This window comes from Lithobates pipiens, unplaced genomic scaffold (genome assembly GCF_037356315.1).
Source record: "Lithobates pipiens isolate NorthernLeopardFrog02 unplaced genomic scaffold, aLitPip1_a1.2 Scaffold_13, whole genome shotgun sequence".
Lineage (NCBI taxonomy): Eukaryota > Metazoa > Chordata > Amphibia > Anura > Ranidae > Lithobates > Lithobates pipiens.
In genome coordinates this window covers 398,080,531-398,657,246 of record NW_027507718.1, presented here as the reverse complement: position 1 = coordinate 398,657,246, position 576,716 = coordinate 398,080,531, and the positions used below count along the sequence as shown (strand labels likewise).

At 44.2% G+C, this 576,716-nt stretch overlaps 2 protein-coding genes across 7 annotated transcripts; one reads left to right on the top strand and one right to left on the bottom strand.

Moving 5' to 3' along the window:
- Positions 1-102,228: 102,228 nt before the first annotated feature.
- FGF20 (fibroblast growth factor 20) lies at positions 102,229-110,350 on the bottom strand. The gene is made up of 3 exons (XM_077477417.1): positions 109,581-110,350; positions 106,317-106,420; positions 102,229-103,633 (listed from the first exon to the last, which is right to left on the bottom strand). Exons 1-3 carry the CDS (start codon positions 109,852-109,854, stop codon positions 103,397-103,399), a joined length of 615 nt encoding a protein of 204 aa, XP_077333543.1. The 5' UTR covers positions 109,855-110,350; the 3' UTR covers positions 102,229-103,396.
- A 28,836-nt stretch (positions 110,351-139,186) lies between these two features.
- MICU3 (mitochondrial calcium uptake 3) lies at positions 139,187-417,454 on the top strand. Of its 6 annotated transcripts, XM_077477412.1 has the most exons (15): positions 139,193-139,445; positions 229,576-229,729; positions 231,354-231,385; positions 256,742-256,820; positions 294,957-295,004; positions 299,355-299,437; positions 321,446-321,517; positions 333,960-333,998; positions 364,213-364,308; positions 365,621-365,721; positions 377,153-377,324; positions 398,419-398,527; positions 400,513-400,670; positions 405,682-405,750; positions 406,836-417,454. In XM_077477412.1, the coding sequence occupies exons 1-14, from the start codon at positions 139,239-139,241 to the stop codon at positions 405,748-405,750; spliced, it is 1,419 nt and encodes a 472-aa protein (XP_077333538.1). In that variant the 5' UTR covers positions 139,193-139,238; the 3' UTR covers positions 406,836-417,454. The 6 variants fall into 6 exon arrangements, with proteins under 6 accessions (XP_077333542.1, XP_077333537.1, XP_077333540.1 ...); XM_077477416.1 differs by lacking the exon at positions 405,682-405,750 and having other exon boundaries at positions 139,187-139,445; XM_077477413.1 differs by lacking the exon at positions 333,960-333,998 and having other exon boundaries at positions 139,194-139,445.
- The last annotated feature ends 159,262 nt before the right edge of the window (positions 417,455-576,716 follow it).

Genomic DNA, 576,716 nt, shown 5'->3' with positions numbered 1-576,716 from the left:
TGTTTAAGTGCCTGGTATTGAAGTGGTTAAACAAAATGAGTATAACAAAATTATAAGGACTGGGAAATTGGAGGGAGGGGGCTGTTTCCACCAGTTCTTCACCATGATTTAGAGATTCTATTCTCTTTACTTACCAAATAATTGAAAAACTATGAATGTATCAACATACCATGTGGTAAGGTGGATACAAAAATAAAGATAACAACGTGCCGTGTCCTACATTTGAAACTTAATCAGAAAAAAAGAAAGATTGGGCTATGGATTTTCTAGGCACAGTACAACAACTTGATTAATTAAAACTATACATTTTTATTTATAAAAAACACTAAAACACTAAATCAGTACAAAAATTAATCATAAGTGATCAGGAAGTCATCCCTATTTGTGTTGCCGCTATTATACAATAATAAAACTATATTGGTGGAGACCATCACAAAACACTCTCAAAGGTGAAATAGTAAATGATCCAAAATGGCGGAACATCAAAAAAGGTTGAAAGATGATGTTATGCTCGACATGTTTTGCGTGTCTTAAGTAGGGGGCCTGGTATGGTTTAAGTAGGGGGCCTACATGCTTATTCCTTTCCTGGGCAGCCAAGCTGCATGCCAGGAGAGGCTCTGGTATGGATTATGTGTGGGCTGTCCCCTAAAATCCGATAGAGAGGATTCCATGCTGTTTTTGTTCACTATCTCTTCCCCATTGTTTACATTAACCTGTCTGACAGCTGTCTGACAGCTGAATGTCCAGGGCAGGCATGACTCACTGGTTGTTAAGACAGCGGCAGGTGCCACCACCCTGACGACCTGGAGTCCGGACCAAGAAGCTGTCACACTTAGCAATGGTAGTAATGCCTCTAAAAGATGTTTCACTTCCTAATGGAGTTGGATGTGTTCAGCCGTTTACTCAGGAATCTCCATACACTTTGTAAACAGTACTGAGATCTCCCTCATATTATTTGCTCTTCTGGTCAAATGTTCTTAGACTATAGTGATAAGCTTTTTTTTTATTGGTTAAAAGTTCTTTAATTATTTTAGTCAACTGTTCCTAAGCCTATTTTCTTTACAACTAAATGTTAGGAAATACTACATTTGCCGTGCAAAGGCAGCAGATAGTAACTGACATTACACACATATATTACAGATATTATTTGTGATTTTTGTGAGAATGCTGACCCTTTTCCCAAGCAAACTTTTTACACTCAGACCTCTAAGTTGTGGATTTTTAAGATATTTAAAAAACTGTCCCTGCCCATGTTTACTTGACCTGGAAAGGGATGGCCTTAAAAGGAAAAAAAATATTGAATTAATGAAATATGCAAATAATCAAAATAATAAAAAATGATGGTGTGGGAATGTGTTGATGAATGCATAGAATGCATTAAGATAAAAAAAAAACTTCTGCATTAACAACCACTTTAAATATCCCAGAAGAGCCTTCTTCTCCAGCCACACACACTGTTTTCTCCCCAGCCCTGCTTGATGGAATTGGTTGCCAAACAGCTAAACAAGGGAAGCCTTCTCCACCACCTGAAACAGGAGAGTGTGTGGGAGTGCTAGGGGAAAAAGGTGTGTAGAAACGTCTCATTGTGTTCAGCTAGGACCTGCAACTGTGAGCTGCCCTGCTGCCACCCAGAGACCTGTCTGTTTCTCAGAGAGAGAGAGAGAGGAAGAAAGAGAGCAGCTGGATCATGTAGTGCTGTTGGAGGGTCATTTGCGGTGCTGCTGCAGACTGTACCACTGAGCTGTACTATCACTGCAGTGTGTTGTTTGCTTCTGTGCACAGCAGTGTCCAGCTGTTCCAGTGTCTGAAAAGTGCATTCTTCGGTGTTGAACTTTTCCTGCGATCACAGTAGAAGTAGTAAACAAAGACTTTCATTTATAAATTCATTTGTGATCTATCAACAGGAAGGTTTTATAGCCCCCAACCTCACATGTAAACTAGCCCTAATAGTGCAGCCAGTCAAAGTTTCTCTGATCACCACGATACCAGCCACAGTGTTGCCAGAGCAGTGTACTGTAACTAGAATCAGCATTCCTGATTGCCACCACACCAGACCAGTGCAGTCAGCAACAGTTTTCCTGATCACTGCCACACCAGACCCAGTGTCACCAGACCAGTGTATGCAAGCAACAGTGTTTCTTATCAGTGCCACACCAGTTGCAGGGTCACCAGACCAGTGTTAGCCAGCAACTGTGTTCCTGATTGCTGCCACATTAGTCCCCAGTGTCCCCAGACCAGTGTAAACTAGCAACAGTGTTCCTCATGGCCACACCAGGCCCAGTGTCACCAGACCAGTGTATGAAAGCAACAGTGTTGCTTATGAGTGCCACACCAGTTGCAGGGTCACCAGATCAGTGTTCGCCAGCAATGGTGTTCCTGATTGCTGCCACACAAGTTCCAGAGTCATCAGACCAGTGCAGCCATCAACAGCATTCCTGATCACCACCACACCAGTGCAGTAGTGCCTCTGCCTGAGGCCTATACCTATGCTGGTATGTTTTTTTACCACATTGCAGCCTGCTGCCTGGACTGATCCTTTGCCTGTTTGCTGAAAAATGTCTCTGCCTGCCACCTGAACTGACCCATCTGCAAGTCCGACTGACTACGTTCCTGCGAGACACCAGTCCCATCCATCCCTCATCCATCACTCCTGGAGCCACAGGAACTTTTTTGTTCTTCCTTTTCCTTAGCCTCCTGTACTTTCTGGCCAGTGAACATGACATTCCAGGTGGCAGCCATGTACCAGTAGGCTAGGCTAGCTTGGCTTATAGGAGCAGAAACTGTTATAGGTGACGCTACACTATGCTACATACCCTGACTACTCGTTTAGAGGTGACCATAACAATACAATGGTTTTGATGCAAATGTTTTACATATATGATACACAAGACACAATGTTCGGAACATAATCAGTCCAAACAGTGAAAAAGAAGGAGTAACAGAAAGTGATTTGGGTTGTAATTCTAAGTATGTCCATGCTGTGTGTGAAAACCATCTTATTAAAATGAAAAATACCTTGAAGTGTTTACTCTTCAAAACGTGGTCAATTTGTGTGTTACTGTCCTGGTGCTTCAGGTCCTCCAAACATGTGATAGGTAGTCAGGAAATTAGATGCATAATTAATGTCCCAAGAAAGCTTGAAGGTACTCTTTGGATTTTGAGCCTCTCCATTAGTGATGGACGAACGTTTCGCCCGGCGGTCGTTTCGCGGCGAATTTCCGACATTCGCGGTCCGCACGTTCGAACGCCTTTTTCCGTCGTTCGCCGCGGCGGACTTACGTGTTTAATGTATACAAGAACTTTAACCTTTGGTGACACGTTTATCATGTGATACAGGACAGCCAATTGAGACATGACAGCACATGGACACTTGGACATTCCCCCTAACCTATAAATACACCCGATCCGGTGGCCATTTTACATTCTTTCTTCTGTTACGATAGGGACAGGTTCCTGTGTGGAGTAGGGAGAGATAAACCACTAGCTATTTGGTACACAAAAGTTCTTTTCAGGACTGGTATAGGTGTTAGGTGTTGATAGGTTTGCTGTGCTGCTGATTCTTGCAGCAGCCTGAGTGTCTTTTGTTAGTTTAGAGAAAGGGAAAGGACGGTGTATGCTACAGGGACAGCCAGATTAGTCTTTCATCATCATCATCATCATCATCATCATTAGCTGTTACTATCAAGGTCCACAAAAGAGCTGTTCCAGTAACCACTAATCGTTCTCTTTTTTTGCCAATTTGTATAGGGACAGGAAGGAAGCAGTGTTGTCAGGCAGTGAGGGTAATTTTAAAGACTTGCTGTTATTATTAGTTCCACAAAGGTTCTTTTCAGGACTGGTATCAGTGGTACAGTAATAGGCTTGTACATGTATAATATTCTTTCTTCCAAATATAGAAAGGATATTATACTTGACTGCTGCCCTTCTGCTGCAGTCTGCTAAACATTCACAACTCACTTGTTCCACAAAAGTTCTTATAAGGACTGGTAACTTGGTATAGGGTGCTACGGTACATAGGCTTGAGTGCGGTACAGTCTGCTGTTCTGTAAGGACCGCTATCGGTCCACAATAGATAGGGTTGACGTGCACCACTGCTGACCGCTGCCCTATACTGCAGCAGTCCTTCAGCGGTATAGGGACTGACGTACAGTCTGCTAATCACTAACACACAACCTGCTTGTTCCACAAAAGTTCTTATAAGGACTGGTAACTTGGTATAGGGTGCTACGGTACATAGGCTTGAGTGCGGTACAGTCTGCTGTTCTGTAAGGACCGCTATCGGTCCACAATAGATAGGGTTGACGTGCACCACTGCTGACCGCTGCCCTATACTGCAGCAGTCCTTCAGCGGTATAGGGACTGACGTACAGTCTGCTAAACACTAATACACAACCTGCTTGGTCCACAAAAGTTCTTATAAGGACTGGTAACTTGGTATAGGGTGCTACGGTACATAGGCTTGAGTGCGGTACAGTCTGCTGTTCTGTAAGGACCGCTATAGGTCCACAATAGATAGGGTTGACGTGCACCACTGCTGACCGCTCACCTATACTGCAGCAGTCCTTCAGCGGTATAGGGACTGACGTACAGTCTGCTAAACACTAATACACAACCTGCTTGGTCCACAAAAGTTCTTATAAGGACTGGTAACTTGGTATAGGGTGCTACGGTACATAGGCTTGAGTGCGGTACAGTCTGCTGTTCTGTAAGGACCGCTATAGGTCCACAATAGATAGGGTTGACGTGCACCACTGCTGACCGCTCACCTATACTGCAGCAGTCCTTCAGCGGTATAGGGACTGACGTACAGTCTGCTAATCACTAACACACAACCTGCTTGTTCCACAAAAGTTCTTATAAGGACTGGTAACTTGGTATAGGGTGCTACGGTACATAGGCTTGAGTGCGGTACAGTCTGCTGTTCTGTAAGGACCGCTATCGGTCCACAATAGATAGGGTTGACGTGCACCACTGCTGACCGCTGCCCTATACTGCAGCAGTCCTTCAGCGGTATAGGGACTGACGTACAGTCTGCTAAACACTAATACACAACCTGCTTGGTCCACAAAAGTTCTTATAAGGACTGGTAACTTGGTATAGGGTGCTACGGTACATAGGCTTGAGTGCGGTACAGTCTGCTGTTCTGTAAGGACCGCTATCGGTCCACAATAGATAGGGTTGACGTGCACCACTGCTGACCGCTGCCCTATACTGCAGCAGTCCTTCAGCGGTATAGGGACTGACGTACAGTCTGCTAAACACTAATACACAACCTGCTTGGTCCACAAAAGTTCTTATAAGGACTGGTAACTTGGTATAGGGTGCTACGGTACATAGGCTTGAGTGCGGTACAGTCTGCTGTTCTGTAAGGACCGCTATCGGTCCACAATAGATAGGGTTGACGTGCACCACTGCTGACCGCTGCCCTATACTGCAGCAGTCCTTCAGCGGTATAGGGACTGACGTACAGTCTGCTAAACACTAATACACAACCTGCTTGGTCCACAAAAGTTCTTATAAGGACTGGTAACTTGGTATAGGGTGCTACGGTACATAGGCTTGAGTGCGGTACAGTCTGCTGTTCTGTAAGGACCGCTATAGGTCCACAATAGATAGGGTTGACGTGCACCACTGCTGACCGCTCACCTATACTGCAGCAGTCCTTCAGCGGTATAGGGACTGACGTACAGTCTGCTAATCACTAACACACAACCTGCTTGTTCCACAAAAGTTCTTATAAGGACTGGTAACTTGGTATAGGGTGCTACGGTACATAGGCTTGAGTGCGGTACAGTCTGCTGTTCTGTAAGGACCGCTATCGGTCCACAATAGATAGGGTTGACGTGCACCACTGCTGACCGCTGCCCTATACTGCAGCAGTCCTTCAGCGGTATAGGGACTGACGTACAGTCTGCTAAACACTAATACACAACCTGCTTGGTCCACAAAAGTTCTTATAAGGACTGGTAACTTGGTATAGGGTGCTACGGTACATAGGCTTGAGTGCGGTACAGTCTGCTGTTCTGTAAGGACCGCTATCGGTCCACAATAGATAGGGTTGACGTGCACCACTGCTGACCGCTGCCCTATACTGCAGCAGTCCTTCAGCGGTATAGGGACTGACGTACAGTCTGCTAAACACTAATACACAACCTGCTTGGTCCACAAAAGTTCTTATAAGGACTGGTAACTTGGTATAGGGTGCTACGGTACATAGGCTTGAGTGCGGTACAGTCTGCTGTTCTGTAAGGACCGCTATCGGTCCACAATAGATAGGGTTGACGTGCACCACTGCTGACCGCTGCCCTATACTGCAGCAGTCCTTCAGCGGTATAGGGACTGACGTACAGTCTGCTAAACACTAATACACAACCTGCTTGGTCCACAAAAGTTCTTATAAGGACTGGTAACTTGGTATAGGGTGCTACGGTACATAGGCTTGAGTGCGGTACAGTCTGCTGTTCTGTAAGGACCGCTATAGGTCCACAATAGATAGGGTTGACGTGCACCACTGCTGACCGCTCACCTATACTGCAGCAGTCCTTCAGCGGTATAGGGACTGACGTACAGTCTGCTAATCACTAACACACAACCTGCTTGTTCCACAAAAGTTCTTATAAGGACTGGTAACTTGGTATAGGGTGCTACGGTACATAGGCTTGAGTGCGGTACAGTCTGCTGTTCTGTAAGGACCGCTATCGGTCCACAATAGATAGGGTTGACGTGCACCACTGCTGACCGCTGCCCTATACTGCAGCAGTCCTTCAGCGGTATAGGGACTGACGTACAGTCTGCTAAACACTAATACACAACCTGCTTGGTCCACAAAAGTTCTTATAAGGACTGGTAACTTGGTATAGGGTGCTACGGTACATAGGCTTGAGTGCGGTACAGTCTGCTGTTCTGTAAGGACCGCTATCGGTCCACAATAGATAGGGTTGACGTGCACCACTGCTGACCGCTGCCCTATACTGCAGCAGTCCTTCAGCGGTATAGGGACTGACGTACAGTCTGCTAAACACTAATACACAACCTGCTTGGTCCACAAAAGTTCTTATAAGGACTGGTAACTTGGTATAGGGTGCTACGGTACATAGGCTTGAGTGCGGTACAGTCTGCTGTTCTGTAAGGACCGCTATCGGTCCACAATAGATAGGGTTGACGTGCACCACTGGTGACCGCTGCCCTATACTGCAGCAGTCCTTCAGCGGTATAGGGACTGACGTACAGTCTGCTAAACACTAATACACAACCTGCTTGGTCCACAAAAGTTCTTATAAGGACTGGTAACTTGGTATAGGGTGCTACGGTACATAGGCTTGAGTGCGGTACAGTCTGCTGTTCTGTAAGGACCGCTATAGGTCCACAATAGATAGGGTTGACGTGCACCACTGCTGACCGCTCACCTATACTGCAGCAGTCCTTCAGCGGTATAGGGACTAAGAGTTTTGTCACAGGGTCATTTAAAAAATGACAGGCAGAGGAAGAGGCAGGCCCTTCCGCAGGGGTGGTAGGGGTAGGGCAGGAGCAACAGGCTTGAGCCAAAGTGGGAAGTTGCAGAAGGTGCGTTCAATTACTTTAAAGGATGCACCAGACTTGGTTGAGTGGCTCGCTCAGCCTTACTCTTCTGCACCCTCCTCATCCTCTCGATCTGCACCCTCTTCTTCACTCTCTGCTATGTGCACCCCCAAAGACACTACCACCAACAACACGACCACCACCACCACCACCACATACCTTCCGCTTGAGTCACTGGAATTATTTTCCGATCCATATCAAGAGGACATTTCTGATGCGCAGCCACTCTTGGTATTGGATCAGGAAGAGGAGGTAGCAACAAGCGCTACTCAGCAGTCTGACGCCAGTACCCAGATCAGCCCAAGGAGGAGGTTGGTCCCCGGTGTTGCTGCCTACTCCGAGATCTCTACTTATAGCGGTGGGGAAGGTGACGTTGATGATGACGTGTCTAGTGATGTCACGTGGGTGCCCACAAGAGAGGAAGAGGAGGGGAGTTCAGAGGGAGATATGGACCAGCAGATAGGGAGGAGAAGCAGCAATGACTTACATTGCACAGCAGGGACAAAGCAGACTGCAAATGTATCAGGAGCGAGTCATCGACCATGTACGGTCACATCTGGCGCTCCCAGGACACCGGCACATGGCTCCGCAGTGTGGGCTTTTTTTAACGTGTCCGCTGCTGACAATAGCGTTGCCATCTGCAATCTTTGCAGTCAACGCGTTAGTCGCGGTAAGCCCAATACTCACCTAGGGACGACCGCCTTAAGAAGGCACATGAGCAGCCATCACCGAGCCCAGTGGGAGCAACGGAACACACAAAGCCACACTGCAGGCTCTCACCGTCCAGCCTCGTCTTCTACTTCTCCTTCTCCTCTCTCCTCACAATTGTCCTCCACTCCACCTTCCATCACGCCAAGCTCACATTTTTCTGCAAAAAGGCAGGCTTCCGTGGGCCTAATGTTTGAGCGTAAAAAAATGATGATGCCGGATAACCCTCTTGCCCAACGGTTGGCGGCTGGCTTGTCAGAACTCATAGCCCGCCAACTACTGCCATATAAACTGGTGGACTCGGAGGCCTTTCGCAAATTTGTGGCCATTGGAACACCACAATGGAAGGTCCCAGGAAGGAAGTATTTCTCAGAGAAGGGCATCCCAGAGCTATATGGCCATGTTCAGCGGCAAGTGAATGTATCTCTGGCACACAGTGTCGGTGCCAAGATACATCTGACCACAGACACGTGGTCTAGCAAACACGGGCAGGGAAGGTATATCAGTTTTACTGCCCACTGGGTGAACCTTCTGACGGCCGTCAAGCATGTAACCCGTGGCACCCGTGTAGATTTGGTTTTACCGCCACGGATTGCATGCAGGCCTGACTCTTCTTCTCCTCCTCCTACTCCATCCTCCTCCCTCTCCTCCTCAGCTGCCTCCTCCTTTTCCGCTGCTAGCGTCTCTTCCACTGCACCGCCCAAGCTCCCCAGAACCTATTCCACATGCCAGGTGAGACGTTGCCATGCCGTGCTGCGTCTGTTGTGCCTGGAAGCAAAGAGCCACACTGGCCCGGCACTCCTTTCAGCTTTGCGTTCACAGGCAGATGAGTGGCTAACACCGCTCAATTTGACAGTTGGTAAAGTGGTGTGTGACAACGGTGCCAATCTGCTTAGCGCATTGAAACAGGGCAAAATCACGCACGTGCCGTGCATGGCACACGTCTTAAACTTGGTCGTGCAGCGATTCCTTGTCAAATACCCTGGGGTCCAGGACATCTTGCGGCAGGCAAGGAAAATCTCGGCCCATTTCAGAAGATCTTACACGGCCATGGCTCGCCTTGCTGACATTCAGCGGCGACACCATCTGCCGGTCAGACGTCTTATTTGCGATTGCCCGACGCGATGGAACTCAACCTTCTATATGCTTGATAGGCTGCTCCAGCAGAAACGTGCAGTTAACGTCTACCTGTATGAACTCTGCGAAAGAAACGGTTCTGGGGAGCTGGGTTTTTTTTCACCGCGCCAGTGGCTGCTCATGCGCGACACATGCAGACTTCTGCGGCCATTTGAGGAGATCACCAAACTGGTCAGTCGCAGCCATGGCGCCATCAGTGACATGGTACCTTATGCCTTCTTTCTGGAGCGTGCATTGCGTCGTGTCATTGATCAGGCTGTGGAGGAGCAGGAGCGGGAAGATGAGGAAGTCGCAATGCTGGATGAATTCCCAGGGGGGGCTACTCTATCTGAGACAAGTCAACAACAGGAGTCTGATGAGGAGTCAGAGGAGGATGGTGCCGGGGCGGATGAGCAGGAGCAAGAAGAGCATGCTTTAAACCTTTCTGGGATCCCTGTTGTGCGAGGATGGGGAGAGGAGAATGAAGAGGACGACATTATCCTGGATGATGAGCAGGAGCCAGGCCACCACACCGCTTCCACTTTAGTGCAAATGGGGGCCTTCATGCTCCAGTGTTTTAATAGGGACCCCCGTATAAAAAGCATGAGGGTCAAGGACCAGTACTGGGTGGCAACGTACTTAGACCCCCGGTACAAACACAAAATGGCGGAAATGTTACCGCCGTCGCAGAGGGCTGTCAGAATGCAGCACTTCCAGGCCTTGCTTCGAGAAATGCTGCATTCTGCTTTTGCGTGCGCTGGCAGAGGAGCAATTCCCACTCCCAGAGAAGGATTTGCGGGTACCAATCCAACAGCGCCTGCAAGAAGAGGCCGGTTTGAAGATGTGTTGGTGACTTCGGATATGAGGTCATTCTTTCAGCCGACCCATCGACAGGTGTCATCCGGATCCAGCATCAGGGAACGCCTAGACCGTCAGGTGTCCGACTACATTGGGTTAACGGCCGATGTGGACGCTCTGAGGAGTGATGAACCCCTAGACTACTGGGTGGGCAGGCTTGACCTCTGGCCAGAGCTTGCCCAATTTGCAATCGAACTGTTGGCTTGCCCCTCATCCAGTGTCCTGTCCGAAAGGACGTTCAGCGCAGCAGGGGGGATTGTGACCGATAAGCGTACTCGCCTAGCTCACCACAGTGTTAACTACCTCACATTTCTAAAAATGAATGAGGCATGGATCTCGGAGGAATTCAACACATGTGACCAGTAGACCATGTATATGTCTATAAACTATTTTTTTAATCAAGCACACAGACCTTCTTAATTCATTTGGCTCACTTCCTTGACCCAAAAAAGCACACCGTACTATATGCCCCTACCCTCCTCTTTGAAGAGGTTGAGCGGTGTCATATTTCTACTGGGGCTGCTTATGATATCCCTGTGCTGTGCTGACTTCCTCCTGGGGGTTCTTATTATGAAGGGATCACACTATCCCTGTGCTGTGCTGACTTCCTCCTGGGGGTTCTTATTATGAGGGGATCACACCATCCCTGTGCTGTGCTGACTTCCTCCTGGGGCTGCTTACGGTGCTGCTGTCAGTGCTGTATGTCACGGTGCTGCTGTCAGCGCTGTATGTCACGGTGCTGCTGTCAGCGCTGTATGTCACGGTGCTGCTGTCAGCGCTGTATGTCACGGTGCTGCTGTCAGCGCTGTATGTCACGGTGCTGCTGTCAGCGCTGTATGTCACGGTGCTGCTGTCAGCGCTGTATGTCACGGTGCTGCTGTCAGCGCTGTATGTCACGGTGCTGCTGTCAGCGCTGTATGTCACGGTGCTGCTGTCAGCGCTGTATGTCACGGTGCTGCTGTCAGCGCTGTATGTCACGGTGCTGCTGTCAGTGCTCTGTATTACGGTGCTGCTGTCAGATGCCTCTATCACGGTGCATGTGTCATTCCGGTATGTCACGCTGCTGGTGATCATCTCCTGCACCCTCTTCTTTGCCTACCCTGGTCCCTGACCTTCCCTCTCCTCCATTGCCTTCATTAGCTCCATAGTCCTGAATTGTTAGAACAATTTCCCAAATAAAATAAAAATGCTTGTAGTTATCGATCCCAAATTCACCTCATACATGTATTATGTCATTGTCCAGATGGTGGGACTACGTTTTACCCCCTAATAATTACCACGTGGCCGCAAATTCGACATGAAGGTTTGCAAAGTTCGCCTCCCATTGAAGTCAATGGGGCCCGCGGCGAACGTTCGGTTTCGCGAACGTTTGGGTCCGTTCGCATTTCGCTTTCGCGAAACGTCCCGTCGGAAGTTCGTCCATCACTACTCTCCATGTGGTTAGGCTGTGAAAAAGTCTTACATGGTAATGACACACTCAGAAGGAGTAGCAGAATGTGTTTGTGGCTGTAATTCTAAGTATGGCTATTATGTGTGTTAGAAATGACTTATTAATTGACAACTTATGTAAAAAAAAAAAAGTTTTCATTTTTACATTTTCCAAAAAATGTATCAGTTCAGTTAGTCTAATCTAAAAATGTAGCTAGGATCATAGTTAAAGTGGATATCATTTGAAAAGCTAGCTTTTATGGAACACAGATGGAAACAAGATGATGCCAGAAGTAGGTTTCTACAGGTTCAAGAGGTCTTTCAGACTGGGTTCACACTGAAGAACGCAGTGGCTCACAGCAGGAGTCTGGTGCGTCACCATTCACCATTTCAGGTCCGATTTCAGCTAACATTTTTGGCTGAATTTGGACCTGAAAGGACCAAAAGATCCATAGGTCTCCTGTGCAATTTGCACTGGAACCACTGCAGAGATGTGTGAACCTGCTCCAAGAGTCGGTCACAATCTCCTGTTATGCAAACTGGATACAGGGAAACCTGCCTTAAACAACTGAACACAATGCAGAAGGTACTTTTTGAAAGCCACTAAGCCACATTATTTCTTGGTCACACTCATTCTTTTTTAATATATTATATAGAACAATATGTGTATAATAAGGTATAAACTATACTGGTATAGAGCCCTAAAATAACTGTAAAATGTTTTATAAGATTTTCCATGGATGTTCTTTTTGTAGGCTTTGCATTTTTAGAAAAAAAAAACTGGATAAAGCAAATTGTTCTATTTCCTGAAAGTATAGAATGGCATGTAATACAATGACAGCATCTTTCTCCAAATCACCATTGACTTTCTTTTGTCAAAACCTGGAGGGGGAAATTCACATAAGCTTCTTAAGCCTTGAATAATAACCTTTGGTGATTAGAACATTTGATGAAAGCTTTAATAGATGGCACAGTTCCAGCAGCTGATTTCCTGTTTATTAAATTTAGTCTAACAGTGTCACTTGATCAATTCTTCATCCAGTCAACCACTGTACTCATATCTATAGTAAATATTAAAATAACCTTATTGGTTGCAGAAAATGAAGCAGAATACTTTAAATGGATTGAAATTGTGTATCAAAAATGGATGACTAACAAGCTACACAGGCCACTACTTTGGGATTCAGATGGTGAATGACTTTCCAATGTTTTAAAGGGCAGGCAGAAAAATAATGTATACTTTTGCTATTTAGTAGGCTCTTTTCTGTAACCTGCAAGCTACCTCCAATTTACTGTATCTCTCACTAGGACCCCCAAAACCTTGAATATACTGTGCTGCAAAACAACAGTCCAGCTTCCTGGTAATTGATGCCAGCCCTGCTCCTTTCTTACTAATGTTTAATAAGTTAAGTTCTTATTGTAAGATGCATCCAAGAGGAAGGGGCAGATGCAATTCCACAACTAGGAAACTTACTTATCTGCAGTACAGGGAATAGTGCACTCTGAGTTTTGGAGGTCATTGGGGCTCTAGATCTAAGGCAGCATGCAGATGCCTGATCTTTTCTCATAATCTGAAAGGGTCACACAAAAGACTTTTCTCTGTCCTCCTGTGTTGTAGTGGAGCACCAATGCCAATGTGCGTTTTTCCAAGCTCGGTTTTAATAAAAATTAGTATTCAAGGAAACACACCTTCTTAATTATAAGCTTCATCGTTTTTACCTATGTGTCAAGCAAAGGGTTGCCTCTCCTATGGGGTAGATATATTCATATTGCGTAGATGATAGAAGTTTTGTTCCTACTTCCTGTCAAGAATATTTGCTTATAAAAATATGTGGCAAATCTACTAAATATATACAATAAATACATCTAAATTAATTACAATCTTTAGCAGCACAGGGACTAGATTAACAGATTCCTGGTCCAGTAGTAGATAGGGATGATTTCTTCATGTCTCCTTTTACCTCGTTATCAAGTCTGAAGGTAAAATAATTTTTCCTGAGAGTATTCCGTATTTCATTTGTGACTCTATTGTGATTATTTAATTCACAAATATGGAGCTCACAGAGTTTTTTACTGGATGATTCTGTGTAAGCTTTTAAAAAATCAATCCATAGGAGCTGCTGTAAACTTTTTACATAGTAAAAACAGCAGGATTCGGGTTTGATCTTTGCAGTTCTATTCTGAAAAACCTGAATTGCTATACAAAAACAAAGCAATAAACCACACCAGATAGCTCCCTCAACTTTATATTTAACAGTTTAAAAAAAGGGAATTCTACTTACAATTTGGAGTAAATGAAGAGCGTTAGGCAATGCAAGTCATTCTTATCAAGTCCACAACTAATAACTTGCCAACCAACCTCTGTACTGTTTGTTAGGAGCCCAATGGGTGACCTGTTCAGCCCGACTTACTTCATTACTTACTACTCCAAGCAACAGACAACTCCACCAAAGCATTTTGAGGTTTCACTTTTTTGAGATATTTTAATTCTATGCCATCAATTGCAAGCAGAATTGCCTTTTTATAAGTTAAATTATAACCAATGTAAATGTTTTATTTTTCCATCCCATTGGAGATATTTATCTTCACTTTCTGTCCTATAGCCCCAACAAGAAGTGGGAGGAAATCTGAAGTAACTGATCAATTTAGTCTAGTGCTGTTATTATCAGTTACGTATTCCTTTGTTTAGTCCCTATAGTTTAGCTATCAATCAATATGCTAAGCACATGTTATTGGTAATATCAGAATTACTACCACCCTTGGCTATGAAATCAATACACGGTCTAAGGTCAATTAAATCTTATTTATTTCCCAAGGGAATAATACAGCGTGCATAAGGTATTAATAGAAGTTACAATAATACATAGCATACAATCACAGTGCAATCTAAGCCTTATACTTATCGATCCTCGTGACTGGGTCTTCTGATGGAATAAAGAGAGAGAGCTCAGGTCACAACCCTTTTTGTCAAACATACTTCAGCCATACCACACCCCATAGCCCATCCTACTCTTTCCCATAGACCAATCAGCGTCTCTGGGGCGTCTCCTCCCCCAGGCTACCAGTCCTGCCATACTTGGCCTCTGGGGGCAGTGTTTGCCCATAATTGCAACTGCTCCGACTGGATTGCTATCTCATGGCCTAATCTCGGACGCCCCACCAACTGTCCCTCTGTTCTTGCAGACAAGCCGGCGCCATATCCTCTTTGAAGTTCCGTACATTCCAGGTGGGCTGAATAGAAACTCATTCTGCTATTCAAGTTGTGTCACATTCCTTGTTTTTAAACGTGTGAAACTGCCTGGCAATCACTATGGCTGAGTTCGGCTATACAAACAGCTGTGTAGATGTATAACAATAATTCCTGTCTGATTCCAACAAAATCCTTGCAAATTAAGGGTATCCCTTGAGGCCCCCAGGGTCACTAGACCTAGTGTCCCCATTGGAAGATTTCCCCCTATTCCCCCTATTCCTTTTCTGGGGACAATCCCAAATTTGGGATTTTCTTTTACTTTTCCTCACAATTATACAGGCATACCCCACTTTTAAGTACACATTGGGGTTTATTTACTAAAGTTGGTAAGTGCAATATCAGCTTCACTTCTGCAAAGAAACCAACAAGCTTCTAACCTCAGCTTGTTCAATTAAGCTTTGGTAATAAAACCTGGAAGCTGATTGGTTTCTATGTAGAAGTGAGCCTGATATTGCACGTTCCAGCTTTAGTAAATAAAGATTTAAAATAAACATTTCAGGAAAATAGGCAAAGTCAGCTATTAATTATGCAAAATAAAAAAATGCAATAATAAACCTACTGTATATGCATATACAGTATTGCATATATGCATATAATTATTCCATAATATATATTATTTGTACAACTGCTCAGAGGATGAAATACAGAAGGAAAAGTACATTATAATTATGTAGTGAGTATTACATCACTTAATTAACTGAACTCAAGTGAATAGTTGTATTAATTAAAACATTAATACATGCCACATTTAATTATTAGCTATTTGAAAGTATACATTCATTAAAATACAATGAAGACATTTTGATTGATAGACATGTGCATTCATTTTTGTCCGAATTGCTGGTATTTTCCTTATCATTTTAACAAACAGTAACAAAAGTGCAGAATCCGAAAAAATGAAAGATTCGACATAAACAAATGCTTTATTTTCGTTTTCGGTGTGACAACAGTTCGATATAGATAGGAGACATCACGCTGACAATAACAATCTGTGTCTATTGAACCTGTAGTCGAATGTGCCTAGCCTTAACTCTATTAGTCCAGGATTATTCTACATAGAGAGGAAAGATTCGACATAGAGAGGAAAGATTAGACATAGAGAGAAAAGATCACTGCTGGAATTGGGTGGGGGAAGTAAAATAAAAATAATGATGATGATGAATGTTATTGGCTGATTGTAACCAAAGAGGAGGAGCAGTAAAATAGCTAGAACTAAGTACACACGTATAGTACAGCCAACTTACTTTCACTTACGATTGCTAGCAGAGAGAGACACACACACTGAATCATTTCAGAAGACAGTCAATCTTAGCTGGTACATTTGTCAGAGAACCTAAATTATTTAGCAATTAAGCATAAGCACAGCAGCAGAACAATAGTGAAGCAAGCTACAGTTCAACTTAACTTTTTCATAATAATCTGCTGCTATTGTGTTAGTGTTGTGAACCTGATATCGATACTAGCGTTTCTAGTGTTGTGATAGACTCAGAGGCTGCCCGTGTTGTGAGGGGATTTATTATTATATATTCTATATTATAGATTGAGATTCTATATACCCTATATACCCTTGTTACCTGTCTGATCAGTGATCACTATCACCAGTCCATTTTCTGTTTGAACTATATACATTCAACATTAACGACAAAGATTTGACAACGTAGCGAAAAACATACAAACGTTGAATCTTTGGCTTATGGTGTGTGTCGAAAGTTCTAAGAAGATTCGATGGAGCTGCTAAACTATATGGAGTCATACAGTTTAGCTGCTCTGTCGAATCTTCTTTGAACATTCCACAGACACCATAAGCCTTCAATGACAGATTCGACCTTAATTAATTTGGATTTTCGGACGAATGCAATTTTTAACAAAAAACAAAATAAATAAAAACTAATTTCGGGAGTAACTAAATAAATGTATCTTTCCGACGAAAACAAAATTCCAAAACAAAATATTTCAGTTTGCACATGTCTATTGATTGAGTTGCATTGTTGGAAAAAAACAGGCAGTTGGTAAGCAGAAGCACCTCGGAAGCGTAAGTAGATATGAGTCATCACAGAGTCATCTCCCAACACTCCTGGGCTGCCTCTGCTTGTCAATGGGCTAATTTTTTCCCATGATACACTAATAATGACTAATTCCAAGTTCCTTTCGAACAAGATTTGAGCTAGTCCAGAACATATGAACGAAGCATCACCTTCTCAAGGACTTTGTGGAAACAGGAGTATTCTCCAAAAGCCTATGAATAAGGTTGTGCATACCACTTTCAGTTGTTCTTTAGCAAATTGTCCTCTTCTCCAATGTATTTACAGCACCCCAATTCTTATCATTGCAATATACTAACATTACTACATGATAAGGACTCTCCTGTTCTCTCCCTCTCATTTTTTCACTGAGAGTTGCTCACATATCTCTGTTACAAGCCACTTTTAGTTTTTAGATTGGTTGATCTGTGGGTGGATTAATCCACTATGCCATTTGTACACACGTTGGTACCTACCATAATGCTAAATTAAAGAGAATTAAATGGATGCCAAAACAAGTAGTCTATTTCATATTCTCTGCCTACCCTTAGAGCCTGTGAATATGCAGGTGTAAATTTTTCCAGTGAAGGAATCTTTTGTTTCTCTGATAAGTGGAACATTGTTCACTCTTCAGGTGCCCAGAACAAAACATATATAGGGATACAAACTGTGTCTGAAAAAAGGAGCATGCCCCTAATCATCTTTAGTTTAACTTTGCCTGAAAAGTTTGATTTTATATTGTGTACATTCAAGATGTTTTTTTTTTAACTTGAAGTCAATGTTTTTTTCAAACTTAGGAAACTTACTTTCAGGCTTCTATTCCCTGAAAATATTAGCCTAAAGCTATTTTATGCAGTAGCAACAGGAGACAGTCTGTGTTTACTTCTCTACATGCAATCAGAGTCAAGAGGCATGATTTTATGTTCTATTCTTGAGTTCCAGTTCCCTTTCATTTCACTGGCTAATGAAGGGAACACATTTTTTAAGCAATATTTGGACATTTAAGTAGCCATTTTATTGGTTTACTATTTTGGAAAAAGCTACAGATTGAGCTAGAAAGATCAATTTATTTATGTTAAATTATGTTCTACCATAACAGTAACAGTGTTTTTTTTAACCTTTTAGTGGCCAGTCATTGATGCCTAGATGCCCCAGCCAAATGTAACAGCTTCATCTTGCATGGGCTAACCTAACAATAATTCTATAACTAACTTTCATACATGATTCATTCTTGTTTAAGGATCTATACAGCCTTTGTTAGGTACACTGTTCTTTGTTAATTTTTTTATAGGCTGAAAAATGCACAAAATGTTAAAAAAGCATTTACTATATATTTTTACTGTAATATTATTTTAATATTATAATTGTATAAAACAAATACAGTATTATACAGGTCAATGCTTCCAATTTCAGCCTGAAGTAGCATCTATCAATAAGCCCCCAGCCTGCATATGAACACTATATCAAGGCTGACATGGTGATCCCTGATAATTAGTGGGGACATGAACTGTGAGCCTCAGAGGAAAGATGTCTATTATTTATCCAAAGAACAGGGTGTTTTGGTGAGGAATGTTATTATCAGCACTGGGGGCAGAACAATTGTAATAAAAAGCAAGCATCATTTGGTGCCTGCAAATATTCCCTAATTTCTTTTTTAGAACAAAGGCCGATCCTAAACCTGGGAAATGCTCATGAACATGTCTATACTGCATTGGGGTTGAGGGCTAGTCTGCTCCCTCCTTTGCTGATTCTAAAAATAAACTGTTTCAAAACATAGGCACTTCAGAATGTATATATAATGAAAAAATGCACAAGTAGAATCCAATTCTGAAAAAAAAACTGCACGTAAAAACAATAAACAGATCCAAAATTACAGTCAGGTGAATTTAGATTTAGAGCTTGATCTTTTCTGTAAAACGTGTGCTTAGCTCAGCCCACTCCTACCTCTCAAGCCTCCTTAATGGTAAGTGAGGCAGCCCATTACATAAAAATAAAAAAAAAACGGGGAAGATTAACTGGTGGAGGGAGGGGTTATGACCAAGCCTAGCTTTTACATAAAAATTGGCATATGAACAAAATCTACTGAACATTTAGATATACATTTTTTACTGAACATAATGTCTGCTTATGCCTTTTTTATAATATACTCAGTTTAAACTGCCAATGACAGATTTGATTAAACCAAACGTAGTAGTCTCAAGAAGCAATATCTAGATGTGACAGATGAAAGAACAGAAGAGTTTTTCAATTTTGTACAAGTCTTTCCATTTATAGGGATTCTGTAAGGCTCACGCAAAATAACCTGCATTATTTTTTTTACAGTGTTTATTTAGTCTCATGATTGATTTTGCATTAAAATGTTCAATTCAAATACATAATTAAATAGGAAAAGCACACCTGTGTGATAATTATCACACAGGTGTGAAATTCTTATTCTTGTTCTAATTCTTATTTTCATAAATCCATATTTTTTTAGGACACAATATTATTTCTCAACTTCAAATCTCTATTCTCTGCTCTTTTAAAGAGGAAATGAACGTCCTCTGCTGACATTTGCCTATAGGTAAGCCTTTAATAAGTGGGTGTAACCTTGTGAGCTGCCAAACTCCTAACCTGAAACTAAAAATAAGACTAAATGAAAAAAATGAATGAAAATAAAATGGAAATAAAAATAAAATAAAAATAAACAGCTGCCAACACTGCCCACACTTCCCAAATGTGACAATACAAGCTGATATACCAAATGTGTATATTTAACTAATAACTCATGCATATATCCTATAATGTGAAAAAGATCAAACATAAATAATATAATTAAAATGCACATGGTCCGTGAGATACACACAAATCCTCAGTAATGTAAAACATGATAAAATATATCACATTTTATATTCTAAATAGTATAGGTAAACACTATTTCTATTTTTGATTACATTTTATTAAAGTAAACATAATTAAGGCATATACACCAGTTCAAAACTTTTCTTTGGAAGTTGTTGCTAAATATCAGGCTCTCCACTCTTTCAATGTGTTTGCTGTTGTGAACTCCTTGCTCCTGGTCTGTGGAATGGTATTGGCTGTCCAGGGGGAGGGGCTGGAGGCTTCATATAAAGACAGGCTAGAGGTGGTAAGGGCGTGACCTGAAGAAGGAGGCCATGCCTCCAAAACATGTAGTCTTGGCAACCGTTTTTTGTTAGCTAAAGAGGAGACATCTCACTCATCTTGTCCTTCCTCTCTGGCCACGTGACGTCATGTAGCGCTGACTGGACCGTGCGCATGCACTACAGCAGACACAGCCTGACGAGATGAGGAAATAGAATCTGCAGTGACTTCTCATACCCGCACCACTCGTTCTTGGGAGCCAACCCAGTTATACAGGCCAGAACGGGAGACATACATCCTGCTGTACATGTGATCTAAGTCCCATGTTTGTGAGTGCAATCCTCTTTTGTTTGATTTTGCATTTGTATCATTAAAATGGAATTAAACTAGGGCAGCTATGTGCTCTTTTTTCCTTGTATATTTCAGTTTAAGTCCGCCACCCAGTGGATCTTTGAGAGAGCCGCAGCACCTAGAGCAAGAGAACTTCTTCTATATAGACTGTGAACATTTGAGAGTTGGTTGTGGGGTCAGCGCTGATTTTTTATTTATTTTTTGTGCTTGGACTATAATTAGATATATACTGATTTTATAAATACATTTCCAATCATATGGAGATACATATAGAAAAATATGTGGGAAAATATAAAATATACATTTATATAAAAATGATCATCAAATATCAATTAAAAACAATTGAGGTCAAATTCCTTATTTACTCTAATCCTCTGGGCGCTAAAGAGCCCAATTCATATACCCACCAGGATTACCTTTGGTTAAGTGTCCTAATACAATGGCTACCCCTCCAATGTTTTTTATATTTTTCTAAACCCCAGAACATCATCCCTAACACTGTTCTGTTGTGTACCATTCTAAAATGATGATATAAATATTTCTCCTTCCTGTTTTTGACTATTTGATAGACATGCTCTTTTATTCTTATATGCATAGCCCTCTTCATTCTTCCTACATATATCATAACACATGGACATTGTAGGGCATATACAACCCCCTCCTTAATAAGGCTTACCTATATGTAGAGTAAATATCTCCTAAACATGCAGCCAGTGACATCACTGGCACATATGCTCTGAAGGAATGGCCACCATTGCCATTCCTTCCAAACCCCGTGCCTGGAACAGCTGTTCCCACGTGCATGCATGGGAGCGACGTAATCGTGACTGCAGTCAGTCTCAGAGCTGGAGCCCGCGAACCCGGAAGCAAGATGGGTGAAAATAGAAGCGTCTGCAGCGCTGTCATCGGGGCGATGCATACTAGCACATTATGACTGTACCTTGCAGGAAGAAAAAAAATGCCCAGCGGTATACAGACACTTTAATAAACCTTACAGTTGTTGCCAATTAGAAGCTAGTTTTATGTAATGAAAGAAACCTCCAAAATGATTTTAGTAAATTTGCTTTTATATATAGAATTCCATAGAAATCAATAACATTATTTGCTGGTGGTAAACCCAGCTGGTCGGTGTGAACAAACATTCAGGCCAGGTTCACACTAGCACGACAAACGCTCCGACATTCAATGTTTCCCTATGAGAGCCGTCTTAAAGCCGTCCAACACAAGTCGGTCTGACTTTGAAAATACTCCTTGCACTACTTTGGTCTGACTTTGGTCCTACTTCAGCCCATTGAATAACAATTGTTTATAATTGTTATAACAATAACAAAGTCAGATCGCTGTCTTAACCAACCCAGCTTTGGCATGCGACTTTTGCTCTGATGGTCTTGAAGGGGAACTCCATGCCAAATAAAAAAAAAAAAAACATCATGGGTTCTCCCTCCAAGAGCATACCAGGCCCTTTGGTCTGGAATGGATCTCAAGGGGAACACAGCCCAGCAGGTCAGGAAAGGTGGTGGGGACGAGTTAGAGCCCCCCCTGAACTGTACCAGGCCATATGCCCTCAACATGGGCTGGTGGGTGCTTTGGGGCAGGGGCCCCCTACCCCACCCAAAGCACTTTGTCCCCATGTTGATGAGGACATGGGCCTCTTCCCCACAACACTGGCCATTGGTTGTCAGCGTCTGTGGATGGGGGGCTTGGTGGAATCTTGAAGCCCCCTTTGACAAGGGGGCCCCCAGATTCCGCCCCCCACCCTATGTGAATGAGTACAGGGTACAAATAATGTCAAAAATAAAACATAGTACACAGGTTTTCAAAGTAATTTATTAAGGCAGTTCCGCTGTCTCTTCTGATTTCTTCTCCCTTCTCCTGCTCCACCGACGGGTCTTCTCCACTCATGTCTTCTAGCCTTCTCTGGTTCTTCTCCCTCTGTCTGCTGTCTTCTCTGCTGTCCGGGTCTTCTACACTATCTTCTAGCTTTGTTCTTTCGATGTTGACTCAACGCTCTCTCCCGCTCTAATGCCGGGTGTGCAGTGTGCTACTATTTATGTTGGCATGGGACGGTGGGGGTCACCAGAGACCCGCCCCTTATGATGTCACAGCACATCATGCCGCGGCGGTGATGTCATAACAGACGGGGCCTCCATATGACATCACATGGTGAACCTGCCCCATGCCGATATAAGTAGTGGCACACTGTGCACCCGGCATTAGAGCAGGAGAGAGCGTTGAGTCAACATCGGAAGAAGAACAGACGGAAGAGAAGACAATGGAAAAGACTGTAAAAAAAGCGAATCTAAGAGAGAGAAGATAAAGGAGAAGACAGTGTAGAAGACAGCGGACAGAGGGAGAAGAAACGGAGAGGGCTAGAAGACATGAGCAGAGAAGATCCATCGGTAGAGGAGGCAGAGGAGCTGGAGAGGGGAGAAGAAATCGGAAGAGACGACGGAGCTGCCTTAATAAATTACTTTAAAAACCTGTATACTGTGTTTTATTTTTGACTCTTTTTTTTTAGGTGAATGGGTAGGGGTACAATGTACCCCATACTCATTCACATAGGGTGAGGGGCCAGAATCTGGGGGCTTCCAGATCCTAATAAGTCTCCCACCCAAAGACCCCCGACAACCAATGGCTATGGATGTTGGGAAGAGGCCCTTCTCCTCAGCAGGGGTACAGCCCCAGGAGGAAGTCAGCACAGCACAGGGATGGTGGGAGCCCCTCATAATGAGCACATGGCTTCCATGCACAGCTGCTTTCGTTTTTATACCCCGCACTGTACAGGGTCAGCGGGGATATGCGGGGTCACTGGAAATTGTTTGGTGTTACCAAGCATGTGCTCTCCGCACATCCCCGGTGACCCCAAACAGTGTGGGGTGATCAGGCGAAAACTGGACCAGTGATGCATGGCAGACAATCCGCTTCTCTCTTGTATTTTCAAATCTTAACGGAACAAACTGAAGAGAAGCTGATTGGTTGCCATGGGCAACTGCTCCAGATTCTGTTCGCTTCAAGCTTGATCAATTTCCCTAAATGTCTTTTTATCTGTTCTAGCAGTCATATGTGTAAATGAGAAGAATTGTGGGGGCACATCAGGGCACATTGGAGCACATCAGGGCACATTGGAGCACATCAGGGCACATTGGGGCATATCAGGGCATATTGGAGCACATTGGGGCACATCAGGGCACATCGGGGCACATCAGGGCATATTGGAGCACATTGATGCACATCAGGGCATATTGAAGCACATTGGGGCACATCAGGGCACATCAGGGCATATTGGAGCACATTGGGACACATTGGGGAACATCAGGGCACATTGGGGCACATCAGGGCACATCAGGGCACTCTCTTCTCGTCCATCCCAGATGATGTCACAAGCAAATAGGGGTAGATGAGAAGCGAGGGGAGGGATTGTGTGGAGGAGGGACAGGGACCAACTACTAAGACCAAATGGCCATCTCTGCTGCAGACAGTCAGTTCAAGGAATGTTCAGAGTGAGGGCGGGGTACCCCAGCTTTGGCAAATTGATTTTCAAAAATGCTAACCACTCCATTAGCTGGGGGGACAACTGAGATCTTTGGGGTGACAGGATGTTTCCCGTCACAGAAAACACCCGCTCACTCTGGACACTTGTCGGAGGGCAGGACAGTAGCTCCTTGGCAATATCTGCGAGGGCAGGCCACTCCTCGCTCTTCCCCTGCCAAAAAAACATTGGATCTGTGGTGGGGTGCACTGGTGGGGCTGACAAATAGCACATGACAACCTCCTTTGCTGATATGGGTTTCTTGGGGTGCACTATGTTGGAGGTTCCCATTAGGGTGTCAAGTGCCTCAGCCAAGACAGAAGATGCTCCGCTGGCAGGAGCTCTGCTCACTTCACTAGATGTAGATGATGCATGGGAGAGGGGGTCTTCAATATCTTCTTCCTCCTCTTCCTCTTCTCCAGACTTACCATCTGCCTTTCCCTCTGACACACCCTGTCGATTAGTCTGTCCCGCCATGTTGTCAGAGCACTACACTGCACAGCCATTTTGCCCTTGATGCGAGGGTCACACATGGCAGCCAGCATCAGTTCTGGGCAAGAGGCGGTCAACTCCTGCGTGTGCCTGCCCAACTCCATCAGAAATGTGTTTAGCAGAGCCAACACATCAGGTTGAGGACCACCACCAGGCAAAGGTTCCTCAGCCGACTTGAACCGCTCCAATTTGCTCTGAAGGTGGTTGAAGAGTGGGAGCACATGACCAATGCTGGCATCCTCACGGCTTAGGTGTTCTGTGACAGAGAGGAAAGGCTTGAGGACTGCCACAATCTGCCCGATTATGGCCCAGTCCTCCCTGCCTAAAGGTCTTTCTATGCCAATGTTATGATCACAGGCCATAGCATGAAGAGCCTTCTGCTGCTCAAGGATGCGTTCCAGCATTGCTAGGGTTGAATTCCACCTAGTCCCCACATCCTGTTTTAAACAGTGTTCTGGAAGGCCTGCCTTCCTCTGTTCCACCCTGAGGAGGTGGCTGTCCCTCACACTCCGATGGAAGTGGCCAGCCATCTTCCGACAAGAGTCCACCACTTTGGACAGCCTTCCATCGCCACCAGAAATGGTCTCCACCAACCGAAAACTGTCAGTTACCACCTGGTGGAGAAGGTGGGCTGAGCAGCGCACACCCACAAAGCTGCCATCCCTTACAGCCTTGACCATGTTGCTGCCTCCATCAGTGACAACATAGCCAATCCGGTAGTTGCTGTCTGCCTGTCCAAACCACTGCAACAACATTTTCTGCAGGGCTTGCAGGATGTTTCCCGCTGTGTGCTTTTCATCAAGCACCTCAGCGTGCAGGAGGAAGGGACGGTACCCATGTTTGTCAACTACTGACGAGGATCCAGATGTTTGAACTACATCATGGGACACCTTGGCCTGCCACCAATGTGCCGTCAGGGACAGGAAGGCATGCTGGGCACTACACGCACTCCACAGGTCAGTGGTCAGGTGCACTGCCTGTCCCCCTGCCCTTCCAATCTCCTCCTTGAGCACCCCAACACAAGACCTGTATAAGGCTGGCACCACAGTTTGGCTGAAGGTCTTACGTGATGGCACACGGTACTGTGGTGGAACAGCCTGCATCAATTGCTTGAAGGGCTCACCTTCCACCATGTTGAAAGGTGCTCCTCCAACTGCAATGAGCTGGCCAATCAGGTGTGTTATTTTATGCACCTGCGCCCGAGACATACCCTTACTCTGAAAGCCACCAAAATCTTCCAGGGTGGCCTGGCTGGTATGGATTGGATGCAGGATGGTGGCTGTGGCGGTGCCACTATTGGTTCCCCTTTTGGAGTTTGGAGGAGTGGCCATGATACTTTTCTCCCCTAACAGCACTGCATGGTGGTGCACACGCATGTGCTGGTTCATGCCACTGTTACTGAGATGCCCTATGTCTCGGCCCCGGCTGACCTCCCTGCCACAGTGATTGCATTTGGCCTTCTGACCGACACCAATTCTTTGAAAATGCTGCCAAATGCTGGAACGGCAGCCACCACCTCGGACACTGCCTGATGGAATACCTTCCACTGCAGTGGTCACACTCTCTTTCTGAGGTTCGGCAGGAGCGGGAGGAAGAGACCTGAACATCCCAGGTATATTGGGTGCTGTGATGGATTGAGGTCTAATGGTTGCATTGGCCCATTCTGATGCTGGAGGCTTAGAAAGCACTTGGGCAGGGGTCTTTTCAGGAGAAAAAAGTAGTGGGGACTGAGGGGAGATACTTTCTGGGCTGTCGGTGGTGCCAACATGGGTAGAGGGCTAGAAATTACATTTGTCTACAACAATGTCAGGAAAGCCTGCTTCCACCTCTTTCACATTGCCAAGGGAACAGTGATCATTAGAAGAAGTAAACTCTGTCTCCTTGCTGACCACTGCCAAGCTCCCTGTAGTGCTGATGGTGATGGCACTGGCAGCAATGGTGGTGGTGACATCATCATGAGCCTCGGCCTCCTGACATGTTTCCTGCTGCATGGCCAGGATCTCCAGCTTTGGCTGCACAAATGTATGTGCACTGGGAACCCTTTTGGCCTGCCCTCTTCGATAAAAGGTACCAATGGGCAGCATGTTACCAGCAGCAGTGGCAGAGGTGGTAGTGCCACTTTTGCTATGAATTGTGCTGCTGGTTCTAGGAGGTAAATCCTGGAACAGCTGGCGACATGCAAATGTCTGCTGTTTGCCAGGCTCTTTACCACCAGCAGTCTTCACTCCCAGTCGCCTCAGCTTTATGGGAGGTGAGCTGAGCTCAGAGGGCGCAGAGACAGAACGTCCCACCTGCTGCTCATGTACACGGCTCATAGCTCTCCCTCTCCCAGCAGCACTCTTACTGCTTTTTTTGGCCTTGTTTGCTGCTCATTTTTCCTTTAAAAGTTAGAAAAATGTAGACAAAAAAAAATGATTTTGATTGCAGCAAACTAACACCAAAATCACCAAATGTACAAAAAAAATATTATACCAACAGAAAATAACAAAATATTAACTAAATGAAACAAGAAATGAAAAAAAAAATGATCTCTCAAAACCAACCAAAAAACAAATGAAACCAGAAACTAAACACTAAGAGATGATACACTTGCAAACTACAACTGATATAAACTAAAATGAACAATGAAAAGCTAAGGATTGCAAAGATATTCGCTCAGATGCACAGACAAATAATCGTGTGATCTGCTCCACTACACTAACTAACCCACAAAGGGAAGTCACATGATCGGTCCCGCCCTGTAGGCCTCAGCAGCAGAAGAAAACCTCTGATTGGTCAACCAAGTCACGTGTTGTTTCCGTAGTAACGAAATTGGACATATTGTCATATTGAAGTATATATTTTTTCCTTTAAATTCATCGTAAAGAATGTTCGTACAAGTTAATGAACCTAACGACAATTCGTATTTCGTACGAATTGAAATTGAATTTCGGACACGAAATACGAAGTACGAATTAATTCTAACATGAACTGGAATGGAACAAAACAAATTTATTGACGGCGCCCATGTCTAGTGAAGACTGAAGTTTTATTTTATAAGTTCAAACCAAGCATCAGAATGGGGAAGAAATGGGATTTAAGCGGCTTTGAACGTGGCATGATTATTGGTGTAAGATGAGCTGGCCTGAGTATTTCAAAAACTGCTGATCTACTGGGATTTTACATTTTAGTATATTCATGAGTCATGAATAACTCATCTAAACACAATAGCTATTGTTCTAGCTTTTCTTGTGGGAAATTGTGCCTTTATCTGAAGTTAATTGCATCCCCACAACAACTATCTCTAGAGTTTACCAACAATGGTCAGGAAAAGATAAAATATCCAGTGAGCAGCAGTTGTGTGGACAAAAATGCCTTGTTTATGTCAGAGGTCAGAGGAGAATGGGCAGACTCAGCAGGTTCAGGATGATAGAAAGGCAACAGTAACTCAAAAAAACACTTGTTATAACCAAGATATGCAAAATGCCATCTTTGATCGCACAGCACATCAAACCTTGAAGCAGTTGGGCTACAGCTACAGAAGACCACACCAGGTGTCACTCCTGTCAGCTAAAAACAGGAAACTGATGCTAAAATTCGCACAGCCTCACCAAAATTGGACAATAGAAGATTGGAAAAACTTTGCTTGGTCTGATGAGTCTCGATTTTAGCTGCAACATTCAGATGGTAGGATCAGAATTAAGTGTAAACAACATGAAAGCATGGATCCATCCTGCCACTTTAAGCTGGTGGTGGTGTTGTAATGGTGTGGGGAATATTTATTGCCACCATCTGGGCCCCTTAGTACAAACTGGTTTCTTGAACATGTTTACTGTTTACTGTACTCCAATGGCCTCCACAGTCACCAAATCTCAATCCAATAGAGCACCTTTGGGATGCGGTGAAACGGGCAATTTGCATCAAGGATGTGCAGCCGACAAACCTACAGCAACTTGTCCAAGCTGAGCCTTATTAGATGTAGTAGAAAAGGATACATCTGATAAGATAAACTAGACAAAGTACATGGAGTCTTGATTGATTTTAGTCTTCCTTTTCTCTGCATGTTTCACAAAAACAAATCAAATTTGTGTCAAATCTATCAGAAAATAATGTATTCTCCTAACATGACATGAAGCTAGTTGTTTAGCATAGTAGATAGTACAATGTCAGTAAGATTTGACTGAAAACAAAAGAGTAGGCCACACACATAATCATTGACATGAATGAGAACATTGCCAATGAGCATGACACAGTTACAGGCACTTATTTTTCAAAAGGGCTTCTAAGAAGACAAAAAACTTGCAAGCCATAACATGCTGAGGTATTGAAAGGATCTCCAGTTATCTCCTCTGGAAATTATATAAAACAATGTATCTGTCAACAAAATGTATTGCAGATTTTTCATAAAAAAAATTTTTTACCTAATGAAAATGTTGATTTTGGTTTGAGAGCCCATGCACAGTGGGCTGAAAAAACACCAGTTCTTTTGACAGAAAAAAAAAACGCTCATATAGAGCATTTTTGTACCGGCATTTAGGAGCATTTGTCAGTTTTTTCTGCCAGAAAACTGCTCTCAAAAACGCAAATCGGAAGGGTTATTTTCTAAGCACTGAGCCTAAAGCTGAGTTCCAGGCTTTTTTCGCTTAATTAAAGTCAGCAGCTACAAAAAGTTTAGCTGCTGACTTTTAATAAACAGACACTTACCTGTTCCACGGTCCATTGATGCGGCTGCACAGATCCTCGCTCCTCTCCCCCTCCTCTCCTCTGTGCCTCCATTGAAACTGTGGGCAACCGGCCGTGACAGCTTGTGGCTTCATGGCCAGGCCCGCACTGCGAATGCGTGAGACACACTGCGCTCTCTCAGTGGATAGTCAATCTTCTGGGACCTGTCACGTGTCCCAGAAGATTGCTAAGAGGGAGGGGCTGCCTAGGGGGAGAGGATGAGTCGCCTAGGAGGCCCATAGGTGGATACAGGATGTGGGACAGGAACTCCAACTCAAAACTAAGCACCCCCCCCCCCAAAAAAATGACATGCCAAATGTGGCATGTAAGGGGGAGAGGAGTGCTTAAAGCAGAAGTTCTACTTTTGGGTGGAACTCTGCTTTAAAATATGCCAATGTCCTAATGTGCTAAGTATATATGCAAGTGTATGTACTATTATTAATTTTTTCTTATGTTAAGTATGTATTATTTCTATACTGGTGTACATCTATGTATTTATGGTAAATGTTGTATGATGGTTGCAGTAGTTCTTCTGTTCCCAAGTACTTTATTTATATTACTGATATTACAGAATCATCTGCCAGGGTGCACCTTGGAAACACTACAGAATGTGGCTGCAATGAATTATATAAAATTCAAATTAAAAGTTAAATCAAGCAGACCTGATTTCATTTTATAACAGAAATGGAGCCATAAAAGATTGCTAAAGGATCCGACTGCAAAATTTTATAAGGAAGTGTTCCTTATATCAAATGGAGAATTGCCTCATTCAATTCAAATACTGAGAATAGAGAGGGCCACATTCTGCCTAAAAGACAACAGTTTAACATGGCTGAGCCACAGGGTCACAAGCTCAAAGAGTCATGGTCTAATTTTCTAAATCCTGTTATGCTCTAGAGATTTTTTTCAGTGAACTCATACAAAATGTAACATTGGTTTCAAGACCACCTTGCAAGCTGTTCTTAGTGTAACATAATTCTTTCAGGAAAAAATCATGAAGTTGAAGTTTAAAGGTTAATAATTTCCCAACCCACCCACTCCCAGCAAACGCATTCATGTAAAGGATTGGGATGAACTTGGCAGGTACTCTAGGTGCATTTGATTGAATAACTATGCAATGGCTTTTTGCTAAGCTTCTCTAATTTCTAAATTACTATCCTGTCATTCTTTGATCTGTGCATGTCTGTCACATCTGAGTCTTATAAATCCCCCCAGTATGGAAGAGATTTTTTAAGTATTTGAATAGCACAGGCGTTAAGTATGCAAAGTTAAATCATACTTTTTAACTGTCTCCAGAAAGAATTCCTGAAAAGCTAAAGGTCAAATAAGTGTGAATTGACAGCTATCTTGCAGGATATGACACTTTAACCTTTGTAATCTTACACCTGGTTCACAAAGTGGATCACTACCTCAAGCTCCCCTCTAGTGTGCATTCAATCAATTCCAGAAATTTAAAGTGGAACAATCGTGTATTTTAGAGCTTGCTACCATAAAACAACAGTCAGAAGCCTTTAAAATAAAGCTGTCACAAAACTGGGCAATTCAAACATAGTATATGATGAAAAAAAACATAAGCAGTGGTTACTGCCAATGGCTAACCTCATGTCAAAACAATCAGTAGATCCAGAGTTATAGGCTGCTGGATGCACATTTTGACTTCTCCTGTAAAAGTCATGCTTGGCCGAACCCCTCACCTCCTGAGCTTCCCTTCTGTTGTTTTAATGTAATAGTTGTTTAATATAGTCAGCTTTATTTATTGCTGGACCTACTGATGATTTTGATATCCATTTTCAATGAAGGTAACCTTGGTTTATGTATTTTTTCACCAAATGTTCTGACTATTGATAGCAATTGATGATTACTGGATGCATCCAAGGTGCTCAAATCTTTATGTAAAGCATTCAAACTACTGCTTATGCCAAAGTTAATAATGGTACTAGAAGCTGACCTAATGACACATGTACAAATATTGCATGTCAGAATGCATCCTTATAACTACATTCCCAAGGTAAGCAAAATATGCCTATTACCGTTTTATACAATGCATGCACCCAATAATTTTACTTCTCACCAGTTGTGACTGAGGCAGAGGTTAAGATTCAGTGTTACCACAGATTTGCAGTGAATCTTGGATGCTTGATGGTCATGGGCCTGGCAGGCGAAAGCAGGAATTTGGCACACTGAATTCTATGTAACCATAACACACTGCCTGGCTTTATTGAAAATGAAAGTACGCTGGAACACCTTGAAAGTCAAATTGCCTGCAAGAGTGATTTAAAAATGAAGCTGTTGCAGAAGAATGAAAAAAGGGGACACATTATGGGTCCACTTTCTTGAGATTGTGGACTCCCCAACCCCCCCCCCCCCCCTCCCGTCAGCTATTATAGATTAGTGCAGCTAGCAGGACAGCAAAGATTAGGATATCTGGGTGAGGCCCCTTTAAGAAGGTGAAAGCAAGGGATTAGGGAAGGACCAATCAGGTTTAAGGGAATTTGCTGGAAGCTTTCCTGAGGCTATACAAGGTTAACAGGTAAAAGGGTTTTCCTCTTTGCCTGTGGACCACCAAGAAGATTGGCGCTCCCTCCATCCCACCCCAGTCGCGAGCACCTATATGTGGTAGGGTCACCCCGGATTCTGGGGGGGACTGTTATTTATATTTAAAATTGTGCTAATGCTCGAGTTCTAAGAACTGAGCAGATAGAATTCTGTTTGGTTGAATTTATGGTTACGTGATTTAATAAATGATGATGATAAATACACTGTTGAAAACCAATAAAAGTGCCGCGGCCAAGTTTTGCCAAAATTAAAAGATGGTCTTGTTGTTTTATTTAGTTAAGGTATTCTAAGGTTGTGGGTTTTGGGGGAAGTGTGTCCTACAATCTCAAAGAGACACTAGCCTTCTGATGATTTTGGGATGCACCAGCAATGACACTGTGCCTCATCGCTGTCTTCTGTGATAGCTGATTGCTCCAAAATGAATAAGAATGCACACCAGCTCATTGCAGGTGATTTTGAGTACCCAGCTAACCCAGGAGCCAACAGTGAGGCACAGTGGTGTCATTCATGCCTCTTGTAGTTGTCACAAGCCAGGGTCAAAGTTTTTTTTAATAGTTTTAGTAGATGATTTGACTTTGGAGGGGCACTGATAGGGGGCACTGATGGGTGGCACTGGTGGGCACTGATAGGTTGCAATGGTGAGCACTGATAGGCGGCACTGGTGGGCACTGATTGTGACATGTATAGGCAGAACTGATGGGCATTGATGGGTGGCACTGATGGGCATTGATGGGCAGCACTGATAGGCGGCATTGATGGGCACTGAAAGTCAGCACTGACTGGAATCATTAATGGGCACTGATTGGTGGCACTGGTGGGCACTGATTGCTGGCACTGGTGGCGTTTCATTGTAATCAGGGCACTGATGTTCGGTGCCCTGATTACCTCTCTTGCTGTCCCCTGGGAGGAGATGCCGCTGATGGCTCTCCTCACTACACACTCTGTCAGTGTGAGGCGATGAGAGACGATTACCGGCACTTCCATGTTTACATGGGACTGGCTGTGATTGGACACAGCCGATCACATGGTTAAAGAGCCGCGTCAGTGGCTCTTTACAAAGATGGAGGTCACACTGTGTCCTAGCGGGTGCACAGGAGCAGCCATTTGGGTGCTCCGTCATATGGCATACACCCAGAACGAGAGCCGCACCATCCCTCCATAATTTGACAGTGGGCAGGCGGCAACTCGTTAAGCAATAAAGTAAGTAAGCAGTAAATCACTGCTCATTTAAAAATTATGTTTTTTACAAACTTTTTTTTCATTGATACATGTCCCCCAGTACCCAGATCCCTTTACCCTTTGTATGTCCAATAACTTGCATCTAAGCCCTTAAAATGAAAATGGGCACTTTTGATTTTACCAGTTCGAGTCCCATAGACTTCGATGGGGTTCGTTATTTGGCTCTGAAATTTCGCAGTGTTCAAGAGTTCTGGCACGAACCAAACCAGGGGGTGTTTGGCCCATCGCTACTGCTGGGGTACTGTGACTTCTGATATTATAGGAACATGTGATTTCTGCAATACCAAAGAATAAGGAAAAGCATAAAAGTTAATTAAACATCCATAAATAAGATGATGAAAAATGTAACAAAATAAAAACTTACAAGTAAATTTTGACTAGTAATCTCCCACTGTGGGGCTACACAGGCCAGGAACTTTCTGCTACATTATATGGGAGGTGTTACAACTCAAAGAGCTTGGCCAAGTAATATAGAAGAATTAAGTATGAATAAATCTCAAAATAAATTTTTTTAAAAATGAAAGTAAAAAATGAAAAAAAAAATGCCAGCTGGGAATCTCCCACTCTATAGCCACCCAGTCCAGGAACTTTATACTAGATTAGCCAGCTGGGAATCTCCCACTCTATAGCCACCCAGTTCAGGAACTTTCTACTAGATTATATAGGAGGGTTTTAGCACAAAGGGCTGTTGCTCCTCAGAGAGGATCCTGAATCACCAGGAAATACATCAAAGTGGTTCTTACAGAGCACCTCCTCAAATTGCTGTATTTTCTGTTCCCTCTGGGATGGTGGCAGTAGAGCAGCCATTTTACATTAATATAGGAGATCTAATAGGGTGGCCACCCAATACTGGTCCCTAAATAGGCTTTATAACATAGAACCCCAAAAACTGCCTGTAGCAGAGGACCCTGATTTCCCCCAATCTTTTGCCACCCACATACAACTCCCAGGGCTTGAGAAGGGTAAAATATCGCACTTGATACCTGCCTAATTTCTTCTGCCTCCTCACCACTAGCACTCCAGTCCTCCTTCGCCTCATTTGCCTCCTTCTGCCTCTCTGCATTCCACATGCTGTTGGAGAGCAGGGATGGTCTTCTTGGCAAAATAATAGTTGCTCAGGGAGGGCTTTATGGTCAAAATAATGGTGCCTGAGTACCTTCCACTGTAGTGTAGCACAGACCATAAACTAGCAGAAAGGGGTATTTCTATGAGTTGGAATGTGTGTAGCTACAAAACCAGCAGTTTTTCCAAGCTAGCATTAAGACGCTGGGCATGGGGATTATTTGGGGACATTTTTTTCATTTACTTTAGCTGCAAAAAAAGGCTCTCATCACATAGCTTTGTGGGCCAGACCTCCCTGAAGATAGCAGTGGCCTATAATTCCATCTACTCCTCATAGGCGTTTGCTGCGGCACCTAGGAGGTGTAAGAAGAGAATGGCTTTGTCAGTGACTACACTACGTTCTGTGCGATGAGCCACAGGACGGGTGAAAAGAAACTCAGCTCCCAGGAGCCTCTTCTCAAACCATAATCACATTAGAAGACGAAGAGGAGAAGGAGGAGATAAAAGAAGAAGGGGCGGAGGAAAAAGAAAAGGGTGCAAGGCTCCCCACCTACTACCCTCATTCAAAGAACCTCTATCACTCCTTTTAAGCTTTTTTTTAATGGAAGAGCAGGCAATCGATGGCTGTAGAGTTCTAAGCGTTAAGAGTTCTAAGCTGCTTCCTGCCCTTTCCCCTGGCCAAAGAATCCCCCTACCCATTTGCTAATGCCTGCACCCCCCCCCCCCTTCATTGTGGAAGGGGTGCTGTTCTGCATCCAGTGCCCTGACTATAATTCAATAAAATATGCATAAACATATATAAAATACAGGTGGCTGCTGAGTGCCTGGGAGGAGAACGATTATGCTGGCAAAGCATAGGAATTGCAGATATTCTTGGCCTCTGATGTGTTCATCCCAACCACTGCATTAATGCACACTAATACAACCAATATCTATAAATACATATATAAAAAATATTTAAAAAATAAGCAAAAACAGAAAAGTAATTGTGAAAATGGAGAAACTCAGGTCAGAAAATTTCCATTAGATTATATGGGGGGGGGGGGGGGGGTGCAGTGCAAAGATCTTGGACAAAGTGAGGCTTGGACCACCAGACTTTGGGTGGTTATAGTATAGCCTTTTTCTGCAGCTTCAGATGGCAGCTGCCAGCGAATGTACAATATTTGTGGTTCATGTCTCAAATAATACACTCTAATTGCCACTTCAAGATTAAACCTCTCTTATCTCTCCCTCTGATATTGTGGCCTGCTTACATACTGTCCTGCCAGCAGCCACTGAACAATGATTGTGGCTAGTATCTCTAAATACACTTTAGTTTTAATTTGAAGATAAAATCTGCCTTGTCTCTTTCTATTCACCTCCCATTTAGGTGCTCATGTACTGTCCTGCCTCTAGCCAATTTCTACCAAACACAAATCTGAAGTCTTTTTTTTTATTATTTTGGGAATAATTGGATTTATAGAGATGGAAGGGGGTTCAGTGTATTCTGTTTTGAATTTTTTTTAAATCTTCATAATGTAATACTGTGGTACTGTGAAAAAGAAGTTCACAAGCAATACTGATAAACTGGTTTGTCGCTGTCATGGAGATCCTGCCAGAAATCTGCACCCTAGGCCCTCTGGCTCATGGCCGCGGGCGCTATCGCGCATGCGCGTGAACGCGCGCGCCCCTGTTGGCGCCAGACAGGCTATTTAAGCCTGTCTGTCACAGACGGTCCTCGCTGTCTGCTCTACAGCGTTGTGTGCCTGAGAACCTGATCTGAAGTACTTACCTGTGAATTAGACCCAGCTTGTCTGTGACCTACCTGTTATCTGCCTGCACCCGACCCCGGCCTGTCTGTGACTACTCTGCTGCCTGCTCCCTTGTACCTTGCTGCCAGCCTGATACCTGACCTTGGCCTGTCTGTGACTACTCTCTTGCCTGCTCCCTTGTACCTCGCTTCCAGCCTAATACCTGACCCGGCCTGTTTGACGATCCAGTCTGCTAAGCTGATCCAGTTTGGTGAGCTGATCCTATCTGCTAAGCTGATCCAGTTTTCTGAGATGATCCTACCTGACAAGCTGTTCCAGTCTGCTAAGTTGATCCAGTTTGCTGAGCTGATCCTATCTGGTAAGCTGATCCAGTTTGCTGAGCTGATCCTACCTGGCAAGCTGTTCCAGTCTGCTAAGCTGATCCACTTTGCTGAGCTGATCCAGTCTGCTGAGTTGATCCTGTCGGCCAAGCTGTTCCTGTCTGTGGAGCTGACCCAATCTGTTCATCCCTTCCGGTCTGTTGATCCTGCCAGGCACCGTGCCCCTCCTTACTCCTGTGTCTCCTGTTACCTTACCAGGGAACCGGTAGTGGGAGCCGTAAGGGAGGCCCTCCTCTGCAATTCGGGCTCAAAACAATTAGGTACGTGACAGTCACTGGCCAATTTGTATGATATTGAGGGCTTTTCATTCTTTTAAAAAAAAACGTCATATAGCTTTGAGATCTGTCGTGGCTGCTAATTCCTAAGTTCAATTCAGGCTAATTAATGTTGGATAAAATCAGGTGTAACAGCCAAAACTACCTAAAAAAAAGCTTTTTTAGCTAAAATGAAACCTATTGTATTTAATCCAAGCTAAATATAAAGATTAGAAAATCAATTCCACATCCAAAGTATGTGACGTCAGAATATGTCATGCTGTACTGTACCCAAATGAAAGAGCTTTGTTTTGATTTTATTTTAATGAAATAAGACAGCAAATAAGTAATTTTTCTTCATAAATTTTGACCAACATTTATACTGCTATGTTTCTTTGGTAAAAATAATCCAAATCAGTGTATATTATTTGGTCTGTGTGAAAGTTATATAGTCTGCAAGCTATGGTACCAAGCATTGAAAATTTATCACATCTGATGTACTGATGGCTTCACTCATTTTTTAAGGCCCTAATGCCGGCCATACACGGTTCGAATTTCGAAAGAATTTTCTTTCGAAAATCGTATCTAAGAATTTTCGTATGAATTTCGCACCATTAGTGGGCTGCAACAACAGCCGATTTTCGTGCGGAAATCAAATATGAGGAATTGCACATGTTGAAATTTTTTGGAAAAACAAACAATATTCTAATCAATGATGGGAGAATCGTGCAAGAAATGTAATAATAAAAGAAAATTTACGGAGAGAAAAGAAGATTCCCGGTCACGAAAATTCTTTTCTGTAGCAACATGAGGTGAAATTGAAGGCTTGGTCGGCCGAATTTCAAAAATCAATGGTGGCATGATCGGATCACAAAAAAAAAAAACTCGACCATGTATGGCCTGCATAAGTCCTAGTTCACACTGGTGTGATGAAAAAACCCTGTGATTCAGTGCCGATTCCCACCTGAATCACACACTGGTTCACACTGACATATGCGAACTGCTGAGGGTGCCAATGTAAAGTTAATGACACCCCCAGATTGGTTCTCAGAATAGTGCGAGCTGTGAAATGGCGCAGGAATCAGATCGCATAGGTGTGAACACCCATGTGATCCGATTCCAGTGCAGATCATTTTGGTGCAAATGCGATGCGACTTCAGCCATACAGTATGGCTGAATTCACATCACACAGACATGGCATATGATCTGCACAGCAATGCGGTACAAATCACATGCAATGTATGTGATGGCACAAGCGTGAACCCAGCCTTACATGCCAAGACAGTAAAAAAATTCCCCATATTACCCCTTTTTGGAAAGTAGACAGTCCAAGGTATTTCGTAAGAGGCATGGTGAGTTTTTTTAAGTTGTAATTTTTTACCACAATGTTTTAGAAAATTAAGAAATCTTTTTTATTTTTATTTTTTCACAAAAATGTCATATTGACAAGTTATTTCTCACACATGGCATAGGCATACTTGCAAATACACCCAGAGCTGGCGCTAGCAATAGGCAAGTCAGGCAGCTGCCTAGGGCGCCAGGGTAGTGGGGGTGGTAAAATCCAGATTCCTAGCCACTCGCTGGGAATTCGGTTTTTAAAATACCTGCAGGGCCCGTAATACCATAAAGCAGCAATGGTGCTAGGCTAGGGGGGAGGTAAAATGTGCCTGTGATCCCCACACAAACATATAACCCTCTCCATCCCCGTTTTGTCAGCCTCCTTTTCTAAGCTCTCCTGGACGGGTCTCTCAATGTGAGCACCGTGGACTCCCCTGCCAAGACTTCACTCTATCTCCAGCCTGCAGTGCATCCCTGGCAGAGGCAGTAAGAAGAGGAGGGGAGAGAGCCAGGGACAAAAAGCAGCGCCAGCTGGCCCTGAAGTGCTTGCAGAGTTGCAGGGCATATGGAATCGGCCGGGGCGGATGAGATATAACCTTGCATGTAAGTTTCGAGCTTGCCGAGATTTCCCTGCCCTCCTCCTCCTGGACCATTGGGGATCTTTTGTGGGAGGACAGGCAGCAGCTCCACTCTCCTAGAGGTGAGGCCACCACGCCGTTCGCACAGGTAGTGGAAGAACAAGCACCACACTGCTGCATCCAGTAACCTGAATTTAAAAAAAATTATTTTTCTGCTGTATAAGTTTATATTGCATTGTCAAGTTTATATTGCATTGCATGTACAAAGGGGAACAGAGGCGGGGTGGTGGGTGCCGAGAGGAACTGATGTGCATGGAGGGGTAAAGAGGGGAACAGATATGTGGGGGGTAAAGAGGGAAACAGATATGTGGGGGGGTAAAGAGGGGAACAGATATGTGGGCGGGGTAAAGAGGGGAACAGATATGTGGGGGGGGGTAAAGAGGGGAGCAGATATGTGGGGGGGTAAAGAGGGGAAAAGATATGTGGGGGGGTAAAGAGGGGAACAGATGTGGGGGGTAAAGAGGGGAACAGATATGTGGGGGGGTAAAGAGGGGAACAGATACGTGGGGGGGGTAAAGAGGGGAACAGATATGTGGGGGATAAAGAGGGGAACAGATATGTGGGGGGGCAAAGAGGGGAACAGATATGTGGGGGGATAAAGAGGGGAACAGATATGTGAGGGGTAAAGAGGGGAACAGATATATGGGGGGATACAGAGGGGAACAGATATGTGTGCTGGGTACAGAGGGGAACAGATGTGTGGGGGGGTAAAGAGGGCAACAGATATGTGGAGGGGTAAAGAGGGGAAAAGATATGTGGAGGGGTAAAGAGGGAAACAGATATATGGAGGGGTTAAGAGGGGAACAGATATGTGGGGGGAGTAAAGAGGGGAGTGTGAATCCAGCCTTATGCCTCGTGCACACCATCGGATTTTCCGACAGGAATTGTGTGATGACAAGCTGTTGGCAGAAAATCCATCGGATATTTGTAATCGGATTTTCCGCAGACAAATGTTGGATAGCAGGTTTTAAAATTTCCCGTGGACAAATGTCTGTTGTCAGATTTTCCAAGCGTGTGTACACAAGTCCGTCGGACAAAAGTCCAAAGTACAAACACGCATGCTCAGAAGCAAGGATGAGCCAGAAGCAGTCGGTCTTGTAAACTAGCGTTCGTAATGGAGAATCAACATTCGTGACGTGGCAAATTATGAAATCTCGAAATGCAGCGCACATTCACTTTTTCTTTAATGGGATAATAATGAAGCTGCTTTTTCTGGTGATACTGATCGAGTTATTGCAAACAAATTTTCAAAGGCTTTTTTTTTCTAGTGATATCAAGAATAATATTATGCTTTTTTTATTATTATTTTTTTTGGCAAGTTACCACAACACCATTATTCCATAGTTTTTAGGATCAAAGATACAACTATGTTGGTGTCCCTTGTTAATTTTACATTGTATTTAAATGTAACTGCCTACTCCCAAACTGTCATTTGAAATAAAACACACACAGCCAAGTATTATTCTCTACATTTTTTAATGTGCATTAAAAAAAGAAAACAAATAAAATTAGACATGCTATCTGCCAATAGAACTTAACCAAAAATTGCATTCTATGCATCCAAAAATATAGAAAATATAACAAATCAAATCATTATTAATTTAACCACAAAATAAGATAAAAGCCTCATGCATGTGTCCTGCTTCTTAATATAGGGGGTCAGCAATGCCAAGAGTTGGTGAAAGCAGGGGTCCGTCATCCAGAAATAATTCCGAAAATCATCCGGCTTATTCTCCTGGAGCTCCCGCAGCAAAAGCAGACATAATTGGTCACGATTAATAAAGCAACCGATTTTTGTTCAAAGAACTCCTCCTGTTCCTGGACTGGACTGGTCAAAGCAATAACTCCAAGGCCGATAATAAACAACACGTTATCTCCTACGATACTGCAACATGTCTGGTTGACGAATGGCCATACAGAAAGGAACTGAAAAGCATGAAATGAAAAGCGCTAAATGAAAAGTGCAAAATTAAAAGCACAAATCAACACTCACCAAACTTCTACTAACACGAAATTAGCAGAAGAAGCCCAAAGGGTGGCGCTAAAGAGCTGAAAAAACATGTAGTACCGTAAGTTCGTGTTTGTTGGCTGACAATTCCTTGCCGTTTGTATGCAAGACAAAATCCAGGCACACACCTTCGGACAAAAGTCAGAGGTTTTGTCTGTGGAAAATCCGATCGTGGGTGTACGAGGCTTTAAACTGGGGAGTGAAGAGTCTGATGCAACTGTGCATGGTAACCAATAAGCTTTTAACTTCAGTTTGTTCAATTAAAGCGTAACATTACCCATAACAGCTTGATAAAAAAAAATGTTCTATAGCAAGGAACATACGTTCCACATGAATAATTATGCTACCAAAATCAATGTGTGCTGTAAATTGCCTCCGGCATTGCTCCTGTTTCTTCTTAAAGGAGGCGGCCATTTTGCTGAAGCCCAGAGCTCCAGCAGTAAATCATAAAGCGAAACTAAATCCATTGATTTAATGGTTTTGAAAAATAGTTACATTGCTGGGATTGCTAACTATCACATTTGCTTCTGTCCTCAACCAAACTGTCAAGTCATTAAATGTCATAACTGATCAAATGTGCAACACCATGGCAGTTGCAGATAAAACAGAAGCAACTTTGATGGCTGTAAAGGATAGGAGGGTTTATTTCTGCTTTAAGGCTGTCAGCAGTTCGGCCTCTACATAATCGTCAGTGCCTAAAAATTCCTGAAAAATGTAGAGCAACTGAGCATGTGCAGAGCAGGGTAACACAGTGTATTACTGGATTTCAAACAGTATAGGTACTTATTTTTAATGTTTTACATAGCTAAACCTGCAAAAGGTGCCAACCTGAAGTGATCTAGCAGGATTTAATTTTCTGACTAATATTCCACTTTAAACACTTGCCTACTGGGTAGTTTTACCCCCTTCCTAACCAGGCCAATTTTCAGCTTTCAACGCTGTCACATTTTGAATGATAATTGCGCGGTCACTAGGGATGAGCTCAGGCGTGTTTGCATGGTCCACGTGCTGAGCTCGCCAGGATGTTGGCGTAGCATTGCGCTAATTGCAGCAGTGAGACATTGCCCTGAGGTGCGGCTGCAGAGATCGGGCAATGTCTCACTGCATGTGATTAGCGCAGCACTGTGCCGACTTCCTGACGGGCTCAGCACGTGGTACAATGCGAACACGTCTGAGTTCATCCCTAGCGATCAGCAACACTGTACCCAAACTAAATTTGTATAATTTTTTTCACACAAATAGAGATTTCTTTTGATGGGATTTAATCACCACTGTTTTTTTTTTATTATTTGCTAAATAAACAAATAATGACCAAAAATTTTGAAAAAAAAAAATACTTTTTCATAGTTTTTTTATAAAATTTTGGAAACAGATAATTTTTCTCCTTCACTGATGTGTGCTGATGAAGTGGCACTGATGGGCCTTGATGGGCATGAATAGGCTGCACTGATGGGCCTTGATGGGCATGAATAGGCTGCACTGATGGGCACTGGTAGGGAGACATTGGTGGGCACTGATGAGGCGGCACTTGTAGGCGGCACTGATGGGAACTGATTGGCAGCACTGGTGGGCACACATTGGCAGCACTAGTGGGCAATGTTGAGATTGCACTGATAATCAGGACACTGATAATTAGTGCCTTGAATATCAGTGTGCATGTCTCTTTTAGAGAAGCCGTTTATCGGCTCTCTTCTCCAATCCTCATGCTGTCAGCATGAGAAAAGGAGTGCCGATCACCGGCTTCTATTTACATCCATGATCAGCTGTGATTGGTCACAGATAATCATGTGGTAAAGAGCTGATTGGCTCTTTACCTCAATCTGTGACCAGCAGTGTTCTTCGGACACTGCGTCCACAGAGCATGCCGCCCGTACCCCGCAGCTGGCGCATAGTGGGTGCGATCACAAGGCCATCATATGCCAGCCTCCGAGAACTAGCCATCCATGATCTAGCCGTCATTCAGCTATAGCGTGGTGGGCAAGTGGTTAAGCTTTGGGGAAAACAACCTGGAAGCTGATTGGTTTCTCTGGACAACTAAACCATATTTTGTATTCTCCCGTTTTAGTAAACAACCCCATAGTGTCCACCTCCTCTACTCCCCTCTTCCACTGCATTTTATCTACAGTGTACTCAGGGCTTTATTTTAGCCAGAACGCACCAGAACTGTGTTCCGGAACCTTTGGCAGCCCTCTCCTCTCCAGCCTGTCATTTAGTACAGAAGCCAGTAGAGGAAGTTTTCTGCACAACACACTTCCTCCACTGGCTCCTCTGTGCTAGCGCTGGGTACTCAAGGCTGCTGCCCTCGATCACTGGTCAGTGCTCCAGGTCCCCACCTTCAGCTGCTGCAGTGATTTGGGAGGAAGCGTCCATCCCTGTCTGCTTGCCTCCGCTACTCAGACTTTGTAGCACAGAGCCGAGGAGCCCTGAAACAACCCCTCAGCTCTGTGCTACAGTAGGGTGAGCTCTCCGGCCCACTGTACTGTGCTGGAAAAAATAAGCCTGCACATACCATGGAGAGCGGTGATGGCAGAAGAGGTGAGGGATCTGTCAATGTAAAAATGAGGGAGAACATTTGCAGAGAGCTCATTCAGAGAGGAGTGCACTGTGAAAATGTGTGGGGGAGGGGGAATATGTGCAGAGAGGGAAAGTTTGTATGTGTTTAGCAGAGGGGAGAACATTGTACACAGAGGAGAGCTGGGGGGATTTGTGATGAGAGGAGAGCTGGAGGGATTTGTACAGAGAGGGGAGCTGGGGGGATTTGTACAGAGATGGCAGCTGGGGGGATTTGTGATGAGAGGGAAGCTGGGGGGATTTGTGATGAGAGGGAAGCTGGGGGATTTTTGATGAGAGGAGAGCTGGGGGGATGTGTATAGAGAGGGGAGCTGTGAGAAATATGTGATGAGAGGGGAGCTGGGGGGATTTGTACAGACAGGGGAGCTGGGGTGATTTGTGATGAGAGGGGAGCTGGGGGGATTTGTGATGAGAGGAGAGCTGGAGGGGATTTGTGATGAGAGGAGAGCTGGGGGGATTTGTGATGAGAGGAGAGCTGGAGGGGATTTGTGATGAGAGGAGAGCTGGGGGGGATTTGTGATGAGAAGAGAGCTGGGGGGATTTGTGATGAAAGGAGAGCTGGGGGGATTTGTGATGAGAGGAGAGCTGGGGGGATTTGTACAGAGAGGGGAGCTGGGGGGATTGGTACAGAGAGGGGAGCTGGGGAGATTTGTACAAATAGGGGAGCTGGGGAATTTGTACAGATAGGGGTGCTGGGGGGATTTCTACAGAGAGAAGAGCTGGTGGGATTTGTACAGAGAGGGGAGTTGGGGGGATTTGTACAGAGAGGGGAGCTGGGGGGATTTGTTCAGAGAGGGGAGCTGGGGGGATTTGTACAGAGAGGAGAGCTCGGTGGATTTCTACAGAGAGGACAGCTGGGGGGATTTGTACAGAGAGGGGAACTGGGGGGATTTGGATTTGTGATGAGAGGAGAGCTGGGGGGATTTGTACAGTGAGGGGAGCTTGGGAGATTTGGATTTGGGATGAGAAGAGAGCTGGGGGGATTTGTGATGAGAGAGTTTGGGGGGTATTTGTGATGAAAGGAGAGCTAGGGAGATTTGTGATGTGAGGAGAGCTGTGGGATTTGGATTTGTGATGAGAAGAGAGCTGGGGGGATTTGTGATCAGAGAGCTGGGGGGGGGGATTTGTGATATGAGGAGAGCTGGAGGGATTTGTACAGAGAGGAGAGCTGGGGAGATTTGTTATGGCAGGGGAGCTGGGGGATTTGTACAGAGAGGGGAGCTTGGGGATTTGGATTTGTGATGAGAGGAGAACTGGGGAGGATTTGTGAAGAGAGGAGAGCTAGGAGGGGATTTGTGATTATAGGTGAGCTAGGGGGGATTTGTGATGAGGAGAGCTGGGGGGGTTTGTGATGAGAGGAGAGCTGGGGGGGATTTGTGATGAGAGGAGAGCTGAGGGTGATTTGGGGGAATTTGCCTTATGTGATACACAGTTCTAAACCTCAACTAATTAAAAATTTTTGGCTCCACTGTAATTCTCTCCTCTAAGCCCTTGTACACACAGTCAGACATTCCGACGGAAAATGTCCGATCTGACCGCGTTGTCGGATAATCCGACCGTGTGTGGGCTCAATCGGACTGTTTCTGTCAGAATATCCAACCAACAAAGTTTTAGAGCAGGGCTATAAAACTTTCCGACAACATGATCCGATCGGACTTTGTCCGATTGTGTGTAGAGAATTCCGATCGGACAAAGTGCCACGCATGCTCAGATCAAATTCCTAGACCAAAGCTATTGGCTACTAGGCTGAATGTAGTCCCATCGTGACGAAATAATGTCACCACATTCTGAACGATTGGATTTTCCGACAACTTTGTCCAACCATGTGTATGCAACAGTTTCGGACAAAATCCGTCGGACAAAATCCAATGGATTTGGTTGTCAGAATGGCCGACCGTGTGTACAAGGGCTAAGGAGTTTGGCCATGGTTGGGATGGAGAGTTGGACAGAGGGTGAGTTTCTGCCCCTTTTCTCTAAGTATACCAATATATTACAGGTGCTATCTTTATATGTGAAAGACAAAATGTAACTCCGCTCTCTTGTGCATAAAAAAAATACTATGTCAAATTTAGTGGAAGGAAATATCAATATCATAAAGTCCTGAGAATAATCATGTTGACTTCAATTATTAGTTACAGTAAACAAAAAGCTTATAATGCATGATTTATTTCTTAGTAAGTGAAGCGTTTTGAATAAAAAAATGACTGTATGTGAAATAAGTGATGATGGGTAATCAATAAATAATTATAAACTAAGAGATGAGTTAAAAGTAAAAAAAAAAAGAAGCATTACAAAAAAAATTACGAGACATGCCATAATTTTACTAGAGACAAAGCAAACAGTATCATAAGCTTAAAGATGAGTGAACCTCCTAAAATCAGTCTAGTGTTCACCAAGGGCATCTTTAATATTGATTGGACCCTGGGCAAATATTTTCTTCCCCAGAAAAGCCATTCTCCCTCCCCAGCAATTAGACACTACCCCAGTGTCCATCTCCCCAGCAGAAGCACTGGCTATGGGTCAGAGCGCCACTGGCCTCTGCCCACCCTCAGTATGTTTTTGGAGGGTTCAGGAGACAGCCCCCATCAGAAGTTGCCCCAGCGGCTGGTCACAGAACCAGGAGGGGAGAAAACCCTTCCCTCTCTCCAGGAGCCGATCTCTACCTTTGTATCCATCCTCCAAGGAGAAGCGGGGAAGAGCACTGTTGGTCTCTGCCTAGCATCAGAAAAATAGACAGAGTCTGGGAGATAGTCCCTGCAAGATACTTCCCCAGTGGCTGGTAACTACCTCTTCCTCCCCAATGGCTTAGCACTACCAGCCTATGTTCCCTACCAGCTGAAGTGCTGGCTTCAGGGCAGAGGGTTATTCACCTCTCCCCAATACCTGCAACCCAGCCCTGGATCACGGGATTGCAGACAGCGGCTGTTTTTATTCACGGGAGACTGTATTTTCGGTTTTGCTCCCCAGTGCCAAAGTCATACTGTTCATTTTGCTGTTTGCCTGGTTTTAGAGTTTGTGACTAAAGCAGGTCCAGACCATTTGCAGGTCAGGGACCTGGTTAGCCATTTTTTAAAAGGGGAGAATTGTGACAGAACCCACTGTCACTCTATGTTTTGGAGGGGGCTGTGGGCTGGCCTCCAAACCACAGACTATCGCCCAACAGAGAACGAGAGACTTGGGGACAAAATGGTATGGGGATAATGTAATTATGTCTCTATATACGTTGCATCCCTTCTCCCCATCCACCCTCCGTTGTTATTGTGTTTAATTCTGTTAGGTCATGGCACGTTGACAAAAGGTGTGGCGACGCATCCCCTTGGGGGATGTGTAAGGAAGGGCTGCCAGCTTGTCATAATACCTTTATGTGTTTCAACTGTAGCTTCTGTTTGAATGTACAAGTGTCGAGTTCCCATTGGTTCTTCCTTGTCCCCTACCCCCTCTATGACAAGACTAAGGGGCCTGTTCCTAATTGTGTTTAAAGGTGTATGTTTTGTACTGCATGTTCAACCCTCATCACCTCTGTGGTTTACCTCATGATTGGGGGGTTAAGGGCTGGTTATGGTGAGTCTGCCAGCTGCGGGTGCATTTGGAGAACAGGAGACACAGGTCTGATGCAGGTGCCTAGCCAGGGTATCCGAGATCTGTCACAATGTTCACCCAATATATCCTGAAATCCTGACTGCAGTGTGATTATACTATGCATTCACATATTCCCTTGAATGTATTTCATAGAGTTTTTGTGGAAATGCTTCTTTTTTTATTCTCCCATGGACTCAAAAAAGCTATAAGCTTGTTGTCAGAGTGTACAGTGTAACAGCAATATCCTGATATCCTGGCAATTGCCACTGACTGCAGATGATTGGCAGGTGGACACATGCTAGCAACTTACCCTTTGTGTGTTTTAAGTCCCCATGGCTCATCAAACTCAAACACAGTGTTTCAGCCAATGTAGGGGTTTAATCGCAGAGCTTATGCTCTACAATTGAACCCCTACAATGGACAAAATGGATTAGAGGGGTTTTCCCTTGGATAGGAAACCAAGCTGAAGCCATTTTTACTCAAGTAATGTTTACAACATGCTGAGACAGTGGGCAGACAGGTGCCATTTTGTTATAGCCTTGAATGTGCCCGATGAGCCGGTGTCCGATCAGATATTGTCCACCATCACATAGTGTCCGCCCTGTACTGCGCTTGTGCAGTACAGGGGACAAGGAGAAGCCGAACATCTCCAAAGATAAATGGTGCTTGCACAGTGAGTCCAGCTTCAAGCTCCACCATCCAAGTGGACACAGAGTTAGAATATAAAAAAGCCGAGCAATCGAGGCCATGCCCGAAGCATGGCGAGCGAAGCCAGCCCGCGAGGGGCCCTGTTACAATGAGCAACCCTATGTCCACTTGGATGGCGGAGCTTCAATCTGGACTCAGTGCTCAGGTGCCGTTCTTCTTCTGAGACTTTCGGAGTCTCTTTGTCCTCCGTACTACGCAAGCATTGCGCCTGCGCAGTACGGGTCAGACACTATTCGATAGGCGGACACTTTGTGTCAGAACACCAGTATTCATTCCAACCAGCACCTCAAAGGACAGTCGGCTCAGATTACAGATTGAGGCATCAGAGTGGTATGATTTTGATTTGAGTTGATCTTCACTCTTAAGCCTAGTACATACTAGTAGTTTTTTTTTTTTTCATTCAACCCAGCACGGCTGAATGAAAAAAAAAAACTTACAGCTGAGGAGGAGCTGCTGAAATAACTATTCAACATTAGAGATCTCAGATGCTGTTCTATTGTGTTCTGACAGGGGAACTAACCCCCCCCCCCCCCACCCACCAGAACACTCCGGTCAGCGATCTCAGCCATTGGACATTGGCTGAGAGCACTGATCGGGAGCTGATCGGCAGACCTTTTCCTCCTGCCCCCTCCCCTATCACATTTGGATGGTATTTTTATTTGGAGGGGGAGCGGGAACCTAGTTTTCCCCACAGTTAAGGTGTCGGCACCGGGGACCGAAGACTGGTGTAGGAACTACCTTGGGTGAGCAAAGTGCTGGATCCCTGGGCAGGTTGAGTGTCTGTTTATGAAAATCAGTAGATACAGTTTTCATAGTTACTGACTTTTAATTTTCACATACCCAACTGAAGCATCTCTTTAAACTTTAATACAATACATAGTTGTCAAAATGCCAAGTGTCAACATTTACCAGTGTTTTCATACTTTTTAAATTGAATTTGGTCTGTTAAAAGATGTCATGTAATTGTTGTTTTCTTTCACAAATCATATTTTCTCAGTTTCTTTTTTTAACTGTTCAAATTAGTGTATCTGTTCAGGAATACATTATATTTGTCTTATTTGTCATTCTGAATGATATTTGTGCTAACTACACTTTGTTGCATAATCCCTACTAATAGAAGCACAATCAAGCTATACTTTTGCCACTGTCAATCAAACAATCATTAGTATATCGTTTGTAGAATTTCCACTTGGCATACAAGGATATGAAAACTGCTTTAATGGGATTAAGCATAACTATTAGAAGTTGGCATTTGCGGGGGGGGAGGGGGGGGGGCGCTTGCAGAGCGAGATGGATGTGTAAGAGCTGAGCTCCTCTGCTCACAGACAAACAGCACCTAATAGCGACCTTCCCGAGGGGGTTTTCACCCCAAAACGGAGCGATCTAGACACCACAGCATTGATGACCATGGCCAGGAAAACAAAAGACCTCAAGAAGCCCCAGAAACTGACAGATTTTGTTTCATGGCAGACACATGGAGGTAAGCAAGATGGCATCGGACGTTCATCCACCCAGGCCCACAACACAACACACACTCCACCCCTGCTAACTCTGCATCTGTCAGCAAAAATAGTGGGTCCTCAGACAGCCAGCAATCCTACCCTAAGCCCTTGTACACGGAAAATGTCCGATCGGACCGTGTTGTCGGATAATCTGACCATGTGTGGTCTCCATCGGACTGTTTCCGTCAGAATATCCAACGGACCAAGTTTTCCAGCTTGGCTATAAAATTTTCCGACAACATGATCTGATCGGACTTTGTCCGATCATGTGTAGAGAATTCTGATCGGACAAAGTGCCACGCATGCTCAGATCAAATTCCTACACCAAAGCTATTGGCTACTAGCGTGAACGTAGTCCCGTCATAATGAAATAACGTCATCACGTTCTGAACGATCGGATTTTCCGACAACTTTGTCCGACCGTGTGTATGCAACAGTTTCGGACAAAATCCGTCGGACAAAATCCGTCGGAAGAAATCCGATGGATTTGGTTGTCGGAATGTCCGACCGTGTGTACAAGGGCTAATACCCCTCAGTTTGCAAGCCCAGCTTAAGCCAAATTCCGGATGGATGGCTCTGGATACAGCCACACAGCCAGCCCCAGCCCTGATTCTGGGGAGTACACCAGAGAGCTGCCTGCCAGCATAGAGGTGTTGCTATAAGTAAAAAGAAAGGGGTATGTGGCACTACCTGTATCTGAAGAGTGACTTGTCAGGTTTAATTATTATATGACATATGAAAAGAAATTAAAGTAGACCCCAATGTCACTACCTATATCTATCACATATAGTATTTAGAAGAAAATTACCACAGTGATTAGTGACACAAGCAAAAATAATAAATGAATTACTTAATAAAGTAAAAAATACTCAATTATATCAAAAAGGTGAGCAAAAATGAATTAAGGAGACACCAGATATATATCTAGTGGCTATAGCGTTCAACCATCACTATTATTTTATAACTGTAATGTCCTCAAACTATTATAAATGTGAAAGTACAATATAATACTAAAAAAATATATAAACGTGTGTATCCCAAACTAAAAAAGTCCAAAAAATCAATAAGACAAAAAAAAAAACCAAAAAGACCAAAAATCACAAGTCACTCCAAAGAAATTCCCAGTTGCATCAGTTGCAGAAACACATCAGTTCAAAAAAAGGACTAAAGGTGCGGTCTTCCTACAATGTGAATAATTTATTGTGCTTTAGCAGATATTAGCAGGTGACTTTAGTGTTCATATGTCTTGAAAGGTGACTTTCGTGCTCCCCCTCTTGGGTCCCCACTCACCAGCTCCTGGAACCCCTACAGGGGTAATGCACATATAAGGCCACACCTACACTTCAGGGCAATATCCACAGGTCCCAGCAGCTGCAGTCACTCAGGCATCCTTTGGATTTCAATTTTCGATTTGGAACAATCTAAAAATCAGAGGGATCCCAGAGTCTGTACAGCAAGGAGACCTGTGTGAGTATGCCACTACTCTGTTTAAAGAAATCCTTCCTAACCTCACGGATCTAGATGTGATCATAGACAGGATCCATTGCCTGCCTAAACTTTCATACCTCCCGATCAGATTCCTAGGGATGTAATACTACGGTTACATTTGTAGCACCGGCTACTGAAGAGCATGCGCTATGCGTTTTTCAAAGTTAAGGTTATACCTAAATTGCAGTTTGGTTTGGGTATAATTGTCTAAATTTGGACTTCAGCATCAGTCTGACTGGACTATGAGATTTTCCGCCTGACCACAGGGGGCACTGTCTCTTCTGGCAGGTATGCAACTATGGTCTGGTCGAGTGCTTAAGTTACTCTCTCTCGGAGCCCGCCCAGTGGGAGTGTGCTCTTGCTGTGCTTTCTGGGAGAGGGTATTTAAGATGCGGACGTCACGTGGTTCGGGGTTCCGGTCCAGAAGGATGTACTGACTTCATGGTCCTGGTCCTCCTGGCCAGCCCCCAGGAAGGCTATAGCCTGGGGTGCGAATCCACCCGATCTTGATGTCTCGGGGCTGGCTAGGCAAGCAAACTAAAGAAGGATTCTGAGGTGTTTGGGTGCCGTCTCCGGTTTGGGAGAGACCCAGTGACTTCACGCTATCCAGGGGAGGACTCTTCAGAAGAAGGCCACGCACGGGTTGGTTTCTTAGTAAGAGCCTGGAGGAGCTGAAGTCTCATGGATATCGCCAAGCTGGCTGAAAGATCCAGGTATCCCATGAGTGTTCTTCAAGTTTAGTTTTCCTACGTGTTCTACAACAACGTCTGTAGCAGAGACATATCTTGTATGTTCTACAACAACGTCTGTGATCGAGACTTGTTCCTGAGTTAAGTACCTTGTTGGCTGCTAGGCCTTGTGAGAGAAGGACTGTCCAACTTGAGTGAACATCCAGTCGCGAATGGCTATTCTCTGGATGCAGTCAAAGTAAGCAAGTTCTTCAATATTTGACTTTGACACTGATGCCACGTACACACGATCGGACTATCCGGCGGATTGGTTCGGCGGACCAGAGTCCGTCGGACAATCCACCCGTGTGTGGGCTCCAGCGGACGTCTTTTTTTTCTCAAAAGTCCGGCGGACTTAGAAAGAAGTTTTGACTCAAAATTGTCCGGCGGATTCGGCAATCCAGCGGACAATCCGGCCGTCTTTGCGCTAGTCCGCTGAACTTTTGAAATTAACGGACTCTCCCACAAACGGAGAAAAGTCCGCTCATTTTGAACGCAGCTCCAGGTAGACGGGACTAGAGCAGGTGGTCAAGGCCGCTGCCTCCATCGGCGAGATTGACACCTCGCTGGCCCCGTCACCTGGTATGGACTTAAAGGGGAAGCCCTACACCGAAAAAACGGCGTGGGAGTCCCCCCAAAGTCCATATCAGACCCTTATCCGAGCACGCAGCCCGGCCGGTCAGGAAAGGGGGTGGGGACGAGTGAGCGCCCCCCCCGAGCCATACCAGGCCACATGCCCTCAACATGAGGGGGTGCTTTGGGGAAGGGGCGGCCCCCCACCCCAAAGCACCTTCTCCCCATGTTGATGAGGACAAGGGCCTCTTCCCGACAACCTTGGCCATTGGTTGTTGGGGTCTGCAGGCAGGGGGCTTATCGGAATCTGGGAGCCCCTTTTAATAAGTGGCCCCCAGATACTGGCCCCCCACCCTATGTGAATGAGTATTGGGGTACCATGTACCCCTACCCATTCACCTGGTGAAAAAAGTGTAAAGAAAAAACACAACACGTTTTTAAAATAATTTATTGGACAGCTCCGTTGGCCTTTCGTCTTGGGGGGTCTTCTCGCCGGACTCCTCCGCTATCTTCTGCTAGCTCTTTTACTAGTGGAGGAGCCTGGCTTTCTTCTTCGTCATAGCTACCGCCGTCCAGGGTTCTTCTTCCAACTTCAGGGGTCTTGTCCCCCTCTTCGGTTCTTCTTGCCGGGCCTCCACTATCTTCTTATAGCTCTTTTACTAGCGGTGGCCTGGTCTTCTTCCGACTTCGGAGGTCTTGTCCCCTTCTTCGGTTCTTCTTGTCGGGCCTTTGCTTTCTTCTTCCAGCTCTTTTACTAGCAGTGGCCCAGTCTTTTGTCGCCGCCGCCTTCTCTTTTTTTCTTCTCGCGGGGCGGGGTCACCATGTGACTTCACCCAGTGATCCCAATTTAAGAGACTGTTCATCATCTACGTTTTGCAAATAAAATCCATTCAAGTGGATCTGTTGTCAATCTCTCAAGTTACTGGGCCATCTACCACGGGACACCCCTAGATGTGAAGTGAGGAGAAAAGAAGGTAACGGTAAGCCCAAATCTAACCAGCAGCTCCTTTGGGGGTTAGTGCTACACATTTTTACCATGCAAAAGAAAAATGAATGTCTGCAATGCGCACTAAGGATAATATGCCCCTACAGCATCAAAATCTGCAATTTTTCATCATAGGATCAACTACAGATGGGGCTTCCACACAAAAAGTCACGATTACCAAAGAGGGTCATACCTTCACCATAAACTCCCCGGAAAAAGGTCTGTCCCTGCTCAAAGAATGACAGATGCTTCCAGAGCCTGTTAGCAGGACTGACTCCCCTAGGAGCATTCCCGATGCAGATCCTGGATGGCATAAGGTAACGGCTAAAAATGCTAAAATGCACTGAATACTTGGAAAGCTAACAAGTATTATGTTCTGTTCTATGGGGAGAGTAGCCACTCTCAGCTCATGAACTCCCCCCCCCCCCCCCCCCCTGATACTACTTGAGCAGCAAAATGCTGCATACGGCTATGTAATACCTATACTTGGATCACAATATTCACTTGACAAGTTTAAACATGTTATTCAAAGTTTAAGTTTTTATGTTCATAGTCAGTTTTATTTTTCTTCTTGTTATATTTTTCCAACACAGTCAGAACTTACAGATTACTTTACAGCTGCTACTGTTTCTCCCAGGTCAACACCTCCACAGAGACTTCACCAGCAAAGCCAGGCTGGGAAGATGCCTGCACTTCCAAATGTGAGTACAACAAATCTCTGGTCTGCACTAGCACTTAACAATACAATCTATACCAGCTCTGACTACTTGAGGGAACTCTCCACTCACAAAAGAACTTGAACACAGAATGTCAAACATCTAAACCTACTTTGTCCACATGGGGGTGACATTTCTTTCTATAAATACCAAAGGACTTAATCACCCTGTCAAGTGTCGGACTTTCCAACGGAAAATGTGCGATCGGATCTTGTTGTCGGAAAATCCGATCGTGTGTGGGCTCCATCAGACTTTTTCAGACACACAAAGTTTAAGAGCAGGATCTAATATTTTCCGACAACAAAATCCGATCGTTTAAATTCCGATCGTGTATAGACAATTCCGACGGACAAAGTGCCACGCATGCTCAGAATAAATTACGAGACAAAAGCTATTGGCTACTGCCCTTTTTATAGTCCCATCGTACGTGTTGTACGTCACCACGTTCTGAAAGATCGGAGTTTCCAACAACTTTGTGCAGGGTTGGACTGGGACAAAAATGTGGCCCTGGACTTCATCCAGACCAGCCCAGGGCACAGCACATCAGGGCACAGCACATCAGGGCACAGCACATCAGGGTACAGAGCCCAGAACATCAGGGCACAAGGCACATCAGGGTACAACACATCAGGGCACAACACACCAGGCCACATCAGGGTACAGGACACAGCACATCAGGGTACAGAGCCCAGCACATCAGCGTACAGGGTACAGGACATCAGAGTACAGAGCCCAGCACATTAGGGTACAGCACATTAGAGTACAGGACATCAGGGTACAGCACATCAGGGCACAGGTCATAGTACATCAGGGCACAACACATCAGGGCACGTCAGGGCACAGTACATCAGGATGCAGGACATCATGGCAAAGGACATTGGGGCACATCAGGTCACGGGGCACATCAGGGCATAGGACATCAGGGCACGGGGCATATCAGGTCATGGGGCCCATCGGCGCATAGGACATCAGGGCACGGCGCAGATCAGGGCATGGGGCACATCAGGCCACATGGCAGATCAGGCCACAGGGCACATAGCACATCATGGCACATAGCACATCAAGGAACAGGGCACATCAGGGCACATCAGGGCTCAAGGTACATCAGAGCACATTAATGCACGTGGCACATCAGGGCACATGGCACATTATGGGGCACATTATGGGGCACATCATTATGGAGCACATCAGGGCATAGGGCACATCAGGCCGCATGGTACATCAGGGCACATAGCACATCAAGGCACATGGCACATCAGGGCACAGGGCACATGGCACATCGGGGCACATCATGGCTCGGGGGACATCAGGGCACATTATGGCACATTATTGGGCACATCAGGGCATATAGCACATCAGGGCACATAGCACATCAGGGCACAGCACACATCAGGTCATCGGGGCACATCAGGGCAGGGCAACATCAGGGCATGGGGCACATCAGGCCACATGGCACATTAGGGCACATAGCACATCAGGGCACATGGCACATCAGGGCACATGGCACATAGCACATCAGGGCACAGGGAACATGGCACATTGGGGCACATTATGGCATATAAGGTCACATGGCACATTATGGGGCACATCAGGGCACATTATTGGGCACATACCACATCAGGGCACATAGCACATAAGGGCATGGGCACATCAGTGCATGGGGCACATGAGGCCACATGGCACATCAGGGCACAGGGCATATAGCACATCAGGGCACATTATGGCACATCAGGGCACATTATGGCACATCAGTGCACATTATGGGGCACATTGGGGCACATAGCAAATCAGGTCAGGGGGCACATTAGGGCACAGAGCATGGGGCACAAGCACATCAGGGCATGGGGGAACATGATGGGGCACATTATAGGGCACATGATGGGGTACATTATAGGGCACATCAGGGGGCACATGATGGGGCACATTATATGGCCCATCAGGGGGCACATTATAGGGCACATCATCGGGGCACATCATGGGATCTTACTAGCCAGCATGCAGAGTAGCGCAGGAAGCATCTGTCTGAAATAATTTCTCTCTCATGTCACGCAGGGCTACTCACTCCCCAGTAGCCCCTCCTCTCTTCTCGTCTATCCCAGATGATCTTACAAGCCAATGGGGAAAGACGAGAAGAGAGGAAGGGCTGCCGGGGAGCGAGCAGCACTGCGTGACATGAGAGAGAAATTATTACAGACAGATGCTTCCTGCGCTACTCTGCATCTCTATCTACCCGTCAGGTGCCAGCTGTCGGCGGTTGACGGGTAGATTGCCACGCACCGCAGATGCAGCCGAAACCGGCCCACACTGGCCATTGGCCCACTGGGAATCTCCCGGTAGTCCTGATAGCTAGTCCATCCCTGACTTTGTGCAACCGTGTGTATGCAAGACAAGTTTGGGCAAAAATCCATCGAACAAAATCAAACGGATTTTGTCGTTGAAATGTCCGACTGTGTGTACAGGGCATAAGTCATTATGGAAGGAAGCTCAACAATTCAAAAGCGATGTTCTATGTGCTCAGGAAATGCATTTTAATAGTTCGTCTCCCCCAAAATGCATAAATAAACAGTTCCCCCATATCTTTCCTGCAAATGCAGATTTAAAAAAAAGAGAAGTTCTTATTGCAATAAGGGACACTGTCTCACTTCAACTCCATGAATTGATTGCAGACCCACAAGGATGGTTCATAATATTAATTTGCGTTATCAAATCCTCAACATACACTATTGTGAACCTTAATTCCAAACAAATACTCTTTATTAATAAAACTTTGCAGAACATGCAGGCCCACCAAAAAGAAGCCCTGGTGATCTGCGGGGACTTCAACCTTATCCCAGACTCACACCTTGATTCCACTTCTACCTCCATCAGAAAAACCCAAATGCTTCAAAACACCATATATCAGCAAAACGTATTTGACGCCTGGAGATGTCTTTACACGGGGGAAAAAGACTTCACTTTTTTTTCTTCACCACACAGGTCATACTCACAAATTGATCTATTCCTAGTAGATCAATGGACCTTGTCCAGACCTGTAGCAGTATCCATAAATGATACTACGTTCCCATCTGGAGAGCAAACCAGCTTCTTTTACAGGGAAAAACTACTAAAACTATATTGGAACAACATTTATTGCAATATTTTAGCGATAATGTGAATTCTGTGGATGATAAGTTTACATTGTGGAATGCCCATAAGGCGTTCATGAGGGGTATCTTTATTAAACTAGGGGCAAGGAGGAAGAGGCAGCACCAACAGCAAATACAGGATCTTACAAACAAAATTCACAACTTAGAAATCAGTAATAAACAAAAACCCACACCCTCATTTTCTAAACAATTATCCCAACACCATTATGATCTTCGATTGCTGCTATTACGAAATTTTGAAAAGTCTACTAGACGTCTAAATATTATCTATGTAATTATGTAAATGATAACAGGGTGGTACAACGTTTACGGGGCTGCAGGTACAAAACCAAGATATCATATACCCAACACCCAATCACTAAAGATAAACATCAACACTCACAAAAAATTGCCCACACCTTTAGCCATTATTATGGATCTCTGTAAAACTTGGCAGATGATCCAAATACCATTCAACCATTCAGCTATACAGGGCTTTCTGAAGAAAGTGTCTCTTCCCCATTTAACCCCAACACAACTATAGCACCTTAATTCTCCCTTCACAAACCAGGAAGTGTCTCATGCAATAGATACGCTACCACTAAACAAGTCCCCAGGTCCTGATGGACACATAGGAGAATACTACAAAACATTCAAGTACATCCTCACACCCCACCTAACAAATATTTTCAACGCTGCAGCTGCCTCTTCCTCCTTCCCATCAGAAATGTTGAAAGCACTTGTAATCAGCCTGCCCAAACCAGGGAAGGAACCATCTCTTCCACAGAATTTCAGACCGATATCATTACTTAATAACAAACTGAAACTATATGCCAAACTGATCGCACTAAGGCTGATAAACATACTTCCACAGCTAATACATATGGATCAATCCGGATTTACAAAAGGATGTCAAACCACTGACGCCACCAGGCGCCTAATTAATATAATCCACCACGTAAATCTGAAGGGAGCGCCTTCTCTGCTCCTAGCTTTGGATGCAGAGAAGGCGTTCGATCGGATACATTGGGGATATCTTGCCAGGGTATTGAAGAAGTTTGGATTCCAAGGCACCATATTTTCTGCAATTATGGCATTTTATTCCAAGCCCTCTGCCCAGGTTTACACCTCGGGGCACTTTCCACTCCATTTAATATTACAAATGGAACTCGCCAGGGGTGCCCACTTTCACTGTTAATTTTCAACTTTCTCTTGGAACCTCTGGCGAGTTACATACGCAATCACCCTCAAATTACAGAACATAGGTTTAACAGCTCAGCACACACCATCAGTCTATTTGCTGATGATATTATACTCATGATCACAGACGTAGAGACCTCATACACTCAAAATGTTCAACTGTATATCTTACTACAAAGTAAACGATACTAAGTCATACATCCTTGGCATCAATATACCTCCTAAAACTAGGTGCAAAATGGAACAATTATACCCAGGGCAGGACTTAAGCCGCGTACACACGTGGCGGACTGTCTGGCCAACTTAGTCCGTCAGACAATCCGAAGGACAGTCCGTCATACTTTCGAATGAACGGACTTGCCCACACAAAGCACTTTTTGAGCGGACTAATACGGCGGACTAAGTCCGCCATACTATCCGCCCTACCTTTGAAATGAACGGACTCGCCCACACACGCGGAGGAAAGTCCGCTAATTTCGAGCGCGTCTCCAGGTAGGCGGGGCCCGCGAAGGAAACTTCGCTGACCCCGCCGCCTGGTATGGACTTAAAGGGGAACCACAACGCCGAAAAAAATCGGCGTGGGGGTCCCCCCCAAGTCCACAACAGACCCTTGTCCGAGCACGCTACCCGGCCGGCCAGGAAAGGGGGGCGAGCGAGCGCCCCCCCCCCTCCTGAGCCGTACCAGGCCGCGTGCCCTCAACATGGGGGGTGCCTTGGGGAAGGGGGGGCCGCGCGGCCCCCCCACCCCAAAGCACCTTGTCCCCATGTTGATGAGGACAAGGGCCTCTTCCCGACAACCCTGGCTGTTGGTTGTCGGGGTCTGCGGGCGGGGGGCTTATCGGAATCCGGGAGCCCCCTTTAATAAGGGGGCCCCCGGATACTGGCCCCCCACCCTATGTGAATGAGTATGGGGTACAATGTACCCCTACCCATTCACCTGTGAAAAAAAGTACAAAGAAAACACAACACAGGGTTAAAATATTTTATTGCACAGCTCCAGGGGTCTTCCGTCTTCGGGGGTCTTCTCGCCGGACTCCTCCGCTATCTTCTTGTAGCTCTTTTGCTAGCGGAGGAGTCCGGCTTTCTTCCTCTTCGCCGGCCTCTTCTCCCGACTTCAGGAGTCTTGTCCCCCTCTTCCATTCTTCTGCCGGGCCACCGCGCCTTCTTATAGCTCTTTTACAGGCGGTGGCCCCGTCTTCTGTCGCCGCCGTCGCCGCCTTCCGTTCTTCTTCTTCTTCTCCAGGAGATGTTGCCTCGACGATCTCTCCGGCCGGAATGCCAGAGCCGCGCTGCGCGGCCACTTATATAGGGACAATGGGGCGGTGTCACATGGCTTTATGTCACATGGGTTGGTGTCACATGGTGACCCCGCCCCCTTACGATGTCATAGTCCCCATGTGACATCAACCCATGTGACCAACCCATGTGACATAAAGCCATGTGACACCGCCCCATTGTCACTATATAAGTGGCCGCGCAGTGCGGCTCTGGCATTCCGGCCGGAGAGATCGTCGAGGCAACATCTCCTGGAGAAGAAGAAGAAGAAGAAGAAGAAGAAGAAGAAGAAGAAGAAGAAGAAGAAGAAGAACGGAAGGCGGCAGTGGCGGCGACAGAAGACCGGGCCACCGCCTGTAAAAGAGCTATAAGAAGGCGCGGTGGCCCGGCAGAAGAACCGAAGAGGGGGACAAGACCCCCGAAGTCGGGAGAAGAGGCCGGCAGCGCGGAAGAAAGCCGGACTCCTCCGCTAGCAAAAGAGCTACAAGAAGATAGCGGAGGAGTCCGGCGAGAAGACCCCCGAAGACGGAAGACCCCCGGAGCTGTGCAATAAAATATTTTAACCCTGTGTTGTGTTTTTTTTGTACATTTTTCACAGGTGAATGGGTAGGGGTACATTGTACCCCATACTCATTCACATAGGGTGAGGGGCCGGCCCCCCCTTCCCCAAGGCACCCCCCCATGTTGAGGGCACGTGGCCTGGTACGGCTCAGGAGGGGGGGCGCTCGCTCGCCCCCCTTTCCTGGCCGGCTGGGTAGCGTGCTCGGACAAGGGTCTGTTGTGGACTTGGGGGGGACCCCCACGCCGATTTTTTTCGGTGTTGGGGTTCCCCTTTAAGTCCATACCAGGCGGCGGGGCCAGCGACGTCTCCATCGCGGGCCCCGCCTACCTGGATACCCGCTCGAAATGAGCAGACTTTTCTCCGGGTGGGAAAAGTCCGCTCATTTCAAAAGTAAGGCGGACTGGCACACACACGGGCGGACTGTCCGCCGAAATGCGAGTCCAGCGGACAGTATTTCCAACATTTCGAAATACTTAGTGCGCCAGACTGCACGCTGAAAAAGTCTGCTGAAGCCCACACACGAGCGGACTGTCCGCTGAAATGTGTTTCGGCGGACTAAGTAGGCCAGACAGTCCGCCCGTGTGTACGCGGCTTTAGGGTGATAGAGGCCCCTGGGCTTGAGTCACTTTCGGACCCTACCTTCTACACATTACCATATTGATCGGTGTATAACACGCGCCTGCGTATAACACGCACCCCATGTTTAGGAGGGAATTTTAAGGGAAAAAACTTTTACTGGGGAAGTTTAAGGAAAAAACGTACATTTAAATGCCCATCAATGTAGCCTTATCAGTGTCCATCTGCAGCCTTGCCCATCCATCTGCCGCCTTGTCCAATGTCATTGCAGCCTTGTCAGTGTCATTTGCAGCCTTGTCAGTGTAGCCTTGTCATTTGCAGCCTTGCCCCAGTGTCATTTGCAGCCTTGTCACTGCAGTTTTGCAGTTAAAAAATGGTGCTGCCAAGATACAGAGTCCTGTGTTTCTCGGCAGCTCTCGGGTCCTCTCGGTGGCTCTCAGCGGCTCTCGGGTCCTCTCGACGGCTCTCGGGTCCTCTCGCAGTCCCAAGCAGAGCCGAGAGTAGCCAAGTGTATTCGGCTCAGCTCACAGTCACGCCCAGTCCCTGTGTTATGTCCATCATAGGGCAGGACTGGGCGTGACTGTGTGCGGAGCCAAGCCGAGTACACTCGGCTATGTATCTCGCCGGGCCTGCTATTGGGCAGGGCCCATGGGCATGAGCCCAGTCAAGCCCAATGGTAAGTCCGGCCCTGATTATACCCATACAGGTGGAACACCACCGGTATAAATTACTTAGGCATCACCTTAAAACCGAAGACAGAGAAATTGTTCAAAGCAAAGTACTCCATATCCTTAGACAAATTACACCCCAAACTCCAAGATCTAACAAAAACAGAATTATCCTGGGCCGGGAGACTGGCAGTCTTTAAAATGGTACTGCTACCACAATTTCTATACCTATTTAGGACCATCCCTATCCCAGTGCCTAACGTCTTCTTTACTAAAGCTCAATCTATGATCGACAGATATCTTTGGCAAGGAAAGAGGGGGAGGTGGGCATTCTCCAAACTAATCAATACTAGGAAGGCGGGAGAAGTGAGCTTAGTAGTATTTAAAGACTACTACATTGCCTCAATATTGGCACAAATTAAAACATGGTTCCCCCAAAGCCCCAATACCAGAAGGAAAGAATTAGAAAATATACAACTTAAAGGTGGCGATCTTCATCACTTTCTTCTTACTAGCCAACAATACACCCCTAGATACGCATCGCTTTCTCCGACCATCACAGCATCACTTTATGCCTGAAGAGCTTTGTTAAACACGCCATCTCAGGACTCCATTACCTCCATGCTATCAATGCCTACCTATAGCTTGACACACATCATACCTGACTTAAACGTCTCAAGCTGGGTGGAAAAAGATAGAAAAAATTGAAGATATGATGATAGGTCCAACTCCAAAAACCTTCAGGTCCTTACAAATAGAATACAACCTAGCTAACTCAGAATATTACACATACCATAGAATTACACATCTACTATGCTCCAACTTGAAAACAAATATTGAGATGCCATGGACACACACTACTCCAATACTACACAAACCCTATCACCAAGATTAAAGGTATATCATTGTTCTATAATATACTGAAAAATTAGGATATACCCTTGAAAACAACTCATATGAGAAGGACTTAGATACCTCTTACTCCCTGGAACAATGGCAAAAGGCACTTCACATCACGTACGCTGCGACAAAGAGTGTAGACTTATGGGAATTGTCGCAGAAAATCCACTTCAGATGGTATCTGACACCCCATAGAATAGCTAAATTCTCACCACAAAGTTCCAATACCTGCTGGAGGAACTGTGGTGCTGTGGGAACATTGTACCATATACTCTGGTCTTGCCCTACTATTATACCCTTTTGGAAAGGAGTATATGGAGTAATTTCACAAGTATTGAATCTTAAAGTACCAATCTCGCCGGGAAATGCAATTTTATCCTTAGACATAGAGTTAATTCCACAAGAATACAGGACCATAGTCGCGCACATTCTTCTGAGTGCACGATTAACAATAATGCGCCATTGTAGAGGTCAACAAACCCCGTCAAGCATGAAGTAATAAATACGACTAACACTCATGCAGCATACAAGATGTTATATGCATCAACCCAAAACAATTACAGTAAAGCCCAATAAATATGGGAAAAATGGGTAGCTTGGTACACAATGAAACATAAGACCTAAATGTATAAACCATACTGCACTACCAAAGGGAAGTAACTATCTGAATGTGTTTTTCTTCTTTTTTTTCCTAATTTTATTTTATATTATTTTATACTTTTATATTTTATAGTTCTTACTTTTTTCTTTTTCGAACACCAATGTCTTTTTTTATATAGTACTTAGTCTAACACTAGATTTTATCTAATAATGAAAACAATACAACAACCCCCAAAAGAGGGCTGGGGGTCACCGCTCTCCTCCTGACCGCAGTGTGTTCCCAGTTGGGGTGCCTGGGTGGGGGAGTGGTGTTCCTCAATCTTGATCTAACAAGATATACTTTATATATCAATTTTTTTACCTTGGTTTACATGTCTATTGTATACAGATTTTGTTATAGAATAATCCTCAAGACTGTGTAATAAGCTGAAGAAGTGCATGTCTGAGTGACTATTTTTCTACATGTTTTTTCACTTATGTTTTGTGAAATATTCAATAAAAAAAAAATTGATTTAAAAAAAAAAAAAGAAGTTGGCATTTGCTACACAGTGCAGCAGGCATGGCAAACAGTTTGTTGGTTGTCTGTGGCTGGTTTTCTGTTTTACTCTGACATTTTTAAAATTAATACCCAAACTTCCTTGAATATTTTTTAGCTGTGGTATCACTGAAAAATACAATAGTAAATATTGTACTTACACATACTGGGTCATCATGATGCAAACACAAGGATTTTAATAATTTTTACTAATCCTTTAAAAAGCCATGTTTATTCTTTTTCTCTACATACACAAGCAAAGGAAACTACCGTATATACTCGAGTATAGGCCGACCCGAATATAAGCCGAGGCCCCCAATTTACCCCCCAAAAAACTGGCAAACTTATTGACTCGTGTATAAGCCGAGGGTGAGACATGCCTGTCCATCCCTGTGTGTGTGTCCGTCCATCCCTGTGTGTCCGTCCATCCCTGTGTGTCCGTCCATCCCTGTGTGTCCGTCCATCCATCCCTGTGTGTGTGTGTGTCCATCCATCCATCCATCCCTGTGTGTGTGTGTCTCCATCCATCCATCCATCCATCCCTGTGTGTGTGTGTCTCCATCCATCCATCCATCCATCCCTGTGTGTGTGTGTGTCTCCATCCATCCATCCATCCATCCCTGTGTGTGTCTCCATCCGTGTGTGTGTGTGTGTGTGTGTGTGTGTGTGTGTGTGTGTGTGTGTGTGTGTGTGTCCAGCCTACCTTTGTCCCGAGCCTCCGTCCCGTGCCTTGCCTCCTTGCCTCCGTCCCGTGCCGTGACTTGCCTCCTTGCATCCGTCCCGTGTCGTGCCGTGCCTTGCCGCCGCCGTCCCGTCCCGTCCCGTCCCGTGCCGTGCCTTCCCTTGCCTCCGTCCCGTGCCCTCTTCGTCGGCGGCCATTGTAAAGTTCAAAAGCTGCGCCGCCGCCTTCGCCTGTGATAGGCGGAACACTGAATTTCCCAGCAGCCTGTGTTCCGCCTATCACAGACGTCGTATCATCCTCGTCCGTAGTACGAGGATGATACGATGTCCGTGATAGGCGGAACACAGGCTGCTGGGAAATTCAGTGTTCCGCCTATCACAGGCGAAGGCGGAGCCGGAGGCGCGGCTTTTGAATAGAATGGCCGCTGTCTGTCTGCTCGACACGCTGATCGAGCGGGCAGACAGCGATGACTCGAGTATAAGCCGAGGGGGGCACTTTCAGCCTCAAAAAAGAGGCTGAAAATCTCGGCTTATACTCGAGTATATACGGTAACTGCACCAAAAAGATAAATAGGTGAACAGGACCTAAATGATGGAGTATGAGTCAGTTTTAGGATGAATTGGTGATTAAGATATGTTAATTTTCTACTAGAGGTTTAACTATTCTTAACGGGGTTGTAAAGGTAAACATTTTTTCACCTAAATGCATTCTATGCATTAAGGTGAAAGAACATCTGACAGTGCCGGCCCCCCCAACCCTCCTGTTTTACTTACCTGAACCCTCGAAAGTCCTACGTTCACCTTCCGACATCCTCTTCGCCACTCAGCCTGGCCGTTGATTGGCTGGAGTGGATGGATTGAAAGCAGGGCAGCCATTGGCTCATGCTGCTGTCAACCACATCCAATGACGCGGCGCACCGGGGGGCGGGGCCGAGTGATACAGTGAGTGGCTATAGCCGCTGGCTGTATCATGGGAGTGCACCCGCAAGTACTTCTCAACATACGAGGGAGCTCGCATGAACGTGAGACGTACTTGCGCGGGGAAGCCAAGACAGCCCCCGAGGGACCCCAGAAGACCAGGTTCGGGGCCACTCTGTGCAAAACGAGCTGCACAGTGGAGGTAAGTATAACATGTTTGTTATTTTTTTTTATTATTCTCTTTACAACCACTTTAAGCTTTATTTCTTGAGAAAGATAAGTATGTAGAGTCAACACATTGGGGTTGATTTACAAAATCTGGAGAGTGCAAAATCTTGTGCAGCTCTGCAAAGAAACCAATCAGCTTCCAGGCTTTTTTCCATCAAAGCTTAATTGGACAAGCTGAAGTTAGAAGCTAATTGGCTACCATGCAGTGCTAGTTTCTTTCAAGCAAGAAATTTATAAAGTTGTATCAACTTGTATGTGCATGGGAATGTGCTTTTGATCTCTACTAGTCTAGTGGGTTATATCTTTCTGGTGAGCGTTGTATCAGCCTTTATATGACTGAAGAATTTGTGTATGGATGATGTTACCTATATATGATGCAATTTGTATTTAGTGGGTCATAGTGTTTCAGTGAACATCCTGTCTACCTGTCTACCTGTCTGTGCTTGTGAAAAGGGTGTGATTAACCATTATTTTGTGAGTAATAATGTCTATTAGGTATGTGTGAAGTGTGACATAAGTTGTATTACTCACGTGATTTTCCTATTTTTCCTTTTAAAAGAAGTGGTGTGGGGTTAAAATCATCAACTTGAGGATAGAAGGAGTATTCCTGGAGAATGCATTACAGATTGTGACTGTATTAGAAAAAGCCTTATATGACTCACTTAGAAATAAAGAATCCAAATATGTTGGTAAGCCTCCTCTATTCACCTAAGGAATATTGGACAGTTTTGGAAAATAAGTTTGCTTTGGGATTATAATACTTTCTGAAAAAAAATGTTTTTTTTTAGGTTGTGATTGTTATTGTGGATCACTTTTTATATTGTTTTAATAGGGGAATTTACAGTAGTGCTGGTTTGTTAGTGTTAATTTTAAGAAACGGGGGGCACTGGGAGCTGGGTTCTTTAAGATACAACTAAGCACAGGGCAATTGGTTTATATAACTAATCAAATTTTACCTTTTCATTCTTTTGGCTGCAGTCATTTGAAATGTAATTGGTTGATTTGGGTTACTACCGTTGCTCACCGTATTTTTGCTTGGGTTGGCCACAGTAGGTTGTAGGGTTATTTCATTGCAAGCTCTACTGTAGGCTAATGTAAAATATACTGTAGTGTTTAATACAATGGGGTGGATTTTCTAAAACTGGAAAACGCTAAATCCTATGCAGCTCTGCATGGTAGCCAATTAGCTTCTAACTTCAGCTTGTCCAATTAAGTTTTGATGGAAAAAAAAACTGGAAGCTGATTGGTCTCTTTGCAGAGCTGCACAAGATTTTGCGCTCTCCAGATTTGGTAAATCAACCCCAATGTCTTCTCTTATCATCAATAATAATCCCCCAAATTGTTCCTGTAAGAATACCAACCACCAGTATCCATGAAGATAGAAGGCCAAACAACACAGCAGGAGTGAGCACCAGTGATTCAATCTCTTAATAAGACATTACGAGGGAAGTGTGCAGTACACGTCCCTCGTAATGTCTTGAATCACTGGTGCTCACTCCTGCTGTTTTGTTTGTTTTTATAAACTGATTAGTTGCCAGTACCGTCCTTTATTCGTTCTCAGCACTTTCTGAATAATCAGGCATAGGATGCAGAAAGACTCCACCGAGTTGGGAAACTATGGTCTGCAGAACTAAATATTTTGAATGAGATAATTTCAGAATGTCAGGATACCAGCAGTCAGAAGATTTGATGCAATGAGTTAAAAGGCTGATGCAACCAAGTAATGTTTAGGGCAAACAAAATTGAAAGTATAAGCAAGCAGGGATTGACAAATGCCGACCCAATCTCCAAAATTCTGCACTGAGCTTTTTTTCTAGAGCAGCTTAGTGCAATGCAATGGTATTGGTGCATCAACAATACACTGGTCCAACTGGACTGCACTGTACACAAGCTGCTGTGGGTTGTCATATATAGATGAATGACTAATATATTGGGACGCATGCCTTTACACGCACATGAACATTAATGGCATCCTATCTTAGTCTGTACGGTTCAATATTGAGTTGGCCCACCCTTTGCAGCTATAACAGCTTCAACTCTTCTGGGAAGGCTTGACCATTCTTCCAGAAGAGCATTTGTGAGGCCAGGCACTGATGTTCGACAAGAAGTTCTGGCCATTAAAGTTCACATGTGTGTAAAGGCAGGTGTCCCAATACTTTTACACAATATACTATATATATATATATATATATATATATATATATATATATATATATATATATATATATATATATATATATATACACACACAGAATAGCCTACATAAATTTGCCTTGCATGCGTTGCAATGCAGCTACTCATGTGAACATTCGGTAGACCACTCTTTTTCTATATTCATTGTGACCACGGGGAAGCAGCACATAATTTGTTAAAAAAGTGTTCCAACAAGGATTATGCCAGTTTCTCTTTATCTGCTGTCATGCTTATTAAAGAAAGAAGTGTGGTCAAAGGCGATGTAGTGCAATCCACCACCCTGAGCCAGAGCCTATATTTTCTCCACGAGTCTAGAGGCAGTCTGATTATGGCTACAATCCTAAAGCCATTTTACCCTAGCAAAACTTTTATAAAACTTTTTGAAGGAAGCACATCCAGATAAAGTGGATCTCCAGCAAAATGTTGGTTTTAGTTTTGAAGAGAGTTGAGAAGGATTAGATGCTTTGTCAGGTTCTAATAGTAGTCTGTGCCCCTGTTGCTCTGTCACCTTTCCCACTGAGACAGAAAGTGAGTGGAAATGCAATCATTGGAAGTTGTCACTGACAGAGAAAAGGAAGAGAAACCTCCCAATGGGAATGTCTCTCCCAGTGACGCTGTTACGGTTCCTTAATTCTGGGAGAATTCCTCTTATTTTCTATCTTGTCATGGGACAGGAAGTGGGGGAAATTTCAGCTTTCTAACCTTCCTCCCCTTTATACAAAATAAAAAGCTTTGTCTGGAGATCTACTTTAACTCGTAACTAAAACAGCTTCATATTTCTTGTCTGAATTTAGGAAATCCCCAACTGTCTAAACAGGAAAGTTAGCATTGTGCCTACAAGCTGGTGATACAAAGCTCCTATAGCTGAAATCATTCTGGATTTCTCATCTGCTTCGAGCATCTGATTCCTCGAACAATCACAAGGATTAATTGCCTTTCAGCTGCTAACACTGTAGTAATTTCCCACAAAACCCACATCAATGATATTATGTTAAGACCCTGCTGTTGCTCGATTTAGAGCGTTTCTTACATAATTCGCTGGTATTTACACACAGAATTTCCTTTAAAAAACGCCTGCAGCATATTGCACATTGTTTAGGATTCAGCATTGTGGCAGGTTTGAACAGCACAAGCATCTGCATTGTAAAATAAAACAAACAAAAGTGGGAAAAATCCCTGCTTAGATTTAATATCTAGAGGGGAAAGGCTGAAGGCTATTCATTAATCTGCAGGTTATTTTTTAGTAGTTAATACATAGCCAAGAACTGACTTAGTGGGCCTGAAGCAAAGGGAACTGTCGCAATGACCACAACAACCAATTAGGTTTAATCTTTCATTATCTAACCTAAGTGGGACAATTGAATCTGACAGCTATAGGCACAACCCTAAGTTTTTTTATTGCAGTCCAAAAGTTTTACCAAAAGAAAGAGGAGGGGGGCGCTCACCCTAACAAAAAATTCTTGTTCTATTGTAGCATAATGATGTGCCACCAGGTGCTGCACAACTATCACATGGTTCACTTCCCAAGAGCCCTTGAGGAAGTGACATGTTGGTGTATCATTATGTTACAATAAACCAAAGATTTATTTTTTCCTTCTTTTGGAAACTTTTGGATTGCACTAACTTTGGCCGCTTAATTAACTTAATTTAATTGAAAAAGTTAATTTATTACTGGTATAGGAACATATAACAGTTTTAGCTGCCTGCTAATTGTTATCTCTAGTATAGCTTATTAACAATATTTGCATTGGTTGTGGCATGAGAGTTCAAATTAAAGAAAACCGTGTACTGAGAGGATATATTGCCATTACTGAACTTGCCTTCGGAAAAACCCACTTTTCTGACCATCATGCTGATCTCATAACTCCACTTTTGTAGAAAAAAAAACGTATTCTTATTCTGAGTGTTTGTTTGTGTCCATGTGGGAAAGTGAATCTAATGGGAATGGTTTCATAAATATAAATCAGCTGCTGCACCTGAAGAGGTGCAGCAGCTGATGCAGACCCTGCAATGAGGAAAATTGCAGGGTCTGCATCCCTTTATATGTGATTTCTTATTGGGAGTATCTCACTAACAATTACATTTGTGCTGCAGAGGATGCTTGATATCTGATTTGTATCCTAGTGCAGACATCAGTGAGCCAATCACACAAGCAGGAAATTATATTTCGGGGGGGGGGGGGGGAGGGGGTGTTCTGTACACATTCTGTGTACAGAACACCTCCAGGTAGCCATATTGCATTGCATTTTACAGAAAATTACAGAGCTGCAGATTGAAAAGGAAAGGTAATTGCTATTAACATTCAATTGCAACATGACGAGAGTCACAATTGTATATCTATATTATTTTTTTATTTGATAGTTTTTTTACCACAAAAGTGGAGTTACCATTTAAGTAGTTTGAGTGATATAGAAACGCATGACAGTGTTAGCTGGCTGCTAATTGTCCTTGTCATATATAGTATAGTTTATTAATAATCTTTGCATTGGTTGTGGCACGAGAGTATATTGTATACAGATCGTATCTATTTGTTTCTATATATTTTTTAATAAAATTTGCATATGTGGACGGTCCCCTATATTTGCTACTCTCCAGGGATAGTTTATCTTATATATTGCCCTTTATACTAGCTTATTTGGGTGTTATATATTAAAAAAACTGTTTTTTTTGTTTGTTTTTTATGGCTCATTTTTTGCTACAAATCCAGCCTAGATACCTAATGCCCAGTATAGCATGTTTACTAAGTGCTCTGTGGCATATAACCAAATTAATGGCGCTCGCCGCACTTCCTGTTCCATGGACATCGGATGGGCGAGGGCTTCCAATCTATTTCTGGGTATCATTCATAGTAGATATGTCAGACACCGAAAAAATGGCCGCGGTGCCCTCTCCGGCGACATAATCAGCAAGAAAATGGCCGCTGGCCCACTTCCGGGTCTCCACAGTAATGGCTGCCATACCGACAGCGCTCTGTAGCTATTTAAGGACACTTCCTATAGCTGTGTTTATCCCCTGATGAAGTCACGTGACTCGTGACGAACACGCGTCGGGACACAGCGACCGGAAGTGACGTAGACCGAGCCCGCAGCTCGTTTATACACTGTTTGTACAGATTGTTTGTCTGTGAGTATCTTTTAAACCTTTTAAATAAAAATAAACCTGTTGAAGCATTTCACACTATGGAGTATCCTTCCTCCATCTCTGCTTAAACCCATGCATATGCCACACTATTGAGGAATCCTGACTGCAATACCTCAGAGGAAACCCCCTTAAAGGGACTATAACATTGGTCAGGACCTGGGAACCCCGCACTAAAGGGAAAATTCCACTAAAGGATCCCAAAGACCTATATATACGCTGTTACCTTACAGCGGTAAGGTAAGGGGACATCCATTATTGGCATATACGGAACCACGAAGGTTATATCCCCTTCCACCAGCACCACTGCCCTTCCCATTGCAACATTTCCACATTGTTTATCATGTTGATGGAGTCACACCCTGTGCGATTATGGGAATAATCGCAGCACTTTGCACCTGAAACTGACTTTTGTCTGATACACTAATATTGTTTGTCACCTTATTACCGTTTATGCTTGAAGGTTTGCCTATGCACATCACAGCAGAACACTTGCACTTTATGCGATTTCTAGGATCGCAACACGCTGCACTTTGAATTTTATATTGTTTTTTTTTCCACTATTTTATGTATTTATGTTGTAGATTATATATCAGTAGTAACGAGTATTATTGTTTAATCAGCCACACAGGCACAGTGGAACACTTGCACTTTATGCGATTTTTACGATCGCAACACGCTGCACTTTGGATTTTATATTGGTTTTTTTTCCAATACTTTATGTATTTATGTTGAAGATTATATATCAGTAGAAACGAGTGTTATTGTTTAAATCGGCCACACAGGCACACCTTCTTACTATATTTATATTGTTTTATACATATCCCCTAATTGTGGATTTTATATATTGCCTTTACCAATAGATATACTTTCCCAACGTACAGCGCACCACTACCTTTCCTATTCACTATTCCTTCGGGTTCAGATATTTCCCTTCCAGTGTGTGCAGCAGTATATTATCTCCCTCCATTACCTTGACGTGGCGCAGGAATAATTCTTTTTACTAATTTCTATATTGCACTTTGTAACCTTGGAGCAGCTCATGACAGCAGGTAGCCTGCTCCCACATTACTTTGTAAGTATACCTACATTTTTATCCTTAAAGCAGAGTTCCACCCACTTTTGAAAGGTGGTCATAAACTAAAGACCACCCCTCCACCCCTCGCTTTTGGATATTTAAAAAATATATTTTTTTCTTTAGTACCTTTTTTGAAGTACTAAGTGTACTTCCGTTCCAGCCAGGCCAGGGCAGAGGATGTCATGTCCTCTTGTGGGGTGAGCCATTCCACCACTGTCTTCTGGGACCTGTGTGTGTCCCAGAAGACAAGCTGGCCATTCACAAAGTGCCCAGCGACTCACGCATTTGCAGTAGGAAACCACCAGTGAAGCCGCAAGGCTCCACCGCCGGTTTCCCTTAGTTTCAATGGCGGCACCTGCACCCGATCCGATGGATGGATCGGCCTCGGGGGGGGGGGGGGCGACATCGCGGGCTCCCTGGACAGGTAAGTGTTCTTAATTAAAGTCAGCAGCTACAGTGTTTGTAGCTACTGACTTTTAAAAAAAAAAATTTTGTGGCTGGAACTCCGCTTTAAGTTTCCATAGGCCATCTGGTTGTAATAGCAGCAATGACTGCAGCAGATTTTCAGTAGCTAAAGGTGAGGATACTCCATTTGATCCTTGAAGAAAGAAAGGAATTAACAGGCAACTCCAAGCAATTGATAAAAACATTCAGTGTATTAATTACGCTGTTCAGAAAACACTGAAGCTGTGTCATACATTAGAAATTGTATGCATTGTACCTTAATTACATTTTTTGCATGAATGTCTTATGAATTTCCTTTAGCTAGATTGTGTAGTGCTTTCTTGGTGTATGGACAGAATTTAAATATTTGCGTAAGCTAGACCCACATTCACCCCCAAAACCTCTCCCCGTGCGGCCCCCCCACCCCAAAGCACCTTGTTGATGAGGACAAGGGCCTCTTCCCGACAACCCTGGCCGTTGGTTGTCGGGGTCTGCGGGCAGGGGGCTTATCGGAATCCGGGAGCCCTCTTTAATAAGGGGGCCCCCAGATCCCACCTCCACTCTATGTGAATGAGTATTTGGGGTACCATGTACCTCTACCCATTCACCTGTGAAAAAAAAGTGTAAAAATAAAACACAACACATGTTTTTAAAATGATTTATTGCACAGCTCTGGTGGTCTTCTTCCGTCTTGGGGGTCTTCTCACCAGACTCCTCCGCTATCTTCTGCTCTTTTACTGGCTTTTTCACTAGCGGAGGAGCCCGGCTTTCTTCTTCGTCGCCACCGCCGTCTGGGGGTCTTCTTCCGACTTCGGGGGTCTTGTCCCCCTCTTCGGCGGTCTTGCCCCCCCCCTTCAGTTCTTCTTGCCGGGCCACCACTCCTTCTTCCAGATCTTTTACTGGTGGTGGCCCGGTCTTCTGTCGTCGCCACCTTCTGTTCTTCTCTTGTTCTCTTCTTCTTCCTAGAGATGTTGACTCGTCGCTGTCTCTGGCCATAATGACAGGGATGTGTTGCGCGACGACTTATATAGGGACAATGGGCAGGGTCACCGGGTGATGTCCACGCCCATTATGATGTCACAGTCCCCCCTTCCCCACAGCCCCCTCCTTCCCCAAAGCACCCCCCCATGTTGAGGGCACGTGGCCTGGTATGGCTCAGGAGGGGGGGGCGCTCGCTTGTCCCAACCCCCTTTCCTGACCGGCCGGGTAGCGTGCTCGGATAATGGTCTGATATGGACCTAGGGGGGACCCCACGCCATTTTTTCGGCATAGGGCTTCCCCTTTAAGTCCATACTAGGTGACAGGAGGCGGCGACATTGACCTCCTGTGCTAGTTTTGTCTACCTGTAGCTGTGTTCAAAATGAACTGACTTTTCTCCGTGTGCGGGAAAGTCCATTCATTTCAAAAGTACGGCGGACTAGCACACACACGGCCGGATTGTCCGGCCTCGCAGTCCGGCGGACAATTTTTGAGTCAAAACTACTTTCTAAATCCGCCGGACTTTTGGGGAAAAAAAAGTCCGCCGGAGCCCACACACGGGCGGATTGTCCGGCGGACTCTGGTCCGCCGGACCAAGTCCGCCGGATAGTTTTGATCGTGTGTACGCGGCATTAGGTGATTTCTCTTCTATTTTTTTTTTCCCATTGACAATCAAGAACCAGTCGAATGGTTCCTGGTCATGTGAGCATTATGTCAGCTCTGCTCTGAAAGTGTTATTCTGTAGTGCATACATGTCTGTAATGCCATCTATTTAGTAGTGTAACTACATATTACATCCAGGTGCACTATTAAAAATAATAAATAATAAATAAAAAATAGAAATATAACAGAGGTCTTCAAAAAGTGTCCACACTTTTATATTTTTGTTGGAAACAATGAGGGTGGGAGAAGTAGTTATTGGTCGTGTCCGAGAGTGTCATGTGACTATTCCGTCTGGCAAACCGGCTGACCTTGCAGTTTAGTATAATGCCGTTTACACACCGTCTGACTTTCTGACGGCAAATGTGTGATCGGAGCTTGTTGTTGGAAATTCCGACCGTGTGTAGGCTCCATCGGACAGTTTCCATCGGAATTTCCGTCTCACAAAATTTGAGATCTGGTTCTCACATTTTCCGATAACAAAATCTGTTGCCGGAAATTACGATCAGAAGAGCCGCACTGGCTATTTAACTTTATTTTTCTCGGCTGGTCGTACGTGTTGTATGTCACCGCTTTCTTGACGTTCATAATTTCCAACAACTTTGTGTGACCGTGTGTATACAAGACATGTTTGAGCCAACATCCGTTGGAAAAAATCCCAGGTAAGGGGGCTTGCGAAATGTATTAAAAAAGTATGGAAAATTTTCTAAAAACCCTTGTATATATAAATTTATTATTTTCAGCTCTACACATTTTTAGCATATAGGAATATGTACTCGGAAAAAATATGTATAAAATTTCCTAGTCATGAAAATTTGTCATTAAGTTATTACATGAAAAACACTTGCTGCAAAGCTTGGCCTAGGTATCACTGAACCCTGTCATAAAGGATTAATGTACAGTAGCTAACTGGTAAAATACATGATACGACACCGAAATATGACCATAAACTAACCTTCAAACTGACCAAGGCGCTATCTATGTATAGCTATTTGAAATACGTGGGCACCTAGTTAATTAGCTCTCAAAGATTACACTTTGTTGACTTTAACATTGAAGTACAGTTTTTGTGTGACACCTCCAAATTATGGAATCTATCTACACTACATTACCAAAAATATTGGGCCATCTGCCTTTACACGTACATGAACTTTAATGGCATCCCAGTTTTAGTCTGTAGGGTTCAGTATTGAGTTGCCCCATCCTTTGCAGCTTTAAAAGCTTCAACTGGAATAGAGATTAAGGTGTGGGTTTTTTTTTCCAGGGTTGGGTTGGCCCCTTAGTTCAAGTGAAGGGAACTCTTAAGGCATAAGCATACCAAGACATTTTGGACAATTTTATGCTTCCAACTTTGTGAGAACACTTTGGGGATGTCCCAATCCTGTTCTAACATGACTGCACACCAGTGCACAAAGCAAGGTCCTTGAAGACATGGATGAGCGAGTTTGGGGTGGAGGAACTTGACAAGCCTTCACAGAGTCCAGACCTCAACCCAATAGAACACCTTTGAGATTATTTGGAGCGGAGATTACAAGCCTGCAAGCCAGGCCTTCTTGTCCAACATCAGTGCCTAACCTCACAAATCCACTTCTGGAAGAATGGTCAAACATTCCTATAGACACACTCCTAAACCCTATGGACTAAGACTGGGATGTCATTAAAGTTCATGTGCGTGTAAATGCAGGTGTTCCATTACTTTTGGAAATATAGTGTATGTTCTAAGGTACCCCTCATTATTATGAGACACCAACATTCAGCCCCACTCGGGAGGTGTTTGGAGCTGTTCCAATTTGGTCAATATTCAAGAAACATGGAGTGACCACTTAGGATGTATATCCAAAAGTTTAAACTGCAGGAAAACATATTTTATCAGCACAATGCATTCAGAGCAATTCACCATGGGAAGCAACAAGAAAGATATAAGCCAAAACCTTACAAATGATAACACTGCTCAGTTATTTAGACACAACAATATTCTGCAAGCTTTCAGCACATCAAAGGAGCTCATTTTGCTACAATACATAATTTTATTGGACAGATGGAATTCAACCTTGAAACCCTCGAAACACTTAAACCTCGATTATCTAAAGTTTAAAACACTAAAAAGTAATTACATGCTCAAGTCCTGATCCCCGTGCTGTTAGCATTCTTTATGGGGTTTTTTCTGACTAGTTGGTCCAATTTGAATCAAAACTATTTGATGAAGTTCAAAGGTGGGATAAACTGAATGCAAAGAAAGTACTTCCTTTTGAAGTCTTAATGTTTCCGATATCACACACTTTTAATGAGATGAATAATAAGCTGTGAAAATAATAGTAGAGTCATCAATAATCAGCCAGTAAAATGGGACAGCTGATTGTCAGCTCTCCTGCAAGCACTGAAACACAGAGATGAATCACTGAGAGGGCTTATACAGATCAGCAGGGCAAGCTTTTGATATAGACAAGGTGTTGAGAGCATTGTGATCAAGTATTATATGCACCACTGAATATTGCAGTGAACGATCCTTGACATTACAAAAACAAAGATCAAAACCATAACCTCAATCTGGGACGCTGATCTGATAAACCTTATAAAGATGAGTTCAGAAAATGTAGACTGAAAATCTAGGGGTAATTTAAAAGGAAAGTGCAGGATATTTCTAGTAAATTGATATTATAGTGTGAAATTTTTGTAGAATAGCCATTAGAAGGAGCTCTTGGTGGCTCTGTTCAATTATTCTCTGTAGGTAAACCCTAATGAAGAACTTCACTTATTTGCTTCCTTTAGGTCTGATAATACCCCAATTTAAAATGTTTAGTTATAGTTTAGTTATGGTTTAGTATTAGTCAAGGCTTTACCTCTGTTGATGCCGTTTCAGGCAGACACTTCAGGTTGTACCCATGGAGACATGATGGGGTGTGGCAGTGAGGTCGATGACCAAACAATGATACCATGCAGCCCAGATGCCTGCATCCTAGGAACCAATGATGGTGTGCATCCGAGGCTGCATATGCTCTAGCAACCAATGATGGAGTTGGCAAAAATGGCTGCCCCAGGTAGAAACTACTACCACAACAACCCTGGCAGTGGTGCAAAAACATACTGATTGATCCTGTCAGAAATCCAGTGATTTGGCAATTTCCTATGTCATCTGCCTTTCTGCATTGTTATCAGTTATCATTGTTATCAGATCTCCTGTTGTTCCCAGATCCCTCACCCAATGTTGAAGACGAGGAGGACTTTTTGAAGTGCTAATACACTTCCTGTCTTAGGGAAACAATGCTTCTCATGCATGCAATACACCGAGTGAGCATATTCATCCTAGGGCAGAAAGTGGGTTACTAGCAGGATTACCAGGAGAAAGGCCTGAAAAAAGCAAATGCATACATAAAATCTAAGAAATGGGTAAGCTAAATAAATAAAGAATAGGTAAGATGAAATATTTTGCAATTTTTTCTTGGTTTTAGACACATTTTTAGTGTTTTATTAAATGAAGTCGTTTATTACCATATGAGCACTGAGTAATAAAGTTCACTTACAATCAATCAGTCATGTGCAAGCAAAACAAACTTTGTTATTCTGTTTCCCTTATAAATGATTGAGTATACAAAATCAACACGGGTCCAGCTTGTCTACAACATTCATTTTGCAAAGTGAAAATTTGGTAGTCTGCCCACAGCATTACGTTAACAACTTGCATGGAATAAGGCATCCTTGGCAAAGTACACATTTTTACTGCACCAGGTATTTTCAAAACTGTCCTCATATGTAGGCAATAGAAAGTGATGCCTACCCATAATAAAATATGTGCCCCCTCCAGGATTTCCCATTTGATTTGCAAAACTGGTGTTTTATTTTAAAGGAATATTAAAGTAAAACTGTAGTGACCTTTGGAGCCGCGAATGTCTTAAGCAGAAGTGCGTTACGGATACCTTTTATAGGGCTGTCTTGCTATTGTAGACGTTAAGGATCACTGTACGCCAGATCCATCAAAGTTTTGACCACCATATGGGACTTATTCTGTGTGAATCTTCCTTCCTACTCCTTGTTTATTATATTATTATGTCTCTTAACCATTGATGTGCCGGGGTCAAGTATTTTCTTATATGCATGGACCATTTAAATGCTTGATGACGCACCTCTGCAACACTTGCCGCATTCTGGAAACGCATCCTGTGTGTTTTCCCTGCTAAATCCATTTTGTGATTTATATACTAATATATGCCTAGGCTCCTGAAGAAGCGCTTATGCGCATAGCATGCAGAGCCACGTCACAGCACGTTCCAACCGAACTACACCAAGCCTGATAGAACTTTGGCAACCGTCTTCTCTAGGACACTTCTATGATCGCTCAGGATATAATCCTTTTGGTGTAAATGGTGTTGTGACCTATAGCATCTAGGCAATAATGACATTGCGGAAAATATTTGAACAATGTTTGTGTTTTTTTAAAGAAAAATTATTTTTGTAATACAGATTTTTAACTTTTAACAAAGTGTATCTCAGTGCCTATAAAATCCAGTATGATTTTTTTTCCAAATAGTATTACTTTGAATGAACACTATCATAATAATATTGCATTCGAAAAACTGGCACGACCCATATTTAACAACTCAATGCTGGGGAGAATGAAACAGGCTGCAGCATTGGCAGCTGTGTCAACTGCAACAGCCCAGTCTAGATGGATGTGGCTGGGGAACATCACAGACCCGGGCTACATACTCCCCCTACCAAAAGTCTTTGGTCCCCAAAGAAGCAACAGAAAAACAGCAGATACCACAAAACATTAGCTTGATATAAGGTTATACAATGCATTAACAACCAACTAAAAGAGCCTACTTGTAAATTAACTTATCTCATGACACATTTTCTATCAAACCAAAGGAACCTCTGTTAATGATATGTCAGACCAGGGTCTCTGTCTTCTATAGCAGGGGTCTCTAAACTTTCTAAACAAATAGCCAGTTAACTGTCCTTCAGACTTTAGTGGGGCCAGACTGTGGCATCAATGGAAGCAAACAATGCATCTTTGGTATTAGGGGAAGGAACATCGCCCTGTCTTTGGTGTCAGTAGGAGGAATAGTGTCCCATCGTTGGTGTCAGTGGGAGGAATAATGCCCCATCCTTGGTTTTATTGGGAGGAATAGTGTCTCATCGTTGGTATCAGTGGAAGAAACAGTGTTCCATCATTGGTGTCAGTGGGAAAAATAATGCCCCATCCTTTGTTTTAGTGGGAGGAATAGTGCCATAGTAGACAGTACTGGTATCTTTGTAGACCCTCAGACTGTAGACACATTATTTTCCAAACTTTGCTTTTTGGAGGGCATATTGTCCTTTGGGCTCTCTGTTCTTTGAGTTTTCAATAGAACTTTTTCTGAGGGGTTTTCCTCAGATGCAGGTGGTTAATTAGGGGTCCCACATCCTCCTAAACTAGAATAATAGAAGCCTGAGGGCCCCCAAATAAGTCTCTGTAGTAGAGGTAGATAGAGTAGCATCCATTGACTCAGATAGCCACAACCAGTCTGCCCAGACATCTTCTTCTTTACTGTCACACTTCTCTTTTTTGTCCAACTGATGATTATTCATTCTGCTGAGATATCCAAACAGCCTTGACTGAGTTTTAAAAGGTTGGTGTGCATTGCTTTCTGTTGACGGAGTACCCAAGCTCAAAGGAAGTGGGTGAGAAGTAATTGGTAGGAACCTTAGTGGGGTTTTAGACCTCTGTTGCCATTTCCTATTTACACTAGGAATGGAGCTAATGATGTTTCCCATTGGCTTTGTGCAGAGCAGCTCCCATAACACCTGTAGGATTTCTTCTAAAACATCTGGTGGAGATCTCTTTCAAAGGCATTGCACTCTAAAGTGCCCAACCTTTGCACAGCTGTAACATCTTTTTCCAGAAGAGGGCAGTACACCACCTGTCTCAGTTTCTCCTAATGCCTTCTCCTCTGAGGTCAAAGCAACCACCACCTTCTGCACATTGAAAAGGGATTTTTTTTCATATCTGCCCAAGTCTCCAATACTTGCATCACTGTCTTATACATCTCCTAGGTTTGCACCACTTGAGCCAGCGGATTCTGCATCAGAGGATCAGACGACACCCTACAAGTGGTCTCCCTCAACACTTCAACATCTGATTCAGGAGTTTGATCTTTGTCATCTTTATCTGGGAAAGGCTTTCCCACCCCAGCAGGGTATGTCATAACCTTCTCCTTCTTTTGAGTAAGCCTTCCCATAGGGATTGAGTCCTGATTCTTCTCTCCCAATACAGCTTCTTCTCCTTGCACAGTATGGTTTTTTCGCAAGTATCCACCACATAGTTGGGTTTTCAGTTGAAGCAGTATGTGTTCTTAAAACCTATCGCACCTGAACTTCATTCACCGTCCTAGGGTCTATGCCTTTCTTCAGCAATAGCTGATGCAACATCTTTTGGAGATGTCACATGTACTCAGACGACTTCTCCCTCTGTCACAGTCCATGTGGCTTGGGAGAGCCATAGACCAGGGCTACACGTTTTGAGCTTTTTTGATGTGTCTTACTAGGAAGATTTCTATTTACTTCCAATCTTGGAAAACCAACAAGAAATTATAGGAAATATCTTCAAAATGAGCTGCATTCCCACCTCAGACAGTTTTCACAAGGAATGATCTATTTTTAAACTTACATTGGGCCAGCATGGTTACATATATTTTACCATGTGTCACATCAAGAAGGCCACTGTGGATGCTGAAATTCACTGTAATAGTCTGTGCTAGGGTTGCACCAATACCAAGCATTTGCACAAGTACTTGTACTAGTGCAAATGCTCCAATGCATGATCCAATACCTTCTGGCAGGAGGCTTCAGAGTAGCAGGGGGCCAGGCAGCCTCACAGATGATCGGTGCAGTGGTGGGGACAGTTACAAGCACCGATCTCACTGTATAGCTTTTCTGACAGACTATTATCCTCCTCTCCCTCCCACAGCTGTCAGCTGCTTTATTGAAAGCTATACCAGAGAGTAAATCCACCCAAGGGATTCTCTTGCTTCCATACCTCCACCATTCAGTAAATATCCTGTATTTTTTTTTATTAATTCAGGGTGTTCTCTAATTGGACAAGGTGGGGATTATGACATGATATCCCCCTCCTATCCGCCCCATACAATCAGAGAACACCTTGTATTAATTGAAGAAGTTTGCTGTGATTGACTCCCTGTGTTCACTGAACACATGGCAAATCACTCCATCAACTACTGCAAATCACTCCATCAACTACTACCTGTAACCAAGCTGGCTCAATGTAAGTTTTGAAAAAAATAGATCATTTTTGGAGTTCAACTTTAAGGACTTCCCCTTACTTTTTGTCTTGGTGGCAAAGTTATTTATCCATCTAGGGTGAATTGGGATACAAACCACACAAAAAAAACAATTTGTTCTTATGCACCTTGTAAATTGAACTGATGGAGATATGAGCTATCGAAAGACATGGAATCCAGGACATGAAGGGAACACAACACTTTTGTAAATTGAGCCTATAGTTATGCACCAGTAATTTGTGTATAGTATAATGGCATGAGCTGGAGTAAATGGGTTAAAAACATAAAATGTTAGGATTAGATAGTGGTGAAAGTGAACTACATTTTGCTTATCATGATATCCTATACTCGATTTTTATTATCAAACAGATAAACAAAATGTTTAATCAGATCATGTTTTCAACATCAGTATCAGTTCTTTTTACTAATAAAATTTAGTGAACATGCATGCAGTGGTAGTTAAAATCCTTTGTGCTGAAATTTGCATGGCATTAGTTATGGTCTTTTCTGGAAGGCAAAATATCTTCTTTGGCAAACACTTTAAACAATTCTCACATTAACCTCAATTCACAAAGTTAACACACCAGTGGAATGATTTCCAAAAAATGACAGTTATTTTTAGCTAAGCTCAATTAGATTTGAAAATTGAAGTCACTGTGAAGTGTGAATTGAGGCTAATGTGAGAACTGTTTAAAGTGTTTTCTAGAATAAAGAACCGTTTTCTTGCACTGAACAGAGCATAGCCTACTCCTATAAAAGATACAAGCTTGTTAGCAATGTGGTGTAGGGCATAATAAAGTGAAAGCGCTGGGGTACTTAGCATGAACATAAGGCTATAAGGTTAAACATAACAGGTTGGTATAACATGAATTTAAATGGAGCATGTATTGCACTGTACCTTGTGCATTATAATGTATTTACAGGACTCTGATTTTCTTTTTAGACCCTGGTACCCTATTCTATGATCAATAGAAGGAAATAATAATAAGGAAATGTCATGTTTTCTGACACATGAATTACAAGCTGATCTATGTAGAAAATATGCATTTTTCAATACTGGTAATATTGTTTAATTACCAATTGCTTACAGCCAAACTACCACACTTTTTTTTTAGTTTTGGATAGAGGGGAGAGGGATTAAAACGCTTGTGAGCTTTTATTGCTGTCTGTTCCCTGATTAGGTAGATTCAGCCTCTCTATTTGTCCTGTTTACCATTATCACTGAAAGTGAAAGTAAAAGTAAAAGAAAACCCACAATTTTGAGATGTCTCCAGAAAAGTAACAGAGGGGAAATCTTCTAATGGGGAAACAAGTTTTGGTAACCTGGAGGTCCCCAATAAATTCCTTTAATTTTCAGGGATTTTCTCTCACTTCCTGTTTGGCTATTGGACAGGAAGGGAAGGGAAATCTTCACAATGGTGAAAAAAACCCTCTAATGGGTTATTACCCTCCCTTAGTTGCACTTTAACCTATTAAATCAGGAACATAGATATTGCCACTTTTGCTCTCTTTTACAGTACATCTTGTCTATTCCCTGGCTTGTTTCCACATTGTGGGCTTACTACACAGTGACCCCATAACAAGTATGAAGGTTAGGTGTTCTGATTTCACTGGTTGCATATTTGCTTCAGATCTGTAATTTACCTAGAAGCAATAGTAAAGATGCAAATGAACAATGGGCAAAAAGCAATATGAAGAAGTCACCAGTCTCCTTGCTGAACTGACAGGTTTCCCCTAACATTTTGCAAGACAGTGTGTATTGCTCTGAGAGAATTCATTGCAATACCTGCTATTTATCTCTTTCCAATCATGCAGTTCACATATAACTGCCAAGACCTTTTCACTTTGTGAGGTAATGTACAAAACGCCTTCAAGTGTTAGATCTCATACATTATTTATGGGCCCTCTACCATGTAAAATGCCCCCACCCTTATCTGCTGACCTGTGAGTACCCTTTAACAGCACATTGAATGAGCTGTGAAATTGTGTGTGTATTGTTCATGGGGTATGACTGAATGGTGGTGAAGTGGTAGTGAGGGTGTTGAAGTTCTATATTAGTAGTCAACATTAAACACAAGGGGGCAATTTACTTTTTTAGCTAGATGAAGTTAGGTTGTATTCTCTTATTAGACAGAAACTTTAGCAAGGTAAAATGACTGGGGATAGTACTTGTTTTCTGTGAAGATTTGGCCATTTAATCTACATTAACAACGTTATACAGTATGCAGTGCCTTAAAGCCCAAAAAAATGCCTATTTTCTAAACTGTTCATGTAAAAAAAAAAAAAATCATAAAACATTTGATAGAAGTAGAAGTACTGTATGTCAACAAATACAAAGCTAGTTAAAGCGAATGTCTTTCCAGTGTAATAGAACTAACCGGTTATAAAGGTGCTTTCTGGTGAAGCCTATAAAGAAGACACAAGGTGTGTAAATGTTTGGAGTTAACATCAAATGGAAAACAACTGGCCACACACTATAACCTTCTGTTCAGCTTTTCTTGGAATGCTTTGGTGCAGTGAAACTTATGAACAGCATGAGTTTCACCCTAAGGTAAATACAACCCAGAGCAAATGGAGTAGAGACATACAGAATGTGTCTGATGGTTTCCTTTAACTGTTTGGGGAAATAAATATAATACTGGCCTTTATTATACCAAGCAACACACTTATGGTAGGCCAAATGGTTGGTTTGGTGCTAGAATTTTTTGAGCTACCCCTGCTGTGTTATTTATGAATATGCATGTTCTGAGAATGGCATCCTAATGCAGGATGAGAGTGCAGACCTTTTAGACCTCCATGCTAGTTTCTAGTCTGTGACACACTAGACAATGAAGCCAGAATCAGCAAGACCTGTCTGGAACCTGCAACTTTGAAAGCCATTGGACCTTGCATATTTATAAATACTTTATTGGTTCTGCTTAAACACGTTGACAGAGAGGAATTGTGTTATGTGCTTGCCATGTAATTTTTACATGACAGGAGAAATTGCGGTATTTGGAATAATTTATTGGTATTTATCTAAGAGTAATATGGTTTAAAACAGGTGTGCCAACCACTGGTCTGTGGGCCACATGTGGCCCATGGAGCCCTCTAATGTGGCCTGCAACCTCCTGCTTTGGGATGGTGGGCCTGCAAGCCCAGATAGTGGGTTCCCAACCCACCATCCCAGAGCTTCAGTGTTGAGAATGAAGCCAGCGGGAGAGGAAGCATGCAGCTGCTATAGAGAGCAGAGTTGATGCTCACTATATAGTGTCAAATCCTGTCACAGGCGGAGTGATACCAAATTAACTTCTCCTCGGACAGCAACAGCCGGTGATACCTGCGGGGTGATTCCCGAAGTGAAGATTGTGTTTAAAGGTCAGTGTTTTTTATTAAAAATCATATAGCAATGGGCATATCTGTTCTAGTTGTGCACTAGTTAGTCTGGGCTGCTTTCAAACTGATCCACAGGTGCAGCGCAGTGCACCTGCGGGTTACCTGCACTGAGCCATAGACTTCTGTTATTACCGGCAGGTTCGGTGTGCTTTCTTAAAAGCACCAAAACCCTTGAATGCAAGAGTTTTGGTGCTCCACACCTGCAGGAAATAATAGAAGTCTATGGCAAAGTGCATCTAACCAGCAGGAAAGCTACAGGTGCACTGCGCTGCACCCATGGTTCGGATAAACAGCAGCACATCAGTGTGAAAGAAGCTTTCGGCCCCTTTCAAATGACCGGTCCAATCTGGTCCACTTGTCTGTTTTTCAGGCAAACCCAATTGGTCCCTCCATTTACCACTATGGTTTACACCTGTCAAAACAGAAGGGAATTTGTCCCCTTCTGCCTGAATGGATCGGAGGGCCCATAGAGTAGAGCGGCTATGTCCGTGTCTGCTCTGCATATGTAGAGTGTACGCAGACCTGTCATCTGCCAGCTCCGCTCATTGTGGCCCACGACCAGATATCAAATTGCTTAAGTGGCCCTCATTCTTCAAAAGGTTGGGCACCCTTCATTTAAAACCTCCAAATTTACACTTAGTATTGTAAGTTGGGGGTAACTAAAATTGCACTCCTAGTGGTAAAGTTGTAAGAGTGTCAGGGCTGGGCACAGGCCTTCCTTCTCTGAGCTGGCCGCTCAGCTGTTGGCTAATTGCCAGCTCCCACCCACAGTTACTCAGCTGTTGTTCATATCCTGCTCATCATTCCTGCCTATTTAAGCCATCCAGTCCAGAGGGTCCCTGCCTTCGCCTTGGTCAACATCACAAGAAACATCTCCTGCGTTCCTGTAGCTTTGCTGACATCCCTTCTGGCTCCAAATCCTGCTTGCTGTTCCACTACTTTGATCCCTGACTTCTAGCTTGGCTGACTGTCCATACCGGTTACTAAACTCTGGCTATGTTTTGACTATGTTTGTTATTTTTAGTTTTATTATTAAACCAGTGTGTTTTAACTGTACTTGTGTCTCGGTCTGATTTCATGGTTTCTGACAAAGAGGAGCATTAGAAAACTTAGTTTATCCAACTATGTGTTTTAAATGAATGCCCTTTTTAATACATAATATATAGTTACTCCCAGGAGCTAGGCTATAGTAATTAAATAAGTGTAATTTCAACTGCTGGTTTTTTGATGGACCCAGAGAACCTTTTGGCAGTCCTACAGTGGCCCCGACCCGTGGGTTTATGTCCTCTGCAGCGTTTCCTGGGCTTTGCCGACTATTATCCGACATTTATTTGTAACTTCTCATCTCTGGTCAAGCCCTGACTGATATGACCAGAAAGGACGGTAACCCACAGAGATGGTCTCCGGAGTCTATTAAGGCCTTTGAGAGTCTCTAGGCTTCCTTTGTTTCTTCTCCTGTGTTGGCACCTCCTGATCCTACGTTACCTTTTATCCTTGAGGTTGATGCTCCTGAGACTGGTGTTCGTGCCCTTCTGTCTCAATGTCCTACCTCTGAGAGTGCTATGCATCCTTGTGGCTACTTTTCCAAGAAACTGTCAGGCCGCGTACACACGGGCGGACTGTTCGCCCAACCTTGTTCGGCAAACAGTTTCATCAAACAGTCCGCTCAAAATTTGCATGAGCGGACTTGCCCACACACGAGCGGACTGTTTGACGAACAAGGTTGGGCAAACAGTTCGCTCAACCTTTTGAAATGAACGGACTCGCCCACGTAAGGCGGAGGCAAATCCGCCCATTTCGAGCGCGTGTGCAGGTAGGCGGGGCCCGCGAAGGAGACGTCGCGGGCTCCGCCGCCTGGAATGGGCTTAAAGGGGAACCCCAACGCCGAAAAAAATCGGCGTGGGGGTTCCCCCCAAGTCCACACCAGACCCTTGTCCGAGCACGCTACCCGGCCGGCCAGGAAAGGGGGGCGAGCGAGCGCGCCCCCCCTCCTGAGCCGTACCAGGCCGCGTGCCCTCAACATGGGGGGTGCCTTGGGGAAGGGGGGGCCGCGCGGCCCCCCCCACCCCAAAGCACCTTGTCCCCATGTTGATGAGGACAAGGGCCTCTTCCCGACAACCCTGGCCGTTGGTTGTCGGGGTCTGCGGGCGGGGGGCTTATCGGAATCCGGGAGCCCCCTTTAAGAAGGGGGCCCCCGGATACCGGCCCCCCACCCTATGTGAATGAGTATGGGGTACAATGTACCCCTACCCATTCACCTGTGAACTAAAGTACAATAAAAAACACAACACAGAGAAAAAATATTTTATTGCACAGCTCCGGGGGTCTTCCGTCTTCGGGGGTCTTCTCGCCGGACTCCTCCGCTATGTGTGTGTAGCTCTTTTGCTAGCGGAGGAGTCCGGCTTTCTTCCTCCCCGCCGCCGGCCTCTTCTCCCGACTTCGGGGGTCTTGTCCCCCTCTTCGGTTCTTCTGCCGGGCCACCGCGCCTGGTCCGGTGGCCCGGTCTTCTGTCGCCGTCTTCCGTTCTTCTGTCGCCGCCTTCGGTTCTTCTGCCGGGCCACCGCGCCTTCTTGTAGCTCTTTTACAGGCGGTGGCCCGGTCTTCTGTCGCCGCCGCCGCCTTCCGTTCTTGTTCTTCTTCTTGTTCTTCTTCTTCTCCTGGAGATGTTGACTCGACGAGCTCTCCGGCCGGAATGCCAGAGCCGCGCTGTGCGGTCACTTATATAGTGACAATGGGGCGGTGTCACATGGTATATGTCACATGGGTTGGTCACATGGTGACCCCGCCCCCTTACGATGTCATAGTCCCCATGTGACATCAACCCATGTGACCAACCCATGTGACATATACCATGTGACACCGCCCCATTGTCACTATATAAGTGGCAGCGGAGCGTGTCCCTGGCATTCCGGCCGGAGAGCTCGTCGAGTCAACATCTCCAGGAGAAGAAGAAGAACAAGAAGAAGAACAAGAACGGAAGGCGGCGGCGGCGACAGAAGACCGGGCCACCGCCTGTAAAAGAGCTACAAGAAGGCGCGGTGGCCCGGCAGAAGAACCGAAGGCGGCGACAGAAGAACGGAAGACGGCGACAGAAGACCGGGCCACCGGACCAGGCGCGGTGGCCCGGCAGAAGAACCGAAGAGGGGGACAAGACCCCCGAAGTCGGGAGAAGAGGCCGGCGGCGGGGAGGAAGAAAGCCGGACTCCTCCGCTAGCAAAAGAGCTACACACACATAGCGGAGGAGTCCGGCGAGAAGACCCCCGAAGACGGAAGACCCCCGGAGCTGTGCAATAAAATATTTTTTCTCTGTGTTGTGTTTTTTATTGTACTTTAGTTCACAGGTGAATGGGTAGGGGTACATTGTACCCCATACTCATTCACATAGGGTGGGGGGCCGGTATCCGGGGGCCCCCTTCTTAAAGGGGGCTCCCGGATTCCGATAAGCCCCCCGCCCGCAGACCCCGACAACCAACGGCCAGGGTTGTCGGGAAGAGGCCCTTGTCCTCATCAACATGGGGACAAGGTGCTTTGGGGTGGGGGGGCCGCGCGGCCCCCCCTTCCCCAAGGCACCCCCCCATGTTGAGGGCACGCGGCCTGGTACGGCTCAGGAGGGGGGGCGCGCTCGCTCGCCCCCCTTTCCTGGCCGGCCGGGTAGCGTGCTCGGACAAGGGTCTGGTGTGGACTTGGGGGGAACCCCCACGCCGATTTTTTTCGGCGTTGGGGTTCCCCTTTAAGCCCATTCCAGGCGGCGGAGCCCGCGACGTCTCCTTCGCGGGCCCCGCCTACCTGTACACGCGCTCGAAATGGGCGGACTTTCCGAGCGGGAACAGTCCGCTCATTTCGAAAGTACAGCGGACAAGCCCACACACGGGCGGACTGTTCGCTCAAACACAGTTTCAGCGGACAGTTTTTCGGAATTTCCGAAAGACTTTGTCCGTCCAACTGTCCGCTGAAACTGTCCGCTGAAAGCCCACACACGATCGGACTGTCCGCCCAAACACTGTTCAGCGGACAAGGTTGGGCGAACAGTTCGCCCGTGTGTACGCGGCCTCACCTGTGGTGTTCAATTACGAGATTGGTGACAGAGAGTTGTTGGCAATCATTTTAGCCCTGAAAGAATGAAGACATCTCCTCGAAGGTACCACTGTGCCGGTTCCTATTCTTACTGACCATAAGAATCTCACATTCTTGTCTGAGGCTAAACGCCTCTCTCCCAGAAGGGAGCGAACGGCTCTTTTCTTGTCAAGTTTCAATTACATTGTCTCATTCTTACTCTTTTTCTTCGGTACTAAGAATGTAAGGGCTGACGCCTTGTCACAACAATTTTCCTCCACTTCCAAGTTCTAGTCAGTTTCAGTTCCTGTGATTCTTCCTGTTTGTATTCTGGCTAAGGTTCACACCAGTCTCACTTCTCTTTTGGGCATCAAGATTCTTGCTGCTCAGGTCCATGCTCCACCTGAGAAACCTTGTGACCGCAGCTTTGTCCCAGAGAGTCTCCGTACTGTTGTGCTCCAGACTTACCATTCTCCCAAGGCTGCTGGCCACCCTGGGAGTAAGCAACTCATTTAGGCCATTTCCCAACAATTCTGGTGGCCTAGTCTATGTGCTGATGTAACTGCCTTCATAGCTGCCTGTTCCATATGTGCTCAGAGTAACACTCCACAACACCTTCCAGTGGGCCTCCTACAACCCATACCCAATGGAGAGAGGCCCTGAACCCACCTGTCTATGGATTTCCTTGTGAAGTTACCCAACTCCAAGAGCAACACAGTTATCCTTATGGTGGTTGACCAGTTCTCAAAGATGTGTCATTGTATTCCACTTAAGAAGTTGCCCACTTCTAAGGAACTGGCTTACATTTTTGCTTGGGAGATCTTTCGCTTACATGGGCTACCCAAGGTGATTGTCTCTGACAGAGGTAGTCAGTTTGTGTCCTGGTTCTGGCAAGCCTTTTGTGCACAGTTGGAATTTCAGCTTGCTTTCTCCTCTGTGTATCACCCACAGTCTAATGAGGTTGCAGACCGAGCCAATCAGTACTTGGAGAAATTCCTACATTGCTATATTTCTGACCATCATAACAATTGGTCAGACCTATTACCGTGAGCAGAGTTTGCTCACAACAGTGCCTTGAATTCTGCTTCCCAATAGTTTCCGTTTATGGCAAATTATGGTTTCCAACCTTCCATGTTGCCTGACTCATTTGTTCCACAGAGTGTTCCTGCATTAGAGGAGCATCTCCGTGGTGTTTGTTCCACTTGGGCACAAGTCCAGGAGGCTTTGCGTCATGCTAATGATAGGTACAGACTCCATGCTGACCGCAGACACCTGCCTGCACTTCCTACCAGGTTGGGGACAGGATCTGGCTGCCATCTCGCAATCTCTGACTTTGTGTTCCCTTACTGAAGTTCGCATCTCGGTTTATTGGGCCTTTCCGTATTCTTCGCAGGATTAACCCAGTGGCTTACGCATTAGACCTGCCTTCTAACATGTGTATTTTGAATGTATTTCATGTCTCCTTATTAAAACCTTTGGTCTGCAACCGCTTTACCACCTCGTGCTACGTCCTGACCCTGTACAGGTTGAGAACCATGAGGAGTATGAAGTACAGTCCATTGTGACTCATGTAGGTTCCATGAGCTAGGCTACAGTATTTAAATAAAAAGAGATAGGATCGAAACACTGTACTCCTCGCATAATGTATGGTATAGGTAAGGACTTTCAAATGTTCAAATACTATCAAGGGTTTAAAGCTGAAATCTTAAAATTAAAGGAGAACTTCTTTGGACATGAATAAACTTGTTTAAAGAGCACATCACAAAATATATATTCCCTAAACAATAGGTCATAACTTCTTTCCTCCATGAGAACATTTATTTTTAAGATTTAAAGTAATCAGTTGTGTTAGTTATTTTCTTGGGTGAATATGAATTACATTTCCACCAGAAAAATAATTTTTCCATGATTCATATCTACAGGTTTTGAAAGGAAACCAATCATTTCATCCTAATATATTAGTAAGTAGATATTTGATTCTGTATTATTACTTGTTTCAGTGACAGTGCAGCGTGCACAAATGTGGCCCATTCGGCAGGGACTAGACAATTATTAATCCATGTGTGGGAGTCCCCAATCATAAGATAGACTTCTGTCCAACAGGAATGTTGGAAAACTTTTGTCAACCAGCAGCTGTAGCCAGGGTTGCCAACTGTCAGTAAATTAAAGAACAGTTTGTAAAATTTGTAATATTTGCCTCTGTTCATGAATGTCCATTACGGACATGTAGACTGCATGTCCATAATGAACATTCATGGACCGATGCAAAAATTACAGATTTTACAAACTGTTCAAAAATGTACTGACAGTTAGCAACACTGGCTGTAGCCAGTGAGCTGCTACTACTGTTCAGTGTATTCTGAAGGAAAAGACTACCATTGTCAGGATGTAATGCCACAGTCCTTCCTGTGCTTGTGTGGATTGATAAATTCATGAATTTTCTTTTTTATTCAGCCCACTGGATGACTGAAAAAAAAAACACATCATGGCCAGCTTTAGTCATAACCAGTGATGTAAGTAACTCAGTTGAAATAAACGTTATTTAACGCAGTTACTTTAGTTTAGAGGGTAACGAGCAATCTAACTGATTATATAAATAGGTAAGTAAAGTCGCGCTATGGAAAAAACACCCTAATAAAAATTCCAATGTGGTAAAAAATTGTAGTGGGAAGGAATGTGAAAAAATGTGAAAAAAGATGTGAAACAAATGTGAAAGAAAATTTACAGGGTTAGAGCTGCCTATACCTGAAGCCCTTACTTCCTTAGTCGGGAAGGAAGGGAAATTATAAGAGTATTAAACAGAAAGGTTGTGGCGCTAAACCCAATTAGTGGTGTGTTAAATTGACCTATCGCCACAAATTAATATTATTGGAAAAGTGCTGTGTGCAATTAAGGTGCAAATGCTTCTTAAAAAATATAATCAATATCAAATCAATATATGTATCCCATCATAATTGAATCCAAAACCAATCTTGAATTATCATATACGTGTCAACATATTATGAGTGAACCCAAAAATGTTGTAAACATTCACTTAGGTCATTGCAGGTATATAAAATAAAATAATGAAAAAAAATTTTCAGACAGCCTAAGAAATGCTACTAGTATCCTTCAGTGCTCAGAATAAAGAACTGTGCAAATGAGTGCAAAGAAGTGCAAAAAGACTAGGGATCCAAAACCAAGTTAAGCCAATAGTCGCATAAAAACGCATGTATGTCCAATATTTTTCCAATGTTAATATTTGGCTGAGAATGCTACCACCGCAGACTAATGCTGTAATTGGTACGTGAAATCAATAGGGAACGTTTCATTCACTGATGCTCAAATAGTGCTGGGACTTCAGTTAGAAACCTTCAACCCCGGTGCGTCACTCAGTGCTGTAATATGTAAATGCTCTCACCAGAATTAATGCCCCTTATGGGGCTGGATGGACCTTCACAATGTAAGCCACTGTGTCGCTCTCTGGCTGCTGCTGGTGCACTGGGTGAGGTTTCTCTATTCCGTCCGTATAGTCTCCAACGTTAGTTATAAATGAGGAAAGACATACCCATAGTGTAATACGTTCAAAATCAAATCATTTGTTTATTTGTATTAAAAACTACTCACATTTAGTATTAAAAGCATATGCATGTGATAAAACTCCGCCGTTCGTCTCTGTCCGTTCAGATGGGTGCACGCAACGTGGCCACGCCCTATGCGTTTCGTCACTCTGACGTCCTCTGGAGAGAAGAGGGAAGAAGGACGGAGGAGACCGGGCTCCTCCGCTAGTGAAAGAGCTGCAAGAAGATAGCGGAGGAGCCCAGAAGAAGAACCGGAGAGAGCGGGAGAAGATGCCGAAGAAGAGGCTGGACACCGGGATAAGAGGCTGAACAGAGCGGAGAAGTCAGACGAAGGCCCCGAAGACAGAAGAAGACCCCCGGAGCTAATTAATAAATTAATTTAAAAACCTGTGTTGTGTTTTTTTTTATGTACACTTTTTTGCCCCAGGTGAATGGGTAGGGGTACATTGTACCCCATACTCATTTACATAGGGTGGGGCCAGAATCTGGGGGCCCCCTTATTAAAGCGGGCTTATTAAAGCCCCCGCCCGCAGACCCGCGACAACCAATGGCAAGGGTTGTTGGGAAGAGGCCCTTGTCCTCATCAACATGGGGACAAGGTGCTTTGGGGTGGGGGGGCCGCTTGTCCCCACTCCCTTTCCTGATCCTCCAGGCTGCGGGCTTGGATAAGGGTCTGCTATGGACTTTGAGGGGACCCCCACACCGTTTTTTCGGCGTAGAGGTTCCCCTTTAAATCCATACCAGGCGACTGGGCTAGCGAGGTGTCAGTCTTGCTGATGGAGGCGGTAGCATTCACTTCCCTCGCTAGTCCCGTCTATAGAATATTTAAAAAAAACTCAGTTTCTTTGCTGAGTAACTAATTACTTTTCCAATGTAGTAACCAAGTTACTAACGCAATTACTTTTTGGGAGAAGTCATTTGTAACTTAACTAATTACTTTTTTAAAGTAAGATGACCAACACTGGTCATAACTGTTTAAAAAGCCAAATGAAGAGGGTGCAGCACAGGCAGTCAACAAAGAAAGTTGTCAGCTCACAGGATTCTGGCAGCATCAACAGGTACACATGGACAGATAAAACAAAAATGGTTTATTTACCAGACCAAAAGGGAGCAAATAAAAGCAGTTTATTAGGGTTTAAATTTAATTTAAAGTAATATTAAACTCTCATTTTTTAAAACAATTTCAGCAAATTCTTTATCTTTTAATCCTTACTTCTGTTGCAGTTTAAGCTGATGTCATCACCACTGTCCCAGGTTTCCAGTTTCAGGGTGTCTCCTTTTTCTTGCAGCATTCTTTGCAGCCACTTCTGCATGCAGGGGCTAGAGCTGCGTCTCCCAAAACCGTTTGCATCAATAGAAACACACAGCCCTGTAGCCTCAAATGGAAACCCCCCTGATCCTCCCTCCTTGTTTCTTAGCTGAAAGACTGGACAAAGTCTGCACTGTCTACTGTGAACTCTTTCCTATGAAGATGGGAAAATCAAGGAAGAATCAGGAGATAGCAGGAGCCAGCAGCATTAAATGTTGTACACAAAATCTGTTAAAACTTTGTTTACCGGAAAATGTTTATAGTATTGTGTGCAAGCTAAATAAACGCTGAGGGTATAATACTACTTTAAGTCAAAATTTCTTAAAATTGTTTTGAATTCAGGAGAGGGTTTATTTCATCACCTATTAAGGGTAATTATACTAAGATTTGGCTATCGGTTTGATTGGGTCATTTTAGAGATAATCTGCTAGCAACTAGGCTTTTGTGCATGAGAAACAAACAACCCCATACCTGATGAATTAGCAAAAGAGCAGTATGCAAAATCTTATTTGACAAAAAACATAGTCAATAAGCAAATTTAGGTTGACTATATGCATGTAGTGAGAGATCTATTACTAAAACTGGCCATAGACGGAGCGAAGAAAATAGCTTGATTGTCATCAACACTGACTGTGCTAATGGCGGAATCCCTCCCGTGGAGCCATTCTGTTCTGCTGACTGGGACAGCTTATAACTGCCGCTGGTAATAATTACATGTAAAATCTGACAGGCTGGTTGGACCCATGTTGATCGATCGAAGCCTGCCTATACATGTTTCGAATCTCGACCGGTTCCTGCTGATCCGGCCGAGATTCGAACCGTCCATGTCCGACGTTAATGACTAGATGTTGACAATGAGTCTATTTATAAAGAGTGGATGAAAACTGGGCACCTTTTTTTATTTCAAACCAGAAGAACCGCGCTCTCTAAATACACACACTTCCCACGTGATACCAATATTCCAACAAATTAACCGGGTTAGTAAATATAAAAAATATATGAAAATAAATGAATATAGTGCACAAGTGTTTTAAACGATCATAGTGAACATGACTACCACTAGCCCATACATACAATTGTGGATCGCATATAAACTTGCATATTGATAATCTGAAAGTTAAAATTAAAGTGGGGTACCCCCTAAAAAAAAAAAAATTAAAAGTCAGCAGCTACAAATACTGCAGCTGCTGGCTTTTAATAATCGGACACTTACCTGTCCCGGGTTCCAGCGATGCGGGGGAACGAAGCCCCCCCCTCGCTCCCCGCTCCGCTCGCGGCGCCGTCATGCATACTGTGGGCACCCGGCTGTGGCTTCACAGCCGGGCACCCACTGCGCATGCGCGAGCGGCGCAGGGCGCCGTGATACGCCGTACAGTCACCTGGGACACGTGACAGGTCCCAGGTGAATGTGCGGCGCGAGGGGAAGTGATGTCACCAGCCCGGGCAATGAAGAAGGCAGACTACGAGGGACCCCCTAGCAACCGGTATTTAGAGGTGAGTAAAAAATTTTTTTTTTGCCAATTATTTTTTTTTGATTTTTTTTAAGATTTTTAAGTAGTTTTATTTTTTGGGGGGCAACTCCACTTTAAAGAAAAAAGATGCACATATGAGAAATTAATCAAAAAAATGTCCTTCTTAACAACTGAGTATGTTGAGGACATACTCAGTTGTTAAGAAGGACATTTTTTTGATTAAATTTCTCATATGTGCATCTTTTTTCTTTAATCAAAAAAATGTCCTTCTTAACAACTGAGTATGTCCTCAACATACTCAGTTGTTAAGAAGGACATTTTTTTGATTAATTTCTCATATGTGCATCTTTTTTCTTTAATTTTAACTTTCAGATTATCAATATGCAAGTTTATATGTGATCCACAATTGTATTTATGGGCTAGTGGTAGTCATGTTCACTATGATCGTTTAAAACACTTGTGCACTATATTTATTTATTTTCATATATTTTTTATATTTACTAACACGGTTAATTTGTTGGAATATTGGTATCACGTGGGAAGTGTGTGTATTTAGAGAGCAGGGTTCTTCTGGTTTGAAATATTTTTTATATATAATTTTTGGTTATATAATAGAACTGCAGCATTTCACAGGATTTAAATTTTCCTGTATCTATAGTCTGTAGCGCGATTTTTCTTTGTTTTTTCTACTTTTTTTTATTTGTATTTACTGCTCATTCACCATCAATGGTGTTTATAAAGCTAGCCCAAGAATGTTATAAAGAGCAAACCAAATACTGAGGGACTGTGCAGCTAGTGGGTGGAATAGGAGCTTATGCAAAACAAGTATTATGGGTAGTCACAGAAATTAATTGGATTGACTATGTCAGATCGGTGAACGTTTCTTGGAGAATCTATTAAAGGAGTTAAGAAGCCAATGTTGCAAGAACCAGAATTTACCATGAAAGTGAGGACAAATCTGGATATTTTTGGCCAATTTTTCAGAGGGTTGTTATTTCTGTCAATATAAATTAGAGAATAAATATATTTGTTAATTTGCATTTTCAAATCGGGTAGATCATTAGTCAGTTAATAAAGGATGACTCTACTGTTTGACCTTATATAAATTGATCAATATTTCTTATATTTACTAGTTTTATTTAAAAGAACATAACACTTATACTTGTTTTAAAGTATATGTAAAGCCAAGTGTTAGAACCCCATAATTGTGCAAAATCTGGTGCAGCTGTGCATGGTAACAGATTCTAACTCCAGCTTTTTTTTTTTTGCATTGGTGTCATTTGTGACTGTAATAACTGTTAGGGCAGTTAGGGTTAGCCCCCTTTAGTTATAATCTACCCCCCTAACCCCCCCAATAAAGGTTTAACCCCATGATCACCCCCCGTCGCCAGTGTCACTAAGGCTGGGTTCACATTGCAGCGGTTTATGAGAACGGATGTGATTCGCACCGCACTGCAGTGCAAATCACATCCGATCTCTGTGCGATTCGAGTTCAGCCATACAGATAGTATGGCTGAATTCGCGCCGCACCCGCCGCAAATTCGCACGGGACCCTTTTTTTGGTCCGCAGCAGAATCGGATCGCATGGGTGTTCACACCATGCGATCCGAGTTTGCAGATCGCACTGCGATATGCGAACTGATCTGGGGGTGTCATTAACATTTCACTGACACTCCCAGCAGTTCGCATAGGGCAGTGTGAACTGCCGCCGGGAGGCATGCGATGCGGGAACCCGCCGCGGATTCGTGGCGTTCCCGCATCGCTCCAGTGTGAACCCAGCCTAATAAGCGATCGTTTTTCTGATCGCTGTATTAGTGTCACAGGTGACGCTAGTTAGGCAGGTAGGTATTTAAGTTCGCCGCAGCTTTTTATAGCGCCAGGGACCCCCATATACTACCGCATAAAGCCCCCTGATTGCCCCCTAGTTAACCCTTTCACCAGTGATCACCATATAACTGTTACAGGTGACGCTGGTTGGTTAGTTATTTTTATATCGTTTCAGGGCACCCGCCATTTATTACCTAGTCTCACTAGTGTACCCTTAAATTTAGGGGTGTCTACTTTCCAAAATGGGGTCATTTGGGGGGGGTTTGTGCCATCTTGGCATTTTATGGCCTTCAAAACTGTAACGCCCTTAGAAAGCCTGAAGGCGGTGCTTGGTTTTCGGGGCCCCGTACGCGGCTAGGCTCCCAAAAAGTCCCACATATGTGGTATCCCTGTACTCAGGAGAAGCAGCAGAATTTATTTTGGGGTGTCATTTCACATATGTCCATGGCATGCGTGAGCAATATATCATTTAGTGACAACTTTGTGGAAAAAAGAAAAATAAAAATAAAAAGTTTGTAATTTTCCCGCAACTTGTGGCAAAATATAAAATATTCCATGGACTCAACATGCCTCTCAGCAAATAGCTTGGGGTGTCTACTTTCTAAAATGGGGTCATTTGTTGGGGTTTTGTGCCATCTTGGCATTTTATGGCCTTCAAAACTGTAATAGGTAGTGAGGAGTGAAGTCAAAAATTTACGCCCTTAGAAAGCCTGAAGGCGGTGCTTGGTTTTCGGGGCCCCGTACGCGGCTAGGCTCCCAAAAAGTCCCACATATGTGGTATCCCCGTACTCAGGAGAAGCAGCAGAACTTATTTTGGGGTGTCATTTCACATATGCCCATAGCATGTGTGAGCAATATATCATTTAGTGACAACTTTGTGTAAAAAAAAAAAAAAAATTTTTTTTTGTCATTATTCAATCGCTTGAGGCAAAAAAATAAAATATTCAATGGGCTCAACATGCCTCTTATCAATTTCCTTAGGGTGTCTACTTTCCAAAATGGGGTCATTTGGGGGGGTTTTGTACTGCCCTGCCATTTTAGCACCTCAAGAAATGAGATAGGCAGTCGTAAACTAAAAGCTGCGTAAATTCCAGAAAACGTACCTTAGTTTGTAGATGTGACAACTTTTGCGCAAACCAATAAATATACAGTTATTGACTTTTTTTTTTACCAAAGACATGTGGCTGAATACATTTTGGCCTAAATGTATGACTAAAATTGAGTTTATTGGATTTTTTCTAATAACAAAAAGTAGAAAATATCATTTTTTTTCAAAATTTGCAGTCTTTTTACGTTTATATCGCAAAAAATAAAAATCGCAGAGTCAGTCAAATACCTTTAAAAGAAAGCTCTATTTGTGGGAAAAAAAAGGACGCAAAATTTTGTTTGGGTACAACATTGCATGACCGCGCAATTACCAGTTAAAGCAGCGCAGAGCCAAATTGTAAAAAGACCTCTGGTCATTTACCAGCAAAATGGTCCGGTCAGAAAGTGGTTAATTAAGTTTTGACATTAAAAAACTGGGAGCTGATTGGATTCTATGCAGAGCTGCACCAGATTTTGCACTCTCCAGTTTTAATAAGTGAACCTCATAGTTACTATGAAAGTTGTATCTCATCAGTATGTTGCAAAATCAAAAGGTATCTATATATGTATTGCATATCCTCTGTTCCCATATTTTAAAACGGTTTAGTTTATTTTCCTGCCTGATCAGATAATTTGGCATTCCATTGTCCCAATATACCAACTGCAATACTGAGGAAATAACATACATACTTATTTAAATGTGATCGCTTCTATGTTGGAAAAACAAAACAGCTAGATCTCCTGTGGCTCATCACGTGGTGTGTGGCTTACTTTTTGCACTTTGGATAGAGCACACAGGAATCCATGAGGTGCAGATTTTGATAAAATATTGCTTCAGCATGAAAGTAGATTTTATTAGTTAGAGGCAAATTGTTCTCCTGCTTTAAACAATGCCATCAATTTCTTGTGTTTCTTATGATAAAAGCTTGTTCTAATCTTAATCTTATCAATCATAATTCACCTGACACGCATATGGATTGGTGTGGGTACCAATGAATAATGCCCTGGGAAGCGCACTTGTGGGCAGGAATGGGTGGGACATTTTTCCGGCTTTCACATAAGGCAATTGTTTTTGGAATGTGTCATTAATAATGACGATCATGCCTACCTAGAGAAACATGCTAGTGAGACTCATAGATTGCAAGGATAGAATCCTGGTTATGCCTCCTTTTCCTTATAACAATTTGCTGCTGTTCTGCATTAACATTGGATGTTTGTGCTGTCAAACCACTGTGCTACCAGCTCAAGTACTTTTGTGACTCTTGTTTGATCTAAATATACAGGATGCCTAACAATTGGGATTTACTTCCTGGCTTACACCTCAATTAAACCAACACATAAAAGTCATGGAAGAAAAAAAAAATAACTATTTATGTATATGAATATTGGTTTTTGCTCACATACATGCTTGTGTGGGAATGTTACTGGTTTCATCAGTGGATACTCATTAAGATCCAACATTACATGTCTTTGGGGACCTATGAACATTTCCCCCATTACGGTACTATTTATATCCAAATCGATAAATGCGTTAAAAAAAAAAAAAAAACACACAAGCAGTAAAGTGTGCACAGATTATGCTATGGGGCGCTGGACCCTGGTGAATGTAACAGGGCCAAAATCTGTACCATACATTGATGTTGTTATTGATAACTAATATACCCAAATAAGGCAGATTTAATATATGACCAATACATCCTTCAGGAATCAATATTTACGAAAGCATTGAACAACTGTCTCTAGAGAGGTGCTCTGAGGACTTATTCAATTGATTCTATTCATAGAGGAATATCAAGCACTGTGCTCTTAAATGGCAGTCTAAGAAAAGCTTACAATATGCTTTGCCTTTGGTTAGAGTAGAAACAGCACAAATACACTGGTGCAATTGTGGTGGTAAACAATAAACATTACAAAGTGAACAAATTTTACATGCCTTGCTAGAGTTTAATGGAATGTGATTACTGCTATAAGGAATCAGAAAAGTTGCATAACCTTGGGTACGGTGGTCTGTATATAGTGTGTAGTTGATCTTCAACCTTTTTAATGTGTGTGCGCATAATTATATACACACACACACACACACACACACACACACACACACACACACTTTTGCTGTGTAGCCAGTATACTTCTTACAAAAATCACACCGAGTGTGGACCTCCTTGATTTTCCACTAGACACATATCAAAAAAAAAAAAATAGGAGATGTAATCCTAAGCTTTACAATATTCTCTTTAATTCAATTCTTCGTATACATTACAGGTAATCGGAATCAACCGACCACCCAGTTTCGAACATAACCATGTTCTTCAGACATGCAGCTGGATGAAGAACATGGTGATGTTCTAAACTGTGCAGCTGTTTGACTCAGGTTGATCTCTAATAATATACTGTACTATTAAATAATAAAAACGGACAGCTGCAAGCATTTCCTAAAAGTTTGAAAGTGCTGCGCTACATTTAGTGATATAGAGTGACATAGCATGTGTATACAATCATATGAATATCCACACTAATCAGTGAATTAGAACCAAGCCAATCCACATCACCCAAGTGGATAAGAAGTCACCAATGAGGAGGTTTAATTGTGCTTACCAGATTAAATGGTGCTGTCAACACTGAGTCAGATGGGTATCGGGAGAATAAACTTTCCCAACCATGTCGCTCTATGGCAGATCCACAACAAACAGGGTAAACTTCTCTTGCTCTCTTAGTAGGTCAATCATCATAAAAGTAAAAAAAGAGCTCTCCACATAGTGTAAAACCATTTAAAATGCTATTTATTAAAGGAATATTGCACTTACATCAAGCAGGAAATAAACAGGCATATCATCATACAATTCAGTAAACATAGTGGTTTGATGAGCGTCAACCCGACATGTTTGGTCTGAAAAGACATCTGAGGACCAGATGTGGAATTGGATTGGGGACCTGCCATATAGGGATACGTTTGGGAGAGCTTATTCTCCTGATGCCCGTCTGACTCAGTGTTGACAGCACACGAGTTCATGCAATCTGCTAAGTGCATTTAAACCTCCTCATTGGTGGCAGCTTAAATACTTGGGCGATTTCTGTGGATTGGCTTGGTTCCCTTCTATCAAAACCGAAGTTCAACACATGTAGAATTTATCTTTAAAGTTTTCTTTGCCGATGTTACTTATGGACTCTTTTTTTTTTTGTTCTAATTCACTGATTAGTGTGGATATTTATATAATTGATGGTTTTATACACATATTCTTATTATTGCAATTTTGATATAAGTCACTCGATGATATCACTATGTAGTGTGGCACTTTCTAGTTTGACTCAGATCACCTGTAATGTATATAAAGAACTGAAGTAGAGAATTGCATCTCCTATTTTTTTTTATTTTATAAAAAAGTATAATATATATATATATATATATATATATACATATACATATATACATATACACACACACACACACACACATACATATACATATACACACACAAATATATTCACGTTTTATATTCCATTGGTACCCTAAACCATAATTTTATTCAGTCTTCTCTCTTTAACGATTTATTTTTTAATTCTGTTTGTGTCCCTGTTGTAAATTTTCATAAATGTTCTGTCTGATAAAACCAATGTCACCAAGATACAATGAGGAAACAAATCTCTTTAACAGAGTCCCTGGCAGCAATTAAAAGCAGACAAGTTTTTGGCTTGACATACACCTTAAACAGCAACAGACTTATCAAAATGAAAAAGAGTAGCAAAGAAAACCTGTACTTCGAGAAATATGACAAATATGACCATTGATGCCTTCTTTTAAAAATGCAGGTTGCTTGGCTGTTATACAAAAATCTTTTGAATGGAGGTTTTAAAGGCTCAGACTCCAATGCCATCATCCTGGTCACAACCTAGTGAGTCACCAGACCTGGGACACACACACAGCTAGTAAAGTCTTCAAAATCTGAATTCCCATCTTGCATGCTTGTTCCAGGTCAGTGATTCACCAAGTCCCTAGGTCACCAGAGACCTTGATCTGGAAACATTTATGGCGGAATAAAAAATAAGTCTGCAGTGGCAGCTCCCATCGATCTATCCTCAGATTCCCTTGACAGAGAACTCATAATGTACTTTAAAACTCTCTTTTTGCGTTTGTCTCGCTAAATTAATTTTACTTTATTTTTATGGGCTAATTTCCCATCCAGTGAATGAACTATTACGGGTAATGTTGGGCAGTGTAGATGGATTTCATAGAGTCTACTTTTATTGGAAGCTTGGACAGCAGAGTATGGATCAGCACCCTGTTTTAAATAGTGCACCCCCCTCCCCCCAATATACACATTACCCACCTAGATGAATGTCATGCACAGTGCTTGCTGTGCCTCCTGGGATATGCACATCGCATATCCCAGAAGGCATAGCTCTTCATTCAGAGAGCAGAAGGGGGGGGTGCCAAGCGCCATGCCATCAGGTGGTGCACTGGCTGAAACCAGAAGAGCTGAACCCAGCCTCTCAATGACATCACAAGCAACACAGTGTTGCAGGTTCGAGCAGTGATGGTAGACAAGAGGATCATAGTAGGACAAAACTGGATCCTCTGAGTGGGTGAGTGAGCATCTGAAATGTACACAATAGACCACCCAATAAATGGGGGAAGATGAATTTCATAGAGCATACTTCTAATGGAAGCTTGAACAGCAGAGTATGGAAGGTCCAAGCTGTACAACCCTTTAAAAAAAGTACAATTATTTTTTATGCAGCTTAATATAACCCATTGTTTATATACAAAATATCTTGACATACTATATACAAATCATAAATTCAGATACATTTTAGGAAAAGCTGTTGAAGTCAATACTCTGGAAAATTTGGTGTGAACCACAGCAAACACTGTCTGTAGTGGTGCTCTTTTAGTTTAGTTTTGAATATTAAAGCAAATATTTGGTCAGTTTCTACAGGATACTGTACCTGTTTTTATAAATGTTTTGTCAACTATCAAGATCCCTGTAAGGGCACATTATACCAGCTCTGATATCTCTATGCATTAGTTAAAAGAAAACTTGTTGAGTTCCTTTCGATTGATATCGTTGCCAAAACAAACCATATGACAACCTTCTGAATGTGCTGCCAAGGCACAACCTTATCTTCTGAAAGATATTAAAAAATAATGTTCTTTAACATTGCTTGGAATGACAAACCACAACACATAGAACGATGTAGCAACCTCTCCAGCTGCATTAAAAGTAATTTAGGTTATGTTTAATTTCAACAGGTTTAGATACCAAGACAGAAAAACTTGTCAGAGACTGAAACAAGACCAAATCTTTTCATTACAATGTGTATTTTAATACCTTTGTAAATGGGAAATGAGATTGTTACAATGTTGGGCATTCATATACATTGAAGGAATTCAATAACCTCACATTATTGTCAGCATACAAATTATTATGATCCTATGATCTGTGTTAAACATTATTTATGGTGGAAACCCATTGGCATGTCTTCCAAAAGTGATGCATTATTTGGTTGATAGTTTGGAATGTCTTAATATGATGATGCACAAAAAAAAGCACCATTAACTCTCAATCAATAGTTATGTGACCTTTCTATTGACAAAAGAGTAAAAAATAAAATTTTAAATAAATAAGTATAAAAAATAAATATATATTTATAGATATATGCATAGTTAGTCCACAGGCTGTAAACTGCATTAATGTCTGTAAATATCTTTAACGGTCGATGTATCTGTTGGCTAAAGGCTGGCTTACGGAATCTCGCAGAGACTCCAATAATAAGATTAACCAAACAGCAGTATGTGACAGTACCCCTTCCACAAAAGAATAACAAAAACATGCCCTCTCTCTTGAAACTAGGCTTCGGGTTTTTATTCTTTTTTTTCCCTGAAGAATCCATTAGGGAGGAGGATATTATTTGCCTCTGTAATAAGATGGGGTTTCCTTGATGCGTAGGGGTTGTTAAAAAATTTAACCAGCCAACATATTATTCACTCTGTCAGTAACTAGCCAAAATTAAAATACCAGTTTCAGGTTTATCTTGCTTTTTAAAAATGCTTTTTTTTGTTTTTTTTTGTTTTTTATCCAGTTGACATGAAAAAAAATCTCCCCAAATGTTAGACAGTATTGTTTTTTCCATTCCATGTTTTTTATCCATTCTTCGGTATTTTTTGATTTTACAATATGTCATATGATTCCAACTGCCAATCAGATAGTCCAACGCTTTTTCCTAGAAGGCCATTTAATTCCACAATTGAGCAGCAAAGGAATATTGGCTCTGTGTCTTATCTGCTTTTTCTTGCATCTTCATTCACAATGTAGCAGGTCTTTACAATAGCCATCAACATTTTTTTTTTTTTTTTTTTGGTCTTACCCATCATAGACTCTAGGTCTTTTACATACTTTTATCTTCAAATCAAATTTTCCTCAAGAAAATACCTACTTTGGCATAAATATCCTTCATTATTATTGTGGATTTTCAGCTGACATCTTTATAGAGTTCAGGTACCTTCTCAGGGTCTACTGGTCTAGGCAAAAAATGTGTGAATTTCTGATGTCTTTTAGCTCGAGCTCCATCTCTAGGAGTTCCGTCTTTATTAAGTGCTACAAAGTATCGTCTGCCAGAGTCTCCATGTTTATATAGATTTGAGGAATAAGTATTATACCAGTTTTCTTCGAATTGCTCCCGGAAAATGCATTCAGAAGTTAATTTTTCCTGTTAAAAATAGACATTTTACAGATTAATATGGATAGTAAAATTCAGAGCTTTTTTGTATTCTTGCTTTTTTCTCAGAAGAATTTGAAATGCAGTGCAATACCACATTTAGCCTGCAAGTGCCACTGTTTCCACTAACTAATCCGTCTTAGAAAAAAAAAAAAAAAAGAAGAGGACTTTACCAACCTAAAGATAATATTGGATTCTTAATTGTACAATAACAATGCACTCAGGTAAAAAAATTAGATCTCTAAAATATATGTAAGCAAAGAGCAGCACCAAATAGGTATTGCATCAGAACATTAACTGCACATTACCTGGAGAGCAATACAATTGTATGAAACTTTGCTGAAAGCATGGGAAATTCTTCTTCAACCATATCCTATTCTTTCATGTGTTGTTTCAGCGCTTGTGAATATAATACCAGGACAAGCTAAAGCCCAACAATATGTTTGAATAAGGCTGTCATTCAAAGGGCATACAGAATTAGGGTTCATTTGTCTCATTACCTTTTTATAATGGGGAATAATTATAAAGTGTTTTGGTATTTCAGCTTACTGAGCAACCGATGCAGTTTCTATCCATTAGCTGCATATTTATTGGCAACACCTATAAACATTTTAGTTTAGAAGTATAAAATTGCATTACTTTTTAAATTCTTGCAGCCATTGAAAAGTATTCTATAACAAAAAAACTGTATGGTACCAAATATGTAACAAGCTTGCAGAATGCTGTATTGATTATCTCAATAATGGATTGTGCCTGGACACTGAAGAAAATATTTCAGCAAGTCCATGCCAAGTCAGAATTAGGCCTCATTCACATTGGGTATACTTAAAGTGGGTGCCTCAAAAAAAAAAAAATAATAATAATTAATAAGTCAGCAGCTAAAAATACTGCCGCTGCTGACTTTTAATAATCGGACACTTACCTGTCCCAGGGTCCAGCCATGCAGGGGAACGAAGCCCCCCTCGTTCCCGGCATTCTTACTGTGATACACCGCACAGTCATCTGGGACACACGACAGGTCCCAGATGACTGTGCAGCACCGAGGGGAAGTGATGTCACCAGCCCGGGCACTGAAGGAGGCAGACTACGAGGGACCCCCTAGCAACAGGCATTTAGAGGCGAGTAAAATATATATTTTTTTTTTTTTATGAATTTTAGGCGGCAACACCACTTTAAGCATATATCAGTGTAAAGGGCCATCTTTGTCCACATGAGATGAATAGATAGATCTTCTGTGTATTTGCACGCAGGCAGTCCTGTCCATGTCTATTGGGATGCAGCGGCTGCACGGACACAGCCGATAGTCCTAATCTGAAAGCCATGCGGGTGCATGTTCCCAAACGCACACTTTCAGCATTCAGGGACACGTACCCATACCTGCACAGCTGTCAAACTGGGACCAGTGGCTGTGTCCGTCCATCTGCTGCATCCCAACAGACCTGAATGGGACTGCCTGTTTACAGCCAGTCTCTGGACTTCTGCATGCAAAGTACTTTAACTTTACTAGTGAACTGTTTTGTGTTCAGCAATCTGTTCCATGTAATCTTTAACTTAATTAAAGCAGATCCGCACCCTCTGAGGGAACTTCCTTCCAATTCACCCATCCCCCTGCCCCTCCCCCCCCTTTCCTTCCCTGCTACATAAAAAGCACTCTTTTGTTTTGTTTACGCACTTCTTTTTTTAAATGTGCAAGCCCCTAATGCACATTACCCGCCTATGTGAATGACCTGCACAGTGCTCGCTGTGCCTCCTGAGATATGCACATTATATATCCCTGAAGGCATAGCCCTTCATTCAGAGAGCAGGAGGGGGTGTGCCAAACACCACACCATCGGGTGGCGCATTGGCCGAACCCAGCCTCTCAATGACATCACAAGCAACATGGTGTTGCAGGACCGAGCAGTGGTGGTAGACAACAGTATCTTAGCGGGTCAACGCTAGATCCTATGGGTGGGCGAGTATTTGAAATGTGCACAATAGACCACCCATTAAATTAGGGTAATAAAAAAAAAAAAAAAAAATGGGGGGGGCAGGCAAAGATCCATTTTAAGATAGCTCAATGGACCTTCCTACCATCTTCTCACTGGGAATAGTATAAACCCCATCACCCAGAGATTCCACAGCAAACTGGAAAATCTACGCATGATACCGCGTCATCTTTGCACAATGGGACAGTGGGGGTTATTTACAAAAGGCAAATCCACTTTGCACTACAAGTGCAAATGCACTTGAAATTGCACTGAAAGTGCAGTCGCTCTAAATCTAAGGGGTAGATCTGAAATGAGGGGAAGCTCTGCTGATTTCATCATCAAATCATGTGCAAGCTAAAATGCTTTTTTTTTCCCCCCTTTTCCTTGCATGTCCCCCTCAGTTCTACAGCGACTCCACTTCCAAGTGCACTTTACACTTATAGTGCAAAGTGGATTTGCCTTTCGTAAATAACCCCCACTACCTCTTAATTTTGGAGCAGGATTGTGCGATTTATTCACTAATGCAGCACAGACAGCAATGACCTAATGCAAAAAGCAAGAACCCCAAGCAACAATCATATTACAGGTAACCTAAATGATTACAACTAGCTGCATGTTTTAAAACTACTGTACTTTTCACAAACTTAATTCCTAGGCCTTTTAAAATTGATTTATGTTTGAATTTAAGTAAAATATATACTTACAGATCCGAAGAGCTCCCCTTTATCATTCATGCCCAGGTAGAGGCCGGTGTCCACACCTCTTATGCTCACCAGACCAATAGCCACGCTGATGAATTCTAGAATGCCTATCAAGAGAAAAAAAATTGTGAGAATTAGGTTTCATCATCCGGGCTGAACAGAAACCTTTAAATAAGTAACATGAGAGGAAGATCATTTGATAGAAAACTCCAAGATAACATTACAGCATGCCGTTTATATTTTATGGAGCCCCAGAAAGTGGACTCATTCCCCATGAAAATGATGGTGGTATTTTGTCTTTATTGTGCTATCTTTTTCAAAGCATGTCTTTAAAAAAAATAAATCACAACAAGCAGGTGAGTCAACCAGGGGGAGACCACATCAGAGGAAGCTCAGTTTAGAATAGGGGCAGTATGAAAGGGAGCTCCATATAAAAGAACCACAGCAAATATTTGATCTCTACCGAATATTTATGCTTAGGATAATGATTCCTGTCTACATACAAGGCAAGAGTTTTCTCACTTCATCAAAATTGTGTTGTTCAGAGTAATAAACTGGCACAACCATTTATCTTCCAAAATATATATATATTTTCTAAATTTTGCAAGCTGAATTAAACCCTTATACCGGTAAGCATCAAAGAAGAAGAATATTCATTGCCTTGGGTATGGGAAAGTGATAGAAAGTATTTTAATCAGCTTTACGGCAGCTAAATCAATACGATGGTGGGAGGGAGTTGTTATCAACAATAGCTAGTCTGTTCAGATAAAAGAGTTGTGAATAAATATCTCAATCATTATTCACTCTTCCTGTCAGATAAGCGTTTCCATCCTTGCCTGTCCTCGAAAAATGAGGTGTATAGGTCTGTGCTGCGAGTTACAGTAACATACAATACAGTGGAAGATAGGTGGATACATATATTTTTGGAGGGGGATTCATTCCTTAAATTATTAAATTGATAACATTCTGCATCTAGAACCTTTATGCCCTACTGGGCACATTAAGCAGTAACGTGATTGCTTTTGGACTGGTTGTGAGGTTTTACATGGCCAGGCTGCTAGTTCAGGTCTAAGGCATTTCTCATGTTAGACATGGTTCAAATCATGGCCAAGTGGATAACTTAGATTATAGACAGAATAGTCAGAATTCTATGAACTGAATATTTAGGGATCACACAAGAGGAGGCGTGTGAATGGGCCTGCATTGGGAAGAGGACAAACTCCATGCAGATGGTGTCCCAAGTGGATCAAGCATCTCAAGGCAAGAGTGCTCACCTTATATCCACCATTTTATGGCAGACAGTCTATTAAATGCAAGTACAAAAAAAAAAAAAAAAAAAACACCACCTTTCAAGTTAGATCATCAACTGCCATCACATATTTCTTCAACACAAATGACCAAACATTTCAAAAATAATAAAGGAAGATTTTAAACCTAAAGAAATATCACTAAATATGTTGTCGCCGATGGATACAACAATCCTAAAAAGTCTGTTTTTTTTCCTTAACTGAGAAGGCAGGCCAATGAGAATAGTTCCAAACTAAATGTAACATTCACCAAAACAGGAATTTTGTAGTACATTTTCTAAAAGTTCAAAATTAGGAGCATTTCCAGAGGTAAATATTTTTTGCCATATCCCTTCAGGATCTGTAACTGTCCCTGGCCATTGTACAAACTAAGTTCTCCTACAGTCCTACATTTGGTTACATATCTACAGTCCTGTACATTTGGTTTCATAGCAAAAGTGTATGGGCACGAAGAGCACTCTCACTGTTAATTTTCTATGTTAAAGTACATGGATTGGTATAGTACTGCCATAGAAGTGCAAAAGTGAGGGCATACAGCATACCATTGAAATGTGTAGAAATATATTATTATTTTCTCATTGATTTTGTTTAAAGTATATAATGTTATATTTCTTTGTATTTATCTATCCAGACAGTTTCTGCAGAGGATGCTAGGGGGTTGAGCAGAGAAACTTCTGCCTTACAGATAAGTAGCCACTGACGGCTATTATCTTCTTAGTTCTCTGTTAGAGGGGATTCTTCCCAATAGCCACAAATGTGTCATTCTTCCTACTACCCAAAAAAAAATAAAAGCAGTGTTCTTCCCAACGACCACAAGCGTAACAAGCATTTTTGGCTCTGACCACAAATGCAAGGAGCATACTACTGACCACAAATGTAAACAGCAATCTGACCGCAAACATAAGGAGCATTCGTCCCACTGAGAATACATGTAAGGGACAATCTTCCAGACCACAAATGTAAGCTGCAATCTGACCACAAACATAAGGAGCATTCGTCCTACTGAATATAAAATGTAAGGGGCAATCTTCCTAAAGACCACAAAACGTAAGGAACATATTCCCACCGATGACAAAATGTAACAAGACCTCAAAACGTAAGAAACATTCAACTGACCATACATGCAAGGAACATTCTTGTCAATGTCCACCAAAATAAGAAACAAACATTCTTCCCATTGGCCACAGATGTAAGAAACATTTTTCCAAATGACCATAAATGTAAGGAGCATTGGGGTTCATTTACTAAAACTGGAGCATGCAAAATCTGATGCAGCTGAGATTGAAAACCAATCAGCTTCCAGGTTTATTTTGTCAAAGCTTAAATTGAACAAGCTGGAGTTAGAAGCTGATTGGCTACCATGTACAGCTGCACCAGATTTGATACTCTCAAATAAATCAACCCCATTCTGGTCAATGTCCACCAATATAAGAAACATTGACCAGATATGTAAGGGGTGTTCTTCCCACTGGATATCACACTACTGTTCCACTAACTAGATATATTAAATTATTAGGAGGGTTTTCCCACAGTAATTTCAATGGTTCCCTCAAGTTGAAAAAAAATAAAATAAAAACAAAATAAAGAAAACTTGAGAAAGGTTGTTCTGCCCTAACCTGTTACATAAATCTCAGCAGGCTGAAACAAAACTACATAAAAGAGAATTTGTAAATCTGATGAAGACAACACAAAGAAAATAATTATAGGTAATATTAAATAAACATATGTGTGCTATAATATTAGAAGAGTAGACGATCTCTGGAAACCGAGCAGCAGTGGGTGAACCTTACTATTTGTTTAGAAAGACACCTGCGAGCATTTACACTTTGTTATCTGTGAAAAGTCTAATCGGGTGTAAGGTGTAGTAAATCCTTACTGTCCACTCATTAGTAGAGAGATAGGAGCCCATTAGTGACTTCAGGTCCCTTGCAGATGCCTGGCTGAGCTGGGGTGTACCTACCGAAGCGGTTGTGGTCCTGCCGAGTCCCCATGACGTTGCCGTCGGGCAGGATCTGCAGGTGGAAGCCAGTCCTGCAGTAGAGTTGCCGTCGGCGCAGGATGCCCTGCAGATGGGTCAGGTCCGAGGGGGCACTACGGGAGAGGCGATCGGCTTGTGCCATGGGGTCATTGTATAGCAAAGGGCTCTCCCTGGCAGAAGGCAACAAGAAGGGAGAGCCCACTTGCCCCAGGGTATCCAGTCCGGCCAGATAGCTCCCCACATCTAGAGGAGCCATGGAGTCCAGGTGAAGGATGGGGATGGAGGAGGCTTGTCCTGATCAGCAGCACCTACTGCAATCCAGCAGGCGTTTGTAATGTAGCACAGGGCAGACTTGGCTGATATATATAGAGAAAGTTTGTATATTGGCCAAGTTGACATATGTTGATGTAGAGTCTCAGAAGCTCCCGATTCACACCTCTCAGGGATCTCTATGTGCAAAGCGTCTCTTCCCAATGCAGGCCCATTCACATGCAATGTTAATCACAGCCATGATCACTATAATCCACATTTCCACGCAGATCCTCCAGACTGAGTCCAAAGGACATGTTGAGACTTGGGGTGGTGTGTGTCAGCCAAGAGATGTTGTAGAAGATTGCTAGTCTATATAGCTGGGATCCACAGATCAGATGCTATGAGAGGCACAGAGCTCCAAGTGGGGCCAGCAGCAGCAGGAGAGCAGAGATCCTACAGGCAGTGAGATCCTACTAATACATTGCCTGGACAGGTGCAGGGAAAGGTAGACAGGCGGGGGGCGGCTCCCTCCCTAGACCTTCCCAGACTGCCATACAAAGGAAAAGTCTCAAACGACAGCAATGCCTCTTGGTTGGAAAGCACCAATAAAACACATACACCTCTGATGACTGCAAGGTGCTCTGTGTGTGAACTGCTACAACTATCATTTATTATATCATGGACCAATGCAACTATGTATGAGCATCAATGTACACTCATGCTATAGAGGAGATCAATATGTTCCTCTATCCAGGAATGGAAATCAGATGTTCCCTGATTACACCAAGTCCATCTCTCTCCCATCTCTCACCTGCTGCTTTGAAGTTGGAGCACAATATTGTCATTTACATATTACTCAGCGCTAATACAAGAAGTGTTAGAAAAGTTTAGCACTTTCATAACACAAGAAAATTATATCAAAGTCTATAGAAGTGGACCTGTACAAATGTGGTGTGATTTCTGCAAGCTGCAATGTGTTGATCCATAATGTGGCATTGTTATAAATGGAGGGTTACCTGGCATCAGCATTTCACACCTTGTACAATGCCAGAGCGACAATCTCTACATTGAGACCCGACCCTGATATAATGGCATGCGCAAATAATCAGCATCGGCTGCTTTCATGTGTCTTCCTCTATAGAATGGAAAATATAGACCAAGAGTTCTGAACACAAAATATACAGCCAACCGAAATGAATTATCGGCTTCTCTCTATAGATGTCTTTATTATCTTTCTTTCTGTCCCCTCCTCTCTCTCCATATTTCTCCCTCTCCCTCCTTCCATCTCTCTCTTTCTCCATCTTTGTCTCTCTCTCTCTCCCTCTCACCATCTTTCTCCCCGTAGCTCTCTCCCCTCTCTCCCCCATCCCTCTCTCTCTCTCTCCCCCCCTCTCTCTCCCCCCCTCTCTCTCTCTCTCTCTCTCTCCCCCCTCTCTCTCCCCCCTCTCTCTCTCTCTCTCTCTCCCCCCCTCTCTCTCCCCCCTCTCTCTCTCTCTCTCTCTCCCCCCTCTCTCTCCCCCCCTCTCTCTCTCTCTCTCTCTCCCCCCTCTCTCTCCCCCCTCTCTCTCTCTCTCTCCCTCTCACCATCTTTCTCCCAGTAGCTCTCTCCCCTCTCTCCCCCATCCCCCTCTCTCTCTCTCTCCCCCCATCCCTCTCTCTCTCTCCCCATCTATTTCTCTCCCCCTCTATCCCCATCTCTCTCTCTCTCTCCCACACTCTCTCCCCATCTCTCTCCCCCCTCTATCTCTCTCTCCCTCTCTCCCCATCTCTCTTTCTCTCCCCATCTATCTCTCTCTTCCTCTCTCCCCCCCCCTCTCTCTCTCTCCCTCTCTTTCTCCCCCCTCTCTCTCTCCCTCTCACCCCCTCTCTCTCCCTCTCACTCCCTCTCTCTCTCCCTCTCACCCCCCCTCTCTCCCTCTCACTCCCTCTCTCTCTCCCTCTCACCCCCCCTCTCTCTTCCTCTCACCCCCCTCTCTCTTCCTCTCACCCCTCTTTCCCCCTCTCTCTCTCCCTCTCTCTCTCTCTCCCTCTCTCTCTCCCTCTCACCCCCTCTCTCTCTCACCCCCTCTCTCCCTCTCTCTCCCTCTCTCTCCCCCTCTCACCCCCTCTCTCCCCCTCTCTCCCCCTCTCTCCCATTCTCCCCCCCCCCTCTCTCTCTCTCCCTGTCCCTATGGTGGTCATACACAATTATACTATTTGATTTTACAGTTAAAGAGGTGGTAAACTCTAGGGAAAAAAATGTCATAATGTGCTAGTATGTATTGCATACTAGCACATTATGAAAGACTTACCTTACAGCGAAGCCCTATATCGGCATGCTGTCACCGCTGCAGAGGCTTCTATCTTCACCCGGTCTTTCTTCTGGGTTTGCAGGCTCCGGCTGTCTAACTGGCCAAGCTACAAGGACAATGCATGGGAATTTTAGCCATGGCACACAGCTCTGATGAAGGTAATGCCATTCCTTCAGAGTGTATGCGGCGTGACATCACCGGCTGCTGCTGGCTAGAATATCCCCTAGGGGTCTCAAACTGGCGGCCCTCCAGCTGTTGCAAAACTACAAGTCCCATGAGGCATTGCAGGGCTGACAGTTACCAGCATGACTCCCTCAGACAAAGGCATGATGGGACTTGTAGTTCCGCAACAGCTGGAGGGCCACCAGTTTGAGACCCCTGCGAAACGCTACATGTTTTGGAGATATTCATTTTACCTACAGGTAGGCTTCATTATAAGCTTACCATACAAACAGAGGGTTTACTACCAATTTAATCGCAGGAAAGCCCTTGCCATACATAGTTGGTAGATCTAAAGGGGATTGTACAATCAGATTGTCTAGAGTATAATATAAGCCTTAGCCTTAATGTACATGGCAAGTTTTACAAACTCTCCTGAACGATTTAACTGGATGGATAGTAATCATTTAAGAAACGTCAGTTTTGCCATGTTTACATGCCACGTTTAGAAGCGTTTTTTTCCCTCAGATAGAAAAAATGTAAAAAGTAAACGAAACGCGGCTAAATGCGAATTACCGATTTTACACACGTTTAAAAGCTGTTAAAGGCGTTTGCTGTTTCAAATGCCTCTGAACATCCGTCCTGAACCCATTTTTTTGCTTTCCAAAAAATGCTTTTAAACTCAACTGCCTAGAAATGACTATAGACAACCCTGTGTACATGTACTGATAAGATAACATAGAGAACAGTTAAGGGGCTGATGAAAAAAATGCCCAACTGCTCCTAAACATCCGTTTACCAGCAGCAGTGTACCTGAGTCCTTAAGCTGGCCATACATTACACAACTTTCTTATTCAATTTCCTTTTGATTTACCTTCATCTATGTAGTGTGAGGGCCTGCTTGATTGCATACAAATTGAAAGTGTTTAGGTTTGACCTATGGTTTTGGTAAATCTAAAGGAAAATTGTACAAGAGAATTGTATAATGTATGGACAGCATTAAGATGGCCATATACTATACAATATGTTTTTACAATCTGCTTTAGGCTGACTGTCCACTAAACAATCTGATTGTACAACCTCTTTTGCATCTACCATCAACTTCTATCATCAACTATGTAGTACAATGGCCTTTCTGATTTCAATTGGTTGTTTAGGTTGCTCCTCATATCACGTACAGTAGTTTTGGTTAACTCTTGGTCACACCAGAAGGCTGTGTGGGGAACCCGTGTTCTGTGTGTGTTTCCCAAACCATGTTCAAAACACACTGGGTGTGCAGTTTGCTGCAGGTGTCAATATATTCCTAATGACACCCTAAATTCAGATGACAAATTGCAGTGCATTCCCTGCACCAGATCACATTGTACTGCAGTATCATACATTTTGGTGCTGTGTGTTTTTGAAAAGTAGCACATGCTGTACTTTTTGTGTGATCCAATGTGATTTTAGCCTATTCAGATGAATGGGCTAAAAATCGCATCTCACTGAGTTACACAGGAATCGCTGACTTCTCTCTTGCGCTATTCTGGTGTGAACCAGCTCTAAGCCCTTGTACACACAGTCGGACATTCCGACAACAAAATCCGTCAGATTTTTTCAGACAGATTTTGTCCGAAACTGGTATTGCATACACACGGTTGGACAAAGTTGTCGGAAAATCTGATCGTTCGGAACGTGATGACGTTCGTTGCGTACGACAGAACTACATAGAGGCTAGTAGCCAATAATAGCTTTGGTCTCGTAATTTGATCTGAGCATGCGTGGCACTTTGTCTGATCGGAATTCTCTACAAACAATCGGACAAAGTCCGATCGGATCATGCTGTCGGAAAATTTTTATAGCCAGCTCTCAAACTTTGTTGGTTGGATATTCCGACGGAAACAGCCCGATGGAGCCCACACACGGTCAGATTATCCGACAACGCGGTCCGATCGGACATTTTCCGAACGTGTGTACAAGGGCTAAAGGAGATACAGAAAATGTATAATGAGATTGTTTAATATGGCCAACTTTAGGCTTACCAAAGCTCTCTGATTTGAGGACAAACCTCAACAATCTATTCAGATTGTACAGTGTATAATCAGCCTTACGCAAGTCACACATTACACAATTTTCTTTCCTTCAACTACGGTTTGAAGGAAAGAAAATTGCCCCCACAGAGCTGGTGTGTTCTGACAGGTTTACAGCCCCCAGAATACAATAATCACTGCTGGCAACTATAGCCACTGGCATGGACCTTACGAAAAAAAAACTGACAGGCTGATTGTAGTGAAGTCGATCGATGGATTGTTTCTGTGTGCATTTCTCCCTGAATGCATGAAAAATGCATTAAAGCACGCAATGCAAATGTGATGCCATTATATCTTAATGGTACCCCAAACGTGGGTAGCAGTTGTGTGGTTTGCCACACTTTCTCTTCGTGATAACATGCACAGAAAACGTAAAAGAGTGCCTGTCACAAAACACAGTTGGCTCAGTGCCAAAACCCCACCATCACCATCTTTTAGTCCCCGTTTAGTGTCTATTAACACCAGCAGGCTCATGGAATGCGCAGGTATAACACATGGTGAGTGTTGTGTAGGGTGATGCGTTGTTACAACACAGAAGACTTTACTTTTTCTTTTTCTAACTTTACTGAAATGTCACAAAATGAATTAAATTCTATTCTATGCACCCTGCAGCGTGCTGTTGTGCACAATTGTTTTCTCTGCACCCTTGTGTTAAACCTGCATTGATCAGCTACACACACCTCTCAAGCCCTTATGCCGCGTACACACGACCGGACTTTTCAAGGGATTAGGTCCAACGGTACTTTCGGCGGAGTTCCGACGGACTTCCTGAATGAACGGACTTGGCCACACACAATCACGCCAAAGTCCGACGGATTCGAATGTAATGATGTACGTCCCAACTAGAATAAGGAAGTTCATAGCCAGTAGCCAATAGCTGCCCTAGCGTCGGTTTTTGTCCGTTGGACCAGCATACACACGAACGGATTTCTCGGTCCGGCGGAGTTCCGGTGGAAAAATTTAAAACATGTTCTATTTCTGAAGTCCGCCGGATTTTTAGCAAGCAAAGGTCCGATGGAGCCCACACAAGATCGAATTGTCCGATGGATTCGTTCCGTCGGACCTTTGCTGTCAAAAAGTCTGGTCGTGTGTACGTGGCATTACTCTGCTGTGTGTATTTTTATACCTGTCTCACTTTTCTCAGTTTTTCCCTTTCACCTCAATCCAGGCTCTCTTTTAATATCATCCTTTTTTGCTATAATAAAAATCCCCAAAAAAGAAAAAAAAAAAAAAAATTTCTTTATCAGTTTAGGCCAATATGTACTCTTCTACATATTTTTGGTAAAAAAAAATGTAATAAGCATACACTGATTGGTTTGTGCAAAAGTTATAGCATCTACAAAATAGGGAATAGATTTATAATTAGATTATAATAATATATTTTTTTATTATTATTTATTTTTTTACTAATAATGGCGGTGATCAGCAAATTTTTAGCAGGACTGCAATGTTGCGTTGGACAGATCGGACACTTTTGACACTTTTTTTTGGGACCAGTGACATTTATACAGAGATCAGTGCTATAGAAATGCACTGATTACTGTATAAATGGCACTGGTGATCAAGGGGTTAAATGTGTTTCCTGGGAGGTGCTTATAACTGTGGGTGGAGTGGACTGACAGGGAGTACAGAGAGATCGCTTTCCCTAATCACTAGGAACAGACGATCACTCTGTACTCCCCTGACAGAACAGGGATCTGTTTGTTTACATTAACAGATCCCCGTTTTGCCTGTCTGTGAAGCAATCGCGGGTTGGCCAGTGGACATTGCGGCCACCAGCCACGCACATCAGCTCTGGTGGTGTGCTTGCCCACCTATAGCTATGACGATTCCCACAATAGAGCCAACCTGTCGCAGCATAACTGCGGCAGCTGGTCGGCAAGTGGTTAATGCATAGAATGCATTAAGATAGAAAAACTTCTGACTTTAGAACCACTTTAAGCTTTGGCAATAAAACCTGGAAGCTGATTGGTTGCTATGCAGAGCTGCCCCAGATTCTATGTGCGCCAGTTTTAGAAATCCCCCCCCCCCTTAATGCATCTTATGCATTAAGGTGAAAAAACACCTGTGAGCGACCAGCCCCCCCCCCCATTTTACTTACCTGAACCCTCAAACTTGTCCCACAGGGATGCACCATCTCTCTGCCTGGGGTTCTCGGCAGTTGATTGGTTATATTGATAGCAGGGCAGCCATTGGCTCCTGCTGCTGTCAATCAAATCCAATGACGCAGCCGAGTCCTGCATTCGGTGTCGATGTCGCCGAATGCTGTACTCGGGAGCGTGCCCGCAAGGTAACCCCCCCGGGAGATCGCTTCTCCCAGGGGGTTATCTGATGTGGGGAGGAACCGAGAGAGCCGCCGAGGGACTCCAGAAGATGCAGTTCGGGGCCACACTGTGCAAAACAAGCTGCACAGTGGAGGTAAGTATGACATGTTTGTTATTTAAAAAAAAAAACACTTTTGGTGCCACTTTAAGTCAGTGTATCGTTATGCCGTGTACACATGAGCAGAATGTCCGACAGAAAAAGTCAGACGGAAGCTTTTCATCGTATATTCGGATCGCGTGTATGCCTCATCTGACTTTTTTTTTTCGAAAATTCTGATAGACCTAGAAATAGAACATGTTCTAAATATTTCCGAAGGAAACAATTCCTGTCGGAAAAACCGCTCGTCTGTATGCTGCTCCGACAGAACAAAAACGACGCATGCTCTGAAGCAAGTACGAGACGGAAGCTATTGGCTACTGGCTATTGAACTTCCTTTTTATAGTCCCGTCGTAAATGTTGTAGGTCACTGCGTTCTTGGCGATTGGACTTTGGTGTGATCATGTGTACTCAAGACAGCTTCAGTGGAATTCCGTTGGAACTCCATCGGAAAAACCTTCAGTTTATTCCAATGGGAAAACCGGTCGTGTGTACAGGGCATAAGATCAGAGAGATCAAATAGACTTGAATTACCACTATGTATGGAGTGGTCTGTGGTTGGTAAAGAGCAGGTAATGTTCACCTTGGTAGGGTCTCACTGTTTAGTAGCACAGTGGTTTTCAACCCTGTCCTCAAGTACCTCCAACAGGCCATGTTTTGGGAATTTCTCCTAGATAAAATAGCTGTCCGTAAATTCCAAACCATTGACTGTGATTTAAAGCACCTGTGCAAGATAAAGGAAAACCTGCAAACATGGCCTGTTGGGGGTACTTGAGGACAGGGTTGAGGACCACTGGAGTAGTACACCTGAACTATAAAGTACCCCCTGTGTCCATGTCCCTGTATGACTGTACTACCTAGCTGCAAAGCTGTAAACAGATTAACCGTCTCAAAAAGTTTCAGGTCATCACTGAAATAATTGTAGCAGGTATATGTTACATTATTTACCTTGTAAATGACAGGATTCTGTCATGTGGTGGGATCTGCAGTGCAGCATAGTCGTCATTTCAAAGCACATCTGTGTAAACATTATCACATCAGTGTAAAACACCAGCCAATGAGTTTGTGCTTTGAACAAAATCTGCTTAATTGCTCTGTTAATTCAAAGACACCTAGATCAAAGTTACTGTTCCCGAATGCACCAATTTCTCAGAAGCTTTTGTATCCAAATGAATAGAGAGGGCAGATTTGTAGCAGTTTATAACTCCCACCAAGGGAATTTTTATTGATATTGCTCCAAATAAAAAATAATCAGTAACACAAGCTAAATGAACTGGCTTTAATCTTACAGCCAGTGGGTGCCTTTGTGGAATGGTGCTAATCTACATTAAGGCCAATAGAGGACATCCATACTGTTGCATTACATTTACTGTAAAGTCATCTCTATACCACTACATAGCACTATACGCACAACCCAGTTTTCACTAGCCATTCTACGATTCAAGCAGAGAGACAAAAACTGAAAAAGTTAAAAAAGGATCCTGACTATACTCAAAAGTCTCTGACACAGAAAAAGAATCATTCCCTTACCCAAAGAAAAGCAAATATTTTGTTAATCTCTAATGCAGGCCATACACGGTCGAATTTCGAACGAATTTTCTTTTCAAAATCAGAAAATTCGGTTTTTTTGTGATCCGATGATGCCACCATTGATTTTCGAAAAATTCGGCCGACCAAGCCTTCAATTTCACCTCATGTTGCTACAGAAAAGAATTTTCTTGGCTGGGAATCTTCTTTTCTCTCCGTAAATTTTCTTTTATCTCCGTACATTTTCTTTTCTTATTACGTTTCTCGCACGATTCTCCCATCATTGATTAGAAAATCGTTCGTTTTTCTAAAAATTTCCAACATGTCCGATTCCTCAAATTTTATTTCCGCACGAAAATCGGCTGTTGCTGCAGCCCACTAATGGTGCGAAATTCATACGAAAATTCTTAGATACGATTTTCGAAAGAAAATTCTTTCGAAATTCGAACCGTGTATGGCCGGCATTACGCATCAAAGAAGTAAGTTGCTTAAATTAGGAGAAAGGGTGGCGGAAAGTTGGGGTACTTTGCAGCAAGGATAAAGAGACTTCTCTTATCCGTGGTCTCCCTCTGGACCCACTTCCAGAAGCTGGTCAGATCAACTCAGATCACTTCAACTTCCGCTTAAAAATAAAGGGGTTGATTAACTAAAACTGGAGAGTGGAAAATCTGGTGCAGATCTGCTAAGATACCAATCAGCTTCCAGGTTTTCTTTTGTTAAAGCATTATGCCGCGTACACAATTTTGGTCGGAAAAAGCTCTGATGGTTTTCCAGACAGAATTCCGATGGGATTTCGATCAAGCTGTCTTGCATACACGGGGTCACACCAAATTCCGACTGTCAAGAACACAGTGACATACAACATGTACGACGGGACTGGAAAAAGGAAGTTCAATACCCAGTAGCCAATAGCTTCTGTCTTGTAGTTGAATCTGAGCATGCGTGAGTTTCTGCACGTTGGAATTGCATACACATGAACGCAATTTCGGATAGGAACTTTTTCTGACCGAAAAACTGAGAACAGGCTCTCAATCTTTTGTTGGCTGAAATTCGGCCATCAAACGTCCGATGCAGCATACACACGATCGCATTTTCTGACCTAAACCTCTCATTGGTCTTTTGCTGGCCAAATTTCCAATCGTGTGTGTGCGGCATTAGGGCTCTTTCACACATGTGCATGTCAGTTTTTCAGGTCTACCTGTACGGACACTCCATGTACCTTTATGGAGCGACGGATGTCAGCAATGACATGTCCGCTGACATCTGCCCTGCTCCGCTCCGCTAAATCCAGATGGATGGAAACCCCCATAGAAGAGAGCGGGGCTCTGACAGGTTCATCTCTGCTCAGTGGGCGGAGAAGCACTTGTCATCCGCCGGCTCAGCGGGGATCGACGGAGTGATCCTTGCTGAGCAAGCAGAGTTTGTGAAAACAGATATATATGTGTAAAAGAGCCCTAAATGAACAAGCTGAAGTTAGAAGGTGATTGGCTACCATGCACAACTGCCCAGACATCTTCCTACTATCTGCAGTAAGATAAGCTACCGTTGTTGGCAGTGTATAGCAGTCTGCTGGAGCCTTTGTTACTATGGCCCTCCACCACCATAACTATTACACTAGACTGCATTAACTTACATGGGCATGATGTTGCCAATGATACCAAAGAAAAATAGATCTCTGCTTAACTCTATTGTTAGTAGCTAGGACACCGCTCTAAGCATAAAATACGTTTTTGGCAAATGAAGAGTAGGGATAGTTTAGTTTACTTGTGTACCTGTTTACTACAGGCATTAATGATCCACTGAATTTGTGGATTAGACTATAGAACTTTAGGCTACAATCATGCATATTCCATCTTGATCTAGGATTACCCAAACATAATTTCCAGTGAACAATTTTCTACATTTCCACAATACTAAAGTGAACCTTAGCCCTAATCAATCAGTAACCTTCATACCCTTGAGCTACTCAACTTTTATTCAGCATACCCATTAACTTTTCAGTGCATCTCAACAATCTTTCCATGACTGCCGGTCATCCAGCAATTGGGAGGTTATTTCTGTTCATAAATAGAAGTCTGAATGAATCTTGACCAGTGTAGATAAGAGGTACCCTCCTTATATAAAGACTGCCGCCATTTACTATACCCCCCAACCTTCTTCCCCCTCGTCTTAACTAAAATAACGAGACCACACTTTACTTGGAGGTATAACTGGCCATAGCAGCCTTTTATTTACAAATATAAAACATGTATAAAACTTTAACCATAAGAACAAACTCAGAGTATCATTTTTCCACCCAGTGGTCTTGTACGGCACTTCCCCAGATAACTGTTCCACTTCTACACTGCGGGCCTGCTACCATACTAGGCCTCTGGCCGTGATAACATCAGCCCAGAGACAACTCGTTACCCGCAGTGTCCACCTTACCAGCCTCAGCTAACCCGTGTTAGCTGTAAACCAAGGGAGCCCATAGCCCTAATGAGTCCACCACACATCCATCTCATGGGTCAGTTACCACCATACAAGGCCACCACCACCGCAAACCCGCTGCCTTGGCGTATAAGAAACGCACCTGAAAAAGAGAACGTTAGCCACACAAAACAAGACACACAGGGAAGGTGGGCGGGAAACTTCTCTTCCCTGGCACTCCCCCGCACTGCTGCCTGGGAAAAAAAACCTCCCCCTTAAACAAACTCCCCCCTCCCCTCCTGCCTACCTCCTTAGCTACCCCCCCCCCTTAGCTCACTTCTCCAATTAACCCTTCCATGCACCCTTATCCCTCCTGTCATGTGGGCCCTCTGCTAAGTTCCTTTTCACTGCACTCACTCCCGTGCCCTTCTTTCTGATCTACAGGATCCTTCACAATGTAGATCTCGACTAGGTTTTCTCCAGAGGTTGCTGGGGTTCCTCGAGTAATGGGTAATTTCTGTCTTTTGGATAAGTAATTGATGATCTTTTTAAGTCATCTGGAGGGGAGGATTTTTCCTACCGACCACAAATGTAAGGAGCATTCTTCCCACTGACCACCATGCCAATGCACTGTGAGCTGCAGATATAGTATTTATTATCAAGGGTTCACACTGAGAATAGAATATTATTTCATGGGATGCGCCATGTTAAAAAGCTTGAAAAGGGCTGATGTAGATGCTGATCTCTTGTATTCTAGGGTGTACAACCACTTTAATGTACACTACTGAAGTTGCTCCAACTTCATAAAAGGTTCCTGTACTACTTCAAGGTGATTTCTAGGCAACTTGTACGCATAGATTTCAATGGAAGTTGCCTCCAAGATCTCCATCTATATTGAAGCGACTTTACAGGAAAAAGAAAATAATTTACCCAGGTACTTCCCACGTTTACCCAGGCAACCCCCTCCCCCCCACAGAGCTGATTATTCTGTGATTGGCCACAGCCAAAGTCGCCTGTCCTGGAGGCAACTTTAAGTTGTGTTGTAAGTTGCCCAAAGTCACGCTGAAGTCGCACTGAAGTTGCCTCCAAATCGCCTTGCAAAGTCGCGCTGTAAGTCAGGTTGCCCCTGTGTGAACCCTGCAGGTGCTAGTTTATCAGACACAGGTCTCTCCTTCTAGCAAACCTGACACCCTGTTAATGACACATCGTCCAGATTGTTATCCATATTCCTCAGGGCAACAAATTTGCAGATTTACTAAAGTGCTTTCCTAACTTTTTGTCGGCTTGTCAGTCATGTTTTAGTCTAGTCGAGCGATCTCCCCTTTCATAAAACCTTTAGTCACCTTTTTTAGTCAGTGGAGTTCGGCTAGCATTAGTCATTTTGTTAGTCATGCTTAACACATGCAGGATCACTGAAGAAAGTGTTTGACATGGCCTGAGGAGTTTCCAATGTCATCACTGGTCTAAAGACTTCTCATGTATTATGCAGGAATTATCCTGCTGAATTGAAGCTACCTCCATAGATTTATTTGGCTATTGGATGATAAAACCTTTCTTTTGTCTGACAAAATCAAGCCGGATCTAAAATAGAGATAGATAGATAGATAGATAGATAGATAGATAGATAGATAGATAGATAGATAGATAGATAGATAGATAGATAGATAGATAGATAGATGTAAAATACATTTTACAGACATACACAAATCTGTGATTCACATTTTGCCTTAAAAAAGGTCAGACTTGCTTGTGCTGAGATCAAGTACAAACAGATTAACTAAATATAAATGAAAAAGACTTATTGGAAATTCCTTGGGCAGCTGAAATTGTATTTCTTTGCTCCTGCTTTTTGTCTGGGGGGCCTATTCACACATATGCATTGTGTTGACACATGCATTTTCATGCATTGAGGTGCACTGTGTTAAAGGGGTTGTAAATGTTTGGTTTTTATTTTCTAAATAGGTTCCTTTAAGCTAGTGCATTGTTGGTTCATTTACCGTTTCCTTCGATTTCCCTTCTAAATGTTTTTTTTGTTTTTTTGTTTTCTTTGTCTGAATTTCTCACTTCCTGTTCCTCCTCAGTAAGCTGTTCAGTAAGCTGTTCTGGCTGACTAAACACCGCTCGGATGATGGTGTGAAGTTTACTGAGGAGAAACAGGAAGTGGGAAATTCAGACAAAGAAAAAAAAGCATTTAGAAGGGAAATCGAAGGAAAAGGTTAGTGAACCAACAATGCACTAGCTTAAAGGAACCTATTTCGAAAATAAAAAAACAAACCTTTACAACCCCTTTAAGACAGAATGTTCATTTGTATAAGTGCTAAAAAAAACTACACTATTTTTTGACAATCTAGCACACCACAATGCACAGAGTATTTACATCTTTAAATTCAAGTGTTCTGCAACGCAGGTATATATTTTTATTACCGTATATGTGTGTTGTGGTACAATTCAGAATAAAACCAATGCATTAAATTCATTGTGGTTTAAATTGTTATTGTGATACTTATGTGTGAATTGTCCTGCCCCAGATGGTGGTAGTTAAGTAAGCTATCCTGCCCAGTTGTTAACCCTATCCAGAGCCGTCTTTAATATTGATTGGAAAATTTTCTTGGCCTTCCCCGCCATGCAGTTTCGCTCACTACCTGCTTTGAGGCTTACAATAACTAGCAGCTAGACTCAAAATCAGTTTACTGAATCAGATCGGGCAGCGATTGCGTTTGGTTGTCAGAGGTTACAGTGTATCGTTGCCGCTCACTGATTAGTTGCTAGAGGTTACAGCACATGATTTATGCTTGTTGATTGGTTGCCAGAGATTACTGTACATCAATACTGCTCACTGATTGGTTGCTAGAGGTTCCTGCACATCATTACTGCTTACTGATTGGTTTCTAGAGGTTACAGCACATCATCACTTCACTGCCTGCACACAATTGACTGAGAAGGTGAGGAGACCCATTAATAGACCGAAAACTCCTAGGGATTCTAGGACTCCTGGGATCAGTGGCAGTCCTGGGGGGGAGGGGTTGGTGTGATCCATTTCCAGCATGCCCCTTTATCTACCCAGTGGGCAGCATTCCATATAGGTGATGGTGGATATGTACTCAGGGGTACATGATATACATATGAGTACTGCCTCTATTTACATATGGATGCTGCCACTCGGCCGCTATTTACATAAGAATGCAGCCGCTATTTATATATCAATGCTGGTATTTACATGTAAACACAGGGTCTGCAGGTGAGTAATCTTTATACAACAATAGGGCAGAGCTGGGCAGCATTAGTAACAGAACTTCACACTGAGATATCAGAACACAGCACTGGACTAAAACCTCAAGGGACATGGGAAATTTAAATTGGGATAGTTGGCAAGTATGGGGCAGCTGCTTTGGGCCCCACAATAATGACAGGGCCCAGGGCAGCTGCCACTTTTGCCCTGCCTTAAAGACGGCCCTGACTCTGTCAATGCCTGGCATAACTAGAAACCCCCCAACAAAGAAAATATATAATTTCTGAAAGAGCAGCACCTATAGGATTGAAAGACGATACTGTTCATTTTGCATACTCCATTTTTAAACATTTATGAAAACGTTTAACAAGGCAATATTTTTATATACACTAAAGCAAGTCATAGATTATAAAGTTTTCAATTTTATACAAATTGCTTGATTTCCCCATCAAAACAGTCAGGAAGGGGGAGGGGGCGAGGGAAGCTTTCTCTGCCAGAAGAACACAATAATCATTGCTGGCTGCTATAGCTGTTGGCAGTGATCTCATGAAAAAAATCCGACAGGCCGGTTGTAATGAAGTCAATCGATGGGTCTACTTTGGTACAACCAGCCTGCCCATACATGTATTGAATTAGTCTATGGCCGGCTTTTTACAACTTAATCCAAAAATCACTACTAAATACTAAATATAAAATTTTGTCAAAATATTGGGAGAAAGAGGATTTTTATGGTGCCGAAAAAAAGAGAAAGATATATTAAAACATTACTTTTTTATTTAATTTAACATGTTAAAAAACAGTATTTGGTCAGTTATATTACTTGCCAATCCAAAAAAAAGGGTTTGATACATATACCATATACACATAACAGGAATATAACACTCTATCAATCACAATGCTTCAGTGCTTGACATGTTTCCCTTGTTTGCTTCTTCAGGAGTTGTAAAGCATGTGGAACATATGCATAAATTATATATAAGACCAACTGAACACACTTATGCCGCGTACACACGACCAGACTTATGTCCGACAGACTTTCGAAGGAGTTCTGCCGGAGTTCTGACAGAGTTCTGACGGACTTTCCGAATGAGCGGACTTGGCCACACACAATCACACCAAACTCCGACGGATTCGAACGTGATGATGTACGAATGGACTCGAATAAGGAAGTTCATAGCCAGTAGCCAATAGCTGCCCTAGTGTCGGTTTTAGTCCGTCGGAATAGCATACACACGAGCAAATTTTTCGGTAGGAACTGGGTCCGGCAGAGTTCTGGCGGAAAAATTTGAAGCATGTTCCATTTCTAAAGTCTGTCAGACTTTTGCGAATCAAAAGTCCGTTGCAGCCCACACACGATCGAATAGTCTGCCGGAATCATTCCGTCAGACGTTGGATGTTGAAAAGTCCGCTCGTGTGTACGGGGCTTTAGAGATCCTAAGATGGACATAAGGAGGAGTGCCAGCGATTGCGGCAAAATAATGATCGCAGGGGAAGCAAGACGGGTGCCAAATGGAATTGAAATAAATTAGAGGAAAGCATCTTTCCCAAGAAAACAGGAGCCAGACAGACAAAGGAGGTATATGAGATGCTCCTTCTGACCCCATTTTCTTTAAAGGGTGTTAATCTATAGCCATAGCTTTGTTACTTAAACCCCTTATAGCAATCATTTCCTGGTTCCATTTCTCTTTATGATAAAGCACTCTCAAGTTAGACAGATAAGCATTACTCTGAATAATCCCTTCTGCCAGACTGATAGATATCCTGTGGGTGTTGAACTCAAAGTCACAGGCCATCACTGCCTATTTCCATGACTTGTATGTCAAACTTCCCTCAGTCCTTGAAAGTGCTTGATACTGTGTTCCTTGAATGCCCAGTATTAAGTTCTGATTTAGCTCCTCCGGGTTTGCACTCCCATTGCTCTCTCCCAATCAACATTCTATGTTCTACTCACAGAATGTCGATCACCCAGTTCTCTTCCACCGCTTTGCTCCTACTTCCTCCTCCTCCGACGCTGCCCGACACATCCTCCGAATGGGGACGTCCGGTTTTTCCCCAGCACTACATGTTACAGACTCTCAGCCTCCCTGGACTCACCTCCTACTCAGAGGCTCTGAGATCTCTGAACTCCCAGGCCTCTGGACCAGAACTGCCGAAGCTCCAACTCCGAACTCCCCTAGAGCATGTGACCCCCTTTTTATGAGAGACCTCCCCTTGACCATGCAAATTAACCATTGGTCAATTAACCATTGGTCAACCATTGCTCAATCCTCTCACATGGGTTTCCTGCCACTTAGGTCTCAGTCCAGCCTCTCTTTCCAGCAGAATCCACTGTCAAGCAGAGAAGGTTTCTCTGAGCCCAAGTGTAACACCCCCTTCTATTCTGACACTTCCAACCCTGAATCAACAACCAGGCCTAGTAAATAACACAGCCCTGGTCTCTATATCCTACACTATCAGAAAAATACTAGTTAAAAGTAGCTAAAAGTAAAGGGTGCTACATGTGCAACAGCCAGACTTTTCCATAACTAAGCTCCGAGGGCATAGCGAAACACATTGGAGGCGTGGCCTGGTCGGAGTCCAGGTCAAGGTCGAGATGGAACAGGGAGCAGAGGTACCGAGACAGCAGTCAGAAGACAACGTCAGTAGGGCTAGGCACAGCCTAAGTTCAGCAGTGGGAGATATGAGCACAATGGAGTCAAGGGGCAAGCCAAGTCAAACACAGCATAGCAGGAAGCTGAAGACCACTCAGCAATTTTCCAAGATAGGCCAATCAGCTTTACAGACATATCAATATTCCTTCATCTAACCACGAATGACCAGACTGAGTAGATATTTCTAAGTGAGAGAATACATTTACTCTTTAATAATAAGTGTGACTCTCTAATTCGTTTGCCTCCAGCAAAAAAATCCAAAATAAAGTTCTACCATTTTATAATAAATCTCACAGGAGCACAAGGAGAATATAAACCTTCATAAAATACAAACTTAAGTCAGCATTGCTAGCTACTGAGCCAGCACACCGACATTAAATCATACAATATATACATACCACATATGAGTGAGAAGACACGAGGATTCCATTATACTCTACTAAAGACACATGGAAAAGAAAAGCCTGTGAGGTCCTAACAACTTGAGTTTGACACTAACTGTGTGGAGTGGTAATTTATACTGAACCAATGCAGGTGCAATACCATCAAAATGAACTGCTGACATGTTTATGAGGTTTGAGTTAAATACCACCAAAAAAAGATAATTCTAAAGCTGAAGAATGTTAACCAATTATACTATATTGAATTACAAAAGCATGTTATCACTGGGAAGAAATGTCATGAGATTACCTTTATAGCACATATTTTCATCAAGGAACTAAATGTTATTCCACGTTTACTGCTATGAGTTATTTAACAAAAAAATAGACGTCAGTTGTTATATGTGATAGACTTTAAAGGTAAGCTTGACCATACACGTTTTCCTGCTGATCTCTACTACCTAATTTTGAATTGTGCAACAACCTTAGGCCTGGACTGGCAAACGTGAAAGTCTGGCATTGGCCAGAGAGCCATGTGTGATACTTTCTAGATTGTTTATCCTCAGACAGGTACAAAACTGCAGTATGACTAAGGCCCCTTTCACAAGATCGTTTCAAACATATCCACCTGTCAGTTTTTTAGGCGGACCTGATCGGACAGTTCATTCCCCCCTATGGACTGGTGGGTGTAAACGGACTTGTGTCTACTTACATCTATTACACGCATCCCTGAAGACATTTGATAAGAATCGTACTTCGAAGCGTACACCTTGGTCAAGTGACTCATACCTCCGGCATCCCTGGCTTGCGAGATGGCACAGAGGTGGTCCGCGGCTGATACATTGATTACCATTATTGATAGACGAGCAGCCTCAGTGCCGGGGGGGGGGGGGGGCACCCACAAATGTAAGGGGCCATTTGGCCTTTTTATCTTGATTTTTATAGCAATTTTAATAAACTGTATTAAGCTATGGAAGCATCTATTGCCTTTCTTTATCCCATGTTTAACCATCCGGGGAAGAGTTGCTTTTCCTATCTGCATATGTGAACAGACATGATCCTGTACAAGCTTTGATAACTTTCTTTTAATTAAAGAAGTCATATATATCTGGTAAGCAGATTTACTACTTAGCACTGTGGGGTGACGTCTTTCCTCTTCATGATGAAGGAATTTCTATCCACATAGAAGATTTTATTTAGAAGATGTTGGTGTCCATATTTCTATTGTGGTTATTTTTATTGGGACTCTCTTTGCACCAGTGGGAACTATCACCTTTGAAACACACGTTTTTTATATTTTTCAGCACGTTTTTTGCTTGAGTTTTTTTCTAGAGTCTCACACTTTGGGAACATACATTGTATGATTTATTTTGTATGTCCAATTGTCTAATTGTTAGCACTTTGTTTAGTATTATTCACTAGCGCCCTCTATATACTACTATTTTCTATTGATCACATTGTGCAATCAGAGGAACAGCTTTATTATTTGTTGATTGTTCAGTTTTGGCGCAGAGTTTTTTGTATACATTTTCTATTTACATCTGCCTACCTCTGATCTGATCAGGTCTGCTAAAAACAAACAGAAGGGGATTCGGCCTCCTCCGTGTATGTGGATTGGATCAGAGGGTATTCAGGGGTAAATAGCGGAGTCCGCTTACACCCGGCCACCCATAGAGCAGAGCGGGCTGTGTCCATGTCTGCTCTGTGTAAACTGAGCAGACACGGACTTGTCAACCACCTGCTCTGCTCAGATCAGCAGAGGAAAGATCCCATGCTGATCAAAATGGAAGGCATCTGTGTGTAAGGAGCTTAAGGGCCCATCCACACTGCGCCAAATGGAACTTTTGAAGAACTTTTCTCCCACTACTTTTATACTGGCTGTTCATAATAACAAATGCAGTTATTTAGAGGTTAGATGAAAGGTTCAATATAGTATAACACCTTTGAAAGTTAAATAGTACATTTGTTGAGGATGAAAGAGGCACAGAGGAAATTGGTTCCAAAAGAGGGATAGTCCTTTAAAAGGGGTATAGTTGGGAACTATATGATCTCCAGGCAGATTTAAATACAGAGTATGAGTACATATATGCCAAAGGATTTCTATATTTTTTTTTTTTGCCAAAGGATTTCTAATTTTGGCTAGCCATAGAACGAGAGAATTTAAAACGAACATTCTTAGAAAAAGCCTTAGACCCCTTTCAAACTTGTATGACTTGTCCTGTGACTTGGGACTGCAGAGGCTCATGACAAGTCGTACCCCATTATTTCCAATGGGTAACATTCATATCTGTGCGACTTAAAGTCACACTGACTTCAAAGTAGTCCCTGTACTACTTTGAACCAACTTTGATGCCAATTGAGGTCCAAAAACCTCAAGTTTACACAGGCATTCCCTGAATTCGTGCTAAGATTGCGTCAAAATCGCGGCCGTGAAATTGTGCGACTTAGAAGTTGCACAAGTGTGAAAGGGGCCTTAGGAAAACTTGTATGCAAATAATCAGAACATTTGTTTGTCGTTCAAAAGATTTTGTTTGTTTTTAACATTTGATTTTGCAATTAATTCATTTTCTAGAAACTGCGGTCAAGAACGAACGTCGACCCACTAATGATTATAAAAACAAACTATCATAATTCAAGATTCTACCCATCTATGGCCAGCTTTAAAAGAGAAGTATGGATTTTTTTTTTTTATCCCATATTCATACTTCCCTAGATGGATGCAGCATCAGACTGATGCTGCATCTGTCCCTCGCCGCCTCTTCACTGAGAGCCAAGCCACTGAACACCGCTGATGGCTTGGTCCTCTCACGTCCCCCAGCGGAGAGCTGCTGCCTGACAGACAGCAGCTCTCCTGCTCTGCTTCTCCACACTCTTTGGACCGCTGAGCTGTGGAGGAGCGGGAGAGGCCGTCTCATCGGCTTGCTGAGAGGCTGAGACGCCTATCAGTCCAGGCACCTGGTGGATCCAGACTTTCGAAGTTGGGATGACACACTGCCTGGACTGAGTCTGGTGACATCAGCAGAGAGCAGACTTCAGACCGCTATCTGCTGAAAACAGGCAACAGGAGTGCAAAACTAATTGCACTCCTGTAACCCGTAGGAGAAGCTCAGGCTGGACTTCTCCTAAAAACATACCTTTGTCAATCGAGGTTGTCATTCTGCTACCTCCTGGTTCAGCATTACTGCTTCTAGGGTCATTGTTAGGGCCAGTGTAATCTAGTAAATCTCATAATACTAGTCTAATTTCCTTTATGATCATGTATTCCTGTGTTTTCATCATATGGGGTGTCATACCATGTCTGCCCAAATGCAAACTATCTATTTAATATAATTATAAAAGATTGTATTTAAAGAACTTTGAAGCAGTAGTAAGCTCACTTTTTATAAAAGCGGAGACAGGCAAGGTTTTTATGACAGAAGAGATACTATCAGCTTTTTTTGCCATAGAGGTTTTCCCTGCCTATCAGCTGTAGTGTACACTGAGCCGCTAATCCACAGCTCAGTGTACATTAATGGCACCTAATCTGTGCTACAGTGGTGTGACTCCTGTGACATCATCATGACCCAGCCATTCAAACGGCGAGACAGAACACAGAAAGACAACTGAGCAAAAATGGACACATCTGGGACCTATGAGGTCGGTTACAGCTCAGATCTGGAGGGCACATTTTGACAGGTAAGTCTGCCAGAATGTGTTCTTATGTAGTACATACTAGCACATTATAGCATTAACCTGGAGGGAGTATGATTAAAACAGCTTTAAGAGTTACTGCCATAAAGTATATTATATCCTGTAATATTTTGCAGTGATGACATCATAAATACTGCAAATCAGTCATATAAACAGAAACATTGCTGTGCAGCTAAACTGAAATGCAGTTTGCTGTATGGTTGGATTGTGCCATGGTTACCTTTGGTGTAAATATCAGGACAGATATATTTTCAAGACTTCAAATTACGAATAAGGCCGCGTACACACGCGGGGACTGTTCGCTCAACTTTGTCCGCTGAACAGTGTTTCAGCGGACAGTCCGCTCGTGTGTGGGCTTTCAGCGGACAGTTTCAGCGAACAGTCTGCTGAACAAGGTTTTTCGGAATTTCCGAAAAACTGTCCGCTGAAACCTTGTTTCAGCGAACAGTCTCCTCGTGTGTAGGCTTATTCGTCAAACAAAGTTCCGCGCATGCTCAGAAAGAATTTATACGCCGAAGGTTGCATTGCAGTGTATAGGACGTCGTTTTCTAGTCCCGTCGTACGTGCCGTTCACGTCATCGCGCACGGTTTCAGCGGACTGTTCGTTCATCGTGTGTGGGCAAGTCCGTCCATGCTAAGTTTGAGCGGACTGTCCGCTGAAACTCTTTGACAAACAAAGTTGAGCGAACAGTCCCCGCGTGTGTACGCGGCCTAAGCAAACTAACGAATTACCGAAAATATGAACTTATGAAAGGATAAACTTACGAAAATACGAAACTCCATAACGAATGATTTACATTTTCGTATTTTCAGTCCATTGTCTGTTCCTTAATTTCGTATGTTCGTATTTTAGTTTGTGTGTTCGTAATTTTGTTTCTTCGTATGTTCGTAATTTAGTTTGTTCGTGTTCTCGAATCATTCTTTTGAATGGGCAGTGTATTAGTGAGTGATGTATCTTACTTAATATCTTTAGCCAATCAGCTTATCCCTTTTGTGTCTCAGTCACACTGCAATCCTGAATCTTTTTAGATTCAGTTGAGGAGGAGACTAAGTCAGGTCTCCTGACTGAGGGAGTGGACTGAAGTACAGGACTTAATAGAAAAGCAAGCATAAGGTTATTATTCTATATTTCCTACGAAAGTATGAATCAACGAAAAAGGCAATCTCACAAAAGTAAAAATTGCTAAATTCCGAGTAGTGTACTGAATAAACAAAAATTATTATCTAACAAAATTACAGATTTCGAATCAAAGAAAATATAACTGTTATGAAAATAAAAATGAGTCAGAATATGAACCCTCGCGTCTTATGAAATTATGAGTCGTTAGACTAACGGAATTACGAATCATTTTGCATCAACGAAAATATATCCGTTACGAAAATACGAACTAGTCCGAATATAAAAACTCATGTCTTACGAAATTACGAATCGTTACGAATCAACGGAAACATAAAGAAACAAAACAATTTTTGTTGTTGTGCACATGTCTACATCTGAGTGCTCTGCATCCTCCATCAGCTTCTGTTGCCTTCCCTGCAGAATATACTTGTAAAAAAACGTACAGTACATTGCATTATTGTGGCCTCAGTGTAAGGTCTGTATGCTCTGCCTATACGAAAACCTTGTGCTGTAGAATTTATTGGACCTATATAATGATAAATAATTCAAACAATCCGAAAGGTGTCAGCTAGGTGTCAGGTGTTGTCTGGGTGTTGGCAGTGGGTAGTATAAAGAGGTAGGTGTGATAGATACTCATGTTTTTAGTAAAATATTGTAGGTGTGAACAATAAACGTTCACTTTTTGAGAATAGGGTGTGAACGCCCCAGTTTAGGGAAACTGTGAGTAGAGTGTGACCTGATATGACCCAATCTGTGAAGAAGCACAGATGTGTGAAGCGTGTAGTTGTGGGCATTCAGTTATTTGTGAACAATCACAGTTTTATTTAATAAGGCAGTGTAAAGTGCAATGACAATGTGTAATAATCCACGGACGAGCTTCTTTTACCTTCTCATGGGTCACAACTGCTGGAACAATGAAAGATGTTTGCCATCGAGGAATGTATTCTAAAAACTGATGGTTCAACAAGATCCGTATACCCACACTTGAGTTCCCACCACTGCGCCAAGGACACACTAACCAAAACTACAGACAGCTGCCACTTTAAATGAACATAATATAAGAAAACATTTACCAAATAAATAAATAAAGGCAAATAGTGGTTCTAAAACCTCAAATCATAAAACACTCAATGTTAAAGAGGAAGTAAACCCTGATGAGTTTACTTCCTCTTTGATTCCCTGCAAAGGTAAAGCATAATGGACTACTATGCATCGCATAGTAGCCCACTATGTGTCACTTACCTGACACAGGAGCCAGCGAAGTCACCGCTGTCCCCTGTAGTCCGGAGCATCCATCTTCTCGGTGGGTCTCGCTGCTCCGCCGCTGTCATTCGATGAAGCCACGATGACGTCACTCCTGCGCATGCGCACAGGAGCCGTCACTTCCGGCATATCGCCGTTGACAGCCGTGCGCTCAGTGCGCCTGCACGCCGCGGTGCCTGTGTTTTGCCAAATATCTCCTAAACCATGTAGGTTTAGGAGATATTTCTTGGACCTACAGGTAAGCCTTAATCTATGCTTACCTGTAGGTCAAAGTGGTTTGTAAGGGTTTACAACCATTTTAAGTGTTGAGACTAACAAAGTGTTGATACATGAACGTGAAAATAATCATATTCCGTGACTAGAAAGTCCATAAATGAGACATGATGTCTCAAACAGTCTTAAGCCTCGTACACACGATCGGATTTTCCGCTGGGAATTGTGTGATGACAGGCTGCTGGCGGAAAATCCAAACGTTTGTACACTCCATCGGACAATTGTTGTCGGATCTTCCACAGACAAATGTTGGATGGCAGGCTTATAAATTTTCCGTGGACAAATGCCTGTTGTCAGATTTTCCGAGCTTGTGTACACAAGTCCATCAGACAAAAGTCCAAAGTGCAAACACGCATGCTCGGAAGCGAGGACGAGCCGGAAGCGGTTGGTTTTGTAAACTAGCCTTCATAATGGAGAATTAACATTTGTGACGTGGCAAATTATGGAATCTGGAAATGCAGCGCACAATTCTCTTCTTCTTTAATGGGATGATAATGAAGCTGCTTTGCTGGTGATACTATTGGAGTTATTGCTAACACATTTTCAAAGGCTTTTTTTTCTAGTGATATCAAGAATAATATTATTCTGCTTGTTATTTTTCTTTTTTTTTGGTGCAAGTTACCTCAACACCAGAAAAAAATGTCTACTGCCAAAAACAGCTGCTGTAAAAACATCCAAAAACGTCCAGTGTGCATGAGGCCTTAAGATCAAAGTTACAACTATGTTGGTGTCCCTTGTCAGTTTTACATTGTATTTTTTTAAATGTAACTGCCTACTCCCAAACTGTCATTTGAAGTAAAACACATAGCCAAGTATTATTTTCCACAATTTTTTTATCGTGCATTAAAAAAAGAAAACAAATAAAATTATACATGCTATCTGGAAATAGAACTTAACCAAAAAGTGCATTCTATGCATCCAAAAATATAGAAAATATACCAAATCAAATCATTATTCAACCAAAAAATAAATAAAAGCCTCATGCATGTGTCCTGCTTCTTAATATAGGAGATCAACAATGCCAGGAGTTGGTGAAAGCAGGGGTCTGCCATCCGAACATAATTCCAAAAATCATCTAGATTATTCTCCTGGAGCTCCCGCAGCAAAGGCATATGACATAATTGGTCACGATTAATAAAGCAACCAATTTTTGGTCCAAGAAATCCTCCTCCTCCTGGACTGGACTTGGGTCAAAGCAATAACTCCAAGGCCAATAATAAAAAACATGTTATCTCCTCCGATTCTGCAACATATCTGGTTGACGAACGGCTGTTCAGAAACAAACTGAAGAGCATGAAATGAAAAGCGCAAAATGAAAAGTGCAAGATGAAAACTGAAAAGCGCGAAGCAACACTCACCAAACTTCTACTAACATAAAATTAGCAGAAGGAGCCCAAAGGGTGGTGCCTGACAATTGTACTTCCTCTTTATCGGCTTGTTTGTTGGCCGACAACTCCTTGCCATTTGTATGCAAGACAAGTTCCTGGCCAATGCCCTTCTATGGTATGGTATGCATACTAGCTCATTATGCCTTTGTCTTGCAAGTTTTTTTGGCCTCATATTATATGGTTTTGGTAAAAATGAAGGAAACAAATCTACAGAAAATTGTATAGTGTATATCCAGCTTTAGTGGTAACCTGTAAAGGCTTTTATAGCATCACCTATGGATAGTAACATTTACGTAGTTTGTGGCTATTGCACAGGAATGTGCAATTTGAAAGGGGCTGGGAGGGACACATTTAGATAGGGGGGTGCCCAATTTTAGTCTAGTCTAGGGCAGCACAAAACTAAAATACACCACTGCCCATCAGTGCTGCCAATCAGTGCCCACCAGTGATGCCTATCAGTGCCATATATCAGTGCCCATCAGCCTATCAATGACACATAGCAGTGCCAATTAGTGCAGCCTCATCAACTGACATCAGTTTAGGAGAAAAATTACTGGAAAATTCTTGTAACATTTTATAATAGAAACTAAATAAACCTTTTTTTTTTTAAATTGTTCTTTTTCCATTTATAAAAAAAAATACCACCAAAAGAAAACTCTATTTGTTTCAAAATAATTATAAAATTGTCATATAGGTACAGTGTTGCATGTCCACACAATTGTCATTCAAAGTATGAGAGCACTAAAAACCGGCCTGGGTAGGAAGGGGGAGAAGGTGACCAGTATGGACGGTGTCTGGTATGGAAGGCGCCCACCAGTATTAAAGTGCTGCCGACTGGAGAAGGGGGACAGAGAGCGGCTCTGGTCCTAACAGAGGGAGAGATGGGATGGGTGGCCTCTCCGGTGTTGTCAGTGATATGAACCTGAGTGGTGCAATAACAGTCAGTAGGGGTTACCCAGCAAGCAGTGACAGTCTAGTGTGTCGGTGACAGTTCCAAATCAGTGGTCTTGCTATCAGACAAGTTTTTTTGGTTGAATATTCAACACAGAAAAATTAGATATAACATAATGTAATATATAATAATGAGAGTTGTCACACATACATCACCCTCTATAACATTTACAATAAGGTATGATTTTACTGTGCAAATTTAAAGATACAGAGCCCCAAATATCAAACCATTGGCTACAAACTGACATTTTTATACTACTTCTAAATGGGTTTTAAACAAAATCTCCCATTGGACCAATACGTTTACAATGCAGATGTGTCATATCTATGATATCTTACAATACAATATGATTTTACTGTTGAAATTTAAAGATACAGAGCCCCAAATATGAACCCATTGGTTACAAACTGACATTTGTGTACTACTAAATGGGTTAAAAATAAAATCTCCCATTGGACCAATACGTTTACAATGCAGATATGTCATGCACACCCTCTCTATGATATCTTACAATATGGTATGATTCTATTCTGGAGGTGTAAAGATACAGAGCCCCAAATATGAGCCCATTGGTTACACAGTGGCATTTTTGCACTACTTCCAAATGGGTTAAAAACAAAATCTTCCATTGAACCAATACATTTACAATGCAGATGTGTCATACGCACCCTGTGGAAATTGAAAGATACAGAGCCCCAAATACCAACCCATTGGTTATAAAAGAAACACTTTTTAAAAGTTATAAATACTTAAAAAATAAAATCTTCCATTGGAGTAACATATTTACATTTACACCTTCTGATTTCTTCTCCCTCCAGTGATGTTTTTATCCTTCTCAGCAGAAGAAGATATCAGCGCAGGGAGAAGAACCGGAGGATGAAGACATCGCCAGAGGGAGAAGAAATCAGAAGAGACGCCGGAGCTGCTTCAATAAATTACTTTGTCGAAAACCTGAGTATTGTTTTTATTTTAGACTCTTTTTTTGGTGTGAATGGAAAGGGGTACAATGTACCCAATACTCATTCACATAAGGTGGGGAGCTGGGATCTGGGGGCCCCCTTGTTAAATGGGGATTCCATATTCTGATAAGCCCCCTGCCGGCAACCCCCAAGAACCACCAACCAGGGTTCAGCAACATGGGGACGAGGTGCTTCGGGGTGGAGGGGTGCAGGCACCCACCCTCCATGTTGAGGGCATGTGGCCTGGTATTATCCGGGGGGGGGGGGCACTCGCCCATTCCACCATCCCCTTTCATGACCTCCTGGCTGTGTGCTCAGATTAGGGTCTGGTATGGATTTTTGGGGTTACCCCAGGAACTTTTTTTTTTTCATTTTGGCGAGGGTTCCGCTTCAAGATCCTCAGCGCACAAGCCGCGCAGCAAGTTGGTTCATCATGATCCGATTTCTGGTGTGATTTCTATTCAAATTAATGGGCTCTCATAGGGAACCATTGATTTTGACATGTCAAAAAAATAAATAAATGCTTGACAAGGCTTAGCGCAGCTGTATCCAGCGTTAAACCGCAATTAGCAGCTTTTACCAGTGTCAGAACACGCTGGCCATTGGAGTTTTTTTTTGCAGCTTGAAAATTCCTATGCCTAAGCTCCTAAAAGCCTGTGGGTGCATGAGGCCATAGAATAACATGGAGCAGCGTTTTTAACCACTTGCCGACCGTCACGCACACATATACCTCAGCAGAATGCCACAGGCAGGCAAATGGGAGTTCCTGTATGTCCCTTTGAATTTGCCACCTATAGGGTGCGTGCCGCGGGTTCGGGCGCAGGCCGCGGGATTGTCCCCACGGGTCCTGCAAACTTGATATTCATCGGTGGCCCGCGATTGCGGTGAGGAGAGGCAGAATGAGGATACACAAACAAGGCATTTCCCTGTTCTGCCTAGCAACATGACAGAGATCTACTGCTCCCTGTCATTGGGAGCAGTGATCTCTGCCATGTTGTTGTGAGCCCATCCCCCCTACAGTTAGAGTCAATCCCTAAGACACACTTAACTCCTTGATTGGCCCCTAGTGTTTAACCCCTTCCCTGCCAGTGTCATTTACACGGTAATCAGTGGCTATTTGTAACTCTGATTGCTGTATAAATGACAATGGTCTCAAAAGTGTCCGATGTGTCTGTCATAATGTCGCAGTCCTGATAAAAATCACAGATCGCCGCCATTACTAGTAAAAAAAAAAAATAATAATAAAAATGCCATAAATCTATCCCCTTTTTTGTAGACGCTACAACTTTTGCACAAACCAATCGATATACGCTTATTGCAATTTTTTTTACCAAAAATATGTAAAAGAATACATATCAGCCTAAAGAAGAAATTTTTTTTTATATATTTTTGGGGATATTTATTATAACAAAAAGTAAAAAATATTGCTTCTTTTTTATTTCAAAATTGATGCTCTTTTTTTGTTTATAGCGCAAAAAAGAAAAACCGCAGGGGTGATCAAATACCACCAAAAGAAAGCTGTATTTGTAGGGAAAAAAGGATGTCAATTTTGTTTGGGTACAATGTCGCACGACCGCGCAATTGTCAGCTAAACCAACACAGTACAGAATCCCAAAAAATGCTCTGGTCAGGAAGGAGGTAAATCCTTCCGGGGCTGAAGTGGTTAAAGTGGTTGTAAAGGATAATTTTTTAGTTTTTTTAAAAACAAACATGTCATACTTACCTCCACTGTGCAGTTCTTTTTGCACAGAGTGACCCTGAACATCCTCTTCTGGGGTCCCCTGGCGTCTCCTCCCCGCATCATATAACCCCCTAGGAGAAGCGCTCTCCCGAGGGAGTTACCTTGCCATAGACACGGATGCCGGGCTCGGCCCTGCCCCCTGGCTCCTGCGTCATTGCATTTGATTGACAAGTAAAATGGGGGGGGGGCGGTGACTGATGGGTTTTTTTTTCATCTTAAAGCGGAGTTCCACCCAATAATGGAACTTCTACTTTAAGAGAAGGTGACCCCCTGACATGTCACATTTGGCATGTCGTTTTTTGGGGGGTGGAGTGGAAACCCTCTTTTTAGCTCCCTCTTCCTCCCGGGGCACCGCGGCGCCTGAAGGGAGATCACCTCACCCCCCCCCCTCCCTCTCAGCGATCATCTGGGACACGTCACATGTCACAGATGATTGCCCGGCCGGTCTCATCGTGTAGCGCATGCGTAGCGCGTGCCTGGCTGTGAGGGGTGTAAATGTAAATATGTTGCTCCAATTGAAGGTTTTATTTTTAAGTATTTAGAACATTTGAAACGTGTTGCTTTTAGAAACAATGGTTTGGTATTTGTGTGTCTGTATCTTTAACTTTCCACAGTAAAATCATATCGTATTGTAGATGTCATAGAGGGTGATGTATGTGTGACAGCTCTCATCATTATATATTACATTATGTCAGATGTGGTTGTTCTGTGTTGATTTGTCGCAGTGTATGGGTGTGTGATGTGTCGCTCCAGTCCCTGACAGTGGACGGTGTGATCCGGCAGTGACAGGGTCTCTTGGGTTCCTCTCGCGATCTTTCCTCCCCTCTCCTCCTCCTCCTCCTCCTCGGTCCTCCATCTCTCCGGTCATGTCGGCTCTCCGTAGCCTCCTCCGGGCTCTCGCCTCCCCCCGGGGCTCCCTGCTGGTGTCCGGGGCGGCCGGGGCAGGCCTGGCTCTGGCGTGTTATGGCGCCTATCGGGACGGGAGGGGAGTGCGACACTATCGCGACATATTGCAGGAGGGCGCTTGGCCTCCGAGGGGGATCCTGGTACCGGTCAGCGCTGCCAAGGAAGCGGTAAGTGTCCCTGTAGTGGTGTGACCCCTCCCTCCTCCATTGCTAGGGGGCAGGGTGACCCCCGATCTACATGATTGATGACAGGAGAGCCCGGGGTCACCCAGCTGTCAGAGATCTCCTCCTGTGATCATCATCCAGAGTGACAGGGATGGAGATCTCCACATCAGGTGTAATAGTGACACCATCCTATACAAAGAGGCCTCATATCACCCTGATAATAACAATCAATAATATTGTATAAACATAATAATAATGTATAAACAATAATAACAAGTATAAACATAGTAATCAATCAATAATAATGTATAAACATAATAATAACAATCCTATAGGCAGGGATAAGAAATAAAGATCACAGTGCTACATAGAAATGGATGTCTGTACAATCCTCCATACACAATGTATCCATTCCGTCATCTTCTATGAAAACAGTCCAGTAGTAATGCCCCGTACACACGATCAGAAAATCTTTCGAATCGATTGTACAATAATCGGATCATTAGTACAGAGCTTTTGAGAACCGATCATGACAGTTCATCTGATATTGTTCTATCTAATTTTTTTTTGTCTTACTGTCCCAGATCGTGCGATTTTCGTTTAACCGCTTGAAGTCCGCGCTATAGCCTAATGACGGCCGCAGCGCAGACCCGAATTTCCGGGAGGCCGTCATATGATGGCCTCCTCTGTGCACGCTCACCGATCCATTGCCGGCCCCTTACTATGTGATCAGCTGTCAGCCAATGACAGCTGATCACATGATGTAAACAAAAGCTCGGTCATTTTTTTTTTTTTTCTCCTCATACTGACAGCGTGAGGAGAATAAAAAGCAGATCACCGGCTTTTGTACAAGGACATCAGTCCCGAAGAGGAAGAGGCAATTATGCCTCATCTGTACCCACCAGTACCCCCTGCCAATGCCACCTGCCATTGCCACCTGCCAGTGCCACCTATCAATGCCCACCAGTGGTGCCAATCAGTTCAACCTAGCTGTGCTGCCTATCATTGTAACCATTCAGTGCCCATTATTGCCACCCATCAGTGCCACCTATCAATGCCCACCAGTGGTGCCAATCAGTGCCACCTATCAGTGTAAACGATCATTGCCCATCACTGCCACCTATCAGTGCCCATCAGTGCCGCCTCATCAGCGAACATCAGTGAAGGAGAAAAATTACATGTTTTAAAATTTTTTAACAAAATATATTAAAACATTTTTTTTATATTTTTTAAGAATTCTGTCTTTTTACATTTTTTTTTTATTTTATTTTTTTTACAAAAAATAAAAACCACAGAGGGGATCAAATACCACCAAAAGAAAGCTCTATTTGTGGGAAGAAAAAAATAAATAAATTTGGGTACAGTGTCGTATGACCGCGCAATTGTCATTCAAAGCACGACAGCGCTGAAAGCTGAAAATTGGTCTGGACAGGAGGGGGTTTAGGTGCCCAGTAATCAAGTGGTTAATCAGTACAGCTATCGTTTGAAAATGCAATACAAATGCATTACAACACATGACATCACTTCCGAATTTTTTTTTCCTGTACACAAAACAAAAAGGGATGATCATTGACTGATAATCTCATCGTGTGTACGAGGCTTAAGGCGATCGCGGGATTCCAAATCGTTCTGCAAAATAGACAAATTGCACCATGTTTGTTAAGGCACCATTCCTTTTCAAACGTGAGTGCGATTCTGCCCGTGTATGTCGTTTAAAAAGGAGCAGAAACTTCTTTTGGGGGGGGGACAAGCTTTGTGCAATCTGGTTTTCAGCGATTGCAGTGCGATTGATTGCTGCAGAGTCACACTGGACTTTAGGTGCCTTTTGAAAATGAATGGCAACTGGAAAAGCATGGTGCGATTATTTTTTTTTTTTTTTTTTTTTGCAGAGAGATTTGGGATTGCAGGCAGAATCGCCATGAGATCCCAAATTGCTCTGCAAAACAATCACACACTTGTTCAGGTGCCATTCATTTTTTTAAGGGGACCTAAAGGCGGGTGCGATTCACCCAAAGAAGGGTAATCACTGATAGCTCGCAACACTGTTAATGGAGCCTAATGCCTAGTACACACGGGGCGAATGTCGGGAGACATCGGCCAGTTCAACATTCAGACCGTTTGTATGTTAGTCGGTCCAACAGAAGCCGGCCGTGTATGCTGGAAAACCAACAGCTGACCGGTGTTCTGGCGTATAGTGTCCGGCTATCAAATAGTGTCCGGACCGTACTGCGCATGCGCAGTACGGAGCAGACGAAGCTTCGGAAAATCTCCGAAGCTGAACGGCGCCTGTGCCGTGAGTGGAGGTGGTAGCCCCACCATCCAAGCTTCGCTTGCCACGTTTCAGGCTCGGCCTCGCTGCGCTCTTTTTTATTCCTACTCTATGTCCACTTGGATAGTGGGGATAGAACCTGGACTCACGGCGCAGGCGCCGTTCATCCTCGGCAATTTTCGGAATCTGTGTTGCTGTGTACTGCGCATGCGCAGTACACAGCGGACACTATCCGATGGAGGACGTTATTTGACAAGACACCGGCTCCAGATCAGCGCTCTCAGCCAATGTCAGACCAGAGTGTTCTGGTGGGGGGGGGGGGGGGGCTTTCCACTTGTCAGAACACAACAGCTCACTGTACTAATATACGATTGTTAGTACAGCAGCTCCGTCCAGAGCTGTCTGGCTTTTTTTTCAGTTCAACCCACTGGATTGAATGGGAAAAAAAAATGATTGGGCCCCTTTCACACGGGCGCCTCCAATTAACAGAATCCGTTCGCCCCGCTGAGCAGACGGATGACAGGTCCGTGTCTGTTCCACTGTGCAGAGCAGACATGGACACAGTCCGTCAAGCTCAGTCCCTCACGCTCTCCTCTATGGGGATCTGATCTGCCGGACGGATGGAAAATAGGACCACCATGCCTCTGTTTTCAGCAGACATGTCCACTAACATGTGTCGCTCCATAGAGGACAAAGCAGTGTCCAATCAGGTGAGTCTGAAAAACTGACAGGTGGAGCTGATTGGACAGCCCTTGTAAAAAGTCCCATAGCGTGTACCTGGCTTTAGACTCGGCTCACACCTATGCGTTTTTTATTGCTTTTTGCAGAATTGCATCATTCTTTAGCAGTGGAACTTAAGTATAAACATTGTAACAATTTGTCCTTTAGATCAGAGGTCATCAACCCTGTCCTCAGGGCCCACTAAGCCCTTGTACACACGGTCGGACATTCCGACCACAAAATCCGTCAGATTTTTTCCGAAACTGGTGTTGCATACACACGGTCGGACAAAGTTGTCGGAAAATCTGATTGTTCGGAACGTGATGACGTTCGTTCTTTCCGACGGGACTACGTTCAGCCTAGTAGCCAATAGCTTTGCTATCCTAATTTGATCTGAGCATGCGCGGCACTTTGTCCGATCGGAATTCTCTACAAACGATCGGACAAAGTCCGATCGGATCATGTTGTTAGAAAATTTTATATCCAGCTCTCAAACTTTGTTGGTTGGACATTCAGGCGGAAAAAGTCAGATGGAGCCCACACACGGTCGGATTATCCGACAACACGGTCACGGAACACGGAATGTCTGACCGTGTGTACAAGGGCTTACAGACCAGGTTTGCAAGATAACTGAAATACATCACAGGTGATATCATTTGCTGCTCAGTGATTGCAGCATTCCAGTCTGCATCTCCCCAAGGTAATACATAAAACCTGGCCTGTTAGTGGGCCCTGAGGACAGGGTTGATGACCACTGCTATAGATCAAAGGAATACACTTTGGTGTGTAAATGAGGGAAGTTTAACCACTTAAACACTAAGCCTTTTTCTGACATTTGTTGGTTTCAAGTTAAAAAAATTTTTTGCTAGAAAATGACTTAGAACCCCCAAACATTATATATATATATATATATATATATATATATATATAATTTAGTAGAGACCCTAGAGAATAAAACGGTGGTTGTTGCAATATTTTATGTCACACTGTATTTGCGCAGCAGTCATTCAAATGCAATTTTTTGGGGGAAAAATTACACTTAAATGAATAATAAAACAAAAACTAACCAGTAAAGTTAGCCCAATTTTTTTTGTATAATGTGAAAGATTAAACGCCATGAGAATTGTGATCTTTTTTATTCTAAGCAAAAAAAATCATGATTCTCATTTTGGCCAGAATTGTGCAGCTCTACTGTACGCATGTAATCACCTTACGGATGCATCCTGCTATTGAATTACATAGGGGCTGTACTCAAACAGTTGGGAGTCCTGGGCATAAAAATAAACGTGTGTTTTGTGGTGGGCATCTCTCTGCTCCCATGATGGAGCCCTGGGATAAAAGCCACCGGGCCTTATTTCCAGAGGGCTGATGGCACATCACGTAAAAAATCCAGTAATTAATATAATTCCTGTCCCTTCATGTGTGAGCTAATTTTTTCACTGTATCCATGGAAGGAGCCATGGATGTTCAACATGCTGGACTTCAAACATACATGATGGACTGATGGGAATGGTAGTTTATACCATAAAGAAAAGGCTTTATTTTAGGGCTCGTTCATCCAGTCTCTCATGACATCACAGCGTGTTGCAAGGTGCTGCAGTGCACAGGCTTGAATGAAGTGTCATTTCATGACAATTCAATTAAGTGGTTGTAAAGGCTGAAGGTTTTTTACCTCCATGCATTTTCTGTAAAAAAGTAAAAAACCTTCTATTGTCGCCCCCTCCAACCCCCCAAATACTTACATGAGCCCGATCTCATTCTAGCGCTGTGCCTGAGAGCAGCAGCACTGCTATCTTTCTCCGTTCTCACTGGACTCGGTGAGAGCAGCGGGTGCCATTTGCTCCTGTCAATCAAACCCAATGACAAGGGCGCTGGGGGTCAGGGCCAAGCTACACCAAGGACAGGAGGAGCCCAGAGTGCAGGTGGGGATCCCAAAAGAGGAGGATAAGGACTGTTTTAAGCAAAACAATTGCACAGTGCAGGTAAGTATGACATGTTTTTCATTTAAGAAAAAAAAAAACTTTATACAAATTTTAAGTAAAAAAGGAAAAAGGGAAAGCCAAGCACCGCATCTCACTGCCTATACAGAACAAACACCAATTTTAGTGTGCAGGCTGGTATAAGCAAGTCATTAGGCTTGTAGGAACTGACAAAGGCGAGATCCATAGTATTTTCTCTAGTTGCTGAAAATGTTTTTGACCTGCAATGTGAAAACTAAACATCAGTGCTTCTGCTATAAATGAAAGGATTAATTATTCCAGAGTGCCTGCAGCTAAAGAGGACATGGCTTGTTTCAAAACGTGTTTATTGCTTGTTAAAAATGTGTAAATATCTGAATGCCCAAGGCATCACTTTAAGGTATTTCTCTGCTGAGGGCTTATTAAGTGTCAGAAGCTAATCTTCTTTCTAGCCCCCCATCCACAGTTGGCTTTCTTCCCATTCAGTGTTGTGCCAGCAAAGACCCAATGCCACCATTGTGACACTATAGACACATGGAGAGAGGTGATTCTTTATGGGCTTGGCTGGGAGTAGAAAACATGGAGTTTGCATGTTCTTCCTGTCCTTGTGTGAGTTTCCTCCCACAATCTGATGTCTAAGCTGGTAGGTTTGTTTGCTCTAAATTGGCCCCTAGTATGGATATGTATGAATGTAGGCTAGAACCCATAGACCAGCCTTTCTCAGCCCTTGCAATAATTCCCCAGTCTTAATGAGGAAGAAACCTGATGGGTTTTACTCCCTCTTTATTCCCCTGCAAAATAAAAGCATAATGGGCTAGTATGCAACGCATACTAACCCATTATGTTGCACTTACCTGCAAACGATGCCCGCAATGTCCCCGTCCATCTTCACCCCTCTTCCTTCCGGGGCTGTGGACTCCGGCTCTGTTACTAGCTGGAGTTACGTGACGTCATTCCTGCGCATGGACGCGGGAGCTGACGGTCATGACACGGGCCCTATAGAAACGTCACGATCGTGCCCTTTCTTTAGTGCTCATGCGCCAATGACATCAGCGCAAGCGTATATGGTAAATAGCTCCTAAACTGTGCAGGTTTAGGAGATATTTCAAGTACCTGGTAAACTTATTATAGGCTTACTTGTAGGTAAAAGTGGTGTGTAAGGGTTTACAACCACTTTAAGGGAACCCCTCCTAAAAATGACTATATCTACAACTCATGATACATTAGTGTAATGGTCAGTGAGAAGAATGCTCCTTATACTTATGGCCATTGGGAAGGATTACCATCTTACAGATGGCTAAAAAGATCAATAGCCTCAGTGGGAACTTATCTCAGAGGCAGAAATTGCTCAAAGAACCCCTAGAAACCTCTGGAGGAACACTGATTGAAAAACCCTGTATAAAGTCTGGTACACAGGGCACAAATATCAGCCGGTTTGTACAGTAGCCTCTCCGGCTTCTGTCAAACGGGCATTCTGGAAAACCAGCTGCTGATCAACATCCATGCAGTCATTGGCTGCAATTATTAACTGGTGTATTTTGGCGGGGGGTGTCAGTGCCCCTGTCAGAACACAATAGCTTAACGGGGAGATTGCTGTACTAACTAGGGTTACACTGATATCGGTATCTGTGCCACTGCTGAGTATTTGCATGAGTACTCCTACTTGTGCAAACGCTCTGATATCAATACCTTTGTGGTGTGACTTGAGCCCATAAAAAATGAATGGGTTTAAAACACACTGAAAAGAATGGCATGCGATTTGAACAGGAATATGGCGTGATCCTATCCGAATCACATGCAGTTTCTCCCACCGCTCCTGTGTGAACCCAGGATGGTCATAGTGACTTCAGCCGGTGTTCACACAGGAGCGGCAATGGAAAACGCATGCAATTTGGACAGGAATTGCACCGCATTCCTGTTCAAACTGCATGTGATTCTTTGCAGGGCGATTTGAGCCCATTCATTTTGTATGGGCTCAAATTGCACTGCAAAGGTATCGGCCCTCGGCATCGGTACTCATACTCGCTGGTAAAGAAACGCAGTACTCATTTTTTTTCATTCAGCCCCCCACTGAGCTGAATGAAAAAAAAAAAAAAGCCCTAGTGTGTATCGCATTAGATTGTAAGCTCCTGGAGGCACTGACATACAATAAGTAAAGGACTGTGAAAATCATCAAACCTAATTAAATAAGGTTGGGGGGGGGTCTGCAGGGTTCTTCGTGTGTACAGATGATTGCAGAGATTCAATTTTTGTTTTGTGTTTGGAACTGCTAACCTTTTGTGTTTGGGTTGTATAATGTCTTGTTATGCTCCTGCTTTACCTTTAATTCTAAAAAATGTGACATCCGGCCTTGTGCTTCTGGCAGACTTGATTCATTGACGTTCAGATGGCTGCCGCTGACTGTGTGATATTTGACCATGTTGTTGCTGAACTCAGCTGTACTTCTGCTTACTGTGACAGTCGTCTTGTTAGACACATTTGTGTCACTTTTAAAAACCAAATTGGTAATTGTGTGGTTTCCTTTTACATAATATATTGCACACAAGCATTGTTCACTATTAACGAAAGTGTTTTCATATAGCTTTAGCCAAAGTTCCCCATTTGCATTACAATGAAATAAAGAAAAACAAACACGAAAATTCACTTTATTTATTTTTTATTTTTTTACCTTCCAGATTTTCTACTCAGTACTTCACTTGTTCCCTCATTCTACGAGGCTTTGTAACCAGATAGTTGACCTGGAGTTTTGCACTTGTAAGGATAGCCAAGGTAGAACCCCTAGATCATGTAGCATGCTATGAATAATTCTGCTATTTCCACAGTGGCAGGGCTAGAGGTTACCGTTCTGTCATGAAGCAGGCTGGACTTATATCACATTTACTCTTTAAACAAATTAAAAGTATTTCTTTAAAAAAAAAATGGTAAAGAGGGACTTGACCAATAAAATCTCTGAGTGGACGCCTCGACATTAAAGAACTGGCCTCATATATAACTAGGGATGCACAGATACCATTTTTTTTTTTTTTTTACGAGTTACGATACTTCATTTTTTTTTTTTTTTTTTTTTTTAGTACCAATTACCGATACCTACCGCTACTGTTTTGTTTACACTTATTCTATTATTAGGCACAGTACATATGGAAACAGCGTTGTGGCGTGTTGCAGCGCATCACAAAAATGCAAAAAGTGCAACGTTTAAGAGTGACTTTGTGGGGCAACCGTCTAACTTCCCAACCCTATAGCGGTTCAGGTAGATGTTAAAAAACTGCGAGATACATTTTCAAATAATTTGTGAGCTTTGAATATGTAACACGGTAGTTGCTGACTTTTATGCCCCATACATACGGTCGGACTTTCCGACGGAAAATGTTTGATGGGAGATTTTTGGCGGAAATTCCAACCGTGTGTAGGGTCCATCGGACATTTTCCATCAGAATTACTATCACACAGAATTTGAGATCTGGATCTCAAATTTTCCAACAACAAAATCCGTTGTCGGAAATTCCGAGTGTGTGTACACAATTTTGACGCACAAATTTCCACGCATGCTTGGAATCAGGCAGAAGAGCCACACTGGCTTTTGAACTTTTGAGCTTAATTTTTCTCAGCTCGTCGTACGTGTTGTTTGCAATTTCCGACCAACTTTGTGTGACCGTGTGTATGCAAGACAAGTTTGAGCCAACATCCGTCTGAAAAAATCCATGGATTTTGTTGTTGGAATGTCCGATCAATGTCCAATCATGTGTACGCGGCATTAGAATTAGGACTGGAGTCCAACGATGTTGGCACCCCAACCGATGTTTCCATCGGTTCTCGGGTGCTGCCACCGTTATTGCCTGTAGCCTCAGCGAGATCTCTCAGAATTAGGGACAGGTACCTGTCAAAAACAGATACCTGCTTTTAAAGGGATGTACCTGTATGCCCATTTGCATGTCCGTGCCATCGTGTCGACGTATATGTTCATGCGGTCAGCAAGCGTTAACTTCACTAAGCACTTCAGTGCAACATTAGAAGCTAAAATACCTTCATAAAGAAGGGAATAGCACATTCATAGGGGGTTAATTATTTGCTCTAAAGCCCCGTACCCACAGGCTGAATGTCGGAAAACAACCGGTGGTTTAAAAAAAAAAAAAATGGCTGACATTCGTGTGTATGCTGGTCTGTTCGATAATAATGAACAATTCAGGCTGCTACTGCTATGTCCACGTAACACTCACATGTGCAAGACACAGCTTTAGGCCTGTTTCACACTAGTGCGATTTCAGTTCAGTGTGGAAAAGGTTCCTGTACTACTGTGGTGCAATTTCATTGTGATTTTGTCCCCATAGAATATGCAAACCTTATCAAAGTTGCATCCGAGTAGCACTACAGTCACATCAAAATCGTATTGCAGCAGTGTGAACCTAAGCTTTGTGAGTTATGTGTTTTTTCACTACTGTGAAAGAGGCCTGCATTCATACTTGTGCTTCCATGTTCGCACATAATAATATGCATCAATGCACGGTGTAAGCAATATGGAATGCATGCCCATTCATTTCTAATAGCACCTCCAGTGTACAAATGTGATCAAAACTAACTCTAAATGCACTGCAAGCAGGGACGGACTGACAACTCATGGGGCCCCCAGGCAATAGGAGATTATGGGGCCACATAGTATACACACACACACATACAGTATACACACACAGACACACAATATATAGTATAAAGTATACACACAAAGAATACACATACACACACTGAAAAGCTATAATCTTGGGATTTTTTTAAAAAACACAGATTTTCACTGTCCCTGGTTTTATTGAGGCTGGCAACCCTGATGGGGCCCCTTATTGGCATGGGGCCCTCGGGCAGTGCCCGAGTGGTCAGTCCGCCCCTGACTGCAAGACATACAATAAAGAAAACATGGGGCCAGATAAACAAAGAATGGCTATTTTTAGGGCTGTTGAGGAATGTAAATTGTTGCACTTTCTATTTTGGTGCATTGCATGTCAAATAAGCTATTGCAGTACATATTGTTTATTTGGCACATAGTAGTTTGCGTAACTGTCTAGCACCATCATCCTATTAGCATACTACTGCAAACCCCCTATTTTAGCGATGGTGAACCTTGGCACCCCAGATGTTTTGGAACTACATTTCCCATGATGCTCACCTACACTACAGAGTGTGAGGCTCATGAGGAATGTAGTTCCAAAACATCTGGGGTGCCAAGGTTCGCCATCACTGCTCTATTGCATCAGATAATGACAAACACATTTTCAGCAGCACCGTAGTATTTATATGGTGTAGACTGCGAGACTTTCTGTGTGAATAGTTTCCCTTGGAATTTTTTTTTTTTTTTACAATGCCGCACTGGCTACATTTTTAATTACAAGCCTTTGTAATTGATCTGATCACACCTATGTGTTTTCTGGGGCAATTTGCTTTTTGCAGAAACGCACTACAGTCCATTTAACATATTTTCCTATGGGACAGGTTCACATCTATGATTTTTTCAGCTGCTGCCTTTTTGGAAAGGGTCAGGGACTATTTTAAATGCAAAACTGTGTTTTTTGGGGTTCCATAGACTTCAACAGAACAGCTGCAGAAAAGCATGTAGTACGTTTTTTTTTTTTTTTACGTTTTTGTGCTGTGATTTTACCATGATTTTCGCGCTTTTTTTTTTAATGCTTTTTTTTTTTGTTGACCAATTTGTTCTGAGACAGATTAAAAAACACAATTTGCGGCAAAAACTCACTACATGCTTTTCTGTAGCTTCTCCATTGAAGTCTATGGAACCATAAAAGCACTGTTCTTTCTGTGTTAAAAAAAAGTCATTGACCCATTTCAAAAATGCATGAACGTGCGAACCTGGCCTTATTGGGCACATCCAAAAAATAAAAAGCAGGTTTCTGTGCCAATTATTAGGCTCACTGACAATACTTTATCTGGTCCATGGTATGCTGGCAAATAATTGGTCAGGTGCATTTTTTTTGTCCGCGGTCAATCAAAAATTGTCATTATGTACACAAGTGTGAATGTCCCCTAGAAGTCCAGCACCTACATGTATAAAGCCATACTGGAGCATTTATCCACCTGCAGCCACATACAGGTGCAAAACAATCCTAAATATGCATAATCCTAATCTTTAACGAAGACCAGATTTGTAGTTTTCACCAAAAGCTGGGAAAGGCAAAGTATTTAATTAAGGATTCATTAAATAGGTGTTTAGTTTCATGTATGCAGTAACTGTGTTTTGGTGTTAATCTGGATTTTGTATTGTGCTATTCAGTGTAAATCCTTACAGATCAGTAGTTTGCAGTAGTTTCCTCATTAGGTATGTAAATCTAATCAACACTTTGTATTTGTACTGTAAAGCAAGTGACACTTAATGGTGTAATACACATCAGTGTGTCTGGTTCTAAAAGTAGCTGGCAGACAACTTGTTTTGTTGAGGAACAAGGGACACTTCTAGAAAGCACGTGGTCATACACTGCCTAATTCAATTATTCCATGTCATAATCAGAGGAGGATCAGGCAAGCTCCCATAAGGTGCAGCAAGATGTGCTTACAACTGTTTAACTAAAGCCGGCCATAGACTGTACATATCTGCTGAACCAGCTGAGATTCAGACCATGTACAGTTGTGCTCTTAAGTTTAAATACCCTGGCAGAATTTACGATTTCTTGGCCATGATATGATGCATAACACAAAAACATTTCTTTCTCTCATGGTTAGTGTTTGGCTGAAGCCATTTATTATCAATCAACTGTGTTTACTTTTTTTAAATCATAATGGCAACAGACCCTGATCAAAAGTTTACATACCCTGGTGATTTTGGCCTGATAACATGCACATAAGTTGACACAAAGGGGTTTGAATGGCTATTAAAGGTAACCATCCTCACCTGTGATCTGTTTGCTTGTAATTAGTGTGTATAAAAGGGTCAATGAGTTTCTGGACTCCTGACAGACCCTTGCATCTTTCATGCAGTTCTACACTGACGTTTCTGCATTCTGAGTCATGAGGAAAGCCAAAGAATCGTCATGCGGGAAAAGGTAGTTGAACTGTATAAAACAGGAAAGGGATATAAAAAGATATCCAAGGAATTGAGAATGCCAATCAGCAGTGTTCAAACTCTAATCAAGAATTGGAAAATGAGGGGTTCTGTAGAAACCAAACCATGGTCAGGTAAAATTTTGGCCAGAACTGCCTGGAAAATGTATTCAGGATGCAAAGAAAAACCCATAAATAACTTCAGGTGAAATACAGGATTCTCTGAAAACATGTGGTGAGGCTGTTTCAAAATGCAGAATAAGGAGGCACTTGAAGAAAGATGGGCTGCATGGTCGAGTCGCCAGAAGAAAGCCATTACTACGCAAATGCCACAAAGTATCCCGCTTACAATACGCCAAACAGCACAGAGACAAACCTCAAACCTTCTGGCACAAAGTCATTTGGAGTGATGAGACCAAAATTGAGCTTTTTGGCCACAACCATAAACGCTACATTTGGAGAGGAGTCAACAAGGCCTATGATGAAAGGTATGGAGGTGAATCGCTGATGTTTTGGGGATGTGTGAACTACAAAGGCACAGGAAATTTGGGCAAAATTGTTGGCAAGATGAATGCAGTATGTTATCAAAAAATACTGGAGGAACATTTGCATTCATCAGCCAGGAATCTGCTCTTGGGACATACTTGGACATTCCAACATGACAATGATCCAAAACACAAGGCCAAGTCAACCTGTCATTGGCTACAACAGAATAAAGTAAAGGTTCTGGAGTGGCCATCTCAGTTTCCTGACCTCAATATCATTGAGCCACTCTGGGGAGATCTCAAACATGCATTTCATGCAAGACAGCCATTTACAGGAACTGGAGACTTTTTGCCAAGAGGAATGGGCAGCTTTACCATCTGAGAAGATAAAGAGCCTCATCCACAAATACCACAAAAGACTTCAAGATGTCATTGATGTTAAAGGGGGCAATACATGGTATTAAGAAATGGGGTATGTCAACTTTTGATCAGAGTCATTTGGGTAGTTTCTGTTGCCTTTATTATTTAAAAAGAGTAAATACACTTGATCGATAATAAATGGCTTCAGCCAAACACTAACCATGAGTGAAAGAAATGTTTTTGTGTTATCCTTCATATTCTCTGAAAAATGGCCAAGAAATCATAAATTCTGGCTAGTGATGGCCGAACGGTTCGCCCGGCGGTCGTTTCGCGGCGAATTTCCGACTTTCGCCGTCCGCGGGTTCGAACGCCTTTTTCCGTCGTTCGCCCCGGCGGACTTACGTGTTTAATGTATACAAGAACTTTAACCTTTCGTGACACGTTTATCATGTGTTACAGGACAACCAATTGAGACATGACAGCTCATGGACACTTGGACATTCCCCCTAACCTATAAATACACCCGATCCGGTGGCCATTTTACATTCTTTCTTCTGTCACTGTAGGGAAAGGATCCTGTGTGGAGTAGGGACAGAGAAAACGCTAGCTATTTGGTACACAAAAGTTCTTTTCAGGACTGGTATAGGTGTTAGGTCAGCAGCCTGAGTTTCTTTTGTCAGTTTAGATAAAGGGACAGAGCGCTGTATGCTGCTATTTTAGGGACAGCTCAGCCAGATTAGTCTTTCTTCATCATCATCATCATCATCATCATTAGCTGTTACTATCAGGTCCACAAAAGAGCTGTTCCAGCTAATCGTTCCAGCCTACTCTTTTTTGCCAATTTGTATAGGGACAGGCAGGAAGCAGTGTGTCAGGCAGTGAGGATAATTTTAAAGACTTGCTGTTACTATTAGTTCCACAAAGGTTCTTTTCAGGACTGGTATCAGTGGTACGGTAATAGGCTTGTACACGTATAATATTCTTTCTTCCAAATATAGAAAGAATATTATACTTGACTGCTGCCCTTCTGCTGCAGTCTGCTAATCATTCACAACTCACTTGTTCCACAAAGCTCTTTATCAGGACTGGTAACTTGGTCTGTCTAGGGTGCTACGGTACATAGGCTTGGGTGCGGTACAGTCTGCTGTTCTGTAAGGACCGCTATCGGTCCACAATACATAGGGTTGCCGTGCACTACTGCTGACCGCTGCCCTATACTGCAGCAGTCCTTCATTGGTATAGGGACTGACGTACAGTCTGCTAATCACTAACACACAACCTGCTTGGTCCACAAAAGTTCTTATAAGGACTGGTAACTTGGTATAGGGTGCTACGGTACATAGGCCTGAGTGCGTTACAGTCTGCTGTTCTGTAAGGACCGCTATCGGTCCACAATACATAGGGTTGCCGTGCACTACTGCTGACCGCTGCCCTATACTGCAGCAGTCCTTCAGCGGTATAGGGACTGACGCACAGTCTGCTAAACACTAACACACAACCTGCTTGGTCCACAAAAGTTTTTATAAGGACTGGTAACTTGGTATAGGGTGCTACGGTACATAGGCCTGAGTGCAGTACAGTCTGCTGTTCTGTAAGGACCGCTATCGGTCCACAATACATAGGGTTGCCGTGCACTACTGCTGACCGCTGCCCTATACTGCAGCAGTCCTTCATTGGTATAGGGACTGACGTACAGTCTGCTAATCACTAACACACAACCTGCTTGGTCCACAAAAGTTCTTATAAGGACTGGTAACTTGGTATAGGGTGCTACGGTACATAGGCCTGAGTGCGTTACAGTCTGCTGTTCTGTAAGGACCGCTATCGGTCCACAATACATAGGGTTGCCGTGCACTACTGCTGACCGCTGCCCTATACTGCAGCAGTCCTTCATTGGTATAGGGACTGACGTACAGTCTGCTAATCACTAACACACAACCTGCTTGTTCCACAAAAGTTCTTATAAGGACTGGTAACTTGGTATAGGGTGCTACGGTACATAGGCCTGAGTGCGTTACAGTCTGCTGTTCTGTAAGGACCGCTATCGGTCCACAATACATAGGGTTGCCGTGCACTACTGCTGACCGCTGCCCTATACTGCAGCAGTCCTTCATTGGTATAGGGACTGACGTACAGTCTGCTAATCACTAACACACAACCTGCTTGGTCCACAAAAGTTCTTATAAGGACTGGTAACTTGGTATAGGGTGCTACGGTACATAGGCCTGAGTGCAGTACAGTCTGCTGTTCTGTAAGGACCGCTATCGGTCCACAATACATAGGGTTGCCGTGCACTACTGCTGACCGCTGCCCTATACTGCAGCAGTCCTTCAGCGGTATAGGGACTGACGCACAGTCTGCTAAACACTAACACACAACCTGCTTGGTCCACAAAAGTTTTTATAAGGACTGGTAACTTGGTATAGGGTGCTACGGTACATAGGCCTGAGTGCAGTACAGTCTGCTGTTCTGTAAGGACCGCTATCGGTCCACAATACATAGGGTTGCCGTGCACTACTGCTGACCGCTGCCCTATACTGCAGCAGTCCTTCATTGGTATAGGGACTGACGTACAGTCTGCTAATCACTAACACACAACCTGCTTGTTCCACAAAAGTTCTTATAAGGACTGGTAACTTGGTATAGGGTGCTACGGTACATAGGCTTGAGTGCGGTACAGTCTGCTGTTCTGTAAGGACCGCTATCGGTCCACAATAGATAGGGTTGACGTGCACCACTGCTGACCGCTGCCCTATACTGCAGCAGTCCTTCAGCGGTATAGGGACTGACGCACAGTCTGCTAAACACTAACACACAACCTGCTTGGTCCACAAAAGTTTTTATAAGGACTGGTAACTTGGTATAGGGTGCTACGGTACATAGGCCTGAGTGCGTTACAGTCTGCTGTTCTGTAAGGACCGCTATCGGTCCACAATACATAGGGTTGCCGTGCACTACTGCTGACCGCTGCCCTATACTGCAGCAGTCCTTCATTGGTATAGGGACTGACGTACAGTCTGCTAATCACTAACACACAACCTGCTTGGTCCACAAAAGTTCTTATAAGGACTGGTAACTTGGTATAGGGTGCTACGGTACATAGGCCTGAGTGCGTTACAGTCTGCTGTTCTGTAAGGACCGCTATCGGTCCACAATACATAGGGTTGCCGTGCACTACTGCTGACCGCTGCCCTATACTGCAGCAGTCCTTCAGCGGTATAGGGACTGACGCACAGTCTGCTAAACACTAACACACAACCTGCTTGGTCCACAAAAGTTCTTATAAGGACTGGTAACTTGGTATAGGGTGCTACGGTACATAGGCTTGAGTGCGGTACAGTCTGCTGTTCTGTAAGGACCGCTATCGGTCCACAATAGATAGGGTTGACGTGCACCACTGCTGACCGCTGCCCTATACTGCAGCAGTCCTTCAGCGGTATAGGGACTGACGTACAGTCTGCTAAACACTAATACACAACCTGCTTGGTCCACAAAAGTTCTTATAAGGACTGGTAACTTGGTATAGGGTGCTACGGTACATAGGCTTGAGTGCGGTACAGTCTGCTGTTCTGTAAGGACCGCTATAGGTCCACAATAGATAGGGTTGACGTGCACCACTGCTGACCGCTCACCTATACTGCAGCAGTCCTTCAGCGGTATAGGGACTAAGAGTTTTGTCACAGGGTCATTTAAAAAATGACATGCAGAGGAAGAGGCAGGCCCTTCCGCAGGGGTGGTAGGGGTAGGGCAGGAGCAACAGGCTTGAGCCAAAGTGGGAAGTTGCAGAAGGTGCGTTCAATTACTTTAAAGGATGCACCAGACTTGGTTGAGTGGCTCGCTCAGCCTTACTCTTCTGCACCCTCCTCATCCTCTCGATCTGCACCCTCTTCTTCACTCTCTGCTATGTGCACCCCCAAAGACACTACCACCAACAACACGACCACCACCACCACCACCACATACCTTCCGCTTGAGTCACTGGAATTATTTTCCGATCCATATCAAGAGGACATTTCTGATGCGCAGCCACTCTTGGTATTGGATCAGGAAGAGGAGGTAGCAACAAGCGCTACTCAGCAGTCTGACGCCAGTACCCAGATCAGCCCAAGGAGGAGGTTGGTCCCCGGTGTTGCTGCCTACTCTACTTATAGCGGTGGGGAAGGTGACGTTGATGATGACGTGTCTAGTGATGTCACGTGGGTGCCCACAAGAGAGGAAGAGGAGGGGAGTTCAGAGGGAGATATGGACCAGCAGATAGGGAGGAGAAGCAGCAATGACTTACATTGCACAGCAGGGACAAAGCAGACTGCAAATGTATCAGGAGCGAGTCATCGACCATGTACGGTCACATCTGGCGCTCCCAGGACACCGGCACATGGCTCCGCAGTGTGGGCTTTTTTTAACGTGTCCGCTGCTGACAATAGCGTTGCCATCTGCAATCTTTGCAGTCAACGCGTTAGTCGCGGTAAGCCCAATACTCACCTAGGGACGACCGCCTTAAGAAGGCACATGAGCAGCCATCACCGAGCCCAGTGGGAGCAACGGAACACACAAAGCCACACTGCAGGCTCTCACCGTCCAGCCTCGTCTTCTACTTCTCCTTCTCCTCTCTCCTCACAATTGTCCTCCACTCCACCTTCCATCACGCCAAGCTCACATTTTTCTGCAAAAAGGCAGGCTTCCGTGGGCCTAATGTTTGAGCGTAAAAAAATGATGACGCCGGATAACCCTCTTGCCCAACGGTTGGCGGCTGGCTTGTCAGAACTCATAGCCCGCCAACTACTGCCATATAAACTGGTGGACTCGGAGGCCTTTCGCAAATTTGTGGCCATTGGAACACCACAATGGAAGGTCCCAGGAAGGAAGTATTTCTCAGAGAAGGGCATCCCAGAGCTATATGGCCATGTTCAGCGGCAAGTGAATGTATCTCTGGCACACAGTGTCGGTGCCAAGATACATCTGACCACAGACACGTGGTCTAGCAAACACGGGCAGGGAAGGTATATCAGTTTTACTGCCCACTGGGTGAACCTTCTGACGGCCGTCAAGCATGTAACCCGTGGCACCCGTGTAGATTTGGTTTTACCGCCACGGATTGCATGCAGGCCTGACTCTTCTTCTCCTCCTCCTACTCCATCCTCCTCCCTCTCCTCCTCAGCTGCCTCCTCCTTTTCCGCTGCTAGCGTCTCTTCCACTGCACCGCCCAAGCTCCCCAGAACCTATTCCACATGCCAGGTGAGACGTTGCCATGCCGTGCTGCGTCTGTTGTGCCTGGAAGCAAAGAGCCACACTGGCCCGGCACTCCTTTCAGCTTTGCGTTCACAGGCAGATGAGTGGCTAACACCGCTCAATTTGACAGTTGGTAAAGTGGTGTGTGACAACGGTGCCAATCTGCTTAGCGCATTGAAACAGGGCAAAATCACGCACGTGCCGTGCATGGCACACGTCTTAAACTTGGTCGTGCAGCGATTCCTTGTCAAATACCCTGGGGTCCAGGACATCTTGCGGCAGGCAAGGAAAATCTCGGCCCATTTCAGAAGATCTTACACGGCCATGGCTCGCCTTGCTGACATTCAGCGGCGACACCATCTGCCGGTCAGACGTCTTATTTGCGATTGCCCGACGCGATGGAACTCAACCTTCTATATGCTTGATAGGCTGCTCCAGCAGAAACGTGCAGTTAACGTCTACCTGTATGAACTCTGCGAAAGAAACGGTTCTGGGGAGCTGGGTTTTTTTTCACCGCGCCAGTGGCTGCTCATGCGCGACACATGCAGACTTCTGCGGCCATTTGAGGAGATCACCAAACTGGTCAGTCGCAGCCATGGCGCCATCAGTGACATGGTACCTTATGCCTTCTTTCTGGAGCGTGCATTGCGTCGTGTCATTGATCAGGCTGTGGAGGAGCAGGAGCGGGAAGATGAGGAAGTCGCAATGCTGGATGAATTCCCAGGGGGGGCTACTCTATCTGAGACAAGTCAACAACAGGAGTCTGATGAGGAGTCAGAGGAGGATGGTGCCGGGGCGGATGAGCAGGAGCAAGAAGAGCATGCTTTAAACCTTTCTGGGATCCCTGTTGTGCGAGGATGGGGAGAGGAGAATGAAGAGGACGACATTATCCTGGATGATGAGCAGGAGCCAGGCCACCACACCGCTTCCACTTTAGTGCAAATGGGGGCCTTCATGCTCCAGTGTTTTAATAGGGACCCCCGTATAAAAAGCATGAGGGTCAAGGACCAGTACTGGGTGGCAACGTACTTAGACCCCCGGTACAAACACAAAATGGCGGAAATGTTACCGCCGTCGCAGAGGGCTGTCAGAATGCAGCACTTCCAGGCCTTGCTTCGAGAAATGCTGCATTCTGCTTTTGCGTGCGCTGGCAGAGGAGCAATTCCCACTCCCAGAGAAGGATTTGCGGGTACCAATCCAACAGCGCCTGCAAGAAGAGGCCGGTTTGAAGATGTGTTGGTGACTTCGGATATGAGGTCATTCTTTCAGCCGACCCATCGACAGGTGTCATCCGGATCCAGCATCAGGGAACGCCTAGACCGTCAGGTGTCCGACTACATTGGGTTAACGGCCGATGTGGACGCTCTGAGGAGTGATGAACCCCTAGACTACTGGGTGGGCAGGCTTGACCTCTGGCCAGAGCTTGCCCAATTTGCAATCGAACTGTTGGCTTGCCCCTCATCCAGTGTCCTGTCCGAAAGGACGTTCAGCGCAGCAGGGGGGATTGTGACCGATAAGCGTACTCGCCTAGCTCACCACAGTGTTAACTACCTCACATTTCTAAAAATGAATGAGGCATGGATCTCGGAGGAATTCAACACATGTGATCAGTAGACCATGTATATGTCTATAAACAATTTTTGGAATCAAGCACACAGACCTTCTTAATTCATTTGGCTCACTTCCCTGACCCAAAAAAGCACACCGTACTATATGCCCCTACCCTCCTCTTTGAAGAGGTTGAGCGGTGTCATATTTCTACTGGGGCTGCTTATTATGAGGGGTTCCCACCATCCCTGTGCTGTGCTGACTTCCTCCTGGGTGTTCTTATTATGAGGGGCTCCCACCATCCCTGTGCTGTGCTGACTTCCTCCTGGGGGTTCTTATTATGAGGGGATCACACCATCCCTGTGCTGTGCTGACTTCCTCCTGGGGCTGCTTACGGTGCTGCTGTCAGCGCTGTATGTCACGGAGCTGCTGTCAGCGCTGTATGTCACGGAGCTGCTGTCAGCGCTGTATGTCACGGAGCTGCTGTCAGCGCTGTATGTCACGGAGCTGCTGTCAGCGCTGTATGTCACGGAGCTGCTGTCAGCGCTGTATGTCACGGAGCTGCTGTCAGCGCTGTATGTCACGGAGCTGCTGTCAGCGCTGTATGTCACGGAGCTGCTGTCAGCGCTGTATGTCACGGAGCTGCTGTCAGCGCTGTATGTCACGGAGCTGCTGTCAGCGCTGTATGTCACGGTGCTGCTGTCAGCGCTGTATGTCACGGAGCTGCTGTCAGCGCTGTATGTCACGGAGCTGCTGTCAGTGCTGTATGTCACGGAGCTGCTGTCAGCGCTGTATGTCACGGAGCTGCTGTCAGCGCTGTATGTCACGGAGCTGCTGTCAGCGCTGTATGTCACGGTGCTGCTGTCAGCGCTGTATGTCACGGAGCTGCTGTCAGCGCTGTATGTCACGGAGCTGCTGTCAGCGCTGTATGTCACGGAGCTGCTGTCAGCGCTGTATGTCACGGAGCTGCTGTCAGCGCTGTATGTCACGGAGCTGCTGTCAGCGCTGTATGTCACGGTGCTGATGTCAGTGCTCTGTATTACGGTGCTGCTGTCAGTGCTCTGTATCTCCTGCACCCTCTTGTTTGCCTACCCTGGTCCCTGACCTTCCCTCTCCTCCATTGCCTTCATTAGCTCCATAGTCCTGAATTGTCAGAACAATTTCCCAAATAAAAAAAAAATGCTTGTAGTTATCGATCCCAAATTCACCTCATACATGTATTATGCTATTGTCCAGGTGGTGGGACTACGTGCTACCCCCTAATAATTACCCCGTGGCCGCAAATTCGACCTAAAGGTTTGCGAAATTCGCCTCCCATTGAAGTCAATGGAGCCCGCGGCGAACGGTCGTTTTCGCGAACGTTTGTGTCCGTTCGCGTTTCGCGTTCGCGAAACGTCCCGTCGGAAGTTCGTCCATCACTAATTCTGGCAAGGTATGTAAACGTATCAGCACAACTGTATGGGCAGGCTAAATGTACCCAAGTTGATTGAACGATTGGTTGTTATAGCTGCTAGCAATACCCTATGTGTGGGGGAGGCAGGGAAAGCTGGCTCCGTGGGAGGGATTTCACACTCCACACTAACTGTTTTGATAGAGAAGTCAAGTAAAGAATGTTGCTCCATCTATGACCGGCTTAAAACAAGTTCATTCGAATGTGACTATCTACAACTAGCTATCAAATGCACTTATTATCATGCTCATTAAACAGGCTGTAACCCTTTCCTTTTCTATGTGAAATGAGAGAAAAGTGCTAACCACATGAGCAATTTTGGAACAGCAACCTAGTTGCACCAAAGATCCTAGTAGATCCAAGAGAACATACCTTCCTATACCCAGTCATATTTTCAGCAGACTTCTGAGCTGATCTAATGACACAATGTAATGCCCAGGCCAGGATCAGCTTATTTAAATAGTGATCACATTGCAATTATTTTTGAAGTATCTAAAGTAAACCATACTTTTTTTCTTACTCTTCTTACTGAGAAGGGAAGAAAGTGTTAATATGTTCAGTTCACTGTGGCTAGGTAGTGGAATTACTAGACTAAAAACTATGGGCCCTGGTACTTCCAGAGGTTGGGCTGGAGTCTCTTCATTCATCATTCTCAAGGAGATTTACAAATTTGCTGTGGGCACAAGTTCTTTGGAAGTTTGACAAATATCTATTCCTTCATCAGTCTCGAGGATATTTACCAAATTCCCCGCTTTAGGCACTGGTTCTTCAGAGGTTGAGTGAGTGTGTCCACTTCTATCATCCCCGAAGAGGTTTACCAGATTTAAAGCTGTGGGCACTGGTGCTTCAGAAGTTGGACAGGTTATCTCCTTTTCTGTTATTCTCGGGGAAAGCAGTCTCCAAGTAAAAAGCATCGGCTTACTCTTTCATAGCATACAGTTTGATAATCTCTCTGCTTTTACATGCAGAAAAAAGCCATTTTACCAGATATAAAGTTGAGGGCACTGGTTCTTCAGTGGTTGGGCAGGTGTCTCTTCTTCCATCATTCTTGGGGAGACCAGTCTCCAAGTTATTAGCATTGGCTTACCTCCTCTTGGCATGCATTTATCAATTTATCATACAGTTTGGTAATCTCTGTTTAACAGACAGTTTAGGGCACTGTTCCTGAATATAAAAAAGCTATGTTGTATGTTAAGCTTCCCTGTCAGTTAAATACTAAATCAGTTTGTACAGGAGAGTCGTGTAGACTGCAACCAAGTAGCGAACATTTTCCTTTGCCTTTGTTTTTTAATAGGCAATAAAACCAAACAATCTTTCCCCATCCTATGAGCATTCATGTATATGACACACAAAAAAAAAGCCCTGAGGGTGTCTGTTTTGGCCTGGTGCAGACAACTAGATTGCTCTTCAAGCTTTTCTAAATATCAAGGAAGAAACAACATATGTTTAATGTAAAAGACCAGTTCTGGGACTAAGATGGTTGCCATGACTAACTATACAGTAAATATCAGTATGAATGGAACAGAACTGACCTACACTATATTGTCAAAAGTGTTGTGACGCCTGCCTTTACACGCACATGAACTTTAATGGCATCCTAGTCTTAGTCCGTAGGGTTCAATATTGAGTTGGCGCACCCTTTGCAGCTATAACAGCTTCAACGCTTCTGGGAAGGCTGTCCACAAGGTTCTAGAAGCGCATTTGTGAGGTCAGGCACTGATGTTGGCCTGGTTCGCAGTCTCTGTTTTAATTCATGCCAAAGGTCTTCTATCGTGTTGAGGTATGGACTCTGTGAAGGCCAGTCAAGTTTCTCTACCAAAAAACTCACTCTTCCATGTCTTTATGGACCTTGCTTTGTGCACTGGTCCAAATCATTTGGTGGAGGGAGGATTATGGTGTGGGGTTGTTTTTCAGGGGTTGGGCTCATTAGTTAAAGTGAAGGGAACTCTTAAGACATTTTGGACAATTTCATGCTCCTATATTTGTGGGAACAGTTTGGGAAAGCCCCCTTCCTGTTCCAACATGACTGCGTACCAGAGCACAAACAAGGTTAATACAAACATGGATGAGCGAGTTTGAGATGGAGGAACTTGAATGGCCTGCACAGAGCCCTGACCTCAACCCAATAGAACACCTTTGGGATGAATTGGAGCAGAGATTGTGAGCCAGACCTTCTAGTCCACACTCCTAAACTTCGTGGACAGCCTTCTCAGAAAAGTTGAAGCTGTTATAGCTGTAAAGGGTGGGCCAACTCAATATTGAACCCTACAGGGATGCTATTAAAGTTCATGTGCGTGTAAAGGCAGACATCCCAATACTTTTGATGATATAGTGTATTTTCTAACTTAAGTGGTTTGTAACTGGCAGTGCCCCTATTTTTTTTGTTGTACAACTCTCTGAAGTTACAGTGGTGTGAAAAAGTGTTTGCCCCCTTCCTCATTTCCTGTTCCTTTGCATGTTTGTCACACTTAAGTGTTTCGGAACATCAAACCAATTTAAACAATAGTCAAGGACAACACAAGTAAACACAAAATGCAATTTGAAAATGAAGGTGTTTATTATTAAAGGTGAAAAAAAATCCAAACCATCATGGCCCTGTGTGAAAAAGTGATTGCCCCCTAAACCTAATAACTGGTTGGGCCACCCTTAGCAGCAACAACTGCAACCAAGCATTTGCGATAACGTGCAATGAGGCTTTTACAGCGTCCTGGAGGAATTTTGGCCCACTCATCTTTGCAGAATTGTCCTAATTCAGTTACATTAGAGGGTTTTCGAGCATGAACGGCCTTTTTAAGGTCATATCACAACATCTCAATAGGATTCAGGTCAGGACTTTGGCTAGGCCACTCCAAAGTCTTCATTTTGTTTTTCTTCAGCCATTCGGTGGTGGACTTGCTGGTGTGTTTAGGATCATTGTCCTGCTGCAGAACCCAAGTTCGTTTCAGCTTGAGTACACGAACAGATGGTCGGACATTCTCCTTCAGGATCTCTTGGTAGACAGCAGAATTCATAGTTACTTTTATCATGGCAAGTCTTCCAGGTCCTGAAGCAGCAAAACAGCCCCAGACCATCACACTACCACCACCATATTTTACTGTTGGTATAATGTTCTTTTTATGAAATGCAGTGTTCCTTCTACGCCAGATATACTTGGACACACACCTTCCAAAGAGTTCCACTTTTGTCTCATCGGTCCACCGAATGTTGTCCCAAAAGTCTTGGGGATCATCAAGATGTGTTGTGGAGAAATTGAGACGAGCTTTGATGTTCTTTTTGCTCAGCAGTGGTTTTCTCCTTGGAACTCTGCCATGCAGGCCATTTTTGCCCAGTCTTTTTCTGATGGTGGAGGCATGAACGCTGACCTTAACTGAGGCAAGTGAGGCCTGCAGTTCCTTGGACGTTGTTGTGGGGTCTTTTGTGACCTCTTGGATGAGTCGTCGCTGCGCTCTTGGGGTAATTTTGGGCGGCCGGCCACTCCTGGGAAGGTTCACCACTGTTCCATGTCTTCGCCATTTGTGGATAATGGCTCTCACTGTGGTTCGCTGGATTCCCAAAGCTTTGGAAATGGCTTTATAACCCTTTCCAGACTGATAGATCTCAATTACTTTCTTTCTCAATTGTTCCTGAATTTCTTTGGGTCTCGGCATGATGTGTAGCTTTTAAGGATCTTCTGGTGGACCTTACTGTGTCAAGCAGCTCCTATTTAAGTGATGCCTTGATTGTGAACAGGTGTGGCAATAATCAGGCCTGGGTGTGGCTAGAGAAATTTAACTCAGGTGTGGACAACCACAGTTATAGTATGTTTTAACAAGGGGGGCAATCACTTTTTCACACAGGGCCATGATGGTTTGGATTTTTTTTCACCTTTAATAATAAACACCTTCATTTACAAATTGCATTTTGTGTTTACTTGTGTTGTCCTTGACTATTGTTTAAATTGGTTTGATGTTCCGAAACACTTAAGTGTGACAAACATGCAAAGGAACAGGAAATGAGGAAGGGGGCAAACACTTTTTCACACCACTGTATATAGTATATGAATCAAAATCAGAAGTTAACTAGACGTAGATAGTCTACATAGCACAATGAACTACTATAGGGATGCACAGAATACCTCTGCATCCCCATGCAGGTAAACGTAGCCCTCACATGGGTATGTGCTGTATGTAGTACGGCTGTGTAATGTGAACGAATCCCAATGCATGGTGAGGAGCTGAAATAGCTAATTTTCCAGCAAATACAGTATGTGGATGTGTATGCAGCAGCTGGGTAATGCTGCCATACAAGTTAGTGCATGAATGCTCAGTTGTTAGTGCTTGTATTACAGTATTTAATTTGTTCACCTATAACCTAAATTGTAATATTTTTTTTTTGGGGGGGTGCAAAAAAAAAAAAGTAATAGGTTTTGTGCAGTGACCCCCTCCCTGCATCATTTAAATTGAATTGGTGTTTTATTTGTTTCTGTATTTAACACCGTCAGAACGAATCTCCGTATATTATTATTTTCCCAGGTTCACAACTGCATTGCAAGGTTAATATACAGCTGCTTTTGGCATAGACTGCTCTACAGCGATACTGAATATTCAATGTCCAGTTAATTTAATTAGATCACTAGCACTGAAGATGCTTTCAAATGCAGCTTGACATTACCATTAATTTCTTTTGTGTGCAGCTCTTTCATTTTTTTTAGGAACGTACCTAAGTGATTTGTGCACAAAGAGCATCCTTTAACAATCTGTACTTATTGTCTAGAGTTTGTATATTGACCTCCAAGAAAAGCAGACAGCTGAGAAGTCCCCATTTCACATGAGGTGAGAAGACCCCCTTGTCACCTGATTGAACTGGATCGATTGTCAGAGTGCTGATAGCCTGGGGCAGTTTGTAAAACCACATGAACCCTTTTGTAGGAAACTCTTGGTGCAAATTGTTGCCACGACTTTTATTTCCGAATGAGACGGTGCAGGAGGAGCTGACAAACCAGTGAGAAAAATACTTTTGTGGAGCACAGACATTCTTCCCAAGTGTCACATTTGCCAAGATCGACGTTTGTGAAAAAATACTTGGGTGTTAAGACAATAACCCTAATTCATAAAAGTCTTGCAGAAAGTATAAGCTGGAGCTTTAGCTGTCACAATTGCAGGGGTGGCAGGATGTGTCTTGCATAGTTGGCAGGTGGATCAAGGACAGCGCCAAGTTTTATTGTCGGCCATCCACATTTTTTATCATGGCAAATGTCCCTGTTTGTAATTTAATACAGAATGCAGGTTTTATTATTATGTATATTTAATTAAAAGGTATCTCAAGCCAAAAACTTTTTTTTTTAGTTTTGGAAGTATTGAGGGGATAGAATTTGTCAAGGTATCATTGCTGTCTGTGTCGCTGCTTGCAAAACGTATTACGTTTTTATTCTGGTGACCATTGTCACCAGGGCTGAAAGGGAGGAAAATGCTGAAAATTTGAGTAGTCACCAGAAAAGGAGAAACCATCAATCAGGGAAACTTGTTCTTTTGACTACTTTCTAGAACGCAATTTCCCTAACTTTGGAGAGATTTCCTAATTGTTTGATTTATTTATTGCAGGTACTTGTATAGGGCCATCAATTTACGCAGAACTTTATATATATATATATATATATATATATATATATATATATATATATATATATATATATATATATATATATATATATATATATATATTGTACATTCACGTAATTTCCTGCCCTCAAGGAACTTACAATCTACGGTCCCTAACTTACATTAATACATATTGTTCACATACTAGGGTCAATTTAGTGTGAGAGGAAACCAAAGTACCTGGAGAAAACCCATTCAGGCACAGATAAAACATGCAAACTCCAGGCAGGTAGCACCATGGTTGGAATTCGAATCAACTTCCCTGGTGCTGCTAGGCCGAAGTGCTAATCACTTAATCACTGTGCTTGCCCTTGTTGTGTCTAAAGGACACAAAGTAAGGGATATCCCTCAAACCAAATTCCTACTTTGACCAAAATAAAGAAAAAAAATTACTTTAAATATACTTGTTGCCATCTGCATAACACGTATTTACAGCAGTAAAAGAGTAGGCTTTAACGCCCACACAAGATGTTTCTGTGGTTAGAGCTAAATCTCTGCTTACAGACACCGAGTTGTCAACAGCTGTTCACATGAATTAATGATCGCTAGCCAGTGGAACAGACTCCCGATCATGTAAGCAATGAGATAGCCAATCACAGTGGTCACATGACCGCTGATCCTTTCTGCCCTCCAGGAATTCAGGACTTTTTTAAGGGACACCGTGGGGTGTAGTAAGGGGTTACATTTTTTTTCTTGCATGTGCGAGGAGCTTCTGATAAAGGCATCCACTTTCCTAGCTCTCAGGCCATGTGCTAATCCCATGGAAGTAACATTAAACTTTTCATCTTCACTGTCCTAGAATTAAGCTGGTCATGGATTTCTCCATCCACACAAATGAGGTGAATGGAGGAATCCTACCTGCCGGGACAACAGAACTCAGATGACCGTTAAGGTTAGGACCACAGATGGTCAACGTTTTTAGCAGATGTGGATCTAACTGGTCAGTCCTAGCTGAATTAGTGAAAACATGATCCTTCCATTGCTATGTAAGTTTCCTGAATCGTTAAAAAATAAAGCTACTCTGCCATCAGAATAATTCATAGCTTATATGGCTGAAATTCCTAAATGGGGTCAGGAACTTGTGCAAATGATCACCACATATTCTTGCTTTTTGTGGGCTTGGGCGTTGTGGCAACACATGCTAAAATCCACGCGATAATGCAACATGAATGGCACCACAACCCATTGTGAGAGCTTAATGCACCGCAGTACTCCACAGTTCATATACTCTGCGATGCATTTTTTTTTAAAAAAAAGGTCATGTATATCTGTACCCTTACCCAAAACTTGACTGAAATTAGTTCATGGCACAAGGCAGGGCTACACCCTACCTCCATTGTTCCTTCAACTAAAGAGCTTTAACAAAAAATAGGAATAAATATACCGGTAATTTGCAGGTCACTCATATTGGTTGCATGAGGCAAACATTAAATGCTTTAAAGATGAAGTATAATTTCAGATTTCTTTTGTTGGTAAGGTGTCTTAGGTAACGTTTTTTACTTTTATGAAAAATTCAAAGAATTTGAGGGGCTATTGTTCAATATACAATATATAAGGTTTGTTTGTTGATCTCTAGCACAAGACTTTGTTTTCTGGCTAGCAGGTTTTCTTTCTCTTGTTTGTATGTACCTACAGTAGCTAGATGGAACCTTTAGAACATTCTCTGTAGGGAAAGTGGTCTACAAAAAGCCAGAAAGCATTTTTCAGCACCTTTTCTTCACACGTTTTAAACAAAATCCAAAAGATTTAAAAAACCAATTGGTGTGGGACCAATCTGATTCATTCTCCTCAGCTCTTTTGAGATACGACTTGTAGATTTGAAAATAACAAGAAACGCTTGCAGAGAGTCTTTGGTGGTTTCCATGTGTGTTTGAACTGTAACGGGTCTCTTTAATGTCAGAAGTTCTACCAGTAGCAAACCAGTGTGGACCTCAGTACAAAGCTTGCATCAAGACCTCTCTACCTTTCCCCTTTTAATTCTTCTCTTTTACTGGCTCACATTAATAGTGCAACAAGCATGCAGAGCAAATCAGCACAGGGGTTCCTCCGCGGCAGACATATTTGGTGTGTTCTCTGTACTCGTAAGTTGCAAAAGTAGTGTATGGCACTAAAGCACCCTTTACTGCCACTGCAGTTATATTTTCTCTTCCAAATGAGGAATGGATGTGTTGATAGTGGCCAGCAAGCTGAGGCAATATAACAAGGCATAAGTTTCAAGGACAATGCTTCAGCGGCACGTTGAATTCAATATACTTATTTATAATGCAATTATCCTTTACCCCCTTGGCTCCAAATCAGATCTGGAGAACAGCAGGCTGCATGAGTGACAGTGACTCCGGTTGGTTTTAGGGCTGGAACCAGTAACTGTCAGTGACAGTTTAGCACGAAAGTCCAGAAGCTGAACAGAAACGAGTATGGCCGCTTTCACACGGGGCGGATCAGGGCTGATCCGCCCCATGGATGTCCGCTTAGCAGAAGATGACAGGTCCGTCTCTGCACACTGTGCAGGGACGGACCTGTCACAGCGCCGCTCTCCCCTGTGGGAGATCGGATGATGACGGACACCACTGTGTGCAGAGACGGACCTGTCACAGCGCCGCTCTCCCCTGTGGGAGATCGGATGATGACGGACCACAGTGTCCGTCGTCACCCGATCCGATGACGGATGGAAAAATAGCTTTTTCCTCCGTCACACTTTTTCGGATCGGAGCGGGTCAGATGTCAGCGGACATGTCACCGCTGACATCCCACGCTCCATAGACCCCTATGGAGCATCCGTTCAGGTCCGCCTGAAAAACTGACAGGCGGGCCTGAACGGATCGTTCGTGTGAAAGGGGCCTATAACTGCGTTGCCCACTACTGTTATGCCCTGTACACACGGTCTGACTTTCTGACAGAAAATGTCAGATCGGACTGTGTTGTTTGAAATTACGATCGTGTGTGGGCTCCATCTGACTTATTCCATCGGAATTTCCGACACACAAAGTTTGAGATCTGGATCTAAAATTTTCCGACAACAAAATCCGATCGTTTAAATTCCGATCGTGTGTATACAACTCCGACGCATAAAGTGCCATGCATGCTCAGAATAAATTACGAGATGAAAGCTATTGGCTACTGGCCTCTTTATAATCCTGTCGTACGTGGTTTACGCCACCTTGGTTAGAGCGATCGGATTTTCCATCAACTTTGTGCGACCGTTTGTATGCAAGACAAGCATGGTCCAAAATTTGCCTGAAAAATCGAACGGCTTTTGTCGTCGGAATGTCCGACCGTGTGTACAGGGAATTCCAGTGAGTTGGGGTGTCATCCAAAAAGAATGACACCACAACGCATGCACACCAGTGCACAGGTTACACAGTACAGGTACGTTGTTTCATGCAATAGATCCGCCCTGCCACAGTATATATGTGGTGGGCAGTCTTGAAGTGGTTAAAAATGTTTTACTTATTTTATTAAGTTTATTAGTAATTTATTTTAGTGTGTATTTTTTTTTAAAAGAAAGTAGGTTTTTCTAGTATAGGGAATTCCTTAGTAATCCAAGCTATGCCTATACGTAGCTCACATTATCGCTGGATTATGTAATTGTGAAATTCAAAGTAAGGTATTTAATTCATTTCATGTTCTTGGATTAAGAAACCTGATATTAAAAGGTGTGATGGTATTAGAGATATGCAGTATTCTTAAGTGTTGTCTTTCAAATAGAGATATTTTATTATGGGATGCCAGCATACCTGATGCTGACCATGCATGGCATTTTCAAATGTGGTGCAACAATTTCAAGTGAAAAAATTGAGGAATGCACTTGTTTAAGAAAAATTCCAGGTATGGATAGTTTTTAAACCAGGACCAGTGTAACTTTGCATATACCCTACCTGTGAGATTGCTCTAGAATCTGGAAATCGCTGTAGTAGGTAGCACTACTCCAGTGATCTCCCACTAGCTTTGGGGTCCCATGCTGAATGGCTACCCTGCTACATTGGGAACACAGCAGGTTACCTGCTCGGTACACGGTATTCAGGGAACACTTTGCATTTTATCAGTGAGAGCAGCATGTTCTCTGATTGGACAACATGGATAGTGCAACGTCACTGTCCCTACTCTCCACCACATTCTTTGATAAAATTCAAAGTGTTCCCTGTATGGTGCCTGTGCCAAGCAAGCAACCTCCTGAGTAGGGATGAGCTCAGGCATGTTCACATGGTCCACATGCAGAGCCCACCAGGAAGTCGGCTCAGAGCTGCGCTAATCACAGGCAGTGAGACATTGCCCGATCTCTGCAGCCGCACATCGGGGCAATGTCTCACTGCCTGTGATTAGCGCAGCCTTCCTGGTGGGCTCAGCACGTGGACCATGCAAAAACGCCTGAGCTCATCCCTACTCCTGAGTTTCTAATGCAGCAGGGCACCAAACCTTGAAGCTAGTGGAGATCACTAGAGTAGCTGTGTCTCCTACAGTGATTATCCCACAGGTATGGTGTATGCATAGTTATATTGGACCCAGCTGGACCAATGCAACTATGTAAAAATATTCATATTCAGAACTTTTATTTTAAGTTTTTCTGTTTTATTTATTAGTTAATTATATCAAGTAATTAATGTTGGCATAGTGACAGCCAGGCTTGCTATATAAAGCAAGCAGTAATGAGCATATACATGGGCGTCCGCAGAACTTTTTTCAAGGGGGGGCATCATTTTAGAGTGACTGCATGCACCACCCCTTTTTGACAATGTCATTATCACATTATCATGGTCAGAGACTACAGACGTAGTACAGTCCCTAGGACAAGTAATCCCCATGTACCATGATGCTCTCCTAGTCTCCTTTGATTGGCCCTCAGTTATGGCCAATAGGGAAAGAATGGATCCCGCACCCCGATAGCGACGAAACTGTGCTGAATTTAAGATCCGATCCCTGATTCCAGGGGGGGGGGACACTTGACCCCCCCTTGCCCCTACCTGTAGACGCCCATGAGCATATACAACATCTGGAAGTCACAAATGTCACTGTTGTCATCTGAAAAAGTGTTCCATGCAAAATATACACAGGTCAATTTGAATACGGTGTTGTCAGTATGTGGAGGACTCCAGACACACAAGGCCAGATTAGAATTTGTTTCCACCTCCAGCCCCTTTCACCTTAGTGTTCCATCATTCTGTTTTTGACCGATGATTGGACAGATCAAAAACAGATTGTACAAATTTGTTGAGGCCAATCTGCTGACAGCAGAATAGAACCCTCCTATCCTTTAAGGGATCAGTTACACTTACTCTGGCTTTAGCACACACATTAACGGCTAGTTTACACTTGCTTCAAAACATGGCTTTGGACATGCTTTGTTAACTGCTTGCCAACCAGCTGCTGTCATTATACTGCGGCAGGTTGGCACGATCCCGCGAGCCATCTTAGCTATACGTTGGCTCATGGGATCGGGATAGCAGGCTCATGCACATGGCCGCTGCCCTGCAGGGATGCCGATGCTCTTGGCCGACGGTCACATGCATGAGAGGCAGAAAAGGGACAAATCCCTGTTCTGTGAGGCGAGACAGATCGTGTGTTTCTAATAACTAGGAACCACAATCTGTCATTTCCTCTAGTCAGTCCCCTCCCACTACAGTTAGAAACACACACGGAAAACAGTTAACCCCTTGATCGCCCCCTAGTGTTAACCCCTTCCCTGCCAGTGACATCCTGCAGTAATCAGTGCATTTTTATAGCACTGATCGCTGTATCAATGCCAGTGGTCCCAAAAATGTGTTAAGTGTCCGATGTGTCCGCCACCCAATCAATATAAGTTTATTGCGATTTTTTTTAACCAAAAATATGTAGCAGCATACTTAGCCTAAACTGAGAAAAATGTAGCTTTTAAAAAAAAAAAAATGGGGATGTTTATTATAGCAAAAAGTACAAAATAATGTGTTTTTTATTTTTTTCAAAATTGTCGCTCTTTTTGTGTTTATAGCGCAAAAAATAAAAAACACAGAGGTGATCAAATACCACCAAAATAAAGCTCTATTTGTGGGGAAAAAAAGGACATCAATTTTGTTTGTGTACAGCATCGCACGACCGCGCAATAGTCAGTTAAAGCAACACAGTGCCGAATTGCACATAATGGCCCAGTCATTCAGCAGACAAATCTACTGGGGCTGAAGTGGTTAAAGCTCACTGATTGCCAGTCAAAGTTCCTGTCACTAAATAAAATGGTTAGCTTACAGTCCCGTTTACACCTTGCTTTCGCTTGGTGCTTCGATGGGGCTTCGATGAGGCTTTGGTGTAAATGAGCCCTTACAGCTCATGCTGTTTGATCTGCAACTGCCATGGTGCTGCACATATGCTGCAAGTCAAACCTATGTGTTTGAGTATATGTCAGTATTACATTGTATATCCCTGTATGTTGCGGTCGTTCAGGTACTTATCTAATAGTTTCTTGAAACTATCAATGCCCCTCGCTGGGACCACCGCCTGTGGAAGGGAATTCCACATCCTTGCCACTCTTACAGTAAAGAACCCTCTACGTAGTTTATGGTTAAACCTTTTTTCTTCTCATTTTAATGAGTGGCCACGAGTCTTGTTAAACTCCTTTCTGTGAAAAAGTTTTATCCTTATTGTGGGGTCACCAGTATGGTATTTGTATATGGAAATCATATCCCCTCTCAAGTGTCTCCTCTCCAGAGAGAATAAGTTCAGTGCTCGCAACCTTTCCTCATAACTAATATCCTCCAGACCCTTTATTAGCTTTGTTGCCCTTCTTTGTACTCGCTCAATTTCCAGTACATCTTTCCTGAGGACTGGTGCCCAGACCTGGACAGCATATTCCAGGTGCTGCTGGACCAGAGAGTTGTAGAGCTGGAGAATTATCGTTTTATCTCTGGAATTAATCCACTTTTTAATGCTTGCCGATATTCTGTTTGCTTTGTTAGCAGCAGAGGTTCTCCCCCAGTGTATAGATTGCATTCATATTTTTGCCAATCAAATGTATTATTTTACATTTTTCTACATTGAACCTCATTTGCCATGTAGTTGCCCACCCCCTTAATTTGTTCGGATCTTTTTGCAAGGTTTCCACATCCTGCGGAGAAGTTATTGCCCTGCTTAGCTTAGAATCATCTGCAAATACAAAGATTGAACTGTTTACCCCATCCTCCAGGTCGTTTAAGAACAAATTAAATAGGATTGGTCCCAGCACAGAACCCTGGGGACCCCACTACCCACCCCTGACCATTCCGAGTACTCCCCATTTATCACCACCCTCTGAACTCACCCTTGTAGCCAGTTTTCAATCCACGTACTCACCCTATGGTCCATGCCAACAGACCTTATTTTGTACAGTAAACGTTTATGGGAAACTGTGTCAAATGCTTTTGCAAAATCCAGATACAACATGTCTACAGGCCTTCCTTTATCTAGATGACAACTCACCTCCTCATAGAAGGTTAGTAGATTGGTTTGACAAGAATGATTCTTCATGAATCCATGCTGATTACCGCTGATGATACTCATTACTACAATCTTGTATATAGTCCTTTATCATCCAAGAGTTTACATACTATTGAAGTTAGGCTAACTGGTCTGTAATTCCCAGGGATTTATTTTGGGCCCTTTTTAACCACTTTCCGACAGCCTCGCTCCAATCTACGTCGGCAGAAGGACACATACAGGCAAAATCACATACCTGTACGTTGCCCTTTAAGAGGCGGTGGGGGTGCACTCGCGTGCCTACGGGAAGCTCCGTGAGTCCGGTCGTAGGGCCCGCAGACTCGATTTCTGCAGGGATACCCGCGATCGCCTCACAGAGAGGAAGAACAGGGAGATGCTTGTTTACTTTAGCATCTCCCTAAAGTAAACAAGCATCTCCCTGTTCTGCCTAGCAACAGTGACACTGATCTCTGCTTCCTGTGATTGGAGCAGAGATCAGTGATGTGTAAAATACAGCCACGCCCCCCACAGTTAGCAACACGCCCCTAGGACACGCTTAACCCCTACGCTGCCACCTAGTGGTTAACCCCTTCACTGCCAGTGTCATTTACACAGGAATCAGTGCATTTGTATAGCACTGATTGCTGTATAAATGACAATGGTCCCAAAAATGTCCGATGTGTCCGCCACAATGTTGCAGTCACAATAAAAATCGCTGATCACTGCCATTTAAAAAAAATATATATTTTGTAAACGCTATAACTTTTGCGCAAACCAATCAATAATCGCTTATTGCGATTTTTTTTTTTTTTTACCAACATTATGTAGAAGATTACGTATCGGCCTAAACTGAGGAAAAAAAATAGTTTTCTTATATATTTTTGGGGGATATTTATTATAGCAAAAAGTAAAAAATAATGCGTTTTCTTTTTCAAATTTTTTTGTTTATAGCGCAAAAAATAAAAACAGTAGGGATGATCAAATACCACCAAAAGAAAGCTCTACTTGTGGGAGCCACGTCGCATGACCGTGCAATTGTCAGTAAAATGACGCAGTGCTGAAACCCAAAAAGTGCTCTGGTCAGGAAGGGGGTACATTCTTCCGGGGCTGAAATGGTTAAATATCGGTGCTACATTGGCTTTTCTCCAATCAGCTGGTACCATTCCAATCAGTAGACTGTCAGTAAAAATTAGGAACAATGGACTGGCAATTACTTGACTGAGTTCCCCAAGTACCCTCGGGTTCAAACCATCTGGTCTCGATGATTTATTAATGTTAAGTTTCCCAAGTCTAATTGTAATTCTGTCCTCTGTTAACCATGGAGGTGCTTCCTGTGATGTGTCACGAGGATAAACACTGCAGTTTTACATACTAAAGCCCCCGATTCCCTCATGAAGACTGAGGAGAAGAATAAATTCAATACCTTCACCATCTCCCCATCCTTTGTAACCAGATGTCCTTCCTCATTCTTTATGGGCCAATGTGGTCTGTCTTCCCTTTTTTACTGTTTATATACTTAAAGAATTTCTTGTGATTCTTTTTTTTTTTTTTGCTCTCCTCTGCTATGTGTCTTTCATGTTTTATCTTAGCCATCCTTATTGCACCCTTACATTTCTTGTTGCATTATTTATAAAGTCTGTATGCTGATGATGATCCCTCAACCTTGTATTTTTTGAAGGCCTCCTTTGCTTTTATTTGCATTTTTACATTTGAGTTAAGCTGTTCAGGACTTTTGTTCACTCTTTTAAATGTATTACCCAATGGGATGCATTGGCTATTGCCCTTATTTAATATGCTCTAAAAGCATGATCCTGATCAAAAGTTTACATACCCCACTTCTTAATATGGTGTATTGCTCCTTTTAACATCAATGACAGCTTGAAGTCTTTTGTAGCATTTGTGGATGGTGGTATTTATCTTTTCAGATGGTAAAGCTGCCCATTCCTCTTGGCAAAAAGCCAAAGCCAAAAATTCTTGGGCTGTCCTTCATGAACTGCAAGTTTGAGATCTCCCAGAGTGGCTCAATGATATTGAGGTCAGGAGACTGAGACGGCCACTCCAGAACCTTCACTTTATTCTACTGTAGTCAATGATGGGTCAACTTGGCCTTGTGTTTTGGATCATTGTCATGTTGGAATGTCCAAGTACGTCCCATGTGCAGCTTCCTGGCTGATGAATGCAAATGTACCTCCAGTATTTTTTGATAACATACTGCATTCATCTTGCCATCAATTTTGACCTGTGCCCTTGTAGCTCACACATCCCCAGAACATCAACAATCCACCTCTGTGTTTCACAGTAGGAATGATGTACCTTGTTGACTCCTCTCCAAAAGAAATGTTTATGGTTGTGGCCAAAAAGCTCAATTTTGGTCTTATCACTCCAAATGACTTTGTGCCAGAAGGTTTGAGGCTTGTCTCTGTGCTGTTTGGCGTATTGTAAGCGGGATACTTTGTGGCATTAGCATAGTAATGGCTTTCTTCTGGCAACTTGACAATGCAGCCCATCTTTCTTCAAGTGCATCTTTATTGTGCATTTTAAAACCGTGATACCACATGTTAAGTTATTTGTGGGTTTTTCTTTGCATCCCGAAAATTTTCCTGGTAGTTCTGGCTGAAATTTTAGTTGGTTTACCCGACCGTGGTTTGGTTTCAACAGAACCCCTCATTTTCCACTTCTTGATTAGAGTTTGAACACTGCTGATTGGGATTCTCAGTTCCTTGGATATCTTTTTATATCTCTTTCCTTTTTATACAGTTCAACTACCTTTTCCTGCAGATCATTTGACAATTCTTTTGCTTTCCCCGTGACTCGGAATCCAGAAAAGTCAGTGCAGCACTGGATGAAAAATGCAAGGGTCTGCCAGAAGTCCAGAAACTCACTGACCTTTTATATATATAATTACAAGCAAACAGATCACAGGTGAGGATGATTGCCTTTAACAGCCATTCAGACCCCTTTGTGTCAACTTGTGTGCATGTTATCAGGGCAAAATCACCAGGGAATGTAAACTTTTGATCAAGGTCATTTGGGTAGATTCTGTTGTCGTTATGATTTAAAAAGAGTAAACACAGTTGATTGATAATAAATTGCTTCAGCCAAACACTAACCTTGAGTGAAAGAAAAGTTTTTGTGTTATCATTCATGTTCTCTGAAAAATGGCCAAGAAATCATAAATTCTGCCAGAGTATGTAAACTTATGAGCACAACTGTAACTGTATTTTGAAACTGTTAAATCGATGGGTTTAGTTCCACTTTATGATTTACTGCTGTGGCTCTGGGCTTCAGAAAAATGGCAGCTTCCAGCAAGAAGAAACAGGAGTGATACTGGAGGCAATTTATAGCACACTCAAATTTTGGTAGCATACTTACTAATGTGGAATATTTTTTCCTTGCTAAAGAACATTATTTTCTCTTATATTCACCAACCGACACAGCTCCTATCTGTAACCAAATGGGTTGTTAGCCCTATCACTGGAGATACTAGGCAAGTTGTAATACAACACTTCAGAACTTTTAGTTTCGCCCATGGGGCGGTCCATAGGCTACAACCCACAGCCTGCTCAGGCAGAACTCAGTTTTTTCTTGCCTAGTGAAGGAGATAGACCTAGGAACCCTGCGCATAGGTCCCTGTTTTTTTGATGCAGAAGCTTGGGTTTTTGTGCAAGATGAATGAACCTGTGATCTTCTATCAACAGCTGGCTGGGTGACAGGCTGGTTCACTTATCCTTGTAGTCTCCCCAGTCCGGCCAGCAAGCGTGTGCAGGTCGCAGCTAAGGCTCGGCAGGCCACGACATACCTCGGCTCCAGAGATGGTCTGTGAGCTTTATGCTCCAGGGCGTACATATGACCGGGCTACTGATGTCTGCGTCACAGTATGCCTAGGCCAGTAGTATTCCCTGTACTGATCAGGAGATGACTACCGTGGAATGTCTCCCTGCTTCAGGACTGGTAAGTACAGCTCTCCCTGCCTGGCAGGGTGAAGCAGCTGGGCATTCCCTGGGAGGTCGATTCGTGGGCCCCCTCACCCCCTCTCTTCTCTCCCCGGGCCCTAACTCCCTCCTTTTCCCCTTCACAGGGGGAGGCTGTACATGTGCTGAGTGGTGTGTGTGTGTCTGTGCTCTCACCTGGGGGTCTTAGCTGTGCTGGGTGCCTGGGTCCTGAAGCTTAGTCACGCTGGATGCCTGTGTAGTCATGCCCCTGTGTTGGTGCAGTGCTGTGCCTGCCACATGTTCTCTCTAGTCCCTCATAGCGCTGTTCGGTGGCCATTTTAAGTATGGGCAAGGGTCAGACTGGCTTCTGGCTTCAGTCGGCCATTTTCCTGGTGATTCCATATTAAGAACACCGGCGGCCATTTTCTTGTAGCCGGACCACGTTTTTGTGCTCTAGCAGCTGCCCTTGTGTCCTCTGCTTCCTGTTTGGTCATCACAGGGCGCTGGGAAGGTTTTCCTGTGTTCTGAACATGTGTGTTTGATCGCCCACAGATTGTTCCCCGAACATGCGACCGGCCGGCCGGCCACCGACACAGTTTTCTGCTATCTCTGCATCTGTGAGCGCTGGGGACCTTCAGGCATTGCGGTAATACAGCGCGGAACGGCCCAAGGTGGTGAGTCCAGCGGGTTAGATCCCCTCAGCCAGCGGCAGCAGGAGGATGGGACTGTCACTGTCCTAAGTCCCCTTCGGGTGGCAGACAGGGTAGGGTCAGCATGGCTTCAGAAACTGGTGTTTCTTCCCCCGAAATCCAGGCAATTGCAACCGGGTCTCCTGCGGACTGTGCGGTCCCTATGGACACCCTTACGGCGGTCCTCAATTAGTTTGTTGCCAAGATAGAGGCGGTGCGTGGGAAGAAAGGTGCTAAATAGCGGCCCCTGCCCCCCCCCCCCCTGTCCTCTAGGGAGAGCTCTGACACAGACTCGGGTCCTGCTGAGGACGGTGACCCCTGCTCTGTCTTGTCAGATGACTCTGACCAGGACCGTTTGGACACTGAGGATGAGTCCCCGCCCGGGTCCATGTGCAATAAAGCGCTAGTTGGAGCACTTATCACAGCTGTGCGTGATACCCTGAAGATTCAGGAGCCAGCGGATCCCACTGCTGATGTACTGGTCCCTTTTGGGTCCCGCAAGCCAGCACGTTCACCTGTTTCCGTATCTGACTTATTTTGATAAGTCCATTTACAAGGAATGGGGTCGCCCGCAACGGACCTTTTCGGTTCCCAAATACATGGCGGTGCGTTATCCCTTTGAGCAAAGCCTTCTCAAGAAATGGTCGGCTCCTCAGGTCGTGGACCCACCAGTATCCAGGTTAAATAAAGTAACCACGATCCCGGTTGAGGGGACTCCTGTATTCAAGGATCCCAAGGATAGGAAGGTTGAGGCAGTGGTTCATTCCTTGTTTACGGTTGTGGGGTCAGCCGTGTGACCTGTACTGGCATCCACACTGGTGTCGCAGACACTGACTGAGTGGGCAAAAGTTTTGCACCGCGAATTGGGAGAGCAACAGGCCTCCCTTGTCTGCGTGGAACTAGCAGACCAACTAGTGCAAGGCCTTAAGTACGTTTGTGACGCGGCCCTGGATACTCTCCCTCTGCTATCCAGGGCTTCAGTGTCAGCTGTGGTGCTGAGGCACCTGATTTGGTTAAAATGCTGACCAGGTATCCAAGAAAGCCCTGACGGATCTTCCCTTCCTTGGCGAGCGGCTCTTTGGAGCCTCGTTGGATGACATTATTAAAAATGCCACTGGTGGTAGGAGTACTCTACTCCCACAGGTCAGGAAGGCTAAGGAGCCACGCCGTAGGCAAGGGTCCTCTTTTTCCGCTCACAATCGGCTTTTTCGTCCGCCTGGTGCTTCGACAAAACGTCCCCAGCCCGACAGGATGCCCACGGACGGTCAAAAGCATCCCTGGAACCACAAGCCTACTAAGCCTGCGAACAAAGGTGCTACCACATGAAGGTTTGCCCCCACCCGTGTCTTGGGCGGGGGGGGTCGCCTTCGGGAGTTTGCAGCCCGGTGGTCCTCCCAGTTATCCAACCAATGGGTCTGCGATCTGATTTTCACAGGCAACAAGATAGATTTTCTCTCTTGGCCGCCAAACCGATTCTTCCTCTCCAGCATACCCGTATCCCCGGTTCGCCGGGAGGCCCTGTTTGGGGCGGTAAGGGACTTGCTGAATCAGGGGGTGATTGTACTAGTTCCGAAATCAGAACGCTTCCAGGGATTCTACTCAAATCTGTTTGGGGTCCCCAAGAAGGAAGGGGTACATCTGATCTTGTACTTGAAAGCCCTCAATCACTTTGTAAAAGTGCAGAGGCTCAGAATAGAATCGGTTCGCTCAGTAGTCGCTGCACTCCATCAAGGGGACTCCCTGGCATCCTTAGACATCCAGGATGCGTACCTGCACATACCCATATGCCTTCCGCATCAATAATTTCTCAGTTTGGCAGTCGGGGAAGCCCATTACAAATTTGTGGCTCTTCCCTTTGGCCTGGCATCAGCCCCCTCGAGTCTTTACCAAGGTACTGGCTCCAGTATTGGCGTTGCTGCGACAAAGCGGGGTCGCGATTTTGGGCTACCTGGACGATCTCCTCCTGAGAGCATCTTCCGCCTCAGAATTAGAGGAGGATGTGGCGATCACCATGCAGACCCTGCAAGAATTTGGGTGGCTGTTGAACCTAAAGAAGTCAGTGATTGTGCCGACCCAGCATCTGGAGTACCTAGGTTTGCTGTTGGACTCCAGGGAAGCGAGAGTTTTTCTCCCTTCAGACAAACTGCAGACTCTCAGATCTGCAGTCAAACTACTGTTGTACCGCAAGTAGTCGTCGCTCCGCTTTTGCATGCGAGTACTGGGACTTATGGTAACCTCCTTCGAGGCAGTACCTAATGCCCAGTTCCACACCAGAGTCCTGCAGAAGGAGATCTTGTTGAAATGGGACAAATCTCAGTTGTCCCTGTATCGACAGATACAGGTGAGCCAACCAGTCGGGGACTCTCTGATATGGTGGTTGAGGACCCCGGTGATTCAGTCCGGAAAATCGATCCTTCCTCTGAAATGGACGGTGATCACGACGGACGGCAGTCTATCCGGCTGGGGTGGAGTGATGGGGATTCAGTCGGCTCAGGGCCTCTGGTCGATGGGAGAATCCAAGTTGCCGATCAATCTACTCAAATTGAGAGCGATCAGGCTGTGCCTCCACACATGGTCGTTGAGTCTTCAAGGGCACCCGATCAGGATACAGTCGGACAACGCCACGGCTGAGGCGTACATAAATCATCAAGGGGGAACAAGAAGCTCAGCCGCTGCTTGGGAGGTCACTCACATACTTCGGTGGCAGAGCGACATGTACCGGCCTTGTCGGCCATTTACATCCCGGGGGTGGAAAATTGGCAGGCGGACTATCTGAGCCGCCAGATGCTGGACCCAGGAGAATGGGCATTGCATCCGGAGATATTCAGGCAGCTTTGCCTGAAGTGGGGAACACCACATGTGGATCTATTGGCCTCCCGTCTCAATCGGAAGGTGCTAAGATTCGTGTCTAGGACAAGAGATCCGTGAGCAGACGCGTCAGCCACGCTGGTGGCTCCATGGGATCAGTACCAGCTGATCTACGCCTTTCCTCCACTGAAACTGTTGCCACGTCTGCTGCGCACAGTGGAAGCCGAGGGGATTCCAGTAATCCTGGTTGCCCCAGATTGGCCTCAGCGGCCCTGGTACACAGACCTGGTGTGTCTGGTGGCAGACGCTCCCTGGCGACTGCAGTTGCGAGAGGACCTCCTATCTCAAGGTCCAACTTTTCATCCTGCTTTACCATCGCTGGCTTTAACGGCATGGCTATTGAGAGACAGGTGTTGAGGTACCGGGGTCTGTCGGACTTGGTGATCCCAACTATGTTGAGGGTGAGGAAATCTTCTTCTCGGAAGATATACCATCTTACCTGGAAGGCCTACATCTCCATGTGTGAGGAGAACGGATGGCATCCGCGCTCTTTTTCCATATGCAGGATCCTGCTTTTTCTGCAGCAAGGAGTTGACCAGAGATTGGCATTAAGCACCATCAAAGGGCAAATTTCAGCTTTGGCTGTCTTTTTTCAACGACCCCTGGCTTCGCACTCCTTAGTGAGTACCTTCGTTCAGGGGGTACGACACGTAGTCCCTTCGGTGCATCCACCGTTACCCCCATGGGATTGAACCTGGTGTTGTCGGCACTTCAAAAAACGCCGTTTGAAAACATCAGGGAGATTTCCCTGTTGACTGTTTCCCAGAAAGTGGTCTTTCTAGTGGCCATCACATTGGCCAGAAGGGTTTCGGAATTGGCAGCCTTGTCTTGCAAGTCGCCTTATCTGGTCATCCCACAGGGATAAGGTGGTGTTGCGTCTGTAACCATCCTTTCTACCGAAAGTGGTCTCGGCTTTTCATATCAATGAGGACATTGTATTACCATCATTGTGTCCTAAGCCGAAGCACCCCAAAGAGGTGGCCCTACACGCTCTCGACGTGGTTAGGGCTCTGAAGGTGTATTTGTCTGCCACGGCTCCCTTTCGGATGTCAGGCTCACTGTTTGTTTCGGTGGCTGGTCCAAAGAAGGGTATAGCGGTCTCGTCGGCCACCATTTCCAGGTGGATCAGACAGATTGTAGTACAAGCCTATGCCTTGAAGGGGCAGGTGCCCCCCTTTCTGGTCACAGCCCACTCTACAAGGGCAATCGCAATGTCTTTGGCCTTCCGACACCAAGCGTCAGTCGCTCAGGTGTGTAAGACGGCGACCTGGTCATCTGTCTATACGTTTACCAAGTTCTACAGGGTAGACGTCAGTGCATTGGCTGATGCCTGTTTGGGCCGCAAAGTTTTGCAGGCGGCCGTGTTGTTGCAATAAATATGCAAACTTGTTTTCCTGATTTTTCGATAAAAGCGCAGTACTGTTGTGTTAATGCACTGTTGCATTATTTCCACAATTGGTTGCGGTCTTGGGGATCACTCCTGTTGAGGATCCCCGGTTACGTGGTGGTGTTTTTTCCACACACTGCTGTTTTTTTGTGGGTTTAGTTTCACTAGTTCCCACTTGCCATGTAGGATGAAGTTTTTATGCTGTTTTTTCCCACCCCTCATTTGGCACTGCTTGGGGACGTCCCATTTGGTTACAAAGAGGAGCTGTGTCGGTCGGTGAATATAAGAGAAGATAGGATTTTTGTACTCACCGTAAAATCCTTTTCTCTGTAATTCAACGACCGACACAGCACTCACCCCTCCTTTTTCTCTTTACGTTATACTGCTTGTTGACGTACTGAGTTCTGCCTGAGCAGGCTGTGGGTTGTAGCCTAGGGACCGCCCCATGGGCGGAGCTAAAAGTTCTGAAGAGTTGTATTACAACTTGCCTAGTATCTCCAGTGATAGGGCTAACAACCCATTTGGTTACAGAGAGGAGCTGTGTCGATCGGTGAATTACAGAGAAAAGGATTTTACGGTGAGTACAAAAATCCTATTTTTTAGCAAGTTGTTATGGGTAAGTTCTGCTTTAAAGCATATCTATGGTGAGATGTAAAATCGTATAATAATTTCCATATTGAATTTCAATAATTTCTAGGCTACTCATAATAATCTGATCTTGAAGTTTGTAAACTTACTTTATGAACATCCCCACACATTTACTTCCTTGAATTTTGTGTCATGTATTCACTATGCCCTGTGAGTAGGCACTGCTGTGTCTTACATTTTACAGAGTTTGCCTATAGAGACGCTGAGAGGAGTTTAGGAGTCAGTACAGGAATCGCTTCTTGCTGTCAACAAGATACCATGGGATACTGTATGTAGTCCTTAGAAATGGAAAGTAAACGGCAGAGGAGAAGCTGCAAAGCATGCAGGGAATCCAGAAATGTGTGTAAAAAATGCCCAGCAGACAGGCAGCACTCACAACATGAACAGCGATTTTTTGATGTTTAGGCTTATATTGGATTGTCCAATAATAACTATTGTTTGTGTTATTACAATATTGGTGTTGTAAAATTAAAGTGTATGTTGTGACCATAGATTTCCTTTAACCACTTGCCGCTGGCCATATAACAAAGTAACGCCGGGGGCGTGCATCGCAGCGATTGTTGTTGCAGCGTGTCAGTCTGACACACCGCAACTACGATCTAGGTAAAGAGTCTCTGACAGAGACTCTTTGCCACGTGATCAGCTGTGTCCAAACATAGCTGATCACAATGTAAACAGGAAGAGCTGTTGATCGGCTTTTCCTCACTTGCATCTGACAGACTAGAGTAGTGGGGAGCCGATCGGCTGCTCTCCTGACAGGGGGGTCTGTGCTGATTGTTTATCAGAGCAGCCCCCCCTCGGATGCCTGCCCAGGACCACCAGGGATGGCCACCACACTGGACCACCAGGTATTCCACCCTAGACCACCAGGGAAATGCCAATCAGTGCCCAGGCAGCTGCCAATCGGTGCCAAAGAAAAATGGCAGTACCACCTGTGATGTGATTAAATCTATCAGTGCCAGCCATCAGTGCCGCCTTTTCGGTGCCCAGCAGTGCCACCTATCAGTGCCCAGCAGTGCCGTCTATCAGAGCCACCCATAAGTACCCATCAGTGCAGCATATTAGTGCCCACTAGTGCCACCTATGAGTGCCTATCAGTGCCACCTCATTAGTGCTGCCTCATCTGTGCCAGCTTATCGGTGCCCATCAGTGAAGGAGTAAACTTACTTATTTACAAAATTTTATAACCAAAACAAAGAAAAACTTTTTTCAAAAATTTTCTGTCTTTTTTTTATTCGTTTATAAAAAAAAAAAAAAAAAAGCAGATGTGATCAAATGCCACCAAAAGAAAGCTCTATTTGTGGGAACAAAATGCTAAAAATTTAGTTTGGGTACAGTGTAGCATGACCACGCAATTGTCATTTAAAAAGTGACTGCGCTGAATGCTGAAAATTGGCCTGGGTAGGAGGTGCGAAAGTGCCTGGTGTTGAAGTGGTTAAAGCGGGAGTCCGCCGGGACTCCGCGTTTTTTTTTTTTTAAAGCCAGCAGCTACAAATACTGTAGCTGCTGACTTTTAAAATAGTGACACTTACCTGTCCAGCGCGCCCGCGATGTCTGCACCCGAAGCCGATCTCTAGATTGTCTCTCGGGTGCTGCCGCCGCCATCTTGGGTATGGGAATCAGGAAATGGAGCCTTTCGGCTTAATTTCCCGGTTCCCTACTGCGCATGCGCGAGTCGCGCTGCGCAATAAGGACGGTCCCCGCTGCCTCTGGGATCTGTGTGTTTCCCAGCAGGCAGCGGGGCACTTGCGGAAAGGAGCGTAGTCTACGCCCCTTTCCGCAGAGAACTATCCCGGAAGTGGGTGCAGATACCTGTACTGTACAGGTATCTGCACCCCCCTCCCCCCTCCCCCCTGAAAGGTGCCAATTGTGGCGCCGGAGGGGGGGAGGGTTCCGATGAGCGGAAGGTCCACTTTAGGGTGGACCTCCGCTTTAAGTACCATTATTTTAGCCATGTTGCTGTTGAAATTCCAACTGAAAATAACACACGTGTTGTTAGGCTGGCATGATGGATTTGTGAATTCAACTTATAAGGCCTCTTGCCCACTGCAGCCTGAAAATGCTCAGTACAGCTTATTTTTTTACTGAGCTAAAATACAGCCCATTAATTATAATGTGTCTATGCATACAGACGTGTAAACAAGCGCTATGTGTTCTTTACTAAAAAAAAAAAAAAGAAATAAAAAATCATAAATTTTGGTCAGTAATTTACGTCTCATGCGCACAAATTCGCACTGAGTTGTCAATTGACATTGTGAATGCGAGAACAGGCTTCCGCCCATTCACGGAAATGTGCGCGAAAATTGCGCAAACCCATATGCGTCTGAAAAAGTAGATGCTCAAACAGGAGTATTGTGTGCACGAGGACTAACTGTTAAATTACAAGATATTTTTAAATGCACAGTACCTACCTGCAAAATGGTTCTTGTTTCTTCAAGCATCATCCATCATCACATGAAACTTTAGTAGCTTTATATCTAGGGTCTTTGTGGTCTGCTCTGTGCCTCCTGTAAAACGTGTATGGCCTGTCTGAAACGTGATTGCTATCTAAGTGCATCTCCACCCTGTCCTAGAGCTGAAGCAGACTAGATCCGAGGGAATCAGTCCGTTGGACAATCCGATCGTGTGTGGGCTAATCCGATCGTTTTTCGTTTAAAAAATCCGACGGACCTAGAAATAGAACATGTTTAAAATCTGTCCGACCGACTCACTTCCTATCGGGAAAACCGTTCGTCTGTATGCTGGTCCGACGAACCAAATACGACCCAAGGGAAGCTATTGGCTACTGAACTTTCTTTTTTCGTCCCGTTGTACGTCATTTTGTTCAAAATGAATGGACTTTCGTGTGTGGCCAAGTCCGTTCGTTCGGAAAGTCAGTGGGAACTCCGCCGAAAGTCCGTCGGGAAGACCGTCGGATCTAGTCTGCCGGAAAGTTTGGTCGTGTGTACGCGGCGTAAGACTATCAAGACACGGTTAAGTAAAATTGATTTATCATTGAAATGGTGTTTGTTGGGGGGACTGGGTCTCAGGACTAGGGCTAATCAAAAAAAGTGTAGAATTTCCATATTTTTTTATTTAGTTTCCAGTTACTCTATTCCATTAATACCAAGTGATTGTTGTTACCTTCTGATCACAAATTTATTATAAACCTACAGTAAGGACAAGTTTCAGGAAACAGTCTGGGTCCAACGCATGGCTGACTCTGTCCTGAGAAACTGATGAAAGCGCCTAGTGTTTAAAGGTGATCTGACTACCGGCAGTAACTTTACACTAATTCTAGAAGAGTACTGTGAAGTGGGAAGAAATGGTACACTATATTGCCAAAAGTATTGAGATGCCTGCTTTTACACGCACATGAATTTTAATGGCATCCCAGTCTTAGTCCGTAGGGTTCAATATTGAGTTGGCCCACCCTTTGCAGCTTTAACAGCTTCAACTCTTCTGGGAAGGCTGTCCACAAGATTTAGGAGTGTGTCTATGGGAGTGTTTGACCATTCTTCCAGATGCACATTTGTGAAGTCAGACACTGATGTTGGACGAGAAGGCCTGGCTCGCAGTCCCCGCTCTAATTCACATCCCAAAGGTGTTCTATCAGGTTGAAGTCAGGACAATCAAGTTCCTTCACCCCAAACTCGCTCATCCATGTCTTTAAAGCGGAAGTCCACCCTAAAGTGGACCTTCCGCTCATTGGAATCCTCCCCCCCTCCGGCGCTACAATTGGCACCTTTCAGGGGGGAAGGGGGTGCAGGTACCTGTACAGTACAGGTATCTCCCCCCACTTCCGGGATAGCTCTCTGCGGAAAGGGGCGTAGATTACGCCCCTTTCCGAAAGTCCCCCGCTGCCTGCTGGGAAACACACAGATCCCAGAGGCAGCGGGTCCATCCTTATTGCGCAGCGCGATTCGCGCATGCACAGTAGGGATCTGGGAAATGAAGCCGAAAGGCTCCACTTCCTGATTCCCATACCCAAGATGGTGGCGGCAGCACCTGAGAGACGATCGAGAGATCGGCTTCGGGTGCCGACATCGCAGGCGCTGGACAGGTAAGTGTCACTATTTTAAAAGTCAGCAGCTGCAGTATTTGTAGCTGCTAGCTTTAAAAAAAAAAAAAAAACGCAGACTCCCGGCAGACTCCCGCTTTAAGGACCTTGCTTTGTGCACTGGTTCGCAGTCATGTTGAAAAAAGAAAGGGGCCATCCCCAAACTGTTCTCACAATGTTGGGAGCAAGAAATTGTCCAAAATATCTTGGTATGCTGACAACTTAAGAGTTCCCGTCACTGGAACTAAGGAACCAATCCCAACCCCTGAAAAAAAACCCACATCATAATCCCCCCTCCACCAAATAATTTGGACAAATGCACAAAGCAGCAGGTCCATAAAGACATGAATCAGTGAGTTTGAGGTGGAGACACTTGACTGGCCTGCACACAGTCCTGACCTCAACACGATAGAACACCATTGGGATGCATTAGAGAGGAGACTGAGAGCCAGGCCTTCTCATCCAACATCAGTACCTGACCTCACAAATGCGCTTCTGGAAGAATGATCAAACATTCCTATAGACACACTCCTAAACCTTGTGGACAGCCTTCCCAGAAGAGCTGAAGCCGTTATAACTGCAAAGGGAGGGCCGACTCAATATTGAACCCTGCAGACTAATGCCTCGTACACACGATTGGAAATTCCACCAGCAAAAGTCAGATGAGAGCTTTTGGTCGGAAAATGTGATCGTATGCTCCATCTGACTTTTGCTGGTGGAATTTCAGCCAGCAAAAGATTGAGAGCATGTTCTCAATTTTTCGGTCGGAAAAAGTTCCAATCGAAAATTCCGATCGTCTGTACAAATTCCGACGCGCAAAATTCCTACGCATACTGGGAAACAATTTGACGCATTCTTGGAAGCATTGAACTTCATTTTCTCGGCTCGTGTAGTGTTGTACTTCACCACGTTCTTGACGGTCAAAAGTTCTGAGAACTTTTGTGTGACCGTGTATGCAAAACAGCTTAGGCGGAATGAAAGAGATCTCACCGCTCCAGGGACACACATGCAGGTAGTGAACTCCTCTCTCGGCCCGGAGGCCACAGGTGCAGGCAACTGCCAATAGCAACAAGCGAAGATAGACTCTGGACTGCCGCACTCTTGAGAAAAAAACGCCTTTCTTTATTTAAAAAAATCACATCAAAAAAACACAATGAACACAGCAGACAAAAAGAGGGCTGACATTTCGCACTAGCAACAGTGCTTACTCATAGCTTGAGTGGAATCCCGTCTGAAAAACCATCAGAGCTTTTTCCAACCAAAATTCCGATCGTGTGTACGTGGCATTAGACTGGGAAGCCATTAAAGTCCATGTGCGTGTAAAGGCAGGCTCCCCAATACTTTTAGCAATATAGTGTATGTACTTACCTGAAAATTGTATTCTGGCCCTGCCTAAAGCAGAACTTCAGTCATATTTTCATCTTTCCGTCTATTAAATCTTCTGCCTTGTTGTTTTAACTTTGGATAGTAAAACATTTTTTCTCTTTCATTCATTGACAGACACAGCACCTTTAATCTTGACCTTATGGTTATATTGCCACCTTCAGGAGAGGACTAGGCATAACACATAAAAACAGCAAAGCTGTACAGTACCGCCCAAAGGGCGGTCCTACTGGCTATAACCCCTCACTCTGCTATCAGCTCAGTTTTTTTCTGCTTAGTCTAGGAGAAGGACCTGGCTCCCTGTGGGGACCAATGGTCTTTGGAATTTATTATTTTTCTGCTGTTTTTTGATTCCTGTGATCTACAATCAACAGCCGGGCTGGGTGACAGGCTGGACAATATGGATCCTGGTAGTCTCCCCAACCTGGGCATCGAGCGTGTGCAGACCTTAGCTACGTGCTGGGTCGGCCACGACATGCCCCGTCTGGTCCAGGGGCAGCAGGTGAGCTATATGCTCCAGGGCACACATATGACCGGGCTACTGCTGTGATTGGGCATAGGGGGTGCAGAGCATGTACCTGACCGGGGGTCCTCTGGGGGGGGTCTCTGGGTCCTCACAGGGGGCTGCGCTGGGCGGTTGGTGGCCCGCTCGCTTTTTCCCTATTTTAGTGCCGTATCTGTGTGCTGCATGTGGGGACTGGCTGCCACGGCCATTATTTCTTGTAGCCGTGGCCATGTGCTTAACCGCCACCTTTTTCTTGGAGTCCAGCAGCCATTTTCCCAGCGGTTGTGGGCGTTTTTACTGAGGAGGCCGGCGGCCATTTTTTATTAGCCTAAACTGCTTTACGCTGGCGCTGGGAGCTGGTTACACCTGGAACATCGCAAATCTGACACAGGACGCCTCGTGGCAGGCAGAGGGGAGAGCGGACGGCGCCGGCACAGCGCAGTACCTGGGTCAAGGGGAGAGTACTGCAGGGGGCCCCTCAGTCTGTGGCAGCTAGGAGGGTGGGCATTTTTGCATTTTTCATTACTTGCCTTAGGTCCCCATGGGTTACAGGCAAGAGTGGGCCAACATGGCGTCAGAAGCTGGCGCTTCTTCCCCAGGCATCCCTGTTAAAGCAACCAGTTCCCCTGCACCCGCGGTGCCTATGGACGCTCTGTCAGCGGTCCTGGAATCTTTTGTTGCCAGGGTAGAGGCGGCGTGCGGAGCAAGGGGGGTAAAAACACCCCCTCCCCCCCATCCTCTGGGGAGAGCTCTGATTCAGACGTGGATCCCGCTGTGGCAGGCAGCCCCTGTTCTGACGTTTCAGACCAGGACCATTCGGACAGTGAGAATAACTCTGTGTCCGCGTCAGCGCAGTGTGGGATACCTTAAAGATAGTGTATACGGTGGGGGCATCTGCAGAAGTGTCGGTCCTTTTTAGGTCCCACAAGCCGGCCCGCACTGCTAAGGTTTTTCTGTATTTAACTTATTATGATAAGTTTATTTACAATGAGTCGGGAAGCCCCCAGTGGGCCTTTTCAGTCCCGGGATGGATGGCGGTGCGTTACCCCTTTGAGGAGAGTTTTCTGAAAAAATTGACATCTCCAGTTGTTGACCCCCCCCCCGTATCCAAGTTAAATAACTACGATTCGGTGGAAGGGTCCCCCTCTTTCAAGGACCCTGCCAACAGAAGAGCCAAGGCGGTTGCCCAATCCAAGTTTACGGTGGAGCATTGCGGCCAGTGCTAGCCACGGTGTCACAAATGCTTACTCAATGTTGTTGCACCGCGAGTTGGAGAAGGTACAGGTTTCCCTGGTCTGCGTGGAACTGGCAGACCAGTTGGTGCACGGCCTTAAGTATGTCTGTGATATGGCCCCTTTGCTTTCTAGAGCATTGGTATCAGCAGTAGTGTTTGTTGCCTGATTTGGTTTAAATGCTGGTCTGCGGACCAGGCATTTAAGAAAGTGCTGGCGGATTTGCTTTTTTAAGGTGAGAGGCTATTTGGAGCCTCGCTGGATTACATTATTAAGAATGTTACTGGGGGTAAGAGTACTTTTCTCCCACAGTCCAGAAAGGGTAAGCAGCCACGTCGTAGGTAGGGCTCCTCCTTTTATGCTCAGAAGCGGATTTTTCATCCGCTCGGGTCAGCAGGTAAGCATTCCCAGTCCGACAAGGTGCCCACTGAGGGACAAAAGCTTCCCTGGTTTTACAAGCTGGCGAGCAAATCTGTTGCCGCATGAAGGTTTTCCCCTGCCCAACTCTTTCATCTACTTCCGGCCTGTTTGGGGCAGTAGAGGACCTGCTGCCGACGCCGCAAAGGTTTCAGGGATTCTACTCCAATTTGTAGTCCCATAGAAGGAAGGGGTCCATCTGGTCCTGGATCTCAAGGCCCTCAACTGCTTCGTGAAGCTTCAGGATGGAATTGGTTCGTTCCATGGTCGCTGCACTCCATCTTGGCATCTTTGGACATCAAGGACGCATACTTGCATGTCCCTATGTGCATCAGGCATCAGAGGTTTCTACGATTTGCGGTTGGAGAAGAGCACTAACAATTTGTAGCTCTCCCCTTTGGCCTAGCGATGGCACCAAGGGTCTTCACCAAGGTGTTAGCCCCAATTCTGCCGTTGCTAAGATGAGGGATGGCAATTGTGGGTTACCTGGACGACCTCGTCCTGAGAGCAGCTTCTGCCTCAGAATTAATCAAAAACAGGAAGAAGATTTGGACAGCCGCACAAACATTTTTTTTTGCCTTTTTATTCAAAAATTCTTGTGAACAAAAATACAAGCCACAGAAGGAACAGACAGTGGGATCTTCTTCCTGTTTTTGATTGCTATATGCATTGCCGGCACCTGGGCTTCAAAACTGGATGAGAAGGTTTTCTACTGTCGCTTGACCTACCTGGAGCGGTGATATCTCTCTCTTGGCCTCAGAATTGAGGGAGTATGTGGAGATCACCATACAGACTCTCCGGGAGTTTGGCTGGGTGTTGAACCTCCAGAAGTCAGTGTTGGTGCCAACTCAGTGCCTGGAGTACCTGAGGTTGATTCTGGACTCCTCAGAGAGGTGAGAGTTTTTCTCCCTTCAGAAAAGCTGAAGACTCTTCAATCAGCGGTGCAGTTGTTGGTGTCCCGTCGGTGGTTGTCGCTGCATTTCTGCATGCGAGTTCTGGGTCTTATCGTAGCCATTTTCGAGTCGGTACAATATGCTCAATTCCACATTCGAGTCTTACAGAAAGAGATCCTGTCCAAGTGGGACAAATCTCCGACATCCCTGGATTGTCAAATTTGGGTGAGCCAGCTAGTCAGGGATTCCCTTCTCTGGTGGCTGAGGTCTCTGGATCTTCGGTCCGGCAAGTCGTTTCTTCCTCTTCATTGGACGGTGATCACAACGGACGCCAGCCTGACCGGCTGGGGGGGAGTCGGGGCATACAGTTGGCCCAGGGTTGCTGGACACATGAAGAATCCCGCCTGCTGATCAATGTGCTGGACCTTCGGGCAATCAGGCGGTGCCTTTCCACATGGTCGCAGAGGCTACGGGGGCGTCCGGTCAGGATCCAGACAGTCGGCGGTGGCGTATGTCAACCATCAAGGAGGGACAAGTAGCTCGGCTGCAGCGCTGTAGGTCGCTTACATCCTACAGTGGGCAGAGCGGCGCATGCCGGCTCTGTCGGCCGTATACATTCCGGGCATAGAAAACTGGCAGGCAGACTACCTCAGTCATCAGCTGCTGGACCAGGGCGAATGGTTGCTGCATCCAGAAGTATTTTGGCTCATTTGCCTGAGGTGGGGCACGCCAGATGTGGATCTCTTGGCCTCTCGGCTCAATTGGAAGGTACAGAGGTTTGTGGCCAGGTCAAGAAATCCATGGGCGGACGCGTCAGACGCGTTGGTGGTTCCATGGGGGCACTATCGGCTGATTTATGCCTTCCCCCCACTCGGACTCCTACCTCATCTGCTGCGCAGCGTGGAGGCCGAGGGGATTCCGGTGATTCTGATTACCCCAGATTGGCCTTGACATCCTTGGTATGCCGTCAGAATGGTGGCAAATGTTCCTTTGTTGAGGAGTTCTTTTTGTTATGGGTGGAGTTTATTTTCTTTCTGTTCCCACCCCTCGTTTTTTACACTGCTTGGGGACGTCCCTAAGGTCAAGATTAAAGGTGCTGTGTCTGTCAATGAACGAAAAAGAAAATAGGATTTTTGTACTCACAGTAAAATACTTTTCTCTGAAGTTCATTGATGGACACAGCACCCACCCCTCCTATTTACGTTTGTACTGCTTTTTGATGAACTAACCTGTTGGTAGCAGAGTGAGGGGTTATAGCCAGTAGGACCGCCCCCTGGGCGGGGCTGTTCAGATTTGCTGTTTTTATGTGTTCTGCCTAGTCCTCTCTGGAAGGTGATGATATAACCCTAAGGTCAAGATTAAAGGTGCTGTGTCTGTCAATGAACGTCAGAGAAAAGGATTTTATGGTAAGTACAAAAATCCTATTTTTCTGCCAGCAAATACCTTATACAACCTGTATAAGGCAGCAGCTTCAGTTGCCCACAGTTAAAATGGTTGCAGTCAGACTTAGTGGAGGGAGGTTTCTGCAGCATATCTGGAAAGTACAGAATCACAGTATTTATAAAATAATATGCAAAGTGGTTGGAGGGAAGCTTCAGAATGGCAAAGAGGTTTTTATTACAAATTATGTGAGCAGACTGCAGTTCCTCTTCAGTGTGTTTCTGAAGATTGCGAAAATGAAATGATGAGAAATATAGTATTCGTATATATGCTCAGTTTACAGCCAGAATATCAGCATAGGAGTATATAGGGTGAAATGTTCTATCATCAAATTATAAATATACTCATTTGCTTTATTATAATTTTTTTCAAGTATATTTGAAAGCAGGTAGTGTTGGCCAACCAGTGCACTTTGAGCTACTTGCAGCTCACTGGTCCATCTAGAACAGTGGTCTCCAAATAGTGGCCTTGCAGACTGGATGTGGCCCTTGGGGCATTGTTCCTTTTTGATACAAGGCATTATTCTTCCCACTGATATCAACAATAAGGCACCATTCCTTCCACTGACACCAACAGTAGGGCACTATTCCTCCCCCTAATACCAGTAATGGGGCAGTATGCCTCTTCCTACTAACCACAAGCACTATGAAAATTTGTATTTCTTTTATTCCCACTAAGCGTCAAGCCTGAGACATCCTCTACTCCCACTGGCACTGGGGCGGTTTCAATCCCTAAATCTGTAAAACTGTAAACTGGTCCTTTGTTTTGAAAGTTTTGAGACCCCTGATGTAGAATATCTTTTACACCTTTCACTCTTTACTAAATCTTGCTGCATGCATTATACTCTGCTCAAGTCTTTTTTTTTCTTTTTTTTATCGACAGGTTATTTTAAACAATTTACTTCTTCACTAAACCCCCCCATCAATTTTGCAAGCAACAATTTGCTTACTTGTAGCACAATTTCTAGAACTATAGTAGAACAAGGTCAGCTGCTTCCCTTTTGAAGGGGTCAGTATCGGCCCTCAGTCTACGAGTGTGAGCGAAACCAGTTGTGGGCTTTTGTGACAGTAATGTGAAGTATCAGTCCTGGTCATTGTAGCAGGGAACGTGTTAAAGGAACCCTCCCCAGCAAATTCCCATATAAAAGTATTATATCAGACCCAAGTACCTACCAGTGTATAGAACCTCCGGGCATCAGTCTTTGTATATACAGCATGTCACAAAAGTGAGTACACCCCTCACATTTTTGTAAATATTTTATTTTATTTTATATATATAGGTTGAGAGGAGCAGTTGTTCCTCTGAGACCTGTGCTGGTGTTATCAGGGGAGCAGCCATCTAATTGGACGCTGCTGCACTGAATGATCTCCGTGGCCATCTTTAGTGAGGGCAATGCTGATAAATAGCACTGCGCCACTGCAGTTGGAGCACATTTGCAAAGTGGATAGTGTAGGGACAGGATCCCCGCTGGCTAGATACAGTGCAGTTAGTGCTAGGTTAAGGTTCCTGTCAAGGAGGGATAGTACAGGGATACTAATGCCACGTACACACGATTAGACTATCCGGCGGACTTAGTCTGGACTTCCGCCAGACAAACCTCCGTAAAGTCCGCTGGACTGTCCGAACGAGCGGACCTGCCCACACACGGGACTTTTCCGGCGGACTATCCGCCGTTTAGTCCGCCGGACTATCCGCCGTACTTTTGAAATGAACGGACTTGCCCACACACGGAGGAAAGCCCGTTCATTTTGAACACGGAAGGAAGTCAATGTCGCCTACTTCGCGGCGAGATTGACACGTCGCTGGCCCCGTTACCTGGTATGGACTTAAAGGGGAAGCCCTATGCCGAAAAAACGGCGGGGGGGTCCCCCACAGGTCCACATCAGACCCTTATCCGAGCACGCAACCAGTCCAGTCAGGAACGGGGGTGGGGACGAGCGAGCGCCCCCCTCCTGAGCCGTACCAGGCCATGTGCCCTCAACATGGGGGGGTGCTTTGGGGAAGGTTAAAAATAAAAAAGCTTAAAAATAATTTATTGTACAGCTCTGGGGGTCTTCTTCCGTGCAATAAATTATTTTTAACCCTTGTGTGTTGTGTTTTATTAAAAAAAAATTCACAGGTGAATGGGTAGAGGTACATGTTACCCCATACTCATTCACATAGGGTGGGGGGGTGGGATCTGGGGGCCCCCTTATTAAAGGGGGCTCCCGGATTCCGTTAAGCCCCCCGCCCGCAGACCCCGACAACCAACGGCCAGGGTTGTCGGGAAGAGGCCCTTGTCCTCATCAACATAGGGACAAGGTGCTTTGGGGTGGGTGGGGGCGCTCGTTTTTTCGGCGTAGGGCTTCCCCTTTAAGTCTATACCAGGTGACGGGGCCAGCGACACGCTGGTCCCGGCTACCTGGAGCCGCGCTCAAAATGAACGGACTTTTCTCCGTGTGGGAAAAGTCCATTCATTTCAAATGTACGGTGGACTAGCACACACACGGTCATATTGTCAAATTGACAAATTTTGAGTCAAAACTACTTTCTAAGTCCACCGGAGCCCACACACGGGCGGATGGACTTTTCCGCGGATTGTTTGATCGTGTGTACGTGGCATAAGCCTAGCTCTGTCATCTGGGAAAGCGAAAGAGTTGGGATGTGGACCTTCCTCCTTGATTACTAAAGGTGCCTGCACCACTGTTCTGCCCATCAGCCACTCCGTCATCAGATGCTTTTCCATTAATGTAGTCTATCAAAGTGCCCTCTTGAGTACAAAGGTTGTTAAGAGCTGTTATACCTGGGTGGCCATTAATATTGAGGCTCTGTTACCATAGTGTTTGGAACTGTGAGTGAGCTCCTTGCTGCTGTCTTCCACATGATCATTTATACTTCTGCTTTGCCAAATAATAATTGTGCCACCTTCCGTGTTCTCTGTGTGCTTTTACTCTACTTTGGGTCCCAATCCACTGGACCTACCTACAAGTTGCTTGAGCAATAGTCTGTAACTGAAGTTTTTATGTCAATGCCTGCAAATCTTTCCTCTGTATTTCTGTTAATAACCTGGCTTGTTTACGATATCTGTTCTAGCCTTTGAATTCATCATTTTTTAACCACTTGCCAACGCCGCACGCCGATTTACGTCAGCAGAATGGCACGGACAGGCAAAAGGCTGTACCATTTGAATTTGCCGCCTAGCAGGGATGCCTGCTGATCCCGCAAACTCGATTTTTGCCCAGCGGCCCACTATTGCGATGAGGAGAGGCAGAACAGGGAGATGCCTGTGTAAACAAGGCATTTCCCTGTTCTGCCTAGCAACATGACAAGGATCTACTGCCCCCTGTCATTGGGAGCAATGCTCTCTGTCATGTTGTAGTATGCCCACCCCCACTACAGTTAGAACACATCCAGGGAACACACTTAACACCTTGATCGCCCCCTAGTGTTTAACCCCTTCCCTGCCTGTGTCATTTATACAGTAATGGGTGGCTATTTATAGCACTGATCACTGTAATAAATGTCAGTGGTCCCACCATTACTAGTAAAAAAAATAATAAAAATAAAAATGCTATAAATCTATTCCCTATTTTGTAGGCGCTATAACTTTTGCGCAAAACAATCAATAAACACTTATTGCGTTTTTTTTTTTTACCAAAAATATGTAGAAGAATACATATCGGCCAAAACTGTGGAAGAAATTCTTTTTTTATATATTTTTTGGGCATATTTATTATAGCAAAAAGTAAAAAATATATATTTTTTCACAATTGTTGGTCTTTTTTTGTTTATAGCGCAAAAAATTAATTAACTACACCCAATTCCCTCCCGGCCATCAAAGGCTCTGTGTTGGTGAGAGCATTCTGCCACCTGCTGGTGACCCAGAGGATCAACCTAATCTATGACATTTTCCAAGATATTTGAACCCTCACCTTCTAAAACAGCCCATTCTGTTTAAAATAGAAATGAGATGAAAAATGTGTGTGCTTGTATATGTGTGTGTGTGTGTAATATATATATATAAACATTCTTCCTTTTTTTTAAATCACATAATCTCTCTCTTTTCAGCTGCAAACTTTGCTTAGAGAGCTAGTGGTGGAGAAGCAGTGATACACTCAGCTGTGACATTCACTGACCAGTGAATAGATGGATGTGTGTGTGTGTGTGGGGGGGGGGGGGGGGGGTCTGATCATTGGAGGATGGGCAGGCTGTTCTTCCAGCACAGCCAGAAAACTGACTAGATGTGCTCCCATGCCTAGTATATTCTGTTTGATATAAGAAAGCAGGGACACTAGCAGGATCAACAGGCATTGCACACAAAGAAAACAATATAGAGAGAACTGGATATTTTTTAGCATGAGTACATGCTACAACAGACACATATTAGGAATATATTGGGTTAACCTATTATTTGATACATTTTTTGACAGGCATTGCAGACTTTTGCCACCCCGAGTTTAAATTAAATTAAATATTGACCATTTGGCACTTGAATTCTTGACACATCAGGGACAAAACTATTATATTAGTGTTCGATGGATGCTTAGAATGGATTTATTATTATTGGGCTTATTCAGATTGTCTGTTATGTGAGATATTGTACCCCTGGGGTCGACAACCTGTTGATCGCGTTGCACCTGTGGACCGCAGGCAGGTGACAAGTGGATCATGAACAGATTCCCAGGTTGCCGACACTGTGTTTCCCCCCCGACAGCTTCAGAGCATGCGGGCGCAGGCTCAACCAGTACCAGCCTGCAGAGACAGCCCCCACCCCTTGCATATTGCAGCTGTGGGGTGGAGAAAGCCTCGGAAATAGCTTAGGAGGGTTCAGGCTTGTGACTGAACATGCTTTAGTGCTTTATCTGACTGTAGTGCACACCTCCACGCTGGCTCTCCCTCTCTGATCCATCCAAGGAACTTGCGGGTGATATATGAGAGGAGGGCTGGTGGAGATCTGTACATGCAGCTCTGCCATGACTGTTTCCCTGTGCCACTCTGCATAAGCAAAGGACGTTTGTTCTCTTTGCCGCCCAATACCATACCCTTCTAACTCCCCTGTACTGTTCTCCTGACCCCCCCAATACCATGCCCTCTTGAACCTTCTGAGCCCTTGATATCGTGGCCTTTTGACCCCCCAATAGTATTGCTCTCCTGACCCCTTAGTACTGTACCCTCCTGACCTCCCTGCACCATGGCCTCCCTGCACGGTGCTTTCCTGACCCCCCCCCAATACCATACCTTCCTAATGCCCCTGTTCTCAGCCCCACTGATCTCTATACACTGCTCTTCTTCATACTGATGACCTCTGTACACTTCTCTTCATCCTATTGACCTTTGTACACTGCTCTACCTACTACTGACCTCTGTATGTTTCAGTACCTACTACTGACCTCTGTACACTGCCCAACATTCTACTGACCTCTATACACTGCCCAACATTCTACTGACCTCTATACACTGCCCAACAGTCTACTGACCTCTGTATACTGCCCTATATACTACTTACACTGGTCAGGAATCAGAGCAGATAACCAAGCCTGAAACTAGCCAAGAAATCAGCTTTCAGTACCAGATGTTCGGCTTTCATGATGAACGCCAACATCAGCCTTGTGTAACCAATTACTCCACAGACATGAAACAAAATTGTGAATGAAAGTTTCTCACAGAAGCTAAATTTGAAGGTAGGTTAAGTTTTTATATTTCACAGTGACATTAGTTTTGTAAGGTTTTTCAAAATTTTCTTTATGCTGTCATTACTTTTTCATTGGGGGCTTGGTAGTTAATACATTTTTTTAAAAAAGGGCACAGCACCCGGTGATCTTTGATCTCTTCCATTTTGTCCCGGTAGATCCCCACCTCTCAAAGGTTGCCTACTCCTGCTCTACCTAGATGGGTTCCAAGTGCCCAGAAGTCCAGGCTAAATTTGCAACTAGGGCTGCCACTGAGGTTTTCTTCAGTGTTTTGTTATATTGCTTATGATGGTAACAAAGCTCGTAGTCACAGAAGAATGTGGCATACCTATCTTTTCGTGCTTGAAATGTTTGATTTCACTACACCTCCGAGGTTATGTAAAGTCATCTGTAACGTAATCAGTCAGATACATGTGGTGGGTATTCCATGTTTTCCTCATGACCCTTGAGTGCACTTTGCAACTGGGGTTTCCAGCTCCATCTCAAGTTTACAGATATTTCAGCACTGCTGGGAAATTGTTCACTGACTTTCCATTATTTATTTACTCCCTTGCTTATTTTTTTTAGATAGTTTAAAGGGTATGTTTTATACAATGTGCACGGTTTACTATTAAACTGTACTACTTTTGTTGTCACGCTCAGGCACTCAGCAGTGTTTTAACTTCAGTCCCCCATTCACACCTAAATGTTTTGTCATGCCATTTCTAAATCTCAAGTGTGAATGAGGAGCGGGTGTGTTAAATTTGGTGTTATCACTCTCACTCTCTCATACTGGCCACTGGCACCTCATGGCAAAGAACTCTCTGAGAATCTGAAAAAAAAGAAATGTTGCTCTACATAAAGATGGTCTAGGTTATAAGAAGATTGCCAAGACCCTGAAACTGAGCTGCAGCATGATGGCCAAGGCCATACAGCGGTTTAACAGGACTGGTTTCACTCAGAACAGGCCTCGCCATAGTTGACCAAAGAAGTTGAGTGCACGTGCTCAGCGTCATATCCAGAGGTTGTCTTCGGGAAATAGACGTATGAGTGCTGCCAGCATTGCTGCAGAGGTTTAAGGGGTGAAGGGGTCATTCTGTCAATGCTCAGACCATACGCTGCACACTGCATCAAATTGGTCTGCATTGATATCGTCCCAGAAGGAAGCCTCTTCTAAAGATGATGCACAAGAAAGCCTGCAAATAGTTTGCTGAAGACAAGTAGACTAAGTACATGGATTACTGGAACCATGTCCTGTGGTCTGATGAAACTAAGATAAACTTATTTGGTTCAGATGATGTTAAGCATGTGTGACCGCAACCAGGTGAGGAGTACAAAGACAAGTGTGTCTTGCCTACAGTCAAGCATGGTGGTGGGAGTGTCATGGTCTGGGGCTGCATGAGTTCTGTTGGCACTGGGGAGCAAAAGTTCATTGAGGGAACCATGAATGCCAACTTGTACTGTGACATACTCAAGCAGAGCATGACCCCCAGCCCTCAGAGACTGGGCCACAGGGCAGTATTCCAACATAATGATATCAAACACACCTCCGAGATGACCACTGCCTTGCTCAAGAAGCTGAGGGTAAAGGTGATGAATTGACCAAGCATGTCTCCAGACCTAAACCCTATTTGGGGCACCCTCAAGGAGGAGGAGCGCAAGGTCTCGAACATCCACCAGCTCTGTGATGTCCTCAATGGAGGTGTGGAAGATGACTCCAGTGGCAACCTGTGAAGTTCTGGTGAACTCCATGCCTAAGAGGGTTAAAGTGGTTGTAAACCCTCCCTCACAACGTTGTCCCATGTAAATCAGCATAAAAATCCCTAATGAACACTGCTTGTAGATATCTCCTTACTTGCTTAGTATTGTTGTAATCCTTTTTGTTCTTTAGAATGAAGTCACTGAGCATGCCCAGATCTCCCCTGATTTACGGCACATTCTCTATGTCTTATCTATCTGTCATCAGGACTTCCTACGGCACAACACTGAACTCCCAGGAGACATCAGACTCATTCAGAGCTTCCTCCTACACACCATGTGACCATGTGACATGACATATAATGTAAACCTGGCCATTACTGCAGAAGACTGACAAAGGGAAACATTAGACCTCGGCACAAGTAAATACTATGAAATAAAACAAGTCAGCTATGAAGAGGGAAGCAGGGTTGCCATAGAAACGTTGGATTGAGAAGGAGGCTTGGTTAACAATACAGGAAGTGCTCAATGTAAGGGAGGAAATACACTCCACTGTGGACTCAGAAAACAATACTTAAGATGGAGTTGCTTAACCCCTGGAAACAAGGTTTTTTTAAGTTTCTTTAAACAGTAAGTAATATGCGATTTGGGCTGGATTACAGTGGCTATAGTCTGACAATTACTTTATTATAATGGACTAAATGAAGAGAAGCATCAGAGTGGGAGAGTTTACTTCCTCTTTAAGGCAGTGCTGGAAATTAATGGTGGTCACACAAAATATTGACACTTTGGACCCAATTTGGACATTTTCACTTAGGTGTGTACTCACTTTTTTTGCCAGTGGCTTAGACATTAATAAAGTCTCCAGTGACACCATTAGCCTTGTGTGTCCCGCAGTGAATACAGGCTTCCCTGCTGCCTCCTCTCTCCAACATGTATGAGAACGCTTTACAGCTGCTGGATGGCTCTACACTGCTCTCAACCACCATGCTGAGGATGGACACATGCCACAGATGAGGACTTCTGATTTTATCATGTCTTTTAACACTCAACAATCTTGTAAGTGCTTTTAACCCTTTGTGCACTTTATTAAATGTAGCATACTGCACTTAGAGGCGCCTTTCTTTTCTTTTTTTTATATCTTCACAGTCGCTTTTCCTCTAACTAAAGTGCTGCCAGAAGTGGCATCTCATCACTATCATCTCTCTGACCAGTTATCCACCCCCAACGGAGCGCCCTTATCTCTTCTCTGTTTTAGACATTAATGGCTGTGTGTTGAGCTATTTTGAGGTTACAGCAAATTTATAATAAAATATTTACACAAATGTGAGGGGTGTACTCATTTTTGTGAGATATTGTGTGTGTGTGTGTATATGTGTGTATATATATATATATATATATACAGTCAGGTCCATAAATATTGGGACATCGACACAATTCAAATTTTTTTGGCTCTATACACCACCACAATGGATTTCAAATGAAACTAACAAGATGTGCTTTAACTGCAGACTTGCAGCTTTAATTTGAGGGTATTTACATCCAATTCAGGTGAACGGTGTAGGAATTACAACAGTTTGTACATGTACCTCCCACTTTTTAAGGGACCAAAAGTAAAGGGACAATTGGCTGCTCAGCTGTTCAATGGCCAGATGTGTGTTATTCCCTCATTATCCCATTTACAAGGAGCAGCTAAAAGGCCCAGAGCTCATTTCAAGTGTGCTATTTGCATTTGGAATCTGTTGCTGTCAACTCTCAATATGAGATCCAAAGAGCTGTCACTATCAGTGAAGCAAGCCATCGTTAGGCTGAAAAAAACAAAACAAACCCACCAGAGAGATAGCAAAAACATTAGGTGTGGCCAAATCAACTGTTTGGAACATCCTTAAAAAGAGAGAACGCGCCGGTGAGCTCAGCAACACCAAAAGACACGAAAGACCACGGAAAACAACTGTGGTGGATGACCAAAAAATTCTTTCCCTGGTGAAGAAAACACCCTTCACAACAGTTTGCCAGATCACAAACACTCTCCAGGAGGTACGTGTATGTGTGTCAAAGTCAACAATCTAGAGAAGACTTCACCAGAGTGAATACAGAGGGTTCACCACAAGATGTAAACCATTGGTGAGCCTCAAAAACAGGAAGGCCAGATTAGAGTTTACCAAACATCTAAAAAAGCCTTCACAGTTCTGGAACAACATCCTATGGACAGATGAGACCAAGATCAACTTGTACCCAAGTGATGGGAAGAGAAGAGTATGGAAAAAGAAAGGAACTGCTCATGATCCAAAGCATACCACCTCATCAGTGAAGCATGATGGTGGTAGTGTCATGTATGGCTGCCAATGGAACTGGTTCTCTTGTATATATTGATGATGTGATTGCTGACAAAAGCAGCAGGATGAATTCTGAAGTTTTTCGGGCAATATTATCTGCTCATATTCAGCAAAATGCTTCAGAACTCATTGGACGGCGCTTCACAGTGCAGATGGACAATGACCCGAAGCACACTGTGAAAGCAACTAAAGAGTTTTTTAAGGAAAAGAAGTGGAATGTTATGCAATGGCCAAGTCAATGACCTGACCTGAATCCAATTGAGCATGCATTTCCCTTGCTGAAGACAAAACTGAAGGGAAAATGCCCCAAGAACAAGCAGGAACTGAAGACAGTTGCAGTAGAGGCCTGGCAGAGCATCACCAGGGATGAAACCCAGCGTCTGCTGATGTCTATGCATTCCAGACTTCAGGCTGTAATTGACTGCAAAGGATTTTCAACCAAGTAATAAAAAGTGAAAGTTTGATGGATGATTGTTAATCTTAGGCCTTTATATACACTATATTGTCAAAAGTATTGGGTTGCCTGCTTATACACGCACAGGAACTTTAATGGCATCCCAGTCTTGTGCACTGGTCCAAATCATTTGGTGGAGGAGAGGTTAAGGTGTGGGGTTGTGTTTCAGGGATTTGGCATGGCCCCTTAGTTCCAGTGAAGGGAACTCTGCATACTAAGACATTTTGGACAGTTTTATGCTCCCAACTGTTTGGGAACAGTTTGGGGATGGCCCCTTCCTGTTCCAACATGACTGAGCATCAGTGCACAAAGAAAGGTCCATAAAGACATGGGTGAGAAAGGAACTTGACTGGCCTGCACAGAGTCCTGACCTCAACCTGATAGAACACCTTTGGGATCAATTCGAGCGGAGACTGCGAGCCAGGCCTGCTCATCCACATCAGTGTCTGACCTCACAAATGCGCTTCTCGAAGAATGGTCAAATATTCCCATAGACACTCCTAAACCTTGTGGACAGCCTTCCCAGAAGAGTTAAAGCTGTTATAGCTGCAAAGGGTTGGCAAATATAATAATATTGAATGCAATATTGAACCCTACGGACTAAGACTGGGATGCCATTAAAATTCATATGTGTGTAAAGGCAGGTGTCCAAATACTTTTGACAATATAGTGTATTGTGAGCTAATACCTGGAGTTCTCTCCCTAGTCCTCTCTGCTTTGAGAGCCTGGTTCTAAATGAACATGGCTAAGTGCTGGAAAAATGCTAAAAAAAAGGTATCATAAGCTGCCAGCTGATCCCCCCCCCCCCCCCCCTTTTACAATGTACTGTATATACTTTCTAAATGACTATAATTCCAAATATGGAACTTATGAAAAACTAGTAATACAGGCATTGAATTCTCTTCTAGATTCCCAAATGTACACGGAACAGTGTGGATGGAGGAATCTCTCCTAACAGCTATTGTGTGCAATACCTGAACAGTGACTGCATCTGATTGGATGCAGTCACTTTTCAGTTGATAATACTCCACCCAGCACCTTCTATTTTTCCAATAAAGTTTGTTGACAGGGCCACCAACAGCTCAAATATCCGTCATATCAGAATGAATCGTCCAAAATTCAAGCTACGTATGGCAGACTAATGCCGCGTACACATGATCGAAATTCTCGTCGGAAAAAGCTCTGATGGTTTTCCTGACGGAATTCAGCTCAAGCTGTCTTGCCTACACACAGTCACATCAAATTCCTATCATTTATAACGCAGTGACGTACAACACATACAACGTGACTAGAAAAAAGAAGTTCAATAGCCAGTAGCCAACAGCTTCTGTCTCGTAGTTGAATCTGAGCATGCGTGCTTTTTGGCGTGTCAAAATTGCATACACACGATCGGAATTACCAATAGAAAGTTTTTCCGTCTGGAAAATTGAGAACATGCTATCCATTTTTGGCTGGCGGAAATTCAGACAGCTAAATTCCGATGGAGCATACACACGGTCGCATTTTCTGATGAAAAGCTCTCATCGGTCTTTTTCTGGCCGGAATTCCGATCGTGTGTACGCGACATTAGCTAAACCATCATCATGGAGGTCTCTTGCTTGTTGCTGCACAAAGAGGTCTCCATTCGTCACATCTCCATATATCCAGTTCTCAATGATCAAGCAGGGGAAGCATAACACCACTGACCGCTCTACAGTGATCCGCAGTACAAGGGGGTGGAGAAATCGGAGGAACTATGATTTACAAAATAAGGGACATCTGCTATCAGAGTTCCTCAAAATAAATAACAAGCCAGTGACTCGACCCCATTTGTATGCACGCAAATGTGATAATGATGGGTTTGCGTAGACTTTCTCATTAATTATTTGAATTGTAAGTATTATTCTGCAAGTGGCATCCCCAGGTTACAGGTGTCAACTCTGAGTGGGGAGAATAAATGAATAGCAGTGCAAGTAACAGTAATCCATTTCCACCATATGCACGTTGACCTCAAAGTGTTCCCACCTCACTGACGTCACATGATCATGTGCAGGTATCTATGGGATGATGAAAGACGGGCCATTGTGTAGGGTCTAGATAACAGATATAATTGTTTCAGTTTACCTGTTTAGGATATTATCAGCTTGTAGGCATCAGTATCCTCTGTCAGGCAGCGAATCCCTTATCTGGCATTTAATCTTGTCTGTATGGGAAAACCAAATATTTTGCCCGCTGAGTGAAACTTTTGAATTAGTGACCTAACGTAATGCGAGACAATGCCTTGGCAGTGAACCTTTTCTCTTCTTACCTATAGGATAATGAAGTAACGTACCCATTAAAGACCGAGCATCAGCTAGATTGATCTGTTGTGTTTACTTAGAGTCCCCACATCCAACATAGCACAAACTACTTTAAAAAAAAAAGGCAATTTATAAGGCGCAAACCAGGTTGTTGTGTCTAATTTTTAGTTTAAAAGAATTTTAGTCTAAACAAACGCATCTTTTGCCCGAGCTGTTTGTGTCTCTAAATATAACCTGTTAACAGTTTGGTCTCCATTTCAGGAGCTGGAAAGACTTTACATATGCCAACTAGCTCACCTAAAGTAGGCTCTATCTTTTGTCAGAGTCAGTCCTGTTTTTAGCCCTATGTCTATGTCCCCCACCAAGACCACCACCACCAGCAGATATAATATGCTGAAGAGGGGGAGAGGTTACACAGCTCTGAATTATTTTTTTTTTTCTTATACGCTACATATTTGGCTGCAGAGGCAAAATGGACCCCAGAATTAGTCCTTTTTTCTGTTACATTCGTTTTTGTTTTAACAAATTTCACACTTCAAAATTGCGCCCTCTTATGGAATGGAGACAAACTTTTACCCTTAAAAATCTCCATAGGCGGCGTTTAAAAAATTCTACAGGTTGCATGTTTTCAGTTACAGAGGAGTTCTAAGGCTATAATTATTGCTCTCGCTCTACCGATTGCGGCGATACCTCACGTGTGGTTTGAACACAGTTTTCATATGCAGGCGCTACTCACGTATGCGTTCACTTCTGCACGGGACCTCGGCAGGACGGGGTGCGTTTAAAATTGTTATTGTTTTTATTTATTTTACCTTTTATTTTTTTTACACTGTTCTTTTAAAAAAAACAATGGTGTCACTTTTATTCCTATTACAAGGAATGTAAACATCTCTTGTAATACAAAAAAAAGCATGACAGGACCTCTTAAATATGAGATCTGAGATCAAAAAGACCTCAGATCTCATATTTACACAAATGTTTTTTTTTTAAAATGGCCCTTTAAGGGCTGCATCTGATCACCTCTGCTGCTACCGATGGCACCGGTATGCGGCGAAGGGCACTAGAGCGTGGCGGGAGGGGGGCCCTCTCCCGCCACCGATAAAAGTGATCTTACCACTCTAGACCATTCTGGGCACACGTCAATCAAACAACGTGAAAGAAGTTCAATGTTTGATCAGGTTCAAGTCTGGGCTCTGGCTGGGCCACTCAAAGACATTCAAAGAGTTGTATCATAGCCACACCTTTGTTATCTTGGCTGTGTGCTTAGGGTCGTTGTCCTGTTGAAAGATGAACCTCCAGGTCCAGATCGCTCCGGAGCAGGTTTTCATCAAGAATGTCTCTGTACATTGCTGCATTAATCTTTCCTTCAATCCTGACTAGTCTCCCAGTTCCTGTCGCTGAAAACATCCCCCACAGCATGATGCTGCCACCACCATGTTTCACTGTAGGGATGGTATTGGCCAGGTGATGAGTGGTGCCTGGTTTCCTCCAGACATGATGCTTGCCATTCAGGCCAAAGAGTTCAATCTTTGTTTTTTCAGACCAGAGAATTTAGTTTCCCATGGATTGAGAGCCCTTCAGGTGCCTTTCGGCAAACTCCAGGCAGGCTGTTATGTGCCTTTTACTGAGGAGTGGCTTCCATCTGGCCACTCTACCATACAGGCCTGATTGGTGGAGTGCTGCAGAGATGGTTGTTCTTCTGGAAGGTTTTCCTCTCTCTTCGGAGAAATGCTGGAGCTCTATTAGAGTGACTATAGGTTTCTGACTAAGGCCCCTCTCCACCGATAGCTCAGTTTGGCCAGGCGGATCACTCTAGGAAGAGTCCTGGTGGTTCCAAACTTCGTTCATTTTGGATGATGGAGGCCACTGTGCTCATTGGGACCTTCAATGCTGCAGAAATGTTTCTGTACCCTTCCCCAGATCTGTGCCTCAATACAATCCTGTCTCTGAGGTCTACAGACAATTCCTTGGATTTCATGGCTTGGTTTGTGCTCTGACATGCACTGTTAACTGTGAGACCTTATATAGACAGGTGTGTGCTTTTCCAAATCATGTCCAATCAACTGAATGTACCACAGGTGTACTCTAAGCAAGTTGTAGAAACATCTCAAGGATGATCAGTGGAAAGATCATGCACCTAAGCTCAATGTTGAGTGTCATACATATGTACATGTGATTTGTTTTCTATTTTTAATACAATTGCAAAGATTTAAAATAAAAACTTCTTTCGTGTTGTCAATATGGGGTATTGTTTGTAAAATTTTGTGGAAAATAATGAATTTTATCTATTTTGGAAAAAGGCTGTAACATAAATGTGGAAAAAGTGAAGCGCTGTGAATATTTTCTGATGCACTGTATTTCACCCATTGCATTATCATTATAAAATAGATATTAAAAGAATAACTACAATGTATGCATATACCAATAAGTATAACCAGTCGAAAGTAAAGATTGGTACACACTGACATCTCTGGCGCTATAGTAGCCGCTGTACTAGCCATCCAACATTAGTACAGCTATCTGCCCCGCTGAGCTGTTGTGTTCTGACAGGGGGATCCCCCCCTCAGCCAGAACACTTTGATCGGGGGTCGGACGGCTGTTGGCATTCCAGCATGCTCAACCCCCTTCTGTCAGACAGGCTGACATACACACGGGCAGAATGATTGGCCAGTTTTTTTTTTTTGAACCGGCAAATGTCTCCCGACATTCGGCCCCTGTAAAATATGGCTTAAGTCCTTGAGTTCAAAAGGCATTCAGAAAAAAATATTCGTTTAACAAAAAAAGAGAATGAAGGAGGGTGAGATAAGAGAGTAATAGAGGACCAGTGGTCCCCCGAGTGTCGAACACCATGCTTCATCACCATCCCGTTATTAGTCTGTGCATTGAAAATATTGAAGCCAAGGATCCCAGATCTCATCAAATTTGGATTGCTTATCTAGTAAAATACTAGCCAGTTTCTCGTGGATCATAATCCATGATAATGTGTACTTTTTTTCTTAGAAAGTGCTTGCGTTTCTCAACGTATATTGCATGTATGATTTTTTTTGATCATTAAAGCAATAGAAGCCCCATGCATCTCTCATGACATTAATATTTAACCAATTTGCCAATATTTCCAGAAATGCACAGAGGACACATCCTTGTGTTAGGGAAAAAATGGCAATTTTGACAATGCCTGCTATGGTAACTTATGGTTAGTCCACTGCATGAGAAATTCTGCAGGACATGCAGGAGTGGATGACAAAAAAAGTAAATGTGCTGCTGCCCTGCAGTATGACTGACTCTTGGCAAATAAAGCTCTGATTGTTCTTGCCCTTTAAATTGCTTATTTAAACTCTCCATTGATGTTTTCATCCTGCTATCTCCATGGATATCCATCTGAAAACATTTTGAAGCAGGAGAACTAAAAAGTATAATTACTTATTTGTATAGTTGATTGCTTCACCCTTTATAGCACTTGCATTTTTAACAGATTTATACCCATGATCTTGCCACTGTAAATGTAATTGTGGTACAAGGATAAGAAAGCTTCACATTGTAAACCTCAGACATGAAATATAAACTAAGCTTAGCCCTCTATAGTGTTTACTTGTCTTAATTAGGAGCACAAAGTGTAATTTATGTCTATTGCTTTATCCTCTGCTATCTGCACGAATCACTTCTGAGGTCACTCACTTCACTTGGTATATGGAAGGGTTTACAACCATTTTAAGGGATGGGTTCTACATAGACTTCTGTGATACGAGCTTAGAATTTCACTGTACAGCAAGAATGGGTCAACGGTGGCTATCTACAGTAGTATACCTAAGCATCAAGCCCGGAGATTCTGTAATACAAGGTAAGTAGAGAAAACGTATCTTTTTCTCTACTTGCAAAGCTTAACCCCCTAGCAATATGTAGCCCCCCCCCTCTAAAAAAAAGGGCCCTTCTGGGTGCAGGAAAACCCTGCTGGGCAACATGTAAGTGCCAGGGTTAATACAGACTGCTCTGCTTCTGCCTAATTATGGACAAGTCAGAACACTATGTAAATTTCTCTCTGTGAATTTCAAGTTATGCTACCTATATACTTTTAGATTTCTCATGTTAGATTTCACCCAATAAGGAGATAGTATGCGTCTAAACTACGTGGCATGTTCACCAATGCCAAGAGTCTAGCGGACAAGATGGGAGAACTGGTGCTACTGTTGTACGAGGAGGATTTAGATTTGGTAGGAATTTTAGAAACTTGGTTCAACAGCTCTCATGATTGGCTGGCAACCATTCAAGGGTATTCCCTATATCGCAGGGATAGAGAGGGTAAAAAAGGGGAGGGGTATGCTTGTATATCAGAAATGATGTACAAGTGAATGTGAAAGACAACATCACTAATGGAGCAAGGGAGGAGGTGGAATCCTTATGGGTAGAGCTACAAAGGGAGGAAACTAAGGGGAAAGTAATACTGGGTGTATGCTATAGGCCCCCTAACCAGAGGGAGGAGGGGGAGGCGGACCTCCTGTCACAATTTGGATTAGGGGCAAGGATGGGAAGTATTATCATAATGGGGGATTTTAATTGTCCAGATATAGACTGGGTGGAAGGAACCATGCATTCATCTAAAGCTCGCTATTTCCTAAATGTCTTGCAGGACAATTTCATGGGTTAGATAGTAGATGCACCAACAAGAAACAAAGTGTTACTAGACCTACTGATTATTTTATTATAAAATCTTAGGAGCAAAGAACACGGAGGAAAAATGGGTATGCTTTAATTGCATATTAAATAAGGGTATTAGCCAGTACATCCCAATGGGAAATACATTTAAAAGAGCTAATAAAAGTCCCGGGTGGCTTAACTCCAGCGTAAAAATTGCATATAAAAGCAAAGAAAACCTTCAGAGAAATGTAAGGGTGCAATTAGGGTGGCTAAAATGGAACATGAAAGGCAAACAATGATAAAGGTAATCTGGTTACTAATGCCGCGTACACACGATCAAACAATCCGGTGGAAAAGTCCGGCGGACTCAAGTCCGACGCAAAATCCGCCCGTGTGTAGGCCCCGGTGGACTTTTTTTACCCAAAAGTCCGGCGGACTAAGAAAGTAGTTTTGTACACCAATTTGTCCGCCGGACTCGCGTACTTTTGAAATGAACTGACTTTTCCCGCCCGGAGAAAAGTCAGCTCATTTTGAGTGTGGCTCCAGGTAGCCGGGCCAGCGAAGGAGGCGTCGCTGGCCCCGTCACCTGGTATGGACTTAAAGGGGAATCCCTACGCTGAAAAATCGGCGTGGGCCCCCCCCCAGGTCCATATCGGACCCTTATCCGAGCACGCTACCCGGTCGGCCAGGAAAGGGGGTGGGGACGAGCGAGCGCCCCCCCCCCCGAGCCGTACCAGGCCTCAACATAGTGTCTTGGGGAAAGGGGGGCCACGCGGACCAGCCACCCCAAAGCACCTTGTCCCCATGTTGATGAGGACAAGGGCCTCGTCCCGACAACCCTGGCCGTTGGTTGTCGGGGTCTGCGGGCGGGGGGCTTATCGGAATCCGTGAGACCCCTTTAATAAGGGGGCCCCCGGATCCCGGCCCCCCACCCTATCTGAATGAGTATGGGGTACAATGTACCCCTACCCATTCACCTGGGAAAAAAAGTAAAAAAAAAAAAAAAAACGCACAAGGGTTAAAATAGTTTATTGCACAGCTTCGGGGATCTTCTTCCGTCTTCGGGGGTCTTCTCGCCAGACTCCTCCACTATCTTCTGCTCTTTTGCTAGCTCTTTTACTAGCAGAGGAGCCCGACTTTCTTCTTCGCTGCCGCTGCCCTCTTCTTCCGACTTCGGGGGTCTTGTCCCCCTCTTCGGAGGTCTTCGGTTCTTCTTGCCGGGCCACCGCGCCTTCTTTTAGCTCTTTTACAAGCGGTGGCCAGGTCTTCTGTCGCCGCTGCTGTCTTCTGTTCTCCCCGAGTAGCATGCTCGGATAAGGGTCTGATATGGACCTGGGGGGACCCCCGTGACGATTTTTCAGCGTAGGTATTCCCCTTTAAGTCCATACCAGGTGACGGGGCCAGCGACGCTTACTTCGCTGGTCCCGGCTACCTGAAGCCGCGCTCAAAATGAGCGGACTTTCCTCCGTGTGTGTGTGTGGGCGAGTCCGTTCATTTCAAAAGTACAGCGGACTTAGTACGCCGTACTTAGTCTGCTGCAAAAGTACCGTGTGGGGGCAGGTAGCTCGTTCGAAAGTCCGGCGGACAGTCCGGCGTACAGTCCGCCAAACTAAGTCCGCTGGATAGTCTGCTGCGTGTGTACACGGCATAAGGTTGGAGAGATGGCGAAGGTATTGAATTTATTCTTCTCTGGGGGCTTCAGTAACCAAAACTGCACTGTTTATTCCCATGACACGTCACAGGATGTACCCTCATGGCTAACAGAGGATAGAATTAGAAATAGACTTGAAAAACGTAACATTAATAAGTCACCGGGACCAGATGGATTGCACCCGAGGGTCCTAAAGGAACTTAGTCAACTAATTGCCAGACCATTGTTTCAAATTTTTATAAACAGTCTACTAACTGGAATGGTACCAGCAGATTGGAGAAAAGCCAATGTAGCTCCTGTATTTCAAAAAGGGTCAAGATACATCCCTGGGAATGACAGAGCAATTAGCCTAACATCATTAGTATGCAAGTTCTTGGAGGGGATGATAAGGGACTATATACAAGATTTTAGTAATGAAAACTGTATCATTAGCAGTAATCAGCATGAAGAATCGTTCTTGCCAAACCAACCTATTAACCTTCTATGAGGAAGTGAGCTGCCATCTAGATAAAGGAAGGCCCAGAGATGTGGTGTACCTGGATTTTGCAAAGGCATTTGATACAGTTCCCCATAAACTTTTACTCTACAAAACTAAGGTCTGACGGCATGGACCATAGGGTAAAAACATTGATTGAAAACTGGCTAAAGGGGCGAGTTCAGAAGGTAGTGATAAATAGGGGGTGCTCGGAATGGTCCAGTCTGGAAAGTGGGGATTCTCAGTGTTCTGTCCTGGGACCAATCCTATTTATTTATTCATAAACGACCTGTAGGATGGGATAAACGGCTCATTCACAGTATTTGTGGCCAATACTAAGCTAAGCAGGCCAATCATTTCTTTGCAGGATGTGGAAACCTTGCAGGAAGATCTGAACAATCTAATGTGGGGCAAATGAGGTTTAATGTAGAAAAATGTAAAAATAGGGGGAGAACTTCTGGGGGAATCTATGATGGAAAAGGACCTGGGGGTCCTAGTGTCCTAGTAGATGACAGGCTCAGCAATGGCATGCAATGACAAGCTGCTGCAAGCAAAGCAAACAGAATATTGGCATGCATTAAAAAGGGGGTTGATACCAGAGCTAAAATGATAAATCACCCACTCTACAAGACCCTGGTTCGGCTTCACCTGAAGTATGCCGTCCAGTTCTGGGCACCAGTTCTCAGGATGGATGTGCTGAAACTGGAGAGTCCAGAGAAGGGCAACAAAGCTAATAAAGGTACTGGAGGACCTTAGTTACGAGGAAAGGTTTACGGGCACTGAACTTATTCTCTCTGGAGAAGAGACGCTTGAGAAGGGATATGATTTCAATGTACAAGTACCGTACAGGTGACCCCACAATAGGGATATAACTTTTCCACGAAAGGGAATTTAAAAAGACACGCGGCCATTCACTAAAATTAGAAGAGAAGCGGTTTAACCTTAAGAGTGGTAAGGATGTGGAATTCTCTTCCACAGGCAGTGGTTTCAGCAGGGAGCAGCAATAATTTCCAAAAACCACAGCATACAGGGATATACAATGTAATACTAACATAAAAGCACACACAGGTTGGACTTGATGCTCTTTTTTCAACCTCACCTACTATGTAACTATGTTCAGCCCTGCAGGCTGAATGTAAAAAATCTATCAACGCTCCCCCTCTGGCTGTTGTATTCACCAGCTGTGGGTTCTCCAAAATGTGACTGCATCTGATTGAATTAAGTCACTGCTCCTTTGCCAAAAATCGGTTGAAAAATCTACTTTTCTCAGACCAGGAGTTAGCGCATTATAACCGATTCAGCAGGAATCGGCCAAAATTGGAGCAGTGTGTGGTCAACTTTAGTGCTGATGTTATAATGTATAACATGGGCCAATGTGTGAGTTTAGAGTGAACTGAAAGAGATAATATAGCATCATATAATTTTTCTTCTGCTTCTAGAAGCAAATAATGTTATCCTATGTGTCCATGCACACTATTCTAGTATGGAGGCATTTTTGTAGCTTCATCTTCTAGGATTGCATTTTGCATTTTTGGATGTGATTTGCCAGCAGAAAAAATACTGAACGCTCCTAACTGCTGCTAAAACACAGCTAAAAGCTGGCAGAAAAACACTATTATGAGTGTTCTGGCATTTTTTAGCTTATAGTGTGCATGGAGCCTTTTAGGTTTCAACACTGCTTCAAACCCAATTCAAGTCTGCTAGCGCCTTGTTTATAGGGACAGCCAGCATTCCCATTTAGATCTGTGTTTAACATCTTCAAATAAAGCTGAAGGTTGCTTTGAGGTTTACAACAAAGCTGGCTAAAGCTTTGTAAAGCTTGCTGTACACACTGCTTCTATACAAGTTGAAGCCATAAACAAGGTTGCTGGATGGTTTCTACTGTAAGTGCAGATATATTTTATGAAGTAACAGATCAGTAATATAACCAGGATCAATTGTTGTTTTGGGTCAAGGCTGCTCCCTGGCCATCAACAGAAGCATTGGTTTGTACAATACATTCTTGACTGAAGTTGGGGATGTGTGACACTGTTCCCTTATACAATACTATCTTCAGCTCTTGAAAAGCTCTATGCTTTTTCATTCCATTTGCCCACTGTGAACCTGACCCCTTTGGTGAGATCCATAAGTGGAGCTGCCATGGTAGCAAAGTAAGGCATAGACCTATGGAATTATGCTACAACCCTAGAAAGGCTCTCACCTCTTTTTTCCACAATGTTTGGGGCCAAATTTGAAATGTTTCAATGTTTGTCTATTAGAGGCTTTATGACACCCAGCCCAATGCCACTACTCATATACTGGGCTTCTTTCATGTCTATTGCAAATATTTTTGGATTAATCATTAGCCTGGCTTTAGAACTAGAGTCTAGACCTGCTTGTATCTTCTGTAGAGGTTATTGTGTTTTACATGTATATCTACAGTCTTTCCCTTTCTAAATTTTTTAGAAAGTGCACATCGTATCACAAATCTTTCTTCCTCATTCAGCAGTGGGTGTGGAGTCTGGGCATACACTGTGTGTGAGCTGATTGGAGGAAAGGCACACACCCCCACTCCACATAGACAGGGGAACAAAGAAACTTGAAGATCTGCAGTCTGAATAGACAAGCTCTCTGCTTATCTTTAAGTTCCCTCTCCAACACAAATTTCCAGTTGCTTTTATCTTGTGTGTCAGAGAACTTGTCAGATGTTATCATGCTGATAACAGAGGAACAGAGCAGCAAAGAGCTTTGGAGAGAGACAAGTAAACTCTACAGATATATGTGCCCAGGTCAGATTTCATGAACAGGGTTTACAACCACTTTTAGGCCAGGTTCACATTGCTGCGATGCGGGAACGCCGCGAATCCGCGGCGTTTTCCCGCATCGCATTACTCCCGCCGGCAGTTCACACTGCCCTATGCGGACGGCTGGGGGTGTCAATGTTATGTTAATGACACCCCCAGATCCGTCGGCATATCGCAGTGCGATCTGCCGACTCGCACAGGAATCGGATCGCATGGTGTGAACCCCCATGCGATCCGATTCCGTTGCGGACCCAAAAAAGGGTCCCGTGCGAGTTTGCTGCGGGACCGCTGCGAGTTCAGCCATACTATCTGTATGGCTGAACTCGCAGCGCTACGGAGATCGGATGTGATTTGCTGTGCAAATCACATCCGGTTCTCCCCCCGCAGCGGTGTGAACCCAGCTTAAAGGTGAACTCCAGAAGACTAAACAGTCCTCCCTTACAGTAAGGCTATGCAAGAGTTAACCACTCTTTTATGCCTAATTGGTCTTGAAACCCAGTTTTACTTACATGATCCTCCATTCCCTGCAGGCTCTTCTGTGCTAAAACAATCCCAGCAGCCTGTTCTTCCCTGGACTCCAGGGGTCCAAGATCCTGCTTTGGAATTGAAGAAGCAAGGTCCATAAAGACACGGATGAGCGAGTTTGGGATGGAGGAACTAGACTGGCCTGCACAGAGTCCTGATCTCCACCCAATAGAACACCTTTGGGGTGAATTAGAGAGGAGGCTGCGAGCCAGGCCTTCTCGTCCACATCAGTGCCTGACCTGCGCTTTTGGAAGAATGATCAAACATTCCCATAGACACACTCCTAAACCTTGTGGACAACCTTCCCAGAAGAGTTGAAGCTGTTATAGCTGCAAAGGGTGTACCAACTCGATATTGAACCCCACAGGCAAAAACTGAGGTGCCATTAAAGTTAATGTGCGTGTAAAGGCAGGCATCCCAATACTTTTGGTAGTATAGTGTGTGTATGTGTGTGTATGTATGTATGTGTGTGTGTGTGTATGTGTATGTGTATGTATATATATATATATATATATATATATATATATATATGTATATATATATTATAATATAATAGAGCTAAGATTATTTGAACATTATTTTTATACATCCTTATTTGCTCAGATCTCAATTACGTTCCTCACTGATAACTACTTTCGATTGGTCAATAAGGTTGACTTTATTTGTTGTTTTATGTACCTATTCACATTATACCTATACCTTTTTTTTATGTGAATCCCAGTCAATACGAAAAATGACAACATTTCTATCCATCAGGCGCCTTGAGGCGATTCAGTTCGCATTGTGCGCTATACAAATTATTCATTCATTCATCTCATACAGCAGATGATTTTCGTGCAGCAGGTGCTCATTCTTATGCGCATGTACAGGATTGTGAGCATAGGAGCCCAGCTAGATGAGCAAGGACTAGAATGCGGATGAGCCTTGGTGCATGCATGCAGGCACGTGTGCCTACACATAGGCATATGCATGTGCATACATCCACAGAAACTGACTCCCACCAGCCTATTTAAACTGAGATTCTGCCTGGCCTCAGTGCTGCATTGTCTTTAGCTCTGGTTCCTGTGTTCCTGCTTCTTGAAAGTCTGCTAAACTTGTTCCTGACCCAGCTACATCTAATACCTCTCTTGGATCACCCCTGCCTGTTGGTCTGCTGCTCACTTGTGTTACCACCTCAGATTTCTGACTACATCTCCACCCCCTGACTTGGTGCCTCGTTGCCAGCACGTTACCAACTTCTGCCTGTTTCTGACCTTGAACTTGATCCTGACCCTGCACCTGTCTGGCTGCTGCCGAACAAGGCTTGTGACCAGACTTCATACTACCACTGAAAGGACTCCTGTGTTTCCAAGCTTCAGCTCACTACCACAGAGTCCTGGCACCTGTGCCCTTCCACTGCCCTAGCAGTCCTTGTCTCCTCTACCAGGGATGCTTGGGTGGAAATTGCTTAAGAGGTCACCCTTGTCATCTCAGGCTCCTCTGTCAGGTACGTGACATCATAATTTTTGGATAAAGGTTGGGACCCCATGTAAACCACTATACTGGTATAGTCTATCTGGTGCTGCAAAAGCTGTCTTTTCCATTGCCCTGGCCATTAAGGGAACCTGCAATTACCCTTTAGTAAGATTAAGGGTGGTAATGTACCTGATAGAACCCAATCATCCTATCAACTCATCTGCATTGGATAAGCATCACATTTGAATATTTTATTTAGTTTCCTACAGAACCTCAGGCTGGCATCCAGACCTATGGACAGCTGAGACTAATATGTTCACAAAGGTACATGCACTTCTTGCTCATCTGCAGACTCAGAGCATTCATGTCACAGGGTATTTGGACCATTTTCTAATGAAGGACTCCTCTGCCACAGTAATGTCACTCACAATGTCTGAAGTACCTGAGTCTAATTCTGGACACAGCCCAAGTCTTCATTCCTTCAGGAAAGATTTCCTCTTTGAGGTCCAATGTGTGTACCCTCAAATCCAAAAGGCACCTCTTGGCAAAAGCTGAGATGAGGGTTCTGTGCGTAATGGTAGTCTTCTTCGAGGTATTCCATTTTGTCCAGTTTCACTTCAAGACACTTCAACTCTCCATCCTCACATTGTGTAACACACACATGTATCCAACCAGACAATTCTCTTCCTGGCATTGTGCATCTCTAATGCCCCGTACACACGACCAGACTTTTCAACATCAAAAGTCTGACGGAATGATTCCGGCAGACTATTCGAACGTGTGTGGGCTGCAGCGGACTTTTGATTTGCAAAAGTCTGACAGACTTTAGAAATGGAACATGTTTCAAATTTTTCCGACAGAACTCTGCCGGACCCAGAAATCCGCTCGTGTGTGTGCTAGTCTGACGGACTAAAACCGACGCTAGGGCAGCTATTGGCTACTGGCTATGAACTTCCTTATTCTAGTCCAGTCATACGTCATCACGTTCGAATCCGTCGGACTTTGGTGTGATTGTGTGTGGCCAAGTCCGTTCATTCGGAAAGTCCATCAGAACTCTGTCAGAACTCAGTCGAAAGTCTGTCAGACTTAGTCCCTCAAAAAGTCTGGTCGTGTGTACGCGGCATTACTCTGCCCTGTAGTCTGAAAAAGTCATACATTCCCACACCTTGGAAGGCTGTGACAATGGATTCCCCCAACTACCTGGACTGCTGCACAGGATCAGGGATAAAAAGGGTTTTGATGATCCTCATAATACCCAATTGGCCCAGAAGGACTTGGTACGCAGACATACTTGGACTACTGTTGGACAATCTTGGCTTCGTTCATAAAGGCCAGATTCACTAGCTCCAGGCCTTGTATCCCATCCACTGGCTTTAAAAATAAGGCTATTAAAACCCAAGTCATGTCACTTTACTCAGAGTGAGAAAATCTACCTACTTCCAGATCTACATGGCAGATTGAAGGCCTATGTTGAGCTTAACCTGCGCTTGGCAAGTTAATCAATTAAATTAAATGAAGGTGAGAAATTAAATAACCTGATTGCAGCCCTTGCTGATATTCACACATATATTTTAAAAGACAACTGAAAAAAAAATGTGTTGTGCTGTCATGAAAACGTCTAATTAAATTCTTAAGCCCCTTGTAAGCCGCCCCGTTGCACAAACGTGCATCGGACAAAGTTTAGTGGTGCCGTTATCACACCAGCCTGGAGAGTCGACGGTGTTGTGCAATATGCTTGTCATACTGTCTGTTTTTTACCGATTTGGTATATTAATGTTTTGCAAACAATACTTCACTATGGGATTTCCTTGCTCTTTCCTTGGTATGTGTTTTTTTGTTGCTGAGACTGGTATATGAGAAGCGATTCAGTGACCACTTTTGTGGCATGCTATTTATGAGAGAGTGAGGCTCAAGGCTTGCTGAGGTGAGAGGAACAGAGCTGAAACCATCAATCTTTCCATCCATGTGGGATTGGTCATCTTTCAAATGCTGATTTATGCTGCGTACACACGAGCGGACTGTATGGCGTACTTAGTCCGTCGAAACACATTTCAGCGGACAATCCGCTCGTGTGTGGGCTTCAGCGGACTTTTTCAGCGTGCAGTCCGGCGTACTAAGAATTTCGTTTTTTTCGAAATTCTGTCCGTCGTACTTTGGTTTCAGCGGACAATACGGTCGTCAGTATGCTAGTTCGACGGACTAAGAATGGCGCATGCCCAGAAAGGATTTACACGGCGGAAGGGTGCTTTGCTGTGTCTTGGACTTCCTATTTCTAGTCCCGTCGTACGTGCTGTACACGTCATTGCGCAAGCTTTCGACGGACTGTTTGTGCATCCGTGTGTGGTCAAGTCCGTTCAGTGGAAAGTACGACGGACTGTCCGTCGGATTGTATGACGAACTAAGTACGCCATACAGTCCGCTCCTGTGTACGCGGCATTAGACCTCTTGAATTGTATGGTCTAAGGATATGGTTAGTAGCATTATAATCACTTAGTGGTTGATACACAGCAGCTGTATGAAGATTTTTCACACTTTTGGTGGACTTTGATATTTTGTTTATAGGACTTTATTACATTCTTATTTTGTTTGTTATACACTGTATATTGAATTAAATGTTTTTCTGACAGCGCAACAGATGGAAGGCCTGCTTTGGCTTGTGGGAGAACAGATATCTGAGTCCCAAGGAACATTCTGTTGTTTGTATCTTGACCTTTTTTCAAGATGGCCTTGCATTGCATCTGGCCTTTGATTACTCTTAAGGGACAGATTTCTGCCTTATCCATTCTTTTCCAGAAGCCTCTTGCTTCACAGTGATTAATCAAGACTTTTTTTTCAGGGCGTTTCTCATATAAGCCCCCAAATTCAGCCTCCTTTGCTGCCTTAGTATCCTAGCCTATTGCTCTGTTTACTCCAGACACCCCTCTTAGATCTGATTATAGAGAGTGATGTCACCACCCCATTTCTCCATTCTCTGAACAGGGGCTGTACGGAGCGGGTGACCTCCTGTATTCACAATAAATCAGGCCAGCGGCTCAGCATGGGACCCAGGAGGAAGTGGAGATCACTAAAGTAGCAGTGTCTACTTCAGTGATTTCCAGCTTCCTGGTACATCAGCCATGTATGGCGGCATATACCTGTATATAGTTACATTGGTCCAGGCTGGACCAGTGTAATCATGTAAAAAATATACCATTCCTTGAATTCTGCTTTAAGTATGTCCCATGGTGTACTGTATTAAGATAAAGGGAACTTTGACTCGCCTGAAAAATCCTTATCTTGGAGTACAGTAGGACATAGATCCTCTCTTCTGTCTCCTTTGTTCACTCCTTATTACTTTTTTTTTTTTTTTTTTTAAGAATCAGGAGTGCTTTATTGAACCATAGCAAAATACAGAATCTGCATACAAGGTATACAGGTGACAAAATACAAGGTCATTGTAGTAACCATAGTGAAACATGGAAACGAGTAAGCTCTAGGATACCAGTTGCAGTGATACAGCCCACCAGGGGAGGAAGGAAAGGGGAGGGAAGGGGAGGGGAGGGAAGGGGAGGGGGGGAGAGGGGGGGGAACAAGAAGGGGAGAAAAAAGGGGGGGGGGAGAATAGGAAGAAGGGGGGGGGGGAAAGGGGGGAGGAGAGAAGAAGGGAGAAGCAAGGAAGAACAGTGAGGGAAGCGAGAAAGTATGGGGAGAGGGAAGGGGAGGACACACACTTCTTATTACTTGCTAAAATTTGGAAACACAAGGAAGAGGGGCGCCTCTGGGTGCAGATTTCTTTAAAAGTATACATTTATTGTTATGCTGTTAAAAATAAACTCACATTTTCCATGAGTAGTTAGAGCATTGTAATCCATCCATAATAATTCGGTCAGTCATTCTATCCTTCTGGTCCACAATTCGCCTAGCCGCTCTTTACTGTGTCTCCACTGTTAGATTGGAAATGCCGGCCACAGTGGACGCAGTATGTGTTAAACCAAAATGAGGCTTGGAGCGCTGTGACAAGCGGGACGCAAGGAGATGACGTCACTACTCGGCGACGCATTTCCTGAGCGTACGGGTCGTGGTGGGGAGGCGACCACGCTCTTTCTTCTCGTTGATACCCCCTGGTGGGAAAACGTCCAGGGTGTAGATCCAAAAAGTTTCGCAGCATAACAGCATAACAATAAATTTATACTTTTAAAGAAATCTGCACCCAAAGGTGCCCCTCTTCCTTGTGTTTGCATTATAGTGTCTGGAAATCTGGTTTCGGTTTCTCCTTGGTGGCAGCCCTGCATGTGGAAACCCTTGAAGAGGAACTAACTAATTTCTATGGGATTAGATGCCATAAACATATAATTGGACGTTTTAACCTGTACATGGATTGTCTTGAAGGAGGATTTTTTTTTCCCGTTTTGTGGGTATTGTTCTAGGTGTTTTGTGCCTCTACTTGTCTTATTGCTAAAATTTGGAATTGAATAAAGGGAGTGGGTTTATACGAGTGTGCACTAGAGACAGCCCTAGCAAAGCTTTTTGCCAGGGTCCAATCACCTGCATATAACCCATGTTCTATGAATAAAAACCCTCTGCCCAACATACAGTATATATAAATACAGTGGGGACAGAAAGTATTCAGACCCCCTTACATTTTTCACTCTTTGTTATATTGCAGCCATTTGCTAAAATCATTTAAGTAATTTTTTTTTCCTCCTTAATGTACACACAGCACCCCATATTGACAGAAAAACACAGAGTTGACATTTTTGCAGATTTATTAAAAAAAAGAAAAACCGAAATATCACTTGGTCCTAAGTATTCAGACCCTTTGCTCAGTATCTAGTAGAAGCACCCTTTTGATGTAATACAGCCATGATTCTTTTTGGGAAAGATGCAACAAGTTTTTCACACCTGGATTTGGGGCTCCTCTGCCATTCCTCCTTGCCGATCCTCTCCAGTTCTGTCAGGTTGGATGGTAAACGTTGGGGGACAGCCATTTTTAGGTCTCTCCAGAGATGCTCAATTGGGTTTAAGTCAGGGCTCTGGCTGGGCCATTCAACAACAGTCACAGAGTTGTTGTGAAGCCACTCCTTCGTTATTTTAGCTTTGTGCTTAGGGTCATTGTCTTGTTGAGGTCCTGAGCACTCTAGAGAAGGTTTTCATCCAGGATATCCCTGTACTTGGCTGCATTTATCTTTCCCTCCATTACAACCAGTCGTCTTGTCCCTGCAGCTGAAAAACACCCCCACAGCATGATACTGCCACCACCATGCTTCACTGTTGGGACTGTATTGGACAGGTGATGAGCAGTGCCTGGTTTTCTCCACACATACCGTTTAGAATTAAGGCCAAAAAGTTCTATCTTGGTCTCATCAGACCAGAGAATCTTATTTCTCACCATCTTTGAGTCCTTTGGGTGTTAGCAAACTTCATGCGGGCTTTCATGTGTCTTGCACTGAGGAGAGGCTTCCGTCGGGCCACTCTGCCATAAAGCCCCGACTGGTGGAGGGCTGCAGTGATGGTTGACTTTCTACAATTCTCTCCCATCTCCCGGCTGCATCTCTGGAGCTCAGCCACAGTGATCTTTGGGTTCTTCTTTACCTTTCTCTCCAAGGCTGTTCTGCCCTGATAGCTCAGTTTGGCTAGACGGCTAGCTCTAGGAAGGGTTCTGGTTGTCCCAAATGTCTTCCAGTTAAGGATTATGGAGGCTACTGTGCTCTTAGGAACCTTAAGTGCAGCAGAAATTTTTTTGTAACCTTGGCCAGATCTGTGCCTTGCCACAATTCTGTCTCTGAGCGCTTCAGGCAGTTCCTTTTTGACCTCATGATTCTCATTTGCTCTGACATGCACTGTGAGCTGTAAGGTCTTATATAGACAGGTGTGTGGCTTTTCTAATCAAGTCCAATCAGTATAATCGAACATAGCTGGACTCAAATTAAGGTGTAGAACCATCTCAAAGATGATCAGTAGAAATGGACAGCAACTTAGTTAAATATATGAGTGTCACAGCAAAGGGTTTGAATGCTTAGGACCATGTGATATTTCAGATTTTCTTTTTCAATAAATCTGCAAAAATGTGAACAATTCTGTGTTTTTCTGTCAACATGGGGTGCTGTGTGTACATTAATGAGGAACAAAATGAACTTAAATGATTTTAGCAAATGGCTGCAATATGACAAAGAGTGAAAAATGTAATGGGGTCTGAATACTTTCCATCCCCACTGTATATAATCAGCCATGTATTTCTGCAGTGCTGTGTTACTCTTCTTTAATATGTGTATTAGATACCATATGTCTTTTTCAAATTATTGGTTTACTTTCAAATAGCTTTTCTACTTGCACATCTAGTGTTCTTACTAGAAAGTGCAAATTGTGAGTCATTTCCTTTTACTCAGTCACAACTTTTAAATGGCTAGCTTGGTTTTCTCCGTGCCTTTAGATATCCATCTTTCGTTGGAATGGACACTAAAAGCAAACATTCTTTAAGCTTTTTCTCTTTGTTGAATGTGTCTGGATTCTCCTTTCGTAACAAACTTTTTCTGTGCCGTAATTTGCGCTTGGTTTAAAAAGAACCATTGACGACAGTTCAAAGATCTCTTAATTGCTACCTTTCATTGAATAGCTTCAAATCAATTAGGTTACAAAATAAACTAAGTGATGTGTTTGTAAGGTGACTAAACAGAAAATCTGTTTGCTTAGTTCTGTAGCTTGGACAGCACTGCTGTCCTCTAAATGTTGCCAAGAGTTCATTATAGACAATCTAGGGATATTTCAAGAAATATTTAATTTATGCCTCAGTAGCATTTCTAAATCTGTAACCTTTAACCACCAGAGCATCTACACATTTGTGTAAGCCTTAACCAGTTGCCGACCGCCGCACGCCGATGTACGTCGGTACAATGGCACGGGCAGGCATAAGGACATACATGTACGTCCCTTGCCTCCCGCGGGTCGGGGGCCCGATCGGGCCCCCGCCCGGTGCCTGCGGCGGTCGGTATTCGTACGGGAGCGATCCCGGACGAGGGGACGGCCATTCATTCATGGCCACCCCCTCGCGATCGCTCCCGACGAATAGAAATCCCCGGTGACATCACTTCCTCTCCTGTAATGTAAACACAGGAGAGGAAGTGATGTATTCTCTCCTCCGTGTCGGTATTTTTCGTTCCGACACGGAGGAGAGCGGATCAGTAAGTTGCACCAACACTCTACACACACAGTAGAACATGCCAGGCACACTCACACCCCCCCTTTACCCCCCGATCACCCCCCCAATTACCCCTGCCCCCCAGTCACAGTGACACCAATGTCATTTTTTTTTTTTTTTTTTTTTTTTTGCATTGGTGTCATTTGTGACTGTAATAACTGTTAGGGCAGTTAGAGTTAGCCCCCTTTAGTTCTAATGTACCCCCCTAACCCCCCCAATAAAGGTTTAACCCCGTGATCACCCCCCGTCGCCAGTGTCACTAAGGCTGGGTTCACATTGCAGCGGTTTATGAGAACGAATGTGATTCGCACCGCACTGCAGTGCAAATCACATCCGATCTCTGTGCGATTCGAGTTCAGCCATTCGCCGCACCCGCCACACCCGCCGCACCCGCCGCAAATTCGCACGGGACCCTTTTTTTGGCCCGCAGCAGAATCGGATCGCATGGGTGTTCACACCATGCGATCCGAGTTTGCAGATCGCACTGCGATATGCGAACTGATCTGGGGGTGTCAGTAACATTTCACTGACACTCCCAGCAGTTCGCATAGGGCAGTGTGAACTGCCGCCGGGAGGCATGCGATGCGGGAACCCGCCGCGCATTCGTGGCGTTTCCGCATCGCTCCAGTGTGAACCCAGCCTAATAAGCGATCATTTTTCTGATCGCCGTATTAGTGTCACAGGTGACGCTAGTTAGGCAGGTAGGTATTTAGGTTCGCCGCAGCTTTTTATAGCGCCAGGGACCCCCATATACTACCGCATAAAGCCCCCTGATTGCCCCCTAGTTAACCCTTTCACCTGTGATCACCATATAACTGTTACAGGTGACGCTGGTTGGTTAGTTATTTTTTTATAGTTTCAGGGCACCCGCCATTTATTACCTAATAAAGGTTTAACCCCCTGATCACCCGGCGGGTGTCATTTGTGACTAATAACTGTTAGGGCAGTTAGGGTTAGCCCCCTTTAGTTCTAAGGTACCCCCCTAACCCCCCCAATAAAGGTTTAACCCCGTGATCACCCCCCGTCGCCAGTGTCACTAAGGCTGGGTTCACATTGCAGCGGTTTGAGAACGGATGTGATTCGCACCGCACTGCAGTGCAAATCACATCCGATCTCTGTGCGATTCGAGTTCAGCCATTCGCCGCACCCGCCGCAAATTCGCACGGGACCCTTTTTTTGGCCCGCAGCAGAATCGGATCGCATGGGTGTTCACACCATGCGATCCGAGTTTGCAGATCGCACTGCGATATGCGAACTGATCTGGGGGTGTCAGTAACATTTCACTGACACTCCCAGCAGTTCGCATAGGGCAGTGTGAACTGCCGCCGGGAGGCATGCGATGCGGGAACCCGCCGCGCATTCGTGGCGTTCCCGCATCGCTCCAGTGTGAACCCAGCCTAATAAGCGATCGTTTTTCTGATCGCTGTATTAGTGTCACAGGTGACGCTAGTTAGGCAGGTAGGTATTTAGGTTCGCCGCAGCTTTTTATAGCGCCAGGGACCCCCATATACTACCGCATAAAGCCCCCTGATTGCCCCCTAGTTAACCCTTTCACCAGTGATCACCATATAACTGTTACAGGTGACGCTGATTGGTTAGTTATTTTTTTTATAGTTTCAGGGCACCCGCCATTTATTACCTAGTCTCACTAGTGTACCCCTAAATTTAGGGGTGTCTACTTTCCAAAATGGGGTCATTTGGGGGGGGTTTGTGCCATCTTGGCATTTTATGGCCTTCAAAACTGTAACGCCCTTAGAAAGCCTGAAGGCGGTGCTTGGTTTTCGGGGCCCCGTACGCGGCTAGGCTCCCAAAAAGTCCCACATATGTGGTATCCCCGTACTCAGGAGAAGCAGCAGAATTTATTTTGGGGTGTCATTTCACATATGCCCATGGCATGCGTGAGCAATATATCATTTAGTGACAACTTTGTGAAAAAAAAAAAAAAAAAAAAAAAGTTTGTAATTTTCCCGCAACTTGTGGCAAAATATAAAATATTCCATGGACTCAACATGCCTCTCAGCAAATAGCTTGGGGTGTCTACTTTCTAAAATGGGGTCATTTGTGGGGGTTTTGTGCCATCTTGGCATTTTATGGCCTTCAAAACTGTAATAGGTAGTGAGAAGTGAACTCAAAAATTTACGCCCTTAGAAAGCCTGAAGGCGGTGCTTGGTTTTCGGGGCCCCGTACGCGGCTAGGCTCCCAAAAAGTCCCACATATGTGGTATCCCCGTACTCAGGAGAAGCAGCAGAATTTATTTTGGGGTGTCATTTCACATATGCCCATGGCATGTGTGAGCAATATATCATTTAGTGACAACTTTGTGAAAAAAAAAAAAAAAAAAAAAAAGTTTGTAATTTTCCCGCAACTTGTGGCAAAATATAAAATATTCCATGAACTCAACATGCCTCTCAGCAAATAGCTTGGGGTGTCTACTTTCTAAAATGGGGTCATTTGTGGGGGTTTTGTGCCATCTTGGCATTTTATGGCCTTCAAAACTGTAATAGGTAGTGAGAAGTGAACTCAAAAATGTACGCCCTTAGAAAGCCTGAAGGCGGTGCTTGGTTTTCGGGGCCCCGTACGCGGCTAGGCTCCCAAAAAGTCCCACATATGTGGTATCCCCGTACTCAGGAGAAGCAGCAGAATTTATTTTGGGGTGTCATTTCACATACGCCCATAGCATGTGTGAGCAATATATCATTTAGTGACAACTTTGTGTAAAAAAAAAAAAAAAATTTTTTTTTTGTCATTATTCAATCGCTTGAGGCAAAAAAATAAAATATTCAATGGGCTCAACATGCCTCTTATCAATTTCCTTAGGGGGTCTACTTTCCAAAATGGGGTCATTTGGGGGGGTTTTGTACTGCCCTGCCATTTTAGCACCTCAAGAAATGAGATAGGCAGTCGTAAACTAAAAGCTGCGTAAATTCCAGAAAACGTACCTTAGTTTGTAGATGTGACAACTTTTGCGCAAACCAATAAATATACAATTATTGACTTTTTTTTTACCAAAGACATGTGGCTGAATACATTTTGGCCTAAATGTATGACTAAAATTGAGTTTATTGGATTTTTCTAATAACAAAAAGTAGAAAATATCATTTTTTTTCAAAATTTGCGGTCTTTTTACGTTTATATCGCAAAAAATAAAAATTGCAGAGGCAATCAAATACCATCAAAAGAAAGCTCTATTTGTGGGAAGAAAAGGACGCAAATTTTGTTTGGGTACAACATTGCATGACCGCGCAATTACCAGTTAAAGCAGCGCAGTGCCAAAGTGTAAAAAGACCTCTGGTCATTTACCAGCAAAATGGTCCGGTCTGAAAGTGGTTAAAATAGGACACTTTTATATGTGAGTCTGGCCCTGTTTAATACTTAGTCTACTAAAGGTTGAACTTTCATTTAGGGTGCTCATACATTTGGGTATACTAAACATTAAATTGTATGTACCTTCCTGATCTTCCTGCCCAGCAGTTATCTGACTGGGTATCATTTATGATAGATGGAGATGTAGCTATTCATTCTGATAGAATCCCTTTAATTGTGCCTTAAACAATATAGACTGTTAGCACTGAGCAATCCCGTATTGGAAATACACATATTTATAACACTCAGAATGTTTAGACACAGCATTGATGCAGCTATATCACCAGTTTTAAAAAAAAATGTGTTTCTCTCTGAGAACATAGAAGTTGTTTGCATATAACCATCTCCCTGCTCATTTTGTGTTATTAATGATAAATGTATCTTTAAGTCCCCTTTCACACGGGGGAGCTTGCCGCTGATCACTGCTGAGCAGATGGATGACAGCTGCTTCGCTATGCAGAGCGGACACTGACACAGTCCCACTCTCCTCTATGGTGAAATCAGATGGAAATGGACTGCCTATCTGTTTCCATCTGATCTGATCTGCCAGATGGACGGGGAATAGGACCTGTTTTGGGCAGACAGGATGGCGGCGGGTGTCAGCGGACATGTGTCCACTGACATCTGCCGCTCCATAGAAGAGACTGGAGGGTCCGATCAGGTCCACCTCAAAAACTGACAGGCGGGCCTGATCGGACAGCCGTGTGACGGGGGCCTAAAACATTTTTTAATTTTTTTATTTCTTGTGTATTGCTTCAATTTAAGAGAATGTATAGTGTGGTTCTCCATACATTTTCTTTATTTATTTTGGTTAAGCCACATGCACAATGGGCATTTGCCTGTGTGGGTCCATTCCCAGCTTTTTTCACGTGACTGGAAGGCACAAGTGCAGTGTCCAGTCCCGCTGCCTATAGTCTATCAAATGCTATAACAGGTTAAAATACACTGCAGCTGTATACTGTAGCTAGTGGTATTTGCATTTAACACCTCATGCGTTTTATGCTGCATACACACTACCGGACTTTTCAACAGACTAGGTCTGATGGTCTTCCTGTCTGACTTTCGTCTGACTTTCGGCGGAGTTCTGACTGACTTTCTGAACGCACGGACTTGGCCACACACAAGCACACCACAGTCCAATGGATTTGAACGTGATGACTTACAACCGGACTTGAATAAGGAAGTTCATAGCCAGTAGCCAATAGTTGCCCTAGCATCGGTTTTCGTCTGTCAGACTAGCATACAAACTAATGGATTTTTCGACCAGACTCAAGTCTGTTGGAAAGATTTGAAACATGTTTTAAATCTAAAGTCCATCTGATTTTTAGACAGCAAAGGTCTCATGAAGCCCACACATGATCGAATTGTCTGGCGGATTCGTTTCCGTCGGACTTAGTCCGTCAAAAAGTCCGGTCGTGTGTACGCGGGCATAATGCCCGGATCACAGAATACATGTGTTCCGGGCATTTGTTCCTGAAGGCATATGGCCCTAGCCATGCTAAAAGAAGCCAGTTGTTTTTCAGAGGTCAACAAGACATTAGAGTACTGACTTGTAGGGGTGAATTTACTAATGGAAAAATAGGTTGTGCACTTAGCAAGTGAAGTTGTAGTTTGCAAGGGAATTTTCCCTAGATCTTAGTGATTGATGTGATGAAGTTCGGTTGACTTCCATCATCCAGTCATGTACTGTATAAGAAAAACAGTTTTTCTCCTATTTCCCTGCATGTGATTGGCTGTTCTTTGCAAAATGGAACTTTGCCATATATACTAGGTTCTGGGGAAAATTCTCTTGCAAAGTAAACAACATATTTGCCTTTATTAAATTAACCCCATAGTCATGGGATTGAGCCCCGAAGCATGTTACTTCTGCTGTGCTGGTTTTTCTTTTCTAAGTTATAGTGCTTTGGAAATCCTTTGTCAAGTATTATTTGTAAAACATGCATTTTATATATATTTTTGTAATTTTACTGCATTTAATTACACAGGAAATCTGACGAATAGGAAATCTTCCAATTTATCCATGGGAAAAGCTTTTTATAGATAAACGTTTTTAGTGCCCATGTCTCCATTTTCTACAACGGTTATTGCACTGTGTAATGATTGCTTTCCTTCCCACAGAGCCCACCAGACAGACCAGACCTTGAAGATCTAGACATGTTTGCCAGCTCCAGAGAACAGCGCTTCCGTGTATTTGCCTCTTTAGAATATGAAGGACAGTTGTATATGACTCCAAGAGATTTTCTAGAATCGGTTACTACAGATGAACCACGGAGTAAGTCTTTTCAATTTATTATTATTATTATTATTAATCAGTATATATATATATATCACAATAGAAAAAAAATTATAGACACAAACATAAAACAGTGCTAGCCTTATCTCAGAACAATGGACGGAATTAAGAAAGGTTCTTGTGCCATTATATAATAAAGGAATTACGGCAGTTTACAGTAAAGAAAATGGATCTCCACCAGATAGGACCTGTTATATAAGACATGAAGTGTCAGCAGACAGTTACCATCACTCTCTCTGTGCAGTGATTACACTGCATGAGCCCAGCCTGCAAATTTAACATCCCTCCTCTTCCCTCCCACACTCAGCTGAGCCGGGAGGGGAGAGGAATCGTAGCGCGCCGTTCCAACGGAAGTGGCCTGTGCCCTGTCTGTCATAGAAATAAAATAACAATAAAAATGCCATAAATGTATCCCCTATTTTGTAGACGTTATAACTTTTGCGCAAACCAATCAATATGCGCTTATTGCGTTTTTTTTCCACCAAAAATATATAGAAGAATACATATCGGCCTAAACTGAGGAATATTTATTATAGCTAAAAGTTAAAAAAAAATGTGTTTATTTTTCAAAATTGTCGCTATTTTTTTGTTTATAGCACAAAAAATAAAAACTGCAGAGATGATCAAATACCACCAAACGAAAGCTCTATTCGTGGGGAAAAAAATGATCAAATGGGTACAGTGTTACATGATCACTTGTCATTCAAACTGTAACAATGCTGAAAGCTGAAAATTGGTCTGGGCAGGAAGGGGGTGAAAATGATCTGTATTGAAGTGGTTAAAAATAAAGGAGAGGTTCTGATATGCAGATAGAAAATGTAAATGGGTTTTTGTGAGTGAGATTGCAACAGATCATACATTGGGGATTTACTAAAACTGGCCCACACAGAATTTGGTGCAGTTGCAGTAACCAATCAGCTACTAGGTTTTATTGTTAAAGGAGTTGTAAAGTCAGAAGGTTTTTTATCTTGCATTATCATGCATTCTGTGCATTAATATAAAAAGTCTTCTGTGTGCAGCAGACCCCCTAATACTTACCTGAGCCCCGTCTCTGTCCTGCGATGTCCACGAGTGTCTCGGCCATCCGAGACTTTCCCTCCTGATTTGCTGAGACACAGCAGTGGCGCCATTGGCTCCCGCTGCTGTCTGTCAGCCAATCAGGAGAGAGAGGTGTCAGAGCCCGGATTGGGCCACAGCTCCGTGTCTGAATGAAGACAGGGAGCTGTGACTTGGCTTGGGTGCCCCCATAGCAAGCTGCTTGCTGTGGGAGCACTCGACAGGAGGGAGAAGACAGGAGCACAGAAGAGGGACCCGAAAAGATTAGGATCTGAGCTTCTCTGTGCAAATCCACTGCAACAGAGCAGATAAGTATAACATGTTTGTTATTTTTATAGGAAAAAAAAGACTTTACAATGACTTTGAAGCTTACTTGAAGGAACTGAAGTTAGAAGCTGATTGGTTACTATGCACAGCTGCACCAGATTCTGTGTACACCAGTTTTAGTGAATCTGCCCTATTGGGTTGTTTTGAACATCTTTTACTTTGTTTTTATAAATGGATTGACACTTATGTATGATTTATTAACATTTGTATTATTTTTCAGATTCTAAGAAGTGGAGAACACTTTCAAGACAAGTAAGTATTTAACTACAGATTATAGTCATAACAATTGTTTTCCAGCTACAGTTAAAGGTGGCCATCACTCAGCAGATGCACTAGGCATCCTCACACTCCTTATCTCTCTGCAATGTAAGCTGTCAAAAAAAATTTGTTTAGCTATTTATTTATTTTTTAGTTTGTCCTGCTCCCGGGTGCTATTCTTGCCCAGGTGAGAATAATGCTTCCTCTGCTCTGAAGCCTCCAGGGATATACATGAAACTTATCCCAGGATACTTCATGCAGTGGTCTGGAACCCAGTGTGTGGCAGGGCATGGCAGATCACAGCAGGACAACGCTGCATTTGATAGCTGAGTGAGTATGTGAATTGTTCATAACACCGGGGACATTTTAAAGAGGTAAAAAAAAACACTGGGGGGTCGAATTAAGTTGCTCTTTAATTTGAGAATCATTGTTATTTTTGATTTTTAGTTTTATTTTAGTAAAATAAACAAATGACAACAAAATGAATGAGCTGCTGTGCAATATTTTCAATTTTTTAGATTGTATAAAACCATGAAAGATCAGTAAGTCTTTAGAGGTTAAACTTATTATATTTTGTACTTTGCAGCAGCTTATGTGAATTTAGAACTACTTCTTAATAATCTTAAAAGAGAAGTCCTATTAGTAGCTAATAATGCTGGTGATGGTTGTGATGGGATAATGGCAGTCTTGTGTGAAAATATACAGTAATTCACCATCCTTGCCTATCTTTATCAAAAAGTCATTTACCATCCATAAACAGGCCATATCTCAGAAGCAAGTATTGTCATTGAAGTCACTGAAAGTTCTCTGGCACCAAAACATAGAAATTTCAGGTGAATAAGATATGGAACCTTTTTTAAATACAGGCAGTCCCCAGGTTAAAAACAAGATAGGATCTGTAGGTTTGTTCTTAAAGTGGGAGTAAACCCGCTGACATTTATTTTTTATTTTTTCACACCTGAAAGGGAAAAGGCATAATGAGCTAATATGCACCGCATACTAGCTCATTATGAAATACTTACCTTAGAATGAGGCCCCGACATCTCACCCAATACACGCCGAGGGAACTGACATGTTCCCTCGGCGTGTCTTCCGGATATCGCGGCACCTGGCGTTGTGTATGGCCGGAGCAGCGATATCGTCACTCCTGCGCAATTTCGTTCCGGCAGGGTCCGGCGTCTGCCGGGCTTCCAGCCAAGAATCCCCTGTGCGCATGCGCCGCTGACAGTCAGCAGCTCATGGCGAGGGGAATATCTCCTAAACCATACAGGTTTAGGACATATTTTTTTTTATCTACAGGTAAGCCTTATTATAGGCTTACCTGTAAGTAAAAGTAAAAAAAGACTATATAACCACTTTAAGTTGAATCTGTTTGTAAGTCGGAACAGGTACATTTTTTAGTTGTATCTGCAGCCAAAAAAAATATTTTTAAGCTTTTTGGATAGCATATGGAAGGGTTAACACCCCTGTAAAGTTTGTTTTGCTGTCTATGTCCCTGTTCAGATGATTTTGCCTCACATTCTGTCCCATGTGGATTAACAAACATGTATTAAAGCACACAAACAACACCTACCATCCAGTTGTGTATCTGATACCCTTTGATCAAACAGTTACCGTTTCTGCCCACTTTTTGATCCCTACTGCAGCCTCGGGAAAGACTCCATAGCCAAAGGATACATTTTCCTGAAGCATGATTTTTGCATACTTAGTTTCAGCTTTTCCTTGCCTATGCATTTTGTCATTTTGATATCTTCAGGAGCATCTAGGAGCATATTTAAATGCTGGCTTTTTTACTTCCGTGATTTTGTCTTTTTTATTGGGTTAGCTGCTTTTAGAGAATATTGAAAGGTGTGTGTACAGTGTCTGAGATTTATTCATTGAACATATGCTATATATGTGTCGTATACCTAGATATAGCAGCAGGATTTTTATCAGGGCTGCAGTAGGGATTGTTTGGAAGGCAATATTAATGAGAATAAGTTAAGCCACTTACTGCATAGCAAGGGTAAGGCGTTTGTCTTTATTTATTTTTTTTGTAATGTATTTTAAGTTGTATTGTAATCCTCTCACCTGCCAACCTATTCCCTACAAACATTGGGGCTCATGCATTTGAAGCTTTTGCTTGAAAAAAATTGATGCTAGTTAATTTTCTTTCCTACCAATGAGATAGCTGATCTTCACATTTTAAGCTCATCTCATTAACCTGAAAAAATTGGTGCTAGCTGATTTTCTCTCCTACCAATGAGATAGCAGATCTTCACATTTTAAGTTCATCTCCTCGTTAACCTGATGGAAGATTCTCTATCGTTCACTGAAGGACACAGCTAAATTCATCACCTATTCATTCATTCTCTCACCCAGCCAAGAACATCCTTAGCTTGGTGGCCTTGCTCCTCTCTCCTGCTGGTTGGGAGGTCACTCTTTCTCTTAGTTGGTGGATTATAGCCACAGATGCCACCCTTTTTGTGGGGGAGAGTGCATGATTAATTACTACTTGGTTCAGGGCTGGTGGTCCCTGGGGGAGATCAATATCCCTACTTGCCAACTGAGAGGTAGAACCTCCTCCTGGCCAACAGGAGAGGGGAGTGAAGCCATCAAGCTAAGGATGTTCTTGGTCAGTGAGAAAATGAATCTACTCATGATGAGTTCAGCTGTGTCCTTCAATGAACTAAGTGAAAGGGATTTTACCGTGATTACAATTTTTTTTTTAATTCTACTCCTATAAGAGAAGCATTGTCAGGAAGGGCTTAGTGTCTAATTGGCTTGCAGTGCCAATTTGTGTGAGGAGGTTTTTCTTATTATGGTTTAATTGTTAACAATAATAATGAGATTTAAGAGCCATGGTTCACATAATGCAGCGAGCTCGAAGAGGTTCAAGGATGTTCTTGACTCCTGGAAAACAATAATGCTTAAAGGATAAGTTCACTTTTTAGAAAAAAATAATAAATGCACATTTTGTTTGCTGGTAAAAAAAAATGTGTTTCCGTTTATTTATTTATTTTGGAGCCTGTAAAAGCCATGCAGGTCTCCAGCAGATCTGCCAGTGTATTTGTGTGCCTTTTACCCTGAATATTGGTGAACTTATCCTTTAAATTAAAAGGTCGATATGAAACTATTTTATGTATGTAAGATGTCCTACAACAATCTCATTCTCATACAGAGGACGTTCAGCTATGCGTCAGGTTCTAGCAAACCAGGAATAGAACATTTTAATACTTGAGCTCTGATTTAACTATAATATGAGTTATACAGTTCATTATCTTTTTATATATTTTTTCCTGTTATTGAGCTGCAGTTTGTTTAAATAGACGAAGGCGCTCAGTCCACTAAATATAGCAAAATGCATTCAGAGAACCTTATAATGGAATTGCAGTATCATTAACTATAAACTGCTTTAGTGGATTTTTTAACACAAGCCTAATGCATTTTAATGACTTATGTCCCATTTGTCTCCGATTTAAAGAAATAAGAAATAACTTTGTAATCCTGCAATAATTTCTTCAAACACAGAACAGGGATTGCTGAATAATTCAGTGGGCTACATTTTCATTATTTTTGTGCTGAACATTTGCTGTAATGAATTATAAATACAAATCTGAAAATGCGCACAAATGTCGGTTTGAATGTGGGTATGTTTTCCATTTGCTGGTGGGGTAGACAAATTGCAAAGAACTGATGATGGCATTTGAGCTCTCTGTCTAGTTCTGTCTGTCCTCAGCTTTGTAAATCAATAGGCGAGTGTATTCTGCTGTGCTTTTACTTCTTCTACAATAGAATTACTCATTTATAGGTTTCAGGGTAGGCTTTTTTTGTGTTTGTAGCAGTTTCAAAAGATCATAAAGATAGCCAATGGCTTTTGGAATATTTAATAATTAATTTGATTAAAAATTTGAATATCCAAATATAACTTATTTGCTGAAAGTGACTATATTCATAGCTGCATCTATCTACAGAAATAGTTGGCATGACGTTTGCTTGAAAATGTGGCCTATGGTGTCAATTGTCTGAACTTTGTTCTACATCATTCTAACTTCTTTCTCTCTATTCTGACCACCCTGCCTGACCTTATTCTGTACTGGCATAAGAGGGAAGGGAGAAATAGAGAGTTTGGGACTTCATATGAGGCATACGAATATAGGTCCAGTGCCTCCATCCCTGTTTGGCAGGAAGACTGAAAGGAGAAATTGGGATTTTATATGAAGCATGCACCTGAAAAGCGATACTGGACAAGGGGCGTCTGACCAATTAATTGTATATTGTAGCTGTACACACTGAATCTCAGTATCCAGCACACAGGACAATATATGCAAAGGGATAGCATTTATTTCATATATAATACATTTATAGCATAATAGCATCATATTAAATGGCAGTAACATTGTAAAACGTCAGGCACATTAATCTATATATTACATAGTAGGTATATGAAGAATCATGATTGTTACAGCATAATACAATAAAACATGGTAAAAATGATAGAATAATCCCATATAGTATATATGATAGTAGTATTGGAATGGCTCGACATGTTTCGTGAAAATCTCCACTCATCAGGAGCAGATGCTGGTGTATATCTGAAATTGATAAGGTTTAACTATTGGTAAAGGGTCTCAGATAACAGGAGCGTGTAGGGGGAATAGAGAAAAGGAAAGGTAAATGAAACCACGTGGGGAGAAAAATATCCACCCAAACTTACAGATCACCTATGGGTCTGATTGAAAGCAATGAGGGCCGCAAGCCGGCCGGACAAGTCATCAGTCCCGGGAGCTGAAGCAGCATATCCCAAGATAAGATGCTGAAAAAGACCCTCAGGGGACAAATGTCTCTGGGAATAGGATATCCCATGGATGGACAAATGGAAGTGGGTAGCGTGACCGTGAGATATCTGAAATTAAACAGGAGAGGAAGAGGGAGAACCTATGTTGACCCCAAAGAATGAGTGGGAAAAGAAATGTGATAAGATGGGAATAGTCCATACCATTCTGTACTGGATGAAGGAGTAAAGTGTTTTAAGAGGAGAAGGAGATCTTGTTAAAATAATTATACATCTATATATTCCAGGTTGCTTTTTCTACCAGAACTTCACAGAGACAAGAGTTTACTATGTTATCTGTCAAAAGATATTAATTTTATTTTAGTTACAGAGAATGCTTTGATACCAGATTAGCTGGAGAAAGAACCACTATTAGAGGCGCATCTGGAGTACTAGCATTAACTACATACCCTAAATTGATAAGCCAAAAACCTCCCATGGACTGATAAAAATACTTATTAATTACATCCCACCACCCTTTCCTCAAGATTACCACCCTGACCTCAGGGGCTTTTTGCCAAGTGAGAGGTCAGGAGCAAAAAATATGCCCTAGGCTATAAGGCGTTCCACCTCACCACTTGCAACAACTATTGCTCACAAAGCTAGTCAGCTGCAGCCACAGACTTGCTAACAGTTGAGCTTCATCGTGTCCCACACTGGTTATATCCAGGTGATACTTGTGGAAGAGGCTTTAAATTGTTGGCCTCTTAGAATATGATTGCCTAACACTGAATGATCTGCTGGCATGCATACACATAGTATATCTATGCTGCAGACGCCACAATATTGGACAATGGCTGTCCAGAGATTTCCATCCTCAAGAGAAACCCTTGATTGTTCATTACCAGATCTGAAGCTTACAGTCCAGGAGGTGTCCAGCTCTCTGCTTTTGCAAGTCTAATGGTAACCTCTTTTGATGTAGTAATTTTTGTCCAGTTCCATTCCTCAACATTCTGATTGCGTGAAACAACAAGGTACAGTGTTGGCTGTTGGCTCTCCTACCCAACCCTGGAATTGGGTAACTCTTTTCTTCCACTCTCATGGAAGGTCCTCATGATGGATGCCAGCCTAACAGGCTAGGAAGGTGTCCCGGATAGCTTGAAAGTGCAGGGAATGTGGCTGCCAGCAGTAGCTTGTCTGACTATCAACATACTGGAACTCTGAGCATTTTCTGTGTCCCTTCACCACTGGACTCCTCAATTGCACAGTCAGTCGACAACTCTGCAGCAGTAATATACATTAATTATCAGAGAGTAATCAAAATTCTCTCTACTTAAGAGAAGTGGAACAGATTCTGTCTTGGGCAAAACTTCACATTCCAACCTTGTACAGCGTCCCCCTGTCCTCCAGGTTAAACTGGACAGGTTTTTCTCCAGTTGAAGTGATCTGCTACTGGAAGCAGTGGAGGTCCTTGTGGCTCTCTGGGATCAGTACAACCTGATCTATGCCTTTCCTTCTCTCCTTCCTCATCTGCTGGCCCAGGAGGGTGTGGTATTCTGACCCCATCAGACTCTTAGCAGATGCCCTGTGGGCTCTTTATAATCACCTGGCTCTTTTGTTTCAATGACCAGTTTACCTTCATGCTACATAGTAGCTAGCTTTCACAGCTTGGCTGTTGAAGCTCAGACCCCAAGTGATAGAGTTCTTGGGGTTCTTTAGGTCTTTCCTATGTCCCAGAAAGAGGAAGTTCATGTTACATACAATAAGGTCTACCACTGCACATGGAAAGCATGCTTTTCCTGGTGCAAGGAGTGCTGCTCAGTAATTATCAAGATAATAAACTTATCATGAAATATCGGTGTAACTGTGTCACATCAAAAAAGAAAAAAAGTGTATATAGTTTCACATTGAAAAAAAAATATTAATAGTATAAAATATTCTTCATTAAACCATCTACAGCTGTGCTCAGAAGGTAACATACCCTGGCAGAATTTATGATTTATTGGCCATTTTTCAGAGAACATGAATGATAACACAAAAACATTTCTTTCACTCATGGTTAGTGTTTAGCTGAAGCCATTTATTATCAGTCAACTGTGTTTAATCTCTTTAAATCATAATGGCAACAAAAATTACCCAAATAACCATGATCAAAAATGTACATACCCTGGTAATTTTTCGCCTGATAACATGCACACAAGTTGACACAAAGGGGTTTGAATGGCTATTAAAGGTAACCATCCTCATCTGTGATCTGTTTGCTTGTAATTAGTGTGTATAAAAGGTCAGTGCATTTTCAGTGCAGACCATTGCAGCTTTGACCCAGTGCTACACTGACGTTTCTGCATTCTGTTTAATGGGAAAGCAAAAGAAATGTGAAAGGATCTGTGTGAAAAAGGTAGTTGAACTGTATAAAACAGGAAAGGGATATAAAAGGATATCCAAGGAATTGAGAATGCCAGCAGTGTTCAAACTCTAATCAAGAAGTGGAAAATGAGGGGTTCTATTGAAACCAAACCACGGTCAGGTAGACCAACTAAAATTTCAGCCTCAAGTGCCAGGAAAATTGTTCAGGAAGCAAAGAAAAACCCTCAAATAACTTCAGGTAAAATGCAGGACTATCTGAAAACATGTGGCATGGCTGTTTCAAGATGCACAATAAGGAGGCACTTGAAGAAAGATGGGCTGAATGGTCGAGTCGCCAGAAGAAAGCCACCGCACAAATGCCACGAAGTATCTTGCTTACAATATGCCAGACATCACAGAGACGAGCCTCAAACTTTCTGGCACAAATTCATTTGGAGTGATGAGACCAAAGTTGAGCTTTTTGGCCACAACCATAAACGCTACTTTTGGAGAGGATTCAACAAGGCCTATGATGAAAGGTACGGAGGTGGATCGCTGATGTTTTGGGGATGCATGAGCTACAAAGACACAGGAAATTTGTTCAAAATTGTTGGCAAGATGAATGGAGTATGTTATCAAAAAATACTGGAGGAACATTTGCTTTCATCAGCCAGGAAGCTACACATGGGACGTACTTGGACATTCCAACATGACGAGGATCCAAAACACAAGGCCAAGTCAACCTGCCATTGGCTACAGCAGAATAAAGTGAAGGTTCTGGAGTGGCCATCTCAGTCTCCTGACCTCAGTATCATTGAGCCACTCTGGGGATATCTTAAACGTGCAGTTCATGCAAGACATCCCAATGATTTACAGGAACTGGAGGCTTTTTGCCAAGATCAATGGGCAGCTTTACCATCTGAGAAGATAAAGAGCCTCAGCCACAAATATCACAAAAGACTTCAAGCTGTCATTGATGTTAAAGGGGGCAATACATGGTATTAAGAACTGGGGTATATGACACATACCTTGGGGGTGAGCCTGACGTGCAGAGGGAGACCTCTTGTATGGCTCTGGTTCCAGGATCGCTGGAGTGGGAACAGCGACCCTAGGGTCACAGTGGGGTATGAGAGCCTGCAGTGTTTGCTTGGCTGAAGATGATGTCCAGTTGGCAGAGACAGGTACAGGCTTTGTTGCTGTGGAAGCAGGAATGATGAGGAGCAGCAGGTGTAGGCAGATGCGACAGCAGGTAGGTGCGTACGGATGCAGGACTGTGAGCAGGTGCAGCAGCAGGCAGATGCGCACGGATGCAGGACTGTAGTCAAGTGCGCAGGACAGCAGGCAGGAGCAGGGTCAGACAAGCCAGGTCATAACAGCTGATCAATCAGAAAGAAGTGGCAGGCAGAGAATGGTCAAAGTTCAGAAAGGATCGGCAACAGGAGCTCAAATAGGTACACAGAGCAGGTCAAAGGCAGGCCAAGGGGTCAGGATTGGAGACAGCAGCAAGGTCAGGTGAGTCGGGTAACACTGGAGCAAATGCAGATGCAGGTTCAGGATCAGGTTTACAGGATGAGCTGCAGATCAGACAGCAAGAGCTGAATGGTGGGAGCCCCCTTTGAAGGCCACTGGCGCCAAAGCCGTGTTACTGTGCGCACGTGCACCATCTCCTTGATTGACGCATGCTCATTGGCGCATGTCTGTTCGCCTCTGGGAGCCTGTAGGCCAGGATGTGCCTGAGCCCTGTTGCAGGTCTAGGAGTCGTACGTCCATGACATTGCCCCCTCCTTAAGGGCAATCTCCTGGTGACCAAAAGAGCTCTTTTCTGGGGATGCCTGCTGAAGAAGGCCTGGATCGATTCTTGGGCATGCACATTTGGCTTAGGTTCCCATGAGTTCCCCTCTGGTCCATACCCCCTCCACTTAATCAAATACTGAAGTTGATTACCCCTTCTCTTGCAGTCTACGACAGCCTCCACCTAATATTACTCGTCCCTATCAACAATTACAGGTTCGGATGGCCCGACCCTCTGTCTAGGAAGGAGTCAGATACTGTGGGTTTAAGCAGGAACATGTGGAACACTGGGTGAACTTTGAGCAAGTCTGGCAAGGTAAGTTCATAGGAGACCTCATTCAGTTTCCTTTTAACTGGGAAGGGGCCAATAAATCTGGGTACCAGCTTTTTTGAAGGGCAAGCCATTTTGAGGTTGGTGGTAGATAACCACACCTGATCACCTGGTTGGAGACATAATTCCCCTCTTCTTTTCCTGTCATATAGCCTCTTATTGGTTTCCTGTGCTTTGGCCATAGTTTCTTGCAACAGGTTCTTGTTGTGACCCAGAAACTCGACAGTGCTTTGTACTGCTGGAACTGGAGACTCCGGAATAATGTTAGGCAGGAAGACAGGATGGAATCCATAGTTTGCAAAGAATGGTCACTGACCTGTGACTGAATGGCAGGCATTATTGAAAGCAAATTCTGCTAGAGGCAAAAGTGCTACCCAATCATCCTCGAAAAATGAGGTAAAACAACGTATCTACGAGAGTGCGCATGCGCGAGCGCTCCGTGATGGCCGCTTAAGCCGGGAGCTCCGCATCACCCCTGCTCCATTATCGCTCGTGGCACCGCAGCAACAACCCGAACGGCTCCTTTTTACCCCGTTCGCTTTGGGGAACCCGACGGGAACACCCGCAGATGCCCGGTCTGGCGGCCAGACGAGATCTGGGATTTCAGCAAAGAAAAACGGAGAGGGTGTACCAAGATGGCCGCCGTCCAGATTACCTCACAGCCTCACACAGCCACAGGGGACAAGCAAACTGAACACAGGCAAGTGTTAACCCCTGCAACTCTGTCATATTCACAAGTGGCCCAGGGCAGTCACCACTATCCCCAGACTCCGTCCCCAGCCTCCACAGAATCCCTCCTGAGCCGTCACATTGAGGATAATGCCCTGTCTCCATTAGGGCCTTTATCTCCGTGTCTCATGGCTACACCTCCCCCTCCCAGGCCTACACAGGACTCTGTCTCCCCGCAGGAAGACCTTTTTCTTAAATTGTCAGCCCTCCTGGAAAGGGGCCTGGCGAACACAGCAGCACAGATTACTAATGACATGAGGTCTGATTTTGCCAACCTAGGTTCTAGGATGGAAGCGATTGAAAGTAAACTGGACATTACTGTCTCACGCACGAATCAAAACGCAGCGCATATTCAAACCCTTCAGGAGCAACTAGATATGGCCCTATCTAGGATCGATGACCTCGAAAATAGGTCCAGGCGTTATAATATTCGGATCCGGGGCCTTCCTGAATCCTTTTCGGATGTATCGACAGTTGTCCAGGAACTGATTAAAGAATTGATCCCAATAATCCCTCACATAGACTGGAACTAGACAGGGCCCACAGAGCCCTTGGACCCCTGAGAAAAGATGGCTCCCCCAGAGACATCATAGTGAAGCCACACTTTTATGCTGTTAAGGAAGAGGTCCTGAAGCAGTCGAGACTGAGGCAACAGGTCTCCTGCCACGGTCACCAGCTCCAAATCTTTGCTGACCTGTCCCCTTCAACCATTCAGAAGAGACGAGCCCTGAAACCACTTCTCATGGCCCTCTCCAACCAGGAGATCAAGTATCGCTGGGCTTTTCCCTTCGCAGTCAAATTTACTCACAAGGAACGCACCTACTCGTTTTCCAGTCTGCAGGAAGGTGAAAAGCTTCTCCTCCACCTGAAGATTATCTCCCAGGAGGCTCCCATGGAAGTGTCGGCCAACGCAGCAGCTTCAGCCAAGCATCCACAACCAACGAGCCCAGTCTCCCCCCTTTGGGCATCCGGAAAGAACAAGAAATCAAGGGATGGCAGACCCCCCTAACAAGGACTTCAGGAACCCCACACTTGTTTCCTCCATGTTTGGAATCTACTTCGGGACAGGTTTCCCTCTGTTGTTGTGAGCCTTAGGCTCCTATTACGCCTTGTCCCCCTACTGGACCTCTTCTGGCTCCTCCAGATTAGGTTTTCCCCCCTTCCCCTTTTTTTCATTCTTTAACTCACCTGTTTTTCATCTCAGTTTTTTTTTTTTTTCTCTCGACGGCCAGGTCGGGTGTTTTTTCCCTTTTCTTTTCCCCTTCACAGGGGAGGTGTGGAGGATCTGTTCAACTGCACACAATCGTTCTCTTCATAGCCCCTCCTTCATGGTTCCTCCACATTTTGATCTACCCATCGAACGTTTTTTCCTTTGGGCAGGACTGAATTGTGACTGGTACATTTTGCTAGTTTTGCCCTTTTTATCGCAGGTTGTTCAGGTTTACTTTCTGTTTTATACGACCTCTCATAAGTGGTGCCTTAAGCATATTTGTTTGATTTTTTTTTTCTAATGATTTTTCAGTCAGGGGCAGGGGTGATCCCCTTGCACCTCCATCCTTCCCGCGAAGACAAGTTTTTGTATTTGCGGGACGGACAGCCGGCCCTCAGTTAGGGAGCCGGCTCCTTTGACCGTTGGTCTATGGGGGGTAATTCCCCCGACCTTTACTGTACTTATTTGTCGTTGTCTTCTCATGTATGTTTTTTTTCTCTCTTTACCTTTCCTCCCTTCTTCCTTTTTCCCCGGAGCCAGCCGCCAGGTCATGCAGGGACCACGGAGTCAATTCTGCATTGGTCTACCTCCTCGACTTCAGACAGTTCTCAGGGTGTGGGATCGACCTCGGGTAAGAGCAGCCTGCTTACACATCTCACCTTCCACAGGTTTCCATGACTGATTCCAATTGTCCTTCAGGGGCTCTCCGTTTTGCCTCTCACAACACTCAGGGACTAAACTCCCCCAGAAAAAGGAGATTAGCCTTTGACCACTATCGCTCCCTCAAACTCGATATAGTTCTTCTTCAAGAAACACACTTCCCAATTCGGTACAGCCCTAACTTCCTCCATCCACACTACCCCAATTTCTTCTTAGCAAATGCTGAGAACAAGACTAAAGGGGTAGCCATCCTCTTTTCTAAAACGTGCAAGTTTGAACACTCTTTTACATATAGCGACCCCGGGGGTAGGTTTATACTGGTCAGGGGACTGATTGAGGGCAACATGTACTCCATAATATCGTATTACGCACCTAATACAGGACAATTGAAATTTTTTCAAGACCTCCTCAAAACCTTGCTCCCCCTGACGGAGGGGAAGGTGATTTTCGGAGGAGATTCGAATGTTGCCTTTGATCAGGGCCTAGACAGATCCAAACCTCCTAGTTCTCAATTAACGCGCCCCACCAAACTCAGCTTATCTATTGCGAGGTACCTCCACAAGCACAACTTAGTGGACATATGGAGGGAATTGAACCCTACCAAACGGGATTTTACACACTACTCTTCACCACACCAATCCTACTCTAGGATAGACCATATTTTGGTTCCTCCGGAGCTGATCCCTCCCACCCGTAAGGCCTCCATTATCGATGTGCCCTGGTCGGATCATTCAATAGTTAGCATCTCCATGGACAATACCATTACAAAAAGGCCAGGGACACACTGGAGACTCAACGAATCTCTCCTAAATGATTCTCTGATTACCAAAGAAATTGAGAGCTCCCTGAAAGAATATTTTATCCTTAATGAGGTGGGGGGGATCTCTCCGGAGACCCTTTGGGCGGCTCATAAAGCTGTGGTTAGAGGTAAAATAATAGGTATAGCCTCGCGAAACAAGAAAGCTAGGCAGTTTGCCATACAGAAACTTGAAACTGAATTTAAAACCCTAAAGTCCCAGCATAAGAAACATCCCTCTCGGGCACTAGCCGAGCAGGTGGATGCGACCAGATTAGAACTAAACTTGGCCCTAACGGTTAGGACAGAGAAAGAGATCCGTTGGAGCAGTGCAAGATTTTATCACCAGAAAGACAAAATAGGATCCATGCTAGCGACCAAATTGACCCCTAAGTCTCGTTCTCACTACTTCCCCAAAATTAGGGTGGCAGGGCAAACGCTTTCAGCTAATCCTGACAAAATACTGAGGGCCTTCCGAGACTTCTATGCCAAACTTTACAGTTCAAACCAAGCAAGAGACCGCCAAGCCTGCGATGCCCTCTTCCGGGATTTGCCCATGCCTAAACTGTCGGCTGACCATAGAGATGTAATGGAAGCGGAATTCTGGACTGAGGAGATAAGGGAGGTAGTGAAATCCCTCAAAACGGGTTCGGCTCCGGGGCCTGATGGTCTTTCTGCCATATATTATAAGACATTCATAGACCCCTTAGCTCCTTACATGGCAAAATTCTTCAACTCAATCGCTAAAGGTGCCCCATTAGATCCTCAGCTGAATTCCGCATTCATTACGGTTATCCCAAAGCCGAATAAAAGCCCGGAAGAGGTTGAAAATTACAGACCCATTTCTCTAATAAATAATGACCTTAAGATACTTACAAAGATCTTGGCCAACCGGCTAGCATCCTTTTATTGGACGATATGTCCATAAGGACCAAGTGGGATTTATCCCTGGAAGACAAGGGCCGGATCTGACTAGGAGGGCAGTAGACATCATTTCTGTTCTTCAATCTAACTGGATAGGAGGTCCTAAACAAGAGGGTATGCTGCTGTCCATTGACCTACACAAAGCTTTTGACTCCATCGAATGGCCTTATATCTTCTCACTCATGACACAATGGGGATTTGGCAACAGATTTATGGGCATCCTTCATGCCCTATACTCGAATCCGACCGCATCTATTCGATTGTTGGGCCACTACTCCCAACCTCTCACCATAGCCAGAGGCACTAGGCAGGGGTGCCCCTTATCCCCCTTGATCTTTGCCCTAGCTATCGAAACTCTAGCCATTGCCATCCGCATGAATCCTGATATACAAGGGGTCTCCTGTGGTGCCCAATCTCATAAATGCAGTCTGTTCGCAGACGACCTACTGCTCTTTCTCACCTCTCCACTCACCTCGCTGCCCGTCCTCTATAAAACCCTAAAGACCTTTTCATTAGCCTCAGGCCTCAAGGTCAATTTCGCCAAATCTCATGCCCTTAATATTTCACTCCCAGGGCGGATTGTAAGCAGCCTTCGGGACAACTTTGAATTTGCATGGAAGGACACGTCCCTGGATTATCTAGGGATTAAACTCACTCCTAAAATAGAACAATTATATTCGGCCAACTTCCCTCCCACCTACAAGAAGCTAGAACTAGACTTACGAAATTGGGCTAAGCATGGTCTTTCATGGCTGGGCAGGGTTCATTCCCTTAAAATGACTCTCCTTCCCAGACTTCTCTATCTATTCAGAGCAATGCCAATTGCCATCAGGACTGATCACCTTAAATCTTTTCAGAGGAAGGTAACTCACTTTATATGGGGGAAAAAAGGTCACAGACTGCCCTGTAGCGCGCTTTTTAGGCTGCGAAAACAAGGTGGGATCGGAGTCCCGCGGCTGCTTTGGTATTACCAGGCAGCCAGAATTGCACAATTATCCACTGTTTACTCCCGGCTTGAAAAAACGGAATGGGTGAATATAGAGCGACAGGCCGCCCCATTACATACCTTAGACTTCCTGCTCTGGGTCCCCGCCAAGGAGAGACCCCCCATTCTCTCGCCCACCCTATCACAATCCCTCTCCCTTTGGGATAAACTTAAAACAAACAAATCCTTAGTGTCAGACTCCCACCCGCTTGCGCATATTTTTAATAATCGGGACTTCCCTCCGGGAATGGATATTAAGTCATTCAAGTGGTGGTTGGATAAGGGGCTGTACCGAATTGGTCATTTCTTTACTCCCTCGGGCCCGATCTCCCTGCAGTTTTGTAAAAAGAAGCTAGAACTCCCCAATAAGGAACTATTTAGATTTTCTCAGATTCAACATTACCTTCATGGGCTCTGGAGGGAGAAGCCGGGTCCTCCGCGCTTTTCTGATTATGAAATTTGGTGTGGTCAAGCCACAGATCAGAGAGGAGGGATCTCGATTATTTACCAAGCTCTTGCCCAGAATGGTAGTAAATCACCCTTCATGATAGCCTATGAAAAGGATCTTCTCATCCAATGGAAACCGGAGTCCTGGTTCTCCTCCTACTCCAGAGCCTATAGGGGAATTAAGAATGTTTCCCTGATAGAAGCTAGCATCAAAGTGTTGACCAGATGGTATTTGACCCCGAACAAATTGGCCCGAATGTTTCCCTCGACCAGCCCCTTATGCTTTAGAGGTTGTGACATGGTAGGAACAATGGCCCACACTTGGTGGGAATGCATCAAACTCAGGCCATTCTGGCGGAAGATGTTCAACCTAATCTACCAGGTAACAAAAACTCAGATTCCTAGAACCCCTTCAGTGGCTCTTCTGAATGGCCCCATCCCACAAACGGGCAAGTATACTAGCATCTTGATCCACTTTATGCTGGTTGGAGCCAAGATCACCATAGCCAAATCCTGGAAACAGCCCAGGGTTTCCCTTCGGGCAGTCAAACATAAAATATCTTGGATTATGACCCAGGAGAAATTGACTAGCATTTTATTAGACTATAAAGACAAATTCGAATCAGTCTGGGAACCATGGGCCCAACATGTGGGCATCTCCCTCATCACTGGCATATGATGTAATCTGGATTTTTGGGCGCCTAGGTCCTGGCACTGGCTCTGTCGACTGGCTCTCTTCTCCTTCCCCTACCTCGGCTTTACCCCCTCTACATGATGAACACCTCCTCCTGTCAAATATACCAGGCGATTCTTATCTGTTGACACCCACTGGGTGTTTATCAGCCATCTCTATCTTTCCTTCGTTGTCTTTTCTACTCTCTTCTGGGTCCCTTCACCCCACTGTTCCCCTGTCTTCGTCTTCTTTCAGACCCATAACATTTTAATCTCATGATAGATTCTGAAGATAACGGTATTTTTTTTCTTTTTTTGACTGGTCTCAAGAGTGTATAGGCCTTATCTATGTAGGTCTTAATCCGGTTTTATAACCTCACTAATCCCTCAGACCCTTCTGGTATTTTTTTGGATACGGGGGGGGGCGGGGGGGCCTGGGTTGGGCTTGCCTTGCACAGCAAGTTCCCGTAAGGGGTGCTGGGCTGGCCCCTAGGGCCTCTGGTCCTCCTGACCTTGGGATAGCCAGGGACTTTTATAGTCATACAGCATGTACTGTTAATGTTATGTTCCCTCTTTCTATTTGTATTGAGTTGGGACCCCCTGGGGTCACGACCTTGCTTCATTGTTCATAATATTTGTTTCACTGAAGGTCGATCAGTCTTTGATGTCTATCTTGAGATATTACTGGTACTTCTTTCTTGATTGTATACTTTTGTAACCAATAAACACTTTGAAAGAAAAAACAACGTATCTACTATTCCAGGGTCTGGTTTGTCCTCTCAGTTTGTCCATTAGTCTGGGGGTGGAAAGCAGATGACATGGAATGTTCAATTTACAGGATTTGGCATAGGGATCTCCAGAAGCGAGAGGTAAACTGGACTTCCCTGTCAGATACAATGTTTGTTGGTACCCCATGCAGCCTTACGATCTCCCGGATGAACACCCGAGCGGTCTCCAGGGCAGAAGGTGTATTCTTTAGGGGTATGAAGTGGGCCATTTTGGACAGACGGTCGACCACCACAAAGATGGCGTATGTCCTTCAGAAGGGGGTAGCTCAACTATAAAGTCCATAGCAATCATGCTGCAGGGTCTGTCAGGAATTGGTAACGGTCTGAGGATACCCCAGGACTTGGTCCTGGCAGACTTGCTTTGGGTACAGATGACACATGACTTGACATATTCCTTACAATCTTTCTTGAGCTTCACCCACCAGAACATGTGCTGAATTAATTTGAGAGTCTCGTTGACCCCAAAATGTCCGGCCAGAGGGTGGTCATGACACAGGCTCAGTACTTTTGTCTGGCACCTCTCTGGCACAAAAATGTTACCGTCTTTCCAAAGCATTCCATCCTTGGGTATCAGGGTCACTCCAGGTGGACAGGACACTCCCTCTGAGGCTTGTTTTAGACCAGACATCAGGTCTGCCTGGAGAAGCAGAAAGTTGCCCTCAGATAAAATAATATCCGGAACTGATACTGAACAAAAATTCTGCACTATTGGTGTTCCTTTTTCCTTTTTTATTAACCCCCGAGAGCTATAAGAAACCATCTTTTGTTGGATAGATCAGCTATTTTAAGGATTTACAGAGTGGAAGATCACCATCTGGTCTATGGAAAAGTTGTTCTACATTGCCTAGTCTGCCCATAGCTGGGTCTTAGTATGAAGGTGAGCGTGCATTGCACAAGGTGACGGTGCACGTTTTTGTTATGTGGTGGAGCACTGAGAAGATTTAAAGAGCCACACTCACTGCAGTTAATTATAGGAAGACTATTTTTGAGCACCAGATTGTGTGGATTGAGTTTGGGACTATCTTTATAATTTATTCACATATTCTCATGTTCATTTGTTTCTACTCTTTCTATTGTTTTATATCATCTGTCTTTTCATTTGGACTTTTTTTTGTTACATATATGGCTTAATGAAGAATATTGTATACTATTAATAATATATATATTTTTTTGATGTGACACTATATACTCTATTTTTTCTTTTTGATGTGATACAGTTACACCGTTATTTCATAAGTTTATTCACCTAATTACTTAGTAGCGCTGTCACAATCATTAATATTATCTTTATGTATTTTATGTGGGAAGACATATCAGCAGCCATTCACTTTAACTAGGAATAGGTGGCAGCACACAACACACACACTACATTTGTCTTCTGTGTCTCCCAGAGTGGCTTTCTTTATTACCATTGCCTTTGCTCTGTTAGACGAGTGTTTGTTGCCTTATTTTGTAAAGAACCCTTGTTCTGTGGCCCAGAGACTCTGCTTTCTAAAGGGCCTCTTATTTCCACTTTCACCAGAACTTTTTTTTAGTATCTCTGTGTTCTACTCCTGTTTATCCTATGACTATATCCCTCCATTACTTGGATGTGGTTAGAGCTATTCACCTTTACCTAAGTTTGCAAGTCTGTCACATGGTCTTCTGTTTTACCAGGTGGATGTTCAGACAAATAGGGGATAGATTTTATGATATTGTTATTAATATTTTTTTTTACTAGTAATGGCGGCAGTCAGCGATTTTTATCGTGACTGTGACATTATGGTGGACAGATCAGACACTTTTGGAGCTATTTTGGGACCATTCACATTTATACAGCGATCAGTGAGATTAAAAATGCATTGATTACTGTGTAAATGTGACTGGCAGTGAAGGGGTTAACCAGGAGGGGGTGCTGCAGGGGTTAAGTGTATCCCAGGGATGTGTTCTAACTGTGGGGGGGGGGGGTTGGCTATGTGTGACATGACACTGATCACTGCTCCCGATTACAGGGAGTTGTGATCAGTGTCCTGTCACTAGGCAGAACGGGGAAATGTTTGTTTACATTAGCATTTCCACGTTCTTCCTCTCCGTGAGACTGTTGCGGGTATCCCCGCGGACGTCGAGTCCGCGGGACTTGCTGTCGGACTCACGGAGCTCGTGGCAGGCACTCACGGGTGCGCACCTGCTATCCATTCCCCGCGAGATCACGTAATATAACGTGATTTTGCGCAGCGGAGCTAACCTGCCACAGTAATACTGCGGCAGCTGGTCCGCAACCAGTTAAAGAGGATCTTCACCCTATAAACAAAAATGTAAAAGTCATCAGTTACAAATACTGTAGCTGCTGACTTTTAAAAACACACACTTTTCCCAGGATCCAGCTCTGTGCATGCGCAAGCCTTGCTGCATCCCATGATTGGTCTCCTAGAAGCTCTCACTCATCCCAAGAGGCAGCGGGGGAAGGGGGGCTTCTGCTCCATTCACCTAGGCAGCCGGAACAGGAGCGGGAGCAGTAATCTGTCCAAATCAGGTACACTTTCCAAAAGACACTCCAAAAATGGGAGAGGAGGGTGGGAGGAGATGGGAAGACAGAACGTCCCTTTTGAGTGAAGTTCTGTTTTAAGCTACAGGCACCCCGAGTGTTCTGTTATTTTCTTGGGCTGTCTGTGTTTTGTCGCTGTGTTGCTCTCCCTCATTTGGACTGCCTTGGGACATCTCAATGTTCCTGTGCCCCTTGGTGAACTGTTAAAAAGACAGGATTTTATATTCGCTTAGGGTGACTGTATTTGTGTACTTGCAACAATACAGTTGAGTACCGTTCATGATACCATTTTTTAGGACAAGCTTTTGAGGTCCAAGCAGTACTTATACACATATCTTGCTAAACTGTGTATCAGCACTGCTTGGACATTAGAAGAAGGGGGTTGACCCCCAAAAGCTTGTCATGAAAATATATAAAAAGTTTTACAGACACTTAACTGTGTTTTACTCACTACAAAATGATTTTCTTGGAGTTCAACAAAAGGCACAACTTCAACCTCCTTTGTGTTTATGATCTACTCCTAATGCTGCTTTGCTGAAAACTGGAGCATCTGGGGAGTAGAAGGAAAAATACTTGGCTGGTTAATGTCTTTTTCCTGAAAGGCTCCATGGCAGCATACGTGTGGGTAGCCCTGCCTCCACGATTACCCAATAGGACCCAACTCCCATAAATCTTTGCTCCCGGCTACTATCAGTGTTCCTTTTTTGTCCTCCCCAGTAGGACCAGATGGTTTCTTTCCTGGAAACAAAACTTCACGACGATCGATTGGCTGATTGACTGAGAATTTTTCCTCCGATAGGCCCTGACTGTTAAGCAGGGTATGGAGTGTATTTGCAGAGTAGCGCTGAAGAAAGGATTCCCTACCTGAGTGCGCACGGTCTGTGTCCCGTTGCTATGGGTGACCATTATCTGCTTGGAGGTGCGGCGTGTGTGTCCCAGTCCCTTCGGCCAGGTGATCGTTGGTGGAGTGGTGAGCCTTTTGTCTATCCATGGCAGCAATGTATTTGTGTGTATTTTCTCTTTTTCTGTTTGTCCAGCGGTCTCCTCTATGCTGTTTGCGGACGCTTCCACGTTCCAGCAAACCTCTCTCTCCTACTTCCGGGTTACGCGGGCGTTCTGCGCATGTGCGAACCCGGTGTGAAACCGAGGCTTGGTTCCCGCGCCTCGCGTCTGACGTCGCCAATGACGTCACGGGCGCCACTTTTTAAAAATCTGTGGAAGCTGTCAGATCCCTGGGAATGTTTGCAGTGGTCACAGCGACTTCCCGGGGCTGACAGTTCGGCGGTTTAAGGTAAGAGCATGCCCCTTAGGCTAGGGAAATGCTTTCTCTTAAAAAAAAAAAATGCATTTTATATTTCTCTTTGGTTTGCAGTACTTCTTTGATCTGTTGGTTTATTTGGAATATGGACGCCTTACTGCCTCCTAGTGGCCAGCCCGCTCATGTTAGGTAGGTTGCTAGCATTTGTGGTTATACAATGGAGAGAGTTTTTGCATAGGTAAGATTGACTGTGTATCTTTTTCTCTCTCTGTCTGTTTTGTCTTTACAGCCCTTCTGGGTCTTATCCACAGCTTAATACCTCTAGACGCAGTGGATCATCAAGATCACACCGCCATAAATCCTCCTCAAGGTCTAGCCAGGATAGGTCAAGGTCTGAACAGCGTGACAAGAATTATTCTCACCCCCCTGCTGTTCACTCCAGCAGGCATCCGGAAAAATCATGCTGGGGGTGCAGGATGCCTGTTCCATCAGACAAATCCCTATGCGATCACTGCTTCTCCAAAGCTGCAGATGAAAGGGATGGTGCAGACCAGTGTTTGGAGTCATTAGTAAGATGGGTTGTGAAGGAATCCTTACAGGAGAGGGATGCTCTTCAGTTGTGTGAATCCCCTTCAGAATTATTGGCTCCTCCAACCGGAGAGAACCCATTGCAGGAGACATGGGAATCCTCTCAACCAAGTCGCCTATCTGCTCCTATCTCAGACAGTGAATCTGACTGTGAGGATCCTGGTTTAGGATTTGACTATGGACTGGTGCCTTCATTGGTCAAAGCAGTGAGAGAGGCTCTGAAGTGGGAAGACCCTATTACTTCCCCACCAAAGCAGAGAAAATTCTTTAAACAGCTCAGTAAGGAGCGACAGTATTTTCCTTTCCTTTCAGAGTTGGGTGACATTATCACAGAGGAATGGAGCAAGATGGATAAAAAGGGTTCCATGCAGTCAAAAATCCTGAAGTTATACCCTTTTAAGGAAGAGGATGTGAAGCACCTGGAGTCAGCTCCACTAGTGGATGCATCGCTCATGCGTTTGGTGAGATATGTAACCCTACCCTTAGAGGATACGGTATCTTTTAAAGATCCTTTGGAAAGGTGGATCGACTCTTCTGGAATGGCTTGCAAACCAGTGCTTGCAATGGCAGCGGTATCTAAGGCCATAGAATCCTGGGCTGATTCCGTAGAAGAATTCCTGAGGGGTATTTCTATTGAAACAGCCAAAGACTCCCCTATTCAAGAAATCAGGATGGCGTCTGCCTTTTTGGGGGAGGCATCTATTGATGTTATTCGCCTGATATCTCGGGATATGTTAGCAGCGGTCTCAGCACGCCGTGCGTTATGGCTCCGTCCATGGCTGGCGGATCCAGCATCCAAACAGGCCTGGTGCCGTATTCCTTTTGAGGGGACATCTTTGTTTGGTAACAAGCTGGATACTGCCATATCCCGGGCTACAGGTGGGAAATCTGGGTTTCTTCCCCAGGACAGACGCCTTCAAAATCAAAAGTGTCCATTTCCTAGAAGACAAGGCCCTGATCGTGCCAGGGAGGCGCTGAGCTATAGACCTGGTCGAGAATTCTCAAGGTCATGGAGATCCAGGCAGTCTTCTTTCAAAAAAACCTCAAAAGGGGGTTCATCTGGCAAGCAGGATTCCGCAAAATCCTTTTGAAATTGGGCCCGCTCAAACTTGTCAGGTGGGGGCTCGTCTTCTCCACTTCAGGCATGTTTGGGCGGCCTCAATTCGGGATTTTTGGACAGTAAAAACAGTTTCCTCAGGTCACAAGTGGGGTTTTATCAGCACCCCAAGGCTAAGATTTATTCCCACAAATCTTCCAGAATCAGAAGAGAAGAAACAAGTCCTATTGACCTACGTGAACTCTTTACTGGATCAAGGCGCAGCCGTTCCCGTTCCAGAAGAAGAACGTGGAGAGTGCATGTATTCCCCTCTGTTTTTGGTTCAAAAACGGCACATGGAGGCCGGTAATAGATTTGACCCTTCTCAATTCCTTTATTCACAAAGAGAAGTTCAAGATGGAATCTCTGCTTACCATCCAGCAGTCAGTGCATCTGGGGGACTGGATGATATCAGTCGATTTGAAGGATGCTTACTTCCATGTCCCCGTGGCAAAGGAGTTTCAACAATACCTCCGCTTTGCGGTAGGCAATCAACATCTTCCATTTACATGTCTTCCCTTTGGGTTAACAACGTCCCCACGGGTCTTCGGCAAAGTTCTTTTGGCAGTTGTGGCCTTTCTCAGAGTCAAAGGTGTTCGTCTCCACCACTATCTCGACGACCTACTTCTGCTATCCCAGAACAGAGAGCAGCTCTTGGAGCACAAAGACCTAGTCATCTCCACTCTGCAGGCGTTCAGGTGGCTTCTGAACCTAGAAAAGAGTCACCTAGATCCAACTCAGTCTCTCGTTTTTCTAGGGGCACAGTTCAACACAGTGGAAGGTACTATCGCCCTTCCAGAAGAGAAGGTGGGAGTCATACGAGACAGGATTCATGCAGCCCTTGCGTCATCCCATCTCTCGGCTCTCCAATGTCTGAAGGTGATTGACACAATGTCAGCCACCATTCCCATGGTAAAGTGGGCCCAGTGGCACACTCGTCCCTTTCAGAAAGGGTTTCTACAACAGTGGGACTTATCCAGCCAGACACAGCGCATATTCCTCACTCCAGCGATGAAGACGTCTCTTCTTTGGTGGCTACAGGGGAAGAACCTGCGCAACCACCATTCGATCATTCCCATCTCATGGGTCACGGTAACTTCAGATGCCAGCAACCGAGGATGGGGTGCTCACTGCCTTTCGGATGTCGCTCAGGGCAGGTGGACATTTCCATCACAAAGAGTCGTCTCCAATGTTCTGGAGTTGAGGGCGGCCTTCCAGGCGCTTCGGTCATTCCACCATCTGATAGCGAATGCCTCGGTCATGTTAAGGTTGGACAACACAACCGCGGTGGCTTACGTAAAGAAGCAAGGGGGAACTCGCAGCTGGTCTCTGTTACAGGAGGTGGAGCCGATAATGAATTGGGCCCAGAAGAATTTGTCCAACCCTTCTGCGGTCTACATCCCAGGGGTACAGAATGTTCAGGCGGACTTCCTATCGCGTGTCGAGTTGGACAACAACGAATGGTCCCTACACAGGGAAGTATTCGATTGGCTCCTGACCTTAGGATTGTCCCTGGAAGTCGACTTGTTCGCTTCCCCGTGCAATTGAAAGCTTCCGAAATATTACTCAAGGTTCAGGGATCCTCAGGCATATGGGATAGATGCCCTCACAGAACATTGGAAGTTTCAGACAGCTTATGCCTTCCCTCCAGTTCCGGTGATCCTGCAATTCCTTCGGAGACTCCGAACAGAGAAGGTGGAGATTCTCGCAGTGATTCCATTCTGGCTCAACAGGCCTTGGTTCCCTCTACTGCTGCTCCTCAGTTATCAAGAGCCAGTTACCCTGCCTCTCAGGCCGGATTTGCTATCTCAAGGCACAAGGTTACATCCATGCCCATCATGTCTGCAACTCAAGGTATGGTTTTTGAAAGGGAAAGGCTAGAAGCTCTTGGTTGTCTGGAATAAGCTATTCTAACCCTTCTCAATTCCAGACGAGGGAATATGAGCGCATATGGTCCAAGTTTTCAGCCCATATGTCCTCCAGAGAAAATTCTTGCAGTTCTCCAACAGTACAAGACATACTAAGCTTTCTCCAAACAGGCCTTGATTTACCTTTAGCTATCAGTTCATTGAGAGTCCAAGTGTTGGCTATTTCAGCCTTTACGGGTGTTTTCTGGGCAAACCATGCACTGGTACGACAATTCTTCAAGGGAGCTATCAGGCTCAGACCCCAAAGAAAACCAAGGTTTCCTAAATGGGACCTCCCTTTAGTGCTGGATTTTCTTTCGAGCCTTGGAAAGGATTCTACAGAGCCTCTGTCCATAAGGGATCTCACTCTCAAGACCATCTTCTTGGTAGCTATAACCTCAGCCAAGAGAGTTTCTGAGATTAGGAATCTAGGTTCGGAGGAACCTTTTCTGACTTTTTTTCCAGACAGGGCAGTGTTGATTCCCATGTTGGGATCGAATCCCAAAGTAACCTCGGTCTTCCATGAGAATCAGGAAATTGTGCTTCCCACTTTCAAAAACTCAGAGAGTCAGGATGTTCATCCTCTGGACGTAGGACACGCGCTAAAGCAATATTTGGAAGTCACAGCTCCTTTTAGGCAAACAAAATTTCTTTTTGTTCCCCCTCATGGCAAGAATAAAGGATTGCGAGCTTCAGCTAGATCTGTCTCTACCTGGATCGTTCAGATCATTCGGAGGGCATACAGAGCAAAGGGCTTGGCTCCTCCTGAGGCATTAACGGCTCATTCAACACGGAGTATTTCAACATCGTGGGCAGCTTCTCGTCATGTTGCGCCTGAAGTTATTTGCAGAGCGGCCTCTTGGTCTTCTATTAATACCTTTGTTTCTCATTACTGTGTAGAGCCAGCGGCTCTGTCTTCTGTTAATTTTGGTTTGCAAGTTTTGTCGGTTGACAATGCTAAATAAACTTTTGTTCTTTGCTCGACATCTTGCCCACCCGGGTGTGTTTGGCGAGTTATTTCCCACACGTATGCTGCCATGGAGCCTTTCAGGAAAACTGAAAATTTATATCAAATACTTACCGTAATTTTCCTTTCCTGATAGGCTCCATGGCAGCAGGAGTTCCCTCCCAAATGTCTGGAGTAGGCTAGTTACGGAACACTGATAGTAGCCGGGAGCAAAGATTTATGGGAGTTGGGTCCTATTGGGTAATCGTGGAGGCGGGGCTACCCACACGTATGCTGCTATGGAGCCTATCAGGAAAGGAAAATTACGGTAAGTATTTGATATAAATTTTCCGTTTTTGTTAGCCGGTGCTCAATTCCTTTTAAAGAAAGCAGTATAATCAAATATTTCAGAATTCTACTGTTCTTATGTCCTTTATGAACGCCAAGAAGATGATTTTATGGTAAGTACAAAAATCTCAGCCAAAAATTAAGTTTTATTGCTAGATGTTAACATGTCTAGTATTTGGTCAAATGTGCGTTATGTGCGTAACATATTGTATTTCAGGTTGATGGTTCAGGTGATATTTTTCTTGTTACAGGACTTGAATAATTTGCTGCTGGACACTCCACCAGTATGGAAGGGATCATCTAGGTTTTTCAGGACGCTTGGAGATAAAGGTAGCCTGAAATGTATAACTAATAATGATATAAATCTTTATCGTTTTTGACTTGACATACACTTTAAGTACAAATGCACATAGTTGATTTGGTTTTCTTGGATAAAGTATTGTAAGAACTATTAGATATGGAAGACCTACTGCAGTGTAGTGGACTTCCACATTAATGGTTTGTAACTATGGTTAAAAAAAAAATATATATATATACTTAATCAATAAATTATTATTCATGTAAACATTGGTGTAATTTAAAAATTCTTATACTGGCAAAATGCAGTAAGAATAATATGAAGTCCACAAATATAAATCCTTTAGAACTGCAGTACCTAAAGTGAGGCTTTCGTTGTGTTATTCAAAAACTTGTGACCTCCACCCATACAAACTGAAAATGAGACCCCAAATCAAAAGGTCAAATGTGCATTTTAAACCAAATCCATATATAGTGCAATACATTGAGTTAAAATCTTTTCCTTTGTAGATTTACACCACCAACACATAATACAGGTAATACCTTACTTATCCAACAAGTTAGAGGTCAGCACACACTTAGGTATGGAAAAATCTCCATACAGGATTATTCGGGACTGTGGACCAATGAACCACCAAACACTCTTTCCCAAATGATATACCATTAACTCCCACTTAGAGGTCCCCAAAAGACAAAGGACAGATACGTCATTGGTACAGATCATCTCATTCTTTTATTAAAATAGTAAAATCGCTCTCTCCAGATAAAATGATATGGAGCTTTGGACACTGACATTATGTCACAAGTGGGTTTTCTATGTTTTTTGTATCTGAGCAGCACTGTATACAGAATACTTTATTTGGTCAGGGGATATATTTCCATTCAAAATACACAAAAAATGCAAACATAAATTGCTACACAGCATTATGTATCAAATGTCTGTTGTATAGGAAACTGACGCCCTCTTACATAATTGGAGAACCTGTGTCATAAAGGGGAACCAGTCCGCCACTACCTTTCCTCTATTTACGCTTCTTTAATTCATCCAGACTCCAGCTATACTCTGCCCTTCCTCACAAAATGGAAAATTGAACTGGGTATCCAATTCACAGCTAAACAAAGAGAGAAGATTCTTCACTTTGGACAAAATTCCTTTATTGCTACCTGGGTGCAAGAGACCTATTATAAGATTTTCACCAGATGGTATAGGGTTCCTATGACCCTCCACCATATCTCTCCCCAAGTCCCCAGCTCTTGCTGGAGATGTGTCAGTGAAAGGAGGTATGATGGTCCACATCTTCTGGCAATACCTGAAAACACAGCCTTTTTGCCATGAGGTGACTGGTATAATCAAACGACTCACTGCTGTCGACCTACATAATGGCCTTACAGCTTAGACCTGTCAGAGAGACCTGTTAAAAAGTATAAGGCCTACTATTCAACTGCTGCATGCGATGAAGGCCTGTAGTTTGTTGGAAAGATTCAAATCTGCCTACAAAGTCTCTCTGGTTTTCTAAAGTAAATTAACTTAGGAACATGAAGATCTTACAGCTATGGCAACATAATATGGAAGAGACCTTCAGGGATACATCGGAGACCCTGGCAACACTTTGTTTACACTGATGCCTATCTTGAGGAACTTGCACAACCTGAGTGATTGTATAGGCCCTCTACTCTCTTCCCGGGAGAGTTCTACCCTTCTGGTTTCTGTCCCTCCCTGTCACCTCCCTGTCATAACTTTCCCCCTGCCCACATATCCAAAACCTCACCTACTTTCCACTGCCTTGCCCTTCCATCTTCCCGCCCTATTGTTTGACCCTATGTTTTTAAATGTCTTCACCGACTGGTTTATCCATTTTGGTAGCCTGACTAGACATCGCTCAGCTCTGATCCCACATAGTTTCTCCTTATTGAAACTCCAGTGTGTCATGGTATGTACTTCCTCTTGATAATGTCACTCTATTTACTTTATCTTTTTACTTTTTTCTTTTACTACTGTATCCTCTGGATGTTTGGATATGGACATGTACCACAATTCCGTGCTAATGAAAATGCCTTGAACATTGTTCTAGTTATATTTTCAATACCAAGATTGTTTATTGTTTCAGCTCACTGGGTTTCTTTCTGTCAATGTACGATGACTATTTTGTTAAATAAAGGAATTATGTAATAATATACTTATTTCCTATGACAACTAAATGAATCACTAAGTAATACCTGCACTATCGAGCATGATGAACACCCGGAGGGGATGAATTTACATGGGGTTTTTTGTTTTTTTCTGATGGGTTTCTTCCATCTGCAGTGGTTTTCTCTACAATCCAAGAACACGTTGGTATGTTGGTGGCGTTGACCACAACTGGACCAGCTATGTGCACATGACTGATAGTATCATTAGTTTTGTGAGTATCATTAGCCTTTATTCCACTATGAGTTACTAATCACAATATAATTGTGTATAATTTAGCAGGAGTTGACACTAGGAGGTTCAAGCACCCAAACAACTTACATAAAACGTTCAGGGACCCAGAAGATAATAACACCCTTATATCCAGTAGTTGTGCTATACAGTCCAAATAAGTCTCACGCGGTTTAGAATTAGATCCTCTTCTGCAAACAAGGGGCCAAAGCACATAGCACCTCTTAGCAGATCTCTAACAACTCAATGGGGAGTAAATAAGCTATGAAAACCAAAACAACCAAAACAGAGAGTGCATCCACCCTAGTGCGATTAACCTTTAATTGATACGAAGTACATAAAAAACACCACATGATATAATGAATCAAGCTCATTAACCAACCCATGTATGGTAATCAAAGTCCTCAGGTTTCCTTCTGACTTGCTCCAGGACATGGACTGGCTTATGTTGATATGTAGCTTCCTAGGGGATCCAGAAGACAAATGCTCTCTTTCAGGATTCTGACCCCAGCCTCTACAAATCTGCATTGATTGGAGTACATGCACCTATGTACTTCCTAATAAACTACCCATATTGATAAATTGAGGACCTAGGAGGAGGAGCCAGGTCACAGCGTTTGAAGTTAATTGGGCTAAACAGGAGACCTGATCTGGAATCTCAAGATTATACTTTTGCATGGTGTTCCCAAATGATGGTTATAAATATCAGATGGGTTGGTAGCTTTAAAATAAAACTTTTTATAAAAAAAAATACTTCTTTTGTAGTCGACAATAACGTAGTTATCTAACATTTTTACATATTGGGGTAAAAAAACATTCCTATGTAAAAGGAAGTTTGCCTTTTTTGAAATTAGATAAAAAGTTGGGAGTTGTAGGATTCAGTGGCCTAATGGAACAGTGTACATTTTTAGGACTGGCTTTTATCAGAACTACCCTCTTTGTCAAAAACCTAATGCATGCGTTTGTTAATTGTAGCAGACCAATGCATGGCTCTGTACTGCTCATACTGTCAGCTTCCTTTTATGAATGCCCCCAGGAGGACAAATCTCTTCTTGTCTGTGGATTAGGAAGACCATGGCTTATAGTTTGTTCTTGCCCCTTTAAACCAATTGCCAAAGCCAATTTCACAAGAACACAGATTTTCCTTTCCCTTTGTTGCAATACGGTGTTTGTGTTTTGCTGCTTAAAAAACAGCTGTACCAAACTTGTTGTAGAAATAATAGCTTAAAACATAGGCGTTCTTTGAAGTATCTTGTTGTCGGTCTGCGCGTTTAAAGTGCCAGTTTGTTTTCATAACAGTGAATTATCTACATAAGAGGAATAGGCAGAATACCTGTTATTATAGGATACTGTATTGTGTCATTTTATACCTGGAAAACTATGACAGGTCTGACATGAATGGTCTCTGATAGCTAGGCCCTTCATCACGCTCTGCAGATGTGCTAACAATCACTCCTGTTTCTAATCTGTCACTTACTAGCACTGCAATGTGAGCTGTACATTGATTCCTAGTCTGCCTCCAGAGAGGAGATGCCAATAAGATGTTATTCTTTCCTTTGTTGTTTTAGGATATTTCCATGGTTTGCATTGTGTAACTCATGACACGTTACACACTAGAACATAAGATTTACTCACGAGCTGTTTTGCTTACATGTTATATAGGAAGTTCCATCAGCAACTGAGTGTTCTGAGTTTCCCAAATTGAAGATTCGTGGTTGATATACAGGTGATGCTCAAAAAATTAGAATATCGTGCAAAAGGTAATTTATTTCACTAATGCAACTTAAAGGTGAAACTAATATATGAGTTGGACTCATTACATGCAAAGCAAGATGGTTCAAGCCGTGATTTGTCATAATTGTGATGATTATGGTTTACAGCTCATGAAAACCCCAAATCCACAATCTCAGAAAATTAGAATATTGTGAAAAGGTGCAGTAGTCTAGGCTCAAATTGTCCCACTCTAATCAGGTAATTAAGCCATAACACCTGTAAAGGGTTCCTGGGACTTTAAATGTTCTCTCAGTCTGGTTCAGTAGGAATCACAATCATGGGAAAGATTGCTGACCTGACAGTTGTGCAGAAAACCGTCATTGACACCCTCCATAAGGAGGGAAAGCCTCAAAAGGTAATTGCAAAAGAAGTTGGATGTTCCCAAAGTGCTGTATCTAAGCACATTAATAGAAGGTTATGTGGAAGCGAAAAGTGTGGAAGAAAAAGGTGCACAAGCAGCATGAATGACCGCAGCCTGGAGAGGATTGTCAGGAAATGGCCATTCAAAAGTGTTGGGGACTGTCACAAGGAGTGGACTGAGACTGGAGTCAAGCCACCACACACAGACGGATTCTGGACACGGGCTTCAAATGTCGTATCCATCTTGTCAAGCCACTCCTGAACAACAAACAACGTCAGAAGCGTCCCACCTAGGCTAAAGAAAAACAGATCTGGTCTGTTGCTCAGTGGTCCAAAGTCCTCTTTTCTGATGAGAGCAAATTTTGCATCTCATTTGGAAACCAAGGACCCATAGTATGGAGGAAGAATGGAGAGGCACACACTGCAAGATGCTTGAAGTCCAGTGTGAAGTTTCCACAGTCTGTGTTAATTTGGAGAGCCATGTCATCTTCTGGTGTTGGTCCACTGTGCTTCATTAAGCCCAGGGTCAACACAGCCGTCTACCAGGAGATTTTGGAGCACTTCATGCTTCCTTCCGCAGATGAGCTCTATGGGGATGTTGACTTAGTTTTCCAGCAGGACTTGGCACCTGCCCACTCTGCCAAAAGCACCAAAACCTGGTTCAATGATCGTGGAATTACTGTGCTTGATTGGTCAGCAAACTCGCCTGACCTGAACCCCATAGAGAATCTATGGGGCATTGCCAAGAGAAAGATGAGAGACATGAGACCGAACAATGCTGAAGGCTGCTATTGAAGCATCCTGGTCTTCCATAACACCTCAGTAGTGCCACAGGCTGATAGCTTCCATGCCACGCCGCGTTGAGCCAGTAACTGCTGCAAAAGGGGCCCAAACCAAGTACTGAGTACATATGCATGTGTATACTTTTCAGAGGTCCGATATTGTTCTATGGACAATCCTTCTTTTATTGATTGCATGTAATATTCTAATATTCTGAGATTGTGGATTTGGGGTTTTCATGAGCTGTAAGCCAAAATCATCACAATTATGACAAATCACGGCTTGATCTTGTTTTGCATGTAGCAAGTCTATCTCGTATATTAGTTTCACCTTTTAAGTTGCATTAGTGAAATAAATGAACTTCTGCATGATATTCAAATTTTTGGAATATCACCTGTATGTAACCTGACTTTGGTGTTCTGTTTGGCCCTTGTATGATTCACATGCAGCCAAGAAATGGTTACACTGTTTTCTGATTTTGCGTTACAGCTTCCTGTGTCATCTGCTTGTGTGTTGGAAAATAAATCTAATCTAAATAATATGATGCCAAATCATAATGGAATATGTAGTCTGGAGTGTAAGAGGGCACACTGAAACCTTAAAAGTCATTATTTTAAATATTACTTACACTTTTTAAGTGCTTGCTGTTTTATAATTTTGTTATATATAAATAATTTTAATGAAAGAGCAATTGCACTGCATCTGGGCACCACAAACTGAAAACGCTATTTAGTTCATTTTTAGTATACAAAACAAACTCGCCCCTCCATCCTTTGTTTTGCTGAGAAATCACTTTGAAAAACACCTCCGTGGCCATCTTGAGTAAGGGCAGATTATTCATGTAGTGTTTACTTCCTAGAATCCATCTGCACTTCGCTCAGGCATACAGGCAGGAGGCTGTTCTTGTTTTTTTATTACAGTTGTAGCAAAGTTTGGGACCTCTAGAGGCCTAATGGTGACCTTCAGAGTCAGGGACAGCTGATATCCTTAGAGTGGGTTACAAGGCATGGTGGGTGTACTGCAAGATTAAAAGATGGGCGCCAGACACTTTAAATACACCCTATAATATACTTAAGCTACAATGATCTCTATATCTAAACACATATACAGGTGAAAATGGGCCCGATCCTCATTCAAGGGTGCCATCCCTTTCTATGGCTATCCTACAGAAAACTTTCTTAGCATTTCCTATCAAATAAGGGCATAATGTGAATAAGGGCTCACTCAGGCTGGCACAGCTCATGCCACCTGGTGGCCAGCATAGGAAAACCAATCCTGGTACACTTGACAGTCCACCGTAAGGTGAGAACTTGCCCCTTTGCCACAGCTTATTCTACCTAACTAGCTAAGTTTTCACTCGGGGTAAAACAACATTTGCCAGCAGTTTCCCTTCTTCTCAGGGACCGCACTTCTTGACATAGGTCCCCTTGCAATGGTGATCTCAGTCTGTCCATACAACAGTCGGGGACTGAGAACAAATCTTCTCATTGGATGGAGAAACAAACACGCCGAATGTCACATCAACATGTTACTTTTCCAAGGGAGGCATACTGGCAATTCCATAGCACCAGCCAACATGACTTGTGGCCATTCCCTGTATCTGCCGGCAGCACACAGTGCAACGCAGTCCCAGAAATACAGCCAATAGGAATGTCCCCCACTAGCAAAACTTTCTGTAGAAGAGGTGGCATGGCTTCCAGCGTTTAACTCCACAAAGCACACATTTGTAATCCATATGGTGTCAATGAGAAACACAATTCAATAACATTTACCAGTAGTATCTGGGATCTGGTAACTTCAGGGTTTCTTCTTTAGCATTTGCCGTAGTAATTTAATGGTGAATGTCTTTCTTGGTTGGCCTGCGGGTAATCACATTGTCTGAGTCACTTTTGCGACTATAGCTCTGAATTTGCAATACTGAGGTATACCTCTCAGATATCTTGGGTGACAACTTCAAAATACACCCGCAAAGGCATCCAAAGGAAACTCTGCATAGCTTTATCTACCCATTGTGTTTCCTTGTCCTGGATCTCTTCCTCTAGATGGACTGGTATATAGGGATACAGATATCCATACTCCTCAGTCATTTTTGTAATAATTATGCGCTGTGTCTTGGACAGCCTAGGAAGTGTCTTAGGGTCTCTATACCCGGTTAGGACCCATGCATCTGGTGCACGTTGAACTGGGTATCCGGCAACAAAATCTGGCTTGCAGTCAGACTTAATAAACAAGATTGGTTTGCTCAATGCAACTTTAGGAACCCATTTTGCCCCACAATTCTCCTAGAAGGATTTAGGAATGCATACGAAAGGAGCTGCACTGGCAGACAGTTCAACTTTGACACTAGCCATGGGCACAGAGGAAATTTCATCCTCCTAAATCGCACAATTGCTCCTCATCGCTATCAGTTCACTTCCCAGTCCATGACAAAGTGTCTAAAAGTAGTTCAGAGACCTAATCGGATGGGATATTTGAGCCAGAGATAGTGGAGCATTCTTCAGCCGAGAGATAGTTGAGAGTGGATCTGGCTTTATTTGGCACAACCACGTTGTCCCCCTTAATGGCCACAGGTATCACCAACCCCCACTTGAACACTACCTTCACCCTTTTCAGGCATACCCAACTCCGGCATCCTTTTCCCTGGTGGTTCCGCCATCAAGGAGAGCAGGTGGGCCCAACCCTGGCCTCAAGGGACATCTGGAGCACTGGGTCCTGGGACAGCCACAGAAACAAGAGGAGCAGCTTCTCTCACAAGCCGGGTGATAGCAGGTGGACTCAATGCTGCTCCCAGCCAGGGCGGTGACATCCTTGTTGCAATCTGCTTGTAGTGTCCGCAGAGGTGGGGCTGGTGAAACTACCTCAAGCAGGGGTTCCCCGCAGTGTCCGCAAACAATCCGAGGCCTCCGCAGATCAGTCCCAAGGCCTCATAGCCTCCAGCCGTGTACAGGACAAGACTACCCTTAGGTTTGTACCGCACTCCGGTGTCAGTCAGAGTGCCCTTGGGCTCGCTAACAGACCAAGACCAACACTCGGAGCATACATCTTCCAATCCACCATAGTACTTCCAAACTGCGCCATCGTCTCCATCCCACAACCAGACACACGTGGCAGCACTTCCTTATCCTCCTCTGCAGAGTGGGAGCTGCAGATACTTTCTGGGAACTTCAGCTCCCGCATCTTTCCTTTCGCAGCACACCAGAACTTTGATGGAGTCTGTTTTAAGCCTTGCAGCACTGATGTAAAATGCCAGGAGACCAAGCTGATACTCTCCCATGAACGATGAGGAATGCTGGTTCTTCCACACATTGTTGGAAAGCACAATAACACAGTGTATACAAAGTAAAGATGTTACTTGCCACTTTCCCACGGAGCCAGACAAAATCCCGATGTAGATGTAGCCTGTTATTATGGGCGACTACTGTAGGAATAACGCCTTTGCCCCACGTTGGGCACAAAATGTAGCAAAGTCTGGGATCTCTAGAGGCCTAATGGTGACCTCTAGAGTCAGGGAAAGCTGACATCCTTCTGTGTAGAGTGGGTTACAAGGCATGGTGGGTGTATTGCAAGATAAAAAGGTGGGCGCTAGACACCTTTTGAATGCAGAGAGATTTATTGTCTCTTTAACAAAACTGTGGGAGGGAGGGTTAGGGCCAGGACACCCTTAAGTAGATGCAATGATATTTGGAAGATTCCTATACTTCTATAGGTAGGCAGCTATACAGGTGAAGGCCTCCAGCCGGACACTACTTCTGTATAGGTAGGACCGCTGTCTCCTATGTCAACAATCTTGTAGTAGTTACTAACGGTAGTTGTATTCAACTATTGGCAACACAAACAATTCTCCTCTTACTCCAAAGTTACTCACTGTGGGCCTTTACTCAATGAACTCCCAGTCTTTCACCCGACTTCGAATCCAATAGCTACTGGATCTTCTGCACTCTTCCACTTTAGTGCTCAGTATCTTCCTTGTACATCTCCCCCGCTTCCCTGATGGGTCCGTGGCTTGGCACCCACTGATGCTCCACAAGCGTCACCTCTGCTGTCCCGCTGGGTCCCTGGCTTGGCACTCACTGAAGCTTTCCCACTTCTTCACCAACCCCAGCTAGTAAGAAGACTGCACTGGAACTGGCTTCAGATTACTCACAGTAGTCTCGAGTAACAAGGTGGTTGGTCCCTAAGTGGCGACAGTTTCCCGTTCTACCTCCGACCACAGCTGGTTCCCCATCTGGCTGAACTGCTACTTCTGGTTGGACTGCAAGCCAGCAGTCCCAAGCCTACACTGCTCTTCTGCTTCTGGATAGGCCTCAGGCAGCCTAGCAGCCAGATGTCCATGGCATAGGCCTCAGAATCCCAGCCTAGCAGCCTGGGGCAGTACAACACATGTTCACTCAGACAGCCGTCCAGGTGACACAGAACCTTGATCACCTGACTCCACCCAAATAAATAGGCTCTCCCAGTAGGCCAAGAGACCAAAGAACATTTCTGCCCATTGGGTGACACACCCCATCCATTTATGTCTGAGCTTGCAAAGCCCTTGTCTTATCTAATGTCACTAGAATAGTGCCACCCAGTGACAGAAGAGAAAGGGTGCAACAAGTGCAGATTTAGAGAGGAATCAATTGATCTCCTAACAATTGACCAAGGCAAGTATCACCTGGCAACTAAATTTGATAGCAACTCTGCCTAAATATCAGGCTACTACACAGGTATTTATATAGTGCCGTCAATTTACGCATCACTTTACGTATATATTTTACATTTACATCAGTCCCTGCCCTCAAAGAGCTTACAATCTAAAGTCTCTAACTCACATTTTGCCAATTTAGGCATGCGCCAATTAACCTTCCAGCATGTCTTTGGAGTGTGAGAGGAGATCTGAGTACCCAGAACAAACCCACAGGGAGAACTTGTAACCTCCAAGCAGGTAGTGTCGTGGTTGGGATTCAAACACACAACCTTAGTGCTGCTAAGCGGAGGTGCTGACCACTTAGCCACTGTTCTGCCTCTGTGCTTAGCTGAGAAAACCCCTCCTCTCCTCATGAAGACCCTTGGAATGTATGACTTAATTTACCTAAGCAAGGAAACCTGGAAGTAACTGAAGAAATGTGAAAAAAACAAGTAAATCTAATAAACTTTCTGACCTATTTACTAATACAAGCAGCATAAGGATTAAAAAAAAAATACATGTTGATTGAGAAAGTGAAGCTCGACTTTAAAAAAAAAACGTTTGTAAGTAAACCACTAGGGATTGCTGTATGTGACTTGGTCCTATGCAACCTCTCTGCTATCAGCTGTTGAGAATATATATATCAGCCCCACAGGGAGAGCATTGCTTTCCAAGATACAATAACCCATTGACTTTTACTGTAACATACCTGGTGGTGGAGCCTGAAGCGTTGAGGCAGACCCTCTTGCAACCCTGGTTCCGGAGTCCCTGGTAAGGTAATGGAATGCTGGAGCACAAGGTGGCACGAGTGCCTCGTAAGTCTCTTGCTAGCTTGTGCTGGTATGCAGCTGGAACACAGGACCAGACATGCTGGTGGCAGAGCTGGAGCCAGTGAAGAGCACGGACAACAGGTGCGGTAATAGGCACAAGACAGGGTCAAACAGTCCAAGTCAGCGAAAAATGGGCACATCAGGTTAAGACAACAGGCAGAAGAGTAGTCAGGGATCAGGCTGAGATCGGAAACGTGAAGGCAAACGAGCAGAGGGATGAGACAGAAGGAAAGTACAGATGCCAGCCAGGGGTCGGTGCAGGCAAAGATCAAGCAGAGTCAGGAGCAGAATCAGGTCAGCAACGGAAAATCAATACAGGAACAGATATTTCAGGAATGCAATAGAACAAACAACATTGACACCAGGCCCTAGTGCAGTTTAAATAGCCCGTCTGGCTGTTTGCACATGCGCGGGCTGCTGTGCATGCGCACCTGAGATTTGTCCACGAACCATTCTTCTGCGCATAGGAATGCACCTTTCCTGACATGTACTATGAGAAGGAGCAGTAAGGCACAATCCAATGTTACAAGGAAATATGGCTGGCCTCATGAACATATCAATTACAAACTATACATAGATTCAATTTTTCATAAATGTTAAAATGTATTTATGTCAAGCTGATCTCTTAGCAAGAATTCAAGACAAAAGGTAAATCTTTCAAGGCAATACTTCCTTATAGTTAACATTTTTAGAACATGGCAAATGCAATAGAAGTGTTATGTGTGTAGGTAAACGCTTTCTCCCAGATTTCTTCAATGGCAATTACATATTCATCTTTGACTATTTATACAAGTTCTTTTATGTGAGTCAACCTGTAATTTATGTGCACTGGTCTTTTATAAGATTCAGATTAAACACAACATATTAGACACATGAAACAAAGTCTATGCAACCAACATATTAATACTCTGTTCAGAGCATGGAAATCTCTTGTCGTTGCCTATTAGTGATGTCATTGCGGAAGCTTCCTTTCTCTGCCATCACTGCCCATTTTGTGAGCGTGACTCATGGCCACTATGTAATTTTGTGTCATTTAGGATTTTTAAGAAACACTTATATCTTTTAGCCTAAAACAAAGTTATTATCAGATAATAATAAATTGCAGCTCCCTAGTTTCAATGCAAGTTTCAACCTGTGTAGTCACACAGTATTATTTTGAAATTGTGAAGTTTTTTATTGCAGTGTCCTCATTTTATTTTCACCCCCATCTAGTTCATTGTCTGTTATCTGCAACCAATCAGTTTTTATCCTTTAGTAGTTAGATACATGAAAAAATAAAATAAATCATTGTAAAAATATTTTTTTTCCATTTTGGATGCAGTAGGGAACAATTAGAACCGCTTTTTTCTCCACGTCCCGTCCCGATATTGACATTGCTATAGGAATTTAGGGACCACTGTGGGGATCTAAACAGCAGTAAAAGCTCAAAGAGGTTTTAGCCACCCCCCACTTTGACAACAAAAAAAAAAATCTACTTTTTTTTGCATCATAGTACATATAATAAAGCTGGCATCAGACATGATCTTGATTTATGCAGCTTTATTTTTCTATAAGTTTAAAATCCATGAATATAGCACTACTAATGTGTTTCAGTCTAAAGTGGGCTCATAGCTGTTAGTGGCATAGTCATGGATTTTAACTTTGAATCAGAATAAAGCTGCAAGACGCTGTTGGGTGCCCACTTTAAATATATATACAGTTGTGCTCATAATTTTACATACAGAATTTATGATTTCTTGGCCATTTTTCAGAGAATATAAATAACACAAAAACATTTCTTTCACTCGTGGTTAGTGTTTGGCTGAAGCCATTTATTATCAATCAACTGTTAATAAATTATGATTTTAAATCATAATGACAACAGAAATTACCCAAATGACCCTGATCCAAAGTTTACATACCTTGGTGATTTTGGCCTGATAACATGCACACAAGCTGACACAAACGGGTTTGAATGGTTTTTAACCACTTGCTTACTGGGCACTTAAACCCCCCTCAGTCCCAGACCAATTTTCAGCTTTCAGCGCTGATGCACTTTGAATGACAATTGCGCGGGCATACAACACTGTACCCAAATGAAATTTTTATCATTTTTTTCCCACAAATAGAGCTTTCTTTTGGTGGTATTTAGTTACAGCTCGGAGTTTTATTTTTTGCTAAACAAACAAAAAAAGATGCAAAAAAAAAAAAAAATCATGTTTTAATAGTTTGTTATAAAATTTTGCAAACGGGTCATTTTTCTCCTTCATTGAAGTGCGCTGATTAGGCGGCACTGATGGCTGCATTGGTGGGCACTGATGGGCTGCATTGGTGGGCACTGATGGGCTGCATTGGTGGGCACTGATAGGCTGCACTGGTGGGCACTGATAGGCATAGTTAAGGCGGCACTAATAGGCACAGATAAGGCGGCACCGATGGGCACAGATAAGGCGGCACTGATGGGCAAAGATGGGCACAGATAAGATGGCACGGATGGGTGGCACGGATAAGTGGCACGGATGGGTGGCACGGATGGGCACTGATAGGTACCACAGATAGATGGGACTGATGGGCACTGATAGGTGGCACTGATAGGTGGCTCTGATAGGTGGCACTGCTGGGCACTGATGGGCGGCACTGCTGGGCACTGATGGGCGGCACTGCTGGGCACTGATGGGCGGCACTGGGGTGCAGCACCTTTGAGGCAGATTTTGGGTGGCACTGTGGGTGGCACTGTGGGTGGCACTGTGGGTGGCACTGTGGGCACTGCTGGGTGGCACTGTGGGCACTGCTGGGTGGCACTGTGGGCACTATGGGCACTGCTGGGTGGCACTGACAGGGGGGCACTTACTTTATTTCAGGATGGCACTGCGGGTGGCAGGTGGGCACTGGCAGGGGGCAGGTGTCCGCTTGAATTGTTGGCCGTGATCGGGACTGATGTCCCGAACACGGCCGCCGGCGATCGGCTTTTTTTTTTTCTAGCCGATTACCGGCTCCGTTTTATCACATGATCAGCTGTCATTGGCTGACAGCTGATCACGTGATAAGGGGTCGGGATCGACCCCTTACACGGATCGGTGATCAGGCGAGTCTCACGGACTCGCCGATCACAGAGCGCGCCGCGCGCGCCCCTCAGGGGGCGCGCAGGCCGCTCGTAACCGGGACGACGTCAATAGACGTAGTCCCGGCAATCTAGGTCCGCGCTAATGCCGTCATTCGGCAATAGCGCGGTACCCAAGTGGTTAAAGGTAACCATCCTCACCTGTGATCTGTTTTCTTGTAATTCCTGTGTATGTATAAAAGGTCAATGAGTATCTCGACTCTTGACAGACCCTTACATCTTTTATCCAGTGCTGCACTGACATTTCTGGATTCTGAGTCATGGGGAAAACAAAAGAATTGTGAAAGGATCTGCGGGAAAAGGTAGTTGAACTGTATAAAACAGGAAAGGGAGGATATCCAAGGAATTGAGAATGACAATCAGCAGTGTTCAAACTCTAATCAAGAAGTGGAAAATGAGGGGTTCTGTTGGAACCAAACCACGGTCAGGAAGACCAACCAAAGTTTCAGCTGCAACTGCCAGGAAAATTGTCTGGGATGCAAAGAAAAACCCACAAATAACTTCAGTGGAAATACAGGACTCTCTGAAACATAAACATGTGGTGTGGCTGTTTCAAGATGCAAAATAAGGAGGTACTTGAAGATGGGCTGTATTGATGAGTCGCCAGAAGAAAGCCATTACTATGCAAATGTGACAAAATATCCCACTCACAATGCGCCAAACAGCACAGAGACGAGCCTCAAACCTTCTGGCACAATGTCATTTGGAGTGATGAGACCAAAATTTTGCTTTTTGGTCCCAACCATAAGCGTTACATTTGGAGACGATTCAACAAGGCCTATGATGAAAGGTACATCATTCCTACTGTGAAACACAGAGGTGGATCGCTGATGTTTTGGGGATGTGTGAGCTACAAAGGCACAGGAAATTCAAAACTGATGACAAGATGAATGCAGTATGTTATCAAAAAATACTGGAGGAACATTTGCATTCATCAGTCAGGAAGCTGTGCATGGGAAGTACATGGACATTCCAACATGACAATGATCCAAAACACAAGGCCAAGTCAACGTGTCATTGGCTACAGCAGAATATAGTGAAGGTCCTGGAGTGGCCATATCAGTCCTGACCACAATATCATTGAGCCACTCTGGGGATATCTCAAATGTACAGTTCGTGGAAGACAGCCCGATAATACGGAATACAGGAATTGGAGGCTTTTTGCCAAGAGAAATGGGCAGCTTTACCATCTGAGAAGATAAACAGCAAAAATGCTACAGAAGACTTCAAGCTGTCATTGATGTTAAAGAGGGCAGTACATGGTATTAAGATCTGGGGTATGTAAACTGTTTCTGTTGTCATTATGATTTAAAGAATAAACACAGTTGATTGATAATAAATTGCTTCAGCCAAACACTAACCATGAGTGAAAGAAAAATGGGAAAGAAATCATAAATTCTGCCAGGGTATGTAAAATTATGAGCTCAACTGTATATGAATGTTGGTTGGTCTACAGGAGACCCAATCAGAGCACTGACTTTGAATGTTGGCTCAAATAGAATAATAGGGTTAAGTGAGGTGAGTGACTTTGTCTATTATGCACCATAGTGCATTGCAACACACTGCATTGTCTTGACATGCATAAAAATGCAGACTTGCTGCATTTTTACACAATGTACATGTATGATGTGAACAGGGCACATAGAGAACAATTGTTTTATATGTGCACTTGCATTGAGCCTTCATTGATCAAAGTTGATCAACACAGCTCAATGTACCTGACATGAACAAGCCTTAAAATAGCCTGTTTTTTCTTGAGGTGATTGTAGCCATATTAGTGCAATTGTGACAGAGAAAAATGAGTACTGTCCGTGATACTTTTTTTATTTGCACTAACATACAATTTTTCAGGACAAGCTTTTGGGGTATGTCCCCTTCTTCAAGGTCAAAGAGTAATGCTTGGACCTTGAAGAAGGGAACATAACCTGAAAGCTTGTCCTGAAAAACTTTATGTTCGTGCAAATAAAGAAAGTATCACGGACAGTACTCATTTTTCTCTGTTTCTTCTTCACACTTATTGGGCTATACTGTAGAACAGGGGTCCTAAACAAAGGACCAGTTTACTGCCCTTTAAACTTGTAAACTTGGGGGGGGGGGGGTCTGGACTGTGGCCAATGGGAGTAGAAAATGCTCCAGTGTGGGAGTAAACAATTCCTCAGGCTTGATGGACAGTGAGAGGAGGGATAGTGCCCCATCACTGATGTCAGTGAAAGGAATAGTGCCCCATCATTGGTGTTAGTGGGAGAAATGCATACCATTGTTTGTATCAAGGGGGAAGATGAAAAGGGGAAGGAATAGTGCCACAACATTGGTGTTAGTGGAAGGAATAGTGACCCATTATTGCTGCGAGTGAAAGGAACGGTGCCCCATCACTGGTGTAAGTAAAAGGAATAGTGCCTCATCATTGATGTTAGTGGAGGGAATAGTGCCCCATCATTGGGTGTCAGTGGAAGTGATAGTGGCTCATTGTTGCTGTCAGTAGAAGAAATAGCTGGTGGTAGTGGAATAAATTATGCTTTATCATCAGTTTTTAGTTGGAGGAATAGTGGCCCAAGAGCTAGATAAAGGTAAGCTAAGGACCACAGTTTAAAGGACTGAAGAAGAAAAGGGTTAGTTTACATTTTGCACCAGTAACCTATGGCCCAGTCATTTACTGCTCATCACTGTGGTGGGACCAAAAATATACATAAAAAAAAAGAAAGAACATTTGCTGTTTGAACAAAACTGCTCTTTAGATAAACGGCTAAATACACAACTGAAAACATATACAGTGCCTTGCGAAAGTATTTGGCCCCATTGAACTTTTCAACCTTTTGCCACATTTCAGGCTTCAAACATAAAGATATAAAATTTTTATTTTTTGTGAAGAATCACCAACAAGTGGGACACAATTGTGAAGTGGAACGAAATCTATTGGATAATTTAAACTTTTTTAGCAAATAAAAAACTGAAAAGTGGTGCGTGCAAAATAATTCGGCCCCTTTACTTTCAGTGCAGCAAACTCACTCCAGAAGTTCAGTGAGGATCTCTGAATGATCCAATGTTGTCCTAAATGACTGATGATGATAAATAGAATCCACCTGTGTGTAATCAAGTCTCTGTATAAATGCACCTGCTCTGTGATAGTCTCAGGGTTCTGTTGAAAGCGCAGAGAGCATCATGAAGACCAAGGAACACACCAGGCAGGTCCGTAATACTGTTTTGGAGAAGTTTAAAGCCGGATTTGGATACAAAAAGATTTCTCAAGCTTTAAACATCCCAAGGAGCACTGTGCAAGCGATCATTTTGAAATGGAAGGAGTATCAGACCACTGCAAATCTACCAAGACCTGGCCGTCCCTCTAAACTTTCAGCTCAGACAAGGAGAAGACTGATCAGAGATGCAGCCAAGAGGCCCATGATCACTCTGGATGAGCTACAGAGAACTACAGCTGAGGTGGGAGAGTCTGTCCATAGGACAACAATCAGTCGTACACTGCACAAATCTGGCCTTTATGGAAGAGTGCCAAGAAGAAAGCCATTTCTCAAAGATATCCATAAAAAGTCTCGTCTAACGTTTGCCACAAGCCACCTGGGAGACACACCAAACATGTGGAAGAAGGTGCTCTGGTCAGATGAAACCAAAATCGAACTTTTTGCCCACAATGCAAAATGATATGTTTGGCATAAAAGCAACACAGCTCATCACCCTCAACACACCATCCCCACTGTCAAACATGGTGGTGGCAGCATCATGGTTTGGGCCTGCTTTTCTTCAGCAGGGACAGGGAAGATGGTTAAAATTGAGGGGAAGATGGATGCAGCCAAATACAGGACCATTCTGGATGAAAACCTGTTGGAGTCTGCAAAAGACCTGAAACTGGGACGGAGATTTATCTTCCAACAAGACAATGATCCCAAACATACAGCAAAATCTACAAAGCAATGGTTCACAAATAAACGTATCCAGGTGTTAGAATGGCCAAGTCAAAGTCCAGACCTGAATCCAATCGAGAATCTGTGGAAAGAGCTGAAAACTGCTGTTCACAAACATTCTCCATCCAACCTCACTGAGCTCGAGCTGTTTTGCAAGGAAGAATGGGAAAGAATTTCAGTCTCTCGATGTGCAAAACTGATAGAGACATACCCCAAGCGACTTGCAGCTGTAATCGCAGCAAAAGGTGGCTCTGAAAAGTATTAACGCAATTGTTAAATAATTTTGCACGCCCCATTTTTCGTTTTTTTATTAGTTAAAAAAGTTTCAAAAATCCAATAGATTTCGTTTCACTTCACAATTGTGTCCCACTTGTTGGTGATTCTTCACAAAAAAATTAAAATGTTATATCTTTATGTTTGAAGCCTGAAATGTGGCAAAAGGTTGAAAAGTTCAAGGGGGGGCGAATACTTTCGCAAGGCACTGTATGTAAACTTATTTTTACTTGCTAGGGGTTTTGTCCAGTTCAGTCAGTCAGGCACCCTGACAGTGAAGTCAGATCCTGGTTTATAAGAGAACTCCAGAAAGTGTTATATACAGCATTGGGGAAGGTAAGTATAATGTATAAGTTGCACCTTTACCTCTGTGGCCATATATATATATATATATATATATATATATATATATATATATATGCACCAAAATGTTGTCTCTGCTGTTTCCCACCTGCCTGCAGGCTTCTAGTCTTTCTTCAACCCCAATCCCTTTCAGGAGTCTTGTGCCCTGGAGGATCAGGGCCAGGATACTTTCTCTTCGGAGGAGGACCATGTGTACACCCTGTGCACTTTTTTGAGTTCTTCACTTTTGTGTATTCACTTTAAGTAACTGGTGTTTAGTTTTAAGTGTGTTTACTGCACTGGCTTCAGCTTGTAGAAGAGCAGTGTGAAGAGCAAGCTTTTTATAGAGCTTTCAGCGAGCTTTGGTGAAGCTTTGAATGTAGCATTTAACTCCAGTCTGTAAATGTTGAACACATATCTTAACCACTTGCAGACTGCCTTATAGCAGTTTTACTGCTACAGGGCAGCCACTGTGCGTAGGATCGTGTGTGTGTGTGTGTGTGTGTGTGTGTGTGTATATTATATATAATGTGATCCTGCACTTCTGGGTAGGGAGTGTGAATGATTACACAACATAGAGGGACCAGATCAGCGGGTACCGTGGACTCGATGTCTGCTGGCACCCACGGATCATCAGCCACAGAGACAGAACTGCAATCTGCCCATATAAACAAGGCAGATTGCCATTCTGACAGGAGGGAAGGCATGGATCATGTGTTCCTGTAAAGCACTGGTCAGGCACACAGTTAACCCTTTGATCACCCTTGATATTAATCCCTTCCCAGCCAGTGTCATTAGTACATTAACAGTGCATGATTTTAGCACTGATCACTTTATTTGTGTCACTGATTCCCAAAAATTGTCAATAGTGTCCGAATGTCCACCTCAATATAACATAGTTACATAGTAGGTGAGGTTGAAAAAAGAGACAAGTCCATCGAGTCCAACCTATGTGTGTGATTATATGTCAGTAATACATTGTATATCCCTGTATGTTGTGGTCGTTTGGGTTCTTGAAACTATCGATGTCCCCCACTAAGACCACCACCTGTGGAAGGGAATTCCACATCCTTGCCGTTGTTACAGTAAATAACCCTCTACGTAGTTTAAGGTTAAATCTCTTTTCTTCTAATTTTAATGAGTGGCCACAAGTCTCGTTAAACTCCCTTTTGCGAAAAAGTTTTATCCCTATTGTGGGGTCCCAAGTACGGTATTTGTATATTGAAATCATATCCCCTCTCAAGCGTCTCTTCTCCAGAGAGAATAAGTTCATTGCTCGCAACCTTTCCTCATAACTAATATCCTCCAGACCCTTTATTAGCTTTGTTGCCCTTCTTTGTACTCGCTCCATTTCCAGTACATCCTTCCTGAGGACTGGTGCCCAGAACTGGACAGCACATTCTAGGTGCAGCCGGACCAGAGTGTTATAGAGTTGGAGAATTATCGTTTTATCTCTGGAATTAATCCCCTTTTTAATGCATGCCAATATTCTGTTTGCTTTGTTAGCAGCAGCTTGGCATTGCATGCCATTACTGAGATTTCCATCCTAGATTCCCCCAGAGGTTCTCCCCCCAGTGTATAGATTGCATTCATATTTTTGCCACCCAGATGCGTTATTTTACATTTTTCTACATTGAACCTCATTTGCCATGTAGTTGCCCACCCCATTCATTTGTTCAGATCTTTTTACAACGTTTCCACATCGTGCCAAGAAGTTATTGCCCTGCTTGCCTTAGTATCGTCCTCAAATACAGAGATTGAACTGTTTACCCAATGCTCCAGGTTGTTTGTGAGCAAATTAAATAGGATTGGTCCTAGTACAGAACCATGGGGGACCCCACTACCCACCCCTGACCATTTTGATTGCTCCCCATTTATCACCATCATCTGAACTCGCCCTTGTAGCCAGTTTTCAATCCATGTACTCACACTATGGTCCATGCCAACGGACCTTACTTTCTACAGTAAACGTTTATGGGGTGTCAAATGCTTTTGCAAAATGCAGATAAACTACATCTACAGGCCTTCCTTTATCTAGATGGCAGCTCACCTCCTCATAGAAGGTTAATAGATTGTTTTTTGCAAGAACGATTCTTCATGAATCCATGCTGATTACTGCTAATGATACCGTTCTCATTGCTAAAATCTTGTATATAGTCCCTTATCATCCCCTCCAAGAGTTGACATACTATTGATGTTAGGCTAACTATTCTGTAACTCCCAGGGATGTATTTTGGGCCCTTTTTTAAATATTGGTGCAACATTGGCTTTTCTCCAATCAGCTAGCACCATTACAGTCAGTAGACTGTCAGTAAAAATGATGAACAATGGTTTTGCAATTACTTGACTGAGTTCCCCAAGTACTCTCGGGTGCAAGCCATGTGGTCCCGGTGATTTATTAATGTTAAGTTTCCCAAGTCTAATTTTAATTCTGTCCTCTGTTAATCATGAAGGTGCTTCCTGTGATATATCATGAGGATAAACACTGCAGTTTTGATTACTGAAGCCCCCCTATTCCCTTGTGAAGACCGAGGAGAAGAATAAATTCAATATCTTTGCCATCTTCCCATCCTTTGTAACCAGATGTTCTTCCTCATTCTTTATGGGGCCAATATGGTCTTTCCTCCCTTTTTTACTGTTTACATACTTCAAGAATTTCCTGGGATTATTTTTTCTCTCCTCCGCTATGTGTCTTTCTTGTTCTGTCTTAGCTGTCCTTATTGCACCCGTACATTTCCTGTTGCATTCTTTATAAAGTCTGAATGCTTATGATGATCCCTCAACTTTGTATTTTTTGAAGGCCTATAAGTCACTGATTGCTGCCATTACTAGTAAAAGAAAATATCCCATAGTTTGTAGACGCTATAACATTTGCGCAAACCAATCAATACAAGCATATTGCCATTGTTTTCTACCAAAAACATGTAACAGAATACATATTGGCTTAAATTGATGAAGAAATAACAAATGCAGATGTGATCAAATGCCACCAAAAGAAAGCTCTATTTGCGGGGAATAAAAGTACATACATTTTATTTGGTACAATGTCTCATAACTGCGCAATTGTGAGTTACAAATAACGCAGTGTCGTGTCGCAAAAAAATTGTCTGGTCAGGAAGGGGGTAAATCTTTCAGAGGTCAAGTGGTTAATGGGAATGGTAATTGCCACTTTAAACAGGCCACTAGCAGGCTTCTGCGGGGTTTCAACAAGTTTAAAGATGTGCTGAAGCCTGCTAGCAGCTTGTTTGAAGGGGCGATCAACATTTACAAACTGGAGTTGAATAGTACATTAAGGCTGGGTTGGGTTCACACTGGGGTCCCGTGCATCCCTGTTCACTGTTTCAGGTCCTATTTCAACCCAAATTTTTGGCCTGAATTAGGACCTGAAACCAAAAGACGCACTGGACCCCTGTGCAAATCCGCACCAAAGCTGCAGCGGAGATATGTGAACTGGCTCTGTAGAGAGCTAATCACAATCTCCTACAATGCGAATTGGATGTGGGGAAAGCTTCAACAAAGCATGCTGTTCACACTGCTCAAGCTGAAACCAGTGTGAAACAGTCCTAAAACAGCAGCCCTTATGTAGCAGGCATTTCACCCCCTTTGCCGAGTGCCACAGTCGCTGGTCTAAGGGCCTGGTCTGTTCCCTAATTGGTATCTTGCCTCTAAGCAATCCACAATAATCAATTTATTGCAACAAATATTCAGCTGGCACAATTTAAGTTCAAACAACTCTATTTACTTAAAGCACAGTGCAGGCGATTAACACTCGTTTGCTTTCTTTATTGGTGTATCCAAATTCCTATCATTTCACATCTTTGAAGATGTAAAGTCTGCACGCTGCGCATATTTAGGCGGTAGGGAGATTTCTGTACTCCGGCCAAATACCTGTGCTGGGATGAAACCTGTTAATCCTGGTGTTGAGTTTCAAACCAGAGCAAGTCTCCACAAAATAGCAAAGAAGGCTCCCCAAAACAAAGCGTCTTTAGAAAGGTATGAAGAAATGTTGACATTCTCCTTAGCCTCTTGGACACAGATAGACAGTTGTATGTGATTCTCTCTGATTATCATGGACAGATTTAAGTCAAAGAGAGGCATTGTGTTTCATTTCTTGAAAGAAAACTTTTTTTTTTTTTCTTAAAGCATTTTCCTTCCTCTGGATTTTAGGCTTTAACCGCATTCATCAAAGCGTTAAGCTGAGCAATTCAGTGCATGGTTTTGAGCCACTAAAGAAAGCAATACTATTATATTAATGTAAGTGCAAGCTTTGTGTCATACTTAGAGATACTAATCACACTTCGGGATAAGCAAACTAGCGGGATGTTTTCACAACATTTTAATACATAAATGCTCTTGTCAGTCACTTGAAGAAGGAAAACTCTTCAAACTCAAGCATTTTGTGCAGCGCAGACATACTAGTCTTGTTATGGTCTGCTAGGGAGCTTTGGGCTTAGCACACTTCTCAATGGCCCCATACCTTTGATCCGTAAAGAAAAGTAAGCAAGATATCGGCATTCCTGATGGGATGCCCACACACTAAGCTGTCAGCACCATTCCTGCAGGTAAAGCCAGGGCTGAAGCTTTAGGCCTAGTGTACCATGTGGGGTCTCATGGTACAGAAGTCCCACTACCCATGTCTTAAAGATATGCTTGCATGTTAGGCTAAGCATTGACATGAGATGGTTGTTGGTTAATTGATGTTGCATGATCGAAGCATAAGTTTGCACAGACATTTTGGCAGAGTGTGCAATGTTTTTTCACTAAGCAGACCCATTTAATTGTTGCCTCATATTGAAAGAATAGTAGCAACTATCAGAGAAATTTTATTTCAGATAATTTTTTTCCTTTTAGATCTGTCAGCCAGTGGGTTTCTATACATGTTTCTACACATGTTGCAGATGTCCAAAGACATACTATACGGCCAAAAGATTGTTGAAAACTGATTTTCAAACCTACTATATGGTCAAATGTTTATGAACACCCCTTTATTGAGTTCTGGTGTTTGCACAGAGGAAAATTTGTATGCTGTATTATTTGTACGACTGTACACCTCCAACCTCTAAAGCCTCATACACACGATCAGACTTTGTACAAAGTTTCCCGTGGACTTTTGTACAAAGAGCGTTAGCCGTAAATTTGTATTGTATACACACGATCAGACATTTTAGGCAACAAACATGAACGTAGTGACGTTTCAACATACTGACGACACTTCAAAAGAGGACGTTCAATTACTCCAGCGCCACCTTTGGTCAACTTCTGTATTGTTGTCTGATCTTTTGCATTTGTTCTGAGCATGCGTGTTTGTACTTTGTACAAAAGTCTGATAGATTTGTGTACACATGATCGGACTTTGCTCCATCGGACTTATGTTGTAAAAAAGTTTGTCTGCTCGCACAGCCAACAAAAGTCTGATGAAAACCGAAGTTTGTCCGATGGAGCGCACACGGTCGGATGTTACCCCAAAACAGCTAATTTGCATGTTTGTTGTCAAAAGTCTGATCGTGTGTACGAGCCTTTAGTCTCGGGAAGGACTTTTTTAGTTCTAGTATGACTATGCCCCAGTATGACCGTTCACCGAGCCATATGAAGACATGGTTTGTAGGAGTTTGGGTTGAAAGGACTGGAGTGGCCTGCATAGAGTTCTGACCTCAACGCTTATTAAACACTCAACCTTACAACTGTTCTTTTGGCTGAATGGGCACACTCCAACATCTTGTGAAAAGCTTTTTCAGATTGAGGCTTTTATAGCCACAAAGGTGGGGCCAAGTCCATATTGATGCCCCTGATTTTGGAATAAAATATCCAGCAAGCTAATTTATCTGTCAAGGCCCAGTGTCCACATTTGGCCATATAGTATAGTGTGCATGTGATCTTAGTGATTATCCTCTTTCGTTTATGATGTTTACTCTGTCAACAATAGGGCTAGGTGAATGCTTAACCACTTCAGCTCCGGAAGGTTTACCCCCCCTTCATGACCAGGCCATTTTTTGCAATACGGCACTGCGTTATTTTAACTGACAATTGTGCGGTCGTTCGACACTGTATTCAAGTAAAATTGCTGTCCATTTTTTTCCACAAATAGAGCTTTCTTTTGGTGGTATTTGATCCCTTCTGTGGTTTTTATTTTTTGCACTATTAAAAAAAATGCAAATGAGGTGAAACAACTGTCAATGTGAAAAAAGAGACAATTCCACAGTAGTGCATTAATTAATCTCTATTCTCCTAAATATTGGCTACACGGCAACGCTGAGACAGTGACTCCATGTGTGTGAAGAAAGCTATGAGGAGATCGCAACACTGAGTCACCAGGCATGTTTGGAATTTTAACAAGGCAATTTGAATCTTTTATGAAGATTTTGCATTACTTTTAATAAACGGATTACCTTATCAATCTGTCAGGAGAGCCACTGATCGCCTCTTCTCTACTCGTGTCTGGCAGTGCGAGTGGAGGAAAAGCTGATAAAATTCTCTTCCTATTTACTCTGTGATCATCTGTGATTGGATACAGCTGATCACGTGGTAAAGAGCCTACATCAGAGGTTCTTTACCTCGATCGGAGATGTGGTGTGTCAGAATCACATATACAAACAAAAAAAGGCCATCAATTTGGAAAAAAAAACAACAATATTTTTTATTTTCTGCTATAAAACACCAAAAAATCTCAATAAGTGCATATTGATTGGTTTACGTAAAAGTTTTAGTGTCTACAAACTATGGGATATTTTTATGGAATTTTTATTTATTTATTTTACTAGTAATATTGGCAATCGATGACTTATAGCGAGACTGCGACATTGTGGCGGACAGTTTTTTGGGGACCAGTGACACTAACACAGTAATCAGTGCTAAAAAATATGGAGTCATGTACTAATGACACTGGCAGGAAAGGAGTTAACCTAAGGGGCGAACAAAGGGTTAAATGTGTCACTAGGGAGTGCTTGCTAACTTTGGGGGGTGTGGTTTAACTGTGGGAAGACAGAGATTTGTGTTCCTGCTTAGCAGAAACACCTGATCTCTGTCTACTAACAAAACGGCCATCTACCATGTTTACATTGGCAGACCACCGATCCGCCTCTGTCGGGAATGATCAGCAGGTCCCGGCGGACACAATGATTGGCTGCCGCTGTGTCCAGTCACAGCGGTATCTGATAGAAGTGCAGAATCACGTACCTGTACGTGATTTTGCACAGAGGAGCCGCTGCCCCACAGTAAATGTACTGTACGCGGGGCAGTCGGCAACAGGTTAAAGTAGAACTATAGGCAAAACTTTTGTTTTTCATATTCAATAAAGTAAACTCTTGTCAGATTTTTTTTTTTTTTTTTACCATCTGTGTCCCATTTTGGAGATTTCTCTTCACTTACTGTCCCATAGCCAAACAGGAAGTAAGAGGAAATCACTTCAAATTAAGGGAATTCCTTGGGGACCCCTCAGGTCACCAGAACTAGAGTCCCCATTGGAAGATTTCCCCTCTATTACTTTACTTTTCTGGGGACAACCCAAAATGTATGATTTTCTTTTACTTTCACTTTCATGATAATGGTAAACAGGACCATCTACCTTAACGGTAGAACAGACAGCAGTAAAAGGTGACGGGTTCTAATCCCTCTCCACTCTATCCAAATAAAATAAAAAAACGCTTTGCCTTTAGTTTTACTTTAACCGTTTCCAGACCTTCCACCGCATATATATCCGGCAGGGCTGCCCAGATGCACAAAATCACATACCTGTACATGATTTTGTACACGAGATCTGGGGAGCGTGCATACCACCGGAGCCCTGCTGTGATTGGACACAGTGGGAGCCAATCAGCGGGTCCGGCAGCCGCGATGGCCAACAGGACCCACCAATCGTTCCGTGGAGAGGCAGAATGGCAGTAAACAAGGCAGGCTACCGTTCTGTCACAGAGGAAAATGAAGATCTGTTTTCCTCTAGTGCAATGGTCTCCCAACTGCGGCCCAAGGGCCGGATGTGGCCCTTTGCTTGATTTTATACGGCCCTTGAGATACTATTCCTCCTACTGACACCAATGATGGGGCATCATTCTTCCCACTTACACCCACAATGGGGCACTATTCTTCTCACTGACACCAATGATGGTGTACTGTTCTTGCCTTTAATAAAAAAGGATGAGACATTATTCCTCCTACTGACCACATTTTTTTTAAATCCCACTGACCACCAAGCCTGTGACATTGTGGACTCCCAGCGATGCTGGGGCATTTTCTACTCCCATTGGCCACAGTTTGGCCCTCCTAAGATCTCAAAGACAGAAAACTGTCCCTTTGTTTAGGAAGTTTGAAGACCCATGCTCTAGTGCATCCATTGACCCCACAGTTAGAAAGCACTCCCTAGGAGCACACTTAACCCTTTGAGTGCCCATGATGTTAACCCCCCTTCCCTGCCAGTTTCATTTATACAGTGACCGTGAATTTTTTTTTTTAGCACTGATCACTGTATTGGTGTGACTGGTCCCCAAAAAGTGTCACTGTTATATTTGTCCGCTGCAATGCCGCAGCCCCACTAAAAATTGCTGATCGCTGCTATTAATAGTAAAAACAGCTACTGTGTCCCAGTGTCATATATGTATGGATGCAGGTGTGTGTCCCCAAACTCACCCTGGGTGCGTTCAGGGAAAGGCACATGAACCCACATGGATGCCACATTGGGACACAGTGGCTCTGTCTGACTGTTATTAATAAGAGTAAGGCATTGGCACTTCGTTGTACCAAAGAGGCAGCAGAGCATGCATTTACAATAAACAGATTATATCCCATCAGTTTACAAAAACCTTTGCCATGAGAAATATGAATAGCTGTCTGTCTGACATTGCATCACTAACCTTGAACAAATATGTTGATAATTAAATTGGGCATTTCTCTGCCTTTCCTAATCTGCATACTTGTTCTGGATCAGTGTCTATAAGTATTAAAGTAAATTTGAAAGCTTGGGGTTCAGTAGTAGCACTTGCCATTATGTGCTGGTATGTGCAGCTGTTTGCCACGTTCTAGTAATTACAGCTCTGTTTCATTCTCTCTGATGCTCCTTCTGCTGCCAGCTTTCCCTCCTTCAGCCAGCTTTCCCTCATTCAGCCATAGGACAAAGAGTGACGATGCAGCGCCTGTGCGTGTGTAATGGATTTGTGATATCTTGGCACTAGACTCAACTCTTGCAAATGTGCCACAGGCAGTAAGAAAACCTTCTGCATACTGCTCCCCCTAAATACATACCTGAGCCTGATCTCATTCCAGCCATGTGCACGAGAATCAAGGCTCTCTTGGCTGTCCCCCAATCTTCATTGGCTCAGAGCCAGTGGTGACAAAGCTGGTGCAGGGAGCGAGCACACAGGAGTGCTCCCATAGCAAGTGGCTTGCCCGAAACTCGGTAAGGGGGTGGAGTCCGGAGCCCCAGCAGGGTACCGGAAAAGAGGAGGATTGGGGCTGCTGTGTGCAAAACCATTGCACACAGCAGGTAAGTACTGTATAACGTGTTTATTTTATTTAAAAAATAAGCTTTACAATCACTTTAAATCATGTTGATAAAATTATATGACCACAATCGCATCCACATATATCAACTAATAAAAAAAACACAGAATCTGGTGCAGCTGTGCATAGTAACCAATTTATCTTCACCTTGATCAATTAAGCTTTGACATAAAACCTGGAAGCTGATTGGTTACTATGCACAGCTGCACCAGATTCTGTGTGCATCAGCTTTGGTAAATCTCCCCCACTGTTCATTGGACCTGTAAAACTCCAATCAATAGTAAAATGTAGCAATTGACATAACTAAAACAGATACTGGGACCCAGTTATTTTTTTTTTCATTAATGAATTTAATGCAAGAGTTTCCTTTTTCTCTGCATTTATTTCCATTAAGGACAATTTCTAAATCAGAGGGGTTTTTTTTGCAAGTGGAAAATTCTGTGTACAGAAACAATTTCTTCTCCTACCTTTTCCACTCCCCTCCTCTTTCACTATATTGACCAATTATAAAAAAAGAACTGCAAAGCCCTTATCGGTCACCCTTCCAATTCACTACTGACCCAAGTGCTTGTTTTACTTTCTCTGTCATTACTTCTCCCACATCACTCCCAGCCAATGCACTCCCTCTTAGACTGCTCCACTTCTGAGCATCCACCCCCATTCAAACAGAGCTCTCTCTCATCCACTCAGACACCCAGAGATGATGTTGTGTATGCTTGCTGGCAGCCAAGTTCTCTTCAGCCACCTGTCTCCCCAAATTAGGGGAGCGAGCAGTGCGATGAGTGGGGCTGTGGGAAGTGAAGGCTCCAGGGCTTGGGGATGCAGTGACCTGGATGAATCCTCCCTGTGCTTGCTATACCACAACTATGATCAGCAGGACACTCTGCTGAGGGCATGTTCCAGATCATCAACTATGATCAGCAGGACACTCTGCTAAGGGCATGTTCCAGATCATCAACTATGATCAGCAGGACACTCTGCTGAGGGAATGTTCCAGATCAAGAGGAAGAACCCTGAAGTAATCGTAACTTCCAGAAAATTACTGTCGAGCCCTATGCATTCTGGAAATCCCTATCCCAGGGGAGATATGGGTGCTCCATTCACCCCTAGACTGATGTTTCTCTTTCACTCCTAAAGCGCCAGTTAATACGTGTGTTCCATTCACCCCCAGACTCAGACAGGTGTGTCCCCTTTCACTCACAGAACTCAAGTGAGACACTATAGTTCCCTTAATCTCAGAGTCCAGGTAGACTTGTCCCCATTTATCTATAATAGAAAGGTGATATGTCTTTGCTCAAATCTGATTAGCATTATACATATACTGTATACCGTGCCTTGAAAGAGTATTCATACCTCCTCAAATTTTCCCCATTTTGTCATGTTACAACCAAAAACGTATATGTATTTTATTGTAAATTTATGTGATAGACCAACACAAAGTGACACATAATTGTGAAATGTAAGTAATATGATACATGGTTTTCAAAAACTTTTACAATTAAATATCTGAAAAGTGTGGCATGCATTTGTATTCAGCCCCTTTGCTCTGATACCCCTAACTAAAATCTATTGGAATCAATTGCCTTCAGAAATCACCTAATTAGTAAATAGAGTCCACCTGTGTGTAATTTAATCTCAATATAAATACAGCTGTTCTGTGAAACCCTCAGAGGTTTGTTAGAAAACCTTAGTGAACAACCCACATTATTAAAAGTAAAGGGACACACCAGACAGGTCAGAGATAAAGTTATGGAGACATTAAAGCCGGGTTAGGTTATAAAAAAAGACCCCAAGCTTTGAATATCTCATGAAGCACTGTTCAATCCATCATCCAAAAATGGAAAGAGTATTGCACAACTGCAAACCTACCAAGACATGGCCCTCCACCTAAACTGACAGGTTGGGCAAGGAGAGCATTAATCAGAGAAGCAGCCAAGAGGCAACTCTGGAGCAGCTGCAGAGATCCACAGCTCAAGTGGGAGAATCCATCCACAGGACAACTATTAGTCGTGCATTCCACAAATCTGGCCTTTATGAAAGAGTAGCAAGAAGAAAGCCATAGTTGAAAGAAAGCCATAAGAAGTCCCGTTTGCAGTTTGTGAGAAGCCATGTGGGGGACACAGCAAACATGTGGAAGAAGGTGCTCTTGTCAGATGAGACCAAGATTGAGCTTTTTGGCCTAAAAGCAAAACGCTATGTGTGGTGGTGGCAGCATCATGTTGTGGGGATACTTTTCTTAAGCAGGCACAGGGAAGCTGGTCAGAGTTGATGGGAAGATGGATGGAGCCAAATACAGGGCAATCTTGGAAGAAAACCAGTTAGAGTCTGCAAAAGACTTGAGACTGGGGTAGAGGGTCACCTTCCAGCAGGACAACGACCCTAAACATACAGCCAGTGCGACTATGGAATGGTTTCAGTTAAAGAATATTCATGTGTTAGAATGGCCCAGTCAAAGTCTAGACCTAAAGCCAATTGAGAACCTGTGGCAAGGCTTGAATATTGCTGTTTACATGCGCTCTCCATCCAATCTGACAGAGCTTGAGCTATTCTGAAAATAAGAATGGGCAAAAATTTCACTCTCTGAAAGTGCAAAGCTGGTAGAGACATACCCAAAAAGACTTGCAACTGTAATTGCAATGAAAGGTGGTTCTATGAAGTATAAACTCAGGGGGGCTGAATACAAGTGCATGGCATACTTTTCAATTATTTATTTGTAAAAAATTGTGAAAAAAAACATTTATTATTTATCTTCCACTTCACAATTATGTGCCACTTTGTTCTGGTCTATCACATAACATTCCAATCAAATACATTTACGTTTTTGGTTGTAGCATGACAAAACGTGTAAAATTTCAAAGGGTATGAATAATTTTTCAAGGCACTTAATAACCCATCAGGTGCTAAGGGGGTTTGATCACACTGCTATACACTCTTAGATATTTCTAGCACATTTTGCATAAAATAATTTTTTGGTTTGCATACAATGCAATGCATATTTAAGCAGCCCAACTACATCAAAATAACCCCTCTCTGGTTAGTCCCTACATTTGCAAAATGCAAACTATTTGCTTGGTTATAACATACGTCAGTGGATATAGTTCTAATATGGGGCATACAAGACAAAGTTATAGAAGAGTTACAGACTCAGTACCTCTTCTGACCCATGCCATGCAATAGAAAGAAGATATGTCTGTGCTCAAATCCAAATAGCTTTATACATATTTATAACCCATCAGATGCTAAAGCAGGGTGACCACATGTTAAACCCATAAAGCTTGGGTAGGGGTGTTTCCTCCACCATCAGGGGTGGACACCTTTACCACAAGACCCCCGAAAGAAGTATACATTTTATCACTTACTGTCCATACTGGTGTGGCCCCTTTATTCACAGACTCTAAGTAGTTATGTGTTTCCCCTTTGACCTTGAGAGTTTAGTTATGTGTGCCTGCTTCACCCATTCATGCCTACTGTACCCTTTCCCTCATACCTGCCCCTTTATTCCTTCACTGCCTATAGCACCTCTTTTCTCACCACACAATGTGCCTGGCCACCCCATCTATCACAACCTCCTGCTTTCACCACTACACCTGTAATTCTCTCCATACTCTCACCAACAATACCTTGCCCGTTCTAGTACATGCACAAGTTTGTTAGTCTCTTTAAACATTGGCCTTCTTGAGACTAACTAGTTCCCATAATGTAACTCCCCAATAAAACCGTTCTGTTTGAGAGAAAAATTAATTTGGAAAATTTCAATGGAGCAGATAGGGAGTGTCGAAGGTGACTGGTTGTTATGAATTTAGGCTGGGAAGAAATATTAAACATGTGTGCCCCAATTTCCTAAGTTTACATTAAAGATATATATTATGTTTATACTATATTACGTTATTATAATCATTACATTCAAGAATCCCCTTTTCATCAAATTGCAAGAAACAAAATTCACCCATGTATGTTCAACTTTTTTAAATCAGAGATATTGTTTATTAATCTGAAACAGATACAACCAATAACAAGGAGATGTTTACGGTAAATAGGATTCCTTATGAAGCAAGAGTAGTACACTTTAAATTATAACAAGTATATTCAAAGCGCAGTCCTATACAGTGGTTATGTCTAAAAGCTAGGCATATAAAATAAAGGGATATGTATGTTCAACTTTAATGAGTACTTTTTTCTGTTTGGGTTTGAGGGGCAAAGTTTGCTTCCTTCCCTCCTTATTTTGGTTCTCTATGACTCCAGCAATGACACCCCTCCCAAAAAAATTAGTTTGACTTGTCACAGCTATTCCAAAGCCTGGGGCTCCAGTTTAAACAGACAACATCAGTAGCAGGTCTGAACGGAGTGAACTATAAGAGAGAGTTGAATAACGGTTATCCCGATTTAAACAAGGGAAAAAACTCAGTCAGTAGATTCTTCGGAGATGTTCCTCAGTTTCTACTCTTTTAATATTTGGGTTAATGTAAAAGATGCAATTAAAATTAATTGACCACATTTTATGCCCTGAGTTTAAGAAAGGCTCTGTTTAAAGAATTGTTGAATATATGTGTTTATATCTTCCATCTTTTAAAATGTTTCCTGTGTTTGCAGATAAAAGGTATCATTTTCTTTCAATTCATTTTCATAAAAACATGTAAATGGAACAATATATTACATATGGAACTGGGTTTTCATCAGATCTTTTGGCAGCCAGGAGTTTTTGTTGATATTGTAGCATATACATAACTATACACCTATAGTATATCAATATGGCTATTACCATGTGTTCCTTTGTAGCAGCTTTTGGAGACATACAGGAGAGTGTTTTACAGTTATCAGCTGGTAGCACATCTTGATTGTTCTAGGCTTGGACCTGGGGTTGTGCTGTTGGAGTTCATGGCCATCTTGCAAGTTTGTATGCATTCACATTTCCTGACAGATGTTCACTCAATTGCAACAAAACCAACTCATCCCATGATCTTCAAAGCCAAGGATTAAAGCTCAAATTTGTACAGTTCTCCAGAGAGCAATTTTACTGAAAGAAAGTTACAAGAGTTTCCAGCATGTGGTACAGGAAACAGTACAAGCAGTGCCATTTTGCCCTTACAGTACTTATTCTTATTTGTACCCTTAAATATGTAGTCTAAACTCAGATCTATATTTTTTATTGATTTCTTGATAATAACGAGAGGGGGAACCCAACAGGTTGTCAAGAGCAAAACACACTTTGAAGTCCCTATTTATTATAGCTATATTGCCCTTAACATTATTCGGGATACCCTGTTTTGTGTGACCTCAGTTCCATCCCTGTGGTGGACCTGCCTTCAGAGCTATAGCCATTCCAGTGTCTTTCTCCCATAACACTCAGAGCAATCAAGCAGAACTATCTCTTTCCCAAGGCCAGAATCTAGTGCTACAAACAAAAGCACGGAATGCTTTCAGGAACACTAAGATAGGTGCCTTCACTTCAGCTGACATGTTACCTGACAGTTGTTCAGCTTGTCTTTGTTTCACAACAAAGAACGTGGCATCAAACAAAGAAATCCCAATATAAAACAAATGGCTTGAACATATTCCAACGTTATAGACTTACACCACTTTATCAAAACGCTTCTGGATACATCTGATAGTCAGATGGGAATCTGCCTCAGTTTTTTTTCCCATTTGGTTTCTAAAGCACTTATCAAGTCAATTATGTGGCTAATGCCCACGTCACTGCAAAGTGATACACAAGCTTAACAGTACGTAAGGAAGGTGCTGTGTTTGTGTTTGTTAGAAAACAATCCTTCCATTTAAGGTGTAAAGCCATTGTAAGATCAGAGTGCTCAGTGTGGCCGTTATAACATCATTGACTGACAACATGATCCTTTCTAAAAACCTAAAACATTGTGCAAATGGCACTTAAGAACAAAGCATTCTAAGTGCATGCCCCACAGTTTGGCTGCAGAATAGGGTGGACAGGTCAGATGCACTAAGCTGCAGATATCAGAGGTGCTTTGCTACTAGTGTAGCATTATTTAAAAAATAAAACACAGTTGGAATCTAAGTTTTACTTTTTAACCTAATAAACTCTTTTAATTAAACGAATATTCATATGAGCATTCGCTATGAATATGCATTAGTGAATAAAAAAAAACCATCAGCCATAATAGTATGACCACTGACCGGTAAAGAGAATAACATTGATTTTTTCATTAAAATGGCATCTGGGTGGGATATATTAGATAAACATGTTGTCCCTGAAGTTGATATGTTGAAAGCAGAAACAATGGGCAAGTGTAAGGATTTGAGCAACTTTGACAGGGGCCAAATTGTAATAGTTAGATGACTGGGTCAGAGCAACTCCAAAACTGAAATCCCTAAGGGATGTGGGATGTTCCCAGTCTGCAGTGGTTAGGACTTACCAAAAGTGGTCCAAGGAAGGAAAACTGGTGACCGGGACATGAGTACCAAAGGCTTATTTATGTATGTGGGGATCTAAGACTGGCACATGTAGTGCAATGCAATAGAAGAGCTACTGTAGCTCAGATTGCTGAAAAAGTTCATGCTGGTTTTGATAGAAAGGTGTCAGAACACACAGTGCATTGCAGTTTATTGTGTGTGGGGCTGCGTCAGGGTGCCCATGTTGACCACTATTCACAGCCAAATGCACTTAAAATGGGCATGTGAGCATCATAACTGGATAATGGAGCAACGGAAGAAGGTAGCCTGGTCTGATGAATCACGGTTTACATCATGTGGATGGCTGTGTGCATCTGCGTCACTTACCTGGGGAGGAGATGGCACTGGCATATACTATAGGAAAAAGACAAGCCAGGCAATGTTCTGCTGAGACATCTTGAGTCCTACCATTCAAGTGCATGTTACTTTGTAGTCCTTGCCTTGAATGGTTAGGGCTATTTGGGTGGCTAAAGGGGACCTACTCAATATATGGTGGGTAGTCATAGTGTTATGGCTAATTGCTGTATTAGGTAGGTACAGGTTGGGTAGACCTTGTTTAATGTACTGTATATTTGGTGATTTTAACCTTGTATATCATATAAAGTATTTACAACATCAAGGAAAAAAGTCTTAAAACAATATAATGTCCCCTATGCTTTAAGACCCTCAGTCATGAGAAAGTGTTATGTTCAGACACTGTCTGAGGTTGCAATCTGTACACATAACTTTTATGTTTAGCAAAAATTACACATGAAATACAACTTTGGTTCAGTGTGAGTATAAGACTATCTGAGACCACCAAAGCCAAACTAGCATGCTAAATTATGATTTAAAACTTAAAAAATGGTTTTAAATCTGAATGATTTACTCAAACAGTACAGTACATGGGCAGAATATTCATACACCATGGGTTTAAGACCTGAACCCTTAGAGGGGTTCTCTTCCAATTTTTCAATCAAGCCATTACTATCTTCTAATTCTTACAGTACATAGAAGCAGTGTATCTGGATCAGAACAATGTCTGTAAAGCCTTGGGAGCCATGCCCGGAGCCCAAACTGTGGGGATGGCCTGTAATGTTGCTTCAGGCACTGGATCCTGCATGGGCACTCACCTTGACAATGCATTGTGTTAGCCGCAGGGTTCTATATAGGTCCATGGTCATGGTCCATCACTATAGAATCTAGTCCCTGAAGAGCCCTTCAGGGATATTCCCACTGTGATGGGCAAAGCCTTTATTTATAGTCTAGCATTGTAGGCAGGAAGGACAGGCACACCCTGTATATATTACCGTTACAGTTAAAGCAGATTGTATTCACCTCTACAGTAAAAATAAAAAATAAAATTGAACTTTGTGCTATAATTTACCCTCTCAGAGCTCAGAGCTCCGTCTCAGGTGGGTGACCAGGTATTACATCACAGTAAGGTACATACACATTAAGGTGCCCCATTTGCTATGAAGGTTCATTACAGGATGGTCTGGGTTACCATGTACTCCTCATGGACATGCTTACCCTATACTTCGTACGCTATTCCATGAGTACCTCTCAGTGGAATACCCTCACTTGTAGCTGTGGAGGAAATCAGGTGAAAGGAAGCCAATGATAAACCACAAGTGAATATGCACTCTGCTGAATGCTCGCACAAGACTCAACATTAAAGTGACTAAAGCAAAATTCTCTGTATCTATGTCACATTTCCTCACTATGGCTATGACTATGGCTTTAATACAGCTATCTCTGTCCGGGTCCCAAAGTTTTTACCCAGATTTTCATGATATTGAAGAGGAAGTTTCAAGCAACATGCTTGCTAACATTGAAAAGCTTGTTGCCTCTGCCCGCAAAAGCCTCGGTATTGTGTTCCAATCTCTAACTGTCCAATGACCATAGTAATTGAGGTAAGAAAAGCTCCTATAAATGTCTTGAAGTTTAGCGTAGTCAAGCTAGTCTTCCAGCATTAAATTCCTCTTCTAAAGGGGCACCCAAACAGGGTGCAGTCAGACAACATCAGCCATCAAAGGAGCACCAGCAGTCTGGTTGACTTGAAGGAAGTGAAGCAGATCATTTCTTGGACTGGAACTCACTGTCCCATGATCGCTGCAGTCCATGTTCCAGTAGTGGACAACTGTAAACAGTCTATCTCAGCCGTCATCCCCTGGATGAAGGAGAATAGGCTACTCCTCCAGATGTCTTCAGTCTGCGCCATCCATTGACCGCCATCGCTGATCAGATGCCAATCAGATGCTGGTTTTCCAGCATGGCAATTCGATAGCTGACTTCTGTCATACAGGCTGGTGTACACACAGGCCGAATGCTGGCCGATTTCTATTGAACCAGCCGATACCAAACGATATTAGCAGTGTTAATTTCATCAGCAAAAATGTTTTCCTCAGATCCTTTTTCACAGTGATGAAAACAAAATGAAAAGTACAGCACATTTTCGTCCACTGATGAAAAACTATGATGAAAATGTGAGGCAGGGACGTTTACCCATGTGAACTAGCTTCCATTTTTCATGGAGCTCCCCCTGCTTCCACTCCCAGCAAGCAAGCCACTGTATGCAACGTGACTGCCAGAACCCAGAGCAGCACTGTGCATTACAGACAGCCAGGCATCCCGAGTCCCAACGAGATTGTCCCACTCCCAAGCAGAGCAGACTGTGAGTGTGTAGTACATTAGAATTACAGCAGGCCTTAAGTCTCCCCTCAGACCACCATCTAGCACTATGTGTGCATTACACAGGCCTCCTCTGACCACTGGCCGTGGCATCCAGGGCATTGTGCATTACAGGCCATACCTCAGACAACCACCATCCAGCTCTGTGCACCACTGGCAATGGCATCCAGGGCACTGTGCATTACATTATATGGGAATAGTTTTACACAAGATACAAATAAAGGGGAAAAATAACAAAGATACACCAGTAAAGCGGACAGCCCCAAGATCTTTCATTTCATATCCATTTGATAATTGGCTGTAGTGTCGTCATGTATAAGAATAATAAAAATGACTCACCACAGATCATTAATTTTGGACTCACCGTCACTTTCTGTTATGTGGGAATCTTCCTCTCTAGAGCTGGGTGGTTCTTCTGCTGCTGCTGGTGCTGTGGTTTGTTTAAATGCTGCCACCATATTACTCCTATTGTCTGTCATAACGCTTAAGATCTTCCTCTTTCGTATGTCCAACTCGTGCAAGCATTTGTCCACACAGTGATTTAATTAAGGTGGGCTTTAGGCTAATTGTTCTCAAAAACAGAAAAGTAGCATGCACTTATAGCAAGAAATGAAGCTGTGACTCAAAGAAAAAAAGCAATATTTTTATAACGAAACCTGGTTTTACAGAGTAAAGACATCATATAACGGATAAATCTGTGTTTGTTCAAACCATAAATAATAATATGATATTAGTCTCTTTTTCACTCCAGGACTGTATAATGAGTTTTGAAATTCTAGAGAAATGCGTAAATAATGCATTATTTAACTAAACTCATTATATTTTAGTCGACTAAAATGTACTGGAGATTTCGTTGACTAAATATGACTAAAACAGAAACAATTGACTAAAATGGGACTAAAACTAAAATGCCATTTTAGTCCTAAGTCTATAACTAAATCGAAAATGCCCAAATTAACACTGGATATTAGGCCTGTGTGTACCAGGCTTTAGTATTTTATTTCAGCCTCTTTAAGCCACTCTGAGTTACAGGGTAGAAGGTGACTGCTTGTATTTTTACAGTCTATCAATATATTTCTTACTATATAAGAGAATTGAAATGATATTAATCTTCTCATTTTCTTTTATAGGAATGTTATCATATACTGAGTATCTCTTCCTTCTCTGCATACTAACAAGTAAGTGATAATCCATAGAAAATCTACAGGGATTTCTTAAACTTTGTTTCAAACATTTGTGTAATGTTGTTCCTGCCATAGTCCATGTGTGTTCTAAATGTGTGCTGCACTTCAGAAAATGTTAACTGGTTAGCTAAATTCAACCTCTTAAATACTTTTATAACGGTTACATGAATACTTCATTATATAATGTACTACACTTAAGCTGGCCATACATTATATCATTTTCTTTTTCAACTTCCTTTAGATTTACCTTCAACTATGTAGTCTAAGGGTGTACCTGACTGCAGACAAATTGAAAGTGTGATATGGTTTGGTAAAGCTAAATGAAAATTGTGTAATGTATGACCAGCCTTATGCCGCGTACACACAGTCGGGGGAATCCGTCGGAATGCGTCTTATCGGACCGTGTCGTCAGATAATCCGACTGTGTGTGGTATGCATCGGACTGATTCCGTCTGAATCTCCGTCGGACCCAATTTTCCAACATGTTGGAAATATTTCCCGACCAACTGGGCCGGTCGGACCTAATCCGATCATGTGTAGCGAATTTTGATCGGACCAAGTGCCACGCATGCTCAGATCAAATTCCTACATCAAAGCTATTGGCTACTAGCCTGAATGTAGTCCCATCGTAACAAAATTACGTCACCGCGTTATTGGCAACCTCTAAATCAGACAACTTGGCCCGACCGTGTGTATGCAACAGTTTCGGACACAATCCGTCGGACTAAATCCGACTGACAAAATCCGACGGATTTGGTTGGCAAAATCTCCGACCGTGTGTACGTGGGTTTAGGGTATCCTTGGATTTTAGATGGCAGTCACCAAATCCATTGTTTTGGCCATAATAGTCATCCTCTTGCGTGGATGAATCTCGTACTAACCAGCCACTGTCATGGGATGAATGTACGTAATATAGAGTAGGAAAATCATTCTGACTGTAAAGCATCCCATAGATTATACAATTTTCTTTCCATCCAAAACAGGTTGATGGAAAGAAAATTGCTCGATTCCCCCATTGACACACTCAATGGAATCCCTCTTGCAGTGTTGGAGTCTTCTGTGCCAGGGCAGAACACAATGATCATCACTGGCATTCATTGCATGAAAATAATCTGAATTCTGCTGGTTGTACTCATGTCGATCAAAGGATCAACTTCAGTACAATCGGCCTACCCATAGTAGGATCGAATCTTGGCTGGTCCCTGCGGAATAAGTGACCCCCCAACAAATTTAGTCCCTGTCAGTGATACCAGAGATATTCTATCCAGTGCAGTGATTTAAAGTCCAAGTGTAGTTTCCATTAAAATGAAATGGAAATGAACCCTTTTAAGAGCTGTGTGGAAGCAGCAGACTCTCTTTACTTTCTCCTGCTGAGGCAGAACTAGAACCCAGCGATCAGAAGGGAAGAAAGAGCTTTGCTAATTACATAACTCTATCTCTTAACCCCGGTAAAAGTGCCCATCTGTCATCATCCTAAGGGCTTAAGCTGGCCATACAGTGTGGAAAATGATTTGATCCCCAGCAGATTTTGTAAGGTTGCCCGCTTACAAAGAAATGAAGGGTCTATATTTTTTTATCATAGGTTTATTTTAAATGATGGATATCAGGATATCAATCAAAAATCCAGAAAAACACATAAAACAAATGCTATAAATTAAGTTGCAGTTGAATGAGTAAAATAAGTATTTGATTCCCAAGCAAAACATGACTTAGTACTTGGTGAAGAAACCCTTGTTGGTAAGCACAGAGCTATGACGTTTCTTGCAGTTGGTGACCAGGTTTGCACACATGTCGGGAGGGATTTTGGTCCTCTCTTCTTTAAAGATCTTCACTAAATCCTTAAGGTTTCTTGGCTGTCTCTTGGCACTCTAAGTTTCAGCTCCCTCCATAAGTTTTCTATAGGATTAAGTTCTGGAGACTGGTAAGGCCACTCCATCACCTTAATGTGCTTCTTCTTGAGCCACTGTTTTGTTGCATTGGCGGTATATTTGGGGTCATTGGGGGTTATTTCCGAAAGGCAAATCCACTTTGTACTACAAGTGCACTTGGAAGTGCAGTCGCTGTAAATCTGAGGGGTAGATCTGAAATGAGGGGAAACTCTGCTGATTTTATCATCCAATCATGTGCAAGCTAAAATGCTGTTTTCTTTCCTTGCAAGTCCCTCTCGGATCTACAGTGACTGCACTTGCAGCGCATTTGTAGTGCGAAGTGTATTTTCCTTTCGTAAATAACCCCCAATGTCATGCTGGAAGGCCCATCCTTGACACCTGGTGCAATACTTTTCATATAGTGTTTGTTGTAATGTTACTGGATCTGGACTGAAACTTTCATAGAAAAAAAAAGTAAAATGTCATTTTGAATTTTATGTTCTCCGACTTGAAATAATATGTAATCCTTATCTATATGTCAGCAAGGTGATTATAAGTGTTTTGTGCAAATTCTTGTCTAATTTTCCATTCAAAACTCCTGATTAATAAGCCATATACAGGATAGAAACGTCATTGCAATGTTAAAAGCAAAGGCCAAGAGTTATAACATTTCTGGAAGAACCTCGCCTTCACTTACATAGTAGAGACCACTAAGGTGTCCCTGCTAGCAATATATGTCAATAACTGCAGTGAGATATAGCTCTGGCAGAAGCTGTGAAAAGTTAGTAAATGTGGGTCAATTAGCTGATAATGTTAATAAAAAACAGTTGTAAACTAGCAAGCATGTCTTGTCATAACCAGAGAAAGCTGACAGGTATTTTTTTCAAAGAAGCGGTAGAGTTATGGCCTTTACCGTGCAAGCGATAAGATGTTCTAATACAATGCAAACATGGGACCATGAACTAGTTAATCCACAGCGCTGTCACAAACCAATATCAATTAAATTCACAATCCATGCATATACCTCTATACCAGGGGTCTCAAACTGGTGGCCTTCCAGCTGTTGTGAAACTACAAGTCCCATCATGCCTCTGCCTGTAGGCGTCAAGTCCCGTGAGGCATTGCAAGACTGACAGTTACAAGCATGCATGACTCCTACAGGCAGAGGCATGATGGGATTTGTAGTTTCGCTACAGCTGGAGGGCCACCAGTTTGAGACCCCTGCTATATACAATATCAGAAAATAGATATAGGTTATATATATATATATATATATATATATATATATATATATATATGTGTGTGTGTGTGTTTACAAGCCAATAATGTGCAAATTTGATTAGTCCCATATTCTTAAATAGTCCATAATAAAATGCTTAATAAAAAACAACAGTGCTCCAGTGCAGGTAACTTCAGTGGTTTTTGTGCTCCATGCAACACTTTGTGCTTTTATACACCCAGCAGATATTATTGACCTCGTGCTTTCCAGCACAAAAGTCAAAGTATGCTTATGGGTATTACCCTCCCAGGTCTTGGCAGGAATATTCAACTTCTTCTCCTCTCTTTTCTCCTACGCTACCCACCTCTCCCAATGTTCTATTATGATGTCCTTTGCAAACTTGCATGCCTCAAATGTCAGACAGGGGAACAAGAGTGGGAGTCCGCATAGTGTAATATCGCTATATTGAATAATTATGATTAAAAAACATAACCATTGCATTCACATCATAATTGTATAAAAAATGCAATTAGACCCAGAAGTGCAAACTTGGCGTGGGTTCCACAGGCCGGAAATGACATCACCGAAATTCCCGCCCATGGACTCATAATTTGTAAACCCTCCATTGCCTATATTCGTTATAATTTATCACTGCCTGTACTATATTTCACCCAAAGCCTTATTTAATAGATAAGGGAGTCACGGTACCAATACATCAATGTGAATTTTGCATTTATACAAAGGACTCATGATACCAATACACCAGTATGAATTTGGCTTCTTTGCAAAGAAGCCACTTTACTGATGAATTGTACATTTTTACAAAGAAGCCACATTACCAATACACCAGTATTCACTAGTACAATACCAATACAACCTGCAAGTGTTTTACATTTTTACAACAAAGCAACGGTAATGGTACACCAGTATGAATGTTACATTTTCAAAAGGAAGCTACGTTACCAATACACCAGTAAGAATTTTTCAAGATACTTTGTCATGCCACCTGAAATGCCATGAAAAATATTCATGTAAATATCATCAGTCATATTCAGAAGATAAACCACAAGTACAATAATATAATGATTTCTTATCATAAAATAATTTCTTATCTACTGTGTCATAATTCCAAGGTAATTTAAATATTTGTAGTCAAGATATCGGAATTAAAGGTAATAAGTTAAAGCTGAACTGTTTCCTTTCATATAAATATGTAGTTTTACAAGTATAAATAACACATTTATTTGGTATTTTCAGAACCTCATGCGGGTTTCAAGATTGCATTTAATATGTTTGACACAGATGGAAATCAGATGGTGGACAGAGAAGAATTTTTGGTGGTAAGCGTTTAAAAGTTTTAAGATAGTCACAACAAGCCGTGTGGCCAGCAGCAGTAAGTACATCTAAAAGCTCCCATGTGACAGTCACTATAACTATGCAATGCACAAGATCATTAAGTAAACTCGCTTCACCTTTCCTAAGTGAGACAAATCTTCCTTTATTTGTGTCTCACAGCTCCCCCTTCCAGACACTGCAGCTCACAGTGGAGGAGGGCTTGGGCAACAGAGGTAGTGCTGTCCATCCAAAAAGCAGTGGGCCTCTGGTGTGCCCAGGTGCTGATTGACAAGTTACAGGCTTTTTAATCAGCAGTAACAATGCTGATAGCAACATCTAAAATGCATTTGTCATCAAAGGCAATGTTATAGACAGTGCATGTCCGCATCTGTGCTCTGCTGCACGTTGTTGAAAATAACTCAATTTTTTTATCCATTTTAATTCGGAAGCCCATAAAGAAATTGGATACCTGCCGTCTGTTCACACACAACCTCAGATCAAGATGGCTGCAGGAAAACGAGTGTTTTGATGCTTTAAACCTCATCAGGGAGGGTCACAGTGGTTATTGTGTGGATCCAATATCTTCACTTCTTTTTCTCCACTTTCTCCTCTACTAATAAAATTGCTACAGTTGATCAATTTATGATGTCACAGTGTAGATCATTTTATAATGGCCAACATGAAAAATGAATGGATGCATGAAAAACACAAGTCAAATCATCAGACTAAACAATTTGCCAATAAAAGTATGAAAAAATAAATTCAAAGGTGTGACTCTAGCCTCTAAATTTGCTCCTCCCTCTGCTTACGCTGTCAAACCTAGCTGTCTTCCAGAGCAAAGCTTGCTGAAAAACATCTGCACTGGACATTTCCAGGAATGTCTGATGATGGTGTCCCCGCTGCCCTCATTGATGTTCCCCGCTGCCATCTGCTGGTCCCTGAATCCTGTAGTCGGGTTGAGGCCAGTGGAAAAAATCAGTGTGCAGAGGAGGAAAGACATCTGAAACGCGTGTAGTTCTTGGGATAGTAAAGTTTCTTCAACATGTTTATTTCTCAAAGACAGCGGAGTTTTGCGTAGCAGGCAGCAAGGGTGGCCCATTATTTAACCTTTACTTTGCAGGCGTAGCTTAGTTTCAATTTTTTTAAATAGCAACAGAGTTACTTTAAAAAGCCAGATTCTCCATTATACATTCAGGGCTGAAAATGTGTTTAAATATATAGTTGACCTTTAAAATATACACCTGTGCCCTCATTGATGTTCAATCATTTCAACAGTTTACACATTATCAAAGTCCTTTTTTGCTTTTAAACTAACCACATCACAGGTCCTTTTCCGTCATGTTCTAATATCAAAAGAAAATAAAATATGTTTTATGTCAGTAACTCGTGCAGATTAAAATATCCAGATGTGAAAATAGGTAATTACAGGTAAGTGCAGGAACATTAAAGGACATGCAGTTGAAGAAGGAAACGCATCCTTCATTCTCTTTTACTGTTTATTCCAAAGGAGCTGGACAGATTAATGTTTACCTGCAGCACTTGGAAAGTGTCCATTCTTTGTCTTCCTCTTTTTCCAGATAGGTAACTTCTTGATTTAGATGCATTTTACACAAGATTGTCTGTATAATCAAAGTGCAAACCTTTCCTTTCTTTCAAGTTCAAAAGAAATGGGATGCTTTGACTTTTTGAGATCAGAGAAAAAAAAAATTATTTTAAAAATTCACTGAAAGGGGTTTGAAGGAATATAATGCTAGGACGTCTTTTACAGGAATAGGTGGACAACTCAGTAAAATGTATACATTCTAGAAGAATGTGTGTCTCTATATATACTTCTGCCAGCTTCAAAGGGTACATCCAGCTTTCATTCCATGAATAGCAATGGGACTGTTTAATTGCTTGCTACTCCAAAAATAATTAATGAATTTAACGAGTATGTTGAATTAAATGGTCCACTTCCATTGACCCTAAGCTAAATATTAGTTGTCAGCACAAACTCTTGAAGGGAAACTTTTTTTGTTTGTTTTTTGGTATAGTGGAAGAGAAATAGTACCACTGTATTTTCTTTTTTGTGTTTTGAGTCCTCGTTGAAGGGATTTCCCCATACTTCCTATACCAGTTTGGATGGAAGTTGGGAGAATTATCCCCAGTGGGATCACACACAGCAAGAGGAATCTCTTCTTAATTCTATCCATATCTAAGAAAAATGTTTCAATGACAGGCTTGTCAACTTTTTTGACTTCAGCAAGAGGTTAGTCACTCTGCTAGTATACAATCTGAAAGCATGGTAAAGGCTGCTTCTATTAGAGGCTTCTGAGAGGAGCATCATGTTGCGTATAACTTCTAGATAGATGCCAGTTGTTCAAAAGTGTTACAGCCACTAAAATGAATAATTCCATGAGCAATATTACTATATACAGTACCTGGATGCTTCTCTCCTTCCAATATGATTTGCTGTAGACGTCATAGGCAAGAGGGTTAGAAAAGTCTGATTAAATAATCCAGCTAGGTTAATAGATGTTCATGCCAGATTTAACCAAGGGTCATTGCTAAAGTCTGAAGGTACCCATAAACTTTAGTTTAGTTAGTGTTCTGATTTTTCAAGTTGCGGATTTTACAGCGTCTTCAAGGTGTTTTGGCTACCTGGTCTTTTAAATGCTAATCTATTTAATAATACATTTTAGACTCCAAATGTATATTTCTTAATAGTTTGTTATAGGTGCATTGCATTCATTAAGTATTAAGACTCACTTCACTTTTTTACATTTTGTTATGTCGCAGCAGTTGTTTTGGTCACAAAAAAGCAACAGCGCTGAAAGCTGAAAATTGGCTTGGGCAGGATGGGGGGAAAGTGCCCTGTATAGAAGTGGTTAACACTTCAGTCCTGGAAGATTTGGCCGCTCAATGACCAGGCTATTGTTTGCGATACGGCCCTGCGTTACTTTAACTGACAGTTGCGCGGTTGTGCAATGCTGCACCCAAACAAAATTTACATCCTTTTTTTTCCCAAAAATGGAGCTTTCGTTTGGTGGTATTTGATCATCTCTGCGGTTTTAATTTTTTGTGCTATAAACAAAAAAGTGCGACAATTTTGAAAAAAACACAATATTTTTTGCTATAATAAATATCCCCAATTCTTTTTTAAAAAAAGCAATTTTTTTTTCTCAGTTTAGGCCAATATGTATTCTTCTACATATTTTTGTTAATACAAATTGTATATTGATTGGTTTTGTCAAAAGTTATAGCATCTACAAAATAGGGGATAGATTTATGGCATTTCTATTATTATTTTTTTACTAGTAATGGTGGCGATCTGCGATTTTTATCAAGACTGCAACATTATGGCGGACACATTGGACACTTTTGACAAATTTTTTGGACGATTGACAATTATACAGCAATCAGTGCTATAAAAATGCACTGATTATTGTATAAATCTAACTGGCAGGGAATGGGTTAACACCAGGGGGTGATCAAGGGTTTAACTTTGTTCCCTGACTGTCTGTTCTAACTGTAGGGGGGGGGGGGCTGACTATAGGAGATGACAGATTGTTGTTCCTAGCTATTAGGAACTCACGATCTGCATCACATCTCCTCACAGAACAGGGAACAGAACACACATGTCCCTGTTCTGCCTTCGTGCCCGCAATCGCGCGTGGCCAGCGGTCATCGTGACCGCCGGTCACGAGCATCGGCACCCCCACAGTGCAGCAGGCACGCATATGCCTGCTATCCCACTTAAAGGAGCCAACGTACAGCTGCGATGGTTCGCAGGATTGTGCCGACCTGCCGCGGTGGCTGGTCAGCAAGTGGTTAAGGTCGAAATGTAAAAATTTCACCAGCACACCGAGGATCTCCAAATATGGGTTCAGAGATTTTGCAGCGATCACATAGTTACAGCAGTGAGCAATGTTTTGGAGCCTCAGAGGACCCCTTCATCGTCACATGCCTGATAAAGGGGTCCTCTGAGGCTCCGAAACGTTGCTCACTGCTGTAACGTAGTGGATTTGGAGATCCTCTGTGTGCTGGTGATATTTTTTTCATTTTGACCTTAACCACTTCTACACTGGGCACTTTCCCCCCCCCCCCATGCTGCCCAAGCCAATTTTCAGCTTTCAGAGCTGTCCCTTTTTAAATGACAATTGCGCGGTCATGCTATACTGTACAGAAACTACATTTTTATAATTTTGGTCCCACAAATAGAGCTTTCTTTTGGTGGTATTTGAGCACCTCCTTCACTGATGGGCACCAATGAGGTGGCACTGATGGGCACTAATATGCAGCACTGATTGGCATTGATAGATGGCACTGAAAGGCTGCACTGATAGGTGGTACTGATGGACACTGATAGATGGCACTGGCAGGCATTACTGATGGGCACTGATTGCCATCATTTGTGGGCACAGATTGGCATCCATGGTGGCCATGAGTGGCATACCTGTTTACACTGTCAGAGGCTCTTTATCGAGATTGGTGTTGGAGTGTGTCAGACTGACACACCTCACCACCGATCGCTACGCTCCCTCACGGGCAAGCGCTGGCTAGTTATCCTGAAAAAAGTCATATGATGTCCAGTCAGGCTAGCAGAACCACCGCCCAGCCATCATTTTGCTATAGGCCAGGCATGAAGTGGTCCAACCGTTCCAGCCATGGGTCACTACAGTTGCACAACCATTTTAACAGGAATGTATGCGTTGGGATCAGTACGCTTGAAGCCTTTCCAAATCATGTCGAATCCATTTAATTTACCATAGGTAGACTCCAATCAAGGTGTAGGAACATCTTTGCAAGGATCAAGAGAAATGCGAGGCACCTGAACTATAAGTGCTGTTGCAAAGTGTCTGAATACTTATGCCAATGTGATATTTCATCTTTTTTCTTTTTAATACATTTTTACTTTATCATTATGGGGCACTGAGTGCACATTAATGAGAAAAATTATAATACACAACTGTACTATAAGGCTGCAACATAACAACATTGAAAAAAAAATGAATGGGGTCTGAATACTTTATGAATACACTGTATGCAGTTTAGTAATTTTACACTATTTTGGTATGCTCATAACATACAGAACACTTTCCTAATGACAATGAACTGGGAGCGATGTCACAATTTAGCAGGCTGAGTCAGCATGTGTTGGATTTAGGGTGATTGTTATACCAAAAATGTGCACACATTCCTGAACAGCTGACAGCTCCATGTTGGCATCTCTCCCACACACAGATATATTGACTCACAACAACCAGAAAAAGCTTTCATTTTATGTGCAGGCCAAAGACTCATCCCATTATAAACAATACAGCAGTTTAAGTGTTACTGTGAATTGCTGCATGCAAACATTCCCAAAGCTAGAAGAATTGTGTAACCCATATAAAAGAACCTCTGAACATTCTGTGGACAATGATAGGGCTTTCGATAGATCATTGTCTTCTCCCATGCATGCCCACTAGACAACATACAGTATATTGGACAACAAAACAAACCCCCCCCCAAACCCATGTTTCTTCTATGACTCATGAGCTGTATACAAGTTCCTGGGCATCCTTACAGTAAGTGACATGGCTGTTTCAGAATGTATACTGTATGTGATACTGAAATCTGATTTACATTTAGGTTGTACTCAGTCAGCGCCATTCTCTGCATTAAGTCCAGAGGGTACACCTTCTAGGCACAAAATAATTACTTCAGGTGACAGCACTGCAAAGTAGATTTCTTTTAACTAGTTAAAAAAAAACTATAAGCCAGAGTTTGTTTTTAAGGCTGCATTCATCATTTCCCAGCAATTTAGTGCAGTGAGCTACCACAAGCTAACCACAACAAGCCTAGAATTGCTATACAAATTTATCAAACCTGTCTATATCTCTGCATAAAGAAAAACACATGCTACATAAATGTTACTTCACTGGGGTTGCCCACCCTATCCATGCGTTCGGCCCTCATGCAAGGTGCATGAATTTCAATGGGGGGGGGGGGTTAAAGCACCTGATTAGAGCCAGAGGCTCTAATAGGCTTCAAAATAGATTGGGCTTGGGACGCAGAGCAGCTGCGAACTGAGCCCACCCAGTTGTGTGACAATAGCAAATGAATATTTGCTATTGTAACACTGATCCTCCTCTCAGCCAATCAGGAAGTGGGTCTTACAACCCGTCACCCAATTGGCTGAAATTTGGCTGAAATGACATTCGATCCTATTGGATGCCTAGAAGGAGGGGAGGAGATGCACGGCAGAAGCTGCCCAATACCCGCCACCTGCCTCCTCGATGGGTGTAAGTGCTGGACCTACCGGCAGACACAGCAGGCGGAGGGCGGGAGGTGACACCAGCTGCCCAGGGGGTTGGTTGCTGCCCCCCCCCCAAAAAAAAACACCAGCTTCCACTCTTACTTCATCAATGTGCCTTTTTGAAGCTCAAGAAATAGACATTATTATGTAACACAGGTATTTCTCAACTCCATTCCTCAAGGAATCATGTTTTCAGGCTTTCCATTATTTTGTACAGGTAATTTAATCATTTTCACTGCCTTAGTAATTACCACAGCTGTTTCATCTGAAGGAAATCCTGAAAACATGACCTGTTGGGGCGCCTTGAGGACTGGAGTTGAGATAAACTGATAGTTTATTTCTCTTTTAAGTTTTCCCTTAAAAGTGCATCTTTTTCTCATAGTTCCAGCAGAAGCAACATCTGCAGTTGTCAACTGTGGGACTATAACTAAAGGCAAAACCTTTTTTTTGTGTTGGATAGAGTGGAGAGGGATTTGAACCCTTTTTCAGGTTTTTATTTCTGTCTGCGCCCCCATTAAGGAGATTTACCCTCCCTATTTATCCGCTTTACCATAATCATTGAAAGTGAAGATAAAAGAAAATCACAAATTTTGGGTTGTCTCCAAAAAAGTAATGAAGGGGAAATCTTTAAATGGGGACAGTAGTTCTGGTGACCCCAAGGAAATTACCCTAATTTACAGGGGTTTACTCTTACTTCCTGTTTGGCTATTGGACAGGAAGGGAAGGGAAATTTTCACAATGGGACATAGATGGCAAAACAAATCTGATGGGGGATTAGCAATTACTGTATTTATCGGCGTATAATGCGCACTTTTCCCCCTTAAAATAGGGGCAAATTGTGTGTGCATGTTATACGCCGATATAGGCTGCCACCGAGGGGAAGGAGGGGATGTGGCTGCCAAAATAGGGACGGATATCCTGTGTACTCGGCTCGGCTCACAGTCATGATCAGTCCTGCCCCCAAGTTTGCAGATGGACACTGATCAAGCTGCAGTGAGGAGCAATACTGCAGAGGGGCACTGATTAGACTGCAGAGGGGCACTGATTAGGCTGCAGAGGGGCACTGATTAGACTGCAGGTGGGCACAGATCAGGCTGCAAATGGGCACTGATTAGACTGCAGGTGGGCACAGATCAGGCTGCAGATGGGCACAGATCAGGTTGCATTGATGCTCCCTGACCATTATTTTACTTCAAAGTGGTTTATTTAAAAAAAAAAAAAAAAAATTTTTCCTGAAACTTCCCTCTTAAATTGGGGTGTGTGTTATACACCGATAAATACAGTATTTTTTATGCTCAAGACTTCCTAGCACGATCATATACCATCTATATATCCTATAGTGGAGAACCCAATTCCCACTGTAAGTTTGGATAGTTACCAAGTATATTTAGCCCTAATATAGAAATCTAAGCGCTACGTAAGACATACATACTTACAGCTAATTTCTGCAAATACAGCCTTTTGGCTAAGATCAAGTGTAGTATCTGTTCTTATCAGTTGCCAAAGGAGGCGCTGTTCCATCCCTATTCGAGAGGGTTTGGGCAGCGCTCTCCGATGGCGTAATTTGCATCCGGAAGGACGGTTTCGGTAAGGGGCCACGTCGTGCCACCCGACAGTAAACTGGGGGCCGATGTATGGTCGAGTCTGAGCCGTCTGGAAGGATGCTCCTGGTGAGGATGGGGGCTGCCTGGTCTGATCCAGAGGGTCGGGTACCTGGCCTTCTGGCCTGGATTGGGGTAGTTCTAGCCCCGGACAGTTTTTCGGGAGAAAAAACGGACTGCTCCCTAGGTAGGGGGGGGAGGAGCGGTTAGTACTTCCCGAATGTAATTAGGAAGGAGTGACGGGAGCGACGGTGGAGCCTGATGGTAAAGGGCTCTCACCAAGCTTCCTGATCTTCATGCCTTCCTGTCTGGGGTGGGGGCTGCTGTGGTCCGGACCGTGGGTCAGGGCGGTCTTGAAAGCCTATGGAGTATGTGCCCCTGGAGTGGCAGTCCAGGGGTGCCTAAGAATCACAGTGAGTGAGGGTCACTTTGATTTTGGGCACCAAGGTCACTGCACCATAACACGCTTTTTTAGCACCTGCCTCTTGGGCCGGGCCTTTTGGCTGGGACCAGAGGAATCTTTTATTCCTGGCCGGAGGGCCTGGTCGTTGTTTTACACAACGACCACTTTTTCACTCTCCTCTCCACTATCCCTTCCCCACTTTTTATTTATTTTCAGTGTGTGTTTTGTCACGTCTTGTTTTGTCACTTTGCACGTTTGCTGAGATGAGTAGGGTCACAGGTCCTAGGGCCTGTCCTGAAAGTCTGGGGAGGGGGTGGACATGGCCTTCTGGCTTAGTTCGCCCTCTTCCTTAGGGTTGGGGTCTCCCTTCGGGGGAGCCTCACCTAGTATTTGGGTGGGTCTGTTTAGGCAGACCTTCCAAAGAACGGGGTCTGACTGGTCTCGGCCAGGAAGACCAAGTTTTAAGTGTCCTTGTCCCTGTCAGGAGCCTAACGCCCCGGGGGATTCAGGACAAGGTCCTCTGATTTTAGAGGACTTGTGTACCCGTCTGCACTTTTTTGTGTCACTCTTTATGTGTGTGCACATTTTTTATGCACCAGGTGAAGTTTTTTGGAGTGTGTTTTGCACGCCACAGGCTTTCAAAAGAAGAAAACAGATGTCAATAAATAAAGAAAAGTATGAATGCGTGATGACAATACATGCTAGGTAATTAAGTCACCATATGGCCAGATGTTTTTGTTGTTGCAGTCTTGAACAAAATGTAACTTAAGGATAGTCTGGAATTCATTGGTTAACTTCCGTAGTGAATAAAAAAATAAATGGGGAGGTAAGTAGCCCCACAAAGAGATCCAATAAAAAAAATAAAAATAAAATCAATCTCTCAAACGAGGAGGAAAAGAAGAAAATACCTTACTTTTGAATAAAAATGAGTGCCACAATATATAAGAGATTGGCTAGAGACAGACTTATCCAGTTTAAAATCCTGCATAGAGTATACTACACCCCAGCCAGACTGGCTAGAATTTACGGTACGGGTGCGGGGGGGGTGCTGGCATTGTACAGCAGACCGAGCTGACTTTGATCATGTGTTTTGGCAGTGCCCGCAGATTGAGGAGTTCTGGAAGGGAGTGACACAAGTTATACAATCTGTACTTTCGGTGCCGATTCTAGTCACAGTCGCGGCATGTTTGCTCGGACTGGTGGAGGAGTTGGCACCTCGAAAGGCGCAGAGGACTCTGATCTCTCTGGCGTTATTTTATGCACGTAAAGCTATCCTGTTATGTTAGAAGAAACCTGAACCTCCTACGGTTTCTTATTGGAAAGGTTTAATTAATAAAGCTTTGCCGTTATACAAAGCCACTTATCTCAGTAGAGGGTGTCCTAATAAATTTGAGAGGGTGTGGCGGTGTTGGCTTGATACCGCAGATACTGTGAATTAATCGCTAGGCGGGAGGTGAACTCCTTGAGAGTCGGGTGAGGGGTGGGGCAGGGAGTTGCTATACTTGGGTTGGTTTCCATCCCCATCTCGGGTATTTAAATAATCAGTAACGGTATAAGCTATGTTTTTTATATGTGAGATACTGTCGTGACCATAGACTGAGCTAAGAAGTTGAACGGAGGGCTGCACAGGAGGGAGTTTTGTTGGGCGGAGGGGAGGGAGAGGGTGGGAAGGGCGGGGGGGGGGAGGTCTGGGGTTTTTGGGACCTTTTTGTATGTTTGTATGTTATCTATGTGTTGAAAAAAACTTCAATAAAAATGTTCTTTTTAAAAAAAAAAACAATATATAAGAGATTCAGGTGTCTTCAATCCAATAAATGAACAAATCAGAAGTCAAAAATAATATAAATATATCACAAAATACGTTTATTCAAATGACTATACCCCATAAACCCCAACCCACAATTAAAATAAATTCAAATAAAAAAAACACATGTCCACATCTCCTGGAAGGAGCCAGTATGCGGTAACATGAACCCAGTAGTAAATTAATAACAAAACAGTCTGGGATACTTTAAGAGCCGGTTCACACTGCGGGCGATGCGAGGCGACACGACTCGCCTCGCCGCGCTCTCGCAAGTCGCCCCCGTTCTGTACAATGGAACCGTTCTGAGAGGAGCGACTCGAGTCGCTCCGACTCAGAAAAAAGGTTCCTGTACTACTTCTGGGCGACCTGGGGGCGACTTGCATTGACTTCTATTCAGAAGTCATCTGCAAGTTGCCGCTGAGGTCGCGGCAGGTCGCTGCGAGGCAAGTCGGTGTCGCCTCGCATCGCCTGCAGTGTGAACCGGCCCTAACTCTTTTTTTTTCCACTGATGACGGTACATCACTTGCGGTACTATGATTCCTGTTTGTCTCTCAAAATGATAGCATTAAATAAATTTCCTCAAACGATCCTTCAGTGGCTACTTGAACTGAGCAGATACATTGCCTGCACACTTATTATCTATGCAATGCCATGCAAAAATTCAACACTATATGGTCTTGTTGGTCATTTGGGTTGATGAATTATCCTGTTTAAAATACTTTGTAGTGATTTATCCAGTCTCTATTATCTGCGAGATGTTGCTGTCTTATATTCTGTCAAAGAAGGGTCTGTACTTCCTATATTTTTTTCTGTTGTAGTTAGTAACGTAATCGTAACCAAGCGTTTGTAAACATGTAATAAAAAAAACTTAAAAAACAAAAAAAACAACTATGCAAATGAAAAAAGGAGGGGTCTTTTTAGGCACAATTACAGAAACTATTGAAAATTTTAAAAGATATAATTTTATTTACATATATAACAATAAGTTTATAGACATCTTAAAAAAGTCATAAACAATCACAAATTCATCCAGGAGATGTTACCGCTCTTATACTATAGCCATAATATACTTAATAGTAGGTAGAAACAGTTCTCTTGATCATTGTACAATCCAAGATATAGTATATGGGCGAAATTGCGGAACATCAACAGTGATGAGATGCTGGTGCTATACTCATGCTCGACATGTTTCGTGTGTCTTCATGCTTCTTCCGGAGCTAGTTATGACTAGTTAAACACAAACAACAACAAAGAATTTTTATGAAAAAAATTATCAAAAAATATAAAAAATTATTACAATGTATATAATATTATGAAACATGAAATAGAAAATGCAATTTGAAAAGTCTGGTCTAAAGTGACATGACGGCGCAGAAGGGAGGCAGTTTATAGAGGTCACCATGGGGACGCACGTTACATAATATAAAAATATTTAAAAAGAACAAAAAAACAACTAAATAGTCCTTAGAATAAAAACATTCTAAATAGACACATCGCATCCAGTCTGTATAATGGACACTCAATGTAGTAATCTATGCTAAAGGTTAAAAAAAAAACAATTCAAAAATAATATGGAACAACTGCTTGTTGCTTTCTAACCAGGTACAGTGTAGTCTAAGCCTCTATTGGTACAAATCGGAGGACTTTAATCCACTTTTAGGAAATCCCTGAAAACTCATCTCTTCAGGAAAGCATATTCTTCTTTCCGCTAATAACTGAATCTTCTATTTTTCCCATCAGTTCATGCCTCACATTTGTTACCTTTTGTTCCACCAGTCCCTCCCTATTAGATTGTAAGCTCCCAGGAGCAGCACCCTCCTAAAGCCTAGTACGCACAGGCTGAATCTCGGACACTATTGATATTTGGCCCGTGTGTATGGCAGCCGATCCAACAGAAGCCACCCATGACCTTAAAAAGGTCTGCCGACCAACTCCCGATCAGTTTTCTCAGACAATGTCGCCCCCCTATTAGAACACAGTATCACAACAGGGGAGATCACTGTTCTAACATCGAATTGTTAGTACAGCTGCTCCGACCTAATACTAGTAGTCTGTAGGAGTCTTTACCCTCTTGTATTAAATTGTATCGTTACTGTATTTTCTCCCTGTATTGTAAATAGCTGCGCAAATTGTTGGCCCTATGTAAATCCTGAATAATAATAAATAAAGTAAATCTACAAACGTAATCAAAATTTAGAAGTAAGCCGGCAATACAAGTATATGTAGCACATGAACTGGCACATACTGATGGGATGTTTGTTCTTGAAGGAACAGATTCCAAGGAAGTTTGACCGCTCCCACATTGTGCATGTGACCATGCATTTATATTTTAAATCATAAATCTTTGTAAATGTGCTCAATGCAACACACAGTTGAGTAACACTTATGTCAGGCCTCTACAAGGAGTATTGCTCAACCCTTATAGTATATACCTTATAAGACTAAAACCACACACACCAGCATGATAGAATCCTCCTCATTGCAATGAAACTGCATACAGTAATAAATAACAGTCAAGACTTCTGCAGTGAATCTATAATGGATAATTTATCTTGCTAGAACTGCAGCAGAAAATCCATTAGTCCCAATAGCATATAGTGGAAGGCTGCATATTGAAAACATGGCAATATACAGAATGACCAAACGTGCAAGAGTTGTTGTCGGTAAAGACTCCTCTATAGAAAAAGTAAATAGCCCCAAATAAATCATGCCAGAGTAAGTCAGCTCAAAATACTTCAACCCACTAAAAGGTTCTGTGGCCAAAAATGATGTTGCTTTCGCTCCACATATTTTCCAATTAGCATAGAATTGTCTCAAGAAGTTTGGCTATGGGTATGGTGAACAGCCCCAGCTAGCCATGATTGCCCAGATAGTAACTTTTGTTTTTTAGACATGAAACCAGTCACAAAGATTGTGTCCAATTACTGTAACAAACCTGACTATTCTGCAGGTGAAATACTGTGAAATGTTCCTTTAAATCAGAGCCTTTTGGGGTTCCCATATTTCAAAACTATACTTCATTCCCCCTAGAAGTGAATATAGTGCCGGAATAGTAAGTCAGGTAAAACATACGTGCGGAGAATGGAAATGTCTTTCTTTGGAAAGGATCAAGGTTGTGATGGGACTGTAACCTGGCAACGACCTGAAGATGGCTGGTTGTTGGTTTAGTAAACTTTTCTTGCTCCAGCATTTGTTGTGATACATAAAGCACATTTCTGGAATTCTATCAACTCATACTTACATTGTAAAGTGATGGTTTCAGGAACCTCTCTCTAAACTACAACCTCCTATGAAAGCATCAAGAAAGTTTCTTTTTTTTAACATTCCTCACAATGTTCGCTATCCATCAGTCTCCATCAAATGATCCTTTTATTTTTGTTTTAGCAGAGTTCATTAACTACCTGCAAGCCTTTTTTTTTTGTCATCCTCCATGTCTGAGGCTTTGGCTCTGAATTGTTCAGGTTGTGATTACCTGTCTTTCTCTCGGCTCTTTAAAGTTCTTGTATTACACACAGGCATCAGTAATAGTGTTTAGGTCACTGTTGCGTGATCTAGATGTAGCCAATTTAGTTTCACTCAGACGTAGCCACTGTTTTTTCTTTATACATCCCTTTAGGCACCATCACTCTAAAGGTGACAGTAAAGGCTTAGTAAATCTAAACTGGGTGCAAAAAGCTATATTGTAGCTGAATGACATTTAATCCCACATATTTACTTGTGTACTGGCATTTTATAAATTTTTAAAGTTTATATACATTCTAACAATGAACTTATCTTTTTTTTTTGCCCCCTTTCGGTCTGATAAATTTGCTAGTGATATTGTTTTGTTATATTTGTTTAAAACGGCATCTGTAGGTCCTGCCACAAATCCAGTGCTGTCCTGCATCTTGTGTACTCCTCCGTTTATCTCAAACAATGCAATGAACCATATCTTGTTCTCCTCTGTAAGCTAGAGAAACCTCCCCTTATGTTATGGAAATAAGGAAATGGGGAGGCTTCCTTTAGTCCAGGGAAATGCAATTAGCGGACCTCCAGCTGTTGTAAAACTACAAGTCCCATCGTGCCTCCTGCCTCTGGGTGTCATGCCTGTGGCTGTCAGTCTTGCTAGGCCTCATGGGACTTGTAGTTCTGCAACAGCTGGAGGTCCACTAATTGCATATCCCTGCTTTAGTCTTAAATTATTTCTTGCACTAGGATGACCGTGTTGCTCCAATATATCAAGGATTGTTACCTTAGAACAGGAAGTGTGTTACTAGTGTTTTACTATCACTATCCGTTGAAAATAAAGGAGAAAAAAACCACAGAAATAAAATGTAGCCACCACATCCAATGACTTGTAAGCTGCATTATGATATATTATATCAAGTTTGTTTGGCTGATTCTATGTGAATATATCCATTCTGCATGCCTTACATGCCTTGGATTTTCAATAATCAAATGCCATCAGTTCCTCTCATAATCCAATAATTATGCATAAGCATTTCCAAGCATTCCATAATGAAATAGAACATTGGTTTTTAAGGAAACCTTTGTTTTGAAATCTCTGTGGGCTCTTTATCAAAGAGCAAGTGACTTGTTCTACACTCTAAATCCTTCCTTTCAAAGATCTACACTTTGTTTTGAACTTCAGCTTATTTTACATTTTCAAAATTAAAGCGGAACTTGTGTCAAAAATGCAAATTTCGCAAAAATTTGTGATACAAGTAAATACACAGAGCTTGGTTTACTTATGTGTTTAATCAGGTAAAGTACCAACAAACAACCTGTGTTCATTTCACACATCCAGTCATCGGCAAGAAAGACTCTATTGCACATGATTGGCATTTGTGTTTTATTTATTTAGTTACCGTATTTATTGGCGTAAAACACGCACAGGTGTTTAACACACATTTATTTTAAGAGGAAGTTTGAGGGAAAAAAACTTACATTTTAAATAAGGAACTTTAAAGCAAAATAAGGGTCAGTGCCCATCTGCAGCCTCGCCATTGCCTTCAATGCAGCCTGATCAATGCCCATCTGTAGCCTCACAAGTGCCATCAATGCAGTCTCATCAGTTCACATCAATGCAGCAGCCTCACCTTTGCCATTAATGCAGCAGCTTCACCACTGCCAATAATGCAGCAGCCTCGCCATTGCCATCAATGCAGCAGCATCACCATTGCCATCAGTGCAGCAGCCTTACCGTTGCATTCAATGCAGCCCGATTGATGTCCATCTGCAGCCTAGAGGGGACAGGGAGAGGGGCAGGATGGGAGCCGACAGATTACATACAGTGAGAATCTCCTATGATAGACAGAACAGTGGTCCAATGGCAGCCCAGGAGACAGGAAATCCTATTACAGAGGCTGCCAAGTAAACAGGAGATTCTCACTGTATGTAATCTGACAGCGATCGTCCCACCCCCCCTCCCTGTCCCCTCCGAGGTAGCTAAAATTGAAGTATGGGTGTATAACACGCACACGCTATTTGCACCCGATTTTCAGGGTGAAAACGTGAGTGTTATACGCCAATAAACACAGTATTTATTTCAGCTGCTTCTATTGTACCATCATTTTACATATTATATTATACATATATATTTACATTCTATATTGTGCCATGTCTGCAGTCTCTGACCATCCCTTGTGCCATGTCTGCAGTCTCTGGTCATCCTTTGTGCCACGTCCACAGTCTCTGACCGCCTCTTGTGCCATGTCCGCCGTCTCTGATCGTCTTTTTTGCCATGTCTACAGTCTCTGATTGTCTTTTGTGCCGTGTTTGCAGTCTCTGGTCATCCCTTGTGCAGTGGCTGCAGTTTCTGATCATCTTTTGTGCCATGTCTGCAGTTTCTGTGGACTGTGATGTAAAAGCAAGCTCTATGGACTCTTGTGTAAGAAGAGGACTGTGGTGACCAGAGACTCCCTTCCATCAGAGTTTCCCTTTACACCAGAGTCTCTGACCTTCCCTTGTGCCATATCTGCAGTCTCTGTTCATCCCTTGTGCCATGTCCTTAGTCTCTGATCTTCTCTTGTGCCATGTCCAACATCTCTGACCATCCCTTGTGCCGTGTCTGCAATCTCTGGTCATCCTTTATGCTATGTCCGCAATTTCTGACCATCTATTGTGCCATGTCCATAGTCTCTGATCTTCTCTTGTGCCATGTTTGCAGTCTCTGACCATCCCTTGTGCCATGTCTGCAGTCTCTGGTCATCCCTTGTGCCATGTCCACAGTCTCTAAACATCTCTTGTGCCATGTCTGCAGTCTCTGATCATCTCTTTTTCCATGTCTGCAGTCTCTGATTGTTTCTTGTGCCATGTCTGCAGTCTCTGGTCATCCCTTGTGCAGTGGCCGCAGTCTCAGATAATCTCTTGTGCCATGTCTGCAGTCTCTGTGGACTGTTATGTAAGAGGAAGCTCTATGGACTCTTGTGTAATGAGGGGGCTGTGGAGACCAGAGACTCCCTTACATCAGAGTTTCCCATTACACTAGAGTCCTCAGAGTTCTCCTATACGTCAGGGTCAACAGAGTTCCTCCTTACACTGTAAAGGAGAATCTTGTGTTGGGTTATATTAACCTGAACTTCATGTAAATGGTGAAATTGTTTTTGCCTTTTGGTATACCTTAAACACATCGCTAATCACACTACAGTTACATGTTTGTAGCTTAAAGGGTAAGCTCACCTTTACAAAAAAATCTGTAAGGTAAACTTACACAGGACCCCTACCTCGCCCCCAACTCCCCCCCGCCTCCTGGCCCCACTGACCTGCATAGCGACGATCGCCTGTTCTGAGCCCCAGTAAAGCCGCCTCACGGCTCTGAGGCTTAGAAATCCCCTGAGCTTAATCTCCTAAATGTACCCCATCAGGAGGTACGTTTAGGAGCATTCTAATTGGTCAGCACCATCATATGGGTGGCGCGCACCAATCAGAAGCTGCATAGCCTGTGTAAGTTCACCTTACAGATTTTTCTGTAAAGGTGAACTTACACTTTAAATATTGATATTTGCACTGTTTTGTGTGGAAAAACAGTGCATTTTATGTACTTTTTTGAAGTGTCAGTAAAAAATGTTGGCTCTGTTTGTAAATTTCATGATTTTTGCCAGTAAAAAAAATTGTCGCAGTTTGTAAATTTTGGGCATCCTGTCAATAAATGTAACTTTGGGGGATTGGCAGCACTGCACCCCAGCAAAGTGCCCCCCTCCCCCTGCAATGTGTCCCAGGCTCTGCTTGCTGGTCCGGGACTGGCATAGCGGGTGTGCCGGATAGAGGGGAGGGAGAAGAGTGGACACACATCATCTCTACTCCCCTTCTTGTTCCTGACCTGAAAGCAACATTCACAGTTGCCCTGGCCATCAAGGCCGGAAAAGAATGTCATGCAATATGATCTGCACTGCATTACATTTATTACTGAATGCATGGTAACAGTGATGATGTAAAATCAGCAGGCAAATAAAGTGGATGCCATATGGGGGTGGGGGTTTGCATTGTGGAAGGGAGGGAAGGGGATGGCAAGAGGAGGGCACCAAAATGCATGTAGACAAAAATCCTTTCACCAGCCCTGCCCTCACTGCAACATTAGACATTGAGAACTCTGTGGGGCACCTTAGGCTCCACACTATAGGCAGCATTTTATGAATGAACTGTACAGTGTAGGCCAGGGACTGCTTACCCCTGCAGTGTATAATGTAAATCAATTAGAAATATCTGCTTTCCATTTTAAATCTACCCATTAGTGACTTGTCATGTTACAAGAGGCTGATAAGAACTTCTTTCAAGTCACCTGAGGTTGCTAGAGACCACCCAGTGCTATAACTTAACATGAGCAAGCTTTCTTACATGCCAGTAAATTGAGACCAAGCTCTGAATCCCAAGCTGGTGCACTGTGTTGATCAATGGCAACTTTATTGGTCTACATTGTCCACATTTGTGAGGATTCTTCAAGTACACAACCAACTGTGGGACTCTAGTGTATAGTACTTGCAACACATATACATGTGTCTTGACACACTGCCTGGGAATCAGCAAGGTAATGATATGTATAGCACCAGGACAGGAGTCTTCCAGGCACAGAAAATCTTAATCATTTAATTGAATTGTGCTGACAGTATGAAAAGAGATCTGTAGGTATGCTTGGTGCCTTCTCTGCAGACAAATGACACGGTGTAGAGAGGTGATATTTGAGAGTTGCTGGTTCTTAGTGGACTGTTTCCCTAGATTAACACAGGTTCTTACAGAGTAGACTATTGATAAAGACAAAATGCAATACAGCTGACAGGAAGTCAGAAGTCACATTTACTTTGCACATTGTCATACAGCGAGAGTTTAGTCCCTATGTACAACCAGCATTATGTAAGCAGAGGTCCCATGGGATTTATTAATTCTAGTATAATAACTAAACAAGGGTAATAAATAAGGCATATCTTAATAATTAGATCTGCTGTAATAGAATTAATCAGGTTTTAGAATCCATCTTCCAACAGTTTACCCAGTTCACAGTAGTTTGTTGTGATAAGTGAATTTTCACACCTTGGACATTTGTTACAATGTTTTTTTTATTGTTAGAAATTAAAAAATAATGCTCTGTGTAGGGTCCACTTGCCACCCTTTTTTTTTTGTCCCATTTAGAAAGTTATCCAGACGAAAAAATTAATTAGAAAAAAAAAGAATTAAAAATGACTATTATTACAATTGTTGTGTGTTCTTTTGTGGTTACTCTACAAATGTTTTATTTCATTGGTTGCATTATGAGACTCCCATGTTACCAATCTAAAACTAAGAAAAAAAACGGGCTGGACATATACTTTAGATAAATTGTATGCTAGACCAAATGAGCATTTATCTAAGAACTAGGAACTTTATGATGGATGGTTGAGAATTAGGAAATAGAGTAAGTTCTCACTGTTGGAATGATAACATATTTTGCTTTGGTCCACCCTTTCCTCAGCATTTTTTGTACAAGTATAGTAGTGGCCTTTGTGAGTATCAGCAGGAGCAGATGGTGACCAAACTGATGGCGAGAAGTAATATGGGCCTGCTCTGTTGGCCACTGTATTTTCTCCTACAGACAAGCGTCATGGCATCTATTATGCTATGTTTCCATGTGTGTGCCTGGCTGAACTTTTGCTTACAGATTACAGACTGTAATAGCAAAGAGATGCATAAAAGATCTAACAATCTTTCCTTAAAAATCTGTTCATATATATCATCGCCAGATATTAAATTTTGACATTTCCAGAATTTTTTGTGCTGCAAACGTTAATGAATATTTCTGTTATATAGCAGTTACAGATTACAGTTTTGCTTTTGGGATTTCAACAACAAATAAAAACAGACTTTAAAGCCAAAACTCCTAATAAATAGAAAATAAAAAATTATCAAACACTCTTGCAGCCTAAAGCAGAAAACTGCTACTACAAACCACTTCTAATAAATATCTACCTTATAGGGCTGCCAAATAAAAATAAATAATATAAATAATCAAATAAAAGAAGAAAGAAAAAATTGAGAAAACTATATGACTCTTATATAGCCAACCTCTTAGCAAACTTAGAACTTTTTATTACGAAAGGATACATACACAAAACTCCACAGATTAAAATCAAGGTATACCTTGATTACAGGGGCGGCCCATCCATTAGGGGAACCACCCCTTCTCTCTTCTCCACCCCCTATATGCAGTGGATAAATTCATTCTTAGCATGAATCTATTCACGGCGGCTGCCCCCCCTATTCATGTGTCCGGTCCCTTTTGCGTCCTCGGGCACATGAATTACAGTGGCGGGGTATATTTTTTGAAGCACCTTATTAGAGCCATAGGCTCCAATAGGCTTCAAAATAGCATGGGCTCGGGTTGCAGAGCATGCGACCTGGAGCCCACCCAGGTGTGTTGCATCAGCGATTGAATATTTGCTGTTGAAATACTGATCCTCCTCCCGGCCAAACGGGAAGCAGGTATAAAACCTGTTTCCCGATTGGCCACAACGTCAGGTGATCCTATTGGACGCTTAGCGCCGGGAGGAGCAGAGAGGAGATGCCACGCACTGCCGAGAGGACTCCAGGAGAGAACACCGGAGGCCACCACACTGGAAGATGTCCACAGCAGCTCCGACTGCCCGCATCTACGGTAAGGACAGTGGGTGGTGGAGGGGGGTGTTAGTGTCATGCACTGCCAGTTGTGCTAGTGATGCTCGGGGGGGGTTGTTTGCCGCCCCTCCCCAAAAAAAAACACCAGCCGCCACTGCTTGATTAAAAACAAAACATCCCACAAGATGATCAGTTGAGAAATGTATGAATACATCCTAAACTATAAATATGCATGTACACTTATCCTATTACTTCTTTTTGTCCTTTCAAAGTAAGTTGACACATATATATATAGTTTAGGATATATTCATGCATCTTCCACTTGAAGAATCATCTTGAGGGATGCTTTTTGTTTTTGATAGGCATGCCTTGATTTTAATTTGTGTCGGTAATAAAAAGTTGTGTGATTGTTAAGAAGTTGGCCGCATAACAGTTTTTTATTATATATATATATATATATATATATATATATATATATATATATATATATATATATATAGATATATATATATATATATATATATATATATATATATAATTTTTTTTTTTTCTCTCTTTTTTTTTTTTACTTGAACTTCAGTGGCAGCCCTATAAGATAGATATTTCTCAGAAGTGCTTTGTAATAGTAGTCTGGTCTTCCCAGAATCTCTAACTACCTATCCCAGTCTTTGGCTCATTTTATCCCTCTTTACAGTGTGCACAGAACCTGAGGTCAAATTACATGCATTTGGAATATGGCACCTCCCAGAGTTTTTGATGTAAAACAGTTTGAGACAGTATGTTAAATTGTTCTAAACTATGTCCCTATTGAAATATACCCTTTTATTTCCACTTTGGGAGTATGAGTTAATTTAAAAAAAAAAATTTTTGTACTACACGGACTTTTGACAACCAAGGAGATGCGAGGGGTATGGTATTTCATAGAACAGTGCATATTAGAATTTCTATATAGTTCCAACAGAACTTTTCATGTGGCACTTATTCTAAAAGACTTGAGTTACCTCATTACCATGGCCAAACTAGTTCTCTTTAGAACAAAGTGAGATCGATAGGAGTAGGAAGCAGCAATAATATTTGCAGTTTTACCACTTTTGTGGTAAAAAAAAAAAAAGTTAAAGTTAAATATAATTTGTGAAACAAGTCATATTGTAATTAAATGTTATTGAAAATTAAATATATAATTGTGAAACAAGTCATATTGTAATTAAATGTTATTGAAAATTAAATATATAATTGTGAAACAAGTCATATTATATTTAAATGTTATTAAAAATGACCTCTCCCATTCCCTCTCTTATTTTCTATAAAATGCAATGAAATATGGCAACCTGGAGGTGTTCTGTACACAGATGGTATACAGAACGCCCCCCAGATATGTCATTTTTTGCTTGAGTCACTGATTTTCCCAGAAGTCTCCACTAAGATACAAATCCAATTTTCAGCATCCCCTGCAAATTACATTTTTGGTAAGATACTCCCAAAAGGAAATCATGTCTTAAAGGGATGCAGACCCTGTCACTTGCCTCATTAAAGGGCATCAGCTGATTGTTAATTCTAAAACCACTCCCATACAAATTCACTTTGCACATGGACACAGACAAATAAACCTTTTTTTTCAGAATAACAGTCTGCAACAAAGGGTGTTAAAATACCTGTGATATATATTAATCACCCAGAGGGGAATGTTTTTTTCTCAACAAAAGTGGAGTTACTCTTAAAGTTTCACTTTGAAATGTAGCACATATTTGTACAAATGTTGCAATCTCTGTAGAAATACAGATATACTTTGTATATGATCTAAATGTGTGAGTGGTTTTGACGTAGGAGCGTGCAGACATTTATACAAAAATCTTTTCTTTTCAGTTGCAAGAAATTTTTCGAAAGAAAAATGAAAAGAAGGAGCGTAAAGGAGCAGAAGAGAAGTGTGCACAATTGGTAAAATATTTCACTTTGCACTCTTGATGCCACTTAAAACATAATTAACGTGGGGGTACACATTTGTCTTATAATTACTCAGCTATTGGTGTACAGGGAAAATGAAAGGATATGTACAGAAAATCCCAATTACAGGAGACACGGCAAAAAAGCAGGTGGTTTACAGTAAACTAATTTTATTGTGTAAAAATAAACACTAAAGCATACCAGAAAGGGTTCTAAATGAGAACACAAATTCGGCATCATTTGCATTGGACGACCAGATTTAAAGGAACACATGAGAAAGTGTAAGGTATACTTTTGGGCTTAAAAATCCATTCCAGTTTTTTGTCCCCATTTCCAAAACTTTAGTAACAGATCATATTTTCTGTTGCCCCATATTTTACTATTTGCATGTCAATCCCATCAGAGTTGTTTAATACCTAATTATTATTAATTATTATAAAACCTTTATTTAAAAACTATTTTGGATTTATTTACTTTGCACGCTCATTTTACAGTTTAAAGGGAAATACCATGTTTTTCTATCTATATCAGTGATGGCGAACCTTGGTACCCCAGATGTTTTGGAACTACATTTCCCATGATACTCAACTACACTGCCGAGTGCATGAGCATCATGGAAAATGTAGTTCCAAAATATCTGGGGTGCCAAGGTTTGCCATCACTGATCTAGATCATTCTGTTGCTTTTCTATAGCTGGATCTTCCTTTTTCTCAATAATAATCTTTAGCAGAAATGTATGTCTTTCTTTATCATACCCTTATTTTGCTAATTATCTTTCTCTGACTTCATCTCAGTTCTCTTATATTGCTGTCTGGTCTCTATTCTTCCTTTATCATCAGTTAATACATTTAAGTATTATGCCCCGTACACACGAACGTAAATTCCGCCAGCAAAAGTCCGATGTGAGCTTTTGGTCATAAATTCTGACCATTTGTATGCTCCATCGGACTTTTGCTGGCGGAATTTCCGCCAGCAAAAGATTGAGAGCAGGTTCTCTATGTTTACGACGGAAAAAGTTCCAATCGGAAATTCTGATCGTCTGTAGCAATTCCGACGCGCAAAATTCCTACGCATTCTCGGAAGCATTGAACTTCATTTTCTTGGCTTGTCGTAGTGTTGTACGTCACCGTTGATGGTCGAAAGTTCAGAGAACTTTTGTGTGACTGTGTGTATGCAAGCCAAGCTTGAGCAGAATTCCGTCGGAAAAACCATCCAAGATTTTTCCTACGGAAATTCCGCTCGTGTGTACGGGGCATTCGATAAATTCTAATGGGGCTGACAAGCAAATAGTAATGTATTTCACATCCATCACATCAGCTTCTAACTTCAGCTTGTCCAATTAAGCTTTGACCATGAAACCTAGACACTATTTGGTTAATATGCATAGCTGCCCCAGATTCTGTGTGCACTCGTTTTATTAAATCTCCCCCGCTGCCTCTCTTCCAAAATCTTCTAAATTCTGCATAGCTCTAAAATGCAGGGACCCTTACACTTCCTGGAATGAGCAAAACAAGAGTCTCTTACTAACCGTCCTCCACTTGGTTGTCCTGGTGTTTATCATCTGCTCTATGTTGTCCTCCTCATCAGATGCCAGTGTTTTGATCTGGCAGTTGGCTGCTTAGGTCTAAGCACTGCAGCCTGGGAAGAGGCCAAGTGCTTCCCAATGCCAACTGTCCAACTATGAGTATTAGTGAGTGGATTAGTTTGGGTAAAGTGACAGATTATCTAAGTAAAGGCCTGTCAGTAAGTTACAGGTAGACCTTTCACTGAACTGAATAGAAGCTACAGCCCTGTGCAGAATTTAGGAGATTTCAGGAGGGAGGCTTTTTATTTATTTTTTAGTTTTATTATTGTTTATAAAAAAAAATATTATTTTATAGTTTTTATTATTATTATTATTCTTTATAGTTTTATTACTGCATTTTGGCCATCAGGCCTTAATCATGGCTCAATTAAGGCCTGATGCTCAAAAACACGTTGGCTTTCTTTTTGATTGTTGTTCACTTGCAATAATAAAACAATGTTTTAGTCGACTTCCATGGCACCAGCCTTTCTCCTTTTTTTGCTTTTTAAGCTGCAGACATAAACAAAACACATGCATAGTACATGGTGTGCTTTTTCTTGCTGTAGCATTGCTAAAATGTAGTAAGCAGGATGTTTTAAAAAAAAGCAAACTGCATAAAGCATGGCGGGCAACTAAATCACTGGAAACATCAGTAATGCACTTTTTAGGGTGAGAATAGAGGTGCCAAGCAAGGAATACAAGAAAACAGATGAGAATGGTAGGTAGGTACCAGTATGTGTGTGTCTATTAATACTTACATTTTTTTTCTTTGAAATGTTTTGCCGTGGTGCAGGGAAGGGCCCCTTCTTTAGAGAAAGCACACTAACTAAACCATAAAAATGTCAGCTTGGTTGCTGTGCTTCTGCCATCTCATTTGGGTTTGCATTAACCAGCACACATATTCAAAAGAAAACTCTATTATCTTAGCAGGTTAATGTAAAGGTTTGAACATGTGTCAGCATGCCACTGTTTATATCTGTTCTTGTCAAATACAATCCAGCAGTAAGATTTATCTTGCATACAGTTTTTGTCTCTTCCTGGGTACGTCATTGCAGTGAATATTACGTGGATGCTTTATTCAAGCAGCTTCAAAATAAACTGTCTGCAGTACATGGACTCTCTTTGTCATCTATTGTTCTTGGAGGACATTGTTTAATTCACATTAGGGCAGATGTCTTATCTCAGAAGAGATTAGCATTTATGCTCCAGCTGTTTTCTACAGTAGCAAAACCCCTGTGAGAAAAGATACTTTTTATTTACCTAGAACAAACATTGAATGTCATTTATAGGTAGGGAAAAGCCTTTTTGTTATACTAAGCATCCATCTCATTCCATTCTCAGTATCCTATTACACAAATTTAAAATATCAGCTCTCCAAAATGACAGTGACTCCATATGGTCGAATATATTCTACTCTTGAGTTGCGCTTTTCCTTCGGGCGATCACTGAAACAGAGAAAAATGAAAGTGTATGTATAAACCCCAACAATGAATTTCTCTTGTGTGCTCCATTTTGGTTGTTAAAGTGGTAGTGAAGTCCTTAAAAAAAAAAAAAAAAAATTGCCCCCAGCAGTTTAAGTGTTAATATGCAGCGCTGTCGGCGCTTCTATCTTCACCCGGTCTTCCTTCCGGGTTCGCTCCCCCTGGCTGTTTGGTTGGGCTGCAATGATGTCATCTCACACATGTGCACAGGAGACATGGTCGCAACACGTCGCTCTCAATGGACAGCATATTCCAGTGTGCCATCCATTCAGAGTGCAGTGTATATGCACCAGTGATGTCACCAGCCACTACAAATGTGTACCCACAGCTATTATAACCTCCAAGGGAATCACACCGAGTCCTACTTATTTTTTATGATGTTATGGTTTTTGTATGATGCTATGAATTTTAATGTTGATCAATAAAATATATTATTTTTTATATGTGCCTTATTCCAATTTCCATGATCTCAGATTATCTAGGATGTAGCACATTTATACTATTGGTGCCTTATTGCCACCTAAGGGCACTGCAATTTAATCAAGGACCTACAGGTAAGCCATATTGTCCCCCATATTAGCCATATTACCTGTAGGTACAAGTCATCAATTTTACTACCACTTTAAAGTGGTTGTAAACCCTTACAAACCACTTTGACCTACAGGTAAGCCTAGATTAAGGCTTACCTGTAGGTCCAAGCAATATCTCCTAAACCTATATGGTTTAGGAGATATTTGCCTGAAAACGGGCACCGCTGTCTACGGCGCATGTGCCGTAGACAGAGGCGCGCAGGCGCACTGAACGCGGCAGTTCCAAAAATGGAGCTGCCGCATTTGTCGACTCCCGTGCACATGCGCAGGAGTGACGTCATCGCGGCTTCGCCGAATGACAGCGGCGGAGCTGCGAGACGCCACCAGCAAGATGGATGCGGCGGACTACAGGGGACAGCGCGACTTCGCTGGCTCCTTTGTCAGGTAAGTGACACATAATGGGCTACTATGCGATGCATAGTAGTCCATTATGCTTTACCTTTGCAGGGAAAAAAAGAGGAAGTAAACTCATCAGGGTTTACTTCCTCTTTAAAGACTAAAGCTGGATATACACAATATCAGCAGGTTAAGGAAAAACACACTGCCACGCTATTGTGTTCTGAAACAGATCAGACTCCCCCCACCCAGATTAGACTGATCAAATGCTGTTTTCAACCATGACCATTCAACAGAAGGCGGTCATTAGACCAGCTTCTGTTGAACAGACAGCGGTACACATGGACCGAAAGTCGACCGGCTTCTGCTGAACCAGCCAATTTTTGGTTCCCTTGTGCCCTGCTTAACTAATTTACTTTAAAAAGTTTGTTTAGACCAAGCTGGCCTAAACAAACAATTTCCTTTACTAATACAGTATATGTGGCCATTGTCAGCGCTGTATAAACTGTACGTAGCATATGTTACATACAGTATACAGGACTATGTTCTGGCAAGCTGTATGGAAACTTCTTGTCCTTTTCTCGCAATAAAATCAGGTCAGGCTGGGTGCTACTTAGCTTTTCACAAGAAGCTTTGTATTTTTATGAATGGAATACAAGGCTTCCTCTTATTCTTTTAGTTTTTTTTTTCTTATTGTCTCCTTAAGCTGGCCACACATTACTGAACCGATTTCCCTACCCACACATTTGAGGTGGCTGGGGAAGTCCTCCCCACTGTGTTACTGTATTCTGACAGTGGGACTCCACCACCATCAGAATACACTGATCATCACTGCAGCCAATTGACTGTAGTGCTGATCAAGTGAAAATATACCAACAAGCCCGTTTATGAAAATTTAATTGATAGATTGTCTTCCCATGAACTGTAGCATCTATACGTGGATCGAAATTCAGCAGGAACTGGCTAAATTTCTATCCATATATGGCCAGTTCAAGAAAAGATTTCATTCCAAACATTCTGCAATGAAATCTGAAAAGATTTCCCCTCTCTTTCTGTCCTTGTGACACAATGGGGTTTATTTACTTAAGGCAAATAGACTGTGAACTTTGCTTCAGTTGCTACAGAGCTTACTAATGGAGCAGAAGCTCTGCTGACATCCATCATCCAGTCATGTGCAAGCAAAAAAAGCAATTTTTTTTATTTTCCTTGCACGTGATTGGGTATTCTTTGTAAAGTGAAGCTTTACCTCATTTACAAAGTTCTGGAGCAACTGCAAAGTGCACAGTCTATTTTCCTTTAGTAAATCTACCATCATGTGTTTCAGGATGGGATAGAATGTCGCTGTAACAGGAAGTAAGGAGTCTTCCCAGTAACCAAGATAGCAAGGATAACTTGCCACAAATTTGTGGCAGGCTTGAATTGTAAGTCTTGTTAACTTGCTGCACATTTTCACTGGCAAGTTGTACACTTGCAGAACAAGTTCTTGTTGACACATTTCCAATTTGTAGCAAATTTGCATGGTAAGTCTCTAGCAAGAGCAGAGTTGCAGAAGGTGAGTCTACAGCAAGAGTTCTACAGGCCACAGTGCCCCCTGTGGTGGGATGACTATTGCACAACATAGCTGAACCAGAACTTGCAGCAGACTTGCAGAATGTTTGTGCAGAAAGTTGATCTGGAGTCATGCAATGCGGACTTGCTCCAATTGTGCAACAAACTTGTGAAGCCTGGCAAGCATAGCAATAGCTTAGCAAGTCATTTTCAAACTTGCAGCTCAATTGCTTGCTATCTGGGAGGAACACAGGCAAATGTAAAAACTCAACAAAAGTTTTAACTTATTTTCACTATATTTAAAAAAAATGCTGTTGGCAGCTTTAAACCACCTAATAGTTTCTTCTTTTTCTCAGAGGAGTTTGCAGGTCTACACATCTGTCACAGAAGTTATAAAAGGGTCCCACAGTCTCCTGTAAATGTTTGATTGATATACTAGAGTAACAGAACAGGAAGAAGAGACACCTGTTTTACCGAGGCCCCAAAGTTGATGGGTACAATGTCAAATACTTTCCTGGGGAGATTAAAGAAACGGGTTGCTAAGTCATACCAGCATGTTCCACCTATAGCATAGACATTACTTTTCAGTGAATTGTCCTTAGTTCATATTTTAGAGCCTGGAGCCGTTGAGATGTACCCGTTCAGTTGTACCTTGACATTTTCAGGTGAATTCTGGATTTTAAACTTGATCAATGGTTATCTTTGCACTCCTAAACTGTCAGTGAGCTTGTATTCCCAAGTGTAGTATGGATAGATAGATGGCAAATAGCTAAATAAAGGGAGACGAGACTCGTAACTTTCATACATAAAAATCTGTCACATGTATCACAGAGGCCCAGCCTATACAAGCACATTTGGCAAGTGGGAAGCAGCCAAGACTGCTATTTGCGACCACCCAGCATGTACTAACGTTGTAAACCATCTGAGCAGTACAGCAATTAGCTGGTGCTTAATAAATGCTAGCGCAACAGTTGTGCCAATGTTAAGCACCAGACGGTCAACAATATCACCTTCTTTAACACAACAGAGCAAAAAAAAAAAAAAAATTTCTCCAACAATGAGAAATGAGATTCATATGAAACACTGAGAAGAAGAGCCTTTATGACATTATATAACACTGGGATGAAATGGATATTATTGTCTGAATATTTGAGATCTCTTCTATCTATTCTTTAAGACTTTACTCAACATTTGAAGAAAATTCTTCCTGAAAAAAACATGGACACTGCCATTGCTGAATTCTCTTTCTTTAAATAATTGTGTCCAAGCTGTCATGCTGAACTTCTGGGTTCAGGATGTTGAGTTACACACCCAAATTATGCGATAGGTCAGTGACTGAGAGTACTGAAACCAATTGATTAACATAGCAGCCAGTCAAGTAGCAAGTTTAGAAGGCCAGCAATGGCAACCCCGTCTCATGACCCATAATAAAAAAGGTATTGTGATTTGTCATGGTAAAAATTGAGCTAACATGCTGTTATCTTTGATGACAGTGTGGTGTCACAAATGTGGGCTTTATTCTGTGGTGCCACACATGCCCAAGCATGGAGACTAAGCTGTCATGACAGCTCCTGGTCTAAGAGTAACAATCCCAGTGATCACTAAAATTAGAACCTGCCCCTGTACTGCTCCTCCCCATTTTATTGTTTTCTCCTCACTAGAGGAGAAGTCTTTGTAAAAAAATAAATAAAACTATTTGATGGGGGGAAAAAAAAAACATAGGTTAGTGCCAGTGTTGGTGTTAGTGTCCGTGTGATTTAGATTTAGAATTTGTGACGGCTGGGTGAAAGTTTGTGACATTAATCCATCAAACTTTTTTTCTTATAAATAGACCCTTTCATTTCAGTGTGTTTATTTAAGTAGGATAAATTGGGCAAAATGCCATTTTTTTTTCTTGGCCCTTCAAGGAGATTGTCATGGTAATGGCATAAATACAGTATCTCACAAAAGTGAGTACACTGTCATATTTTTGTAAATATTTTATTATATCTTTTCACTGAAGAAATTACACTTTGCTACAATGTAAAAAAGTGAGTACACCCCTAAGTGAAAATGTCCAAATTGGGCCCAATTAGCCATTTTCCCTTCCATGTGACATGTTAATGTTGTAAGATGTCAGGTGTGAATGGGGAGCAGGTGTGTAAATTTGGTGTTATCGCTCTCACTATCTCATATTGGTCACTGGAAGTTCAACATAGCACCTCATGGCAAAGAACTCTGAGGATCTGAAAAAAATAATTGTTGCTCTACATAAAGATGGCCTAAGCCAGTGATGGCGGACCTGTAGCATGCGTGCCACAGCCGGCATGCCGAGCCCGCTCTGTGGACACGCCAGGAAGAAAAGAGAAAGGCACACTGACTGGCCATTCATACAAGGTGTTTCGTCCACACCTCCCATCGAATTACATCTCCCACAGGTCTCTAGGGCCAATGGTGACATGTCTGAGGTGGGCGTGACTGAGGAAAAGTAGCTCCCACATGGCTCTGGGGCCAGGGGTTATGTGCGGGTGGAAAACCATTCATACAAACTGTCTTGTCCACACCGCACCCCCATCAAACTACATCTCCCACAAATCTCTGGGGCCAGTGGTGACATGTCTGGGGTGGGCATACCTGATAGGGCACAGCTCCCACGTGGCTACGATCGATCAGTGGTGACGTGTGGGCGGGAATGAGCTGCCATATTGGGAGACACTGGAGACGGGTGAGATGTTTATATGGACAAAAAATTGAAAACTGGGAACCATACTGTGGAATACAAATATTACTGAGAGCTCACCCACTTGCTATCCAAAGCAAGTGGGCTCAGTGGCCAAAAAGCTGCATACAAGGGAGAAGGACTGTGCCAGGGAGAGGGAACAGTCAAGATGCCGCAAAATAGAGCCACAGGGAATATAGCAATCAAAAAAATAGAAAACAAAAATGATGGAAACTTCATGACAAAAATGTATTAATAAAGACAGGTCAAATACAAAAAGATGCTCCTCCACCTACAACCATCTAAAAAGGCAATGTTGTCTAAAACCAAAACATCTTGGCGCCGTTATGCATCCACATACCCAAACAATCATGCATTAACCATATAACCATGGAATATATAGCTGGGTATACCCAATGCCCAGAAAATGCATTCCTACCAATGCTCAGGAAATGCATCCTTACCAAAGCCCAGCAAATGCATCCTTACCAGTGCTCAGCAAATGCATCCCTGCATTCTGAGCGTAACACACTCCTGATCCCTGCATTCTGAGCCAACGCACTCCTGATCCCTGCATTCTGAGCATAACGCATTTCTTTGAAAAGCCACAAAAGTTTTTTTCTGGGCAGAATCATGTGTTTTTGGTCCCTTAGGGCTCATTCAGAGGGATGATCTGTACAGAGTTGCTGGTAGGTTTAATTCCGTTGGCACTTTGAAATAAATAAGTTGGTTTTGTGTCGCTGTTTGGGCACTCAGGCTCAAAAAGGTTCACTGTCACTGGCCTAGGCTATAAGAAGATTGCCAAGACCCTGAAACTGAGCTGCAGCATGCTGACCAAGACCATACAGCGGTTTAACAGGACAGGTTACACGCAAAACGGACCTCGTCATGGCCGACCAAAGAAGTTGAGTGCACATGCTCAGTGTCATATCCAGAGGTTGTCTTTGGGAAATAGACATATGAGTGCTGCCAACAGTTTATGCAGAGGTTGAAGGGGTGGGGGATCAGCCTGTCAGTGCTCAGACCATACACCACATACTGCATCAAATTGGTCTGCATGGCTGTCATCCCAGAAGGAAGCCTCTTCTAAGAGTGATGATGCACAAGAGCCTGCAAACAGTTTGCTGAAGACATGCAGACTAAGGACATGGATTACTGGAATCATGTCCTGTGATCTTATGAGACCAAGATAAACTTATTTGGTTCAGATGGTGTCAAGCATGTGTGACAGCAACCAGGTGAGGAGTACTAAGACAAGTGTCTTTCCTATAGTCAAGCATGGTGCTGGGAGTGTCATGGTCTGGGGCTGCATGAGTACTGCCGGCAATGGGGAGCTATAGCTCATTGGGGGAACCACAAATGCTAACATGTACTGTGACATACTGAAGCCGAGCGTGATCACCTCTCTAAGGAGACTGGGCCGCAGAGCAGTATTCCAACATAACGACCCCAAACACTCCTCCAAGACAACTACTGCCTTGCTAAAGAAGCTGAGGATAAAGATGATGGACTGGCCAAGCATGTCTAAAGACCTAAACCCTATTATTCATTGTGGGGCATTCTCAAACAGAAGGTGGAGGAGCGCAAGGTCTCTAACATCCACCAGCTTCGTGATGTCATCATGGAGGAGTGGAAGAGGACTCCAGTGGCAACCTGTGAAGCTCTGGTGAACTCCATGCCCAAGAGGGTTAAGGCCGTGCTGGAAAATAATGGTGGCCACACAAAATATTGACACTTTGGGCCCAATTTGAACATTTTCACTTAGGGGTGTACTCACTTTTGTTGCCAGTTATTTTGCGGTGACAGCAAATTTACACTTTTACACAAGCTGTACACTCACTACTTTACATTGTAGCAAAGTGAAATTTCTTCAGTGTTGTCACATGAAAAGATATAGTAAAATATTTACAAAAATGTGACAGTGTACTCACTTTTATGAGATACTTTACATACAGCTAAAGTTTTTTTTTTTTTTTTTTTTTGTTTTGTTATGTGGGTCAGGTTTCATTTCATAAACAAATCAAGAGGTGTACACCACCAAAACAGGGTCCTGCTTGTCCTGAAAAAAAGTATAAGTCACCTGGGGTGCCTCTAGCTTTTGCATACTGTCAAAGGCTGAAAAAAGTTTGAGAAATGCTGCTCTGGACACCTGCTAGGAATTAAGTAATCATATGTTAAAAATCTCATAGGCTGGATTTTCCCAAGTCAATCAATGGATCAACATGGGCACAATTGATCATTCAATCAATTTGGGTGCAATTGCCTATAGATGCATCGAATCTTGGCCAGTCTCGACTGTATTTTGATCCATGTATGAAGTCATTTACTGATAAAGATTTTCCCTCCTTCCCAGATATTGGGATTTGAGCAAGCATGTAGCCAGGAACAGAAGTCCCTTGGGATTTACAATTATTAATAAAACGTTTAATTACAAATACAATTGAGTTAACAACATCTCGGCAGATATACTCCGCTGGGTTACCTGGCCTGATTAAAATATTTATTTGTGAGGCACTATAGACAGGGCAAAATATACCACTAAAAATATAAAACCACAACTCCCCTGTTTGCGCATAATGAAGAAAATGGCCCTGGCAATAAAATGGCTAAAGGAAACTTAAGTTGATAAACTAATAACATCCTTTGGAAAAAGGTAGTTGCCAGGCAGTACTGAACCCTTCGATTTTTAGTACCATCTGAATCACCTACCTGGAACATACATGCAGCCATTAACCCTAGAATTTATGTCAACAGCTCCTGGGTTCTTTGCCTGGATGTGATGATTGACTAGTGTATATAAGTTGAGCCACACTACATTTGCTCCCTATATGTTGGATGTTGGTTGAGATTGTTTCTGGGACAATCCAACATATTTCCAGCACTTGCAGATGCAGCTCCATAAATGGAAGAAGGTTGGAGCAGTGCATTATTATCCTGGATAGTACTGAGACCATTAGGTCAGTATGAAAGTCAGGCAGTTGGCAGTGGCAGCTTTTCTTATTTCCTTATTTCTCTCAGTACAGGTTTCACCTAAAATTAATGGTACCTATTTGATGCTGTATTAATAGTTTTTGCTTTCATTCACATGTGGAAAAAATTGCACATACATTCATTTGATACCTTTTTATGTACTTCTTCACACACTAATCTTTAGTGATACAAGTCTATTACATTTGCAACAGAGTGTTGTACCGTTAACCATCAACAACAGTAGAAGTTTGGATTTAGGTTGATACCATTTATTGGCTAACTAAAAAAATAGTAGTGTATTATTTTGTGGCAAGTTGGGCAATATACTGTACTACCTTGCCAGTGTGCCTCGAAAGCTTGCACTACACTGTTTTTAGTTTGGATTTAGGGTATAGTGCAAGCTTTCGAGGCAGCCTGGCCAGGTAGTACAGTATATTGCCTAACAGAGAGCCCAACTTGCCACAAAATAATGCACTACAATCTTTTTAGCTAGCCAATAAACAGTATCACCGTAAATCCAAACTTCTACACATACCCACTGCAAAGAAAATTGAAGAGTAGCTTCAAGAACACCAGGGTGAAGTCTGAAGGCTTCCTTGGACTCCACAACCACCAAATCCAAACCTTGAGTATCACTTGAGGAAATATACAATCTCTTTGAATGGTATAAACTTTCACTACACACAGTTCAGGATAACATTCCAAGAAGGATTGAGGCTATCCTGGCAAAGGGTGCCTGTACCATGTTGGGGCTTTTGTATAAACATACTGTATGTTTCAATATACGCTTCTGCTTTGCCATAATTTCCACTCTCCTGTGTAAAAATGCAAAAGGTACATGTTTGATAAAAATTGTTGCAACTTGACTAGAACGGGGGCATAGCCTGAAGACTAAGATGGGGTTCTGATACAAATTCTTCACTCAAGGCACAAAAATGACTGGGCATATCTTTTGAATGAATGTTCTAGTGATGGTTTCTATATTTATATGCTATGATATTTGCTCTCTTTGATTGCTAAAAAAAAATGTATAATAAATATCTGGTGGTTCCAGCCCTTACTAGTGTAATGAATTACATGTTGGTCATGTTGTAAACTGTGCTGCATGTGTCTGTTTTGTGTTGCCAGTAAATAGTGAAAGATGTGCATGCCTTAACCTATTCTGTTTGTCTTCTTTCCTTTCATCCGGCTGCTCACGACTTGACTCTGAAATGTGACACTTCTCTTGGGCCTTGTTGGTGTATGTAAGCGTCTACAACTTTATGGATACCTTGCAACAACTAACGGTGTATGTACATGTGCTTTAACATGGTCTATACACGCTTTACTCATGAAAGCTGACACTGTCTCCTGTGTTGATAACATCACCTTCTAGATCATGATTGTTATCGATGACATGTCTATGTTTCCACATGTAATCAGACAGTTATTTTAACATAGGGCAAAATCCCTGATTTAATAATTAAAAGTGCAGGATAGTATAATGTCTATTGTGTTCAACAGCCAGTCAGATTCCAGGACACATTCTTACAGCGCCATTTAGATAAGGAAAAATGGAAGTGGTTTGAGAGATCTCAACAGTTTATATCTAAATGTGTTCTCAGTATATTAAAAAATTAATTTTCCAATTTTAAAGATTCCCCTAGACATAGGGGACAGGTGACAAAAGTTATTTTCCAGACTTCTGATTTTCCTCCATGGATTAGACCTGGGTTGTGTGCTCGGGTTTGGGATTACTAATATACATATAACTGATCCAGCTGTTGGCTGGACCAGGCAATAGTCTACTAATGTCTCTGGGTACCTTAAAGTATAACTAAAGGCAAAACTTTTTATTTTTAGTTTTGGATAGAGTAGAGATAGATTAGAACACCTGTCAGTTTTTAGTGCTGTCTGTGTCCCTGTTACAGAGACTCACCCTCTCTATTTGTCCTGATTACAATTATCATTGAAAGTAAAAGAAAAACCCAAATTTTGGGTTGTCCCAAGAAAATTAATAGAGGCGAAATCTCCCAAAGGGGACACTAGTTCTGGTGACCTGGGGGTCCCCAAGGAATTACCAGGGATTTCCTCTCACTTCCTGTTTGGCTATGGGACAGGAAGTGAAGGGAGATCTCTGCAATGGGACCCAGGTGGCAAAACAAAATCTGACAGGGGTTATAACCCTCCCTTGCTCCATACAAAATGAAGAAAAAAGTTTTGCCTATAGGTCTACTTTAAGGAATGACTGATCTATGAAAACAACAGTAAAGAAAAGTACAGGTGATGTCAGAAGGAAACAATCAAAATCTTTCTTCGTTTTACCTCTACAAGAGAGAAAATTTAAGGCAGATCTTCACCGTAATGAACTTTTTTTTTCCCTGTCTCCTCCCCCTTCCCTCTCTCACATTTGGACATTTTTTATTTATTTAATGGATTTGTGCTGTACTGTACTTCTGTTTTTCACCTAGGTGAGAACTCTGGTAGATATGCTAAATGTAAAGGTCTGGATGGGACCTTAAAGGCACCTGTTACCTGCAGAGGCAGCTCATATCCATTACTATCCATTATGTTATTTACTGGGCTGATTCTTCAGTCATTAATAATTATTAGGAACTGCAAAATGGTTAGAGAGAGAGAATGTTTAAAATTTGAATGTGCAAGTTTGTAGCCTAATTTTTATGTACTAGATTTTGGCATTGATGGCTGGAGTATATTTGAGTGTAAAATTAAATGTAAAAAATTGAAGAACAAGGGAAGAGTTAAAACCCCTGCTGGTTTAGTTGTTGTTTTCTGCTTCCTGTAAGGGCTCGTTCACACCACATGCAGTGCAGTTTTTTTTTTTCTGCATCAAAAAAGCATGGAATGTAGGTTATATGGGTTCCAATTGCATAGTTCACACCAGCTCAGTGATTTTCAGTTCCAGAAAAAAAGTATAACATGTTGCTTTTTTTCTGCAGAGAACTGTACTGGAAAGTGGTAAAATGCGTTAAAAACATGCAAACAGAAACGCATCCAGAACAGATCTGGAGGACGTTTTTGTGGTGTGAACAGGCCTTACTGGTAGCAGCCTGCCACACATGCTTTGAGACATGGAACTGTGCAGTGCTCCTAAGCACAGCATGCATATGTACTGAGTCACTAGGGCTCTGTAGTGTATATACCTGTGTGTGTGTGTGTGTGTGTGTGTGTGTGTGTATATATACACACATTACAAATTATACAAAGGTTTAATATGTGCATATGGAACTTTGCACTTTGGTGAAAACCTAAAAGGAACATTGCCAGTCACACAAAACTAATCAGTAAAAAAAAAAAGCATTCAGTAGTGACCACATTTGAGTAATAGGCCATGATTCACATATTTTGTGTTTAAAACCATTGCTATAGTTGTTTTTAAGGTAAAAACTTTGCCACGTTGACCCAGCTATTCTCGCAGAACTGTACATAATTAGTAAAGAATTGTAAGCTTGCTGTACATCATCAAATCTAATATAATGGAGAGATTACATCTCTTGGGAAGGCCTTGGAAAGCCTCATAAAGGGCTTGAGTCTGTGGCCAGGCAATGCAACATCTGAGCTGACCTGCTCCACCTGCTGCTCCTACAACCCTGAAATAACAACTAGAAAATAGTAAATGAAGGGCCAGAGATAAAGTAAATCAGAAATTGCAGAACAGTTTTACATGTTACCATGAACATACAATGAAGAAATAAATAAGTAGGGGGTTACCAAACGTGAAAACTACAAGTCAAAATACTCAGTAGATTCAAAGATGTATATAGTCAACTGATGTTATTTGAATATCTCAACTTTTCCTATAAATTATTATTATACAAGATTTATATAGCGCCAACAGTTTGCGCATCACTTTACAACATGAGGGCAGACAGTACACTTAGCCCCCGTACACACGGTTGGACATTCTGACAACAAAATCCGTCTGATTTTGTCCGAAACTGGTGTTGCATACACACGGTCGGACAAAGTTGTCGGAAAATCTGATCGTTCGTAACGCGATGACGTTATTTAGTTACGACGGGACTACGTTCAGGCTAGTAGCCAATAGCTTTGGTCTAGGAATTTGATCTGAGCATGCGTGGCACTTTGTCCAATTGGAATTCTCACAAACGATTGGACGAAGTCCGGTCGGATCATGTTGTCGGGAAATTTTTATATCCAGCTCTCAAACTTTGTTGGTCGGACATTCCGACGGAAAAAGTCTGATAAAGCTCACACACAGTCGGATTATCCGACAACGCGGTCCGATCGGTCATTTTCCGTTGGAATGTCCGACCCTGTGTACAAGGGCTTACAATACAAATCAATATAGGATCAGAGGGCCCGCTCATTATAGCTTACAATCTAGAAGGAAGGGTCAAGTGGAAACAAAAGGTAGCAACTGTGGGGGATGAGCTTATGGAGAAAATGAAAATACAGTTGTTAGGTGTGGGTAGGGTAGGCTTCTCTGAAGAGAAGGGTTTTCAGGGATTGTCTAAAAGCTAGTAAAGTAGGAGATAAGCGGACAGATTAGGGTAGAGCATTCCATAGGATTGGAGGGGCTTTGGAAAAGTCCTGGAGGCGAGCATAGGAGGAGGTGACAAGGGAGCTAGAGAGCAAGAGGTCTAGAGTGGAATGAAGAGAACGAGTAGGTTGGTATTTAGAGACTAGGCTAGTGATGTAGCTGGGGTAAAATTGTGGATGGCTTTGTGCGTAGTTGTTAGCATTTTGAATTTAAAGCGGGAGTCCGCCGGGACTCCGCGTTTTTTTTTTTTTTAAAAGCCAGCAGCTACAAATACTGCAGCTGCTGACTTTTAAAATAGTGACACTTACCTGTCCAGCGCGCCCGCGATGTCGGCACCCGAAGCCGATCTCTCGATCGTCTCTCGGGTGCTGCCGCCGCCATCTTGGGTATTGGAATCAGGAAGTGGAGCCTTACGGCTTCATTTCCCGGTTCCCTACTGCGCATGCGCGCGTCGCTCTGCGCAATAAGGATGGACCCGCTGCCTCTGGGATCTGTGTGTTTCCCAGCAGGCAGCGGGGGGACTTTCGGAAAGGGGCATAATCTACGCCCCTTTCTGCAGAGAGCTATCCCGGAAGTGGGTGCAGATACCTGTACTGTACAGGTACCTGCACCCCCCCCCCTGAAAGGTGCCAATTGTGGCGCCGGAGGGGGGGGAAGGGTTCCGATGAGCGGAAGGTCCACTTTAGAGTGGACCTCCGCTTTAATTCTTTGGCCGAGTGGAAGCCAGTGGAGGGATTGACAGAGAGGGGTAGCCGAGCTATTGGTAAGGTGGATGAGTCTGGCAGCAGCATTCATGATGGATTAAAGAGGTGATAGATTATGTAGAGGTAAGCCAATGATAAGGGAGTTGCAGTAGTCGAGGTGAGAGATTTCCAGTGAGTCAATTAAGAGCTTTGTTGTGTCAAATAGTCGAACTTGGCTTTTCTTCTTCTGTCACCCAAGCCTACTTTTGATAGCCAGGTTGCCTATCACATTAAAGGACCAGGAATTTGAAAGAAATTGCATCTGGCTTAAAAAAATAGCTTTACTGACAATCAGCAGGTGTATTCAATCTGCCAGGTGTGTGAACTATTATGTAGTGGCGGCCCATCCATAGAGGGCGCGTGGGCGCCGCCTCCCCTAACCGTGCGTCTGGCTCCCTGATCTACATATCAGTAGCTCCGGACCATGGATTTTAATGCGAGGAGGTGTTCTTTTTTTAAGCAAAAGTGGGCGGGATTCCGCTTTAAGGATTGTTTTTTTTTTTTTTAAGGATTGGTTAAAGCAATACAAAACCCAGTACCCTGCATTCACTATATCCAGTCTCCCACAGTGCACAGAAATGGAAATGTAATGATTTTAGTAAACATAAACACCTTTTCCCATCTGCAGTAAATAGCAGTCTTTTGACTTCTATCAGTCGAGCACTGGTAAAGCTTGTAGGAGTTTTCATTCTACTTTAACTGTCCTATGAGGCTGCATGACCCCTGCCCTCTGTCTGGATAGTGCTGATTGGCCTTGTGCTGATCACATGCACCCTTCCAAAAAAAAAGTCTCCAAGGCATTTTATAAGGAGATAAATTGGGAACAGTAAAAGAAGGGGATGATCAGAGAAGGCAGGCCTAAACAGCCTTTTTACACAATGCACAGGATTAACACCTTAGGTTCCACAATGGGTAAAACAAGCATGCTTTACTGCATATACATACATTTTACTTCAGTCCGTGGATGAGGAAAAGAGAGCCCATGCTCTGGGATGGAGTGCAGGCTATTCATAGCACACACATAGACCAGTAAAGGATTCATGGGAGGGGGTACAAGGTAGAAGATTATTTATGACATACATCTATAGCGATACCCTCACTTAAGAGGGCCGCAAGTTTGGTTTGGGCCCTGAGCACAGCTCCGCCAACCCCCCCCACCCCCCCCCCGGCAATCTGCTCTACCCACTCTGGCACAGTTAGTATCTAGCAATACACATTAAATCGCTTATACTCTAAATATGTGTGTGTGCGTGGGTGGATAACTCAAGCTCATAGACAATCTTTGAAAGTATATAACTGACTTTACTTGTTGTTTTTATAAAAGGAATAACATGAATCGAACATTTGGTTTGCAACACATAAGCAGGTCCCTGCAGTAACCAGTAATAAAGATAAACAGAGTAATCAGCATAATAAAGTATTGCTATGCAACTCTAGCGCTGCCCTTTTTCAGCTACTTCCCCGCATGGGTAAACTAACATCCAGCACTATCTACCTATGCAGTCAGGCCTGACTGATCTAGATGGAAGTCCAGTGAAACAATATTCGCTAGAAACCTTTCGGTGGTGCACTTGAAGAACAACTTTGTAATCCAAACGAATAATAAAGATAAAGTATCTGTCTTTAAACAGCTCTCACCACCCGGACAAGTCCAAGTCCGTTTCCTCCGCCGATTCGTCTAGGAACAGGAATCCACCGACCTCCGAGTCTTCAATCCTTCTGGTGTACTGCAGCAAGGATGAGAAAATGTCTCTCAGGTGCAGCTAGGCTGGCAGAGGGCTTTTTGGAAAAGAGCACAAGGCCCAGGCTTCAGGCCTTGTGCCTCCAGCAGTTCAGCACAGACCTCCTCTTGCTAGGAGAGGGGGGGGTGTCCAAAGAGAGCGAACTAGGCCTCTCCCCCCTCCTTATATGCCCTCCCCCATGAGTCTCTGCGGCATAACTCCAAACATCCTGGGAACCAGCGGGGTTCTGGGAACAGTAGTTTTATAGTCCTTAAAGAGACCCCGCTACACACTCCCCCCACTTAAACTCTTTGGTCCCCAAAGATAAACTTTTAACACATATCCTGTACCAATTTTGAAAGTGCTGGGTATGATGTTGGTACAGGGAATTTCCACCAGAACTCAGAGGTGGGATTCCCTGTCCCACAGGTCACACTGGCATGAGTGGCCTGCCTAACTGTGCCAGAGAGTGAGCTGGGGTTGCCCTCCACCAAATGGTCAGTGGAGGGATTAGAGCGTTCAGCACTTCTTCTAGCAGTCACAACAGAGTCCTCAGAGCTCTCCCCCATTTGAGAGTAGGTTAGCTTCTTGGGGGGGTCTCACAACTCGGCGAGCTCTCTGTTCTCTTGGGACTTTAGGCTCTGGTGCCACAGGCTCTACTTCAGGAACACACTCTGACAGCATCACTGGTTCTGGAACATCGGTCCTTTCCTCTTCTGAGTAAATGCTAGGGATATCTTCCCAGCCTTCAGGCACACCACTAGATGGAATGAACTCTGTAGCTTCTGGGTTCAGCGTCCCATCCTGTGTATCCTCAGTAGGTGGGAGATCTATGGCAGAATTTCCTGGAGTTGATGAAGGCCACAGCCACTCAAGCTCTCCTCTTCCACCTTCACCTCGTTGGGAATCTTGTCCATCTCTAACCCGGGAGGTCTGAGACCGAGTGCTAGGTCCCGGGGTATCCAGAATGGAAACAGATTCAGGTGGATTTCTCACTGGAGGTATTCTGACTGCTTCAGTAAGCGGGAGCAAATGATTCCTGTGCCAAGTCTTCAAGGGCCCCACTTTCCCCTCTGGTTTTAACTTATACACAGGCAATCCAGGTAGCTTTCTGCAAATGACATAGGGCTCCGATCTCCATCTATCAGCAAGCTTGTGCTTCCCAGGGATCCCCAGATTGAGTAGCAGTACACGGTCCCCAGGCTGCAGGTCTTGCACTCGAACCTTCAGATCGAAGTTCCTCTTGTTGCAGGCTCCCCTTTGGTCCGAGGCCGCCTGAGCTCGTTCATGGGCCACTTTCAAATTGTGTCTAAGTCGGTCCACATATCCCTTGTGGGAGGTAGCAGAGGCATGGTCTAGGGAAATGCCAAAGGCCAGATCCACCGGCAATCTTGCTTCTCTCCCAAACATGAGCCGGTAGGGGGAGTAACCCGTCACATCACTTGTGGTGCAGTTGTAAGCGTGCACCAAAGCTGATATGTGTTGGCTCCAGTGTTGCTTCTTCTCTGTCTCTAGAGTTCCAAGCATGTTTAGTAAGGTCCGATTAAACCTCTCAGGTTGGGCATCTCCTTGTGGATGATAAGGTGTAGTCCTGGTCTTCTCTACTCCCAATGAGTCCAGTAGGTTCCGGATCAAACGACTCTCAAAGTCCCTTCCTTGGTCTGAGTGGATTCTCTGTGGTAATCCATAGTGGACAAAGTATTTTTCCATGAGCACCTTGGCCACAGTGGAGGCCTTTTGGTCTTTGGTGGGGAAAGCCTGGGCATAACTGGTGAAATGATCGGTTACCACCAAAACATTTCCCAATCCACTCAAATCGGGTTCGAGGCAGAGAAAGTCAATACACACCAGATCCATTGGACCCTGACTCTGTAGGTGGCCCATTGGTGCAGCTTGATGGGGTAGAGTCTTCCTCTGGATGCATCGTGCACAAGAATGGCAATATTCCTCCACTTCTGCCCTCATACAGGGCCAATAGAACCGGCTTCTGACAAGCTGGAAAGTTCTCTCCGCCCCTAGATGGCCATGCTGGTCATGTAAGGCAATTAGTACCGTCTCTCGGTGCTTCTCTGGGAGAAACAACTGCCACTTATCTTCTGAGTTATCAGAGGGGCCCCTTCGGTAGACCACTCCCTGATGTACTTGTAGCTTATCCAACTCTTTCCTCAGCAGGCGAGCCTCCTTGGAAGGGTGATGTCGAAGTCCCTCTGGATTCTCGTTCTCCAAAGCTTCAAGGACCAATCTCCCCATGGGGTCTTCCAATTGGTCATAGCTCAGCTCCTTTCTGGACAGCTTTGGCAGGAGTTCCTCTGCTAGTTGAGTTACCCCACAGTAGGGTTGAGGGACTCCCACTGCGGTGACTCCTATCTCCTCTGCTCTGGAGCCCCCTCTTGCTTGAAACTCAGCACCCTGACAGAGTGCTCGCACTCCTTCCGGTGCTACCTGGGTCCAGTCTTCCCAGTCATTGACCATGACATGAGATCTTCGGGACAGGGCATCTGCATCCCTATTTCCAGCCCCTGGTCTGTACTTTAGACTGAAGTTGAATCCGGATAATGCAGCCAACCATCTGTGTCCGGTTGCATCTAACTTTACAGTAGTGAAGAGGTAGGTCAGAGGATTGTTATCTGTCTTTACGGTAAACTCCGCCCCATAGAGATAGTTTTTCAGTTTGTCTACTACTGCCCATTTGAGGGCCAAGAACTCCAATTTATGAGTGGGGTAGTTCTTCTCCGAGGGAGTCAGGCTCCAGCTCACATAGGCCACTGGTCGCAGCTGCTCTTCATACTCTTGATAGAGCACTCCGCCTAGGCCCTCATGACTGGCATCGATATGTAGCTCATATGGTCTGGTGGGGTCGGCATAGGCCAGGACTGGGGCCGTGGTAAGGCTCCTCTTCAAGGTTCAGAAAGCCTCTTCACACCTTGGGTTCCACTGATCTTGAACCGACTCACCGGCCCTCCTAGGTCCCAAGCCATCCTCTTCTCCTTCAGTCTTTAGCAATTCGTTTAGTGGCTTGGCAATCCGGGCAAACCCATCCACAAATCTTCTATAATAGGAGCAGAACCCCAGGAAAGATCTGAGCTCTGTGACTGTTGTCGGTCTTGGCCAAGAGGTAACTGCCTCCAACTTCTCAGGGTCTGTAGCCACTCCCTTTTCAGACACTATGTGTCCCAGATAGTTCACAGAGGATTGGTAAAACCGGCACTTCTCGGGAGAAAGCTTGAGTCCCTCTTCGCTGAGTCTTCTCAACACCTTCTCCAACCTGGCCTCATGTTCTTCCAAAGTCTTCCCAAAGACAATGACATCGTCCAAGTACACAAGGACTTCTATGAGGTTCATGTCTCCAGCGGTCTTCTCCATGAGGCGTTGAAAGGTAGCAGGGGCTCCAGATAGGCCCTGAGGCATTCTGTTGAATTCAAAGAATCCCACTGGGGTTATGAAAGCTGTTTTCTCTCGGTCTTCCTGGTGCATGGGGATTTGGTAGTACCCACTCTTGAGGTCCATTACACTGAACCACTTGGCACCAGACAAACTCTGTAGGGCATCCTCTATTCTCGGTGTGGTATACTGGTCAGGGATGGTCCTCCTGTTGAGAGTCCTGTAGTCGATACAAAGCCTCAACGACCCATTCTTTTTCCTGACCACCACTATGGGGGAGGCATAGGGACTTCTATACTCCCGAATCACACCAGTCTTCTTCAACTCCGCAAGCTGCTCCCTCAGATCCTCCAGATCAGCTAGAGGGACCCGCCTAACCCTTCCCCTGAAGGGTTTGTCTTCTTGGAGGCGGATTCGGTGGGTGGCACTCCTGGCACATCCCACATCAAACTCATCCTTTGAGAAAATCCTCTCCCATCTAGTCAGCTGGGCCTTGGCTCTCTCCTTCCAGGCTCCAGGTAGGTCCGGGTTCTCCATGGAAAGTTTTTCCCAGACATCTCCTCCTTCACCCGTTCCTTTTACTTCTGACCAGCTGACTGGGGCCGCAGGACTCACCTGCCCCAACAGCATCCTGGCAGGGATCTCTATGGGTCTCTCCGTAGGGTTTCTCACACTCACTGGGACTCTTCCTCGAGCCTTCTTCAGGGCCTTGATTGGAATCACTTCCGGTATCACTTCCAGGCCTGAGTGGTCCTCCCTTGGATCGGATTCCAGCATGACAAAGGGGCCAGGCTGCTCCCAGGTAAGCTTCACCGTGGCCCTGAGGCAGGCTACCTCTCCGGGCTGCAGCACCACTCCTTCTCTCCCAAGTCTCCACACCTTCCCTATCCCCTCTCCTGGGGTCTTCTGCTCTAGGACCAACCGTTGGTAGGCTGTCTTCAGCATGGGATGGATATTGGGATCTTGATGGTTTCTCGTCTTCACTAGAGGGGTCAGAAGTCTTTGCACCAGATCCGTATTGGTCCCTATGATGAGGGACATCTTGCTGGCCCCGGGCGGTCTAGGACACACAACTGCCAGGGTGTCAAACACCTCTGTTTTCCCCGCCACAGATGGATCGAAGGTCAGCTTTATGGGCAGGTAACCATCGTAGGGGAAACTCTGAGCTCCCAGGCCCCATATCTCCAGGTCTTCTATCTTCTGTGTAGGCAAATGGCTCAAGTGCCTATCATAGAAGTCTCTGTACAACAAAGTCACTTGAGCTCCAGTGTCCAGGAGGGCCTTCGTGTAGACTCCTTCCACCTGGATGGAGACAGTGGGGGACGGGCCGACCAATTCTTCTGGATAGGGCCGGGTTGAGGCCACCCTCTTCTGCTGAGGGATGTTATTGTTTCTTATTTGTAGACATTCCTTCTGAGGGGTCTGGTTTTCTCTCTTTCTCTTCCTTCTATTCAGTTTGGAGTTCACTGAAAGGCATGGGCACCCGGTTGACTCCCTCACCGGGGCCCTCTGGAGTTTCCCGCCGGCTGGCGGTTATCTATCTTGGGACTGGAACATCTACTGGCGAAGTGGCCACTGCCCCCGCAGTTGTAGCATAGCATCTCTTCTCGGTCTCGAGTGGGGCTTGGTGTTGGTGTATCTGGAAACAACTCCTTCCTAGGACTTGGTTTCTCGGCTCCCCCTTGACCTTTCGCCATCATAGCAGTCAACATCTCCATCACCTGGGACATCTGTAACTTCAAAGTGTCCACCTCCTTATCTCTAGCGGGAGTCATGGCCGGTGTAACTATTGCTACTGGTTGTTTGACGGGCTCGGTGAGATGTTCTTCCCTTTTCTCTTCCAGTAGGGCCTCTTCCTCTCTGATCATTCGGATGAGGTCAGTGTACTCCAGATTCTTCCCATCCTGTCGGGCACGCAGTGTCCATGCAATAGGATCCATGGGTTGAGCTCCCCTCAGTACCTGTTGAGCACGGGCCTCATCTACTTTCCCTGGGCTGATCCCCTTCCTTAGGATCATCCTATGCAGGATTTTATCTAAACGTCCCATGTAGTCTGATAGTTTTTCACCTTTCTTCTGGTAGCAATGCTCTAACTGATAAGCAAGCTCAGAGATGTTCTCTGTCCCACCAAACACATTCTGTAATACATCTAGGTACTCCTGCGTATTACAGTCTGTCTTGCTCATCTTCAGGTTGCGTACGGCCTCTAGAGCAGGCCCCTTTAGACTTTCCACAATCCTCTGCTTCTTTCTGCGCTCTGGAACTTCCCATTCCTCTAGTGCCTGAGTTGCGCTATCTAACCACTCTTCCAATCCCTCTTCTTCCGAAGGTACAGGTTTCCTCCCTAAAAACATCCACAGTTTTCTGTACCCCAACATCGGGTAATCTGTGGGATCCTTCTTGCACTGGGCCACAATCTCCCCCAGGACAGCACACAGTTCTGCGCTAAGGGTGGTCGGTGCTGATCTGAGACTCTCGGGTGAGGTACGGGCCGCAGCCTGCGGTAATCCCGTTGGCGATGGCTCCTCCTTTGTTGCGTGCGCCAACCTATAGGATCTGTTGTCTTGTGTCCGTACACAGTTGCGCTTGCAAGCCTCCGGCATCCCATCCCAGTATTCCACTAGCGTGTACTGATATGAGATGTCTGGGTCTGATTTTATCTCCATCACCCATGGTTCATGGTCTGGGGACACTGACTTCATTAACTCCTCTACGGTCTCAGTCGACCATTTCTCCCCTGGGAGGCTAATGACCACTGACTGACTTGGGTCGGCCTTAGCCGCTTCACACCACGCTCTGACTCCCTGTGGGTCCATGCCGGTACCTCTGGCGTGTTCACCGCTGTCTCAGAAATCCCGGACGAGCCCCCACGTATAGCGATACCCTCACTTAAGAGGGCCGCAAGTTTGGTTTGGGCCCTGAGCACAGCTCCGCCAACCCCCCCCCCGGCAATCTGCTCTACCCACTCTGGCACAGTTAGTATCTAGCAATACACATTAAATCGCTTATGCTCTAAATATGTGTGTGTGCGTGGGTGGATAACTCAAGCTCATAGACAATCTTTGAAAGTATATAACTGACTTTACTTGTTGTTTTTATAAAAGGAATAACATGAATCGAACATTTGGTTTGCAACACATAAGCAGGTCCCTGCAGTAACCAGTAATAAAGATAAACAGAGTAATCAGCATAATAAAGTATTGCTATGCAACTCTAGCGCTGCCCTTTTTCAGCTACTTCCCCGCATGGGTAAACTAACACCCAGCACTATCTACCTATGCAGTCAGGCCTGACTGATCTAGATGGAAGTCCAGTGAAACAATATTCGCTAGCAATCTTTCGGTGGTGCACTTGAAGAACAACTTTGTAATCCAAACGAATAATAAAGATAAAGTATCTGTCTTTAAACAGCTCTCACCACCCGGACAAGTCCAAGTCCGTTTCCTCCGCCGATTCGTCTAGGAACAGGAATCCACCGACCTCCGAGTCTTCAATCCTTCTAGTGTACTGCAGCAAGGATGAGAAAATGTCTCTCAGGTGCAGCTAGGCTGGCAGAGGGCTCTTTGGAAAAGAGCACAAGGCCCAGGCTTCAGGCCTTGTGCCTCCAGCAGTTCAGCACAGACCTCCTCTTGCTAGGAGAGGGGGGGTGTCCAAAGAGAGCGAACTAGGCCTCCCCCCCTCCTTCTATGCCCTCCCCCATGAGTCTCTGCGGCATAACTCCAAACATCCTGGGAACCAGCGGGGTTCTGGGAACAGTAGTTTTATAGTCCTTAAAGAGACCCCGCTACACATAGATAATAGTAATTGCACCGTAATCCCTAACTATTTAAATGAGGACGTAATTTGCAAAGGGCAGTCTGGAGGAAGAATAAATGGGATGGTCGGATCCACAGAGAGCACACTTGATGTAGACCAGTCAAGGATTCATTGAGCAGATTGGTTCATCAAGCAAAACAAACTTCTGCTTGCCATAATCAGCCAGATTTTCTGGGAGTCCAGGTTTGGAGAATTCATCTGCCCATCACTAGTTTTGATCTGGTATTGTGAGATCTCAGAAAAAGAAGAAAATTACATTTCTAGCTCCAAAGTGGAAAAGAGTGTGCTAATCTGCCCAAATACGTAATATATATGGATTTAAACTCCTTTATTTTCATGAAAACATCCCTTTAAATGAACAGTTACTCCGGGAAATGTGCAAAGGTCCCCAACCTGCCAGAACACGTTCCACAGATGTCAAAAGTTAGTGTTGTTTTCTTCCTTTCTCTCTTGTCACTGGAGCGTTCTTTACAGTCCACTTTTAAGTGTTTTTAAAAATGGTATTTAATGAAGATATGTCAATATTTTTACTGTCACTAATTACTTGTTATTTTTACACAGCAGGGTGCTCCTGCTTTCAAAATGACATCCGCAGAATAGGACACGTTTTTTTATTGCCATTTTCCCCACCCAAATGTTCGTGTTATGAATTTGGCACTTATAATACTATTGAAATACATATATGGACTGTCATAGTTTCCAGTATTTGTGCTTAAAAGCAATGTACGATCGTTTCAACATTTTTCCATGTGTTAAAGGGGTTGTAAACCCTCAAGGTTTTTCACCTTAATGCATTGAGGTGCAGCATCCCCTTTTACTTACCTGAACCCGATCGTTCCAGTGATGGGGACAAGCACAGCAGCCCCAGCCACTGTCTCTGGTCCTCATTGGATAGATTGATAGCAGCAGCAGCCATTGGCTCCCGCTGCTGTCAATTAAATACAGTGACACAGGGGGCGGGGCTGAGTCCTGCTGTCTGTGTCAATGGACGCAGCAGGACTTGGGAGAGCACCTGTACGAGTGTCCCCTTGGAATGCGGGTCTCTGAGGGGGCACCCGTTGCGGGGAGGAGCCAGGAGCGCCGCTGGGGGACCCCAGAAGAGGAGGATTGGGCCACTCTTCAAAACCCTTGCACAGAGGAGGTAAGTATACCATGTTCATTATATTAATAAAAAACTAACAGGCCAGGTTTGCAAGATAGCTGAAATACATCACAGGTGATATCATTTGCTGCTCAGTGATTGCAGTATTCTAGTCTGCATCTCCCCAAGGTAATAAAAAAAAAACCTGGCCTGTTAGTGGGCCCTGAGGACAAGGTTGATGACCACTGTCTTACAGGGATTGTTTTTTTTTTTCTCTTAGGGTTTATAACCAATGTAACCACTTAAGGTTCGGGCCTGGTTATTAGACTCTGTGTTTACAAGTTAAAATCTTTTTTTTTTATTTGATAGAAAATTACTTAGAACCCCCTAACATTATATATATATATATATATATATATATATATATATATATATATATATATATAGCGGTCGTTGCAATACTTTGTCACACCTTATTTGCACAGAGGTCTTACAAGCACACTTTTTTGGGAAAAAATACACTTTTTTAAATTAAAAAATAAGACGAGTAAAGTTATCCTTTTTTTTTTTTTTTATATTTGGAAAGATAATGTTACGCTGAGGAAATTGATACCCAACATGTCACGCTTCAAAATTGCGCCCACTCGTGGAATGGCAACAAATTTTTACCCTTAAAAATCTCCATAGGCGACGTTTAAGAATTTTCTACAGGTTACCAGTTTTGAGATACAAAGGAGGTCTAGGGTTAGAATTATTGCTCTGGCTCTAACGATCGTGGCGATACCTCACATGTGTGGTTTGAACAACGTTTTCATATGCGTGTGCGACTTAGGTAAGTGTTCGCTTCCACGTGTGATTTCGGTGGGACGGTGTGCTTTAATATATATATATTTTTTTCTTATTTATTTTATTTTTTATTTTGGCACTGCCCTTTTAAAAAAAAATGCTTTGGGTCACTTTTATTCCTATTACAAAGAATGTAAACATCCCCTGTAATAGAAAAAAAAAGCATAGCAGGACCAAAAGACCTCAGATCTCATATTTACACAAAAATGCAAAAAATAAATAAATATTAAATGTCAATTGAAAATAATAAAATAAAAATTTCCCTTTGAAGAGCATTGGGCGGAAGCAACATTTTGACAACGCTTCCTCCCTCCAATGCTATGGAGCAGAGCGGGGGCCATCTTTCCTGCAGTGGGCAGAGAGGGAAGCAGACGTGATCGTCTCTGCCGCTACCGACGGCTCCGGAGCGCCGCGGGAGGGGGGCCTCTCCCACTCCCGATAAAAGTGATCTAACTGCGAATCTGCTGCAGAGACCACTTTTATCTTAAAGAGGACAGTCCGCCTTTTTAAAAATACCGGGGTTATGGCAGTTAGCTGCTGCCATAACAACAATATTTAACATTAAAGTAGCGACGTATAACAACGGCGGCTGGTCCTTAAATAGGTAAAGACTAAGTTCACCCTTGCAGAATCAAATAATAAATGCACATATTTGTGCAGAAAAAAAATGCATTTATTATTTCTTCCTGCAGGAGTTTGGAAAGCATTGCAACAGCAATCAATAAATCGTGAATGCAACATGACGCCTACAGGCCTGTCCTCTGGCTTTCAGCCCGTACCTCTGTATGGACTTTCTGTTTGAAAGACTGAGGACATGTCAGTGGACTACGAGAGCGCTCGTCAGCACCCCCGCAGCCCATTGAAACTACAAGTCTGTCTGCTGTGGTAGAAGATGGTACTTGTAGTTTAATAATTCACAGGAAACTGTGAATGAATGACATGGCAGGGTGGGTAGAGCCTCACACAGCTGTTTCTAAAAAAATAAAAAAAGACAGCGGGTGTTGGGAGAGAAACCTCCCTCCTGCTGTCATAGAGAAGGGGTGGGGGGACGGAAGGAGCTGGCACGTTACAGTTTTCACCCTTAATATGAGTGAAACATGTAACATGTTCCAAAGATGAACTTATCCTTTAAGTGCTTGTTCACACTTGCAGCAGCCTTGGTTACCTTCTGAAAAGCAATCTGCTGTGAATTGGTTTTCAGAGGGTAGTTGACAGGTGGCTGGGAGGTGATATGTCACCTCTTCACCACTTGTTTTAACCCTGAAAGGCCCAAACCACTGCTCCACAACTGCACACATCCCATTTTGTCAAGATTTTGTTTTATATCTCAGTGCTCCAGATTTCCAGCTTTATTCAGGCACTTCGTAGCTATTTTTACTTACTTCACTCCATTGCATTGGGTGGGAATTCTGTCAAGGTTGGTTCCAACCCAATTTGTGTCAGCATGTCCACTTGTAGTCTCCATCTGGAGCATAATTGGGAGACCGTTGTCACCCATAACAGGAGGTACATAAACAAGATCCTTCATGGCATGACCACCAGGCATTTTTTAATGAAAGTTTAATATTTTAAAAGAATGAAAACGACTTTTGAATTCATATTTTTTAACCATTTTCTGTCTACTCTACCTGTATGCCCTCTGGTATAAGTGGATATATCAGGATCATGGCTGCAGTCGCCATGATCCTGGTATCAAAATTTGCAGCTGATTGGCGAAAGTGATCTGTGTAGCTCTACAACCACTCAATCATTTTATAGGGCTCAGAAAAGCGCCCCCCAATGGCAGCTGATGGTCATTTTTTTTGGGGGGGGGTGACAAACAGTGCATTCAACAATTGGTCGGGTCCAGAGCACTTACCCCATCTATGGCGGGCAGCGCTTTACCCAGGCAGTAGGCATTACAGGCGGTGGGCATTACTGGCAGCTTCCTCTTCCCCTGCAGGCACCACGGCGGCTTTCAGTCTTCTTCCTCCTCAGCAGCCAATTAGAATGCTTCTCCTTTTGGCCAATCGGGAAACGGGTCTCAGACCTGCTTCCTGATTGGCCAGGAGGAGGATTAGTGTTTAAAAAGGAATGTTTATTCGCTAGTGTAACACACCTGGGTGGTCTTGAAGTACAGTGCTCTGCACCCGTGCCCACCCTATTTTGAAGCCTCTGGCTCTAATCTGGTGCTTCAAAAACAAAAAAAAAAACAGATGCATGGATGGTGGGGTGATGTCAATGCTTTCTTAATAGATGAGCCGCTCCCCCCCCCCCGCTGGGGTTCTCATGCTCCCTTAATAGACGAGCCCCCCCCCCCCCCGCTGGTGCCCATCCTGGGACTGCTACACTATGTTGAGCTGGCTGCAGAAAGAGGACAGGGAGGACAGGTACTCTTTATGAAGGGATCGGGGGTCTAAAAGACCTCAGATCCCTCATTTGCACTTCAAAGTATTCAGATCGCTGAAAACAGTGTATCTGAATACTGTATATTTTTTAAAATCCGGCGCCATTGGCAGCCGAGTAAAACGGAAGTGACGTTGGGACGGCGCTTCCGTGTTTACATCCAGGAGACTGGAACGAAGCCTGTCACTAGCCGCTAGAATCAGCGGATATTCGATCGCCTTGGAACGGGAGGCCCGGGAAGAGCGGCGGGAGGAGGGGGAGCGGCTTTTAGCCACATCGGTTGTTATACCTGGAAAGCCAATTGCTGACTCTAAACAACAGTACAGGGATGATGCCTACAGCTGTGGGTATCATCCCGGTATAAAACCCGAAAGCTGAGTATGCACATCTGCGTACGCTCGGCAGGAATGGGTTGAAGCTGATATGAGATTTTAATATTTGGGTTTAGATCTGCTTTATGAGAGAGGCTGAGTCATTTCCGCCCATAGCTCTTAAAGGGCTATTTCTTTTATTGCATTTTAGTGTAAATATGAGATCTGAGGTCTTTGACCCCAGATCTCATATTTAAGAGGTCCTGTCATGCCTTTTTCTATTACAAGGGATGTTTACATTCCGTGTAATAGGAATAAAAGTGACACAATTTTATTTTTATTTTTTAACAGAACAGTGTAAAAATAAAAGGTAAACTAAATAAGAAAAACATTTTTTTAAGCGCGCCCCGTCCCGCCGAGCTCACACGCAGAAGTGAACGCAAACGTGATTAGCGCCCGCATATGAAAATGGTGTATGTGAGGTATCGCCACGATCGGTAGAGCGAGAGCAATAATTCTAGCCCTAGACCTCCTCTGTAATTCAAAACATGCAACCTGTAGGATTTTTTAAATGTCGCATATGGAGATTTTTAAGGGTAAAAGTTTGTTGCCATTCCACAAGCGGGTGCAATTTTGAAGCGTGACGTGTTGGGTATTAATTTACTCAGTATAACATTATCTTTCACAATATAAAAAAAAATTGGGCTAACTTTACTGTTGTCTTATTTTTTCATTCAAAAAAGTATATTTTTTTCCAAAAAAAGTGCCCTTGTAAGACCGCTGCCTAAATATGGTGTGACAAAAAGTATTGCAACAACCGCCATTTTATTCTCTAGGGTGTTAGAAAAAAAAGGTATAATGTTTGGGGGTTTTAAGTAATTTTCTAGCAAAAAAAATAAATTTTTTAACTTGTAAACAACAAATCTCAGAAAGAGGCTTGGTCCTTAAGTGGCAAATTACGATATGCATCAATTTGTAACCAAGGGGACACAGACTGTGTATGAACTTTTCCATGTGGGGTTCTTTCTAATTTACCAGTTCACTGTATTTCTAAGGGTCCCTGTTGAGTTCACTGTAGTCTGCAAAGCAGGTATACTCATACTGAAAAAGAGGCACATTGGCATGTGCGGGCTATTATTGATATTTTCGGAAGTAGGAGACTGGTTACAGTAAAAGTCGCATTAGTTTAGCTACAAATAAAGAAAAATAAACATGTACCTGATTCTTCAATAAGGAATCCTTTATATTATCCATTCAATGAGTCTCTTTGTGATCATAGTTTCATTGCACACTTCAGCTTTCCCAGTGCTTGTAAGTAGCTACAAAGTGGTGTTCAGTGCCATAGGATCATGTCGTTGTCAGAAAGCCAAAGTGGGAATGTGAATGCCTTTTGTTCCATACAGCTCACTTTGTGCTACTCCTTATTGATGTCGTAGACTTTGTCCAAGTCATGACTTTAGCTGTGCTCTTCAGCAATGAAATAGTATACCAATATGTCAAAATCTAAAGGTCTTTGTCTCATTGTAATAGTCCTTTCACATTCAAACTTGCACATTACAAATTTTAAATAGTGTTTTTTTTGTTTTTAGGTTAGGTAATTAAAGAACATAGTTGGCAATCATACTCTTATGATTTTGCTAATAATATTGTTAGCTACTGCATTGCTACATACCGGGACCTCTTAAAGTGGTTGTAAAGGTTCAAGTTTTTTTGTTTTGTTTTTTAACCTTCATGCATTCTATGCGTAAAGGTAAAAAAACTTTCTGTGTGCAATGCCCCCCCCATACTTACTTGAGCCCCATCTCGTTCCAGCGATGTACACATGAGGGCAGTGGCTCTCCTGGGTCTCTTCCTCCTCATTGGCTGAGACAGCAGTGGTAGCCATCATCACCCGCTACTGTCAATCACAGCCAGTGAGCTAACATGGAGAGAGCGGGTGTGAGGCTGAGACACGTTCCGTGTGTGAATGGACACACAGAGCAGCACCTGTTTGGGTACCCCCATGGCACTCAGCAGGAAGGAGGGGCCAGGAACGCCAGCGGGGCCCAATAAGAGGAGGATCGGGCGCTCTGTGCAAAACCACTGCGCAGGGCAGGTAAAAAAAGATAAATAAATCTGCCTTTTAATATTACTTTAAAGTGGTTGTAAACTCTCCCCCACAACGTTGTCCCATGTAAATCAGCATTAAAAACCCTAATGAACACTGCTTGTAGATATATCCTTACTTGCTTAGTATTGTTGTAATCCTTTTTGTTCTTTAGAATGACGTCACTGAGCATGCCCAGATCTCCCCTGATTTACGGCACACTCTCTGTGCTTGTCTGTCTGTTATCAGGACTTCCTACGGCACACCACTGATATCCCAGAAGGCTGCAGAATCATTCAGAGCTTCCTCCTACACACCGTGTGACCATGTGACATCACATGCAGTGTAAACCTGGTCATTACTGCAGTTTTATCAGCTGAAGCTGATAAGACTGACAAAGGGAAACATTAGACATCGGCACAAGTAAATACTATGAAATAAAACAAGTCAGCTATGAACAGGGAAGCAGGGTTGCCATATAAACACTGGATTGAGAAGGAGGCTTGGCTAACAGTACAGGAAGTGCTCAATGTAAGGGCGGAAATACACTCCATTGTGGACTCAGAAAACAATAATTAAGATGCCGCTGCCTAACCCCTGGAAACAAATTTTTTAAAGTTTCTTTAAACAGTAAGTAATATGTGATTTGGGCTGGATTACAGTGGCTATAGTTTAATAATTACTTATTATAATGGACTAAATTAAATGAAGCATCAGAGTGGGAGAGGTTACTTCCTCTTTAAAGTCCACCCAAAAAGGGATATTTACATTTTAGATAAATACTAAAAGAATATATTACAATTGTTTTTACTGTAAAGGTTAGTTGAAAGATGATCACACAGTCCCATGCGGAATCATCAAATGAGCCATGTGACTCGTCTTTCAACAAACCATTATCCCAAACTTTACAGTCATTGACCTTCACAAGGCAGGCTATAGCATATGACACCTACATACTGTACATGTCAATGGTCAATAAAATTACATGGTAGATTTTTGTAATAATCTAGTTAAAGTAGAACTATAAGCAAAACTTTTTTTTCCATTTTGGATATAGCAAGGGAGGGTTATAAACCAATCTTTTGCCCCATTGCAGATATTTCCCTTCACTTCCTGTCCCATAGCCAAACAGGAAGTAGACGAAATACCTGAAAATTAGGGGAATCCCTTGGGACCCGCAGATCACCAGAACGAATGTCCCCATTGGAAGATTTCCCCTCTAATACTTTTCAGAGCACAGCCCAAAATCCTTGGGATTTTTTTATTTTACTTTTGATGATAACAGTAAACAGGACAAATAAAGAGAATGAATCTCCTTAAAGGGGACACAGACAGCAATAAAAGCTGACAGGTGTCCTGATCCCTCTCCATTCTATCTAAAACTGGTTGTAAAATCTCCTTTTTTTAAATTAAAAATAACAGACATGTTATATTTAGCTGCTCTGTGCAGTGCTTTTGCACAGAGCAGCCCAAAGCTTCCTCTTCTTGGGTTCCTCTTCGCCACTCCTGGCCCCTCCCTCCTGTTGAGTGTCCCCACAGCAAGCAGCACCTAAACCGAGCCTCTGCGCTGTGTGTCCTAGACCCGCCCCCTCTCTCTCCCTTTTTCGGCTCACTGACATTGATTGACAATAGCGGGAGCCAATGGTGCTTTGCTACTGTCTCAGCCAATGAGGAGGGAGAGTCTCTGGTGCAACATCGCTGGATCGAGATGGGCTCAGGTAAGTATTATGCCGCGTACACACGGGCGGACTGTATGGCGTACTTAGTCCGTCGAAACATATTTCAGCGGACAGTCCGCTCGTGTGTGGGCTTCAGCGGACTTTTTCAGCGTGCAGTCTGGCGTACTAAGTATTTCGGATTTTTCGAAATTCTGTCCGTCATACTTTGGGTTCAGCGGACAATCCGCTCGTCAGTATGCTAGTTCGACGGACTAAGAATGGCGCATGCTCAGAAAGGATTTACACGGCGGAAGGGTGCTTTGCTGTGTATTGGACTTCCTATTTCTAGTCCCGTCGTACGTGCTGTACACGTCATCGCGCAAGCTTTCGACGGACTGTTTGTGCATCCGTATGTGGTCAAGTCCGTTCAGTCGAAAGTATGACGGACTGTCCGTCGGATTGTATGACGGACTAAGTATGCCATACAGTCCACTCGTGTGTACGCGGCATTAGAGGGGCTGTTACACAAAGAAGGCGTTTTATCTTAATGCATAGAATGCATTAAGATAAAATACTTCTGCCTTTGCAACCAAAAAAGAGTACTTTCATTTCTCAGTTCCTTATATTCTGTAAGGTTTGTGTACCCAGGTACAATAGTCTGTTTCTTTGGAATAGGGTTGTAGCAGTCATTTTCAGGCTTGGTAGCTATCCGTATACTTGTGAACAGAAACCCATACACTACAACATATATATATCACATTGTTAATCAGTGTATTTATGATTATTTTATTATTTGTGTTTTGGAGTGTTTTTTTTACTACCTATGCTAACATTTACTACTACTAACACAACTAACACAATAATTACAGTCAAACCAGCACATTTAACATACTTCCACATTCCTTCATTCCCAGGCTCTACTAATCTTTTCTTAAATAACACGCATGCTTTTCCTCTTCTCTTCCATGGGAGGGAATGCAATACAATAGCGACTTTTCATGCGTCTTCATAGAGGATCTCATGTTTGAGATACCTGTGGAAATATCTGATCTAACAAAAGACTATTTCATAGGACTCCGTGTCCATCATTACATTTTTTTTACATTCAGATCTATCGATAGAGGCCTAAGGTCTGACTGCACTTATTTTCTACAGTCAGAATAATAATTTGGAGTATAGTAAAGAATTAAACAAGTACACATTAACTCTAGAATGCCCCTTAGTCAACATGTATATTGTCTTACAAAAGCCATGGCTTTGAAAGATTGAGCATGGCTTTATATCATATATCAGGTTATTTAAGCTTTAAAATTGTATTCAAATCCTGCCTTCTACAGTATATGAACCAGGAGTCACACATGATTAAACCATAGAGAAAAGTCCGTGATCGTATCACTAAAGAGGAATTAAATCCAAAACCAAAAATTTAATTGCGGCTTACCAATCATTATATGGTTGCATTAGTTTCCCCTTTTTTATGCTTTTTCCCTCTGTTTTCTCCAGGAGATCTGGCCAGTAACACACCTCCCGTATTCATTTCCCCCCCTCAACTCTGGATGAATGAGCACAGGGGGCACCTTTGGACAGCAGCATTTTCAGTCTCGTGGGGTTGTTAGATGTACTAGTAGATTTAGATACACTAACAAACCCCACTTTTTAAAATGGTGTTCCACCCACAATTTTTTTTCTTTTTTTTTTAAGTCAGTAGGTCCAAACACTGTAGCTGCTGACTTTTAATAAAGACACTTACCTGTCCAGGGAGCCCGCAATGTCGGCCCCCCGAGACTGATCTGTCCATCAGATCAGGTGCAGGTGCCGCCATTCTAATTAAGGGAAATGGGCAGTTTCACTGCCTGTTTCCTACTGCTCATGTGCGAGTCACGCGGTGCTTTGTGAATGGCCGGCTGTCTTCTGAGACACACACAAAAAAGATATGACCTCCTGCGCCGCAGACAAGATGGATTAGAAGTACAGGCTATACTTCATAAAAAGGTAAGTTAGAAGAAAAAAAAATTAACTAGCCAAAAATGAGGGGTGGAGAGGTGGTCTTTCATTGAAGACTACCTCTCAAAAGTGGGTGGAACTCCGCTTTAGGCAGTTTCAGCAAACAGTTTTTTTTGGGGACAAAGGTTTTACAATAATGCATAAAACTGATCATTGTAAGCACTCCTCTAAATGGTAAATGGCTTCCCTCATCCCTGTAAACTAATAAATTCCACTGAAGAGCTTTTTCTTTTAAAAAAACAACAGACGTGCTGGCTGGATCACCAGATGAAAATAAAGCATAGAAAGCCTAAAAGAGAAAACAAGTGCAGCCATTACATTTAAGAATTGGAAAGCTGCAATATAATAAAAGCTTGCTTTGGGGTTTATTACTGCTTTAATTATTACAAGGAAACCCTTCAAATGTGTACAGCGTAATTAACCACTTTCAGACCGGACCAATTTGCTGGTCAAAGACCAGACCACTTTTTGCGATTCGGCACTGCGTCGCTTTAACTGACAATTGCGCGGTCGTGCAACGTGGCTCCCAAACAAAATTGACGTCCTTTTTTTCCCACAAATAGAGCTTTCTTTTGGTGGTATTTGATCACCTCTGCGGTTTTTATTTTTTGCGCTATAAACAAAAATAGAGCGACATTTTTGAAAAAAACGCATTATTTTTTACTTTTTGTTATAATAAATATCCCCCAAAAATATATAAAAAAACATTTTTATTATTTTTTTTTTACTAGTAATGGCGGCGATCAGCAATTTTTATTGTGACTGCGACATTGTGGGGGACCCATCGGACATTTTTGACACATTTTTGGGACCATTGTCATTTATACAGTAATCACTGCTATATAAATGCAGTGATTCCTGTGTAAATGACACTGGCAGTGAAGGGGTTAACCAGTGGGTGGCAGTGTAGGGGTTAAGTGTTCCTAGGGATGTGTTACTAACTGTGGGGGGGTTGGGCTTTCATTTAGTGAACACTGATCTCTGCTCCAATCACATGGAGCAGAGATCAGCGTCACTAGTTGCTAGGCAGAATGGAGAAATGTTGTTTACAACGGCACTTCTCCATTCGGCCGCTCCGTGAGACGATCGCGGGGATGCCCGCGGCGATCGAGTCCGCGGGTCCCGCGACCGGACTCACGAGGGGTCCCGACCAGCGCGGGAGCGCGCCGCCGCCGGCGCGCTTCCGATGGCAGGGCGGCAAATTTAAAGGGACGTACATGTACGCCCATTTGCCTGCCCGTGCCATTCTGTTGACGTACATCGTCGTGCGCTGGTCGGCAAGTGGTTAAAGCGGTTGTAAACCGCAGATTTTCAAAACATAAAATAAAAATCTGCAAGGCAAGGGCATAATGTGCTATTATGCATCACATTATGAAATACTCACCTTGGAACAAAGCCCTCCAGCTCTGTAAAGTCACCGCTGAGAGGGCTGAGATGTTCCCCCTGTCCTTCTTGCGGGTTCAAGCTATGTGATTGGTCGGAACCACAATGACGTCACTCATGCATGCAGGAGCCCTCGGTTCCGGAATGAAGTTCTAGTAAGGTATGCCGGACCATCAGAGCGCACGTGCCAGTGATGTCACCGGCTGCATCCAATAATCTCCTAAATGGTGCAGGTTTAGGAGATCTTAATTTTACCTACAGGTGAGCCTTATTATAGACTTACCTGTAGGTAAAAATCACTTTAAAGAGGAAGTAAATCCTGATGGGTTTACTTCCTCTTTGATTCCCTGCAAAGGTAAAGCATAATGGACTACTATGCATCGCATAGTAGTCCATTATGTGTCACTTACCTGACACAGGAGCCAGCGAAGTCACCGCTGTCCCCTTGTGTACGGAGCCTCCATCTTCTTGGTGGGTCTCGCTGCTCCGGCGCTGTCATTCGACTGAGCCGTAATGACGTCACTCCCGCACATGTGCACGGGAGCCGCCACTCGCGGCATATCGCCGTTAACTGCGGCGCGCTCAGTGCACCTGCGCTCCGCTGTCTACGGCGCATGCGCCGTAGACAGCGGTGCCTGTCTTTCTGCAAATATCTCCTAAACCGTGTAGGTTTAGGAGATATTTCTTGGACCTACAGGTAAGCCTTAATCTAGGCTTACCTGTAGGTCAAAGTGGTTTGTAAGGGTTTACAACCACTTTAAATGGTGCTGTATGATGCTGAACTCCATATCAGCTAACAACATTCTGAAACCAAATGTGCTTTTGGCTGCTCTTTGATTCAGCACATTTGTTCTTTTGAGATTTATTCTAGCTCCACCGTTTTTGGAATTTTGAGCAGGCATATTAGTACATTTTTTTCAACTTAGCTTGCCATTCCCATATATACATGGGTCTATTCTAAAACTTGCACATAAATAATGGCACGAAGTAGGTAATGAATATTATTTACAAAATAATATTTTACTTCTGTGTTCCACTGTATTAAATTTCTCAGAACACTGGAAACAGGGATTACAATTTAAAGTTAACTAGTACAGGTGAGTTTATACAAGCTGCTGAATGTTAAAATAAAGAAAGCTGTGCAGTGTTTAGCTGGCATGGCCATACACTAGTAGAATTTGGATTAAAAATATTTATTTTAGGAACGCCGTTCGATTTTCTCGAACAAATTTGTTTCAGTGAATATGATTTTCATTTGGGAAAGTCCATTAACTTTGCTTTTAATTGAATGTTAAAAGCAAACATTTTTGGAAGTTTTTTTTAACCACTTCGCATCCAGGCCAATTCTGGCATTTCTCTCCTAAAATTACATAGAACCCCCAAACATTATATATTTTTTTAGAAAAGACCCTAGAGAATACAATGGCGGTTGTTGCAACTTTTTATCTCGCACGGTATTTGAGCAACTTTAAAAAAAAAAACAGTAAAGTTAGCCCAATTTTTTAGCATAATGTGAAAGAGGAAGATACGCCGAGTAAATAGATACCCAACATGTCACGCTTCAAAATTGTACGCACGCGTGGAATGGCGCCAAACGTTGGTATTTAAAAATCCCCATAGGCGACGCTTAAATTTTTTTTACTGGTTACATGTTTTGGGTTACAGAGAAGGTCTAGGGCTAGAATTATTGCTCTCGCTCTATCGTTCGCGGCGATACCTCACATGTGTGGTTTGAACACCGTTTTCATATGTGGGCGGGACTTACGTATGCGTTCGCATCTGCGTACGAGCTCACCGGGACAGAGGCGCTTTAAAAAAAAATTTATTATTATTGTTCATTTTATTTTTATTTTCTTAGTTTGACACTTTAAAAAATTAATTGATTACTTTTATTCCTATTACAAGGAATGTAAACATCGTTTGTAATAGGAATATGGCACGATCGGACCTATTTACAGTGAGATATGGGGTCAATAAGACCCCATATCTCACCTCTAGGCTAGGAAGCCTAAAATAAAAAAAAATAAAAAAAGATCCTGGCTTCCCAGCCAAAACGGCGCCGTTAATTTGAATGCAGAGGCCGGTGCGTGACGTCATAACATCGCACCGGGCCTCCGAACGATCATAGAGACTCCGGGGACAATCTGGTCCACCGGAAATCTCTATGGTATTATCCGGGGGCCGGCGGATCCTGTGACCGACTCACCAAAGGAAGCGGTGAGTCGGTAGAAGCACCGGAGGGCGGCGGGAGGGGGGCGTCCCCTTCCGCCGTCCATAAGAACGATCAAGCGTCGGAACAGCCACTATGATCATTCTTATGGTGCAGGGAATCGCCGGCTGAAAACGCAGATATCTGAATGATGTCTGTGGCCTCAGGCATCATTCAGATATACCGCCACAAAGCCCATGACGTCATATGATGTATTGTAGGCGCCAAGTGGTTAAGCAACATTCGTGATGTCATTGAATGTACTGATGAGAATTTTCACATGAATGTATATACAGACATTTGTTTGAAAATCTACTTACTTTGTTTTTTTACTCTCCTGTGTACTTGATGTTAACAACCCGTTTTTTAAATTGTGTGATAAAAAACATATTTGCCATTGTATTATGCAAAACTTTAATAAAAATATTGGTAAAGAAAATGTACTAGTGTATGGCCACCCTAACTTGTGAAAGATTTTAGTATATTATATTTAGTTTCATGTACTCAGGTTATGTTGGGGGTCACCTAAAATCTAATCTCTACTTCCATATTAACTGAGGGCCCATTAGTTTATAGGGGAGCAAATGTCAGAAGACCTTTTGCCTTAATGTAAGTTGAAAAGGCAGACTTAGAGTAAGTAAAGCCAAATAAAGGAATCTTTCATGAGTAAGCCTGCACCGCCATTCTGATTTAAAGTGGAATTCAAGCCTAACACTAATTATTCTTACAAATGTTTCCTCCCTCCTTCTCCTGCCTACCCTGTGTAAAAAAGATCTGTACTACTGTTACTTGCTTACTGTCCTGCATTGATTATATCTGGTCTTGCACAGTATAGAGAACGTGGAAATGCATTAATTTTCGTAAATATAAACTGCTAAATACCTTTTCTCATTAGCATATAGCAGTCTTTTGACTTCCATTATTGTCTGGCTGCAGATTGTAGGAGGAGTTTTCATTCCCCTCTGGCTGTCCTATGAGGCTGCATGGCTCCTGACCCTCTGTCTGGACAGCGCTGATTGGGCCTGTGCTGATCACATGCACTCTCCCCAAAGAAAAAAAAAAGTCTCTAGCAATACACACAAAACTGAGCATGTGCAGAGTGCCTCCTAGGGCTCTGTCTGAACTGATCTGGTCACATGATCCTGCAGCTCCAGTATCAGTGAGTGACAGTTGCAAGGGAGAGGACGGAGCACCGGCAATGGCTATGGGTCTATAAGTGATGTCACAGCTCCAGGAATTCCCAGATGTTGTGTGCATGTTGGGCTTCAATTCCTCTTTAAGACTAAAAGCCAGGCACACACTATTAGTTTTTACCATTCAACCCATGGGATTGGTGGGATGCATGCACATCCAACAGAAGCTGGCCCAATGGTTGGCTTCTGTCAGACAGACCGACATACACATGGGCTGAATGCCGGCCATTTTTTTGTACCCCTCCGTTGTCTTCCAACATTCAGCCTGTGTGTACCTGGCTTAAATATTTGGATTCTTTCATCAGTGAATTATGACTGATTCTCTTAGCTCTAATGAGTGGTGCTAGTCACATACTAAGAAGGAATAGGAATGTATACCAAGCACAGTGCAATACAACAAGACCTTACATACAACACGCTACTGGTAACATTAGTGTTAAATTACTACATCATTATGCAATAATCAGATCTTAAATATTTGATATATATCTATAGATATACAGTATATCTCTATCTGTATCTATAGATATAAATAATTAAAGTGGATGTAAACCCAATTCATGGAATTTAAGATGAGCACATATATCTGTAGTGTTTTCTTATCTCTCTCCAAGTCCCCTGTATTTCTTCTGTCCCATTGCTCTGCTATCAGCCTGATAACTTCTGACAAGTTCTCTGACACTGTGTTTTAGGAGGTTGCTATTAATAGATTAGCAGAGTGCTGCTCGATTCAGAGCAAAGCTCAGCACATTACTTCCTTCCTTTGCCAATGTGGAGTGGGGGGGTGTGCCTTTCCTCCAATCAGCTGTCTTGGCTGTATGACAATAATCCACTTTCAGTGCTGAACAGGAAGAGAAAATCTGTAACATGACGTGCACTTGCTAAAGAATATATAAAGATTAAGACAGCAGATATAGATGTAAAATGAATGTAGTTGTTTCATCCTTGTGTATCATCTGAGGCTGTTCGCTTCACTGAGTATATGTGAGGGTTTACATCCACTATTGTGAGATTGAACAGTGTTTTAATGTAACAAGTGCTATAAAAGTGGAGGATTTAACTAAAGAATGATTTGCCATGAAGGAAATGTTATACATCTTGGTTCCCTTAGGGGGGACATAGGGGTTGATTTACTGAAAGCAAATAGGCTGTTCACCTTACAAGGAAAGTTGCATTTTGCAAGCGAATTTGCCTGGGGCTTAGTAAATGTGGTGCAGTTTCACTTTTCAAAAAATATCCAATCACATGCAAGGAGAATAAACAGCATTTTGCTTCTACATTATTAGATAATGGAAGTCAGAAGAGCTTCTTCTCATTCACTAAGCTCCGGGACGAATTCTCTTGCAAAGTGTAATTTCCCTTGCAAAGAGAAGTATCTATTTGGCTTTAGTAAATCAACCCTATTGATTCCTAAAGACTACAGAACTGCATTCCTGCCCTTAGTAAGGTAAGGAACATTATGGACCACCTTTTCTACCCAGAAGCCCCAGAAATATTATTCTGTAGCTTTAAATTAAAGTATACATGTTGGTGATGTTATTGACTTAATCCCTTTGCCATGAGAACATTAGTTAACTATTCCGGTTAGGAATACAAAATAGGAGATATGCGAAAGGAAAAACTTATGTGACTGAGGCACATCTAAGTGGCTATGGATGTGATATATTGGAAAGTTGTATGTGTATTAAGTGTGTAGACAGCAATAAATATAATAGGCAAAACCATTTACCTCCACGACCTAAATCATCCAGTTTAAGAAGTTAAAGCCCCTTTCTCTACTTCAAAAAGGGATTTTCTTCTAGGCAAGCTTAGAAATTCCCGTTAGATGTTTTAGGCATGATCACTAAAGGAGAAAGCAGAACAACATACGGTATGTATGAAACCTGGAAATACATAAAATAGGACCCCGAAGGAGTGAGAAGTTAAACCGTATGGTCACATATGCCCCGTTACCCCTCAGTTCTGGAATGAGATGAGTGGACCCTTAGGCTAAAATCATGCCACTAGTGTACATGAAGAACACAACTATAGACGGCACACTAAGGAATAATGTTGTAGACACTTTCTCTGCAAGATTTCACATTTCTCAATTTAATAAGCTCTTTTATATCTTTTTCACTAACCTGAAACTAGTGCTGTATAAAAATGCAATTCCATTTACATTTCTTAAAACCTCTACAGGTACATAAAACAGATGGAGAAGAAAATGTCTCCAGGAGCTATTGGGATACACTGAGACGTAATACAAGCCAAGCCCTATTTTCGGACATTGCAGAGGTATTTCAAAACCTCTCTGGTCCAAGAAACACGTGTTGTGTTCTATTGGATTACATTTTCATTATCACAAATCATCAGTGTTATTTCCACTCTTGAGTTATATCCATTTTTAGCATGCTATAGTCTTCTGTTTTTCCTTATGTTGTTTGTCAAATACTTTCTTTCTTCTGTTCTCTGTTTTGTTTCTTGTAAAATTCTTCAACACTACAGAAGAGAAACGTCTATACCAATGGGTGTTTATATAAGTAGTGTGTGGCTGTGTGATTTCATGCATCTTGGTAATGTACCCTTTTGGAAATTGAGTGATTGTATGCATCATTTTGTAGCTTTTCCAAGCTCCAAAGGTTCTGCACTTAAAGAGAAACTGCATTCTGCTCACATAGTAATAAAAACATCTTTGCCATTCTGAAGTTCCCTCCAACCACTTTTCATATTATTTTATATATACTGTGATTCTGTACTTGCCAAATATGCTGCAGGAATCTCCCTCCACTTAGTTTGGCTGCATCCATTTTGACTGTGGGCAGCTGAAGCTGCTGCCTGTTTACTTTCTGGATTTACACAGACACACAGAGGCACACCTCCATCTGTGCAGCCCTGCAGCTCTCATTGGCCATCTTACGACTCACCCCCCTTCCTTCCTGGCCAACTCTCATGAGAGTGAGAGAGAGAGCTGTGCATGATGTCATAAGCCTAGGCTAATGATTAGACAAAATGAAAGTGGGCTGTATAAGGTGTTTCCTGGCAGAAAAAAAATGTTTTACTACCCAAAGTTAAAACAACAAGGGCAGAAAGATTTAATAGATGGAACGTTGAAAAAATTACTGAAGTTTCGTTTTCAATTGCAACATTGCTGATAAACGGGAATTTTAGGGCCATCAAAGAAAGTGGCATGCGCTGATCATGACCTGCTATACTTTCAGATTTGTCATACATATAGGCCTGTTCATACAGTGGTGAGAGAGCTGTAAAGACCCTATAGGTTAGAGACTCTTGTCCCTGATAACCCAGAATGATAAAATCTGGTAAAATTACTTTTTTGTGTAATATTAATTTCCCATGAGCATTATTAATGCTATTAAACTTTATTAAAATAAAATTGAAGATCTTGGGAGCTTGAAAAGAAGGTACTGCTTATTTTATCACACTGCTCATAAGAGTAGATTTCCAGCTCTATGAATTACTTAACCAATAAAATTAATGTAACATATTTGCAATAAATTAGCATGATCGTCCTTTATATACATGCTCCTACAAATGTCCACTGTTGATGTCTTATGACATGGAGTAACTTCTGATATTCTATCTAAAGGGCATGGATGAACTCTCCAGTTCAATGATACATACCACACTGCTTGTGCATTTTTTTGGGAAGAAAGGGAAAATTGAGCTCAATTTTGAAGATTTTTACAGGTAAGTTATATTTGTATATTTTAGGCTATCTTCTTGGTAGCAAAACCATTCAAGGCCCATGGTTACTCTTGCCAGGCATCCAAAAAGGGGGCCATATTATTTATCATTCCTGTATTGTATAATATCAAAAGTAGTGTCTTATTCCCGCTCCAGTGTCCTCCCCTTTTCCACGCAAATAATCTTGGCTGTAGAGACAAAGTACGAGGGAGAGGGAATCTTACCAGTATACCAGATTCAACAACAACCTTGTTTTTTTTTTTCCTTTAAAATCACATTGCATATAACCATGTGATAAATACATCTGCCCTGGGGAAGCCATATTGTGTTAAAGTCTAACTTTAACCAGAGAAATGTAGCAATATATTTTTTATTAATAAGGAAGGTTTATTAGAACAGTGTGCAGAACACAATTTATAAGAACAGCCTACACCTTACATACTGCACGTGCAAGTGTACATAACCCCAAAATCTATTTTCTCTTTCGTTCATTGATGGACACAGCACTCCATATTCAGAACCATAGGGTTATATCGCCTCCTACAGGAGTAGGACACTAGGCAGAAAAAAAGACTTGGCTAAGCCTAAGGGCAGTCTTAGGTGGTATACATTCCCCTCTCTGCTATAGGCCTCCAGTTCTTTTCTGCCTAGTTAGGAGTAAGAACCTAGTTCCCTGCCGGGATCTCTGGTCCTGGCATTTTTTTCCTTTTACATGGCATTTTTTTCTCCTGTTTTTTTCCTGTGAGAGCTACAGTCAACTGCCGGACTCGGCAACAGGCTGGATATCCTTTTTACTTATCTCAGAGTCTCAGGAGCATGTTTCCCCACCTGACCCCTTCTCGGAGGCTGCAGGTCCCTTATGCCTCATACACACGAGCGGACTTTTCGACGAACTAGGTCCGACGGTCTTTCCAACAGACTTTCGGCGGAGTTCCAACAGACTTTCCGAATGAACGGACTTGGCCACACACAATCACACCACGTACATGATGACGTACGACCGGACTAGAATAAGGAAGTTCATAGCCAGTAGCTGCCCTAGCGTCGGTTTTTGTCTGTCGGACTAGCATACACACGAGCAGATTTCTCAATAGGAACTGGGTCCGGCTGAGTTCCGGCGAAAAAAGTTGAAACCTGTTCTATTTCTAAAGTCCGTCAGATTTTTGGACAGCAAAAGTCCAATGGAGCCCACACACGATCGAATTGTCCGCCGGATTCGTTCCATCAGATCTTTTCTGTCAAAAAGTCCGGTCGTGTGTACGCGGCATTAGGGTCCCGACCATCCATTGATGCACTGATGGCAGTCCTGGAGTCCTTTGTTTCCTTGGGTGGAGGTGGCCTTTTGATGGCGGGCTAGCAAAAAACCTCTCTCACCTTCCCCTGCCTCATCTGCCTCGCCAGATCCTGAGTCTGACTCGGCCGCCTGAGACATGACCCACCCTGCGGGGTTTGCAGCTGATTTAACTGATAGTGAGAATGATTCCACCACACCTGTAGCTGCGCACGAGAAGGCACCAGTTGACGCACTAATTACATCTGTGCGGTAAACTTTAAAAATGGATGATGCAGAAGTCATCAGCAGAAATGATACATAGTTGAAGAAAAATCACATACAACAATTTTGGAAAGAGATGCCCTTTGGGAATTATGCGGGTAGGAGTGAAAAGTAAAGGATAACTGAGAGAGTACCAGAGTATATAAAACATTCAAATTTTATTACAAAGTAACCAAAATTACAATATACAGTTAAACGTTCCTAAAAACAGTGAATAGGACATATATTACATGTACAGTTGCTAGTTTTTTAGAGCACACAAGGACACCAAGCATGGGGTCACATGGATGGTGTGATCACAAAAGATCCCAACATGTTTCGGAAAAATTTTCTTCCTCAAGGGGTTAAACTGAAGCAAACTGTCTTATGTCTAATAAAGAAAAAGATTTTTTTGAGTATAGTGAAACATACAATAGAATATATATATATATATATATATATATATATATATATATATATATATATAGATATAGATATATATATATATAGATATAGATATATATATATATTACAGTAAATTAGTGTAAACAAAGCAGAGCATATCAGAACATGGGGAAAACAATACTCACAATTTCTTGTACAAAGGGTTTTATTGAATATACATATCAACAAGAACATACAAAAATAGTAGTGGACACATCATGTAAACATATCTGCATAAATTCCAGGTATCAAAAGAATATGGTAGTTCTGGACACAGAAATTTGCACACATTCCTGAAGGTTCAGGGGTGGTCACACGTGACCACCAGGTCCTGACCGTGTGGTAGCACCCTTGACTACACTTGCATGTGCTTTAGTTTACAGAGTCATTTGTGGTATATTGGTCAAGAAAGGAATGTAAAACAAAACATTTCAAAGACGACTACGCGAGGCTAGGTAGCATATTCTCCTATGCAATAAAAGTGTTTTTTCGCAATGTGTCCAGTCCCACAGGCACTGGCTTGTGGGTCGAAAAATCAGAAGAGGAGAGTATAGGGAATGGTGCAGAAAGTAGAGGGAATGGTGCAGGGGAAGAAAGAGGAGTAAGGGGGGGGGGGGGGTCCCCGAGGTGGGGAGAGTGGAGGCATATTAGAGCGAGAGTAGTGCTGGATCGAATCGGGAAGGGTGGAAATGCGTCACCCAAGGTTGCCATGTCCGAAGGAATTTATCATGTGTATCCGATAACAGGGCTGTCAGATTCTCATTAACCATGATATAGTTTACACGGTTTTTGACTACTTCAAAGCTGTGGTCAGTTTAGTTGCAGTAAAAATGTGCAATGCCACTTGGCGTTCTGGTCGTAGTAATTCTGTAGTTGGTTTTCCTAGAAGGGCCTCAAATGGGTCCCTATTTTTATTAGCATTAAAAAGGTTACGAAGAAGTGCATAGATTCTGATCCACAGTCTGCATACTTTGGGGCACTTCCAACAAATCTGTGCCATTGTGCCCTCTTCCCCATAAGGGGGAATAGGATGGAATAAAACTTGCCAATCTTGTAGTACCAGCTATATAGCACTTTGTAGGCATTTTCCAGAAATAGTACATTCTTGGAGCATTTGGACAATGCAGCAGTCATGACCTGCCAGTCCTCTGGGTCCAATCACTTCCCTAATTCTGCCTCCCACTGGAGATGATATGGTCTCAAGAGTGTTTTTTTTTAGCCTATTATGGCTGCGTATATTAAAGAGATTAAACCCGAGGACTGGGGCCGCGAACTGCAAAGGCTCTCAAAAGGGGTTAATGTGTAGGGGGTTGGTTGAGATTTAATAAGTTGTTGAAGGTAGTGTCGGATTTGCATGCAGCTATAGTGCTCCCTAAGGGGGATGTCATGGAAGGATCGCAAGGATGCAAATGGGATAATCTTAGTGGGGGTAAACATGGAGTGGGTATCCACAAAGCCGTTTTGGACCACCACACAAATTGCAACGGGTTATCGCAGCCTGGTGGAAATTGTGTTCAGTGAAGAAGATGGAGGAGAGGGAGGTGTGGGGAGATGAGGTTTGCGGAATACTTAATCGAGTCCCACAACCGGAGTGAGTGGGCGAGACATGGGCCGATGTTATTTGGACGGTGGGCTCTGGGGAGCCAAGGGAGGGAGGCCAGTGGTATCGGGTGAGAGTCCAATAGATCAATAGTGGCCCACAACGGCATTTGCTGTTTCTCATGGAGATGTGATAATGGGGCGATAGCTGGCGCTGTGTAGTAAGAGTGTAAATTGGGGACCAAGAGGCCACTATTGATCCTGCAGGCATACAGAACCTGTTTTTTGATCCTGGGTCTCAAAGAACTCCAGATAAATTGCATAATTTTACGCTGATGTATACGTATAATGTGGGGTGGAACATGGACTGGTAATACCCTAAAATGGTACAGCAGCTTTAGGAGATAGGTCATGCGGATGGTTGCTATCCTTCCGAACCAGGACAATGGTAGGGCAGACCCGGAGGTGAGCATAGCTGCCAGCTTCCCAAAAAGTAAGAGGAACTTGGCTTGATATAGGCTTGAGTATTTTGGGGTAAGCTTGGTCCCCAAGTAGGGTAGTGAGTTTAGCCATTGAAAGGAGAATGCAGATCTTAAGGCATCCGACTCAGGGGGCGAAAGGTTAATCGGCATAGCTTTAGATTTAGAAGTATTGACAGCTAAGCCCAAAAACATTGCAAAGGTGTTTAAAAGAGCTAGTAAGTTAGGAAGGGTGAGTCTAGGTTTAGTGATGATGAGCAGAATATCATCCGCGAGCAAGGACAGTTTGTGAGAGGTACCCGCTATTTCCACCCCAGCTATATCCGGATGGGATCTGATAGCCTCCGCCAAGGGTTCCAGTGCCAAGATAAATCGAAGTGGGGAAAGTAGGCAACCTTGTCGGGTTCCCCTTTTAATAGTGAAGGTTGGCGACCCAAATCCATAGTGCTTTACTTTGGCCTGGGGGGCGTCATAAATAGCTGAAACCCAGCTCATAAAGGATGGGCCAAACCCAAAGTGGTTTAGTACCTTTATAAGATAAGGCCAGGACAAGGTGTCAAAGGCCTTATTGATTTCCAGTGACAGGAACATTGTTCCTAGAGACCTATTGTGGAAGGTATGTTGTATTTGAAGGAGACGCTGGCCTGCCTCCTTGGAACAAAGCCCACCTGATCCTTTTTTATTAGATGTGGGAGAAAGGAGTTGAAGCAGTTGGCCAAGAGCTTCGTCAAGATTTTCATATCTATATTGATTGAGATCGGCCTGAAATTGGCCCAGGAGGAATAGTCCCTGTCAGTTTTGGGGATCATTGTGATGTTAGCAGTCAGCAGGTTTGGTGTGAAGGGAACACTACTCACAATTTCAATGTCCTTTTAATGATTGTGCACAAGCTTCATTGAAGAGGGGCGGGGCCACGGGTCTCAAAGGTTGCTGTGTAGCACGATAGTGCTGATAGGAACCAAAGAAATGGGGTTCAACAAATTTTTTAGCCAGTCTTCAGGTTAATAGGGAATGAATGAAAGCCCTATACTGGAACACTCACAGACTATGCGAGTGGGCTGTGTTATTCGATGTCTCCACCATCAAGCAGCACACCAAAGCTCACAAGGAACACCCATATGAACAGTTGAACAACAATCTGGCACAGAAAAAAGTTGTATGAATCTATATATATTTAAAACAGCTCGTAGACATATATGTATGTCAGTTTATTAGATAAAAAGATTGCCAAAGTCCCAAGTCAGCAGCAGAGGTGCCTGTCCCCTTTGGCACCCACAAGCCGCCTCGCTCTGCAAAGGTGTTTCCTTATCCCTCCTATTTTGACAAATTTGTCTATAAAGAATGGGTGGGTCCAAAACACCCCTTTGTGGTTCCTAAATGCTTTTCTGTGAGGTACCCCATTGAGGAGTCACTTCTTAAGAAGTGGACTGTCCCTCCAGTGGTGGAACCCCTGTCTCCAAGTTAAACAAGGCAACTATGATTTCCGTGGAGGAATCTCCGGCTTTTAAAGATCAGGCTGACAGGAAGGTGGAATCTATTGCCCGAAATATGTTCACTAATGCAGGCTCGGCGCTTAGGCCAGTCCTGTCCATTGTCCTGGTGTCGCAAACGCTAACCGAATGGGCAAAACTTTTGTGCAGTGACCTGGAGGGTGGAGCAGATTCCCCCTGCTGTTGCTGAATTGGTGGACCAATTGGTCCAGGGGCTGCAGTTTGTCTGTGATGCCTCTTTGAGCACAGCTCCCCTGATTTCTAAGGCGATCGCCCTTTTGGGGCTACCCTGGATGACATCATTAAGAGTCTCACAGGGGGAGAAGGGAAGTCTCACAGTCTGGGAAGGGAAAAGAACCTTCTATACTCAAACTCCTATTATGCTTTATTATAGATTGTAATTTTTCTTGATTTTTCCTGAAAAAATGCAGCTGATGAAGGGATTAATATTGAGATCCTGAAATGCGTTGGGTGAAACGAAAGGAGACCAACAATTCCAATTACATAAACTGTATTGTTTTATCTCTATTTTTATGTTCTACATTGTGATGTAGGCACCTACTAGTTTTTAATACTATTTCAATAAATGTAGTTATTTCCATATATATCTTGATACCCTCTAATCTTTCTATATAGTTGCCTTAAAAGTCCCCTGTGTACTCTTCCTAGGGGGCACGTTATCTTTTCATAGTGCACATTCCAATATATACTGACACCAGCACTTCCTTCATTTTGCTGTGGGAGAGGAGCACTATCAGTTTGTGGCATTACCCTTTGGTCTCGCCTCCGCTCCTCGAGTCTTCACAAAAGTGTTTGCTTCGGTTCTGGCGTTGCTATGTCAGCGGGGAATTGCGTTACTGGGTTACCTGGATGACTTCCTTTTGCAAGCGTCCTCTGCTGCCTTGATGGACGGCATGGAGATCACTATACAGATCCTGACGGAGTTTAGTGGGCTACTGAATTACCAGAAAACTGCTCTGATTGCATCCAGAAAATTGGTTTATCTGGGTCCGACTATGGATTCAGTTCAACTTAGAGTGTTCCTTCTTCTGGACAAACTCTGCTGCAATTCATCTGCTGCTGTCCAGCAGATGGTCCTCCCTCTGCACTTGCATGCAGGTGCTGGGCCTGATGGTATTTACCTTTGAGGTGGTTCCCTTTGCACAGTTCCATATGAGGTCCCTTCAAAATCCTGGTGAAATGGGACAAGTCTCCAAGGTCTCTGGACAATCAGATTCAGCTGATCTGGGAAACCAGGGGATCCCTGGTCTGGTGGCTTGGCTTCACTCTCTGGCTCTTCAACAATGAAACTCCTTTCTCCCCTTGTATTGGACAGTGGTCACCACGGATACCATTCTGTCTGAGTGGTGAGGTGTCCTGGGACTGATCTTTGCCCAGGGTTGTTGGACACTGGAAGAGTCTAGACTACCAATGTCAGTAACTTGGTAGGAGGCCAAGATGCTGGGAGGGCTCTCCTTGCGGCTGAGCGCAGCACGCCACTGAAGGTGGAACAGCAGGTGTGGTGCCCACAAAAGCACGGGTGCCGGGTTGCTGGAGACAAGCGTGCTTGGAAGGTCCAGGAGACAGTCCACTGGAATAAATGAATAGCGGAGCCGGGAGCCAGATCAGGGGTCATTCACAGAGAGACAGTCCAGGATCAGAATGACCTAAGGTCAGCTGCGTCTTAGTACAGGGAGCAGGATAAGCAGAGTCCTATAGCCAGACCAGGGTCAGATGCTGGAAGCAGACAGGAAGAAGTTAGGTGCAAGCCAAAGGGTCAAGCCAGAGGATCCGGAAGAACAGGTCAAAACAAGCCAGGTCGGTACATATGAGATCAGATCAGCAGATAATACAGGGCACAGGAACACAGGGGGAGCTGAAGACAAACCAGCAATTGCAGACACTAGCAGACTTCCTTATATAGGCCCATGTGACCTGCTGGTAGAGATACTGGGTCCTAAAGTCCTTCTCCTGCCAGAGATGCTGGGTCCTAAAGTCCTTCTCCTGCTGTTGATTCCCGGACAACCAATCAATGTCTTGGCGATCAGGTTATGCCTCAATCACTGGATGTATCGACTTCAGTGGGCTCCCGGTATGGATCCAGTCAGAGAATGTCACATGTTGGCCTATGTCAATCACCTGGGCAGAACAAAGAGTGTGTTGGCAGCCCTGGAAGTACCCAGCATTCTCTGGTGGGCAGAATGCTTCATTCCAGCCCTCTCCGCTGTACACATTAAAGGAGTGGAAAACTGGCAGACTGCTCTCTCAGTCAGCAGGCGTTGGACTATTGGGAGTTGTCCCTTATACCCAGACGTGTTTCATCAGATATGTCTCCAGTGGGGTACCCCCAAGGTGAATCTGTTGGTACCCTGGCTCAACAGAAAGGCACCAAGGTTTGGGGCAAGGTCAGAAGATCCTCTGGCAGATGCCAAAGATGCTCTTGTGGCCCTGTGGGGCCAGTATCGTCTGATCTATGCTTTTTCCTCCTCCCAAGATTCTGCCAAGGCTTTTTGTGCAGGATTGAGGCAGAGGGGATTCTGGTCATTCTATTGGCCCCAGACTGGCCTCGCTGGTCTTAGTACACCGACCTGGTGTGCCTGGTCACCAACATCCCTTGGAGACTGCCTCTCAGGAAGGATCTACTACCCCAGGGCCGATCTTCCATCTTGCTTTACAGTCTCTGGCTTTGATGGCCAGGCTGTTAAAAGCCAGGTGCTAAAGGATAGAGGTTTGCTTGGGTCGGTGGTTCCGACACTGCTGAAGGCTAGGAAGATCTACCATCATATGTGGAAAGCATACATTTCATGGTGTAAGTTGTTAGGAGTTCACCCCCATTCTTTTTCGGTGGCTTGGATTTTGCCTTCCCCCAATGAAGTGTTGAGCAGAAATTGGCCTCGAGTACCATCAAGGACCAGGTGTCGGCCTTGTTGGTCTTCTTTCAGTGTCCCCTGGCCAGGCACTCCCTGGTGCAAACTTTTATTCAAGGCGTTCGACACCTGACTCCACCAGTGCAGTCTCCTCTACCGCAGTGGGATCTGAACTTGGTGCTTTCAGTTCTCCAGAAGTCTCCCTTTGAAAATATTCAGGAGATTCACCTGCTTACGCTGTCCCAGAAGGTGGCCTTTTTGGTGGCTATCACCTCTGCTCGCAGGGTGTCGGAACATGCAGCGTTATCTTGTCATACCCCCTATATGGTGGTCCACAAGGATAAGGTGGTTCTTTGTTCATGCCCATCTCTGGCTTCCATTTGAATGAAGACATTGTGTTGCCTTCCCTGTGTCCCTGGCCCACTCATCCCAAGCAATTTTCGTTGCATGCTTTGGATGTGGTTTGAGCGATTCGGGTGTATCTGGCAGCCACTGAGTCTTTTCTGGGGTCAGACTTACTGTTTGAGATCACGGACGGGCTAAGAAAAGGGCTGTCCGCTTCTTCTGCAAACATTTCCAGATGGATCAGACAGACAGTGACTCAGACCTATTCTATCAAGGGTCAGGCTTCTCCTTTCCCTGTTACGGCACACTCTACTCAGGTGATTAGTGCTTCTTGGGCTTTCCATCATCAGGCGTCGGTGGCACAGGTTTGCAAGGCCGCCACTTGGTCGTTGGTGCACGCTTTCATTAAATTCTACAAAGTGGATGTGCTGGCATCTGCGGATGCTTCTTTTGGCTGCAAGGTATTGCAGGCTTCTCTGTGGGGGTGTATTGTTCAGGTTGGGCTCCGGTTGTTTTTTGTTGAGCTCCTGTTACCTGGTTGGCTCTTGAGTTTAGCCTTGGGATTTCTTGTTGTCCCACCCCTCATGTTTGCCACTGCTTGGGGAAGTCCCTATGGCTCTGAATATGGAGTGCTGTGTCCATCAATGAACGAAAGGGAAAATAGGATTTTTGCACTTACCGTAAAATCCATTTCTCTGAGTTCATTGACGGACACAGTGCCCACCTCTCTATGGAGTATTTAATACTTCTGACACTGCTTGTTTCTAAACTGAAGGCCTATAGCAGAGAGGGGGATGTATACCACCTAATAGGCATAGCCAATTCTTTTTTCTGCCTCGTGTCCTACTCCTGTAGGGGGCGATATAACCCTATGGTTCTGAATATGGAGTGCTGTGTCCGTCAATTAACTCAGAGTAATGGATTTTACAGGAAGTACAAAAATCCATTTTTTTTGTATGTTTAGCAACATGATTCACTGTATACAGTTTTCTTTCAAAAAATATATATTTTTTAATATGTTGAAAAGTTTCTTGCCTGGGGAACCTGAAGTAAAAGAACAACCTGTTTCAAAAGAGCATTGTTATCCTTCAGTTGGCCATTGGGCTGCAAATCAACTGTTTACAGAGGCAAGCTGAGGAAATGTACAAGGCAGACTGACAATGCTGCTTCTAATTGCAAGGCAGTGGCTTAGTGTTGTTGGCCAGAAACAGTAAACAGTCAATTCTGTTACTAGCATGATCTCCGGGTAAGAAAAGTTACAACAGATTTAGAAAAATAATTTGATCAAGAAAACTATACAGTAAGATGTGATATCAAACATAATCAGTGGCGTTTCTATGGGGGTGTGGGGGGGGGGGGCACACCGGGTGACACTTGCCAGAGGGGTGACACCTGGGCCGCCACCCACCGCTACATGCTGACACTGTACTATATTGCTTCTGCTTGCAGAGTTGCAGCGGAGCGAGCAGGGCATCCAGCAGTGCGGGGGAGGCTGCCTATAACACTCCCCCATCATAAGCTGCGCCTCGGGGATCTCCAATGTCTCGGAGGCAGCCGGAGTTGGTGGGCGGAGCTGGGGGTATGGCTGCCTCCTCCACTCCTCCCACAGACTCCTTCACTCTGGCTGATCCCACGGCTAATGGATAAAAATGTGAGAACACAGCAGCCCCCGGGTGTCTTCAACTCCGGGCATCATGCTGTAAGTTACTGCACACTGTCTGTCTCTACATAGAGTCCTAACTTGCCCTATGCCACCCCAACCTGCCCTGTACTACCCCAACCTTCCCTATGCCTCCCCAACCTACCCTATGTCTCCCCAACCTGCCCTATGCCACCCCAGCCTGCCCTATACCCCCCAGCCTGCCCTATACTACTCTAACCTGCCCTATGCTACCCTAGCCTGCCCTATGCCTCCCCAGCCTGCCATATACCACCCTAACCTGCCCTATGCCACTGCAACCTTCCCTATGCCACCCCAGCCTGCCCTATACCATCCTAGCCTGCCCTATGCCTCCGCAACCTGCCCTATGCCACCTCAACCTGCCCTATGTCACCCCAGCCTGCCCTATACCACCCTATACTATCATTTACAGGGGCCGTTTGGGGGTGGGCCCAGTGACCGTGCATTGCCTGCAGGGCGCTGGTTATGATAGGAGGGGTAGTGACACCATGTTTTCCCGCACCAGGTGACACCAACCCAGGTGACACAACTGAACATAATGAAAAAAAGATATTTAGGTTTAAAGCATACACTTTAGAATTCATGAACTTGAAAAAAGTGATGAATCTTCTTGATGCATATGTTTTAAATGACAGTGATAGATTTAACGCCAGTGGATGTTTGGTGAATGGCAGAGTAACTGCTTTATAAATATGCCCCTAATGTTATTTTATTTAGTTACATACTAGTCATATGTAGACCAAGCTTATTTTCTGTTGTAATAATAAGCTGTAATGCTTTTTTTCTTTTTTCATCCCCACAAGTAAATCCATTGGAAACTCAAATTAATTAAATTACAGATCCATGTTGAATATTTGCAGTTTAATGGGCTATGAGTTCTACACAAGTACCCAGCAACCCATGCACAAGGCCTAATGCAGTACTAGAGTGTTACATTTTTGTTTAAAATATGTGCCATTTCTGTAGCAGATGATGCTTGCTGTAACTTCTAGTTGCTATCCAATGAATGCATATTCTTGCTATAAAAAATTGCATTATTTTATTTAATTTCTTAGATTCATGGATAATCTTCAGACTGAAGTACTTGAGATCGAGTTCCTGTCCTATTCTAAAGGCATGAACACCATCAGTGAAGAAGACTTTGCCCACATTCTCTTACGCTACACAAATGTGGAAAACACATCTAGTTACTTGGAGAATGTACGTGTACGATTACCGGAAGAAAAGGTAATTTCATTCAGCATGTCTGCAAGACATATAAATTATTTACTACTTTCTTACCTTCAAATAAATTTACATAGCACATATGGCATATTACTGTCAGGCTTCACATGTTAAAAAAAAGTACACTTTAAGTTAGCTGCAGATCATAAGCTCACCTAGGTCATGGGTAATTTGTAAATGGTTACCATAATTGTATGTGTTTAACCACTTCCCACCCAGCCACTGCACGACATAAATGGCTGGATGGGCGCTGCCTCCTGCTGAGTGGATGTTCCTGAATGTCCCCCAGAAGGAGCGAGATCATGCGGCTGCGCAATCCCTATGCGCTTGTGTCATCCGGACACGGCATATCTCCGATTTTTAGGAGGGATCTGTGATTTGCCCTCCTGATCACATGATGGCTGTGTCCAATCACAGTCATCATGTGAGTAAACAGAGTGCCGGTTGCTAGGTGATCGGCTCTCCTTCTCCTCACATGGAGCTTGTCAGTGAGGAGAGCGAGAGTGGATCTCTGCAGCTGGCCGGTGATCAGTGAGTACAGTTTTTTACACATTATCACCGGTCTAGTTTCCACAAAACAGTGTCCCCACACAGTAAAAACACCTGTCCCACATATGTCCCAGTAAAATCATCTGCACACATCTGTCCGTGATCACACAAACATATTACCATACACTTATCAGAATTTTTTTTACCAAAGACATGTAGCAGAATACATTCTTTTAAACCAGATTTCTTTTAAACCAGAAAGTTTTCTTTTTTTAATTTGCTCTTGTATCGTAAAAAATAAAAAACCCAGTGGTGAATAAATACCACCAAAAGAAAGATATTTGTGTGAACAAAATTATAAAAAAAGCATTTATTTGGGTACAGTGTAGCATGACCGCGCAATTGTCATTCAGAGTGCGAGAGCACGGAAAGCTGAAAATTGGTCTGGGAAGGAAGGGGGTGAAAAAAAGCTAAACGCACAGATAATATTTACTATATACATTATCTCACAAAAGCGAGTACACCCCTCACATTTTTGTAAATATTTTATTACATCTTTTCATATGAAGAAATTACACTTTGCTACAATGTAAAGTAGTGAGCGTACAGCTTGGGACAAGTGAGGAGTACAAAGACAAGTGTGTCAGTCAAGCATGGTGGTCGGAGTGTCATGGTCTGAGGCTGCATGAGTGCTGCTGGCACTAGGGAGCGAACCATGAATGCCAACATGTACTGTGACATACTAAAGCAGAGCACGATCCCCTCCCTGCATGTCAGTATTCCAACATAACAACCCCAAACACACCTCCAAGATGACCACTGCCTTGCTAAAGAAGCTGAGGGTAAAGGTGATGGACTGCCCAAGCGTGTCTCCAGACCTAAACCCTATTAAGCATCTGTGGGGTATCCTCAAACAGAAGGTGGAGGAGCACAAGGTTTCTAACATCCACCGGGTCCGTGGTGTCGTCATGGAGGGGTGGAAGAGGACTCCAGTGGAAATCTGTGAAGCTCTGATGAACTCCAGGCCCAAGAGGGTTAAGGTAGTGCTGGAATATAATGGTGGCCACACAAAATATTGACACTAATTTGGACATTTTCATTTAGGGGTGTACTCACTTTTGTTGCCAGCAGTTTAGATATTAATGGCTGTGTGTTGAGTTATTTTGAGGGGACAGCAAATTTACAGTGTTATACACGCTGTACACTCACTACTTTACATTGTAGCAAAGTGTCATTTTTTCAGTGTTGTCACATGAAAAGATATAATTAAATATTTACAAAAATGTGAGGGGTGTACTCACTTTTGTGAGATACTGTATAACACAAAAGTGATAAAGTATTTGTAGATGGTGCCCGAGGAGGTCAACTCCTGGCTTCATGTATGTTATGGATACTCCGGCAGGGAGATCCACCCAACATTATCCCTGGCTTTGTTCCTGTCCACATTGGGTGTTTTGGGTGCTACTGTATACCCTTGAATGTTTGCACACCACCTCTATGCATTCCTCACAATATAAAATTGATAGAAGCTTCAGCAGGTAGAGTGGGGACCACAATTGCCAGAGGATCTAAAGGACAGAGATTTCAACAACAGGGTCCGAAAACATAAATACATTGTCGGTTGGTTTAACTCTAGTATCTACTAAAAACTGAACTTTCAATTTTGGACAACTGACCTTTTAAACTATTGTATGCAACTAAATTAGATGTACAAGAACAAAGGATGCATCTTTTTATTTTCAAAGGTGAAAAGATAGAATTTCACTTTGTTCTTCCAAGTGACAGATTTGGTCTCCTTTTTGTTTGGAGACTTGTAGGTTTTATTGATGAGACTGCTCTGCTGCCAAGAAGAGAATTTCAAAGTGTTCTGAATAACTGATGGGTTTCTTAGAACCTTGTGTATCTAACTGGTTCATTTCTTGTGTAACAAATGCATTGTATGACTGGTACCTGTGCAGTAGAAATACCTATTGGCAAAAAAATGCCTCAGTGCAAACAAATAGGGCTGATGCTACAAGTAGTCCCTGAGGCGTGGGATGTTTGGGATGTATTCTTCTGTTTGTATTTGTGGTAGGATCAGGTTAATCTGTATTGAGGAAAACTTGCAAACAGTTTTGTCTTTGCCTGTAATGGCTACACTTTGGCAGTGTTGACAGTGCTGCTTGTGGACTAGAAAACCTTAAAGTGTACTTAGAGCAAGACCTATTGTTACCAAGACTTTCATCTTACTGCTTGGTCGAAAGCTGAATGGCCTTTAATTGAGCGGTGTGTCAATGGTTTCTCATCGCTTCTCACCATATAAAAACAAGTATTGTTGTATCATTTAAGAAAGTATGCGAAACATACTATTTATTGGCTTTCACCTACATTTAACACCTCTTTGTTTTATTTCTCTGTTGTAATGTAAGCACAAGGGTCGTGTTTGAAATGTTAATGACTGAAGACTGAAAGTTGTCTGTTTGTATTGGCGATGGCAGCCCATGTATCTAGTTATAATGTGATTTACGTGAAGTCAACCTCTCGCCACAAAATTATACAGATTTTTTTTTTTCTACACTGATATGACAGCAGGCGTCCATACGTATCTGCAGTAGTCTTTAAAGTTATCTTCTCACTCTATTGGAATGGTTTAAAACTAGGAGCACTGTTATGAATCCTGGCATGGGAAGGTCAAGGGAGTTGTCATGCCCTCTCCTCTGATCTATGCCTTAATGTACTCTATTACCTCCCTAAACAGTATAGAAGAGGTGTCTTCACGGAGAATGCTGTGTACACAGGGAAATGCAGCCTATCTATTGAAGGGAAAGGTTTACAGGAATGTAGCATGGAAGTTCACAGCTAAACTTGCAGTGGGCAAGGACACAATTTTGAGATAAAAATAAAATGTGGCACTAAACACATACAAGTGAATATACAGTATATATCATGAACCCAAAAAATGAACATATATCACTGCAAGAAACACATAGATTGTTGAACATATAGCAAGCTAAAAGTCCATTAGTGATAGTGTTCCCAACACCAAAATGCTTTTAAATGAGGCTTCTAGTTCTTCCACCACAGGTGCTCAATGGAAAGGTGGCAACTCACCACAGGTGTTTGTCCACTTTTTAGGATAGGTCAAATTGTGCATTTAGAATACCAAATTTATTCCTACTGCCAACACCACTCCACTGGACCCTCCAGACGAAGCTAGGGTATAAAAATGGACTCCACATGAGACAAGAGAGAAAGTCTCATAGTGTAGTATATTTAATAGGATTTAAAAGCAGAGAAAGGGAAGATCCTCACCATGCCAACATCCAATATATATATATATATATATATACATATATATATATATATAACGATTGAACAAGTTAAAAAAATTATGGACTTTGTGGGCACATAATAAGAGATAAAATCAATAAAATGTATACATTTTATTACAGCATAATTAAGACATATAAAAAACATTTAAAAAAAACCAACACACTGTATGGACACAGTTACCAGTTACCCAATAGTGCAGTTACTGAGGGCTGGATCTAAGGTACAAGGATTAGTTTGGTAATATATTAAAGTGAAAAAGAAATTTTTGATCCAGCAATGCCTCCAAGAACTTGCTTGTCGGTGCGTTTTTTTCTAAAATATTAGCTTCCTCAGGACAGATACTGGGTAGGTGCTGGTATATTTAAAAACAAAAAAGTACATGTATAAGTATTTAACCAAGAACTGGAAAATGGTTCTGTTATCCTGACTGGGTGTCATCCAGCAAGATAACATGCCAGCGCATGCCCGCGAGTGTGGTGTGTCAGTCTGATATACACCGCATCTCTGATCATGATAAGAAGCCTCTAACAGAGGCTCCTTACCACGTGATCAACTGTGACCAATCACAGCTAATCATAGTGAGAACCAGGAAGTGCCGGTAAACGGCATTCCTCGGTTTGCGCTGACAGTGAGAGCCAATCGGCGGCTCTCCCTGTCAGAGGGGGGATCTGTGCTGATAATCAGCACATTGATTATCAGCACAGCCCCATCAGATGTGCCAATCAGCTGCCAAACATTGCCCAGCAGTGCCCCAATAATAAAGTCTGCCAGTGCCAATCGGTGCCCATCACAGTGCCAATCAGAGCCCACCAGAGTGCCAGTCAGAGCCCAGCATTAATACCTGTCAGTACCTGCCCAATCAGTGCTGCCCCTCAGTGCCATCTATTAGTGTCCATTAATTCCACCCGTCAGTGCTGCCCATCAGTGCCACCTATTGGTGCTCATCAGTGCCCATCAATTCTACATATTAGTGCCTCATCAGTGCCACCTTATCAGTGCCAACTCATGAGTGCCCATCAGTGCCGATTTATCAGTGCCTGCCAGTAAAGGAGAAAACAACATTTTATAACAGAAACAAAGAAAAACCTTTTTCTTTTTTTTAAATGTCGGTTTTTTTCAGTTTGTTTAGCAAAAAATAAAAACCGCAGAGGCGATCAGATACCACCAAGCTCTATTTGTGGGAAGAAAATGATAAACATTTAGTTTGGGTACAGTGTTGTATGACTGCGCAATTGTCATTCAAAGTGCGACAGCACTGCAAGCTCAAAATTGTCGTGGGCATCGGCAAAAGTGCCTGGTATTGAAGTGGTTAATGTAGTGTGTGTGTGTGTGTGTATGTGTATATATATATAAGTATATCAGTAGTTATTACAACATGTATCCAGAAAGCGTACATATAACAGAAAACATACAAACATAGACACACCAACATATATGCTTGCCTGGTAAACTTGTGGCTCAGGGTATGGGGACACCTCACAAGACTAAGCAGACACCCAAAAAGACGAAGTTTCTAATTTCATATATATGTATGCGGTGATGAAGTACACACATATCATGTGTGTACCATTAAATGGAACAAAAAAATATTCATTATGGTACACTATGGGATAGGGTGCGCCTATACATTAGATTGAAATAGGTAAGTATTTATATAACACCTCTTGGTTCTTACATTTTTACACAGAGAGAGAGTCCCCATTCAAAAACCGATTATAGAATAACTCTGACCTACTAACATATCTAACAGTCATATAGATTGAAGATGTAAAAATATTAAAGTGTAGGTCACACACAGAGGTAAGCTTCTCACTATAAATGTTTCCAACAAAGTATCTGAAAATAGACAGAGCCTATAGTTAGGGTGAATATAGTGGAGCAAAAAAAATGTGTGAATTGTACTTACCAATAGTACCAGAAATCTCCCATAAATACAGTGCCAATGTATTAAATGAGTAAGTACAGAATCCCCTCAAATATAAAGACCGATGGCATGCCTGAAAAAGGGGTTATAGACACCTATTAAGTACTTTGCATATATAAAAAGACCTGAATGCAGACACAGGTGTCTGTTTCGTTTTGTGAGGTGTCCCCATACCCTGAGTCACAAGTTTACCAGGCAAGCATATATGTTGGTGTGTCTATGTTCTTAGAGTCATTGCAAAGTCCAACAATTGTTTGATTTGTTCAATTCTTATATAGGATTTAAAAGCAATGACAAAGGTAATAGATTACACTCACATGTTAAAGTGCCTAACCTGGCGCTGGGTAACACAGTGTGTGTGGATCTGGCTAGTTCCTCTCGCAGTAGCATGCATTCCATGTCCCGCTTGTAGGGGTAAAGCCTGACTTCCTGAAGATGCCACTCACGGCGAAGCATACCTCGACGCATAGGATCCGTCACTTCCGGGTCCTGATTTGTCACCCCACACAGGCTTTACCCCTATGAGCGGGACATGGAAGGTACGTTACTGCGAGAGGAACTAGCCAGATCCACACACGCTGTTTTACCCAGTGAAAACTTAGGCACTTTAACATGTGAGTGAAATCTACTACCTTTGTCATTGCTTTTGAATCCTATTAAATATACTACACTATGAGACTTTCTCTCTCGTCTCCTGTGGAATCAATTTTTATGCCCTAGCTTCATCCAGAGGGTCCATTGGAGCGGAGTGGTGTTGGCAGTAGGAATCAATTTGGTATTCCAAATGCGCAATTTGACTTATCCTAAAAAGTGGTCAAACGCCTGTGGTGATTTGCCACCTTTCCATTGAGCACCTGTGGTGGAAGAACTAGAAGCCTCATTTAAAAGCATTTTGGTGTTGGGAACACTATCATTAATGGACTTTTAGCTTGCTATATGTTCAACAATCTATGTGTTTTTTGCGGTGATATATGTTCACTTTTTGGTTCATGATATATACTCTACTGTATATTCACTTGTATGTCAATACCTTTTTGTGACTTGTTCATATTTAATGGGCAGCTTTATTTGCATGTCCCTCACCCATAGGGCGCCAATTCTAGGTATTTATTTACTACACAAGGACACCATTTTACAGAAGACTACAAATGTGGACAAACATCTTACCATGCAGCAACTGTACATAAGTAGTTGTCACCCATACCCTTTTACATAGAAACAGGTTTTGTTAATAGGACGTCTGCTTGAAGAATAGAATTTTCAGCAGCCTGAGAGATCTGAGGTCACTTCCATCTTTCTGATCAAAGGTGGATTTCTTTTTCGCACCATACCTGACTAGACATGATCAAGGCAGATTCACCAAACTGTCAAATTTAGGTGTCTGCAACATATGAAGTTCACTGCTATTGAGTGACTGAGAATCTTCCGTCTGCCTCTGCCGGTGGAGACTTTTATATGTAGAGGAGGTTACAATTTGGTGCACAGTTCAGAAAGACCGTAGTGATCAACTGCAACACTACGTGATTGTTTGTGACTAGAGGTGAGAAAAATGATTTGCAATATTATAGGAATCAAGCATGGGACAAGTCTGATACTTTCTAGCCAGACCATTTGAAAAAGGTCTCTTGACAAAATGCTCATACACATTAACAAGTACCTATCACGCTGTCTTTGTGTACATTTCAAATGTTGGTGGGAGTGCCAAAGCCTATATAAATATCAGCTTTTTGAAAGTATTAGCCCTTGTACACACAGTCGGACATTCCGATGGACAATGTCCGATAGGACTGTGTTGTCGGATAATCCGACAGTGTGTGGGCTCCATCGGACTGTTTCCGTCGGAGTATCCGACGGACCAAGTTTTCCAGCTGGGTTATAAAATTTTCCGACAACGTGATCCGATCGGACTTTGTCCGATTATGTGTAGAGAATTCCGATTGGACAAAGTGCCATGCATGCTCAGATCAAATTCCTACACCAAAGCTATTGGCTACTAGCCTGAACGTAGTCCTGTCCTGACAAAATAACGTCATTACGTTAAGTACGATCGGATTTTCTGACAACTTTGTCCGACTGTGTGTATGCAACAGTTTCGGACAAAATCCGACGGATTTGGTTGTCGGAATGTCTGACCAGGTGTATAAGGTCTTTTTGTTATGTGGTTTTTATGAACCCTTAGAGGGCTCTGCTGGGGAAGGGATACATTGAGCACACTATGGTCCTTTTTCTTATATAACAGCTGAATGTTTTTAGTACCTTTCAGTGGATTTCTATGTCATTACTCCTCCCAAATTGTATTCCCATCTCACACTTTTAGGCACTGCAATGACGGGTAGGCGAATGGAAGTGTCTAGTAGTTCAGGACGTGATAGCTTCTGAACTAGCATAGAGGCATCTGCACCATCTGTACTGATCTTTACAGTTTAGACTGCTTTCACACTGAGGCTCTTTACAATCGCTATAGCGCTAAAAATAGTGCCTGCAATAGCGCCCGTAAAGAGCCTCTCCTCTCACTTCAGTGTGAAAGCTTGAGTGCTTTCACACTGAGGCGGTGTGCTAGAAGGACGCCAAAAGATGTCCTTCAAGCTGTATCTTTGAGGCGCTGTAGGAGTGGGGTATTCCTCGCTCCTACAGCGCTCCTGCCCATTGAAATCAATGGGCAGTGCCGGCAAAACGCAGCTGCAGCGGCCACATTTTTAACCCTTTTTCGGCCGTTAGCGGGGGTTAAAAGCTCCCTGCTAACGGGCAAAATATCCGCAAAAATTATATTAAAACGCCACAAAAAACAGTGCCGCTTTACCGCCAACGACCCAGTGTGAAAGTAGCTTTATGGTCATTGTGACTTGGAGAACATTCCACTGAACCATAAATGTACTCCCTTGTCTAGCAATGAAAATGGTCATGCTTTCTAGGCAAATCACAGTTACCAACATTTGAGAAATGTTTAAAGAGTTACTTTGCTACCAGACATTTATCAAAACTGGAGCAGACAGAATTTGGGGCAGCTGTCATAGTAACCAAATAGCTTCAGTTAGACCCCTTTCACACCAGGGCGTTTTGCCGACGCTATGGCGTTAGAAATAGCGTCTGCAATCCACCCTAAAAAAGCTGCACCATTGTCTGTAGTGTGAAAGCCTGAGGGCTTTCACACTACAGGGGTGTGCTGGCAGGACGTCAGGGAAAAGTCCTGCCAGCAGCTTCTTTGGAGTGGTGAAGGAGCGGTGTGTTTACCGCTCCTCCATCGCTGCTCCCCATTGAAATCAGTGGGGCAGCGCTGTAATACCGCCGGCAAAACACAGCTATTGCAGTGTATTGCCAGCGGTTTTAACCCTTTCTCGGCCGCTAGCGGGGGTAAAAGCGCCCCGCTAGCGGCCGAAATGCACTGCAAATCCTACGGTAAAATGCCGCTAAAAGTAGCGTCATTTTACCACCCACGCTATGGGCGGTGTGGTGTGAAAGGGGTCTTAAAGCAGAATAAAACCCTCCTATCCCTTTCAGCCAAGAAAGCTACCATTTAGTCTGATCTGCAGTTGCCCTTGGTGCTGCACCTGTGATCAGTTATGGCACCAGCCATTTGATGGCTTGACAGTTCGGTTGAGAGAACAAAGTGAGCTTTGATTTGATGGCATGCCTAATGCCGCGTGCACACGTATCAGACTATCTGGTGGACTTAGTCTGGCGGACTGTCCGCCGGACTTTCCGAACGGACTACCTGCCCACACACGGTAATTTTGCGGCGGACTAAGTCCGCCGGACTATCCGACGTACTTTTGAAATGAACGGACTCACCGACACACGCGGAGGAAAGTCCGCTCATTTTGAGCGTGTTTCCATGTAGCCGGGGCCAGCAACGCCTCCTTCCCTGGCCTCGGCTACCTGGAGACACGCTCAAAATGAGCGGACTTTCCTCTGCGTGTGTCGGCGAGTCCGTTCAATTTAAAAGTACAGCGGATAGTCCGGCGGACTTAGTCCGCCGCAAAACTGGTATGGACTTAAAGGGGAATCCCTATGCCGAAAAAACGGTGTGGGGGTCTCACCCTAGGTTCATATCAGACCCTTATCCGAGCATGCTACCCAGCCGGCCAGGAAAGGGGTGGGGACGAGCGAGCGCCCCCCCCCCCTCCTGAGCCATACCAGGCCGCGTGCCCTCAACATGAGCGCGCGCCCCCCCACCCCAAAGCACCTTGTCCCCATGTTGATGAGGACAAGGGCCTCTTCCCGACAACCCTGGCCCTTGGTTGTCGGGGTCTGCGGGCGCGGGGCTTATCGGAATCCGTAACCCACCTTTAATAAGGGGTCTACCGGATCCCGGTCGGCCGGACTATCCGCCGTAATTTTAAATTGAACAGACTCACTGACACACGCGGAGGAAAGCCCGGCAAGAAGAACCGAAGAGGGGGACAAGACCCCAGAAGTCGGAAGAAGAGGGCGGTGGCGAAGAAGAAAGCCAGGCTCCTCCGCTAGTGAAAGAGCTCGCAAAAGAGCAGAAGATAGCTGAGGAGTCCGACGAGAAGACCCCCGAAGACGGAAGAAAACCCCCGGAGTTGTGCAATAAGCTATTTTAACCCTTGTGTTTTGTGTTTTTTTTTACTTTTTTTCACAGGTGAATGGGTAGGGGTACATTGTACCCCATACTCATTCACATAGGGTGGGGGGCCGGGATCCGGGAGACCCCTTATTAAAGGAGGCTCACGGATTTCGATAAGCCCCCCACCCACAGACCCCAACAACCAACGGCCAGGGTTGTCGGGAAGAGGCCCTTGTCCTCATCAACATGGAGACAAGGTGCTTTGGGGTGGGGGGGCGCGCGGCCCCTCCTTCCCCAAGGCACCCCCCATGTTGAGGGCACGCGGCCTGGTATGGCTCAGGAGGGGGGCTCGCTCGTCCCCACCCCCTTTCCTGGCCGGCCGGGTAGCGTGCTCGGATAAGGGTCTGATATGGACCTAGGGGGGACCCCCACGCCGTTTTTTCGGCGTAGGGATTCCCCTTTAAGTCCATACCAGGTGACAGGGCCAGCGACACCTCCAGCTACATGGAGACGCGCTCAAAATGAGTGGACTTTTCTCTGGGCGGGAAAAGTCAGTTAATTTCAAAAGTACGGCGGACTGGCACACAAACGGCCATACTGTCTGCCGAAATGCGAGTCCAGCGGACAGATTGGTGTACAAAACTACTTTCTTAGTCCGCCGGACTTTTGGGTAAAAAAAAGTCCGCCGGAGCCTACACATGGGCGAATTGTCCGGCGGACTTGAGTCCACCGGACTTTTCCACCGGATTGTTTGAACGTGTGTACGCGGCATTAAATGTAACTATTTTGGAAAATTGTTAAATCGATGGGTTTAATTTTTCAAAGTTTTGCTAGTTTTTTTGCTTTAAGATTTGAAAATAAAAGCTAGAAGCCAATTGGTTGCAATGCACAGCTGCTAAAGATTCTGGCTGCTCCAGTTTTGATAAATGACATTCTATGTGTGGTTATTTACTGGTTTTGTTGGTTGTTGTATCAGCTTTTATGTCTAATGATTTGCTGGGCATAGCATGTTCTTTGTCGAGCCTGGCTCGTCTATCCGAGTCAGAATGTTAACAATGTGTTTGCTTACATGTTGACCCAGCATGCCTTTCATGTAAGTAAACACTATTTTTAAACTGCCTTTAAAGTTTTATTTTTTTCTCTCCCTGGCTTGTAAATGATGAAAATACATGTTTAGTTAAACATCTCTTCAGTCCTTCCACATTTAACCCTACTTACCGGATGGAGAAATCACAGTTTTAGTTCAGTCTGGAAGTGGAATTAAAAAGAGATCACACTAAAAGTATGAAATGGTTTATTTAAAAAGGATTCACCCATATTTCAGTTGTAGATAGAACCCACTGTACCCAGGCATCTTCTAGGAATCAAGGCGCTCCCTAAAGCAGTTGCCGCCAACTTAAATTTTGGATGTTCCCAACCTACCTGCTGCATTCTTCATACTATATAGTGAAATAAACATTCCAGAAGAAGAATGGACCTTATTGGGCATGCCAGGTGCCTGGAAATTCAGGTTCAGAGATGTTACTAACAGACAACCCAGGAGGCAATGGAAGCTGGAACTTAACTCCACGAAATACTGAAAAATACTGTATTTCGCCATATACAGTATCAAATAAACCCAGCAGTCTATTACACCTAGTGCATGCTCCTCATTGCACACCGTGTTAAACAATGCTACTTTGATGCACGTGAAACATTTAATACAAAAAATGAAACGTGAAACATTTAATACTGGAAAAATACACTTAATGTCAACTGCCAAATTAATATTAGTGATGCAATGTTCAATGATGCAATAACAATGGATGCAACAGTATTGCAGAGTCCACAGGCTTTAACTAAATCCTTTAAATTTAAATTCCTGCTCCCCCTCTAGATTACAGTCAGTAACTGAAGCAGCCCAGAGATTAGTCTTTTTTTTTTCCCCGTGAATGGATACAGTACAAGTACTGCCAGCCATTGCGGCTAACAGCTTGTAGTTTTAACTGAACTCTGAGGGTGCTGGTGAGCATTCTGGTAATTCATTGATTCTTCCTGCTGAGAGTCTGCAGGAGCCTGAGATTGCACCCACGATATGCTGATCGCAAGTGAAATGCTCTGCAGGCTTCTTAGAAAAAAATTATAATAAATGCACATTTTTTATCTGCAAAAAATGTGCATTCATTCTTTTTTTCAAAAGGTGAACTTCTTGAACCACTTGCCTACTGGACACTTAAATCCCCTTCCTGCCCTGACCAATTTTCCACTTTCAGCGCTGTTATACTTTGAATGACAATTATGATACTTCTCTCTCGGATGCACTCAACTATTTTTATGCACGGTTTGAGATGCAGAACCAAACACCTTCACAAAAACTACTCATATCCCGAAATGACCAGCGCTCTGCTTTTCTCCAGCCAACGTAAAATAAAAATAGAGCCCCATTTTATTATTATTTTATAACACTTTACTAAATAAAAACCTTATATGTCTTAAAAAAATTATTTATATATATATATATATATATATATATATATATATATATATATATATATATATATATATATATATATATGCATATATATTTATTTATATATATATATATATATATATATATATATATATATATATATATTTTGTGACCAGGAACGTCTCACGTCCCCACCTTTTTAATCTTGAATATGCACTAGATGCTTTTATAAACACTTGCTGCTACAAAGACTTCCCAGATGTGTATAGGTTTTCTTTTATTGGTGTTTTTATTCTCTGTATATTTATTTATGTAGCACGAAGGCCCTGTGAGATACGAAATTCCATTCTACTGTATGTTCTTACGTGTAGTAGAATGACAATAAAGTTTGACTTGACTTGAATTGTGCGTGCGGTCATGCAACACCGTACCCAAACAAAATTGTTATAATTTTTTTACAAAAATAGAGTTTACTTTTGGTGGTATTTAATCACCGCTGGGTTTTTAATTTTTTGCTAAAGAATCAAAAAGAGACTGACATTTTTACCTGGATCCTGTTTACTTCCTGATCAGCTGTGATTGGCCCACTGTGATTGGCCCTTTACCCTGTTCTGTGATCAGCTGAGTCCAAAGGACTCGCTGATCACAGTACACGCCTGCTGAGTGCGAGCAGTGCGATAACGGGAGTGCTTTTGATGCCCTCCCGACACTGAAAGCCCACACTGTAGCTGTCATTCGGCTATAGTGCGGGTGGAAAGTGGTTTAAGTTTTGTCAAGCAGGTTTTACTAATGTTCCTTATATTTCATGTGGATCTCAATCTACACCTATCATTTTCTAAGGAACAAAAAAAAAAAAATCTGTGTTTGGTTTCGGTGTGGAGTCATGCTCAAAATGTAATAAAATGCTTTAGAACTATTTCCTGACGCATCATGGCAGCACACACAGTGGGTTGTGACTCCGCCTCCACAACCTGATAGGACTGGTTAGCTATAAGACTTGAAGAGGAGTCCACCGTTGCATTCTCCTTTTTTTCCTCACCTGTATGGGACATTACGTTTCGAGTTCGGTTAGCATGGAACCCCTTACCGCACCACCCCAGCTAGGTTCAGCCTCTCCTACCTGGAAGTCCCTGTCCGTACGGTCTCTAAATGAGCCATAACGCAGGGAGCCCCACTCTGGTGGTCTCAGGGGCAAAAAAATTACAAAGCAGTGGGCTTTTAAAAGGGAAAACCTTAAAAAGGTTGTAATGTTTACAGCGGTCTCCCCCTTCCTATCTGTCGTGCTCCCCAGCATGTCTCATTTTTCTGCCTACCTTCTGTTTTCAGTCCTCAGTTTTTTTCTCATCCTTTTTTTTTTTTCTCTCCTTTTTTTTCCCCCAACTGGGCACGCTGAGCCCTGTAGTTCCACGGCGCTGTGATCTTTCCATCATAGCGGTTCCGTCCGGACGATCGGCGCTCAGGAAGTGACGTTTTCCCCTTGCCCTCTGCATTTGCCAGCATCCAAGATGGCGCAGGACGGCGCAGGCGGCCAGTGCGCATGCGCGGCGGTGACGTCACTCCTCCAGCGACGGCGGGCTATTTAAAAAATGTCAATTTCGTTTGGAAGTGCTGCTTGTACTTTCCACGCCATCTACCATCCTGATCTCTGCACACAGCCTGCTGCCTTGCAGGACAAGTCCTCCTGAACTCTGGTAAGCCTCTTTTCTTTAATCTTTATGCACTTTGCCATTCATTTATGTGCTGCACCTTCTGCCCATACTCTGCATTGGCTCTTATACTGAAAACCTCTGGTCACAGGTGTACTCTATTCTTCCCATGGAGACCACTGCCTTAGTAGACCATCCTAGAACTGCAAGGTAAGGGGGCGTATGGATTGGTAAGTAGTGAAGAGGAGGAAAAGAGAGCACTGCCACTAATACCTTTCATTTTGGTAGCTCTGGCAGGTCTTCGGGGTCATCCCATTCTAAAAGAAAGGAACGTTCCCCCTCAAGACACTCTCACTCTCGGCGAAGTCGGTCAAGGTCTTCCCGTCATCACAGAGAACCGCCATCCTCACATCGAGAGGAACACCATACCCGTCCTGCGGTTAATACCTGCTGGGTCTGTGGAGCGCAAGCATTACCTAGTAAGCTTGTTTGCCAAATCTGTCTGGAGGAAGCAACTCGAGACAAGGAAGCTGACGCTAGAGAAGCCTCCAATATTATAAGAGACTCAGTTAAGGAAACAATCCTACAGGTGACAGCTTATGATCCAATCAGGTCATCTAACTCAGCCTCAACCTCTCATTCCCCTCAGGATCCAGATGACTCCCCAGAGGATGAGGATCCCCTGACCCCTACAGTTTTCGACTTTGCATTAATAAACCCTTTTGTGAAATCGGTTAAGGAAGCGATCGGTTGGGAGGAAGAGAGAGATGTCCCGCCTAAGTTAAGGAAATACTTCCCTAACCTAAAAAAAGACCCTGAGGTCTTCCCCTTTATCGAAGAGCTAGAGGAGCTCATAAGAGATGAATGGCAAAAACCAGAAAAGAAATCCGGCTTAAACAACAGATTAGCGAAGCTCTATCCCCTAAAAGAGCCAGCAGTGAACCCTCTTATCTCCGCTACCGTGGTAGACTCCTCACTGATGCGCTTAGCGCGCCATGTTACCCTACCAATAGAAGACGCCGTAACCTTTAAAGATGTGATGGATCGCAAAATCGATCTCGACCTTAAGAAAGCCTACTCAGCAGCGGGGGGGGGCCTGTAGGCCTGCAATCGCTCTAGCAGCGGTCGGCAGAGCCATCACCTCCTGGACATCTGGAGTTGAAAAATTAATCGCAGAAGCAGCAGACCAAGACAAAATCATTTCAGCACTGCAGGAACTCAGCCTTGCGGGTGATTTTGTAGCGGAGGCGGCGGTGGACGTTATTCGGTCCTCAGCAAGAGCAATGCTGGCCTCAGTAACTTCCAGAAGGGCTCTCTGGCTAAAACCTTGGGTTGCTGATGCGACTTCCAAATCCAGCTGGTGTAAGATCCCTTATGACGGCACTAACCTTTTTGGTTCAAAATTAGATTCCGCAATATCAAAGGTCACGGGGGGAAAATCGGGTCTAATACCGTCGGACAGAAGATCCAAACAACAGAAAAATCCGCCCTTCAGACGTCACCTTCCGGAAAGGTACCGGGACGTAAGGTCTTATAGACCCGGGAAAGAATTCAAACGGAATTGGCGAAGCACACAACCCTCTTTTGTGAGAGTCCAAAAATCGAAGACAACCGTGCCGGGAGACCAACAAAAATCTTTTTGATGCCACGCATGCCCAGCCCGCAATAGTTGGTGCGAGGCTGAGGCTATTTGCCCAAACTTGGATAGACAAAATAAAAGAACCCTGGGCGATATCCACCATTCAGCAAGGTCACAGGTGGAAATTCAAGCGAAAACCGCCAAAAAAACACTACAAATCTACCAAACTACCCTTTTCGCGCCTGAAGTGAAAGCTTTTGGTCATATACATTATGGAGTTGCTCCAGAAGCAAGCAATCATAGAAGTTCCACAGGAGCAGAGAGGACAGGGGTTTTACTCTCCCCTTTTCTTGGTGTCAAAGAAAACAGGAGACCTGAGACCCGTGTTGGATTTAAAGAAGTTAAACCAAATGATTCTAGTCGAATCATTCAGGATGGAGAGTCTCCAATCAATATTACTAGCAATAGGGGAGAAAGATTGGATGCTCTCGGTCGATTTATCCGACGCTTATCTACACATTCCAGTGCATCAAACCTTTCAAAAGTACCTACGCTTTGCGATAGGCAGGCAACACTTTCAATTCAAAAGCCTCCCATTTGGGATATCAACGGCGCCCAGGACCTTCACAAAGGTGTTACTTCCGGTTATAGCACTATTGAGAGAAAGAGGTCTAAGAGTCCTACACTATCTCAACGATATTCTTCTTCTAGCAGACAGTCGAGAAACACTTCTACGACATCGTTCAATTCTGATTTCCACGCTCCAGCGATTCGGGTGGATAGTGAACTGGAGGAAGAGCAGCCTGGTCCCAGTACAGAAGATGGTCTTTCTAGGAGCCGAATTGGACACCAGATCCAACACAGTAGGGCTCCCCCAGGAGAAACTTTATCCTCTTATCCGCAAAGTGAGAAAGCTACTATCAGTAGACCACCTATCTGCAAGAAAATGCTTAAGTGTTCTGGGCTCAATGTCATCAACCTTTCTAATGGTTCAGTGGTCTCAATGGAACTCCAGGGTATTCCAGAATTCGTTCCTAAAACAATGGAACGGGGTGTCAATGTCACAACAAATAACAATCACCAGAGCAGTCAAGGAGTCAGTACGTTGGTGGACTCAAACCAGCAATTTAACTCGCCGTCGTCCCATCGTTCATCCACTCCCAGAAATAGTAACGTCAGATGCCAGTTACCTTGGCTGGGGAGCGTATCATCTAGATCGGGGAGCACAGGGCCGCTGGTCCTTCTGTCCACAGGGGATAGTCTCAAATGTTCTAGAACTCAGGGCTGCATGGCAAGCACTTCTAACTTTCAGTCCCCTCCTTTCAGGGAAGAGTGTCCTCCTGCGTATGGACAACACAGTGGCTGTGAATTATGTCCACAGGCAAGGGGGCACCAGAAGCAAAGTCCTAATGCAGGAGGTACGACCTATAATCGAGTGGGCTCAAGTCTACCTGACGGATCTGAAGGCAGTATACCCGCAATTCACAACCAACTCGCGGACGATCTAAGTCGAATATTTATCTCAAACAACGAGTGGTCTCTCAGTCACAAGGCCTTTACTCTTCTGACACACAAATGGGGTGTTCCCGATATAGATCTGGCAGCGACTCCAGCGAATCGCAAATGTACTCGTTTCTTAGCAAGGACCGCCTATCCAGCAGCAACAGGGATCGACTGTCTCCACCATCCTTGGGAATTTCGCCTAGGTTACATATTCCCTCCGGTGCCCTTGATAGCCAGGTTTCTGGCCAGACTGAGGACTTCGTCTTCCACGGTAATAGCAGTGTTGCCCTTCTGGCCCAGAAGACCATGGTTTCCGACCATCCTGCAATTGAACACAGAAGAGCCTCTCCCACTTCCGCTGTTCCCAGACCTGCTCTCACAGGGGAAATTTCTACACCTGTCACCAGAGCGACTACACCTGACGGCTTGGAAACTGAAAGGGAAAGGTTACTAGATCAGGGTTGTTCATTAAGAGTAATATCCACCTTACAACAAGCAAGGAAGAAATCGACAAACAACATATATAATAAGATTTGGAAAAGATTTTCTGCAATAGCCCAACTACAGTCCTGGAATCCCCTTTCTCCATCAGTCTCTCAGGTGTTAGAATTCCTACAACTAGGCCTAGAGAAAGGCTTAAGGTCAAGCACTTTAAAAGTTCACGTCTCTGCCATATCCGCAATGACAGGAATCAAGTGGGCTTTAAACCCCCTCATCATTCAGTTTCAGAAAGCATGCCTAAAAATAAGGCCTCCTAGAAAACCAATTTTTCCGACCTGGGACCTATCGATTGTCCTGGAAGCTTTAACCAAAGAACCTTTCTCGACGGGGGGATCAATATCCCTATGGGACTTGACACTAAAACTATCGTTTCTAGTTGCAATCACATCGGCCAAAAGGGTCTCCGAGCTGCAAGCTCTACTAATCAAAGAACCACACCTAGTTTTTTTCCCAGACAGGGTCGTACTCAGACCTTCGGAACGGTTTGTGCCAAAGGTAGCATCTAGCTTCCACTTTAATCCGGAGATCAATCTTCCCGTTTTTCTCAACACAGATGGAAATCCACACCCTCTGGACGTAAAGTCTGCAATATCCGCCTACCTGGAGGCTACCGCTCCATTCAGGAAGTCAGAAAACCTCCTAGTCATTCCGCATGGCGCCAAAAAAGGTCAAGCGGCTTCTTCAAGAACAATATCCTCATGGTTGATTAAAGTCATCAAGAAAGCATATTTAGTTCAACACCTTCCAATACCGGAAAACCTGAAAGCGCATTCAACGAGAGCGATGGCGACCTCATGGGCAGCGTACAACAGAGTATCACCAGAGACTATTTGCAAGGCAGCAACTTGGTCATCAAAAACCACATTCATATCACACTATAGAATAGACCCGGCTCAATTAACTACGGTTGAGTTCGGGAGATCAATTATTCAATCAAACTCATCCATATCCTGTACTTGAGTAAATAAAAAACTTCTAAAAGGCACCCTCCCATGTAGCGAGTTATTTCCCACTGTGTGTGCTGCCATGATGCGTCAGGAAAACGGAAAATTGTATACTCACCTTTCCGTAATTTTCCTTTCCTGACGCATCCCATGGCAGCACACAGGATCCCACCCCTCTAAGGTGATAGTTACTGAGAATGCAACGGTGGACTCCTCTTCAAGTCTTATAGCTAACCAGTCCTATCAGGTTGTGGAGGTGGAGTCACAACCCACTGTGTGTGCTGCCATGGGATGCGTCAGGAAAGGAAAATTACGGAAAGGTGAGTATACAATTTTCCGTTTTACAGTGTGCTAAATGAGCTAAAAAACCTGCATCAAAAGCTGTGCATTAAAATGAAGTGAGCTGAATTGCCTTGATCTGGTAATGACAGTAATACACTGAAAGATCATTCCACCCAACATATACATTCTATTTTATGGTCGATTAAGATTGGCAGATTAAAGAGTTAACCCTTTCTTGACCAAGGGCTATTAATGCCCAGTCCAAATTTAGCAGTGTAAGCATATGTCAGTAAACTTGGCAGTAACCTTATAAAGCATATACCATATTTATTGGCGTATAACACGCAGCCCAAGTTTAGGAGGGAATTTTAAGGAAAAAAACTTTTAGGAGGGAAATTTAAGGAAAAAAAACTTAGATTTATATGCCCATCAATGCAGCCTTATCAGTGTCCATCTGAAGCCTTGTAAGTGTCATTTGCAGCCTTGTCCTGCAGCCTGTCCATCATTGCAGCCTTGTCCTGCAGCCTGTCCATCATTGCAGCCTTGTCCTGCAGCCTGTCCATCATTGTAGCCTTGTCATGCAGCCTGTCCATCATTGCAGCCTTGTCATGCAGCCTGTCCATCATTGCAGCCTTGTCATGCAGCCTGTCCATCATTGCAGCCTTGTCATGCAGCCTGTCCATCATTGCAGCCTTGTCATGGAGCCTGTCCATCGTTGCAGCCTTGTCCTGCAGCCTGTCCATCATTGCAGCCTTGTCATGCAGCCTGTCCATCATTGCAGCCTTGTCATGCAGCCTGTCCATCATTGCAGCCTTGTCATGGAACCTGTCCATCGTTGCAGCCTTGTCCTGCAGCCTGTCCATCATTGCAGCCTTGTCCTGCAGCCTGTCCATCATGGCAGCCTGTCTATCATTGCAGCCTTGTGCATCATTGTCCCCTTGTGTTAATTGCAGATTTTATTTTTAAAAATGGCGCCAAGATGTCCTGTGTATCTCGGCGGCGCCCGGTAGTTCTTTGGCCCTTCTCGCTGCTTGCGGCCGCCTATGGCTCTTCTCACGGCTTTCTGCCGCGTTCAGCCATTCTTGGCGGCTTTCGGAAAACCGCCAAGAATGGCCGAAGGCGGCCGAAAGCCGCGAGAAGATCCGAAGGCAGCTGAAAGCCGCCCAGAGGCTCAAAATTGCTTAGAAATCGCAGAGGATCGGCGTATAACACGCACCCGCGATTTTCTCCTGATTTTAAGGGGAGAAAAGTGCGTGTTATACGCCAATAAATACGGTATATAAAGCAGTGAATGTGACAGTCAGCAAATATTCAAGGCAGGTAAATGATTAACCACCTGAATGTTTTTTGAAAGTCACATTCGCAGTGCCAGAAATATACCCCTATGAATCATTTGCATATATATATATATATATATATATATATATATATATATATATACATACATATACATATATAATATATAGATAAATTATTTCTTTTTTTAAGACATGTAAGGTTTTTATTTAGTAAAGTGTTTTAATAAAATGGTGCTCTATTTTTATTTTATTTTTGAAATATAGACTGACAAATGAGCAACCACTGTAGTGGTGCCTACTTCAGTGATATCCAGGTGTCAGGGGGATCAGTAAGGTATGGAAAATGCATACCTACATAAGTCCAAGATGGACCAACGTACCTAAGCAAAAATATCCATACCTGGAATTCAGTGAGCTGATGCAGCCAGCAGTGCTAAATTACTGAAGCCTGGAAGCATTGCATTATGTTATTTCACTGGCTGCAGTGCAGAGAGATCAGAAAGTTCAGTTTGGTACAGGAAATATCAGGTTGCATATTACAACCTTCTAAATGACTTTTATTCATCGCCTGCTGATACTTTCATCTACTTATCTAGATAAAATCATTAGGAACTAACCTTGGCTTTCTGCTCTGCTTCTCAGGGAATCTCGTTTGATGACTTTAGATCCTTCTTCCAGTTTCTCAACAATCTAGAAGATTTTGCCATTGCAATGCAAATGTACAACTTTGCAAATCGATCAATTGGCCAAGGTGAGAGACTATGATGTCACTAAAAAAAAAACAATCAGAATGTATGCTTTTTCTTTTTCTGTTTTGAGCGCGCGTTCTACCTGTTTACAAAAAAATCCATAAATACACCTATATTGAGTAAAGTCGTCATGAATAAAGCAATCATGATTAGTGGACAGCGGATGCAATGCACAGGTTTCTGCAGACTATTCCTCTAGCCTCCTTCAGTTATGGAGCTGGAGGGAGTATCATTGGACTTAGGAGTGCATTGACATCAACACCCTCCTGTGCCATTGAGAGACCTATGCATCTACCACAGGGATGGATGGGACTTGTAGTCTCTCCATTCACATATCTCTGGAAAATATGTAAACATATAATGAACTAAGTTTTTTTATCAAATATAAAAATAGAACTCGTCCCAAAGATAACCTTTAGATGGGCGCAATGTAGACATATTCATTTCCCATGAGACTTGCAAGGCAATATGCAATCCATAAACAATTTATCTTAAAAAGAAAAATTGTAGTATCAACTTTATTTATATCACATATAAAAACAGTCATAAAATGACATTTCAGCTGGCTTGCTTTAATCTGTACACAGTATCTTCAATCACAAGATACCCCATTGTCCATGGTCAAATACCTGCTATGCATGCATTCTACATAGTGCTTATATATATATATATATATATATATAGATAGATAGATAGATAGATAGATATCTAGCTATGGTATAAATAAAGGGAAAAAATATTCCTGCGCTGGGTGACAAATAAGGACTGCTGTACCTAAATCAGAGTCCAGATACAAGACGTGCAAGTACAATTTCAATCATATTATAGGTGCGCTGTCCCCCTAAAATTACATAAATCTTCATAAAAAATTTAAAAATCTATATAAAACCATCAGCAATACATATAAAAAATGAATAATAAAAAAAAAAACAGATGCGCTGCACCTTTAAATCTCACAGCTTTATACCATAAATATTGATCTAGTGTAATTCATAATGAAAACAGTGTGAATTATACAAACAATAATTCATATAAATTTAATTCAATTTATAAAGTGCCATTCCATAAAACAATGTGTGAAAAATTTCATTCATGATACATAAATGTGAAGTGCAATAAACAGATAATTAAAAATGATTCATATAAATAGTAAGAAATCAGACAAAAAGTCCCCAAAGATAGCCAACTTCTGTGTGGAGAATTTTTTTTATTATTTTTATTTTTACAATGTCTTTTGAATTTTTTTTTTATCAACACTATTGCTATCACAAGGGATGAACAATACACCTTGTGATGGCATGGACAGTGACAGGTACTCTATTTTAAGAGATCTCTCCTCTGCCCTTAAAAGCATCAGATCAAACCAACATCAGTTAGATCCAATGCTTTCAAAGGCCGGTAACATACTCATCGCTTCCAGTTTCTTAGACCATAGACATGATTGGGGACATTCAGGACCTTCCCAGGCATTTCCCCTCCTGTAAAAGTGATCCAGCGGCTAATTAGCCACTAAGATCGCTTTTACATTAAAGCTCAGTATAATCTCTTCAAGCAGATAATGTACAGGTACGTCACTGAGGCTGATGTGGTTAAAACTACATTTAATGATGTATTAATAAATACAATGCTGCCCCGAATTTGATTCCTTTCTCTTTTTTTTTTTAATCTGTTTTGGAGTTTAGCTGTAGGTAGCAGAGGACATAGGGATTCTGCACTGTGCAGGACCCCACTGTAGTGTGGAAGGGTTATGGTGTAGTTCTCTATCAGACGCCAGTTGCTTCTAAACTAAAAGAGAGAAGAGCTGTGTATGGTATGCTTATATAGTAAACATATCTACCTCTACCCTCAGAATGGTGTTGTTTGTGTCGTGTGTCATATTTCTCCTCCATGACCAATTAGGATTTAAGAACGCTCAATAACAAAACAAGATGGGAGCTTTTCCTCTTATAAGGATTGCCTTTATTCTTTTGATGTGCTTTCTCCACAGATGAGTTCAAGCGTGCCGTATATGTAGCTACAGGCCTGAAGCTGTCTCCGCACTTGGTGAACACTGTGTTTAAGATCTTTGATGTTGACAGAGATGATCAATTAAGCTATAAAGAATTTATTGGCATTATGAAAGACCGTCTGCACCGAGGGTTCAGGGTGAGGAATTACTTTATAACATTTAAGTCTTTCTCGGTGGTCACTACGGCTGCATTGTACTTAAGATTTGTCCCTATTGGTGATGTACAGTGGAGAAAAAGTTGCAAATATGTTGTATTAACTTAAAGTGTTACTAAACCCAGGACCCTGCATTCACTATATCTGGTCTCTCACAGTACACAGAACATGGAAATGCAATTATTTTAGTAAATATGCTAAATACATTTTCTCATCAGCAGTATATAGCAGTCACATGACTTCTATCAATGTCTGGTTAAAGCTTGTAGGAGGAGTTTTCATTCTTCTCTGAGTGTCCTATGAGGCTACATGATCCCTGGCCCTCTGTCTGGACAGTGCTGATTGGCCCTGTGCTGGTCACATGCACCCTCCCAAGAAAAAAAGAACTAGCGATACACACCAAACTTAGCATGTGCAGAATGACTCCAAAGGCTTTGTACTATCAGGAGATGGATTGGGGACTGTGGAAGAAGGGGAGGATCAGAGAAGACCAGGTCAAACAGACTTTTTACACAATGTGGATTAACCCCTTAGGTTCCACAGTGAGTATAACAAGCATGCTTTATTGCATATACAGACTGATACTACTGTTGTGGGTTTAGTAACACTTTTTATGTAGAAATTTTGAGGGCAACTAAAATCAACATGAGCATAAGTTTTGTACACTGCGCGGAGTATATTTGCCTTTATTTTTTATGGCTTCAGTGTGTGTTGCAGAAAATTAAACCCCAACCCCAGGTATTAAAAAAAAAAAAAAATTCACCCTTACAGTGATCTGTGTACTTATAATTTTTTTTTAACCGCTTCGGTTCTGTCACGTGATTCAGCAGCTTCAGCAGCTCTTTGTGAGGGAGCACGCAACTATGGCTTCCATGACGCAGCCGTTGTTGGCGCTCCCTTCTGCAGCAGCTGCTCTCTGGCACAGGAGATCCAGAGCTGCTGGATCCTGTGACCGGGACCATGGGGGAATAAAAATAGGTAGGTACACACACCTTTTTTTTTTATATATAAAGGTTAGGCAGGATAGATACAGTACAAGGAGGGGGTTGGAACTTTTTTTGTTTTTCTTTAGGAAACGTTAGGTGTTGCTTGTTATGTCAAGGGGATTACCCAAAAGGTTGTTTCACTTACCTGATTCTATGCTCCAGCACTCTCCACCTTTGCCCAAAGCTTAAGTCTGTGGGAGGAGCCTAAGTATTATCACATACAACAGGGATATTAGGATATTATAAATTTAGGAGGTTGAAGTGCAATTGGAGCCGGTCACAGCTTACAGAGCAGTGGCAGAGCTGGTGGGACATGGCTCGAGAGAGAAATAATCTGAGTTTTTACACCTTATCCTGTTCCCTAGACTAAACTGGAATGATTTAAGTAACTAAATAAATGATTGTGGGGAAACCGATTGAAACTAGCACAGCGCCAGAAAAAGCAAATATTCTATCTGTTGTATTACCTTTTTAGATCATCATATTTGCTCACTTCAGAACGGAGAACTGTAGGTGGGAAATCACTGTGTGTTTTAGGGGGCCATCATAGTTTGCTGGGCTTAGATACGTGAACTCGTTTGTGTCAGCTCCTGTTCTCTGATGATGCTTACAATAATGCTGCGTACACACGACCAGACTTTTCGATAGACTAGGTCCGACGGTCTTCCCGACAGACTTTCTGAACAAATGGACTTGGCCACACACGACTGGACTAAGTCCGTTCGAAAGTCTGTTCATTTTGACGTGATGACGTAAACAGGACTAAACAAGGAAGTTCAATAGCCAGCAGCCAATAGCTGCCCTTGCGTCGTATTTGGTCCGTCGGACTAGCACACAGACGAACGGTTTGCATGCTAGAAAGCCGAGTCCGTCGGACAGATTTGAAACATGTTTTATTTCTAGGTCCGTCAGACTTTTGGGGAAAAAAAGTCTGCTGGCGCCAACACACGATCAAATAGTCCGACGGATTCCGATCCGCTTATTGTCTAAAACATGAAAAGCAATGAAGCCAAATCCTGTCCTACTTTTGATCTTTTCTTAAATTACAATTTAAATTTAAAGGGTAACTCCACTTTCACAGAAAAAAAAAATTGGCAAATAAAAAAATAATAATATAGCGTATACAATTGCAATTCAAGTCCTATTGTAATTGAATGTTGTTAAAAATTATCTTTCTTTTTTCAATCTGCAGAACTGTCATTTTCTGTAAAATGCAATATGGCTACCTGAAGATGTTCTGTACACAGATGATGTACAGAACACCTCTTGCTTTAGTGATTGGCTTACTGGTTTTCCTAGAAGTCTGCACTAAGATACAAATCAGATTTTGAGCATCCCCTGCAACAAAATTTAATTTTTGGTAAGATAACCCCAAAGGGAAATCACATCCAAATGGATGCAGACACTTCCAATTTGACAAGAAAAATTCTATCCTGTTTATCTATATGCATTCCAAGGATTTCTGGGAACTATATTACAGACTCTTACCTGCTTCTCTATTGTAGCTACTAAAGCATTCTATTGCAGTGACTTCCTTAAACAAAAAATAGTGAGCCAATCATATTAGTAGAACTTGACAATTTCGGAGGAGTTTTGTGTTTTAATAATGGTAAATTGCAAAAATTATTTAAAATTTTAGGGTGGAGTTGTTGTTTAAGATAGAACATCTGTATGTACTGTATACCAGCTGTCCTTTTCATGAGTGATTGATAAAGGGTAATTACACATTACATATCAGAGTGATAGTTGGGCAATATTTTTAGATACATTTATATCCTAGTAAAATTTTGGAAGCTTCCGTTGATATTTGCATTTTAAGTTTTAGATATGTTGTGCTGCCATCTGCTGTCCAGATACATCCAGGCTTCTAAAAATTGTTTGTGAGATTGTGCAGTACACTCAAAGTGTTTTTGAAAATAGTCTTGCATCTGAAAAATGTATTGTGCAAATCAAGGAGGTTCAGGTGTTCAGCCGGTATCTAATATGCATCTAATCATTTGCATGAACCCCAAAGAATGTGTGAAAAAAGTTTTTTTTGGTTAGACAGTATGCTCTTAGTTTATATAGCCTGGCCATACTTAGGAATCTAGGAGGTTCAGATGTGGAAATCTTTTTAATCTCAAGATCGAGTTGGTGCATCCCAGTGACTCTTCTCAGACATGTATCTGTCTGGTTCAGAGTCCTCTGTTGGAGCACCATCAAGAGTGAATTTAATTTTATGTGTTTTTCATAAAAAAAGAAAAAAAAAATGTTTTAAAAAGTTAAGTGTCTGTAAGCACAGCCGACATTCTTGTCAGTTGTCCCGGATGCTGAGCCTGTAGTATACCTTTACTTCGGTGACAGCATGGCCTTTAAAGGTTTATCACTGAATCCAGTGCAGACCACACAGAAAGCCCCAAGTACCATTACGCCCACCCCAATGTGCATGAACTAGTAGATTATTTGTGAATTGTCTAGACCGGGGGACTTTGTAGGCAGGACTCTGAGGGAACCCTGATGTAAAGGGGGGCTTTGATGGGAACCCTAATTTGAGGGGGTCCTAGATGTAAGACAGGATTCTGATGGGGACCCTGATTTAAGATAGGACTATGTAGATGAGGACCCTGATTTAAGGTGGAACTTTAATGGGTACTCTGATTTAAAGGGGGGACTCTAATGTAAGGTAGGACCCTGCTGGGGACTCTGATGATGGGGACCCCAATGGAAGGTGGGACCCTGATGGAAACCCTGATGTAAGGAGGACGCTGATGGGGATTATTTTGGCCCTCTGTAAATTATACAATGTCGCCCTTGTACAGAAAAGTGTAGAGACCCTTGGTCTATACCAAATGATTCACTTCTTCGGAGGGGGGGGGGTGTGCTTATATTTTAGAGTGGGCTTGTTGCAATATATTTATACTACCTAGCACTTCAGTACTGTGTAAGTCTGTGAAATGAGGACTGCACTGTCCAGAAATGTGCGTGGCAATAAACCTGGCTATTTATCTAACCACTTGTAGTGTAATCACAAATGTTGTCCACACTCAACACTTAAAGAGGAAGTAAACCCTGATGGGTTTACTTCTTCTTTGGCCTCCTGCAAAGGTAAAGCATAATGGGCTACTATACATCGCATAGTAGCCCATTATGTGTCACTTACCTGACACAAGAGCCAGCGATGTCACCGCTCTCCCCTGTAGTACGGAGCGTCCATCTTCTTCCGGGTATTTCTGCTCTGGCCACTCAGCGCCAGAGCAGCGATGACGTCACTCCCGCACATGCGCACGGGAGCCGCCACTAATGGCATATCGCCATTAGCAGCGGCATCCTGTCTTTTAGTAAGTATCTCCTAAACCGTGTAGGTTTAGGAGATATTTCTTGGACCTACAGGTAAGCCTTAATCTAGGCCTACCTGTAGGTCAAAGTGGTTTGTAAGGGTTTACAACCACTTTAAAAGTACCCTAGAACGCCCCATGTTATAGAGTTATAGAAAGGTGACACTACTCTTGCTCACAGTCCTAGCATACTGCTCGTGTTCATTTCTTGGCAAGGATCTAGTGTTTATATGAATATGCCAGTGCTAAATGTTCCCATGGACATTCTATCCTGGCCATTTCCTTACTATTGCACAACCTTTTATGAAGCGGAGTCACATATTAGTGCATGTTGTATGAAACGGACTTCCATGCTGTTAAATGTGTTCTATTGCACCCTTACTGTCTGAAACCTTTGAGCATTCGATTTATTTATGCTGCTGTTCTGCTTTTTGAACACACATTCTGCATGGTGTAGATTGATTTCCGTTTTCAGGTGCAGCACTTCACCAGAACTTCCAGTAACAGGACCTGGACCAATAAGAAAAATTGGTCTATTTTTATTTTATTCCTAAAATCTGTTTACTGTCAAGCATAACATGTTTTTCTACTCTGAGACACTAACCAATCACCTATTTCTGTATTGTATTTTTTGCACTCTTCTGTGGCTGCTTCACCATCTTTGCATCTGCTCCCATCTGTTCTGCTATGCAGGGTTACAAAACTGAGCAGAAATATACCACTTTCCGAGCCTGTCTGAAGAAACAGCTCAATAGTAGATAAGTAAGTCACCTCTCTGTTTAATCCAATCTGCAAGTATAATATCAGTTACTATAATGTATAGCAGTGATGGCGAACCTTGGCACCCCATATGTTTTGGAACTACATTTCCAATGATGCTCATGCAGTGTACGAGAGCATCATGGGAAATGTAGTTCCAAAACATCTGGGGTGCCAAGGTTCACCATCACTGATGTATAGCATTACCATACACTGATTAATTCCAGGAGCCTGTTGCTGGTGTAAAGAAATGGCTCCGCACAGACCTATAATCAGTCAAGAAATATATGCGTGTGCTAGATCCCGGGACAATATTTATTTATAATATACATTTCAGGAAAACCTCCAATTGATTCCCAATCATCTGATCACTATGATAGCCAAAACAGCCTACTGGATCAGCTCAGTCATTGTGCCTCATCAGGCTGCAGCTAATAAAGTGAAATACAAACAGTAAAAAAAAATTAAAAAGTTAAGAAAAATATATAAACTATTGCGTGCAAATCTCTTTTTGTAAAACATTTTGGGGGAGCACTACTAAAACTCAACAGTGCAAAATCTAGTGTAGTTCTGCATAGAAACCAATGGTCTTCCAGGTTTTATTGTCAAAGCCTAATTGGTCAAGCAGAAGTTGATTGGCTACTATGCACAGCTGCACCAGATTCTGAGAGCACCAGTTTTAGTAAATCTGGCCCAATAGTGCCCATTCGGTAGCTTATAATAAAATACAAATATATAGAATTTCTACAGTATGCAAAATAAACAGCTTATACAATATATCTTTAAAAACAAAGTATGTTTTATTTAGAAGGGAAAATAATAAAGTTATTGTCAAGCTAACCGCTGCATATTGATGCTGCAAAATTTTTGGCCTATTCACTTAGAGTAACCTCTGGTCATTAAAGTCATAAAACTTGCACAGAATGCTAAGCTTTACTAAATATGCTCAGCTTGTAGAGTATTATGAAGATTTAGGAATCCCAAGTAACATGTTTTTAGTCGGAAGAGACCAAAGACGGAAGAGATGTAGAATATGGCATGTACGTGTCTCAAAAGCATTGTACTAATCCATGTGTCTTTATTACTAGGAGAAGGCAAAGCACGGAATGAAGGACTACTATACGTGTGTGACATCCGTCACCAGGCAACACTTCCGAGAGCTATTCCGGAGTTTTCGGAACAGGGATATGCTGAGATAAAATGCTGTTACAATATATTTTTTATTTTTATTTTTTATCTATACTGCGTGGAAGGCATGATCACAATGTAGCACCTCTTATTATTTAACTCCTATAATATTTATTGATTCATTTTTGTGCACTGATTCTTTTACAAGCTTGATTTTTAAAACGCACATAAGTGCAGCAGCAAAGGGCATGTTTTTATTTAGATTCTCTATATATTTTTACATAGTTATATTAGGTTAAAGGTCTATTCACGGATATTTTATTCTAGAATGTGTTCTGCACCTTTATGTAATTCTTCCAAGACAACGGAAAAGTTGCAGCGAGCCTTCATTTTAATTGAGTTTTGGCTTTTTTTTTGTCTATTTGTTGTATAATGTAAAGGTACTTTTAAACTTGCACAGCTTAGAACAATGACGAGCATCCATTTATTTCTGTGGGTAAAAAGAACTGTCATATATGCTCAGCACAGTTCTGTGTTGGAGCAGCCTTCTACAAACAGAAATACACTGTACTCTGCACCGTTGTGCCTGACAGCGTTGGCTGTACCACTGAACTCCACTGAGTGTATAACAGTTCTGTTTATATAGAAGTGTATGGAGGCTGTCGGACATGTACTGATGCTTATCACTGGTCGGAGCTGAAGTCACCAGTATGTAGGTGTCTATGTATAATGGGCATTAGCATAATTACAGCTGTTATATGAAAGCCGTACATGTGGTTCTATTCTGCTGCTAGGTTATAAAATGTAGGCCTGATATAATAATTGTAGGGGAAAGAAAAGTGCCTGCTATACCCAATGCTACTAACTATATACAGATTAGAGAATCTGATTCAGTCGTATTGACAACACATTGACTGTTACACATCGGGTGCTGAGGTTGGAATTCTATAGGATAGTATAGTAATAGTGGTAACTGTCCAAATGATTAAGTGAGTTCAAACTAACCACATATAAAAAAAAGTGAATATAGCGCAAAACAATCTTCAATAAACACCCTACTGCCCTATAAATACATAAATAGAGCAAATGAGTGAAAATAAGGGCAAATTCGTAAAAATAAGGCCAAATAAAAAGAAATTAACAGCACATCAAAATACGTCATGAAGTCCAAAGGTGAATAAATAGTCCTGATTCCGCAAAGAATAAGGCATCACATGCACACCCACGAGTCTTCCATATCACATTCACATCCACAATTCTTCCATATCACATTCACATTCACAATTCTTCCATTTAGCTGTATCACTGTGCTCCACCACCAGCCAGCATGCACACTGACCCATACAGATCACATAGAACTCCAATCAACCAGCATCCAAGGTGGTATTCCCCACTTCAGCTGTTCCAGATATGTGTCCATTATAAATATTACTTCAACTGATAAAGTGACTCGAAAACAAAAAAAACAACTTTCCATAGTGTAGTAAGGTTTATTACATAGTTAAAAACACATAAAAAGCCACTCACAGGTACTGAGGGAGTCACAGACTCCTAATCACATGTAAGGTGAACCAATATGGCCGACTTCAGGTCCGGACAGGAAGTGATGTCACCCGGTTTCCACTCCCATGCATTACATCACATATCACATGGCTTCATCAGTATTATTTGAGCTGTGACTGATTGACCTCCCATCTGATGATGAAGAAAAGAACATGCAAGCTTGACACTTTAGCTCTCGGAAATGGTGGAGGCACCTGTCCTGTGAACCATAAATCTCAAAATTAATCAGCAACCTGGACTGGAAAAAGATGTTGATGCAGTCCTCCTCAGATCAGGGAAATCAAACACTGCACGAAAAACAAAGAGCGCAAAACCCCTAGGACATTGGGGATTGTTTATGAAAGGCAAATCCACTTTGCAATACAAGTGCACTTGGAAGTGCAGTCGCTCTAATTCTGAGAGGTAGATCTGAAATGAGGGGAAGCTCTGCTGATTTTATCATCCAATCATGTGCAAGCTAAAATGCTGTTTTTTGTTTTACTTGCATGTCCCCCTCGGATCTACAGAGACTTTACTTCCAAGTGCACATTCATGTGCACTTGCAGTGCAAAGTGGGTCTGCCTTTAGTAAATAGCCCCCCATTGTCTTTTAACACTTTAATAAAGGGTATAAGAAAACATATACTCACAAGCCAAGTAGGCCAAAGGCATATATAAATATATATATACACAAAATTACAAAATCTGCTCTCCAACTCAAACAGGAGAAAGGATGACCATGCACAGCTCTAAGGAAGGGGGCCAGTACCCCAAAACACATAAGCTGTCATTTGTCACCCTTTCTCCTGTTGGAGCTGGAGAGTGGAGTTTGTGATTTTGTGCATATATATGCCTTTGGCTTACTTGTCTTGTAAGTATAATTTTCTTGTCAAAAAAATTTGGGTATATGGGACTTTTAAGGTGCTAATCCTTTTACAGAAAAAGAACATAATATACCATATATAGATAAGGGTAAAAAGATTAGCACCTTAAAAGTCCCATATACCCATATTTTTGACAATCCCTAACTTTAGGTATGTGGTGCTGAGGTTACCAAATAAACCCTTTTATTCTTGTTATATAATGTTTTCTTACACCCTTTAATAAAGTGTTAAAAGATAATGTGCTAGGCGTTTGCACCCTCAATATTCTGTTTGTTTTGTCCCATCTCGTGGTGCTTTCATAATTTCAGGGCTAATGACACTTGACAGATTAAACAGCATAACATTAATGATCTTTTTAGCTGAGAGTAGCATTCTGGCCATAACTGTGACCATAATAGGGGCATTCTTGCCAACTAGCACCAATGTAAATGGCACTTTTCACACTGACACCAATGAATTTGTTTTAGCAGCAGTTCCCTGAGACCTATAATTATTTTAAGGATTTTACTAGGGTAAAAAAGTGAGTGTATACGTGCGTGTGTGTGTGTGTGTGTGTGTGTGTGTGTGTGTGTGTGTGTATATATATATCTATAGATACCATATTTATTGGTATATAATGCAAACTTTTTTCCCCTGAAAACAGAGGGTAAACCGTGCCTGCGTGTTATACACTATTTCATTTTTTTTACCAAAGGGGGGCAGGGATTGAGCGGTCTGCCTCATTGGGAGAGTGTCGGGCCGGCCGCCCCGCCCTTCCTGGCCCTGGGATAGCGCTGTCATACTTCAAGAAGTTAAGAAAATAACACTGCCAGCCCCCTCCCACACACTGCCCCCCCCCCCATGCAAGCTTATACCTCAAGCAATGCCACTCTTCTCCTCCCCGATTGTAGCTTTTGATTAGAGGAAGAGGCTTCTGTACGGCTCAATTGACGCCACTCTCTCTCTCTCTGGTCATGTGACTCTTCTCTGCTGTTTCATTGATGGTCACATGACCGCTCTCCTCCCGCTCCGCCTCCTCCTCGATTGTAGCTTTTCATTGGAGGAGAGTGGTCATGTGACCATCAATGAAACAGCAGAGGAGAGTCACATGACTGAGTCCACAATAGAGCGGCATCAATTGAGGCACACAGAAGCCCCCTTCCACAATGAGCATGACACAGGAGGAGCAGTACACGAGAAAGAGCTATCAGTAACACCTTCTCAACCCCTAAAGGTATGCTGGCAGCGCTGTCCCAGGAGGCTTTTTAATGAAAGGAGTCCATGTGCTGTGCAGGAAAAGGAGGAGTCCGTGTGCTGTGCAGGGGGTCCGTGTGCTGTGCAGGGAAAGGAGGAGTCCGTGTGCGGTGCAGGGAAAGGAGGAGTCCGTGTGCTGTGCAGGGAAAGGAGGAGTCTGTGTGCTGTGCATGGAGTCCATGTGCTGTGCAGGGAAAGGAGGAGTCCGTGTGCTGGGCATGGGGTCCGTGTGCTGTGGAAATTTTTTTTTACCTGAAACTTCCCTCTTAAAATCAGGGTGCGTGTTATACTCCGATAAATACGGTATATGGAATAATGTCTTTAAATGCACCAAGAGGCACATGTGCAAGTTGCCAGCTCAATTGTTGTGAAATATGCTGCCCAAATCTGGCACAGACCAGAGGGAGACAAATCAGGACAACATTTCAATTCCACTTTAAGTGACAGAACACGCTAATAGCTTCTTCTCACGCTCTGTTTCATCTTTGACGTTGATCCACAGCAGCAGATGATGATTATGATGATATATGAAGTCTAGCCTTTTCTGCTATCTCATGTTGGAAAACTTATCTACAGGTAGTGCAAGTCATAACTTCACAAATCCAAAGACCTAAACAATGTTAGATTCTTAGGATAACCATGTATGTCAGCTGATCAGCTGTCTGAATCACATAAAGTCAATGATGTCTACATAAGGACATTTTGCCCCATTTACTGGTAGTAATAAATAATTAAAGAGAAGCTGCCAGCATGGCGCTCACCTGTCAAAGCAATGCTGGTAACAAGGCAGGGTATCTTGCTGTGTAATGCCACAGATCTGTGTTGTTCTAGAGATTTTTTTTTTTCATGTTCATGAAATTCTGAAACATATATATCTACAGGTATTACTCTAATAGTAATATTACTATTACTATTACAGGTGTTACTTTTCTTCATTTAAAATGGAATAGAGAGGAATTTATTTTTGTCTCGGGTACATTTAACTACTTAAAGCGGAGGTCCACCCTAAAGTGGACCTTCCGCTCCTTGGAATCCTCCCCCCCTCCGGCGCCACAATTGGCACCTTTCAGGGGGGAGGGGGGTGCAGGTACCTGTACAGTACAGGTATCTGCACCCACTTCCGGGATAGCTCTCTGCGGAAAGGGGCGTAGATTACGCCCCTTTCCGAAAGTCCCCCGCTGCCTGCTGGGAAACACACAGATCCCAGAGGCAGCGGGTCCATCCTTATTGCGCAGCGCGACTCGCACATGCGCAGTAGGGAACCGGGAAATGAAGCCGAAAGGCTCCACTTCCTGATTCCCATACCCAAGATGGCGGCGGCAGCACCCGAGAGACGATCGAGAGATCGGCTTCGGGTGCCGACATCGCGGGCGCGCTGGACAGGTAAGTGTCACTATTTTAAAAGTCAGCAGCTGCAGTATTTGTAGCTGCTGGCTTTAAAAAAAAAAAAAAACGGACTCCCGGCGGACTCCTGCTTTAAGGACCTGGCCTCTTTTTCAGACTCTGTGTTTACATGTTTAAAACTGTTTTTTTTTGCTAAAAAATTACTTCGAACCCACAAACATTATATATTGGTTTTTTTTCTAACACCCTAGAGAATAAAATGGCAGTCGTTGCAATACTTTTTTTCACACCGTATTTGCGCAGCAGTCTTACAAGCGCACTTTTTTGGGAAAAAATTCACTTTTTTGAATAAAAAAATAAGACAACAGTAAATGAATGTCCAACATGTCACGCATCAAACTTTTACCCTCAAAAATCTCCATAAGCGACATTTAAAAAATTCTACAGGTTGCATGTTTTGCATTACAGAGGAGGTCTATGGGTAGAATTATTGCTCTCATTCTACCAATCGTGGCGATACCTCACATGTGTGGCTTGACTACCGTTTTCATATGCAGGCGCTACTCACGTATGCGTTCGCTTCTCCGCGCGAGCTCGTCGGGACGGGGTGGTTTTAAAAAAAAAAAAATCTTATTTATTTTAATTGATTTTATTTATTTGTACACTGTTTAAAAAAAAAAATGATCACTTTTATTCCTATTACAAGGAATTTAAACATCCCTTGTAATAGAAAAAAGCATGACAGGTCCTCTTAAATATGATATCTGAGGTCAAAAAGTCCACAGATCTCATATTTGGACTTAAATGCAAAAAAAATAAAAATAAAGTCATTTGAAAAAAATGACATTGAAAAAATGTGACTTTAAGAGGTATGGGCGGAAGTGAAGTTTTGACGTCGCTTCTGCCCTCCTATGGTATAGAGATGAGTGGGGGCCATTTTAGCCTCACTCGTCTCTATACCCAGGCACAGACAGGACCCGATCGCCTCCGCCACTACCGACGGCTCCGGTAAGCAGCGGAGGGCACGGGAGAGCGGCGGGAGGGGGGTGGCACCTCTCCCACTGTGAATTCACTGTTTTCGGCTGCGGGAGAGGTGTCACCCCCCCCACCCGCCACCATTATCGTACACACAACCGGCGCCTGAAGAGATAGATACCTGGCTTGTGGCAGCAGCTGCTGCCGTTACCGAGACATCCCTCTTCAAAAAATGGACGTACATCGTCATGTGCCGGTAAGTGGTTAAAGGGTGCACCAGGATACATGAACGGTTGTAACACATGTGGATCAGCAAAATGTCTTAAAACTGTATGTGCATAATCAAAAAATGTGTTGTGTTACAGGCAATCTAGACCACACACTTGTGTTCACATTGGACAACATTATTGTGCATTATATTTTATATCACTGTGGGTTTTACCACCCTTTACACTATCAATCACTTTCCATCCTGTTTTTTCAGGTGCAGCAAACTTAATTAATTGAGTTGTCAGCTCTTCCCTTCACCTACACTCGCAGTACATGAAGGGCTGCCAATACTTTATTTTATAGAACATTTCTTGAAGCCTGGTCCTATGCGTTTCAATGAGGACATAATCAAGGTCCATATAAAGTCTTAATTCATGAAGTCTTAAATTTGCCTTAGTTGGAGTAATGCAAAGACAGCTCCAATAAATGCTATTCTAATAATAAATGCAGAGCAATGCATGCCTGGCCCTGGAAATATTTACTTGATTTTATGGATCTGTGTAGAAATAAGTTCAGAGAGACTTAGAGGACCAACTTACTAAATAAATATAAATGTTAAAGTTTATTTAAACCTTTGTTGCTTACTTTTTCCATGCTCTTTTCTGAAAACTCCAAAAACTGCCTGGCCTAAAGGGTTAAAAATATTAAGAGTATTATGGCCAAATATTTTTTCGGTCATACTTTTCTTGTGGGTCACAGGAATAAACTTACTTTTGCTCTCCAGAGTCTGCTGATAGAGGACTATTGCCTGTTATTATCTGATGGGGCAAAGTCACTTCAGGCTCTGGAAGGATCCCAACAATATTGTTGGGATCCACTCGGCTGCCTCATTAACAGCTGCCTCTGCTCCTCAGCACTTGGCTAAGAGCCAGAGCCAGCTGTGTCTGCCCCCTCCCCGGTGCTCCAGTGAATACCGGAGGATCAAAGTAGAGAGTGGTGACTGACAGTCACTGCTCTCTGATTGGACCAGACCAAGAACTGAGTAATCACCAGTCATGTGATTGCTCAGTCTTAGAGCTGATGGGGGACAGCTGCAGCATCACAGTGAGTGTGTAGGTTTATTTTTTTTCCTATAAGCCCATACTTCTCCTTTAAAGTATTACTAAACCCAGTAATATGAAAATAGTTCACCCAGCCCCCCCCCCACAGTGCCCACAGCTTATAAATCTTCTTTTTACATTAATATACTGCCACTATATACCTTTTTGGATGATCTATATACCATGATTACATGATAAACTGCACAGTTTCTCCAGTGCTGAGAGTTCAGGAAGGAGATTTTCACTTCAGCCTGTATACACGCCCACATGCGTGATGTCAATATCATATGACCTGCCTAGCTCTGAGAACAAGTAAATGTTCTCTCCAGCATAAAAGACACAACTGAGCATGTGCAGGTCGGCTACTCTGCCTGTGTCAGCTGGCCTTCCCCAGATAGACAGTGCAGGAGGGGGAGGATCTGTGCATACAGGATAAAACCACCTTTTTACACAATGCAGAGGATTAACCCCTTAAGTTCCACAATAAGTATAACAAGCATGCTATGCTGCATATACATGCATTTTACCGTTGTGGGTTTAGTAACTCTTTAAGGCTTGGGTTCTGTATTGTATGTTAAAGAATCATTAATCCAATCTGTCCCTAAGCCCTGGTTTCCCCCGGTGCAACTTATCATGCAATCTGACAGTTCCAAAATGCATGTCAAGTCGCACCCAATTGCCAGCAATGAAACCATTCATGTGAGAAGAATACCACCGCTTCAGGCAGGTCCCCTTATGAAACCATTTGTATTAAGCCACAATGAAATCAGCAGTGAAAATCGCACTGATGTGCGGCTCTAAAATTGTGCTGGAGTAGCGCGATTTGAAAGCCAGACCGGTGTGAACCAGGGTTCAAAAAGCACATTGCAGGTGAGTTCTGAATAATCTTGCTCTAAAGAAACAACTAGAGATGTAAGAAATATGTTTTTAATTATTTTTATTTATGCTGTGAATAGAAACACATATATAGTGGGGGTTCTCACTACAAAGGTGGAAATTCTCTTATGTCACATACACACGATCGGAATTATGGTCGGAAAAAGGTCTGATGATTTTCCCGACGGAATTCCGCTCAAGCTGTCTTGCCTACATAAGGTCACACCAAATTCCGACCGCCGAGAACGCGGTGACGTATAACACGTACGATGGTACTAGAAAAAGGAAGATCCATAGCCAATAGCTCCCGTCTCGTAGTTGAATCTGAGCATGCGTGTTTTTGCGCATCGGAATTGCATACACACGATCGGAATTTCCGATAGAAAGTTTTTCTGTCGGGAAAATTGAAAAACATGTTCTCAAATTTTTGCTGTCGGGAATTCGGCCAGCTAAATTCCGATGGAGCATATACATGGTTGCATTTTACGATGAAAAGCTCTCATCGGTCTTTTGCTGGCCGAACTTCCGGTCGTGTGTACACAGCCTTAGAGTGAATCAGATCCTAAGAGTCATTCTTGATCTTCAGAAGGTAAAGTTTACAAGTGTCAAGCTACAAGTCCTTGGTCATGAAAGAGTATTCTAATTATTGAAGATTTCTAGTTTAGATAAAACTCTTCCATTATTAACTCTTCCATTATAGCTAATTGCACAATATTAAGATAGAAGAATATAATGTTTTAACAATGTTTTCTCAAGCTGGGAGGAATTTCTAATATACAAAACTTCCTAAGGCAGATAACCGGAATAATGTATTGTCTGTGTCTGCCTTGTTTTAAGATCTTTTACAATCAGAGGGAGGCTTGCTGTGTCTGTTTAGGATTGACAGCTATGACATTATGAAAGGCAGAGATTTTGTAATAATTCTACACATTAGTTGTAAGTACCGGTTCACACTGCTGCGATTCCTATTGGAAATTTGAGCAGTTCGCAAGTCATTTAAATATCATAGTTTTCCATTAGTGTCATTCACATCAAAGTGTTGCGAATCTCAGCTGCATATGAAAAGGTCCTGTGTGAGTTTGATCCGTGTGCGATGCAAATTCAATGCAATATTTGCCATAGAATCGCAGTAGATTCGCCAGAACACATAAAAAATTTGCAACGAAAATTTGCAACACAATCGGATCAAATTTGCGCAAAATTTCCACCACAGCACTGTGAACCGGCCCTTATGCCACGTACACAGATCAGAATTCGGCTCAAGCTGTCTTGCCTACACAGGGTCACACCAAATTCCGATAGTTTATAACGCGGTGATGTACAACACGTACGACGGGACTAGAAAAGGGAAGTTCAATAGCCAGTAGCCAATAGCTTCTGTCTCGTAGTTGAATCTGAGCATGTGTGATTTTTGACGTGTCGGAATTGCATACACGTGATCAGAATTTCCGATAGAAAGTTTTTCCTTCTGGAAAATTGAGAACATGCTATCAATTTTTGGCTGGTGGAAATTCGGACAGCTAAATTCCGATGGAGCATACACACGGTCGCATTTTTCCGATGAAAAGCTCTCATCTGTCTTTTTATGGCCTGAATTCCGATCACGTGTATGCGGCATTAGAGACGTTTGGATGACATGAAAAACTTATTTTTTTCACACAAAGATATTTTTTTTCTTTTGTATCATGTTTGGGTTATGTCATAACATGCTCAGCTTTGCAGAATTTCTCTAAAACATGCAAAAATGTTGATTGTCTCTGTTAAGATGTGACCAATAAAGGGAGGGCTTTATTGTAGGAAAAATGTATATTGATTGTAGTAACAGGCCTTAAATCTGATATTTTTACTTAAGACATCTCCAACAGGCTGTGGCAGCACACGTGTGAATTCATTTTTTCCTCCAATCTGCCCTGATCTGTTATCTAAAGGTCCTAGTAAAGGGAACCTCTTCATGGGTCACCTAAGACAGTAATTCATTTAACTAGCAATCATTACTTCTGCAATTTAGTGCTGATCTCCAATAGCCACTTATAGGCACTTTTACACAGAATAGAATATAATGAAGGAAATTATAATAAATCTCACACCCAGAGGTGTTAGACTTATACATCTTGATATGAAAGGATACAGAATCTTATCTTGCACTAGAATTTCCCTGTTGAAGTGATGGGGTTGTGCGGGTATACGGTTTATTTACTGGTAATTAATAAATGCACTATTGTACTGTAATCAGTTATAGCTGGTAGATCATATCTGGCTATAAAAATCAGTGCTGTCTGGGCTTTTCTTTTTTTGAATAACACTAAAACTAGTGTCATTAAACTGATATCATTCACAAAATGTTTAATAATACACCTCAATGTGTTTTAATTATATTGCATGCCACATTATTGTCAAATAAAGCTATTAATATTAAGTGCATTCTATGTGTTTATTATGTTGCTGATTATGGTACTTTAACCACCTCAATACAGGGCACTTACACCCCTTTCCTGACCAGACCAATTTTCAGCTTTCAGCGCTCTCACAGTTTGAATGACAATTACTCAGTCATGCAACACTGTACCCATATGAAACGTGCGTCATTTTTTCCCCACAAATAGAGCTTTATTTTAGTGGTATTTAATCACTAGTTGGTTTTTTATTTTTTGTGCTATAAATAAAATAAAACGTAAATTTTGTGAAAAAATGCCTTTTTCTTTGTTTCTGTCATAAATTTTTGCTAATTAGTCATTTTTCTTCATAAATTTCGGCCAAAATTTATACTGCTACATATCTTTGGTAAAAATAACCCACACTAGTGTATATCATTTGGTCTTTGTGAAAGTTATATAGTCTACAAACTATGGTGCCAATCACTGAAAATTGATCACATCTGATCAGGCTTGCAGTACATCTGGTGTATCTCATTTCTTGAGACACTAACAAGTCAGGAAAGTACAAATACCCCCAAATGACCCCTTTTTAGAAAGTAGACATTCCAAGGTATTAAGTAAGTAGCATGGTGAGTTTTTTTAAGTTGTCATTTTTTCCCACAATTCTTTGCAAAATGAAGATTTTTTTTTTTTTTTTACAAAATTGTCATATTATCAGGTTATTTCTCACACACAGCATATGCATACAACAAATTACACCCCAAAATACATTCTGCTACTCTTCCCGAGTACGGCGATACCACATGTGTGAGACTTTTACACAGCCTGGCCACATACAGAGCACCAACATTGAAGTAGTACCTTCAGACGTTCTACGAGCAAAAATGACGCATCTCATTTCTAAACCACCTATTACACTTTTGAAGGCCCTGGAGTACCAGGACAATGGAATTGCCCATAAAATGACCCCATTTTGGAAAGCAAACACCGCAACGTATAATCTGTGAGGCATAATGAGTCTTTTGAACGGTTCATTTTTTTCCAGAAGTTTTTGGAAAATATGGGAAAAAATGAAAACGCATTTTTTTTTTACACAAAGTTATCAATTTATAAGATATTTCTAACACATAGCATGTATATAGCAAAAATTACACCCCAAAACACATTCTGCTACTCCTTCCAAGTATGGCGATACCACATGTGTAGGACTTTTACACAGCCTGTTCACATAGAGATACCGAACATTGAAGTAGTACCTTCATGTGTTCTAGGAGCATAAATTACACATCTCATTTCATTCCTACCTATCACACTTTTGAAGGTCCTGGAGCATCAGGACAGTGCAATTACGCCCAAAATGACCCCATTTTGGAAAGCAAACACCCCAAAGTATATATTCTATGAGACATGGGCTGCAAATAGGTACTTGGGTACTCTGATGGGCTGCAGATAGGTACTCTGGTACTCTGATGGGCTGGTGACAGGTACTTGAGTACTCTGATGGCCTGGTGACAGGTACTTGAGTACTCTGATGGCCTGACGACAGGTACTCGGGTACTCTGATGGCCTGGTGACAGGTACTCAGGTACTCTGATGGCCTGGTGACAGGTTCTCTGATGGCCTTGTGACTGGTATTTGGGTACTCTGAAGGGCGGTGATAGGTACTCAGGTACTCATATGGACTGTGATAGGTACTCAGATGAACTGAGACAGGTACTCAGATGAACTGTGACAGGTACTCGGGTACTCAGATGGACTGGGACAGGTACTCAGATGAACTGTGACAGGTACTCGGGTACTCAGATGGGCTGTGACAGGTACTCGGGTACTCTGATGGGCTGTGACAGGTACTCGGGTACTCTGATGGGCTGGGACAGGTATTCGGGTACTCTGATGGACTGGGACAGGTACTCGGGTACTCAGATGGACTGGGACAGGTACTCGGGTACTCTGATGGACTGTGACAGGTACTCGGGTACTCTGATGGACTGTGACAGGTACCCTGATGGACTATGACAGATACTCTGATGGACTGTGAGTGACAGGTACTATGAAGGGTGGTGACAGGTTCTCTTTATTGGGGGGGGGGGTAATCAGTGTGATTGGTGTACACTGTAAGCGGTAACGAGATGTTACCGCAATCTCCTCCTCACACGTGATCGGTGTGGGAGGGGGAGGACCCGGTAACATCTCGTTACCGCGGTTTGTTTATATTTTAGTGATCGGCTGTAAAACGATCACAGCCGATCACGTGGGTAAACAGCCAGCCAATGGCTGTTTACTAGCGTCGGTGACGAGGCATGTTCCCGGGAATACGCTGCCACCGACATGCACGCGCAGCGCGCTCGCGAATGCGTGCATGCGCCGTGCACAGTGGGGGTGTGACCATCTGTGATCGCCTGTGACTTCATCACGGCCGATCACATGGTAAACAGCCATACCCAATGGCTGTTCACCTCCTTCGGTGGCGAGCGGTGTCACCGTGACACGCCGCCACCGAAGAAACAGGGATGCGGGCGCACGATCGCGCGCATTCCCTGTTTAAAAGGGAGGATGTCATATGACGCCCTCCCGCCACAATGGGTGCGCCGGATCCCAGTTGAAGTACATACGTGACGTAACGCGTAGGAAACCGGAAGTGACGTCTACACCCGAGCAAGTCGCTCACTGATCTGTTAGCTGTGTGCCTGTTTATCCGTTCCCTCTTGTGAGTAAGCTTAAATCATTTAAATAAAACGTTCGTTTTTAAATACTACACTATGGAGGATGTCTTTTATCTGTTGTTTTGAGCACGTTCGTTGATAACAACTACAAGGAAAGCGGCACCGTCAGAAGTCCACTCTGCAACCCCCCTGCCTCGTCCAAGTACCCCCTGCATATTAGCTGTTTTGCTGCATACCTCGCAGCCGTGAGGTAATTATTTAATATAACCAGCACTGGCACGGAGCACCATTGGAAGAGAGTTGACTTGGCACATTGCACTTTATGTGTGTTTTTGATGTTGCATCCAATGTTGCACGATTGGACTGTGTATGGGACACTCTATTGAAATCTGTTAATTTGCTGCTATTGAGTCTTTAATTTTTTTCCCGTTTGGAATTTAACTACTGCATTTTTGTTTTCTTGCACCGTTTTTTCCTGTGTCTAGATCACTTTTTTTCTGTGGTTATAGAACAGTTTTCTTTTTCTGTGCTTATATCACATACTTCTATTTTTATATATACCGCAATTTTTTATTATATGTACTTTTTGGTCTTAATGCACATTATTGTGTACTTTTAGACACTTGAATGATGCACAGGAGCACTTTATATCAGTCGTTTATGTAATGCACAGATGCACTTTTTAGATTTTTAAGTGTTGTTGTAGTTTTTAAGCACTATTGCACTTTTTTTTCACTCGTTAATTTATCATTTATTATTAATTTTTTATTTATTGTATTAGTTTTGTTGGTATTTGGGAAGCGCAACATACCACCCCCCCCCATACCCAATGGCTGTTCACCTCCTTCGGTGGCGAGCGGTGTCACCGTGACACGCCGGCACCGAAGAAACAGGGATGCGCGTGCACGATCGCGTGCATTCCCTGTTTAAAAGGGAGGATGTCATATGACGCCCTCCCGCCACAATGGGAGCGCCGCCTGGCCGTCATTTTACGGCCAGCGGTCGGGAACTAGTTAAAGTAGAAGTACAGCTCGTTTGGCTGTACTTCTGTGGATTACAGGAGTGCGAGCGGGGCAGAGTACAGAGCGGTGACGGACAGTGACCAGCTCTCTCCTCATGGAGCACTGATCGATCAGCAGTGTTTGATCACTCAGTTCTCAGTCTTAGAGCTGGGGGGGACCGATGCTTTATCCACCTTTGCACCTAGGTAAGTATGATTGATAAACAAAAAATTTCCAAAACGTTTAAGAGGAAACTTTAATTGTTCTCTCTCTCTCTCCAGATAATATAGCAGAGCAGCAGGAAAACATTTTTTTTTAAAAAGTCCCAGAGCTCCATTCATCAAAAACATTAATATGTAAAATATTTATATTTAACCACTGCAGCCCTAGAAGATTTGGCTGCTGAATGACCAGATAATTTTTTTACAATTCGGCACTGCATTGCTTTAACTGACAATTGCGCAGTTGTGCGACACTGCACCCAAACAAAATTGACGTCCTTTTTTTCCTACAAATGAAGCTTTCTTTTGGTGGTATTTGATCATCTCTGCAGTTTTTATATATAGTTTCATAAACAAAAAAGCACGACAATTTTGAAAAAAACACAATATTTTTTGCTATAATAAATATCCCCTTTAACAAAAAAAAAAGCTATTTTTTTCTCAGTTGAGGCCGATATGTATTCCTCTACATGTTTTTGGTAAAAAAAATAAAAATCGCAATAAGCGTATATTGATTCGTTTGCACATAAGTTATAGCGTCTACAAAATAGGGGATAGATTTATAGCATTTTTATTATTTATTTTTTTACTAGTAACGGTGGCGATCTGCAATTTTTATTGGGACTGCGACATTATGGCAGACACATCGGACACTTTTGACACATTTTTGGGACCATTGGCATTTATACAGCGATCAGTGCTATAAAAATGCACTGATTACTGTAATAATGTCACTGGCAGGGAAGGGATTAACACTAGGGGGCGATCAAGGGGTTAATTGTGTTCCCTGTGTGCGTTTCTAACTGTAGGGGGGAGGGGACTGACTAGAGGAAATGACAGATCGTGGTTCCTAGCTATTAGGAACTCACGATCTGTCTCTCCTCACAGAACAGAACAGGGATTTGTGTGTTTACACACACACTTCCGTGTATTGCCTCTCATGCCCACGATCGCTCGTGGCCAGCGGTCATCACGACCATAGGGCACAAGCATCAGCACCCCTGCAGCGCTTAAAGGAGCCAACATATAGTACGATGGCTCGCGGGATCGTGCCAACCTGCCGCAGTATAATGATCTTAATAAGTTCTGACCATAATGAAGGAACTACATCCAAAACCAATTGACATTCCCTTTAAATGGCTCAGCCATTTTCCAACAAAGGCTAAATACACAAAGCCTAAATAATGAATTGTTTTCAATATAATCCAATCATAATAATGTGATTCCTTCATTGCATTGGAGAAAAGTCAGGGTAGTCTTTTGAATAAGATCCTAAGATGCAATGCAACAGTTATGAAAATGCATAGAAATAAAAGTTCTTTACTTCCTTGACAGTTTTATATGCTAAAGGCAAATAGACTGTGCACTTTGCAAGTGCCGTTGCTATAGAGCTTAGTAAATTAAGGGAAGCTCTGCTGACTTCCATCATCCAATCAAGTGCAAGCAAAAATTTAGGCCACAATGTATTATTTTACATGTCTTTGGTAAAAAAAAAAAAAATCCTGATGACTATATGATAATTGGTTTGTGTGAAAGAGTCTACAAGCTATGCTACGTATCAACGAAAATTGATCAAACCTGATGTACTGACTGCCATCTCATTTCTTGAGGCCCTAAAATATCAAGACAGTACAAATACCCCATAAATGACCCTTTTTGTAAAGATGATAGTCCAAAGTATTTAGTAAGAGGCATAGTTAGTTTTTTGAAGCTGCACTATTTTCCCCACAATTGTTTGAAAAATTGAAAAAAAAAAAGATTTTCTCCAAAAAATCTTCATATTAAGTCATTTCTCACACAATGCATAGGCAAACTTACAATTACACCCCAAAATATATTCTGCTGCCTGAGTGTGGCGATACCACATGTGTAAGACTTTTCCACAGTCTGGCCACATACATAGGCCCAACATGCAGAGAGAACCATCAAGTGTTCTAGAAGCATAAATTACACATTTTGGTTCCTGAGTACCTATCATATTTTTTAAGAAACTAGAAATGCCCACAAAATGACCCCATTTTGGAAAGCAAACACCCCAATGTATATTTAGTGAGGCATAATGAGTCTTTTAAATGTCATTTTTTTTCCACAAGTTTTTTGAGAATGTGGAAAGAAAATGAAAACGTATTTGTTTTACACAAAGTTGACAATTTATAAGATATTTCTAACACATAGCATGTACATAGCAAAGATGGAACCCCAAAATACATTCTGCTACTCCTCCTGAATTTGGTGATACCACGTGTGGGACTTTTACACCGGCTGGCCACATACAGAGGCCCAACATTCAAGTAGCACAATCAGGCATTCTAAAGGCATAAATTACACATTACACAAGCACAGATGCATTCTCCTTCTCCTCACTGACAGGCTCCATGTGAGGAGAAGAAGAGCCGATCGCCTGGCAATGGCTCTCTGTTGACATTACATGATGGCTGTGATTGGACACAGCCATCATGTGGTCAGAAGGGCCAATCACAGAGCCCTCCTGCCGATCAGAGATGTGCTGTGTCAGGGGGACACGAGCACATTGGGATCACATTGGCCGTTTATATGCATTGGCCGGGTGGGAAGAAGTTGGCACGTTGGCTGTTAATAAAATGGCCTTTTTCATTTTTATTTGTTAGACATGAATAAAAAACTAGATGTTACTAGCTTTTTGGGAGTAATCATGCTAAATTTGGGTTTGGAGTTAGAAAAGTACCAAAAGACAACTGTAAAGTTTAACGTACCAAGTAAAAAATATATGGGGTGTTTATTATAATACTAAATATAGAGTAAGGCTGCGTACACACGAGAGGATTGTCCGTCCAACTAAGTCCATCAGACAATCCGACAGACAGTCCGTCCTACTTTTGAATGAACGGACTTGACCACACACGATGAACAGACAGTCTGCTGAAAGCTTGCGCGATGACGTGTACAGCACGTACGACGGGACTAGAAATAAGACGTCAAATACACTGCAATGCAACCTTCGGCCGTGTAAATCCTTTCTGAGTATGCGCCATACTTAGTCCGTCCAACTTGCCTACTCACGAGCGGACTGTCCGCTGAAACCAAAGTTGGACGGACAATATTACGGAAATTCCGAAAGACTTAGTCCGCCAGACTGTCCGCTGAAAAAGTCCTCTGAAGCCCACACACGAGCGGACTGTCCGCTGAAACACGTTTCAGCGGACTAAGTTGGACGGACAATCCTCTCGTGTGTACGCGGCCTTAGAGTAAATGTGGCATATTTTAATTTGGATTTCCAAGTTGGAAACAAAAAGTTGATAAAAAAGATCAACAAAGAACATTTTACAAGCCTCTTTTTTATTATTAAATTACTTTTTTGTTAAAAAAAAAAAGTAACTCCACCTGAGGGAAGGGATCATCAACGGAGCTTACATGTTACAGGCATGTAATGTGTAGCAAGCATCAAGACATGCCTTATTTTACTTGGTAGATTTGTGGTCAAGGGATGGGAGCAACCTTGCTGGAGGGGTCTACTGTATATTGTGGCAGTAACACAGGAAGCTGCTGAATAGACAGCATTTAACTGAGGAGTCACTATAGCAACACCTTGGTTCTGATCCAATATCAACTTTTGCCCCAGTGAATCTAGTTCTTAAAAGTGACCTATGGAATAGATAACATGTATGTGAATACATTTGTATATAATTCTTCATAAATTATATTTTATTTTTTAACCTTGATTTATACTCTATTTGTGAAATAATTAAGAGTATTGATATCGCTTTGACTTTTGTGATCTTCATGCTGGTTCTGGGTCTGTGTCTCCAAAAGTATTAAGGCCAGAGACAGCCAAGCAAATAGCATTTTAGAAGGAATCCAGCAGCAACAATCACCATATATATCTCAGTATAGGTCATGAATTGAAAATGATATGGGCACCCTTTTATTTATTAAGTAGTAGAACCTATTTTATTGACAATAATGTCAATCACACACCTAATGATGCAGACCCTGTGTTGTTTCAAATTATGTGCATTGTTGGAATGTCTAAGTCAAATGGTCTACTTTAGATCTTGGCACAGAAGTTTCCTTAGTTTGAAAATAGAATATATGGCTAAGTCTACAAAAATTTTAATTGGCCATCTTTTTTATTTTATAAAAGTTATTTTAAAATGCTGACAACCCTCCACATTATTTTTTATTTACATTTGCAGCCAACTTTATAATCGCCACAAGTCGCAACTCCGCAAATGTTTTTACGGCAACTGAACACTACATTTGTGAAGAGAAATGGACAGACTAGGTGGGCCAAGCGATCCTTAACTGGCCTTGGTGTCTTGTAACAGTGGCACTAGGATAGCATGTCATATTTGGAAGACAGACTGCTTTCGTTTGACAAGTTCATTCAGATACCACAGCCTGTGAGAATGCACACACTTGACAAGCTCATTCTTTGATTGGGGAATGTTGACATAGAGTATTGTAGTTTAAGTGACACACACGGGACAAAAATGCTGTAAAAGTAGTATAGGCAAGTGAATATCTCTTTGATGAGGAGATATTTTGGTCATTAACATAAACACTTGATTCCGGAAGGTATTTTAATTCAGACGTGTGGTGTTTAACTTCAGTATGTCAATAAACATAGTACTTTTCAGTCTGCATTAACCAAAGAAGTTCCAATAAGAAAGAGAACTATAACAACGGTTGCATCATTTGGGGAATGAATAAGCAATATTGGAAAGTATGTGAATAGACTGCGGGGATACAGATCTAGTGGTTATATGGTCTGGAGCAGTTTGCTATAAAGAGGCCTATGTTCAGGAAACAAGTTCTGGCAGTAGCTTGATAAACAGTTATTATCGCACAAATAAATTATCTTAATCGTACAGTACAGAACTCAGGACTTGATTCTTGGACTATGGGTTATATGCTGCTTCCTTCAGGTGATTGAACACTGGTAAAAGCAAATAACCACTATCCAGTTTTTCACGAGTGTCTTTAGGTGTTGGACCTCTTCTCCTATGGGGGAGTAATTTCTGTTCTCCAGATTTCCTTCCTTCCTTCGACTGACACTTCCATCAAGATCTGACTGCTTATTGCCTTATGGGTCATAAGCTGTCTCCAGATTGGTTATCCTCAGTATATACTGTGGGAATTGTACCCAGAACCCGCAATAATGGGGCCATCCTGTAAAGTTTCCTTCAGTTGCTGGATCCTGCTTTAGCGCTCACCTTGGCATGTGGTGCAGCAAGTGTAGCTAGCCATAGACTGCTATACAGGTCCAGGGCTGTGGCCTATTACCATAGCACCCAGACCCTGAAAACCTCTTCAGGGGGTATGCCCACCATGACAGGCGAAGCCTGGACCCTAGACAAGACCAGCAATGTGGACTAGGTAAGACAGAGTTTCCCTATAGCTTTACATATACAGTTTCTCACAAAAGTGAGTACACCCCTCACATTTTTGTAAATATTTTATTATATCTTTTCATGTGACAACACTGAAGAAATTACACTTTGCTACAATGTCACTTCAAAATATATCAACATACAGCCATTAATGTCTAAACTGCTGGAAAAGTAAGTACACTTCTAAGTGAAAATGTCCAAATTGGGCCCAATTAGCCATCTTCCCTCCCCGGTGTCATGTGACTTAATGTTACAAGGTCTCAGGTGTGAATGGGGAGCAAATGTGTTAAATTTGGTGTTATCGCTCTCACTCTCTTACTTGTCACTGGAAGTTCAACATGGCACCTCATGGCAAAGAACTCTCTGAGGATCTGACAAAAATTATTTTTGCTCTACATAAAGATGGCCTAGGCTATAAAAAGATTGGCAAGACCCTGAAACTGAGCTGCAGCACGGTGGCCAAGACCATACAGCTGTTTAACAGGACAGGTTCCACTCGGAACAGGCCTCACCATGGTCAACCAAAGAAGTTGAGTGCACGTGCTCAGTGTCATATTCAGGGGTTGTCTTTGGGAAATAGAAGTATGAGTGCTGCCAGCATTGCTGCTGAGGTTGAAGGGGTGGGGGTGTCAGCCTGTCAGTGCTCAGACCATACAACGCACACTGCATCAAATCTGCATGGCTGTTGTCCCAGAAGGAAGCCTCTTCTAAAGATGATGCACAAGAAAGCCTGCAAACAGTTTGCTGAAGACAAGCAGCCTAAGAACATGGATTACTGGAACCTTGTCCTGTGGTCTGATGAGACCAAGATAAAAATTTTAGGTTCATCTGTGGGGCATCCTAATATCCATTAGCTCTGTGATGTTGTCATGAAAAAGTGGAAGAGGACTCCAGTGGCAACCTGTGAAGTTCTGGTGAGCTCCATACCCAAGAGGGCTAAGGCAGTGCTGGAAAATAATGGTGGCCACACAAAATATTGACACTTTGGGCCCAATTTGGACATTTTCATGAACTGACTTTTGTTGCCAGTGGTTTAGACACTAATGGCTGCTGTGTGCAGCAGCCCCCTAATACATACCTGAGCCCCATCTCTATACAACAATGTGCACGAGTGACCATCTGGGTCAGCTAGCCAATCAGGAGCGAGAGGGGGCAGGGTTAAACTGTGGCTCAGTGTCTGAATGGACACACAGAGCTGCAGCTCGGGTCAGGTGCCCCCATAGCAAGCTGCTTTCTGTGGGGGCACTCGGTGGGAGGGAGGGGCCAGGAGCACAGAAGAGGAACCTGAGAAGAGGAGGATCTGGGCTGCTCTGTGCAAAACCACTGCACAGAACAGGTAAGTATAACATGTTTGTTATTTTTAAAGAAAAAAAACAAGACTTTAGTATCACTTTAAGGGGAAATCTCCCAAATGGGAACACAGGTGCCCTTTACTGAACAAATCATGACAAGCCCCTGTCCTCACTGCTTTGTATTACCTTTATATAGAAGTAATAATCAATCTTTAAAAAGTAAACACTAAAAACCTGTAGCACTCTCTAGTGTGTGCTACTAGTATTGGTAGAGTAGATAAACTATATTCTGGCCCAGAATAACCTGAGTCACTAAATTGGGTTAGGGTTTTTAGAGGCCATGGCTGGATGACTCATCTTGGCACCTCTCTGGTGCCTCCCCCGGTATCTGGAAGTTTGGCGTACCTTCTAAAACTAGAGGGTGGGGGCTAGGAGGGGCTGCTATGAATATTTGCTGGGCCTCAACCAACCCTAGATGTGGGCTGGTAGGAGACAACCCCATAAATAGAGATGGGCCAGATTAGCAGGGGCAGTCGAGTGGAAGATGGAGATACAGTGTTGAGGAGGCTGTTGGTGTCCCTGAGGAGTACCCCCTAGTCTGGGGGGTGTCCTGCCTTGGGTGCTGGAAGGATCCTGCCAAAGACACAAGGGAGGAAGCTTTTCTGGAGGCATGTGAACAAAGAGACGACAGAGTCATTCAACACAGGTGGGGACTAACAAAGAGGGAGTGTCTGTTACATGTAGTTAGTCTCCCTTAAAGACAGCAGTGGGCTTAAGTCTTCTACCTTTCTCTGGAGAGATCTCTAGAGCAGTGTTTCTCAACTCCAGTACTCAAGACGCCCCAGCAGGTCATGTTTTCAGGCTTGCCATTAGTTCAAAGGTGATTTGATCAGTGAAAATCAGTGGTAATTACCACAGCCATTTCATCTGAGGGAAATCCTGAAAACATGACCTGCTGGGGCGCCTTGAGGACTGGAGTTGAGAAACACTGCTCTAGAGAGTCAACCAGGTGGGCTGGTGTAGAGAGGCAGCTAGGAGGGGTTGTGAAAGGCAGTTGCAACCAGGTAGGCTGGCATTGCCTGAAGAGGTGGTGCTGGGATCAGTAGCCCCAAGGAAAGCAGAAGGGAAGGTTACACGCTGCATCACTCCATATGTGCTATTGTTAAGGGACTGAGTTCCTGCTTGTAATGAGCCGCTACTGAACTGACAAGGAGTCTGTCACGTTCCTTCAGGAGGAAACCAGCAAAAGCTGTGTAAAGTAGAGCAAGTGTGTGCACGTGGAAGAAGTGGTACATAGGAAGTTTGTCCCTGAAGTTCTCGTTACGGTCAAGTGGGCATCCCATAACCTTCCTGTCCCCATCCAAGTTATTACTGCCCTAATAAAACGACAAAAATAAAGCTGCGGACTGTTTTATGACTGGGTGTGCCTGTGAAGATTTAGTGTGCCTGGTTGTATGGGGAACCCCTGTTCATCTGCAGCTCCTATATGGGGTGTGCAACATAACTTTTCCAGGCAGCTGTCACCCATCACATTACTTTATCACAGTTTTGTACCTCTCATTACTTCCATCCCACTGTTTTCCATTCTGGTTGGTCAGTTGGTCCAATGTAGACAATGCATCTTTTGTTCTTCTGGTGGTTACAGAGTTTTCAATTCCAAAGAAGGAATCAGGGACAATTCTAAAAAAAGAAATCTTAAGGATTGGGTTAAGGGTTGCCACTACTGTAGGTTTTAGGCCAATCCTGTGGGCTCAAGAATTTATGTGCAGACCTTTTTTGATAAGCTTACCCCCTCATTGTATAAAAGTGTCAGTGAATTGGAAGCTGTTGTAGAGAAAGGATAGGGAAGGCCGACAAACCGTGCTTTCATTCTGATTGCTAGCTCTTTGGTCACTCAACTTCTTTACATAACAAATGAGGCAACTGTTCCAATCAATTTGTAATTCGCTTTTTAAAGTAAGGTGCGTGGGGGACAGTTTTTTCCACAGAACAAACACGATACATAAAAGTTTCCCAGGACACTTACCAACTAACAGCTGGCAAAAAATGTAATAAAAAATACACTGTCATGTATTTGCATTGAAGACAGAGGTTTTCATTGCATACATTTGCTAATATAGCATGAAGAAGCCACACTGCATTGTCAAGGCCCCCAATTCTGGTCTATGAGAGCCTCCATCTTGAAACATATATAGTAAATACATTGAAGGCGGGTATGTCTGAAGTAGCCAATTCTTTACATTAGTGTTAGCCCTCTAAAGATCGATCTATGGTCAATAACTCTTCAGGGGGCAATTGACAATGAGGAGGCTTTTTTAAACCCCTATAAGCCCACACCACCGTGTCACAAATTACATGTAATTGCAGAGCAGCCTTATTCACATGAATGGGTAGCTTTCAGCTGGCAATATTGCCCTCCAAACACAACAAGGGATTTAATTATTGCCACAGCTGCAAAGCATTGTTGCTCTGACATATGTGACCTATACCTTTGCAGCTTTAAGCGGAGTTCCGCTTTAAAAAAAAATGAAATGTCAGCAGCTACTGACTTTTAATAATCAGACACTTACCTGTCCAGGGTCCAGCGATGCGGGGGAACAAAGCCCCGCTCTCCTCCCCCTCTTCTCTTTGGCGCCGGCATTGTAAATGTGGTCGCCCGGTTGTGTGATGTGTCCCAGATGATTGCCGAGAGGGAGGGGGAGAGGTGATCTCCCTTCTGGTGTCGCGGTGCAGACACAGACACATCGGACAATTTTTGGGACCATTGTCAATTATACAGCAATCAGTGCTATACAAATGCACTGATTCCTGTGTAAATGACACTGGCAGTGAAGGGGTTAATCACTAGGTGGCAGTGTAGGGGTTAAGTGTGTCCTGGGGCTTGTTACTAACTGTGGGGGGCATGGCTGTATTTTACAGATCACTGATCTCTGCTCCAATGACAGGGAGCAGAGATCAGTGTCACTGTTGCTAGGCAGAACAGGGAGATGCTTGTTTACGTTAGCATCTCCCTGTTCTTCCTGTCCGTGAGGCGATCGTGGGTATCCCTGCGGAGATCGAGTCCGCGGGACCCACGATCGGACTCACGGAGTTTCCTCTTAAAGGGCAACCTACAGGTACGTGATTCTGCCTGTACTTGCCCTTCTGCCGATGTATATCACGTGAGTCAGTCGGGAAGCAGTTAAGGGACACGCCAGAAGCCCAGCACAGTACCATGGCAGCTGAATATATTTATAAATTGGCTGGAGTGTTTGAAATTTTTCTGGTCTTGGCTGCTCTCCTCTCCTGAACAAACTTTTTTGCTGCAGGTTTTTCTCTAAGAAAATTAGCTTTTGCTTCAGGGGGTGGTGTATTTTAAATAATGTAGAAAAATGTAAAATAATGCATTTGGGTGCCAAAAATATGAATGCAATCTATACACTGGGGGAATCTAGGATGGAAAAGGACCTGGGGGTCCTAGTAGATAAGCTCAGCAATGGAATGCAATGCCAAGCTGCTGCTAACAAAGCAAACAGAATATTGGCATGCATTAAAAAGGGGATTATATCCAGAGATTAAAGAATAATTCTCCCACTCTACAAGATTCTGGTCCAGCCGCACCTAGAGTGTGCTGTCCAGTTCCGGGCACCAGTCCTCAGGAAGATTGTACTGGAAATCAAGCGAGTACAAAGAAGGGCAACAAAGCTAAAAAAGGGTCTGGAGGATCTTAGTTATGAGGAAAAGTTATGAGCACTGAACTTTTTCTCTTTGGAGAAGAGACACTTTAGAGGGGATATGATTTCAATATACAAATACCATACTGGTGACCCCACAATAGGGATAAAACTTTTTTTGCAAAAGGGAGTTTAACAAGACTCGTGGCCACTCATTAAAATTAGAAGAAAAGAGGTTTAACCGTAAAATACGTAGAGGGTTCTTTACTGTAAGAGAGGCAAGGATGTGGAATTCCCTTCCACAGGTGGTGGTCTCAGCGAGGGGCATTGATAGTTTCAAGAAACTATTATACCACAACATACAGGGATATACAATGTAATACTGACATATAATCACACATATAGGTTGCACTTGAAGGACTTGTGTCTTTTTTCAACCTCACCTACTATGTAACTATGTATGTATGTGTAGGAGGTATATTGGTACTGACCATCTGTTCTTAGAGCAGCAACATGCCTCATTCCTTTGCAAGAGATACATTGTTGTCACATTGCTCTCAGTATAACCAGACCAGTGTAACCTAGCATCAGTGTTCCTGATCACTGCCACATCCAGGCCCGGACTGGCCATAGGGCACACCGGGCATTTGCCCGGTGGGCCGCGGACCGCCGGGCCGCATATCATTGGGAAGCTGGTCCAGTCATTAGCTCCACGGCCGCCTCCTCGGCCGGCCCCGCGGCCGACTCCGCGGAGACGGACGCATTTATTTCTGGCACTGGCAGAGACTTGCGGGCTGCGGGCTGGGCTGGGCTGCGGGCTGGACTCTCCTTGTGCCAGCGCCGCTCACCACAGCCATCTCCTCGGCCACCTCCGCGGCCTTTCACCTTTGGAGGAAATGAAGAAGAGAAGAGGTCATGTGACCGAAGGGGGAGGAGTTGGAGGAGAACTCATCTTCTTACTGTCGTAAAAGAACCTGCAACTAGAAAGGTAAGTGACAATATTGCCTGCCTCATATGTTTATTTTTTTATGCATCTTTGCTGATAATGTGTGTTTTTTTTTTTTATCATGCCTGTGCCAATGTGTTTTTTTTTTCATTGCCTGCCAATGTTTTTTTGTTTTTTTTATCATGCCTGTGCCAATGTGTTTTTTTTTTCAATGCCTGCCAATGTTTTTTTTTTTTTTATCATGTCTGTGCCAATGTGTTTTTTTTTTCATGCCTGCCAATGTTTTTTTTTTTTTATTTTTTTTTGTATCATGCCTGCCAATGTGTTTTTTCTTGGCTGATAGTGTTTTTTTTTTTTTTTTCATGCCTGGCAATGCTTTAGGCTGTGTTCACACTGCAGCGATGCGGGAACGCCGCGAATGCGCGGCGGGTTCCCGCATCGCATGCCTCCCGGCGGCAGTTCGCACTGCCCTATGTGAACTGCTGGGAGTGTCAGTGAAACGTTAATGACACGCGCAGATCAGTTCGCATATCGCAGTGCGATCTGCAAACTCGGACAGGGATCGGATCGCATGGTATGAACACCCATGCGATCCGATTCTGCTGCGGACCAAAAAAAGGGTCCTGTGCGAGTTTGAGGCGGGTGCGATGCGAATTCAGCCATACTATCTGTATGGCTGAACTCGCATCGCACAGAGATCGGATGTGATTTGCACTGCAGTGCGGTGCGAATCACATCCGGTTCTCATAGTCGCAGCAGTGTGAACCCAGCCTAAAACTGATCTTAATAAAAAATAAAAGTGGTCAGTCTCTCTTAGAGATCCCTTTCACACTGGTCATCTCCTGTATTAGATCCGCAGTCTCTGGTCATCTCCTGTAATAGATCCGCAGTCTCTGGTCATCTCCTGTATTAAATCCGCAGTCTCTAGTCATCTCCTGTATTAAATCCACAGTCTCTGGTCATCTCCTGTATTAAATCCACAGTCTCTGGTCATCTCCTGTATTAAATCTGCAGTCTCTGGTCATCTCTTGTATTAGATCCGCAGTCTCTGGTCATCTCCTGTATTAAATCCGCAGTCTCTAATCCTCTCCTGTATTAAATCCACAGTCTCTGGCCATCTCCTGTATTAGATCCGCAGTCTCTGGTCATCTCCTGTAATAGATCCGCAGTCTCTGGTCATCTCCTGTAATACATCCGCAGTCTCTGGTCATCTCCTGTATTAGATCCGCAGTCTCTGGTCATCTTTTGTATTAGATCCGCAGTCTCTGGTCATCTCCTGTAATAGATCCGCAGTCTCTGGTCATCTCCTGTATTAAATCCGCAGTCTCTGGTCATCTCCTGTATTAAATCCGCAGTCTCTGGTCATCTCCTGTAATACATCCGCAGTCTCTGGTCATCTCTTGTATTAGATCTGTAGTCTCTGGTCATCTCCTGTATTAGATCCGCAGTCTCTGGTCATCTCCTGTAATAGATCCGCAGTCTCTGGTCATCTCCTGTAATAGATCCGCAGTCTCTGGTCATCTCCTGTATTAAATCCGCAGTCTCTGGTCATCTCCTGTATTAAATCCGCAGTCTCTGGTCATCTCCTGTAATAGATCCGCAGTCTCTGGTCATCTCCTGTATTAGATCCGCAGTCTCTGGTCATCTCCTGTAATAGATCCGCAGTCTCTGGTCATCTCCGATAATAGATTCGCAGTCTCTGGTCATCTCCTGTAATAGATCCGCAGTCTCTGGTCATCTCTTGTATTAGATCTGTAGTCTCTGGTCATCTGCTGTAATAGATCCGCAGTCTCTGGTCATCTGCTGTAATAGATCCGCAGTCTCTGGTCATCTCCTGTAATAGATCCGCAGTCTCTGGTCATCTCTTGTATTAGATTTGCAGTCTCTGGTCATCTCCTGTATTAAATCCGCAGTCTCTGGTCATCTCCTGTAATAGATCCGCAGTCTCTGGTCATCTCCTGTATTAGATCCGCAGTCTCTGGTCATCTCCGATAATAGATTCGCAGTCTCTGGTCATCTCCTGTAATAGATCCGCAGTCTCTGGTCATCTCTTGTATTAGATCTGTAGTCTCTGGTCATCTGCTGTAATAGATCCGCAGTCTCTGGTCATCTCCTGTAATAGATCCGCAGTCTCTGGTCATCTCTTGTATTAGATTTGCAGTCTCTGGTCATCTCCTGTATTAGATCTGCAGTCTCTGGTCATCACCTGTATTAGATTCGCAGTCTCTGGTCATCTCCTGTATTAAATCCGCAGTCTCTAGTCATCTCCTGTATTAAATCCACAGTCTCTGGTCATCTCCTGTATTAAATCTGCAGTCTCTGGTCATCTCTTGTATTAGATCCGCAGTCTCTGGTCATCTCCTGTATTAAATCCGCAGTCTCTAATCCTCTCCTGTATTAAATCCACAGTCTCTGGTCATCTCCTGTATTAGATCCGCAGTCTCTGGTCATCTCCTGTAATAGATCCGCAGTCTCTGGTCATCTCCTGTAATACATCCGCAGTCTCTGGTCATCTCCTGTATTAGATCCGCAGTCTCTGGTCATCTTTTGTATTAGATCCGCAGTCTCTGGTCATCTCCTGTAATAGATCCGCAGTCTCTGGTCATCTCCTGTATTAAATCCGCAGTCTCTGGTCATCTCCTGTATTAAATCCGCAGTCTCTGGTCATCTCCTGTAATACATCCGCAGTCTCTGGTCATCTCTTGTATTAGATCTGTAGTCTCTGGTCATCTCCTGTATTAGATCCGCAGTCTCTGGTCATCTCCTGTAATAGATCCGCAGTCTCTGGTCATCTCCTGTAATAGATCCGCAGTCTCTGGTCATCTCCTGTATTAAATCCACAGTCTCTGGTCATCTCCTGTATTAAATCCGCAGTCTCTGGTCATCTCCTGTATTAAATCCGCAGTCTCTGGTCATCTCCTGTATTAAATCCGCAGTCTCTGGTCATCTCCTGTATTAGATCCGCAGTCTTTGGTCATCTCCTGTAATACATCCGCAGTCTCTGGTCATCTCTTGTAATACATCCGCAGTCTCTGGTCATCTCTTGTATTAGATTTGCAGTGTCTGGTCATCTCCTGTATTAGATCCGCAGTCTCTGGTCATCTCCTGTAATAGATCCGCAGTCTCTGGTCATCTCCTGTAATACATCCGCAGTCTCTGGTCATCTCCTGTATTAGATCCGCAGTCTCTGGTCATCTCCTACAATAGATCCGCAGTCTCTGGTCATCTCTTGTATTAGATTTGCAGTGTCTGGTCATCTCCTGTATTAGATCCGCAGTCTCTGGTCATCTCCTGTAATAGATCCGCAGTCTCTGGTCATCTCCTGTAATAGATCCGCAGTCTCTGGTCATCTCCTGTATTAAATCCGCAGTCTCTGGTCATCTCCTGTAATAGATCCGCAGTCTCTGGTCATCTCCTGTATTAGATCCGCAGTCTCTGGTCATCTCCGATAATAGATTCGCAGTCTCTGGTCATCTCCTGTAATAGATCCGCAGTCTCTGGTCATCTCTTGTATTAGATCTGTAGTCTCTGGTCATCTGCTGTAATAGATCCGCAGTCTCTGGTCATCTGCTGTAATAGATCCGCAGTCTCTGGTCATCTCCTGTAATAGATCCGCAGTCTCTGGTCATCTCTTGTATTAGATTTGCAGTCTCTGGTCATCTCCTGTATTAGATCTGCAGTCTCTGGTCATCTCCTGTATTAGATCTGCAGTCTCTGGTCATCACCTGTATTAGATCCGCAGTCTCTGGTCATCTCCTGTATTAGATCCGCAGTCTCTGGTCATCTCCTGTCGTACTTTTCTCAGTGAGCAGTAATAATGTGCAGTATCCTCCATCAATGAATGAGGAAGCAGAAATTATGTGTTGTAACCTTTAACAACCAGTCAGTGATCAGTAATAATATGCTGTATCATCTGGCAACCAATTGCAATTGCTGCCTGATCTTCTGCAGTAAACTGATTTTGAGTCTTACTGCTATATGTTAAATGTCTAAGAGCGGTTGGGGGGCCCCAAAATACATTGAGAAACCGGTTGCCATTATTTATAATTTTTTTTTTTTTTTTTTTAATGGGCTGCTCAGCTTAGAATGCCCGGGCCTATTTTATGTCCCAGTCCGGGCCTGGCCACATCAGTGCCAGTGTCAGTGCCACCAGACCAGTATAAGCCAGCAATAGTGTTCCTGATCTCCATCATATACGTGTTGGTGTTGCCAATCCAGTGCAGCCAGCAACAGTGTCCCTGATCACCACCACACTAGTGCCAGTGTCACCTGACAAGTGTAAGCCAGCAACAGTGGGGCTGATTTACTAAAACTGGAGCACTCACAATCTGCTGCAGCAGCACGTGGTAGCCAGTCAGATTCGAACTTCAGCTTGTTCAATTAAGCTTTGACAATTAAATCTGGAAGCTGACTGATTTCTATACAAGGCTGCATCTGATTTTGTACTCTCAGCTTTATTAAATCAACCCCAGTGCTCATGTAAAGCCAATAACAGTGTTTCTGATCACCACCACACCAGTGCCTTATTCCCCAGACTAGAGAAGCCAGCAACAGTGTCCTGATTGCTAGCTGTGCCAGTGTAAGCCAGCCTCAGTGAGGGCCCCACACCAGTACATTGTCACCAGAGCCAGTGTAAGCCAGGAACAATGTGATGATCACTACCACACCAGTGCCAATATCACCAGAGCAAGTGAAGCTTGCAACATTGTCCTGATCACTAGCCACACCACTGCCAGTGTCACCAGAGCCCATGAAGCCCGCAACATTATCCTGTTCATTAGACACACCAGTGCCAATGTCACCAGAGCCAATGAAGCCTGCAACATTTTTCCTGATCGCTAGCCGGTGGTGGCTGGTGGTATATTTTTTTTTTGGGGGGGGGGCAAATAATGCACTCCCCACTCCCAAGCCCAGGGTCAGCTCTCCGAGCCCATGCTATTTTTAATCCAGTTAGAGCCTCAGGCTATAATCATATGCTTCTTATGGATTAGGGAGGTGGCACCCTGCGTCCCGTGTGGAGGGGCCGCCACTGTCACTAGTCACACCAGTGCCAAAGTCACCATAGCCAGTGAAGCCTGCAACATTGTCCTGATCGCTAGCCTCCACAGGGGGATTAGAAGCAAAATCCAGCAGGAGCTACAGAGTATAAAAGAGAAGAGAGGTGCCTCTAAGTGTAGCAATATGGTTGCATTCAATGAAGGTACAACACTTAGCAACTCCCATGGTTGACGATTAACCGCTTCCCGACCAACCACTGGAGTTATACTGCAGCAAATTGGCTCTCCTGCACGAGCCGTCGTAGCTATACGTTGGCTCGGTGGGTTGTGATAGCAGTTGTGTGCCCGCTGCACAGTGAGGGTGCCAGTGCTCCAGGCCAGCGGTCGTAATGACCACCGGCCATGAGCAATCATGACCAGGAGAGACAGAACAGGGAAGAGTGCGTGTAAACACACACCTCCATGTTCTGTTCCTATTAGCTAGGAACCACGATCCCTCACTTCCTCCAGTCACTCCCCTCCCCCCTTCAGTTAGAATCACCTCTCAGGGAACATAGTTAACCCCTTGAGCGGCCCCTAGTATTAACCCCTTCACTACCAGTGACATTTTTTACAGTAATCAATGCAATTTCATAGCACTGATCGCTGTATTAATGACAATGGTCCCAAAAATTTGTCAATATTGTCCGATGTGTCCGCCACAATGTCGCAGTCATGATAAAAATCTCAGATCTCCACCATTACTAGTAAAAAAATAAAATAATAAAAATGCTATAAATCTATCCACTATTTTGTAGACGCTAGAGCATGGGTCTTCAAACTATGGCCCTCCAGTTGTTCAGGAACTACAATTCCCAGCATCCCTAGTCATGTCTGTGAATGTCAGAGTTTTACAATGCCTCATGGGAGGTGTAGTTTTGCAACAGCTGGAGGGCCGTAGTTTGAGGATCCCTGCACTAGAGCTTTTGCGCAAACCAATCAATATACACTTATTGCAATTTTTTTTTAACCAAAAATATATCGAAGAATACGTATCGGCCTAAACTGAGGAAAATAATATTTTTTTATATATTTTTGGGGGATATTTATTATAGCAAAAAGTAAAAAATAATGCGTTTTTTTTCAAAATTGTCTGTCTTTTTTGTTTATAGCGCATTAAAAAAAAAAAACTGCAGAGGTGATCAAATACCACCAAAAGAAAGCTCTATTTGTGGGAAAAAAAAGGACATACATTTTGTTTGGGTACAACTTCGCAAAACCGCGCAATTGTCAGTTAAAGTGACGCAGTGCCGAATCGCAAAAAGTGCTCTGGTCGGGAAGGGGGTAAATTCTTCCGGGGCTGAAGTGATTAAAAGAGGCACATCTAAGTATGCAGGAATCTGGGATAAAGCTGTCCACATAGACCATTATCCGCGAAGGATGGTCTATGTGGACAGCTTTACCCCAGATGCCTGCATACTTAGATGTGCCTCTTTTAATTATCAGCCGTGTAAGTTGCTAAATATTGTACCTTCATTAAAGTGGTTGTAAACCCTTACAAACCACTTTGACCTACAGGTAAACCTAGATTAAGGCTTACCTGTAGGTCCAAGAAATATCTCCTAAACCTACACGTTTTGGAGATATTTGCTGAAAGACAGGCACTGCTGTCTACGGCGCATGCGCCGTAGACAGCGGCGCTGCGGCGCACTGGGCGTGCCACAGTTAACGGCGATATCTCACTAGTGGTGGCTCCTGTGCGCATGCGCGGGAGTGACGTCAACCCATCAGAGTTTACTTCCTCTTTAAATGTAACCATATTGCTACACTTAGAGGCACCTCTCTTCTCTTTTAGGAGGCTAGGACAGTGGAGGAGCTCGCATACATGCTTGTTTGTACAATCTGCTGACATATACAAGTTTGGAAGTCGTTTGGAGAGGAATCCTATGCTTAATTCTTCTATAGTTTGGTGTGCTGGAAGCACCTAAAATGTGTAACCTGATGTTATGTTTTCTAAATACATTTTTAAACTAACGATAATGCACTATCCAGCCTCTTTCTTGTTTTAAAATTGGGGACAACTTTTCTGGATTTTCCTGTGGGGTCCTGCTGAGCCAGTTTCACTTAGAGCCCAGGAGTGGATCAATGCTTATGTGGACCAAACTTAAAGAGGAGTTTCCCTTAAAAAAAAAAAAAAATTCAAAGTCAGCAGCTATGTAGCGGATGACATTTGGGATCAAATGTCACACACATGTAAATTTAGTTTTTGGCCTCAGAACAGTAAAGGTTCTGAGGGTAAATTGTGTAGGTAGGCCTTAACACCAGCCTGGCCAGGCTATGCTTGGAAGTTCTGCCTGGTCATGTGAACGGTGAGGTGCACATGACAGGCTAGAACCAGGTCTGGTTGGATGTTTAGGTATCGACCTTCTCGGGGCCAATCAGTGGGAGTGTCGGGGCCCGCTGAGGAGTCTGGGAAGGGGTACTTAAAGGGGTGTGGGTCACATGTTCGGGGTTCCAGAGTTGTTCGAGAGACCCGTGTGGTCTAGTCTGGTTCCAGGACTGGGGTAGCCCCGTGAGGGGTCCCGGTCATGGGGTGTTCGACATCACGCAACATGTTCCTGTCAGTGGCCCCTGATAGACCTGCTTGGTCTGGGGAAGGGATCAGTCCGTTCCCGAGTCTCTGAACTTGCTGGTCCAAGGCGCAGTAACTGACGAAGGATTCAAAGTGTCCGCAGCTCGTGGAAGTGACCGGGGAAGGACTTTTTGGAGGAGGGCTGGCAAGTGGCATCCTGGGAAGTGCCTGGTTACTGAGTTGAGAAGGACATTGACAAATTCACACTTTTCCAGTACCATTGAGGAGACGGGAAACGTTCCAGGTACGGAAGAAAAAGGTTTCTATTCACCCTTAGTTGATTGTTCAAGTTTGAGTCAACGTGCTGACTGCCATGATCTTTGGCTAGAGATCTGTTCAGCCTTGAAGTGCCCAGCTGCGATTCATCTGGATGGAGATAGAGACTTTGTTACATCTGCAGTTTAAGGTGCCTGAGTTCTTCACCCATGCCCTCTGTTCCCTAAGAGACTGTGTTAATTGAAAGTTCTACTGCAAAATAAAATCTCTTTAACCACTACAGATCCGCGCTATTGCCAAATGACGGCATTAGCGCGGACCTACATTTCCGGGACTACGTCTATTGACGTCGTCCCGGTTACGAGCGGCCTGCGCGCCCCCTGAGGGGTGCGCGCGGCGCGCTCTGTGATCGGCGAGTCCGTGAGACTCGCCTGATCACCGATCCGTGTAAGGGGTCGATCCCGACCCCTTATCACGTGATCAGCTGTCAGCCAATGACAGCTGATCATGTGATAGAACGGAGCCGGTAATCGGCTATTATTCCTCCTCGCGCTGACAGCGCGAGGAGAGAAAAAAAAAGCCGATCACCGGCGGCCGTGATCGGGACATCAGTCCCGATCACGGCCATAATACTAGGGACCACCTGCCTGTGCCCACCTGCCTCCCGCAGTGCCATCCTGAAGTGTCATACTGAAAATAAAATCAAAAGTAAGTGCCCCCCGTCAGTGCCCCCCGTCAGTGCCCATAGTGCCCACAGTGCCACCCACAGTGCCACCCCACAGTGCCACCCCACAGTGCCACCCACAGTGCCACCCACAGTGCCACCCAATCTGCCTCAAAGGTGCTGCACCCCAGTGCCGCCCATCAGTGCCCAGCAGTGCCGCCCATCTGTGCCCAGCAGTGCCGCCCATCAGTGCCCAGCAGTGCCACCTATCAGAGCCACCTATCAGTGCCACCTATCAGTGCCCATCAGTCCCATCTATCTGTGGTACCTATCAGTGCCCATCCGTGCCACCCATCCGTGCCACTTATCCGTGCCACCCATCCGTGCCATCTTATCTGTGCCCATCTTTGCCCAGCAGTGCCGCCTTATCTGTGCCCATCGGTGCCGCCTTATCTGTGCCTATTAGTGCCGCCTTAACTATGCCTATCAGTGCCCACCGGTGCAGCCTATCAGTGCCCACCAATGCAGCCCATCAGTGCCCACCAATGCAGCCCATCAGTGCCCACCAATGCAGCCTATCAGTGCCGCCTAATCAGCGCACTTCAATGAAGGAGAAAAATGACCCGTTTGCAAAATTTTATAACAAACTATTAAAACATGATTTTTTTTTTTTGCATCTTTTTTTGTTTGTTTAGCAAAAAATAAAACTCCGAGCTGTAACTAAATACCACCAAAAGAAAGCTCTATTTGTGGGAAAAAAATGATAAACATTTCATTTGGGTACAGTGTTGTATGCCCGCACAATTGTCATTCAAAGTGCATCAGCGCTGAAAGCTGAAAATTGGTCTGGGACTGAGGGGGGTTTAAGTGCCCAGTAAGCAAGTGGTTAAAAGGACTTCATTTGTGTCAGTGTACAAGTCCTTGGGTATCAACCCTGGGAACCCCTAGAAGTGGAAGAGCAGCGCAGGAGAAGGTAACCAGTAAGCCCATTAAGTCAAGGCCGCCCTGCAATGGGTTATGGCTGCTACAGCTACAAATACTGTAGCTGCTGACTTTTAATAATCGGACACTTACCTGTCCCAGGGTCCAGCGATGCGGGGGAACGAAGCCCCGCTCACCCCCCCTCCTCTCGACGGCGCCGGCATTGCAACTGTGGGCACACGGCTGTGATTGGCTGCGCAGTCATCTGGGACTTGTGACATGTTCCAGATGACTGACAGGAGGGAGGGGGCAGAGCTGAGCCCTTCCTGCGCAGAGGGGAAGTGATGTCAGGGGCCCAGGCACTGAAGAAGGCAGACTACGAGGGACCCCCTAACAACAGGCATTTAGAGGGGAGTTAAGAAAAAAAATTTTTTTTTTTTTTAATTTTAAGCATTTTTTTTTAATTTTAAGCATTGGAACACCACTTTAAGGCTGGATTGACACCTATGCATTTTTAGTGCTTTTTGCAGATTTGCACTACAGTACATTTAACATGGTTTCCTATGGAATATGTTCTGTAGTGCAAATCTGCAAAAAGCACTAAAACTGCATAGGTGTGAATCCAGCCTTAGTGTTAGGGGAGGGGGGGGGGGGGGGGCACGTGTGTTTTTAGCAGTCTTTTTAGCAATATTGATTTTCATTGTTTATGGCACTATCTATGCATTTGTAAGGTTCAGTATCACACAGTGCTGCATTTTTATTGTTTTTTGTATATATGTTTTCATAGATTATGGGATTATGATCAATGCTTAGCGGCTGTTAATTTGCACTTTGTTTCACAGAAATTGTTATACCACACCTGATGCTAGGTTGTAACCTCAGGTTACTTTATACCTGACACTGATTGCAGTCTAAGGTTGCTCTAGAGTAGCCTGCAAGAATATATTTTATATGGCCAGTCTTAGAAGACATCTGTATGGCTTCATGTACAGATGTCTACAGATGTCTATGCAAGTTGCACAAATCGCCAAAAGTAGTGCAGGAATTACTTTTTCAAATCAATGCGGCACTGTAAAGTTAGCTTCACACCAATTTGAACAGTGCGATTGCCGGCAATAGGGTGCGACTTGCCATGAGATTTGACCTGTCGAATTGCATGACAAGCTGCTCCAATGCACACGAGGGCTCAGAGTCACTTGATTTTGGAAGGTTTTGGGAAACCAGTCTCCTATATGGCAGTATTGATTTCTTTATTAAAGTTATTATTATCTGCTGCTCACTGCTAATACAGGAAAATAAATCTACGTATACAGTACATATGCACCAAAAACACACCAGGTATTAAAAATGCAATTTTGAATGCTCTGTGAATTACTGGCCTTTTTTTGGTGCTCACACTTCCATGTGTATTGCTTGGGCTACTTGATTATTTGATCAGCTAACCTGAATCTGGGGCATAAATCACATTCACTGTAATTGCCATTGCTGACTCCTGTCCTGATTCTGTCTTCAAAACGTTAATGATCTGGAGCATGCAGACATCAGTGAAGTCTGAAAACCTTCATTTACACTTTTAGCGAGCCAACAGCATGTTTCTAGTCTAAGGTTCCTTTCAGTGTGTCTGTATGTGCAATATCCTATTTTGTCACTAGAGGGCAACAAATGATGACTTTATTACTGAAGTATAACACATACTGTATAGGTGTATCAGTGGTAGACCTATGTCAGTTATTTCCCCTTTATTTGTTACTTATTTATTGGCTTATTTAAGATAAATGCATGTCTTATCAACTTAAAGATAAACACCTCCGAAGCTATCTAACCCCCCCCCCCAAAAAAAAAAAAGATGCACGCCCAGTGAATCCATCATTGTTCTGTAAACTATACCAGACAGAGCTGGCTGTCTCTTCTGGTTTCTTGCAGCCATTTGCACCCTGATGAAGTGCATGCAATGTTCTCTCCAGGGATCAGGTGAATGAACCTGGAAGAGACAGCCAGTCTCTTGATGACGCGTTGCAGCACATGTAGAGTACTCAAGTTTGCTGGTATGTTTTTGTCATTGTCCTGCTGCAGAATAAATTTGGGGCCAATAACATGCCTTCCTGATGCTATAGCATGATAGCTACAGAGTTAAAGATGTGGTCAGGATCAATGGTGTCCTCAAATATAGAGCCAATATCATTAATCGCTATCTTCATTGTAAAGAAGAGCAAGGAGTCTTGGAAGTGATAGTTTTGGCCCCCACAGAGCCCTGATCTCAACATCATCGATCAGACCTAGCGTGATTGTCGGTGATGGCTGCAATATAAGCCCTACCCCCAAATAAGCCCTAGTTAAAGTCCTTGTAGGTCTTATTTTCAGGGAAACAGGGAATCTGACCAAAGGTGTTCTATCAGGTTGAGGTCTGGACTCCCAAGTTCCTCCACCCACACTGACTCATCAAAGTCTTTATGGACCTTGCTTTGTGCACTGATTCGCAGTCATGTTAGAACAGGAAGGAGCCATCTCCAAACTGTTCCCACAAAGTTGGGAGCATGAAATTGTCCAAAATGTCTTGGTATGTTGATGCCTTAGGAGTTCCCTTCACTGGAACTAAGGGGCCAAGCTCAACTCCTGCAAAACAACCCCCCCCCCCATAATCTCCCCTCCACCAAATGATTTGGACCAGTGCACAAAGCAAGGTTCATAAAGACATGGATGAGCGAGTTTGGGAGGAGGAACTTGACTGGCGAACTATGTGGGAACAGTGTACAAGCAAGGTCCATAAAGACATGGATGAGCGAGTGTGAGTGGAGGAACTTGGGTGTCCTGACCTCAACCCGATAGAACACCTTTGGGATGAATTTAAGCAGAGACTGCGAACCAGGCCTTTATGTCCAACAGTGCCTCACCTCACAAATGCACTTCTGGAAGAATGGTCAAACACTCCCATAGACACACTCCTAAACCTTGTGGACAGCCTTCCCAGAAGAGTTGAAGATGTTATAGCTGCAAAGGGAGGGCCAACTCAATATTGAACCTTACAGGCTAAGACTGGGATGCCATTAAAGTTCATGTGTGTGTAAAGGCAGGCATCTCAATACTTCTGACAATATAGTGTATATGGAATCTTTTATTTAGCTGTTTGTTAGGAGTTCAGCTATAACCAGAAAAAAAAAATGTGTCTACAATTAAAAACCCACTTTGATAAATGTGTTTGTACTTCTGTAAGAGAGGATAATCCACTCTGCCATTACCTTATGTACCATTTAATGCATACTGTAGTTTATTCAATTATTGATTTAATGCACATACTTTAATGGTGGTCCATTAGTGCTGTCTCAGAACGCGTTAATCGCCTGTTTCAGCATTATTACCAGACTGGCAACAGAGTTTTGCAGCATTTGGTTGCTTAGTAACCAAACACTGCGATTCCAGGTGTCTGTCACATAGGCAGTAATTGACCTGGCATTAATTCTGGCTGCTCTGCTGGCTGTAACTATAAAAATAAATGAATAAAAGACAGAGGAGAGTGTATTCATCTTTGCTTCTGTCAGCGTGCCATAGGGAGAGCACTTGTGAGGACCAGGGAGCGAGTGGTGGAATCAAGCTGGGTGCAAACAAACTTCTCTTCTAATAGAAAAATGTCAGATGACATAAAACAATGGGGAAACAAATAGGGACACAAATGGTAATAAAAACCTGGCAAAAGGTTCTTACACTTACCTGCTCTATCCAAATATAATGGTTTGGACTGGAGTTGGGCTTTAAAATGATTGTAAAGTCTTGTTTAATAAAAATAAAAATAACAAACATATTATATTTACCTCCTCTTTTTTTGGGTCCCTCTTCGGTGTTCCTGGCCCCTCCCTCCTGTCGAGTGCCCCCACAGTCAGCAGCTTGCTATTGGGGCACCCGAGCCGAGTCACAGCTCTGTGCATCTGTTCAGACAAGGAGCTGCCATTTGGCCCTGTCTCCTCTCTCCCCTGATTAGCTAACTGACTTTGACAGCAGAGGGAGCCAATGGCGCCGCTGCTGTGCCTCAGCCAATCAGGAGGGAGAGTCCCGGATGGCCAAGGAATTAGTGGTCATAGCCGGACAGAGATGGGCTCAGGTGAGTATTAGCGGTGCTTGGGCGGCTGCTACACACAGAAGGCTTTTTATCTTCATGCATAGAATGCATAGAATGAATGAAGATAAAAAACCTTCTGCCTTTACAATTCCTTAAATTGGTACAATAATTAGCTAAAGCTCACTGTAAGCTCTGTGTAAGAGTACCATGGCAAGTCTATTTCCTAATAAATATAGTGGACTCTCCCTGAATAGAAACTCTGCAACTATACTGTAATATATATACATTGAATATTTGTTACCTGCCCCACACGACATACCTTTACACAGATAAGGTGAAAATGATCCCACATTTAGAAAGCTTACCATATACCTGCAAGGGAAGCTCTGAAAGTATGAAAAAGTCCGGCTTGAATGGCTTCATGACCCTAGCTTGGCTTTCAGGGATTATATCCCCTGGGGTAAATAGATGTCCTGTCTCCCTTAAAATGTCACTAAACCCACATCATAAAAACTTGTCAATAAATGGGGTATTACATGCTGTTGTTAACCACTTTCAGACCGGACCATTTTGCTGGTCAAAGACCAGACCACTTTTTGCGATTCGGCAATGCGTCGTTTTAACTGACAATTGCGCGGTCGTGCGACGTGGCTCCCAAACAAAATTGACGTCCTTTTTTTCCCACAAATAGTGCTTTCTTTTGGTGGTATTTGATCACCCCTGCGGTTTTTATTTTTTGCGCTATAAACAAAAATAGAGCGACAATTTTGAAAAAAACGCATTATTTTTTACTTTTTGTTTTAATAAATATCCCCCAAAAATATATAAAAAAACATTTTTTTCCCTCAGTTTAGGCCGATACGTATTCTTCTACATATTTTTGGTAAAAAAAATCGCAATAAGCGATTATTGATTGGTTGACGGCATTTCTTCATTCGGCCGCTCCGTGAGACGATCGCAAGTCTGCGGGTCCCGCGACTGGACTCACGGGGGTCCCAACCTCCGTGAGACGATCGCGAGTCTGCGGGTCCCGCGACTGGACTCACGGGGGTCCCAACCAGCGCGGGAGCGTGCCGCCGGCGGCGCGCTCCCGATGCCAGGGCGGCAAATTTAAAGGGACGTTCATGTACGCCCATTTGCCTGCCCGTGCCATTCTGTCGACGTACAGCGCTGGTTGGCAAGTGGTTAAATCAGGTTAGGGAGTCTCCAAACAAGACCATTCAGATGAGATAGTAGATCCAAATTTTTGTAAAAGAAAATTAGGTGCTTTATTCATACACTGCAGTGGAGAGACACAACACACCCCGATATCTATCTCCACTGGGCCAAATGAAGAAGGAAGTGATTCTGACTTACAAACATCAAGTTTAACAATATATACTTATGAATATGCATAAGGTCTAGGCGTGTTATAGGTGTGACCGTGTAGTTTAGTCCAATCAGTATTCATATCTTCTTAAAGAGGAGTTTCCAGTAAGAAAAAAAAAAATAAAAGTCAGCAGCTACAAATACTGCAGCTGCTGACTTTATTTAATCGGACACTTACCTGTCCCAGGGTCCAGCGATGCCGGGGAACAAAGCCCCACTCATCGCCCCCTCCTCTCGGCACCGGCATTGCAAATGTGGGCACATGCGCGAACGACGCCGCACTCCGTGATTGGCCGCACAGTCATCTGGGACCTGTCATGTGTCCCAGATGACTGGCAGGAGGGAGGGGGCGGAGCTGAGCCCTTCCTGTGCTGAGGGAAAATGACGTCAGGTGCCCGGGCACTGAAGGAGGCAGACTATGAGGGACCCCCTAGCAACAGGCATTTAGAGATAAGTTACATTTTTTTTTTTCAAAATGTTTTTTGTTATTTTCTTTTTTAGGAATTTTAAGCATTTTTTTTTGTTGGTGTGTGGAACACCACTTTAACAACTTTAAGTAGGTGGTTACATCATGTGACTGATAGAAAGTGAAAGAAAACATAGGAGCCGCCATGACAGTACTGGATCAGACCAGCTAGATAAGACAGTCTATTTCTTGGAGTAAAAAGGTAGTAAACTGTTCTTATCTGGCGGTGAAGGTCATCATAGACTGAAAACTCTGCTGTGTCTAAAAAATAAAACAAGCAAGTGCATTAAAAATTCTTAAAGCGATAGAGTGTGTATATGTATATATATAAATAAATAAATATATATATATATATATATATATATATATCTATATATATATAGATATATAGAAAGGCCAGTATGGTGGCCTGGAATTATGGGAGGAGCCCGGTGGGGAATATAACTAGCCCGTTCGCCTATCTTCCTCGTCGGTTCCGGTGCGCGATATCTGATACGTCAGAGATCAAGGGCCGACTATTCGAGACCAAACGTAGTGAGTTGTGTTCGTGAGTTCCCGTGTTAGTCCTGATCGTGTCCGTGTTGTCAGTCGTCTTGTCTTCGTTAGCGTTCGTGTGTTTTTCCCGTCCGAGTGTCGCAATACTCAAAGAAATTGCCGTTGTCGTACAACGCATCTGGGCCGGCTGTCGCAGGTAGGGCTTCAGCACCCATTTTTCATTTTATGTGTTACAATGTCACTTAAACGCGATATCCTGAACTCACGAACCTCTCACTTTTCATTTCACGAACGTTTTAAACCATGTCACTCGTACTCGTTACCTCATGTCACTACTCCTTTTCTTTCGAAGGAAAGTCATTATTACCTTTTCGGGACATGTCGGTCGTGCCACATCAGGCACTTCATTTCGTAGGCACGTCATTTCTAGCCGAACAACTCCCCAATCATTTCTTAATATTCGAATCGATCGAATCATTTCGAAATCACAGCCTGCTCGTTACGTTAAATCAAGCAGTCCGGACCATTTCAAATTTCATGTCGTTTTCAAGCAGTAAACCGGTCGGACCGTTCCAAATTCGAATCATTTCATATAATTGAGTCATTTCAATCATTTCATACCGTTCGAATTATTTCAATCATTTCATGTCATTTCAAATCATTTCATCATTTCTGTCACTTACCGCGCTCCGGTGCGAATCCTGTCGCATCCCCGATGCACCGATTCGCTTTGAAGTGCCCCAGTTTTCGGCCTCATTTCTGTACATGCTCCAGAGACTGAGTCACTCGCAGGTTCAGGCACAGTCCCTGATTCTAGTCTTTGTCATGGCATACCATTTCTGTCACTTATTACGCTCCGATTCGAATCCTGTCGCATTCATTGAGGCACCGATTCGTTCCGGTGTGCCCAGCTGTTACGCCTCATTTCAGTACATGCTCCAGAGACGGATTCTTTGTTGTAACCATCAGTCCAGTCGTTGATTCTTGTCTCTGTCATGGCATATCATTTCTGTCACTTGTCACGCTCCGATTCGAATCCTGTTGCATTTATTGATGCACCGATTTGTTCCGGTGTGCCCAGCTGTCACGCCTCATTTCAGTACATGCTTCAAAGACAGGATTCATTTGTTTCATTCATGGGCTCATCCTCTGATTCTTGTCTTTGTCATGGGTATCATTTCATCTCACCTATCACGCTCCGGTACGAATAGTCACATCTGTGTACCAAATTCGTCTCGGCGTGCCCTAGGACAGGCCTCATTTCAGTACATGCTCCAGAATCCGTTTCGTGCTCGGTCGCAATATTGTGGCATGGCGATCCGGACCTCTGTCATGGCAGATTCACTCATTTCACTGTCACATACCGCTTCCCGGTTTGAGTCCAGTTGATTCTTCAATGTTTGGATTCCTACCGGGGGCCTTGCTCATCGGCCTCATTTCACTATAAATTGCTTCAAAATTTCATACTTGCTCCAGAGTTCAGTTTGGTGTCAGTTGCATCTGCGACGCGACCAAATCACATCTCTGTCATGGTAGGCTTTTATTTAAAAAAAAGCAACATTTCATTTGTTTGTTTGTTTCATTTCATTTATTTCATTTCATTTCATTTCTAAATCTCACCTCTATGAAGTCACTATTTAGCTAGCCATCTCTGTTCAGGTATAGAACTCTCAAACAAACTTCACCTTCATCTCCTCAGGTCAGTCGAGTTTTCAGTAGGTCCACCCTGCACCTGGTCGGACGGTGCCTCCTTAGGTAAGAAAAAAAAAAAAACGTCATCTGGGAGGAAGCGCTCACGAGCAGAAGCATCCTTCTCGTTAAGCATGTATTTTCTTCAGGAGTCTCCAACGAGTCTTGTAATGCATGTCACCCTCCTATAGGTTCCGTTTAGGAGAAAACCCGAACCCGAGGACTAGTAGGCTCGCCAGGCCTGGATTACGCCACCATGTCCCGGGCTGGCAGCATGACCTCACAGCCCTATTATCTCCATCTCTAGTCTCAAAGAGTGGCAGCCAACGGTCCCCCAGAGCATGGACCATTCCTAGGCTGACAGCTGAGCTAAGGCGCAGAGGTGTACCCTTTCCGGCAACAGCCAGAAAGGCCAAGCTTTTCAGGCTCCTCTTTCCTCCCCCAGCTGCGGCTGAGGCTAGTACCCAGCAGGCCTCCCCGGGCTCTATCGCTTCTTCAATTTCGCAGCTACATACCCTGGTATCTTCCCTGATGACCTCAATGTCAGAGGTCCAGAATTGGGTGGCCCTCCTCGAGACCCGCCCGCCCGTTTCTCCTCCAGTACCAGCATCCCAGGCAGTGACTAACCCTCTCGCAGGTATCACCGGGTGTACATCAGTTGTGTACCCTTCTCATCTGGTATCAGCTAGCATCAGGAAGGACATCCTAGAGGGCAAGGACGTCAATCTGGCTTCTCTTCTCATCTCCATTCACGAGCTTGCGGAGAACAAGGCTTATACATGGGGGGACGTGTCAGTGGTCCTCAAAACCAAAGACCCCAGGCTGGACAGGAAGCTTTCTGTCACCGAGTTTACATTGGCCTTCGGCATGATGAGGGACATCATCTGCTCAGCCTCCCCCGGCAGGAGGGAGGAGCTGGATCGCTACCTCCATGTGGTAGTAGACCTAGGTTATAAATACGGCGGTTTTTCATTTTACGACTACCACCGCTCCTTCACCGCTAAGGCGGCCGCCAGGCTCTTCCAATTCCTACTGACTGGAGCATCATGGATACCGAGCTATTATGCCGCCACTTCGCGGGGCTACGGTCTACTCTCTGTGCGATTTGCCAGTCGGCTACTCATACCGCGACTTGGTGCGCTAGCTCAGTGGCAGCCCTGCCCTCAGACGGTCCTTCTACCTCAGGTACTGCTCAAGCCCCGCAGGCGCCGGCATGCCTGCTGCAGACGGATAAATTTGGGCGCCCGGTCAAGACCATGGGAGGTGCAGCAATCTGCAACAATTACAATAGCGGGTCATGCAATTTTAGTCAGTGCAGGCTGCTCCACGTATGCACGCAGTGTCATAGGGCTCATCCCAGGCTTATGTGTGAGGTCAAACAGATTAAGAAATCTTGACTAAGCCGGGTCAACGTCTCGTGGCTCAGTATCTACCTTACCAATCATCCTATCCCCTCACTATCCGTCTACCTTGTTCAGGGCTTCACTCAAGGCTTTCACACTGGACTTATCTCTCTCCCTCACCTCACGCATGAATGCCAGAACCTGCGGTCAGCAGCTATGGATGAACGAGCCATTGACCAACTACTACAGTCAGAGTTAGACCGGGACTTCATCATAGGCCCTTTCACACAGCCCCCATTCAACACCTGGAGAGTCAGCCCTATTGGGCTTGTCAAGGGCAAGTTCTCAAATAAACTCAGATTGGTGTACGATTTGTCAGCGCCTCATTCCTCAGTCTTAATTCCCTAATCCCCTCCGAGGAATTCTCCCTTAAGTATGCATCCGTAGACACGGCCATCCAGGCCATTCTCAAAACAGGTATAGGAACCTGGCTCTCCAAGGCCGACATCTCAGACGCCTTCAAGCTCCTTCCCATCCATCCATCTCTCTGGTGCTGGCATGGCATCAAATGGAGGGAGCTGTACTATTTTGCCACCAAACTAACATTCGGGTCCAAAAGCAGCCCCTGGCTCTTTGACACTTTCGCACAGACTCTCACGTGGATCTTGCTGCAAGTAGCCCAGTGTCGGGGAGTCATACACTATCTGGATGACTTCCTGCTGATCGAGTCACCCGGCTCACCTCCAGGAGATCTGGATAAGTTAAGGGTGGTCTTCAGTAACCTCAACGTCCCCATTGCCGAGCACAAGGTGGATGGTCCAACGCAGACCATCGCCTTTCTCGGGGTCAGCCTAGACACCAACACCATGCAGGCCAGCCTCCCCCCGGATAAACTGGCCCGCATCAGGAAGGTCCTGGGGGACTTCACCCGCGCCAGAACTTACACCAAAAGACAGCTACAGTCCCTACTCGGCATGTTGAATTTCGCCATGCGTATCATCCCTCAGGGTCGCGCATTTGTGTCACGCCTATTGGTCTTACTATCCCTCTCACAGGACCCGGAGCAAGTCTTCAGCCTGGATCCCGCGGCGATAGCAGACCTTGCTATGTGGGAGGAATTCCTATCATCTTGGAATGGCGTGTTCCTGTTCATTCCCTCTGTGTCCTCCCTTTCACTCCAGGAGGTGACCGATGCAGCGGCCTCCACGGGCTTTGCGGCAATTTTTGGCCACCTCTGGCTCGCAGCTCCCTGGCCTCCCCAGATACTGGCAATTCCTGGCTTCGCCGAGACGTCCTCCCTGTTTGAGCTATACCCCATCGTAGCTGCAGCACACACATGGGGCCGCAGTTGGTCGGGTCAAACGGTGACCTTTTCAACAGATAATTTAGCCACTGCGGAGATCATTAATAAAGGCAGGTCCAAGTCTCTAGCGATTATGTCCTTCCTACGTCGACTGGTCCAGCTCTCGTTATTATTTCAGTTCAACATCCATTGTTCCTTTATCCCCGGTAAATTCAATCAGGCAGCGGACGCCCTCTCCCGCTTTAACTGCTTTAATGGAGCCAGACCAACATCAGCAGCTATCCCGGACTGGTCTCAACTGACCCTGGATTAGCCCCACACCTCCTAGCAGCAACCCAACTCATCGATCACTCCCTCTCACGCAATACCCTCAAGGCCTATCAATCGGCCTGGAGGGCCTTTAACCGCTTCATGACGTATCACAGCACAGAGACGTCCCGTGTCAAGCAAGTCCTAGCCTTCATTTCCTACTGCCACTCGGAGATGGCATTATCCTTTAATACGATCCGGCTATACCTGGCCGGTGTACAACATTTCACGTCCCTCCAGGACCCTACCGAACCCTCCTTATTTTCTTACCACGCCGTTCGGGCTGTTACGCGCGGCGTCCAGAAGCGCCAGCCAATGGCCTGCACCAAATGGCTGCCTATCACAGGAGACGTTTTTAGGAACATGTCAGATATCCTGGCCACTTCACCTTTCGGTCTCCGCATTAGTGTCGTCTTACAAGCAGCCATACACCTGGCCTTCTACGGCTTCTTACGGCCAGGCGAGTTTACTTGTAATAGCCCCACAGCACGCATGCTGTCCAAGCACCACCTGGTCAGATACGAAGACCATTTCGTCTTACACTTAGCAGTCTCCAAGACGCAGCAGCCTGGCTCGGGTACGGACATACATTTCTATAAGACCAACAACCGATGGTGCCCGGTCGCCATTCTCACCCGCTTGTTGACCCTTCTGGCCGATCAACCAGGAACTGGCCCGCTTCTGCCATTTCACACTAAACCTCTGAACGCTGCCCGGTTTATGGAACATGTCAGGATACTCCTGGGTATCCTTCACCTCAATCCTACTCACTACTCCGGACATTCATTCCGTATCGGAGCAGCTTCAACAGCCTCCCGCCAAGGGGTCCCGGACCATGTTATCAAGAAGTTGGGCAGATGGAAGTCCACCTGTTTCGCCCGTTACATACCCAATCCGCAAGTGGAGATGGCCCAGGCCTTTGTCAAGCTCACCCAGTAACAAACTTGAAACAATAAAATACAACCCCTACCTGAATGTTTTTGCCCCCTTATTTTGGTATATCGTACGTTAGACCAGGGCACACTTTCAGGTCCATTTCAAGTAAGCGAGTTTATGTTAACCTTGTTTGTCATCCTTATCCGTATCGGTCAGAGGGCTCTGGACCATAAATAGAAAGGCCAGTATGGTGGCCTGGAATTATGGGAGGAGCCCGGTGGGGTATATAACTAGCCCGTTCGCCTATCTTCCTCGTCGGTTCCGGTGCGTGATACCCACCCACCCATCCCCTTTTTCAAGGCATTTCTCAAGCATTATACTCCTCATGAGAGTACTCATTTCACTCCATTTCATATTCATTTCATTTATCACCCACTTCTCTATCTAGGGTATGCCCCCTTATTTTGGTATACCGTACGTTAGACCAGGGCACACTTTCAGGTCCATTTCAAGTAAGCGAGTTTATGTTAACCTTGTTTGTCATCCTTATCTCCGTATCGGTCAGAGGGCTCTGGACCATAAATATATATATATACATATAATTATACTCTAAAACTCAACATTATCAGACACCTATAATTCTACTCACTTGTCATACTCACTCAGTCACTATGGGATTCATTTCCCGTATTCTGCAAAAAATCCTGGCAGATCTCCACCTTCTGTTCATGTCCCCAATACAGTTGAGGATTTTGCAGTGCAGTGGTGGCAGCTCTGCACATGCTCAGTTTTCAGTGAGTGTCTATGATGAGCACTTTCTTCCTATCACATCTGAGCAGCCCATGTGACTATAGAATAACAGATGTGGGTGCATATACAATGATAAAGGACAGCCCATTTCCTCCCTCCCCTCCTCCTCCATGCCCACTAACCAACTAAACACAATGTGGGTGGAATATTACATCTTGATTAATGTAATGTTATTCTAAGACACAGCCTGTGACTGGCAGACATCAGCCCACACCAGTGGCAGCCGGTGGTAATATTTTGTGGGGGCGGCAAACAGTGCACCCGTAGCCCCCCCCCCCCCCTCGGTCAGGTTGTTCAGTCGATGCACTTACCGCATCCATAGCAGGCAATAACAGGCGGCTTCCCCTCTCCTTGGAGGGTATAACAAGCAGATTTTCCTTCCCCTGCTTGGCCATGTGAAAGCTGTACAGTATAGTATCAGGAAAAGGGTACTTAATTTTTTTTAATTTCTAAATAATTACTGTGCCATCATCCATATACAGAAAGAGAAGGGACAATGTAAATTAAACCATTTAACAACTTGCCGACCGCCAGCTGTCAAATGATGGCCAGGCAGCGCAACTCTTGTGGTGGGAGGGCGTTATATGACGTCCTCCCATTTAAACAGAGAATGAGCGCGATCGTGCGCGCGCATCCCTTTTCCTTCGGTGGCGGCGTGTCACGAAGACGCCGCTCCCCACCGAGGGGGTGAACAGCCATTGGGTATGGCTGTTTATCACGTGATCAGCCGTGATCACAGATGGTTACACCCCCATTGTGCACGGAGCGTGTACATCGGTGGCGGCGTGTTGCTGGGAACACTGCTCAGCACCGACACTGGTAAACAGCCATTGGCCGGCTGTTTACCCACGTGATCGGCTGTGAACTAAATGTAAACAAACTGTAAACAAACTGCGGTAACGAGATGTTACCGAGTTCTCCTCCTCACACACCGATCATGTGTGAGGAGGACATTGCGGTAACATCTCGTTAGCGCTTACAGTGTACACCAATCACACTGATTGCCCCCCAATAAAGAGGACCTGTCACCACCCATCATAGTACCTGTCATTCACAGTCCATCAGAGTACCTGTCACAGTCCATCAAAGTGCCCGAGTACCTGTCACAGTCCATCAGAGTACCCGAGTACCTGTCACAGTCCATCAGAGTACCCGAGTACCTGTCACAGTCCATCAGAGTACCCGAGTACCTGTCACAGTCCATCAGAGTGCCCGAGTACCTGTCACAGTCCATCAGAGTACCTGAGTACCTGTCACCAGCCCATCAGAGTACCCGAATACCTGTCACAGCTCATCCGAGTACCCGAGTACTTGTCACAGCCCATCAGAGTACCCGAGTACCTGTCACAGCCCATCAGAGTACCCGAGTACCTGTCACAGCCCATCAGAGTACCCGAGTACCTGTCACAACCCATATGAGTACCTGAGTGCCTATCACTGCCCTTCAGAGTACCCAAATAACAATCACCAGGCCATCAGAGAACCTGTCACCAGGCCATCAGAGTACCCGAGTACCTGACACCAGGCCATCAGAGTACCCAAGTACCTGTCACCAGGCCATCAGAGTACACAAGTACCTGTCACTAGGCCATCAGAGTACCCGAGTACCTGTCACCAGGCCATGAGAGTACTCAAGTACCTGTCACGAGCCCATCAGAGTACCCGAGTACCTATTTGCAGCCCATGCCTCATAGAATATACGTTGGGGTGTTTGCTTTCCAAAATGGGGTCATTTTGTTGGTAATTTCATTGTTCTGGTGCTCCAGGACCTTCAAAACTGTGATAGGTAGGAATGAAATGAGATGTGTCATTTATGCTCCTAGAACGCCTGAAGGTACTACTTCAATGTTCGGCCTCTCTATGTGACCAGGCTGTGTAAAAGTCCTACACATGTGGTATCGCCATACTCGGGAGGAGTAGCAGAATGTGTTTTGGGGTTTAAATTTGGCTATATACATGCTATGTGTTAGAAATATCTTATAAATTTACAACTTTGTGTAAAAAAAAAAATGCGTTTTCATTTTTTTACACATTTTCCAAAAACTTCTGGAAAAAAATGAACCGTTCAAAAGACTCATTATGCCTTGCAGATTATACGTTGGGGTGTTTGCTTTCCAAAATGGGGTCATTTTATAGGCAATTCCATTGTCCTGGTACTCCAGGGCCTTCAAAAGTGTAATAGGTTGCTGTGAAATGAGAGGAGTCATTTTTGCTCGTAGAACGCCTGAAGGAACTACTTCAATGTTGGTGCTCTGTATGTGGCCAGGCTGTGTAAAAGTCTCACACATGTGGTATCGCCATACTTGGGAAGAGTAGCAGAATGTATTTTGGGGTGTAATTTGTTGTATGCATATGCTGTGTGTGAGAAATAACCTGATAATATGACAATTTTGTAAAAAAAAAATAATTAAAAAAAATCTTCATTTTGCAAAGAATTGTGTGAAAAAATGACAACGTAAAAAAAACTCACCATGCTACTTACTTAATACCTAGGAATGTCTGCTTTCTAAAAAGGGGTAATTTGAGGGGTACTTGTACTTTCCTGACTTGTTAGTGTCTCAAGAAATGAGATACACCTGATGTACTGAAGGCCTGATCAGATGTGATCAATTTTCAGTGATTGGCACCATAGTTTGTAGACTCTATAACTTTCACAAAGACCAAATAATATACAATAATGTGGGTTATTTTTACCAAAGATATTTAGCAGTATAAATTTTGGCCAAAATTTATGAAGAAAAATTACTAATTAGATAAATTTTATGACATAAAACAAAGAATAAGGCATATTTTCACAATTTTTTTTATTTATAGCACAAAAAAAAAAACCCACTAGTGATTAAATACCACTAAAAGAAAGCTCTATTTGTGTGGAAAAAAGGACGCACGTTTCATATGGGTAAAGTTTTGCATGACTGAGTAATTGTCATTCAAACTGTGAGAGCGATGAAAGCTGAAAATTGGTCCGGTCAGGAAGGGGGTGTAAGTGCACTATATTGAGGTGGTTAACCACTTCGCACCCACCCTATAGCCGAAAGACGGCTACAGAGCGGATGCTAACTGCCGGGAGGCCGTCCCTGGACATTCTCTTGTTTACTTCCCCTCTGTGTGCCGCCACGCATCGGGAAAGTTCTGTGCTGGCCGTGTCCCCCGGACATAGCCAGTCACAGATCGCTGTAAACGGCCAATCGCAGCGGCTGTTTACAGCCCGATCGGCGTGCCCAATGAGAGATGATCTCATATGTAAACATATGAGATCATCTCTCATCGCCGCTCTCCCTCCTCGCACAGACAGCGTGTGAGGAGGGAGAGATGAACCGCTGTGAGATCTCACAGCGGTTAGTGTAAAAAATAAATAAATAAATAAATAAAAAAGCAAAATAAAGTGCCCATCTGTCCCCACTGCCACCTGTCCCCACTGCCCCCACTGTCATCTGCCCCCACTGCCACTTGTCAGTGCCATCTGCCCCCACTGCCACCTGTCATCAGTGCCATCTGCCATCAGTGCCATCTCTCAGTGCCACCTGTCCCCAGTGCCACGTACAAGTGCCATCTGTCATCAGTGCCACCTGTCATCAGTGTCACATGTCATCAGTGCCACATAGTGCCATCTGTCATCAGTGGCATATAAGTGTCACATGTCATTAGTGCCATCTGTCATCAGTGCCACATATCAGTGCCATCTGTCATCAGTGCCACCTGTCAGTGTCACATGCCATCTGTTATCAGTGTCAAGTGTCATCAATGCCAGGTATCAGTGCCATCTGTCATCAGTGTCACGTGTCATCAGTGCCACATATTAGTGCCATCTGTCATCAGTGCCACGTATCGTCCGTGCCACGTATAAGTGCCATCTGTCATCAGTGCCACGTATTAGTGCCATCTGTCAGTATCACGTGTCATCAGTGCAACGTTTTAGTGCCATCTGTCATCAGTGCCAGGTCGGTGTCACGTGTCATTGTCCTGGTGCTCCAGGGCCTTCAAAAGTGTAATAGGTAGTCAACAAGTTAAATGTGTAATTTATGCTCCTAGAACACGTGACGGTGCTCCCTGCATGTTGGGCCTCTCTATGTGGCCAAGCTGTGGAAAAGTCCTACACATGTGGTATCGTAATACTCAGGAGGAGTAGCAGAATTTATTTTGGGTCATTATTTGTGGTATACACATGCCACGTGAGAGAAATAACCTATTACAATATATAAAATTAAAAACAAGAGCTAAGCGGGACTTTAAATGAAGTACGGGGTCTTTTATTGAAAAAAAAGGAGAAATATTGTTATGCGATTATATGATGCGACAAAATTACATGTATATTAAAGAGGTGCACAGACAGACACATTATTAACATTGACATTTTGTTTTATATAATCTTACTGACCAATACAGAGTAGGTTATAAAAGCGCACCTCCATTATATACATAAGACAACCAAATATGGAAATAAATTAAACAAATAATACAATGTAGGCAACAACTTTGAATCTATGACTTCTTGGTTGTTGCAGTGGATTAGTAAAGAAAAAAACAACATAGTTGATGCAATTTTTCAAGAATTGATGCTAGTTGAAATTGGGGTACCAAAATACACGGCGATTATTGGCTCTACGCGTTTCGCGGCTTACTACCGCTCGTCAGGAGCAAGCTCGTGATTGGTCTGAAAATACAGAGTAGTGGTAAATTAAGGTTTGCAATGATGGAACATGGGGAGATTGAAATACCCCTACCTAGTGGTCACTTACACATAGCCATGCAGTCAAAAGTGCAGCGCCGAAAGCCTAGGCACCCAAAGCGATGATACGGGAGTTGAGGAGGCCCATCCAAGGGCGAGGAGGCACACAGAATGCACACACAGGCAACCACCGGGACAACAAGGGCGTTTAGTAAGTGAAAACGAATATGGAAATATAAAACTGAGCCTAATGGGTGAGAAAATGCATGGTAAGAACTACAGATAATCTGAGAATTGTGAAAGAAAAATGCGTTGAAAAAAGAAAATGTTGGGGTGGATGTGTGATGAGTGTAGGAGAGGGTTAGCATGGGAAAGGGGGGGAGGGGGAAGAGGGCGGAAGAAAAAGGGGAAGGAGGGGGAAAGTGGCTGTGTATGACATGACCCAGTCTGAATGCCAGGTGACAGAGTGAGTAGTGACAGAAAAAAGTAAAGAAAGAGGGACATATGGATTGATTGTGCAAAAATACCTTGTGTGTGGAAAAAACGCGAAAACAAGGGGTGACAGTGTATGGTAGGTGAATAGCCCCAGTTGTTCCGGTCCCGTCTGCCGCCGCCAACCATGGATACAGCCAAACCGCCGTCTGGGGGCCCCCAGCGTCACACACTCAAGGACACCAAATGGAAGAGTGAGCAATGCCAGACCCGGGATATATACACACTCCGAGTCAGCGTCCACACCCACACTCCAGGTGAAATGAGGATGTAAATCAACCTAGCCTGAAAGGCGGCACCCATAACAGTGATGCCGTACAAACGGTGGTGAAAGTGTGACGCCGATACGCAGTGGGTGAACGCGCCCCGCCTCCCAGCCAAGAGAAAAAAAAAAAAATAATAAAAAAAAAATCTTGGATGAGGAGGGCGGAGGGCGTCCCCCAGTGCCCATCGCAACTCCCGATCATGACAAAAAGGAATGCAGCGATGCAGACGACACCAACACCACCCGACTGCATAGGTGCGTCAAGGACCGAATAGTGCAAAAAAAATTATTATTTTTTTTTTTTTTTAAAAGATTTTGGAAAAAACAATAGAAGCTGCTAAATCTAAAACAATGATGAATAATAAGATACTTTAAACAATATGGTCCAAAAAAAAACAAATAAACATTGGCTTAAGTATACAAGACACCCGTCTTCCATCCCTTATATCAATAGTAACATGATGGGAAAAGGGGAGGGGGAAATTTTGGGACTTTAAATGAGGTCATAGCCTCCATCCCTATCAGATATAAGATATAAAATTAAAAACAAGAGCTAAGCGGGACTTTAAATGAAGTACGGGGTCTTTTATTGAAAAAAAAGGAGAAATATTGTTATGCGATTATATGATGCGACAAAATTACATGTATATTAAAGAGGTGCACAGACAGACACATTATTAACATTGACATTTTGTTTTATATAATCTTACTGACCAATACAGAGTAGGTTATAAAAGCGCACCTCCATTATATACATAAGACAACCAAATATGGAAATAAATTAAACAAATAATACAATGTAGGCAACAACTTTGAATCTATGACTTCTTGGTTGTTGCAGTGGATTAGTAAAGAAAAAAACAACATAGTTGATGCAATTTTTCAAGAATTGATGCTAGTTGAAATTGGGGTACCAAAATACACGGCGATTATTGGCTCTACGCGTTTCGCGGCTTACTACCGCTCGTCAGGAGCAAGCTCGTGATTGGTCTGAAAATACAGAGTAGTGGTAAATTAAGGTTTGCAATGATGGAACATGGGGAGATTGAAATACCCCTACCTAGTGGTCACTTACACATAGCCATGCAGTCAAAAGTGCAGCGCCGAAAGAATAGCATCAATTCTTGAAAAATTGCATCAACTATGTTGTTTTTTTCTTTACTAATCCACTGCAACAACCAAGAAGTCATAGATTCAAAGTTGTTGCCTACATTGTATTATTTGTTTAATTTATTTCCATATTTGGTTGTCTTATGTATATAATGGAGGTGCGCTTTTATAACCTACTCTGTATTGGTCAGTAAGATTATATAAAACAAAATGTCAATGTTAATAATGTGTCTGTCTGTGCACCTCTTTAATATACATGTAATTTTGTCGCATCATATAATCGCATAACAATTTTTCTCCTTTTTTTTCAATAAAAGACCCCGTACTTCATTTAAAGTCCCGCTTAGCTCTTGTTTTTAATTTTATATCTTATATCTGATAGGGATGGAGGCTATGACCTCATTTAAAGTCCCAAAATTTCCCCCTCCCCTTTTCCCATCATGTTACTATTGATATAAGGGATGGAAGACGGGTGTCTTGTATACTTAAGCCAATGTTTATTTGTTTTTTTTTGGACCATATTGTTTAAAGTATCTTATTATTCATCATTGTTTTAGATTTAGCAGCTTCTATTGTTTTTTCCAAAATCTTTTAAAAAAAAAAAAAAAAAAAATTTTTTTTGCACTATTCGGTCCTTGACGCACCTATGCAGTCGGGTGGTGTTGGTGTCGTCTGCATCGCTGCATTCCTTTTTGTCATGATCGGGAGTTGCGATGCGCACTGGGGGACGCCCTCCGCCCTCCTCATCCAAGATTTTTTTTTTATTATTTTTTTTTTTTTTTCTCTTGGCTGGGAGGCGGGGCGCGTTCACCCACTGCGTATCGGCGTCACACTTTCACCACCGTTTGTACGGCATCACTGTTATGGGTGCCGCCTTTCAGGCTAGGTTGATTTACATCCTCATTTCACCTGGAGTGTGGGTGTGGACGCTGACTCGGAGTGTGTATATATCCCGGGTCTGGCATTGCTCACTCTTCCATTTGGTGTCCTTGAGTGTGTGACGCTGGGGGCCCCCAGACGGCGGTTTGGCTGTATCCATGGTTGGCGGCGGCAGGCGGGACCGGAAGAACTGGGGCTATTCACCTACCATACACTGTCACCCCTTGTTTTCGCGTTTTTTCCACACACAAGGTATTTTTGCACAATCAATCCATATGTCCCTCTTTCTTTACTTTTTTCTGTCACTACTCACTCTGTCACCTGGCATTCAGACTGGGTCATGTCATACACAGCCACTTTCCCCCTCCTTCCCCTTTTTCTTCCGCCCTCTTCCCCCTCCCCCCCTTTCCCATGCTAACCCTCTCCTACACTCATCACACATCCACCCCAACATTTTCTTTTTTCAACGCATTTTTCTTTCACAATTCTCAGATTATCTGTAGTTCTTACCATGCATTTTCTCACCCATTAGGCTCAGTTTTATATTTCCATATTCGTTTTCACTTACTAAACGCCCTTGTTGTCCCGGTGGTTGCCTGTGTGTGCATTCTGTGGGCCTCCTCGCCCTTGGATGGGCCTCCTCAACTCCCGTATCATCGCTTTGGGTGCCTAGGCTTTCGGCGCTGCACTTTTGACTGCATGGCTATGTGTAAGTGACCACTAGGTAGGGGTATTTCAATCTCCCCATGTTCCATCATTGCAAACCTTAATTTACCACTACTCTGTATTTTCAGACCAATCACGAGCTTGCTCCTGACGAGCGGTAGTAAGCCGCGAAACGCGTAGAGCCAATAATCGCCGTGTATTTTGGTACCCCAATTTCAACTAGCATCAATTCTTGAAAAATTGCATCAACTATGTTGTTTTTTTCTTTACTAATCCACTGCAACAACCAAGAAGTCATAGATTCAAAGTTGTTGCCTACATTGTATTATTTGTTTAATTTATTTCCATATTTGGTTGTCTTATGTATATAATGGAGGTGCGCTTTTATAACCTACTCTGTATTGGTCAGTAAGATTATATAAAACAAAATGTCAATGTTAATAATGTGTCTGTCTGTGCACCTCTTTAATATACATGTAATTTTGTCGCATCATATAATCGCATAACAATATTTCTCCTTTTTTTTCAATAAAAGACCCCGTACTTCATTTAAAGTCCCGCTTAGCTCTTGTTTTTAATTTTATATCTTATATCTGATAGGGATGGAGGCTATGACCTCATTTAAAGTCCCAAAATTTCCCCCTCCCCTTTTCCCATCATATAACCTATTACAATGACAATTTTGTGGAAAAAATTAAAATAAAATAAAAAAACTTTCTTTTTGCAAAGAATTGTGGGAAAAATTACAACATCAAAAAGCTCACCATTCCTCTTACTAAATACCTTGGAATGTCTACTTTCAAAAAAGGGGTCATTTGGGGGTAGTTTTACTTTCCTGGCTTGTTCGGGTCTCAAGAAATGAGATAGACCACCAGCACATCAGATGTGATCAATTTTGTGCGATTCGCACCACAGCTTGTAGACTCTCTAACTTTCACAAAGACCAAATAATATCCTCTCATTTGGGTTATTTTTACCAAAGACATGTAGCAGTATAAATTGTGGCCAAAATTTATGAAGAAAAATGAATAATTTAAAATTTATCACAGAAACAAAGAAAAATGCGTTTTTTTTTTTTTCTAATTTTCCGGTCTTTTTTCATTTATAGCGCAAAAAATAAAAAACGCAGAGGTGATCAAATACCACCAAAAGATAGCTATTTGGGTACAGTGTTGCAAGACTGAGTAATTGTCATTCAAAGTGTGATAGCACCGAAAGCTGAAAATTGGTCTGGGCAGGAGGGGTATTTAAGTATTTAAGTGCCCAGTAGGCAAGTGGTTAATATCACTTTAATTGTTACAAAGAATGAGAATTTGGACCATGGTTGTTTTGTAAATGTAGCCACCCTGCCAAGACCAGATTGCCAATAAGTTGAAGGCTGGCCGCAGGCATTTGTAGGAGGAGCCTGAGAGGGCTATTTAAGCCTCCTCCTCTGTCAGGGCCAGTGTCGTTAGGGTTTCTGAGTGGGCGACAGCAGAAGAGCTTGTCTGGGGATTGGGCTTGGCGGTTCTGGGTTGGAGCGACGCCCCCCCCCCCGGGTTTCACCGCGGTCACCTGGGTGGCGGTCGCTCTGCCGTCTGCGGGGGTTTTTGCAGCCCATGTTCCTGCAGCGTGGTTGGTGGTGGTGGTGCGACAGTCCAGCCATCCTTCACCACCCTCCGCTCCCTCTGAATAGCATGCCGCCCGCCCGCGTTCATGCCAGGGGGGAGCGGGGATGCAGCTGTCCCTTACCGTCCACTCCTCATGCTCCTAGCTCCCCTAGGGAGCCGGCCGCCAAACCCGCGTGGCGGCCGGCTGATTCCCCCTGTGCGGGGGGGAGGGGGCGATCGGCCGCCACTGGTTACGCTCCCATACACGGCCGTCACCAGGGGCTGCCAAGAGCCCGTCTGATGTTCGGCGGCCGCTTGATCCTCTCTCCCCTTGTTCATGTGGCGGCGGGGGAGGGGGTGATCGGCTGCCGCTGGCTCTGCTCTCCATCGCTAAAGAGCCTATCTGTGCCGCCCACCGGCTCCCCTTGATCCCATGTGCTCGGTGCAGCCGATTCACCTGGCGGGGGGGGTCGGCTGCCGTGGCTCCCCCTCCCCCTCACATGTGCGGAGGGTCGGCTGGTTCTGAGGGGGGGCGGGGGTGTTCGGCCGCCCGGCGGTTCCACTCTCCCCGTGCGCTCTGGCTGCCTGCTCGGCTGGACCTGCGCTCAGACTGCTAAGGACTGGGAAAAAAAAAAAAACGCACTCCCGGTGGGTCTCGGACATGTGTCTCCTGGTGAGGGGAGGTGGAGATAGTCGGCCTCCCCCTCTCGCAGGTACGGAGCACCCGCCGTTTCTCCTCGTGGGGGGGAGGGGGAGATAATCGGCCGCGCCGCCTCAAACCCCCCCCCCCTCGCATGTGCTGTGTTCCGCCGATTCTCCTGGTGGGGGGGAGGGGGAGGTAATCGGCCGCGCCGGCTCCCCCTCCCCCCTCGCATGTGCTGTGTTCCACCGATTCTCCTGGTGGGGGGGAGGGGGAGGTAATCGGCCGCGCCGGCTCCCCCTCCCCCCCCTCGCATGTGCTGTGTTCCACCGATTCTCCTAGTGGGGGGGAGGGGGAGGTAATCGGCCGCGCCACCCCCCCCCCTCACATATGCAGTGTACCCGCCGGTTAACCTGGCGGGGGGAGGGGAGGGTATTCGGCTGCGCTGCCCCTCCCCCCCCCCCCCCCGCATTTTTCCTGCAGTAAAGTTTTAGCGCTATGTGCAGGTTGGATGTCGGGGGATAAAAGTTTTGCTTTTCATCCTGAGGTCTTGTGAACGTTCTGGTTCAGAGAGGAGCTAAAATGCTTCACTTAGCGTTTGGAGGTTTCATCCTTAGATGAAGTGCGTTTGGTGACCGCGTTTTGGCTGTGAATACCGGAAGTGGTAATTCTCATTTAAACAGTTGTCACCAGGTGTCCCCGTTGGAGGATTTCCCCTCCAGCTCTTCTTCTAGTGAGAACAGTACATGTTGTATTTTTCATCACTTTCTGACCCGTAATTATGGTTTCCATGAGAAATATTTTTAAATCTCACAAACCGCATAATGCTCTGAGTCCCTTATTGCTCAAAAAAAAAAAAAAAAAAAAAAAAGGAATGTGTTACAGATACACGTTAATATTATTTATATTCACAAAGCGTTCTAGGAGGCTATGCAGCTCATTTAAATGATGTTTGACCTGACTAAACTGTAAGTACAATGTGCAAAGGGCACCCGGAGCAATTTCACACATCTAACAATACTCCTGAGCTCCACGTGGTGGGCCTCCTGAGCTCCACGGGTTGGGTGTCTCTCCCCCCCCCCCCCTGAGCTCCACGTGGTGGGCCTCCTGAGCTCCACGTGTTGGGTCCCCCCCCCCCCGAGCTCCACGTGGTGGGCCTCCTGAGCTCCTCGTGTTGGGTCCCCCCCCCCCTGAGCTCCACGTGGTGGGCCTCCTGAGCTCCACGTGGTGGGTCGTCCTCCCCCTCCCCCCCCCCCCGCCTGTGCTCCACGTGGTGGGTTTCCTCCTCACCCACCTGAGCTCCTCGTGGTGGGCCTCCTGAGCTCCACATGGTGGGACCCCCCCCTCCTGAGCTCCACGTGGTGGGCATCCCGAGCTCCATGTGGTTGGCCCCCCCCCTCCTGAGCTCCATCTGGTGGTCCTCCTGAGCTCCACGTGGTGGGCACCCCCCCATTGCTCCATGTGGTGGGTTTCCTCCCCCCACCCGCCTGAGCTCCACGTGGCGGGTCTCCCCACCCGCCTGAGCTCCACGTGGCGGGTCTCCCCACCCGCCTGAGCTCCACGTGGCGGGTCTCCCCACCTGCCTGAGCTCCACGTGGCAGGTCCCCCCCCCACCTGAGCTCCACGTGACATTTCTGTCACAGCGCTCAGTCTAGCATTTCTGTCTCTGCGTTTCTGTCCAGCATTTCTGTCGCAGCGTTCTGTCTCAGCGTTGCTGTCTCAAGTGTTCTGTCCTGCATTTCCGTCACAGCGTTTCTGTGCGGCTTTTCCGTCACAGCGTTCTGTGCGGCTTTTCCGTCACAGCATTCTGTGCAGCATTTCCGGCACTACGTTTGGTGCTGCATTTCCATCACGGCGTGCGGTGCAGCATTATTGTCACGGCGTGCTGTGCAGCATTACTGTCATAGCGGTCTGTCAAGTTTTTCAGTCATAGCGTTTATGTCCAGCATGTCTGGCATAGCGTTTCTGCCCCTGGATGTCTGTCGTAGCGTTCTGACCCGGCATGTCTGTCGTAGCGTTCTGCCCCAGGACTGCTGTCATAGCGTTCTGCCCCTGGACTGCTGTTATAGTATTCTGACCCTGGACTGCTGTCATAGCGTGCTGCCCCTGGACTGCGGTGGCTTCTGGACCAAGATTTCTTTCATGGCGTTCTGAACCAGGATTTCTGTCATGGCGTTTCTGATCCAGGATTTCCGTCATGGCGTTCTAAACCAGGATTTCCGTCATGGCGTTCTGAACCAGGATTTCTGTCTTTGCATTCAGTCTCAGCGTGTTTTCGGGCTTTGCATTTCTGGCCAGCATTCTGCTGTTGCGTCACTGTCGCAGTTTTTCTGTTATAGCATTTCTGGCCCAGGATTTCTGGCATTTCATTTATGCCTCAGCGTTTCAGTTTTGGTTGTTGCTGTCATTGCGTTTTGCCTCTGTTTCTGTCACTACGTTTCTGCTTCAGCGGTTAGTTTCAGCGTTTTTTCTGTCATGGTGTTTTTCATCATGGCATGTTGTGTTTCTGTCTCAGCGTTTTCTGTCTCAGCGTTTTCTGTCTCAGCGTTTTCTGTCTCAGCGTTTTCTGTCTCAGCGTTTTCTGTCTCAGCGTTTTCTGTCTCAGCGTTTTCTGTCTCAGCGTTTTCTGTCTCAGCGTTTTCTGTCTCAGCGTTTTTCTGTCTCAGCGTTTTCTGTCTCAGCGTTTTTCTGTCTTTGTGTTGCTGCCAGCATGCCTGTCATGGTATTTCAGACTTGGTATTCAGTCTCAGAGTTTCTCAGAGGGGCATTGTTCACTCATGGCATACTCTGGTAGTCGTTCGTCATTGTTGATTGTCATGTCCCATCGTGTCTGTGTCATGTTTGTACCTGGGTCAGGTAGCTAGGGCTCACACGTCAGGATCTGTCACGTCTATAGATCCATAAGGGCTGAGGTTTTCGTTTATTAATTGATTGTTGTCCTCAATCTTCTCGCCCGTATACCATACATCATACGTTGCATGTTCATTCACCACATCTATACGACTACCCACCACGGTCCGTGGGTACACTAGCCCTGAGTTTTCAGGTAATTGCCTGTCTCTGCACTGCAGGTCACTCGGGCTCACTTACCACTTACATGTTGGGTGGGGGGGGGGGGGGGGGTCCGTCCGTCAGGTTCTTTTAAGTGCAGTGGTCTTGACTTTTCTGCTCATGTTTCATTCTTAGTTAGGCAGCGGGTATTGTTGTTCTCATGTCTGGTTGTCTGTCATTTCTCTAGTTTGTGTGTCAGGTTGGGCCGTCTTGGCATCCATACCGATATCATCCATGCTTGCTATCACTTCCTTCAGCCCGGCCGTTGTTAGGGGCTAGTGGATTGGTGCTGATGTCTTTTCACCACTGGGCTCACCCTTGGGTCAGAAGCAGTCAATAATTTTTTCCTTCAGTTGATGTCCTGTTGTGTTGAGGCCCTGGTTACTTCCCAGGGATGTATAGTCTCTCTCAGGGCGTTTGTAAGCCACGTCCCCGTGACGGTCCTTGGGGGTGTAGGTTGGGCAGATGTCACAATGGTTTGGATGCCACTCTTGGCTCTGATCTTGTTTGAACTTATTGCCTGGAGTTCCACTTAGGCCGCGTACACACGGGCGGATTGTCTGCCCAACTAAGTTCGGCAGACAATCCGACAGACAGTCCGTTCAAAATTTGCATGAACGGACTTGACCACACACGATGAGCAGACAGTCCGCTGAAAACGTGCGTGATGACGTGTACAGCACGTACGACGGAACTAGAAAAACGACGTCCTATACACTGCAATGCAACCTTCGGCCGTGTAAACCCTTTCTGAGCATGCGCCATACTTAGTCCGTCCAACTTGCCTACACACGAGCGGACTGTCCGCTGAAACCAAGTTTGGACGGACAAAACCAAGTTTGAACAGACTGTCTTACGGAAATTCCGTAAGACTTTGTTCGTCAGACTGTCCGCTGAAAAAGTCCGCTGAAGCCCACACACGAGCGGATTGTCCGCTGAAACACTGTTCAGCGGACTAAGTTGGACAGACAATCCGCCCGTGTGTACGCGGCCTTAGGGACATCAGTTCAGTCGTCTTTTCTGATCCCCAGCTTGTTCCAAGTAGGGGGGGGCTTGGGTATGTCTATTATGCCATGGGGACCATTTCCCCAGGAGGGAGTTTAGCCCTCCTTGGTTCAGGTTTCTGTCCCAGTTGTTGGGTTCAGGCTGTAGCATGACCCAATCCTATCCGTTGGGACCTGGGTCCTGCGTCCGGTTTGATTTCTCCAGGTTGACAGTATTATTGCATGGTGCAGGGGCCTTATCCGCTTACTCCGTCACATCCATCAGGTTTCCAGCTTTTCGCACTCCTGCTAGTGGTCTTTTTGCCACTCACCCTCTTGGGGGGGTATGTCTCTGGGCTATTTCATTGGGGTAGTTCATCATCTTTTGCAGGGGTTTCCTCGGGCCAGGCCTTGTTCCTTTCCCCTCGCGTATCCTCTCATTTCACAAGCAGTTCATTCTCGGGTCTGGGTGTCACGGGCATCCGGCTCAATTCAATCTTTCAGGGGATGTTCAGTTGGGTTAGGGTAGTGTCACAGGTTCATTAGGGGGTTCCTTCTCATCGCCAAGGCAGGAGTCGGTGTGTTCTTTTGCCATTGCGAACCATTTCCGGTTACTTGCTGGATACGTACTGCTGCCGTCCGGGAGCACACCTTTATCCGGGATGGTTCATTACCTTCCCTTCTTCACCTAAATTTTGTGTCTTCTCAGGCATACTGACCAGCTAGGCCAAGGCACACCTCAGGCCTTGGTTCTTAGGAGTATCGCATTTCCCGCTTGAAGACTCTGACTACAAGTTGAAGGCTGGCCGCAGGCCAGCCTGTATTTGTAGGAGGAGCCTGAGAGGGCTATTTAAGCCTCCTCCTCTGTCAGGGCCAGTGTCGTTAGGGTTTCTGAGTTCCCACCCACCCGTTCCCCAGTTTCATACATTCTCATAGTATTTTGTTCTTATTCTTACATTCAGGGTATGCCCTCTTCTCAGGCATACTGACAAGCTAGGCCAAGGCACACCTCAGGCCTTGGTTCTTAGGAGTATCGCATTTCCTGCTTGAAGACTCTGACTACAATCTAAATTAAAGTGTTGCTAAATCCACAACAGTAAAATCAGTCTGTATATGCAGTAAAGCATGCTTGTTATACTGACTGTGAAACCTAAGGGGTTATTCCTCCACATTGTGTAAAAAGGCTGTTTGATCCTGTGATCTCTGATTCTCCCCTTCTTCCACTGTCCCCAATCCATCTCCTGATAGAACAGAGCCTTTGGGGTCACTCTGCATATGCTCAGTTTGGTGTGTATTGTTAGAGATGTTTTTTTTTTTGGGAGGGATCAGCACAGGGCCAATCAGCACTGTCCAGACAGAGGGTCTGGAGTCATGAAGCCAGTGGCGTACTAAGTGGGGGGGCGGGCCGTCCCGGGTACCACAAACTGGGGGGTGTCAGGCCAGCGCCTTCCCCCACTGCAACTGAAGAGGAGACATCGCTGCGGCCGCAGGTTAGGCAGACCACACAGAGAGAGCCAGAGGCACTGGCAGTGGGCGGCATTGCAGGGGGGAGGTGCGAGCAGCACCCGAGTGGAGTGACACCTGTCGGCTCAGAGATCCGGGACCCGGTGAACAATCCCCTTCTCTCTGTGGTCGCGTCGCGCCATTCTAATCAGTCTCGGCAGCGGCTGTCACTCACAGCCAAGCAGAGTCCCCCTCCTCCTGCATGCACAGCACTGTGTAGACATAAAGGAGGAGGGGGAGGCGGCTTCACTCTGCACTGTAGGGGGGGTCCTGCACTGTAGGGGGGTCTGCACTGTAGGGGAGGATTCGGCACTGTAGGGGGGTCTGCAGTGTAGGGGGTATGCACTGTAGGGAGGAGGGGTTTGTACTGTAGGGGAAGATAATGTACTGATGGGGGGTCTGTACTGTAGGGGGAGTCTGTACTGTAGGGGAGGATTCTGCACAGTAGAGAGGTCTGTGCTGTAGGGGAGGATTCTGTACTGTGGGGGGGGGGGGGGGGTCTGTACTGTAGGGGAGTTCTTACTGTAGGGGAGGATTCTGTACTGTAGGGCGGGTTTGCACTGTAGGGGGCAGAGGTCTGTACTGTAGGGGGGTCTGCACTGTAGGGGAGGATTCTGTACTGTGGAGGGGTCTGTACTGTAGGATGGTCTGCACTGTAGGGGAGGATTCTGTACTGTAGGGGGGTCTACACTGTAGATGGGGGGGGGTCTGTACGGTAGGGAGGGGGTCTGTACTGTAGTGGGTCTGTGTAACATGCAGGGGGTCCAGAGCTGTGAGGGGCTGTGTAATGTGAAGGGGTGCAGGGTGCTGTGTAATGTAAAGAGGTCCTTAGGTGCAAGGTCCTGTGTAATGTAAAGGGGTCCACAGGTGCAGGGTGCTATGTAATGTAAAGAGGTCCTTAGGTGCAAGGTCCTGTGTAATTTAAAGGGGTCCAGAGGTGCAGGGTGCTGTGTAATTTAAAGGGGTCCGGAGGTGCAGTTGTGGAGAGATGGGTACACAGTAGTGACAAAAAGATATTGAAGGATGCAGAGGTATGCAGATGGCACAGTGGGGTGTTTTTACATTAAGGTGGGGGGTGCCAGATATATGATCCGACCCAGGTGCCAAATGCTCTAGGTACGCCCCTGCATGAAGCCCCATAGGACAGTCAAAGGAGAATGAAAACTCTTCCTACAAGCTTTAACCAGACACTGATAGAAGTCACCAGATTGTTATACTGTGTACTGCTGATGAGGAAAGATATTTATTGGTTTATATTTACTAAAATAGCTGCATTTCCAGGTTCTGTGTTCTGTGGCAGACCAGGTATAGTGAATGCAGGGTCATGGGTTGAGTACCCATGACCAATGTTTTCTGTGTTTGTTGGATTTCTCCTAAGCTCAAGACTAGTGATGGTCCGAACTTCCGACGGGACGTTTCGCGAACGCGGACCGCGAACGAGCCCGACCATTCGCGAAACCGAACGTTCGCCACGGGCCCCATTGACTTCAATGGGAGGCGAACTTCGCAAACCTTTAGGTCAAATTTGCAGCCACAAGATAATTATTAGCTGGGCAAACATAGTCCCACCACATGGCCAATGACATAATACATGTATGAGGTGAATTTGGGATCGATAACTACAAGCATTCTTTTTTTATATGGGAAATTGTTCTGACAATTCAGGACTGTGGAGCGCATGAAGGCAATGGAGGAGAGGGAAGGTCAGGGACCAGGGTAGGCAAAGAAGAGGGTGCAGGAGATGATCACCAGCAGCGTGACATACAGCAATGACACCTGCACCGTGATAGAGTCATCTGACAACAGCACCGTGATAGAGGGCACTGACATCAGCAGCGTGACATAAAGCATTAACACCAGCACCGTGACATACAGCATTGACAGCAACACCGTGATAGAGAGTACTGACATCAGAAGCGTGACATTAAGCACTGACATCAGCACCGTGATATACAGCACTGACAGCAGCACCGTGATAGAGGGCACTGACATCAGAAGCGTGACATACAGCACTGACATCAGCACCGTGATATACAGCACTGACAGCAGCACCGTGATAGAGAGCACTGACATCAGCAGCGTGACATACAGCACTGACAGCAGCACCGTGATATACAGCACTGACAGCAGCACCGTGATAGAGAGCACTGACATCAGAAGCGTGACATACAGCACTGACATCAGCACAGTGATGTACAGCACTGACAGCAGCACCGTGATAGAGAGTACTGACATCAGAAGCGTGACATTAAGCACTGACATCAGCACCGTGATATACAGCACTGACAGCAGCACCGTGACATTAAGCACTCACACCAGCACCGTGATATACAGCACTGACAGCAGCACCGTAAGCAGCCCCAGGAGGAAGTCAGCACAGCACAGGGATGGTGTGATCCCCTCATAATAAGCAGGCCCAGGAGAAACTCAGCACAGCACAGGGATGGTGTGATCCCCTCATAATAAGAACCCCCAGGAGGAAGTCAGCACAGCACAGGGATGGTGTGATCCCCTCATAATAAGAACCCCCAGGAGGAAGTCAGCACAGCACAGGGATATCATAAGCAGCCCCAGTAGAAATATGACACCGCTCAACCTCTTCAAAGAGGAGGCTAGGGGCATATAGTACGGTGTGCTTTTTTGGGACAAGGAAGTGAGCCAAATGAAGAAAGAAGGTAGTGCACTTCAACCCTATGTATTGTGGACCGATAACAGTCCTTATAGAATAGCAGACTGTACCTCACTCAACCCTATGTACTGTAGCACCCTAGACCAAGTTACCAGTCCTTATAAGAACTTTTGTGGACCAAGCAGGTTGTGTGTTAGTGATTAGCAGACTGTACGTCAGTCCCTATACCAATGAAGGACTGCTGCAGTATAGGGCAGCAGTCAGCAGTAGTGCACCTCAACCCTATGCATTGTGGACCGATAACAGTCCTTATAGAATATCAGACTGTACCTCACTCAACCCTATGTACTGTAGCACCCTAGACCAAGTTACCAGTCCTTATAAGAACTTTTGTGGACCAAGCAGGTTGTGTGTTAGTGATTAGCAGACTGTACGTCAGTCCCTATACCAATGAAGGACTGCTGCAGTATAGGGCAGCAGTCAGCAGTGGTGCACCTCAACCCTATGTATTGTGGACCGATAACAGTCCTTATAGAATAGCAGACTGTACCTCACTCAACCCTATGTACTGTAGCACCCTAGACCAAGTTACCAGTCCTTATAAGAACTTTTGTGGACCAAGCAGGTTGTGTGTTAGTGATTAGCAGACTGTACGTCAGTCCCTATACCAATGAAGGACTGCTGCAGTATAGGGCAGCGGTCAGCAGTGGTGCACCTCAACCCTATCTATTGTGGACCGATAGCGGTCCTTACAGAACAGCAGACTGTACCTCACTCAACCCTATGTACTGTAGCACCCTAGACCAAGTTACCAGTCCTTATAGGAACTTTTGTGGACCAAGCAGGTTGTGTGTTAGTGATTAGCAGACTGTACTTCAGTCCCTATACCAATGAAGGACTGCTGCAGTATAGGGCAGCGGTCAGCAGTGGTGCACCTCAACCCTATCTATTGTGGACCGATAGCGGTCCTTACAGAACAGCAGACTGTACCGCACTCAACCCTATGTACTGTAGCACCCTAGACCAAGTTACCAGTCCTTATAAGAACTTTTGTGGACCAAGCAGGTTGTGTGTTAGTGATTAGCAGACTGTACGCCAGTCCCTATACCAATGAAGGACTGCTGCAGTATAGGGCAGCAGTCAGCAGTGGTGCACCTCAACCCTATGTATTGTGGACCGATAACAGTCCTTATAGAATAGCAGACTGTACCGCACTCAACCCTATGTACTGTAGCACCCTAAACCAAGTTACCAGTCCTTATAAGAACTTTTGTGGACCAAGCAGGTTGTGTGTTTGTGATTAGCAGACTGTACTTCAGTCCCTATACCAATGAAGGACTGCTGCAGTATAGGGCAGCAGTCAGCAGTGGTGCACCTCAACCCTATCTATTGTGGACCGATAGCGGTCCTTACAGAACAGCAGACTGTACCTCACTCAACCCTATGTACTGTAGCACCCTACACAGACCAAGTTACCAGTCCTGATAAAGAGCTTTGTGGAACAAGTGAGTTGTGAATGATTAGCAGACTGCAGCAGAAGGGCAGCAGTCAAGTATAATATTCTTTCTATATTTGGAAGAAAGAATATTATACGTGTACAAGCCTATTACCATACCACTGATACCAGTCCTGAAAAGAACCTTTGTGGAACTAATAGTAACAGCAACTCTTTAAAGTGACCCTCACTGCCTGACACACTGCTTCCTTCCTGTCCCTATACAAAGTGGCAAAAAAGAGGAGACTGGAACGATTAGTGGTTACTGGAATAGCTCTTTTGTGGACCTGATAGTAACAGCTAATGATGATGATGATGATGATGATGACTAATCTGACTCTCCCTGTAGCACACACCGTCCTGTCCCTTTCTCTAAACTGACAAAAGACACTCAGGCTGCTGCAACAATCAGTAGCACAGCAAACCTATATACACCTAACACCTATACCAGTCCTGAAAAGAACTTTTGTGTACCAAATAGCTAGCGATTTATCTCTCCCTACTCCACACAGCAACCTTTCCCTATAGTGACAGAAGAAAGAATGTAAAATGGCCACCGGATCGGGTGTATTTATAGGTTGGGGGGAATGTCCAAGTGTCCATGTGCTGTCATGTCTCAATTGGCTGTCCTGTACCCCATGATGGATGTGTCATCATGGGTCAAAGTTCTTTTACACATTAAACACGTAAGTCCGCCGGGGCGAATGACGCCAATAGGCGAGCGAACGAGCGGACCGCGAACGTCTGGCCATCACTACTCAAGACATTGTTTACTTCTGTCTGTTGTTGGGTGGTGTTATAGATATAAAGCATATAGAGCAAAAAGATACAATGCCTTGAAAAAGTATTCATACCCCTTGAAATGTTCCACATTTTGTCATGTTACAACAAAAAACTTAAATGTATTTTATTGGGATTTTATGTGATAGACCAACACAAAGTGGCACATAATTGGGAAGTGGAAAGAAAGACAAAGCACCTTGTCCCCATGTTGATGAGGACAAGGGCCTCTTCCTGACAACCCTGGCCGTTGGTTGTCGGGGTCTGCGGGCGGGGGCTTATCGGAATCTGGGAGCCCCCTTTAATAAGGGGGCCCCCGGATACCAGCCCCCCACCCTATGTGAATGAGTATGGGGTACAATGTACCCCTACCCATTCACCTGTAAAATAAAAGTACCAAAAAAAACACAACACACGAGATAAAATACTTTATTGCACAGCTCCGGGGGTCTTCCGTCTTCGGGGGTCTTCTCGCCGGACTCCTCCGCTATCTTCTTGTAGCTCTTTTGCTAGCGGAGGAGTCCGGCTTTCTTCCTCGCCGCCGGCCTCTTCTTCCGACTTCGGGGGTCTTGTCCCCCTCTTCGGTTCTTCTGCCGGGCCACCGCGCCTTCTTATAGCTCTTTTACAGGCGGTGGCCCGGTCTTCTGTCGCCGCCGCCACCTTCCGTTCTTCTGTTCTTCTCTTCTTCTTCTTCTTCAGATGTTGCCTCGCCGAGTCCTCCGCTCACAATGACAGGGAACGGGCACGCGGCGACTTATATAGGGACAAGGGGCGGGGTCTTTGGTGGATGTCACATGGGTTCATGTCACATGGTGACCCCGCCCCCTTACGATGTCACAGTCCCGGAGGATGCTGGGACTGTCGACATGTGACATGAACACATGTGACATGAACCCATGTGACATCCACGAAGACCCCACCCCTTGTCCCTATATAAGTCGCCGCGTGCCCGTTCCCTGTCATTGTGAGCGGAGGACTCGGTGAGGCAACATCTGAAGAAGAAGAAGAGAAGAATAGAAGAACGGAAGGCAGCGACAGAAGACCGGGCCACCTCCTGTAAAAGAGCTATAAGAAGGCGCGGTGGCCCGGCAGAAGAACCGAAGAGGGGGACAAGACCCCCGAAGTCGGAAGAAGAGGCCGGCGACGAGAAAGAAAGCCGGACTCCTCCGCTAGCAAAAGAGCTACAAGAAGATAGCGGAGGAGCCCGGCGAGAAGACCCCCTGAAGACGGAAGACCCCCGGAGCTGTGCAATAAAATATTTTAACCCTGTGTTGTGTTTTTTTTTTGTACTTTTTTTCACAGGTGAATGGGTAGGGGTACATTGTACCCCATACTCATTCACATAGGGTGGGGGGCCGGTATCCGGGGGCCCCCTTATTAAAGGCGGCTCCCGGATTCCGATAAGCCCCCCGCCCGCAGACCCCGACAACCAACGGCCAGGGTTGTCGGGAAGAGGCCCTTGTCCTCATCAACATGGGGACAAGGTGCTTTGGGGTGGGGGGGCCACGCGGCCCCCCCTTCCCCAAGGCACCCCCCCATGTTGAGGGCACGCGGCCTGGTATGGCCCCCCCTTTCCTGGCCCGCCGGGTAGCGTGCTCGGACAAGGGTCTGTTATGGACTTGGGGGGACCCCCAAGCCGATTTTTTTCGGCGTTGGGGTTCCCCTTTAAGTCCATACCAGGCAGCGGGGCCAGCGACGTCTCCTTCACGGGCCCCGCCTACCTGGAGACGCGGTCGAAATGAGCGGACTTTCCTCCGCGTGTGTGGGCGAGTCCGTTCATTTCAAAAGTAGTACGGTGGACTTAGTACGCCATATTAGTCCACTGAAAAAGTGCCGTGTGTAGGCAAGTAGCCCGTTCGGAAAGTCCGACGGACAGTCTGGCGGGAAGTCCGCCTGACTAAGTACGTCGGACAGACGGCTACGTGTGTACGCGGCTTTACAAGCCTTTTCTTTTTTAATTCTCAGGGCTGCTGCCTAAGGAGGCTTCTCCAGCTTCAGAATTCAGTCCCAGGGAACAGGAAAAGTGCCTATGTTAAGACTTGGGAGATAGCAATGTGGCTAGGAAAGCTGATATCAGCTTAAAGCAGGGGTCTCAAAATGGCGGCCCTCCAGCTGTTGCGAAACTACAAGTCCCATCATGCCTCTGGCTGTGGGAGTCATGCTTGTAACTGTCAGCCTTGCAATGCCTCATGGGACTTTTGCAACAGCTGGAGGGCCACCAGTTTGAGACCCCTGGCTTAAAGCCTAGGATTGGTTACTTTTTTTGTTTTTAATTAGTAAAAGGGATGGTACTTACAGTTAAAGTGGTATTAAACCCTGACTGCTACAACCCTGGCAAACAGATGACACTAGAAGTCTCATAAAACGTAGCTGCCCTCTTGAGCGTCTGTGGCATAAGACTAAGTTCCAGGAAGAGTTCACACAATATAAATCTGCCCTCCTAAAATACTATTCCTGCCTTCACACTGCCAAACAGACCTACCTTATTGCACTCATTAACACCTTCTCATCCAGTCCACATCAGCTCTTCTCTACCTTTAACACTCTACTCTGTCTTCCACTGCCTCCACCCAACTCACTTACTGCACGGGAGATCGGCAATCACTTCAAAACTAAGATTGATACAATTCATCCTCCCATCCAATCATCCTCCCCTATGCAACACCCCATGTCCACATATACAATCATTATTTCCCTCATTCAATCCTGCTACTATTAATGAGGTTTCTAAACTTTTATCTAACACTCATCTAACCACCTGCCCCCTGGATCCTGCTCCCTCGCAAATGCTACGCTCACTCTCTGACTCAATTCTACACTCTCTAACTCACATTTTCATCCTCTCCCTCTCTTGTGGCATCTTCCCAAACTCTCTAAAACATGCGCTAGTCACCCCCATACTTAAAAAGCCTCACTTGACCCCATCAATCTTAACAACCTACGTCCCATCTCCTTACTCCCCTTCTCCTCCAAACGTCTTGAAAGACTACTACCAATTAAGCAAACATCTGACCATGAATAAACTTCTTGATCCCCTTTAGTCCGGAATTCGCCCTCAACACTCCACGGAAACTGCTCTCCTTAAACTATCAAATGACCTACTAACAGCTAAAACCAGTGGAAACTATTCTGAACTACTTCTCCTGGATCTCTCTGCTGCCTTTGACACAGTGGACCACCCCCTCCTCCTCAATAAACTCCACTCCTTTGGTCTCCATGACTGTACTCTTTGCTGGCTCTCGGTCTACCTATCCCACCACTCCTTCAATGTCACTTACATCTCTACTTCCTCCTCTCCTCTTCCTTTCTCTGTTGGGGTCCCCCCAAGGTTCTGTTTTTGGACCTCTCCTCCTTTTCTCAATCTACACCACCTCCCTGGGTCAGTTGATTGCCTCCCATGGCTTTAAATATCATCTCTACGCTGATGACACCCAAATCTATCTCTCCACCCCCCAGCTCTCTGCATCATCTTCTGCGTCTTCTCACGTATTACCAACTTACTAGCAGACATATCAGCCTGGATGTCACATCACTTCCTCAAACTCAACCTATCCAAAACTGAGCTCATGATATTTCCTGCCTCGGGTGCCGCTTCCCCTGATTTCTCTGTCAATATCAACGGCTCAACTATCAACTTGTCCCCCCACGCCAAGGTCCTAGGTGTAATCCTGGACTCTGAACTAACCTTTCAGCCCCACATCCTATCGCTATCCAAAATTTTGCACCCCAACCTCCACAACATTGCCAAGATACGCCCCTTCCTAACCAATGTCACGACAAAGCTTCTAATCCACTCCCTGTTCATCTCCCACCTTGACTACTGCAACTCGCTCCTCATTGGCTTACCTCTAAATAGGCTATCCCTACTTCAGTCCATCATGAACGCTGCTGCCAGACTCATCCACCTCACAAACGCTCAGCATCTGCTATACCCCTCTGCCAATCCCTCCATTGGCTGCCACTCAGTCACCATATTAAATTCAAGATACTAACTATAACTTACAAAGCCACCCACAACCTGGCCCCCCGCTACATCTCTAACCTAGTCTCAAAATACCAACCTAATCGTTCTCTTTGCTCCTCCCAAGAACTCATGCTCACAAACTCCCTTGTCACCTCATCCCATGCTTGCCTCCAGGACTTCTCCAGAGCCTCTCCTATCCTCTGGAATGCTCTACCCCAATCTGTCCGATTTTCTCCTACTTTATCCACTTTCAGATGATCCCTGAAAACTCATCTCTTCAGAGAAGCCTATCTGGCCCCCACCTAACAACTGTACATTTATCTTCTCAATCAGCACATCGCCCACAGTTATTACCTCTTGAATCTCTTGACCTTACCTCTTAGATTGTAAGCTCTAAGGAGCAGGGCCCTCTGATTCCTACTGTATTAAAGTGTATTATATTTGTACTGTCTACCCTCAAGTTGTAAAGTGCTACGCAAACTGTTGGCGCTATATAAATCCTGTATAATAATAATAATAACCACTTAAGAACCAAGCCCTTTTTCTGAAATTTGTTGTTTACAAGTTAAAAAAAATTTTTTTGCTAGAAAATTACTTAGAACCCCAAACATTATATATTTTCTTTTTCTAACACCCTAGAGAATAAAATGGCAGTCATTGCAATACTTTCTGTCACACCGTATTTGCGCAGCTGTCTTACAAGCGTACTTTCTTTGGAAAAAATACACCTTTTTGAATTAAAAAATAAAACAGTAAAGTTAGCCCAATTTTTTTTTAAATTGTGAAAGATAATGTTACGCTGAGTAAATTGATACTTAACATGTCACGTTTCAAAATTGCGCTCGTTAATGGAATGGCGTCAGACTTTTACCCTTAAAAATCTCCATAGTTGACGTTTAAAAAGTTCTACAGGTTGCATGTTTTGAGTTACAGAAGAGGTCTAGGGCTAGAATTATTTATTATTATTTTATTATATTTATTTATTATTTTATTTATTTATTATTATTATTGCTCTCGCTCTACTCACATGTGTGGTTTGAACACCATTTTCATATGTAGGCGCTACTCGCATATGCATTTTCTTCTACACGTGAGCTCGTCGGGACGGGGCGCATTTGAAAAAAAAAATTTTTTATTTTACCTTTTATTTTTTATTTTCACACTGTTCTTTAAAAAAAAAAAAAAAAATGGTATCACTTTTATTCCAGTTACAATGAATGTAAACATACCTTGTAATAGAAAAAAAAGCATGACAGGACATCTTAAATATGATTACGTTATACCAGCGCTGACATTAACTCACAAGGCACTCTATCTTCGCATTGATTTATCCCTAGCCTCTTTGTAGCATATAGGCAGGGTGTATTTTTGCTTGGATCAATACTTTTCCATTGAAGGCTATGTGTAGTTCAGCCCTATGTCGGTGTTACGCCCTTATCTCTACGATTTCTATGTTAAATTCTTTTGTATATAATTGGGCTATATTGCATATGACTATATTTAACAGCTATCTACCGCTACGAAAATATTGCTCCTGAGGAAGGGTATTCCACGTGCAACATGTCGCGCTATTGAGAGAAAAAAATCTGCTATACCCGGATTTACATTTGGGCCCACAGTCTGCCGATATCCATATCTCTGTTGGAAGATCAATTGAGAACTTACTCGACTCAAAATTTATGGATTTGGCTATATAAGATATTATGTGGTGTCAATATTTATACTTGCAGGGTATACTGATAAAAAATTTTATTCTTGTCCTGTATATATGTATGTTTGAAACAATTGTACTTCAGCTTTATATTTTATTAATAAAATTAGATAAAAATGAATAGTACTTTTTTAGATCTACTACCCACGTACCTCTAAAGTCCATCTTGTTTAGCATCTAAATTTTTAAATAAACCATTTCTGGGACGTTGGCACCTTGTTATCTGTGCTTTCATAATGTCACCCTGTGAAAGCACTGTTTTGAACTATACACGTTCCTTTTCAAATCATCTTAAATATGAGATCTGGGGTCAAAAAGACCTCAGATCTTATATTTACATGAAAAAAATAATTAAATGTAATTTTAAAAATAAAAAATAAAATGTTGCTTTAAGAGCTATGGGCAGAAGTGACTTTTTGACGCCACTTCTGCCCTGCAATGGTATGGAGACAGGTGGGGGCCATCTAGTCCTCACACATCTCCATACAAGGCCAGGAAGAGGACCTGATCACTTCCGCCGCTACCGACGGCGGCGGTGGGCACCGGAGAGAGGCGGGAGGGGGGCCTCTCCCGCCACCCATAAAAGTGATCTCGCGCTGACTCCCCACATAGATCACTATTATCAGAAACCAGACTATTCACTGAGGAAGAGGATACCGGCATGGGTGTCCGCATAACTTTTTTCAGAGGGAGGGCATCATGTTAATGTCACCCATGCTCTGCCGCTTTTCGACAATGTCATGAAGGTGGAGGCAAGCTATATGGGCACAACAGCAGCTATATGGGCACAATAGCAGTTTTATGGGCACAATAACATCTTTATGCTATTGTTCCCATGTAACTGCTGTTGTGCATCTATATGGGCACAATAGCAGCTATATGGGCACAATAGCATAAAGACGCTATTGCGTCCATATAACTCAAGTCCTATTGTGGCCATACAATCCTAGTACTGTCTGTCTCCTATTGTGCCCACACTGCCCAGTGACACTGACCTGCATTCTCTCTGTTGGTGCTGGACAGCATGGCGCTCTCTTTCTGGTGGTGCGGTACAGCGTTGCTCTCTGGTGGTGCAGGTACAGAGTAACTCTCTCTGGTGGTGCAGGTACAGAGTGGCTCTGGTGGTGTGGGTACAGCGTGGCTCTTTCTCTCTGGTGGTGGTACAGAGTGACTATCTCTGGTGGTGGGGGTACAGAGTGACTCTCTCTCTGGTGGGGTGGGTACTGCATGGCTCTAGTGGCTCTCTATGGTGGTGTGGTTATAGCATGGCTCTCTGGTGGTGTGGGTACAGTGTGGCTCTCTCTGGTGGTGCTGGGGCTATTAGTTCCCCCAGCACAGTCCTCTCTTTCTTTTTCTATGTCTCCTGTAGCTACTACAGTGTTGCACTCCTCAGCCTGTTTCCAGGTTTTCTCTTTTCTCCCTAGCAGAGTGCATGCTGGGGACTGTAGCCTGCTCCTTGCTGAGAACAATTGGGGCACCAATCTCTGGAACTACATTTCCAATGATGCCCCTCTAGTTTTTTCTGATTGGTCACTTGCTGTGGTCAATAGGGAGAGAAGAACAGGCAGGAAGCTCTATCTTCTCCCGTTCTGTTGACATGAGAAATGGGGAGGGGGACGAGTGGGGGAAACATCCTGACAGCATCCCGCAGCTCTCCACTATCACATCGCCACTGCTGACATCTCTTCACATATGGGGGGGGGCTCAACAGCACCCACTACATCTGCTACATCTACAGCTGATTGGTGTCAACTGGGTGCAGTATGCCCCACCCCCCCACAACCCCATAGCGACGTGGCCACCGCTGAGCCCACACAACTTGCCGTTTCCAGGGGGGGCACTCGCTCCCCTTGCCCCACCGTGCGGATGCCCATGGATACCGGAGTTTTGGCAGCTAGCTTCTGCCATAACAAAGATATCCCTCTTCAAAGTACCGTCGTATATCGGCGTGAGCCGGTCCAGAAGTGGTTAAACCCAAAACCAAAAAATGTATTATATTGCAGCTTATATGGTGGCTGCACTAGTTTTCTGTGGCTTTTTTCTGTGCGTTTTCACCTGGTGATCTGGTCAGTAACTCACCCCCTATATTAGTGAGACACAGCTCTGGAGGACTGAGTGCAGGAGACACAGCAGGCAGTAGCATTGTCAGTCTGTGGAGGGAGGGAGTGTTAACCACTTTACGACCGGCGCACAACAATGTACGTCCATTTTTTGAAGAGGGATATCTCGGTAACGGCAGTAGCAGCTGCTGACACAACCAAGATATCCATCTCTTCAGGCGCCAGTCATGTGTACGATAATGGTGGTCTCTGTGGTGGGATCACCGTTATCGGCGGCGGGAGAGGTGCCACCCCCCTCCCGCTGCTCTCCCGTGACCTCCGCTGCTTCCCGGAGCCGATCGGCGATCGGGACCTGCCTTCTCTGTGGTATAGAGACGATTGAGGCTAAGATGGTCCCCACCCGTCTCTATCATTGCAGGACGGAAGCGACATCAAAACGTCACTTCCGCCCATAGTTTTTAAAGGCACATTTTTTCAATGTCATTTTTTTCAAATGACAATTTTCTTTTATTAATTTTTTTTATTGCATTTAACTCCAAATATGAGATCTGAGGACTTTTTGACCCCAGATCTCATTTTTAAGAGGACCTGTCATGCTTTTTTCTATTACAAGGAATGTTTACATTCCTTGTAATAGGAATAAAAGTGATCCAATTTTTTTTTTTCAAGAACTGTAAAATAAATAAAATCAAGTAAAATAAATAGTAAAAAATATATATATTTTTTAAAACACCCCGTCCCGGCGAGCTCACATGCAGAAGCGAACGCATATGTGAACGGTAGTCAAACCGCACATGTGAGGTATCACCACGATTGGTAGAACAAGAGCAATAATTCTAGCCCTAGACCTCCTCTGTAGCACAAAACATGCAACCTGTAGAATTTTTTTAAATGTCGCTTATGGAGATTTTTGAGGGTAAAAGTTTGACGCCATTCCGAGCGGGCGCAATTTTGAAGCGTGACATGTTGGGTATCAATTTACTCGGTGTAACATTATCTTTCACAATATATAACAAAATTGGGCTAACTACTGTTATCTTATTTTTTTACTCAAAAAAGTGATTTTTTTTAAAAAAAGTGCGCTTGTAAGACCGCCGTGCAAATACGGTGTGCAAAAAAGTATTGCAATGACCACCATTTTATTCTCTAGGGTGTTAGAAAAAAAACAATATATAATGTTTGGGGGTTCTAAGTCATTTTCTAGCAAAAAAAACTGTCTCGGTCCATAAATGGCTAAAGGGGTTGTAAAGGTTTTTTTTAAATGACAAACATGTCATACTTACCTCCACTGTGCAGCTCGTTTTGCACAGAGTGGCCCCGAACCTGCTCTTTTGGGGTCCCTCAGCGGCTGTCTCGGCTCCCTCCCACAAGGACTTCTCACCTTCATGCGAGCTCCCTCGCATGGTGAGGAGTGCTTGCGGGCACGCTCCCGTGATATAGCAGGCGGCCATAGCTGCTCGCTGTATCACTTGGCTCTGCCCTCGGCACGCCATGTCATTGGATGTGATTGACAGCAGCGCGAGCCAATGGCTGCGCTGCTTTCAATCCATCCACTGTAACCAATCAACGGCCAGGCTGAGCTGCAAAGTGATGTCGGAGGTGAGCGTGGGATTTTCGAGGGGTCAAGTAAGTAAAACGGGGGGGGGGGGCGGCATTGTCGAATGTTTTTTCGGTAAACTTTTACCTTTACAACCCCTTTAAATGTATTAGCAGATTTAGAATCAAATAACACATTGAAGCCAAACTCCCCCTCACACTTTATGATCACTTACAGCAAACAGTTTTTTTTCTTTACGGATAAAATATTTTAAATGAGTAAATAAAAACTTATCATTTTAATCACCCCTACCAGTGTTAAGGTGATTTTAAAGGCTTAAGGTTTTTTTACCTTCATGCATTCTTCAAGCCATTGGCTCCCACTGTGGTCAATCACAGCCAGCGAGCCAATGAGGAGAGGGAGGGAGCGGGGCCAAGCCACGGTTCTGTGTGGGAATGGACACGCAAAGCCACAGCTTCGGGAATGAGCCTGCTTGCACTGGGGGCAAACAGCAGGAGGGGGGGCTAAGATTGCCGGCGAGGGGCCCGAGAAGAGGAGCATGCGGCCCACTCTGTTCAAAACCACTGCATACAGCAGGTATGATATTTTTTATTTTTTTATAGAAAGCCTTTAATATCCCTTTAAGTGATTTCTTTCATACATGTAAACTGATACATTCTGCTGAAGAGCTGAAAAAAGCTGTGCATTTGAAAAACAGCAGACTTGTTGGTTGGATGACCAGATGAAAATAGAAGAAGGAAAGCCTATAAAAAGGAAACAAATACAGCCATGATATCTAAGAATTGTTAAATTGCAATATAACCAATACTAATATCACTGAATAATATAAAATATTCCTCACTGCGCCCAAATGGAAAGAAAGTTCTCAAAATCTCAATTACCAGCTGCTACCATAAATTAAATTACAAATTATATAAATATATAGTAAAATATATATATATATATATATATATATATATATATATATATAGTAAAAAATAATTCCTTATCCTTCATAATATTACACTATATTGACACAATATAAAATCATCAGGTCATTAATCATACGCAGTGTGATCAGGCTTGTCTCACCGCAGTCCTGAGATCCAGAGATCGTAAGCGATCTCAGCGTCCGTGCGGGTCCCGGGTAAACAGTCAAACCTTCTCCCCTGCGATGACTGCTTGGTCATGCCCATACGCGTTTCGTCACTACGTCTTCGTCTGTGAGCGTATAAGTCTGTGCAAAAGTTATAATGTCTACAAAATAGGGGATAGTTTTATGGCATTTTTATGAATTTGTTTTTTTTTTTTTTTACCAGTAATGGCGGCGATCTGCGATTTTTATCGTGACTGCGACATTATGGCGGACACATCAGACAATTTTGAGGGATCATGTCAGTTTTACAGCGATCAGTGCGATTAAATTGCACTGATTAGTGTAAAAAATTACACTGGCAGTGAAGTGGTTAACCACTAGGGGGCTAGGGAAGGGTTAAGTGTGTCCTGGGGAGTGATTCTAACGGTGGGGGGGGGGAAGGGCTGTGTGTGACACATCACTGATCATAGCTCCCGATCACAGGGAGCTATGATCAATGAGACTATCACTAGGCAGAATGGGGAGATGCTTGTTTACATTAGCATCTCCCCGTTTTTCCTCTCCGTGAGATGATCGCGGGTATACCCGTGGCAATCGAGTCCGTGGTACCCGCGGTTGGACTCACGGAGCTTGCGGCGGGCAAGCACGCGTGCGTGCTGCCGGTGGCGCGCATGCGATGGCACTGCAGCAAATTCAAAGGGACGTACAGGTATGTCCATTTGCCTGTCTATGCCATTCTGCCGACATACGTTGGTGTGCGCCCGTCGTTATGTGGTTAAATACCTGTTGTACATATTGCAAAAAAAATAAAATTTGATATTACATTGAAGTCAGCAAAAAAATACATTCATTCCTTATTTCACAGTCTAGCCACTTGCTATTCATTGAATGTACAAGATTAGAATGAATAATTTAGCAGCAGTATTACTACCACTGCTAAATGTCACAGCTCTAGCTCAGGGCTTCTGGTTGTCAGGGAGCTGGCAACCCCTGACATCCTAACAATCAGTGACTCATTCATGTCTGGCTCATTCAGCTGTAAGTCAGAGATTCCTAGTTGACAGGTGAATGTAAACAAAGGGGCAGGGACAGAACCAGCATAGGGGTTCCCCCATAATTCATACCAGTCTCTTTCGGTCTGAATTTTAAGAAAAAAACATTTTTTATTCATAAAAAAGAAAAAATAATTGCATGAGTTCCCCTCTCAAATTCTATACCAGACCCTTGGGGTGTGCTATAGATTTTAAGGGGGAGCCTCCAGAAAAAAGTGACATTCCCCCCCAAAAATCCATACCAGCATGCATTCTGGCAGGCTAGGAACAGGAGAGGAGGAGCGTGCCCCCTCCTTCATGAACTATATCAAACAGTATCTTACTTAACCATTAGGGTGCAGAACCTCGCCAAATGCTTGTGTAGCACTACCCCTGCAAGAGCTGCTGAAAACTGTCTCCCCTATTCCTGCACAGCCAACAAGCAACTTTCACTTGCATCCAGACACAAGAAGTCAGGCTATGAGTTGTTTTGTTTTTTGTTGTTTTTAATAGGGATAATAACTTGAATGGGGTAGAGGGATTATGGGATTCCCAACTTGACAGAAACAATAAATGGGGACAACTTCCTTCCTCTGCACAAAGTAAGGATCATAGACTGCTCTTCCTCCTAGACACCTTCAGTCCTTCGGGATCAGCAGCAAAAAGTCCCTTGAGGACTAGGAGCTCTTAGCCCCCTTTAGAGAAATAGCACAATCTGTTTTAAACTATTCCACCCGACTCCCTGCTGGCATGGCTCCACCATATGTAAGGGCTGACCTAACCACCCAGGACATTCTGCCCGGGCATTGGCCAAGTTCCCTCAAGTTTGTAGATCAGCAACTCCTGGCCTCTACCCACTAACTTCTCGAAGCCTCTACCAGCTTCCAGATTTGGGGAGGTACCAGAGGCCTGCCTCTGTAGAGCCATTCAGCCTGACCTGCAGTAACCCTGACTCAATTTCTGACTCACAAAACTTACCATCAGTCATAACTTAAATTTGCCTGAACTAACACTAGTAGCACACTAGAGGGTGCTACACTGGTAAGAGCACCTTGTTTAAATGGAACTTGGCCTCACCCGCAATGGAAGATGTCCAAAGCTACAGACACATTTGTCTCCATCTCTTCCATGCTAGGGATGCTCCCTAGTGGATAAGCTGTCTCACGTAATGAATGTTCTATCAGATCACTCAGGTGTGCTGAATGAGTTCCCATAATGAGCCTTTGCCTTCTCAGCATGTCCCTCCCCTGTTCACTGTGACATGGTGCCACGCAGTCATCATTTTTATTTTACCTAGTGAAGGAGAAGGACCTAGGAACCCTGTGGGCCCATCGGTCTGTGCTTTTTTTTCTGCAGAAGCATGACTTTTTTTCTGCAAGATGATTGATCCTGTGATCTGCTATCAACAGCCGGCTGGGTGACAGGCTGGATACTCTTATCCTAGTAGTCTCCCCAGTCCGGCCATCGAGCATATGCAGGCCGCAGCTACACGCTAGGCAGGTCACGATGAAACCTCAGCTCCAGAGGTGGTCGGTGAGCTTTTATGCTCCGGGGCATACATATGACCGGGCTACTGATGTCTGCGTAACAGTATGCCGGGCCAGCAGCCACCCTGTACTGATCAGTGAGTGGGTCTGTGATTGAATTTCTCCCAGCTCTTCAGGACTGGTAAGTACAGCTCTCCCTGCCTCGGCGTGGCTGAGCAGCTGGGCATTCCCTGGGAGGTCGATTTGGGGGTCCTTCACCTCCCTCTCTTCTCTCCCTGTCCCTATCTTACCTCCCCCCCTCCCTGTGGGGGATGCTGCATGTGGCTGCTGAGCGGTGTGTGTGTGTTTATGCAGGGCTCTCCGGGGGGGGCTCTCACCTGGGGGGGGGGGTTGCACTGGCTAGCTGTGTCCTAGGTCCTGTTCTTCATGCCACTGGAAGATGTCTGTAAGGCCATGCTGGTGTCCTGCGCAGCGCTGTGCTCACCGTCAAGGGCAAGGGCAGCATGCTCTCCTGGGCTTCGGCGGCCATTTTCCTGGTGATTGTTCCTATACAGGACACCGGCGGCAATTTTTTTGGGGGTTTTTTAGTGTTCTCTAGCGGCAGCATGTGCTCCTGTGCTCTCACAGCCATTTTCCATGTGTTTTATTTCCTTGTGCTGGATGCTGGGCTGCCATTTTCTTGAAGCCTGAGCACACTTCAGAGCAGTTTTAGCGCAATTTGCAGCTTCCACCGACACAGCACTGTTTACTCTGCACCTAGGAGCCAACAGGGACGCGGCTATGGATACTCTCCCTCTGTTATCCAGGGCTTCAGTGTCAGCAGTGGTGCTGAGGTGCCCGATTTGGTTAAAATTCTGGTCTGCTGACCAGGCATCCAAAAAAGCCCTGACAGATCTTCCCTTCCTTAGCGACCGGCTCTTTAGAGCCTCTTTGGATGACATTATTAAAAATGCCACTAGTGGTAAGAGTACCCTACTCCCACAGAACAGGAAGGCTAAGGAGCCACACCATAGGCAAGGGCCCTCTTTTTCCGCTCACAAATGGCTTTTTTGTCCGCCTGGAGCTTTGGCTAAACATCCCCAGCCCGACAGGACGACCACATAAGGACAAAAACGTCCCTGGAACAAGCCTGCGAACAAAAGTACTACCGCATGAAGGTTTTCCCCCACCCAGGTCTTGGGTGGGGGGTCGCCTTCAGGAGTTTGCAGCCCGGTGGTCCTCTCGGCAATCTGACCAAATGGGTCTGCGATATGATTTCCTCAGGCTACAAGAAAGAGTTTCCCTCTTGGCCGCCAAACAGATTCTTCCCCTCCAGCATACCCGTATACTCGGCTCGCCGGGAGGCGCTCTTGGGGCAGTAAGGGACCTGCTGAGTCGCGGGGTAGTTGTATCGGTTCCGGAATCAGAACGTTTCCAGGGATTCTACTCAAATCTGTTTGTAGTTCCCAAGGAAGGAAGGGGTACGTCCAATCTTGGACCTAAAAGCCTTCAATCACTTTGTGAAAGTGCAGAGGTTCAGAATGGAATCAGTTCACTCAGTAGTCGCTGCACTCCATCAAGGGGACTCCCGGGAGTCCTTGGACATCCAGGATGCGTACCTGCACATACCCATATGCCTTCAGCATCAAAAGTTTGTGCGCTTTGCAGTCAAGGAAGCCCACTACCAGTTTGTGGCTCTTCCTTTTGGTCTGGCATCAGCCCCCCGAGTCTTTACCAAGGTATTGGCTCCAGTTTTGGCGTTGCTGCGGCAACATGGGATCGTGATCGTGGGATACCTAGACTATCTCCTCCTGAGGGCATCTTCCACCTCAGAATTAGAGGAGGATGTGGCAATCACCATGCAGACCCTGCAAGAATTTGGGTGGCTGTTGAACCTAAAGAAGTCAGTGATTGTACCGACCCAGCGAGAGTTTTTCTCCCTTCAGACAAACTGAGGAACCGCAAGTGGTCATCGCTCCGCTTCTGCATGCAAGCCCTGGAACTCATGGTAGCCTCCTTTGAGGCAGTACCATATGCCCAGTTCCACACCACAGTCCTGCAGAAGGAAATTTTGACAAAATGGGACAAATCTCAGTTGTCCCTGTATAGACAGATCCAAGTGAGCCAGTCAGTCAGAGATTCACTGATCTGGTGGCTGAGGTCCCCGGTGATTCAGTCTGGAAAGTCGTTCCTACCTCTGAAGTGGATAGTGATCACAACGGACGCCAGCCTATCCAGCTGGGGTGGAGTGATGGGGGTTCAGTCAGCTCAAGGCCTCTGGTCGGCGGAAGAATCCAAGTTGCCAATCAATATGCTCGAACTAAGAGCGATCAGGCTGTGCCTCTCCACATGGTCGATGAGACTTCAGGGGCATCCAATCAGAATCCAGTCAGACAACGCCACGGCTGTGGCATACGTCAATCATCAAGGGGGAACAAGAAGCTCAGCCGCCACACGGAAGGTCGCTCACATACTTAAGTGGGCAGAGCGACACGTACCGGCCCTGTTGGCCATTTACATCCCGGGAGTGGAGAACTGGCAGGCGGACTATCTGAGTCGCCAGATGCTGGATCCAGGAGAATGGGTGTTGCATCTGGAGGTATTCAGGCTACTGTGTCTGAGGTGGGGTACACCAGACGTGGATCTTCTGGCCTCCCGTCGCAATAAGAAGGTGCCGAGATTCGTGTCCAGGACAAGAGATCCATGGGCAGACGCGCCAGTGGCTCTGTGGGATCAGTACCAGCTGATCTACGCCTTTCCTCCACTGAAACTGTTACCACATCTGCTTCGCAGAGTGTAAGTCAAGGGGATCCCAGTAATAATGATTGCCCCAGATTGGCCCCAGCGTCCTTGGTACGCAGACCTAGTGCACCTGGTGGTGGACGCCCCATGGCGACTGTCGTTAAGAGAGGACCTTCTGTCTCAAGGACAAATTCTCCATCCTGCTTTACCATTGCTCGCTTTAACAGCATGGCTATTGAGAGCCAGGTGTTGAGGAAGGAAGGCTTACATCTCCAGCAAGGAGTAGACCAGAAATTGGTGTTAAGCACCATTAAGGGGCAAATATCAGCCTTGGCTGTCTTTTTTCAGTGACCCCTGGCGTCTCACTGATTAGTTCTTGGGGGTGCGACATGTAGTCCCTCTGGTGCATCCACCGTTACCCCCATAGGATTTGAACCTGGTGTTATCGGCACTTCAAAAAACGCTGTTTGAAAATATCAGAGAGATTCCCCTGTTGACTCTTTCCCAGAAAGTGGTCTTTCTAGTGGCCATCACATCAGCCAGGAGGGTTTCGGAACTGGCAGCTTTGTCATGCAAGTCGCCTTATCTGGTTATCCACAAGGATAAAATGGTGTTGCGTCCGCAATCGTCTTTTCTACCGAAAGTGGTCTCGGCTTTTCATATCAATGAGGACATTGTATTACCATTTCTGTGTCCTAAGCCAAAGCAGCCTAAGGAAGTGGCCCTTCACGCTCTGGACGGGGTTCGGGCTCTAAAGGTGTATTTGTCTGCCACTGCTCCCTTTTGGAAGTCAGACTCACTGTTTGTTTCGGTGGCTGGTCCCAAGAAAGGCATGGCGGTCTCGTCGGCCATCATTTCCAGGTGGATCAGACAGATTGTAGTATAAGCCTATGCCTTGAAGGGGCAGGTGCCCCCCTTTCCAGTCACCAAGCGTCTGTCGCTCAAGTGTGTAAAGCGGCAACCTGGTCGTCTGTCCACACTTTTACCAAGTTCTACAATTAGCTTCAGGAGGCAGCCTGCCATTGCTTTTAATGGGGCTGCCTCCTGCAGCTAATTGTGGGAACCCCCACTCGCATCTAATCAGGGTGTGGGTGCATTCACAGGTGTGCTTAAAGTCTTTTCTGTCTATGACCCCATTGAAGAGGTTCACCCCTCTCTTTGTTCTGCAGTTATCGTCACTGAGAAGGAAAGCCAGCATTTTACAGGTGAGGGGAAATCTTCCAATGGGGACACCTTTACTGGGTGAATTATCTAAGAGAAGAACTTCATTCACATTTAGAGATTTCACTTAACTTTCTGTTGCGTCTCTAGGACAGGAAGTGAAGGGAAATTTCCCCAGCGGTACACAAATAATAATAACCTAACAGCGGTTAAAATTCTCCCTACTCTATCCAGAAAAAAATGTGAAAAGAAGATTTTGGATCTAGATACACTTAACCACTTAACTTCTGGAAGATTTACCACCCTTCAGGACCAGGCCATATTTTGCTATATGGCGCTGCACTACTTTAACCGCTTTCCTCACGCAGATATACTGCGGCAGAAGGGCACGTACAGGCAGAATCACATGCTTGTATGTTGCCCTTTAAGAAGCGCCTCACGTGCGTGCCCACCAGGAGCTCCGTGACCGCGGGTCACGCGGACCCTATGTCCGCAGGGATACCTGCGATTGTCTCATGGTGAGGAAGAACAGGGAGATGCTAATGTAAACAAGCATCTCCCTGTTCTGCCTAGTGACACTGTCACTGATCAGCTCTCCCTATAATTGGGAGCGGTGATCAGTGGCGTGTCACACACAGCCCCTCCTCCCCACAGTTAGAATCACTCCCTAGGACACACTTAACCCCTACAGGGCCACCTAGTGGTTAACCCCTTCACTGCCAGTGACATTTTTACAGTAATCAATGCAATTTTTTAGCATTGATCGCTGTATTAATGCCAATGGTCCCAAAAATGTGTCAAAATTCTCCAATGTGTCCACCATAATATCGCAGTCACGATAAAAATCGCTGATCGCTGCCATTACTAGTAAAAAAAAAATTATCAATAAAAATGCCATAAAACTATCCCCTATTTTGTAGATGCTATAACTTTTGCGCAAACCAATCAATAAACGCTTATTGCGATTTTGTTTTTCCAAAAATATGTAAAAGAATACGTATCAGCCAAAAAGGGAAAAACAAATGTTTTTTTTAAACATTTTTTGGGGACATTTATTATAGCAAAAAGTAAAAAATAAGGGGTTTTTGTTTCAAAATTATCTCTATTCTTTTGTTTGTAGCGCAAAATATAAAAACCGCAGAGTTGATCAAATACTACCAAAAGAAAGCTGTATTTGTGGGGAACAAAGGATGTTGATTTTGCTTGGGAGCCACGTCCCAAGACCGCGCAATTGTCAGTTAAAGCGACGCAGTGCCGAATCACAAAAAGTGCTCTGCTCAGGAAGGGGGTAAATTATTCCAGAGATGAAGTGGTTAACTGCCAATTGCGCGGTCATGCAACACTGTACCCAAACAAAATGTTATTTATTTTTTATTATATAAATGAAAAAAGACAGAAAAAAAGCAAAAAATGATATATGTTTAACTTTCTGCTATAAAACATCCGATTAACCACTACAGCCCCGGACCAATAAACACCTTAAGGACCAGAGGTCTTTTTACAATTTCGCACTGCGCTGCTTTAACTGGTAATTGCGCGGTCATGCAATATTGCACCCAAACGAAATTTGCGTCCTTTTCTTCCCACAAATAGAGCTTTCTTTTGATGGTATTTGATTGCCTTTGCGATTTTTATTTTTTGCGATATTAATGGAAAAAGAGCGAAAATTTTGAAAAAAAATGATATTTTCTTCTTTTTGTTATAAGAAAAATCGAATAAACTAAATTTTAGTCATACATTGAGGGCAAAATTTATTCAGCCACATGTCTTTAGTAAAAAAAATGTCAATAAGCGTATATTTTTTGGTTTGCGCAAAAGTTATAGCATCTACAAACTAGAGTACATTTTCTGGAATTTACACAGCTTTTAGTTTATGACTGCTTATCTCATTTCTTGAGGTGCTAAAATGGCAGGGCAGTACAAACCCCCCCAAATGACCCCATTTTGGAAAGTAGACACCCCAAGGAAATTGCTGATGGGTATGTTGAGCCCATTGAATATTTATTTTTTGTGTCCTAAGGGATTGAATAATGACAAAAAAAAAAAAATTTACAAAAAGTTGTCACTAAATTTTATATATTGCTCACACATGCCATGGTTATATGTGGAATTGCACCCCAAAATACATTTTGCTGCTTCTCCTGAGTACGGGGATACCACATGTGTGGGACTTTTTGGGAGCCTAGCTGCGTACGGGGCCCCAAAAACCAATCGCCACCCTCTGGATTTCTAAGGGCGCAAATTTTTTATTTCACTCCTCACTACCTATTACAGTTTCGAAGGCCATAAAAATGCCAAAATAGCACAAACCCCCCCCCCCCCCCAAATTACCCCATTTTGGAAAGTAGACACCCCAAGCTATTTGCTGAGAGTCATGTTGTCTGAGCGAAAAAAAAGAGATTGATCGGTGGGTATGCCCACCATTAGAATACCTCCCTTCATCCACCCACTTCTAATGATGGACATACATGCACCATTTATATATGCCAAAGCATGGGGGCATCCTCCCGCAAAAAAGTTATGCCGTGTACACACAGTCAAACTTTTCCACGGGCAAGCATGCATTGGAATTTCGACCGTATGTACGTGGCATTAGGAGCAAAATCGCTCCTCCACCCCTTATGCCCCCATGCTTCAGCATATATGCTCTTTTTTTTTAACTGTAGTGGTGAAATCACCTCCTACAGCGTTGGAGTCGCGGCTTTATGTATCGTGGGAGCAAACGCTGTTGCTGTCAAGATAAATAAATCCACGCTGCAACTGAATGGCGTACCTGCTAAGCAAATTATGGTTAACGTTAAAACAAAGTAACATCACAGTATAACAGTAAAACCTTACCATACCATACCTGCAAAGCAAATGCCAAAAAAAACTGTAAAAAATAAAACATTTTTTAACACAACCTGTGCCTAAAATATATATATGCCGAAGCATGGGGGCATCCTCCTGCAAAAAAGTTATGCCGCGTACATACGTTCAAACTTTTCCACGGGCAAGCCCCCGTCGGAATTTTGACCGTATGTACGTGGCATTAGGAGCAAAATCGCTCCTCCACCCCTTATGCCCCCATGCTTCGGCATATATGCTCTTTTTTAACTGTGGTGGTGAAATCACCTCCTACAGCACTGGAGTCGCAGCTTTATGTATCGTGGGAGCAAACGCTGTTGCTGTCAAGATAAATCCAAGCTGCAGCTGAATGGCGTACCTGAAAACATGAAAAATGGTTAACAATAAAACACAGTAAACAGTAAAGTATAAAAAATTAGAGAGAAGAGAGAGAGAAAGCGAGAGAGAGAGAGAACAATAAAACGACAACTATTTTTGGCTTTTATATTTTATATATTTTTTGGTTTTTTTATTTTACTTTTTTTTTTTTATACACTTTTTTTAACTGTAAACTGTAACAACTGTAACATTTCGGGTCTCTCAAAATGCGATGGCATCTTGGGAGACTCTGTGTTAGTGTGCCTAGCCTGTGAAATGCTGTACCCTACGCTAATACTTCACTAGTGTGTGGTAGCGTTCAAAACACTCACCAAGGAAAAAACCAGGATTGCCAGGACAGCGTGGACAATAACAACGGGTGTCACGCCTAAATCCGCACTTGGTACAGACACATCTTTTTTGGGGGGCTCGTTGGGTAGGGGTACTCGGGAGGACATAAGAATAATGCCTCTCATGCAGCCGGCTTACTGCATTTGGTTGGGAATGGTGAGGTGCAGAACCGTCTGGATACAGAAGCTCTGTGACAACCTCTCTTTGGAAGAAAAGAAATGTTAAAGTCCCGCCTGAAATTTTGTATAGCACAAAAGCATTCAGCAAAGCCAATTGAAATAAGTAAGCAGACACTTTTTTGTACCAGCGTCTGGCCTTACGGGAAGCTAGATACGGCACCAACAACTGGTCATTGAGGTCCACCCCTCCCATATTTTTGTTATATTTGTGGACACAGAGGGGTTTCTCCACAATACCAGTCCCTGTAGAAATTTGGACCGTCGTGTCTGCATGAAGGGAGGTAAGAACGAAAACATTCTTATTATCCCTCCACTTCATAGCGAGCAAATTATTACACCGATAGCAGGCTCTCTCCCCCAGCCTAAGACGGGAATCTACAAGCCGCTGGGGAAAGCCCCGGCGATTAGGTCGCACAGTGCCACATGCTCCAATCTGATTATCAAACAAGTGACTAATCAGTGGCACGCTGGTGTAATAATTGTCCACGTACAAGTGGTACCCCTTTCCGAATAAGGGTGACACCAATTTCCACACTATCTTGCCAGCGCTTCCTATGTAGTCAGGGCAGTTCTCCGGCTCTACGTAACTATCTTTACCCTCATAAACCATAAAGCTCCATGCATAGCCTGTGGCCCTGTCACAGCACTTATAGAGCTTGACCCCGTATCTGGTACGCTTGTCGGGAATGTATTGTTTGAATGACAAGCGACCAGTAAACTTAATCAGGGACTCATCAACGCAGACAACTTTTTGGGGAGTAAACAAGTCTGCAAAACGTTGGTTAAAGTGGTTTATGAGGGGCCGAATTTTGTAGAGCCGATCGTATTCAGGGTCTCCACGAGGACGACAAAGTTCATTGTGACTGAAGTGCATGAACCGCAAGATCTGCTCGTATCGTTTCCTGGACATGGAGTTATGCCCCGTACACACGAGCGGACTTTTCGACATCCAAACTCCGACGGACTGAGTCCGGCGGACTATCCGATCGTGTGTGGGCTGCAACGGACTTTAGCGAAGCTAAAGTCTGACGGACTTTAGAAATGAAGCATGCTTTAAATTTTCCCGACGGAACTCCGCCGGACCCGGTCCCCTTTGAAAAATCCGCTCGTGTGTGTGCTACTCCGACGGACTAAAACCGACGCTAGGGCAGCTATTGGCTACTGTCTAGGAACTTCCTACGTCGAATCCAGTCGTACGTCATCACGTTCGACTCCGTCGGAGTTTGGTGTGATGGTGTGTGGTCAAGTCCGTTCGGTCGAAAAGTCCGCCAGAACTCCGTCGGAACTCCGGCGGAACTCCGGCGGAACTCCTTTGGAGGTCTGTCAGACTTAATCCCTCTCGTGTGTACGGGGCATTAGAGAACACGGGCATGTGGTCAGTCGGATGCGTGGACCAATAAGCCCGCAACGTCATGAATTTATGTGTGCCCATGTTGAGGGAAAGGCCCAGAAAGGTCTTAAATTCGGAAACCGTAACTGGTTTCCAATCTCTGCAAAGAGACTGCAACTGGGGATTAGCGGCGATGTGTTGACCAGCATATAAATTGGTTTGGTCCACAACAGATCTATAGAGATCTTCCGTGAAAATACAGAGAATAAAAATCGAGTGGCGTAAAATCATCTGTATCCACCTGAATACCGGGTTGGGCAGTGAATGGGGGAAGTAATGGTGCTGCAGAAGTGGTGGGCACCCAATCAGGATTGGCGAATTCTGCAGGAAGGGCACTATGGGAACGACGGGCCTGTCTTCGTCTTCTTGGTGGCAGCGGGACACTACTTGTGCTTGCCACCTCGCAAGCTTGAACTGCACTTATGGGACTCTCCACGTCACCACGTGATACTGCAGTGCTGGATGTACGTCCAGGGTGTACTAGGCCGCTGGTGCTTGCCAGTTCACCAAAAGGATGAGCGGCGCTAGTACTGGCTCTATACTCCATACGAGGGACTTGCGGTTCCTGCACCTCAACAACATCAGAAGATCGGGGTTAGGTACGCCTGACGTTAGCAGGGACCTCTTCTTCGTCGTCAGAGCTATCTGACATGGAGGCGCTGTCCTCTACAGGTTCGTATTCTGAGCCTGAATCTGACAGATCAGTGTCTTCCTCTTCACTATCTGTCATGCTCAGAAACGTGTAGGCCTCTTCACTAGTGTACCTTCGCTTTGCCATTTTGGGCTCTAAATTTAGGGGTACAGTAGTGAGACTCACAGGTAAAAAAGCACCTAGCCTGTCAGCGACTGTATAAAATGCTACAAAAAAAACTGTTAGCGATCGCAGGGATCAAGCCTGACTCTGCAAACGCTGCAGTTATGTGTGTTGTGTTTTGTACGTGACAGTGATCGATCGATACTGCACTTGGGTGGGCTGGGCTGGGCTGGGCAGAGGGGCAAAACGCAGGTGCTAGCAGGTATCTGGATTGATCCTGCTAACAATGCGTTTTTTTAGAACCCTAAATTGCTGGGTACGCTAGTATAGATCTGATCAGATCAGATATTGATCTGTTCAGATACTATACCACTAAGGGAGGTGTATGCTTTGCGCGTGGGTGTTAGCGGTACTGGCACTAACCTAGCACTGCCTGGGGCGACACAGACCCTTTCTGACCCTAAAACCAAATTTATATCACCCGCCGGGTGATCAGGGGGTTAAAACTTTATTAGGTAATAAATGGCGGGTGCCCTGATGCTATAAAAAGCGACCTACCTAACCAGCGTCACCTGTAACACTTATACGGTGATCACTGGTGAAAGAGTTAACTAAGGGCAATCAGGGGGTTAAAACCTTTATTGGGTATTTATATGGGAGTACCTGAAGCTTTATAAAAACCTGACGGGGAACCTAAATAACGAAATAACTAACTGGCTAACCAGCGTCACCAGTGACACTTATGCAGCGATCGATGGTGAAAGGGTTAACTCTAGGGGCAATCAAGGGGTTAAAACCTTTATTAGGTTATATATCGGGGTACCTAACGCTATAAAAACCTGGCGTTGAACCTAATAAAAAACTAGCTTCCTAGCGGGACCAGTGACACTAATGCAGCGATCAGAAAAACGATCGCTTAGTGACACTGGTAAAAGGGGGTAAAAGGGTTAACTGGGAGGGCAATCAAGGGGTTAAACCTTTATTAGGGGGGGTAGGGGGCTACCCTGGACCTAAAGGGGCCTAACACTAGCTGCCCTGACACTTTTTACAGTCAGATCAGTAAATAAATGAACACTGCATTAGTGACAATGTGACTGGGGGGGGCGGGGGGCCGATCGGGGGGTGACTGGGGTGAAATGTGTGCCTATGTGTACCTATGTGTCAGTGGACTGTTGGTGCACTTACTTGTATGTCTTCACTCCGCGCTGTCCGGTCAAAAAGACCGCCACGAGGAGTGTGACATCACTTCCTCCTCCTGTGTTTAAATGTTCACAGGGGAGGAAGTTCGTCACTGGCCAGGAGCGATCGAGAGGGGATGGCCAGAAACCAACGACCATCCCCTCATCATGGATCGCTCCTGCAGCGAACCGGACCGCCGTATCCAGCGGGAGGGGGTCCGATCAGACCCCCCCACCCGCTGGAAGGCAGGCACGTACAGTTACGTGCTTGTGCCTGCCTGTGCCATTGTGATGACGTACAATGGCAATACGGCGGTCCTTAAGTGGTTAAATAAAATGTAAAAAATGTCATTTCTTCTTACATTTTGGCCAAAATGCATCCTGCTACATATTTTTGGTAAAAAAAAAAAAAATTTTTCTTTGATTGGTTTGTGTGAAAGTTATAGCGTCCACAAATTATGGGATATATACTGGAATTTATATTTCTGTATTTATTTATTTATTTATATTAGTAATGGTGGCGATCAGCGACTTATAGTGGGACACCTTTAGTGCATGGTCAATCTGACACTTAGGCCGTGTACACACGGGCGGACTGTCTGCCCAACTTAGTCCGCCAAAACACATTTGAGCGGACAGTCCGCTCATGTGTGGGCTTCAGTGGACTTTTTCAGCGGACAGTCTGGCGGACTAAGTCTTTCAGAATTTCCGTAAGATTGTCCGTCCAAACTTGGTTTCAGCGGACAGTCCGCCCGTGTGTGTGCCAGTCCGCCGTACTTTCGAAATGAGCGGACTTTTCCCACCCGGAGAAAAGTCCGCTCATTTCGAGCGGGTATCCAGGTAGGCGGGGCCCGCGACGGAGACGTCGCTGGCCCCGCCGCCTGGTATGGACTTAAAGGGGAACCCCAACGCCGAAAAAAATGGGTCCCCCCCAAGTCCACAACAGACCCTTCTCCGAGCACGCTACCCGGCCGGCCAGGAAAGGGGGGCGAGCGAGCGCCCCCCCCCCTCCTGAGCCGTACCAGGCCGCGTGCCCTCAACATGGGGGGTGCCTTGGGGAAGGGGGGGCCACGCGGCCCCCCCACCCCAAAGCACCTTGTCCCAATGTTGACGAGGACAAGGGCCTCTTCCCGTTGGTTGTCAGGGTCTGCGGGCGGGGGGCTTATCGGAATCCGGGAGCCGCCTTTAATAAGGGGGCCCCCGGATACCGGCCCCCCACCCTATGTGAATGAGTATGGGGTACAATGTACCCCTACCCATTCACCTGTGAAAAAAAGTACAAAAAAAAACACAACACAGGGTTAAAATATTTTTTTGCACAGCTCCGGGGGTCTTCCGTCTTCAGGGGTCTTCTCGCCGGACTCCTCCGCTATCTTCTTGTAGCTCTTTTGCTAGCGGAGGAGTCCGGCTTTCTTCCTCCCCGCCGCCGGCCTCTTCTCCCGACTTCGGGGGTCTTGTCCCCCTCTTCGGTTCTTCTGCCGGGCCACCGCGCCTTCTTATAGCTCTTTTACAGGCGGTGGCCCGGTCTTCTGTCGCCGCTGTCGCCGCCGCCTTCCGTTCTTCTTCTTCTTCTTCTTCTTCTTCTTCTTCTTCTTCTTCTTCTTCTTCTTCTTCTTCTTCTTCTTCTTCTTCTTCTTCTTCCCCAAGAGATGTTGCCTCGACGATCTCTCCGGCCGGAATGCCAGAGCCGTGCTGCGCGGCCACTTATATAGTGACAATGGGGCGGTGTCACATGGTATATGTCACATGGGTTGGTGTCACATGGTGACCCCGCCCCCTTACGATGTCATAGTCCCCATGTGACCAACCCATGTGACATATACCATGTGACACCGCCCCATTGTCACTATATAAGTGGCCGCGCAGCGAGGCTCTGGCATTCCGGCCGGAGAGATCGTCGAGGCAACATCTCCTGGGGAAGAAGAAGAAGAAGAAGAAGAACGGAAGGCGGCGGCGACAGCGGCGACAGAAGACCGGGCCACCGCCTGTAAAAGAGCTATAAGAAGGCGCGGTGGCCCGGCAGAAGAACCGAAGAGGGGGACAAGACCCCCGAAGTCGGGAGAAGAGGCCGGCGGCGGCGAGGAAGAAAGCCGGACTCCTCCGCTAGCAAAAGAGCTACAAGAAGATAGCGGAGGAGTCCGGCGAGAAGACCCCCGAAGACAGAAGACCCCCGGAGCTGTGCAATAAAATATTTTAACCCTGTGTTGTGTTTTTTTTTTTTACTTTTTTTCACAGGTGAATGGGTAGGGGTACATTGTACCCCATACTCATTCACATAGGGTGGGGGCCGGTATCCGGGGGCCCCCTTATTAAAGGGGGCTCCCGGATTCCGATAAGCCCCCCGCCCGCAGACCCCGACAACCAACGGCCAGGGTTGTCGGGAAGAGGCCCTTGTCCTCATCAACATGGGGACAAGGTGCTTTGGGGTGGGGGGGCCGCGCGGCCCCCCCCTTCCCCAAGGCACCCCCCATGTTGAGGGCACGCGGCCTGGTACGGCTCAGGAGGGGGAGGGGCGCTCGCTCGCCCCCCTTTCCTGGCCGGCCGGGTAGCGTGCTCGGAGAAGGGTCTGTTGTGGACTTGGGGGGGACCCCCACGCCGATTTTTTTTCGGTGTTGGGGTTCCCCTTTAAGTCCATTCCAGGCGGCGGGGCCAGCGACGTCTCCTTCGCGGGCCCCGCCTAGCTGGAAAAGCACTCGAAATGAGCGGACTTTCCTCCGCGTGTGTGGGCGAGTCCGTTCATTTTAAAAGTAGGGCGGATTGTATGGCGGACTTAGTCCGCCATATTAGTCCGCTCAAAAAGTGCCGTGTGTGGGCAAGTCCGTTCATTCAAAATTTGGACGGACTGTCTGTCGGATTGTCTGACGAACTTAGTTGGGCAGACAATCCGCCCGTGTGTACGCGGCCCTAGGCTACTTTTACACTGTAGCCGCTCAGCGTTCGCGGTAATGCGTCGCTAATTTTAACGCATCTTTACCATAGTTTTAGCTGCGCTTTTCAGCATCTAGCTTTTCGGCCCACTACCGGCCAAAGAAAGGGTTAAAATTGACCATGTTGCGGCGCTTTGGCAGCGCTGCCCATTCATTTCAATGGGTAGGGAGTTTTAAAAGCGGTGTATACAGCGATCCCAAACCGCCCCAAAGATGCTGCTTGCAGGACTTTTCAGAACGTCCAGTAAATGCATCGCCCCAGTGTGAAAAGTCACACTGACATGAATAGGGATGAGATTTTCAGGTATTAGAGGCTATTTCTAGAGCTAAAACACCTGAAAACCACCTCGCTGTGAAAGCAATGACACTGCCTGGGAAAGAGGTGATCAAGGGGTTAACTGTGTGCATAACAATGGTTACTGTATGTACAATGTGCTGATTTTTACTAAGTAATGTTCCGGTTTTTACTCCCTACTTTGCAGGAGAAAAAAAAAAATTGCTGCTGTCTGTAGAAAGCCCTGTGTTGTTTACCAAAACAGAGCTCTCTTCTGTCATTCGCTCAGCCGATCAGTGGGTCCCGGCCATAAATCACTGGCTGGGACCCGCTGCTTGGCTTGTGCTGCAGTGAATGACAGCTCGGGTTTCTGGGTGCGCACGCGTGCGCGAGAACGGACCCGGAAGAAATCCCCGATGTACAGGTACTTTACGATGCCTGAAAGAGCCAATCCCCCACAGTATAGTTACTGCAGCAGGTTGGCAAGAGGTTAACCCCTTGCCGCCGAGCGTACGCAGATGTGCGTACTCGGCTTCCAGGGGTTATACCGGGATGATGCCCACACCTGCAGGCATCATCCCGGTACCGTTTTTCAGAGCGGGTGATTGGCTTTCCAGCCATAACAACCAATGCAGCTAAAAGCCACTGGGCTGTTATGCCGGAGAAGCAGGAGGGGACGTCCCCCCTCCCGCCGCCTCCCGCCACTCCTACCGGGGCTCCCGTTCAATCGGGAGCACCGATGCACGATCCGCCGCTTCTGGCGGCTAGGGAGGGACTGGAATGAAGCCGTAAGTGGATTCATTCCAGTCTCCTAATTGTAAACACTTACAAGTATTCAGAATCGCCGTTTTCGGTGATTCTGAATACTGTATATATTTTTAAATCCGGCGCCATTGGCAGCCGAGTAAACCGGAAGTGCATATGTAAATGGTGTTCAAATCACACATGTGAGGTATCGCCGCGATCGTCAGAGCGAGAGCAATAATTCTAGCACTAGACCTGCTCTATAACTCTAACCTGGTAACCGGAAAAAAAAATTAAAGCGTCGCCTATTGAGATTTTTAGGTACCGTAGTTTGTCGTCATTCCATAAGTGCGTGCAATTATAAAGTGTGACATGTTTGGTATCTATTTACTCGGCGTAACATTATCTTTCACATTATGCAAAAAAATTGGGCTCATTTTACTGTTTCATTTTTTTTTAATTCATGAAAGTGTCCCTTTTCCCAAAAAGTTGCGTTTAAAACACAGCAAATACCTTGTGACATAAAATATTGCAACAATCGCCGTTTTATTCTCTAGAGTCTCTGCTAAAAATATATATATATATAATGTTTTGGGGTTCCAAGTAATGTTGTAGCAAAAAATATGGATTTTAACTTGTAAACACCAAATGTCAAAAATAGGCTTAGTCATGAAAGGGTTAAAGGCCTCATTCACACGGACATACCTATGCTAAGGACCCCCCCATGCCTGCATGGGGTACCCAAGTGTTTCATGCCTCTGGGTGCAAGCAGTACAGTTTATGTCTACTGTGACGCAGTGCCTGCACAGACGTTCAGAGGCATGCCCCCGCACGACTGCCAAGCTGGGACCGGAGGCTATATCCATGCAGCTACTGCATCCCAATAGACATAAATGGATGCGGGCACACAGAGGTGCGGAAAGCTGAGGCCTAAGAATAGGGTTGCCACCTGTCCGAGATTCACCCAGACAGTCCGGGTTTTGAATCCTGTGTCCGGGATTCAGTCCATTTGAAACCTGGACACATTATTCAGAGTCCACACCATGGAATCACACAACATACTGAGCATTTCTTTGCGATTCATGTGCGGTGCGATTTTAGCCTATTCATTTTGAATGGACTGAGTCGCACTGAATTGCACCAAAAGCAGTGCATGCACTCCTTTAAGGGAAACGCACAGCAACTGCATGGCATGGTACTTCTGTACCACGTGGTCTGGTGCAGGCAAGGGCCCTGCGTGTGCGACCTGCATTTGTTGACGTAACATTAACACCCTGCTGCAAATCACAACTGCAGTGCATTTTGAACGTGGTGCAGGTGTCTGATCAGATAGTGTCCCCATCACATAGTGTCCGCCCTGTACTGCGCTTGCATAGTTCGAGGGACAAGGAGAAGCCAAACATCTCCGAAGATAAACAGCGCCTGCGCACGTTGTCCAGGTTCAAGCCCCACCATCCAAGCGGTCACAGAGTTAGAATATAAAAGAGCCGAGCGAAGCGAGGCCGTGCCCGAAGAGTGGCGAGCAAGGCGAGCCCGCGAGGGGCCCTGTTACTATGAGCAACCCTATGTCCATTTGGATGGTGGGGCTTCAACCTGGACTCAGTGCGCAGGCGCCGTTCGGAGATGTTCGGCTTCTCCTTGTCCCCCGTACTACGCAAGCGCTGCGCCTGCGCAGTGCGGGCCGGACACTATTCAATAGGCGGACACTTTGTGTCAGAACACAAGAAACGTGGGGCTTCCAACCCTGCATTCTGGTGTGAACTAAATGCCACTCAATAAAGAAAAAAGAATTGTGCCTATTTTATCTATATTAACGCCCCGGATTGCGCCTACTTTACTTCTATTAGCGCCTGACCCATCCCCCCCTCACCTTTCCTATGTTCCTGGCAGCGTACGTATCCAGGTTATTGATAAAGATCCTTTTGGGTCTGACGATCGGCTCCCCTCCCTCAGCCATGTTGCAGTCTGTCAGTTACTATGGTGGCACCCCGGTTGCCAAGGATGGCTGCTCTGTTGCTAAGCTTTTGCGCAGGGGTGGTAGAGCAGAGAGTGTGCAGGTGTAATTCTCAGTGTTGCCTGTAGATGGCAGTGCTGAGCTGATGACGTCACTGAGAAACAAGCTTCTAGATAAAGAGAGCAGCGTTAGCTCCTAGCAGGAGCGGTGGCGTGTGGCTATAAGCGCTACCCTCCAAAGGCCGAGACTGTCGTCTTGCTTGCTGTCCAGGAGTTCTAGTCCGCCCAGCGTCAAGCGGGTGTCTGTGCTATACAGCTGGTAGCCAAACAGTGTAACATAAGCTGCTTGGGTGACAGTAGCGAATAGCAAGAGTAAGAGTAGAGCATCTGGAAAACAGTGATACGCAGTCTTTTTTTATCCCCTCTTTGAAAAAAAAAAAAAATATATATATATATATAGTTTTTATTTATTGTTTTATATCCCTTTATTTACAATTTTATTCTAGAGCAGCCTGAATAATAATATATAATAAAATAATAATAACATTTTTAAAAATAAATAAATAAAAAACAAATAGAATAAATAGAAAATAAAAAGATTATATTTAAGGTTTTTATTATTTTATATCTCAATGTTATTTTATATGCTAATGTTATCTTTGGCAATAAAAAACATAAATATAATATATATATATACAATATCAAATAAATAAAAAAGATATATTTAAGGTTTTCATTTATTATGTTATTCCCTTTATTTACATTTGTATGTCTATATTTACTCATTATTATATTTATTATTTTTATGCACTCTTATTTACATTTGTTTTTATATGTCAGTCATTGTTTTATTTACACACACTCTTTTTATATTTAATCCTTTTTCTTTTTTTGTGTTAAGACACCTTTATTTATTTTTATTTTTTCAAACGGGTTTAAGTTGTTTTACATAAACACACAAAAAGAAAATTAAAACATTGGCAATAAACAAAAAGTTACTGAATTTGTATAGAAAGTACATAGAAGTAGAACACCCAGGAGGTATTTGGATATTATCAATCGCTCACCCTTATTTATTTTTATTCATTATTTTATACACCCTTACGCCGGCAGCAACAAGCGTTTGGCACTTGTACATGGGCACTTCTTCTTCTTCTAACAAGACCATCTGTCATCTTCACCATCTCCTCACCATGCCTTCTCTGCTCCACTCTTTCAGGTAACTGCACTGATCTTCCCTGCAACAAGAAGTCGCTCTACCTGTCTGCGATTTTACAACCTGACTCCTCTTCATATCCTCTGGTAAGTGCACTGATCTTCCCTGCAACAAAAAGTTGCTCTACCTGTCTGCGATTTTCCCACCTGACTCCTCTTCATACCTTCTGGTAAGTGAACTGATCTTCCCTGCAGCAAAAAGTCGCTCTACCTGTTTGCAATTTTCCCACCTGACTCCTCTTCATACCCTCTGCTAACTGCACTGATCTTCCCTGCAACAAAAAGTCGCTCTACCGGTCTGCGATTTTCCCACCTGACTCCTCTTCATACCCTCTGGTAACTGCAAAGACTCCGCTCTTAAACACTGGACCTCATTGCCTAACTGAACTTTAATTCTGCCTTACTAAGAATTTGAAACTACTGTCTATATTTGTTTATTTTTGAAAGTGTCACTTATTTTGCATTATGCTGCCCTGAACAAGATCAAACATTTCACCTTATTCAGTTGCCCCCTCTTGCACTGCAATCTGTCCAGGCCAGTTGTAACCCCCCACCCCACAAGCCTGCTTTTATCAGCTTCTAATTTACTAATTTTGAATCATCCCCAGGGCTGGTCTGCGAATAAAATCCAGCCCTGGAAAAAATGTCATACCAGCCCCACAGCATTATTATACCAGCGCAACAGCATAACGTCAGTATTTTCTTGTTCATAAAAGGGAAAACCATACATTTTAAAGAATATTTGATGAGTGTATTACATATAGATAAGACAGATATGAAATCACATAGGGCTTTATATATATATATAAAAGCAAATTCCAGTTAAAAGTGGTCAATCATCAAGGGGGACCCCAGGAACTCAGAACGTGGGGGTGAATCACCTTCCGCAGAAAGAATACGCTAGAAAGAATACGCTATCAGTACTGACTGATATAAGGGGGAAACCCTTTATATAACTGCCATTATCATATTCACTCCCCCCTTACATCAGTGACCCCCCTTCATACTGGTCTGGTGGTGCTGTCACTGACCTCCTCTCAGGTGTACCGTGCAGGGCTCATTCAGTTGGCTCCAGCTTGGCTGGGTCTGGTTTTAACCTATAGCAGAGATGGCGAACCTTGGCACCCCAGATGTTTTGGAACTACATTTCCCATGATGCTCCACTACACTGCAGAGTGGATGAGCATCATGGGAAATGTAGTTCCAAAACATCTGGGGTGCCAAGGTTCGCCATCACTGACCTATAGTCTCCTCTCCACAGTCCACACAAGTCTGACTTCTCCCATGACCCCCATCCTGGCGGCGCTCCCATTCTTGACTCCTCTCCAGACTCCCTCAGACACTACAGACATGATACAGGAGATGGTCAGAGACTGCAGACATAATACCGGAGATGGTCAGAGACTGCAGACATGATACAAGAGCTCAGTGCAGCCTCACCAGTGCCCATCAAATGCAGCCTCACTGTGCTCATCAAATGCAGTCTCACTGTGCCCATGAATGCGGCCTCACTGTGGACATCATTGCAGCCTCACTGTGCCCATCATATGCAGCTTCACTGTGCCCATCAAATGCAGCCTCACTGTGCTCACCATTGCAGCCTCATTGTGCCCATCAAATGCAGCCTCACTGTGCACATCAATGCAGCCTTACTGTGCCCATCAAATGTGGCCTCACTGTGCCCACCATTTCAGCCTCACTGTGACCATCAATGCAGCCTCACTGTGCCCATCAATTCAGCCTCACGGTGCCCATCAAATGCAGCTTTACTATGCCGTGAATGCCGTCTCATTGTGCCCATCATTTCAGCCTCTCCTGTGCCCCATGTCCCAATCTGCAGTCCCTGTCTGTGGGAAGGTGTGTTGTTGATGCTCGGTATGGTACCTTGCATGCCAGCAGGATATCCATGATGGCCATCAGCAGGCAGGGTCTGTTCTTGTTTTGGATAGGGACGGTGCTCCTTCCAGAGGATCTGTTTGCTGTGAGATGATGTGGTCCTTGGCCACCTGCACCTTCAGCCGTCCTCATTTTCCAGCCCCAGTCAGCATATCCTCTGGTCCTGGGGAAGTGGAGAGCACTGGGTGGGAGATGGAGAGAAGGGGGAGCAGAGAGTACTGGTGGGGTTGGAGAGCACCACCTGGGTGGGGGCAAAGAGCGGGGGGAGTGGAGATCACAGGGGTGGGAAGTGCTGGGGGGGGACTTGAGAGCAATGGTGGGGGCCAAAAAAAACAGGGGTGGAGAGCATGGGAAGCTGAGAGCACTGGGGGGGGCTAAGAGTGTGGGGTGCGAAGAGCACTGGGGGGAGCTTGAGAGCAATGGGGGGGATCTTGAGGGTACTGGGGGGAAGAAAAACATTGCTGGAGAGCACTGGGGGGTACAAAGAGCAGGGGTGAGTGGAGAGCAATGGGGGAATCTTGAGAGCACCAATGGGGGCCAGAAAGAACAGGGGTGGAAAGCACGGGGGACTGGAGAGCACTATAGGGGGCGGAGAGCACTGGCAGGGTTGGAGAGCACATGGGTGGGGGCAAAATGCAGGGGGCAGTGGAGAGTACAGGGGCAGGGACCGGAGAGTGCTGGGGGGGAACTTGAGAGAGCACTGGAGGGGGAGCCAAAAAGAACAGGGGTGGAGAGTACAGGGGCAGTGAGCACTGGGGGGACTGGAGAGCAATGGGTGGTGCTTGAGAGTGCCGGGGGCAGAAAGAACAGGGGTGGGGAGCATGGGGGGTTGGAGAGCACTGTGGGGGGGGGGGGGTGGAGAACACTGTGGGGGCTGGAGAGCACTGTGAGGGGCTGGAGAGCACTGTGGGGGCTTGAGAGCACTGAGGGGACTGGAGAGCACTGTGGGGGGGGGGGGGGTGGAGAGCACTGTGGTGGGCTGGAGAGCACTGTGGGGGGCTGGAGAGCACTGTGGGGGGCTGGAGAGCACAGTGGGGGGCTGGAGAGCACTGTGGGGCTGGAGAGCACTGTGGGGCCTGGAGACCACTGTGGGGAGCTGGAGAGCACTGTGGGGGCTGGAGAGCATTGTGGGGGGTGGAGAGCACTATGGGGGGGGGGGGGGCAGGAGAGAGGAGTAGTGCAGCCACGGAGCGGCCCCAGGGCAGGCGGCCTACCTGGAAATCTCCCGGCATCCCAGTAGGCCAGTCCAGCCCTGATCATCCCATCCACACCTCCCCAGTATAAATGTAGTGCATTTCTTGGGACGGCTGGCAAGGGTTTAGGCTGGTCACTCCTGCACAAAGTGTCACACCAGAAACAAGTGTTTGGCACTTGTACATGGGTTCTTCTTCTTCTTCTAACAAGACCACCTGTCTTCACCATCTCCTCACCATGCCTTCTCTGCTCCACTCTTTCAGGTAACTGCACTGATCTTCCCTGCAACAAAAAGTCGCTCTACCTGTCTGCGATTTTCCCACCTGACTCCTCTTCATACCCTCTGGTAACTGCAAGACTCCACTCTTAAACACTGGACCTCATTGCCTAACGGAACTTTAATTCTGCCTTACTAAGAATTTGAAACTACTGTCTATATTTGTTTATTTTTGAAAGTGTCACTTATTTTGCATTATGCTGCCCTGAACAAGATCAAACATTTCACCTTATTCAGTTGCTCCCTCTTGCACTGCAATCTGTCCAGGCCAGTTGTAAAGCCCCCCCCCCCCCTCCCCCTAAGCCTGGTTTTATCAGCTTATAAGTGACTAATTTTAAATCATCCCCCCACACCTTCCCAGTATAAATGTAGTTCATTTCTTGGGACGGCTGCCGAGGGTTTAGGCTGGTCACTCCTGCACAAAGTGTCACGCTGGCAACAAGTGTTTGGCCCTTGTACATGGGCACTTTGACTAGGGCACTGCTACAAAAAAAGACATTCCACTGCTATTTGGCAGGAAGTTCCTCTTAATACTCGAACTTACCTCAGCCTTCCTTCTATTCCCCTCTCCCCACCCACCAACGTGCTCACACTAATCTTTGTTATAACGTCCTCTCTTCTCAAACTCTCATTTCTTTATCCCCCCTCTCCAGCCCCCAACCTTTACACATTTCCCTCTCTTCTTCCCACTCAATATCACTCCACTTACCACCTCCTGCTCATTCTAAGCCCACACAGTATCACCACGTCCATTCCACCACAGCATCTGCCCTCCTATAAATCCCACTCCCACCTTACCACCCTCACCCTCCTACTACTCCTAATGTCTGGTGACATTGCACCAAACCCCGGCCCTCCCACACCCAATTCCCACCCCCAAAATATGATGCTGTCTACTTCCTCCAACAGTCGTAACTCCCACCTTCTCATCCCAATTCCCCTGATTCCACAAGTCGGCCCCCCTCTTTCATGTGCCCTCTGGAATGCGCGCTCAGTCTTCAACAAACTAGCCTCTATCAATGACCTTTTCCTCTCCAAATCCCTTAATCTATTTGTTATAACTGAAACCTGGCTCCAGGACTCTGACACTACCTCTCCAGCTGCCCTTCCCACAGTGGCCTCCTTTGGACTCAATCCACCAGACCCAATGGACAAAAAGGAGGTGGTGTTGGACTTCTCCTCTCCCCACAATACACCTTTCAGGTACTTCCCACATCTCCCTCTCTTTCCCCCTGCTCTTTCGAAATGCACTGCATTCGTCTTTTCTCTCCAGTTTGTCTGAGGTTAGCAGTTATTTATCGACCTCCTGGACCAGTGTCCCGCTTTCTGGATGACTTCTATGCATGGCTACCCTATTTTCTCTCATCTGAAGTATCTGCTATCATCCTAGGTGGCTTTAACATTCCAATCAATGTTAATACTGCTACCACTTCTAAACTACTCAACCTAACCTCCTCTTTTAACCTAACACAATGGACACAAACCACCACTCACTCCAACGGTAACACACTCGACCTCGTATTCTCCCATCGCTGCACTCCCTGCAATCTCTCTAACGCACCCTTTCCTCTCTCTGATCACAACCTTATCCTTTTCACCCTCTCCTTGTCGCCTACTTCCCATGCTGCCAACTTACAAACCACTACCCGCAGAAACCTTCGCAACCTCAACCCTTCCCTTCTTCACTCTGCTACTGATGGCCTTTATGACAAAATCGCATCCCTGTCCTGCCCAGACCTAACCACTTCCATTTACAACAACACGTTGTCATCCTCCCTAGACATACTTGCTACTCTTGCTACATGCAGAACAAGGCCCCGTCTGCCACAACCCTGGCAAACAGACGACACCAGAAGTCTCAAGAGACACAGCCGTGCTCTTGAGCGAACATGGCGTAAATCTAAGTCTGTGCAAGACTTTACCCTCTACAAATCTGCCCTTCTCAAATACAACTCCTGCCTCCACACTGCTATACAAACCTATTACAACACTCTCATCAAAACCCTCTCATCCAAACCTTTGCAACTCTTTTCTACCCTTAATTCCTTACTTCACCCCCCACTGTCCCCACCCACTGACTTGCTTACCGCTCAACAGATTGCCAACCATTTCAAAAGCAAAATTGACACAATTCGCAAGGAGATATCCAGCATTTCCCCAGTTACCACAGATGAAGTTAATAAATTCCTCTCCACGGCGCACCTCACTACCTGTTCCCTGGACCCTGTCCCCTCACAATTACTGCTACCACCTTCCCACTCTATCCTCAACTCCCTAACCCACATCTTTAACCTCTCCCTCTCCTCCGGCACCTTTCCTTCCCTGCTCAAATATGTACTGGTTACCCCCATACTGAAATAACCCTCACTAGACCCCACTTATTTGGACAACAACCTTCTTGACCCCCTACAGTCCGGCTTCCGTCCACAACATTCCACTGAAACTTCCCTACTAAAACTCACCAATGACCTACTAACTGCTAAAACCAGCGGCCACTACTCCATACTCATACTTTTAGACCTCTCTGCTGCCTTTGACACAGTTGACCACCTGCTCCTCCTCAGCAAATTACGCTCCCTTGGCCTCTGCGATTCTGCTTTATCTTGGTTTTCCACCTACCTATCTCAGCGCACTTTCAGTGTCACTTACAACTTCATCTCCTCTGCTCCCCTTCCTCTTTCTGTTGGGGTACCCCAAGGTTCTGTCCTTGGGCCCCTCCTATTCTCGCTCTATACCTCTTCCCTGGGCCAGTTGATAACATCCCATGGTTTCCAATACCACCACTATGACAACGACACCCAGATCTATCTCTCCACTCTTCAACCAACTCACCCCCTCAATCTCCTCACAGATCTCCAACTTACTGAATGACATATCAGTATGGATATCACATCACTTCCTCAAACTCAATCTTTCTAAAACTGAGCTTGTTATATTTCCTCCTTCCCAATCCCCCCCCCCCCCCCCGCCCCCCGTGACTTCACCATTAATATCAACAACACAACCATTGGTCCCTCCACACATGCCAGGGTCCTGGGTGTAATCCTTGACTCTGACCTCTCCTTCAGCCCCCATATCCAATCACTGGCTAAATCCTGCCACCTTCACCTCCGCAACATCTCCAGAATTCGACCCTTCCTGACTAATGACACCACAAAGCAACTCCACAAAGCACAAGTTAACTCCTTGATTATTTTCCGCCTTTACTACTGCAACTCTCTCCTTAATGGCCTACCCTTAAGCAGGCTATCCCCCCTTCAGTCTATTATGAATGCTGCTACTAGACTAATACACCTCACTTATCGTTCCATGACTGCTGCCCCCTCTCTGCCAATCCCTTGACTGGCTTCCCCTACCCCACCGTGTAAAATTAAAAATTCTAACCATAACCTACAAAGCTATCCACAACATCGCCCCCATCTACATCACCAACCTCATCTGCAGATATCGCCCAAATCGTCCCCTCCGCTCCTCCCAGGACCTCCTGCTTTCTAGCTCCCTTGTTACCTCCTCTCATGCTTGCCTTCAAGACTTCTCCAGAGCCTCTCCCATCCTCTGGAACTCCCTGCCCCAGTCTGTCCGATCAGCCCCTACCCTATCCACCTTTAGGAGTTCCCTGAAACTCATTTATTCAGGGAAGCCTATCCCACACCCACCTAACTGTCCCCAAGCCACCCCATCAAATCATTCTCTGCAGCTATTACCTTTTGTACCACCACCCCTCCACTTAGAATGTAAGCTCTACGAGCAGGGCCCGCCTGTACCTTTTGTATTGTACTGTAATTGTGTTTCCCCCCTATACATTGTAAAGCGCTGCGTAAACTGTAGGCGCTATATAAATTGTGTATAATAATAATAAAAAAAAAAAATTTCTACACTCTTATTTGTTTCTTTTATATTACCTTTATTTGTTCATATTAATTTAATCATTTGTTCCATCACATATCCACAATCTCTTTTGTTTGATTTCATCGCATTTATAGGATAATTATTTGTAACATTGCATTGCAGATTTTTAAAAGATTGATTGCAGCATAATATATGTAAAAACATGTTGTAATAATTGTGTTGTAATAATTGCAGTTATTTATGAGGGAGAAATTCAATAATTATTTGTATGGAGTATTTTTTTTTTGTTTGTTTGTTTTAGTTTTAACCACTTGCTTACTGGGCACTTAAACCCCCCTCAGTCCCAGACCAATTTTCAGCTTTCAGCGCTGATGCACTTTGAATGACAATTGCGCGGGCATACAACACTGTACCCAAATGAAATTTTTATCATTTTTTTCCCACAAATAGAGCTTTCTTTTGGTGGTATTTAGTTACAGCTCGGAGTTTTATTTTTTGCTAAACAAACAAAAAAAGATGCAAAAAAAAAAAATCATGTTTTAATAGTTTGTTATAAAATTTTGCAAACGGGTCATTTTTCTCCTTCATTGAAGTGCGCTGATTAGGCGGCACTGATGGCTGCATTGGTGGGCACTGATGGGCTGCATTGGTGGGCAATGATAGGCTGCATTGGTGGGCACTGATAGGCTGCACTGGTGGGCACTGATAGGCATAGTTAAGGCGGCACTAATAGGCACAGATAAGGCGGCACCGATGGGCACAGATAAGGCGGCACTGATGGGCAAAGATGGGCACAGATAAGATGGCATGGATGGGTGGCACGGATAAGTGGCACGGATGGGTGGCACGGATGGGCACTGATAGGTACCACTGATAGATGGGACTGATGGGCACTGATAGGTGGCACTGATAGGTGGCTCTGATAGGTGGCACTGCTGGGCACTGATGGGCGGCACTGCTGGGCACTGATGGGCGGCACTGCTGGGCACTGATGGGCGGCACTGGGGTGCAGCACCTTTGAGGCACATTGTGGGTGGCACTGTGGGTGGCACTGTGGGTGGCACTGTGGGCACTATGGGCACTGCTGGGTGGCACTGATGGGGGGCACTTACTTTTATTCAGGATGGCACTGCGGTGGGCAGGTGGGCACTGGCAGGGGGCAGGTGGTCAGCTGTATTGCTGGCCGTGATCGGGACTGATGTCCCGATCACGGCCGCCGGTGATCGGCTTTTTTTTTCTCTCCTCGCGCTGTCAGCGCGAGGAGGAATAATAGCCGATTACCGGCTCCGTTCTATCACATGATCAGCTGTCATTGGCTGACAGCTGATCACGTGATAAGGGGTCGGGATCGACCCCTTGCACGGATCGGTGATCAGGCGAGTCTCACGGACTCGCCGATCACAGAGCGCGCCGCGCGCGCCCCTCAGGGCGCGCGCAGGCCGCTCGTACCCGGGACGACGTCAATAGACGTAGTCCCGGAAAAGTAATGCCGTCATTTGGCAATAGCGCGGATCCCAAGTGGTTAATCGGTAATGCTTTTAAACAATAAACAGTATGAGCAGCACTGACCCCTGCTGGTGAAAGATAGATAATGTAGCTTCAGTTCACATGTGATGCTGCATATTCACCACACGGGGTCGCTCTGCTCAGAGCTCTGAGCCTGCAGTTTGCCATCCTGAATGTGTAAAGCAGAAGTTTGATGCTGATCATCAGCTCTAGTGAAGTGCCTGTGAGTGACATTTATCAGAGGAATTACTGACAGAATAAGGAACCTAACTGGTGCCAATCAGACTGCCAAAGCATTAGTGAGATGTTTTGAGTCCATAGGTGATCCCCACCATCCCAATACTGGGCAACCTTCTGCTATAGATTTACAAATATTTGAACATTTGTGATAAAAAAGTGAAGTGCTGCCCATCCTCCTCCCCCCTCCTCTACCGCTATTGCAGCTTTTTTTTTTTTTTGAGTGGGTTCCTTTTTCTGACAGGTACCCGCTTTCACTTCTGCTTCTCCCCCCTAGGTGAGAAAAGCCGAGGTTCGGTTCCCCCTCCCCCACTCCTCTTGGGACACGTCTCATGCCCTAGGAGATGCGTGACCAGTGTGAAAGTGCAGTACATCTGCACATCTGAGCAGTGGGGGTGCCAGCTGTGGAACAGCAGGAAGTCACAGCCAGCTTCCCACAGTCAAGATGGCGGCGCTGGAGACCAGAAGACCAGCGAAGATGCTGAGTTTACAACAAAAAAAAGAAAAAATGAACTACTAAGACTAAAATCACACATGTGGGATGGGAAACACATGCTAATCACACACGTTCCCCAACCCACAGGAAATATGTGCTGCCCTTTAGCAGATGCACAGGGGGTGCCATCACCTCTTAATGTCCCCCACACATAGGAAAGCGCGGCGTGTATTCAGGTACGCAAAACCACGACCTCCGGCAGCACCGTACAGTTCTGTCCCTTATAATCCCTTCCAGACCGCCGCATGCCCATATACGTCCTAACTTTGAAGAGGAATATCGTTGTTATGGAAGCAGCTAGCTGCCATAACCCCAGTATCCTCTTCTTCAGCGGGCGGTCCGGTCTCTGATAAGAGTGGTCTCTGCGGAGGATTCACCACAAGATCATTCCTCGCCTGACTCGCCAGTTGATCACCACCGTTGATGCACAAGGAAAAGACCTAACTTTACCTGACCCAAGGTTTTATTGGTGAACTGTTCCTGGAGTCAAGTCTTTGAAAAATGTCTTTGTGTCTTCAGTTTTTCCAGTGTTTTCTGCAAGTTACAAGGACTCTAGGGTAGTTAGTTGGGTAGTTACTACAGGAAGATGCACGTCAAGTTCTCCCGGCTTTTAGCCCACCGTGCTCTGTTATTGAGAGACTTGTAGTTACAGCGGCTCTTATCACTAGGTGGCGTGAGTCGGCAGGAAAGGAGCAGTAATAGGCAAGAACTTTTTCTCTCACAAGCCGTTAGAAAATGTTAGAGAGATATTTCATGTGTCTATGAAGGAGGAAGTTCCGTTTTATTAACAATGGAATTTCGCCCTTCAAGGCGAAATGTATAGTGTACAGAGTTGTCTTTTGTATTGTGTTTTCTTTCAGGATGCACCGAGATCGGCTGTCAAGCTCATCGGAGGTTGGGTGGGTTTAGTCAGTCAACTGGGTGGTATATGTACAGCATTGAATTTGTCATTGTGAAAACGTTAATATTTGAATATGTTTTCCCTTCTTTCCCTTCCCCAACACCCAAGAAAAAAACTCAGGCACTGCATAGTTTTTTTTTTGATAGGATTGTTACCCTGGTTGTTACCTAAACAATAGGGACATCGTCTAAATAACTGGGGAGGATGTGTAGCGGATGACATTTTGGACAAAGTGTCATTCATGTGTAAATTTAGTTTTTTGCCTCAGAACAGTAATGGGGTTCTGAGGGTTAATTATGTAGGTTAACTTTGACATCAGTTTGGCTGGGCTGTGTTAGAGTTCTGCTTGGCCATGTGTACAGTGAGGTGCACATGAAAGGCCAGAACCAGGCCTGGTTGGACGTTTTGGGTATCAGCTTCCTCTGAGCCAATCAGTGGGTGTGCCGGGCCACGCTGAGGAGTCTGGGGAAGGGTACTTAAGATGTTGAGGTCACGTGTTACGTGTGGTTCGTTCGTGAGGCTCTAGCGGTCTGTTCCTGTTTCCTGGACCAGGGTAGCCCCGCGAGAGGTCCCAGACACAGAGCGTTCGACTCTCCGAAACATGCTTCTGTTGGTTACCCCCAATAGACCTGCCTGGTCTGGAGTAGGGATCCGTCTGTTCCCGAGTCTCGGAACTGGCTGGTCCGAGGCGCAGCAACTGAGGGAGGATTCAAGGTGTCCCGGCATGCTCTCGGCTTGGAGAGGCACCACAGCTCGTGAAAGTGACCGGGGGAAGACTCTTCGGAGGAGGGCCAACAAGCTGGCATCCTGAGAAGTGCCTGGTTACTAAGTTGGGAAGGACATTGACGAATCCACACTTTTTCCAGTACTCTCAAGGAGACAGAGAATGTTCCAGGTACTAAGGAAAAAGGTTCCTGTTCACTTTCAGTTACAACTTGTTCAAGGTCAGAGATTTTACAAGTTCTGAATCAAAGTGCGGATTGCCATAATCTCTGGCTAGAGATTTGTTCAGCCTTGAAGTGCCCAGCTGCAAGTGGCTACTCTCTGGGTGGTACTAGAGACTTTGTTATGTCTGCAGTTCAAGGTGCCTGAGTTTCTTCACTCTTTCTTCACCCTGTTCCTATACTAGACTGTGTTGTTGGATGTTACCCCTGCAAAATAAAACCTTTCAAAAGGGCTTTATTGGTGTCAGCGTCCAAAGTTGCTGGGTATCAACCCTGGGAACCCCTAGATGTGGAAGAACAAGCCAAGCGGAGGTAACCGGTAAGCCCAAAAAGTTAAGGCCGTCCTGCAAAGGGTTATGGCCGCTACATTAATGAAGAACATGTAATAATGACACTAGATGGCAGGGCAGGTGAAGTGATAGTGTGTTCAATGTTCATAAAAAGCACAAAAACAGAGACTTATATTCAGAGTGTATAATAAAAGAAGCAGTGCTGCATAATGTCAATATATATGTAAATGTTGTCAACCTTTGCAGCCACATTTGAGCTGAGCGTCGTTTTTTTGGTACAGCATTTTTACAGACATTTTTGTGGCCATAATATCGATCATGTTCCCTGAAATCATGGTGTACAGCACAGTGCTTGTGCTGTGTCATTTGGCCCCCTGTAATGACTAAAAAGCCTGACTGATCCTGCCTGGTTCTGCCCTCCCCCTGTTAACTGACCACAGTGTATAATGGCTGCTGTGCCCTGACACCGTGGTCAGTTTACGTGCCTCCGTCAACCGTAGCTCTCCTGTCCTCCTCTGCAACCCTGCCTGTCTGCTCCTGTGTCAGTGCCACACCCCTCCCATCTTGCTGCTGAAATTTCAGTTAATGTTTTATACCATCCTGCCTATTTATACGCCTATGTGCCCCTATGCCTATTTTTGATAAAAATAAGCTGTTCTTTACCAGTTCTCAGAGCGGCGATCACTTGACTTCTCCTCCCCTGCGGACTTACGTCAGCGGGGAATCCTCCTGCTTCTTGATGCTGCTGGGTGTGGATTCCAGGGGGCTCTGCCTGTACTTCCCATCTCCAAGTAAGTATCTTCCATATCCAAGCCCTCACCTTGTGCCTCTGAGTAGACTCAGGTAACCCTAGATTTTTACCATAATCTGGCAACAACTTTTTTGATAGATCACCTCACTGGGGCATCTCCCTCTTCAGCAGCTGGATTTGACCACCAGCTCAATGTGGCAGCCAGTGCTTTTCAGGAGTGGACTCTTATCATGCTTTATTATCCTTAAGGTTAGTTAGGTTAGTTTACCTACACAATTTTGCTCTTTCGCTTTTTACTTTCCTTACCCTTCTTTTTCCTCCCCTTTCACTCCCCCCCCCCCCCCCCCTATTTTTCTTCTCTGTTTCCACTCTCTCGTCTCCCCTCTCTTTTTCCCCTCCCTTCCTTCCTTCCCAGATTCCCTTCCCTTCCCTTTCCAACCCCCCCTTTCACTCCCACTCTTCCTCTCTTTTGTTTCCTTCCTCCCTCCATTTTTCCTTCCCCTCTTTTCTTTTTCTCTCCTTTCTTTGTTCCTGTTCTTTCCTTCTCCATTCTTTAGCTTTATTCATTCTGGAATTATTTTACTTATCCCCTTTTTTCTTACTGCTTTCCTCTTCCTTTTTCCTCTTCTTTTATTATACTCCTTTCTCTTCCTTTTTTCTTTTATCTCCTTCTTTCCTTCTCTCTCTCATCCCATGTTGTATGAGCAATCTGTTTATAATTTTTTTCCCAACTACCCCATTATATTTAGATATACGTGCAGACTTTGCATGCCCCCCTGGTCGCCACAGGGGAACTTTTATTGGCACAGTTACCTTGGCTGGGCATGGTCACAGTTAAGCAGCACTGCTCTCCCTTTCCCCTACTTATGTTTCTGTATTTTTGATTGATTTGTTTATTTTTATGTAGTGACGGCTCCAGAAGAGCACGCTCTATGTGTTTTTTTTCTATTTAAAATTCCTAAAGCCACAGTTGGGTTTTAGGGTAAATTATACCAAATTATGGTTTCAGTGCCAGTCTAGCTGGATTGCACTGGGTTCTGCTTGGCCACAGGTTTCGCTGTCACTACTGACAAGTGTGAGAACGCAGTTTAGCTAGGCGCATTGAGTGCCATTCTTTCTCGGAACCAGCCCAGTGTGAGTGTCCTCTTGCTGTGCATTCTGGGAGAGGGTACTTAAGGTACTGATATCACGTGCTTCTGGATTCCGGTCCAGAAGATCTTTCTGTCTGTTTGGTCCTGGTCCTCCTGACTAGCCCCCATGGCCCTCATGGCCTGGGGTGCAGATCCATCCAATTCCGAGTCTCGGGGCTGGCCAGCCCGCGGCAAAGTAACTGGAAGGAGGATTCAAAGGTGGCTCAGTGCCGTCATATCTGTGGAGAGGCCCAGCAACTGGAGAAGCAACCAGAGGAGGACTCTTTGGGAGAAGGTCATGCTGAAGGCTGGCTTCTCAGAAAGAGCCTGGAGGCTCAGTTGAAAGACACCAAGCAAATCTACACTCATACGGTATTGCCGGACCGGCTGCGAGATACTGGTACCGCATGATGCTCTCTAAATGTATCTACATCCTTCAGTTACATCCAAGTCTGTGGCAGAGACTTTATTCAAGTGTTCTACATCCAAATCTGTGGCAGGGACTTTGTTCAAGTGTTCTACATGCAAGTCTGTGGCAGAAGCTTCGCTTTACTCAAGCACTCTATCGTCTGCTAGGCCTAGTGAGAGGAGGTCTATTCGGTACCTGTGAGAATCCAGTTGTGAACGATAATTCTTTGGATTTCTATAGAGAGAGACTTCCTATCTTTTGCAGTTTTAAGAGTACCTGAACTTCTACCTTACCCTTCATTGAGAGACTGTTCTGTCTACTTGTTGTCAAATAAATATCCCAAAAGTGGATTCAGTGTCAGTTTCTGCAATTCTTTTGGCCATCTACCTAGGGAAACCCCTAGACGTACATGAGGTGAAGAAGGTTACGGTAAGCCCAATAAAACCAGCTGCTCCTTCGGGGGTCAGTGCTACATTTACTTTGAATGTTAATTAGCTGTCCAAACTTATTGCAGCTTTTCTCCTGAAGAAGCGGCGCTGAGACCACGAAACTAGTTGAGATATGTCATCTGTGAACAGTTATCCCAATGTGATCTTCCCCCCTTGGGGACCATTATACTGGTGATACTTCCCGATTGTTACCCATGCATTTTTATATATCCAATAATGTATGTCTTGTTTGATCTTATATTGGTTTTGTATTAATAAAATTCAATATCGTTTTTACCCACATGAATCTAAATCAGTTATATCTGTACCACAATAGTCCATACTCCCTTTTTGTTCTGAGGGTCCAGTTGGGCATTCTTTTATTATGCAGCTTTACAACAAATTTGTTGCTTTCATATAACACGTACCTCTGCGTTTAGATAATATTTTGATATTATATTTATTTGCAATACTTTGCACTGATGTCTGATTAGGATTGATGATAAACATTGATATGTATAACACATTTATCACGTATAACATGTTTTTGTAAAATATAATATTTGCAGTTTTTAGGAGTGGGATTCAAATTGTTATTGAAGATAGTTTACATTTTATAAATGAATATTTGTATTGCATATTTTATTTATTTTTGAACAATTTTTTGAACAATAATACTTTTAAACAATAAATTGTGTATGCAGTACTGCCCCCTGCTGGTGATGGATAAATAATAAATTTTCAGCTCCAAATCTTCAAATTCCTAATTACGTTCCTGACACTCAGCATACTAAATAAGAATAATAATACAGAGCGGTGTCCTGAGCCGTGTACTGAGGATTACACCCCGCATACCGAGCAAGAGAAGTGCGGTGTCCATACCTGCAGAATAAGAACAGATACTGACAATTACACCCAGCATACAGAAAGTGTGAAGTGATAGTGTGTTTGATTTTCATACAAAGCACAAAAACAGAGAATTACATCCAGAGTGTAGAATAAAAGAAGCTGTGCTATGCAATGTTAACATTTGAGCTGGGGGTAGTTTTGCAGACTACTTTTTTAGTACAGCATTTCTACAGACATTTTTGCTACGTTTTGTGGCCATCTGAGCATTCAGGGTATTCTCCTAATTATTTTTAGCCAAAAAAAGCTAATTTCAAGGGAATAAAAACATGGGAAGAGGCGATTTTGTGCATTTTTCCAAACATGCTTGCCCTTTTTCAGGTTCGGCCAATGTAACTATGAATAACATGCTGATGCTTTTACCTTAAAAGAGGCTCATGTACCGTCCTGTAAAACCCCGCTCAGCCTCCTCTACCCCACCCTCCCTCACCTTAATGTGTTAATGGAATTCTTTGGTAACACCTATTGTTATATTATTGAAGCACTTGGAATTAACTGTCCCCATTATGCCCCCTTACATCAACTGTCCCCAACAGAGTGCCCCCTTACATCAACTGTCCTCATCAGAGTGCCCCCTTACATCAACTGTCCCCAACAGAGTGCCCCCTTACATCAACTGTCCCCATCAGAGTGCCCCCTTACATCAACTGTCCCCATCAGAGTGCCCCCTTACATCAACTGTCCCCATCAGAGTGCCGCCTTACATCAACTGTCCCCAACAGAGTGCCCCCTTACATCAACTTTCCCCATCAGAGTGCCGCCTTACATCAACTGTCCCCATCAGAGTGCCGCCTTACATCAACTGTCCCCAATAGAGTGCCCCCTTACATCAACTGTCCCCAACATGCCCCCTTACATCAACAGTCCCCAACAGAGTTCCCCCTTACATCAACTGTCCCCATCACAGTGCCTCATGAATCAATGAATGCACACTTAGAGGCCTAGGGGGCACAGCTAAAATCTAGGGGAGGCACAGCCCACCCCAGCAACCCCCTATATCCAGACCTGTTATGTCTATTGCTACTGACCCTTCTGACTGACCACTACCTATGGCAAAAGTCTGTCAGGTGAGAACTAGGTAAAAATGTCAGGTCTATGAGAGTCCCCAACCCTTCTGGCCAGCAGCTGCCTGCAATATTAGTGCTGGGTGGGAAGCTGGTGACAATCTCACATCTACGAGCGGCTCCTGACCCTACTAGCCAGCGTGCGTCTGAAAGACCCACCTATCTGATAGTAATCAGGGGACATCCTCATGTCTATGGCCCCTAACCCTACTAGCTGGCTGCTGTCTGTAGCAACAGTCTAATGTATGGGAATTGGCTTCTGACTCTAATGAATAGCTCTTGTCTGTAGAGCCAGTCTATTGGTGGCAATCAGATGAAAATGGAATGTCTATGGCTTCTAACTCTACTGGTCAGCTGCTGTCTGTTGAAATGGTTTATCGGGTCAGCAGCTGATGACCATCTTATGTGTATGGCCCCTGACTCTACTGGCAGGCCACTGTCTTTCAGACCAGTCTATCGGGTCAGCAGCTGGTGACAATCCTGTGTCTATGAGAGGCCCATAATTTTACTGGTTGCTGTCGGTCTACCAGATAGGTTAGAAAACCTTCCCCCGATTACTATTCCTCCCGCTTAACATAAACAGCGTCATCTCCTCCCCACTTCCACGTAACCTCTCATGCAGCAATCACATGCAAACGATCAGCCCTGGACCAGTCCAGAGCCAATCACTCACATGTGATCCCTGCATGACTGGTTACATGCGAGTGGCCAAGATAAGCTGCAGGAGCCCCCACTCGCATCTAATCAGGGTGTGGGTGCATTCACAGCTGTGCTTAAAGTCTTTTCTGTCTATGACCCCATTGAAGAGGTTCACCCCTCTCTTTGTTCTGCAGTTATCATCACTGAGAAGGAAAGTGAAGGGAAAACCAGCATTTTAGAGGTGAGGGGAAATCTTCCAATGGGGACACCTTTACTGGGTGAATTATCTAAGAGAAGTACCCCATTCACATTTAGAGATTTCCTTTAACTTTCTGTTACGTCTCCAGGACAGGAAGTGAAGGGAAATTTCCCCAGCGGTACACAAATAATAATAACCTAACAGGGGTTAAAATTCTTCCTACTCTATCCAGAAAAAAGAAAAAGAAAAAAAGATGTTGGATCTAGATACACTTAACCACTTAACTTCTGGAAGATTTACCCCCTTCAGGACCAGGCCATTTTTGGCTATATGGCACTGCACTACTTTAACGGCTTCCTGACCACCTCACGCAGATATACTGCGGCAGAAGGGCACGTACAGGCAGAATCACATACTTGTATGTTGCCCTTTAAGAAGAGGCTCGCGTGTGCGCTCACAGGGAGCTCCGTGACCACGACCGCGGGTCACGCAGACCCGATGTCTGCGGTGATACCTGCGATTGTCTCATGGTGAGGAAGAACAGGGAGATGCTAAGTGACTGCCTAGTGACACTGTCACTAATCAGCTCTCCCTGTAATTGGGAGCGGTGATCAGTGGCGTGTCACACACAGCCCCTCCTCCCCACAGTTAGAATCACTCCCTAGGACACACTTAACCCCTACACCGCCACCTAGTGGCTAACCCCTTCACTGCCTGTGACATTTTTACAGTAATCAATGCAATTTTTTAGCATTGATCGCTGTATTAATGCCAATGGTCCCAAAAATGTGTCAAAATTGTCAGAAGTGTCCACCATAATGTCGCAGTCACGATAAAAATCACTGATCGCTGCCATTACTAGTAAAAAAATAAAAAAAAAGATCAATTAAAATGCCATAAAACTATCCCCTATTTTGTAGATGCTATAACTTTTGCGCTAACCAATCAATAAACGCTTATTGCGATTTTTTTTTTACCAAAAATATGTAGAATACGTATCGGCCAAAACTGAGGAAAAAAAATGTTTTTTCGTATATTTATTGGGGACATTTATTATAGCAAAAAGTAAAAAATAATGCGTTTTTGTTTCAAAATTATCGCTATTCTTTTGTTTATAGCGCAAAAAATAAAAACCGTAGAGGTGATCAAATACTACCAAAAGAAAGCTCTATTTGTGGGGAAAAAAAGGATGTCAATTTTGCTTGGGAGCCACGTCGCACGACCGCGCAATTGTCAGTTAAATCGACGCAGTGCCGAATCACAAAAAGTTCTCTGCTCAGGAAGGGGGTAAATTATTCCAGAGCTGAAGTGGTTAACTGCCAATTGCGCGGTCATGCAACACTGTACCCAAACAAAATGTTCTGCTATAAAACATCCGATTAACAAAAATGTAAAAAATTTAATTTCTTCTTACATTTTAGCCAAAATGCATCCTGCTACATATTTTTGGTAAAAAAAAAAGAAAACATTTTTTTTTTTTGATTGGTTTGTGTGAAAGTTATAGCGTCTACAAATTATGGGATATATACTGGAATTTATATTGGTTTATTTATTTATACTAGTAATGGTGGCGATCAGCGACTTATAATAGGACACCTTTAGTGCATGGTCAATCTGACACTTAGGCTACTTTCACACTGTAGCCGCTCAGCGTTTGCGATAAAGCGTCGCTAATTTTAGCGCCTCTTTACCGTAGTTTTAGCTGCGCTTTTCAGCATCTAGCTTTTCGGCCCACTACCGGCCAAAGAAAGGGTTAAAAGCGCCCGTGTTGTTGCGCTTTGGCAGCGCTGCTCATTCATTTCAATGGACAGGGAGTTTTAAAGAGGAAGTAAACCCTGATGAGTTTACTTCCTCTTTTTTTCCCTGCAAAGATAAAGCATAATGGACTACTATGCATCGCATAGTAGCCCATTATGTGTCACTTACCTGACACAGGAGCCAGCGAAGTCGCGCTGTCCCCTGTAGTCCGCCGCATCCATCTTGCTGATGGCGTCTCGCAGCTCCGCCGCTGTCATTCGGCGAAGCCGCGATGACGTCACTCCCGCGCATGCGCATGGGAGTCGACAAATGCGGCAGCTCCATTTTTGGAACTGCCGCGTTCAGTGCGCCTGCGCGCCGCTGTCTACGGCGCATGCGCCGTAGACAGCGGTGCCCTTTTTCGGGCAAGTATCTCCTAAACCATATAGGTTTAGAAGATATTGCTTGGACCTACAGGTAAGCCTTAATCTAGGCTTACCTGTAGGTCAAAGTGGTTTGTAAGGGTTTACAACCACTTTAAAAGCGGTGTATACAGCGATCCCAAACCGCCCCAAAGATGCTGCTTGCAGGACTTTTAAGAACGTCCCGCAAATGCATCGCCCCAGTGTGAAAAGTCACACTGAAATGAATAGGGATGAGATTTTCTGGTATTAGAGGCTATTTCTAGAGCTAAAACACCTGAAAACCACCTCGCTGTGAAAGCAATGACACTGCCTGGGAAAGGGGTGATCAAGGGGTTAACTGTGTGCATAACAATGCTTACTGTATGTACAATGTGCTGATATTTACTAAGTAATGTTCCGGTTTTTACTCCCTACTTTGCAGGAGAAAAAAAAAATTGCACGCGTGCGCGATAGCTGACCCGGAAGAAATCCCTGCTGTACAGGTACTTTACGATGCCTGAAAGAGCCAATCCCCCACAGTATAGTTACTGCAGCAGGTTGGCAAGAGGTTAACCCCTTGCCGCCGAGCGTACGCAGATGTGCGTACTCGGCTTCCAGGGGTTATACCGGGATGATGCCCACACCTGCAGGCATCATCCCGGTACCGTTTTTCAGAGCGGGTGATTGGCTTTCCAGCCATAACAACCAATGCAGCTAAAAGCCACTGGGCTGTTATGCCGGAGAAGCAGGAGGGGACGTCCCCCCTCCCGCCGCCTCCCGCCGCTCTTACCCGGGCTCCCGTTCAATCGGGAGCACCGATGCACGATCCGCCGCTTCTGGTGGCTAGGGAGGGACTGGAATGAAGCCGTAAGTGGATTCATTCCAGTCTCCTAATTGTAAACACTTACAAGTATTCAGATCGCCGTTTTCGGTGATTCTGAATACTGTATATATTTTTAAATCCGGCGCCATTGGCAGCCGAGTAAACCGGAAGTGCATATGTAAATGGTGTTCAAATCACACATGTGAGGTATCGCCGCGATCGTCAGAGCGAGAGCAATAATTCTAGCACTAGACCTCCTCTGTAACTCTAACCTGGTAACCGGATTTTTTTTTTTTAAAGTGTCGCCTATTGAGATTTTTAGGTACCGTCGTTTGTCGTCATTCCATGAGTGCGTGCAATTATAAAGTGTGACATGTTTGGTATCTATTTACTCGGCGTAACATTATCTTTCACATTATGCAAAAAAATTGGGCTAATTTTACTGTTTTGTTTTTTTTAAATTCATGAAAGTGTCCCTTTTCCCAAAAAGTTGCATTTAAAACACCGCAAATACCTTGTGACATAAAATATTGCAACAATCGCCGTTTTATTCTCTAGAGTCTCTGCTAAAAATATATATATATATAATGTTTTGGGGTTCCAAGTAATGTTGTAGCAAAAAATATGGATTTTAACTTGTAAATGCCAAATGTCAAAAATAGGCTTAGTCATGAAAGGGTTAAAGGCCTCATTCACACGGACGTACCTATGCTAAGGACCCCCCCCATGCCTGCATGGGGTACCCAAGTGTTTCATGCCTCTGGGTGCAAGCAGTACAGTTTATGTCTACTGTGACGCAGTGCCTGCACAGACGTTCAGAGGCATGCCCCCGAACGACTGCCAAGCTGGGACCGGAGGCTATATCCATGCAGCTACTGCATCCCAATATACATAAATGGATGCGGGCACACAGAGGTGCGGAAAGCTGAGGCCTAAGAATAGGGTTGCCACCTGTCCGAGATTCACCCGGACAGTCCGGGTTTTGAATCCTGTGTCCGGGATTCAGTCCATTTGAAACCTGGACACATTATTCAGAGTCCACACCATGGAATCACACAACATACTGAGCATTCCTTTGCGATTCATGTGCGGTGCGATTTTAGCCTATTCATTTTGAATGGACTGAGTCGCACTGAACTGCACCAAAAGCAGTGCATGCACTCCTTTAAGGGAAACGCACAGCAACTGCATGGCATGGTACTTCTGTACCACGTGGTCTGGTGCAGGCAAGGGCCCTGCGTGTGCGACCTGCATTTGTTGACGTAACATTAACACCCTGCTGCAAATCACAACTGCAGTGCATTTTGAACGTGGTGCAGGTGTCTGATCAGATAGTGTCCCCATCACATAGTGTCCGCCCTGTACTGCGCTTGCATAGTTCGAGGGACAAGGAGAAGCCAAACATCTCCGAAGATAAACAGCGCCTGCGCACGTTGTCCAGGTTCAAGCCCCACCATCCAAGCGGTCACAGAGTTAGAATATAAAAGAGCCGAGCGAAGCGAGGCCGTGCCCGAAGAGTGGCGAGCAAGGCGAGCCCGCGAGGGGCCCTGTTACTATGAGCAACCCTATGTCCATTTGGATGGTGGGGCTTCAACCTGGACTCAGTGCGCAGGCGCCGTTCGGAGATGTTCGGCTTCTCCTTGTCCCCCGTACTACGCAAGCGCTGCGCCTGCGCAGTGCGGGCCGGACACTATTCAATAGGCGGACACTTTGTGTCAGAACACAAGAAACGTGGGGCTTCCAACCCTGCATTCTGGTGTGAACTAAATGCCACTCAATAAAGAAAAAAGAATTGTGCCTATTTTATCTATATTAACGCCCCGGATTGCGCCTACTTTACTTCTATTAGCGCCTGACCCATCCCCCCCTCACCTTTCCTATGTTCCTGGCAGCGTACGTATCCAGGTTATTGAGAAAGATCCTTTTGGGTCTGACGATCGGCTCCCCTCCCTCAGCCATGTTGCAGTCTGTCAGTTACTATGGTGGCACCCCGGTTGCCAAGGATGGCTGCTCTGTTGCTAAGCTTTTGCGCAGGGGTGGTAGAGCAGAGAGTGTGCAGGTGTAATTCTCAGTGTTGCCTGTAGATGGCAGTGCTGAGCTGATGACGTCACTGAGAAACAAGCTTCTAGATAAAGAGAGCAGCGTTAGCTCCTAGCAGGAGCGGTGGCGTGTTGCTATAAGCGCTACCCTCCAAAGGCCGAGACTGTCGTCTTGCTTGCTGTCCAGGAGTTCTAGTCCGCCCAGCGTCAAGCGGGTGTCTGTGCTATACAGGGGTACAGGGGTAGCCAAACAGTGTAACATAAGCTGCTTGGGTGACAGTGGTGAAATAGCAAGAGTTAAGAGTAGAGCATCCTGGAAAACAGTGATACGCAGTCTTTTTTTATCCCCTCTTTGAAAAAAAAAAAAAAAAATATATATATATATATATATATAGTTTTTATTTATTGTTTTATATCCCTTTATTTACAATTTTATTCTAGAGCAGCCTGAATAATAATATATAATAAAATAATAATAACATTTTTAAAAATAAATAAATAAAAAACAAATAGAATAAATAGAAAATAAAAAGATTATATTTAAGGTTTTTATTATTTTATATCTCAATGTTATTTTATATGCTAATGTTATCTTTGGCAATAAAAAACATAAATATAATATATATATATACAATATCAAATAAATAAAAAAGATATATTTAAGGTTTTCATTTATTATGTTATTCCCTTTATTTACATTTGTATGTCTATATTTACTCATTATTATATTTATTATTTTTATGCACTCTTATTTACATTTGTTTTTATATGTCAGTCATTGTTTTATTTACACACACTCTTTTTATATTTAATCCTTTTTCTTTTTTTGTGTTAAGACACCTTTATTTATTTTTATTTTTTCAAACGGGTTTAAGTTGTTTTACATAAACACACAAAAAGAAAATTAAAACATTGGCAATAAACAAAAAGTTACTGAATTTGTATAGAAAGTACATAGAAGTAGAACACCCAGGAGATATTTGGATATTATCAATCGCTCACCCTTATTTATTTTTATTCATTATTTTATACACCCTTACGCCGGCAGCAACAAGCGTTTGGCACTTGTACATGGGCACTTCTTCTTCTTCTAACAAGACCATCTGTCATCTTCACCATCTCCTCACCATGCCTTCTCTGCTCCACTCTTTCAGGTAACTGCACTGATCTTCCCTGCAACAAGAAGTCGCTCTACCTGTCTGCGATTTTACAACCTGACTCCTCTTCATATCCTCTGGTAAGTGCACTGATCTTCCCTGCAACAAAAAGTTGCTCTACCTGTCTGCGATTTTCCCACCTGACTCCTCTTCATACCTTCTGGTAAGTGAACTGATCTTCCCTGCAGCAAAAAGTCGCTCTACCTGTCTGCATTTGTCCCACCTGACTCCTCTTCATACCTTCTGGTAGGTGCACTGATCTTCCCTGCAACAAAAAGTCACTCTACTTGTCTGCGAATTTCCCACCTGGATCCTCTTCATACCCTCTGCTAACTGCACTGATCTTCCCTGTAACAAAAAAATCGCTCTACCTGTTTGCAATTTTCCCACCTGACTCCTCTTCATACCCTCTGCTAACTGCACTGATCTTCCCTGCAACAAAAAGTCGCTCTACCGGTCTGCGATTTTCCCACCTGACTCCTCTTCATACCCTCTGGTAACTGCAAAGACTCCGCTCTTAACCACTTAAGGACCGCCGTATTGTCAATGTACGTCAGCACAATGGCACAGGCAGGCACAATCACGTACATCTACGTGATTGCCTTCCAGCGGGTGGGGGGTCCGATCGGACCCCCTCCCGCTGTTTACGGCGGTCCGATTCGGTCCAGGAGCGCTCTGTGATGAGGGGATGGCCGTTGGTTTTCGGCCACCCCCTCTGGATCGCTCCTGGCCAATGAGAAGCTTCCTCCCCTGTGTATTGTTTACACAGGAAGGAGGAAGTGATGTCATTCTCCTCGGGGCGGTCTTTTTGACCGGACTACGAGGAGAAGAGTAAAAGTAAGTGTGCACCAACACTACACTGACATGTAGGTACACACAGGCACACAAACCCCCCCCGATCCCCCCCCCCGCCCCCCCTCCCCTCCCAATCACAGTGTCACTGATTGCATTGATCATTTCTTTACTGATCAATGCATTCAGTGTCAGTTGTGACAGTAAAAACTGTCAGGACAGTTAGTGTTAGGTCCAGGGTAGCCCCCTATCACCCCCCAATAAAGATTTAACCCCCTGATTGCCCCTAGAGTTAACCCTTTCACCCCCTTTTGCCAGTGTCACTAAGCGATCATTTTTCTGATCGCTGCATGTGTCGCTAGGTAGCTAGTTACTTTTTTAGGTTCACCGCCAGGTTTTTATATCGCTAGGTACCCCGATATACTACCCAATAATGGTTTTAACCCCCTGATTGCCGCTAGTTAACCCTTTCACCCCCTTTTGCCAGTGTCACTAAGCGATCGTTTTTCTGATCGCTGCATTAGTGTCGCTACAGTCGCTAGGTAGCTAGTTATTTTTTTAGGTTCACCGCCAGGTTTTTATAGCGCTAGGTACCCCGATATACTACCCAATAATGGTTTTAACCCCCTGATTTCCGCTAGTTAACCCTTTCACCCCCTTTTGCCAGTGTCACTAAGCGATAATTTTTCTGAACGCTGCATCAGTGTCGCTAGTGTCGCTAGGTAGCTAGTTATTTTTTTAGGTTCACCGCCAGGTTTTTATAGCGCTAGGTACCCCGATATACTACCCAATAATGGTTTTAACCCCCTGATTGCTGCTAGTTAACCCTTTCACCCCCTTTCACCAGCGATCACAGTATAAGTGTCACTGGTGACGCTGGTTAGCCAGTTAGTTATTTAGGTTCCCCGTCAGGTTTTTATATAGTGCCAGGGACCCCCATATACTACCTAATAAAAATTTGAACCCCCTGATTGCCCCTAGTTAACCCTTTCACCACTGATCACCGTATAAGTGTTACGGGTGACTCTGGTTAGTTTGTTTTTTATAGCATTTTATATTCAAATCCGGAAGGCAGTGCTTGGTTTTCGGGGTCCCGTACGTGGCTAGGCTCCCAAAAAGTCCCCCACATGTGGTATCCCCGTACTCGGGAGAAGCAGCAGAATTTATTTTGGGGTGTAATTTGACTTCTGCCCATAGCATGTGTGAGCAATATATCATTTAGTGACAACTTTGTGCAAAAAAAAAAAAGTTTGTAATATTCCCGCAACTTTTGGCAAAATATAAAATATTCCATGGACTCAACATGCCTCTCAGTAAATAGCTTGGGGTGTCTACTTTCCAAAATGGGGTCATTTGGGGGGTTTTGTGCTATTTTGGCATTTTATGGCCTTCGAAACTGTGATAGGTAGTGAGGAGTTAAATCAAAAATTTGCACCCTTAGAAATCCTGAAGGTGGTGATTGGTTTTCGGGGTGCCGTGCGCGACTAGACTCCCAAAAAGTCCCACACATGTGGTATCCCCGTACTCGGGAGAAGCAGCAGAATGTATTTTGGGGTGTCATTTCACATATGCCCATAGCATGTGTGAGCAATATATCATTTAGTGACAACTTGGTGCAAAAAAAAAAAGTTTGTAATATTCCCGCAACTTGTGGCAAAATATAAAATATTCCATGGACTCAACATGCCTCTCAGTAAATAGCTTGGGGTGTCTACTTTACAAAATGGGGTCATTTTGGGGGGTTTTGTGCTATTTTGGCATTTTATGGCCTTCGAAACTGTGATAGGTAGTGAGGAGTTAAATCAAAAATTTGCACCCTTAGAAATCCTGAAGGTGGTGATTGGTTTTCGGGGTGCCGTGCGCGACTAGACTCCCAAAAAGTCCCACACACGTGGTATCCCCATACTCGGGAGAAGTAGCGGAATATATTTTGGGGTGCAATTCCACATATAACCATGGCATGTGTGAGCAATATATCATTTAGTGACAACTTTTTGTAAAAAAAAATTTTATTTTTTTTTGTCATTATTCAATCCCTTAGGACAAAAAAAATAAATATTCAATGGGCTCAACATACCCATCAGCAATTTCCTTGGGGTGTCTACTTTCCAAAATGGGGTCATTTGGGGGGGATTTGTACTGCCCTGCCATTTTAGCACCTCAAGAAATGAGATCGGCAGTCATAAATTAAAAGCTGTGTAAATTCCAGAAAATGTACTCTAGTTTGTAGACGCTATAACTTTTGCGCAAACCAAAAAATATACGCTTATTGACATTTTTTTACTAAAGACATGTGGCTGAATAAATTTTGCCCTCAATGTATGACTAAAATTTAGTTTATTCGATTTTTCTTATAACAAAAAGAAGAAAATATCTTTTTTTTTCAAAATTTTCGCTCTTTTTCCATTTATATCGCAAAAAAAAATAATCGCAGAGGCAATCAAATACCATCAAAAGAAAGCTCTATTTGTGGGAAGAAAAGGACGCAAATTTCGTTTGGGTGCAATATTGCATGACCGCGCAATTACCAGTTAAAGCAGCGCAGTGCGAAATTGCAAAAAGACCTCTGGTCCTTAAGGTGTTTATTGGTCCGGAGCTGAAGTGGTTAAACACTGGACCTCATTGCCTAACTGAACTTTAATTCTGCCTTACTAAGAATTTGAAACTACTGTCTATATTTGTTTATTTTTGAAAGTGTCACTTATTTTGCATTATGCTGCCCTGAACAAGATCAAACATTTCACCTTATTCAGTTGCCCCCTCTTGCACTGCAATCTGTCCAGGCCAGTTGTAACCCCCCACCCCACAAGCCTGCTTTTATCAGCTTCTAATTTACTAATTTTGAATCATCCCCAGGGCCGGTCTGCGAATAAAATCCAGCCCTGGAAAAAATGTCATACCAGCCCCACAGCATTATTATACCAGCGCAACAGCATAACGTCAGTATTTTCTTGTTCATAAAAGGGAAAACCATACATTTTAAAGAATATTTGATGAGTGTATTACATATAGATAAGACAGATATGAAATCACATAGGGCTTTATATATATATATAAAAGCAAATTCCAGTTAAAAGTGGTCAATCATCAAGGGGGACCCCAGGAACTCAGAACGTGGGGGTGAATCACCTTCCGCAGAAAGAATACGCTAGAAAGAATACGCTATCAGTACTGACTGATATAAGGGGGAAACCCTTTATATAACTGCCATTATCATATTCACTCCCCCCTTACATCAGTGACCCCCCTTCATACTGGTCTGGTGGTGCTGTCACTGACCTCCTCTCAGGTGTACCGTGCAGGGCTCATTCAGTTGGCTCCAGCTTGGCTGGGTCTGGTTTTAACCTATAGCAGAGATGGCGAACCTTGGCACCCCAGATGTTTTGGAACTACATTTCCCATGATGCTCCACTACACTGCAGAGTGGATGAGCATCATGGGAAATGTAGTTCCAAAACATCTGGGGTGCCAAGGTTCGCCATCACTGACCTATAGTCTCCTCTCCACAGTCCACACAAGTCTGACTTCTCCCATGACCCCCATCCTGGCGGCGCTCCCATTCTTGACTCCTCTCCAGACTCCCTCAGACACTACAGACATGATACAGGAGATGGTCAGAGACTGCAGACATAATACCGGAGATGGTCAGAGACTGCAGACATGATACAAGAGCTCAGTGCAGCCTCACCAGTGCCCATCAAATGCAGCCTCACTGTGCTCATCAAATGCAGTCTCACTGTGCCCATGAATGCGGCCTCACTGTGGACATCATTGCAGCCTCACTGTGCCCATCATATGCAGCTTCACTGTGCCCATCAAATGCAGCCTCACTGTGCTCACCATTGCAGCCTCATTGTGCCCATCAAATGCAGCCTCACTGTGCACATCAATGCAGCCTTACTGTGCCCATCAAATGTGGCCTCACTGTGCCCACCATTTCAGCCTCACTGTGACCATCAATGCAGCCTCACTGTGCCCATCAATTCAGCCTCACGGTGCCCATCAAATGCAGCTTTACTGTGCCGTGAATGACGTCTCATTGTGCCCATCATTTCAGCCTCTCCTGTGCCCCATGTCCCAATCTGCAGTCCCTGTCTGTGGGAAGGTGTGTTGTTGATGCTCGGTATGGTACCTTGCATGCCAGCAGGATATCCATGATGGCCATCAGCAGGCAGGGTCTGTTCTTGTTTTGGATAGGGACGGTGCTCCTTCCAGAGGATCTGTTTGCTGTGAGATGATGTGGTCCTTGGCCACCTGCACCTTCAGCCGTCCTCATTTTCCAGCCCCAGTCAGCATATCCTCTGGTCCTGGGGAAGTGGAGAGCACTGGGTGGGAGATGGAGAGAAGGGGGAGCAGAGAGTACTGGTGGGGTTGGAGAGCACCACCTGGGTGGGGGCAAAGAGCGGGGGGAGTGGAGATCACAGGGGTGGGAAGTGCTGGGGGGGGACTTGAGAGCAATGGTGGGGGCCAAAAAAAACAGGGGTGGAGAGCATGGGAAGCTGAGAGCACTGGGGGGGGCTAAGAGTGTGGGGTGCGAAGAGCACTGGGGGGAGCTTGAGAGCAATGGGGGGGATCTTGAGGGTACTGGGGGGAAGAAAAACATTGCTGGAGAGCACTGGGGGGTACAAAGAGCAGGGGTGAGTGGAGAGCAATGGGGGAATCTTGAGAGCACCAATGGGGGCCAGAAAGAACAGGGGTGGAAAGCACGGGGGACTGGAGAGCACTATAGGGGGCGGAGAGCACTGGCAGGGTTGGAGAGCACATGGGTGGGGGCAAAATGCAGGGGGCAGTGGAGAGTACAGGGGCAGGGACCGGAGAGTGCTGGGGGGGAACTTGAGAGAGCACTGGAGGGGGAGCCAAAAAGAACAGGGGTGGAGAGTACAGGGGCAGTGAGCACTGGGGGGACTGGAGAGCAATGGGTGGTGCTTGAGAGTGCCGGGGGCAGAAAGAACAGGGGTGGGGAGCATGGGGGGCTGGAGAGCACTGTGGGGGGGGGGTGGAGAACACTGTGGGGGCTGGAGAGCACTGTGGGGGGCTGGAGAGCACTGTGGGGGCTTGAGAGCACTGAGGGGACTGGAGAGCACTGTGGGGGGCTGGAGAGCACTGTGGGGGGCTGGAGAGCACAGTGGGGGGCTGGAGAGCACTGTGGGGCTGGAGAGCACTGTGGGGCCTGGAGACCACTGTGGGGAGCTGGAGAGCACTGTGGGGGCTGGAGAGCATTGTGGGGGGTGGAGAGCACTATGGGGGGGGGGCAGGAGAGAGGAGTAGTGCAGCCACGGAGCGGCCCCAGGGCAGGCGGCCTACCGGGAAATCTCCCGGCATCCCAGTAGGCCAGTCCAGCCCTGATCATCCCATCCACACCTCCCCAGTATAAATGTAGTGCATTTCTTGGGACGGCTGGCAAGGGTTTAGGCTGGTCACTCCTGCACAAAGTGTCACACCAGAAACAAGTGCTTGGCACTTGTACATGGGTTCTTCTTCTTCTAACAAGACCACCTGTCTTCACCATCTCCTCACCATGCCTTCTCTGCTCCACTCTTTCAGGTAACTGCACTGATCTTCCCTGCAACAAAAAGTCGCTCTACCTGTCTGCGATTTTCCCACCTGACTCCTCTTCATACCCTCTGGTAACTGCAAGACTCCACTCTTAAACACTGGACCTCATTGCCTAACGGAACTTTAATTCTGCCTTACTAAGAATTTGAAACTACTGTCTATATTTGTTTATTTTTGAAAGTGTCACTTATTTTGCATTATGCTGCCCTGAACAAGATCAAACATTTCACCTTATTCAGTTGCCCCCTCTTGCACTGCAATCTGTCCAGGCCAGTTGTAAAGCCCCCCCCCCCCCCCTCCCCCTAAGCCTGGTTTTATCAGCTTATAAGTGACTAATTTTAAATCATCCCCCCACACCTTCCCAGTATAAATGTAGTTAATTTCTTGGGACGGCTGCCGAGGGTTTAGGCTGGTCACTCCTGCACAAAGTGTCACGCTGGCAACAAGTGTTTGGCCCTTGTACATGGGCACTTTGACTAGGGCACTGCTACAAAAAAAGACATTCCACTGCTATTTGGCAGGAAGTTCCTCTTAATACTCGAACTTACCTCAGCCTTCCTTCTATTCCCCTCTCCCCACCCACCAACGTGCTCACACTAATCTTTGTTATAACGTCCTCTCTTCTCAAACTCTCATTTCTTTATCCCCCCTCTCCAGCCCCCAACCTTTACACATTTCCCTCTCTTCTTCCCACTCAATATCACTCCACTTACCACCTCCTGCTCATTCTAAGCCCACACAGTATCACCACGTCCATTCCACCACAGCATCTGCCCTCCTATAAATCCCACTCCCACCTTACCACCCTCACCCTCCTACTACTCCTAATGTCTGGTGACATTGCACCAAACCCCGGCCCTCCCACACCCAATTCCCACCCCCAAAATATGATGCTGTCTACTTCCTCCAACAGTCGTAACTCCCACCTTCTCATCCCAATTCCCCTGATTCCACAAGTCGGCCCCCCTCTTTCATGTGCCCTCTGGAATGCGCGCTCAGTCTTCAACAAACTAGCCTCTATCAATGACCTTTTCCTCTCCAAATCCCTTAATCTATTTGTTATAACTGAAACCTGGCTCCAGGACTCTGACACTACCTCTCCAGCTGCCCTTCCCACAGTGGCCTCCTTTGGACTCAATCCACCAGACCCAATGGACAAAAAGGAGGTGGTGTTGGACTTCTCCTCTCCCCACAATACACCTTTCAGGTACTTCCCACACCTCCCTCTCTTTCCCCCTGCTCTTTCGAAATGCACTGCATTCGTCTTTTCTCTCCAGTTTGTCTGAGGTTCGCAGTTATTTATCGACCTCCTGGACCAGTGTCCCGCTTTCTGGATGACTTCTATGCATGGCTACCCTATTTTCTCTCATCTGAAGTATCTGCTATCATCCTAGGTGGCTTTAACATTCCAATCAATGTTAATACTGCTACCACTTCTAAACTACTCAACCTAACCTCCTCTTTTAACCTAACACAATGGACACAAACCACCACTCACTCCAACGGTAACACACTCGACCTCGTATTCTCCCATCGCTGCACTCCCTGCAATCTCTCTAACGCACCCTTTCCTCTCTCTGATCACAACCTTATCCTTTTCACCCTCTCCTTGTCCCCTACTTCCCATGCTGCCAACTTACAAACCACTACCCGCAGAAACCTTCGCAACCTCAACCCTTCCCTTCTTCACTCTGCTACTGATGGCCTTTATGACAAAATCGCATCCCTGTCCTGCCCAGACCTAACCACTTCCATTTACAACAACACGTTGTCATCCTCCCTAGACATACTTGCTACTCTTGCTACATGCAGAACAAGGCCCCGCCTGCCACAACCCTGGCAAACAGACGACACCAGAAGTCTCAAGAGACACAGCCGTGCTCTTGAGCGAACATGGCGTAAATCTAAGTCTGTGCAAGACTTTACCCTCTACAAATCTGCCCTTCTCAAATACAACTCCTGCCTCCACACTGCTATACAAACCTATTACAACACTCTCATCAAAACCCTCTCATCCAAACCTTTGCAACTCTTTTCTACCCTTAATTCCTTACTTCACCCCCCACTGTCCCCACCCACTGACTTGCTTACCGCTCAACAGATTGCCAACCATTTCAAAAGCAAAATTGACACAATTCGCAAGGAGATATCCAGCATTTCCCCAGTTACCACAGATGAAGTTAATAAATTCCTCTCCACGGCGCACCTCACTACCTGTTCCCTGGACCCTGTCCCCTCACAATTACTGCTACCACCTTCCCACTCTATCCTCAACTCCCTAACCCACATCTTTAACCTCTCCCTCTCCTCCGGCACCTTTCCTTCCCTGCTCAAATATGTACTGGTTACCCCCATACTGAAATAACCCTCACTAGACCCCACTTATTTGGACAACAACCTTCTTGACCCCCTACAGTCCGACTTCCGTCCACAACATTCCACTGAAACTTCCCTACTAAAACTCACCAATGACCTACTAACTGCTAAAACCAGCGGCCACTACTCCATACTCATACTTTTAGACCTCTCTGCTGCCTTTGACACAGTTGACCACCTGCTCCTCCTCAGCAAATTACGCTCCCTTGGCCTCTGCGATTCTGCTTTATCTTGGTTTTCCACCTACCTATCTCAGCGCACTTTCAGTGTCACTTACAACTCCATCTCCTCTGCTCCCCTTCCTCTTTCTGTTGGGGTACCCCAAGGTTCTGTCCTTGGGCCCCTCCTATTCTCGCTCTATACCTCTTCCCTGGGCCAGTTGATAACATCCCATGGTTTCCAATACCACCACTATGACAACGACACCCAGATCTATCTCTCCACTCTTCAACCAACTCACCCCCTCAATCTCCTCACAGATCTCCAACTTACTGAATGACATATCAGTATGGATATCACATCACTTCCTCAAACTCAATCTTTCCAAAACTGAGCTTGTTATATTTCCTCCTTCCCAATCCCCCCCCCCGCCCCCCGTGACTTCACCATTAATATCAACAACATAACCATTGGTCCCTCCACACATGCCAGGGTCCTGGGTGTAATCCTTGACTCTGACCTCTCCTTCAGCCCCCATATCCAATCACTGGCTAAATCCTGCCACCTTCACCTCCGCAACATCTCCAGAATTCGACCCTTCCTTACTAATGACACCACAAAGCAACTCCACAAAGCACAAGTTAACTCCTTGATTATTTTCCGCCTTTACTACTGCAACTCTCTCCTTAATGGCCTACCCTTAAGCAGGCTATCCCCCCTTCAGTCTATTATGAATGCTGCTACTAGACTAATACACCTCACTTATCGTTCCATGACTGCTGCCCCCTCTCTGCCAATCCCTTGACTGGCTTCCCCTACCCCACCGTGTAAAATTAAAAATTCTAACCATAACCTACAAAGCTATCCACAACATCGCCCCCATCTACATCACCAACCTCATCTGCAGATATCGCCCAAATCGTCCCCTCCGCTCCTCCCAGGACCTCCTGCTTTCTAGCTCCCTTGTTACCTCCTCTCATGCTTGCCTTCAAGACTTCTCCAGAGCCTCTCCCATCCTCTGGAACTCCCTGCCCCAGTCTGTCCGATCAGCCCCTACCCTATCCACCTTTAGGAGTTCCCTGAAACTCATTTATTCAGGGAAGCCTATCCCACACCCACCTAACTGTCCCCAAGCCACCCCATCAAATCATTCTCTGCAGCTATTACCTTTTGTACCACCACCCCTCCACTTAGAATGTAAGCTCTACGAGCAGGGCCCGCCTGTACCTTTTGTATTGTACTGTAATTGTGTTTCCCCCCTATACATTGTAAAGCGCTGCGTAAACTGTAGGCGCTATATAAATTGTGTATAATAATAATTAAAAAAAAAAAATTCTACACTCTTATTTGTTTCTTTTATATTACCTTTATTTGTTCATATTAATTTAATCATTTGTTCCATCACATATCCACAATCTCTTTTGTTTGATTTCATCGCATTTATAGGATAATTATTTGTAACATTGCATTGCAGATTTTTAAAAGATTGATTGCAGCATAATATATGTAAAAACATGTTGTAATAATTGTGTTGTAATAATTGCAGTTATTTATGAGGGAGAAATTCAATAATTATTTGTATGGAGTATTTTTTTTTTGTTTGTTTGTTTTAGTTTTAACCACTTGCTTACTGGGCACTTAAACCCCCCTCAGTCCCAGACCAATTTTCAGCTTTCAGCGCTGATGCACTTTGAATGACAATTGCGCGGGCATACAACACTGTACCCAAATGAAATTTTTATCATTTTTTTCCCACAAATAGAGCTTTCTTTTGGTGGTATTTAGTTACAGCTCGGAGTTTTATTTTTTGCTAAACAAACAAAAAAAGATGCAAAAAAAAAAAAAAAAAATCATGTTTTAATAGTTTGTTATAAAATTTTGCAAACGGGTCATTTTTCTCCTTCATTGAAGTGCGCTGATTAGGCGGCACTGATGGCTGCATTGGTGGGCACTGATGGGCTGCATTGGTGGGCACTGATAGGCTGCATTGGTGGGCACTGATAGGCTGCACTGGTGGGCACTGATAGGCATAGTTAAGGCGGCACTAATAGGCACAGATAAGGCGGCACCGATGGGCACAGATAAGGCGGCACTGATGGGCAAAGATGGGCACAGATAAGATGGCATGGATGGGTGGCACGGATAAGTGGCACGGATGGGTGGCACGGATGGGCACTGATAGGTACCACTGATAGATGGCACTGATGGGCACTGATAGGTGGCACTGATAGGTGGCTCTGATAGGTGGCACTGCTGGGCACTGATGGGCGGCACTGCTGGGCACTGATGGGCGGCACTGCTGGGCACTGATGGGCGGCACTGGGGTGCAGCACCTTTGAGGCACATTGTGGGCACTGTGGGTGGCACTGCTGGATGGCACTGTGGGTGGCACTGTGGGTGGCACTGTGGGTGGCACTGTGGGCACTATGGGCACTGCTGGGTGGCACTGATGGGGGGCACTTACTTTTATTCAGGATGGCACTGCGGTGGGCAGGTGGGCACTGGCAGGGGGCAGGTGGTCAGCTGTATTGCTGGCCGTGATCGGGACTGATGTCCCGATCACGGCCGCAGGTGATCGGCTTTTTTTTTCTCTCCTCGCGCTGTCAGCGCGAGGAGGAATAATAGCCGATTACCGGCTCCGTTCTATCACATGATCAGCTGTCATTGGCTGACAGCTGATCACGTGATAAGGGGTCGGGATCGACCCCTTGCACGGATTGGTGATCAGGCGAGTCTCACGGACTCTCGTACCCGGGACGACGTCAATAGACGTCGTCCCGGAAAAGTAATGCCGTCATTTGGCAATAGCGCGGATCCCAAGTGGTTAATCGGTAATGCTTTTAAACAATAAACAGTATGAGCAGCACTGACTCCTGCTGGTGAAAGATAGATAATGTAGCTTCAGTTCACATGTGATGCTGCATATTCACCACACGGGGTCGCTCTGCTCAGAGCTCTGAGCCTGCAGTTTGCCATCCTGAATGTGTAAAGCAGAAGTTTGATGCTGATCATCAGCTCTAGTGAAGTGCCTGTGAGTGACATTTATCAGAGGAATTACTGACAGAATAAGGAACCTAACTGGTGCCAATCAGACTGCCAAAGCATTAGTGAGATGTTTTGAGTCCATAGGTGATCCCCACCATCCCAATACTGGGCAACCTTCTGCTATAGATTTACAAATATTTGAACATTTGTGATAAAAAAGTGAAGTGCTGCCCATCCTCCTCCCCCCTCCTCTACCGCTATTGCAGCTTTTTTTTTTTGAGTGGGTTCCTTTTTCTGACAGGTACCCGCTTTCACTTCTGCTTCTCCCCCCTAGGTGAGAAAAGCCGAGGTTCGGTTCCCCCTCCCCCACTCCTCTTGGGACACGTCTCATGCCCTAGGAGATGCGTGACCAGTGTGAAAGTGCAGTACATCTGCACATCTGAGCAGTGGGGGTGCCAGCTGTGGAACAGCAGGAAGTCACAGCCGACTTCCCACAGTCAAGATGGCGGCGCTGGAGACCAGAAGACCAGCGAAGATGCTGAGTTTACAACAAAAAAAAGAAAAAATGAACTACTAAGACTAAAATCACACATGTGGGATGGGAAACACATGCTAATCACACACGTTCCCCAACCCACAGGAAATATGTGCTGCCCTTTAGCAGATGCACAGGGGATGCCATCACCTCTTAATGTCCCCCACACATAGGAAAGCGCGGCGTGTTTTCAGGTACGCAAAACCACGACCTCCGGCAGCACCGTACAGTTCTGTCCCTTATAATCCCTTCCAGACCGCCGCATGCCCATATACGTCCTAACTTTGAAGAGGAATATCGTTGTTATGGAAGCAGCTAGCTGCCATAACCCCAGTATCCTCTTCTTCAGAGGGCGGTCCGGTCTCTGATAAGAGTGGTCTCTGCGGAGGATTCACCACAAGATCATTCCTCGCCTGACTCGCCAGTTGATCACCACCGTTGATGCACAAGGAAAAGACCTAACTTTACCTGACCCAAGGTTTTATTGGTGAACTGTTCCTGGAGTCAAGTCTTTGAAAAATGTCTTTGTGTCTTCAGTTTTTCCAGTGTTTTCTGCAAGTTACAAGGACTCTAGGGTAGTTAGTTGGGTAGTTACTACAGGAAGATGCACGTCAAGTTCTCCCAGCTTTTAGCCCACCGTGCTCTGTTATTGAGAGACTTGTAGTTACAGCGGCTCTTATCACTAGGTGGCGTGAGTCGGCAGGAAAGGAGCAGTAATAGGCAAGAACTTTTTCTCTCACAAGCCGTTAGAAAATGTTAGAGAGATATTTCATGTGTCTATGAAGGAGGAAGTTCCGTTTTATTAACAATGGAATTTCGCCCTTCAAGGCGAAATGTATAGTGTACAGAGTTGTCTTTTGTATTGTGTTTTCTTTCAGGATGCACCGAGATCGGCTGTCAAGCTCATCGGAGGTTGGGTGGGTTTAGTCAGTCAACTGGGTGGTATATGTACAGCATTGAATTTGTCATTGTGAAAACGTTAATATTTGAATATGTTTTCCCTTATTTCCCTTCCCCAACACCCAAGAAAAAAACTCAGGCACTGCATAGTTTTTTTTTTGATAGGATTGTTACCCTGGTTGTTACCTAAACAATAGGGACATCGTCTAAATAACTGGGGAGGATGTGTAGCGGATGACATTTTGGACAAAGTGTCATTCATGTGTAAATTTAGTTTTTTGCCTCAGAACAGTAATGGGGTTCTGAGGGTTAATTATGTAGGTTAACTTTGACATCAGTTTGGCTGGGCTGTGTTAGAGTTCTGCTTGGCCATGTGTACAGTGAGGTGCACATGAAAGGCCAGAACCAGGCCTGGTTGGACGTTTTGGGTATCAGCTTCCTCTGAGCCAATCAGTGGGTGTGCCGGGCCACGCTGAGGAGTCTGGGGAAGGGTACTTAAGATGTTGAGGTCACGTGTTACGTGTGGTTCGTTCGTGAGGCTCTAGCGGTCTGTTCCTGTTTCCTGGACCAGGGTAGCCCCGCGAGAGGTCCCAGACACAGAGCGTTCGACTCTCCGAAACATGCTTCTGTTGGTTACCCCCAATAGACCCGCCTGGTCTGGAGTAGGGATCCGTCTGTTCCTGAGTCTCGGAACTGGCTGGTCCGAGGCGCAGCAACTGAGGGAGGATTCAAGGTGTCCCGGCATGCTCTCGGCTTGGAGAGGCACCACAGCTCGTGAAAGTGACCGGGGGAAGACTCTTCGGAGGAGGGCCAACAAGCTGGCATCCTGAGAAGTGCCTGGTTACTAAGTTGGGAAGGACATTGACGAATCCACACTTTTTCCAGTACTCTCAAGGAGACAGAGAATGTTCCAGGTACTAAGGAAAAAGGTTCCTGTTCACTTTCAGTTACAACTTGTTCAAGGTCAGAGATTTTACAAGTTCTGAATCAAAGTGCGGATTGCCATAATCTCTGGCTAGAGATTTGTTCAGCCTTGAAGTGCCCAGCTGCAAGTGGCTACTCTCTGGGTGGTACTAGAGACTTTGTTATGTCTGCAGTTCAAGGTGTCTGAGTTTCTTCACTCTTTCTTCACCCTGTTCCTATACTAGACTGTGTTGTTGGATGTTACCCCTGCAAAATAAAACCTTTCAAAAGGGCTTTATTGGTGTCAGCGTCCAAAGTTGCTGGGTATCAACCCTGGGAACCCCTAGATGTGGAAGAACAAGCCAAGCGGAGGTAACCGGTAAGCCCAAAAAGTTAAGGCCGTCCTGCAAAGGGTTATGGCCGCTACATTAATGAAGAACATGTAATAATGACACTAGATGGCAGGGCAGGTGAAGTGATAGTGTGTTCAATGTTCATAAAAAGCACAAAAACAGAGACTTATATTCAGAGTGTATAATAAAAGAAGCAGTGCTGCATAATGTCAATATATATGTAAATGTTGTCAACCTTTGCAGCCACATTTGAGCTGAGCGTCGTTTTTTTGGTACAGCATTTTTACAGACATTTTTGTGGCCATAATATCGATCATGTTCCCTGAAATCATGGTGTACAGCACAGTGCTTGTGCTGTGTCATTTGGCCCCCTGTAATGACTAAAAAGCCTGACTGATCCTGTCTGGTTCTGCCCTCCCCCTGTAAACTGACCACAGTGTATAATGGCTGCTGTGCCCTGACACCGTGGTCAGTTTACGTGCCTCCGTCAACCGTAGCTCTCCTGTCCTCCTCTGCAACCCTGCCTGTCTGCTCCTGTGTCAGTGCCACACCCCTCCCATCTTGCTGCTGAAATTTCAGTTAATGTTTTATACCATCCTGCCTATTTATACGCCTATGTGCCCCTATGCCTATTTTTGATAAAAATAAGCTGTTCTTTACCAGTTCTCAGAGCGGCGATCACTTGACTTCTCCTCCCCTGCGGACTTACGTCAGCGGGGAATCCTCCTGCTTCTTGATGCTGCTGGGTGTGGATTCCAGGGGGCTCTGCCTGTACTTCCCATCTCCAAGTAAGTATCTTCCATATCCAAGCCCTCACCTTGTGCCTCTGAGTAGACTCAGGTAACCCTAGATTTTTACCATAATCTGGCAACAACTTTTTTGATAGATCACCTCACTGGGGCATCTCCCTCTTCAGCAGCTGGATTTGACCACCAGCTCAATGTGGCAGCCAGTGCTTTTCAGGAGTGGACTCTTATCATGCTTTATTATCCTTAAGGTTAGTTAGGTTAGTTTACCTACACAATTTTGCTCTTTCGCTTTTTACTTTGCTTACCCTTCTTTTTCCTCCCCTTTCACTCCCCCCCCCCCTATTTTTCTTCTCTGTTTCCACTCTCTCGTCTCCCCTCTCTTTTTCCCCTCCCTTCCTTCCTTCCCAGATTCCCTTCCCTTCCCTCTCCAACCCCCCCTTTCACTCCCACTCTTCCTCTCTTTTGTTTCCTTCCTCCCTCCATTTTTCCTTCCCCTCTTTTCTTTTTCTCTCCTTTCTTTGTTCCTGTTCTTTCCTTCTCCATTCTTTAGCTTTATTCATTCTGGAATTATTTTACTTATCCCCTTTTTTCTTACTGCTTTCCTCTTCCTTTTTCCTCTTCTTTTATTATACTCCTTTCTTTTCCTTTTTTCTTTTATCTCCTTCTTTCCTTCTCTCTCTCATCCCATGTTGTATGAGCAATCTGTTTATAATTTTTTTCCCAACTACCCCATTATATTTAGATATACGTGCAGACTTTGCATGCCCCCCTGGTCGCCACAGGGGAACTTTTATTGGCACAGTTACCTTGGCTGGGCATGGTCACAGTTAAGCAGCACTGCTCTCCCTTTCCCCTACTTATGTTTCTGTATTTTTGATTGATTTGTTTATTTTTATGTAGTGACGGCTCCAGAAGAGCACGCTCTATGTGTTTTTTTTCTATTTAAAATTCCTAAAGCCACAGTTGGGTTTTAGGGTAAATTATACCAAATTATGGTTTCAGTGCCAGTCTAGCTGGATTGCACTGGGTTCTGCTTGGCCACAGGTTTCGCTGTCACTACTGACAAGTGTGAGAACGCAGTTTAGCTAGGCGCATTGAGTGCCATTCTTTCTCGGAACCAACCCAGTGTGAGTGTCCTCTTGCTGTGCATTCTGGGAGAGGGTACTTAAGGTACTGATATCACGTGCTTCTGGATTCCGGTCCAGAAGATCTTTCTGTCTGTTTGGTCCTGGTCCTCCTGACTAGCCCCAATGGCCCTCATGGCCTGGGGTGCGGATCCATCCAATTCCGAGTCTCGGGGCTGGCCAGCCCGCGGCAAAGTAACTGGAAGGAGGATTCAAAGGTGGCTCAGTGCCGTCATATCTGTGGAGAGGCCCAGCAACTGGAGAAGCAACCAGAGGAGGACTCTTTGGGAGAAGGTCATGCTGAAGGCTGGCTTCTCAGAAAGAGCCTGGAGGCTCAGTTGAAAGACACCAAGCAAATCTACACTCATACGGTATTGCCGGACCGGCTGCGAGATACTGGTACCGCATGATGCTCTCTAAATTTATCTACATCCTTCAGTTACATCCAAGTCTGTGGCAGAGACTTTATTCAAGTGTTCTACATCCAAATCTGTGGCAGGGACTTTGTTCAAGTGTTCTACATGCAAGTCTGTGGCAGAAGCTTCGCTTTACTCAAGCACTCTATCGTCTGCTAGGCCTAGTGAGAGGAGGTCTATTCGGTACCTGTGAGAATCCAGTTGTGAACGGTAATTCTTTGGATTTCTATAGAGAGAGACTTCCTATCTTTTGCAGTTTTAAGAGTACCTGAACTTCTACCTTACCCTTCATTGAGAGACTGTTCTGTCTACTTGTTGTCAAATAAATATCCCAAAAGTGGATTCAGTGTCAGTTTCTGCAATTCTTTTGGTCATCTACCTAGGGAAACCCCTAGACGTACATGAGGTGAAGAAGGTTACGGTAAGCCCAATAAAACCAGCTGCTCCTTCGGGGGTCAGTGCTACATTTACTTTGAATGTTAATTAGCTGTCCAAACTTATTGCAGCTTTTCTCCTGAAGAAGCGGCGCTGAGACCACGAAACTAGTTGAGATATGTCATCTGTGAACAGTTATCCCAATGTGATCTTCCCCCCTTGGGGACCATTATACTGGTGATACTTCCCGATTGTTACCCATGCATTTTTATATATCCAATAATGTATGTCTTGTTTGATCTTATATTGGTTTTGTATTAATAAAATTCAATATCGTTTTTACCCACATGAATCGAAATCAGTTATATCTGTACCACAATAGTCCATACTCCCTTTTTGTTCTGAGGGTCCAGTTGGGCATTCTTTTATTATGCAGCTTTACAACAAATTTGTTGCTTTCATATAACACGTACCTCTGCGTTTAGATAATATTTTGATATTATATTTATTTGCAATACTTTGCACTGATGTCTGATTAGGATTGATGATAAACATTGATATGTATAACACATTTATCACGTATAACATGTTTTTGTAAAATATAATATTTGCAGTTTTTAGGAGTGGGATTCAAATTGTTATTGAAGATAGTTTACATTTTATAAATGAATATTTGTATTGCATATTTTATTTATTTTTGAACAATTTTTTGAACAATAATACTTTTAAACAATAAATTGTGTATGCAGTACTGCCCCCTGCTGGTGATGGATAAATAATAAATTTTCAGCTCCAAATCTTCAAATTCCTAATTACGTTCCTGACACTCAGCATACTAAATAAGAATAATAATACAGAGCGGTGTCCTGAGCCGTGTACTGAGGATTACACCCCGCATACCGAGCAAGAGAAGTGCGGTGTCCATACCTGCAGAATAAGAACAGATACTGACAATTACACCCAGCATACAGATGGTGTGAAGTGATAGTGTGTTTGATTTTCATACAAAGCACAAAAACAGAGAATTACATCCAGAGTGTAGAATAAAAGAAGCTGTGCTATGCAATGTTAACATTTGAGCTGGGGGTAGTTTTGCAGACTACTTTTTTAGTACAGCATTTCTACAGACATTTTTGCTACGTTTTGTGGCCATCTGAGCATTCAGGGTATTCTCCTAATTATTTTTAGCCAAAAAAAGCTAATTTCAAGGGAATAAAAACATGGGAAGAGGCGATTTTGTGCATTTTTCCAAACATGCTTGCCCTTTTTCAGGTTCAGCCAATGTAACTATGAATAACATGCTGATGCTTTTACCTTAAAAGAGGCTCATGTACCGTCCTGTAAAACCCCGCTCAGCCTCCTCTACCCCACCCTCCCTCACCTTAATGTGTTAATGGAATTCTTTGGTAACACCTATTGTTATATTATTGAAGCACTAGGAATTAACTGTCCCCATTATGCCCCCTTACATCAACTGTCCCCAACAGAGTGCCCCCTTACATCAACTGTCCTCATCAGAGTGCCCCCTTACATCAACTGTCCCCAACAGAGTGCCCCCTTACATCAACTGTCCCCATCAGAGTGCCCCCTTACATCAACTGTCCCCATCAGAGTGCCCCCTTACATCAACTGTCCCCATCAGAGTGCCGCCTTACATCAACTGTCCCCAACAGAGTGCCCCCTTACATCAACTTTCCCCATCAGAGTGCCGCCTTACATCAACTGTCCCCATCAGAGTGCCGCCTTACATCAACTGTCCCCAATAGAGTGCCCCCTTACATCAACTGTCCCCATCAGAGTGCCCCCTTACATCAACTGTCCCCATCAGAGTGCCCCCTTACATCAACTGTCCCCATCAGAGTGCCCCCTTACATCAACTGTCCCCAACAGAGTGCCTCCTTACATCAACTGTCCTCATCAGAGTGCCCCCTTACATCAACTGTCCCCATCAGAGTGCCGCCTTACATCAACTGTCCCCAATAGAGTGCCCCCTTACATCAACTGTCCCCAACAGAGTTCCCCCTTACATCAACTGTCCCCATCACAGTGCCTCATGAATCAATGAATGCACACTTAGAGGCCTAGGGGGCACAGCTAAAATCTAGGGGAGGCACAGCCCACCCCAGCAACCCCCTATATCCAGACCTGTTATGTCTATTGCTACTGACCCTTCTGACTGACCACTACCTATGGCAAAAGTCTGTCAGGTGAGAACTAGGTAAAAATGTCAGGTCTATGAGAGGCCCCAACCCTTCTGGCCAGCAGCTGCCTGCAATATTAGTGCTGGGTGGGAAGCTGGTGACAATCTCACATCTACGAGCGGCTCCTGACCCTACTAGCCAGCGTGCGTCTGAAAGACCCACCTATCTGATAGTAATCAGGGGACATCCTCATGTCTATGGCCCCTAACCCTACTAGCTGGCTGCTGTCTGTAGCAACAGTCTAATGTATGGGAATTGGCTTCTGACTCTAATGAATAGCTCTTGTCTGTAGAGCCAGTCTATTGGTGGCAATCAGATGAAAATGGAATGTCTATGGCTTCTAACTCTACTGGTCAGCTGCTGTCTGTTGAAATGGTTTATCGGGTCAGCAGCTGATGACCATCTTATGTGTATGGCCCCTGACTCTACTGGCAGGCCACTGTCTTTCAGACCAGTCTATCGGGTCAGCAGCTGGTGACAATCCTGTGTCTATGAGAGGCCCATAATTTTACTGGTTGCTGTCGGTCTACCAGATAGGTTAGAAAACCTTCCCCCGATTACTATTCCTCCCGCTTAACATAAACAGCGTCATCTCCTCCCCACTTCCACGTAACCTCTCATGCAGCAATCACATGCAAACGATCAGCCCTGGACCAGTCCAGAGCCAATCACTCACATGTGATCCCTGCATGACTGGTTACATGCGAGTGGCCAAGATAAGCTGCAGGAGCCCCCACTCGCATCTAATCAGGGTGTGGGTGCATTCACAGCTGTGCTTAAAGTCTTTTCTGTCTATGACCCCATTGAAGAGGTTCACCCCTCTCTTTGTTCTGCAGTTATCATCACTGAGAAGGAAAGTGAAGGGAAAACCAGCATTTTAGAGGTGAGGGGAAATCTTCCAATGGGGACACCTTTACTGGGTGAATTATCTAAGAGAAGTACCCCATTCACATTTAGAGATTTCCTTTAACTTTCTGTTACGTCTCCAGGACAGGAAGTGAAGGGAAATTTCCCCAGCGGTACACAAATAATAATAACCTAACAGGGGTTAAAATTCTTCCTACTCTATCCAGAAAAAAGAAAAAGAAAAAAAGATGTTGGATCTAGATACACTTAACCACTTAACTTCTGGAAGATTTACCCCCTTCAGGACCAGGCCATTTTTGGCTATATGGCACTGCACTACTTTAACGGCTTCCTGACCACCTCACGCAGATATACTGCGGCAGAAGGGCACGTACAGGCAGAATCACATACTTGTATGTTGCCCTTTAAGAAGAGGCTCGCGTGTGCGCTCACAGGGAGCTCCGTGACCACGACCGCGGGTCACGCGGACCCGATGTCCGCGGGGATACCTGCGATTGTCTCATGGTGAGGAAGAACAGGGAGATGCTAAGTGACTGCCTAGTGACACTGTCACTAATCAGCTCTCCCTGTAATTGGGAGCGGTGATCAGTGGCGTGTCACACACAGCCCCTCCTCCCCACAGTTAGAATCACTCCCTAGGACACACTTAACCCCTACACCGCCACCTAGTGGCTAACCCCTTCACTGCCTGTGACATTTTTACAGTAATCAATGCAATTTTTTAGCATTGATCGCTGTATTAATGCCAATGGTCCCAAAAATGTGTCAAAATTGTCAGAAGTGTCCACCATAATGTCGCAGTCACGATAAAAATCACTGATCGCTGCCATTACTAGTAAAAAAAAAAAAAAAAAGATCAATTAAAATGCCATAAAACTATCCCCTATTTTGTAGATGCTATAACTTTTGCGCAAACCAATCAATAAACGCTTATTGCGATTTTTTTTTTACCAAAAATATGTAGAATACGTATCGGCCAAAACTGAGGAAAATAAATGTTTTTTCGTATATTTATTGGGGACATTTATTATAGCAAAAAGTAAAAAATAATGCGTTTTTGTTTCAAAATTATCGCTATTCTTTTGTTTATAGCGCAAAAAATAAAAACCGTAGAGGTGATCAAATACTACCAAAAGAAAGCTCTATTTGTGGGGAAAAAAAGGATGTAAATTTTGCTTGGGAGCCACGTCGCACGACCGCGCAATTGTCAGTTAAATCGACGCAGTGCCGAATCACAAAAAGTTCTCTGCTCAGGAAGGGGGTAAATTATTCCAGAGCTGAAGTGGTTAACTGCCAATTGCGCGGTCATGCAACACTGTACCCAAACAAAATGTTCTGCTATAAAACATCCGATTAACAAAAATGTAAAAAATTTAATTTCTTCTTACATTTTAGCCAAAATGCATCCTGCTACATATTTTTGGTAAAAAAAAAAGAAAACATATTTTTTTTTTGATTGGTTTGTGTGAAAGTTATAGCGTCTACAAATTATGGGATATATACTGGAATTTATATTGGTTTATTTATTTATACTAGTAATGGTGGCGATCAGCGACTTATAATAGGACACCTTTAGTGCATGGTCAATCTGACACTTAGGCTACTTTCACACTGTAGCCGCTCAGCGTTTGCGATAAAGCGTCGCTAATTTTAGCGCCTCTTTACCGTAGTTTTAGCTGCGCTTTTCAGCATCTAGCTTTTCGGCCCACTACCGGCCAAAGAAAGGCTTAAAAGCGCCCGTGTTGTTGCGCTTTGGCAGCGCTGCTCATTCATTTCAATGGACAGGGAGTTTTAAAGAGGAAGTAAACCCTGATGAGTTTACTTCCTCTTTTTTTCCCTGCAAAGATAAAGCATAATGGACTACTATGCATCGCATAGTAGCCCATTATGTGTCACTTACCTGACACAGGAGCCAGCGAAGTCGCGCTGTCCCCTGTAGTCCGCCGCATCCATCTTGCTGATGGCGTCTCGCAGCTCCGCCGCTGTCATTCGGCAAAGCCGCGATGACGTCACTCCCGCGCATGCGCATGGGAGTCGACAAATGCGACAGCTCCATTTTTGGAACTGCCGCGTTCAGTGCGCCTGCGCGCCGCTGTCTACGGCGCATGCGCCGTAGACAGCGGTGCCCGTTTTCGGGCAAGTATCTCCTAAACCATATAGGTTTAGGAGATATTGCTTGGACCTACAGGTAAGCCTTAATCTAGGCTTACCTGTAGGTCAAAGTGGTTTGTAAGGGTTTACAACCACTTTAAAAGCGGTGTATACAGCGATCCCAAACCGCCCCAAAGATGCTGCTTGCAGGACTTTTCAGAACGTCCCGCAAATGCATCGCCCCAGTGTGAAAAGTCACACTGAAATGAATAGGGATGAGATTTTCTGGTATTAGAGGCTATTTCTAGAGCTAAAACACCTGAAAACCACCTCGCTGTGAAAGCAATGACACTGCCTGGGAAAGGGGTGATCAAGGGGTTAACTGTGTGCATAACAATGGTTACTGTATGTACAATGTGCTGATATTTACTAAGTAATGTTCCGGTTTTTACTCCCTACTTTGCAGGAGAAAAAAAAAATTGCACGCGTGCGCGAGAGCTGACCCGGAAGAAATCCCTGCTGTACAGGTACTTTACGATGCCTGAAAGAGCCAATCCCCCACAGTATAGTTACTGCAGCAGGTTGGCAAGAGGTTAACCCCTTGCCGCCGAGCGTACGCAGATGTGCGTACTCGGCTTCCAGGGGTTATACCGGGATGATGCCCACACCTGCAGGCATCATCCCGGTACCGTTTTTCAGAGCGGGTGATTGGCTTTCCAGCCATAACAACCAATGCAGCTAAAAGCCACTGGGCTGTTATGCCGGAGAAGCAGGAGGGGACGTCCCCCCTCCCGCCGCCTCCCGCCGCTCTTACCGGGGCTCCCGTTCAATCGGGAGCACCGATGCACGATCCGCCGCTTCTGGCGGCTAGGGAGGGACTGGAATGAAGCCGTAAGTGGATTCATTCCAGTCTCCTAATTGTAAACACTTACAAGTATTCAGATCGCCGTTTTCGGTGATTCTGAATACTGTATATATTTTTAAATCCGGCGCCATTGGCAGCCGAGTAAACCGGAAGTGCATATGTAAATGGTGTTCAAATCACACATGTGAGGTATCGCCGCGATCGTCAGAGCGAGAGCAATAATTCTAGCACTAGACCTCCTCTGTAACTCTAACCTGGTAACCGGAATTTTTTTTTTTAAAGTGTCGCCTATTGAGATTTTTAGGTACCGTCGTTTGTCGTCATTCCATGAGTGCGTGCAATTATAAAGTGTGACATGTTTGGTATCTATTTACTCGGCGTAACATTATCTTTCACATTATGCAAAAAAATTGGGCTAATTTTACTGTTTTGTTTTTTTTAAATTCATGAAAGTGTCCCTTTTCCCAAAAAGTTGCATTTAAAACACCGCAAATACCTTGTGACATAAAATATTGCAACAATCGCCGTTTTATTCTCTAGAGTCTCTGCTAAAAATATATATATATATAATGTTTTGGGGTTCCAAGTAATGTTGTAGCAAAAAATATGGATTTTAACTTGTAAATGCCAAATGTCAAAAATAGGCTTAGTTATGAAAGGGTTAAAGGCCTCATTCACACGGACGTACCTATGCTAAGGACCCCCCCCATGCCTGCATGGGGTACCCAAGTGTTTCATGCCTCTGGGTGCAAGCAGTACAGTTTATGTCTACTGTGACGCAGTGCCTGCACAGACTTTCAGAGGCATGCCCCCGAACGACTGCCAAGCTGGGACCGGAGGCTATATCCATGCAGCTACTGCATCCCAATAGACATAAATGGATGCAGGCACACAGAGGTGCGGAAAGCTGAGGCCTAAGAATAGGGTTGCCACCTGTCCGAGATTCACCCGGACAGTCCGGGTTTTGAATCCTGTGTCCGGGATTCAGTCCATTTGAAACCTGGACACATTATTCAGAGTCCACACCATGGAATCACACAACATACTGAGCATTCCTTTGCGATTCATGTGCGGTGCGATTTTAGCCTATTCATTTTGAATGGACTGAGTCGCACTGAACTGCACCAAAAGCAGTGCATGCACTCCTTTAAGGGAAACGCACAGCAACTGCATGGCATGGTACTTCTGTACCACGTGGTCTGGTGCAGGCAAGGGCCCTGCGTGTGCGACCTGCATTTGTTGACGTAACATTAACACCCTGCTGCAAATCACAACTGCAGTGCATTTTGAACGTGGTGCAGGTGTCTGATCAGATAGTGTCCCCATCACATAGTGTCCGCCCTGTACTGCGCTTGCATAGTTCGAGGGACAAGGAGAAGCCAAACATCTCCGAAGATAAACAGCGCCTGCGCACGTTGTCCAGGTTCAAGCCCCACCATCCAAGCGGTCATAGAGTTAGAATATAAAAGAGCCGAGCGAAGCGAGGCCGTGCCCGAAGAGTGGCGAGCAAGGCGAGCCCGCGAGGGGCCCTGTTACTATGAGCAACCCTATGTCCATTTGGATGGTGGGGCTTCAACCTGGACTCAGTGCGCAGGCGCCGTTCGGAGATGTTCGGCTTCTGCTTGTCCCCCGTACTACGCAAGCGCTGCGCCTGCGCAGTGCGGCCCGGACACTATTCAATAGGCGGACACTTTGTGTCAGAACACAAGAAACGTGGGGCTTCCAACCCTGCATTCTGGTGTGAACTAAATGCCACTCAATAAAGAAAAAAGAATTGTGCCTATTTTATCTATATTAACGCCCCGGATTGCGCCTACTTTACTTCTATTAGCGCCTGACCCATCCCCCCCTCACCTTTCCTATGTTCCTGGCAGCGTACGTATCCAGGTTATTGATAAAGATCCTTTTGGGTCTGACGATCGGCTCCCCTCCCTCAGCCATGTTGCAGTCTGTCAGTTACTATGGTGGCACCCCGGTTGCCAAGGATGGCTGCTCTGTTGCTAAGCTTTTGCGCAGGGGTGGTAGAGCAGAGAGTGTGCAGGTGTAATTCTCAGTGTTGCCTGTAGATGGCAGTGCTGAGCTGATGACGTCACTGAGAAACAAGCTTCTAGATAAAGAGAGCAGCATTAGCTCCTAGCAGGAGCGGTGGCGTGTGGCTATGAGCGCTACCCTCCAAAGGCCGAGACTGTCGTCTTGCTTGCTGTCCAGGAGTTCTAGTCCGCCCAGCGTCAAGCGGGTGTCTGTGCTATACAGCTGGTAGCCAAACAGTGTAACATAAGCTGCTTGGGTGACAGTAGCGAATAGCAAGAGTAAGAGTAGAGCATCCTGGAAAACAGTGATACGCAGTCTTTTTTTATCCCCTCTTTGAAAAAAAAAAAAAAAAAAAAAAAAAATATATATATATATATATATATATATATAGTTTTTATTTATTGTTTTATATCCCTTTATTTACAATTTTATTCTAGAGCAGCCTGAATAATAATATATAATAAAATAATAATTACATTTTTAAAAATAAATAAATAAAAAACAAATAGAATAAATAGAAAATAAAAAGATTATATTTAAGGTTTTTATTATTTTATATCTCAATGTTATTTTATATGCTAATGTTATCTTTGGCAATAAAAAACATAAATATAATATATATATATACAATATCAAATAAATAAAAAAGATATATTTAAGGTTTTCATTTATTATGTTATTCCCTTTATTTACATTTGTATGTCTATATTTACTCATTATTATATTTATTATTTTTATGCACTCTTATTTACATTTGTTTTTATATGTCAGTCATTGTTTTATTTACACACACTCTTTTTATATTTAATCCTTTTTCTTTTTTTGTGTTAAGACACCTTTATTTATTTTTATTTTTTCAAACGGGTTTAAGTTGTTTTACATAAACACACAAAAAGAAAATTAAAACATTGGCAATAAACAAAAAGTTACTGAATTTGTATAGAAAGTACATAGAAGTAGAGCACCCAGGAGGTATTTGGATATTATCAATCGCTCACCCTTATTTATTTTTATTCATTATTTTATACACCCTTACGCCGGCAGCAACAAGCGTTTGGCACTTGTACATGGGCACTTCTTCTTCTTCTAACAAGACCATCTGTCATCTTCACCATCTCCTCACCATGCCTTCTCTGCTCCACTCTTTCAGGTAACTGCACTGATCTTCCCTGCAACAAGAAGTCGCTCTACCTGTCTGCGATTTTACAACCTGACTCCTCTTCATATCCTCTGGTAAGTGCACTGATCTTCCCTTCAACAAAAAGTTGCTCTACCTGTCTGCGATTTTCCCACCTGACTCCTCTTCATACCTTCTGGTAAGTGAACTGATCTTCCCTGCAGCAAAAAGTCGCTCTACCTGTCTGCATTTGTCCCACCTGACTCCTCTTCATACCTTCTGGTAGGTGCACTGATCTTCCCTGCAACAAAAAGTCACTCTACTTGTCTGCGAATTTCCCACCTGGATCCTCTTCATACCCTCTGCTAACTGCACTGATCTTCCCTGTAACAAAAAAATCGCTCTACCTGTTTGCAATTTTCCCACCTGACTCCTCTTCATACCCTCTGCTAACTGCACTGATCTTCCCTGCAACAAAAAGTCGCTCTACCGGTCTGCGATTTTCCCACCTGACTCCTCTTCATACCCTCTGGTAACTGCAAAGACTCCGCTCTTAAACACTGGACCTCATTGCCTAACTGAACTTTAATTCTGCCTTACTAAGAATTTGAAACTACTGTCTATATTTGTTTATTTTTGAAAGTGTCACTTATTTTGCATTATGCTGCCCTGAACAAGATCAAACATTTCACCTTATTCAGTTGCCCCCTCTTGCACTGCAATCTGTCCAGGCCAGTTGTAACCCCCCCACCCCACAAGCCTGCTTTTATCAGCTTCTAATTTACTAATTTTGAATCATCCCCAGGGCCGGTCTGCGAATAAAATCCAGCCCTGGAAAAAATGTCATACCAGCCCCACAGCATTATTATACCAGCGCAACAGCATAACGTCAGTATTTTCTTGTTCATAAAAGGGAAAACCATACATTTTAAAGAATATTTGACGAGTGTATTACATATAGATAAGACAGATATGAAATCACATAGGGCTTTATATATATATATAAAAGCAAATTCCAGTTAAAAGTGGTCAATCATCAAGGGGGACCCCAGGAACTCAGAACGTGGGGGTGAATCACCTTCCGCAGAAAGAATACGCTAGAAAGAATACGCTATCAGTACTGACTGATATAAGGGGGAAACCCTTTATATAACTGCCATTATCATATTCACTCCCCCCTTACATCAGTGACCCCCCTTCATACTGGTCTGGTGGTGCTGTCACTGACCTCCTCTCAGGTGTACCGTGCAGGGCTCATTCAGTTGGCTCCAGCTTGGCTGGGTCTGGTTTTAACCTATAGCAGAGATGGCGAACCTTGGCACCCCAGATGTTTTGGAACTACATTTCCCATGATGCTCCACTACACTGCAGAGTGGATGAGCATCATGGGAAATGTAGTTCCAAAACATCTGGGGTGCCAAGGTTCGCCATCACTGACCTATAGTCTCCTCTCCACAGTCCACACAAGTCTGACTTCTCCCATGACCCCCATCCTGGCGGCGCTCCCATTCTTGACTCCTCTCCAGACTCCCTCAGACACTACAGACATGATACAGGAGATGGTCAGAGACTGCAGACATAATACCGGAGATGGTCAGAGACTGCAGACATGATACAAGAGCTCAGTGCAGCCTCACCAGTGCCCATAAAATGCAGCCTCACTGTGCTCATCAAATGCAGTCTCACTGTGCCCATGAATGCGGCCTCACTGTGGACATCATTGCAGCCTCACTGTGCCCATCATATGCAGCTTCACTGTGCCCATCAAATGCAGCCTCACTGTGCTCATGATTGCAGCCTCATTGTGCCCATCAAATGCAGCCTCACTGTGCACATCAATGCAGCCTTACTGTGCCCATCAAATGTGGCCTCACTGTGCCCACCATTTCAGCCTCACTGTGACCATCAATGCAGCCTCACTGTGCCCATCAATTCAGCCTCACGGTGCCCATCAAATGCAGCTTTACTGTGCCGTGAATGCCGTCTCATTGTGCCCATCATTTCAGCCTCTCCTGTGCCCCATGTCCCAATCTGCAGTCCCTGTCTGTGGGAAGGTGTGTTGTTGATGCTCGGTATGGTACCTTGCATGCCAGCAGGATATCCATGATGGCCATCAGCAGGCAGGGTCTGTTCTTGTTTTGGATAGGGACGGTGCTCCTTCCAGAGGATCTGTTTGCTGTGAGATGATGTGGTCCTTGGCCACCTGCACCTTCAGCCGTCCTCATTTTCCAGCCCCAGTCAGCATATCCTCTGGTCCTGGGGAAGTGGAGAGCACTGGGTGGGAGATGGAGAGAAGGGGGAGCAGAGAGTACTGGTGGGGTTGGAGAGCACCACCTGGGTGGGGGCAAAGAGCGGGGGGAGTGGAGATCACAGGGTGGGAAGTGCTGGGGGGGGACTTGAGAGCAATGGTGGGGGCCAAAATAAACAGGGGTGGAGAGCATGGGAAGCTAAGAGCACTGGGGGGGGCTAAGAGTGTGGGGTGCGAAGAGCACTGGGGGGAGCTTGAGAGCAATGGGGGGGATCTTGAGGGTACTGGGGGGAAGAAAAACATTGCTGGAGAGCACTGGGGGGTACAAAGAGCAGGGGTGAGTGGAGAGCAATGGGGGAATCTTGAGAGCACCAATGGGGGCCAGAAAGAACAGGGGTGGAAAGCACAGGGGACTGGAGAGCACTATAGGGGGCGGAGAGCACTGGCAGGGTTGGAGAGCACATGGGTGGGGGCAAAATGCAGGGGGCAGTGGAGAGTACAGGGGCAGGGACCGGAGAGTGCTGGGGGGGAACTTGAGAGAGCACTGGAGGGGGAGCCAAAAAGAACAGGGGTGGAGAGTACAGGGGCAGTGAGCACTGGGGGGACTGGAGAGCAATGGGTGGTGCTTGAGAGTGCCGGGGGCAGAAAGAACAGGGGTGGGGAGCATGGGGGGCTGGAGAGCACTGTGGGGGGGGGTGGAGAACACTGTGGGGGCTGGAGAGCACTGTGGGGGGCCGGAGAGCACTGTGGGGGCTTGAGAGCACTGAGGGGACTGGAGAGCACTGTGGGGGGGGGGGGGGGGGTGAAGAGCACTGTGGTGGGCTGGAGAGCACTGTGGGGGGCTGGAGAGCACTGTGGGGGGCTGGAGAGCACAGTGGGGGGCTGGAGAGCACTGTGGGGCTGGAGAGCACTGTGGGGCCTGGAGACCACTGTGGGGAGCTGGAGAGCACTGTGGGGGCTGGAGAGCATTGTGGGGGGTGGAGAGCACTATGGGGGGGGGGCAGGAGAGAGGAGTAGTGCAGCCACGGAGCGGCCCCAGGGCAGGCGGCCTACCGGGAAATCTCCCGGCATCCCAGTAGGCCAGTCCAGCCCTGATCATCCCATCCACACCTCCCCAGTATAAATGTAGTGCATTTCTTGGGACGGCTGGCAGGGGTTTAGGCTGGTCACTCCTGCACAAAGTGTCACACCAGAAACAAGTGTTTGGCACTTATACATGGGTTCTTCTTCTTCTTCTAACAAGACCACCTGTCTTCACCATCTCCTCACCATGCCTTCTCTGCTCCACTCTTTCAGGTAACTGCACTGATCTTCCCTGCAACAAAAAGTCGCTCTACCTGTCTGCGATTTTCCCACCTGACTCCTCTTCATACCCTCTGGTAACTGCAAGACTCCACTCTTAAACACTGGACCTCATTGCCTAACGGAACTTTAATTCTGCCTTACTAACAATTTGAAACTACTGTCTATATTTGTTTATTTTTGAAAGTGTCACTTATTTTGCATTATGCTGCCCTGAACAAGATCAAACATTTCACCTGATTCAGTTGCCCCCTCTTGCACTGCAATCTGTCCAGGCCAGTTGTAAAGCCCCCCCCCCCCCTCCCCCTAAGCCTGGTTTTATCAGCTTATAAGTGACTAATTTTAAATCATCCCCCCACACCTTCCCAGTATAAATGTAGTTCATTTCTTGGGACGGCTGCCGAGGGTTTAGGCTGGTCACTCCTGCACAAAGTGTCACGCTGGCAACAAGTGTTTGGCCCTTGTACATGGGCACTTTGACTAGGGCACTGCTACAAAAAAGACATTCCACTGCTATTTGGCAGGAAGTTCCTCTTAATACTCGAACTTACCTCAGCCTTCCTTCTATTCCCCTCTCCCCACCCACCAACGTGCTCACACTAATCTTTGTTATAACGTTCTCTCTTCTCAAACTCTCATTTCTTTATCCCCCCTCTCCAGCCCCCAACCTTTACATATTTCCCTCTCTTCTTCCCACTCAATATCACTCCACTTACCACCTCCTGCTCATTCTAAGCCCACACAGTATCACCACGTCCATTCCACCACAGCATCTGCCCTCCTATAAATCCCACTCCCACCTTACCACCCTCACCCTCCTACTACTCCTAATGTCTGGTGACATTGCACCAAACCCCGGCCCTCCCACACCCAATTCCCACCCCCAAAATATGATGCTGTCTACTTCCTCCAACAGTCGTAACTCCCACCTTCTCATCCCAATTCCCCTGATTCCACAAGTCGGCCCCCCTCTTTCATGTGCCCTCTGGAATGCGCGCTCAGGAGGATACCGGAAGTGACGTCCGGGGTACGAACGAGGAAGCCGTTCGTTGTTTGTTAGTGGAAAAAACGTTTGATTTTTACTGCATAAATGTGAGTACCCAGGACTTAGTTCCTTTTTATAATAAAGTATTTGTGTGAACGTACTTCACCATTGGAGCCCCCCCTCTTTCTTTCTTGGGTCTGACTTGCGATCCCTTGCGGAATATCTGGAGGAAAAGGTTTTGGGGGCGCCCATACTACATTTAGGATATACACCGCAAAGTGTTGAAGTTCCCCTACACCCACTGAGGATATACACCCCATTTGAGGACACAACTGTTGCACTGGAGCATTTTGCTGTCTTACTGACAGCAGTGAGGTAAGGTACCCACTGCACTCAGTGTGTGAGCACCCACGTTTAAGGAGCTGCAAAATCACTGGTGGAATCATCCCGGGGTTGTTCATAGGATTAATTTCTTCACATAGCACAGCGTGGATTTATTTCATTTTCTGCATGAACTTTGCGATTTAGCTTTTTTATACTTATTTAGAGACATTTTTTATCACATTTGCTGGACTATTATCTTTTGTATTCTGCGATAATAATTTTTTTTTTTTCACACACCGTTTTATATATTTTTATTGTGTATTTATTATCATATATATTTTTTTCTGCACACATGCTGGCACTTGGATGCACTTTCATGGACTGACACAGATTTGTTTGATGTCACGATTCTTTTGACAATTTTAAGATTTGCGATTCTTTTCTTGTCACTTTATCACGATTATATAGATCATTTTTCATTTTATGAATATTAGTAGGAAATAGTTTTATTTCAAGCACTGTATTATTCACTTGGTATTTATCTTAGAATTAATGGAATTTTAATCGCATGAGCACGTTTTCAAGATTTTATGCGATTATTTAGTGATTTTAATTTTAATCACATGAGTGCGTTTTCAAGATTTTATGCGATTATTTAGTAATTGTGTTATTAGACTTAATTTATTTGGTGTGGAGCGCAACACCATCTATTTCTTATTTACTGTCACTTTGAGGGGAGGGTTTGCACCTCTGTCTGTGTTTTTTGCTGCAACCACACCAACCTGCTCTAACTTTACCACTATAGCGCGAGGATAACCTACCATTACTAACTTCAACAAACTAGCCTCTATCAATGACCTTTTCCTCTCCAAATCCCTTAATCTATTTGTTATAACTGAAACCTGGCTCCAGGACTCTGACACTACCTCTCCAGCTGCCCTTCCCACAGTGGCCTCCTTTGGACTCAATCCACCAGACCCAATGGACAAAAAGGAGGTGGTGTTGGACTTCTCCTCTCCCCACAATACACCTTTCAGGTACTTCCCACACCTCCCTCTCTTTCCCCCTGCTCTTTCGAAATGCACTGCATTCGTCTTTTCTCTCCAGTTTGTCTGAGGTTAGCAGTTATTTATCGACCTCCTGGACCAGTGTCCCGCTTTCTGGATGACTTCTATGCATGGCTACCCTATTTTCTCTCATCTGAAGTATCTGCTATCATCCTAGGTGGCTTTAACATTCCAATCAATGTTAATACTGCTACCACTTCTAAACTACTCAACCTAACCTCCTCTTTTAACCTAACACAATGGACACAAACCACCACTCACTCCAACGGTAACACACTCGACCTCGTATTCTCCCATCGCTGCACTCCCTGCAATCTCTCTAACGCACCCTTTCCTCTCTCTGATCACAACCTTATCCTTTTCACCCTCTCCTTGTCCCCTACTTCCCATGCTGCCAACTTACAAACCACTACCCGCAGAAACCTTCGCAACCTCAACCCTTCCCTTCTTCACTCTGCTACTGATGGCCTTTATGACAAAATCGCATCCCTGTCCTGCCCAGACCTAACCACTTCCATTTACAACAACACATTGTCATCCTCCCTAGACATACTTGCTACTCTTGCTACATGCAGAACAAGGCCCCGTCTGCCACAACCCTGGCAAACAGACGACACCAGAAGTCTCAAGAGACACAGCCGTGCTCTTGAGCGAACATGGCGTAAATCTAAGTCTGTGCAAGACTTTACCCTCTACAAATCTGCCCTTCTCAAATACAACTCCTGCCTCCACACTGCTATACAAACCTATTACAACACTCTCATCAAAACCCTCTCATCCAAACCTTTGCAACTCTTTTCTACCCTTAATTCCTTACTTCACCCCCCACTGTCCCCACCCACTGACTTGCTTACCGCTCAACAGATTGCCAACCATTTCAAAAGCAAAATTGACACAATTCGCAAGGAGATATCCAGCATTTCCCCAGTTACCACAGATGAAGTTAATAAATTCCTCTCCACGGCGCACCTCACTACCTGTTCCCTGGACCCTGTCCCCTCACAATTACTGCTACCACCTTCCCACTCTATCCTCAACTCCCTAACCCACATCTTTAACCTCTCCCTCTCCTCCGGCACCTTTCCTTCCCTGCTCAAATATGTACTGGTTACCCCCATACTGAAATAACCCTCACTAGACCCCACTTATTTGGACAACAACCTTCTTGACCCCCTACAGTCCGGCTTCCGTCCACAACATTCCACTGAAACTTCCCTACTAAAACTCACCAATGACCTACTAACTGCTAAAACCAGCGGCCACTACTCCATACTCATACTTTTAGACCTCTCTGCTGCCTTTGACACAGTTGACCACCTGCTCCTCCTCAGCAAATTACGCTCCCTTGGCCTCTGCGATTCTGCTTTATCTTGGTTTTCCACCTACCTATCTCAGCGCACTTTCAGTGTCACTTACAACTCCATCTCCTCTGCTCCCCTTCCTCTTTCTGTTGGGGTACCCCAAGGTTCTGTCCTTGGGCCCCTCCTATTCTCGCTCTATACCTCTTCCCTGGGCCAGTTGATAACATCCCATGGTTTCCAATACCACCACTATGACAACGACACCCAGATCTATCTCTCCACTCTTCAACCAACTCACCCCCTCAATCTCCTCACAGATCTCCAACTTACTGAATGACATATCAGTATGGATATCACATCACTTCCTCAAACTCAATCTTTCTAAAACTGAGCTTGTTATATTTCCTCCTTCCCAATCCCCCCCCCCCCCGCCCCCCGTGACTTCACCATTAATATCAACAACACAACCATTGGTCCCTCCACACATGCCAGGGTCCTGGGTGTAATCCTTGACTCTGACCTCTCCTTCAGCCCCCATATCCAATCACTGGCTAAATCCTGCCACCTTCACCTCCGCAACATCTCCAGAATTTGACCCTTCCTGACTAATGACACCACAAAGCAACTCCACAAAGCACAAGTTAACTCCTTGATTATTTTCCGCCTTTACTACTGCAACTCTCTCCTTAATGGCCTACCCTTAAGCAGGCTATCCCCCCTTCAGTCTATTATGAATGCTGCTACTAGACTAATACACCTCACTTATCGTTCCATGACTGCTGCCCCCTCTCTGCCAATCCCTTGACTGGCTTCCCCTACCCCACCGTGTAAAATTAAAAATTCTAACCATAACCTACAAAGCTATCCACAACATCGCCCCCATCTACATCACCAACCTCATCTGCAGATATCGCCCAAATCGTCCCCTCCGCTCCTCCCAGGACCTCCTGCTTTCTAGCTCCCTTGTTACCTCCTCTCATGCTTGCCTTCAAGACTTCTCCAGAGCCTCTCCCATCCTCTGGAACTCCCTGCCCCAGTCTGTCCGATCAGCCCCTACCCTATCCACCTTTAGGAGTTCCCTGAAACTCATTTATTCAGGGAAGCCTATCCCACACCCACCTAACTGTCCCCAAGCCACCCCATCAAATCATTCTCTGCAGCTATTACCTTTTGTACCACCACCCCTCCACTTAGAATGTAAGCTCTACGAGCAGGGCCCGCCTGTACCTTTTGTATTGTACTGTAATTGTGTTTCCCCCCTATACATTGTAAAGCGCTGCGTAAACTGTAGGCGCTATATAAATTGTGTATAATAATAATAAAAAAAAAAAATTTCTACACTCTTATTTGTTTCTTTTATATTACCTTTATTTGTTCATATTAATTTAATCATTTGTTCCATCACATATCCACAATCTCTTTTGTTTGATTTCATCGCATTTATAGGATAATTATTTGTAACATTGCATTGCAGATTTTTAAAAGATTGATTGCAGCATAATATATGTAAAAACATGTTGTAATAATTGTGTTGTAATAATTGCAGTTATTTATGAGGGAGAAATTCAATAATTATTTGTATGGAGTATATTTTTTTTGTTTGTTTGTTTTAGTTTTAACCACTTGCTTACTGGGCACTTAAACCCCCCTCAGTCCCAGACCAATTTTCAGCTTTCAGCGCTGATGCACTTTGAATGACAATTGCGCGGGCATACAACACTGTACCCAAATGAAATTTTTATCATTTTTTTCCCACAAATAGAGCTTTCTTTTGGTGGTATTTAGTTACAGCTCGGAGTTTTATTTTTTGCTAAACAAACAAAAAAAGATGCAAAAAAAAAAAAAAAAAAAAAATCATGTTTTAATAGTTTGTTATAAAATTTTGCAAACGGGTCATTTTTCTCCTTCATTGAAGTGCGCTGATTAGGCGGCACTGATGGCTGCATTGGTGGGCACTGATGGGCTGCATTGGTGGGCACTGATAGGCTGCATTGGTGGGCACTGATAGGCTGCACTGGTGGGCACTGATAGGCATAGTTAAGGCGGCACTAATAGGCACAGATAAGGCGGCACCGATGGGCACAGATAAGGCGGCACTGATGGGCAAAGATGGGCACAGATAAGATGGCATGGATGGGTGGCACGGATAAGTGGCACGGATGGGTGGCACGGATGGGCACTGATAGGTACCACTGATAGATGGGACTGATGGGCACTGATAGGTGGCACTGATAGGTGGCTCTGATAGGTGGCACTGCTGGGCACTGATGGGCGGCACTGCTGGGCACTGATGGGCGGCACTGCTGGGCACTGATGGGCGGCACTGGGGTGCAGCACCTTTGAGGCACATTGTGGGCACTGTGGGTGGCACTGCTGGATGGCACTGTGGGTGGCACTGTGGGTGGCACTGTGGGTGGCACTGTGGGCACTATGGGCACTGCTGGGTGGCACTGATGGGGGGCACTTACTTTTATTCAGGATGGCACTGCGGTGGGCAGGTGGGCACTGGCAGGGGGCAGGTGGTCAGCTGTATTGCTGGCCGTGATCGGGACTGATGTCCCGATCACGGCCGCCGGTGATCGGCTTTTTTTTTCTCTCCTCGCGCTGTCAGCGTGAGGAGGAATAATAGCCGATTACCGGCTCCGTTCTATCACATGATCAGCTGTCATTGGCTGACAGCTGATCACGTGATAAGGGGTCGGGATCGACCCCTTGCACGGATCGGTGATCAGGCGAGTCTCACGGACTCGCCGATCACAGAGCGCGCCGCGCGCGCCCCTCAGGGCGCGCGCAAGCCGCTCGTACCCGGGATGACGTCAATAGACGTAGTCCCGGAAAAGTAATGCCGTCATTTGGCAATAGCGCGGATCCCAAGTGGTTAATCGGTAATGCTTTTAAACAATAAACAGTATGAGCAGCACTGACCCCTGCTGGTGAAAGATAGATAATGTAGCTTCAGTTCACATGTGATGCTGCATATTCACCACACGGGGTCGCTCTGCTCAGAGCTCTGAGCCTGCAGTTTGCCATCCTGAATGTGTAAAGCAGAAGTTTGATGCTGATCATCAGCTCTAGTGAAGTGCCTGTGAGTGACATTTATCAGAGGAATTACTGACAGAATAAGGAACCTAACTGGTGCCAATCAGACTGCCAAAGCATTAGTGAGATGTTTTGAGTCCATAGGTGATCCCCGCCATCCCAATACTGGGCAACCTTCTGCTATAGATTTACAAATATTTGAACATTTGTGATAAAAAAGTGAAGTGCTGCCCATCCTCCTCCCCCCTCCTCTACCGCTATTGCAGGTTTTTTTTTTTTGAGTGGGTTCCTTTTTCTGACAGGTACCCGCTTTCACTTCTGCTTCTCCCCCCTAGGTGAGAAAAGCCGAGGTTCGGTTCCCCCTCCCCCACTCCTCTTGGGACACGTCTCATGCCCTAGGAGATGCGTGACCAGTGTGAAAGTGCAGTACATCTGCACATCTGAGCAGTGGGGGTGCCAGCTGTGGAACAGCAGGAAGTCACAGCCGGCTTCCCACAGTCAAGATGGCGGCGCTGGAGACCAGAAGACCAGCGAAGATGCTGAGTTTACAACCAAAAAAAGAAAAAATGAACTACTAAGACTAAAATCACACATGTGGGATGGGAAACACATGCTAATCACACACGTTCCCCAACCCACAGGAAATATGTGCTGCCCTTTAGCAGATGCACAGGGGGTGCCATCACCTCTTAATGTCCCCCACACATAGGAAAGCGCGGCGTGTTTTCAGGTACGCAAAACCACGACCTCCGGCAGCACCGTACAGTTCTGTCCCTTATAATCCCTTCCAGACCGCCGCATGCCCATATACGTCCTAACTTTGAAGAGGAATATCGTTGTTATGGAAGCAGCTAGCTGCCATAACCCCAGTATCCTCTTCTTCAGCGGGCGGTCCGGTCTCTGATAAGAGTGGTCTCTGCGGAGGATTCACCACAAGATCATTCCTCGCCTGACTCGCCAGTTGATCACCACCGTTGATGCACAAGGAAAAGACCTAACTTTACCTGACCCAAGGTTTTATTGGTGAACTGTTCCTGGAGTCAAGTCTTTGAAAAATGTCTTTGTGTCTTCAGTTTTTCCAGTGTTTTCTGCAAGTTACAAGGACTCTAGGGTAGTTAGTTGGGTAGTTACTACAGGAAGATGCACGTCAAGTTCTCCCGGCTTTTAGCCCACCGTGCTCTGTTATTGAGAGACTTGTAGTTACAGCGGCTCTTATCACTAGGTGGCGTGAGTCGGCAGGAAAGGAGCAGTAATAGGCAAGAACTTTTTCTCTCACAAGCCGTTAGAAAATGTTAGAGAGATATTTCATGTGTCTATGAAGGAGGAAGTTCCGTTTTATTAACAATGGAATTTCGCCCTTCAAGGCGAAATGTATAGTGTACAGAGTTGTCTTTTGTATTGTGTTTTCTTTCAGGATGCACCGAGATCGGCTGTCAAGCTCATCGGAGGTTGGGTGGGTTTAGTCAGTCAACTGGGTGGTATATGTACAGCATTGAATTTGTCATTGTGAAAACGTTAATATTTGAATATGTTTTCCCTTCTTTCCCTTCCCCAACACCCAAGAAAAAAACTCAGGCACTGCATAGTTTTTTTTTTGATAGGATTGTTACCCTGGTTGTTACCTAAACAATGGGGAGGATGTGTAGCGGATGACATTTTGGACAAAGTGTCATTCATGTGTAAATTTAGTTTTTTGCCTCAGAACAGTAATGGGGTTCTGAGGGTTAATTATGTAGGTTAACTTTGACATCAGTTTGGCTGGGCTGTGTTAGAGTTCTGCTTGGCCATGTGTACAGTGAGGTGCACATGAAAGGCCAGAACCAGGCCTGGTTGGACGTTTTGGGTATCAGCTTCCTCTGAGCCAATCAGTGGGTGTGCCGGGCCACGCTGAGGAGTCTGGGGAAGGGTACTTAAGATGTTGAGGTCACGTGTTACGTGTGGTTCGTTCGTGAGGCTCTAGCGGTCTGTTCCTGTTTCCTGGACCAGGGTAGCCCCGCGAGAGGTCCCAGACACAGAGCGTTCGACTCTCCGAAACATGCTTCTGTTGGATACCCCCAATAGACCCGCCTGGTCTGGAGTAGGGATCCGTCTGTTCCCGAGTCTCGGAACTGGCTGGTCCGAGGCGCAGCAACTGAGGGAGGATTCAAGGTGTCCCGGCATGCTCTCGGCTTGGAGAGGCACCACAGCTCGTGAAAGTGACCGGGGGAAGACTCTTCGGAGGAGGGCCAACAAGCTGGCATCCTGAGAAGTGCCTGGTTACTAAGTTGGGAAGGACATTGACGAATCCACACTTTTTCCAGTACTCTCAAGGAGACAGAGAATGTTCCAGGTACTAAGGAAAAAGGTTCCTGTTCACTTTCAGTTACAACTTGTTCAAGGTCAGAGATTTTACAAGTTCTGAATCAAAGTGCGGATTGCCATAATCTCTGGCTAGAGATTTGTTCAGCCTTGAAGTGCCCAGCTGCAAGTGGCTACTCTCTGGGTGGTACTAGAGACTTTGTTATGTCTGCAGTTCAAGGTGCCTGAGTTTCTTCACTCTTTCTTCACCCTGTTCCTATACTAGACTGTGTTGTTGGATGTTACCCCTGCAAAATAAAACCTTTCAAAAGGGCTTTATTGGTGTCAGCGTCCAAAGTTGCTGGGTATCAACCCTGGGAACCCCTAGATGTGGAAGAACAAGCCAAGCGGAGGTAACCGGTAAGCCCAAAAAGTTAAGGCCGTCCTGCAAAGGGTTATGGCCGCTACATTAATGAAGAACATGTAATAATGACACTAGATGGCAGGGCAGGTGAAGTGATAGTGTGTTCAATGTTCATAAAAAGCACAAAAACAGAGACTTATATTCAGAGTGTATAATAAAAGAAGCAGTGCTGCATAATGTCAATATATATGTAAATGTTGTCAACCTTTGCAGCCACATTTGAGCTGAGCGTCGTTTTTTTGGTACAGCATTTTTACAGACATTTTTGTGGCCATAATATCGATCATGTTCCCTGAAATCATGGTGTACAGCACAGTGCTTGTGCTGTGTCATTTGGCCCCCTGTAATGACTAAAAAGCCTGACTGATCCTGCCTGGTTCTGCCCTCCCCCTGTTAACTGACCACAGTGTATAATGGCTGCTGTGCCCTGACACCGTGGTCAGTTTACGTGCCTCCGTCAACCGTAGCTCTCCTGTCCTCCTCTGCAACCCTGCCTGTCTGCTCCTGTGTCAGTGCCACACCCCTCCCATCTTGCTGCTGAAATTTCAGTTAATGTTTTATACCATCCTGCCTATTTATACGCCTATGTGCCCCTATGCCTATTTTTGATAAAAATAAGCTGTTCTTTACCAGTTCTCAGAGCGGCGATCACTTGACTTCTCCTCCCCTGCGGACTTACGTCAGCGGGGAATCCTCCTGCTTCTTGATGCTGCTGGGTGTGGATTCCAGGGGGCTCTGCCTGTACTTCCCATCTCCAAGTAAGTATCTTCCATATCCAAGCCCTCACCTTGTGCCTCTGAGTAGACTCAGGTAACCCTAGATTTTTACCATAATCTGGCAACAACTTTTTTGATAGATCACCTCACTGGGGCATCTCCCTCTTCAGCAGCTGGATTTGACCACCAGCTCAATGTGGCAGCCAGTGCTTTTCAGGAGTGGACTCTTATCATGCTTTATTATCCTTAAGGTTAGTTAGGTTAGTTTACCTACACAATTTTGCTCTTTCGCTTTTTACTTTGCTTACCCTTCTTTTTCCTCCCCTTTCACTCCCCCCCCCCCCTATTTTTCTTCTCTGTTTCCACTCTCTCGTCTCCCCTCTCTTTTTCCCCTCCCTTCCTTCCTTCCCAGATTCCCTTCCCTTCCCTTTCCAACCCCCCCTTTCACTCCCACTCTTCCTCTCTTTTGTTTCCTTCCTCCCTCCATTTTTCCTTCCCCTCTTTTCTTTTTCTCTCCTTTCTTTGTTCCTGTTCTTTCCTTCTCCATTCTTTAGCTTTATTCATTCTGGAATTATTTTACTTATCCCCTTTTTTCTTACTGCTTTCCTCTTCCTTTTTCCTCTTCTTTTATTATACTCCTTTCTTTTCCTTTTATCTCCTTCTTTCCTTCTCTCTCTCATCCCATGTTGTATGAGCAATCTGTTTATAATTTTTTTCCCAACTACCCCATTATATTTAGATATACGTGCAGACTTTGCATGCCCCCCTGGTCGCCACAGGGGAACTTTTATTGGCACAGTTACCTTGGCTGGGCATGGTCACAGTTAAGCAGCACTGCTCTCCCTTTCCCCTACTTATGTTTCTGTATTTTTGATTGATTTGTTTATTTTTATGTAGTGACGGCTCCAGAAGAGCACGCTCTATGTGTTTTTTTTCTATTTAAAATTCCTAAAGCCACAGTTGGGTTTTAGGGTAAATTATACCAAATTATGGTTTCAGTGCCAGTCTAGCTGGATTGCACTGGGTTCTGCTTGGCCACAGGTTTCGCTGTCACTACTGACAAGTGTGAGAACGCAGTTTAGCTAGGCGCATTGAGTGCCATTCTTTCTCGGAACCAGCCCAGTGTAAGTGTCCTCTTGCTGTGCATTCTGGGAGAGGGTACTTAAGGTACTGATATCACGTGCTTCTGGATTCCGGTCCAGAAGATCTTTCTGTCTGTTTGGTCCTGGTCCTCCTGACTAGCCCCCATGGCCCTCATGGCCTGGGGTGCGGATCCATCCAATTCCGAGTCTCGGGGCTGGCCAGCCCGCGGCAAAGTAACTGGAAGGAGGATTCAAAGGTGGCTCAGTGCCGTCATATTTGTGGAGAGGCCCAGCAACTGGAGAAGCAACCAGAGGAGGACTCTTTGGGAGAAGGTCATGCTGAAGGCTGGCTTCTCAGAAAGAGCCTGGAGGCTCAGTTGAAAGACACCAAGCAAATCTACACTCATACGGTATTGCCGGACCGGCTGCGAGATACTGGTACCGCATGACGCTCTCTAAATGTATCTACATCCTTCAGTTACATCCAAGTCTGTGGCAGAGACTTTATTCAAGTGTTCTACATCCAAATCTGTGGCAGGGACTTTGTTCAAGTGTTCTACATGCAAGTCTGGGGCAGAAGCTTCGCTTTACTCAAGCACTCTATCGTCTGCTAGGCCTAGTGAGAGGAGGTCTATTCGGTACCTGTGAGAATCCAGTTGTGAACGGTAATTCTTTGGATTTCTATAGAGAGAGACTTCCTATCTTTTGCAGTTTTAAGAGTACCTGAACTTCTACCTTACCCTTCATTGAGAGACTGTTCTGTCTACTTGTTGTCAAATAAATATCCCAAAAGTGGATTCAGTGTCAGTTTCTGCAATTCTTTTGGCCATCTACCTAGGGAAACCCCTAGACGCACATGAGGTGAAGAAGGTTACGGTAAGCCCAATAAAACCAGCTGCTCCTTCGGGGGTCAGTGCTACATTTACTTTGAATGTTAATTAGCTGTCCAAACTTATTGCAGCTTTTCTCCTGAAGAAGCGGCGCTGAGACCACGAAACTAGTTGAGATATGTCATCTGTGAACAGTTATCCCAATGTGATCTTCCCCCCTTGGGGACCATTATACTGGTGATACTTCCCGATTGTTACCCATGCATTTTTATATATCCAATAATGTATGTCTTGTTTGATCTTATATTGGTTTTGTATTAATAAAATTCAATATCGTTTTTACCCACATGAATCTAAATCAGTTATATCTGTACCACAATAGTCCATACTCCCTTTTTGTTCTGAGGGTCCAGTTGGGCATTCTTTTATTATGCAGCTTTACAACAAATTTGTTGCTTTCATATAACACGTACCTCTGCGTTTAGATAATATTTTGATATTATATTTATTTGCAATACTTTGCACTGATGTCTGATTAGGATTGATGATAAACATTGATATGTATAACACATTTATCACGTATAACATGTTTTTGTAAAATATAATATTTGCAGTTTTTAGGAGTGGGATTCAAATTGTTATTGAAGATAGTTTACATTTTATAAATGAATATTTGTATTGCATATTTTATTTATTTTTGAACAATTTTTTGAACAATAATACTTTTAAACAATAAATTGTGTATGCAGTACTGCCCCCTGCTGGTGATGGATAAATAATAAATTTTCAGCTCCAAATCTTCAAATTCCTAATTACGTTCCTGACACTCAGCATACTAAATAAGAATAATAATACAGAGCGGTGTCCTGAGCCGTGTACTGAGGATTACACCCCGCATACCGAGCAAGAGAAGTGCGGTGTCCATACCTGCAGAATAAGAACAGATACTGACAATTACACCCAGCATACAGAAAGTGTGAAGTGATAGTGTGTTTGATTTTCATACAAAGCACAAAAACAGAGAATTACATCCAGAGTGTAGAATAAAAGAGGCTGTGCTATGCAATGTTAACATTTGAGCTGGGGGTAGTTTTGCAGACTACTTTTTTAGTACAGCATTTCTACAGACATTTTTGCTACGTTTTGTGGCCATCTGAGCATTCAGGGTATTCTCCTAATTATTTTTAGCCAAAAAAAGCTAATTTCAAGGGAATAAAAACATGGGAAGAGGCGATTTTGTGCATTTTTCCAAACATGCTTGCCCTTTTTCAGGTTCGGCCAATGTAACTATGAATAACATGCTGATGCTTTTACCTTAAAAGAGGCTCATGTACCGTCCTGTAAAACCCCGCTCAGCCTCCTCTACCCCACCCTCCCTCACCTTAATGTGTTAATGGAATTCTTTGGTAACACCTATTGTTATATTATTGAAGCACTTGGAATTAACTGTCCCCATTATGCCCCCTTACATCAACTGTCCCCAACAGAGTGCCCCCTTACATCAACTGTCCTCATCAGAGTGCCCCCTTACATCAACTGTCCCCAACAGAGTGCCCCCTTACATCAACTGTCCCCATCAGAGTGCCCCCTTACATCAACTGTCCCCATCAGAGTGCCCCCTTACATCAACTGTCCCCATCAGAGTGCCGCCTTACATCAACTGTCCCCAACAGAGTGCCCCCTTACATCAACTTTCCCCATCAGAGTGCCGCCTTACATCAACTGTCCCCATCAGAGTGCCGCCTTACATCAACTGTCCCCAATAGAGTGCCCCCTTACATCAACTGTCCCCATCAGAGTGCCCCCTTACATCAACTGTCCCCATCAGAGTGCCCCCTTACATCAACTGTCCCCATCAGAGTGCCCCCTTACATCAACTGTCCCCATCAGAGTGCCCCCTTACATCAACTGTCCCCAACAGAGTGCCCCCTTACATCAACTGTCCTCATCAGAGTGCCCCCTTACATCAACTGTCCCCATCAGAGTGCCCCCTTACATCAACTGTCCCCAACAGAGTGCCCCCTTACATCAACTGTCCTCATCAGAGTGCCCCCTTACATCAACTGTCCCCATCAGAGTGCCGCCTTACATCAACTGTCCCCAATAGAGTGCCCCCTTACATCAACTGTCCCCAACAGAGTTCCCCCTTACATCAACTGTCCCCATCACAGTGCCTCATGAATCAATGAATGCACACTTAGAGGCCTAGGGGGCACAGCTAAAATCTAGGGGAGGCACAGCCCACCCCAGCAACCCCCTATATCCAGACCTGTTATGTCTATTGCTACTGACCCTTCTGACTGACCACTACCTATGGCAAAAGTCTGTCAGGTGAGAACTAGGTAAAAATGTCAGGTCTATGAGAGGCCCCAACCCTTCTGGCCAGCAGCTGCCTGCAATATTAGTGCTGGGTGGGAAGCTGGTGACAATCTCACATCTACGAGCGGCTCCTGACCCTACTAGCCAGCGTGCGTCTGAAAGACCCACCTATCTGATAGTAATCAGGGGACATCCTCATGTCTATGGCCCCTAACCCTACTAGCTGGCTGCTGTCTGTAGCAACAGTCTAATGTATGGGAATTGGCTTCTGACTCTAATGAATAGCTCTTGTCTGTAGAGCCAGTCTATTGGTGGCAATCAGATGAAAATGGAATGTCTATGGCTTCTAACTCTACTGGTCAGCTGCTGTCTGTTGAAATGGTTTATCGGGTCAGCAGCTGATGACCATCTTATGTGTATGGCCCCTGACTCTACTGGCAGGCCACTGTCTTTCAGACCAGTCTATCGGGTCAGCAGCTGGTGACAATCCTGTGTCTATGAGAGGCCCATAATTTTACTGGTTGCTGTCGGTCTACCAGATAGGTTAGAAAACCTTCCCCCGATTACTATTCCTCCCGCTTAACATAAACAGCGTCATCTCCTCCCCACTTCCACGTAACCTCTCATGCAGCAATCACATGCAAACGATCAGCCCTGGACCAGTCCAGAGCCAATCACTCACATGTGATCCCTGCATGACTGGTTACATGCGAGTGGCCAAGATAAGCTGCAGGAGCCCCCACTCGCATCTAATCAGGGTGTGGGTGCATTCACAGCTGTGCTTAAAGTCTTTTCTGTCTATGACCCCATTGAAGAGGTTCACCCCTCTCTTTGTTCTGCAGTTATCATCAGGGCCGCTGATAGGCCAGTACAACTGGCCCTGTTGTACCGGGCCCGGCCAGCAGGGGGGCCCGGGCAAGCTGAGCAGATAAATAATATTAAAAAAAATAAAAAAATCCTCCAGCCATGGCCGATCCGTCTCAACTACCAACCAAATAGTTTTTTTTCTGCAGATAGCTATCTGCAGACTAGGTGGCGGCAGGGGAGGGACTATTTCCTCTATTTCGGGTGCGGAAGAATACCTCTTCTGCATCCGCTCTTCATGCTGGCTGTGGCTCAAGTCCCAGCCAGTGCGTCCTCTATCGTGCCGTCCCCCTTGGCGCCTTGGAGTGATTCCTCCGCCTCCTCTTGTGAGAAGTGCCAGTGAGGCGAGCGGCGGTGGCAGACTGGCAGAACACAAAAAATAAGTAGCTAACATGATCGCATCTGAATGGAATCATTTGTGGACAGTTGGACACTCCAGTCCAGGCAGCAGCGCAGCAGGATCAGGGAAGAAGTGCCTCATGGAGCCCAGCTAAAAATGACACAGGTGTGTGCTTGCTTGGGGTGGAATTCAAGATCTACTACTGATGCAGCAGTGTATATACATTATGGTATTAGCAGCATGGGTGGCACTGTCTGCAGCAGAATATGGCATTGGTGGCATTAGTGGCACTGTCTGCAGGTAGCACATGCGTTATGGCCCATAAGACATGTGCTGCCTGCAGACAGTGCCACCCATGCTGCCAATGCCATATTGTGCTGCAGACAGTGCCACCCATGACGCTAATGTCATAACGCATGTGATGCCTGCAGAGACAGTGCCATCCATGCTGCCAATGGCATTATGCCATTGGCGGCATGGGTGGCACTGTCTGCAGCACAATATGTCATTGGTGGCATGGGTGCACTGTCAGCAAGTAGCACATGCGTTATGCCATTAGTGTCACGGCTGGCACTGTTTGCAGCACGTTACAGCATTGGCGGCACTGTCTGCCGGTAGCACATGCTTTATGGCCCATAACGCGTGTCACCCATGCCGCCAATGCCGTAATGTGCTGCAGACAGTGCCAGCCATGCCTATCACTTGTAGACAAACCTGCACTTTGTTTCAAGGCGGGGTCTGGGGAGGGGCTGGGACAGGGCGGGACTGAAGGAGGGACCATGGGCGGGGCCGGGGGTGGAGCTGAAGGGGGCCCCGTTAGGTAGGCTCTACGGGGCCCCATGATTTCTATCAGTGGCCCTGGTTATCATCACTGAGAAGGAAAGTGAAGGGAAAACCAGCATTTTAGAGGTGAGGGGAAATCTTCCAATGGGGACACCTTTACTGGGTGAATTATCTAAGAGAAGTACCCCATTCACATTTAGAGATTTCCTTTAACTTTCTGTTACGTCTCCAGGACAGGAAGTGAAGGGAAATTTCCCCAGCGGTACACAAATAATAATAACCTAACAGGGGTTAAAATTCTTCCTACTCTATCCAGAAAAAAGAAAAAGAAAAAAAGATGTTGGATCTAGATACACTTAACCACTTAACTTCTGGAAGATTTACCCCCTTCAGGACCAGGCCATTTTTGGCTATATGGCACTGCACTACTTTAACGGCTTCCTGACCACCTCACGCAGATATACTGCGGCAGAAGGGCACGTACAGGCAGAATCACATACTTGTATGTTGCCCTTTAAGAAGAGGCTCGCGTGTGCGCTCACAGGGAGCTCCGTGACCACGACCGCGGGTCACGCGGACCCGATGTCCGCGGGGATACCTGCGATTGTCTCATGGTTCGGAAGAACAGGGAGATGCTAAGTGACTGCCTAGTGACACTGTCACTAATCAGCTCTCCCTGTAATTGGGAGCGGTGATCAGTGGCGTGTCACACACAGCCCCTCCTCCCCACAGTTAGAATCACTCCCTAGGACACACTTAACCCCTACACCGCCACCTAG

Excerpts from the sequence above, each read along its gene's own strand:
- MICU3 (XM_077477416.1), top strand. The coding sequence starts at position 139,239 with ATGTCGGCTCTCCGTAGCCTCCTCCGGGCTCTCGCCTCCCCCCGGGGC. Across the intron at positions 364,309-365,620 it reads TATTTTCGGACATTGCAGAG|GGCATGGATGAACTCTCCAG; the intron begins GTATTTCAAAAC and ends TTCTATCTAAAG. Across the intron at positions 398,528-400,512 it reads AAATCGATCAATTGGCCAAG|ATGAGTTCAAGCGTGCCGTA; the intron begins GTGAGAGACTAT and ends CTTTCTCCACAG.
- FGF20 (XM_077477417.1), bottom strand. The coding sequence starts at position 109,854 with ATGGCTCCTCTAGATGTGGGGAGCTATCTGGCCGGACTGGATACCCTG. Across the intron at positions 106,421-109,580 it reads GCAGGACCACAACCGCTTCG|GCATTCTAGAATTCATCAGC; the intron begins GTAGGTACACCC and ends TTCTCTTGATAG. Across the intron at positions 103,634-106,316 it reads AAGGGGAGCTCTTCGGATCT|GAAAAATTAACTTCTGAATG; the intron begins GTAAGTATATAT and ends TATTTTTAACAG.